Below are 569,574 nucleotides of genomic sequence, written 5' to 3'. Positions count from 1 at the left end.
CTCCCTCTGGGCCTCACCGTGACCTGGTGACTCTGGTCCCCATCTGGATGTCACCAGGACCAGGTGATTCTGGTACCCCTCTAGGCCTCAACCAGACCTGGTGACTCTGGTCCTCAACTGGGGCTCACCTGGACCTAGTGAATATGCTCCAAACCTGGGCCTCATCTGGACCTGGTGACTCTGGTAACTACCTGGGCATCATTGGGACATGGTTCCTCTGCATGGCCTGCAGGTTGGCCTCACCTGGACCTGGTAACTCTGGTCCTCACTTTGGCCTCTTCTGTACTAGGTGACTCCGGCCCCACCTGGGCCTCACCTGGACCGGGTGACTCTGATCCTCAGCAGCATGCCTCAAATGCACCTTTCCACTAGCTGCGTCCTAAAGGCTGTGAGAATGTAGCTACATTGTAAGTCAGGAGGTTCCATGTATACCACTCTACTTCACAAGAGACACAAGTGTTGAAGCCTACAGCTAGCTCCTTTTGTCCTATGAGCTTCTGAGGAACACGTCTAGTGAGGATGTTCGAAATTTCATCTGAAAGCCATGTGGAACTGTGAGGGACTGGGGGTGAGCTCAAATCTCAGAAGAAAGTACCCTTTGGACACTGCGTTCCACTAGCTTCTCATGTATGGAACTTAGTATCTAGCACCAATCCTAGAGAGCAGTTCTTCACATATCTCTGGATTGGGCTTGGAGACACTAGTCATGTCGGCCGGCAACTTCCACTAACCTCTCACAACCCTTCTGTCACGATTCGAGCCTAGGCCTGATAGGAGCGAAGTGTACCTGCAGTCAGCACGTGGGAGGTTCAGGGCACAAGTTCAACTCTCAGAAGTGTGTATGCTTTACAGACAGATGTCTGCTAGACACTTATTGATGGAAGCTAGAACCGAGGTACACTTTAATTGAACAAGGACGTTGGCAATCGCTGTATTGAACTCAGACACACGTGAGTACAGGCCTGTCACTTCCACATGCTTTTCACACAACCTCTTCCAGAATCTAACATAAAGATGCTAGGACCTATGTCTACAGGCAGTCAGGATGCGGGACGGTCCTGCCCTGACCTCAGCTGTTACAAGGAAGCATGGCTAGAAGTCAGCTTTCAACTAGCTGCGTTCTTATGGCAGTGAGAATGTAGCAGTATTCTAATTCAGGAAGTTCCAAGATGACCACTCTACTGTACCTGGAGATATCTTCCAGGTCTGCATTGTTCCACTGGCGTCTCACAAGATTCTGACAAAAGTCTATGGTGAAGATGTTTGATAATCATTCTGCAGGTAGTACCGGACCATGAGGGACTGAGTGCGAGCTCAACTCTGTAAAGTAAGTTGCTTTTGGACAGGACGTTCAACAAGCTTCTCACCTATGGAACTTAGTATGTAGCACCAGTCTAACACAGGAATTACTAGGAAATCGCTGGATTGAGCTTGGAAGCACTAGTCTTGCGTGCCGGGACTTTCCACTTACCTCTCACAACACTTCAGTCACGCATCGAGCCTAGGCCTGTTAGCAGTGAAGTGTACCTGCAGGCAGGATGTGGGAAGTACAGGCCATAAGCTCAACTCTCAAAAGTGTGTACGCCTGGGAGGCAGATGTCTGCTACCCACTCGTACATGGGAGTTAGAAACTAGCTACACTCTGAAGAAGGCCATTTGAAATCGGTGTATTCAACTCAGATAATTGGGAATACAGGCCTGACACTTCCACATGCATTTCGCCGTCCCCTCCCAGCACCTAACATAAGGATATTAGCAGTTACGTCTATGGGCAGGCAGGTTGCGGGAGGGTCCTGCCCTGAGCTCAGCTCTCAAAAGGAAACATGCCTAGAAGACAGCTTTCTACTAGCTCGTTCTGATGGCCATGAGACCATAGCAGCACTGAAAGGCGGGACGTTCCATGAATACCGCTCTACTGCACCTGGATACACAACCATTGAAGCCTGCAGCTGGCCCTTGCGTCCTATGAGACTCTGACAAACATGTCTAGTGAGGATGTTCGTATCTGCATCTTCAGGCAGTGTGGACTGGGAAGGACCGTGTGTCAGCTCATCTAGCAGAAGGAAATTCCCCAGAGAGTGAGCTTTCAGCTAGGTACTCCGGTTTGGAAGTTAATATGTAGCTCCCATCTGAGGGAGGAATTCCTCGGAAGTCGCTGGATTGAACTAAGAGACACTTGCCTCTCGCAAAACTTGCGTCCCGTATCGAACGAAATCCTCTGGAAGTGAAGCGTACAGGCGGTCAGCATGTGGCGGGTACAAGCCATAAGCTCAATTCAAAGGAGAGTGCATGCCTTGCAGGCAGGTGTCCGCTAGGCGCGAAATTGACGAGGCTGTCACTTGGTTCTCACTCCACCACTCTCCCGCATACAACGAAATGCTGTGAAAGTGGATCGTACAGGCAGTCAGGATGGGGGAGGTACAGGCCATAAGCTAAACTCTCAGAAGTGTGTATGCTTTGCAGGCTGATTGCTAGACACTTATCGAGGCGAGGTATACCACTGCTACACTCTAATTGTCCAAGGACGTTGGCAATCGCTGTATTCAACTCAGATACACGTGAGTACAGTCCTGACACTTCCACTGGCATTTCTCCAACCTCTCCCAGCACGTAACATAAGGATGTTAGCAGCTATGACTATGGGCATGCAGGATGCGGGAGGGTCCTGCCCTGAGCTCACCTCTCACAAGAGACCATGCCTTGAAGCCAGCTTTCAACTAGCTGCGTTCTAATGGCCGTGAGACCATAGCAGTCTTCTAACTCAGGAGGTACGAAGAATACCACTCTACTGCAGCTGGAGACACCTTCCAGGCCTGCATTATTCCAGTTGCTACTCACAAGCTTCTGACAAAGGTCTCTGGTGAAGAAGTTCAAAACTCATTCTGCAGGCAGGGTGGAACTGTGAGGGACGGGGTGTGAGCTCAACTCTTGGAAGAGAGATGCTTTTGGACTCGGGGTTCAGCTAGTTCTCATGTATGGAACTTGGTATGTAGCACCTGTCTAAGACAGGATTACTAGGAAATCGCTGGCTTGAGCTTGGAGGCACTAGTCTTGTGTGCCGGGACTTTCCACTTACCTCTCACAACACTTCAGTCACGCATCGGGCCTAGGCCTGTTAGCAGCGAAGTGTAACTGCAGGCAGAATGTGGGAAGTAGAGGCCATAAGCTCAAATCTCAATAGTGTGTACACCTGGGAGGCAGATGTCTGCTACCCACTCGTACATGGGAGTAAGAAAGTAGCTAAAGTCTTTGAAGAAGGCCGTTTGAAATCGCTGTATTCACCTCAGATATTCGTGAGTACAGCCCTGACACTTCCACATGCATTTCGCCGTCCTCTCCCAGCACCTAACATAAGGATATTAGCAGTTAACGTCTTCGGGCATGCAGGATGCGGGAGGGTCTTGCCCTGAGCTAGCTCTCAAACGGAAGCATACCTAGAAGCCAGCTTTCTACTAACCGCGTTCTGATGGCCATGAGAACCTGACAGCTTTGTTATTCAGGATGTTCCATGAATACGCTTTACTGCACCTGGAGACACAACCTTGGAGCCTGCAGATTGCTCCTTGCATCCCATGAGCTTCTGACAAACATGTCTAGTGAGGATATTCGTAACTGCATCTGCAGGCAGTGTGGAACTGGGAAGGACCGCGTGTCAGCTCATCTCGCAGAGGGAAATTCCCCAGAGAGAGTGCTTTCAGCTAGGTACTCAGGTTTGGAAGTTAGTATGTAGCTCCCATCTGAGGGAGTAATTCCTCAGAAGTCGCAGGATAGAACTAAGAGACACTAGCCTCTCGCAAAACCTATGTCCCGTTTTCAATGAAATCCTTTGGAAGTGAAGCATACAGGTGGTCAGCAAGAGGGAGGATCAAGCCATAAGCTCATCCAAAGGAGTGTGCATCACTTGGAGACAGCTGTCCGCTAGGCACAAAATTGACAAGGCAGACACTTGGTTCTCACTCCGCTACTGTCCCGCATAGAATGGAATGCAGTGGAAGAGATCCGTACAGGCTGTCAGATTGTGGGAGGTACAGGCCATAAGCTCAACTCTGAGAAGCGTGTATGCTTTGCAGGCAGATGTCTGCTAGCCACTCTTTTATGGGAGTTAGAACCTAGCTACACTTCAATTGAACAAGGCTGTTGGAAATCGCTGTATTGAACTCAGTTACACGTGACTACAAGCCTGAAACGTCTACATGCTTTTCACAACCTCTTCCAGCACCTAACATAAGGATGTTAGGACCTATGTCTACAGGCAGTCAGGTTGCAGGAGGGTCCCACCCTTACCTCAACTCTCACAAGGAAGCATGTTTAGAAGCCAGCTTTCAACTACCTGCATTCTTCTGGCCCAGAGAACGCAGCAGTATTCTAACTCAGGAGGTTCCAAGTATACCACTCTACTCCACCTGGAGACACCTTCCAGGCCTGCATTATTCCACTTGCGTCTCATAAGATTCTGACAAGCGTCTCTGGTGAAGACGTTGGAAACACATTCTGCAGTCAGTGTGGAACTGTGAGGGACTGCGTGTGAGCCCAACTGTCGGATGTAAGTTGCCTTTGGATGCAGGGTTCAATTAGCTAGTATGGAATTTAGTATGTAGCACCAGTCTAAGACAGGAATTACTAGGAACTCGTGGGATTGAGCTTGGAGGCACTACTCTTGTGGGCCTTACCTGGGCGAGGTGACTGGTTCCCACCTGGGACTCACCTGGACCTGATAACTTTGCTCCACACTTTGGCCTCACATGGCCCTGATGACTCTGGCCCCCCACCTAGGCCTAAATCTGGACCTTGTGGCTGCGGTCTCCACCTGGGCCTCATCTGGACCTAGTGACTCTGTTTCCTTCCTCGGCATCATCGGGACATGGTTACTCTATTCCCCACTGGGACTCACCTGGACATGGTAACTCTAGTCCTCACTTTGGCCTCTTCTGTACCAGGTGACTCTGGCCACACCTGGGCCTCACCTGGAACTGGTGGCTCTGATCCTCAGCATGGCCTCACCTGACCTGGTGACTGTAGTTCCCACTGGGACCTCACCTGGATCACATGTCTCTGGTCCCCACCTGGGCCTCACCTGGACCTGGTGCCTCTGATAACCACCTGTGTAGCATCAGGACATGGTTACATTGTTCCCTAATACGGACACACCTGGAACTGTTAACTCTGGTCTTCACCTGGGCCACACCTGGACATGGTGACACTGGTTCCCACCTGGGTCTCACCTGGACCTGGTGAGTCTGATCCCCACCTGGGCCTCACCTATAACTGGTGACTCTCATTCCACATGGAACTCATGTGGACCTGGTGGCTGCAATGTTTCTAGCTTCTCATGTATCTGGTGACTCTGGTCCCCACCAGGGCCTCACCGGGACCTGGTGAGTGTGGTTGCCACATGCACCTCTATCGAACTTTTTACTCTGGTTCTTTCAAGGGCCTCCCCTGTGATCCTGGTCCACCTGAACCTCACCTGGACGTGGTGACTGTTGTCACCACCTGGGACTCACCTGGACCTGGTTACTGAGTTCCACACATGGGCCTCACCTAGACCTGTTGACCATGGACCCCAGCCATCCCCACATGGACGTTGTTCCACACATGTTGCCTCTGGTCTCCACCTGGGTGTCACGTGTACCTGGTATCTCTGGTCCTCACCTGGGCCTCACATGGACTTGTTGCCTCTGGTCCCCACCTGGTCTTCACGTGTACCTGGTAACTCTGGTTCTCACTGGGCCTCATCTGGACCTGGTGACTCTGTTCCCCACCTGGCTGCACATGGATCTTGTGACTCTGCTCCCCACATGGACCTCTCCTGGACCTGGTGACTTGCTTTCCAACATGGACCTCACCTGGTTCTGGTGACTCTGGTCCTCAGTTTTCCCTCACCTGGACCTGGTGACTCTCATCCCCACTTTGACCTAACTGAGATCTGGTGAATCGTGTCCCCGTCTAGGTCTCACCCGTACCTGGTGACTCTTGTCCCGAGCTATGCCTCAATTCGACCTGATGAATCTGGTCCTCACGTGGTCCTCACGTGGACGTGGTGAATCTCTTCCCCACCTGTGCTTCACCTGGATGTAGTGACTCTGGTCCCCTCCTGGGCCTCTCCTAGACCTGGTGACACTCTTTCCAACATGGAACTCACCTGGATCTGGTGATTTTGGTCCTCAGTTTGGCCTCACCTAGACCTGGTGACTCTCGTCCCCACTTTGACCAAACACAGAACTGGTGAGTCTTGTCCCCACTGAGGCCTCACGCAGACCTGGTGACTCTTGTCCCCAGCTATGCCTCAATTCGACCTGATGAATCTGGTCCTCACGTGGGCCTTACCAGGACCTGGGACTCAGCTGGATAGAGTGGCTCTGGTTCCCACATGGGGCTCACCTGATTCTGGTGACTGTGGTCTCCTCCTATGCATCACCAGGACCTGGTGATTCTGATCCCCATCTGGGTCTTGCATGGCCCTAGTGACTCTGGTCCTCACCTAGGCTTCATTGGGACCTGGATACTCTATTCGACACCTGGGCCTCATTTGAACAGGGACCTCTGGTCCCACTCTGGGCCTCAAACTAAACTGGTTACTCTGGTTACATTTCTGGGCCCTACCCTTACCTGGGGACTCTGGTCCCACCCTGGGCTTCACTTGGACCTTGTGAATCTGGCCCTTGCCTAGTCCTACCCTGGATCTGGTGACTGTGGTCCCCACCTGGGCCTCACCTGGATTTGGTGACTCTGGTCACCATCTGGGTGTCACCTGGACTTGGTGAATCTTGTTGCCACCTGGGCATCACATGGACCTTGTGACGGTGGTCCCCACCTGGACCTCACCTGGGCTCTGGTTCCCATATGGGGCTCTCCTGGACCTGGTTCCTGTGGTCTCCTTCTGGCTTCACCTGGACCAATACGACTCTGATCCATATTTGGGCCTCACCTGGACCTGGTGACTCTGGTCCTTACCTGGGCATCATTGGGAACTGGATACTCTCTTATATACCTGGGCCTCACCTGGACCTGGTGACTCTGGTCCCCCTCTGGACCTCACACTGACCTGGTTACTATGGTCCCACCTGGACTCACCTGGACGAGGTGACTGGTTCCCACAGGGAACTCTCCTGGACCTGGTGACTCTGGTCCTCACATGGGCATCATTGGACCTGGCTTCTCAGTTCCACATCGGGGCCTCACCTGGATCTAGTGATTCACATCTCCCTCTGGGCCTCACCCTGACATGGTGACTCTGGTCCCCACCTGGATATCACCTGTACCGGGTGACTCTGGTCCCCCTCTGGGACTCACCCACAGCTGGGGACACTGGTCCTCAACTGGGCCTCAACAGGACCTGGTGAATCTACTCCTCACTTAGGCCTCGTGTGGACCCTGTGACTCTGGTCCCACCAGGGCATAAATGGGACATGGTTATTCTGTTCCCCACCTGGGACTCACCTGGTCCTGATATTTTGATCCACACATTGGCCTCACCTGCCCTGTTGATTCTGGGCCCCCACCTAGGCCTAAATCTGGACCTGGTGACTGTGGTCCCCACCTGGGTCTCACCTGGACCTAGTGACTCTCGTTCCCACATGAACCACACCTAGACCTGGTGACTGTGGTGTACTCCTAGCCTCACATTTCCCTGGTGACTCCGGTATCCACCAGGGCCTCACCTGGATCTGGTGACTCTGGCCTGCAGGTTGGCCTCACCTGGACCTGGTGACTCTGGTCAGCACCTGGACCTCACCTGGAGCTGGTGAATCTGGTCCCCATCTGGGCCTCACCCAGTCCTGGTGACTTTGTTCCCCACCTGGACCTGATTGCTGTGGACTCCTTCTTGGCCTCACCTGGAAGTGGTGACTCTGATCCTATCTGGGCCTCACACAGATCTGGTGACTCTGGTCCTCACCTGGGCATCATTGGTACCTGGATACTCTGTTCCACACCGGAGCCTCACCTGGACATGATGACTCTGGAACCACTCTGGACCTCACCCTAACCTGGTGATTCTGGTACCCATCTGGATGTCACCTGGACTAGGTGATTCTGGTACCCCTCTAGGCCTCAACCAGACCTGGTGACTCTGGTCCTCAACTGGGCCTCACCTGGACCTAGTGAATATGCTCCCCACCTGGGCCTCATGTGGACCTGGTGACTCTGGTCCCTACCTGGGCATCATCGGGACATGGTTACTCTATTCCCCACTGGGACTCACCTGGACCTGGTAACTCTGGTCCTCACTTTGGCCTCTTCTGTAGCAGGTGACTCTGGCCACACCTGGGCCTCACCTGGAACTGGTGACTCTGATCGTTAGCATGGCCTCTCCTCACCTTGTGACTATGGTTCCCACTGGGACCTCACCTGGACCTCATGTCTCTGGTCCCCACCTGGGCCTCACCTGGACCTGGTGTCTCTGGTACCCACCTGGGTAGAATCAGGACATGGTTACACTGTTCCCTAACAGCGACCCACCTGGACCTGTTAAATCTGGTCTTCACCTGGGCCACACCTGGACATGGTGACACTGGTTCCCACCTGGGTCTCACCTGGACCAGCTGAATCTCATCCCCACCTGGGCCTCACCTATAACTGGTGACTCTCGTTCCCACATGGACCTCATGTGGACCTGGTGGCTGAAGTGTTTCTAGCTTCTCAAGTACCTGGTGTCTCTGGTCCCCACCACGCATCACCGGGACCTGGTTAGTGTGGTTGCCACCTGCGACTCACCGGGACCTGGTGACTCTGGTCTGCACCTAAGACTACCCTTGATCTGGTGACTGTGGTCCCACCTGGACCTCACCTGGACGAGGTGACTGGTTCCTACAGGGATCTCACCTGGACCGGGTGAATCTGGTCCTCCCATGGGCATCATGGAACCTGGTTACTGAGTTCCACATCGGGCCTTCACCTGGACCTAGTGACTCTTGTCCAACTCTTGGCCTCACCCTGACGTGGTGACTCTGATCCCCACCTGGATATCACCTGGACCGGGTGACTCTGGTCCCCCTCTGGGCCTCACCCAGAGCTGGGGACTCTGGTCCTCAACTGGGCCTCAACAGGACCTGGTGAATCTACTCCTCACTTAGGCCTCAACTGGACCATGTGACTCTGGTCCCACGTGGCATCATAGGACATGGTTACTCTGTTCCCCAACTGTGACTCACCTGGACCTGATAACTTTGTTCCAAAATTTGGCCTGACCTGGCCTTGATGACTCTGGACCCCCACCTAGGCCTCAAACTGGACGTGGTGACTGTGGTCCCCACCTGGGTCTCACCGGGACCTGGTGACTCTCGTTCCCACATGAACTACACCTGGACCTGGTGACTGTGGTGTCCTTCTAGCCTCACGTTTTCCTAGTGATTCCAGTCCCCACCCAGGCCTCCCCTGGATCTGGTGACTCTGGACTGCAGGTTGTCCTCAACTGGACCTGGTGTGGGGTTGCCACCTGGGCCTCACCCATACCTGGAGACTCAGGTCCCCATGTGGGCCTCTCTTGGACCTGGTGAATCTGGTCCTTACCTGGTCCTCACCCGGACCTGGTGACTCTGGTCACCACCTGGGAATCACCTGGACCTGGAGAATCTGGTCCCCCTCTGGGCCTCACCCAGTCCTGGTGACTTTGTTCTCCCTCTGGACCAGATTGCTGTGGACTCCTTCTTGGCCTCACCTCCAACTGGTAACTCTAATCCTATCTGGGCTTCACCCAGATCTGGTGACTCTGGTCCTCACCTGGGCATCATTGGGACCTGGTTACTCTGTACCACGCCTGAGCCTCACCCGGACATGATGACTCTGGAACCCCTCTGGACATCACGCTGACCTGGTGACTCGAGTCCCCATCTGGATGTCACCTGGACCAGGTGATTCTGGTACCCCTCTAGGCCTCAACCAGACCTCGACTCTGGTCCTCAACTGGGCCTCACCTGGACCTAGTGAATATGCTCCCCACCTGGGCCTCATGTGGACCTGGTGACTCTGGTTCCTACCTGGGCATCATTGGGACATGGTTACTCTATTACCTACTGGGACTCACCTGGACCTGGTGACTCTGGTCCTCACTTTGGCCTCTTCTGTAGCAGGTAACTGTGGCCCCACCTGGGCCACACCTGGAACTGGTGACTCTGATCCACAGCATGGCCTCACCTGACCTGGTGACTGTGGTTCCCACTGGGACCTCACATGGACTTCATGTCTCTGGTCCCCACCTGGGCCTCACCTGGACCTGGTGTCTCTGGTACCCACCTGGGTAGAATCAGGACATGGTTACACTGTTCCCTAACAGGGACCCACCTGGACCTGTTAACTCTGGTCTTCACCTGGGCCACACCTGGACATGGTGACACTGGTTCCCACCTGGGTCTCACCTGGACCGTTGAGTCTGACCCCCACCTGGGCCTCACCTGTAACTGGTGACTCTCGTTCCACATGGAACTCATGTGGACCTGGTGGCTGCAGTGTTTCTAGCGTCTCATGTACCTGGTGACTCTGGTCCCCACCAGGGCCTCACCGGGACCTGGTGAGTGTGGTTGCCACGTGCAACTCACCTGGACCTGGTGACTCTGGTCTGCACCTGAGACTATCCTGGGTCTGGTGACTGTGGTCCCCACCTGGGCCTCACCTGGCCCTGTTGACCATGGTCCTCAACTGGGTGTATTTGGGACCCGGTTACTGTGTTCCAATCTGGACCTCACCTGGACCAGGTGACTCTATTCCCCCTCTGGGTCTCAACCTGAACTGGTGACTGTGAATCCCACTTTGGCCTGTCTTGGTCCTGCTGTCTCGTTTTGCCACCTGTGCCTCACCTCGAACTGTTGACTCTGGTTTATTCAAGATCCTCCCCTGTACCTGGTGATCCTGGTCCCCACATGGGCCTCACCTGGACGTTGTGACTGTTGTCACCACCTGGGACTCACCTGGACCTGGTTACTGTGTTCCACACCTGGGCCTCAAGTAGACCTGTTGACCATGGTCGCCAGCTGGCCTCACATGGACCTGTTTCCTCTGGTCACCACCTGGGCCTCATGTGTACCTTGTAACTCTGGGCCTCATCTGGGCCTCATCTGGACCTGCTGACTCTGGGCCCACCTAGGCTTCACCTGGATATGGTGAAGCTGGTCCCCACCTGTACCTCTCCTGGACCTGATGACTCTCTTTCCAACATGCACCTCACCTGGATCTGGTGACTCTCGTCCTCAGTTTGGCCTAACCTGGACCTAGTGACTCTCGTCCCCACTTTGACCTAACTCATGCCTGCTGAATCTTGTCCCCACCTAGCCCTCACCCAGACCTGGTGACTTTTGTCCCCAGCTATGCCTGAATTCGACCTGATGAATCTGGTCCTCACGTGGGCCTCAGTGGACCTAGTGAATCTTTTCCCCACCTGTGCTTCACCTGGATCTGGTGACTCTGGTCCGCACCTGGGCCTCATGTGTAACTGTAACTCTGGTCCTCTCCTGGGCCTCATCTGGACTTGGTGACTCTGGTCCCCACCTGGCCTTCACCTGGATATGGTGACTCTGGTCCCCACTTGGACCTCTCCTGAAGCTGGTCACTCTCTTTCCAACATGGACCTCACCTGGAACTGGTGACTCGGGTCCTCAGTTTGGCCTCACTGGACCTGGTGACTCTTGTCCCCACTTTGATCTAACTCAGACCTGCTGAATCTTTCCCCACCTAGGCCTCACCCAGACCTGGTGACTCTTGTCCCCAGCTATGCCTCAATTCGACCTGATGAATCTGGTCCTCACGTGGGCCTTACCAGGACCTGGGACTCAGCTGGATAGAGTGGCTCTTGTTCCCACATGGGGCTCACCTGATACTGGTGACTGTGGTCTCCTTCTATGCCTCACCAGGACCTGGTTATTCTGATCCCCATCTGGGCCCTGCATGGCCCTAGTGACTCTGGTCCTCACCTAGGCATCATTGGGATCTGGATACTCTATTCCACACCTGCGCCTCACTTTGACTGGGGACCTCTGTTCCCACTCTGGGCCAAAAACTAAACTGGTTACTCTGGTCCCCCTACTGGGCCTCACTCTTTCCTGGTGACTCTTATCTCCCCCTGGGCTTCACTTGGACCTGGTGAATCTGGTCCTTACCTGGACCTCACCTGGACCTGGTGACTCTGGTCACAACCTGGGTCTCACCTGGACTTGGTGAATCTTGTTTCCACCTGGGCCTCACCTGGACCTTGTGACTCTGGTCCCCACCTGGACCTCACCTGGATCAGGTGGTTCTGGTTCCCATATGGGGCTATCCTGGACCTCGTTCCTGTGGTCTCCTTCTGGCCTCACCTAGAACAACACGACCCTGATCCATATTTGGGCCTCACCTGGACCTGGCGACTCTGGTCCTTACCTGGGCATCATTGGGACCTAGTTACTCTCTTCTATACCTGGGCCTCCCCTGGACCTGGTGACTCTGGTCACCGTCTGGACCTCACCCTGACCTGATGACTGTGGACCCACCTTCGCCTCACTTGGACGAGGTGACTGGTTCCCACAGGGACCTCACCTGGACCTGGTGACTCTGGTCTTCACATGGGTATCATGGTACCTGGTTACTCAATTCCACATCGGGGCCTCATCTGGACCTAGTGACTCTCGTCCCCCTCTTGGTCTCACCCTGACGTGGTGACTCTGGTCCCCACCTCTTTATTCCCTGGACTGGGTGACTCTGGTCCTCCTCTGGGCCTCACCCGGACCTGGGGACTCTGGTCCTCAACTGGGCCTCAACAGGACCTGGTGAATCTACTCCTCACTTAGGCCTCATGTGGAACTTGTGACTCTGGTCCCACTTGGGCATCAATGGGACATGGTTACCTGTTCCCCACCTGGGACTCACCTGGACCTGATAACTTTGCTCCACACTTTGTCCTCACCTGGCCCTGATGACTCTGGGCCCCTCACCTAGGCCTCAATCTGGACCTAGTGTCTGTGGTCCCCACCTGGGTCTCACCTGGACCTGGTGACTCTCGTTCCCACATGAACCACACTTGGACCTGGTGACTGTGGTGTCCTTCTAGCCTCACATTTACCTGGTGACTCTGGTCCCCACCAGGGCCTGACCTGGATCTGGTGACTATGGACTGCAGGTTGGCCTCACCTGGACCTGGTGACTGGGGTTGCCACCTGGGCCTCACCCATACCTGGTGACACAGGTCCCCACGTGGGCCTCACTTGGACCTGGTGAATCTGGTCCTTACCTGGTCCTCACCCGGAACTGGTAACTCTGGTCACCACCTGGAAATTACCTGGATCTGGTGAATCTGGTCCCCATCTGGGCCTCACCGAGTCCTGGTGACTTTGTTCCCCACCTGGACCTGATTGCTGTGGACTCCTTGGTCTCACCTGGTACTGGTGACTCGGATCCTATGTGGGTGGGCGTTACCCAGATCTGGTGACTCTGGTCCTCACCTCAGCATCATTGGGATCTGGTTACTCTGTTCCACACCTGAGCCTCACTTGGACCTGATGACTCTGGAACCCCATTGGGCCTCACCCTGACCTGGTGACTCTGGTCCCCATCTGGATGTCACCTGGACCAGGTGATTCTGGTACTCCTCTAGGTCTCAACCAGACCTGGTGACTCTGGTACTCAACTGGGCCTCACCTGGACCTAGTGAATATGCTCCCCACCTGGGCCTCATCTGGACCTGGTGACTCTGGTCCCTACCTGGGCATCATCGGGACATGGATTCTCTATTCCCCACTGGGACTCACCTGGACCTGGTAACTCTGTTCCTCACTTTGGCCTCTTCTGTACCAGGTGACACTGGCCCCACTTAGGCCTCACCTGTAACGGGTGGCTCTGATCCTCAGCAGCATGCCTCGAATGCACCTTTCCACTAGCTGCTATTTTTATGGCCGTGAGAATGTAGCTACATTGTAAGTCAGGACGTTCCATGTATACCGCTCTACTGCACCTAGAGACACAAGCATTGAAGCCTGCAGCTAGCTCCTTTGTCCTATGAGCTTCTGACCAGCACGTCTAGTCCTCACTGTTCGAAATTTCATCTGAAGGCTCTGTGGAACTGTGAGGAACTGGGGGTGAGCTCAAGTCTCAGAAGAAAGTACCCTTTGGACACTGCGTTCCACTAGCTTCTCATGTATGGAACTTAGTATGTAGCACCAATCCTAGAGAGCAGTTCCTCACATATCTCTGGATTGGGCTTGGAGACACTAGTCGTGTGGCCCAACACCTTCCACTAACCTCTCACAACCCTTCTGTCACGATTCGAGCCTAGGCCTGATAGGAGCGAAGTGTACCTGCAGTCAGCATGTGGACGGTACAGGGCATAAGTTCAACTCTCAGAAGTGTGTATGCTTTACAGGCAGATGTCTGCTAGACACTTATTGATGGGAGCTAGAACTGAGTTACACTCGAAATGAACAAGGACGTTGGCAATAGCTGTATTGAACTCAGATACTCTTGAGTACAGGCCCGTCACTTCCACATGCTTTTCACACAACCTCTTCCAGAACCTAACATAAAGATGCTAGGACCTATGTCTACAGGCAGTCAGGATGCAGGACGGTCCTGCCCTGACCTCAGCTCTTAAAAGGAAGCACGGCTAGAAGTCAGCTTTCAACTAGCTGCGTTCTTATGGCAGTGAGAATGTAGCAGTATTCTAATTCAGGAAGTTCCAAGATGACCACTCTACTGCACCTGGAGATACCTTCCAGGTCTGCATTGTTCCACTTGCATCTCACAAGATTCTGACAAAAGTCTATGGTGACGGTGAAGATGTTTGATACTCATTCTGCAGGCAGTATCGGACTGTGAGGGACTCAGTGCGAGCTCAACTCGGAAAGTAAGTTGCTTTTGGACAAGGCGTTCAGCAAGCTTCTCACCTTTGGAACTTAGTAGGTAGCACCAGTCTAACACAGGAATTACTAGGAAATCGCTGGATTGAGCTTGGAGGCACTAGTCTTGTGTGCCAGGACTTTCCACTTACCTCTCACAACACTTCCGTCACGCATCGAGCCTAGGCCTGTTAGCAGTGAAGTGTACCTGCAGGCAGGATGTGGGAAGTACAGGCCATAAGCTCAACTCTCAAAAGTGTGTATGCCTGGGAGGCAGATTTCTGCTACCCACTTGTACATGGGATTTAGAACATAGCTACAATGTGATTGAAGAAGCCCATTGGAAATAGCTTTTTTCAACTCAGATACACGTGAGTTCAGGCCCGACGCTTCCACATGCTTTTCTCACAACCTCTCCCATAACCTAACACAAGATTCTGACAAAAGTCTATGGTGACGGTGAAGATGTTTGATACTCATTCTGCAGGCAGTATCGGACTGTGAGGGACTCAGTGCGAGCTCAACTCTGTAAAGTAAGTTGCTTTTGTTAGCAGCCACGTCTACAGTCAGGCAGGATGTGGTAGGGTCCTGCCCTGAGCTCAGCTCTCAAAAGGAAGCTAGCCTCGAAACCAGCTTTCTACTAGCTGTGTTGTTATGGCCTTGAGAATGTAGCACCACTGTAAGTCAGGATGTTCCATGTATACCGTTCTACTGCAACTGGAGAGACAAGCATTGAAGCCTGCAGCTAGCTCCTTGTGTCCTATGAGCTTCTTACAATCATGTCTAGTGAGGATGTTCGAAATTCCATCTGAAGGCCGTGTGGAACTGTGAGGGACTGGGGGTGAGTTCAAGTCTCAGAAGCAAGTACCCTTTGGACACTGTGTTCAACTAGCTTCTCATGTATGGAACTTAGTATGTAGCACCATCTAAGAAAGCAGTTCCTCACATATCTCTGGATTGGGCTTGGAGACACTAGTCATGTGGGCCGGCACTTTCCACTAACTTCTGACAAAACTTCTGTCACCCATCAAGCCTAGGCCTGATAGGAGCAAAGTGTACCTTCAGTCAGCATGTGCGAGTTACAAGGCATAAATTCAACTCTCAGAAGTGTGTATGCTTTGCAGGCCGATGTCTGCTAGACACTGATCGAGGCGAGGTATACCCGAGCTACACTTTAATTGAACAAGGACGTTGGCAATTGCTGTATTTAACTCAGATACACGTGAGTACAGTCTTGACACTTCCACTTGCATTTCTCCAACCTCTCGAGGCCCTAACATAAGGATTTTTGCAGATACGACTACAGGCAGGCAGGATGCGGGAGGGTCCTGCCTTGAGCTCAGCTTTCAAATGGAGGCATGCCTCGAAGCCAGCTTTCTACTAACTGCGTTCTGATGGCCATGAGAATGTGGCAGCCTTGTAATTCAGGATGTCCATGAAAACCGCTTTACTGCACCTGGAGACACAACCTTGAAGGCTGCGGTTTGCCCTGGCATCCCATGAGCTTCTGACAAACATGTCTAGTGAGGATGTTCGTAACTGCATCTACAGGCAGTGTGGAACTCGGAAGAACCGCGTGTCAGCTCATCTCAGAGAAGGAAATTCCCCAGAGAGAGAGCTTTCAGCTTGGTACTCAGGTTTGGAAGTTAGTATGTAGCTCCCATCTGAGGGAGGAATTCCTCAGAAGTCACTGAATTGAACTAAGGGAAACATGGCTCTCGCAAAACGTGAGTCACGTTTTGAACGAAATCCTTCGGAAGCAAAGCATACAGGCGGTCAGCAAGAGAGAGGTTCAAGCCATAAGCTCAAGCCAATGGCCTGTGCATGCTTTGCAGGCAGGTGTCCACTAGGCGCGAAATTGACAAGGCAGACACTTGGATTCACTGGGCTACTGTCCCGCATACAACGAAATTCTGTGGAAGAGGAATGTACAGGCAGTCAGGATGGGGGAGGTACAGGCCATAAGCCCAACTCTACGAAGTTTGTATGCTTTCAGGCCGATGTCTCCTAGACACTTATCGAAGCGAGGTATACCCGAGCTACACTCTAATTGAACAAGACGTTGGCAATCGCTGTTTTGAGCTCAGATACACGTGAGTACAGTCCTGACACTTCCACCTGCATTTCTCCAACCTCTCCCAGCACGAAACTAAGGATTTTGCAGCGACGATTACGGGCAGGCAGGATGCGGGAGGGTCCTGAGCTGAGCTCAGCTTTCAAATGGAGGAATGCCTCGAAGCCAGCTTCCTACTTACTGCGTTCTGATGGCCATGAGAACATGGCAGCATTGTAATTCAGGATATTCCATGAATACTGCTTTACTGCACCTGGAGAACAACCTGGAAGCCGGCAGCTTGACCCTGGCATCCCATGAGCTTCTGACAAACATGTCTAGTGAGGATGTTCGTAACTATCTGCAGGCAGTGTGAAACTGGGAAGGACCACGTTTCAGCTCATCTCCAAGAGGGATGTTCCCCAGAGAGAGAGCTTTCAGCTTGGTACTCAGGTATGGAAGTTAGTATGTAGCTCCCATCTGAGGGAGGAATTCCTCAGAAGTTGCTGGATTGAACTAAGACACATTTGCCTCTCGCTAAACTCGCGTCCTGTATCGAACGAAATCCTTTGGAAGCGAAGCATACAGGCAGTCAGCATGTGAGAGGTTCAAGTCCTAAGCTCGTTCTAAATAGTGTGCATGCCTTGGAGGCAGGTGTCCGCTAGGCGGGAAATTGACAAGGCAGACATTTGGTTTTCATTCCGCTACTGTCCTGCATACAACGAAATGCTGTGGAAGAAGAACGTACAGGCAATCAGGATTTGGGACGTACATGCCACAAGCTCAACTCTCAGAAGTGTGTATGCTTTGCAGGCCGATGTCTGTTAGACACATATTGAGGCGAGGTATACCCAACCTACACTCTAATTGATCAAGGACGTTGGCAATCGCTGTATTGAACTCAGATCATGTGAGTACAGTCCTGACACTTCCACCTGCATTTCTCCAACCTCTCTCAGCACCTAACATAAGGATGTTAGCAGCTATGACTACGAGCAGGCAGGATGCGGGAGGGTCCTGCCCTGAGCTCTTCTTTCTAAAGGAGGCATGCCTTGAAGCCAGCTTTCTACTAGCTGTGTTCTGATGGCCATGAGAACGTGGCAGCAATGTAATTCAGGATTTCCATGAATACTGCTTTACTGCACCTAGAGACACAACCTTGAAGCCTACAGCTTGCCCCTGGCATCCCATAAGCTTCTGACAAACATGTCTAGTGAGGATGTTCGTAACTGTATCTGCAGGCAGTGTGGAACTGTGACGGACCACGTTTCAGCTCATCTCCGAGAGGGATGTTCCCAGAGAGAGAGCTTTCAGCTAGGTACTCAGGTTTGGAAGTGTAGCTCAATCTGAGGGAGGAATTCCTCAGAAGTTGCTGGAAAGTTGCTTAGAAGTTGAACTAAGACACATTTGCCTCTTGCTAAACTTGCGTCCCCTATCGAATGAAATCCTTTGGAAGCGAAGCATATAGGCGGTTAGCATGTGAGAGGTTCAAGTCCTAAACTCAATCCAAAGGAGTGTGCATGCCTTGGAGGCAGCTGTCTGCAAGGCAGGAAATTGACAAGGCAGACACTTGGTTTTCATTCCGCTACTGTCCCACTTACAACGAAATGCTGTGGTAGAGTAACGTACAAGCAGTCAGGATGGGTGAGGTACAGGCCACAAGCTCAACTCTCAGAAGTGTGTATGCTTTGCAGGCCGATGTCTGCTAGACACTTATCGAGGCGAGGTATACCCGAGCTACACTCTAATTGAACAAGGACATTGGCAATCGGTGTATTGAACTCATACACGTGAGCACAGTCCTAATACTTCCACTTGCATTCTCCAACCTCTCCCAGCACCTAACATAAGTATTTTTGCAGCTACGACTACAGGCAGGCAGGATGCGGGAGGGTCTTGCCCTGAGCTCAGCTTTCAAAAGGAGGCATGCCTCGAAGCCAGTTTGTCTACTAACTGCGTTCTGATGGCCATGAGAATGCAGCAGGCTTGTAATTCAGGATGTTCCATGAACACAGTTTACTGCACTTGGAGACACACCCTTGAAGCCTGCAGCTTGCCCATGGCATCCCATGAGATTCTAACAAACAAGTCTAGTGAGGATGTTCTTAACTGCATCTGCAGGCAGTGTGAAACTTGGAAGGACCACGTGTCAGCTCATCTCACTGAAGGAAATTCCCCAGAGAGAGAGAGCTTTCAGCTTGGTACTCAGGTTTGGAATTTAGTATGTAGCTCCCATCTGAGGGAGGAATTCCTCAGAAGTCACTGAATTGAACTAAGGGAAACATGGCTCTCGCAAAACTTGCGTCCCGTATCAAATGAAATCCTTTGGAAGCGAAGCATACCGGCGGTCAGCAAGAGGGAGTTTCAAGCCATAAACTCAAGTCAAAGGCGTGTGCATGCCTTGCAGGCAGGTGTCCGCTAGGCGCAAAATTGACAAGGCAGATACTTGGTTTTCACTGGACTATTGTCCCGCATACAACGAAATGCTGTGGAAGAGGAACGTACAGGCAGTCAGGATGGGGGAGGTACAGGCCATAAGCCCAACTCTCTGAAGTTTGTATGCTTTGCAGGCTGATGTCTGCTAAACACTTATCGTGGCGAGGTATACCCGAGCTACACTCTAATTGAACAAGGACGTTGGCAATCTCTGTATTGAACTCAGATACACGTGAGTACAGTCCTGACGCTTCCACTTGCATTTCCCCAACCTCTCCAAGCACGAAACATAAGGATGTTAGCAGCTACGACTACGGGCAGGCAAGATGCGGGAGGGTACTGCCCTCAGCTCAGCTTTCAAAAGGAGGCATTCCTCGAAGCCAGCTTTCTACTAACTGTGTTCTTTTTTTATTTTTATTTTTATTTTTTTAAATTATTTATTTGTGATAGTCACAGAGAGAGAGAGAGAGAGGCAGAGACACAGGCAGAGGGAGAAGTAAGCTCCATGATCTGGGATCCCGATGTGGGATTCGATCCCGACTCTCCGGGATCGTGCCCTGGGCCAAAGCCAGGCGCCAAACTGCTGTGCCACCCAGAGATCCCCTACTAACTGTGTTCTGATGGCCATGAGAACATGACAGCACTGTAATTCAGGATGTTCCATGAATATCGCCATACTGCATCTGGAGACACAACCTTGAAGCCTGTAGCTTGCCCCTGGCATCCCATGAGCTTCTGACAAACATGTCTAGTGAGGATGTTTGTAACTGTATCTGCAGGCAGTGTGGAATTGGGAAGGACCACGTTTCAGCTCATCTCCAAGAGGGATGTTCCCCAGAGAGAGAGCATTCAGCTAGGTACTCAGGTTTGGAAGTTGGAATGTAGCTCCCATCTGAGGGAGGAATTCCTCAGAAGTTGCTGGATTGAACTAAGACACATTTGCCTCTCGCTAAACCTGCGTCCCGTATCGAACGAAATCCTTTGGAAGCGAAGCACACAGGCGGTCAGCATGTGAGAGGTTCAATACCTAAGCTCAATCCAAAGGAGTGTTCTTGCCTTGGAGGCAGCTTTCTGTTAGGCAGGAAATTGACAAGGCAGACACTTGGTTTTCATTCTGCTACTTTCCAGCATACAATGAAATGCTGTGGAAGAGGAACGTACAGGCAGTCAGGATGGGGGAGTTACAGGTACAAGCTCAACTCTCAGAAGTGTGTATGCTTTGCAGACCGATGTCTGCTAGCCACTTATCGAGGCGAGGTATACCCGAGCTACACTCTAATTGAACAAGGACGTTGGCAATCACTGTATTGAACTCAGATACACGTGAGCACAGTCCTGATACTTCCACTTGCATTCTCCAACCTGTCTCATCTTCTAATATAAGGATTTTTGAGCTACAACTACGGGCAGGCAGGATGCGGGAGGGTCTTGCCCTGAGCTCAGCTTTCAAATGGAGGATGCCTCAAAGCCAGCTTTCTATTAACTGTGTTCTGATGGCCATGAGAATGCAGCAGGCTTGTAAATCAGGATATTCCATGAACACACTTTAGTGCACCTGGAGACACAACCTGAAGCCTGCAGGTTGCCCCTGGCATCCCATGACTTTCTGACAAACAAGTCTAGTTAGGATGTTCGTAATTGCTTCTGCAGGCAGTGTGGAACTGGGAAGGACCGCGTGTCAGCTCATCTCACAGAAGGAAATTCTGCAGAGAGACAGCTTTCAGCTTGGTACTCAAGTTTGGAAGTTAGTATGCAGCTCCCATCTGAGGGAGGAATTCCTCAGAAGTCAGTGAACTGAAGTAAGGGTCACATGGCTCTCGCAAAACTTGTGTCCCGTATCAAATGAAATCCTTTCGAAGTGAAGCATACAGGCGGTCAGCAAGAGAGAGGTTCAAGCCATAAGCTCAAGCCAAAGGCGTGTGCATGCCTGCAGGCAGGAGTCTGCTAGGCGCGAAATTGACAAGGCAGACACTTGGTTTTCACAGGACTACTGTCCCGCATGCAACAAAATGCTGTGGAAGAGGAACGTACACGAGTCAGGATGGGGGAGGTACAGGCCATAAGCCCAACTCTCCGAAGTTTGTATGCTTTGCAGGCCGACGTCTGCTAGCCACTTATCGAGGCGAGGTATACCCGAGCTACACTCTAATGGAACAAGGACGTTGGCAATCGCTGTATTGAACTCAGATACACGTGAGCACAGTCCTGATACTTCCACTTGCATTCTCCAACCTGTCTCATCTTCTAATATAAGGATTTTTGAGCTACAACTACGGGCAGGCAGGATGCGGAAGGGTCTTGCCCTGAGCTCAGCTTTCAAAAGGTGGCATGCCTAGAAGCCAGCTTTCAACTAGCTGTGTTCTAATGGCTGTGAGACCATAGCAGTCTTCTAACTCAGGAGGTTCGAAGAATACCACCTTACTGAACTTGGAGACACCTTCCAGGCCTGCATTATTCCACTTCTGTCTCACAAGCTTCCAACTAACATCTCTGGTTAAGATGTTCAAAACTCATTCTACAGACAATGTGGAACTGTGAGGGACTGGGTGTGAGCTCAACTCTCAGAAGAGAGATGCTTTTGGACTCGGGTTCAGCTAGCTCTCAAGTATGGAACTTAGTATATAGCACCTGTCTAAACAGGAATTACTAGGAAATCGCTGGATTGATCTTGCAGGCACTAGTTTTTGTGCCGGGACTTTCCTCTTACCTCTCACACTTCAGAAACGCATCGAGCCTAGGCCTGTTTGCAACGAATTGTATCTGCAGGAGGATGTGGGAAGTACAGGTCATAAGCTCAACTCTTAAACCTGTGTACGCCTGGGAGGCTGATGTCTGATACCCACTCGTACTTAGGAGTTAGAAATTAGCTACACTCTCTGAAGAAGGCTGTGTGAAATCGCTATATTCAACTCAGATACTCGTGAGTACAGGCCTGATACTTCCACATGCAAAGCGATTCGAAACAAAAAGAATCGCATCGAGTAGAATCAAAAAGAACGAATCAGGAACTATCGTATCGAAACGAAAATAATCAAATGAATCGAATCAAATCCAAAAGGTTCGAATCGCATCAAACTGAAAAGAATCGAATCAAATCGAATCAAAAATAATTGAAACAGGGATCCCTGGGTGGCGCAGCGGTTTGGCGCCTGCCTTTGGCCCAGGGCGCGATCCTGGAGACCCAGGATCGAATCCCACGTCGGGCTCCCGGTGCATGGAGCCTGCTTCTCCCTCTGCCTGTGTCTTGCCTCTCTCTCTCTCTCTCTGTGACTATCATAAATAAATTAAAAAAACTAAAAAAAAATAATTGAAACAAATCAAATAAAAAGGAATCGAATAGAAAAAAATAGAATCGAAAAGAAATGAATTGAATCGAATCGAATCAAAAAGAATCGAATCGAACACAATTCAGTCGAAGAATTTCGAATCGAATCGAATTGAATCGAAAAGAATCTAATCGAACCGAAACTATTCGAATGGAATCAAAAAGAAACGAATCAAAAAGAATCTTATCGAATCGAATCGAAAAGAATCGAAAAGTATCGAATCCAAATGAAACTATTTGAAAAGAGTTGAATCAAAAAGAATCGAATTGTTTCAGAAAAAATGAATAGAATTCAATTGAATCGAAAAGAATTGAATCGAATCGATCCTTAAGGAAAGGAATTTGAATCGAAAAGACTCGAATCGAAAGATTCGAATCAAATCGAATCGAAACAAAAAGAATCGAATCGAATAGAATCGAAAAGAAACTAATCGAAAACTATCATATCGAAAAGAAAAAAATCGTATCAAATAAAGAAAACCGAATCAAGTTGAATCGAAAAGGATCTAATCAATTCGAAACGAATCAAAAAGAATCGAATCGAATCGAAAAGAATTGAATCGAATCGAATAGAAAATAATCGAAACAAATCAAATAAAAAAGAATCGAATAGAAAAAAATCGAATCGAATCGAAAAGAATCAAATCGAATCGAAAAGATTCGAATAGAATCGAAAAGAAACGAATCAAAAAGATTCGAATCGAATCGAATCGAAAGGAATAGAATCTAATCGAATCGAAAAGAATCGAATCCAAATAAATCGAGTCAAAAGGAGTGGAATCGAAAAGATTCGAAAAAAACGAATCGAATTGAATCGAATCGAATCGAAAATTATTGAATCGAATTGAATTGAAAAGAATAGAAGGGATCCCTGGGTGGCGCAGCAGTTTAGCTCCTGCCTTTGGCCCAGGGCGTGATCCTGGAGACCCCGGATTGAATCCCACGTCAGGCTCCCGGTGCATGGAGCCTGCTTCTCCCTCTGCCTGTGTCTCTGCCTCTCTCTCTCTCTGACTCATAAATAAATAAAAATTAAAAAAAAAAAAGAAAAGAATCGAGCCGAATTGAAAAGAATCGAAATGAATAGAAACGAAACGAATCTAATCCAATCGAAAAGAATCGAATCGAATTGAATCGAAAAGATTCGAATCGAATCGAATCGAATAGAAAAGCATCGAATCGAATCGAATAGAAAATAAACGAATAGAAAACTATCGAATGGAAACGAAAAAAATCGAATCGAATTGTATCGAATCAAATCAAAAAAGATCGAATTGAATCGAATAAGAATCGAATCTAATCTAATCGAAAAGAATCGAATCGAATCAAAAAGGATCGAATTGAATTGTATCGAATAGAAAAGAATCAAATCAAATCGAAAAGAATCGAATCGAGTCGAAAAGGATCGAATCGAATCAAATCGAATAGAAAAGAATCGGATCGAATCGAAAAGAATCGAATCAAATTGAATCGAAAAGAATCAAATCGAATCAAAAAGATTCGAATCAAATCGGAAAGAATCGAATCGAAACGAAAGGATCAAATCGAATCAAATCAAAAAGACCTGAATCGAATGAAATCGAAAAGAATCGAATCGAATCAAATCAAATCAAAAAGAATCGAATTGAATCAATTCTAAAAGAAAGGAATTTGGATCGAAAGGAATCGAAATTTCGAATCAAATCAAATTGAAACAAAAAGAATCAGGGATCCCTGGGTGGCTCAGCGGTTTGGCGCCTGCCTTTGGCCCAGGGCATGATCCTGGAGTCCTGGGATCATATTCCATGTCGGGCTCCCTGCATGGAGCCTGTTTCTCCCTCTGCCTATGTCTCTGCCTCTTTCTCTCTCTGTCTCTTATGAATAAATAAATAAAATCTTAAAATAAAGAAACAAAAAGAATCAAATCGAATAGAATCGAAAAGAAACGAATCAAAGACTATCATATCAAAACAAAAAAATCGTATCGAATCGAAAAAAATCAAATCGAATCGAAAACGATCGAATCGATTCGAAATGAATAAAAAAGAATCGAATCAAATGAAAAAGAATCAAATCGAATCGAATTGAAAATAATCGAAACAAATCAAATAAAAAGAATCGAATAGAAAAGAATAGAATTGTATTGAAAAGAATCGAATTGAAAAGAATTGAATTGAATCGAATCGAAAACAATCGTATCAAATCAAATCAAAAGTATTGAATCGAAGAGTTTCGAATCGAATCGAATTGAATCAAAAAGAATCTAATCGAATCGAAAAGATTCGAACAGAATCGAAAAGAAACGAATCAAAAAGAATCGAATCAAATTAAAAATAATAGAATCTAATCGAATGGAAAAGAATCGAATCCAAATAAATCGAGTCGAAAGTAGTGGAATCGAAAAGAATCGAATTGATTCGAAAACAACGAATTGAATTGAATCGAATCGAATTGAAAATAATTGAATCCAATCGAATTGAAAAGAATAGAAAAGAATCGAATCGAATAGAAAAGAATCGAATCGAACCGAAAAGAATCAAATCAAATCGAAAAGAATCGAATTGAATTGAATAAAAAAGAATCAAATCGAATCGAAAAGAATCGAATCGAAAAGAATCGAATTGAAGAGTCGAATCGAAAAGAATCGAATCGATTTGAAAAAAACCGAATTGATTCGAATCAAATCGACTCGAAAAGAATTGAATCGAATCAAAAAGAAACGAATCAAATCAAATCGAAAAGAATCAAATCGAATCAAAAAGTATCGAATCCAAATGAATCTAATCGAAAAGAGTAGAATCAAAAAGAATCGAATTGTTTCAGAAAAAACTAATCGAATTGAATCGAATCGATCCTAAAGGAAAGGAATTCGAATCGAAAAGACTCGAATCGAAAGATTCGAATCAAATCGAATCAAAACAAAAAGAATGGAATCGAATATAATCGAAAAGAAACTAATTGAAAACTATTATATCGAAAAGAAAAAAATCGTATCGAATCAAAAAAATTGAATCGAATAGAATCGAAAAGGATCTAATCAATTCGAAACAAATAAAAAGAATCGAGTTGAATCGAAAAGAATTGAATCGAATCGAATAGAAAATAATCGAGACAAATCAAATAAAAAAGAATCGAATAGAAAAAAATTGAATCGAATCGAAAAGAATCAAATCGAATCGAAAAGAATTGAATCGAAAACAATTGAATCGAAGAGTTTTGAATCGAATCGAATTGAATAGAAAAGAATCTAATCAAACCAAAAGCATTAGAATAGAATAAAAAAGAAACGAACTAAAAAGAATCAAATCAAATTGAATTGAAAAGAATGAAATCTAAACGAATCGAAAATAATCGAATCCAAATGAATCAAGTCGATAGGAGTGGAATCGAAAAGAATCGAATCGTTTAGAAAGAAACGAATAGAAATGAATCGAATCGAATAGAAAATAATCGAATCGATTAAAAAAAACCGAATCGAAGAGACTCGAAAAGAATCGAATCGAATTGAATCAAAAAGAATCGAATCGAATCAAAAAGAATTGAATCGAATCGAAAAGAATTGAATCAAATCGATTTAAAAAGAAAGACATTCGAATCAAAAAGAATCAAATCAAATCGAATCGAAAAGAATCGAATCGAATCGCACCGAATCAAAAGGATCGAATCGAATGGAAGTGAAAATGATCGAATCAAATCGAATCAAATCAAAAAGAATCGAATCGAATAGAATCGAAAAGTATCAAATCGAATCGATGTGAATAGAAAGGAATCAAATAAAAAACATTCGAATAGAAAGATTCGAATCGAATCGAAAAGAATAGAATCGAATCGAATAGAAAAGAAACAAATAGAAAACTATCGAATGGAAATGAAAAAAATCGAATCGAATCGAAGAGAATCGAATCGAAAAAGATCAAATCGAATCGAATATAAGAATCGAATCAAATCGAATCGAAAAGAATTGAATCGAATCGAAAAGGATCGAATCGAATTGTATCGAATAGAAAAGAATCAAATCAAATCGAAAAAGTATCGAATCGAATTGAAAAGGATCAAACCAAATCAAATTGAATCGAATTGAATTGAATCGAAAAGAATCAAATCAAATTGAAAAGAATCGAATCGAAAAGAATCGAATCGAATCTAATCAAACCGAAAAGAATCGAATCAAATCTATTCGAAAAGAAAAATTCAAATCGAAGAGACTCGAATTGAAAAGAATCGAATTGAATCGAATTGAAAAAAATCGAATCTAATCGCACCAAATCAAAAGAATCGAATCGAATGGAAGTGTAAAGAATTGAATTGAATCGAAAAGAATAGAATCAAATCGAATCAAATAGAATGCAATCGAATTGAATCGAAAAGAAACGGATCAAAAGATTCGAATCGAATCAAATCAAATCGAATGAAATGAATCGAAAACTATCGAATCGAAAAAATCGAATTGAATCGAATCGCATCGAAAAGAATCCAATCGCATCAAATCGAAAAGAATCAAATCGAATCGAAACGTTGGAAAAGGAAGGAATTCGATTCGAAAAGACTCGAATAGAAAGATTCGAATCGAATAGAATACAAAACTATCGAATCGAAACAAAAAAAATGGAATCGAATCGAATCATAAGAATCAAATCAAATTGAAAAGGATAGAATCGAATCGTATCGAATAGAAAAGAATCAAATCAAATCGAAAAGAATCGAATCAAATAGAAAAGAATCGAAAAAATATAATAAAAAAGAATCGAATCGAATCGAAAATATCGAATCGAATGGAAAAGAATCGAATCGAATCGAAAAAAATCGAATCGAATCGCACCAAATCAGAAGAATCGAATCGAATGGAAGTGAAAAGAATCGAATAGAAAAGAATTGACTCAAAAAGAATCGAATCAAATCAAATTTAAACGAAAAGAATCGAATTGAATTGAATCGAAAAGAATCTAATCGAATCGGAAAGAATCGAATCGAAACTAAAACAATCAAATCGAAAAGAACTGAATCTAATCAAATCGAAAAGAATACATCGAATCGAATCAAAAAAGTAGAATCAAAACGCACCGAATCAAAAGAATCAAATCGAATGGAAGTGAAAAGAATCGAATCGAATCGAAAAGAATCGAATCGAATCAAATCTAAGAGAAGCGAATTGAATTGAATCGAAAGAATCTAATCGAATCGATTCGAATTGAAAAGAATCGAATCAAACCAAATAGAAAAGAATCGAGTTGAATTGAATCGAATCGAATCGAATCAGATCCAAAAAATCGAATCGAATTGCACTGAATCCAAAGAATCGAATCAAATGGAAGTGAAAAGAAACTAATTGAAACAAATCGAATTGAATCGAAAAGAATCGAATCGAAAGATTCGAATCAAATCGAATCGAAACAAAAAGAATCGCATCAAATAGAATCGAAAAGAACAATTCGAAAACTATCGTAATGAAACCAAAAAAATCGAATCGAATCGAATTGAAACGAAAAGGATTGAATCGAATTGAAAAGAATCAAATCGAATCGAATCGAAAATAATTGAAAAAATCAAATAAAAAAGAATGGAATAGAAAAAAATCAAATCGAAAAGAAATGAATCGAATCGAAAAGAATCGAATTGAATCGAAAAGAATTCAATCAAAGAGTTTCGAATCGAATCGAATTGAATCGAAAAGAATCTAATGGAACCGAAAAGATTCGAATGGAATCAAAAAGAAACGAATCAAAAAAATCGACTCAAATCGAATCGAAAAGAATCGACTCAAATTGAATCGAAAAGAATCGAATCCAAATGAATCTAATCGAAAAGAGTGGCATCGAAAAGAATCGAATTGTTTCAAAAAAAGAATCGAATTGAATGGAATCGAAAAGAATTGAATCTAATCGATTCTAAAAGAAAGGAATTCGGATCGAAAAGACTCGAATCGAAAGAGTCGAATCAAATCGAATCGAAACAAAAAGAATTGAATCGAATAGAATCTAAAAGAAACGAATCGAAAACTATCATATTGAAATGAAAAAAATGGTATCGAATGAAAAAAATCGAATCGAATCGAAAATGATGAAATCAATTCGAAAGGAATAAAAAAGAATCGAATCGAATCGAAAAGAATCGAATTGAATCGAAAAGAATCGAAACAAATCAAATAAAAAAGAATCGAATAGAAAAAATCGAAAGGAATCGAAAAGAATTGAATCAAATCGAAAAGATTTGAATAGAATAGAATCGAACAATCGAATCGAATCGAATAGAAAAGAATTGAATCAGAGTTTCGAATCGAATCGAATTGAATCAAAAAGAATCTAATCGAACCGAAAAGATTCGAATGGAATCAAAAAGAAACGAATTAAAAAGAATCGAAAAGAATCGAATTGAATCGAAAAGAATCGAATCCAAATGAATCGAGTTGAAAGGAGTGGATTCGAAAAGAATCAATCGAACAAAACGAATCGAATTGAATCGAATCAAAAAGAATCGAATCGAATCGAATTGAAAAGAATAGAAAAGAACAGAATCGAAACGAATCCAAAAGAATCAAATCGAATCGAAAAGAATCGAAACGGATCGAATTGAATCGAAAAGAATAGAAAAGTATCGATTTGAATCAAAAACAATCGAATCGAATCGAATCGAAAAGAATCGAATTGAATAAAAAAATCGAATTGAACCAAAAAGAATAGAATCAAATCGAAAAGAATTGAAAAGAACCGAATCAAATCAAATAGAAAAGAATCGAATTGAAAAGAATCTAATCAAATAGATTCAAATCGAATTGAATTGAATCGAAAAGAATCGAATCGAATCGAAAAGAACAGAATCGAATCGAAAAAAATTGAATTGAATCGAATCTAAAAGAATCCAATCGAAAAAATCGATTTGAATGGAATAAAAAAGAATCAAATCGAATCAAATCGATTTGAAAAGAAAGGAATTTGAATCGAAAAGACTCGAATCGAAAAGAATCGAATCGAATAGAAAAAAATCGAATCGAATTGCACCGAATCAAAAGAATCGAATCGAATGGAAGTGAAAAGAATCGAATCGAATCAAATCAAATCGAATTGAATCGATTTGAAAAGAAGCGAATTGAATCAAATTGAATCAAAAAGAATCGAATCCAAATGTGTCGAATCGAAAAGGGTCAAATCAAAAAGAATCAAATCGATTCGAAAAACAAACGAATCAAAGGGAATCGAATTGAAAATAATCGCATCGAATTGAATCGAAAAGAATAGAAAAGTATCGATTCGAATCGAAAAGAATTGACTCGAATCGAATCGAAAAGAATCGAATTGAATCATATTGATCGAAAAGAATTGAATCGAAAAGAATCGAATCGAATCGGAAATAATCGAATCGAATCGAAAAGAATCAAATCGAATCGAATCAAAAATAACTAAATCGAATCAAATAAAAAAGAATCGAATTGAAAATAATCGAAGAGAATAGATTCATATCGAATCGAATCGAAAAGAATCAAATCAAATCGAATCGAAAAGAACTGAATCGAAAAAATAGAAAAGAATAGAATTGTAAAGAATCGAATAGAATAGATTCAAATCGAATCGAATCGAATCAAAAAGAATGGAATCGAATTGAAAAGGATCGAATCGAATCAAATTGAATATAAAAGAAACGAATCGAATCGAAATTGAATCGAATCGAATCGAAAAGAATCGAAAAAAATCAAATAAAGTATCGAATCGAATCAGAAATATCGATTGAATTGATTCAAATCGAAAAGAATCAAATCGAATCAAATCGAAAATAATTGAACCGAATCGATCGAATTGAATTGAAAATAATCGAATTGAATCGAACCGAATTGAATCGAAAAGAATCGATCAAATCAAAAATAATTGGATCGAATCGAAAATAATCGAATCGAATCAAATGGAAAATAATTGAACTGAATCGATCGAATTGAATTGAAAATAATTGAACCGAATTGAATCGAAAAGAATCGATCGAATCGGGGATCCCTGGGTGGCGCAGCAGTTTAGCGCCTGCCTTTGGCCCAGGGCGCGATCCTGGAGACCCGGGATCGAATCCCACGTCAGGCTCCCGGTGCATGGAGCCTGCTTCTCCCTCTGCCTATGTCTCTGCCTCTCTCTCTCTCTCTCTGTGACTATAATAAATAAATAAAAATTAAAAAAAAGAAACGATCGAATCAAAAATAATTAGATCGAATCGAAAATAATCGAATCGAATCCAATCAAATCGAATTGAAAATAATCAAATTGAATTGAATTGAATTGAAAATAATCAAATTGAATCAAAATTAATTGAATTGAAACGAATCGAAAATAAATCAAATCAAAAATAATCGCATCGAATCGAAATGAATTGAAAATAATCGATTCGCATCGAATCAAATTGAAAATAATCCAATCGAATTGAATCGACAATAATTGAATAGCATCTAAAATAATCCAATCGAATCGAAAAGAATCGAATCTATTCGAATCGAAAATAATCGAATCAAATTGAATCAAATCGAAAATAATCAATTCGCATCGAATGGAATCAAATCGAAAATAATTGAGTCGAATTGAATCGAAAATAATCGAATCGAATCGAAAAGAATCGAATCGAATCTAAAAGAATCGAATCGATTCAAATCGAAAAGAATGGAATCGAAAATAATCGAAATGAATTGAATCGAAAATAATCAAATCGAATGGAAAATAATCGAATTGAATTGAAAATAATCGAATCGAAAATAATCGAATCGATTCGAATGGAAAATAATCAAAACGAATCGAAAATAATCGAATCGAATCAAAAATAATCGAATCGAATCGAAAATAATCAAATCGAATGGAATCGAATCGAATCAAATTAAAATGAATCGATTAGAAAATAATCGTTTCACAATGAATCGAATTGAAAATAATCGAATTGAATTGAAAATAATCAAATCGAATCTAAAATAATTGAATCGAATCGAAAATAATCGAATCGAAAAGAAGAGTCAATTCGAATCACAAATATTGAAACGAATCGAAAAGAATCAAATCAAATTGAAAAGAACTGAATCGAATTGAAAAGAATCGATCGAATCGAATCGAAAATAATCGAATTGATTCGAATGTAATCGTATCGAAAATAAACAATTCACATCAAATCGAATCGGAAATGAATTGAATTGAAAAGAATCGAATCGAATCGAAAATCTCAACTAATCCAATCGAATCAAATCGAAAATAATCGAATCAAATTGAATCAAATCGAAAATAATCGAACCGAATCGAACCGAATTGAATCTAAAATAATCGAATAAAATCGAACCGAATTGAATCGAAAATAATCGAATCGAATCGAACCGAATTGATTCTAAAATAATCTAATCGAATCGAATCGAAATAATCAAATCAAATCGAATCGAATTGAATCGAAACTAATCGAATCGAATCGAATCGAAAATAATCGAACCTAGTCAAATCGAATTGATTCGAAAATAATCGATTCGAATCAAACCGAATTGAATAGAAAATAATCTAATCGAATCGAAAAGAATCGAATCGAATAAAAAATAATTGAATCGAATGTAAATAATTGAATCGAATCCAATCAAATCGAATCAAAAATAATCAAATTGATTTGAATTGAATCGAAAATAATCGCATCGAATCGAATTGAATCGAAAATAATCGATTCGCATCGAATCGAATCGAAAATAATCCAATCGAATAGAATCGAAAATAATAGAATCAAATCGAAAATAATCAAATCGAATCGAAAATAATCCAATCGAAAAGAATCGAATTGGTTCGAATCGAAAATAATCGAATAAAATAAAAAAGAATCGAATCGAATTGAAAATAATCGAATCGAATTGAATCGAAAATAATCGAATCAAAATGAATCGAAAACAATCGAATCGAATCGAAAATAATCGAATCGAATCAAAAAGAATCGAATCGAAAAGAATCAAATCAGGATCCCTGGGTGGCGCAGCGGTTTGGCGCCTGCCTTTGGCCCAGGGCGCGATCCTGGAGACCCGGGATTGAATCCCACATCGGGCTCCCGGTGCATGGAGCCTGCTTCTCCCTCTGCCTGTGTCTCTGCCTCATTCTCTCTCTCTCTCTGTGACTATCACAAATAAATAAAAATTTTAAAAAGTTGAAAAGAATTGAATCGATTCGAAACGAAAATAAACAAATCGAACTACAATGAATCGAATCAAATAAAAAATAATCGAATCGAATTGAATAAAAAATAATCGAATCTAATGCAATCAAATCGAATCGAAAATATTCGAATACAATCGAATTGAATTGAAAATAATCGAATCGAATTAAAAAGAATCGAATCAAATCGAATAGAAAATAATCGAATCAAACCATCGAATTGAGTCGAATCAAAAATAATCGAATCGAATTGAAAAGAATCAAAATGAATCGAATGGAATCGAATCGAGTTGAAAATAATCAATCCAATCAAAAAGAATCGAATTGAATCGAAAAGAATCAAATCGAATAGAATCGAATTGAATCGAAAAGAATCGAATCGAAAAGAATTGAATCGAATCAAATCAAAAAGAATAGAATCGAATCGAAAAGAATCGAATCGAATCGAATCAAAAAGTATCGAATTGAATTGAAAAAAACGAATCGAATCTAATCTAAAAGAATCGAATCGAATCGAAACAAATTGAAAAGATCGTATGGAATCGAATAGAAAAGAATCGAATCAATTCGAATCAAATACATTCGAAAAGAAAGGAATTCGAATTGAAAAGACTCGAATCGAAAAGAATCAAATCGACGCGATTCGAAAAAAATCGAATCGAATCGCACGGAATAAAAGAATCAAATCGAATGGAAGTAGAAAGAATCGAAAAGAATCGAATCGAATCAAAAAGAATTCAATCGAATCGAATCGAAAGATTCAAATCGAATCAAATTGAAAAGAAACAAATTGAAAACTATCGAATCAAATCAAAACAAATTGAATCGAATCGAATCTCTGAAAAATATCCAATCGAATCGAATTGAAAAGAATTGAATCGAATCAAATCGAAAAGAATCGAATCGAATCGTTTGGAAAAGAAAGGAATTCAAATCGAAAAGACTCGAATCGTAAGATTCGAATCGAATCGAATCAAAAAGAAACAAATCAAAAACTATCAAATCGAAACGAAAAAAATTGAATCGAATCGAATCGAAAAGAATCAAATCAAATCGAAAAGGATCAAATTGAATCGTATCGAATAAAAAAGAACCAAATCAAATTGAAAAGAATGGAATCGAATTGAATCGAAAAGAATCAAAAAAATCTAATAGAAAAGAATCGAATCGAATCAAAAATATCGAATCGAATGGAAAAGAATCGAATCAAATCAAAGAGAATTGAGTGGAAAAGAATGGAATCGAATTGAATCGAAAGGAATCGAATCGAATCAAAAAGAATCTAATCGAAAAGAATCGAATCGAATAAAAAAAATCAAATCGAAAAGAATCGAATTGAATCGAATGGAATCGAAAAGAATAGAAAACTATCGATTCGAATCGAAAAGAATCAACTCGAATCGAATCGAAAAGAATCGAATTGAATCAAAAAAATCGAATTGAACCTTAAAGAACAGAATTGAATTGAAAAGAATCGAATCGATTCAAAAAGAACCAAATCGAATCAAATCGAAAAGAATAGAATTGAAAAGAATCTAATCAAATAGATTCAAATCGAATTGAATGGAATCGAATAGAATCGAATCAAATCGAAAAGAATCGAATCGAATTGAAAAAAATCGAATTGAATCCAATCTAAAAGAATTGAATCGAAAAAATCGATTCTAAAGGAATCAAAAAGAATCGGATCGAATCAAATCGATTCGAAAAGAAAGGATTTCGAATCGAATTGAATTGAAAAGAATCGAATAGATTGGAATCGAATTGAATCGAAAAAATTCGAAATGAATCTAATCAGATCAAATGGAAAAGAATCGAATCGAATCGAAAAGAATTGAATCGAATCGAACCGAATCGAAAATAATCGAATAGATCAAATCAAAAAGAATTGATCGGTTTGAAATGAATAGAGTAGAATCGAATCAAAGCGAAGTGAAAAGATTAGAATCGAATTGAAAAGAATCGAAATGAATCGAATTGAATCCAAAAGAATTGAATCGATTCGAAGAGTATCGAATCGAATCCAAAGAATCGAATCAAATTGAAAAGAATCGAATCAAAAAGAATCGAATCGAAACGAAAAGAATCCAATTGTATCGAATCAAATCGTAAACAATCAAATCGAATTGAATCAAAAAGAATCAAATTGAATCGAATCGAAAAGAATCGAATGGTATCGAATTGAATCGAAAAGAATCGAATCATATCTAATTGAATTGAAAAGATTCAAATAGAATAGAACCGAAAAGAATCGAATCGTATCGAATCGAATCAAAACGAATCGAATTGAAACAAGATTCGAATCGAATCGAAAAGAATCAAATTGAAAAGAATCTAATCGAATTGAAAAGAATCGAATGGGACCCCTGGGTGGCGCAGCGGTTTGGCGCCTGCCTTTGGCCCAGGGCGTGATCCTGGAGTCCCGGGATCGAATCCCACGTCGGGCTCCCGGTGCATGGAGCCTGCTTCTCCCTCTGCCTGTGTCTCTGCCTCTCTCTCTCTCTCTCTCTCTCTGTGTGTGTGTGTGACTATCATAAATAAATAAAAAATTAAAAAAAAGAAAAGAATCGAATCGAAAAAATCGAATCAAAAAGAATCGAATCGAATCGTATAGAATTGAAAAGGATCGAATCAAATCGAAAAGAATCGAATCGAATGGAATCGAATCAAATCGAATTGAATCAAAAAGAATCAATCGAATCCAATTGAATCGAAAAGAATCAAATAGATTCGAATCGAAACGAATCGAAAAAATCGAAACGAATCGAATCATATCGAATGGAAAAAATCAAATCGAACTGAAAAGAACCGAATCGAACTGAATCAAAAAGAATCATATTGAATCGAATCGAATTGAATCGAAAAGAATCAAATCGATTCCAATCGAATTGAATCGAAAAGAATCGAATCGAACTGTATTGAATCTAATTGAAATGAATCGAATCAAATAATATCGAAAAGAATCGAAACAAAAACAATCGAATCGAATCGAATTGGAAAGAATCGAATCGAATCGAAAAGTATAGAATTGAAGCGAAAAGAATCAAATCGAATCAGAAGGATCAAATCGAATCGAATCAAAAAGAATCGAATTGAATCGAATCGAATCGAAAAGAATCGAATCTAATCAAATCGAATCGAATCGAAAAGAATAGAATTGTATAGAATCTAATTGAAAAGAACCGAATCCTTTTGAATTGAATCAAAAAGAATCGAATCAAATTGAATCGAAAAGAATCGAATCGAATCAAAAAGAATTGAATCGAATCGAATCGAAAAGAATCGAAACGAATCGATTCAAAAAGAATCAAATAGAATGAAATCGAATCGAAAAGATTTGAATCGATTCGAATTGAAAAGATCAAATCGAATTGAATTGAAATGAAAAGAATTGAATCGAATTGCATTGAATCGAAAATAATTGAATCAAATTGAAGAAAAAATAATCGAATCGAATCGAATCGAAAATCATTGGAACTGAATCGAATCGATAATGGAATCAAATCAAATCAAGTCGAGTCAAATCGAAAATAATCGAATCGAATCAAATAGATTCAAAAACAATCGAATCAAATCGAATCGAATTAAAAATAATCGAATCAAATAATATCGAATCGAATCGAAAAGAATCGAATTGAAAAGAATCGAACCGAATCAAAAAGAATCGAATAGAATCGAATAAAAAAGAATCGAAATGAATCGAATCGAGTAGAATCAAATCGAAGCTAGGTGAAAAGAACCGAATTGAATCAAAAAGTATCAAATCGAATCGAATCGAAAAGAATTGAACCGAAGAGAATCTAATCGAAACGAAAAGAAACAAATCGAATCGGATTGAAAAGAATCGAAACGAAAAGAAACGAATCGAATTGAATTGAAAAGAATCGAATTGAATCGAATCAAAAAGCATCGAATCGAAAAGTATCGAATCGAAGCGAAAAGAATCGAATTGAATCGGAAAGATCGAATTGAATCGAATCGAATCGAAAAGAATCGAATCGAATCGATTCGACAGGAATCGAATCGAATAAAAAATTATCGGAAATAATCCAAGTGAATCCAAAAGAATTGGATCGAATCGAAATGAATAGAAAAGAATTGAATGGAGCATTATCGAATCGAATCCAAAAGAATCAAATCGAGTCAAATCATAAAGACTCGAATCGAATAGAATCGAATCAAAAAGAATCGAATCAAAGAGAATCTAATCGAAACAAAAAAATCGAATCGAATCAAATCAAAAAGAATCGAATCGAAAAGACAAGAGTCGAATCGAATTGAATCAAAAAGAATCAAATTGAAAAGAATCTAATCGAATTGAAAAGAATCGAATCGAAAAAATCGAATCGAATCGAATTGAAAAGAATAGAAAAGAATCGAATCGAATCGAAAAGAATCGAAACGAAAAGAATCAAATCGAATCGAAAAGAATCAAGTCAAATTGAATCGAAAAGAATCGAATTGAATTGAAAAGGATCGAATCGAAAAGAATCGAATCGAAGAGTCGCATCGAAAAGAATCGAATCGATTTGAAAAAAAACCGAATTGATTCGAATCGACTCAAAAAGAATCAAATCGAATCGAATCAAATCGAAAAGAATCAAATCAAATCGATTAAAAAAGAAAGAAATTCGAATCGAAGAGACTCGAATCAAAAAGAATCAAATCGAATCGAATCGAAAAGAATCAAATCGAATCGAATCGAAAAGAATTGAATCAAAGAGAATCTAATCAAAACGAAAAGAATCAAATCGAATGGAATTGAAAAGAATCGAATCTAATCGAATCAAATCAAATCAAAAAGAAATGAATCAAATCGATTCGAAAAGAAACTCGAATAGAAGAGACTCGAATCGAAAAGAATCTAATCGAATCGAAAAAAATCGAATCGAATCTAATCGAATCAAAAAGAATTGAATCTAAGAGTTTCGAATCGATTCGAATTGAATTGAAAAGAATCTAATCGAATCAAAAAGATTCGAATAGAATCGAAAAGAAACGAATCAAAAAGAATCGAATTGAATCGAATCAAAAAGAATAGAATCTAATCGAATCGAAAAGAATCGAATCCAAATAAATCGAGTCGAAAGGAGTGGGATCGAAAAGAATTGAATCGATTAGAAAAAAATGAATCGAATTGAATCAAATCTAATCGAATCTAATCAAATCGAATCGAATTGAAAAGAATAGAAAAGAATCGAATCAAATCGAATCGAAAAGAATCGAATCGAATTGAATTGTAATGAAAAGAATCGAATCGAATCGAAAAGAATCAAATTGAATCGAAAAGCACTGAATTGAATGCAATCAAATCAAAAAGAATCGAATAGAATTGATTGAATCGAAAAGAATTGAATGGAATCGAATCACATCAAATTGAAAATAATTGAATTGAATTGAATAAAAAATAATCGAATCGAATCAAATCGAATCGAGAATAATTGGAATTGAACTGAATCGATAATCGAATCGAATCAAATTGAGTCAAATCAAAATAATCGAATCAAATCGATTCGAAAAAATCAAATCAAATTGCATCGAATCAAAAGTAATCGAATCGAATCATATTGAATCAATTCTAATCGAATCGAATCGAATCAAAAAGAATCAAATCGAATCGAAAAGAATCGAATCGAAAAGAATCAAATCGAAAAAAAAGAAAAGAATCAAATTGAATCGTAAAGAATTGAACCGAAAAGAATCGAATCGAATCAAATCGATTGAAAAGATTGAATCAAAAAATCAAAGAGAATCGAAACAAATCAAAACGAGTCGAATTGAATCAAATTGAAAAGAATTGCCTCAAATCAAATCTAAAAGAATCGAATCGAATCAGAAAGAATCAAATCGAATCTAAAAGAATCGAATCGAATGGAATCGAATCAAATTGAATTGAAAAGAATCAATCGAATCGAATTGAATAGAAAAGAATCGAAAAAAATCAAAACGAATCAAATCATATCGAATCGAAAAGAATCTAATCGAATCAAAAAGAATTGAATCGAACTGAATCGAAAAGAATCGAATCGAACAGAACCGAAAAGATTCGAATTGAAAAGAATCGTATCGAATAGAATCGAATTGAATCGAAAAGAATTGAATCGATTCCAATTGAATTGAATCATAAAGAATCGAATCGAACAGTATTGAATCTAATTGAAATGAATTGAATCAAATAAAATAGAAAAGAATCAAATCGAAACGAAAGGAATCGAATTGAATTGAATTGAAAAGAATCTAATTGAATCGAATCGAAAAGCAACGAATCGAAAAGAATCGAATCGAAACGGAAAGAATCGAATCAAATCGAAAAGATCGAATTGAAAAGAATCGAATTGAATCGAATAGAATCGAAAAGAATCGAATCGTATCGAATCGAAAGGAATCAAATCGAATCGAATCGAAAAGAATTGAATTGTATTGAAAAGAATCGAATCAAATCAAAAAGAATTGAATCGAATAGAAAAGAATTGAATCGAATGCAATAAAATCGAAAAGAATCGAATCGAATAGAAAAGAATCAAATCGTATTGATTGAATCGAAAAGAATCGAATCGAATCGCATTGAATCGAAAATAATTGAATTGAATTGAATAAAAAATAATCAAAACGAATCGAATCGAATCAAGAATAATTGGAATTGAATGGAATCGATAATCGAATTGAATCAAATCGAGTCGAATCGAAAATAATCGAATTGAATCAAATCGAGTTGAATCGAAAATAATCAAATCGAATCAAATCGATTCGAAAAAATCGAATCAAATTGCATCGAATCAAAAGTAATCAAATCGAATCGTATTGAATCGATTCGAATTGAAAAGAATTGAATCGAATTGAAAAGAATCAAATTGAATCGAATAAAAAAGAATCGAATCCAAAGAATCGAATTGTAGAGAATCTAATCGAAACGAAAAGATTCGAATCGAATCGAATCGAAAAGAATCGAATCTAAACAAAAAGAATCGGGGATCCCTGGGTGGCGCAGCGGTTTAGCGCCTGCCTTTGGCCCAGGGCGCGATCCTGGAGACCCGGGATCGAATCCCACATCGGGCTCCCGGTGCATGGAGCCTGCTTCTCCCTCTGCCTGTGAATCTGCCTCTCTCTCTCTCTGTGACTATCATAAATAAATAAAAATTAAAAAAAAAAAACCTATAAACAAAAAGAATCGAATCGAATAGAAAAGAATCAAATCGAATCGAAAAGAATTGAATCAAAAGGAATCCAATCGAATCAAATCAATTGAAAAGATCGAATCAAAAAATTCAAAGAGAATCAAAACGAATCAAAATGAATCGAATCGAATCGAATTGAAAATAATCGTATTGAATCAAATCTAAAAGAATGAAATCGATTCAAATCAAAAAGAATCGAATCGAATTGATTCACATCGAAAAGAATCGAATCGAATCGTATCGAATTGAAAAGAATCGAATCGAAGCGATAAGAATCAAATCGAATGGAATTGAATCGAATCGAATTGAATCAAAAAGAATCGAATCAAATCGAAAAGAATCGAATAGATTCTAATTGAAACGAATCGAAAAAATCAAAACGAATCAAATCAGATCGAGTGGAAAAGAATTGAATCAAATCGAAAAGCATCGAATTGAATCGAACTGAATCGAAAAGAATCGAATAGATCAAATCAAAAAGAATCGAATCGATTCGAAATGAATCGAGTAGAATCGAATCGAATTGAAAAGAATCTAATCGAATCGAAAAGAATAGAATCTAAACGAAAAGAATCGAATCGAATCGATCGAAAAGATCGAATTGAAAAGAATCGAATTGAATCGAATCAAATCGAAAAGAATCGAATTGAATCGTATTGAATCAAAAAGAATAAAATCGAATTGAAAAGAATAGAATCGTATTTAATTGAATCGAAAAGAATCGAATTGAATTGAATCGAAAAGAATCGAATCAAATCAAAACGAATCAAATCGAATCAAAAAGAATCGTATCGAATCGAATTGAATCGAAAAGAATCCAATCGAACATAATCGAATTGAATTGAAAAGAATCGAATCGAAAAGAATCAAATCGAAACGAAAAGGAATCGAATCAATAAGAATCGAATGGTATCATTGAATCGAAAAGAATCGAATCATATCGAACTGAACTGAAAAGAATCAAATTGAATAGAACCGAAAAGAATCGAATCAAATCGAATCGAAAACAATCGAATTGTATCAAATCGAATCGAAAAGAATCGAATCGAATCAAATCGAAAAGTATCGAGTTGAATCGAAAAGAATCGAATCGAATCAAAAAGAATCGAATTGAATAGCATGGAAATGAATCGAATTGAATCAAAAAAGAATCGAATTGAATAGCATCGAAACGAATCGAATCAAAATGAAAAGAATCGAATCGAATCGAATTGAAAAGAATCAAATCGTATCAAATGGAATCAAAAAGAATCGAATCATATGGAGTTGAATCGAAAAGAATCAAATCGAATAGAACCGAAAAGAATCAAATCGAATACAATAGAAAAGAATTGTATCGAATAGAGTAGAATTGAATCGAAAAGACTCGATTCCAGTCGAATTGAATCGAAAAGAATCGAATCGAACAGTACCGAATCGAATTGAAAATAATCGAATCAAATAAAATCGAAAAGAATCTAATTGAAACGAAAAGAATTGAATCGAATCGAATTGAAACGAAAAGAATCAAATCGAAAAGAATTGAATTGAATTGAAAAGAATCAAATCGAAAAATCGAATCGAAAAGAATCGAGTTGAGTTGAATCGAATAGAAAAGAATCGAATCGAATCGTATCGAATCGAAAAAAATCAAATTGAATCGAAAAGAATCGAATCGAATGGAATCGAATCAAATTGAATCAAAAAGAATCAATCGAATCGAATTGAATCGAAAAGAATCGAATAGATTCGAATTGAAACGAATCGAAAAAAATCGAAACGAATCGAATCATATCGAATGGAAAAGAATCGAATCAAATCGAAAAGAATCGAATTGAACTGAATCGAAAAGAATCGAATCGAACAGAATCGAAAAGAATCGAATTGAAATGTAACAAATCGAATCCAAATGATCGAATCGAATCAAATCGAAAAGAATCGAATAGAAACGAAAGAATCGAATAGAATTGAATTGAAAAGAATCGAATAGAATAGAATAGAATCGAACAGAATTGAATCGAACGAAAAGAATCTTATCGAATTGATTCAAAGTGAATTGAATCGAATGGAGAAGAATCAAATCGAATCGAATCAAAAAGAATTGAATCGAAAAGAATCGAATCGAAGAGAATCTAATCGAAACGAAAAGAATCAAATCGAATCGAAAAGAATCGAATTGAAAAGAATAGAATTGAAAAATTTGAATCGAATCGAATCGAAATGAATCGAATCGATTCAAATCGATTGAAAAGATCGAATCAAAAAACATCAAAGAGAATCAAAACAAATCGAAACGAATCAAATCGAATCTAATGGAAAAGAATCATATCAAATCAAATCTAAAAGAATTGAATCGAATCGAATCAAAAAGAATGGAATTGAATTGATTCGTATCAAAAGAATCGATTGAATCGTATTGAATCGAAAAGAGAATCGAATCAAAAAGAATTGAATCGAATGGAATCGAATTGAATCGAAAAGAATCAAATCGAATTGAATTGAAAAGAATTGAATCGAACATTATCAAATCGAATTGAAAAGAATTGAATCAAATCGAAAAGAATCGATTCGAAATGAAAAGAATCGAATTGAATCGAATTTGAAAGAATCGAATTGAATTGAAACAAGAAGAATCGAATCAAATTGCATCGAATCGAAAATAATTGAATCGAATTGAATAAAAAATAATTGAATCGAATCGAAAATAATTGGAATTGAATCGATAATCGAATGGAATCAAATCAAATCGAGTCGAAGCGAAAATAATCGAATCGAATCATATAAATTGAAAAGAATCGAATCGAATCGAAAAGAATCAATGGAATCGAATTGAATCGAAAAGAATCTAATAGATTCAAATAGAAACGAATCGAAAAAATCAAAATGAATCGAATCAGATTGAATCGAAAAGAATCGAATCGAATAAAAAAGAATTGAATTGAACTGAATCGAAAAGAATCGAATCGAACAGAACTGAAAAGAATCGAATCGAAAAGAATCGTATTGAATCGAATGGAATTGAATCAAAAAGAATCGAATCGATTCCAATTGAATTGAATCGAAAAGAATCGAATCGAACAGTATCGAATCTAATTGAAATGAATCGAATCAAATAAAATAGAAAAGAATCAAATCGAAACAAAACGAATCGAATCGAATTGAATTGAAAAGAATCGAATCGAATCGAAAAGATCGAATTGAAAAGAATTGAATTGAATCAAATCGAATCAAAAAGAATCGAATCGTATCGAATTGAAAGGAATCAAATCGAATAGAATCGAAAAGAATAGAATTGTATTGAAAAGAATCGAATCGAATCGAAAAGAATAGAATCGAATGCAATCATATCGAAAAGAATCTAATCGAATCGATTTGAAAAGAATCAATTCGAATTGATTGAGTCGAAAAGAATCAAATCAAATCACATCGAATCGAAAATAATTGAATTGAATTGAATAAAAAATAATCGAATCAAATCGAATCGAGAATAATTGGAATTGAATGGAATCGATAATCAAATCGAATCAAATTGAGTCGAATCGAAAATAATCGAATCGAATCAAATCAATTCGAAAAAAATCTCATCAAATTGCATCGAACCAAAAGTAATCGAATCGAATCATATTGAATCGAATCGAATCGAATCGAAAAGAATCAAATCGAATCTAATCAAAAAGAGTCAAATCCAAAGAATCGAATTGTAGAGAATATAATCGAAACGGAAAGATTCGAATTGAATCGAATCGAAAAGAATCGAATCTAAATGAAAAGAATCGAATAGAAAAGAATCAAATCGAATAGAAAAGAATCGAATAGAAAAGAATCAAATCGAATCGAAAATAATTGAATCGAAAAGAATCGAATCGAATCAAATCGATTGAAAAGATCGAATCAAAAAAATCAAAGAGAATCGAAATGAATCAAAACGAATCGAATCGAATCGAATTGAAAAGAATTGCATCGAATCAAATCTAAAAGAATCGAATCGAATAGATTCGCATCGAAAAGAATCGAATCGAATCGTATCGAATCGAAAAGAATCGAATCGAATGGAATTGAATCGAATTGAATCAAAAAGAATCAAATCGAATCGAATTGAATCGAAAAGAATCGAATAGATTCGAATTGAAATGAATCGAAAAAAATCAAAACGAATCGAATCAGATCAAGTGGAAAAGAAGTGAATCAAATCAAAAAGAATCGAATCAAATCGAACTGAATCGAAAAGAATCGAATAGATCGAATCAAAAAGAATCGAATCGATTCGAAATGAATCAAGTAGAATCGAATCGAACCAAAAAGAATCGAATCGAAAAGAATCGATTTGAATCGAAATGTAAAGATTCAAATCGAATCGAAAAGAATCGAATCGAAACAAGAATCAAATTGAATCGATCGAAAAGATCGAATTGAAAAGAATCGAATTGAATCGAATCAAATAGAAAAGAATTGAATCAAATCGTATCGAACAAAAAGAATCAAATCGAATCGAATTGAAAAGAATAGAATCGTATTTAATTGAATTGAAAAGAATGGAATCTAATTGAATCGAAAAGAATCGAATCAAATCAAAACTAATTGAATGGAATCGAAAACAATTGAATTGAATGGAAAAGAATCCAATCGAACATAATCCAATTGAATTGAAAAGAATCGAATCAAAAAGAATCAAATCGAAAAGAAAAGGAATCGAATCGAATCGAAAAGAATTGAATGGTATCATTGAATCGAAAAGAATCAAATCATATAGAATTGAATTGAAAAGAATCAAATCTAATAGAATTGAAAAGAATCAAATCGAATTGAATTGAAAAGAATCGAATCGAATACATTGAAAAGAATCGAAACGAATCGAAAAGAATCGAATAGAATCAAAAAGTATCGAATCAAAAAGAATCGAATCGAATCGAAAAGAATCAAATTGAAGAGCATCGAAACGAGTCGAATCGAATCAAAAAGAATCGAATTGAATAGCATCGAAACGAATCGAATCAAAATGAAAAGAATCGAATCAAATCGAATCGAAAAGAATAGAATCGTATCGAATGGAATCAAAAAGAATCGAATCATATCGAATTGAATCGAAAAGAATCGAATCGAATAGAACCGAAAAGAATCGATTCGAATACAATTGAAAACAATCGTATCGAATCGAATTGAATTGAATCGAAAAGAATCGAATCGAATCTTATATACTCGAATCAAAAAGAATCGAGTCGATTCGAATTGAAAATATCAAACCGAATCGAAAAGAATCGAATCAAAAAGAATTGATTCAAATCGAAAATAATCGAATTGAATCAAAACGATTCAAATTGATACGAAACAAATCGAATCGAAAATAATAGAATCAAATCGAACCGAATCGAAATGAAAATAATCAAATTGAATCGAATTGAAAATAATCGAATCAACTCAAATCGAAAATAATTGAATTGAATCTAATCGAAAATAATCGAATTGAATTGAATTGAAAATAATGAAATCGAATCGAAAATAATCGAATTGAAAGTGATCTTATCGAATCCAAAATAATCGAATCAAATCGAAAATAATTGAACTGAATCGATCGAATTGAATTGAAAGTAATCGAATCGAATCGAATTGAATCAAAAATAATCGAATCGAATCAAATCGAAAATAATTGAATTGAATCGAAAAGAATCGATCAAATCAAAAATAATCGGATCGAATCAAAAATAATCGAATTGAATCCAATCAAATTGAATCGAAAATAATCGAATCGAATCGAAATTAATCGAATCGAATCAAATCGAATCGAATTGAAAATAATCAAATCAAATCGAAAATAATCGCATCGAATCGAATTGAATCGAAATCGAAAAAAAAGAAATATATTCGCATCGAATCGAATCGAAAATAATCCAATCGAATTGAATCGAAAATAATCCAATTGAATCTAAAATAATCCAATCGAATCGAAAATAATCTAATTGAAAAGAATCGAATCTATTCGAATCAAAAATAATCAAATCGAATCGAATCGAATCGAAAATAATCGATTCACATCTAATCGAATCGAATCGAAAATAATTGAATCGAACTGAATCGAAAATAATCGAATCGAATCGAAAATAATTGAATCGAATCGAAAATAATCGATTCGCATCAAATCGAATCGAATCGAAAATAATCAAATCAAAATGAATTGAAAACAATCGAATCGAATCGAAAATAATCGAATCAAATCAAAAAGAATCGAATCGGAAAGAATCGAATTGATTCGAATTGAAAATAATCGAATCGAACCGAAATGAATCAAATCAAATCAAAAATAATCGAATCGAATTGAATCAAAAATAATCGAATCTAATGCAATCGAATTGAATCGAAAATATTCGAATAGAATCGAATTAAATCGAAAATAATCGAATCGAATCGAAAAGAATCGACTCAAATCGAATAGAAAATAATCGAAAAAAAAGAAAATAATCGAATCAAACCATCGAATTGAGTCGAATCAAAAATAATCAAATCGAATCGAAAAGAATCAAATAGAATCGAATCGAATCGAATTGAAAAGAATCGATCAAATCGAAAATTGAATCGAATCGATAAGAATCGAATCGAAAAGTATCAAATTGAATTGAATCAAATCGAATCCAACAGAATAGAATCGAATCGAATTGAAAAGAATCGAATAGAATCGAAAAGAATCGATCGAATCAAAAAGAATCGAATCGAAAAGAATAGAATAGATTTGACAAGATTCGAATAGAATTGAATCAAATCGAAAAGAATCGAATCGAATTGAAAAGAATCGAATCGAATTGACAAGAATCAAATCGAAACAAAAGATTTGAATCGAATTGAATCGAATCGAAAGGAATCGAATCGAATCGAAAAAAACGAATCGAATTGAAAAGAATAGAATCGAATCAAAGGGAATCGAATCGAAGAGAATAGAATCAAATCGTATCGAAAAGAATCGAATCAAATCGAATGGAAAAGAATCGAATCGAATCGAAAAAAATGGAGTCAAATTGAAAAGAATCGAATCGAATTGTAAAGAATCAAATTGAATCGCATCGAAAAGATTTGAATCGAATCGAACTGAAAAGAATCGAATCGAAACGAATCAAATCAAAAAGACTCGAATCAAATCGAATCGAAAAGAATCGAATCGAATCAAATTTAATCGAATAGAAAAGAATCTATCGAATTGAAAAGAATTGAATCGATAAGAAACGAATTGAAAGAATTGAATCGAATCGATTTGAATCGAAAAGAATTGAATCGAATCAAATCCCTAACCCTAACCCCTAACCCCTAAACCCTAACACTAAACCTATCCTAACCCTAACCCTTAACCCTAACCCTAACACTAACCGAAAACCTAACCCTAACCCTAACCCTAACCCGAACACTAAGCCTAAACTTAACCCATACCCTAACCCTAACAGGTACCCTAACACTAACCTGTACCCCAACCCTAACCCTAACCCTAACACGTACCTAACCCTAACCCTAACCCTAACCCCTAACCCTAACCCTAAACCCTAACCCCTAACCCTAACCCTAAACCAATCCTAACCCTAACCCCTAACCCTAACCTTAACCCCTACCCCTAACCCTAACCCTAACATGAACCCCTAACCACTAACCCTAAACCTAACCCTAACCCTTAACCCTAACCCTAATCCCAACACTAACCCAAACCCTAACCCTAACCCTTAACCCTAAACTTAACCCCTAACCTTAACCCTAACACTAACACTAACCCTAACACCTAACCCCTAACCCTAGCCCTTACCCCTAACCCCTAACCCTAACCCTTAACACCAACCCTTAACCCTAACCCTATGCCTAACCCCCTAAACCTAACACTTAACCCTAATCCTAACCCTAACCCTAAACCTAACCCTAACCCCTAACCCTAACCCTAACCCCTCACCCTAACACTAACCCTAACCACTAACTCTAAACCTAACCCTAAACCTAACCTGAAACCTAACCCATACACTAACTTATACCCTAACCCTAACACTCACCCATAACCTAAACCTAACCATAACATGTACCCTAACTCTAACCCCTACCCTAAACCTAACCCTAAGCCTAAACTGTACCCTAACCAGTACCCTAACCCTAACCCTATCCTGTACAGTAATCTAACCCTAACCCTTACACTAACCCTAACCCGTACCCTAACCCTAACCCGTACCCTAACCCTAAACCATACCCTAACCCTAACCCGTACCCTAACCCTAACCCATACCCTAAACCTAAACCTGACCTAACCCATACCGGTACCCTAACCCTAACCCTATCCTGTGCCATAAACCTAACCCGTACCCTAACCCTAAACCGTACCCAAACCCTAACACATAACCTAAATCTAACCCTGACCCTAACCCAAACAATACCGTAACGCTAATCCTAACCCGTGCCCTAACCCTTACGCTAACCCCAACCCTAACGCTAACCCGTACACTAACCCTAAATGGTACCCTAACACTAACCCTAACCCGTACCCTAATCCTAACCCTAAAACTAACCCGAACCCATGCCCTAACCCTATACCGTACCCTACACTAACCCTAACCATAACCCATACCCTAACACTAAAACCACCCCTAACCTAACCCTAACTCTAATCATAACCCTAACCCTATCTCTAAACCTAACCCTAGCCCTAACCTAACCATAACCCTCACCCTAACCCTATCCCTAACACGTAAATTAACCCTAACCCTAACCCTAGCCCATAAACTAAACCTAACCCTAACTCTAACCCTAAACAGTACCCTAACCCTAACGTGTACCTTAACCCTAACCCTAACCCTAAACCTAACCCTAAAGCATACCCTAACCCTAAACCTAACCCAAACTCTAAACCTAAATCCTAACCCTAACAGTAACCCTAACCCTAACCCCTAACCCCTAACCCTAACACTAACCACTAACCCTAACCCGAACCCGAACCCCTAAACCCTAACCCTAACATTAATCCTTAACCCTAACCCTTAAACCTAACCCTTAAACCTAACCCTAACCCTAACCCAAACCCTAACCCTAACTCCTAACCCTAACACTACCCCTAACCTGTACCCTAACCCAAAACCGTACCCTACCCTAACCCTAAGCATAACCAGTACCCTCACACTAAAACTACCCCTAACCTAACCCTAACACTAATCACAACCCTAACCCTATCTCTAAACCTAACCCTAACCCTAACCTAACCCTAAACCTCACCCTAACCCTATCCCTAACACGTAAACTAACTCTAACCCTAACCCTAACCCGTAAACTAAACCTAACCTTAACCCTATCCCTAAATAGTACCCTAACCCTAACCCTAACGAATACCTTAACCCTAACACTAACCCTAAACCTAACCCTAAGCCATACCCTAACCCTAACCCTAACCCAAACCCATGTCCTAACTCTAACTCTCCTGTACCTTAACCCTAGCCCATACCCTAACCCTAAACCTAATCCGTACCCTAAGCCATACCGTAACCCTAAACCTAACCCGTACCCTAAACCTAACCCTAACCCCAACACTAACCTGAACCCTAACTGTAACCCATACCCTAACCCTAAACCATAACTTAACCTGTACCCTAACCCATACCCAAACCCTAATCCTATCCCGTTCCCTAACCCGAACCCTAACATTAACCCTAAACCTAACCCTATCCTGTACCCTAACCCAAACCCTAAACCTAACCCTAACCCGTACCCTAAACCTAACCCAAACCCTAACCGTTACCAGTACCCTAACACATACCTTAACCCGTACCGTAATCCATACCATAGCTCTAAACCATACCCTAACCCTAACCCTAACCCTAACCCTAACCCTAATCTGTACCCTAAACCTAAGCCTAAACTGAACCCTAATCATAACCGTAACACTAACCCTAACCCGTAGCCTAACCCTAACCCGAACCCTAAACATAACCCGAACTCTAACACTAACCCGTACTCTAACCCTAACCATAACGCTAACCTGTAACCTAACCCTAACCCTAACCCTAAGGCTAAACAGTACCCTAAACCTAAACCTATCCCATACCCTAACCTTAAACCTAACCCTAAACCTAACTCTAAACCTAACCTTAACCCGTACCCTAACGCTTACCCTAACCCTCACCCGTACCCTAACCCAAACTCTAACCCGTACCCTACCCTAACCTTACCCCAACCCTAAACCTAACGAAACCCAATCCCTAATCCTAACCATAAGCCTAACCCTAACAATCCTAACCTTAACCCTTACCCTATCCCTAACCCTAACCCGTAACCTAACCCTAACCCTAAACAGTACCCTAACTTTAACCCTAACCCGTACCCTAACCCTAACACTAACACTAACCCGTACCCTAAACTGTAACCTAACCCATACCCCAACCCATAACCTAAACCGTAACCTAACCCGTACCCTAACCCTAATCCTAAACCGTAGCCTACACCTAATGCTGAAACTACCCCTAACCCTAACATGAACCCTAACCCTAACCCTAACCCTAAGCTTAAACAGGACCCTAACCCTAACCCTAACCCGTAACCTAACCCAAACTTTACAGCATTGGAAGTCAGGTCGTTCCATGAATAAAGCTCTACTGCACCTGGAGACACAACCTTGAAGCCTGCAGCTTGGCCCTTGCATCCCATGAGCGTCTGACAAACATGTCTAGTGAGGATGTTCGTAGCTCCATCTGCAGGCAGTGTGGAACTGGGAAGGACCGCGTGTCAGCTCATCTTGCAGAAGGAAGTTCCCCAGAGAGACAGCTTTCAACCAGGTACTCAGGTTGGAAGTTAGTATGTAGCTCCCTTCTGAGGGAGGAATTACTCAGAAGTCGTTGGATTGGGCTAGGAGACACTTGCCTCTCACAAAACTTGTGTCCCGTATCGAACGACGTCCTTTCGAAGTGAAAGGTACAGGCGGTCAGCATGTGGGAGGAACAAGCCATAAGCTCATCCAAAGGAGTGTGCAACACTTGGAGGCAGGTGTCCAGTAGTCGTGAAACTGACAATGCAGACACTTGGTTCTCACTCCGCTACTGTCCCGCATAGAACGGAATGCTGTGGAAGCGATCCGTACAGGCCATCAGATTGTGGGAGGTACAGGCCATAAGCTCAACTCTGAGAAGCGTGTATGCTTTGCAGGCAGATGTCTGCTAGCCACTCTTTTATGGGAGTTAGAACCCAGCTACAGTTTAATTGAACAAGGCTGTTGGAAATCGCTGTATTGAACTCAGTTACACGTGACTACAAGCCTGAAACGTCTAAATGCTTTTCACAACCTCTTCCAGCACCTAACATGGTTAGGACCTATGTCTACAGGCAGTCAGGTTGCACGAGAGTCCTGCCCTCACCTCAAATCTCACAAGGAAACATGTCTAGAAGCCAGCTTTCAACTAGCTGCATTCTTCTGGCCCTCAGAACGCAGCAGTATTCTAACTCAGGAGGTTCCAAGAATACCACTCTACTCCACCTGGAGACACCTTCCAGGCCTGCATTATTCCACTTCGTCTCACAAGCTTCTGGCAAGCATCTCTGGTGAAGACATTGGAAACACATTCTGCAGTCAGTGTGGAACTGTGAGGGACTGCGTGTGAGCCCAACTCTCGGATGTAAGTTGCCGTTGGATGCAGGGTTCAATTAGTTAGTATGGAACTTAGTATGTAGCACCAGTCTAAAACAGGAATTACTAGGAAATCGCGGGATTGAGCTTGGAGGCACTACTCTTGTGGGCCTCACCTGGACGAGGTGACTGGTTCCCACCTGGGACTCACCTGGACCTGATAACTTTGCTCCACACTTTGGCCTCACCTGGCCCTGATGACTCTGGGCCCCACCTAGGCCTCAATCTGGACCTTGTTACTGTGGTCCCACCTGGGTCTCACCTGGACCTGGTGACTCTCGTTCCCACATGAACCACACCTGGACCTGGTGACTGTGATGTCCTTCTAGCCTCACATTTACCTGGTGACTCCGGTCCCCACCAGGGCCTCACCTGGACCTGGTGACTCTGGCCTGCAGGTTGGCCTCACATGGACCTGGTGAGTGGGGTTACCAACTGGGCCTCGCCCACACCTGGTGACTCAGGTCCCCACGTGGGCCTCACCTGGACCTGGTGAATCTGGTCCTTACCTGGTCCTCACCCACACCTGGTGACTCAGGTCACCACCTGGGCCTCACCTGGACCTGGTGAATCTGGTCCCGATCTCGGCCTCACCCAGTCCTGGTGACTTTGTTCCCCACCTGGACCTGATTGCTGTGGACTCCTTCTTGGCCTCACCTGGAACAGATGACTCTGATCTTATCTGGGCCACACCCAGATCTGGTGACTCCGGTCCTCACCTGGGCATCATTGGGACCTCGTTACTCTGTTCCACACCTGTGCCTCACCTGGACATGATGACTCTGCAACCCCTCTGGGCCTCACCCTGACCTGGTGACTCTGGTCCCCATCTGGACGTCACCTGGACCAGGAGATTCCAGTACCCCTCTAGGCCTCAACCAGACCTGATGACTGGTCCTCAACTGGGGCTCACCTGCACCTAGTGAATATGCTCCCCACGTGGGCCTCATCTGGACCTGGTGACTCTGGTCCCTACCTGGGCATCATCGGGACATGGTTACTATATTCCCCACAGGGACTCACCTGGATCTGGTAACTCAGTCCTCACTTTGACCTCTTCTGTACCAGGTGACTCTGGCCCCACCTGGGCCTCACCTGGAACTGGTGACTCTGATCCTCAGCATGGCGTCACCTGACCTGGTGACTGTGGTTCCCACCGGGACCTCACCTGGACCTCATGTCTCTGGTGTCCACCTCGGCCTCACCTGGACCTGGTGTCTCTGTTACCCACCTGGGTAACATCAGGACATGGTTACACTGTTCCCTAACAGGGACCCACCTGGACCTGTTACCTCTGGTCTTCAGCTGGGCCACACCTGGATGGTGACAATGGTTCCCACCTGGGTCTCAACTGGACCGGGTGAGTCTGATCCCCACCTCGACCACACCTGTAACTGGTGACTCTCATTACCACATGGACCTCATGTGGACCAGGTGGCTACAGTGTTTCTAGCTTCTAATGTACCTGGTGACTATGGTCCCCACTGGGACCTCACAGGGACATGGTGAGTGTGGTTGCCACCTGCACCTCATCTGGACCTGGTGAATCTGGTCTGTACCTGAGACTACCCTGGATATGGTGACTGTGGTCCCCACATGGGCCTCACTTGGACCTGGTGACTCTGATCCCCATCTGAGCCTCACCTGGCTCTGTTGACCATGATCCTCAACTGGGCATAATTGAGACCCGGTTACTGTGTTCCACAACTGGACCTCACCTGGACCAGGTGACTCTGGTCCCCCTTGGGGTCTCACTCTGACCTGGTGACTGTGAATTCCACTTTGGCCTGACTTGGACCTGCTGACCCTGGTTGCCACCTGTGCCTCACCTTGAACAGTTGACTCTGGTTCTTTCAAGGCCCTCCCCTGTACCTGGTGATCCTGGTCCCAACCTGGGACTCACCTGGACCTGGTTACTGTGTTCCACACCTGGACCTCACGTAGACCGTTGTCCATGGTCCCCAGCCGGCCTCACATGGACCTTTGCCTCTGGTCCCCACCTGGGCCTCACGTGTACCTGGTAACTCTGGTACTCACCTGGGCCTCATCTGTTCCTGGTGACTCTCGTCCCCACCTGGGCTTCACCTGGATCTGGTGACTCTGGTCCCCACCTGGACCTCTCCTGGACCTGGTGACTCTCTTTCCAACATGGACCTCACCTGGATCTGGTGACTCTGGTCCTCAGTTTGGCCTCACCTGGACCTGGTGACTCTCATCCCCATTGTGACCTAACTCAGACCTGGTGAATCTTGTCCCCACCTAGGCCTCACCCAGACCTGGTGACTCTTATCCCCAGTTGTACCTCAATTCAACCTGGTGTATCTTGTCCTCACGTGGGCCTCACATGGACCTGGGACTCAGCTGGATAGAGTGGCTCTGGTTCCGACATGGGGCTCACCTGATACTGGTGACTGTGGTCTCCTTCTATGCCTCACCAGGACCTGGTGATTCTGATCCTCATCTGGGAATTGCATGGCCCTAGTGACTCTGGTCCTCACCTAGGCATCATTGGGACCTGGATACTCTATTTGACACCTGGGCCTCACTTTGATCGGGGACCTCTGGTCCCACTCTGGGTCTCAAACTAAACTGATTACTCTGGTTCCCTTTCTAGGACTCACCCTTACCTGGTGACTCTGGTCCCCCCCTGGGCTTCACTTGGACCTGGTGAATCTAGTCATTACCGGGCCTCACCTGGACCTTGTGATTGTGGTCTCCACCTGGACCTCACCTGGATCTTGTGGCTCTGGTTCCCATATGGGGCTCTCCTGGACCTGGTTCCTGTGGTCTCCTTCTGGCCTCACCTGGAACAACACGACTCTGATCCATATTTGGGCCTCACCTGGACCTGGTGAGTGGGGTTGCCACATGGGCCTCACCCATACCTGGTGAGTCAGGTCCCCACGTGGGCCTCACTTGGACCTGGTGAATCTGGTCCTTACCTGGTCCTCACCCGGACCTGGTGACTCTGATCACCATCTGGGCCTCACCTGGACCTGGTGAATGTGGTCTCCAACTGGGCCTCAACCTGTCCTGGTGACTTTGTTCCACACCTGGACCTGATTGCTGTGGCCTCCTTCTTGGTCTCACCTGGAACTGGTGACTCTGATCCTATCTGGGCCTCACCTAGATCTGGTGACTCTGGTCCTCACCTCGGCATCATTGGTACCCGGTTACTCTGTTCCACACCTGAGCCTCACCTGGACATGATGACTCTGGAATCCCTCTGGGCCTCACACTGACCTGGTGACTCTCGTCCCCATCTGGATGTCATCTGGACCAGGTGATTCTAGTACCCCTCTAGGCCTCAACCAGACCTGGTGGCTCTGGTCCTCAACTGGGCCTCACCTGGACCTAGTGAATATGCTCCCCACCTGGGCCTCATCTGGACCTGGTGACTCTGGTCCCTACCTGGGCATCATCAGGACATGGTTCCTCTATTCCCCACTGGACCTCAATTGGAACGGGTGACTCTGATCCTCAGCAGCATGCCTCAAATGCACCTTTCCACTAGCTGCATTCTTATGGCCATGAGAATGTAGCTACATTGTAAGTCAGGAGGTTCAATGTATACCACTCTACTGCACCTAGAGACACAAGTATTGAAGCCTGCAGCTAGCTCCTTTTGTCCTATGAGCTTCTGACCAACACGTCTAGTGAGGATGTTCGAAATTTCATCTGAAGGCCGTGTGGAGGGGGATCCCTGGGTGACGCAGCGGTTTGGCGCCTGCCTTGGACCCGGGGCGCGATCCTGGAGACCCGGGATCGATTCCCATGTCGGGCTCCCGGTGCATGGAGCCTGCTTCTCCCTCTGCCTGTGTCTCTGCCTCTCTCTCTCTCTCTCTCTCTCTCTGTGTGACTATCATAAATAAATAAAAATTAAAAAAAATAATTTGAAGGCCGTGTGGAACTGTGAGGGACTGAGGGTGAGCTCAAGTCTCAGAAGAAAGTACCCTTTGGACACTGCGTTCCACTAGCTTCCCATGTATGGAACTTAGTGTGTAGCACCAATCCTAGAGAGCAGTTCCTCACATATCTCTGGATTGGGCTTGGAGACACTAGTCGTGTGGGCCAGCGCCTTCCACTAACCTCTCACAACCCTTCAGTCACGATTCAAGCCTAGGCCTGATAGGAGCAAAGTGTACCTGCAGTCAGCATGTGGGAGGTACAGGGAATAAGTTCAACTCTCAGAAGTGTGTATGCTTTACGGGCAGATGTCTGCTAGACAGTTATTGATGGGAGCTAGAACTGAGGTATACTCTAATTGAACAAGGACATTGGCAATCGCTGTATTGAACTCAGATACACGTGAGTACAGGCCTGTCACTTCCACATGCTTGTCACACAACCTCTTCCAGCACCTAACATAAAGATGCTAGGACCTAAGTCTACAGGCAGTCAGGAGGTGGGACGGTCCTGCCCTGACCTCAGCTCTTACAAGGAAGCATGCCTAGAAGTCAGCTTTCAACTAGCTGCGTTCTTATGGCAGTGAGAATGTAGCAGTATTCTAATTCAGGAGGTTCCAAGACTACCACTCTACTGCACCTGGAGATACCTTCCAGGTCTGCCTTGTTCCACTTGTGTCTCATAACCTTCTGACAAAAGTCTATGGTGAAGATGTTTGATACTCATTCTGCAGGCTGTATCAGACCGTGAGGGACTGAGTGCGAGCTCAACTCTCAAAACTAAGTTGCTTTTGGAAAAGGTGTTCAGCTAGCTTCTCACCTATGGAACTTAGTATGTAGCACCAGTCTAAAACAGGAATTACTAGGAAATCGCTGGATTGACCTTGGTGGCACTAGTCTTGTGTGACGGGACATTCCACTTACCTCTCACCACACTTCCGTCACGCATCGAGTCTAGGCCTTTTAGAAGCGAAGTGTACCTGAAGGCAGGATGTTGAGGTAGAGATCATAAGCTCAATTCTCAGTAGTGTGTATGCCTGGGAGGCAGATTTCTCCTAACCCCTCGTACATGGGAGTTAGAACATAGCTACACTCTGATTGAAGAAGTCCGTTGGATATCGCTGTATTCAACTCAGATACACGTGAGTTCAAGCCCGACGCTTCCACATGCTTTTCTCACAACCTCTCCTAGCACCTAACACAAGGATGTTAGCAGCTATGTCTACAGTCAAGCAGGATGCGGGAGGGTCCTGCCCTGAGACAGCTCTCAAAAGGAAGCATGCCTCAAAGCCAGCTTTCTACTAGCTGCGTTGTTATGGCCTTCAGAATGTAGCACCACTGTAAGTCAGGACGTTCCATGTATACCACACTACTGCACCTGGAGAGACAAGCATTGAAGCCAGCAGCTAGCTCCTTGTGTCCTATGAGCTTCTGACAAACATGTCTAGTGAGGATGTTCAAAATTCCATCTGAAGGCTGAGTGGAACTGTGAGGGACTGGAGGTGAGCTCAAGTCTCAGAGGCAAGTACCCTTTGGACACTGTGTTCAACTAGCTTCTCATGTATGGAACTTAGTATGTAGCACCAATCTAAGAGAGCTGTTCCTCACATATCTCTGGATTGGGCATGGAGACACTAGTCGTGTGGGCCGGGACCTTCCACTAACCTCTGACAAAACTTCTGTCACGCATCGAGCCTCAGCCTGATAGGAGCGAAGTGTATCTGCAGTCAGCATGTGCGAGGTACAAGGCATAAATTCAAGTCTCAGAAGTGTGTATGCTTTGCAGGCCGATGTCTGCTAGACATCGAGGGGAGGTATATCCGAGCTACACTCTAATTAAACAAGGACGTTGGCAATCGCTGTATTGAACTCAGATTCACATAAGTACTGTCCTGACACTTCCACTCGCATTTCTCCAACCACTCCCAGCACCTCACGTAAAGATGTTAGCAGCTATGACTATGAGCAGGCAGGATGCGGGAGGGTCCTGCCCTGAGCTCAGCTCTCACAAGAGAGCATGCCTAGAAGCCAGCTTTCAACTAGCTGCCTTCTAATGGCCGTGAGACCATAGCAGTCTTCTAACTCAGGAGGTTCGAAGAATACCACTCTACTGCACCTGGAGACACCTTCCAGGCCTGCAGTATTCCACTTGCGTCTCACAAGCTTCTGACAAACATCTCTGGTGAAGATGTTCAAAACTCATTCTGCAGGCAGTGGGAACTGTGAGGGACTGGGTGTGAGCTCAACTCTCAGAAGAGAGATGCTTTTGGACTCGTGGTTCAGCTAGCTTCTCACGTATGGAACTTAGTATGTAGCACCTGTCTAAGACAGGAATTACTAGGAAATCGCTGGATTCAGCGTGGAGGCACTAGTCTTGTGTGCCGGCACTTTCCACTTACCTCTCACAACACTTCAGTCACGCATCAAGCCTACGCCTGTTAGCAGCGAAGTGTACCTGCAGGCAGGATGTGGGAAGTACAGGCCATAAGCTCAACTCTCAAAAGTGTGTACGCCTGGGAGGCAGATGTCTGCTACCCACTCGTACATTGGAATTAGAAACTAGATACACTCTTTGAGGAAGGCCGTTTGAAATCGCTGTATTCAAATCACATAAGCGGGAGTATAGGCCTGACACTTCCACATGTATTTCCCGGCCTTCTCCCAGCACCTAACATAAGGATATTAGCAGTTATGTCTACGGGCAGGCAGGATGCTGGAGGGTCCTTCCCTGAGCTCAGCTCTCACAAGGAAGCAGTCCTAGAAGCCAGCATTCTACTAGCTCCTTCTGATGGCCGTGAGAACGTAGCAGCATTGTAAGGCGGGACGTTCCATGAATACCGCTCTACTGCACCTGGAGACACAATCATTGAAGCCTGCAGCTGGGCCTTGCGTCCCATGAGCTTCTGACAAACATGTCTAGTGAGGATGTTCGTAACTGCATCTGCAGGCAGTGTGGAACTGGGAAGGACTGAGTGTCAGCTCATCTCGCAGAAGGAAATTCCCCAGAGAGAGAGCCTTCAGCTAGGTACTCAGGTTGGAAGTTAGGATGTAGCTCCCATCTGAGGGAGGAATTCCTAGGAAGTCACTGGATAGAACTAAGAGACACTTGCTTCTTGCAAAACTTGCGTCCTGTATCGAACGAAATCCTTTGGAAGTGAAGCGTACAGGCGGTCAGCATGTGGGAGGTACAAGCCATAATCTCAAGCCAAAGGAGTGTGCATGCCTTGGAGGCAGCTGTCCGCTAGGCACGAAATTGACAAGGCAGACACTTGGTTTTCACTCCGGTACTGTCCCGCATACAATGAAATGGTGTGGAACAGTAACGCACAGGCAGTCAGGATGGGGGAGGTACAGGCCACAAGCTCAACTCTCAGAAGTGTGCATGCTTTGCAGGCCTATGTCTGCTAGACACTTAGCGAGGCGAGGTATACCCGAGCTACACTCTAATGCAACAAGGACGTTGGCAATCACTGTATTGAACTCAGATACACGTGAGTGCAGTCCTGACACTTCCACTTGCATTTCTCCAACCTCTCCCAGCACCTAACATAAGGATGTTAGCATCTACGACTACGGGCAGGCAGGATGCGGGAGGATCCTGCTCTGAGCTCAGCTTTCAAATGGAAGCATGCCTCGAAGCCAGGTTTCTACTAACTGCGTTCTGATGGCCATGAGAACGTGGCAGCATTGTAATTCAGGATGCTCCATGAATACCACTTTACTGCACCTGGACACACAACTTTGAAGCCTGCAGTTTGCCCCTTGCATTTCATGATCTTGTGAAAAACATGTCTAGTGAGGATGTTTGTAACTGCATCTGCAGGCAGTGTGGAACTGGGAAGGACCACGTTTCAGTTCATCTCCGAGGGAGAAGTTCCCCAGAGAGAGAGCTTTCAGCTAGGTACTCAGTTTTGGAAGTTAGTACGTAGCTCCCATCTGAGGGAGGAATTCCTCAGAAGTTGCTGGATTGAACTAAGACACATTTGCCTCTCGCAAAACTTCTGTCCCGTATCGAACGATATCCTTTTGAAGCGAAGCGTACAGGCGGTCAGCATGTGGGCTTTACAAGCCATAAGCTCAACCAAAGGAGTGTGCATGCCTTGGAGGCAGCTGTCCGCTAGGCGTGAAATTGACAAGGCAGACACTTGGTTCTCACTCCGCTACTCTCCCGCATACAATGAAATGCTGTGGAAGCAGAACGTACAGGCAGTCAGGATGGGGGAGGTACAGGCCATAAGCTCAACTTGCAGAAGTGTGTATGCTTTGCAGGCCGATGTCTGCTAGACACTTAGCGAGGCGAGGTATACCCGAGCTACACTCAAACTGAACAAGGACGTTGGCAATCGCTGTATTGAACTGAGATACACGTGAGTACAGTCCTGACACTTCCACTCGCATTTCTCCAATCTTTTCCAGCACTTCACACAAGGATGTTAGCAACTATGAGGCTGGGCAGGCAGGATGCGGGAGGGTCCTGCCCTGAGCTCACCTCTCACAAGAGAGCTTGCATAGAAGTCAGCTTTCAACTCGCTGCATTCTAATGGCCGTGAGACCATAGCAGTTTTCTAACTCAGGAGGTTCGAAGAATACCACTATACTGCACCTGGAGACACCTTCCAGGCCTGCATTATTCCACTTGGGTGTCACAAGCTTCTGACAAACGTCTCTGGTGAAGATGACCTAACCCTCGCCCTAACCCTAAACCTAGCCCTAACTTTAAATCTAACCCCTAACACTAACCCCTAACCCTAAATCACACCCTAACCCCTAACCCTAACTACAAACGTAGCCGAACCCTAACTCTAACCATAACCCAAACCCCAACTCCTAACCTCCTGCCATAATCCCTAAAGTCTAAACCCTAACCCTAACTCTAACTCCTGTCCCTAACCCAAACCCCCATCCTAACTCCTAACCACTGACCCTTACCCTTATCCCTCACCCTAACCTCTAATCTGTAACCATAAGCATAATCACTAACCCCTAACATCTAACCTAAGCCTAACCACAAACCACCTCCCCTCCCCTGACCCTACCATTCATTCTACCCATTCACTTACCCTATGGTTCTGAGGAGTCCCTTCTGACATGGACGTGGCCCCCAACGTCGCCTCCAGAGTCCTCCAGGGGGTCCTGAGGAAGCCGGGCTCCTGTGAATGCGGACGTGGCCCCACGTGTTCCAGAGTCATAGTCAGTGGGTCCTGAGTACTCCGGGTCTCCTCTCAACGTGGAGTATGCCTCCTCTGGAAGGAGGAGGAACATCCTTCTGGATGCCTCACATCCTCTGGAAGCCTCACAGCAGGTTCTCAGGAGGCCGGGGGGTCCTGTCAGCCTGGACATGGCCCCATGTCCCCTGAAAACTCACCGCGGTCCTGAGGAGGCTGTGGGTTCCTGTCAGCCTAGACGCAGCCTCATGTGTCCCGAAGACAAAGTGCAGGTCCTGAGGAGGACGCGGGTCCTCTCAGTCTTGACGTGGCCCCACATTTTCCACAGCCTCACCATAAGACCTGAGGAGGCTGGGGGCTCTTGTCAGAATGGACGTGGCCCCAAATCATCCGAATCATTCACAGCGTGTCCTGAGGAGGCTGGAGACTTCTGTCAGTGTGGATTCGGCATCCACATTTTTCTTAGGCCTCACCACAGGCTCTGACAAGGCTGGGGTCTTCTGTCCGCATGGACGCATCTCCATATTTCCCGAAGTCTACACCGGGGGTCCTGAGGACATCAGCGTCTGGTTGTGTGGACATGGCCCCACGTCCTCCCGAAGCATCACCGCAGGTCCTGAAGCGGCCCTCTGAGGTGGCCGAGGCTCCTGTCACTGTGGATGCGGCCCCCAGCTTCCAGAAGACTCAACTTATGTCCTGAGGGGCCAGTTAGCTCCTGCCAGAGTGGACGCGGCGCACCATCTTTCAGAAGCCTCCCCACATGTTCTGAGGCGGCCCAGGGGCTCCTGTGAGGGTGGATGGGGGCCCACATCTTACTGAAGCCTCCCCGCGGGTCCTGAGGCAGCCCAGGGGCTCCTGTCAGGGTGGGTGCGGGCCCACAATTCCCTGAAGCCTCCCCGCAGGTCCTGAAGCAGCCCAAGGACTCCTGTCAGGGTGGATGTGGGCCCACATCTTCCTGAAGCTTCACCGTGTGTCCTGAGGAGACCGGGGCTCCTGTCAGCGTGAACGCTGTGCAATATCCCCCTGAAGACTCCCCGCACATTCTGAGGAGGCTGTGGCTCATCAGCATGGACATGTCCCCACGTCTTCCTCAGGCCTCCCCAGCACAGGCTGGCTCATGTTAGTGCAGGGAGGCGAGGCCTACTGCACATGCCTGCCCCTTGGGCGGTGCCTGGGCTTGGGCGCCCCCTGCGGGATCCTCAGGCACTACAGGAGGCTGTGAAGGAGGCACGTGCTCATCCCGGGGCCCACCTCTGCCTCCTACCAGGCTCCATCTGTGGCCTGTTAGATTCGGAAACGTCTGACTGAAAAGGAGCCCAACACACAGCTTCCCCAAAAATACTTAAGGATAAAGAATTGGAGCCCAAAAGACGCAAAATGAAATGTGGACCAGACTTTTACCACGTCCTGTAAAACTCACTCAACCCTCTTCCACTGTGGGCGGGACCGTGGGTTGGTGCAGCCGCCCTGGAAACAGTGTGGAGGCTCCTCCGGAAGTTACAAATAGAGCTGCCCTGCGACCCGCATGTGTAAAGCCTGGAGCTCACTCCGAAGATACAGATGCAGTGAGACGTGGGACAACGGCACCCCAATGTCCACAGCAGCCAGGTCCACAGTAGCCACAATATGGGAGGACCCTCGGTGCCCTCTGGCAGATGATGGATAAAGAGGATGTGAGATAGATGATGGCCATAGAGAGCGGAATGGTACTCACCTATCAAAGAGCAGGAAATCTTGCCATTTGCAATGACGTGGGTAGAAGTAGAGGGATCATCTTAAGTGAAATAGGTCAGTCGGAAAAGAGAATGACCGTGTGGTGTCATTCATAGGTGGAATTAAAGAAGCAAAGCAGATGAACATCTGTGAAGGGAAGAAAAAACAAATAAGATGAAAACAGATGCAGGAAATACAGACTCTTAATTATAGAAAACAAACTGAGTGTTGCTGCAGGGGAGGGGACAAGGGAGAGGATAACAGGGGACTGGCATGAAGGAGGGCACGTGGTGTCACGAGCACTGCGGTTTTCTCCAACTGGTGAATCCCTGAATTCTTCCTCTGAAAGTATAATACACTATACGTTAATTAATTGGGTTTAAATTAAATTAAGTTAAAAAATCAGTTGTATCAGAGCACGTTTCCTTCTGGACTCTCGGTTCTGCTCTTTCAGCTTATGCTGGGACCAACCCTCGTGGGTCTGGTTTGTTTAAGTAGGCATCAGGCCTCATCCATGGACCAGCCCAGGGCTAGAAATAACGACCCCGAGATCAGGACCAGAGGTGAGGTCAGGAGTCGGATGCTTAACCGACGGAGCCAGGCGGGGTCCCGAGGACAACACTGCTTTATCCTGTGTCTCTGTGACATCGTTTGAAATAGGAAAGTGCTGCGTCCCACTCTGTCCTGCTTCTCCAATACTGATTTGCTCTCCGGGGTCATTTGTGGGGGCGGATAGATGTTATGGGTTTTTTTTTCCTATTTATATGATCTGCCACCATGATTTGACAGGAATGACATTGAAAGAGAGGGTGGCTTCAGGAACTGCGGACATTTTCACAAGATGAGGCTCCCAAACCACGAGCCCAAGATGGCCTCCCAGAGCCTGGTATGGCTCAGTGCACAAGTCTTCTGCTCCTTTGGTTCAGTCTCATTATTTATTCTCTGTGATGCTCCTGAGAAAGGAGTCACATCCGTCATTTCCTTCCTGAGTGCTCATTGTCAGGACACAGCAAGCCCCAAAATAGAATAAAAACTGAGCCCAGGCCAAATGCAGGAAGCCCCTATTAGAACAGATCTCAATGCCCTTGAAGGCCCCATATCAAAATGTAAACAGAACTTGAGGAATTGCTCCAGCCCTTCGGGAGTTCCCCGAGACCAGCCCTTAAAACTAAGCCAAAACCCACCTCGGGGTCCAAGTCCCTGCTCCATTGTGTCGGGTAGACATGGACACAAGCTCGAGCTTGTAAATAAACCCTCGTGTGTTTGCATCAGTGTCAGCTTCTCGGTGGTTTCTCGGATTCGCAATCTTGGGCACAACAGTCTGAGATACAAAACCAAAACCAAAAGAAGCTCAGACGCAGGTAGAGTGAACGTAGGGTTCTGAGAGAAGCGGCGGAGACCCGGGGGCTTGGGGGCTCTTCTGTGGAGGCCCCAGCAGACTGGGGGGCAGGATGCTCAGCCCCAGAGCCAGAGGACCTAGAGACCCCACCTGCATCCCGCCCATCAGGGCCTGGTCTCAGGGAGCAGCACAGCGCCACCTGCTGGAGCCCAGAGGCGATGACGCCCACCCCGCCTCTGACCCCCATAGGTGCAACTCCCAGGCAGATGTGCACCTGACAATCAGCGCCAAGGCCCATGCCCAGACCCCACACAGACCATTTGATGCCACCAAGTTGTCAGACCAGAGAGGCTGCAGAGCTTCAGCTTTGCCTCGAAAGTAGAGTCTAGATTCCTTTGTAGTTTGTGCTCTTTTTTCATTTATTTTCTTTGATTCTATTTTATTAATTGCCTTATTTTAACTTTTATGTATGTACCTTATATATTTCTTATTTTTACTTTCATGGTACTTTAATTGTGTTTCTTATTTTGGGATTTAGAATCTTTTAACGAGCAGGCCAAAATAATCTGGGGTTTTTTTGGGGGGGAGGGCAGTTGTTATTGTTTGTCTTGGTTTTTCTTTTTCTTCCTTCTTTCTTTTCTGGAATAAATAATGAGATGGAGAAATTCTCCTCCATAAAATAACATGAGGTAGTACTCACAGCCAGGAAGTTCATCAATACACATATATGATATCTAACTACAGTTTAAAACAATGATTATAAAGATAGCAGCTGGGCTGGAAATAGAGCACAGAAGAAAACTAGAGAATCCCTTACTGTAGAAATAAAAGAACTAAAATCTAGTCAGGCCAACGTTAAAAATGCTATAACTGAGATACAGTCCCAAGTGGAAGCCTTAAAAACAAGAAACGTTATGGACCATAGAGGCAGACATAGGGAACTCAGCCACTTATTAAAACAATAACATTCATATCATAGGAGACTCAGAAGATGAAGAGAGAGAAAAGGTGGGCCTTGTTCAGCCATTAGAAACAACAAATACCCACCATTTGCTTCAAGGTGGATGGAACTGGAAGGTATTATACTGAGTGACATAACTCAATCGGAGAAGGACAAACATTGTATGTTCTCATTCATTTGGGGAATATAGATAATAGTGAAAGGGAATATAAGGGAAGGGAGAAGAAATGAGTGGGAAATATCAGAAAGGGAGACAGAACATAAAGACTCCTAACTCTGGGAAAAGAACTAGGGGTGATTGAAGGGGAAGTGGGCGGTGGGTGGGGGTGAATGGGTGACGGGCACTGAGGGGGGCACTTGACGGGATGAGCACTGGGTGTTATTCTGTATGCTGGCAAATAGAACACTAATAAAAGGTAAATTTATTATTAAAAAAAAGAAAGAAACAAAGAGTGGCACCTGGGTTGCTCAGTCAGTTAAGCTTCTGTCTTAGGCTCAGATCATGATCCAGGTCCCAAGGTAGGCTCCCTGTTCATCTGGGAACCTGCTTCTCTCTCTCCCTCTGTCCCGCTCGCTCATGCTTTTTCTCTCCTTACTCTCTCAAATAAATAAATAACATCTTTGAAAAAAATAATCAAACAAACCTAGAGGGAAGAGAAATCTCCCATGTAGAAGAATTTCAAACAATTTGTGCAGACATTCCACCGTCAAGTTCATGAGCGTAGCTTCCCACTCTAATGTGTGCAATACACATAGTAACTTCCTTCTACAAAATATATTATGAAAAACTTAAAATAATAATGATAATATAATAATAATAATAATAATAATAATCAGTTTACTACGGAGAAAGCTGACAAACCCTACTTCAGCAAAATGACCAGAACGATGCCAAGACTGATAAATCATGTAGATAGTATCTATTCTTTGTATGATATAATGAAAATGGCAGTATATCTCTGTATATAATCTACAGAAATATTTCAATCATGATATAAACAACAGACATGTCCCAACTGAGGGAAATTTTACAAAATACTCTACTTCTCAAAGTGTTCCAGTTCAACAAATCAAGGAAAGCCTGAAAGACTGTCACAATCCAGAGGAGCCTAAGAAAATAGGAGGACAAATAGAATGTCATATGAGGGGTGGTAACTTAGCAAAAACTAAGGAAATCTGAATAAAGTATGGTCTTTGGTTAATGCGAATATTTTAATATTGATTCATTAGCTAATATTTGTACCATATTAATATAAGATATCAATAATTGGAGAAATTGAGTGCAAGTGCATGCGAATGCTCTGTACTATCTTCTCAATTTTCCTATAAATCTTTGTTTTTTTCCTAATAAATAAGATTTATTTTGAAAATTGACTAAAATGAATCAGGCTCCAAGTGTGAAGACATTTTAAGAATCGTTGAATTAATTTTGCCTTATTCTTAAAGAGTTCCTTCCATGGGAACAAAGTAAGAATTTTAGATCAGAAGGAAAGAAAAACACTTAGGAACACGTATAATGCCTCCTCAACCTGAAAAGCAGGAACGGATAATAAATAGCAAAAATCAGATAAAAATAATTCTAGTATAATAGACACCATATTGCAAGTGTGTTTAAAATTAGCAATGTATAACATTTATTTCCCTGACATTTGTCTTCCAGAGAGTTCACAGTGTTTCAGTGTCAGTTGAAACAGGGGAAGAATCTCAGGGAAGAATCCTTCACATAATAATAGGACCATTGGTAATAATGTCTCTCAGTTCTTTCCAAATCCATAAAGATGCATTTCCTGATGAGTGACTGAGCTGTGAAGAAAGAGAAGACATTCCCTCATCCCTCTGATTTACTTGTGTCAGAATATTTTAACCATAGTACTACGGATAGTAAATTATCCTTATTAACAGGAAATACATCTCAGATTGGAATCTGAGCAATCAGAAGTGCAGAGAAAAAACACTTTGACTCGCTCTTCATCTTATAAAGACAACGGACAGCTTTTCTATGTACAAAGTCAGTTGTCAAGATAGCCTCAGGGAGTAAGAGTCTGCAGTATCGAATCCCGCTGCAGAAATGGGACGCCCAGGAGCCAGGTCTTCCTGATTCCAAATCCCAGGGCCTGTCCCCCAACACACGCTGCCAGGCTGAGGTCATTTGCAATTGCTTTCTTAGGAGCTCCTGGGAAGGGGGTAGGAGCTAGCTAGGATGGGAATGGATACAAGGAGGCCGAGAAAATGAAGGCCTTTCCACTTTAAGTTCAGCGTTCGAAAATGTCAAGCCATCCCAGGCCCCTGTGAAGAAGAGCTGAAATTTACATTACTTCAGTTGCAGGAAAAAAAAGTTTACAGCTTATTGCCCTGGAAAGCCCCACAATAGAATAAGAACTGAGCCCATGCCAAGGGCTGGAAGCACCTATTAGAATGAGAACAGAGCTCAATGCCCTTGAAAGCCCCATATCAAAATGTAAACAGAACTTGAGGAATTGTTCCAGCCCTTCTGGAGGTCCCTGAGACAAGCCCTTAAAACTAAGCTAAAACCCAACTCGGGGTCCAGGTCCCTGCTCCACTGTGTTGGGTTCGTGTGTACTTGAACACAAGCTCGAGTTTGGAAATCAACCCTCATTTGTTTGCATTGGTGTCAACTCTGTAGTGGTTTCTCAGATTCGCAATCTTGGGCACAACACCCCATGTCCCCTCCCCACCTGAGCTGAACCCTTATGCCCTCCAACCCAGGCTGTCCCTCAGTCACCTCCCCGCCCACTACAGCTGGGCACAAGCCCTCACGCAGTTCCACGGTCACGGTGGGCACTCCCACCATTCCCGGCCTCCCAGAGGAAGGAAGGAGGTTTCTGCAGGACACACTCCCATGGTTGCCCCAGGGCTCCCTGACCAGCAAAGCAGCTCATGACAGGTCAGGGTCTGTATCCCTGATGCCTGCTCCTCCTCCCCGGTTTTCCCACAGGAAATGAAGGAGGAGGCCCTGGTACTCCTCCTAGGAAATCACGCAGGTAGACCTGGACGTCAACAGGACATTCAGCAGTCACATCATGTTTTGGTACTACTACAGGGTAGGGTGAGGCTGAGGGGCCAGGGGGGATCGGGCTCCGGGGGAGGACCAGGGGCTTCTGGGTCGGGAACACAGGGCTTCCGAGGCTGGGAGAAGAACAGCAACAGCAACACACAGCTGCATGGTAAGGTGCTGGTGATGTACACCGTGCCCCCTCCCCCGGGTTCTCAGGGATGAGGAGGCCACTAGGATGGGGCCTCCAGGGGTTGCCATGTGAGCTGAACCCCAAAGGTGTGAGGGACAATCCTCTGAAAAGCAGGGTGCAGGCCGTGGGGGGCAGTAAGGGGACCTGGGGGCTGGGTGTATGGCTGTGACTGGAGGAGGACACACATCGATCCGATGAGGGTCAGATGGGTCAGGGTGACACCCCCTCTCAGTGCTTTATATATTTCTAAATTCTATGCATTTAATTTGAGACAATTTGCAATTTGTAAACATACATAGTATGATGACCCGAGATATTGCCCCCAGTCCAGCCAGGGCCCTGCACTGACCACACGGGGACCCAGGAGCAGGTGTCACAGCAAACCCCAGACTGGGGTCGCCTTTATCTGTAGACGTCTCCCCATGCATCTTAGAGAAAGGGTTTACCGGGTGTCTGCCAGCCCCCCACCCCATCCCCCCATTTCCCAGAAACACATCATCCCCCTACATCATCATCCCCCATGGCCTTGCCCCTACACCATCCCCCTCACACACACAAAGCCCCACACAATCCCCACCCACACTATACCTCAACACTATCCCCCCTACACCAGCCCCCAACTCCACCACCATCATACACATGCCCCCACATCATCCACCCCCACACCATCGGCCCTGAGCAAGGAACCGGTGCAGCTGCCCCCTGTGGGACATGCTCAGCCTCCCCGGGGTTCTTTGGATACCCTGCTCCCATCAGAAGCCTGGGTGTCCCATAAAGTACCCAGGGGTTGCAGGGAGGAGGGAAGACAGGGAGCCCCCGAAATGGTGTGTTCAGGTGAGTGGTGCAGAGGACCCACTGTGCCCTGCCTCCGCTCACTGTCCCTCCTGGAGCGTGGCACACCCTGCACAGGAACCAGCCCCTAACCTAGAGGGACCTGGGCTGACTGGGCACCAGGCTCTGGGGAGCTGGGTTGATTTGAGCCCCCACGAGGCCCAACACAAAGACTAATGGGATCCAGCCCCCCCATGGCCGTCGCCAGCCCTGGATTCTGGCCCCGGGCTGAGCGAGCCTTCTCACAGTTGAATGTGGCCTTCTGGGCACTGGGCTTGCCCCACAGGTCCAGGTCGCTGACCTAGGGCAGACCGGGGGATCCCGGGACACCCCAGGGTGGGGAGAGCAGGGGTAGGCCGGTGGGCCCCACCCATACCCACACCAGGAGGCAGGCTCCTACAGGTGTTGGGGCCCCAGGGGTCCCAAGGCCGGGGTCCAGCTGCCCTGCAGGGACCCAGCACAGGAGCCCATGAGCTGCAGTTCCAGGTCAGCTCTGCTGTCCTCAGAACCGTCACTCAGGCTGAAGCCTCAGGACACACGCCCCCAACCAGAGTCCACACATGCTTCCAGGTGGGGGACTCCAGCACTCACCCCCCCCCAACCCGTGTGATTCTTGCCCTCCCCTAAAGACTAAAAGGTCTCCTTCCCCAGGTGAAGGCGCGCACCCTCTGCTCTGAGCCCATTTGCTGTACAAATTCAATAAAGTGTTGTGGTGTGAAAATGCACAACCAGCCCTTTTCTGTGTCTCCCAGAACTCTGAGTATAGGGCGTGGAGAGACCCCCAGAGAGGAGGAGGGGGCACCACCGAGGCCCCAACCAGCCCATGCAGGGGCGCCGCTAGGCACACACAGCTGACGTCCCACGTGCCATCCAGGAGTGGCCGGACGCCAGGGTCAGGCCTCACAGACTTTACTGGGACTCAGCCTGTGCCCTGTGCGCCAGAATGGGCGGGACAGAGTGACAGCCAGGGAGCCTCAGGTCACCAGGGTCTGTGCAAAGTGACCTGAGAGGTCACTGCTCCCTCTGTCCAGGGGGCCGGGCCTGGCCGGGTTCCAGGGCACTTCCTCCCCTCCCCGCATCTCCGTGCCTGGGTGCCTTGGGCACAGAGGGCCTGCGGGGTGGTCAGCGTGGCCGTGGAAGTGATATCAGGACAGCAGGCCCTTGTGCTGTGCCCAAGATTGCGAATCCGAGAAACCACCAAGGAGCCGACACCGATGAAACTCCTGAGGGTCTCTTTACAAGTTGGAGCTTGGGTCCAAGTGCACCAGACACATTGGAGCAGGGACTTGGACCCTGAGACTAAGAGGCGAGGCAGCTCGTGGACCAGTGGACCATGGGATACGCAGAAAGTTGCACAATCATGTCGGTCCACATGTAGTTGGCCGACTGAATTACACCTTACCCTATAGTATCCACTTGAGCTGGTCTATTACTTTGGTCAGAATTGGTGCATGATTTTGGCGGGCACAAAGCAGGGTTACCTTGTTATGAGCTGATTTCCAATTAGGGTGTGCCCAGCGGCCTGACTAGGGTGGGGCAGCGCCTTAAGCCATAAGTAGACCATTTGGGGGTCATAGGGGAGGTGGCAGATGTAGCACAAAATGGAATGAGCCCTGCTCTCTTTGTCCAGGGGTAGGGGATTTTTGTTAAATTTCCTGGTTCCCACACTTACAGCTCATGCACCTGGGCCACCCTCACCAGGTGGACCCAGCATGCACACCTTGTGGTGCTGGATCTCTCATACCAACGTGTGGAGGGCACCCTCCTTGCCCGAGTGAGTAAGGGGTGGGTGAGCATGGGGCTCGGCCTGAAGGCCAGTCAGGACAGGGGACCGACAACCCCAGCCCCATCCCCACCCTGACTCCCACATACAGGCAGCCACATGGCTCCCCACCATAGGCAGCTGGCTCCTCAGGAGCTCCCCCCAAGGGTGGCCCGAATGTCTGGCTCCCTGCTGGAGAGGCATTGGGGAGAAGAGAAGCAGCAAGCGCTTGGCAGGACCCACTGCCGGACATGGGAATGTGGCCGAGCCGGACCTTCCAGCTCAGCTGACCCTCCAGCAGAAAGACACTGCATGAGCGAGCCCCGGAGGGGACAGGAGAGCCCAGCTAGCCACCCAGCGCCAGCACCAGAAATGAGGTTTTGCCAACCATTTCGGGGTTTTGGGTTACCCAGCCATAGGATACAATAGGTGCACATGATAGCTGCATGTCATAGAGACACACACACCCCAAAACCAACAAAAGTTGGAATGCCCCCAATGTTGTCAAACAGCAGCCAGATGGTTACATACAAGTCGCTGTGATCCCCAATAGGATACATGGAAGACGCTATAAACCATGACTGCAGACGTACTGGAGGCATGGAGATGTGCCTGCTGGGTTCCAACAAGGAGCACAGAGGGGAAGGATGCATCCTACGGACAGGGGGCACCTCCTAGGAAAGGACACCAGGTCCCTGTGAAGGCTACAGAGGGTGAAATCTCTCCTCTTCTCTTTGTGCTTCTGGTTTTCCTCCTACATGACATTGTCCTCAATCATATTAGAAAGAAGTTATTTTATGTTTTTAAATTTCTTTTTATTGGAGTCCAATTTGTATGAATTCTTTCTTCAGCAAGGGTGTCATTCAGGAGAGAAGAAGAGAGAAAGATTTTCCTAGACAGGCAACATAAAAAGGAGTTCATGACCACTTAACCAGTCCAGTAAGGAATTTTAAGAGGGACTCTTCTAGTGGGGGAAAAAAGAGAACAAAAGAAACAAAGACTAGAAAGAACCAGAGAACGTCACCAGAAACACCAACTCTTCCGGAAACACAAAGGCACAAAGTTCATATCTTTGAATAATCACTCTGAATGCTGATAGACTAAATGCTCCAATCAAAAGATACAGGGTATCAGAGTGGCTTAAAAAACAGGATCCGGGATGCCTCGGTGGCTCAGGGGTTGAGCCTCTACCTTTGAATCAGGGTGTGATCCTGGAGTCAGAGATCGAGTTGCATATTCTGCTCCTGGTGGGGAGCCTGCTTCTCTCTCTGCCTAATTTTCTAGCTGCCTCTCTCTCTCTCTGTCTCTCTCTCTCTCTCTCATAAATAAAATCATTATTTAAAAAACAAGATTCATGTATGCTGCCTACAAGATGCTCACATTAGACTTATAGACACCAGGAGATTGAAAGTCAGGGAATGGAAAGTCATCTATCACGCTAATGCATATCAAAAGAAAGCTGGAGGACCCATACTTATATCAGACAAAGGAGATTTGAAACCTAACCCTGGGGGATACCTGTTGGCTCAGTGGTTGAGCATCTGCCTTCGGCTCAGGGCTGATCCTGGGATCCCAGTATCGAGTCCCACATCGGCCTCCCTTTGTGGAGCCTGCCTTTCCCTCTGCCTATGTTTTGCCTCTGCTTCTCTGTGTATCTTTCATGAATAAATAAATAAAATATTTAAATTTCAAAAAGAAAGAACAAATAGTATAAGAAGAGATGAAGAAGGGCATTATTTCATAATTAAAAAGACTCTCTATCAAGATCAAACAACTAAATATGCTGCCAACATGGGAGTACCTAAATATAGAAACCAATTAACAGCAAACGTACAGGAACTCACTGATAATAATACAGTGACAGGGGATTTTAACACCCACTTATGGCAATGGACTGATTGTCTATACAGAAAATCAACAGGGGAACAATAGCCTTGACACACTGAACCACAGGGACTCAACAGATATAGTCTGAACATTTCATCCTAAAGCAGAATACACATTCCTTCCTTTCTTTATTATTTATGATAGTCACAGAGAGAGAGAGAGTGAGAGAGGGGCAGAGACATTGGCAGAAGGAGAAGCAGGCTCCATTCACCAGGAGGCCACCGGGGGATTCGATCCTGGGTCTCCGGGATCGCAACATGGGCCAAAGGCAGGCGCTAAACTGCTGCGCCACCCAGGGATCCCTACACATTCCTTTCAACTGCACATGGGACAACCTCAAGAACAGATCATATCATGGCCCACAAATCAGCCCTCAACAGGTACAACAGGTACAAGAAGGTTGATATCACACCCTGTACATTTTTGGACCACGACGCTATGAAACTTGAAGTCGACAGTAAGAAAAAAAAATTGGACAGACCAAAAATACGTGGAGATTATGAACATCCTACTAGAGAATGAATGGAGCAACCAAGAAATTAAATAGGAAATTTAAAACAAATGAAAATGAAAACATGTTTCTCAAAACCTCTGGGATGTAGCAAAGGCAGTCCTAAGAGGGAAGTACATAGCAATACAGGCCTACCTCAAGAAACAAGAAGTCTCCAATACACAACCTAACCCGACACCTAAAGGAGCTGGAAAAGGAATAGCAAACATAGCCTGAAGCCTACAGAAGAAGGGAAAAAATAAAGATGAGAGAAGAAATAAACAATGCAGAAACAACAAAACAGAATGGAATAACGAAACTAAGAGCTGGTTCTTCAAAATAATTAATAAAATAGACAAAGCCCTAGCCAGCCTTATCAACGAGAAAAGAGAAAAGACCTATATAAATAAAGTCACAAATGAGAGAAGAGAGATCACAATCAACACCAGAAAAATAAGACAATTATAAGGGAATACTATGAAAGATTATACGCTAACAAACTGGGAGACCAGGAAGAATTGGAGAGATCCCTAGAAATGTGCAAACAATCAAAACAGAAATAGGAAGAAATAGAAATGTGAACAGACCCATAACTAGCAAAGGAATTGAATCAGCAAGGTACCTGGGTGCCTCAGTGGTTGAGCATCTGCTTTGGCTCAGGTCACAATCCCAGGATCCTGGGGCATCAAGTCCCACATCAGGCTGCCCACATGGAGCCCCATTTTCCCTCTGCCTATACCTCTGCCTCTCTGCATCTCCCATGAATACATAAATAAAATGTTTAAAAAAGAGAAAGATATAAAGATGAGAAAGGACCCAAATAAAATCACAAATGAGAAAAGAGAAATAACAACCAACACTACAAGTACAAACGTTTATAAGAGAACATTATGAAAAATTATATGCCAGCAACCCCGAACCTGGAAGAAATAGATCAATTCCTAGAAATATATAACATAGCAAAAATGAAAAAGGAAGAAATAAGAAACTTGAACACACAGATAACCAGCAGAGAAATTGAATCAGCAATCAAGAATCTCCCAACAGGAGACGCTTAGATCAATAGAATAGAATGGAAAGCCGAAACAAGATACAAACCTGTAACTCTATGGTCCATTAATCGACAACAAGGCAGGAAGGAATATCCAATGGCACAAAGACAGTCTCTTCAACAAACCCTAACCCTGACCCCAGGATAAGAACAAATGGTGTTGGGAAAACCAGGCAGCCACATGCAGAAGAATGAAACTGGACCACTTTCTTACACCATCTATATAAAAAATGAATTCAAAATGGATGAAAGACCTAAATGTGAGACCTGAAACCATACAAAGAAGAAAAGATAGGCAGCAACATCTTTGACATTGGCCATTGGATCTTCTTTCCAAATATGCATCTGAGGCGAGTGAAACAAAAGCAAAAATCCTATTGGGAGTTCATCAAATTGAAAAGCTTCTGCAAAGTGAAGGAAACAAGCAACGCTAAAATGCAACATACAAAATGAGAGGAGATATTTGTAAGCAACACATCCAATAAAGAGTTAGTATGCAAAATATGTAAAGCAAATATAAATCTCAGCATCCTAAACACAAATTATCCAACTGCAGATGGGAAGAAGACATGAATGGACTTTGTCTCTGTCAAGACATCCAGATGGCCACCAGACACACGGACAGACACTCAGCGTCACCCATCATCAGGGAAATGCAAACCAAAACCACAATGAGATGTCACCTGACAGCCGACAGAATGGCTAAAATTAACAACACAAGAAACAACAGATGTTGGTGAGGCTATGGAGAAGGGGGAGCCCCCTTACACTCCTCGTGGTCATGTGAACAGGTGCAGCTACTGTGGAAAACAGTGTGGAGGGTCCTCAAGAAGTTAAAAGTACAAATACCCTATGATTCCAAAATTGCACAGCTAGGTATTTTTCCCGAGGATATAAAAGTAGTCTCTTAGATTCAAAGAGGGACACGCAGCCTAGAGTTTGTAGCGGCGTTATCAACAATAGCCAAACTGTGGATATAGCCCAGATGTCCATCGACAGATGAATGGGCAGAGACGATGTGGTAAATATACACACTGCGACATCACTCGGTCATCACAAGGGATGAAATGAAGCCATTTACAATGACCTGGGAGAATTGTAAAGGACTTATGCTCAATGAACTCAGTCAGAGAAAGATAGCAAATACCATACAATTGCATTCACATGTGAATTTTAAGAAACCAAACAAATTGGCAAGGGGATCGATAGGGTGGGATGAGAGAAGCAAACCAAGAAACTCACTCTTAACCACAGAGAATAAAATAATAGATACCAGAGGAAGGTGGGGGGGGGGATGGGGAATCAGGCAATGGGGATAGTGGAGGGCACCTGTGACCAGTACCAGGCGTTGCATCCAAGGGTTGAATCAGTATGTGGCAAACCTGAAAATATATCATACTGTGTTTACAAACAGGAATTCAATAAAAGTTTAAAATAATAATTGTTAGTATCGAAGAAACATGTGCGCACAAGAGATAAAATCAGAAAGGCAACTGAAAATCCAAATAAAGAGTATTTAGAGCCACAAATCCCCTCCTTAGCTCAGCTCGGGAGAAGCCTGCCATGTCTTTTCTGACCCCAGCAGAAGCCTGTATTTTGATTCTCTGGGGAGGCCACTGACTTGTTGGAATCAAGCTATCTTTGAACCCAAAACCTAAATAGTGTGCATAAAACTAAACTGCCCAAGATACCTGGAGTCCCAGTGCACGCACAGGCCAAGACCCAAACTCTAACCATACACAGACATATCCCTAACCCTACACTTAAGCCTAATATTAACCTAAACCTTAAACAAGACCTATCACTAATCAAAAACCAAACACAAACCCCAAGACCGAAACACATTCACTGAACCTACCTGCCAAGCCTCACCCTAACTCCTAAACTTATTCTTAGGTTTCCTTAACCCTGACCCCTACCTTAAATCTAACCCTAACCCTAAACTCTAACCCTAACCTTAACTTAATGTATTCAAATCCTATTCTTCACCTTATCCTGTACCCTAACCGTAACCCTCTAATACTAACCCTATCTCATACCCCAAACCGTACCCTAACCCGTACCCTAAAACTAACCCCTAACCCACTGCCTAACCCTATCTCTTACCCTTTTCCAAAACCGTACACTGACCCTACCCTGACCCTGACCTGACCATTACCCCTAACCAAACACTAACCCTAATCCTAACCCCTATCCTAACCCTCCCGCTCACCCTAACTCTAAACCTAGCCCTAACTTTAACCCTAAACCCTAACCCTAACAACTAACCCTAACTCACGTCCTAACACCTAACCCTAACTGCAAACCTAATCACAACCCTAACACTAACCATAACCATAACCCCAACTCCTAACATCCTGTCCTAATCCCTAAGCCTAAACCCTAACCCTAACTCTAAATCCTGTCCCTAACACTAACCCTAACCCCTTTCATTAATCCCTAACCCCCATCCAACTCCTAACCACTCACCCTTACCCTTATCCCTCACGCTATCCTCTAATCCGGAACCATAAGCATAATCACTAACACCTAACATCTAACCTAACTTAACCACCAACTGCCTCCCCTCCCCTGACCCTACCACTCATTCTACCAATTCACTTACCCTGTGGTTCTGAGGAGTCCCTTCTGATGTGGACGTGGCCCCCAACAGCACCTCCAGAGTCCTCCAGGGGGTCCTGAGGAAGCCAGGATCCTGTGAGTGTGGACGTGGCCCCACGTGTTCCTGAGTCATAGTCAGCAGGTCCTGAGGACGCCGGGTCTCCTGTCACTGTGGACTATGCCTCACATCCTCTGGAAGCCTCACAGCAGGTCCTCAGGAGGCCGAGGGCTCCTGTAAGCCTGGACATGGCCCCATGGCCCCCAGAAAACTCACCGCGGGTCCTGAGGGGGCTGTGGGCTCCTGTCAGCATAAACACAGCCCCATATATCCCGAAGCCAAAGGGCAGGTCCTGAGGAGGCCAGAGACTCCTGTCAGTGTGGATTCAGCACCCACATCTTTCTTATGCCTCACCACAGGCCCTGACAAGGCTGGGGTCTTCTGTCTGCATGGAAGCATCCCCATATTTCCCGAAGTCTACACCGGGGGTTCTGAAGACGTCAGCGTTGTGGTGTGGGCGTGGCCCCATGTCCTCCCATAACGTCACTGCGGGTTCTGAGGAGGCCAGGGCTCCTGACACCGTGGATGCGGCCCCCACCTTCCAGAAGCCTCAACTTATGTCCTGAGCGGCCCGGGAGCTCCTGCCAGAGTGGAAGTGGCACCACAGCTTCCTGAAGCCTCCCTGCAGGTCCTGAAGCGGCCCAGGTGTTCCTGTCAGGGTGGATGCGGGCTCACATCTTCCTGAAGCCTCACCGCGGTTCCTGAGGAGACCGGGGCTCATCAGCGTGGATGCGTCCCCATGTCCTCCTCAGGCCTCCCCAGCACAGGTGGGCTCCTGTTATTGCAGGTGGACGAGGCCTACTGAGCCTTCCCAGCCCTTGAGCAGGGCCTGGGCTCGGGCGCCTCCTGCAGGACGCTCAGGCACTGCAGGAGGCCATGCAAGAGGCAGCGTCCCCGTACACGGGACCACACCTGCCTCCTTCCAGGCTACAGCTGAGGCCTATGAGCATCGGAAATGACTCACTGAAACAGAGCCCAATACCTGGCTTCCCCAGAAATACTTAAGGACAATGATTAGAGCCCACAGGACACAAAAAGAAATGTGTACCAGACTTTAACCACGTCCTGCAAAACTCACTCAACCCTCTTCCTCTGTGGGCGGGACCGCAGGCTGGTGCAACCACCCTGGAAACAGTGTGGAGGCTCCTCAGGAAGTTATAAATAGTGCCGCCCTATGACCAGCAGGTGCACGGCCTTAGCTCACCCCGAAGATACAGATGCATGAGACTCGGGGACACCTGCACCCCAATGTCCAGTAGCCACACTGTGGGAGGAGCCTTGGTGCCCTCAGGCAGATGATGGATAAAGAAGATGGAAGATAGATGATGGTCATAGATGATAGATAGTTAGATGATAGGAATGGTACTCAGCTATCAAAGAGAAGAAAATATTGCCATTTGCAATGACGTGGATAGAACTAGAGGGATCTTGTTAAGTGAAAAAAGTCAGTCAGGAAAGAAAATTACTGTATTGTTGCATTCATAGGTGAAATTAAAGAAGCAATGCAGATGGGCATCTGTAAAGGGAAGGAAAAACAAATAAGATGAAAACAGACATGGAGGAAAAAGACTCCAGGAAGGAGGAAACAAACTGAGGGTTGCTGGAGGGGAGGGGAGTGGAGGGACAGGATAACTGGTAGAGGGGCATGACGGAGGGCACGTGATGTCATGAGCTCTGGTGTTATCTCCAACTGGTGAATCCCTGAATTCTACCTCTGAAAGTATAATACACTATACTCTTAATTAATTGGGTTTAAATTAAATTAAGTTTAAAAAACAGTTGACGGTATCGGAGTGCATTTTCTTCCAGGCTCTCTATTCTGCTCCTTCAGCTTATGCCAGAACCACACCCCTGTGGGTTTGGTTTGTTTAAGTAGGCTCCATGCCTCGTCCACAGTTCAGCACAGGGCTAGAATTCATGACCCCGATATCAAGACCAAGGGTGAAGTCAGGAGTCGGATGCTTAACCAACGGAGCCAGCCGGGGCCCGAGAACCACACTGCTTTATCCTGTGTCTCTGTGACATTGTTTGAAATAGGAAAGTGGAGGGAGGGGCAAGATGGCAGAAGAAGAGGGTCCCCAAATCACCTGTCCCCACCAAATTACCTAGATAATATTCATCATCCTGAAAATCTCTCTCTTTAAAAAGAGAGACCAGCTGGAATGCTACAGTGAGAAGAGTTCACACTTCTATCAAGGTAGGAAGAGGGGGGAAAAGAAATAAAGAAACAAAAGGCATCCAAGGGGGAGGGGCCCCACGAGGTGCCGGGCTAAGGCTGGGGCGAGTGCCCCCAGGACAGGAAAGCTCTGTCCTGGAGAAGCAGGAGCTTCACCAATCTTCCTGGGTGGAAAGGCACCCGCAGGGAGTTGGAGCAGGATGCCAGGATGGCGGGGATGCCCTCGGGCTCCCTGGAACACTAACAGACACCTGCGCACCCAGGAGACTGCACCATACCCCGCGGCCGAGCTCCCTAAAAGACTGCAGGGCCCATGGCTGGACCCGGAGCAGCTCAGAGGGGCTCGGGCGGCGGCTCCGCATGGAGGGGGCTGCGAGGCCAGGAGCAGCTCGATGGGGGCTCCAGCAGAGGAAGAGGATCCCTGCGGAGAGGGCTGCGGGGCTCTGGGACCAGCTCAGAGGGGCTCGGGCAGCAGCGCCGCGGAGGTGGCTGTGTGGCCGGGAGGGGGAATCCAACAGCGCAGGCACTGGAGCACAGGGTGCCAGGACACAGCCCAGGATTTGGCCTCCCCCTGGGACAGGCAGAGCCCGGGAAGGCCCACGACAGCTAGGACGCTTCTGCCCAGAGCTGAGCAGATCAGCGTCCCTGCCGTGGCACCTCCAGGTCCTGCAGAGGGAGAGCTCTATAGTTACTGTGGGAGCTGAATCCAGGGCTCCAGAGCTGCTGGCGTCACTGGAATGGTTCCTCCTGGGGCCTCACGGGTTAAACAACCCCCACTGAGCCCTGCACCAGGCAGAGGGCGGAGCAGCTCCCTCAAGAGCTAACACCTGAAAATCAGCACAACAGGCCCCTCCCCCAGAAGACGAGCTAGACGGACAAGTTCCAGGGGAAGTAAACGGACTTAAAGTATACAGAATCGAAGATACTCTCCCGTGGTTTTTCTTTTCTTTTCTTTTTTCTTTTCTTTTCTCTTCTCTTCTTTTCTTTTCTTTTCTTCTTTCTGATTTGTTGCATCCCCCACCCTTTATTCCTTTCTTTCTTTTTCTTTCTCTTTTTCTTCTTTTTTCTTTTTTTTTCTTCCTTTTCTCTTTTTCTCTTTTCTTTCCTTCTTTCTCTCCTCTCTTTTTCTCCTTTTCCCAATACAAATTTTTTTGGCCACTCTGCACTGAGCAAAATGAATAGAAGGAAAACCTCACCTCAAAAGAAAGAATCAGAAACAGTCCTCTCTCCTAAGAGTTACAAAATCTGGATTACAATTCAATGTCAGAAAGCCAATTCAGAAGCATGATTATACAGCTACTGGTGGCTCTAGAAAAAAGCAGAAAGGACTCAAGAGACTTCATGACTGCAGAATTTAGATACAATCAGGCAGAAATTAAAAATCAATTGAATGAGATGCAATCCAAACTACAAGTCCTAACGACGAGGGTTAAGGAGGTGGAAGAACGAGTGAGTGACATAGAAGACAAGTTGATGGCAAAGAAGGAAACTCAGGAAAAAAGAGACAGACAATTAAAAGACCAGGAAGACAGATTAAGGGAAATAAACAACAGCCTGAGGAAGAAAAACCTACTTGTAATTCGGGTTCCCGAGGGCGCCGACAGGGACAGAGGGCCAGAATATGTATTTGAACAAATCCTAGCTGAAAACAATCCTAATCTGGGAAGGGAAACAGGCATTCAGATCCAGGAAATAGAGAGATCCCCCCCATAAAATCAATAAAAACCGTCCAACACCTCGACATTTAATAGTAAAGCTTGCAAATTCCAAAGATAAAGAGAAGATCCTTAAAGCAGCAAGAGACAAGAAATCCCTGACCTTTATGGGGAGGAGCATTAGGGTAACAGCAGACCTCTCCACAGCGACCTGGCAGGCCAGAAAGGGCTGGCAGGATATATTCAGGGTCCTCCATGAGAAGAACATGCAACCAATAATACTTTATCCAGCAAGGCTCTCATTCAAAATGGAAGGAGAGATAAAGAGCTTCCAAGACAGGCAGGAACTGAAAGAATATGTGACCTCCAAACCAGCTCTGCAAGAAATTTTAAGGGGGACTCTTAAAATTCCCCTTTAAGAAGAAGTTCAGTGGAACAATCCACAAAAACAAGGACTGAATAGATGTCATGATGACACTAAACTCATATCTGTGGATAGTAACTCTGAACGTGAACGGGCTTAATGACCCCTTCAAAGGCGCAGGGTTTCAGACTGGATAAAAAAGCAGGACCCAACTATTTGCTGTCTACAAGAGACTCATATTAGACAGAAGGACACCTACAATCTGAAAATAATGGGTTGGAGAACCTTTTACCATTCAAATGGTCCTCAAAAGAAAGCAGGGGTAGCCATCCTTATATCAGATAAACTAAAATTTACCCCGAAGACTATAGTGAGAGATGAAGACGGACACTAAATCATACTTAAAGGATCTATCCAACAAGAGGACTTAACAATCCTCAATATATATTCCCCGAATATCGGAGCTGCCAAATATTTAAACCAATTAATAACGAAAGTGAAGAAATACTTAGATAATAATTATCTTATACTTGGTGACTTCAATCTAGGTCTTTCTACCCTTGATAGGTCTTCTAAGCACAACATCTCCAAAGAAACGAGAGCTTTAAATGATACACTGGAGCAGATAGATTTCACAGATATCTACAGAACTTTACATCCAAACTGAACTAAATAAACATTCTTCTCAAGTGCACATGGAACTTTCTCCAGAATAGACCACATACTGGATCACAAATCGCGTCTGAACCGATACCAAAGATTCAGATCGTCCCCTGCATATTCTCAGACCATAATGCCTTGAAATTAGAACTAAATCATAACAAGAAGTTTGGAAGGACTTCAAACACGTGGAGGTTAAGGACCATCCTGCTAAAAGATGAAAGGGTCAACTAGGAAATTGAGGAAGAATTAAAAAGACTCATGTAATCTAATGAGAATGAAGATACAAACGTTCAAAATCTTTGGCATGCAGCAAAAGCAGTCCTAAGGGGGAAATACATCACAATACAAGCATCCATTCAAAAACTGGAAAGAACTCAAATACAAAAGCTAACCTTACTCATAAAGGAGCTAGAGAAAAAAACAGCAGCTAGATCCTACACCCAAAAGAATAAGAGAGGGATCCCTGGGTGGCGCAGCGGTTTGGCGCCTGCCTTTGGCCCAGGGCGCGATCCTGGAGACCCGGGATCGAATCCCACGTCGGGCTCCCGGTGCATGGAGCCTGCTTCTCCCTCTGCCAGTGTCTCTGCGCCTCTCTCTCTCTCTCTGTGACTATCATAAATAAATAAAAATTAAAAAAAAAAAAGAATAAGAGATTTAATTAAAATTTGAGCAGACCTCAAGGAAATTGAGACCACAATAAATGTGGAACAGATCAACAAAACCAGGAGTTGGTTCTTTAAAAGAATTAATAACATACATAAACCATTAGCCAGTCTTATTAAAAAGAAGACAGAGAAGACTCAAATTAATAAAATCATGAATGAGAAAGGAGAGATCATTACCAACACAAGGAAATACAAACGATTTTAAAAACATATTATGAACAGCTATACGCCAATAAATTAGACAATCTAGAAGAAATGGACGCATTCCTGGAGCCACAAACTACCAAACTGGAACAGGAAGAAATAGAAACCCTAAACAGGCCAATAACCAGGGAGGAAATTGAAGCAGTCATCCAAAACCTCCCAAGTCACAAAAGTCCAGGGCCAGATGGCTTCCCAGGGGAAATCTATCAAACGTTTAAAGAAACCATACCTATCCTACTAAAGCTGTTTGGAAAGGTAGAAAGAGATGGAGTACTTCCAAATTCGTTCTATGAAGCCAGCATCACCTTAATTCCAAAACCAGACAAAGAAACACCAAAGAGGAGAATACAGACCAATATCCTTGATGAACATGGATGCAAAAATTCTCAACAAGATACTAGCCAATAGGATCCAACTATACATTAAGACTATTATTCACCATGACCAAGTAGGATTTATCCCCGGGACCGAAGGATGGTTCAACACTCGTAAAACAATCGATGTGATTCATCATATCAGCAAGAGAAAAACCAAGAACCATATGATCCTCTCATTAGAAGCAGAGAAAGCATTTGACAAAATAGAGCATCTATTCCTGATCAAAACAGTTCAGAGCGTAGGGATAGAGGGAACATTCCTCGACATCTTAAAAGCCATCTACGAAAAGCCCACAGCAAATATCATTCCTAATGGGGCACCACTGGGAGCCTTTCACCTAAGATCAGGAATAAGACAGGGATATCCACTCTCACCACTGCTATTCAACATAGTATTGGAAATCCTAGCCTCAGCAATCAGGAAACAAAAAGACATTAAAGGCATTCAAATTGGCAAAGAAGAAGTCAAACTCTCCCTCTTTGCTGATGACATGATACTCTACCTAGAAAACCCAAAACCCTCCCCCACAAGATTGCTAGAACTCGAACAGCAATTTGGTAGCGTTGCAGGATACAAAATCAATGCCCAGAAATCAAAGGCATTTCTATACACTAACAATGAGACTGAAGAAAGAGAAATTAAGGAGTCAATCTCATTAACAATTGCACCCAAATCATACGATACCTAGGAAAAAACCTAACCAAGGAGGTAAATGATCTATACCCTAAAAACTATAGAAAACTTCTGAAAGAAATTGAGGAACACACAAAGAGTTGGAAAAATATTCCATGCTCATGGATTGGCAGAATTAATATTGTGAAAATGTCAATGTTACCCAGGGCAATGTACACGTTTAATGCAATCCCTATCAAAATACCATGGACTTTCTTCAGAGAGTTAGAACAAATTATTTTAAGATTTGTGTTGAATCAGAAAAGACCCCGAAAAGCCAGGGGAATTTTATTTTATTTTATTTTATTTTATTTTACTTTATTTTTTATTTATTTATGATAGTGACACAGAGAGAGAGAGAGAGGCAGAGACACAGGCAGAGAGAGAAGCAGGCTCCATGCTTCGGGAGCCCGATGTGGGACTCCATCCCGGGTCTCTAGGATCGTGCCCTGGGCCAAAGGCAGGTGCCAAACCGCTGCGCCATCCAGGGATCCCAAGCCAGGGGAATTTTAAAAAAGAAAACTATATCTGGGGGCACCACATGCCAGATTTCAGCTTGTACTACAAAGCTGTGGTCATCAAGACAGTGTGGTCCTGGCACAAAAATAGACACATAGATCAATGGAACAGAATAGAGAACCCAGAAGTGGACCTTGAACTTTATGGTCAACTAATATTTGATAAAGGAGGAAAGACTATCCATTGGAAGAAAGACAGTCTCTTCAATAGATGGTGCTGGGAAAATGGACATCCACATGCAGAAGAATGAAACTAGACCACTCTCTTTCACCATAAACAAAGATAAACTCAAAATGGATGAAAAATCTAAATGTGAGACAAGAGTCTATCAAAATCATAGAGAACACAGGCAACACCCGTTTTAAACTTGGCCACAGCAACTTCTTGCAAGGTACATCCATGAAGGCATAAGAAACAAAAGCAAAAATGAACTATTGTGACTTCATCAAGATAAGAAGCTTTTGCACAGCAAAGGATACAGTCAACAAAACTCAAAGACAACCTACAGAATGGGAGAAGATATTTGCAAAAGACGTATCAGATAAAGGGCTAGTTTCCAAGATCTATAATGAACTTCTTAAAATCAACACCAAAGAGACAAACAATCCAATCATTAAATGGGCAAAAGACATGAACAGAAATCTCACAGAGGAAGACATTGACATGGCCAACATGCACATGAGAAAATGCTCTGCATCACTTGCCCTTAGGGATATACAAATCAAAACCACAATGAGATACCATGTCACACCAGTGAGAAAGGGGAAAATTAACAAGGCAGGAAACCACAAATGTTGGAGAGGATGCGGAGAAAAGGGAACCCTCTTACACTGTTGGTGGGAATGTGAACTGGTGCAGTCACTCTGGAAAACTGTGTGGAGGTTCCTCAAAGAGTTAAAAATAGACCTGCCCGACGACTCAGCAATTGCACTATTGGGGATTTACCCCAAAGATTCAGATGCAATGAAACGCCGGGACACCTGCACCCCGATGTTTATAGCAGAATGTCCACAATAGCCAAACTGTGTCAGGAGCCTCAGTGTCATTGGAAGATGAATAGATAAAGAAGATGTGGTTTATGTATACAATGGAATATTAATCAGCCATTAGAAACGACAAATACCCACCATTTGCTTCATCGTGGATGAAACTGGAGGGTATTATGCTGAGTGAAGTAAGTCAATTGGAGAAGGACAAACAGTGTATGTTCTCATTCCTTCAGGGAATATAAATAATAGTGAAAGGGAACATAAGGGAATGGAGAAGAAACGTTTGGGAAATATCAGAAAGGGAGAGAGATCATAAAGACTCCTAACTCTGGGAAAAGAACTAGGGGTGCTGGAAGGGGAGGAGGGCAGGGGGTGGGGGTGAATGGGTGACGGGCACTGAGGGGGACACTTGACTGGATGAGCACTGCATGTTATTCTGTATGTTGGTCAATTGAACACCAATAAAAAATAAATTTATTTTTAAAAAAAGATCAAACAACTACATATTTATGCTGACAACATGGGAGTACTGAAATATAGAAACCAATTAACAACAAACGCACAGGAACACACTGATAATAATACAATGACAGGGTATTTTAACACCCACTTATGGCAATGGACCGATCGTCTATGCAGAAAATCAACAGGGAAACAATAGCCTTGACACACTGGACCAAGAGACTCAACAGATATAGTTTGAACATTTCTTCCTAAAGCAGAATACACATTCTTTTCAAGTGCACAGGGGACATTCTCCAGAATAGATTATATCATGGACCACAAATCAGCCCTCAACAGGTACAATAGGTACAAGAAGGATGGTATCACACCATGTACATTTTCGGACCACGACGCTATGAAACTCGAGGTCGACAGTAAGAAAAAATTTGGACAGACCAAAAATTCGTGGAGATTATGATCATCCTACTAGAGAATGAATGGAGCAACCAGGAAATTAAAGAGGAAATTTAAAACAAATGAAAATGAAAACATGTTTCTTCAAACCTCTAGGATGTAGCAAAGACAATCCTTAGAGGGAAGTAGATAGCAATACAGTCCTACCTCAAGAAACAAGAAGTCTCCAATACACAACCCAACACTACACCTAAAGGAGCTGGAAAAGGAATAGGAAACAAAGCCTAAAGCCTACAGAAGAAGGGAAAAAATAAAGATGAGAGCAGAAATAAACAATACAGAAACAACAAAACAGTAGAATGGAATAATGAAACTAAGAACTGGTTCTTCAAAATAACTAAGAAAATGGATCAAGCCCTAGCCAGCCTTATCAACAAGAAAACAGAAAAGAACTAAATAAATAAAATCACAAAAGAGAGAAGAGAGATCACAATCAACACCAGAAAAATAAGACAATTATAAGGGAATACTATGAAAGATTATACACTAACAAACTGGGAGACCTGGAATAAATGGACAAATCCCTAGAAATGTATAAATGAGCAAAACTGAAATAGGAAGAAATAGAAAATGTGAACACACCCATAACTAGCAAAGGAATTTAATCAGCAAGGCACCTGGGTGCCTCAGTGGTTGAGCATCTGCTTTGGCTTAGGTCATGATCCCGGGGTCCTGGGGAATCATGTCCCACATCAGGCTCCCTGCATGGAGCCTCATTTTCCCCCTGCCTATACCCCTGCCTCTCTGTGTCTCGCATGAATCCATAAATAAAATCTTTAAAAAAGAAAACAGATAAATGATGAGAAAGGACCCAAATAAAATCACAAATGAGATAAGAGAAATAACAACCAACACTAGAGAAATACAAACATTTATAAGAGAACATTATGAAAAATTATATGCCAGCAAACTAGAACTTGGAAGAAATAGATCAATTCCTGGAAATATATAACATAGCAAAAATGAAAAAGGAAGAAATAAGAAACTTGAACAGACAGATAACCAGCAACGAAATTGAATCAGCAATCAAGAATCTCCCAACAGGAGACGCTTAGATCAATAGAATAGAATGGAATGGAATGCTGAAACAAGATACAAACCTGTAACTCTATGATCCATTAATCGACAACAAGGCAGGAAGGAATATCCAATGGCACAAAGACAGTCTCTTCAAAAAACCCTAACCTTGACCCCAGGATAAGAACAAATAGTGTTGGGAAAACCAGGCAGCCACATGCAGAAGAATGAAACTGGACCACTTTCTTACACCATATATATAAAAAATAAATTCTAAATGGATGAAAGACCTAAATGTGAGACCTGAAACCATACAAAGAAGAAAAGATAGGCAGCAACATCTTTGACGTTGGCCATTGGATCTTCTTTCTAGATATGCCTCTGAGTTGAGGGAAACAAAAGCAAAAATACTATTGGGACTTCATCAAATTCAAAAGCTTCTGCAAAGTGAAAGAAACAACCAACGCTAAAAGGCAATATACAAACTGAAAGGAGATATTTGTAAACAACATATCCAATAAAGAGTTAGTATGCAAAATACGTAAAGCAAATATAAATCTCAGCATCCTAAACACAAATTATCCAACTGCAGATGGGCAAAAGACATGAATGGACTTTGTCTCTGACAAGACATCCAGATGGCCACCAGACACCGAAAGACACTCCGCGTCACCCATCATCAGGGAAATGCAAATGAAAACCACAATAAGATGTCACCTGACAGCCGTCAGAATGGCTAAAATTAACAACAGAAGAAACAACAGGTGCTGTTGAGGCTATAGAGAAGTGGGAGCCCCCTTACACTCCTGGTGGACATGCGAACAGGTGCAGCCACTGTGGAAAACACTGTGGGGGGTCCTAGAGACTTTAAAAATAGGGGATCCTTGGGTGGTGCAGCGGTTTGGCACCTGCCTTTGGCCCATGTCAGGATCCTGGTGACCCGGGATCGAATCCCATGTTGGACTCACAGTGCACGGAGCCTGCTTCTCCCTCTGCCTGTGTCTCTGCCTCTCTCTCTGTGACTATCATAAAAAAAAATTAAAAAAGAATTTAAACATAGAGCTACCCTATGATTCCAAAATTTCAGAGCTAGGTATTTACCCCAAGGATACAAAAGTCGTTTAGTAGATTCGAAGTGGGACACGCAGCCCAGTGTTTGTAGCAGCGTTATCAACAACAGCCAAACTGTGGATACAGCCCAGATGTCCATCGAGTGATGAATGGGCAGAGACGATGTGGTAAATATACCAACTGCGACATCATCAGGTCATCAGAAGCAATGAAATGAAGCCATTTACAATGACGTGGGATAAGTGGAAAGGACTTATGCTCAATGAACTCAGTCAGTCAGAGAAAGATACCAAATACCATACAATTGCATTCACATGTGAATTTTAAGAAACCAGACAAACTGGCAAAGGGACACAGGGGGGATGAGAGAAGCAAACAAAAAAACACTTTCTTAACCCCAGAGAATAAACTAATAAATACCAGAGGAAGGTGAGGGGGATGGGGAATCAGGGGATGGGGATAGTGGAGGGCACCTGTGGCCAGTACCAGGCATTGTATCCAAAGGTTGAATCACTATGTGGTAAACCTGAAACTATATCATTCTGTGTATACAAACAGGAATTCAAGTAAAACTTTAAAATAATAATAGGTAGTATTGATGAAACTTGTACGCACTAGAGATAAAATCAGAAAGGCAACTGAAAATCCAAATAAAGAGTCTTTAGAGCCACAAATCCCCTCCTTAGCTCAGCTCGGGAGAAGCCTGCTATGTCTATTCTGACCCCATCAGAAGGCTGGATTTTGATTCTCTGGGGAGGCCACTGACTTGGTGGAGTCAGGCTATCTTTGAACCCAAAACCTAAATAGAGTGCATAAAACTAAATGGCCCAAGAGGCTAGGAGTCCCAGTGCAGGCACATGCCAGACCCAAACTCTAACCATACACAGACATAACCCTAACCCTACACTTAATCCTAATGTTAACCTAGCCCTTAAACAAGACCCATCACTAATCGAAAAACAAACACAAACCCCAAGACCAAAACACATTCACTGAACCTTTCTGCCAACCCTCACCCTAACTCCTAAATGTAGGTTCACCTAAACTTAGGTTTCCTTAACCCTGACCCCTACCTTAAATCTAACCGGAACCCTAACCTCTAACCCTAACCTTAAAATAAGGTATTCAAATCCTATTCTTAACCTTAACCTGTACCCTAACCCTAACCCTCTAATACTAATCCTATCTCATACCACAAACTGTACCCTAACCCATACCCTAAAACCAACCCCTAACCCACTCCCTAACCCTATATAACCCTTTTCCAAAACCGTACCCTGACCCTGACCTGACCCTAACCCTAACCCGTAACCAAACACTAACCCTAACCCTAGCCCTAACCCCTATCCTAATCCTAACCCTCGCTCTAACCCTAAACCTAGCCCTAAGTTTAACTGTAACCCTTAACTCTAACCCCTAACCATAACTCACACCCTAACCCTTAACCCTAACTGCAAACCTAAGCCCAACCCTAACTCTAACCATAACCCTAACCCCAACCTCTAACTTCCTGCCCTAATCCCTAGAGCCTAAACCCTAACCCTAACACTAAATCCTGTCCCTTACCCTAACCCCCATCCTAACTCTTAACACTGACCAATACCCTTATGCCTCACCTAACCTCTAATTCGTAACCATAAGCATAATCACTAACCCCTAACATCTAACCTAAGGCTAACCACCAACTTCCTCCCCTCCCCTCACCCTACCATTCATTCTACCCTTTCACTTACCCTGTGGTTCTGAGGAGTCCCTTCTGATGTGGACGTGGCCCCCAACAGCTCCTCCAGATTCCTCCAAGGGGTCCTGAGGAAGCCAGGCTCCTGTGAGTGCGACGTGGCCCCACGTGTTCCTGAGTCATAGTCAGCGGGCCCTGAGGACGCTGGGTCTCCTGTCACTGTGGACTATGCCTCACATCCTCTGGAAGCCTCACAGCAGGTCCTCAGGAGGCCGGGGGCTCCTGTCACCCTGGACATGACCCACGTCCCCCAGAAAACTCACCGCGGGTCCTGAGGAGGCTGTGGGCTCCTGTCAGCATACACGCAGCCCCTTATGTCCCGAAGCCAAAGGGCAGGTCCTGAGGAAGACAGGGTACCTGTCAGCATTGACGTGGCCCCACATTTTCCTCAAGCCTCACCATAAGACCTGAGGAGGCTCGGGGCTCCTGTCAGCATGGATGTGGCCCCAAATCTTCCCAAAATTTCACAGTGGGTCCTGAGGAGGCTGGAGACTCCTGTCACTGTGGATGCGGCACCCACATTTTTCTTAGGCTTCACCACAGGCCCTGACAAAGCTGGGGTCTTCTGTCCCCATGGACGCATCCACATATTTCCCCAAGTCTACACCAGGGGTCCTGAGGAAGTCAGCGTCCTGCTATGTCCATGTGGCCCCAAATCCTCCCGAAGTGTCGCCGAGGGTTCTGAGGAGGCTGGGGCTCCTGTAACCATGAACGCGGCCCCCAGCTTCCAGAAGCCTCAACTTATGTCCTGAGGGACCCGGGAGCTCCTGCCAGAGTGAACGTGTCTCCACATCTTCCTGAAGCCTCCCCACAGGTCCTGAGGCAGCTCAGGGACTCCTGTCAGTGTGGATGCAGGCCCATATCTTCCTGAAGCCTCCCCGCGGGTCGTGAGGCTGCTCAGGGGTGCCTCTCAGCGTGGATGCGGGCCCACAATTTCCTGAAACCTCCCTGCGGGTCCTGAGGTGCTCAGGGCTCCTGTCAGCGTGAATGTGGGCCCCCATCTTCCAGAAGCCTCCCTGAGGGTCCTGAGGTGCCCAGGGGCTCCTGTCAGGGTGGATGTGGGCCCACATATTCCTAAAGCCTCATCGTGGGTCCTGAGGAGACCGGGGTTCCTGTCAGCATGAATGTGGCCCAATTTCCCCCTGAAGACTCCCCGCGGGTCCTGAGGAGGCTGCAGCTCATCAGCATAGACGGGTCCCCATGTCTTCCGCAGGCCTCCCCAGCACAGGCTGGCTCCTGTTAGTGCAGGCAGAGGAGGCCTACTGCCCATGCGTGCCCCATGGGAGGGGCCTGGGCTCAGGCGCCCCCTGCGAGATGCTCAGGCGCTACAGGACACTGTGCAGGAGGCAGCGGGTGCTCTCTGGGCTGCACCTGCCACCTTTCAGGCTTCATCTGGGGCCTGTTAGCTTTGGAAACATCTCACTGAAAAGGAGCCCAACACCCGGCTTCCCCAGAAATACTTAAGGACAAGGAATTGGAGCCCACAGGACGTGAAATGAAATGTGGACCAGACTTTTACCACGTCCTGCAAAACTCACTCAACCCTCTTCCACTGTGGGCGGGACCGTGGGTTGGTGCAGCCGCCCTGGAAACAGTGTGGAGGCTCCTCAGGAAGTTACAAATAGAGCTGCCCTGCGACCAGCAGGTGAACGGCCTGGAGCTCACTCCGAAGATACAGATGCAATGAGACTTGGGACACCTGCACCCCAATGTCCACAGCAGCCGGGTCCACAGTAGCCACACTGTGGGAGGAGCCTCGGTGTCCTCTGCCAGATGATGGATAAAAAGGATGGGAGATAGATGATGGTCATAGAGAGAGGAATGGAACTCAGCTATCAAAGAGAAGGAAATCTTGCCATTTGCAATGATGTGGATAGAACTAAAGGGATCATGTTAAGTGAAGTAAGTCAGTCGGGAAAGAGAATGACGTGTGGTTTCATTCACAGGTGGAATTAAAGAAGCAAAGCAGATGAACAACTGTAAAGGGAAGGAAAAACAAATAAGATGAAAACAGATGCAGGAAATACAGACTCTTAATCATAGGAAACAAACTGAGGGTCGCTGGAGGGGGCGGATAACAGGGTACCGGCATGAAGGAGGTCACATGATGTCATGAGCACTGCTGTTATCTCCAACTGGTGAATCCCTGAATTCTTCCTCTGAAAGTATAATACGCTATACGTTAATTAATTGGGTTTAAATTAAGTTAAAAAAATCAGTTCTATCAGAGCACATTTCCTTCTGGACTCTCTGTTTTGCTCATTCAGCTTATGCCGGGACCACCCCCTGTGGGTCTGGTTTGTCTAAGTAGGCTCCACGCCTCATCCATGTCCCAACACAGGCCTAGAACTCATGACCCCTGAGATCAGGACCGGAGATGAGGTCAGGAGTCGGATGCTTAACTGACGGAGCCAGCCGGGGGCCCGAGAACCACACTGCTTTATCCTGTGTCTCTGTGACATCTTTTGAAATAGGAAAGTGCTGCGTCCCACTCTGTCATGCTTCTCCAATACTGATTTGCTGTCCGGGGTCATTTGTTGTGGGGGTTGGATTTATGGGTTTTGTTTTTTTTCCCTATTTCTAAGATCTGCCACCCTGATTTTGATAGGAATGCCATGAAACTGAGGGTGGCTTCAGGAAGTGGGGATATTTTCACAAGATGAGGCTCCCACCCCACGAGCCCAGGACGGCCTCCCAGAGCCTGGTATGGCTCAGTGCACAAGACTTGTGCTCCTTTGGTTCAGTCTCATTATTTATTCTCCTTGATGCTCCTGAGAAGGCCTTCACGTCCTTCCTTTCCTTCCTGAGTGCTCATTGTCGGGACACAGCAAGGCTACTCTGCTTTGTAGGGTCAGTTTGTGTCCCATTACTTTACTTTTTTTTTTTAATTTTTTTTAATTTTTATTTATTCATGATAGTTACAGAGAGAGAGAGAGAGGCAGAGACACAGGCAGAGGGAGAAGCAGGCTCCATGCACCGGGAGCCCGATGTGGGATTCGATCCCGGGTCTCCAGGATCGCGCCCTGGGCCAAAGGCAGGCGCCAAACCGCTGCGCCACCCAGGGATCCCAACTTTCCTGAACTCACTCCTTAGTTCTAACAGGTTTTGGTGGAGGCTCTTGGGTTTCCTGTTTCTAGTACCGCGTCTTCAGCAAATAGGGACAGTGTGACGTCCTCCTTCCATGTGTAGAACCTTTGCTGTTTACAGCTTAATGTCCTAGAAAGCCCCACAATTGAATCAAAACTGAGCCCAGGCCAAGGGCAGGAAGCCCCTATTAGAATGAGAACAGGGCTCAATGCCCTTGAAGGCCCCATATCAAAATGTAAACAGAACTTGAGGAATTGCTCCAGCCCTTCTGGAGGTCCCTGAGACCAGCCCTTAAAACTAAGCTAAAACCCACCTCAGGGTCCAAGTCCCTGCTCCGCTGTGTCGGCTGTACTTGGACACAAGATCGAGCTTGTAAATAATCCCTCGTGTGTTTGCATCGGAATCGGCTTCTTGGTGGTTTCTCAGATTCGCAATCTTGGGCACAACAGTCTGAGATAAAAAACAAAACCAAAAGAAACTCAGATGCGGGCAGAGTGAAAGCAGGGTTCTGAGAGAAGCGGCAGGGAACCGGGGGCTTGGCGGCTCTTCTGTGGTGGGCCTGCAGACTGGGGGGTGGAATCCTCAGTCCTAGAGCCAGAGGACCAGCGTCCCCACCCGCCTCCCCCCCATCAGACCCGAGTCTCAGGGAGCAGCACAGCACTGCCCGCTGGAGGCCAGAGGTGCTGACGCCCACCCCATCACTGATCCCCGCAGGTGCATCTCCCAGGCAGATGTGCACCTGACAATCAGCGCCACATCCCATCCCCAGACACCACATAGACCACTCACTGCCACCAAGTTGTCAGACCACAGAGACCCGGAGAGGAGGCCCGGAGACCCATTTGCCTCTCGCAAAACTTGCGCCCCTATCGAACGAAATCCTTTGAAGCGAAACTTACAGAAGGTCTGCATGTGGGATGTTCAAGTCCTAAGCTCAAACCAAAGGAGTGTGCATGCCTTGGAGGCAGCTGTCCGCTGGGAGCCAAATTGACAAGGCAGACACTTGGTTCTCACTCTGCCACACTCGCGCATACAATGAAATGCTGTGGAAGCGGAACGTACAGGCAGTCAGGATGGGGGAGGTACAGGCCATAAGCTCAACTCTCAGAAGTGTGTATGCTTTGCAAGCTGATGACTGCTAGACACTTATCGAGATGAGGTATACCCGAGCTACACTCTAATTGAACAAGGACGTTGGCAATCACTATATTGAACTCAGATACACGTGTACAGTCCTGACACTTCCACTCGCATTTCTCCAACCTCTTTTAGCACCTAATGTACGGAAGTTAGCAGCTATGACTATGGGTAGGCAGGATGCGGGAGGGTCCTGCCCTGAGCTCAGCTCTCACAAGAGACCATGCCTAGAAGCCAGCTTTCAACTAGCTGCGTTCTAATGGCCATGAGACCATAGCAGTCTTCTAACTCAGGAGGTTCGAAGAGTACCACTCTACTGCACCTGGAGACACCTTCCAGGCCTGCATGATTCCACTTGCATCTCACAAGCTTCTGACAAACGTCTCTGGTGAAGATGTTCAAAACTCATTCTGCAGGCAGAGTGGAACTGTGAGGGACTAGGAGTGAGCTCAACTCTCGGGAGAGAGATGCTTTTGGACTCAGAGTTCAGCTACCTTCTCACGTATGGAACTTAGTATGTAGTACCTGTCTAAGACAGGAATTACTAGGAAATCGCTGGATTGAGCTTGGAGGCACTACTCTTGTATGCCGGGATTTTCCACTTACCTCTCACAACACTTCCATCACTCATCGAGCCTAGGCCTATTAGCAGCGAAGTGTACCTGCAGGCAGCATGTGGGAAGTACAGGCCATAAGCTCAACTCTCAAAAGTGTGTACAACTGGAAGGCAAATGTCTGCTACCCACTCGTACATGGGAGTTAGAAACTAGCTACACTCTAATTGAACAAGGACATTGGTAATCATTGTATTGAACTCAGATACACGTGAGTACAGGCCTAACACTTCCACATGCATTTCACCGCCCTCTCCCAGCACCTAACATAAGGATATTAGCAGTTACGTCTACGGGCAGGCAGGATGCGGGAGGGTCCTGCCCTGAGCTCAGCTATCAAAAGGAAGCATGCCTAGAAGCCAGCTTTCCACTAGCTCATTCTGATGGCCGTGAGAATGTAGCAGCATTGTAAGGTGGGACATTCCATGAATACCGCTCTACTGCACCTGGAGTCACAACCATTGAAGCCTGCAGCTGGCCCTTGCGTCCCATGAGCTTCTGACAAACATGTCTAGTGAGGATGTTCGTAACAGCATCTGCAGGCAGTGTGGAACTGGGAAGGACTGCGTGTCAGCTCATCTCGCAGAAGGAAATTCCCCAGAGAGAGAGATTTCAGCTAGGTACTCAGGTTTGGAAGTTAGTATGTAGCTCCCCTCTGAGGGAGGAATTCCTCAGAAGTCGCTGGATTGAACGAGGAGACACATGCCTCTCGCAAAACTTGTGTCCCGTATCGAACAAAATCCTTTGGAAGTGAAGCGTACAGGTGGTCAGCATGTGGGAGGTACAAGCCAAAAACTCAATCCAAAGGAGTGTGCATGCCTTGCAGGCAGGTGTCCGCTAGGTGCGAAATTGACAAGGCAGACACTTGGTTTTCACTCCGCTACTGTCCTGCATACAACGAAATGTTGTGGAAGTGGAACATACAGGCAGTCAGGGTGGGGGAGGTACAGGCCATAAGCTCAACTCTCAGAAGTGTGTATGCTTTGCAGGCCGATGTCTGCTAGACACTTATCGAGGTGAGGTATACCTGAACTACACTCTAATTGAACAAGGACGTTGGCAATCACTGTATTGAACTCAGATACACGTGAGTACCATCCTGACACTTCCACTTGCATTTCTCCAACCTCTCCCAGCACCTAAGATAAGGACGTTAGCAGCTACGACTATGGGCAGGCAGGATGCAGGAGGGTCCTGCCCTGAGCTCAGCTTTCAAAAGGAGACCTGCCTTGAAGCCAGCTTTCTACTAACTGCGTTCTGATGGCCATCAGAACGTGGCAGCATTGTAATTCAGGATGTTCCATGAATACCGCTTTACTGCACCTGGAGACACAACCTTGAAGCCTGCAGCTTGCCCCTTGCGTCCCATGAGCTTCTGACAAACATGTCTAGTGAGGATGTTCGTAACTGTATCTGCAGGCAGTGTGGAACTGGGAAGGACCAGGTTTCAGCTCAACTCTGAGAGGGAAGTTCCCCAGAGAGACAGCTTTCAGCTAGCTACTCAGGTTTGGAAGTTAGTATGTAGCTCCCATCGGAGGGAGGAATTCCTCAGAAGTTGCTGGATTGAACTAACACACATTTGCCTCTCGCAAAACTTGCGTCCCGTATCGAACAAAATCCTTTGGAAGCTAAGCGTAAAGGCGGTCAGCATGTGGGAGGTTCAAGTCCTAAACTCAATCCAAAGGTGTGTGCATGCCTTGCAGGCAGCTGTCTGCTGGGAGCCAAATTGACAGGCAGAGACTTGGTTCTCACTCGGCTACTCTCCCGCATACAACGAAAAGCTGTGGAAGCGGAACGCACAGGCTGTCAGATGGGGGAGGTACAGGCCATAAGCTCAAATCTCAGAAGTGTGTATGCTTTGCACGCCGACGTTGCTAGACACTTATCGAGGCGAGGTATACCCGAGCTACACTCTAATTGAACAAGGACTTTTGCAATCGCTATATTGAACTCAGATACACGTGAGTACACTCCTGACACTTCCACTCGCATTTCTCCAACCTCTCCCAGCACCTCACTTAAGGATGTTAGCAGCTATGACAATGGGCAGGCAGGATGCGGGAGGGTCCTGTCCTGAGCTCAGCTCTCACAAGAGAGCATGCCTAGAAGCCAGCTTTCAACTAGCTGCGTTCTAATGGTCGTGAGACCATAGCAGTCTTCTAACTCAGGAGGTTCGAAAAGTACCACTCTACTGCACCTGGAGACACCTTCCAGGCCTGCATGATTCCACTTGTGTCTCACAAGCTTCTGACAAATGTCTCTGGTGAAGATGTTCAAAACTCATTCTGCAGGCAGTGTGGAACTGTGAGGGACTGGGTGTGAGCTCAACTCTCGGGAGAGAGATGCTTTTGGACTCAGGGTTCAGCTAGCTTCTCACGTATGAAACTTAGTATGTAGCACCTGTCTACTACAGGAATTACTAGGAAATCGCTGGATTGAGCTTGGAGGCACTAGTCTTGAGTGCCGGGACTTTCCACTTACCTCTCACAACACTTCAGTCACGCATCGAGCCTAGGCCTGTTAGCAGCGAAGTGTATCTGCAGGCAGGATGTGGGAAGTACAGGCCAAAAGCTCAACTCTCAGAAGTGTGTATGCTTTGCAGGCCGATGTCTGCTAGACAGTTATCAAGGCAAGGTATACCCGAGCTACACTCTAATTGAACAAGGACGTTGGCAATCGTTGTATTGAACTCAGATACACGTGAGTACAGGCCTCATGCTTCCACATGCATTTCTCACAACCTCTCCCAGCACCTAATATAAGGATGTTAGCAGTTATGTCTACAGGCCTGCAGGATGCGGGAGGGTCCTGTCTTGAATTCAGCTCTTAAAAGGAAGCATGCCTCAAAGCTGAAAGTCAGGAGGTTCATGAATACCACTCTACTGCACCTGGAGACACAACCATTGAAGACTTCGACTTGCCCCCTGCGTCCCATGAGCTTCTGGCATACATCTCTAGTGAGGATGTTCGATACTCTATCTGCAAGCAGTGTGGAACTGTGAGGGACTGCGTGGGGTCTCACCTCTCAGAATCAAGATCCCCTGGACACTGCGTTCAACTAGCTTCTCTTGTATGGAAGTAGTAGCAATGTATGAGAGGAATTCCTCGGTAGTCGCTGGATTGAGTTTCAAGACACTTGTCTCCTGGCCTGCACCTTCCAATTGCCTCTCACACAACTTCTGTCCCGCATCAAACCTAGGCCTGTTAGAAGCGAAGTGTACATGCAGTCAGTGTGGGACCCAGGAAATTTCTTTTTATTTATTTATGATAGTCACACAGCGAGAGAGAGATAGAGAGGCAGAGACATAGGCAGAGGGAGAAGCAGGCTCCATGCACCGGGAGCCTGACGTGGGATTCGATCCCGGGTCTCCAGGATCGCGCCCCTGGCCAAAGGCAGGCGCTAAACCGCTGCGCCACCCACGGATCCCAGGACCCAGGAAATTTAACAAAATCCCCTACTCCTGGAGAAGCAGAGCAGGACTGATTCCATTTTGTGCTACACCTGCCACCTCCTGTATGACCCCCACATAACCTGCTTATTGCTTAAGGCGCTGCCCCACCCTAGTCGAGCCGCTGGGCACACCCTAATCGGAAATCGGCTCAGAACAATGTAACCCTGCTTTGTGCCCGCCAAAACTGCGCGCCAATTCTGACCAAAGTAATAGGCCAGCTCAAATGGATACTATAGGGTAAGATGTAATTCAAACGGCCACCTGCATGTGGACCGACATGACTGTGCACCTTTCTGTGTATCCCATGGGCCACTGGCCCCTATAAAGCTGCTACGCCGCCTCTTAGTCTCGGGGTCCAAGTCCCTGCTCCGCGGTGTCGGGTATATTTGGACCCATGCTGGAGCTTGTAAATAAACCCTCGTGTGTTTGCATCGGTGTCGGCTCCTTGGTGGTTTCTCGGATTTGCAATCTTGGGCACAAGACCAGGGCCTGCTGTCCTGACCTCCCTTCCACACTGACCGCCCCACAGGCCCTCTGTGCCCGAGGCACACAGGCACGGGGATGCGGGGAGGGGAGGAAGTGCCCTGGAACCTGGCCAGCCCAGGCCCCCAGGACAGAGGGAGCACAGACCTCCTAGGTCGCTTTGCACAGACCCTGGTGACCTGAGGCTCCCTGACTGTCACTCTGTCCCAGCCCTCCTGGCCCGCGGGGCACAGGCTGAGACCCAGTAAAGTCCGTGGGGTCCTGACCCTGGTGTCTGGCCGCCCCTGGAAGGCACGTGGGGACGTCAGCTGTGTGTGTGCCTGGCGGCGCCCCTGCAGGGGCTGGTTGGGGCCTGGGTGGTGCCCCCTCCTCCTCTCTAGGGGTCTCTCCACGACCCATGCACAGAGTTCCTGGAGACACAGAAATGGGCTGGCTGTGCATTTTCGCACCACAACACTTTCTTGACTTTCTACAGCAAACGGCTCAGAGCCGAGAGTGCGTGCCTTCCCCTGGGGAGGGAGACCTTTCTGTCCTTTAGGGGAGGGCAAGGATCACAGGGGGTGGGGGGGCAGGGGCTGGAGTCCCCCACCTGGGAGCATGTGTGGACTCCGTGTGGGGGGCTTGTGTCCTGAGGTTTCAGCCTGAGAGACGGTTCTGAGGACAGCAGAGCTGACCTGGACCTGCAGCTCATGGGCTCCTGTGTTGGGTCCCCGCAGGGCAGCCGGACCCCGGCCTCGGGCTCCCTGGGGCCCCAGCACCTGGAGGAGACTTCCTCCTGCTGTGGGTGTTGGTGGGGCCCACCGGCCTACCCCTGCTCTCCCCACCCTAGGGTGTCCCGGGATCCCCAGGGCTGCCCTCGGTCAGCGACCCGCATCTGTGGGGCACACCCAGGGCCCAGGAGGCCACATGCAGCTGTGAGAGGGCTCGCTCAGCCCGGGGCCAGAATCCAGGCCTGGCCAGGGCCATGGGGGTGGATCCCATTAGTCTTTGTGTTGGGCCTGGGGGGTGGCTCAAATCACCCCAGCCCCACAGAGCCCGGGGCCAGGCCAGCCCAGGTCCCTCTGGGTTAGGGGCTGGTGTCCTGTGTAGGGTGTGCTGCCCTCCAGGAGGGACAGTGGGAGGAGGCAGGGCACAGTGCATACCATGCTCCACCTACCTGCATCCACCCTGTCGGGGGGCTCCCGGCCTTCCCTCTTCACTGCAACCCCTGTGTACTCTATGGGACACCAGGGCTTCTGATGGGAGCAGGCTGTCCAGAGAACCCCGGGGAGGCTGAGCATGTCCCACAGGGGACTGCTGCCCCAGGTCCTTGCTGGGGGCTGATGGTGTGGGGGCAGAGGTATGATGGTGGTGGAGTGTGGGGGATGGTTTAGGGGTGGTGATGTGTGTTTATAGTGTGGGTGGGGAATGTGTGGGGGTGTCAGGGGGATGGTGTAGGGGGGATGGTATGGGGGCGATCCAATGGGGGATGATGATGTAGGTGGATGGTGTGGAGGTGGGTAATGAGGTGGATGGCCTCCACAGAAGAGCCCCCAAGCCCCCGGGTCTCTGCCGCTTCTCTCAGACCCCTGCGTTTACTCTGCCTGCGTCCGAGTTTCTTTGGTTTGGTTTTTTTATCTCAGACTGTTGTGCCCAAGATTGCAAATCCGAGAAACCACCGAGAAGCCGACACCGATGCAAACGCACGAGGGTTTTTTTTCAAGCTCGAGCTTGCGTCCAAGTACAGCCGACACAGCGGAGCAGGGACTTGGACCCCGAGGTGGGTTTTAGCTTAGTTTTATTATTTTTTTTTATTTTTTATTTTTTAAATTTTTTATTTATTTATGATAGTCACAGAGAGAGAGAGAGAGAGAGAGAGAGGCAGAGACACAGGAGGAGGGAGAAGCAGGCTCCATGCACCGGGAGCCCGACGTGGGATTCGATCCCGGGTCTCCAGGATCGCGCCCTGGGCCAAAGGCAGGCGCTAAACCGCTGCGCCACCCAGGGATCCCTTTAGCTTAGTTTTAAGGGCTGGTCTCAGGGACCTCCAGAAGGGCTGGAGCAATTCCTCAAGTTCTGTTTACATTTTGATATGGGGCCTTCAAGGGCATTGAGCTCTGTTCTCCTTCTAATAGGGGCTTCCCACCCTAGGCCTGGGCTCAGTTCTTATGCTAATGTGGGGCTTTCAAAGACATTAAGCTGTAAACTTTTGTTTTTTCCTGTAACAGAAGTAATGGAAATTTCAGCTCTTCTTTGCAGGGGCATGGGATGGCTGGACGTGTGCTAACACTGGACTAAAAGCGGAATGGGGATCCCTGGGTGGCCCAGCGGTTTAGCACCTGCCTTTGGCCCAGGGCCTGATCCTGGAGATCCAAGATCGAGTCCCACGTCGGGCTCCTGGTGCATGGAGCCTGCTTCTCCCTCTGCCTGTGTCTCTGCCTCTCTCTCTCTCTCTCTCTCTGTGACTATCATAAATAAATAAAAATTAAAAAATTAAAAAAAAAAGTGGAATGGCCTTAATTTTCTCGACTTCCACGCGTCCCGTCTTCCTATCTAGCTCCTTTCCCCTTCCCTGGAGCTCCTAAGAGAGCAATTGCAAATGACCTCTGGTGGCAGCCTGTGTTGGGGGACAGGTCCAGGGATTTGGGATCAGGAAGACCTGGAGCACCGGCGTCTGGGCTGTGAAGCCGGATTCGATGCTGCAGACTCTTATTCCCTAAGGCTTTTTTGACAACTGACTTTGTACATAGAAAAGCTCTCCTTTGTCTTTAAAAGATGAAGAGCAAGTCAAAGCGGTTTTTCTCTGCCCATCTGATTGCTCAGATTCCAATCTGAGACATATTTCCTGTTAATAAGTATAATTTACTATCCGTAGTACTATGGTTAAAATATTCTGACACAAGTAATTCAGAGGGATGAGGGTTTCTCATCTCTTCACAGCTCAGTCACTCATCAGGAAAAGCATCTTTATGGATTTGGAAAGAACCAAGAGACATTATTACCAATGGTCATATTATTATGTTAAGGATTCTTCCTTGAGATCCCAGGAAGGCAATTTTTTCTTGGGCTTGCGGAGGCCTCTTGGAGTGAGGTTAAAATCAGAAATTGTGAGTTTGGGTTTCAGATAATGAACTGGTTAGCTACGTAAACACGGACAGACACTTAGGTTCTTTTTGAATTTCAATTCCCTTAAAAGCTATAAAATAATTTCTAAACACCTCATTAGACTGTTGTAGGATTTCTTTATTGCTAATACAAGTTAACATTCATATGGCACATATTATGTGTCAAGAATTGTGTCATGCTTCACATAAAAGAACTCATGGGATCCTCCAACAACCCTATGGGCAGATAATGTTATCTTGATGGGCCAACTAAAGGATAGATAGGAAGAAAACATCTTGTCCAAGGTCGTTTGACCTAGCTAGTTAAGTGGATTCGAACTCAGGAAGCCTGGCTCCAGGCTGTTATGGCCACCAGAAAATATTTATTAAGTACTTACTAACATCCTAGATATTGTACAAATAAAGTCAACTCTTTACTCATTAGAGCTCTATGGCACAGGCATTATTACTGTCACAGTTTTGCAGAGAAAGAAGTAGGTTCAGAGCCTAAGCTCAAGGGACTTACCCAGAGCCCTACAATTCAGAGGCAGAAACCTTCCTTTTCCTCATAATATTCTCCTTCCACCACTTACCTTCTCCTTTCTCTAAGGCTTAATATAAATGTTGCTTCTTCTGGTCATCTTCTCTGAGGCCCCAGTTAGACTAAGCCTTGTTATACATGTACTTGTAGTAAGCTGTATATTTACCTTTATATTGGCTACTATAATCTTGTTTAGTTGTCTTTCTGTCACTTTTTGGTTAGTATCCGTCTCTCCCACCAGCATGGCCTGGAGGGAGCTAGGGACTGCATCTATGTCTGGTTAACTTGGTATTCCTAGCACCTTGCACATAGTAGCTATGCACCAAATACTTAATAAATTAATGGATCCCTAACCTTCTTGAGTTGATGTTGATAAACATTAGAACATGAAATGGACAAAGATAAGAATGAAATTGCTGAATGAAATGATAAAAAGCAATTTTATCCATTCACTCATTCAGTATTTTATCAGGTGCCTACTGTGTGCCATATCTGAGTGAAGGAAAACGATACGTGATTCCATTAGGGTATTATAATAGCAACTTAAAAATTGGCCTTTAAGGCATTTGCTATAGTTGAAAGCTCTAACGAAAAGGCTCAGTGATTAGGAAGGAACTCAATAAAATCAAAATAAAGTATTATCTGGACAGTAATTTCCCAGTAAATTTGGTTTAATAAAAATTTCACATGAATCATTTCTTAACTGACACTGAAGCACTGTGAACTCTTTGGAAGACAAATGTCCAGGAAATAAATGTCATGCATTGCTAATTTTAAATGCACTTGCAATATGGTGTCTACTATAAAAGAAGTATTTTTATCTGATTTTTGCTATTTAATATCCTTTCCTGCTTTTCAGATTGAGGAGGTGTTCATAAGTGTTTTTCTTTCCTTCTGATATAAAATTCTTACTTTGTTCCCATCGAAGGAACTCTTTAAGAATAAGGCAAAAATTAAACTATTCTTAAAATGTCTTCATACTTGGAGCCTGATTCATTTAAGTCAATTTTCAAAATAAATCTTACTGATTAGAAAAAAAAACAAAGATTTATAGGGAAATTGAGAAGGTAGTACAGAGAATTCTCATGGGCTTGCACTCAATTTCTCCAATTATCAATATCTTATATTAGTACAGTACAAATATTAGCTAATGAATCAATATTAAAATAGTCGCATTAACCAAAGACCATACTTTATTCAGATGTCCCTAGTTTTTGCTAAGTTACCATCCTTCACATCACATTACACTTGTCCTCATGTTTTCTTAGGCTCCTCTGGATTGTGACAATTTTTCAGCCTTTCCTTGTTGTTGTTGAACTGGAACACTTTGAGAAGTAGAGTATTTTGTAAAATTTCCCTCAGGTGGGACATGTCTGTTGTTTATCTCATGATTGAACTGCGATTGTGGATTATATACAGAGGATATACTGCCATTTTTATTATATCATATAAAGGATAGATACTATCAACATGATATTTCAGTCTTGGTATCGATCTGATCATCTTGCTGAGATAGTGTTTGTCAGCTTTCTCCATAGTAAAGTGATTCTTTATTATTATTATATTATCATTATTATTATAACTTTTTCATAATATATTTTGTAGAAGGAAGTTACTATGTGTATTCCACACATAAGAGTGGGAAGCTATGCTCATGAACTTGAGGGTGGAATGTCTTCACAAATTGTTTGAAATTCTTCTACATGGGAGATTTCTCTTTCTTCTGTGTTTGTTTGTTTGTTTTTCAAAGATGTTATTTATTTATTTGAGAGAGAGAGGAGAGAAAAAGCATGAGTGAGAGGGGCAGAGGGAGAGGGAGAAGCAGGTTCCCTGCTGAACAGGGAGCCTGCCTTGGGACCTGGATCATGATCTGAGCCTAAGGCAGAAGCTTAACTGACTGAGCCACCCAGGTGCCCCTCTTTCTTTCTTTTACAATTTTTAATATTAGTATAGATTCATGGATATTTATTTTACGCTTTGGGTTATAATCCAACACTACTTATTTTGTTGCTTATATTGTCTCTGCTCTGGTCACAGGAGCTCTTTCAGTTGACACCTGTGTCCCTTTAACATATTTCCATCAGTATGGAGTCTTTTGTCCATAAATTTTTGAAAGACAAACTTTATGTAAATCTCATTTTTGATTGGCACTTTGTTTCTGTTTGCCTCCTTCCCTCTCTCTTCGCTGTTTCATTTCTTTATTTATTATGATCTGAAAATAGGAAAGGACATAGGATTTCAAATTTTGCTATTTTAAGGTAAATCAATTCTCCTTGGTGCCTAGCCAGTGGTTCTCAAATGTTAGTGTGCAAAAGAATAACCTGGAGAGCTTGTTAATATGGCCAGCCAACATTTTAATTTTTTTTTAGGTTAAAGGAAGGGGCAGGTTAGGATTCTACATGTTAACCGGTTCCCTCAGAAAATAATAATGGAGTTCTTTGAGGGCTTTGCTTTGAAAAGCAGCGAGCATGAGGGTAGATGGCTGTTCTGATACACATATTTATTATTTCTAGTGGCTTGGACCCATATACCCACCGCCTGTGATAAAAAGGGGTATAGATTTGGGGATTTTCTATTGCCATAGGAGAGAACCCTAAAATACTCAGGATCTATGCTCAGAGTTAGTTTTATATTTTAGCATTTGAGTATATATAAGATCCCCCATCTTTTTGTGCTCAGTATAGAGTGTTTAGGACCCCACAGCAGCATTTTAGGTCTGAGAGGGAACTGAGGGATCATCAGCTCTGGTCCTCTCTTCTGAGGCACAGGAAAGAAACAGAGTTCTGGAGGATTGGATTGTCCAAGTTCACATGCTTATTGGTGGTGGAGCTAGGTCTGAACAAGGTCTTTCTAGAGATTGTTGCTTCAAGACAGACACCATTGAACATAACTAGTTTAGATAGGCTTTTGTGAAATAGACAATTTTGGGTTACTCTTTCTGCTTTTATACTTTCATATAAAGGTACGACTGCATCTAGGTTTCAGGATTACCCCTTCTGTTAGTTATAAGAGTAGATGATGTAAATATCAGTGTTTGCCATTTGAAATTCTCTGTTTAACTATTTTTAAATTGAGTTTTAAAAATATTAAAACTGGCACTTAGTTCTCAGCTTGGACAAACTCAATCTGAGTAAGGTTGGCTTCTATGACAATATAGGCAATTAGATATAGAAGCATGAAGACTTGGAAAGTGAAAGGGTAGGCAAGGTCTCACAGCTAAGGTTTTTTTTGGGGAATACCTTTGTTTAATTAATTCATCAGGCAGTATTCTGATGACGCACATGGAGACATAATTCGAATCCCTTTTAGGGTGCTTCATGAAATGTAACTAGCTGGCAGAAGAAAGACTACTTTGGTTGAATGTTTTATTGAGCTAAAGTGACACTAATTCTAGATGAGCCTGAAGCTGTGACGTTAGCGTTTTGTGGTCGTTTAAAGAACTCTGGACCAGAATCGAGTCTTGGCTTTGCCCCTTGCCACCCGTGTGACCCTGAGCAGTGTGCATTACTTCTCTTGTCTTCTCAGTTGCCTTATCTGTTAGTTGGGGGATCGGTTTCTATACCGTTCATTAACTCTTTGTTTTTAATGACAATCATGGATTTGTCATTATTGGACCATCACTAATAAATATCACAAAAAGTGAATTCATTTCTCTTTCTCCCTCTCCCTCGTTTTTTGCATTTTTCCATTCTGGAACTTTGATTTGCTTTTCAGAATACTTATTTATTTGAACTGGGAAAGAGTTTCAGTCATTTTCCATTCACATTCGTAACTTTTTTATGATCTACTGAAGGCCATTTCATAAATGAATTGCTGAGGACGGCTGAGCCGTCCAGTACCTTTTTTTAATTTAAATTTAAATTAAAAAAAATTTTTTATTTAAATTCAATTTGTCAACATGTAGTATAATACCCAGTGCTCATCACATCACATGCCCTCCTTAATGCCCGTCCCCCAGTTACACTATCCTCCCACCCACCTCCCCTTCTGCAATCCTTTGTTTCCCCAAGTTAGGAGTCTCTCATAGTTTATCTTCTGTGAGACCCAGGAAATTTAACAAAAATCCCCTACCCTGGACAAGCAGAGCAGGACTGATTCCATTTTGTGTTACACCTGCCACCTCCTGTATGACCCCCACATAACCTGCTTATTGCTTAAGGCGCTGCCCCACACTAGTCGGGCCGCTGGGCACACCCTAATCGGAAATCGGCTCATAACCATGTAATCCTGCTTTGTGCCCACCAAAACTGCGCGCCAATTCTGACCAAAGTAATAGGCCAGCTCAAATGGATACTATAGGGTAAGATGTAATTCAATCGGCCACCTGCGTGTGGACCGACATGACTGTGCACCTTTCTGTGTATCCCATGGGCCACTGGCCCCTATAAAGCTGCCACGCCCCTTAGTCTCAGGGTCCAAGTCCTTGCTCTGCTGTGTCGGGTACACTTGGACCCAAGCTCGAGCTTGTAAATAAACCCTCGTGTGTTTGTATCAGTGTCGGCTCCTCGGTGGTTTCTCGGATTCGCAATCTTGGGGACAACACTGCCTCTCTCAATTTTCTCCACTCAGTTTCCCTCCTCTCCCTTATGATCCTCTTCACTCTTTCTTACATTCGACATAAGAGTGAAACCGCATAATTCTTTCTCCATGTGGCTTATTTTATTCAGCATAATACCCTCCAGTTCCATGTCCATGAAAATGGTAGGTATTCATCCTTGCAGATGGCTAAATAATAATACATTGTATATATAGACCACATCTTTATCCATTCATCTGTTGAAGGACATCAAGGCTTCCACAGTTTTGCTATTAACATTACCGGTGTGAACATTGTGGTGCAAGTGTCCAGTCATTTTACTACATCTGTGTCTTTGGGGTAAATACCCAGTAGTGCAATCGATGGGTTGTAGTATAGCTCCATTTCCAGCTTTTTGAGGAACCTCCACACTGTTTTCCAGAGTGGCTGCACCTGTTCACATTCCCACCAACAATGCAAGAGTGTTCCACTTTCTCCACATCCTCTCCAACATTTGTCGTTTCCTGTCTTGTTAATTTCCCCCATTTTCACTGGTGTGAGGTGGTATCTCATTGTGGTTTTGATTTCTGTCTCCCTGATGAAAAGTCACGTGGAGCATTTTTTCATGTGCTTGCTCACTCTGTGTAGGTATTCTTTGGAGAAAAGCGGGTACCTTTAAGTTGGAGAAGAGATGGCATCTCAAGGGGTGTTATTTCCTGTCATGGCCACATACCAGAAGGCTCTTGAGTATATGTGTGTGCGTTTGCCTGTGCCTGTGAGGAGAGGTCGTTGGATAGAATTTGAAAGCAGATCCTCTCCATATTTATAGGTCTATATCTATTTCTCTCTCTTTCTGCACACACCTATTTCTAACCATTTTGTCTCTATCTCTATAGGGAGATCTATATATGGACGTATAGAGATTAGATATAGAAATGTTTATTTTGCATATTTAAATATAAATATATAGTTCTGTTTATAGATAATAATTATTATATTATGAGTAATACATTTAATAATAAATATATTAAGTGGAAACATAGATTTATGTTTATATGTTTGTTTATATAAACATCTATTTATGTTCCTGGGATTGATCTATCCGTAGATCTATCACTCTATCATCTACCTAGCTAGCTAGCTATATATCCCAGGAAGAGAAAAACCCAGATCGAACAGATGGGAATGTCCCCCTCCAGAATGTGTCATACAAGAAGATAGGCAAAAATCTTCTGTACTTTCCTGATGTGCTGATGCAATTAACTCAGAGATGTACCTGTGATGTACTGTGGGCCAGGAGCCAGTGGTCAAGAGAGAATCCTTGAGACATTTTTCATGCAAAAAGGTGCTTTTATTAAAGTATGGGGACAGGACCCCTGGGTCTGAAAAGCTTCACCAGGATTATGAGGAGCCTTGGTTATAAACTTTTAAGTTGCTGTGTGGGGTGGGGACTCTAGAGATAAAAGAAGTTTCCAAAAGGATTTTCACACATGAAAGATTTACAGGATCCTGGAGGTCTGGCTATCAGCAAACAAATGTTGCTTTTGGCCTCTAGCAAAGCATTAACATTCAGGCAGCTGTGAATTCTTGGAAGAATGTCCCACTCTGTCGGTTTCAAGTATTTGTTTATGGACTGCAAGTTTGTTAGGAAATGTAATTGTAGGGATGCCTGGGTGGCTCAGTGGTTGATCCTGGGGTCCTAGGATGGGGTCCCACATTGGGCTTCCCACAGGGAGCCTGCTTCTCCCTTTGTCTCTGTCTCTGCCTCTCTCTCTTTCTCTCTCTCTCTCTCTCTGTGTCTCTCATGAGTAAATAAACAAAATCTTTTTTTAAAAAAGCAGATGTAATTTTAAACTATATTTCTTTGGCCTTAATACCCCCTATCACCTGGGTCTTCTATCCCTCCCTGCATCTCTTGGTTCGTTGGCCTTTGGTGGTGAAGAATCCAAAGGATATGAGGCAGGAGGAGAGTGAGATGGGATTAAGCCAATGAAGTAATTTCCCAGGGAGCTTGGGTAAGAGAAGTGCAGCAGGCGGAATGAAGTGAGAAAGTCAGGTTCTTGTCTCACGGAGTCGAAGAATGAATCTGGTGGACAAAGAGTGAGTAAAGTGACGGGAGTTTATTAAGCAAGGATACTGAGAAAGCTCTCAGGAGTGGGAGGGGCCCAGGCTGGGTTGCCCACATGGGCCTCCACTGACAGTTTTTCATTTAGAACTGATCAGGGAGCTTGTGGCCTTCTCATTCTTGGGATGTCTTGGTTTGAGTAAGGACTAGTGATAACATCTTTAATGGTTTACTTCTTTTTAGAGTCTGGTTATCCTTTGTTGGGCACAGAGGACTGTCATAAAAAAGACCCTCTCTACCCATACCTAGGGCAGGGTGGTCTCGTTTGTTCCTTTATTTCTGGTTTCCTTACATCTCAGCATCCTTAGGATCTTTGTGAGCCTGAATCTGTAGCCCCCTACCTATTTCTCCCTACCTAGACTCTCCTGTCCCTCAGTCAAGAACAGGAGAGATGTGGCTCTGAGAAAAGGTGCACTAAGAAACATTGTCAGTTTCAATATTCCCTCCCTACGATTTGTGAGACCCAACTACTTCCAAACTCCTTTTTCCTCCTTTTTGTTTTGGATGGCAATGCTGCTCTGTGACTGACCTACACAACCAATGGCTCAGTAACAGTTCAACTCTGTGGAGAGAACCCAAGGGTCTGCTGGGGAAGCATGAAGGAGAACTGTGGACTTGCTTGTTTTGCCCTCAGAAATCAGCATTAAGGCTCCTGATATGAAGTTCAAAAGCCTGCAGGTAGTACTCTGAGACATAGATCGAAACCCAGTGGGGACGGAGCCTGTCTCTGTACCTGCCATATAGAAGGCCAAATAGACTTCTTTTTGGAATGGATGGCTGTTGAATAAATAGGAGAATCTGTGTATGCTGGGTCTGTTTCAGGTCACTGATTCATACTTAGGGAAAGACATTAATCCAGGGACTGGTTCTCTGAACAAGTCCTGGGAAAATGTATCCTAAGTTATTTGAAAAGGAGTAGTAAGATAGATAAGGAGTTCAGAATTGAGAAAAATATTAAAATCATCTGAGGAAAGTAGAGGTGTTCGTCACGCAAGTGGCTTTCTTGCAATTTACTCTCTTATAGCTTGTATATTCTGAACAGAAAAAAAGAAAGGGAAGGAACCGCATGTGCTTGAGGTCATCAATTTCATCTATAAAAAGGAAATAATACCGCCTGTCCCATGACACTGTTGTGAGGACTAGAAGTGATGGTTGTTGATGTAGAGACTTGCTAGGTCCAGTCACCATAAAATGTAAAAACAACACACTTTATTAATACAGCTACCAATATAGCTGCAATATACTTTTTCATTTTATTTATTTATTTATTTATTTATTTATTTATTTATTTATTTATTATTTGAGAGAGAGGGAGAGAGAGGCAGAGACACAGATAGAGGGAGAAGCAGGTTCCATGCAGGGAGCCTGACATGGGACTCCATCCTGCATCTCCAGCATCCCACACTGGGATGAAGGTGGCGCTAAATCGCTGAGCCACTGGGGCTGCCCTACAATATACTTGCTAAAAATATATTTTATTTATTTATTCATGAGAGAGAGAGAGAGAGAGAGGCAGAGACACAGGTAGAGGGAGAGGTAGGCTCCATGCAGGGAGCCCGAAGTGGGACTCCATCCTCGGTCTCCAGGATCACGCCCTGGGCAGAAGGCAGTGCTAAACGGCTGAGCCACCCAGGCTGCCCGTTTTCAATTCTTCTTAAAACTCACAATTCGACTTCTTTCTAGCAAAGTTTTATGTGAGTTGGTGTACCTATCAATTAAAAGCTGTAGGGTATGGATCCCAGACTGCCCCTAAGGTGCATGTTCAGAGCCCTTCCAATTCCTCCAAGTGCAGCCTGGAAACCACCGAGCTGGTCTGAGGCCACATCCACAGCTGTGGGAACCAAGTACCAGAGGCAGTCACGATTTACTGGATCAGAAACCCAGTTGTCTCCTGAAGCATCTGAGTCAGGGAATTGGTTTTTCTCAGGGCAGAGTGAAAAAAACCTTACACGATCAGGATTTCTCTCATCCCGAGAAAAATGCTTAGCATTTTTTTGTTTGTTTCTTTTTTTTATTTATTTTTATTTATTTTTTTTTTATTGGTGTTCAATTTACTAACATACAGAATAACCCCCAGTGCCCGTCACCCATTCACTCCCACCCCCCGCCCTCCTCCCCTTCCAACACCCCTAGTTCGTTTCCCAGAGTTAGCAGTCTTTACGTTCTGTCTCCCTTTCTGATACTTCCCACACATTTCTTCCCCCTTCCCTTATATTCCCTTTCACTATTATTTATATTCCCCAAATGAATGAGAACATATAATGTTTGTCCTTCTCCGACTGGCTTACTTCACTCAGCATAATACCCTCCAGTTCCATTCACGTTGAAGCAAATGGTGGGTATTTGTCATTTCTAATGGCTGAGTAATATTCCATTGTATACATAAACCACATCTTCTTTATCCATTCATCTTTCGTTGGACACTGAGGCTCCTTCCACAGTTTGGCTATCGTGGCCATTGCTGCTATAAACATCGGGGTGCAGGTGTCCCGGCGTTTCACTGCATCTGTATCTTTGGGGTAAATCCCAACAGTGCAATTGCTGGGTCGTCGGGCAGGTATATTTTTAACTGTTTGAGGAACCTCCACACAGTTTTCCAGAGTGGCTGCACTAGTTCACATTCCCACCAACAGTGTATGAGGGTTCCCTTTTCTCTGCATCCTCTCCAACATTTGTTGTTTCCTGCCTTGTTAATTTTCCCCATTCTCACTGGTGTGAGGTGGTATCACATTGTGGTTTTGATTTGTATTTCCCTGATGGCAAGTGATGCAGAGCATTTTCTCATGTGCATGTTGGCCATGTCTATGTCTTCCTCTGTGAGATTTCTGTTCATGTCTTTTGCCCATTTCATGATTGGATTGTTTGTTTCTTTGGTGTTGAGTTTAATAAGTTCTTTATAGATCTTGGAAACTAGCCCTTTATCTGATATGTCATTTGCAAATATCTTCTCCCATTCTGTAGGTTGTCTTTTAGTTTTGTTGACTGTATCCTTTGCTGTGCAAAAGCTTCTTATCTTGATTAAGTCCCAATAGTTCATATTTGCTTTTGTTTCTTTTGCCTTCGTGGATGTATCTTGCAAGAAGTTACTATGGCCGAGTTCAAAAAGGGTGTTGCCTGTGTTCTTCTGTAGGATTTTGATGGAATCTTGTCTCACATTTAGATCTTTCATCCATTTTGAGTTTATCTTTGTGTGTGGTGAAAGAGAGTGGTCTAGTTTCATTCTTCTGCATGTGGATGTCCAATTTTCCCAGCACCATTTATTGAAGAGACTGTCTTTCTTCCAATGGATAGTCTTTCCTCCTTTATCGAATATTAGTTGACCATAAAGTTCAGGGTCCACTTCTGGATTCTCTATTCTGTTCTACTGATCTATGTGTCTGTTTTTGTGCCAGTACCACACTGTCTTGATGACCACAGCTTTGTAGTACAACCTGAAATCTGGCATTGTGATGCCCCCAGATATGGTTTTCTTTTTTAAAATTCCCCTGGCTATTCGGGGTCTTTTCTGATTCCACACAAATCTTAAAATAATTTGTTCTAACTCTCTGAAGAAAGTCCATGGTATTTTGATAGGGATTGCATTAAACGTGTATATTGCCCTGGGTAACATTGACATTTTCACAATATTAATTCTGCCAATCCATGAACATGGAATATTTTTCCATCTCTTTGTGTCTTCCTCAATTTCTTTCAGAAGTGTTCTCTAGTTTTGAGGGTATAGATCCTTTACATCTTTGGTTAGGTTTATTCCTAGGTATCTTATGCTTTTGGGTGCAATTGTAAATGGGATTGACTCCTTAATTTCTCTTTCTTCAGTCTCATTGTTAGTGTATAGAAATGCCACTGACTTCTGGGCATTGATTTTGTATCCTGCCACGCTACCGAATTGCTGTATGAGTTCTAGCAATCTTGGGGTGGAGACTTTTGGGTTTTCTATGTAGAGTATCATGTCATTGGCGAAGAGGGAGAGTTTGACTTCTTCTTTGCCAATTTGAATGCCTTTAATGTCTTTTTGTTGTCTGATTGCTGAGGCTAGGACTTCCAGTACTATGTTGAATACCAGTGGTGAGAGTGGACATCCCTGTCTTGTTCCTGATCTTAGGGGAAAGGCTCCCAGTGCTTCCCCATTGAGAATGATATTTGCTGTGGGCTTTTCATAGATGGCTTTTAAGATGTCGAGGAATGTTCCCTCTATCCCTACACTCTGAAGAGTTTTGATCAGGAATGGATGCTGTATTTTGTCAAATGCTTTCTCTGCATCCAATGAGAGGATCATATGGTTCTAAAATCATGAATGAGAAAGGAGAGATCACTACCAACACCAAGGAAATACAAACGATTTTAAAAACATATTATGAACAGCTATACGCCAATAAATTAGGCAATCTAGAAGAAATGGACGCATTCCTGGAAAGCCACAAACTACCAAAACTGGAACAGGAAGAAATAGAAAACCTGAACAGGCCAATAACCAGGGCTGAAATTGAAGCAGTCATCAAAAACCTCCCAAGACACAAGAGTCCAGGGCCAGATGGCTTCCCAGGGGAATTCTATCAAACGTTTAAAGAAGAAATCATACTTATTCTCCTAAAGCTGTTTGGAAAGATAGAAAGAGATGGAGTACTTCCAAATTCGTTCTATGAGGCCAGCATCACCTTAATTCCAAAACCAGACAAAGACCCCACCAAAAAGGAGAATTACAGACCAATATCCCTGATGAACATGGATGCAAAAATTCTCAACAAGATACTGGCCAATAGGATCCAACAGTACATTAAGAAAATTATTCACCGTGACCAAGTAGGATTTATCCCTGGGACACAAGGCTGGTTCAACACCCGTAAAACAATCAATGTGATTCATCATATCAGCAAGAGAAAAACCAAGAACCATATGTTTGTTTCTTTTTTCTCATGTTGTTTGGCTATTTCTCTTGTCACATTGCCCTACTTCCTTTGGTAATTAGTTTTAGAAAGAAATCACTCACATAATGAAAATGATCTAGAAACTCAGGTTAAAAAATTTTTCTAGCCAGTGTGGATATGTGTGATTCACAGTTGCTTTAAGCCTACAGAAATTTGTTTGCACAAATCAATAACAACTTTTAATAAACAGACTTTACTGTTCACTGCTAAAAATATTCCTGTCAGAAGGGCAAGACAGTCGAAGAGTAGGGTCCCCAAGTCACCTGTCCCCACCAAATTACCTAGCTAACTTTCAAATCATCCTGAAAACTTATGAATTCGGCCTGAGATTTAAAGAGAGTTGGAACGCTACAATGAGAAGAGTTCGCATTTCTATCAAGGCGGTTCCCACCTGGGCCTCACTTGGACCTGGTGACTGTGGTTCCCACCTGGGCCTCACCCAGACCTGGTGACTCTAGTCCCCAACTGGGCCTCACCTGAGCCTAGCGACTCTGGTCCCCATCTGGGCCTCATGTGGACCTGGCTACTGTAGTCCCCACCTTGGCTTCACCGGGACCTGGTGACTGTGGTCTCCACCTTCACCTCACCTGGACCTGGTGACTCTGGTCCCCACCTGGGCCTCACCTGGACATGGTAGCTGTGGACTTCATCTGGACCTGGTGACTGTGGTCCCCACTCAGGCCTCACTGTACCTGGTGACTGGGCTCCTCAGCTACCAATGACTAACATCCAGGATGGACCCTTAGTTGCTACTGACACCAGTACCATCCCCAAGGTCTCAGTTGTTCCTGGTGACTATGGTCCTTGTCTGGGCTAACCTGACTCATCCTTGGCTCTGATCCTCTCCTGGGCCTCCCCTGCCTTGCAGGTATGGTCTCCCTTGTCGTGGGTGTGTATTGTCTATGGTCCCTTCTGGGCCTCACCTGATGGTACTGGGCCACGTTATTGGCCCTTCCCAAGGCCAGTAGGTTCTCCGAGTCCTCCTGCATGGTGCTGCAATCCAAACACATCCAAGAATGACGGCACATGAAAACCTTCTGAGGACACATGCGTCCGGGTGCTCCCCGTGGGCAGGTCCCCCTCCGTCTGACCGGAGCCGGAGACAACCCCATAGCCCTGAGGGGCACAGGCTTGGCTGGAACATCACACATGGGCCCTCACTGCCTGTCTGTCACTCGCCCACCTACAGTCCACCTTCCCAGCCACTGTCCCAGGACACGCCGTCACGCTGGGATCACAGAGCGCTCCCACCCCGGTATCAGGAGCACACGGGCGGGGGACCCAGGAGGCTCTGGCGAACTGCCGATCTGATGCTCGGGGTGATGTCTCCCAGCCCGGGGGATATCGAAGGTTTCTCTTAGATTCCACAAGCACAACGACCGAGGGGAGAAAGCAACGGACTAGACTTCATCAAAATTAAAACCTGATGCCAGCAAGAGTGCGACCAAACTCCCCACCCTGAGGGCAATGATGCGTGAATAGCCTGAGGGGGGGTCTGGGGGGAGCACGAGGGACTCTGCCCGCACTCCAGTGCGTGAAGAGCAAGCCTGCTCACCGGTCAGGGGGACCCAGCAGGCCCTGACCGTCCTCCCCTCACCACAGAGTGGGGCGGGGGGGGTGTCATCCCTGTCGGGGTCCTTGCATCTAGGACGGGCTGGAAAGGTCACGTATTGTGTCTCCCTGCATAGCACAGGCCTTACAGGGGAGCGGGTGTCCCGGGGGAGCTGCCGAACTCCGACTGCAGCCTCCTTCCCTGGACAGGGCCTTAGGGGGCCGCCCTCACCCCGTGGGGCTGTGGAAGGGCTGCAGGAGCTGCTCAAGGTCATCTCATTGGGGTCGGGGTGTTTTGGACCCTAGCCCAGGAGGCCAACGCCCCCACCCAGACACACAGGCCCCAGAGTGGTCCACGGGGAGCAGGCATCAGGGGCCACTCACCTGTGACCTGTCACTGTGTGAGTGCCTCCTCTTTATGCACCGTGTACTGGGGAGAGTGGGAGAGTTGGGGAACTGGGGAGAGTGGGAGTTCTGGGGTACTGGGGAGAGTTGGGGTACTGGGGAGAGTGGGAGTACTGGGGAGAGTGGGAGAGTTGGGGTACTGGGGTGAGTGTGAGTACTGGGGAGAGTGGGGATACTGGGGAGAGTGGGGGTACTGAGGAGAGTGGGAGTACTGAGCTACTGGGGAGAGCAGGAGAGTCGGGTCGCTGTGAGCCAGATCCAAAGCACGAGTGCTTCCGAAGGTCTGCAGAAGCACAGTGAGCGCCAGGCAGCGGTGGAACCCGGGGGCTGCACATTTCCGCCCACAGTGGGGTCCCGCATCATCACTGTGGGCAGGCGGGGTCCAATCAGCACTTAGCCCTTCACCCTGAAGGCCGAGGGTCCTGGGGGAGGGTCCTGTCCCCACACCAGGTGGGAAGGGGATGCAGGCACCCTCCCACATCCTCAGTTCCCATCCTTGGGCCCTGCAGGCCTCCCACCATTCTAGGCAGACTGGGGGTCACAGATGTCCCCCCGACCCCCAGAGTTCACAGCATGGGGTCACACTTAACATTTGAGGGGCTCCTGGGTGGTTCAGTCGGTTCCACGTCTACTCTTTAATTTGGCTCAGGTCAGGATCTCGAGGTTGTGGCATGGAGCCTCGCGTGGGGCTCGGGCTCCGTTGGGTGAGGAGTCCGCTCCAGGTTCCCCCTCTCCCTCTGCCCCTCCCTACCACACCCTCTCTCAAGTAAATTTTCTAAAAATTAACATGAAGACACGTGAGCATCTTTATCCCCTCTGCAGAGGTGCCTTCGTGTGTGTAACGACCGTGTAAATGCCTTTCACGGACCCACCGGGAGTCCTACCAGAAACCCCTTTTCCTTGATATTTACTGAAGTACAGTCAACACACAATGCGACAATATTTTCAGGGCTACAACTAGTGACTTGACAATTCTGTGCCTTACTCAGCTCCCCCCACGAGAAGCGGCGTCACCGTCTGTCCCCGTACAAAGTTGTCAGAACAGTACTGACTCTATTTTCTAAATTTCTGTGACTTATTTTATTTACGAACCAGACGCTTATAGCTGTTACTATTGTTCATCTATGTCGCCCGTGTCCTACCCACGGCCCCTCTGTCCATCAGTCAGCAGGATCCATCACATTAACCAGAGAAAGGACGTGGGGCAGCCCCGGGTGGTTCAGCGGTTTAGCGCCTGCCTTCAGCCCAGGGCGTGATCCTGGAGTCCTGGGATCGAGTCCCACGTCGGGTTCCTTACATGGAGCCGCCTTCTCCCTCTGCCAGTGTCTCTGCCTTTCTCTCTCTGTGTCTCTGTGTCTCTCAAGGATATATAAATAAAATCTTAAAAAAAAGAAAAACGAGAGAAAGGACAAAAAGCATACAATCCTCTCAAGAGTTGCAGAAAAAACATTTGACAAAATACAGCATCAAAAGCATAGTGGGTTTTGAGGAAATGTCTATCAACAGAATAAAGGCCGCTAGGAAGCTGACATCATCTTCAAGGGTGAAAACCTGAAATCATCTCCCCTAAGAGTAGGAACAAGCCAAGGAGGTCCCCTCTCAGCACTGGAAGTCCTAATGTAGTCAACAGACAGGAAACAGCAAAGGTTTCACACCTGGAAGAGGGACGTCACACTGTCCCTACTTGCTGAAGACTCGGTACTAGAAACAGGAAACCCGAGAGCCCACACCAAAACCTGTTAGAACTAATGATTGAATTCAGTAAATTCACGGGACACCAACTGAACCTACAGAGCTCAGTAGCCTTGCTGTGTCCCGACAATGAGCACTCAGGAAGGAAATGAAGGACGTGACTCCCTTCTCAGGAGCATCACAGAGAATAAATAATGAGACTGAACCAAAGGAGCACAAGACTTGTGCACTGAGCCGTACCAGGCTCTGGGAGGTCGTCCTGGGCTCGTGGGGTGGGAGCCTCATCTTGTGAAAATGTCCGCAGTTCCTGAAGCCACCCTCGGTTTCAATGTCATTCCTATCAAAATCATGGTGGTAGATCCTAGAAATAGGAAAAAAAAAAAAAAACCTAACATCCGTCAGCCCCCACAAATGACCCCGGACAGCAAATCAGTATTGGAAAAGCAGGATAGAGTGGGACGCAGCACTTTCCTATTTCAAACGATGTCACAGAGACACAGGATAAAGCAGTGTGGTTCTCGGACCCCCGGCTGGCTCTGTCGGTTAAGCATCCGACTCCTGACCTCACCTCTGGTCCTGATCTCGGGGTCCTGAGTTCTAGCCCTGGGTTGGGCCATGAACGAGGCGTGGCACCTACTTAGACCCACAGGGGGTGGTTCCAGCATAAGCTGAAGGAGCAGAACAGAGAGTTCAGAAGGAAATGTGCTCTGATACAACTGATATTTTTTAACTTAATTTAATTTAAACCCAATGATTTAACGTATAGTGTTTTCGTTATAGCGAAAGTATAATTCTACTTTCAGAGGTAGAATTCAGGGATTCACCCGTTGGAGAGAACAGCAGTGCTTGTGACATCACCTGCCCTCCTTTGTGCCCGTCCCCCGTTAACCCCTCCCCCCCCCTCCAGCGACCTTCAGTTTGTTTCCTATGATTAAGAGTCTGTATTTCCTGCATCTGTTTTCATCTTATTTGTCTCTCCTTCCCTTCACAGTAGTTCATCTGCTTTGCTTCTTTAATCCCACCTATGAATGACACCACACGGTCATTCTCTTTCCCGACTGACTTATTTCACTTAACATGATCCCTCTAGTTCTATCCGCGTCATTGCAAATGGCAAGATTTCCTTCTCTTTGATAGCTGAGTACCGTTCCTCTCTCTATGACCATCATCTATCTCCCATCCTCTTTATCCATCATCTGGCAGAGGGCACCGAGGCTCCTCCCACAGTGTGGCTACTGTGGACCTGGCTGCTGTAGACATTGGGGCGCAGGTGTCCCGGCATTTCATTGCATCTGTATCTTCGGAGTGAGCTCCAGGCCGTGCACCTGCCGGTCGCAGGGCAGGTCTATCGGTAACTTCCTGAGGAGCCTCCTGACTGTTTCCAGGGCGGCTGCACCAGCCCGCGGTCCCGCCCACAGTGGAAGAGGGTTGAGTGAGTCTTGGCGGACGTGGTAAAAGTTTGGTCCACATTTCATTTCGCATCCTGTGGGCTCCAATTCATTGTCCTTAAGTATTTCTGGGGAAGCCGGGTGTTGGGCTCCATTTCAGCGCGACGTTTCTGAAGCTCCTAGGTCTCAGCTGGAGCCTGGAAGGAGGCAGGTCCGGCCCTGGGCGCGGGGACGCCGCCTCCTGCACGGCCTCCTTCAGCTCCTGAGCGTCCCGCAGGGGGCGCCCGAACCCAGGCCCGGGTCAAGGGCGCACATGCGCAGTAGGCCTCGTCCGCCAGCAGTAACAGGAGCCCCTCTGCGCTCTGGAGGCCTGAAGAGGACGTGGGGCCGCGTCCACGCTGACAGGAGCCCCGGCCTCCTCAGTACCCGCGGGTAGGCTTCAGGACCATGTGGGGCTGCCTCCACGGTGACAGGAGCCCTGGCCTCCTCAGGACTCGCGGTGAGGCTTCCAGAGGATGTGGAGCCCCGTCCTCGCTGACAGGAGCCCGGTCTCCTCAGGACCCGCGGTGAGACTTCAGGAAGATGTGGGGCCGCGTCCTCCCTGACAGGAGCCCCGGCCTCCTTAGGACCCACGGTGAGTTTTTGGGATGACGTGGGGCTGTGTCCGCGGGGACAGGAGCCCCAGCCTCCTTAGGACCCGCGGGGAGTTTTTGGGATGACGTGGGGCTGTGTCCGCGGGGACAGGAGCCCCAGCCTCCTTAGGACCCACGGTGAGTTTTTGGGATGACGTGGGGCTGTGTCCATGGGGACAGGAACCCCAGCCTCCTCAGGACCTGCGGTGAGTCTTCGGGATGACGTTGGGCAGCGTCTACGCTGACAGGAGCCCCGGCCTTCTCAGGACCCGCGGGTAGGCTTCAGTCCCATGTGGGGCCGCGTCCATGGTGACAGGAGCCTGGCCTCCTCAGAACCCGCGGGGAGGCTTCTGGAGGATGTGAGGCATAGTCCACAGTGACAGGACCCCTCTCGTCCTCAGGACCCAATGTCTATGACTCAGGAAGACATGGGGCCACGTCCGCCAAGACAGGAGTCCGGCTTCCTCAGGACCCGCTGGAGGACCCTGGAGGCGCTGTTCAGAGTCACATCCACCTCAGCAGGGCTACTCAGAACGACAAGGTAAGTGAATGGGGAGAATTGAGATAGGGTTAGGGTTTAGGGTGAGCAATAGGTGGTTAAGGTTAGCTTAGATGATATGGATTAGTGATCATGGTTATGCATACGAGTTACTGGTGAGGGTGAGGGATGGGGTAAGGGTCAAGAGGTAGGAGTTAAAGTAAGGTATTAGGGACTAGGAAATTGACTTAGGGTCTGGATTAGGGTAATGTTACAGATAGGTTATAGGGTTTAGGGTTAGGGAATAGAGGGAGGGAATACGGTTAGAGATAGAGTGGGGGATGGGGTTAGAGTTTAGGGTAAGGGGTGAAGGCAGGGTTAGGGTTATGGGTTAGGGTTTGGGCTAGGGGTTAGGGCTAGGTTTAGGGTACGGGTTAGGTGTTAGGGTACAGGTTAGGGATTAGGGTACAGGTTAGGGTTAGGGTTAGGGGTTAGGGTTAGGATACGGGTTAGGGTTAAGGTACGGGTTAGGGTACGGGTTAGTGGTTAGGGTTAGGGTTAGGGTTAGGGTTAGGGGTTAGGGTTAGGGTACGGGTTAGGGTACGGGTTAAGGAGGGTACGGGTTAGGGTTAGGGTATGGGTTAGGATACGGGTTAGGATTATGGTTAGGATTAGGGTACGGGTTAGGGTTAGGTTACGGGTTAGGGTTCGGGTTAGGGTACGGGTTAGGGTTAGGGTACGGGTTAGGTTTAGTGTTAGGGTACGGGTTAGGGGTTAGGGTACGGGTTAGGGGTTAGGGTACGGGTTAGGGTTAGGGTTAGGGTACAGGTTAGGGTACTGGTTAGGGAGTTTTGCATTACTCTGAACAACTGTATACGAATCTTTGTGTAAACATAAGTTTTCATTTCTCTGAAACAAATGCCCAGAAGCACAACTGATGTACTGTGTGATACAGGTATAGTCAATGTTTAAAGTAACTGCAAAACTGTTTTCCAAAGTGGCTGGGACATTTACAATCCTACCACAGTGTAGGAGCAATCCAGTTGCTGTACATCCTCCTCAATATTTAGTATGTGATTATCTTCTTAAAAATTATGGTACACTACAAATAATGTAAAATCAACCATCTTCACTGTTTATAAGCATATAACTCAGAGGTATTAAGTATATTCATGTTGTTGTGCAATGGATCTCCAAAACTTTTCCATCTTTCAAATCTGAAATTCTATGCCTATTAACCAATGCCCTCCTTCTCCCCTTAATCCCAACATCTGGTAACCACCATTCTTTCTATTGCTATGAATTTGGCTACTTAAGATACCTCATTAACTGGAATCATATAATATTTGTCATATTGTGACTGGTTCATAATACTAGGCTTAATGTCCATTCTGTAGTGTGTGACAGGATTGCCTTTTAAGGTTGAATGACATGCCAGTAAATGTATATACCACACTCTGTATATTCTTCCATCCATTCATGGATTTCTTGTGTTTACCTTTTTTTAAAAAAGATTTTGTTTATTCATGATAGACATAGAGAGAGAGAGGCAGAGCCACAGGCAGAGGGAGAAGCAGGCTCCATGCCAGGAGCCCGACGCGGGACTTGATTCTGGGACTCCAGGATCACACCCTGGGCCAAAGGCAGGCGCTAAACCGCTGAGTCACCCAGGGATCCCCTTGTGTTCACCTTTTGTGAATAATGCTGCTATGAACAGGGGTGTGGAAATATCTCAAGACCTGCTTTCGATTCTTTTGGATTATACCCAGAAATGAAATTGATAAATTACACGGTAGTTCTACTTTTGCTTTTTTTTGAGGAACTGCCACACGGTTTCCCATAGTGGTTTTCCAGAGCTTCTAATTTTTCCACATCCTTGTCAACACTTGTTATTTTCTGATCTTTTGATAGTACTCTTCCTAATGGGTGTGGAGTGATATTTAACTGTGGTTTTGATTTGCATTTCTCTAATGATTAGTGATGTTGAGCATCTTTTTGTAAACTTGTTGGTCATTTGTATATCTTCTTTGGAGAAAGGTCAGTTCATATTGTTGAATCCTTTTTAAACCAACTTACTTGATTTTTTTCTATTGAGTTGTAGGAGTTGTCTACATACTCCTTATATTATTAATCCCTTATCACTTTAATGATTTATAAATCTTTTCTCCCATTCTATAGACTTTTTTCACTCTGTCCATTGTGCCCTTTGATGCATGAGTGTTTTAAAGTTTGATGTAGTCCCATTTGTCTTTGCTATTATTGCCTCTGCTTTTGGTGTCACGTCCCAGAAATCACTGCCAAATCCAATGTTATGAAGCTTTCCCCTGTGTTTTCTGCTAGGAGTTTTGGAGTTTGGGATCTTATATTTAGGTCTTTAATCCAGTTTGAGGTAACATGCATATGCCATTATCTTATATTTTAGTTATTTTGATAGCTTGTAGTGATACCTTATCATGGTCTCAATACTTTACTAAAGGGTAGTGACGTTGAACATCTTTTCATGTGCTTATCTGTCATTTGTATATCTTATTCAGTGAAATTTCTCTTTGTGTCTTTCTTTTTGGGTGTCCATTTTATAATTAGATTGTTTGGTTTTTAAACATCGAGTTCTCAGGCTTCTTCACATAATCTAGATAAGACTCCTTTGTCAAATAATATAGCATGTAAATATTCTCTCAGGATGTAGCTTGTCTTTTTATCTTTTTAACAGAATCTTTCAGAGAACAAATTATTTTATTTTTATGAAGTCCAATTTTTCCTATTACAGATCATGCTTTTGGTGCCCTGGGATTTTTCGTTTGTTTTGTTTTTAAAGATTTATTTATTTTAGAGAGATGGGGGGGGGGGGTTTGCAAAGGGAGAGAGAGAATCCTCAAGCAGACTCCCAGCTCAGCACAGAGCCTCACACAGGGCTCAATCCCAGGACCCTGAGATCATGACCTGGGCCAAAGTCCAAGGCTTCGTTAACTGAGCCACCCAGCTGCCCCATTTTTTGTCGTGTTTAAGAACTCTTTACCAAGACCCAGGGCACAAGGAATTCCTCCTATTTTATCTTCTAAGAGTTTTATAGTTTTACAGTATACATATGCTTGATATCCATTTTGAGCTTTTTAATAATGTGTGGGGCTTAGGTGGATTTCTTAGACAGACGGATTACACAAATCTTCATTTCTGAAGTGTGGGGATCATTAATACTCCTGCCTGAATTGGATCATTGTAGTTTTCCATCAGCTTTAATCACAGAAACTGGTAGTAGTAAAAGTCATCCTAAAGGCTCACTTGTATTTCAGACACCCTTGGCCTTATTTCCACCGTGTAGTAGCAGCCCAATTTCCCCTTGCTAATTGAGATCAATGATCCCACACAGTACAGTACCTCCCAAAAATATCTTCATGTTTATTGAACACTCAAAGGTCTATCCACATTTCTCCTCCCCACACCTCTTTCTCACCAATTTTCTAATCATATTCCTTCCAAATTGCTAACCATCCAGCTAAACCGTTGGCCACAGCCCAAAACCATACTTCTGACTACTTCTTCCAAAGCAAAATGAACAATTAGCTGCACCTGATTGTTCCCACTCAGAAGATTTCCTTTCACCACTGTCCTTCATGGATGTCCCAGAAAGGGACTGTGGTGCCACATTTGTCCACTTTTGAATGGTGCGTGCATATTATCTGTAAACCAAGCTTCAGCTTTCACTTTCCTAGTCAACTAACAGTGCAGACATCCCTAGGAGGCCATAGATGCAGGCTAGGAGAGAGAAGGTAATGTAGCAGGAGTGAGGTCCGTGGGCTTTTGGGTTATGTCTTCGTGTAATTTCCTTGTGCCTTCAGGGCATGTACAAGCCTAATCTTGTATGGACCGCTTCCATTCAACAATGGAATACTGTTGTGCATGCCCGACCCTATGGCTTTATTGGTCAGACGATGTCTAGCTTAATACCGGAAGCTCAGACTGCATAGTAACTTGGTAGCATCAGTCTCTACCAAGGCCCAGTAGCAAGCCAAAAGCTGTTCCCCAAAGAGAGATAATAGGGTTTTTGGAGGATAATAGGAATTTCCTCACAAATACTAGGTGTCCACATTGTGACTCACATCCAGAAAGCCTCTACCTACCACTGCTGCTTTGAGAACTATTGGATCTGCTGCATCATATAGCCCAAGTAGCAGAGCAGCTTGCATGACAGCCTGGACTTATTGCAGAGCCCTCTCTCATTTTGAGTCCCACCCAAAACTAGCAGCTTTTCAAGGTCACTCAGTAAATGGACCCAAATGAGGAATATGTTGCCTCCAAAATCCAAGGAGGCCCACTAGGCATTCTGCCTCTTTTTTGCCCTTTAGAAGGAATATCTTGACATGCCTGGTGCCAAGGGACCTCTAGAAATTTCACTGAGGAGAAAGGCCTTTGAATTTATCATATTTAGTTCTCACCCTCTGACATGCCAATGTGTTGCCAATAACTCTGGAGTATTTGCTACTTCTTACTCACTAGGTCAATCAATATAATGCCATCAGGACCCATGTGGTGTCCTGTGGAAGGGAAAGACAATCAAGATCCCTGTGGACCAAATTATGATATATAGTTAGAGAGTAGATATACCTCTGAGGTAGGACAGGGAACGTGTACTTCTGGTCTCGCCAGCTAAAAGAAAAGTATTCTGTTGGTCTTTACTAATAGATGTCAAGGTGTGGTAAAGGCATTTTCCAGATCAAAAGCTGCATACCCAGGTATGGGGGATGTGTTAATTTACTCAGCAATAAAACCACATCTGGAACAACACTTACAATTGGAGATACCATCTAGTTAAGCTTACTAGAATTTACCATCATTTTACAAGATCCTTCTGTTTTCTGCACAGGCCAGATATGTGAATTGAATAACCTATGAGAGATTCGCCACTCACCCCCCAATTTTCCAAGTCCTTTCAAGTCCTTCATGGTGGCACTAATCTCTTCCAGAATGTGGAATTTCTGTTGGTTTACTATTTTCCTAAGTAGAAAGAGTTCTAGTGAATTCTAACCCTCTTCCTTCCTACCGGTATAGCGCTATTCCAGAAGCCAGGGAAGCAACACAGTTCAGCCAGTTACTGAGTATGTGAATTCAATAAATGTAATTCCGTTACACAAGATCGCTCTGGAAACATACCAGACGTGCTCGGAGATGCCCTGGCACCAAACTGCCTTGCTCACCTGCTCTCCCTAAGCCCCTGTGCTGACTAGTGGACCACAGTGACATTTTAGGTTTCCTGAAATTAGTGTCAGTTTAGAACCAGTGTCCAGTAATCTCCAAATTGGAAATGTTGGAAAACAAAGAACAGATGGAACACATTTTTTTTTTAAAGAGAGTACAAGCAGGGTGGGAGGGGCAGACAGAGATCAAGAGAGAGAATCCTGGGGATCCCTGGGTGGCTCAGTAGTTTGGCGCCTGCCTTTGGCCCAGGGCGCGATCCTGGAGTCCCGGGATCGAGTCCCACGTCGGGCTCCTGGCGTGGAGGCTGCTTCTCCCTCCTCCTGTGTCTCTGCCTCTCTCTCTCTCTCCATGTCTATCACAAATAAATAAATAAATGAATCTTAATTTGCATTTCCCTGATGGCAAGTGATGCAGAGCATTTTCTCATGTGCATGTTGGCCATGTCTATGTCTTCCTCTGTGAGATTTCTCTTCATGTCTTTTGCCCGTTTCATGACTGGATTGTTTGTTTCTTTGCTGTTGAGTTTAGTAAGTTCTTTATAGATCTTGGAAACTAGCCCTTTATCTGATACGTCATTTGCAAATATCTTCTCCCATTCTGTAGGTTGTCTTTTAGTTTTGTTGACTGTATCACCTCACACCAGTGAGAATTGGGAAAATTAACAAGGCAGGAAACCACAAATGCTGGAGAGGATGTGGAGAAAAGGGAACCCTCTTACACTGTTGGTGGGAATGTGAACTCGTGCAGCCACTCTGGAAAACTGTGTGGAGGTTCCTCAAAGGGTTAAAATTAGATCTGCCCTATGACCCAGCAATTGCACTGCTGGGGATTTACCCCAAAGATACAGATGCAATGAAGCACTGGGACACCTGCACCCCGATGTTTCTAGCAGCAATGTCCACAATAGCCAAACTGGAAGGAGCCTCGGTGTCCATCGAAAGATGAATGGATAAAGAAGATGTGGTTTATGTATACAATGGAATATTACTCAGCCATTAGAAATGACAAATACCCACCATTTGCTTCAACATGGATGGAACTGGAAGGTATTATGTTGAGTGAAATAAGTCAATCAGAGGAGGACAAACATTATATATTCTTATTCATTTGGGGAATATAAATAATAGTGAAAGGGAATATAAGGGAAGTGAGAGGAAATGTGTGGGAAATGTCAGAAAGGTAGACAGAACATAAAGACTCCTAACTCTGGGAAATGAACTAGGGGTGGTGGAAGGGGAGGAGGGCGGGGGTGGGGATGAATGGGTGATGGGCACTGAGGGGGGCACTTGATGGGATGAGCACTGGGTGTTATTCTGTATGTTGGCAAACTGAACACCAATAAAAAATAAATTAATTATAAAAAAAATAAAAAAATAAATGAATCTTAAAAAAAAGAGAGAGAGAGAGAGAGAGAGAGACAGAGAGAGAGAGACAGAATCCCAAGCAAACTCCATGAGGGGCTCACTCTCATGACCCTGAGGCCATGACCTGAGCTGAAATCAAGAGTCAGACACTTAGCTGATGGAGCCTACCCAGGCATCTCTGGAACAAATTTTCAGAAAGGCAAGGATTACAATAACTGTGAATGGTCTTAGAATGATGTTAGAGAAGGTGGCAAAGCAGGAAGCTCCAGGAAAACATCTCCCATTCTAGACAAAAATTGTACTTGAAGAATATGTCTGATGTAACTATTTTGAAATTCTGGGGTCTTTTCAAAGGCTTGCAGCCTTCAGGGGAATTACTGGGCAGCACACTGTGGTTTCTCTCCACTCTCAGCATGTGGTGGCCACTCAATCCTCATCTTCGGCCACATGGCAGACATTCATGTCTGCATCCCTGACATGTCATGAATGTGATTTTGGGGGGCTAATGTAGACAATATGGATCTTTCCCTACAAGTATCAGGGATTTATACTGTGATTGCTGCTTCTGATCTTGGAGGTACAGGCAGGGAGGTAGACTGCCATTGTCGCAAACCTACTGGCTAAAGAAGCCACCAGGGAAATTAAGAGACAGGGTTTTATTCCAGCCCCCTTTATTTTTCCCTCTTCTCCCTCTGGGAACTGGACATTTGAGGACTAGGACATTCAGAATGAATTACATATATTATGGAATTTAGGAAATCACCACAAATCCCCAGTGTAACACTGGCTCAGGGGCTCTCTGAATCTCTCACCTGCCAAGGGAGGGAGCACTCAGCTTTCTCACCATCTCACCCAGACATGGGACAAAAGGAAAGAGGAAGGTGAGGCTCGGAGGCTGCCAGCACTCCAAAGTCAAAAACTGAGTTGGGGGCACCTGGGTGGCTCAGTGGTTGAGCGTCTGCCTTTGGCCGATGGTGTGATCCTGGGATCCTGGGATCGAGTCCCACATTGGGCTCCCCACAGGGAGCCTGCTTCTCCCTCTGCTTGTGTTTCTGCCACTCTCTGTGTCTCTCATGCATAAACAAAATCTTTTTTAAAAATGAGTCCAACTCTTAATCTTTCATCTAGCAGGCAAGTTTCTGCTATGTTCATGTAAATATTGCTCTCTTAACTACCCACCCTGAGGTCACTCCCTTCAGGGCTGACCATCTGACCTGCTGTTGGGGACTCAGCCCTCCTTGCCCTTCCCTCAAGTTCCACCCCCTCACCCATGTGCAGGCACATCCTCTCCTCTCCCACAGTGAGAAGTGCTGCTTACAAGCAAGAGAAATTCACTCTAACCACCAAAGCAATGGGGATATACTGAGAGGTGAGGGTCATTCCTCATTGTGCCAAAGGGAGAGACAGACACCTGGGAAGACGGAGTCCCGGCTGCTGTGGGAACGGTGGGTGCCACCTCCATGTCCTCTTGTGGCTGCCTTTGGTCACCGCTCAAGACCTGAGTTCCAGGAGGAGAGAAACTGATGGGACCCACAGAGGCAGCGGGTCTGCTCCTTGACCCAGTGACTGTGCCCTGGGGCTGGGGTCCTCATACTGGCCCTGGCCTACTGCGGTGAAAAAGATGGGGAAATCATTAGAACGAATGTTCGAGGCACTATCCTCAGGAAGGGTGTGTGAGGGCCATGAGGTTCAGAGCAGCCAAGTAAAATGCCCAAGGTCACACAACAAGGAAATGGTGATGTATTATTCTTTCTATGGATTGCTCCATCAATTTGCCAATATTTTGTTGAGGACTTTTCTGTTCATGGGGAGATGCTGGTTTGCAATTTTCTTTTCTTATAATATCCTTGTCTGGTTTGGCATCACTGGTATCCTGGGTCCATGAGATGATCTCAGAAGTATTCCTGCCTCCATTTTCTAAAAGATTTTCTATAATACTGACTTTAATTATTCCTTAGGTTTTTGATAGAATTTACCAAATGAAGCCAGCCAGGCCTGGAGTTTTCTTAGTGGGAAAGTCATAAATTCAATTTGTTTCTTATAATTTTGAAATAATTACAAACTTAGAGAAAACCTAGACATACATTTGTGAGAAAGTTGCAAAACTGACACCATATCACCCCTGAAGATTTTGGCATGTATTTCCTACAAACAAGGACTTTTCCCCACACACAACTGCAGTGCATCCTTGAAAATGAGGGAGCTGTCATGGATGTAGAGCTGACACCTGGTCCTCTGGCCTGTACTCAAGTCTCATCTATAATAATGCCCTGCAGAGTAAAAGGTACTCCATGTCTCCTCTCCAGTCCCTGGGTACTTTCCAACACCACAGCCAGCTGTTTGTAGAACATGGAAGGCCCCTCATCTGGATCATCTGACATGTCCTCATGCATAGATTAAAGTCGTGTATCTTTGGCAAAACATCTTGAGGTAATGTTGTGCCTATGTCCTTGTAGGAGGCCCACAAGTTCTCCTTGTACTACTGACAATCACGCACTGAAGCTGGGATCTCCCACAGTCTCCACCATGATGATACTCTTTCTCCTTTGAAATTACTAAGCATTTTGTAGGGAAATACTTTCCAACTATATAAATACCCCCTTCATCATAGAATTTTCGATGTAATCACTGATGTATTTATATCTGTAATATGATTTCCTATTTTACTGAGTTAGTCCGTTCTCTCACTGTTTCTCTTGACATTCAAACCATCTCAGACTTGACCAACAGGAGGCCCTCCAGGCTGGCTCCTGTATCCCTGTAACATGCCTCCAGTCTGTGAGCCCCTCCTTGCTGTTTTGGCACAAGATGCTCCAGGCTTCACCTTGTAATTTTCCTAACATGGCCCTGGAATCATGGAGCTCTGGTTCATTTGTAGAAGCTAAGACCTGGGATCATTGTTATTGGATGTTATAGATAGAGACTATCTATCTATTATCTATCTTCTATCTATCTATCTATCTATCATCTATCTTCATCATCATGTATTACTTATTATATACCTTATTTTACCTTATTGTATCAGTATACCTCAGTACCAATTTCTAGATTAATGTTGTTGTGGGCAGAAAACAGAAAGTATGGGGCTCACTTCTCTGCAGAACTCCAGTTTCTGTCTCCCCAGGTGCTGGAACTCACTGCTTATCATTTGCTTCCGATCAGCCCCATTCTGCCCAATTCCTCAGCCCTGAAACAGCAGGCGCTTTGAGGGGAAGCAGCGGGAAGTCAGACTCACTAATGTCTTGGGATTCAGGCCCCTCGTTAATTTGTTTTTGTGTGTAAAGCATTTTTATTTAAACTCTTAATATAACAAGGACAACAAAAGAGCAAATGAGGGAGTTTATAGTTTGGGAGTTGATGCTGGTTCATATCAGAGGAAAGTCAGCCAACTGTGGGCACAGGTTTTGAAAATTCTTCAGACCTTGAGACTCAGACACTATGTCCTTTTCATGTCCACCGGAGCCACATAGCTAAAGTGCTGTATGTTCCATCTTTGTTTCCTTCAGATGCCTCTTCGTATCATATTCCTTGGCTCCATGACAAGCAGGTCCTGCATCCCTCCCGCCTGGGTTAGTCTTTCTTTTTTTTTTAAGATTTATTTATTTATTTGAGAAACAGAGATTGTATCCACAAATAGGGGGTAGGCAGAGGCAGAGGGAGAGAATTTTCAAGCAGACTCCCTAATGAGTGTGGGGCTAGACTCGGGACTCGATCTCAGGACCCCAAGATCATGACCTGAGCCAAAATCACCAGTTGGACACTGAATCGATTGCTGGACATTGAACCAGGCTGAAAGCACCCCTCCTGGGTCACTTTCTAACCAAAAACTCCAGGCTGGGTAACTTTGCCACGTGTTTCATGTCAAAATAACACAAACTTATATCCATTTATCCAGAGAAAGGGAAGGAGAGAACATTTCCAATTCAATATCTGAGGCTAGCAAACCTTGATACAAAAGCTTCACAGAGGCATTAAATACAAGGGTAATGAAAGTCAAATCTATAATCACTAAAGAAAACATTACAAAACTATATGATATAAAATGCTATCAAAGTACCAGACAGTATTAAAGGGTAGTACAGTGTGATCAAACAGACTTATTCTAGAAAAGCAAGATTGATTTAGCATTCAAAAATCTACTTAAGTAATTAACCATATCTATAGAACATATGATCATGTCAGTGGAGGGAGAAACATTATTGTATAAAATTAAAAATCCATTCATGATAAAAAGAAAAAACTATGAATAGAAGTAAATTTACTTAACCTCTTGATGTGTCTTCAAAACACTCAAACATCATGCTTGATGGTGAAATCTAAAAAATCCTTCTCCTTGAGTTTTGGAGCAAAGTACAAATGGCTGCTCACACCATCCCCATTCAATGATGGGCTGGAGATGCCACCCAGACTCAATAAGACAAGAAAGAGAAAAGTAATGAGACTGGAAAGGAGTAGATAAAGATGTCATTTGTTATTGATTACATCAATATGAACACTAAAAAAATCCAAAGAAGTCTATGAGAAACTACTATGATTAATAATCAGAGTTACTGGACATAATTTTATATTTCTAAACAACAGCAACAATTGGAAAATTAATTATTAAATGACACCATTTATAATTGCTTCAAAAATAAAACACTTAGGAAAAGATTTAATAAAGTATATGTAAAAATATATATGTTTGGAGTACCTAGGTGGCTCAGTCAGTTAAGTGTCCAACTCTTGATTTTGACTCAGGTCATTGATCTCAGGGTCGTGAGATGAAGCCCCATGTCAGGTTCCCTGCTCAGCACAGAGTCTGCTTAAGATTCTCACTCTCACTCTCCCTCTGCCCCTCCCTCCATCCGCACCCTCTCTCAAAAACAAATAAATAAATGGATAGATGATTGTAAAACATTATTGAGAGACATAATGAAGACCAAAATAAAGACAGATATGCCTTATCCATGGATTAGAAGACTCTATTATAAGGGTAGCCTGGGTGGCTCAGTGGTTTAATGCCACCGTCAGCCCAGGGTGTGATCCTGGAGACCCAGGATCGAGTCCCACATCAGGCTCCCTGCATGGAGCCTGCTTCTCCCTCTGCCTGTGTCTATGCCTCTTCCTCTCTGTGTGTCTCTCATGAATAAATAAATAAAATCTTTTAAAAACAAAATACTCTATTATAAAATGTGAATTCTTCCCCCAAATTATCTATAGAATCTAACAATCCCATTCAAAATTCCAGCAGGTATTGTGGAAGTCAAGTTAATTAAAAAATTTATATGGAAATGCAAGACTAAAATAGCAAATACAATACCAAAGAAGAATAAGAAAGAAGATTTACATTACCAGATATTAAGACTTACTAATTAAAAGCTACAGAAACTCAGACAGTATGATATGAGCATATGATTAAACAAATAGATCAACAAAACAGAATAGTGTTTGGTGAGTACAACCACTTTGGAAAATTATTTAGCAGAATCAGGTAAAACTGATCATATGCAGATTCTACACTCCACAAGTCCCCCCTCTCCTGAGCATGTAACTGTGGCAGGTGGAATGATGGCACCTCAAAGATGGCCACCTAATCCCCAGCATCTGTATATATATTCTGCTACATGCAACAAATAATTAAGGTTACAGATAGAATTAAGATTACCTTATCAGTTGACCTTGAAATAGGGAAATTATCTGGAATTACTCAAGTGGCTCCAATCTAATGAGATGAGTCCATAGAGAAGGAAAGCAGAAGAGTCTGTGAGAAGCACTGGACTCACCATTGCTGGCACTGAAGATGGAGGAAGGTGTCACAAATCAAGACATGTGAGTGGCCTCTGAAGCTGGGAATGGGGCACCTGGGTGGCAGTCAGTTGAGCATCTGACTCTTGGCTTTGGCTCAGGTCATGATCTCAGGGTCATGAGGTCAAACTCCGCATTAGGCTCCACACTCAGCACAGAGTCTGCTTTGGATTCTCTCTTCCTCTCCATCTGCCCCTCCTACTTATTCTCTCTCTCTAACAAATAAATAGATGAAGAAAGCAGAGGAGGAAGGAAGGAGGAAGGAGAAGAAAAGAAGAAGAAGAAAAGAAGAAGAAGAAGAAGAAGAAGAAAAAGAAAGAAGAAGAAGAAGAAGAAGAAAGAAGGAGGAAGAAGGGAGGAGGAGGAGGAAGGAAGGAGGAGGAAGAAAGAAGGGGAGGAAGAAAGAAGGAAGGAGGAGGAGGAGAAAGGAAGAAGGAGGAGGAAGAAAGAAGGAGGAGGAGGAAGGAGGAGGAGGAGGAGGAAGGAGGAGGAGGAAGGAGGAGGAGGAGGAAGGAAGAAGAAAGAAGAAAGAAGAAAGAAGAAAGAAGAAGAAAGAAGAAGAAGGAAGAAGGAAGAAGAAGAAGAAAAAAAAAAGAAGAAGAAAAGAAGAAGGGAATGGCCCTCAGCTCATAACCAGCAAGGAAATGGGACCTCAGTCCGACAACTTGTTGAATCCTACCAACAAGCTGAATGAACAGGAAACAGCTTCTCCCCTGGAGCCTCTAGAAAGAAATACAGCCCTGCTAACCACCTTAAGTCTAGCCTGGTGAAACCTATATTAAACCTCCGACTCCTTACAGAACTCTAAGAGAACACATTTGTGTTGTTTTAAGCCACCAAGAAATTTGTTACAACAGCCACTTACAATTAATACAACAGAGCAAGCAAAAAACATTACATATTCAACCACAGTCCACCCCTTGGTTCCCGAGTATGCATGCAGATTTGCATACACATGTACACACACCCTTTCCCTAACTAATTATTCCAAAGACTGCACTTCTCATAATGCAACAATCCTTTCAATCACAAAAAACTCCTCTTCCTTTGGAAGATGGCTCAGGACTGGATCCAAGTAGATCATACTGCAACAAGCTGAAAACCTGGGGGTGCTGTACACGCATCATGGAAGGTGAAAATGTTCAGTTTCATGATCTTGCAACCATGGATTTAACAGTTACCCAGATATCTAACCTAATCAAGGAAGGAAAGCAGAGCAATCAGAATAAAAACTCTCTTTCAGAAAAGGAAATGTAAATCCAGTCATCAGTGGTCTGAATAACACATCACGCCCCTCTGGATAGGGAGAAAGTGACGTCCTGCTCAATGGACAGCTTGGCTGGCTGGGTTCCCCCTGCACGGAAGACTTGATTTCTGCTCCCTTCTGTTCTCTGTGGCCCTACTAAAAGGGTTATTGCCTGGGGACAGCATTCTGAGAGGGGAGGTAACTATCCTGGAGGTGGCCTTGGGGACTGAACAGTAAGAGGCTCCTGCGCCAGGGCACCCTTCGCTGACACTGTCCCAAACACTATTTTGATGCCAATTGATTGATTTCCTGAGTCCTGCCATGACTATTGGTCCTATCTCTTTAGTCAGTGGCTTCTGGCCCAGCCTTCTCTCTGCCTCCAAAACAGTGGGAACAAAGAACTGGGATGGCCAGGTGGCCCCAAACAGTCCAAGAACACCTCTCAGTCCCCAGGCCACCACCCCACCCAGATTTATGGTAGAGCCAGAGGCACAGAGGCCTTCAGCAGCAGCAGGCCTATCGAGAGTGGTTTGGGGGGCAGGATCCCCTGATCCTCCAGGCTATCACATCCTGGCTTCCAGAATACCACAGTTTGATGATCCCATCCCTAACGCTGCCATGAGCCAAATAATTCAGCTTTTGCAATTCAAGAAGGTAGACAATTGCTGACTTGTAAGTGGCCCTGGTCCTCTGCACTCTTAAATCTCAGGAGACTTTCCAGCTGGCAACTTCCTCCTGTCCAATCTGCAGGACTGAAACGAAATACGTCAGTTGTGCACTGCCTCACTGATGGCCTCAGTAAAGAGCCAGCTCGCTAACAATGTTGGCTCCTCCCCACAGGTGCTAGGCACCGAGACCCAGTGCCCTTGCTAACAGTGAGCAGAGCATGTCCAATCATACAATGAAACACACACCCTGGTTCTTTTAGGAAGCCTATACGGTATAAGCCTATACCCTTTATCCAATTAATTATTACCAAGTTTTCCTTGTTGTAAAGTCCAAAGGGTCCAGTTTAATACATTATCCACATCATCTGTTTTTTAAAAATATGCAGAGAAAAAACACTAGAGGACACCATGGACAGGGAAATTAGGCAATACCATTGAAACTCAAGTGATTCTAGGAATAAAGATGCCACTGAATTAGCAGAAGTCTTAAAAGTCTTTTTTTGAGAAAAGATTGTAAAAGACTCAGAGACCACTTTTTCAGCCCCCATTACATTAAAGATAAAGAGGCTGTAGCGCATGGATCCCTGAACCTGCAGCACTGGCCCTTAAGTCCCAGGCTATGAAATGCATTCCCAGATTTTGCTGGAAACGGCCTGGCCTCTGCATCACCCGGGAAGAGAAGGAAGAGGGAGAGGAACCCAGGAAGGAGCGTGGTCTCTGTGGCACCACCATGGCTCTCTTACTTGTCAGGGGGGTCTCCACCTATGGCTGTGGAGGGACTGCAAAGGCGCTGCTGGGGGGATGGGCAGGAAACGCTTCCCTTCCTCCACGTTCAGCCCGGGCCCTAGACCCCTCCGACTGCAGCTCACAGTTGGCCGGGTGCTCTTCTGACGTCTGCAAACACTTGGGAGTAAGCTGCTCTCAGGACTGGGCCCCGTGTTTCTGCCTCCACTCCTCGAATCAACTTCATTAAACTCAAGGAAGGGGTCTGATGTGCAAAGGAAAACACCGAGATGCCTATCATGCCTCCTGGAGCATATACAGTCGGTCACTAATGTATCGTATTACTGGTGTTCTTTAAGTGCCCTTGATTATTTTCATTCTATGATCAGTTAAAATAAAAGCACTCCTACGTCATCCCCATACCTGAGGGGTGCGAAGCCTACTCTTCAGGAGCCTGAAGCACCTGGAGCATCACACACGCAGCGGGCACAATGGCAGAGCGGCTCTTGGGCACACAAACACGAACACGCACTCGCACAGGCCCCCGCTTGGGCGCTCCCAGCTCCACCAGCAGCCACCGAAGAGCTGGATACACCCTGCCGGGCGGTGTCCCTAACCACCGAGGGGCTGGGGTACACCCTGCGGGAGTGTCCCTAACCACCGAGGGGCTGGGGTACACCCTGCCGGGCGGTGTCCCTAACCACCGAGGAGCGGGGTACACCCTGCGGGAGTGTCCCTAACCACCGAAGAGCGGGATACACCCTGCCGGGCGGTGTTCCTAACCACCGAGGGGCTGGGGTACAACCTGCCGGGAGTGTCCCTAACCACCGAGGAGCGGGGTACACCCTGCGGGAGTGTCCCTAACCACCGAGGAGTGGGATACACCCTGCCAGGCGGTGTCCCTAACCACCAAGGAGCTGGGGTACACCCTGCGGGAGTGTCCCTAACCACCGAGGAGCGGGGTACACCCTGCCAGGCGGTGTCCCTAACCACCGAGGAGCTGGGGTACACCCTGCGGGAGTGTCCCTAACCACCGAGGAGCGGGGTACACCCTGCCAGGCGGTGTCCCTAACCACCGAGGAGCGGGGTACACCCTGCGGGAGTGTCCCTAACCACCGAGGAGCGGGGTACACCCTGCCAGGCGGTGTCCCTAACCACCAAGGAGCTGGGGTACACCCTGCGGGAGTGTCCCTAACCACCGAGGAGCTGGGGTACACCCTGCCGGGAGTGTCCCTAACCACCGAGGAGTGGGATACACCCTGCCAGGAGTGTCCCTAACCACCGAAGAGCGGGATACACCCTGCCGGGCGGTGTTCCTAACCACCGAGGGGCTAGGGTACACCCTGCCGGGCGGTGTCCCTAACCACCGAGGAGCGAGGTACACCCTGCCAGGCGGTGTCCCTAACCACCAAGGAGCTGGGGTACACCCTGCGGGAGTGTCCCTAACCACCGAGGAGCGGGGTACACCCTGCCAGGCAGTGTCCCTAACCACCGAGGAGCTGGGGTACACCCTGCGGGAGTGTCCCTAACCACCGAGGAGCGGGGTACACCCTGCCAGGCGGTGTCCCTAACCACCGAGGAGCGGGGTACACCCTGCGGGAGTGTCCCTAACCACCGAGGAGCGGGGTACACCCTGCCAGGCGGTGTCCCTAACCACCAAGGAGCTGGGGTACACCCTGCGGGAGTGTCCCTAACCACCGAGGAGCTGGGGTACACCCTGCCGGGAGTGTCCCTAACCACCGAGGAGCGGGGTACACCCTGCCGGGAGTGTCCCTAACCACCGAGGAGCTGAGGTACACCCTGCGGGAGTGTCCCTAACCACCGAGGAGCGGGGTACACCCTGCCAGGCGGTGTCCCTAACCACCGAGGAGCGGGGTACACCCTGCGGGAGTGTCCCTAACCACCAAGGAGCTGGGGTACACCCTGCGGGAGTGTCCCTAACCACCGAGGAGCTGGGGTACACCCTGCCGGGAGTGTCCCTAACCACCGAAGAGCGGGGTACACCCTGCCGGGAGGTGTCCCTAACCCGCAGAGCCTGGGAGACCCGCAGAGCCCGGGAACCCGGCAGACCCCGGGGGACCCCGCAGAGCCTGGCCGGCATCCACAGGCTCAGAGCACTTCCCCAGGGACGCGGAGACCCGGAGCAGCCTCCAGGGGCACAGGGTTCCTTCCCAGCACCTGGAGGCAGGTTTGTGAGAAATTTCCAAAGCCTCTAGAAGTACCGATCCTAATTCTGCGTAAAGTGCCGCGATCGAGGCCATGTACAAAACGGCAAATGGCCCATGACACCATGTGTGAAATGTCCAGAATAGCTAATCCAGAAAGTAGATGAGTAATTGCAAGGGAGTGGGAGAGGGGAGGCGACTGCTACCAGGTGAAGGGTTTCCCTGGCCTGATGGAAAAGTTCTGGAACCCGATAGCGGTGATGGTTATACAGCATCCGGAGTGTACTTAATGCCACTGAATGGTTAAAATGGTAACATTTATGGTGTGTGTATTTTACCACAAATATATATATATCATAAAACTTCCTGGTAGGGGCATAGGTATCCCAGAACCAGCTCATCAGAAGTTATTTTTCCAGGGTACGGAAACCAGTCATCACTGGTTAATTGAAAAAGATGTTTAAGCACTGGATGTTATTCTGTATGCTGGTAAATTGAACACCAATAAAAAATAAATTTATTATAAAAAAATAAATAAAATAAAATAAAATAAAATAAAATGGGGTGAGGGGTCCCTAAGAGTGTTATATATACTGAAAATTGTATTTCTTTTTTTTTTTTCCAAGAGTAAAAAACATCAGCATATACCAATTTGCCCATTTTGTTCTGCTGATTCAAATCCAGGTGTTGGTGGCCCTACAAACCTCCTCAGGGCTCTGTTTCAAAGCAGTTTGTGAAGATTTAACAAACGAATCTACCCAAAGTCCTTTGAACTTAGTTACATCCTCCAGTGCCCTAATTTTTTTAAATGTAAAATGAAATCGTCCACATTTCCACATAATACAGTGATGGGACACACAAACTAACATTGTCAGCAAACCACACAAGGATGGCACAGGTTCTGCACCATGGCATCTGTGTTATCATTGATCCCCAGGCAACCTAAGAGGTGGAGACTTCTGTTATCCTCTGGGTTGAGGCCAAGTCACCAAAGCTGGGTGGTGAGGGGGCTGCCCAACAGAGACCCAGCCCCTCTCTGTGGCTTGTTCAAAGGGGCTGGGATCCGGCTGGAGAAGACCAGGGCAGACCTCGTGGGACAGGGTCCCCCGGTTAGCAGGCTCCAAGGAGCCTTACAGGGTGGGGGTGGGGGCTGAGCTATTGAGCCTCTCCTCACCCACTTGGCTGGCTTGTCCCATTTGGGGCCATTATGAATAAAGTGCTATAAATAGTCCCCAGCAGACACATGTTTTCATTTCACTCCAGTGGGTAGACAGGAATGGAATTACTAGGTCATGTTTAACATTTTAAGAAACTGAAAGTTTAAAAAAAAAAAAAGAAACAAAGTTTTCCACTAATGGCAATTCCAGTTACTCTAAATCCCCTCCAACACTTGGGTGTCAATCTTCTGAATTTTGGCCATTTTAATGTATGTGTACAAGTAATTTACTTTAATTTGCATTTTCTGATGAATTATGATGGTGCCTATGATCTTACATGCTTTTTGGTCATTAGCATATTTTCTTTTTTTTTAAAGATTTATTTATTTATTTATGATAGACATAGAGAGAAGAGAGAGAGAGAAAGAGAGAGAGAGGGAGAGACACAGGAGGAGGGAGAAGCAGGCTCCATGCCGAGAGCCCGATGCAGGACTCGATCCCGGGACTCCAGGATCGCGCCCTGGGCCAAAGGCAGGCGCTAAACCGCTGAGCCACCCAGGGATCCCCGCATATTTTCTTTAATGAGGTATCTATTCAAATTATTTGCCCATTTCTAATTGGTTAGTGAAAGTCCTTCATGTATTCTGGATACAATTCCTGTCTCAGCTACATGTACTGCAGGTATTGTTTCCCATTCTGTGGCTTGCCTTTTCGGTTTTTTAATTTTGGTGAAGTCCAGTTTATCAATCTTTTTCTGCTACGGTTAGTGATTTTGGTGTCCCATCTAAGGCATCTTTGCATATTGCAGGGTCACAAAGATTTTCTCCTCTCAATGTCTGTAGGATCTAGAACTATCTCCCTTTTTTCCTTGCTGTTGGTAATTTGCATTTTCTTTTTGGCGGGAACTGATTACTCTAGCTGGATGATTAACAATTTTGTTGATATTTTCAGTTTTTGGTTCATTTAGCTCCTCCATTTTCTGTTTTATTGTTCTGCTTTAACTTGATTATTTCCTTTCCTTCTACATGCTTTGGGCTTAGTTTATTCTTGTGTTTCTAGCTTCTTAAGGAGGCAACCCAGATCACTGACTGTAAAACTTCCTCCTTTACTTATATAAGATTATAATCTTCCTTCTACACAATCATCTTTTAACTGTACCCCACAAATTTTGGCATGTTGTCTTTCATTACCACTTAGAAATGTTTTTATTTTCCCTGTGATTTCTTCTTTGGCCCATGAGTTATTTTAAAATGTATTGATTTTCATATATTTGAGGACTTTTCAGATGTTTTAATTATTGATTCACAAATATTGTGGTCTGAGAATATACTCTATGATGATTAAATGATTTGAATCTATTTAAATGTACTAAGGCTTGTTTTATGGTCTCCCGTGGTGAATTTTTGCATGTGCATGAAAAGAATCTATATTCTGCAGTCGTTGGGTACACTGTTTTATAAATGTCAATCATACCAAGTTAGAGGATAGCGTTCATGTCTTGTATGTCCTTGATTTTCTAGCAATCTGTCCTATTAGTTACTGAGAGAATAGCGCAGAAGTCCCCAACTCTAGTTAATGGATTCGCCTGTCTCTCCTGGCAGTTACGTCAGTTCTTGCTTCACATATTTGAAACTCTGTTATTAAATGCATATATGATTGGTATGACCTTTTTAATATTATGAAAATATCTTTCTCTTTGGTGAGTCTTCTTTGTCAGCACCTCCAGATTTCCTATGTCTAGTGTGTACATAGTATGTCTTTTTCCAATCTTTTCACTTTAATCTGTGTCTTTACCTTTTAATTGGGTTTCTTCCAGACACCATATATCAGGTCAGTCTGATATCCTCTGTTTACATTTTTGTCACTATCAATAGGGTTAAGTCTGCCATCTCGCTGTTTTTTCTTTGTTCCATCTTTGTTATTTTTCCTCTTTTCCTTACTACCTTTGGATTTCATTCTTTTTTTTTTTTTTAATTTTTATTTATTTATGATAGTCATACAGAGAGAGAGAGAGAGGCAGAGACATAGGCAGAGGGAGAAGCAGGCTCCATGCACCGGGAGCCCGACGTGGGATTCGATCCCGGGTCTCCAGGATCGCGCCCTGGGCCAAAGGCAGGCGCTAAACCGCTGCGCCACCCAGGGATCCCCTCATTCTTCTTTAGTATCTCATGTTTCTCCTCTAATAAGTACAGATTAGCTGTACTTCTGTTTTATTTTTTCAGTGGTTGCCATAAGGCATAAAATGCACATCTTAACTTATTACTGTCTACTTTCAAATAATATTGTACTACTTCATGGACAACATAAGCACCTCACAACAATGTAATTCCACTTCCCATCCTTTGTGTTATTGTTTTCACAAATTCTACTTCTACATATGTTGCAAGCCCCATGATGCAATACTGTTTTTATTTACACAATTACCATTTAAATAAAATCATTAAATTTTTTATTGTCTACAACATTGTTCATTCATTCGTGGAGATCCACATTTCTACCTAATGCCATTTTTCTTCAGCTTGAAGAAATTTCTTTAGTATTTTTGTAGCTCAAATCTTCTGGAGATACAATCTTTGAATTTTTGTCTGAAAATTTCTTTAATTTGCCCTCATTTTGAAGGATCATTTCTCCAGATACGAGATTCTGGGTTAACAGCTCCCTTCTTTTGGAACATTAAAGATATCACCCTGTTGTGCTTTGGTTTGCATTTTTTCTGACGAGAAGTCATTTATTCTGTCTTTATTTGTCTGTATGAAATGGGTCTTTTTTCCTTTGGCTCTCCCCATCCCTGGTTTTTAACAATGTAATTATGATGTACATTGGTCTGGGGTGTGCATGGGTGTGTGCATGCAGAGAAAGAGAGTATACATGTAGATGTATGTTAATGTGTGTGTGTGTTTGTGTCTGTGTGTAGGCTCAATTCTTAACTATAATTTCTTAAATGGAGCTTCAGCTTTTTCAGTGTTAATTGTAGTATGGAGATTTACTCATTTAAAATTTATGTGTGGATATTGGGGCCCCTGGGTGGCTCAGCAGTTGGGCACTGGCCTTCTTCGGCCCTGGGCGTGACCCCGGGATCCTGGGATCGAGTCCCACGTTGGGCTCCCCGCAGGGAGCCTGCTTCTCGCTCTCCCTGTGTCTCTGCCTCTGTGTCTCTCATGAATAAGTAAATAAAATCTTTTTAAAAAATGGTTGGAAACATGTCAGGCTACCAGAAAGTTGGGAGGGGATGACCAGTCCTGGGCCCCTAGTGCCTTGAGGGCCACCAGGTCTCGCATGTGCACAGTATGAATAGGGCCCGCCGGCCAGGAGGGCAGTGAGGACAGAACCCGAACCTGAAGGACAAGGGTCCCTGCCTCCAAGCACCAGGACCTGGGGCCAGATGGCGTCCGGCATGGCCTGGGGGCCCTGCGGGTGACTCCGGTGAAGGTACAGAGGGAGGTAGAGAATGATTGCTGCTCTCTCCCTGCCAAGTCCTGAGCCACAGCCTCCAGAGGGAGCCAAATGCAACCCTTTGAAGCAGCACCGGACCGTTGGAATCCAGAGCTGAGCAAACTGACCACCTTGCTGCCCTACCCCGAGGACGTGCAGCCCGGCTTGACAAGCTCTGCATCCTCAGGCTGGTCGTGGGCTACCTGAAGGTGAAGAGCTGCTTTGCAGGTAAGCGGCCGTGTGGCTCCAGATCAAGCTACGAGAGGAGCTTGCCCACAAGCTCTAAGCGTTGACCTTCTGTGAGGCAGAAGCGGCACCGCAGTGTTTGGGTCCCGGACACAGGAAGAAGGCCTCACGCTCAGCTCAGGTACAATAGGTGACCCAGACTGCAGGTGTGTCTCTCTGCCCAGCCTGTCATATGGACCCTGGGCTCTGCTCTCTGTGGAAGGAGATGGGCACCGGCTTCCCACCAGGCTCACAGAATGGCAGGTGCAGAGGAGAGGTCCTAGCAGATGGTCTAACTTCTTTCCTTCCTTTACTTTATCATTTCTTGTGATAAATTAAATGTTCCTCCATCTTCCAGAGCTTTGGCTCAGAACAAAGGGCTCATTTTTCTGAAGCTATGAACTGGGCTATTTCTTATAATCTCCCAGAGCTCTTTTTCTCCTAAACTTCCTTACCATGTAACGGGCACAGTCTACTCTTCTGTTTCCTACCTGCTAATCCACTGTGTCATTGCTGAGAGCTAGTCCTAACCCATTCCTGTGCTTGGGACTTGTACGCAGTAAACTGAGTGATGCAGCTGAGCACATCCCCTCCATAGCTAGTAAGCAGCCGCACAGGAAGACAGCCCAAGGAAGACTCTGGGCCTGAACAACACGGGACAGATGGTTACAGCTGCTCAAAAAGAAACTCAAAGATGAAACGGGTCTAGTCAACCTTGAAAATACACTGAGAACTATGAAATTACCCAGCTGCAGGGGTAACTGCAAAGCAGCAGCACCTGTGGAGTCTCGTACAGCAGTGCTGTGGACTGTCCATGCAGGGGTCCACTGTGACCCCAGGGGCTGGGGTCAGGGCATCGGGGAGGGCCGCTAAATGGGCACCGGCTTTCCTTTTGGGGGTGTGGATCCAGTATCTTGGATGGAGAGAGAGGTGGTGGTTTCTCAGTTTAAAATGGTTAATTTTAGGCTACGTGAATCCCACAGGGGCTGGGATCCTTTGCGGGGAGGGAGGCAGGGGTCCTTTGCAGGCCTGTCAGCCCTCGAAGACCCTGAATAGGTCCTCTGCTTGCCTCTGCCATTGTCTCCAGGCAGTCTGCCCACGTGTCGCTAGTTCGGGCCTGTCCCCACCCACTGGGCTGTGCTGCAGGCCACTGACAGTGGTAGAGACCTCAGACCCTTGCCCTCGCTCTGACCCTCTGCCCAGGATGGCCCAAGGTAAGGGGCACACATGGGACCTGGGCTGCCCTGGAGAGCAGCTGTCTACCAGTCGTGTGCTGTGAACTGCTTTCGTGAGGAACACCTTGATCCTCAGCAGGTCCCGGCCCTGGTCTGGGCAGAGCTGGGGGCCTGAGTCCTCTCACAGTACATTAAGAAGATAATTCACCATGACCAAGTGGGATTTATCCCCAGGATGCAAGGCTGGTTCAACACTCGGAAAGCAATCAATGTGATAGATCATATCAACAAGAGAAAAAACAAGAACCATATGATCCTCTCAATAGATGCAGAGAAAACATTTGACAAAATACAGCATCCATTCCTGATAGAAACTCTTCAGAGTGTAGGGATAGAGGGAACATTCCTCAGCATCTTAAAAGCCATCTATGAAAAGCCCACAGCAAATATCATTCTCAATGGGGAAACACTGGGAGCCTTTCCCCTAAGATCAGGAACACAACAGGGATGTCCACTCTCACCACTGCTATTCGACATAGTACTAGAAGTCCTAGCCTCAGCAATCAGGCAACAAAAAGAAATAAAAGGCATTCAAATTGGCAAAGAAGTCGTCAAACTCTCCCTCTTAGCAGATGACATGATACTGTGCATAGAAAACCCAAAAGACTCCACCCCAAGGTTGCCAGAACTCATACAGCAATTTGGCAAAGTGGCAGGATACAAAATCAATGCCCGGAAATCAGTGGCATTTCTATACACTAACAATGAGACTGAAGAAACAGCAATTAAGGAGTCAACCCCATTTACAATTGCACCCAAAAGCGTAAGATACCTAGGAATAAACCTAACCAAAGAGGTGAAGGATCTATACCCTAAAAACTACAGAACACTTAAAGAAATTGAGGAAGACACAAAGAGATGGAAAAATATTCCATGTTCATGGATTGGAAGAATTAATATGGTGAAAATGTCTATGCTATACAGGGAAATTTTCACATTCAATGCAATCCCTATCAAAATGCCATGGACTTTCTTCAGAGAATTAGAACAAGTAATCTTAAGATTTGTGTGGAATCAGAAAAGACCCCGAATAGCCAGGGGAATATTGAAAAAGAAAACCATATCTGGGGGCATCACAATGCCAGATTTCAGGTTGTACTACAAAGCTGTGGTCATCAAGACAGTGTGGTACTGGCACAAAAACAGACACACAGATCAATGGAACAGAATAGAGAACTCAGAAATGGGCCCTCAACTCTATGGTCAACTAATATTCGACAAAACAGGAAAGACCATCCACTGGAAGAAGGACAGTCTCTTCAATAAATGGTGCTGGGAAAATTGGACATCCACACGCAGAGTAATGAAACTAGACCACTCTCTTGCACCAGACACAAATATAAACTCAAAATGGATGAAAGATCTAAATGTGAGACACGATTCCATCAAAATCCTAGAGGAGAACACAGGCAACACCCTTTTTGAACTTGGCCACCAGCAACTTCTTGCAAGATACAATTATGAAGGCAAAGGAAACAAAAGCAAAAATGAATTATTGGAACTTAATCAATATGAAAAGCTTCTGCACAGCAAAAGAAACAGTCAACAAAACCAAAAGACAATCTACAGAATGGGAGATGATATTTGCAAATGACATAATCAGACAAAGGGCTCATATCCAAGATCTATAAAGAACTTGTTAAACTCAAAACCCAAGAAACAACCAATCCAATCATGAAATGGGCAGGAGACATGAACAGAAATTTCACCAAAGACACACACATGGCCAACAAGCACATGAGAAAATGCTCCACATCACTTGCCATCAGGGAAATACAAATCAAAACCACAATGAGATCCCACTTCACACCCGTGAGAATGGGGAAAATCAACAAGACAGGAAACCACAAATGTTGGAGAGGATGTGGAGAAAGGGGTACCCTCTTGCACTGTTGGTGGGAATGTGAACTGGTACAGCCACTCTGGAAAACTGTGTGGAGGTTCCTCAAAGAGTTAAAAATAGACCTGCCCTACGACCCAGCAATTGCACTGCTGGGGATTTACCCCAAAGATACAGATGCAGTGAAACGCCAGGACACCTGCACCCCAATGTTTCTAGCAGCAATGTCCACAATAGCCAAACTGTGGAAGGAGCCTCGGTGTCCATCGAAAGAAGAATGGACAAAGGAAATGTGGTCTATGTATACAATGGGATATTCCTCAGCCATTAGAAGGATGAATACCCACTATCTGCTTCAACGTGGACGGAACTGGAGGGTATGATGCTGAGTGAAGTGAGTCAATCGGAGGACAATTATCATATGGTTCCACTCATACGGGGAATATAAAAAACAGTGAAAGGGATTATAGGGGAAAGGGGAGAAAATGAGTGAGAAATATCAGATAGGGTGATGGAACATGAGAGACTCCTAACTCTGGGAAGCAAACAGGGGTAGTGGAAGGGGAGGTGGGGGGGGGGACGGGGTGACTGAGTGATGGGATCTGAGGGGGGGCACTTGATGGGATGAGCAGTGGATGTTATGCTATATGTTGGCAAATCAAACTCCAATAAAAAAATATACCAAAAAAAGAGCTAAGCCAAACAGGAACATTAAACATTTTCTCTTCCTCAGCCACCCTAAAGGACAGCATTGCAGACTGCCCAGCTGACCGACCCATGAATCCAGGAGGAAGTGAGCATGCCTCTCCACAGGTCAATCTAGAACTGTTTTCTGAAGGAGACTTGCTTATTCGGGTACTGTATGACATTTTCCAAATCTATCTCCTGTCAGTGGTTATGATAATAGCAGAATTGGGGCCTCAGAGGTTTTCAAAAAACATTTCATTTCAAATCTTGTTGAATTTATCTTTAATTATCAAGTCAATTTTCTGGTTGGATAAAGTATTCTATATCTATTCCTTCCATTTTTCAGACAATTCTATAACCAAAGTGCCATGTGGGTGAGAATCACACAGGGCAGAGTCAGAAACCCTTGATGTCCATCCCTGAGAGCCAACGGCTAGTCAAAGAGCAGCCACCTCTCCCCACAAGGGTGATGCTGCATGTGTCCTATCTGTTTCAGGAAGTGTGAGACTCAGGGGGAGGGATGTATGTGTAAATCATACCATAAGCCATCAAACACAAGAAAGGAAACAAACGTACAAAGGAAAAATATCTTTTGTGTATATGGAAATATTAGCAATATTAGCATACCATATTTCATTTTTACTAACTTTGGGCACTTGAACATTTTCTTTCTCTGAAATTTTCTATCTAAATATGATATGTTGGGCAGCCTGGGTGGGCTCAGCGGTTTAGCGCCACCTTCAGCCCAGGGCCTGATCCTGGAGACCCGGGATCGAGTCCCACATCGAGCTCCCTGCATGGAGCCTGTGTCTCCCTCTGCCTGTGTCTCTGCCTCTCTCTCTCTTTCTCATGAATAAATAAATTAAATATTTAAATAAATAAGTAAGTAAGATATATTGCTGGTACCTTAGCAAGGAATCCAGGTTCTGGGTGGCTCAAATGTAACAGATCTTTACCTGCCAAACCAGAAGTACAAAACTTCCACAGACAGTTCAGGAGGAACATGCATCACCACTGGGTGAGTGGCCACAGAAGAGGCTGGGTCTCCTCTTTAGGAAAGAAGGGGTGGCATGAAAGATCACCGCATCTTTATTTGTATGGTAAGGGCTTATCTAACTATTGAGACAAATCATCACTTTTCTCAGAGTAACTTAAAAGTCAATCTGTGATCTCTCCCCACTCTCAAGCTGAAATAACTACATTTTTAATGCTTCAGATCTTAAAAAAAAAGAAAGAAAGAAAGAAAGAAAGAAAGAAAGAAAGAAAGAAAGAAAGAAAAAGAAAACAACTCCAAAAGGCGTTTCGCCAGGGGAAAAAAATCCTGACCACGTGCTCTGGGCAGGGAAGGCAGGGCTCCTAACCTTGGCGGGAACCAGAGAAACAAAGATACAAGTGACTTTGTCTAGGAAATAAACACAATCCCGGGGTGGGAGTAAGGACAAGGAGAACCGTGTGGGACCCAGAAAAGGCAATCAAATGTGAACGGAGGCTCACCCTTCTGGAAACACGCAGCCAGCACGGAGCGGCGGGCGCGACCGCAGGCCCCAGCAGCGCCCGCCGCGCACGCGGAGCAAAGGGCGGGGAGTCTCGGGGCACGCGCTACCGCAGGGGCTCCGTGTTTCAACAGAAAAACCACTTACGCCCTCCGCAGAGGCTGAATCTTGTTCGTATCCCAAGAGGCCTCATCCACCAGGGCGGCCTCGGGCCCGGGGTCCCCAGGGCGGCCCTCGCGGGGCGGGCGTCAGGACGGACACGGGCCGCCGCCGGCAGAGCACAGGACTGGGCGGGGCCTGCGCGGGCCGCAGCGGGACGGGGCGGCGGAGCACTCGGCGGCCGCGGGCACGAGGGCCCCAGAGCGCGGCGCCCCGGGGTGGAGGCGCCTCCGCAGCAAGCCGGCGGGACCCAGACGCGGCCGCTCGCGCCCCCCACGGCACCCACGGGGGACCCCGACTCGTCGCTCCCCAAGGCGGCGTCTGCGCTGCGGGCTGCGTCCTCGTCGCTGGAACGAAGCCGCCGCAGGAGCCGCCGAGCCCCCCGCGGCTGCCCTCGCTCTCGACCCCTGCCGGCACCAGAGCCGCGCTCCCAGCAGGCAGGGGCTCCGCGACGCCGGCACACGGGCCCCAGGCACCCGCGGTGAGCGGAGCCCGCGCCGACCGAGGGACACCGCGGCCCGCAGGACGAGGGGCGGAGGGAACGTCCAGGGGCCCGCGTGGCGTCGGGCTGCCGGGCACGGGGGGGGCACCTGCGGCGACCAGCGCGCACCGGGTCTGGGCGAGCGGCCGCGTGTCCTCCGGAGAACTCCGGGCTCCCGGGAGGGTCCCGAGGGCGGGGCGGGAGGACGGGCCGGGCACGCCCCGGGCGCTGGGAGAGGCCGGGCAGCTCGGGGACACCGCGGGGGCCGGGGCGGCCGACGGGGCCTCTCAGGGATCCGTGTCCGGCCTCGGCCCCAGGTCTGCGGCGACCGGTCAGGCCCTGGGCAGGCGCACGCGGGGGCGGGGGCGGGGGCGGGGGCGGGGCCCTTCCGGCGGCTCAGGCTGGCCCCGGCCCCCCGCAGGCGGCCCGGCGTGGTCGGCGCTGGGCACGCGGCCTCCAGCCCCGGGGGAGGCTTCGGCGGCAGCGGCGGCGGCGGCGCAGCCAAGGGGACAAGCGCCGCCCTCGGCCGGGTGGGGCGCAGGGAGCCGCGGGGCGGGGCGGGCTGCACGGCGGGGCCTCACCCCTGCGCCCCCGAGGCCGAGGCCAGGGCTTCCCCCGACGGGCCCGGCTCCGGCCCCACTCCCGGGGCTGCAGGCGCGGGCCTCGCCGGGCGCTCGGGGTCCTGAGGGCGCTGATCCCGGCGACGCGCCCGCCCCCGCCCTCGGCCCCGCCCCAGGCCCGTGCTTCGCGGCGAGGACACGGGCCGCCCGACAGGGACGCGGAACACGACGCAGCAGCCACGGCCCGACCCACGGGGAGCCGCGGCCGCCGAGGAGCGTCGAGGTACGGGCGGCTTCGTCCCAGCTGCAGGCGGCGGCGGCCGACACCGCCACACGGGCACGCGGGGCCACGCGGGGGCAGGACGTGCCGGAGCCGCGCCGCCGTCCCCGTCCCCGTCCCCGTCCTCGTCCCCGGGGGGCCCCGAGGGCCGCTGCGCCGGGGAGGGCTCCCGCGGCGGCCACGGGCGGGCACAGGGGGCGTCCGGGAGGCCGGCCGGAGGCAGACGGGGCCGCGGGACGGGCGCGCCTTGGGCTCGGGGCCCAGGTGCCTCCACCCGCACAGCTCGAGGCGGAGGCCGCGTGCTCCCCCTGCCCGCCCCGCGGCGAGGCCCCGAGCTGCTCCGCCGCCCGGCCGGAAGCCAGGGCTCCACGGGGCCTCCGCGCCTCCCCTGCTGCTGCCCCGGAGCCGGAGCCGGAGCCGAGCCGGAGCCGAGCCGAGGAGACCTCGCGGGAACTGCCGTCGGGACAGCCTCAAGCGGAAACCGGCCTCACCCGGCCCAGGGCGGCAGGAAGCGCCAAGACTTCCGGGCGGGCCGCCGCCACGCTCAGCCAGTGAGAAGCCGCCGCCATCACCGGCAGCCAATGAGAAGCCTCTGCCACGCTCAGCCAATGAGAAGCCACCACCATCACCGGCAGCCAATGAGAAGCCTCTGCCACGCTCAGCCAATGAGAAGCCACCACCATCACCTGCAGCCAATGAGAAGCTGCCGCCGCACTCAGCCAGTGAGAAGCCGCCGCCATCACCGGCAGCCAATGAGAAGCCACCACCATCACCGGCAGCCAATGAGAAGCCGCCGCCGCACTCAGCCAGTGAGAAGCCACCACCATCACCGGCAGCCAATGAGAAGCCGCCGCCGCACTCAGCCAGTGAGAAGCCGCCGCCGCCCTCCAATGGGCTTTCCTTCCATACAGCCCCGCCCACCCCCCTCCATATAAAAGCGTTTCCCGCCCGCCGCTTCCAGGCTGCAGCGCCTCTGCTGCTCCTGGGGAAACCCGATTTGCCGGTAGAATAACCGTTTTATCTTGCAAGGTCGACCCTTTCCGGCCTGCGAATCCTCCAGCCCTGCCTGGGAAGCGGAGAACCCAGCTCGAAGACTATCTTTCCTCTCACGGATCTACGTGGCGCCCTCGCCCGAGGAGGCCGTTAACCCCGTGACCCGCCCTAAGTCACTAAAAGCCATTTTCGTGGGCTCCGGGGCCCCGGAAGCGACCAGTAAGGAATTCTGTTCTTCAAAAACCGTTTCTGTTGCTCAGAAGCCAGTTTCCATCAGATGTTGATTTGGGCTTTGCAGACTGTAACCCACGCCCTGGGTTTCCTGACAAAACACCGTGTTCTGGAGGACGCGAGTCCCAAGGAGTGGACCCCCCCCCCGGCCGGACCCCCGGGCGGCCTCGCGCTACCGAACTGTGCCCGTGTCAGGTTGTACTTGAGAAAAGTGCAAGACATTTTTGAATATTTTCTGCGGAGTTTCATGAATATGCTTTTGCGACGACTTAATGTGAATCTTTTGTAACCTGCCAGTAATCTTAATGTGCGACCATACTGTATTATCAGGCTTGTAAAATGTATGGACTATAAAAAAGAAATTCTGAAAAGATGCAAAACTAATGCTGTATTCATGCATTAATTACTGAAAAGTTGCACTGGCTCATCATTACATTGTTGAATGGAAGCGTCGTTCAAATTTATGAAATGACTATTCACGACTCAGTATTTTCTGGCAAGAAAAACAATTATTCATTCAACAAATATTAGTGTTAGAGGTGTTAGGGTGCGTCACTGAAATTCTGCCCTGTAGAGACTTCGGTCCTAGAGCAGAGATGGGAATGCAGAAGGAACAGCTGGCTTATTAATGTAACAACTGAGGAAGCAGACGACTTTTATCTTGGATACAGAAAAAGTATAAGGTGCACTTGGAGGGTGCTGAGAAGAATTTCAGCAATACAGTTTTACCAACACAAATTCAAATTGTTATGTAAGATTTTTTTATATGGAAAATCATAATGTTTTAATAGGCTTATTTATATTTATATATGTAAACATGCAAATTCTTAATATTTAATAGGTTTATTTATTGTATACTTTTATTGATGAAAGCATCTACACATACACAGAATAGAGCAGTGGACTTCATATATGTCACCCAGCTTTGGCAATCATTAGCATTTTGCCATACTTGTTTTACTGATCTTCAGTTTTCTTTTTGCTGGAGTAATTTCAAAGAAAACCTTAAACACGTCATTTCACCTGGGAAACCATCAGTCGCATCTCAAATAAAAAAGGCATTTTCCAGGGCTCCTGGGTGATTGTCTGACTCTTGGTTTCAGCTCAGGTCATGGTCTCAGGGTCTTGGATTGAGGTCAGACTCTGCCCTCAGCAGGGAGTCTGCTTGTCCTTCTCCATGCCCTTCCCCATGCTCTCTCTTGGTCGCTCACTCTCTCTGGCTGTCTCTCAAATAAATAAAATCTTTTAGAAGAAAAGACATTTTCTTACTTGTGGCATTTTCACACCTATGAAAATTCACCATGATTTCTTTTTTTCTTAAATATTTATTTATTTATTTATTTATTTATTTATTTATTTATTTATCGAATCCCACGTCGGGCTCCCGGTGCCTGCTTCTCCCTCTGCCTGTGTCTCTGCCTCTCTCTCTCTCTCTCTCTCTGTGACTATCATAAATAAATTAAAAAAATAATAAATGTTTGACTAGATGCAGGATCCTTTTGTTCAAGAATATTTTAAAAACCAAATATATATTTTTTTAAATGAGTGACACTTGTGATGGTTAATTTTGTGCCAACTTGGCTAGGCCTATTTAGTCAAACGTTCTAGATTTCTCTGCGAAGGTATGTTCTAGATGTGATTAACATTTAGATCATTAGACTTTGAATAAAGCAGACGAGGCTTTCCAGTGTGATGAGCAGTCACATGAAGTCACTGACTTCATGCAGTCAGTTGAAGGTCTTAGTAGAGATGAGACTGACCTCCCTGAGAAAGGGGATTCTGATGGCAGACAACCTTGACCTTCGGACTCAAGCTGCAGCATGACGTCTCCTGGGTCTCCAGCCTGCAGGAGAGAGGCATGATCCACATATACAGATAGTGATGAAGGATAAACATAGAGACGCTGTAGATCGAGAGAGATGACGTGGGTAGCGCACGTAAATCCTATTGGTTCTTCTTCTTGGGAGAACCCTGATAAGACTTCTTAAGGGAGAATATTTTAGGAAATACAGCTCCCCAAAATATAAAAAGGGCAACATGAAATGTCAAAGTAACAAAAAGTAATGCTGAAAATATTGAAGTTATGCTTGCCTCCAGTTTCTCTCTTCTGTGTTCAAACTGAACTTTGATGAATTTCAGAAGTGAGCTGTTGCTCTTGGATGGAAAAGAGTAGATTGTGGCTGGCTACAGCCACATTTTCCTAGTTAGTTAGTTTACACGTCATTTAATATTAATTATGTTCTGGCACATTAAAAACAAACACATTCCTGATAGGGCCCCCACTCAACCTCCACTTTTATGTATTTTTTAATATGTAGCCCATTTCTTTTTTGTAAAATTGGCACTAATACCTATTTTGGGATGCTGCATAAAGTCTGGCCCAAAATAGCAATAAATGTCAATGGTCATTATCACCAGCATCACCACCGTTTGCTTTGCTCTGAGTCCACGTGGAGCTCCTCGCACAGCAGAGAATGCATTTGCTTCCAGGGTGAGTTTATGAAATGACATTTTAAAAATGGGACTCATTTCCCAGGCCTCACTTAACAGTACTCCCAGCTGATACGGCCCGTCTCCCCCAAAAGCCGACCCTTTGCTTCCCCCAGAGGTCCCAGCTCCTCCCGGATTATTCACGGCCCTCTGGGCTGTGTGCAGTGGAGCAGAACAGCTCAAATGAGGTTCGTGCATTAGGGAGAAAGCTGCAGGGCAGTGAAGAAGCCTGCCCATCCCTGCCCCTTCCCAACCCACAAGGGGCCTTCTTTTAACACACCCGAAGTCACCATCCAGTGCCTGTCACAACACATGGTCATGCCGGCACCTGCCTGGCAGCTGCATAACCTTGGGGAAACCTCTTAACCTCTTCAAGTTCCATTTATTAGTCTGACAAAAGAGGGACACTGATTTCGGGGCTCTGTGAGCATCTGCATGCGTGAGCGTGAATGAAAGCTCAGTAAAGACAATAAATAGACAGACGGATGGATGGACAGATGGCTGGCTGGCTGGAGTGTGTCTCTTACAGATCCCAACACACTTCCATATACCTGATCCTCACCACATCCTTGTGATGTGAACAGGGAAAGTAAAGTCCCCTTGACAATGAGGCAAACGACGCAAGACCCTGGCAGGATGGAAGTGGGTGTCAGTTTTCACAGTAAAGTGCAGTTTATCCTGGTTACCTCTCACCATGGTGCGAAGTTGAGGTCAGGTGTCTTGTGTCAGGTCACTATTTCCTGCATGAATAATGTATGGACAATTTCTAAAGAAAAAATTTCTATCCCACTATGTCAACCTAAATTATCATATACCTTAAATATAGATTAGTGTAAACTCCAAGCAAATGTATAAACTGACTATCTATAGAGCCCTATGCCGGTGCCTCCGGCTGCCACCAGCGCCCGGGGCAGGGCTCCAGGGGGGACTCGCCCCGCCGCGGCCCCCCACCCCTTGCTCAGTCCAGGCCAGGCCCCAGGCTCCACTTGCTACTTTCCATATTTCCTGTGGAAGCAGAGCGGCCAGGGAGACCAGCTGGGGGCAGGATACAGCAGCCATCCCAGGGGGCTTCTCTCCATGCGGGGCCCTTGCAAGGCCGAGGTGCTGAGCTTCGGCTCCCCAGGGGCGGCGAGCAGATGGACCGGGGCAGCCCAGCACCCAGGCGCCCGGCGCATCCGGGCCGAGCCTTGGCTTCCTCCTGCCGTCTTCTCACCGCCCTCCCTGCTGCTGGGACGGTGGCCCGGTGTGTGCCCGGGGCAGGGGTGCCTGCAGGCCTCTAGAGGCGCAGCAGTGGGGACAGGGCCAGGAGGCTGCAGGGCAGCAGGCCTGGCCCAGACGCCACACCCCTCCCCCGGCCCCCCGCAGGCTCCCCAGGATGCACCGGCCTCATTTCCCCTCGGTCTCCTGCTCCTGCAGTGCCTGCCACGTGTCAGGCCCCGTGCTGGCCTCAGAGGGGAAGCCTGGGAACGCTCAGAACCCGGGCTGGCTGGGCTGCGGTGGCCGGAGGCCGGAGGCCGGAGGCTGGAGGCAGGAGGCCAGAGGCTGGAGCCTACCCTCGGGGGCTCCGATGCCACAGCAGGGGCAGCAGGCCACGCTGCACGCCCAAGAGTCGCCCCCACCCAGTCTGGGCCCTGGGCACTGCCGCACATGGGCACAACACGTTTTGTAAAAAAGCAGACAGATGCAGGTCAGTCAAGGTCTTCCTGTTGCAACGATGACCTTGCCTGAGCCTCCAGGTCCACCACGGGGTCAGCTCTGGGGTGCAGAGGGCACGGGGTCAGGCCAGGGGGTCGGCCTGGGGCTGCTCCCCCCACCCCCCCACAGCGGGGGCAGCCCCGCTGAGCAGATACCCCTAAAGCCACCCCACCCCGAACACAGGCCAGCTGCCAGGCCTCCAAGAGGCGCCGGGATGGGGGCTGGCAAGCTGGTGGCCCTGTGAGCAGTGCGGGGTGGGGCTGTGCTACAGGAGTGCCAGGCGCCCCCACAGGTGCCCCTGACATCCCCTGTGGCCCCCCCATCATTCAGGGGTCCCCAACATCCCCTGCCGCCTCACCCCCCCATCATTGAGGAGCCCCTGACATCCCCAGAGGCCCGCTCAGCAGTGGGGGTTCCATCCCAGCACGGGGATGTCGGGGGTCACAGCAGGGCCCCGCAGTGTGACTGCATTGCAGATCAGGGCCTTAAGGACATGGGTCAAATGAAGCCGCCGAGGTGCAGCTGTGTCCTCGGAGTCAGAGTGTGCAGCTGTGTCCTCGGAGGCCCCGCTCCCTCCCTTGGCGGCTGCCTGAGGGGACGAGGAGGCGCAAGTGGCCCAAGCATCGGGGCCCGAGCGAGCAACACTGCTGCCCGAGCTGATCCCGGCGACATGGTGGCCTCCGCATCATCCGACAGCATGACGCACATTCAAGTCCTTGTGACCTCAGGGGAGTGAGATCACTCAGGTCGTCTTCTGAGCACAGTGACATTCAGCTAGAGATTAATAAGAAAAAATACCTAGAAAATTCCACCTTTGGAAATTAAGCCACAATTTCTAAATGGCCCTGGGACAGCAGAAGAACTCATAATGGGAATTAGAAAATACTTGGAACTGGGAGATACTGAAAATAAATCAAAATATGCTGTTGCCGCCGCAGCAGCTCTAGAGGAGAAAGCAAGGGTGCGCGCAGCAGGAGAGGAAAGAAGCTGCAACTCCACCGCCGGAGCAGCCACCCCCGGGGACGCGAATCCCGAGCCCGCCCTGACGGCCCGAGAGAAACCAAGGCCGGCGGGAGTGGGGTGGGGGGGGACGCTGAGCTGTGCGCCAGGGCGACCGACGGAGCCGTAAACGGAGAGCAGATTCCTTCCACCGGATGCAGCAAGTGTATCCTTAAGGAAAATAATGTCGAATCGGACAAAATTAACACTTAAGAACTTCTGTTTATCAAAATAGAGAGAAGACTAAGCCACGGAGCAGGTGTTTGCAGAACAAGCCTATGAAGGGCTTCTAGCCGGGCCCGCCAAGGACGCCGACGCTAGGACCCTGGCTCCTGGGAGCCCCACGGCGGCCGTGCACCCAAGGGGAACGCGCGGGCCCACACGCACCACCTGCCGCACCTGCCGGGGCCGGCCCGGGAGGCCACCCACTGACCACCCGCTGACCACCAGCGGGGCAGGACATGGCGGGAACCCGCAGCAACACAGGTCGGGGCTCACAGGTGCCCGTGAGCTGAGCGACGCCCACAGCGAGGGACAGGGCCCGGATGGCACCGGCCCGGTGGCTTCAACGGCCCGGGGGCTGGACGTCCCCCAGCCCAGCGGCCTCCCCCCTGGGACCTGGAGACCCGGCCTGGTCCCCGGGCAGCCACCTTCTGAGGGGCTCTCCCCCGGAAGGGCACGAGTCCGTCCTGGGGGCCCCCCTCGAGGCCTAAGCACCTCCCAAACACCTGCTCCTAAGCCCCCCCCCCCCCCCCCCCCCCGCCAGGAGCCTCAGCCTAGGAGTGTGAGCAGCACAAGCTTCAGGCTCCAGGAAGCAGCCTGTGTGCCCCACCGGCCCCAGGAAGCTGCGCGTCACCGGGGGCCCCACCCTCGGAGGCGCTGCGTGCTGGGCACTTGGGGCAGCCGCTCGCGGCTGACGGTCTCGGTCGAGTGCTTGTTACAGAGAGATGCACACCTGCACACCCGTCACTCACGCGGTTGGGATATACCGTTCATATTGCAATGTAAAGTCAACTAAAAATCAAAACAATACACACCAAAAGACGTAGACCTGGACCTACAGGCAGGGACGTTCCTTCACACCAGGTGAGAAAGGCTACAAAGCAGCACACGCGGTACGATCCCACGCTTGCCGACACAGCACACGCACATGGAAATGGGATACACGCCAACACTCATTTCTTTAAAATTATTTATTGAGTATGTGCTATGCGCCAACACATAATTTACGTGGAAGACATCTCTACGACTGTACTATCCATGCAGAGTCCCGTCACATGCATCACCGCCTCCAGGCCCTGCACGGCTTTGGGGCGCCCACCTTCGCACGACAGGGAGGGACCCGGGCAGCAAGGACACCATGACACATGATACGTGAACAGCCACTTTCACAGGAGTACGAGGTTGATGCACGTGTGCCCTACGAGTTGAGATCTAGACCTAGCTTAGAGACACGGTGCCACCGACTCGGCCACGAGCCAGACTGTGGACACCTGGGGACACAGCCTACTTCTAGAGCACAGACACGGGCAGTGACAGGGGTGAGGGGTCCCCACCGAGCCCCACGCAGCGCCTCTGGAGGCCACGAGGAAGGTAGCGTGCACGCACACGGGTGTCCCGCCGCCGGGCAGGGGAGCTCTCAGGCCACAGGAACGGGGGCTCACATCCAAGCGCGTCTCCGCCCGGGCTCGTTCCTGCAGCACCTGCTTCCCACAACTTCGACCGTCATCTCCAGATGGGAAAGACCTTCTCTCCAACCTGAAAACAGACAAAGCAAATCAGTCATAATAAACCGCTTGAGTGTGACTCACACGCAGCACCTCCTGATGACGACTCAGGATGGCACCCAAGAGCGACTTCCAGGCGGAGAAGTTTTCTTAATGACCAAGATTAAGACTTTGACATAAAATTAGCACAAAGCAGGTAGGAGACCAGAGGAGAACCATCGTGTCCCCTCTGCCATCCTGCACCAGGTGTGGGAACGGCGGCCCGGCCCACTCTCCACCGGGGCCTCCTGGACACGGGAAGGGTGGCCTTGGGCTGGGCCCCTGCCCTCAGACTCACCTTCCTGCCCCTGTTTCCTGTTCTACCAATAACAGCACCCAATTCCCGTGAGGAGGGTGAGAAAGCAGCGCAGGCTCGCGAGGCCGAGGCCGTGGCATCGCGACCGCCACGCCCATCTCCCAGCACCAGCACCCAGCACCCGCCCTGCAGCACAAGCCTTACTTTCTGCGATGTGGGGTCTTGTGTGGATGTGGGGTCTTGTGTGGAAGCTGAGCGCCACGGACATGTGCCTCCTCCACACGGGGTTTCTCTGCAGCACAACCAAGCCTGTGACCACATCTCCCGAGACCACGGACATGGGTTCGTCCATCATAAACAGCACCTGCTTCCAGTGGGTGGTTCTGCAAGACACGGGGCACGCATCACCTCTGTGGGGTGGACCCCCAGGCTCCCCCATGGGGCAGATGCACCAGGCCCATGGCGAGGCCTCTGTGGGCGCCAGGGACTGGGCCACAGCCCAGTGAGCACGCTGCTCTAGGTGCTCCCAGGCCCCCGCACCCTGGCACGGGCGTCTACTGCATCCCTGCCCGGTCCCTAGGCTGCCAACGCCGAGTTCTAGTTTCCGCAGTGCAGGAAGGCCACTGCCCCTGGGAGTCGGGCTGGAGGGGGTGTGGCAAGTGCGACATCTGGGACAAACCGTCGTTCCGCGCTCTCTGGGTTCTGCAGGCCCTGAGGACACGGCTCCACGGCCTCACGTCCCTCTGACCCCAGCCGCTGTGAGGGCCCCTGTCCCCGCGTCCCAGAGCGCTGCCGGGCTCGGCACCTGCCTGCCCCACCCCACCGTGTGCGGGCGCTCGACTGCCCGGGGTCTGAGTTCCCGCCCTCGACGGGCGACAGCTCCGAGGCAGACCGCAGCGCCCAGCACGCCTGAGCAGCGTGCAGCGTCAAAATGCTACTGCACAGAAGTGTCCCAGGGGCGGCTGGGGGCTCAGTCCGGGGAGTGTCTGCCTTCGGCTCAGGGATGACCCCGGGGCCTGGGATCGAGTCCCGCATTGGGCTCCCTGCTCAGCGGGGCGTCTGCCTCTCCCTTCCCCGCCCCGCCCTCTGCTCATGTGCTCTCTCGCCCACTCTCTCCCTCAAATAAAATCTTTAAAAAAAATTTGTCTCAAGAAACACTGACCTTCCTCAAGAAAGTCTTGGGGAGTTAAAAGCCCCTACAATTCCATGGGTTGTGCTTGTATTAGACCATGGGAAGCTGAAGCAGCGTCCAGGGCAACTGAGGCAGGCAGTGTGCTCCGCCCGTTCATGCAGGGGTCAGAGGACAAGCAGGGCAGCCCAGGGCAGGGGCGGGTGGGGCACGGTCCCGGTCCCCCGCCCACCGCCCACACACGCCACTGCCTCCCCAACGGCTGCGCGGCAGGGAACCTGCACCCGCTCCTCCCGGGGCAGCGGAGCCCCTGCGGGTGCTGCACACTCACGGGTGAAACGGGCCTGTGCTCGGCACCAGCTGCGGCTCGTCCTCCTCCAGGCTCTGGAACCGGACACTGAACCAGGCCGTGAATCCATGCAGCATGCCGGCCTTCCTGATCTCAAAGTGCAGCTCGCCTTTCACGGTCTGTTCAGGCAAACGATAAGGAAGGGACGCGGCTCCCGTGAGCGCGTGACAGCAGGCGGCGAGGGCTCCGGGGCAGGAACTAGCAGCTGTCCCCGCCAGCCCCGCTCAGATGCCGCTGCACTGCCCGGCCCCACGTCTAGTCCAGTAACTGTGGATGCAACTTGCTAGTGTCGCCAAACACCGCAAACCTGCTCCTCGGGAAAGAACTACTAAAGCTGTCAGCACAAATTCACATGCTACAGATAATCAGAAAAGGTTTCAAAAAAAAAAAAAAAGAAAGAAAGAAAGAAAAGGTTTCAAGCAACGTGGGCCTCACTTGCCTCATTTTCTGGCCCCATATTTGAGTGGAATCCTATTTCTTCTCAATTCTTGGCATAAAGAACCGGGCCTCTCTATACTGCGAAACTAAGTGCAGAGCCAACAGCTTAGCTCCCGGCTGAGCTCCAGGGGGTTCCAGGGACCCGCTCCCAAGCTCTGCACCTCCGAGCACACCCTTAAAATGAGACCCTCCTGAATGCACACGCGCCACCTCGTGGCAACAGGGGGAATGTAAGAGTGAGAATTAAGAATTTTGTCATCCATGGTAGCACAACTTAGAAAAAAAATTTTTAACTTGAAATCCTTGAAGAAACTAGATATAATTTATTAGAATCTCAAGATGCTGAAAATATTAAACATAAATATAAAAATGACTGATTATGTTAAAGAGGTCTGTGAAAAAATAATGTAAAAATACAAAATCAGAGCATAAAAAAGACAAGACTCGGGGAAAATCAAAGGCAAGGTTCCTCAATCTGTTTATTCGCACAGAGTCTGGTACGTGCGCCGCCCACTTAGCCTCCGGGGCTCTCACCTCCAGGTCAGCGATCTGCACGGTTCTCGTGTCCAGCTGCAGGATGGTGCACGGTTCAGACAGTCTTCTGGCTTCAAAATGTGGTTGTACTTGGGCTTCGAAAAAAACTCCTTAATCACTAAAGATCTAGGGAAAAAGTAGGAGTTGCTCAGAGGCGTGAACCAACAGCTCAGGTTCTGACACACAGACTCGCTTTGTCTCCAGCGTGAGCAGGAATTCCACGCCACCGTGTGCAGCACGAGGGCCCCAAGGCAGGGCCGGGGGGTCCCTGGGGCGGCCCGCTGAGCGTGCACGGTGTGCGAGCACACCTATGCCCTCCTCGTGGGGCCTGAACACACCAACACCCTTCCCACGCAGGCTGCCCGGCCCACCCCACCGCCGTGGCTCCGGTCACTGCGGCCCCCTCCCGACACGTGGACAGGAGGTCCATGGGAGCCGAGCGCCGGGTCACCGCGTAGACACTTGGTTGTCTCATGGCACAAGCAGGGTGAGGACGGTGAGATGTGCACACATGGCCCTGTCTAGGTGGCTCCGTAAGAAATGCTCTGAAGTGGCAGGACTACGGGCCACGGGCCGATCGGGGCAGCCCTCACCCTGCGCCGGGTGTCCTGCCGCCGTCACCTGCACTGCCCGGCACTGCCCCTGGGTGCAGACGGGTGGGGTGGCTGTGGGGCCAGGGCCTCAGGGCTCTGCGTCTCTTGCCTTCCAGGGACAAGGAGCTGCCCGGCCCCAGCCCTCGCGAGGCCAAGGTGAGAGCCCGTCCTAGGCCCCGGGCAGGACGTGGGGGGAGCTGGGGCCAGCTGTCTGCACCCCGTCCCCCAGGACATCCCCGGGCGTCTCCCCAGTCCCCCGTCCCAGTGGTGCACGGGCTGCCAGGAATGCACCCCAGACCCGGAGCCGTGGTCCGCGGGGGGCCTGTGCCTTCCTGGCTCCTCCGGGTCCCGCGGGGGACTGGACGTGGCCCGAGCACCCACCTCCCAGGCTGGAGCCTCACCTGCGGCCCCCGCTTGTCCTCTTCCAGAAACTCCGCCAGGAGACCTGGCGCGCAGACAAATGGATAAAAATGCTCAAGCGATGGCACCACTACCTCCCCAGCGAGAAGGTGGGGCGCTGGGTGCCCCCGAGGGCTCTCCGTCCTGACGGGGCTGGGGGGCCGCCCTCAGTGTCCTCCTGCCCTGTCTTCGGGGGAGCCCCCTGCCTGGGGAGAGTCTGCTGGGAGCCCGAGCCTCCCCAGGCCCCGGGTCGGCGGTGGGGGAGTGTCAGGTCGGGGCCACGGTCCCTGCTCCTCGTGGGGGATGGGGCCCAGCTCCAGGGAGACCCAGCCTCCCGCAGACACCCTGGAGCCGAAGCTGGAAACTTCTAGATGCCTCGCGCTCCCTGGGCTCCAAGGGGCCGCCCTGGGCCCCTCTCACCAGCACTGCCTTCCTCCCCGCAGCTGCGATGCTGAGTCTACAAGGGGGTCCCACCCCAGGTGCGGGGACAGGTGTGGCTGCGATTGCTGAACGTCGACCAGGTTAGGGCCAGGAATGCTGGGAAATACCAGGTGGGGCCCGTCCACTCCCCGTGGACCCTCGGTCCCCTCCCTGCCCAGGGCTGACCCTCCATGTCCCCTCCCCACCGGGCTGAACTCCCGCGTCCCCTCCCCACCTGGGCTGATCCTCCATGTCCCCTCCCTGTCCAGGGCTGACCCCCTGTCCCCTCCCCTCCAGGCTGAACCCCCATGTCTCCTCCCCACCCGGGCTGAACCCCCGTGTCCCCTCCCCACCCGGGCTGACCCCCCATGTCTCCTCCCCACCCGGGTTGATCCTCCATGTCCCCTCCCTGTCCAGGGCTGACCCTCAGTCCCCTCCCTGCCCACGACAGCTGGGCACAGGCCCTCACGCAGGCCCCGCGGGCACGGTGGGCACTCCCGCCATCCCCGGCCCCCCAGGGGAAGGGTGGAGCTTCCTGCAGGACACACTGCCATGGTGGCCCCAGGGCTCCCTGCCCAGGACGGCAGCTGTTGACAGGTCGGGGTCTGTGTCCCTGACGCCGGCTCCTCCTCCCAGGGTCTCCCTGCAGGAAATGAAGGAGGAGGCCCTGGTCTCCTCCCGGGACATCATGCAGATTGACCTGGACGTCAATGGGACGTTCCGCAGTCACACCATGTTCTGGGAGGGCTACGGGGTCGGGTGAGGCTGCTGGGCCTGCGGGGTTTGGGGGCCCGGGAGAGGCCCGGGGGCTTCTGTGCAAGGGACACGGGGTCTCCGAGGCCGGGGGGAGCAACGGCAGCAAACAACACACTGCCACATGGTAGGGTGCTCGGGATGACCCCCGTGCCCCCACCCCCAGGGTCTCGGGGATGGGGAGGCCCCGTCCTGGGGTCACCGTCTGAGCTGAACCCCAAGGGGGTGAGGGGCAGACCCATGAAGAGCAGGGGGCCGGGGTGGGGGCGTGGGGGGCAGGAAGGGGACCTGGGGGCCAGGGTGCATGGCCGCAGCTGGACTGGAACATATGGACCCGACGAGGGTCGGACAGGTCAGGGTGACACCCACCCTCGGTGCATGTACTTCTGAATTCTGGGCATTTTATTTTAGACAATTTGCAGTTGGTGAGCACACATAGCATGACGACCCCCAGATGCCGCCCCGGTCCAGGCAGGCCCTGCGCTGAGCACACGGGGCCCCAGGGGCAGGGGCAGGGGTCACAGCAAACCCCAGACTGGGGTCGCCTTTATCTGTAGACGTCTCCATGTGCACCTTAGAGAAGGGGGTGCCCTGTGTCTGCAGCCCCCCGCCCCATCCCCCTCAACCAACGCCCCCACGCCATCCCCCTACATCACCCCCCACACCATCCCCCACACCTCCAGACCCCCACCCCTACACTATCGGTCCCGCCCCCCCCCCAACAAGGACGCGGTGCAGCTGCCCCCTGTGGGACATGCTCAGCCTCCCCGGCCACCTTGGGGTTCTCTGGACAGCCTGCTCCCGTCAGAAGCCCGGGTGTCCCGTAGAGTCCCCAGGGGCTGCGGGGAGGTGGGGAAGGCAAGGAGCCCCCGACAGGGGGGTGCCGGTGGGTGGACCAGAGGGTGAAGCTACCTCTGTGCGCAGCGGGCAGGGTGTGTGGGAGCCCGGGACCCCAGGGGTGACCTGCAGGGGCGCCAGGGGCGGGGCTAGGGGGCTACCAGGCAAGGGTAGCTGGGCTTCCCAGGGGGCCGCTCAGACCGTCTCCCCACGAGAACTCGGTGCTCCTCCCTGCAGGGAACCTGCTGCCCCCTGGGGCCCCCGTGGCCCTCAGAGCGCGGCGGGGTCAGGCTGACCTGTGACCCCCGCCTAGGGGGAGCCGGCCTCCAGCACCCCGGCCCGGGGGCCGCGGAGCCGGGGTGCAGACTCAGGCCGCCGTGCGGGGGGCATCCGGCGGCTCCTGGCAGCGCTGAGGGGCCGCACCCCGTACCCCCCGTGCTCAGATAGTGACCCCAGGGGTTCGCAGCCTGTATCCGGGTCACACCTGCACGACGTTCCCTGCTCTCCTCACAGTGGCTCAGACCTGGAGCCCCGAGATGCTCTGGGATGTGTGGGCCCGGGGTCCCCCCCACAGAGTCCAGCCCAGGGACACCTGGGAAGGCGTGGGGGTGTGCTCAGGGCCACGGATGCCCCGGCTGCGTGGGCTCGGGGCAGGGGCCACGTGGGGCTGGTGGTGTTCCCGGGACACGGGGCCAGGCCAGGCCAGGGCAGGGGAGGAGAGGCGTCAGGGGCTGTGGGGACCGGGGCAGGGGGAGCGCTGGCTCCCAGGGGACGTGCGGGGGGGCCGCTCCAGGGCTGGAGGGGGCGCTGGCGGTGCTCGGGGAATCCAGAGCTGCACACCCCATGGCGGGAGCCGCTCGGAGGCGTCGGACACCCCAGGGTACACTTAACCCCCAGCACGCTGCACGTGTGAGGTCACCGCCTGTCCCCGTGCACAGACCTGACTCCAGAGATCGGCCTCCGCGGAGGGGCCCTGCGGGCCGCGGGGCCTGCGGGGCGGGTGTCGGCACCTCGGTGGTCTCGCTGTGGGGGGCTGACTGAGCAGAGCCCCCCGCTGTCCCCCCTCCTAGGCAGCGAGCCCTGTTCCTCGTGCTGGCGGCCTACTCGGTGTACGACACCGTGAGTGTCCCTGCCCCCTGTCCCGCGGGCGGCCTTGTCCTGAGTGCTGGTGACCAGCGGGACTCACAGTCAGGGCCCCAGCTCCACGGCCCCGAGATGCCGGGGAGGGTCTCTCTCCTCCGGGACGGGCAGGGGGCGGGGTGCAGACCTCCCAGGGGAGGCAGGGCCTGCGTGCCCGAGGGCCGGGGCTGCCCGGGGCCCCCGTGTGCACCGCGGCCGTCCTAGAGCTCGGGTCTGGACCCCGACAGACGGCACTACTGACGAGAACCCGGGCAGGGAAGCCTCCCACTCCCCTGAAGGGCACGAGGCCGAGGCGCCCACGAGGCCACCCCCTTCCACGGCGCATCCCAGAAGGGTCCCCGAGGACCCCAGCTCACACACTCCCCGGCTCTGCGGGGTGTCCTGGTCCAGCTCCCCTCGTGGGACATGACAGGGGCCACAGTCAGGCCCCCACCTGCCCTCCGGGGGGTCTCCACCCTGGCGGGTCCCCTGCAGCCTGGCACAGCTCACGGAGGCCCCTCCTGCTGGTCTGAGGATGGGGGCCCTGGCACGGCGGGCACAGGGCTCGGTAGCGGGGCCCGGGGTGCTGGCGCCCGAGCTGGTCCGGGTGACCCTCACCTGCCCCCCACCCTCTGGGAGCCCCCTCCGGGTGCCCGGGCTGTGAGGGAGCCGGGGGGAGCCTGACGCCCGCGAGGAGGGCTCAGAGGGGGCCTCGGGGGGCACGCCCTCCGTGGGGCTCTGGCTCTTGCAGGAGGTGGGCTACTGCCAGGGCATGAGCGAGATCGCGGCCATCCTCATGTTCCTGCCCGAGGAGGACGCCTTCTGGGCGCTGGCCCAGCTGATGACCGACGACAGGCACGCCATGCACGGTAGGGGCCCGCTGGGCCGCCGGGCGGGAGGGCAGTCAGGAGGGCCTCCCTGCAGGCTGCTGCACCGGGGGACAGGCGGGGACCCCCCAGCCCGACCCCCATGGTCAAGGGCCCCGCCTCCCCGGAGGCCTTGGGGTCCCGGAGCCACGGCCACCTGCCCCACCGTCTGCAGGCCTTGCACTCCCGCTACTCCCCCAGCCTCCCGCCCGGCTGCCTGCTTGCCCCCCAGGCCCCCCTGCCAGCCCACGGCCACACGGGGCCCAGGGGACAGCGTCTCCCCCTCCCGGGGGCCCCCAGCCTCACTCCCAAGCCCCACAGAGGGCCGTGCACACCCATCACCCTCCCCGTGGCCTGCACCTGCTGCCCCTCGGGGCTGGGGACCCGCCTGTCCCCGCGGCGGCCCCTGCAGGAGAGAGGGTGCTGGGTCAGCCGGGCCTGGTCCTCAGCCCCAGCCCACGCCCCGCGGGGTCTCTGTGAGGACGAGGGTCCCCGGGCCCCACGCCCCCAGCCTGGGAGGCAGCCCTGCCCTCTGGGAAGAGCGGGTCCAGTCAGGGCTCCGAGGGCGGTGGGCACACGGGGGTCAGGGCGTGGGGGGGGGCCCTGCCCCGACACCCCCCACCCCGCCTGGTGCAGGAGGAGGCCCTGACCGTGGGGGCCTGGGGCCTTCTCAGGCTTCTTCGTCCCGGGCTTCCCGAAGCTCCTCAGGTTCCAGGCTCATCACGAGCGCATCCTCCAAAGAGCTCTCCCCGACCTGAGGAAGCACATGGCGAGTGGGAGCTCCTGAGGCTCCATCCCCGGGGCCTGGGGCGGGGAGTGGGAGGCACGGCCCTCCCTCCGAGCTGCCCAGAGTTGGGGTCACGTTCCTCCCCCTGGGGCCCGGGGGCGCTCGGGGGCTGGGCTGGGCCATGGGGAGCGTGTCCACCTGACTCCAGGGGCCGCGGCGTGGGGCCTGAGCACCTCCTGCCCTCCCGCCAGGACGAGGAGCAGATGTCCACCGGCATCTATACCCCAAAGTGGTTCCTGCAGTGCTTCCTCGGCCGGGTGAGGACCCCCGGGACCCCCGCTCCCGGACCTGCCCCCTGTCCCCGGGGAGGGCCCAGCTCAGTCCCACCCTCCAGACGAGCCAGGCCCGACCCCGGGGCCCTGAGGCTGAGGCTTGCAGCCCAGCCCATCCTGGAGAAGCCCAGAGGGTCCCTGGACGAGGTTCCGGGGGGTGGGCCGTCTCTGTCTCAGCTCCCCCGGGGAAGGCCGGGTCAGCCCGGAGTGTGGACGGGCCCTCGGCCCATCGGGCGGCCAGCCTGGGGTCCTCTCGAGGTGTGGTGTCGTCAAGTGCGGGCAGAGTCTGTGCCCCCAGGGGTGCGGGAGGTGCTGGCCGGGGTCGGAACCTGGAGCGGCCGGGAGCCCTGATCTCCCTGGGAGGAGGGCACGCACGGGGGGCTGTGGGGCCTTGTCGGAGGCAGCGGGGGGCAGATGGCAGGCCTAGCCTAGCCCCAGCTGAGCCCTCCAGGGGCCCTGCTCAGGCCGCTCCTCCCACCCCACTGTCCCCTAGACCCCCTTCTCGCTCACCCTGAAGCTGTGGGATGCCTACGTACTCGATGGGGAGAGGGTGCTCACGGCCATGGCCTACACCATCCTCAAGGTGCACAGGAGTAAGTGAGCCCCTGGGAGCCCAGGTGTGCCGAGGGGGGCAGGGGCGGTGACCCTGTGCTCTGAGCAGCACCCAGACCTGGGGCGGGGGGAAGGCGGGGCAGGCAGGTGCAGCGGGGCTCCCTGAAAGGAGCAGCAGGCAGGGGCCACCCCGGCCAGCGCACTGCCCACGGCGCTCCTGGGCACAGCGGGACCCCAGCCGCTGGCCTGGGGGCACCGGGGGCCCCAGGGCAGGGCCCTCTGGGTCTGACTCTCGCCCACCGCCCAGAGCGCCTCCTGAAGCTGCCCCTGGAAGGGCTCCGGGAGGACGAACCTGGGCCCTGGGCCCAGGAGGACGAACCGGTGCTCAGACACCTTCGGGCCTCCATGACCCAGCTCCGGAGGATGCGGTGCGACCTGCCCCCCCCCACCCCCCCGCCCAGGTGGGCTCAGGGCCCTGGCCCCTCCCGACTCAGCCTGCTGGGGCCGCCCACAGGGGACAGAGCCCCCGGGGCCCCCGTCCTCATCTCTGGGGCTCTCCTCTTCTGCTCTAGCCTCGGGGACCCCAGGCCAGGGCTGGGCAGGCGGGCACCCACTGCAGGGCCCGGGCACCAGTGTGGGGGGCTGAGCGCAGGGTCAGGCCGGGGGGCCACACGGGAGCCGTGAGGACCCCCGGGGCCCCCAGCAGGGGACACACAGCCTGCTGGAGACGCTGACCCCGTCGGCCACTTTCCAGCGGGACCTGAGGAGTTCCCCACGAGGCCCCTGGGCCTGGAGCGGGTGTCCCCGGCGCCCGGGCCTCTCCTCCCTTCTCCGGCCTCTGAGCCACCGCCCAGGGTGGAGGAGCAGGCCTCCCCGGGCCCAGCCACCCAGCCTGAGCCGCCCGGACCCCCTCCCGGCCAGGCCATCGTCCAACTTCCCCCCCCCAGCAATGGAACTCCCTCCCCACCCTCCCAGTGCAACAAGATGGTGTAGGCAGGTGGCCCCCAGACATGGTGGGCTTCAAGACAAAAAACAGGGTCCCTTTCCATTCGGCACCTGCCTGGGCCACCCCAGAGGCCCCGCAACGGACAAGGCCCTGGAGCACCCCCGGGACTCCCATCATGGGGTCCTCCCAGCCCCCTAGGCACGACCTGTCGGGCCCAGGACACCCTTTCTGCCCCGCGGCCACTGCAGCTCGTGCCCCTCGCTGGGCAGTGACGGGCACAGCCAGGGCAGAGCCAGGGTGGCGCTGAGCCCGCTGCCCTGAGGCCCCGCACAGGCCCGGGACCCTCTGCCCTCCGCGTCCACGGGGCAGCTCGATGCTTGCGGGCCTCGGGGGCAGAGCGTGGCGGTGAGGGAGGGGGCCCGGAGGCTCTGACCCGCTGTCACCGTGCCCAGCCTTGTCTCGCTGTCCCTCCAGGAGGGTGGCACCCCCCACACAGGACACCAGCCCCTGACCCAGAGGGACCTGGGCTGGCTTGGCCCCGGGCTCTGTGGGGGCAGGGGTGACTTGAGTCCGCCCCCCCCCCCCCCCCCGCCCAGCACTAATGGGATCCAGCGCCCCGGGGCCCTGGCCAGGCCTGCATTCTGGCCCCAGGCTGAGCGAGCCCTCTCACAGCCGGATGTGGCCTCCTGGGCCCTGGGCGTGCCCCACAGATCCAGGTCGCTGACCTAGGGCAGCCCCGGGGATCCCGGGACACCCCAAGGCAGGGCAGCAGGGGCAGGCCTGTGGGCCCCACCCGCACCCACACCAGGAGGCAGGCTCCTCCACATGCTGGGGCTCCAGCAGTCAGCCACCCGGCCCTAGGGGGCCCGAGGCCGGGGTCCAGCTGCCCTGCGGAGACCCAGCACAGGAGCCCATGGGCCGCAGGTCCACGTCAGCCCTGCTGTCCCCAGAACCGCCTCTCAATGCCCCAACCTCAGGACACGTGCCCCCACCCGGAGTCGAGTCCGCACAGGCTCCCAGGTGGGGGACTCCGGCACCCGCACCCCTGTGGGATTCCCGCTTTCCTCTAAGGACAGGAAGGTCTCCCAGGGGAAGGCGCACACCCTCGGCTCTGATCCCGTTTGCTGTTGCAAGTTCAATAAAGTGTTGTTGTGTGAAAATGCATGACCGGCTCATTTCTGCATCTCCCGGAGCCCTGTGCACGGGGTGCGGAGACACCCCCAGAGAGGAGGAGGGGGCACCGCCCAGGCCCTAACCAGCCCCTGCAGGGGTGCCGCCAGGCACACACAGCTGACGTCCCCACGTGCCTTCCAGGGGCGGCCAGACACCAGGGTCAGGACCCCACGGACTATACTGCGACTCAGCCTGTGCCCGCGGCCAGGACGGGCCTGGGACAGAGTGACAGCTGGGGAGCCTCAGGTCACCAGGGTCTGTGCAAAGCGCCCTGGGAGGTCTGTGCCCCCTCTGTCCAGGGGGCCTGGGCTGCCCGGGCTCCGGGGCGCTTCCTCCCTGGGGCACAGAGGGCCCGCGGGGCAGTCAGCGTGGCCCCAGACTGGACGTCAGGACAGCAGGCCCTTGCAGCTCTCACACCTGGGCCTCGTGCGGGCTCAGCGTGCACACCTGGTGCTGCTGGATCTCTCGCACCAGAGTGTGGAGGGCACCCAGCACGCCCTAGAGAGTAGGGACTGTGTGAGTGTGGGGCTCGGCCTGGGGGCAGGCAACGCAGGGGACCGAGGGACCCCAGCCCCGTCCCCACCCAGACTCCCACACACAGGCAGCCCCAGGGCTCCCCCCATGGGCAGCCGGCTCCTCAGGAGCTCCCCCCAGGGCGGCCCCGAGGTCTGGATCCTGGCTGGAGAGGCATCGGGGAGAAGAGAAGCGGCCGGCGCTTGGCAGGGACCCACTGCCACCCACGGGAATGTGGCCGAGCCGGACCTTCCAGCTCAGCTGACCCTCCGGCGGGACGGCACGGCACGAGGGAGCCCGGGTCGGCCAGGAGAACCCAGCTAGCCGCCCAGCGCCAGCACCAGAAATGATGGTGTTTCAACCGTTTCGGCGTCAGGACGACGCGGCCCGAGGATCAGATCGTGGCACGGCCACAGGCACACACACACCCCTAACCCAACAAACATCGGAATCCTCCGATTGTTGTCAGACAGCAGCCAGATGGTTACAGACACGACGCTGGGGTCCCCGGTAGGACACACGGAGGACGCTACAAACCACGGCTGCAGAGGTGCTGGAGGCCCGGGGATGTGCCTGTGGGTGCCGATGGGGAGCGCAGGGTGGCGGGAAGCACCTACAGAGGGGGGGCCCCTCCTGGGAAAGGACGTTGGGTCCCCGCGAAGGCTCCGGATGCTGACATCTGTCCTCCTCTCCTTCAGCTTCTGGTTTCCCCCCTATTTTGTTCTTCCTGATTCTCCTTCAGCCTCCACCCTGCATCCGAGCCACTGACCACACGGGCTTCTTTACGACATCGGGTCCCAAAAGGAGGCCGAGCTCTGGCTCCTGGGATCGGGAAGGACCATCGCCGAGGTTTATGCTGATCCCCCAAGCTCGTGCCTTCCTGGCTCTTCTCTCCTGCAGAACGAGGGGAGGCACGGGCCTTACAGGGAAGGAAGCCCACTCCCACTCGGGCGGGACCGTCCCTCGTGGAGGACGTCATCTGGGCCCAGGAGTGCAAGCGGGGCGATCAAGAACAGGTCACAGGTTAGACGTAGTCCGCTTTGAGGTTTGTCCTGAAGCGAGCACTCACCTTCGATGTCATGCTTTATTAGTTCATCCATCTATTATTTGTTAAAGATATTATTTTTATGTCCTCTCTACACCCAACATGGAGTTCAAACTCACAGTCCTGAGATCAAGGTCCCCCGACCAGGCTGGCAGGCACCCCAGGGCCATGTTTCTCATCTCTTTGCTGGCTCGCCTATCTCTGCACCCAACTGAGACATCGAGTCCATGACAGGGGAGCTTTAGCTACCTCCAAACCTAGAACGTTCTTGCTGTATCCCCATCCTAGAACGACCTTCGTCATTGAATAGCAATTTAAATAAATCGGCAGCCAAATGACTCCTGGTCAAGGAAATGGCCAACTTGTCACGTGTGTGGGCCCCGCTCCCTGGGCTCCCGGGGAGGCTCTGCTTTCTTTAACATCGATCGAGGTCCCAATGACTCCACTGCACCTCGACGCGGGGGCTCAGTTTCTGCCCTGACACAGGCAGCACGTCGGCTTCAATTACTACCTATCAATCAATCAAAGGGAGCCTGGCCGCTCGGTGTGGTTCGTAAGAACACGTGACTCTTGTTCTTGGGGCATAGAGTTCAAGCCCCATGTGGGTGTAGAGATTGCAGAAATATAAAATCTTAAAAAGAAAATCAATCAGTCGGTCTGGGGGAGACACAGCCCCGGATCCCACAGGGGCAGGGAGCCAGCTGACGGGTCTACGCACAGTATTAGAAGCAGCAGAGCACAAAGTCAGAACTTCCAGAAGTCTGCTAGAGTGGGGGACACGCCGGCCTTGACGGTGCTCGGGAGGTGAAGCGGGGGGCGGCCCCTGGAGCGACAGGGTGGGCTCAGGGTCCCCGGGGTCCCAAGGACGGTGGCGCCAACGGTCCCCAGGCCCAGGAGCGGGGACCCCGGCCGAGAGCCGCGGGACTAGGGCCAGCTGTCTGCCCTGTGTGGCCACAAACTGCAAACCCCTGTGCAGTCACGGGGCCACGTCCCTGGGCCGGGCCAGCAAAGGCCAGAAGTGGGAGGAGACCCTCTGGGCAGGAGGAGCAGGGGTCTCCCCAAGGGCAGCCCCTAAAACTTGGAGGTTTGAAACTCAGTCACTTGTCCGAGATCAAAAAACAAACAGAAGCTGGGCCGAGGGCAGGGTGAACGCAGGGTCTGCAGAAGTGGCGGAGGCCCAGGGCCGGGGGGCTCCACTGCGGAGGCCCCTGCAGACCGGGGGGCGGGATGCTCAGCCCCAGGCCCAGGGGACCCGGCGCCCCTGCCGCATCCCGCCCTCAGCGCCGAGGCTCGGGGGCAGCACAGCGCCGCCCGCGGGAGGCCAGACCCCGCCTCTGACCCGCAGGTGCATCGCCCCAGAGGCAGGTGCATCGCCCTAGAGGCAGGTGCATCGCCCCTGAGGCAGGTGCGCACCTGACCTCAGCGCCGCGGCCCCGCCCTCAGACCCCGCCCCGACCCCTCGCTGCTGCCAGGTGGACAGATCACAGAGGCCGCAGAGCTCCAGCTCCGCGGGGAGAGCGGGGTCGAGCTTCCTCTATACTTTGTGCTTGCTTTATTTTCATTTCTTCTTTTTTATTAATTGCTTGATTTTAATTTTATGTATATACCTTATATATTACTTTTGTTTACTTTGATTGTACGTTGATTTTCTTTCTTATTTTGGAATTTAGATTCTTTTAACAAGCAGGCCAAAACACACACAGGATCTAGTGGGGTTTTTTTTGGGGGGGGGAGGGGGCGGTTGCTGTTGTTGTTATTGTTGTTTTTCTTATTTTTTTCTTTTTCTTCCTTCTTTTTGGATAAAATAATGAGATGGAGAAATTCACCTCCAAAAAAACCTCCTGGTACTCACAGCTAGGAAGTTCATCAATACACATATATGTTGTCTGACTGGAGTTTAAAACAATGATTATAAAGACAGCAGCTGGGCTGGGAAAAGAGCACAGAAGAAAACTCGAGAATCCCTTACTGTAGAAATAAAATAACTAAAATCTAGTCAGGCCAACGTTAAAAATGCTTTAACTGAGATGCAGTCCCAAGTGGAAGCCTTAAAAACAAGAAAGGTTACGGACCACAGAGGCAGACTTAGGGAACTCAGCCACTTATTAAAACAATAACATCCATATCATAGAATACTCAGAAGATGAAGAGAGAGAAAAAGGGGCAGAAGTTTTACTTGAACAAATTATGTAAACTTCTCTAACCCGAGGAAGGACACAGACACTGAAACCGAGAGCACAGAGAACTCCCACTAAATTCAACAGAAGCCAACCATCGCCAAGGCACATCGTAGTCAAATTCACAAAATACAGACAAGGAAAAAATCCTGAAAGTGGCGGAGGCGGGGTTTGTGGGGGGAGGGAGTCCTTAACCTACAAGGGAGGATGAATCAAGTTTGCAGCAGATCTGTCCACAGACTTGGCAGCCCAGAAAGGAGTGGAAGGAAATATTCAATATACTGAATGGGAAAAGTATGCAGCCAAGAATTCTTTCTTCAGCAAGGCTGTCATTCAGGATGGAAGGAGAAATAAAGAGTTTCCCAGACAGGCAAAAAATAAAGGAGTTCATGACCCCTAAACCAGTCCGGCAAGGAATTTTAAGAGGGACTCTTCTAGTGGGGGGAAAAAAAGAGACCAAAAGCAACACAGACTAGAAAGGACCAAAGAACATCACCAGAAACACCAACTTTACTGGTAACACAAAGGCACTAAATTCATATCTGTTGGGGATCCCTGGGTGGCTCAGCAGTTTAGTGTCTGCCTTCAGCCCAGGGCATGATCCTGGGGTCCCAGGATCAAATCCCACATCAGGCTCCCTGTATGGAGCCTGCTTCTCCCTCTGCCTGTATCTCCCTCTCTCTCTCTTTCTGTCTCTCATGAATAAATAAATATTTTTGAAAAATTCATATCTTTCAATAATCACGCTGAATGTAGATAGACTAAATACTCCAATCAAAAGATATAGGGTATCAGAGTGGATTAAAAAACAAGATCCGGATGCCTGGGTGGCTCAGGGGTTTGAGCCTCTGCCTTCGACTCAGGGTGGGATCCTGGAATCTGGGATCGAGTCCCACATTGGGCTCCTTGTAAGGAGCCCGCTTCTCTCTCTGCCTAGGTTTCTCCTCTCCCTCTCTCTCTCTCATGAATAAATAAATAAAATCTTAAAAAAAAAAAAAACAACCAAGATCCATCTATATGCTGCCTACAGGACACTCACCTTAGACCTATAGCCACCAGCAGATCGAAAGTCAGGGGATGGAAAATCATCTATCATGCTAATTAATGGACATCAAAAAAAAGCTGGAGGACCCATACTTGTATCAGACAAACTAGATTTGAAACCAAACACTGGGGACACCTGGGGGCTCAGTGGTTGAGCATCTGCCTTTGGCTCAGGGTGTGATCCTGGGGTCCCAGGATCAAGTCCCACATTGGCCTCCCTGTGGGGAGCCTGCTTCTCCCTCTGCCTATGTTTCTGCCTCTGCTTCTCTCTGTGTATCTCTCATGAATAAATAAAATCTTTAAATTAAAAAAAGAAAGAATACTGTAAGAAGAGATGAAGAAGGGCATTATTTCATAATTTTTAAGTTTTATTATTTTTTTGTATATTTTTTATTGGAGTTAGATTTGCCAACATATATCATAACACCCAGTGTTCATCCCGTCAAGTGCCCACCTCAGTGCCTGTCATCCAGTCACCCCATGTCCCCATCCACCTACCCCTTGTTCATTTCCCAGAGTTAGGTGTCTCTCACGTTCTGTCACCCTCTCTAATATTTCCCACTCATTTTCTCTCCTTTCCCCTATAATCCCTTTCACCATTTTTTATATTTCTCAATTGAATGAGACCATATAATTATTGTTCCTCTCCGATTGACTTATTCACACAGCATAATACCCTCCAGTTCTACCAACGTTGAAGCAAATGGTGGGTATTTGTCATTTCTAATGGCTGAGGAATATTCCATTGTATACATAGACCACAGCTTCTCTATCCATCATCTTTCGATGGACAGAGGCTCTTTCCACAGTTTGGCTATTGTGGACATTGCTGCTGTGAACATCGGGGTGCAGGTGTCCCGGTGTTTCATTGCATCTGAATCTTTGGGGTAAATCCCCAACAGTACAATTGCTGGGTCGTCGGGCAGGTCAATTTTTAACTCTTTGAGGAACCTCCACACAGTTTTCCAGGGTGGCTGCACCAGTTCACATTCCCACCAACAGTGCAAGAGGGTTCCCTTTTCTCCACATCCTCTCCAACATTTGTGGTTTCCTGTCTTGTTAATTTTTGCCATTCTCACTGGTGTGAGGTGGGATCTCACTGTGGTTTGGATTTGTCTTTCCCTGATGGCAAGTGATGTGGAGCATTTTCTCATGTGCTTGTTGGCCATGTGTTGTCTTCTTTGGTGAAATTTCTGCATAAGATCCCTAGGAATAAATCTAACCAAAGAGGTAAAGGATCTATACCCCAAAAACTACAGAACACTTCTGAAAGAAATTGAGGAAGACACAAAGAGATGGAAAAATATTCCATGCTCATGGATTGGAAGAATTAATATTGTGAAAATGTCAATGTTACCCAGGGCAATTTACACATTCAGTGCAATCCCTATCAAAATACCATAGACTTTCTTCAGAGAGTTGGAACAAATCATCTTAAGATTTGTGTGGAATTCGAAAAGACCCTGAATAGCCAAGGGAATATTGAAAAAAAAAACCAGAGCCAGGGGCACCACAATGCCAGATTTCAGGTTGTCCTACAAAGCTGTGATCATCAAGACAGTGTGGTAGTGGCACAAAAACAGACACATAGATCAATGGAACAGAATAGAGAATCCAGAAATGGGCCCTCAACTCTATGGTCAACTAATATTCAACAAAGCAGGAAAGACTATCCACTGGAAAAAGGACAGTCTCTTCAATAAATGGTGCTGCGAAAATCGGACAGCCACGTGCAGAAGAATGAAACTAGACCACTCTCTTGCACCAGACACAAAGATAAACTCAAAATGGACGAAAGATCTAAATGTGAGATACGATTCCATCAAAATCCTAGAGAAGAACACAGGGAACACCCTTTTTGAACTTGGCCACAGCAACTTCTTGCAAGATACATCTATGAAGGCAAGAGAAACAAAAGCAAAAATGAACTACTGGGACTTAATCAAGATAAAAAGCTTCTGCACAGCAAAAGAAGCAGTCAACAAAACTAAAAGACAACCTACAGGATGGGAGAAGATACTTGTAAACGACATATCAGATAAAGGGCTGATAACCAAGATCTACAAAGAACTTATTAAACTTAACAGCAAAGAAACAAACAATCTGATCATGAAATGGGCAAAAGACATGAACATTATTTCATAATTAAGAAGACTCTCCATCAAGAAGATCAAACAATTGTAAATATTTATGCTGCCAACATGGGAGTACCTAAATATAGAAACCAATTAACAAACATACAGAAACTCACTGATAATAATACAATGACAAGGGATTTTAACACCCACTTATGGCAATGGACAGATCATCTACGCAGAAAATCAACAGGGGAACAATTGACACACGGGACCAGAGGGACTCAACAGTATATTCAGAACATTTCATCCTAAAGCAGCAGAATACACGTTCCTTTCGAGTGCACATGGGACATTCTCCAGAACAGATCACATCATGGGCCACAAATCAGCCCTCAACAGGTACAAGAAGATTGAGATCATACCATGTACATTTTCAGACCACAACACTATGAAACTTGAAGTCAACCGCAAGAAAAAATTTGGAAAGACCAAAAATATGTGGAGATTATGAAAATCCTATGTATGAATGGAGCAACCAGGAAATTAAAGAGGAAATTTTAAAAATATATAGAAACAAATGAAAATGAAAACATATTTGTCCAAACCTCTGGGATGCAGGAAAGGCAGTCCTAAGAGGGAAGTACATAGTGATACAGGCCTACCTCAAGAAACAAGAAGTCTCCAATACACAACCTAAGTCTACACCTAAAGGAGCTGGAAAAGGAACAGCAAACGAAGCCTAGAGCCTGCAGAAGAAGAGAAATAATAAAGAAGAGAGCAGAAATAAATAATACACAAACAACAACAAAACCATAGAATGGAATAATGAAACTAAGAGCTGGTTCTTAAATCTTTAAAAAAAATAAAATAAAGATGAGAAAGGACCCAAATAAAACCACAAATGAGAGAAGAGAAAGTAACAACCAACACCACAGAAATGCAAACAATTATAAGAGAACATTATGAAAAATTATATGCCAGCAACTTAGAACCTGGTAGAAATAGATCAATTCCTAAAATTGATAACATAGCAAAAAGGAAGAAATAAGAAACTTGAACAGATAGATAATCAGCAATAAAAAATCTCCCAACAAAGTCCAGGACCAGATGACCTTCCAGGGACAATTCCACCAGACATCTAAAGAAGACTTAATATCCATTCTTTTCAAATTATGCCCCCCCCCCAAAAAAAAAAGAAAAGGAAGGAAAACTTAAATTCCTTCTATGAGGCCAGCATTACCCTGATACCAAAACCAGATAAAGACCCCACTACAAAAAGAGAGAGAGAGAACTAAAGGCCAATATCCCTGATTAACAGATAAAAAAACTCTCAATAAAAAACTAGCACAGTGAATCCAACAATACATTAAATAAATCATTCACCATGATCAAGTGGGAGTTATTCCTGGTTTGCCAAGATGGTTCAATATTAACAAATCAATCACTGCAATACACCACATTATTAAAAGGATAAGAACCAAGTGATCATTTCAACAGATGCAGAAAAAGCACTGACAAAACACAACATTCAGTCATGGTGAAAACCCTCAACAGATTAAGTTTAGAGGATGTACCTCAACATAATAAAAACCTTAGATGAGAAACCCAGAATATCATCCTCAGTAGGAAAACACCAAGAACTTTTCCTCTACAGCCAGGGTCAAGACAGGGATGTCCACTCTCATCACTCTTATTCAACACAGTCCGGAAGTCCTAGCCACAGCAATCACACAACAAAAAGAAAGAAAAGGCATCCAGATCAGCTAGGAAGATGTCAAGCTGTCACTATTTGATGATGAATGATTTTCTGTATAGAAAACCCAAAAATCTCCATCAAAAATGGCTAAAACTGATAAATTCAGTAAAATCACAGGACACAAAGTGAACTTGCAGAAATTTGTTGCATTTCTATGCAACAATAATGAGGCAGCAGAAAGAAATTGAGGACTCAACCCCATTTATACTAGCACCAAAAGTAATAAGACAGATAGGATGAAGCCTAACCAAAGAGGTGAATGCCCTGTACTATAAATCCTATACAACACTGATGAAAGAAATTGAAGATGACACAAATAAAATAGGCATTTCATGCTCAAGGATTGGAAGAACAAATATTGTTAATAAGGCTATCTTAAAAGCAATCTACACATTTAATGCGATCCCCGTCAACATAGCAATAGCATTTTTCACAGAGCTGGAACAAATGATGCTAAAATCTCTATAGAACCATGAAAGATTGGAAATAGCCAAAGCAGTGTTGAAAAGATAACCAAAGCTGGGCATCACAATTTCAGACTTCCAGTTATATTACAGAGTTCTAGTGATCCAAAGACTATGGTGTGGGCACGAGAAGTAGACATGTAGATCAATAAACAGAATGGAAAACCGAAACAAGACACACACCTGTAACTCTATGCTCAATTAATCTTCAACAAAGCAGGAAAGAATATCCAACGGCAAAAAGACAGTCTCTTCAACAAACGGTGTTGGGAAAACTAGGCAGTCACATGCAAAAGAATGAAACTGGACCACTTTCTTACACCATATATGAAAAATAAATTCAAAATGGATTGAAGACCTAAATGTGAGACCTGAAACCATAAAAAGAAGAAAAGATAGGCAGCAATGCAGCAATGTCTTTGACATTGGCCATTGGATCTTCTTTCTAGATACGCCTCTGAGGCGAGGGAAACAAAAGCAAAAATAAACTATTGGGACTTCATCAAGTTGAAAACGTTTCGCACAATGGAGGAAACAACCAAAGCTAAGAGACAACATACAAAACAAGAGGAGATATTTGTAAATGACACATCCAATAAAGAGTTGACATCCAGGGGGGATCCCTCGGGGGCTCAGTGGTTTAGCGCCTGCCTTTAGCCCAGGGTGTGATCCTGGAGTCCCGGGATCGAGTCCCGCATCGGGCTCCTTGCATGGGGCCTGCTTCTCCCTCTGCCTGTGTCTCTGCCTCTCTCTCTCTCTCTGTGTATCTCATGAATAAATAAATAAAATCTTTTTAAAAAAAGAGTACCCAAAATACATAAAGCAAATATAAATCTCAGCATCCTAAACACAAATTATCCAACTGAAAATGGGCAGAACACATGAATGGTCTTTGTCTCTGACAAGACATCCAGATGGCCACCAGACACACGGAAAGTCACTCAGCATCACCCATCATCAGGGAAATGCAAACCCAAACCACAATGAGATGTCACCTGACAGCCGTCAGAATGGCTAAAATTAACAACACAAGAAACAACAGGTGTTGGTGAGGCTGGGGAGAAGGGGGAGCCCCCTTACACTCCTGGTGGGAATGCGAACAGGTGCAGCCACTGTGGGAAACAGTGTGGAGGGGCCTCAAGAAGTTAAAAATAGAGCTACCCTATGATTCCAAAATCGCACAGTGAGTTATTTACCCAAAGGATACAAAAGTACAGATTTGAGGGGCAGCCTGGGTGGCTCAGACGTTTAGTGCCGCCTTCAGCCCAGGGTATGATTCCGGGGTCCCAGGATCGAGTCCCACATCGGGCTCCCTGCATGGAGCCTGCTTCTCCCTCTGTCTGTGTCTCTGCCTCTTTCTCTCTGTGTGTCTCTCGTGAATAAATAAAATCTTAAAAACAAAACAAAACAAAAGTACAGATTGGAAGGGGGACCGCAGCACAATGTTTGTAGCAACATTATCAACAACAGCCAAACTGTGGGCACAGTCCAGATGTCCATCGGCAGATGAATGGGTAGAGAAGATGTGGTAAATATACACACTGCAACCTCACTCAGTCATCAGAAAAAAATGAAACGATGCCATTTACAACATAAAATGAATTATGCTAACTGAATTAAGTCAGTCAGAGAAAGATAAATACCATATGATCTCATTCATATGTGGATTTTAAGAAACAAAACTAACTGGCAAAGGGGGTGGGGTGCTGAGAGAAGCCAACCAAGAAACACACTCTTAACAGTAGAGAATAAACTAATAAATACCAGAGGAAGGCGGGGGGAGGGGGAAATGGGATATGAGTTGACGGAGGGCACCTGTGACAAGTACCAGGCGTTGTAGCCAAGGGTTGAATCACTATGTGGTACACCTGAAACTATATTATACTGTGTTAACAAACGGGAATTCAAGTAAAACTTTAAAATAACAATTGTTAGAATTGATGAAATGGGTGCACACAACAGATAAAAACAAATGAAACTGAAAATTCAAATAAACAGTATTTAGAGCCACAAATCTCCTCCTTATCCCAGCTCAGGAGATGCCTGCCATGGCTATTCTTATCCCAGCAGAAGCCTGGAGTTGGATTGTCTGCAGAGGCCTCTGAATGGATGGATGCCAAGCACGTATGCTACCCAAAACCTAAACAAAACACTTAAAACTAACCCATTGGAGATGAATCCCAGTGGCAGGCACATGACCAGATCCAAACTCTACCTGTATACCAGACAATAACCCTAACCCTAACCCAGTGCCAGGCACATGCCAAGACCTAAACTCAGACAATAACCCTAAGCCTTTAATACTAACCTTACCTTAAACCTAAACCTACACCTATCAAACCAAAAGCCAAACACAATCCCCAAGCCCCTAACACATACAACCGAACTCTAATGCCAACTCTAACCCTAACCATAAATCTAACCCCTATCCCTACCCGAACCCTAACGCTAATCAAAACCCTAAACCTAACGCAAACCCTAAACCCGAACCCTAATCATAACCCTAACTCTAACCCCAACCCGAACCCAAGCCCTAACTGGAACCTGAACCCTAACCCTACCCCAAAACCTACACAATATCTAACACTAACCCCAACCATACCCATATCCCTAAACCTACACGTACGACTACACTAGGCCCTACCCCTAAACCTGCTCCCCAGACCACTACTCACCCCAAAATCTCTGCATTCACCAACCTGGAAGCTCTTCAAACCCAACCTGTCGGATTTTTGCACAAGCTTCATTAAGTAAGCATGAGTGATGTAATCCTTGGCTTTGGGTGACTGACCTCAGCCTCCATCCCTTCCCTGGAAATTTAGGGTGGGGCTGAAAATGTGAAACCTCTAATCCTGGTTGGTTCCCTGGCAACCAAAGTGCTTTCCCAAGGTCGTCTCATTAGCACAACAAGAGACACCCTATGGCTCCCATCACTTAGTGAATTGCCAGGGCTTCAAGGAGCCCAGAGCCAGAAGGGGGAGGACATCTCACGTCCCACTATCTTTCTTCTTATAAATCACTATGGTAGAGAGGTACTTCTGTTGATTCTCTTACTTTCAAAGGTTTCCTGGCTTCCTACCAAGTTTCTATTTCCACAGGAACTTTAGAATCAGTTGGTTCAAAACACAGCTCTTTTGGTTTGCTAGGTATATATGTGTTTTAATCTTTTAAAAAACTTTCTAAAACTGAAAATATCAAATACGGATACTAAATCTAGGCAGAATAGTGTAAGTGAACCCTCGTGGACCAGCACCAAACGTCAATGACCATGTCACGGCCAGTCTGTTTCATCAATCCATCAATACTTGTCCTCTTCACATATAATTTTGAGACATATGGCAAATATATTGTATTTCACCTGTAAGTAAAAACTTAAATACATAAATATAAATATAAAATATGTAAGTGTATATTATATAAATGCATAAGTCTAAATATACAAATCTAAGCAATAAGAATACACAGTCACCTATTGAGTTTAGCAATAAATCCAAATAAGATCCCATCATCATCTCATAAATACAATTTTTTTCCCACTGTTCCACTGAGATCAGATTGATTATATAGATTAACTTAGGGAGATTTGACATCTCAATAGTGGAGGTCTCATATCCTCAGATCAGATAGGTTTTTTCATTTACTGGAGATTTAGTGATCCATCGATGTTTGGGGGTTTCTTTGTGATGGACTCCCTTTATCCCAGGTTCTAGGTACCCAGGGTCAACTGTGGTCCTGAAGTAGGTGATCCCCCTTCTGATGTGCTGTCAGGAGGTCAGTACAGTCTAACCCTAGGTCACAAGCCTGCAAAACTCACCTTTCATCCCCTCACGTGGGCTTCTCATCCTCTCAATCATTCCAGGAAGGATGATGTGTGAGGGAGACCACATTCACATAGTTTTATTACCATATATTATTACACTTATTCTATGTTATTGTTAGTTATTACTGTTGATCTATTACTGTTTTAATTTATAAATTAAACTTTATCATATGTATGTGTATAGAGGGGAAAATATAATATATATAGGGCTCAGGACTATCCACAGATTCAGGCACGCACTGAGGGCCCAAGAACATGTCCCCCAAGGAGAATCGGGACTACTGTACAGGTAACTGTACAGTCCCGATTTATTATTTTTTTTAAATATTTTTTTAAATTTTTTTTATTTATTTATGATAGTCACAGAGAGAGAGAGAGGCAGAGACACAGGCAGAGGGAGAAGCAGGCTCCATGCACCGGGAGCCCGATGTGGGATTCGATCCCGGGTCTCCAAGATCGCGCCCTGGGCCAAAGGCAGGCACCAAACCGCTGCGCCACCCAGGGATCCCCCGATTTTTTTTTTTTTTTAAAGATTTTTTTTTTTTTTTTTTTTCTTTTTTAAAGATTTATTTACTTATTTCAGGGCAGGCCCGGTGGCGCAGCGGTTTAGCGCCGCCTGCAGCCTGGGGTATGATCCTGGAGATCCAGGATCGAGTCCCACATGGGCTCCTTGCATGGAGCCTGCTTCTCCCTCTGCCTGTGTCTGTGTCTGTGTCTCTGTCTCTCTCTCCCTCTGTGTGTCTCTCATGAGTAAATAAATAAAATCTTAAAAAAAAAACTTTAAAAAAAAATAAAGATTTATTTACTTATTTCAGAGAAAGAGAGAGAGAGGGAGGGGGAGGGATGGAAGGAGAGAGAATCTCAAGCAGACTCCCCGCTGAGCATGGAGCCTGATGGAAGGCTTGATACCATGACCCTGAGATCATACCTGAGCCGAAATCAAAAGTCAGACATTTAACCAACTGAGCCTCTCAGAGGCCCCTTATTATTTTTTGAAATCTTTGTTACAGCTTTTGTAAATTGTATCCTCTAACTGGTTGTTGTTTGTATTTATGAATGAAGTCAATTTCCATATCATAATTTTGTACACTAATTTCCTGTGGTTTCTCCTTGTTTGTGACCTATTCCTCCATTGATTTTACTGCATGTCAAGAAATTCACCAAGCCGTCTGCAAGTCACATGGTCAGATTCCTCTCTGATTTTTACCTCTAATTTCTTAGGCTAACCTGCTTGCATTGATGGGTGCCTGCAGTCACTGCTAGATCACTGTTACGTATACGTATATGGCACGACAGTAGTGGTGGGCATCCGTGCCATCCATGCCTGGTACAGTTAGGGTTGCATGAGTAATGAAGGCAGAGATGCTAGCCTGAGAGACTGTAGAGTAATACCAGCTTCTTCCAAATGCTTTCTTTTTAGTGCTTTCACCTGATTCATCCTCAAAAGCTAAAGTACCACAAGAACATTGCACTTATTCTATTTTTTACTAGTAAAACTCATTCACATTTTATTGGTAGGTATGAACCACTTTGAGTTTTCCCTCCCACTCCCGTTTCAATTCCTATGGGTGCGATGAACCTAAAGGATTAAGAACAGTCCCATATTCTGGACCTGTGGTCACGGCCGTCTGCTGGGGGTCCTCTAGGGGTATTCTCCTGGGGTGCCATGGACTCTGAATCTATATAAACACGTGTATTTCGGGTGTCCCCAGTTGCTGAGGATTTTCAGTTTTACACATAATAAGGATTCAAAAACATCATGCTGAAAATAAAGAGAAGATACAAATGAATGCCTTATACAGAAATCCCTCTCAAAGAATCCCAAGGTGGGTACCTGGGGGGCTCAGTGGTTGGGCATCTTCCTTCAGCTCAGGGCATGACCCTGGGGTCTCAGGATTGAGTCCTACATCGGGCTCCCCCAGAGGGAGCCTGCTTCTCCCTCTGCCTGTGTCTCTGCCTCTTTCTCTCTGTATCTCATGAATAAATAAATAAATAAAATCTTAAAAAAAAAAAAAACAGTCTAATGGATGGGAAAATAAGCCTGTAAGTACAGGGCTCGTAAGAAGGACGATAGCGAGGTGGGAGAAAATGTGGCGATCTGGACACTAAGTGCTCCCCCCCCAACTCCCCCGCCCTACAGCGCTCCTAGGTGGGAGTGAGAGAGGAATGGATGAATAATCATGTATGAAACTCTATGGGTTCATTAGGTTCATTCATTTCTAACACATATATTGTTTTCAGCTTGGATTATCTCAGCATATTATACAGAACACACTTATTTTTACCTGGTAAGCAATGCCTTCTAAATCTTCCTGTGGCTAATGACAAATAATGAAAACATGTTTCATATACTGTAATGGCTTTCAGGGATTTTGATGTTAACAGGTGGTATTTTTGCCCCTCATTTTCTCTTCCTCACACTCCCCAATGTCAGGAAGAGGGTTTTTACTCATATTGTCTGATATTTATTTTCTCTTCCTGAGTTCCTGTCTGCCTCAACCATCTCCATGGGAAGTGACATAGAGACACCAAACCCAATAGTATCAAGGGAGCCCAACAGGTAAGAGAAGGACTGAGAAAATAAATATAGTAAAACAAAACAAAACAAAAACATGATAGCAAATGAGGAAGAATCTGGCTTAGAACCCACTCTGGTATTTGCCTGTTTTTTTCGGCATTAAAATCCATGCAGCACGTGGAGCTAAAATTGAACTTTAGCCAAGCCTTCCTTAGCTTGCAATTTTGTCATAATCATCCTGACACAACACTTTGCATCCACAACACCCAAGGACCCCTCCCGGGAATGGACTTCCTTACACCTTGTGTATTCCCAGGGCTCTCATTACCTGGAGCTCGAATGTCTGAACAGTGCTTCCTGTTTTGTTATATACGAACTGACCTAGGAAAATCTCTTCTCCCTCACACTGTTTCGAGATGCCCTGCAAAGGAAAGCAACAGACAAGGGGGTTCTCATGAGTGCATGCTTGGTTCAATAAACAGAGCCTGGCGTCTGTCCAGGTAGCAACAGTTCACAAGACATCTTTGGGTGTCCACCAGGGCCATGGTGCTGTGCCAGGTGCTGGTGCTGCCCTGACACCCAACAGGTGTTTAACTCAGGGGCTTGTGAGGTGAGAAGAGGCTGACCACAGGTCTGACTATAGATAGACAATAGGTAGATAGATTGATCAATTGACCGATGGATGATAGATACGTAGATGATAGTTACAAAGGTAGAGATAGATGATAGATAGATGATAGATAGATGATAGATAGATAGATAGATAGATAGATATAGATGATAGATAAGACAGGGAACTATAGGAAATCCCAATATTCACTCTGGCTTAATGACGGAATTTGCAGTTGGCATACCTTGAATTAAATAAACACTAAATGAGTAGCGCCAAGGTAGCTCAGTTGGTTAAGCGGCCGACTCTTGTTTTTGGATCAGGTCGTGATCTCAGGGTCATGCTCTGCACTCTGCATGGAGTCTGCTTGTTCCTCTCCCCCACTGCCCCCACCCTACTCTCTTTCTCTCTCTCTCAAATAAATAAGTAAATAAAATCTTTAAAAAACATACACGCATAAGGAGCACCTGGGTGGCTCAGTGGTTGAGCATCTACCTTCAGCTCAGGTCATGATCCTGGGGTCTTGGGATGGAGTCCCACACTGGGCTCCTCACAGAGAGCCTGCTTCTCCCTCTGCCCCTCCCCACTGCTTGTGCTCGCTTGCTGTCTCTCTCTCTCTCTCTCCAACAAATGGGTAAATAAAATATTTAAAAAGAGAGACAGAGAAATGATGAGAAGTGAATTTCATTGCCTGAAGGGTCACCCATAATTCCTCTGTAATGAGCACCTGGGTGTGCCTCTCTGAGAGAGGGTTCCAGCTACTCAAATCCAACCCGTGTCAGCTGCAGGTGTCATCAGACACCTACTGGGGAGAGCATCAGGCTCGCATCGAAGGGCAGTGGTTTCCTTTCTGTCTTATAACCCAGAATCATGACACCTACAAGTGTTCAAAGGGTGCACAAAGCAGGGTGGGCACCCACGTTTTAACTCCAAGCCTCCCATCCAGATAGGGCCAGCAAGGAGTTGAAGAAAGGCATAAAGCAACAGGGAACACCTAAGATGAAGTCTGGAGATAGCCGATGGGTGGGTGGACTGCCCTGGCTGGAGGGGGACCAGTAGCATGTCTACACCTGCCATCACAAGTTCCCAGAATGGGCAGAGGCAGGGCCAAGGCAGGAGGCCAGGCACGGAGTTGCAGGGACAGGTGCATGAACCTATTCTCCCCATGGATGGTGGCAAAGCTGCAATCTCCTGAGCACAAGGTTGCAGAATTCCTCAAGGGTCAACCTGCCCCGTATCATACTCTGGGGCTCCAGAAGAAACAGTCCAAATAGAACATCCACCCAAGTGCCTCACTGTCAGTAGCCAGCACCTTGCGTGCGGAGCTTTCAGCTGACTTTTTACCCTTTGGCTCCTAAATGCAACAGAAAAGCATCATCAGCCAGGAGAGAAAAGCAGTTTTCAACAAATAGAAAAAGTGATATTTGGGGATAAAGACACGAGAGAGAGCAGAAGATAAATGCAACACGACTAATTAATATCCACTAATATCTTCTGAAGCTTAAGAGAAGATATTGCATCCATGAAGGAAGAAACTTAGACCCTAAAGAAAGGAGTTATTTACAGAAAAAAAAGGTCTAAGAATAATCACAACAGTGGAAATGAAAAATTCAACATATGGGTTAAGATAGAATTTGATAAAAATCTTTTAGAAGGTGGAGCAAAAAACAAAGAAGGGAAATTAGAAAAGATTTTTTACATAATAGGTTAGGTGATTAAGTCAAATCCCCGGATGCGGATGTGAAGTTCGGGTCAGATCTGAGCCGAGGGGCAGAGTGGCGCAGAGCGACATCTTTAAAAAATAAAAAAATAAAGAATAAACTTGGAAAGTGCCTGACATGAAGGAACATGATGGCAGGATTTTTACCGTTCTGAAAAAGAGGGGTGGGGATTGCTCTGTGATAGGAAAATAGAAAAGTAAGCAAATGAAATTAAAATGAGGCATTTGTTTTTTTTGTTTTGTTTTGTTTTTTGTTTTTTTAAATTTTATTTATTTATGATAGTCACAGAGAGAGAGAGAGAGAGAGAGAGGCAGAGACACAGGCAGAGGGAGAAGCAGGCTCCATGCACCGGGAGCCCGACGTGGGATTCGATCCTGGGTCTCCAGGATCACACCCTGGGCCAAAGGCAGGCGCTAAACCGCTGCGCCACCCAGGGATCCCAAAATGAGGCATTTGTTATCCTCAGGAACATCGGAAATCATACACAAAGAAAACAGTATTTCAATGAACTCTATGATCCGGTGAGAACAGCACCACTCACACTGTAAGTGGAAACGTCGCATATTGATTCAAAGGAAGATGCGGCATCTACCAGGGTCCCCACCCTGAAACGCAGATTTATCGCGTGACCCAGTAATTCCCCCTCCAGGTTCAGACCCGAGAGAAAGGAACACCAGTGTCCACACTAAGACAAATGCTCTCAGGGCACTATTCATAATAGTCAAAACGGGGGAAACAATTCAAATGCCCTTCCGCTGATGAGTGGATGGATAAAACATGTTTAGCCACACAACGAATTATTATTCAGCAATTTATTTATTGTTATTTTTTCAATGTTTAAAATATTTTTTCAAGATTTATTTATTTATTTGAGAGAATGAGAGACAGAGACAGGGAGGGAGAGGCAGAGTCTTAAGCAGACGTCGCATTGCACACAGAGCCCTGCACCCAGCTCCATCCCAGAACCCTGTGATTGTGACTGAGCTGAAACCAAGAACGGACGCTCACCAGACTGGGCCACCCAGATGCTCCTATTATTCAGCAATTTAAAAAATGAAGTAGTGACATGTTATATAACATAGGTGAACCCCAACAACATGATGCTAAATGGAAAGAGCCGCTCACAGCGGACCACATATTATACAATTCCACCTATACTGAAATGTCCAGAGTAGGTGACTTTGCAGAGACAAAGCACGTCAGTGGTGCCAGGGGTTGGAGATGACAGCTGACAACGAAGGAGTGCAAGTCTTCCTTTGGAAGTAATAAAAATGTTCTAACGTTGATTGTGGTGATGGATACACAAGTCTGTGAATATACTAAAAGCCGCAGAAGTGAACACTTTAAGGAAGTGAACTGCTGATGTGTGAATGGCATCTCAGTAAATTTGTTTTTTAAAGAAAAGACAGACCCCAAAATTGGGAGGAGAATGAGAATGAGAGCTGTAGAAGAGGACTAATCTTCATTTTTCATCAGAGGAAGTCAGTGGATTATAATCGAAACTGAAAAATCAAGAAATAAAAGTAGGGGCACCTGACTGGTAGAGCATGTGACTCTCGATTTTGGGGTGGTGAGTTCAAGCCCCATGTTAGGCATGGAGATGACTTTTAAAAAAAGAAGTAATGGTAAAAGCAAATATGAAGGCAAGTACCCATATGAGCAGCTAAAACTATGGCAAGTAGAAGTTTCCAGAGAAGCTGGGGTGTAAACCCTGGCACAAGAAAAAAAAAAGTCTCATTATCGGCATATGAGAATGTTGATTTTTTAATTGTATGCATATAGCTTCGATAAAAGTAAAAAAAAAAAAAAAAGAGTAAGAGAAATTATCTGGTCCAACCCTCTCTCTTTGTAGATGGCAAAGCTGAGGTTCTGGAAGGAAATAACCTTCTCAGAGTGACAAACATGGTTAGCCACATGGTTCAGGTGACATCTCAGCGTGTGATTCCTAACCAACCCCCTCCTAGCACAACCCACTCTGAACACGGATTTCGAGTGCCTCTCACATAGACAGAAAATTCCTTGGGTGCGCTGGAGATGTTCCCTGAGGGAGACACCTTCTCTGAGATGTGCTCCATGGTAACGGCGGTTGGCACGATCTTCCTGGCAAGCTTGATCAGGGCGTGACCCTGGGAACCTGGGAAGGCCCAGCACTTCCCAGGGTGGACGTCCGGCTGGAAAGGAAACACCAGGTTAATCTCTTATCTTGTATAAATCCACGCTGCACCATTGGTCAGCAAATCACTACTGACCGCAGATCTCGCTTATGCCTATGGTATGAAGGAAAACTGCCCAAATATCCAGGGGTTTGGTTGTTTTCCCAGGGCACATTGTGCTTCTATCACTCAAAGCCCTTTATTATAGGATTATCTATAATATGATTGCATAATTTATTTATTATGTATTTTCTTTTATTACTCTAACTAGTCTGTATGTCTAGAAGGCAGCCAGTTGGCATGAGTGGTGATGGCGTCCCAGTGGCAAAGACAGTGATAGAGGTGATGGTGGTGGTGGTGGTGGTGGTGGTGGTAAGGAAGAAAAAATGTACCATTTTCTAGATCCAGAGTCTGGAATGAAATCTGTACAATTGCTCCTGGAGGTATTCCTACCTTGGAAACTGACTCCAGGTTTGTAGATTGTAGTTAAGATCGAGTGCTACCAGCTGTTGATGTCTCCCTAGAGCCTTCTAAGTTGAACTCAGATGTTTTCACGGGAATCTTACTTGGAAATTTATCCTGTTATACTTGGACTCTGTAAGAATGTGTAGCCCGAACAGCGTGCAGCAGTGCCTGCACCGAGGGGCATGTACCTTGAGATAACATTTGTTAGAAGACTGAAGTTTTCAACAAAAAAAGGGCGGCCACAGAATCAACTCAAGGAGAAGATATAGAACGCAAGCATTCTATTTAAGTAGTAAATCATCTAGTTTACTGACTTTAAAATAATAAAAACAATTACAAATTAATCAATCATAGATTACTGCTTATAAAATAAGAAATAATTTCTATAGTTTGATGACTATTAAAACGCAAGTAGGGGGTGCCTGGGTGGCTCAGTCGGTTAAAAATCTGACTCTTGATTTCGGCTCAGGTCTCAGGGTTGTGAGATCGAGTCCCACATCGGGCCCCATGCTCAGCGGGGAGTCTGCTGGAGATTATCTCCCCCTCTCCCTCTGCCCTCCTCCCTGCCCCCACTGTCTCTAAAAAAATAATAAAAAATAAAATAAAATGCAAAGACATGGTTTCAGGTTCTGTGACAAGTTCAGATTGGTCTCCATTTTGGGTGTTAATATTTTCATGACACTTAACAGGAACAAAATCTTCAAGTATAAATAGATTCCTCTGGGTCTAACTTTTACCTGGAGGATAATATCTGGAGGCATCTCATAAGTTAAGAACCCAATCCCATGCCAGTAAAGTTTTGCTTTATTATTTTTGTAACTTTCTGAGGTCTCGGCTTCCACAATAGAGGCCCCTAAAAAGATAAAATAACTTTCAAAATTGAGAATTACACGTCTCCAAAAACATCAGTTATACATTTTTTTATAAATTTATTTTTTATTGGTGTTCAATTTGCCAACATATAAAATTATACCCAGTGTTCATCCCGTCAAGTGCCCCCCTCAGTGCCCGTCACCCAGTCAACTTCAGTTATATTTTCATAGCGTTGTTAGAAAAGTATTCCCAGGCAAATTGCAAGTAAGGTGAAGTTCACACTGGGGAACTGGTAGGGAAAGTATGGCTTCCCGCTCTCATTACCACTGAGATTTTGTCTCTTTGAGAAAACCATGCTTGTTCCTTGTGGTTTCACAACATTTCTGAAACTGGTATTGATTCAGTTCTGAACTGAACAATTGATTCAGAGGTGGAAATTTTATGTGTATTGTGTTTATTACCTAACCAGACTTACAGACCCCCATATTTTAACAGCTCATGTGATGAGACTATTATGTCAGCCCAACCTACTTAAAAGCAAAAAAAAAAAAAAAAAAAAAAAGCATAAAAAACAATGTCAACAGTGCCTGGGTGGCTCAGTCATATAAGCAGGCAATTCTTGGTTTTGGCTCAGGTCATGGTTTTGGCTCTGCTTTTTATATTTGTCCAAATTTTTCAGTTGTATGTAATCAGTGAGGGGAGAAGCTGGCATGGGCTCTCTTCACGTTGGTCCAACCAGAAGCTGGCAATGCACTTCATGCTCACATTTACTAAGAAACCATAACATGTTCTGCTCGTCCTTGTTCTACATGGACTATTGCTGGATTTGCATTTGTCATCGTGAATTTTTTGAAATGGAAGCTATAAATGCATTCAATAAAGAGGAGGAGGGATCCCTGGGGGGCTCAGCAGTTTAGGGCCTGCCTTTGGCCCAGGGTGTGATCCTGGAGTTCCAGGATCGAGTTCCGCGTCGGGCTCCCTGCATGGAGCGTGCTTCTCCCTCTGCCTGTGTCTCTGCCTCTGTCTCTCTCTCATTCTGTGCCTCTCATAAATAAAAAAAATAAAATCTTTAAAAATAAAAAAATAAAGAAGAGGAAAGAGGAAAGAAAGCATAAAAAGGGTGTATCTAAATGCCAGTATTAAAAAAAAAGGGGGGGATTCTCTGTCTGGTTCATCTCCCCATGTCTTTTTTTGTTTGTTTGTTAAGATTTTATTTATTTATTCATGAGAGACACAGAGAGAGAGAGGCAGAGACACAGGCAGAGGGAGAAGCAAGCTCCATGCAGGGAGCCCGACATGGGACCCCATCCCCCGTCTCCAGGATCATACCCCGGGCCAAAGGCAGCGCTAAAATGCTAAGCCACCGGGGCTGCCCCCCCCCCTTTTTTTGTTTTATTTCTTTATTTGAGAGAGAGAGCATGAGCAGGAAGGGCAGAGGGAGAGGGAGAGAGAATCTCAAGCAGACTCCATGCTGAACACAGAGCCCAACATGGGCTGGATCCCAGGACCCTGAGGTCACGATCTGAGCTGAAACCAGGAGTCGGATGCTTAACTGACTGTGCCACCCAGGTGCCTCTCACCTCCTCAAGTCTTATTTCAGTGCTAATTCTCCCCATGCTTCAGGAAATTCGGATGCAGGCAGGTCTATTCACTTGCTCTGCCTCTCTCAACCCATGTGCATGCACACGTGCACACACACAACTGAATAATCATTCTAGTCCAAATGCTCTCGATTTTACACAGGGCACAACTTTATTGTCCCAGTATAAATCTGGCTTTGTCGATTGGTAAAAATCAGCGTTACTGCATTTGTTTTATATTTTCCCCCTCTTGCTCACTGAGCACATGTCATGTACGGACTATCACAGGCAGATAGGGAATATTAAGGTTAACATTTCTTAGTGTAAGCACTTAAGAATTAAGTTCAATTGGAAAACTTTAAGAATAGTCTTTTAACATTATCATTTAATCACTGATAATACATTTAGATTAGCCATTAGCAGTCATTTTAGAATATAAAATATAAAATGTTCTAACTTTTGTATCGCTTGTCCTATTTTCTGCATTCCCAACCTCATTGTGGCATGACAGCTTCCTTTGTGGTCCTTTTTTTTTCTTTTTTTAAAGCATTTATTGATTTATTTGAGAGAGAGTGGTGAGAACGAGCAGGGGAGGAGCAGAGGGAGAGGGAGAAGCAGGCTCCCCGATGCAAGCTGGATCTTGGGACCCTGAGAACATGACCTGAGCTAAAAGCAGACACTTCACCCACCGAGACACCCAGGGGCCCCCCTTTGTGGTCCTTTCAATGCATGGTAATGAAGATGCCCAGTTTTGCTTCTTCCAAGATTTGCACCCTGACAACAATTAACTACAAACATTTCTATTCTCTTCCTCATTGTCTAGATTTGTGAATTTTGGCTTCTTCTCAAGTTATTGAATACATGAGTATGTTTTCTTAATAAAAAAATAGAGAGGGGGCACGTGGCTGGCTCAGTTGGTAAAGCATGCAACTCTTGATCTCGGGGTTGTGACTTTGAGCCCCACGTTGGGTGTAGAGATGACTTAACAATAAAAAATAAAAAATCTTTTAAAAAAATAAAAAATATATAAAATAAAATCATATGGAGAATCAGGACACTTTGGAAGCATTAACTCTTCAGCTTTTACTCACCTGCTGATTTAAGCGCATAGTCGGCCATCTGGACTTGGTCCTCTCTCAACTTTTTAAGGACATAATTTACCAAGTTTGACATTTCCTGTACAAGTATTAGAAAGAGTTTTCAGTTAACAATTTTGGCCAACTGCATGAGTTTTGACAATTTGTTGATGTGGACCTAAGTGTCATAATCTGCAAAAATACCAGCAGTGAACATTTAGGGAGCTGTACAGAGCCAGCCACGGCACACAGATTTCCAATGCCCTCCATAGCTCTGTGGGATTGCTGCTCCCCGGGCAGCTGAGGTGTGTCCAGACACCCCCAAGTTGGGGCATGGTGGACCCAAGGCCTCTTTAGAATCCCTAACAAGCCCCGTCAGGCTCTGCAGTGAGGAGATCACATGAGGTTGTGTGTGCCACCTGCTGGGCACTCCCCTTCATTCTTGCCTAAAGACTTAATCGTTCTGTAGGTATTTGGGAATCGGGCAGTTTACATGGAGTTCATGCTTGTTAGAAAGTATCCATCCTTTGAGTTAATGTGGGCTTCTTTTAAAAATATATATACACACATATATATATACATATATATTATTTATTTATTTATTTATTTATTTATTTATTTATTTATTTGAGAGAGAGAGAGAGAGAGAGAGAGAGAACAAATTGGAGGAGCAGCAGAGGGAGAGGGAGAACCAGACTTCCCGCGGAACAGGGAGCCCGATGTGGGGCTGGATCCCAGAACCTGAGATAGTGATCTGAGCTGAAGGCAGATGTTTCACCAACTCAGCCACCCAGGCACACATAATATTGGCTTCTTAAGGATGTTCTGATTTTATAAAGCAAGTGTCCCAGAGGACCCACCATCCAAGGTCAAATTGACGTGGACCCTTGTCCCAGGGCCATGACAAAATGTGGCCTGGAAGGCAGGAGGTGTCAGAGTCCTGTTTCTGTGTGCTTCAGAAAGTAGACATTGAGGAGGGCACCCAGGTAGCTCAGTAGGTGAAGCATCTGCGTTCTGCTCAGGTCATGATCTCAGGGCCCTAGAATCGAGCCCCACAGCAGGCTCCCTGCTCAGTGAGGAGTCTGCTTCTCCCTCTGCTGCTCCCCTTGCCCATTTGTTCCTTCTCCCTCAAGTAAATAAAATAACGTGGACATTAAGGGAAGAAGGGAAGCTAGTGCAGAAGAGCGAGAAAAGCAGCAAAGCCAAGCTCTTCGGTCTCCAGCACAGTGTTGTGCAATGGGGAATGGACAGGTCAAGTGCACTAGCTTCAGACGGTCCTTGAATAAAAATATTCTAAGTGTTTGTGTATAGACATTCAGAGGCTGCATTTCTGAATGATCTTCTGTTTTACTGGAAAATAAAACGGAATCAGGTTATTTATTTTGGGAGGAAGTCAGTTATATTGGAACACGGTCTTCTCTGTGATACACAAATGATTAAAAAAAAAAAAGTGGGTTTCTGTGGCAAGCTTTATGGAGGTAAGCTGCTGTCAGGGAATGTTGAGGAGGAGGACAAAGCCACAGAGCAGCCAGCCCTGGATTTGACCAGAAGCCCCGGAATGTGTCCCTCCCAGGCGCCCTACCTCATCGGTGGCCTCCATGGGGTCCTGGTCCTCATCCTGGTCCGTGTTCCAGCTGTAGCTGTGCAAATCCTCCTGCGTATCCCTAAGGAGTGCTTTCAGAACATCTATTTGTTCAATTAAAAATAGAATTTCACGGAAGTTGTTCTCCAAAGTCTGGCTTTCCTTCCTGGAAATGGAGATGCCAATGTGAAAGGAGGGAAAGTGAGCTCCCATCATCAGCTGGGCTTGGGGAGCAGCAGAGCAAGAGCCGAAGGGCTTTATGTTGTAGGCAAAGTCTTGAGCGAGGGTGCTCAGGATGCCCTTCGTCCAAAGCACCACCTCTCACTCTCTACAAAAGCAAGCACACTCAGGGGGAGCTTCCAGGATGCACCCCAAAGCTTGGGGGGTGCTCTCCGCAGGCAGGTGGGGCTTACCTTGCCCGTCCCTTGTCCCTCCCTCGGGGCTCCGCCACCCCGACCCGAGGCTGCAGGACCTCACAGCATGAAGCCTAATCCCAACCCTTCACCTTGTTCCCTTGTTCAAAAGGGAACAGCCTGCATTTCCAGTGGGGTACAGAGCAGGGGGGGTCATCCCGAGCCCCGAGGTCCTAGAGGCTCTGGAAAGGAGTGTGGCTAGAGGCTGGTGGTGGGAGGCTGAGGGGCTGGAGGCCGCAGCCCCAGGGGGCCAACTGTTCCTGCTGACAGTAGGTGTCAGAATGGCTCTTACTATTTTTACAGCTTGAAAATGACTGGTGGGTAGCATAAGAATGTGTCGAGCCAGCATGCATTTCCTTTTGGTGAAGAATGTAAGCACTACTCATCTCGTATTCTTTCCTCCCAATTTGTAAACTACATGTTCAGAGTTTGGAAAACACAAGATCTTCATGAAATAAACAGTTACGTTTCATTATAACAGTCATTATTCTGTGCAAAAAATTAGTGACAAAATAGAGATCCTGCTTATAATCCTGTGTCCTGCTGCACTTCCCAGGCACAAGATATATTACTATTTATTACAATCATTAAATATATATTACTTATTATTATAGTTATTTTGAAGGCTTCATAATTCTCCATTACATGTTCTCAAATGTACTTAACCATTGGCTTATTTTTCTTATCTAGCTGGTTTTCATTGTTTTTTAGTCATAAATAATCTTGAAAGCACCACTCAGTGTACATTCCCTTAAAGAATGAGCCACAGAAGTGGGTTTTAGTTTCAGAGTGTTACAGGAACATTCCGCCACTGGAGTCACACCAGAAAGTCCCACGAATCAGAAAATCTCACTCACTTTAAAAGCTCCAGTTGCTCTTTCGGCATTCGAAGTCGGGCCTGGAAAGAACCAGAGGACCCACATCATTCTGCATCCTACCTATTCAAGCAGAATGAGTGTTCTTATTCATAAAGGGGAATGAAATCACTTTTCCACCCCGATGTCCCTGCATGACAGGTGGACACCAAGTGACCTCTAACACACCTGTGTGTCCGTCAGCCTTCCTGTAAACAGTTAGGTTTTGTGGGGACGAAATCTGACAGTGACAACTGGAGTCCACGAGGGGCTCTGTTCCTCACGGGGCCGGGCTCTCCCGGCTCCTGGCCCCCGTCTCTGCCCAGCCACCCGGCCTTGCCCTCTGGGTCCCTGGCGGGGACTCCTATCACTGGGTCTAGGGCCCACCTCGGAAATCTGGGCCGGTTTCATCTCAGGAGCCCTGACTGCATCTCAGGAGACTCTTTCGACATCACAGGTTCTCAGGCCAGGCACCCAGCTTCCGAGGGTCATCCTTCAGCCCACCGCAGGGACCACCCATGGGCCGCCGGGAAATCGCTCCCCGCCCTCCTCTGCTGACCAGTCTGCTCTTTGGCTCCGACACCTGGGCTCCTTCCTACCCGTTTGCTGCGCAAAGTGGCTCCGCCAGGGAGGGCCTCCCACGAGGGCCCAAGGGAGGGCGCCGCGGCAAAAGCAGTGCAGCCTGGTGTGCAGTAAAAAGGCACTGCTGGGTTTGGGGGGGTCATTTTTGTTTAGAGAGAGAAAGAGAGCACACACGTGGGGGGAGGCGCAGAGGGAGAGGGGAACCCCAAGCAGACTCCCCGCTGAGCACGGAGCCCGATGCAAGACCGATCCCAGGACCCTGAGATCATGACCTGAGCTGAGGTCAGGAGCTGGATGCCTAACCAACTGAGCCTCCCAGGAGCCCCATGTTTTATTTCGTTTGTTCGTTTTAAATCTGCCAAGCAATTTAACTCCGTATAGGCTCCCCTTAATGTGTTTCTTTTGCCAGGGTCGTGGATTTGGGAGCCTATTTTTAGGAGAGAAAGAGATACTTATTTCTAGTTTTCAGTCTCTCTTGGAGGAAGCTCCCTGTCGGGAAGGGCAGCGTTTTCAACTTCCATCTCTTGCTTTCCACTCTAGCCTTAAAACGGTGGGTAGAAAGTACTCCCTCATTAATTTGCTGATAAATGCATGTGGGTGTCCCTTGAAAATTAAAAAATCTCAGGGTTATTTTTTTAATTTCATTTTGGCTTCTCCTCCAAAAAGGGTTTCAAGTGGCTTCCACAGTAGGAACATATACAGTATGAAAACCCACAGGACAATAAACCAGTAAGGAAGTCAAAGGTATAAGGAGAAGGGGATGGAAGGCTGGAAGGTGCGGTCCCCATCCCCTTGTGACCACGTGTGCAGGGTGGTGGGCTGGCATGCAGGCGAGCCTTCCCTGCCTGGACGTTGTTAGCCTTGGGCCCCACGTCAGGTTCTAGAATCAGAGACCAAATTGGAGGCACAGGGAAGTCAGGATGACCAAAATTCTCACTAAGCATACTGCTAAAAAAACCCCAAAATCGAAGGTGTGGGAGAAGTTGCGTTGCACTGCGCCTGTGGATGGATGCCCGCAGCGCTGACTTCCCTGAGAACTCTGGGAGTCCCGCCCTGCAGCTGTGGCCTCCCCACAGAACTCTCTGGGGTCTGGGGTCAGCCGCATTTGCGATCAACTGAAGGATGAAGTGGTCAAGGAGGGACGGGAGAGCGAGCTGTGGCCAGAGCCACAGTGTCGTTTACTGCTATCATGTTTTTTAAAAATGCTTTTCCCCTTAAAAGTATGGAAATCTCAATTTCAGACACTTCACAAATCTGCACGGGGGCCATGCCAATCTTCTCTGTCTGGTCTTTTTTTTCTTTTTTAAGATTTTATTTATTCATGACAGAGATGCAGAGACACAGAGAGAGCCAGAGACACAGGCAGAGGGAGACACAGGCTCCATGCGGGGAGCCCGACGCGGGACTCGATCCCGGGACCCAGGGTCACAGTCAGGTCACCTGGGCTGAAGGCCGGTGCTCCACCGCTGAGCCCCCGGGCGGCCCCTGTGGTCTTACTCTTAGTGCAGGTGCTGCGTCCCAAGTGAGCACCGTCGTGGTTTGCCTTCCCGGGCGACGTGGAGGCACCGGGTGTCTGCCAGACCACGGCCCCCGAAGGCGGTTGGGGGAGCACCGACTCCACAGGAGGCTTCGGATCACCTCACCAGGCTGTTACCTCTCTCTCTCCTTAACACCTGCCGCAAGAGCCCCACACCTTGCAGGTGAGTCCTAGAGGCCTAATGGCTGCAGGCTGCGCCCTGTAGGGCGCTCGAGGCAAACCAGCTGCAGGTGGGAGCAGCTCAGTGTGGTCACCGACCCGAAGCTCTGATGGGTGACGGGACAGTGGCCGGGCCGGCACCCTGTGGCAGTATAACCAGCTCTCCTGCATGTGCGGCCCATGGTTCACGCTGGCAAGTCCTCTCTCGGCAGAACCCGGGTGTGAACTCGAGCCCCAGGCACACAACTAATTTCCTTAATTGTTCTAAGCCAGCTTCCTAATAAATGGATTTAGTGATACTCTTAAGAAAGGCTCATTTTGAGGAGAAAGTGAAATACGTATTTCGTGTCCCTATAATCATTTAAGATGCAGAGTTACTAACACCGGCTTCCTGCCCTGGAAGATGCAGGGGGCCCAGCTAGCTTCTCGGAGGGCAGTATTAAGTCTTTAAGATTCAGTATAAAAGGTCACCTAAAAACTGGGAATCGTTTATCCTTCTTGTAGGAGTTTATCCTAAATCAAAAAATTAAGTGTGGTTGAAAAGATTTGGCAACAGAGACATCTGTGTTGATGATATCGGAAAATTGCAAACAATCCAATGGTTTGGAAACAAGTATTATGAAATATGTTACTTATTCCTATCTATCCACTGGAATATTAGGCATAAAATGCCGTAGTTCTAAAATTATATCTAAAGAGAAGGGAACATTGTTTAAGATCTATTGTTAACTGAATAAAAACAGCTTCTATTGCCTGTAGCTTGGGATCTATAAAGAAATTACAAGAAAAGAAAAGAAAAGAAAAGAAAAGAAAAGAAAAGAAAAGAAAAGAAAAGAAAAGAAAAGGAAAGGAAAGGAAGGAATCACCTAGAAATAAGGCAGAGAAAAAAAAAAAAGAAATAAGGCAGAGTCAGCGAGGCACGGGTCCTGGCACAGCTTCCTTCCGCGTGGAAACCGGTAACACCTGTGGTGTCACAGAGGCGCTTCCCCTGAAGATCCGGCCAGAATATTGTAGGCAGAGGGGACGCCCAATGTCAAAGCCCTGACAAACCGCCAGGGAAGTTCTTGAGTGCATTCGTCAGGGTTCTCCAGAGAAACAGAACCAGTAGGATGTGTGGAGAGGAGGGAGGGAGGGAGGGAGACAGGGAGAGAGAGATTTATTTTAGGGAACTGGCTCCCATGATTGAGGAGGTGGGTGAGTCTGACATCTACAGGGAGGCTGGCATGCTGGGGGCCCGGGGAAGTGTTTGTGTTGCAGCCCAAGTCCGAAGGCTATTTGGGGGCAGAGTTTCCTCATCTTTGGGGGACCTCACTCTTTTTCTCTTAAGACCTTCAACTGATTGGGTGAGGCCCACCCACAGCACAGAGGATGATTTGTTTTACTCAAAGCCTATCGGTGTAATGCTAATCACATAAAAAAAACCTTCACAACAACATCTAGAACTAGTGTTTGGCCAAACATCTGGGCACATAGTCTAGTGAAGCTGACCCGTACAATCGTAATAGGCATTAATCCCAAATTGGCGGTTACAGGAGGCCTCTGTTGCCCATGCCCATGAAATTCTCGTCTCTGTTTTCCTGGAGGTGATCGGACTCTCCGGCCCCAGCTCCTGTGGGCCTGGGTCCTGGTCTTTGATGTGAAGGCCACGTGTGCAGGGGCTCTCTCATGCTGACCCTCCTTGTGGGGTTTCCATGGGGCTCTCCTTTAACCCGGGATCTGACACTCATTATTCAGATTCCCAGGACATGCAGGACAGATGGCATCCCTGCAACTGGGATCCATTCCAGGTATCAGCCTACGAGCTTCCCAGGGGATGGTCCTCCCGACAGCACATCTCCCCCTGGAGGGACAAGACCAGACACAGGAGTTGCCGAGTGAGCTGAGCAGCAGGATCTGGAGGAAAGCAGCCGTGAGGTCAGGTGCAAAGTCACTGGCTGGCTGGGGTCCTTCCCACAGAGCAGTGGCTCATCTGGCCCCTGTCATTCCTCTCTTCTCTGGTCTTTGGAGGCAGACGCGGTCTGGAGAGCTGGGTGGGCCAGAGGGAGGACACGGCTGTCTGGCCCAGTGTAAGCCCATGTAGACAGAGCTGGCTGCCAGCTGAAGGGGAAGCTGTCCCGTCCAGAGCACCAGCCACTGCCTCACAACAAAGTGCTACTTGCGGGTTTCTGGGCCCTGAAGCCTTCCTTGGAGAGCTTTATGCATCTGTTCAGTGGCTGTAACAGAACATCTAGGCTGGGGGGGGCTCAGGAAGAACAGGATTCTATTCCTCAGTCCTGGAGGCTGGACCCGAGATCAAGGTGGGTGGATCCTTGTCTGGGGAGACCCGCTTCCTGGTTCACAGAGAGCGTCTTCGATCTGTGTCCTCACGTGGTGGAGAGGGCGTCGGGGAGCTCTCTGGAGCCTCCTCCTGCAGGGCGCTCACCCCAGGCACGAGGCTCCACCCCGTGACCCCCTCACTTCCCAAAGGCCCCTGGGGATTCTCTTTCAACTGGGACGACACCCAAATTCAGTCTGTGGCATTCTGACCTTGGCCTCCCAAATTAAAGTCCTTTGTGTTTCCAACATGCATCCATTCTATCCCAACAGGCTCCAGAGTCTTGGCTCATTCCAGCATGAACCAAAGAAAGTCTGAAGCCCAAAACCTCGTCTAGAGAGCACCTAAGTCAGATATGGGTGCAATCCCAGGTACAATTCTTCCTGAAGCTCCTGCAGCTGTGAAGCTGTGCACACACGGTGTGTGCTAGACACAAGGACGAGACAGCTGTAGGGTGGACGGCCTCATTGCAAAAGGGAGAAACAGGGAAGACCAGAGGTTCACAAACATTCAGTCTGTGGCAGGAGCCTGCTGGGATCAGAATGTGTAGGGTCTCTTAGCCATAGAACCACTGACTAGGACTCTGGCCCCTGCGTTGTCCCTATTAGATGTTTCCATGCAAGACGAAGGTCACATACTGCAAGTGGGAGCATATTAAATTCTAAGCAAGTGACGTACACAATGATTCAACAAAACCTCACCTGGTAGTTATAAAGCCTTGAACCATATTCTGCAACTAAAGCATAAAAGTGTCTGGATTTCTGAGGAAACTCTGCTTCTTTAAGCCACCTATGATTTCCAAGTCCTGTGAAAGAAAAGAGCGACTCTGATGAGAGGGTTTGTCTGCAAACATGTACAATGCTCTACATGTGTTCTTTCTAAAGACTTTTATGTTTCAGTCATCTCTACACCCGTGGGCTCGAACTCACAACGCCGAGATCCAGAGTCGCGAGCTCCGCTGACGGAGCCAGCCAGGCGGCCTGATGTTTCACGGGCATTAACAAGAATTTCTCCGAGCATGAACAGTACCTATACTCGTAAAAAGAATATCGGATCCTTGGCTGACAATATGGGAAAATAGCAACACTGGGGGCTGAACGAGTTCTCCGTTGAGATGTCCGTATGCTGCCAAAGACGAACAGGATCTACTTTTCGTGGACTCTGAAAACTAACCCCAAACTTACAGCAACCAGAGGGCAGAGAGAAGGGGTTCCTGCTCCCCCGCTGCCGTCCCCGTTTCCAGCGCCATGGCAGTGGCTGCCGGGATCAGAGCCTACGTGGCTCGTGCCAGGAGCTGATGGACACTGGTTCTCAAGCTACGGTGACGGGTAGGTTTGGCCTGCCTGGTGTTCCCACTCTCTGGGGCTAGAGGGCCTTCCTGGGAGGCTGTGGTGTCCGCTCAAAGATTAAGGACAGGGTGGCTGGCTCGGCCGGTGAAGTGCCTGCCTTCAGCCCAGGTCCTGGGATCGAGTCCCGCCACAGGCCGCCTGCGTGGAGTCCGCGTCTCCCTCTCCTTCCACCCACTCCCACCCTCTGCTCGCTCTCTCTCTCTCTCTCTCAAATAAATAAACAAAATTTCTTTTAAAAAAATTTAAGGGCATAAATTGGTTTTGCCCACCTGGGCAAGGGACAGTGAGTGAGCAAGTGGCAGACAGACCACAAAGCACAGGAGGGAGAAGTCAGAGGGGGAGTCTCCGGTGAGAACAGAACTTGGAAGCAAAAGAGGACTGCAATGCGCGGGTCCAGACCGGATGCGTGTTCATTAGGGACGGTAGAGTGGATCCAGGCTCGCGTCTCAGGTGGCTCTGCAGGCTCCGTGTGAGCAAGACGTGGCAGTCCAGGCAGGGGCGTGGGAGGCCCGGCTCAGCCCTGAAGGAAGCCCCAGGGTCAAGACTTGGAGAGGACTCATTGTCTCTCTCTGCAGACTCTGGGACGTCTCTGCCAGGTCACTATTGACCTATGAGGTGGTAAACAGCGATGTGAACAAGTGACCAGAGCCCTCAACGAGGAATCACAGCAATCCCTGGGAAAGGCGGGGAACTTGAAGCCATCCCTGGGGATTGTCCAAACACCGAACATAATAGGCAAAAACCTTATTTTCTTTTAAAGATTTTATTTATTTATTCATGAGGGACCCAGAGAGAGGCAGAGACACAGGCAGAGGGAGAAGCAGGCTCCCTGTGGGGACCCCAACGTGGGACTCGATCCCGGGACCTCAGGGTCACGCCCTGGGCCGAGGCAGACATTCAACCACGGAGCCCCCAGGCACCCCAGGTTTTGTGTGTTAAAGAGAGCACGCTCCCGTGTGCATTCACACCGGGAAGGGGTGGAGGGACAGGGAGACGGGGAATCTGAAGCAGACTGCACGCTGAGTGCAGAGCCTGACGTGGGGCTCGATCCCACGACCCTGAGATCATGGCTCGACCAGAAGGCAGACACTCCGCCGACTGAGCCCCTGGCTCTCTGGTGTCCTATATTAAAGAGCGATTTCCCCGTGCGTCAGGGGTGGTGACGTGGGACCTCGGCCGTCTGACACCTGCGTGTGGCCTGCGTGGGGCCTGCACTTCAGACCCCGGGAGGAGTGAGTGTGACACGCGTTCACTTCCGCAGCCTTCCCTGGCATGTCCTCACAGCGGTGAGGGCCCCGTCCCCACTCAGAAACGTCCGGGGCCCGGCTTGAGCCTCACCTCGTGTGACTTACCTACGAGGAGGAGCGTCAGGATCCACAAGGTGCTTAGGACCATCTTCGTGGACCGGGTCAGCCTAGGAGAGGAGGAGCAGGACTTAGCGGGCCGCAGCCTCCCGTTCCCTGACCGCAGGCCTACGCGCCCGTCCGAGGCCGCGTGTGTGGTCCATTCATGGCCTCGCCGAGCTGCAGAATCCGGGTGAGCCTGCACCCAGACATCCTGGCCCCCGCTGCCACGCACCGTGCAGCTCCGGGGCCGTCTGCGTCGTGCGTGTGTGCTGGCTTTCTCGTGTGTGCATAGATGCCTACGGAGGGCGGAACACAGGGGTTATCCTTCCAGAAAGAGAAGAGGTGAGGGTCTGATTCTATGGAAATTGCGTATTAAGGGAGGTGTCTGGGCGGCTCAGTCGGTCGAGTGTCCAACTCTTGATCTCAGCTCAGGCCATGATCTCAGGGTCACGAGATCGAGTCCCGTGCTGGCTTCCACACTGGGTGTGGAGCTCGCTTATAAAATAAGGAAAAGAAAATACAAGAAAGGAAGAAATCAGGGACTCAGCGAAAGAACTGGGACAAGGAACAACTATCTGAGGAAGGTCTTTAAATAATTGTAACACTTCACCTCACTTTCTATTGGGGTTCCCATCCCTGCAGAAGAGGACACCAGCCCCAGCTGCCCGGCTAGGGGGCCTTTGCAGGACGAGCACAGCCGTGAGCACACCTCAGCGAGAACAAGCAGAAGCTCACCGCAGGCCTGCGCGTCCCCATCAGGCCCTGGGCTTTCCGCCCCACAGGTCACCTCTGTCCTGGTCTCTGTCTCCAGTGAACTGGGCTGCCTGGCCTTGAGCCGGCGGTAAGCAGAACCGTGTGTGGATGTCCTCCCTTTCATTATGGCTCGGTGCCCTGCTGAGTGAGCACTGCGCCCGCCCCAGTGTCGCGGGGCTTCCCGAGCTGTGACAGCGCTGCCGGGACCGGGCGTGCCGTGGGCACATTTGGTTCGGGTGCACTCCTGAGAGACGGGCCGCTCGGTCCCAGAGGCTGTGCATTGCCAGACATCTTTGCAAACAGAACCTCCACACACCCAACTCTCTAAAGGAAAAAAAGAAAAAGGCTCAGATATAGGCTGAGGAAGCTCAGGAAACTAGGAGCTTCTGGACAAAAGCCCTCTGGTTTGGCAAACTTTGTTTTTCTCACTCAAAACATATTTTTTAAAAAACCAGATCAAGGGCCCCTGGGGGGCTCGGTGGTTGAGCATCTGCCTTTGGCTCAGGGTGTGACCCCAGGGTCCTGAGATCGAGTCCTGCGTCGGGCTCCCTGCATGGAGCCTGCATCTCCCTCTGCCTGTGTCTCTGCCTCTCTCTGTCTCTCATGAATAAATAAATAAAATCTTAAAAAAAAAAAAAAAAAAACAGATCCAAATGGATCACAAGGCAGGGGAGAGGCAGAGCTTTGTCAAGTCACCTCAGCAATTTGGGCTTTGTTTCTGACCTGTTAAACTGACCCATTAACCAAAAGGTACGATTCCCTGCTCCAGGTCCAGGAAGACGTGCTAAGGAAGTCTGAGAGTGACTTCACTGAGTTCTTGATACGTTCATTTCTTTAAATTTTGCTCTTTCTTTAGCTTTAGGCTCAAATGACAGTAAACAGATTACCCTGTGTTGAATTTTTGGAGTCATCTGACCACTTAGGCGATGCACCAAGCTACTCTGCGCCCCTGTGGCCCTGAGCTTCGTAGTCAGGAGCAGCTCAGATCCGCACCAAACCACAGAAGAGCCTCGGACCAGTCAGCCAGTCCCAGCCCAGGGCAGGGGATGGAGGAGCTGCTACCCTGCCCACTGGTGCCCAGAGTGGGTGGGCTGTGCTAACAACCCAGCAGGTTCTCTCCACTCTTTGCCCTCAGCTGGGGTGGAAGGGGGTGTATATCTTGAAAACACATCCTCTATAAATATTATTTATTGGTCACTGGGCGGAGGGGGCGGGGGGAGGGGTCGTCCCCTGCCTAAAGAGAGTCATTCAAAGGTGGATTGCCAGCCCCGGAGCCTTCCTGCTGCTGGAGGAGAGGAGGATGGCCACATTCCCATATTCGGGACAGGTTACTTCTGTGTTTTGATAAAACCCTGGCTGTCAGGCAGTGCTTTCCAGAGCCCCCCAGCTGCTTTGCCACCTGGATTATGACTGCCTGGAGCTGTCTTCCCGCCTCACCACGATGACAGGAGACTTGAGGAGACTCTGTGGCCCTCCCTCATTGGTTGGGAGCAAGGGCTTTGCTGTTACCCCTCCCATGACGTCCGGTCACTTCTCCTCTTTGTTCTCCCAAGCAGGTGGCTGAGGGGGCAGGTGCAGGGGGGTGGGGGGTGGGGGGCTGGCACCTTTGGCTCCCCTGCTGCCTCCTGGTGGCCAGTGCACACCTGCTCTGACGACAGGACACAGTTATTGGCTCCAAATGTCTGCCCACTAACCGTGCAATCCCTTCCCACCCAGGAGGCACTAAACGCACTCCGTGTCCGGAGTCCCAAACTGTGTGTTGCGCTAAATGCCGCAAATCACAGAGAACAGGCAAGCTAGGTAAAAACAGGAACAATCTGTAAATTCATGAAGTGAAATAGTAATCTTGTGGCTGCTGCTGTAGCTCATTCATTTTAAAAGGTAGCTTCCAGGGCACCTGAGGACTCTGATGGTTAAGCATCTGCCTTCGGGCCAGGTCATGATCTTGGGGTCCTGGGATCGAGCCCCGGGTCGGGCTCCCTGCTCAGTGGGGAGTCTGCGGCTCCTTCTCCCTCTGCAGCTTCCCCTGCTTGTGCACTTCCTCTCAATTAAATGAATAAAATCTTTAAAAATAAATAGTAAAGCATAAAAAGTGGCTTCTGGTCCACAACCCTTGGCCCCCATGGGCTGTGATGAGTGAAAGCATCCCTGGCTGGAAGGAGGACAGTGTGCCGCAGGAAGGCCCGCGATCAAGAGAACCCTGCCAGGAAACTGTTTGGAGATGACTTTCTCTCAAAGGGAGAAGGGCCTGCATTGGGTTGTTTTCCAAGGAAGCAGAGCCCGTGCGGCATCCGGCCGGACAACCTAAGATCCCACGGAAGAGACTGCAGCTTACTACGTACCCGTTGGGGTCGGGGCTTCCGCACTCCAGGAGCGCGACATGCAGACTGGCGCTGCTGCCGGCTTCTTCCGATTGAGCCCGAAAAAGCCTGGCGCCCCTTCTTGGCTTTGGCCTCCCACTCATTTCCCCCCACGAGGCAGCAGAGCTCTGGAAGAGGGGAGAGCAGCCCCTGGCTGGCAGCTACGGTGTGGACAGCATGACCCCACCAGGGTCCAGGGCTGCTCTCTTGGCTCCCCTCCCCGGGGTTCTCCTTCCAGGGAGAAAGCTGCCCCCCGCCCTTCTGTTGCATCACCTCCTGTGACACATCACAATGGCCCAGGCCTTGTCAGGCACCTCTCCACCCACACAGCACTGTCCGTGCTCCCTGGTGACACCCGCTGACTGGCCTGCGTCCTGCCGCGGTCCCCCGGTACCCCTCTCTGCTGCCACAAACCAGCGGTCGGCTGTGTTCCCTGCACAAGGGAATGCCATGGATACAACGGAGACCCCAAACTATCGCTCCCCATCTCTCTCCTGTCCTTTCCTTCCCGTGGGGGCTGCGATCTGGAAATTGATACCCGAAATTCCCGCGTGTTTTTAAATAATTCATCACATAACAGATGTCCATAAATAACACAATATTGGCTACATGCCTTCCACTTAAATGACCTTCCTCAGTTTTCTTTTCTTTTCTTTTCTTTTCTTTTCTTTTCTTTTCTTTTCTTTTCTTTTCTTTTCTTTTCTTTTCTTTTCTTTTCTTTTTAAAGATTTTATTTATTTATTCCTGAGAGACTCAGAGAGAGAGGCAGAGACCCAGGCAGGGGAAGAAGCATGCTCCCTGTGGGGAGCCCGACGCAGGACTCGATCCCGGGACCCCGGGGTCACACCCTGAGCTGAAGGCGGTGCTAAACCTCTGAGCCCCCCCACCCCCACCCCCGGGCTGCCCAACCTGTTTTCTTCCACTGTCCCGGGACGAGTTAACGCCACCGCACTCACTTTCACTGCTGTGCCCTATTTGATGATATTTTATCATAGACACGTCATGGTCATTTACCAGCTCTTGGATGGACGCACACGGAGGCGGCCTTTAGTGTTTCAGCAACGCAAATAATGGCCAGTGCCCGTTCTGTGCATGTCTCGTGCACACTGTTCACCAGGCCTACACCTAGGAGCGAGTTGATCGGGTGTACAGTCCCCGATGGCAGCTTTGGAGCGTGACCCACGGGGGCGTGGAGCAGGTGGCTGCCTCGCTCTTCCTCTCCATTCCTCTGTGTGTGTGTGCCCAGGTGTGCGGGTGTAAGTCTGTGTGCATGGGTGTGTGCACACTTTCTGTGTGCATGTCTCTATGCATGCATGTCTTTTTTAAAAGATGTTATTTATTTATTTATTTATTTATTTATTTATTTATTTATTTATTATTTATGAGAGACACAGAGAAAGAGGCAGAGACACAGGCAGAGGGAGAAGCAGGCTCCCTGCGGGGAGCCCGGGATCACGACCCGAGCCACCCAGGGATCCCCTGTGTGTGCATGTCTGTGTGCACTGTGTGCGTGTACGGGCTCGTGTCTGTGTGTCTGTGTATGCAAACACACGTATGTGATGTGCGTGAGTGTGTGTGTGTGTGTGTGTGTGTGTGTGTGAGAATGAGAGAGAGAGTTTGGTCTTTTTCCTCTTACAGTTTTTTAACATTTTCTCTCTTTCTTTGGTGTTCTTTGGTTTCACTTCAGTACACCACGTGTGATATCAGTTCTCGTTGTTTCTTCTGTTAGAATCGGCTACTGTATCCCTTGCTCTTTGGGCGCTCATGCATCTCTTTATTTCTGGAATATTTTCCCCCCATCAGTTCTTCAAATGCTGCTTCTTTGCCACGGCCTTTGGGTTCTTGTGATGCCCACCTATGGACGTTGTGAGTTCTTCGGGATTTACTCTCCCTGTAGGTCCACTGCCCCATTCTAGTTGGTGTTTTTGTGAGTATTTTTCCTTCTTTATCTGTGCTCGTTTCAGGGTGAACTCATAAGTGCTACTTTATAATTCACTGATTTACTCTTTGACCCCATGAAGTCCAGATCTATCCCAAGAAATCCCAATGTGTCTCCTATTCTACATCATTGTCCCAAACTCAAGGGGGACAGAATGAAGCACAGGGAAGCGCTGCCGCCGTGCCACACTCTGATCCCAGCTCAGGCTGTCCTCCCTCCCAGCATTGGCACCACTTACTTGTTTTCTCTCTGGGATGCCGTATGCACAGATAGTGACATAGTTATGTAAAATGTGGTTATGAGCAAATATTTATCTGTGTATGTATCTATAAATACACTCATCTCTTCACATTGTGGGATTGGTACCTGACTGTAAACTGTATTTTGCATCTTGCTTTTTTTTCTCTTAAAATATCTATCTTGGAAGTCCTCCCAACTCACCTGGAGGTGACCTTCCCCAGGCTTTCATGGCTGCATGCTATTTTCCATGTGACATTATCTGTTCAACCTGCCTCATACTGATGAGCATTTTTAAAAGATTCTATCTATCATCTATCATCTATCTATCTAGAGCGATAGTGGGGAGGGGCAGGGGCACAGGGAGAGAGAATCCCAAGTGGACTCCACACTGAGCACGGAGCCCAACGCAGGGCTCCATCCCACAACCCTGAGACCATGACCTGAGCTGAAATCAAGAGTTGGAGGCTCCCCCGACTGAGCCCCCCGGGTGCCCCTGTTGAGGGTTTTGATACTGATGACAGCATGCAATAAACACCTGTGAGCTTAGGTTATTCTGCAGCTGCCAATCAAATAGATATTGTATTAGGATTGTATCTCAGGATTCTTTGCTTTTGCCTTCTGGTAGGTGAGTTTGAGCCTTTTCACAACTAACATCCTTGTTCTCCTGGGATCTGCTTTTTTGGTCTACCTGTTTTTGTTTCATTTCTTTCTTCTTTTGCTTGAAAATTTATTTTTTTAAGTCAATATCATTTCTTTATTTCTTTAAGGGTTGTGCACTTATTTTTTAAATAGTTTTTTAAAATATTTATTTATTTATTTATTTATTTATGTGACAGAGAGAGAGACAGAAAGGGGGGTAGGAGGAGAGGGACAAACAGACCCCCACTGAGCATAGAGCCTGACGCAGGCTCGATACCAGGACCCTGAGATTGCAACCTGAACAGAAATCAAGAGTCAGACACTCACCCTACTGAGCCACCCAGGTACCCCTGGTGTGTACTTATTTTTAAAACCCTTTCAAACTACAGGACTAATGATAAAATCCAATAATTCATTTCCTGGTACATCACCATCTTGTCCAGGCCTGTTTCCTCGGTGTCCCAGGTTTGGATGGCAGGAGTATCTTGGGCAGGAAAGTCCCTCTTTTTACTCCATTTCCTGTATCTTTATCATTATTGGTGTGCCATGGCTCCCAGGTTGTAAATTTTTTCTATTAGTGTTTTATCTCTTGTTGTTAGAAGTTTGGAATCAAGAGGTACTGAAGAGCACAACCCTAAATGCCATCTTTTTTTTTTTTTTTTAAGATTTTATTTATTCATTTGAGAGGGAGGGAGAGAGAGAATGAGCATGAGAAAGGGAGCAGCAGAACAAGAGGGAGAAGCAGATTCCCCTCTGAGCAGGGAGACCGACATGGGGCTCGATCCCAGGATCCTGAGATATAACCTGAGTCGAAGGCAGACCCTTCACCCACTGAGCCACCCAAGCACCCCCGAAATGCCATCTTTATGAGAACATATTTTAAATAGCAATATTGTGACAAGGACCTACCCGCAATTGGGTTTCCTTTCTAATTGGCACAGTTAGAAATTGCGGCTGATGCCATCTATACTCGCGATTCCCCTTCCCTGCCTTGCTCTGCTGCGCCCCAAGACACTTCCCCCCGCCGTGGACCCTGCCTGGAGGGTCCCCATTACCAGCTGTCCCTAACTGAGCCAGGAGGGAGAGATGGGTCATCTGTACCAAACGCTGGGGAGCAGGGCAGCCCTAGGTGAAACCGTGGGGGTCCGTGCCTGGGACACGGCTGGAAGGGATCCCAGGGAGGAGCGTGGACCGTCCACGGGGGCAGGTGCCCACCCGCGGGGCCCACGGCATTCAGGCAGAGACACCGGGAAGAGAAGGGCGCCCTGGGAAGAGGACCGCAGGACTAGCCTGTGGGCTACAGGAAAGTAGGCGCGTGCGAGGCCTTGGGGGTTGGGGAGGCAGGACGCATGGGCCGGTACTGCAGGTGCCAGGTGCAGCCTGAGTCCATCCTGCCTCTGCCCGCCAGCAGTCCGGGGAGCCAAGCTGCAGGGCATGCCCTGTGCACCACCCTGTGCTCGAGCCCTCTGGCCTCGCCCAAGCAGGACAGCAGGACAGGCTCACCCTGGAGCCCTCTCCGCTCTCAGCTGTCCCGGGCCAGCCTGGGTTGCTGTGCGGGGCAATGCAGGCTTGCCTAGGCCTTCCTCAGAGCCGTCCCGGCCTCTCCGTGGCACCCCCGCCCAACACCGCGGCCACATTTTGGTGGATTTGTTACAGCAGCGCCCCACTTCTGGTACCAGGTTCCGCTATAATGAGGGTGCAGATGACCTGGGCTTCTGGGCAATAGAAACTCATCGAAGATCTGGGCGTTGGAAGTCTGAGATCCCGGTGCGGGCAGATTCGGGGTCTGGTGAGGGGCGCTCCTGCTTCACGGAGAGCCTTCTTGCTGTGTCCTCACGTGGGGTAAGGGGCGAGGACCTCCGTGGGGCCTCTTCTATGAGGGCATGAATCCCATTCATGACCTGATCACCTCCCACAGGCCCCACCTCCAAATACCATCACATTGGGGACTGGATTTCAACCTTATGGATTGGGGTGGGGGTTGGGGGGGACACACACGTTCTGTCTACAGCTGTCTTCATTGTCACCCTCATGGATGACGTTACCCTCATCATCCTCAGTTATGACCCTTCCCAACTGGAAACTACTTAGCAGGCAGATCCCGTGAAATGCTTGCATGCAAAGCAGGCAAACTGATGTGTTTCCCAAAATGAACGGGGCCCATTCTACCCCCCGGAATGAGGAAAGGCGGTAGAATACTGCATTAATATTTAAAAAAAAAATTCATCTTGGGACACCTGGGTGACCCTCAGTTAGGCGTCTGCCTTCAGGGCTCAGGTCATGATCCCAGGGTCCTGGGACTGAGCCCCATGTCAGCCTCCCTGCTCAGCTGGGGAGTCTGCTTCTCCCTCGCCCTTTGGCCCTGCTTATACGCTCTCTCAAATAAATACATAAAATCTTTTAAAAAATCCTCTCATTTTGGGATATCAAACAAAAATCTTACAACTCTGCTCTAAATACTGGTTTCTGATAGAGTATATAATGATAAAATAATAAATCATATATTTTATTTCTCAAATACAAGTTATTGACTTTGTATTCCTTCCAAACAATACAATGACTTTGGCCTTGTATATAAATTGTTGTATCGCAGGGATTTAATTTAAACCTATCTTTTTTTTTAAGTTTTTTTTTTTTTTTTTTTTTTAATTCATGAGAGACACACACACAGAGAGAGAGGCAGAGACACAGGCAGAGGGAGAAGCAGGATCCCTGCAGGGAGCCCGACGTGGGTACTCGATCCCAGGACTCCAGGATCACAGCCTGGGCCAAAGGCAGAAGCGCAACTGCTGAGCCACCCAGGGATCCCCAATTTAAACCAATCTAAACTCTTCTGTCACTTAAGTATATTTTGTGTTCACTCTGTTAATTTTTCCAAAATTTTTCCTGTTACATCTCAAGCAAGGTAGCTTGCTTAAATCCATTTTAAAATGTGAAAATTTTCTACCAAAGAAAAAAGAAAAGACTATTATCACTTCAACACCCAATACAGGGTGTGGTAGAAGGTGATGATAGGGACACAAAAAAATCCTGCCTCCCTCTGTGCCCACAGAAGAGGATGGTCTTGTTTTCCCAACTAGGCTAAAAACCCAAACCGTGATGTAATACTGAGATGCTGAAATCTGCATCACAAAGGAAGAGTTTGTCTTTAAATTATTTTTGATTAACATTTTTTAAATATTTATTTATTTATCTTAGGCTGGGAGAGGCAAAGGGAGAAGAGAGAGAGAATCCCAAGCAGATTCCAAGCTGGGCGCAGAGCCTGACGTGCAACTCAATCTCAGGACCCTAAGATCGTGCCCTGAGCCAAAACTAAGAGTTGGACACTTAACCAACTACAGTACTCACCCCTCATTTTAAATTATTATTACTTTTTTAAAAAACCACTCAGTTTAGAAATGTCTCCTGTTGGTGAAGGCCCAGTGTAAAGAGTAAGCCACCTGACAGAGAGGGGGCGGATGGAGTCCTGGGGAGGATGTCTAGGGAAGGGAATCGTACCAGCCCTTTTAGCTACTCGGGGCTGGATACATAACAAGGATAGACAAAAGCAGAGATGAACATGTGTCCTGGGAGTTGAACTAGATCAGCTTCAGCCAACAACAGGAGTAAACCCAGAGAGACTAGGCAGGCAGGACAAGTTCAAGGGCTTTGAGAAAGCAGAATTTGTACCTAAATGCATTTTTTTTTTCCTTTTCTCAAAATACGCCAGAGCAGGAGCTACCTATTAAGATATAATATATCTAGAATAAGAGGTCTATACGCATGATTTATAATATATAAAACCTTACATATGATATAATAAGATACATGTGATAAATATAGATATGCACATAGAGATGGGCATATGAGATATACGTAGGAGGAGCACCTGGGTGGCTCAGCTGGTCAAGCGCCTGCCTTCGGGTCAAGTCATGATCCTGAGCTCCCTGCTCAGCCAGGACTCTGCTCCTTCCTCTCCGTCTGCCCCTCCCCCTGCTCACACACCTGCTCCCTCTCTGTCTCTCTCAAATGAATAAATAAAAAGTCTTAAAAAATGATATATGTATGATAGACATTTTATGTAAACATCTACAAATAAAATCACATAAAATGTGCATAAGTGGGCTTATATGTGAGGACATCTGAATCCTTCTAAACCCTCAGAGCTGTTATGGCACAGAAAGCCCACCTGTGATGAAGCAGAGGAAATGAGATATGCTCATTCTAAGCAGATTATCCTGTGTCGTGTTTTCACCTGTCCTGTGCCCTACCTAAACTCTCATTTGATCTGATGTCTGCAAACACTGTGCTTTCAAGCGCTCTTCGGAAGTGGAAACTTTCTCCTAAGGGAATGATGAGCAAGAGAAATTCAGTTTTTGAATTATGATATCCATTCCTAGGGAACACTGTCAACTTCTGTGAATTCTTCTCTCTTCTATTAACCCACTTCTGAAACAGAGAAAGATAGTTGCTAGGCCCACTGCAGTTTAGTAGGATCAACTATTCTATTTGTTATTTTAAATGTTTTTAAAAGAATTTGTGTATGTATGTACTTATTAATTTATTTCACAGAAAGACGCAGAGACATAAACAGAGGGAGAAGCAGGCTCCCTGCGGGGAGCACGACCCCTAGATTAGGCCTGGAGTGGAAGGTGACGCTCCATCACACAGCCACCCAGGGCCCCTCATTATTTTAAATTAAAACAAAAAATTAATTCTGGTGTGAGTGATCTCACAGTGCTGAATTCGTCTCAGGTGTATTATGATCAGCTACTCCCAGAACCAACCTTCTCCTGATCCGCAATCCCCTAGGCAGATGAGGCTGTGACCTATGCAAAAGGAGGCCCGTCATTCTTGATGGCCACCCAAGCGCCTCTACACAGTGGGGCCCACACGTGCCAGGGCAGCCCCGAGGAGTCTGCAGGATCCCGGCCCAGAGCCGGGTGAACCGCAGTCAGGGCCGCTCGGTCACTGCAGCCCGGTTCTGGCCACCTGGCTCCGCACCCTCCGCCTGCACCTGTGCAGGTCCCCAACCCAGAGGCCGCAGGTCCGCACTGGGGGCAGGGGGCCCGCAGAAATCTGAACACTTTTCCGCAGAAACACGGCCGAAGGCTTTAAAAAAGTGTTTTTTTAAAAAACCTCCTGAAAACAGAGGGTAAGAGGAAGGACGTTTACATGATCACGTCACTATTGACACACAGTTGGCAAACAGGCCCTTTGCTGCTCTACCGAGCATTTATTCCTCCTCTTTTTACTTATTTATTTTTTCTTAAAGATTTTATGTATTCATGAGACAGAGGGGCAGAGACACAGGCAGGGGGACAGGCAGGCCCCATGCAGGGAGCCCGACGCGGGACTCAATCCCGGGACCCGGGGTCACGCCCTGGGCCGAAGGCGGCGCTAACCGCTGAGCCGCCCGGGCTGCCCTAAAGTTTAGTTTTAAAGTGTTTTGTTTTTCGCAATCTCGGCGCCCAGGGTGGGGCTCGAAGTCACCGCCCAACATCCAGAATCCCCTGTTCCCCCAGCTGAGCCAGCAGCTCCCATTCGCCCTTTTTAAAAACCGCCGTAGATCCACGGAGCTTGGCGAGCCCGCCCGCCGCTGGTTGTCCTCCGCGGCAACTCCCCGGGTGGGGCCCCTCGGGAGCAGGGCGCCGCCCCCAGCCCCGCCCGCCCCTCGCCCTGATTGGCCGGCCGGCTCCCGCAGGCCTCTCCGATTGGCTGCGGGCGCTCCCGCCGCGTCCACCCATTGGCCGCCCGGCCGTTGCCAGGACGACGCGGGGCGCTGCGCTTCCGCCCCCCGGGAGTGCGGGGTGGGCCGGGCGCCCGGGGCCCGCCGCTGGGAGAGCCGCCTGGGCGCCGCGGCCCCAACCCCGAGACCCCGGCTGCAGGTGAGTGGGCGGGGCCGGCGCGCCCCGGACCTGGACGGCCCTGCCCGAGACTCCCGCCGCCGGATTCCCCGCTGCCCCGGCCGTGTGCCTGCGTGGACGCGCCCTGCTGTACCCCGGAGTCCGTGTGCCTGCGTGGACGCGCCCGCTGTACCCGGAGTGCGTGTGCCCGGCCGTGTGCCTGCGTGGACGCGCCCTGCTGTACCCCGGAGTCCGTGTGCCTGCGTGGACGCGCCCGCTGTACCCCAGAGTGTGTTCGCCCCGGCCGTGTGCCTGCGTGGACGCGCCCTGCTGTACCCGGAGTGCGTGTGCCTGCGTGGACGCGCCCGCTGTACCCGGAGTGCGTGTGCCCGGCCGTGTGCCTGCGTGGACGCGCCCTGCTGTACCCCGGAGTCCGTGTGCCTGCGTGGACGCGCCCGCTGTACCCGGAGTGCGTGTGCCCGGCCGTGTGCCTGCGTGGACGCGCCCTGCTGTACCCGGAGTGCGTGTGCCTGCGTGGACGTCCCCGCTGTACCCCGGAGTGTGTGCGCCCGGTCCTGTGCCTGCGTGGACGCGCCCTGTTACACGAATGTGTGTAGGTCCCTACCGTATACCCAGGATGACCTACCTCTGTCCCCTGCTGTGCACCCGCCTGCCTGGGTGGTGTGTACAGGGCATGGCTGTGCTCCTGCTGTATACCAGCATGCATAGGCCCCTGCGGCATACCCACGTGCTCATGCACGCCTGTCCCCGACCATGAGACGCTCGCTCGCGTGCCTGCCAGGTGGAGGTGGACTGAGAGCCGTGGAAGAGGCCTCACCGGGCCCAGCGCGACCCCAGCATGAGGAACACAAGCAAAGAGCTGCAGGGCGCCACTGCGAGCCGCTACGCTCCCTGCGGTGAGTGACCTGGGAATGGGGCTGTGCACCCTGACTCTGCGGGCCTGGGGTGGGGTGGGGGGGCAAAGAAAGCAGCTCCTGTACCCCAGGGTCAGAGCCACTTAAAGGGAAACAGGAAGAGAAAAGGAAGAAAAAGAAAAACCAAACACAGCCCAGCCCATCTACTCTATTTTCTACAAAGGAAAGCAGGCTTCCTACTGCTGACTCCTGTTGGAGGCCGCATGGGAAGCCGTCCTGCGTCCTGGTAGTCAGACCCTAGGTGAGCCTCAGGCGCTCCCCTGGGTGCAGGCCCGGCCTCTTCCAGCTGCACCCCGCGGCGCTCTTGTCCCCGCACCAGCTCAGCCACGCCTGGGGGTTCTAGTGGCTGGACAGGGAACACAGCTGGAGGCCCCTGCGGCCCTGGGCCTTCTCCCCTCCCCTCTGGACGCACAGGGGTCTCCGCGGCTGTGCGGGAAGCTGGCGGGCCCCCGCGGGGCTCACGTCTGCTCTGAGTGTAAGGAAGCCTGGCCTTTGGTTCCCAGATGAGCTTGGGATCCAGCTAGATGTGGCCACCTCTGGTGACGTGGTGGCTCTGCTGGGACCCGGGTGGGGCAGGGCGGGGAGCTGGCCGCTTCCCCTCCTCACCACAGGCTCTCAGCCTTTTGTGACTGCTGCACGCCTTGGAGGGTGGCCTCCCTGTGTACACGGCCCAAGCGGACACTGCAAGGCCCCGGCACTTTTATACACTAGCGTTTACCCTCAGAACAGCCCGAGGTGGCATCAGTATCCGCGGTTCATAGACGTGCACATTGAAGCCCAGACAGTTTTCGGAGGAAACGTCCTGTGGGGGCTCCTCGGCCCAGACTCTGAAGGCAGGAGCATGGCCATCAGCCCTCGTGAGCCCCTGGGGTCGCTGCCTGCCCCCCTAACCTCTTGCCTCATGGGTAGCAAAGGGAGCTCCTCTCCTGCGGGTGAGGACGCTTGGAGGCCACACCCGGAAACAGAAGACAAGCACCCCGGTGGCTCAGTCCCGCCAGCACCGGCCTGGCCGCGGGTTTCTGCTGGGGTCGTGATCTCGGGCTGTGAGATGGAATCCTGCATCTGCGTCCACGCTCCCTGGGGAGTCTGCTGCACGCCCCCCCACCCCACCCGCTCAAGCTCTGACAATTAAGTAAATAGATGTTTAAAAAGAGAGAGAAATCCACGTGAGGCCCAGTGCTGCCGATGGAGCCAAACAAGCAGAAGGAGACTGGTCGTCGTAGTGCTGGTAATAATTGCCGTGCGAGTCCTAATAATTCTAGGTGCTGAGGCTACAGGACCGTTCTGGTTCCTTTCGGCCTGCGTGTGTGTGCGTGTGTGCGCACGAGCGCCTTTGCACGCAGCTATCAGTGCCTGGAGTGGAGTTCAGTGCCTGCCTGAGGCTTCCCGTAATGAGAACTGGAAGATATACTGTCCTCCATGGATTAATTAGTAAGCAAAACACTGAGAGGAAAAATAAAGCAAGAAGTGCACGTCCTCCCTCTAAGAGAGAATATTTGAGTTGAATGTGATCCGAGTAGGAAGCTGCCCGAGCTCTTCCTCCTGTGAACTTCTGCTCCATTCTTAAACCTTTCCTAATACTTATTTTTCATTCTCAAAACTACAAATCTCTATTTAGCTCATTGCTGTCCTTTAGAGCTTCAAATATTTTCTTATGTTGAATATGATTCATTTTTATGCAGTGAACCAAGCGTTAGAAGTAGAAATTGGATGTGTAAGCTTTTCCCTTTGGAGGACAGTTGTTCATGGGATCCTTGTGTGTTACGTACAGTAGTTTTGTTTAAATTCTTATTTTTTTGAGAGTGAGCGAGCGCACGGGGGGGGGGGGGGGCAGAGAGAGAATCGTAAGCAGACTCCAAGCTGAGTACAGAGCCTGATCCCACGACCCTGAGATCATGACCTGAGCCAAAACCAAGAGCCCAACGCTCACCCAACCGAGCCACCCAGGTTGACATAATCTATTCAGCACAGTTTCCCATCACCTGCGGTATTAAAGTCTCCAGGGCAGCAGAACCAACAGCGCGTCTCTCTCTCTATCACCGTCAGCTATCTGTCTATCACCTGTCTATTAACATCTGTCTGTGGAGAGGTTTATTTTAAGGAAGTGGCTCACACAGTTGTGGAGTTGGGTAAGTCCAAAGCCCGCAGGGCCGGAGACCCAGGGAGGAGCTGATGTTGCCTCGAGAGCCCAAAGGCTATTGGAGGCATTGGAGGCAGCGTTTCCTCCTCCCTGGGCCGGGGTGGGGGGACTTCAGTCTTTTTCTCTTAAGGTCTTCAACTGATTAGATGCGGCCCACCCACGTGATGGACGGTGGTCTGTTTTACTCAAAGTCCACTGATGTAAATGTTGATCTCACCTAAAAATGTCTTCACAGAAGCCCGAGTGTCCCCATCTCTTCCCTCTGGGGACCATAAGTAGACACTGGGTAGTGCGGGTCCCTGGGGTTCTGTATCCACCTCTCATTCCCCACGGAGCCCGGTGGTCACAGAGCGGTCTGCGGGGCTGTCCTGGGTGTCTGCTCTGCCAGCACCGTGGTCCCCTCATTGCCCGGGGCGCCTCTGTCCGTGGGGCTCAGAGCAGGGAGGGGGAGGAAGGGTGGGCAGCAGGTGGCCTTCCCCCTCCCTGGTGGCACCTCCCACTCAGGGCCGCCCACAGAGGTGATGCCCTGCCTCCCCGCCCCATCTGCACCCCTCATGCCCCAGCTCCGTGGGCCCACCGGCGACTGCAGGGGTGCGGCTCCGTGGTCCTGGGCACCTCCTGTGTCCGTGCACCTGTGACCTCTGGCTCAGGGGGTCCCTCCATGGCCTCAAGCACGGCCGCAGGGGCAGAGGGCTGGGGGCCTCGTCCCGCTGCTGCCAGATGCCGCCGTGCACACCCAGGCCGCTGCTTCAGGGCAGACGTTGTGTCTCGGTGTCCTTAGCGTGCCGGGGCAGCAGGTCTGGGCCGGTCCTGCCACACACCCCGCCTGGCCTGCTGCGCTGTGCGTGACCCGGGATTGTGCAGGCACGTGTGCTCCCCGATGTAGCGGAAACGCAGGCTGCTCCCGGGCCCGCGGGGGGGAACATGGGCCACACACAGGGGATTTGGACTCCTGGAGGGGGCCGTGCCCCCGGGGGCAGAGGTGCGGCCGGTGCTCGGGGAGCTGCCCCTCCTGCGGGAGGCCGCTGGCTTGCTGCCGCTGCAGGTGTTCCAAAGAGGCGCTTTCTCCCGTGCCCGTGTCCCGTGGGCGCAACCCCGGCCTGGCGTGGCTCGTCGTGGGCAGGGGCGCAGGCCCACCTGAGCGCTCCTCGCTCTCCTCTCTGTAGACTGGTATTACCACCTTCCCGCGAAGCGGTCGGAGAAGCCCGTGGACGCGCCGCCGGCCTCCCAGATCCCAGGCCTCAGTGGCCTGAGGGAGCCTCCCCACGGGCACGTGCCTGGGCCGCGGAGGTACTGGGTGAAAGACACAGACTCGGAGTACGTGAAGCTGGCCAAGCAAGGCGGCCGGCCCGGTAAGCAGCGCCGCCACCCCAGGGCCCCTCGCTGCCTCTGCGAGGAGCTGCCTGTGACGCGGACGTCCCGCCCCAGGCCAGTGGACATCCAGGGTCACGGCACAGCCTGGGATATTGCACCGTCGCAGGGTCACCCGCTCCCAGCCCGCGGTGGGTTGCCGAGGGGCTCGGGCCACCGTCCGCCCCCCGGGGGGTTGTGCCTGCAGCTCCCTGGCCCCTCGGGGTGACCAGCGGGGTCCTGCGTGGCCCTCGTCAGGGCTGTCCTGTGGTGGCGACATAGGCCACAGACGAGATTCAGACGAGGCTGAGGAGCATCCGCCGTGGCCCACAGTTTAAGCGAGGACGTCTTAGGGACGGCCACTGAGGCAGGGGTCCCCCTGGGACGGTGGCCCTAGTGCTGAGGGACGCGAGAGCCACCGCCTGTCCTCCCCTTGTCCTGGCCGCCATCAGTGTCCGTCACGGGTCCCCCTGAGACACTGGGCCTGGGTGTCCAGGAGCCAGGCCACCCCACCCAGCCCGCTCCGTGTCATGCCCAGGACAGGGCCTCCACGTTCCTCCGGCCTCTCCCTGTCCCCCGGCCTCCCGCTAAGGGATCTCACGCTAGATAAGAGGATGGCATCGGGACATCAGTGCTGATGCCATCCAGGCACCGTGACTGTGTAGCACCCGCCTTCCGGAACCTTCCGTCCAAGTTCATGGGGGCAGAGGGGCCACAGGTCTGCGAGAGGTCGCCAAACTGCTCCAAAACAGCAGTGACAGTGACAATGCCCAAGGAGGCAGGGAGAAGGGAGGAAGAAAGCAAGCAGATGTGAGCACGGGGGGAGCTGGGGGATCCCGGCCGTTCTTGCAACTTTTCTCTGGGTCTGAAATGTTTCAAAATCAAACGCAAAACAAAGTGTTAAACATCTACTGATCCTGAGACGTGGGATCTGCTGGCCTGTTAGCAGGCAGGGCCGGCCCCCGGCTTGGAGGAGGCTGTGGCGGGAGGGCCGGAAGCCTCGGAGCGGGCAGGTGGCTCCTGAGCTGGTGGGTCTCAGACACGAAGGAGCCTGTGCTCTGTCCCCCTCGGTGGCTCCAAGCGGAGGCCCTGATGACCACGTCCCCTCGCCCACTCCCCGCTGTGTGAGAACAGTGGCAGCGAGCAGTCGGACATGAGGAGGGTAGCTGAGAGCGCAGCCAGCAGGCACCCCCCCGGGGACCCGAGGAGTTTTGTCCCCTGAATGGTGGACGTCAGCACACGTGGGTGCCAGCTCCGTAGCAGGGCAAGCTCTGGGGACCCCGGGACTGGGCTGACCCCGGGAGAAGTCACAGTCCCCGCTATGTGGTCACCTGCCTGCTCTTGCGCTGCACGCTCACGCCGTGTCTCTTTGGCTTTGAGATCTGCTGAAACACTTCGTGTCTGGGGCCAAGAAGGGCTCCCCGGTGGCCTACTCCCTGCCAGACTGGTACGTGCACCACAGCAAGCCGCCCACGGCCGAGCAGAGACAGTGAGTATCCCGAGGGACACGGAGAGGGGTGGTACAGCCCTGGGAGCGGCTCAGGGGGGCTGCTCAGGGGGCGCGGCCAACAGGATCCCAGCCGGGGCCAGTGCCAGACCTCTGGGGCTGCCTCGGGGCCTCGGCTTCAAGCTGTGTCCCCTGTGCCCCTATAACCAGCAGCTGGATGCAGGTGCCCTGTGAAGCCAGAAATGCAGGCACTCCCAAGTTCCTGTGGGACGCCACGTCCCCCAGAACGTCTGCAAGGCCTAGAAATTCCCGTGCTTGGGCATGCACGCCCTAGCCTCCAGACCCCTCCCAGGAGGCTTCACAGTGGAGCCTGGGGCAGGAGCCCAGATGTGTGTGAGCTGTCACCCCATGTCCCTGAAGCCTGTGTCTGGGGTCACGTGCCGTTTTGTCCTTGAGGTTCCCGTCCCCCCGGAATCTAAAACTCACACTCGGCCAACACAGCGGAGCTCTGATTTGAGCAAAGCAGAGAGGAGAGGGCCTGCATGTCCCAGGAGGAGCTTCCAGAGACCCCAGGCCCCCGGGGGCCAGCTTACCGCACTGCCTGTCCGTCCCAGAGCCTGTCCCCTACCTGGACACGAGGCCAGGGGTGCCTCTGAGCATCTGCGCAGCCCTGTGCAGCCCAGGAGGCCGCTGCTGCAGGGTGTTGTGGGAAGATCAGGAGGCCCGGCCCCTCCCTGCCTCCGCCTCACACTGCCCACCCGCTGGGCCCCATGGGGGAGCAGAGAGCACTGCTGCCCCTCCCACCCCATGGGTCCCTGTCAACGGTCCAGGCCTCCTGGTGCTCAGAGGGTGTGAAGTGGGGGTTGGTACAGGAGACAGTTTCCTCCAGTGAAAAGTCGGGAGCTGGGAGCTGCGGTGGAAACTGGCCTTCCGTGGAGAGTTCCTGCCCCTTCGGTCTCTGGGGCCTTTCCCAGCCCGTACAGAGCCCGAAATATAGGGGGGTCCAGCTGCTGTCCCTGCGGTGGCTTCTCCTCAGGGGTCCCTAGCCTGCATTCCCAGCCTCTGACCTCTGCTCCCTGGCCTCGCCCCTGGCTTCCTTGGGGGGCCTCCCACCTGCCTCTGTCCTCCCTCTGGGTCAGGGGCAGCGGGAGCCCCTTCTGGCTCTTTGTACTCCCTGCTCTGAGCACTGCACCCCGAGGGCCTCCCTCCCCTCCCCCAGCTGCGGGCCCGCACCTTGCCCAGGCCCTGCCCCCTCCGTGCCCCTCACTGCTGCCAGGGTGAAGCCCCAGCCCTTAGCCCTTGGGCAGTGAGGGCGATGGTGACTAGGAGAATGCAGCGGGTGCACATCCCCGCCCCCTGCCCCTGCTCCAGGCCTGAGTGCTTTCCAGTGGAGACAGGAAACCAGGCTGGAAGTTTACATACTACATTAAACATGACCGGTGGGGGCGCCTGGTGGCTTAGTCCACTGAGTGGCGACTCTTGATTTCGGCTCAGGTCCTGATCTCAGGGTCATGGGACGAGCCCAGGGCAGAATCTGCTTGGGATTCTCTCTCTCTCCCTCTGCCCCTTCCCCTACTCACACGCTCCCCCATCTCTCTCTTTCCCTAAAATTAAATAAATAAAATCTTTTTAAAAACGACCTTCAAACAGAAAACAGAAAAAAACGGTAGTGCTATTAAATGATCCTGTGAAATGATAAATGTGAAGGAGGGAAGGGAAAAGAGGAGGGAGGGGGGACGGAGGAGGGAGGGGAGGCAGGGGCAGGGGAGGGAGTGGGGAGGAGGGGGAGGGAGTGGCCTCAGGTGGGCGCTGTGCCCCGTCTCTGCAGGATCCCCAACGTTTCCATGCCCGATTACATGGTTTACGAAGAGTTTCACCCCGAGCCGGCCAACGGTAGCTATGAGTCCAGAAGAGGGCCCTTCGACTTTGACGTGAAAACAGTTTGGCAAAGGGAGGCAGAGGAACGCGAGAAGGAGAAGAGAAAGGTGAGTGGCCGCCTGCCCTGCGGGGCTTGCGGCTCCACACGGCTGTCAGCTGTCGCTGTGGCCGCCAAACGGAGAGCAGAACCGCGACACGGCTCTGTATTTTATTTTTTAAAAAGACGTGTTCATTTTAGAGAGAGCCCACGTGTGGGAGGGAGGGGCAGGGAGCCCGACACGGGCTGCATCGCACCTCCCTGGGATCAGGGCCTGAGCTGAAACCCAGCGGCGGTCGCTCAACCCACTGAGCTACCCAGGCGCCCAGTTCTGTATGCGTGTATGTATGTATTTTTTAAAGATTTTATTTATTCATGAGAGACACAGAGAGGCAGAGACACAGGCAGAGGGAGAAGCAGGCTCCATGCAGGGAGCCTGACGTGGGACTCGATCCCGGGACCCGGGGTCACGCCCTGAGCCAAAGGCAGATGCTCAACCGCTGAGCCCCCCGGGCTGCCCCCAGTTCTGTATTTTAAATTTGAATCGACTAAAGGGCAAGAGGCCATGATAATACTCCGTTTTTTTCCTTTTTATACGTATTGACTCCACCAGGTAAGATGACCTTGTAGAAAGTGAGTTTTAGCTGCTTAATGCTTGTCTAGGGCAGCCTCCGGCATGTGTAGGAAGGACATCCTGTATTTACTCATTATCCATTCCCTAAACCTGTCGTGTCTAACTGAAGATCTCCCTGGAAGACTCCTTATTGATCATAAGGGGAGAGAAGTGATACTTTTCTCCAGTACAAAGCTCCTGGGGGTATTTGACCACCAAGAGCAGCTGGCTCCAGGGTGAGAGGCTTGTTTGGGGATTGGAATTTAATTTAATTTTTATTTTATTTTATTTTATTTTATTTTTTATTTTATTTTATTTTTAAGATTTTATTTATTTATTTCAGATAAAGTGAGCAAGGAAGCACAAGCAGGGGTGTGAGGAGGGGCAGAGGGAGAAGCAGGCTCTCTGCTGAGCAGGGAGCCCGATGCAGGACTTGATCCCAGGACCCTGAGGTCATGACCTGAGCCAAAGGCGGATGCTTGACCCACTGAGCCACCAGGAGCCCTGGGGATTTGTATTTTAAAAGAGAAATTAGGAGCTCGGGGGCCCTCTGCAGTTGGTGGCCTTGTGGTTGGCTATCTCGATTCAGAGGCCTTCCCCGCTGTCCTGGGCTGAGCACTGCCCCCTGGGGCTCCAGCTCGGAGGCCTTGTGAGGCAAACAGTGGTTTTCCCAGCCTGGGTGCCAGTGGGTGCCCGGAACCTCTGCGCCCGACTCCCAGGCTTGGCTTCTCTGTGTCCTGGTTTGAGGAGAAACCCTGGCAGTTTGTCTGCGGACTCATGCAGTTCAACACCACATAGAGTGTTGGTCGTCTCCCATGGGCTGCCCGGTTTTCCTCTGGCTCAGGTTCTGGGTTCGGGTCCTCTGCATGATCCATGAAACACACTGTTTTTAGGATCAGGTCCAGAGTCTTGGTGATACGCTAAGTGCCCAAACATGGAGCGATGAAGGGGTCCTGGGTGTTAACCTCCGCCACCGTGTGCATCTAGGGGACCTTGGAGACACTACATGCTGTCCGAGCCGCGGGTCCAGTGGGGTTTCACCCCCACCGTGTGGGGCCCGATGAGTGTGCGAAGCAAGGAGGCAGGGAGCAAGCCGGTTGTGGTGACAGACACCAGCAGGGTAGCTGGTTGAGCTCCAGGAATAGGGTGCGGGGTGCCAGCCAGGGTTGGGGGGCGCCCCGTGGGGAGGGCCTGGCTGTCCCTGCCGTGCTCCCCCTCGTGCCAGACCCAAGCCCGTATTACCGAGGACGGCCGCTCACCCGCGGGGTGCTGGGCTGGAGCGTAACCCCTTCCCGAAGGGCCTCCTTTCCTCCCTAGAAATGCCTGGGTGCCTCCCCATGTGCTAGCTTTTTTTTTTTTTTTTTTTTTTTTTTTTGCTTTTTGTGGGTTTTCTTTCGTTTTCCTGTAGCATCCCCCCCGACCTACTTTGTTAGGGTGTAACGCACACGCAGGAAATGCACTTTTTTTTTTTTTTTTTTTTACCAAGCACTGTTCTCCGGGTTTTGCCGAATGTGTCAGCTGCACAGCCGTGAAGGAACAGAGCTGTTCCGTGGGCCCCAAGCCTCCCAGCCTCTGCGCAACCGGGCAGAGCCGCTGCCCTGGGACCCCGGGGGCAGCTGGGACTCTTGCTCAGTGCGTCTTCCTGTGGTTTGGGCCGGGGGAACGATGAGCCTGCCCAAGTGTTCCCGCCCCGTTTGTTTGGTTCCACGGTCGGGGAATGTCCTCTGCCAGCGTCGGGATGCCTGTCCCCCAAACAGGGTTCTGTGTGCTTCTTGCAACAGGTGAGGCTACCAGCCATTAACTCCAAGTACCCAAGCAAAGTGGGGACCCCGCTCGGCCCCAAAGACCCCGAAGGAAGCAGAGTCTCCTTCCCTCCCATGTAAGTCACCTGGGCCGTGCCCACGCCACCTGGGTCAGGTTTGGGTGTGGGCCTCTGCATCCAGCGTCCCGAGGACAGAGTCCCAGGAATGGCAACACGGCTCTGGGCTGACGGCCTCATGATGCTCTCTTCCTGGGAACACGTTTTGGTGACAGCTCGTTGCTGTCACAGCCCTGTGGCCCAGCCTTGCCCGCCAGCGTGGGGGTCGTGCCCCCGTGGAGCACAGCTGCTCCCCTTCCACGCCTGTGCTGTGTGGGTACGGAACGTCTCCAACAGGCTGCTCCGTCCCGTGAGCCTGTGTCCTGCCTAAGGCCCCCGCCGGGGACCCCGTCCTTACCTTTTAAATTCAGGGCCACCGCCCCACATGTGTGCATGGCCCCATCCGGATGTGTCCTGTCACCAGGGCTTGGACCGTGTGTCCGCAGCCGCTTTTGTCGCTCGGGCTCTACATTCGGGGCTCTGGCACTCGGGGAGTGAAGCCCTAGACCTTAGCTTCTCTTCACTGTCTCAGAACCCCAGTGAGTGCCAGAAGTTGTGTCACTAACTGTCCCATGAATTCCTCAAACAGGCCCTGGTCTGGGGCAGTGGGGAGCAACGGGTCAGTGAGCACAGCGAATGGGGCAGCAGGTGGGGTTCCCACGCTGCCACTGGGGGAGCAGGGGAGCCAGCAGGCGACCCTTCACAACACAGCAACTCAGGCGTGCCACCTGTGCCACGGTCCTGCTCCCAGGCCTGGGTGCCCCCTCCACGTCAGGGTCCCTGCACCCTGAGCACTCTGCGCCTGCCAACGAGTGGCCCCCGAGTGAGCAACAGACAAAGGCAAAGCAGTGCAGAGAAGCAGCAGATAATCTTCTCTTTAAAGTTTATTTATTGACGTCATCTGCACACCCAGGGGCTCAAACTCACGACCCCGAGGTCACTAGTCGCACGCTCCGTGGAGCGTGATGGAGCCAGCCAGGCACCCCCAGGACAGCTCACCTTTAATGTGGAGGAAGAGCTAGTCGAGAAAAAGGACCATCTGGTAAAGAGATGGTAGCGTCCGGGCAACCCACCACCTCCCAGGGAAGCGGGTGTTTTCCCCAAGAAATGCCACGGTATCCTCTAGTGCGCTCACGCTCACGGGAAAGGTTTTGAAAACAACGGAGCAAGCTCCCACCATGTGCAGGGATGGCTGCGAGTACGTTACCTGGGGCTCCCAGGGGAAGGGGGGCCGCCGCTGGGAGTGCAGCTTGTTGGGGTCCTGAGTTCAAGCCCCACGTTGAGCATACAGATGGCTTCAGTAAATTAATTAATTAAATCAACTTTAAAAATTGGGAAGAGGGACATCGAGATTGAAAGAGAAAGAGAGAGAGAGGAATATCTCTGTTATGTTTTGAGGAACAAGAACGCATCCTGGCTATTACCGGCTCACTCGCTGAGATGTGGTCGGAACTACCGTTAATTGACCTTTGCACTGAAGTTTGACATGAATTTCTCTCTTTTTGAGGCCTAGTCAAAAAGCCAGTTCACCCACAAACTTTTCCAAACTTATCAGCAATGGGTATAAGGACGAGTGGCTGCAGCAGCGAGTGGACGCAGACAAGAGGACCCCGCAGGCCCCCGGGGCGACCCTGCCGGCTCCGTCCCTGCAAGAGCCCGACGGGCGCCAGGGTGCAGAGTCTGACCCCGACCTGGAGGTGCCCGAGGGCGAGGGTGCCGGGGACGTTCAAGGTGAAGTATGCCCCACAGCCCGCGTTCACTGAGGCTCTGTTCCCTGAGATTTCCTGTCTCACCCCGGATCTCACCCCAAGGAATCCAGAGGCCGTGTAAAGTCCTACAGAAGTGAGGGGCTCGCAGCTAGAGGAGGATCAGAAACGTTTCACTCTCCTGTTAATTCCCACAAATAGCTAAAGTCATGATCTCTGTGAGGTTGCATTTTCTTTTCTTTTCTTTCTTTTTTTTTTTTTTTTTTAAGATTTTATTTATTCATTTGACAAAGAGAAGCACAAGCAGGGGGAGGAGCAGAGGAAGAGGGAGAAGCAGGGAGCCCGAGGCAGGACTCCATCCCGGGACCCTGAGATCATGACCTGAGCCGAGGCAGACACTTCACCCGCTGAGCCACCCAGGCGTCCCCCCGAGTTACATTTTCATAGAGACTTCAGGACTGGTCCTCGAATATAAGAACAGAAATATGTTCTTTCCGTTACTTAAAATTAATGGGTTAAAAATCTTAATTCGTAAAAAATGTCATCTTTGTATCTCTCTCCAGTAGTCATCTCTTCCCATTGCATTACAGGGGCAAGCACGTCTCCACCGGCCTCCACGCCAGCAGAGCTCAACTGAACCCCACCTGATACGCACCTAGGATCGCTTTCCGACGGCTGAGTAGCATCTGACTACATGACAACTGTATTTAGGAGGCTCCTGCTATATTTTACGAAGATAGATTCTTATGAAATAATTTCTTATCGAGCCGATTTGACATCACTGTTGCAGAGCTGGTCTGAGTCTGAGTGTTGGTGTTGCTTCCTGTGCTTCTCTGGGATGTGAGGCACAGGGTCGCTGGGCGTCTTGCTGGCCTGGGATGTCCCAGGGTCTTGGAACCAGCCACTTCCTCCCAGCCCGTCATCCGACGTCACCAGTTCCTGTGTTAGTCTCCATCGGTGACATTTTGATTGAAATCAACTATTTAGACTCTTAAAGAAATGCAAAGTCTTTTCCATTATTGGGTCCTGTAATCTTTGTAGAAATAATTTTTTCTGTTTCAAAATAATTTAACTCCAGAATATTGTGACAGTTTATACTAAGAAAAAGATTAATTTATTATGCCTTAAGACTGTAAGCATTTAATGTAAAAGCAAGGTAGCATTTGCCAGTTTAAAACTTTTGCTAATATTTTTTGCATAAATTGAAATTCATAATATTATACATTTATTATTTTGTATCGTTTAGGTAAAACTGTGTAATTTTAACATTTAGCTTAGTAGTCTTAACAGAAAATTTAAAATAATCAGACTGAATTTTCTTATTTTATAAATTTTGCTACTATTTATACATAATTAGCATGATAATGTAGTTTTATATTTGTCCATTTAATTAATGAATAAAATAATTTTCAGAAAGCCAGATAAAGTCTCAAGTGTTTTTTTGTTTTTTTTTTTAAGATTTATCTATTTATTTGTTTGAGAGAGAGGGAGCATAAGCAGGGGAAGCAGCAGAGGCAGGAGCAGACTCCCTACAGGGCAGGGAGCTCGATGTGGGACTTGATCTCAGGACCCTGCGATCATGACCTGGGCTGAAGCAGACGCTTCACTGACTGAGCCACCCCGGAGCCCCTAGATATAAAAATCTTGAACCAAATGTTAGCAGTCAGACAATGTACAGAAAGAACTAGATTCTATTACTAGGTAGGATTTGTCACAGGCGTGCAAGGCTAGTTCAACACCCACGAATCAATGTGTGTAATCCACCAAGGAATACGCTGAAGCAGAAAGATCATAGGATTCCATGAACGGACACAGAGCGTCTGGCAAAATTCAGCACCCACTCACGACAAGAACTCTGAGCAAAGCATGAACTGAGGGCGCTGCCTCTGTTACAGGATTTCTCCCCTTTCGTGACGGTTCTTGGTCACGCTGCTTGGAAGAGGGAAGAGGTAGATGGTGAGGAGAGGTGGGCGGCAAAGTGTATTGAGCCACAACAGTAAAGCAAACCAAGCTCCCGAAAAGGGAGGGGAGCCAGGTGGGTGAATTCCAGTGAGAAGCTACAAGCTGTTTTCTCCTTGTGTTCTCACTGGTGGAGAGAGAGAAGAAGCCAGATCTAGCTCCCACAAGGGCAGGAATCCTAACGCGGGCCCCACCCCCGAGACCTCACCTAACCCTGAAGTCCTCCCAAAGGCCCCACCTTATTAACACCATCAAACTGGGAGTGTGGCTTCAACATACGAATTTAGGGGGACAGGAGACATTTGGTCCATAACACCGAGAATACAGGATTTTCGTGAAACTGAGTTGGTAGGAATGGGGTCCCATTAGAAAGAAGACTCAGAGGAGCCTGACCCAAGTGCGCTCCAAGGACAGAGGCTATGCCAGGATCCAGCTTGATCTATAGGTTTAAGGCAATCCCCATCAAAATCCCAGTATTTTTTTGCAGACACAGACAAGCTTATTCTAAAATTTTTATGGACATGCAGAGGTCTTAGAATGGCTGAAACAATCTTGAAAAAAGAAGAATCAAGTAGGAAAAATCACTCTACCCAATATTAAAGTCTACTGTAGTATTGACAGGCAGGGAGAGACAAAGAGGTGACGAGGACAGAAGAGATCATCCAGAAATGGACCCACACGAATATGCTCACCTAACTTCTGTCAAAGGAGCAAAAGAAATTTAGTGGAGGAACGATGGTCTTTTCAATGCACAAAAGCACAAAAAGCCAAAAACCAGCGTCACCAAACTATCATGCCTAAAAATGGATCATGAATTTAGATGTAGAACATAACACAACAAAACTTTAAAGAACACTTGACGGGACAAGCACTGGCTGTTATACTATATGTTGGCAAATCAAACTCCAATAAAAAAATATATTAAAACTTTAAAGGAAAACATACAGAAAGTCCTCAGGATCCAGGGCAGTGCAAAAATTTTTAGATTTGATGACAAAAGCATGATCTACAAAAGAGAAAATTGATCAACTGGTCTTATCAAAATCAAAAAGAATTTTTCCCTGTGAAAGCTCATATGAAAGGACAAAACAAAAATAAAAGCAAAAACAAGAAAATAAGATACTGACTGGAAGAAAATATCTGCAACATTTGCCAACAAACGACCTACCCGGCAAAGAGTGTACAAAGAGAATACGCAAAGTACTCGAATCTTCACCAGTCACCAAACAACAACAAAAGCTCCAAAAGATCCACTTAACAAAATTAGGAAAAGACACAAGCCAGCACGACCCCAAAGAGGGTTTCCAAGTGTCACAAGCACATCAAAGGCGCTGACACCATCAGGAACCAGGAAAGTGCAAATTAAAACCGCCACCGGGGATCAGTGCACAATTCTCAGAATGACTAAAATAAAAAAATAAGGATAACATCAAATCCTGGCGAGGTTGTGGAGAGACTGGATTTCACATCCGTCGCTCGCCAGGATGGAAAGTGTTCCCCCTGCAGGAGACAACTGGGCGCTTTCCTGGGAGACTAACCGTGTGATCCCGTCGTGCCCAGCGGGCGCTCCGCTCTGTACTGGCCCCGACACGGTTGCGGCAGCTGCGGCCTCCGCGTGGAAACAGCCGCGGTCCTCCCTGGGGTGGGTGCTCACAGGGCCCTCGGCCTCTCAAGACAACCGCCGGGGTGTGTGTGCAGGAATAGCAGGGCAATGCGACGGCGACAACCAGGCTGGGGGCAAAGCCAGAGGGGAGCCCCGAAAGTAAAGGGGGGCTCTGGAGGAGGCTGGAGAGTCTGGGAGGCTCGTGAAACAGCAGACGGACGCCCTGGGATAAACCAGAGCTCGGGTGGGCTCTCGGGCTGAGGGGCCTGCCTGCCCTGCCAGGCCCGGGGTCAGGGGATGGGGTGTGGTGGGTCCAGGTGGGGCCCCTCCCGTGGGCGGGACCTGTGCGCGGCCCCCTGCTGGCCTTCCCGCTTGGGCTAAGCGAAAGGTCCTTTCCATTCTCAGAGAAGCACCTGCTACGAAGAGCGGCCGAACCTCCAGGGAACCCTGCTGACTAGACAAGGCCGTCGGGGAAGGTGAGGTACTATTGGTTTCTGTGTCTAAGGCTTTTGTTTTTAATGACACATTTGAGAAGTTGAAGACCAATGAGCGGATGCCAGGTTAGGGATTAGGGGCGGGGATAGTGGAGCGCTAAACACCCACCCTAACCCTTGGTGGTCGGTGAGGCAGCTGCCCCAGCTCAGGGCAGGATCAGGGCCCCGGGGTGCAGCCCATGTCGGGCTCCCTGTTCCCTGGGGAGTCGGCTTCTCTCCTCTGCCCCTCCCCAGCTTGTGCTCTGCTTCTTTCTCAAATGAAAAAATAAAATCTAAAAGAGAGAGAGAGAGAGAACTAAACACAACACGAAAACGGGTACTAGAAAACAGGTAATGTGCAGAGTGTCGGGTGTGCCAGTGTCATGCCCCGGGTGCAAACCCTACTCTAGGTCTGTGAAAATGTTCCCTCTGGGGGAAACCGAGTAAAGGGCACAGACATCCTTCTGTGTCACTCCTCACGACTTCATCTTTGCCATTCGAGTTGCCGTAATAAACAGACAACCTGGCTCACACACAACAGAAATTTCTGGTGCACATCATGCCCATCTGTACACTGAGCTCAGGTGGGCTCCAGTAACTTCCAGGAAGCCAAGGGCTCTTAGGATTCCCGGATGGAATGGGGGAGAACTGCCGTGGGAGGTAAAGCCATGGGGTTGGGGGGAGAGCCGAGAGCACACAGCCGTTCAGCAGAGGGGAGGGCTGCCGGGTGGGCGCTCGCTTGCCAGCTGAGTTTGGGGTCCCAGGCAGGCAACTCCGGGGGTCCTGGCTTCCCTGCTGAGGAGGCCCCTGTGGAGGAGACTGCACCTGGCAGCAGTGCTCGGACAGTCAAGTGCCAAGAGGAGGGCACGAGCGAGCTGGTGGCGCCCGGGGCCACCTCTCCACGTCCCGCTGGGGGCGACACAGAGGCACCTGCTCCCAACTTGCCAGGCCGGAGGTGCCGCCTTCTCCGTTCGTCCTCCTCCACAACCAAGATGCTGGCTGGGACCCACAATACTGTTCGCTCTTTGAAGCGTCTGCCTCTGTCTGATGCTCTAGGACGCAGGAGAGCCCCTGAGATGGAAGGGGGGCCACTGGCACTGGGACTTGGGGTGTGGGCCCTGGCAGCGACCGAGCCTCAGTTGAAAGCTCTACAGTAACTCTCAGCTCTTCTTGGGAGGAATCCTGTGGAATTAGTCCTCGGTCCAGGTGAGCCAGGTAGGAGTGGGTGACATTATTCTTCTGTGGCCTCTGTGGCGTGACTTCTTGTGTGGGAGGCCACTCACAACACATCTCTGCAGAGGTCCCAGGTCCTGGGTGGGGGAGCTGGCCTGGCTGTGGGGAGGGCCCGCGTGTCCTTGGCATCTCTGCAGGGAGCCAGGCAGGTGGCAGGCTGGTGGGCGGGGGCTTTCAGTGGTAGTTTAGAAACGGCCACGGTTTCTTCTCCAGTCTGTCGCATTTATGAAGTGTCAACTTGACAAATACGTCTTAGGTATTGGATTTCCCAGTTCGTGGGCAGCCTCTTGGAAATGGAAGACAAAGTCCTTCACAAGCCCAAGGGCCTTGGGCCACCCTGGGCACCGCTGTGGAGATGCTCCCCCCCCCCCCCCGGGGCTGGATGCCTGTCCGGGGCACCTGCCGGGCAGCGTGGCACCTGTCACTGTCCGGGGCACCTGTCACCTGTCGGGGGCACCTGCCAGGCAGCGCGGGGCAGCCCGTGTGTTGGCTGCTGCCAGGCCCTGCGCTCTGGGCAGGCGGCCCATTGAATGTGTCAGTCGCCTCCGGCCGGTGCGTCCCACTGCCCCCTGTCACTAGCGGGCTCCAAGTACCGCGAGGGGCCCAGAAAAATCAACCCACAGGATGGAGGGACCGCAGCGAGGCGGCCGGCCCCTCCTGATACGCCCCGGCTCGGCCAGGGCTGGTTGCACTGTTATCTCTCCGGAGGTTCCGCGCCCGCCCGGGGCGGGGCTACTGTAGACAGACCCGGACCCCCGCCCCCGCGGTCATCCTGCCTACGCCCCGAGAATAGATTTCCTCCCCACCCGGGGCTGCAGGGGGACCAAGCCTCAGCCCGGGGTGGGGAGTGGAGGGGCAGGGAGGATGGAGGGATGGGGGGATGGGGGGTAGGGAGGATGGGGGATAGGGGGTAGGAGTGTGGGGGGTTGAGGGGATGCAGGGGGTGGGGGGTGGGGGTTTGGGGGTATGCGGGGGGGCGGGGGATGCAGGGGGTGGGGAAGATGGGAGGTGGGGGTGTGGGGGGGTTGGAGGGATGCGGGGGGGTGGGGGGATGCAGGGGGTGGGGGGATGCGGGGTGGGGGATGCAGGGGGTGGGGGGATGCAGGGGGGTGGGGTGGGGGATGCAGGGGGTGGGGGGATACAGGGGGGTGGGGGTGGGGGTAGGGAGGATGGGAGGTGGGGGTGCCGGTGGGGGTGCGGGAGGTTGGAGGGATGCGGGGGGGGGGGGGGATGCGGGGGGTGGGGTGGGGGATGCAGGGGGTGGGAGATGCGGGGTGGGGGGGATGCGGGCGGTGGGGGGGATGAGGGATTCAGGGGTGGGGGATGCAGGGGGTGGGGGGATATGGGGTGGGGGTGGGGGGCCGCCCCCAGCTCGTCTTTCCCTCCCACGCACGTCGGCTCCCCGCGGCCCCAAGCCCTCCTGGGGGCGCGGACAGCGTCAGTGCCGGGGGTCGCCCTGCGGCTCCCCGGGGCAGCGGGGCGGGGGGTGACCCGTTCGCCGTCCGGCCAAGGCTTCCCCGCGCTGCGGCGGCTTAATGAGTAACCGCGCCTCCGCCTCCGCGTGAGTCAGCGCGGCCCCCGCCCGGAGGAAGGGACCTGGGCGGAGTCGGGGCGCCTGCCGGGAACCGGGCGGGGCGGGGAGCGGTGACGGCTCCGCGCAGACCGCGTCCGAGCTGACCCCGCCGGTCCCTGCGCGGTGAGTGCTCCACGCCGGGCCCGGGCTCCGCGGTCGCGCAGCAGCTTTGGTGTCACCTGCTGGGGAGGGAGGTGGCTGCGGCGCCGGCTGGGAAGGATGCTCGGGGAGCGGCAGCCGCGGAGAGGAGCGGGGGCACCGCGAACGGACGCGCGGGGAGCGCGAGCAGGGGCGGGGAGGGGTGGGGGGCAGGGGCGAGGAGGGGGTATACGGCGAGGGCGGGCGGGGAGGGCGCCCCGAGAGCAGCGGCGGGAGGGGCGGTCACGGCGAGGGCGCGCGGGGCGCAGGGTGCGGGTAGCGGGGTAGGCGCATTGGGCTGCGGGGGGGAGCGGGGGGGCGGAGGGGGAGCGGGGCGGGGGCGATTGAGGTTCTGGGGGTGCTGAGAGGCCGTGCTTGGAGGGTGCTCGGGGAGAGCGCGCAGAGGGCTGGGGCGGGTGCGGTGTTGGGGAGAGCCGGGTGCGGGTAGCGGAGTAGGCACAGAGGGGTGCGGGCGGGGGGGGGAGCGGGGTGGGGGGGAGCGCGCAGAGGGCGGGGGGGTGCGGGCAGAGGGGGGGGGAGCGCGGGTGGGGGGGAGCGCGCAGAGGGCGGGGGGTGGGGGCGGGCAGAGGTTGGGGGGGAGCGCGGGTGGGGGGGAACGCGCAGAGGGCGCAGGGGGGGTGCGGGCGGAGGGTAGGGGGTGGGGGGAGCACGTAGGGGGCGCGGTGGGCGGTGCGGGCGGAGGGTGGGGGGGAGCGCGCAGAGGGCGCAGGGGGGGTGCGGGCGGAGGGTAGGGGGTGGGGGGAGCGCGTAAGGGGCGCGGTGGGCGGTGCGGGCGGAGGGTGAGCCGGGTGGGGGGGATCCGGGTGGGGGGGAGCGCGGGTGGGAGGGAGCGCGCAGAGGGCGCAGGGGGGGTACGGGCAGGGGGAAGCTGTTCCTGGACCAGCCGCCGCCGCCTCGCCCCGACCCGCGCCCCCGCGCCCCGGGCGCCCCGAAGGCCGCGGGTGTGCCCGCCTCGGTTGGGGGTGCGCGCAGTGGGGACCCGCAGCCCGGGCCGCAGAGCACATAGAACCCCCCTTTTCTTTGGGGGGTAAGTGAAAAGCTACTTTGTGGGACAGATTTTTACCCTTAAAGAACAAAGTTCCACTGAGTGGGTTGGAGGGTCCATTGGCTTTACTCGGTCCCCCACGCACGCGGCCGCATCGCATCAGCTGCGGGAGCTGAGCCCCGGGAGACTGCTACAGGCAGAAGGGCTGGGGGGGGGGGGAGGGAGGGGGGAGGGGGGAAGGGCCGCTGTCGGGGGGACGGAAGTCATCATATCGTTATGGCAGGACAGGATTGTTCCCGCAAGCTCCTGTTCCTGGGGGAAGGGCCGGGGCGTCCCCGCCGACCAGCTGATGGCAGGTGGACTGGCCAAAGGTCAGATTCCGCAGAGGCTAATGGGTCAGAACTGTCAAAAGTTCCGAAGTAACAGAACCGAAGCCCCGACTCCCCAGGGTGGTGAGGAGGAGCAGCTCGAGGGAGGGAAGAGGGGCAGGGAGGGAAGAGGGGCGAGGGAAGGGGCGAGGGAAGGCCGCGCTCGAGGCCGGCATGAAGCAGCCGGCTGGTCTGGACAGGGCTTGGCGCCCATGTTTGAATTCTCTTATTTTTATTTTTGGGATTTTTTAAAAAAACTTTTACTTATTTATTCCTGAGAGACACAGAGGCAGAGACCCAGGCAGGGGGAGAAGCAGGCTCCCTGCGGGGACCCCACGCAGGACTCGCCCCACCCTGAGCCGATGCAGATGCTCCTTGGCTGAGCTCACCAGGCTGACCGCCCCAGCCCCAGGCGTTCCTAGAATTTTTTTAAATGGTAGGGAATTTCTGGTGGTTTCACCATACCCATCTGGGGAAACGGGGAAGTTTCACTCTTGATTTCCTGAGGCAGGAGCACGAAAGTGGCCTGGGTCCAGTCATGCAAAACAAAACTTCCTATGACTAACGTCTTCTGCTCAGTTTTTTTAAGGATAATCTCCCCATTTGGTTTTGATTGAACAGATACTAAGTCTCCATTTGCTGTCCCACAGGCAAGTGAATCCATTTTGGGACCGGTCCTTTCTTTTTCTTCTTCTTTCTTCTTTCTTTTCTTCTTCTTTTTAACATTACCAAACCTTGAGAGCTCCAGTGGACAGAAGCTTGCATTGGACCCCTTTGAGTAAGGGTTACGGCGGGAGTCCTGACACCCGTTTGTCCCGCAGTTGTAGAGAGCCCACAGTCCAAGATGAACCAGCACAGCTGGGATTGGTGGCAGGTGGCGCGTCCCGGGCATCATGCGTGTCTGTGGTCAAGTGTCCAGGCGCAGCCTCAGGGCTGCCGCAGATCCGGCTCCCTTCTCCAAGTGGGGGCTGGGCCAGGTGACCTGCCTGGCCAGGTGACTCAAGGTCGCTGGTGGCAGCCTTCCTGGCCACCCTGGAACTGGCCTCTGTGCCAAAGGTCAGCCCCGCCCCAGGCTGCTCCACTCAGTGGGAGCGACCTAGAGACACAAAAACCGAGAGCAGGGCTACTTGCAAGGCCACTGAGGCAGTCTTAGGGCTGCTGTGACCCATCCTCCCTCACCCCGCCCCTGCTGTTCCCTTCCTTGTCCCTTTGTCTGTCCACACCCTGCCTTGCCTGGCCCTTCTGGCTCCTTCCCCCTTCCTGCTGTCTTCCGTGTTAGAGACTTTGGGTTCCTTTCATTGGCTCTGAGCTTGGCTTTTGAAGGGTTAGTGATTTGGGGAAGTCGTCTCCGTCTTAAACCATGAGAAAGGTTTTCACCGCTGCCCTACCCATCAGGCCTGCCGTGTCCTGTGCATCCTGCGTGCGTCCCATGTCCCCGGAGCCAGGCCTACTGCCTGCCAGTTTGCACGTTCCCTCCCCTTTTTAGAGGCCAGATTTCTAGTTCTTTCTGCAGAAGCTTCATGGTCCCACACATTACATTATTTGCTCCAGGGCTTTCTGCACTGGTGGGCACCGCAGTAATGTTTTAGTTTTTTTTTTTTTTTTTAAGATTTTATTTATTTATTTATTCATAGAGACACAGAGAGAGAGAGGCAGAGGGAGAAGCAGGCTCCACACAGGGAGCCTGACTTGAGACTGGATCCCAGGTCTCCAGGATCACACCCCAGGCTACAGGCGGCGCTAAACTGCTGCGCCACAGGGGCTGCCCAGTAACGTTTTAGTTAAAAAAAAATAAATTAGTTTTTTACATGGGTTTTTGTCCAAGAGGACTTTGTTATGTTTGCTGATCATAAAATTAATACAAACTCATTGTTAAAAAGCAAAACAAAACTGTGCCTGGGTGCCCCAGTCGGTGAAACCTCTTCCTTGGCTCAGCTCAGGATCCCAGGGTCCTGGGGTTGAGTCCTGCTTTGGGCTCCTGGCTCCGCAGGGCGTCTGCTTCTCCCTCTCCCACCGCCGCTCCCCCTGCTTGTGCTCTCTCTCTGTGAAATAAATAAATTCTTGGGGGGCACCTGGGTGGCTCAGGGGTTGAGCCTTTGGCTCAGTCATGATCCCGGGGCCCACATGGAGTCTGCTTCTCCCTCTGCCTCTCTCTGTGTACGTCTCATGAACAAATAAATAGTATCTTATTAAAAAAAAAAAAAGAAAGAAAACCACAAATCTAATACAGGAAATGAAACTTGGCAGCTTTTCCTAATCTCTAAAGATAAACGCTGATCACTGCCCTCTCTCTGTCCCTGAATCACACACACAGACACTCATGCACATTTGCTTTTGAACCGTGTTCATTCAAAAGTCATAAACGTTTACGTACCAGGCTATTCACACCGAGTAGCCCACATATCTGATTTTAAGCTTAGTGGGCTAATAATGAGAACAACCCAAGAAAACCAAAATCAACCATGGGGTTTCTATTCTTGCAAGTTGGATGTGGCGACAGGTGAGAGGGGAGCCCTAGGTGCTCAGAGCAGAAGCCCCCTCCCCAGGGATCCTGAGAGCCAAATCCAGGCCTGGATTTCTCTGGAAGGCTGACCACCCCCAACTCCCACCCCTGAGGGAGGGATCTAGGGACTTAGAGACACTTTTGAAGTGGTGCTTCCTTCTGCAGGGACAGGACCCGCACAAGCATCCCTGCCAGCTGCATCCTAATACCACTTCCTGTCAGTTGTTAGGATTTTGTCTCCTGGATCCAGAACATACCTCACTTTTCTGTTCTTAGCATACCTCTGCTCATGCTCTATCTCCCTCCAATCCCAACTGTGCCCAAATCCTGTTTGGGGAGGAAAAACTTCTATCCTCTTAGGTGTGGTGTTTGGGGGGCTGCAAATTAAAATGACAAAAGACAGGATAGCAAGAGAGAAGACGGATTTTTACATATGTCTGTACAGACGGAGTGAACAGAAACGTGTGGGTCCGGGAGGCAGTTCCAGTTTGGGGGCTTACTGACTATTTTAAAATAATAGGGCATGGGGGGGCAGAGGGACACTTCTGAGAGAACAAACGACTTCTGGGGGAGTGAAGCTAAAGAGTGCTTAGGGAGACACAGGACTTTGGAAAAATAAATGATTCCTTAGGAAAATAGACTGGAGATAGGATCGTGACAAGGTCCATTTGGTTCATTTTCATGAAGAGATTGGAGTTACTCCCTGGGAGATAATTCCTAACAACTGAATTTCTTTAGGAGGCCCTACCTGGAGGCAGACAAGGGATTTCAGGAACTCCAGTCCCTGTCATTCCCTGCATCACCCTCTGGGAGGCCCCATTCCTCCATTCACCCTGCTCCGCCCTAGCAGCCTCCCCAGTGAGGCTCCGAGCCTGGGGGGGTGGGGTCGGCGGGGACCAGCCCGAGCCTTTCAACCTTTCATGGATGGGCAGGGCAGCAGCCGCTAAATCAGGGGTGTGTTTTGCAAGTTGGCCTTTCTCGGAAACAGGAAGTGGGATGCGCCAGGGTTTGCTCTGAGATGCCCAGACTGGAAATCCCGTGTTATGCCAACAAGTGTTGTCAGGAAGCGCGTTCTTTGGTTTTTTGCATAATCTGTGGAAGGGGGAGGTCCCTGGTGTGAGGCCACTGTAAACCAGCAAGACCCCTGAAAAAGCAGTGGTCAGAAATCGTCCCTAAATTCTCCCAGCGACCTCTCGGTTAGATTGCACAGAGGGGTGTGAATCCCCGTCTCCCCTTCCTCACGGTGGGCCTGCACTCCCGCAGGTGCTCCCTCCTGGGCCGAGGCAGGGGCTCTGAGGCCTTCTGTCTGTTTTTTTTAATTATTATTAAAATTAAATTAATTTATTTAATTATTTTTTAATTGGAGTTCAATTTGCCAACATACAGCATAACACCCAGTGCTCATCCCATCAAGTGCCCCCTCAGTGCCCGTCACCCAGCCACCCCCACCCTCCTCCCCTTCCACCACCCCTAGTTCGTTTCCCAGAGGTCGGGGTCTCTCATGTGCTGTCTCCCCTTCTGTCTGTTTTTTTGTTGTGAGCTGGAGGAAAGGGGACCCTGGTGGTCGCTGGGCAGCAGTGGACTCTGCGTGCGGGGACTCCTCCTTTTCTACACTAAACCCTGTGGGCCACACTGGGCTCCGTGTGAACAGGACTGGCCACTGGCTAACCCTGTTTCCTGATTCCTTTGAAGGTCGGATAAAATCGGACACAGCTTTGTTCACTTTTTGCCAACTGGGAAAATTCTTTTGAAATGCAAACGTAGCACCGTGTCCCTGAATAGTCATTACCTCTTTCCTTCTCAGCACCGGGGGCTTCTTTTCCGAGAGCAAACCGGCTCCGCATCCCTGCCTGTTCACCTGTGGCCGCTGGAGGAGTCCAGGTGAGTGGGCCGCTGCCCGAGAGGATGGTGGGCTCCTGGTTTCTGCCTCTGCGCCAGGAGCCGGGGAGGGACCTCCTGCCACGTGGGCCGCTCTGCTCACCGCCTCCTAGCCTCGACCCCCCTCCGTGGGCAGGCAGGCGACAGGGCCGCAGCGTTGGGCGTGAGGCCTGCAGCTCGGTGGCGGCGCAAACCCGCGCATGAGGCCGCCCGCAGCCTCGGCTGCACTTTTCCAACCCTGCGGTGCCGAAGTCCAGGCTTCCTGGGCACTGAGGGTGGGGACTGGCGAGGGGACGGTCGTGGGGAGGCTCAGGGCCCCGAAGGGCCACAGGGGCACCAGCACCGGGCAGCGATGGCTTCTCCGGTGAGAGGCAGGGGGACAAGCGGGCGACCGAGCAGCACTTTCCCTGTGAGGCCAGACAGGATGCTCTCCGGCTGCTTGGGTTCCTGTTTGGGGTCGGTCCGTGGCCTCCGGGACGGCACATCTAACTCTTCCTCTTTCGAGGTCTCGCTGCCAGCGGGCTCCCCACCCGCAGAGGAGACATTAGCATCCGGAGGGCCCAGGTTGGGGGCCGGGGCGCTGCTTGCCCCTGGGGACTGGGGACGCCGCAGTGAGCCGCCCCCCTCCCCTCTGATCTCCCGTCGGGGGAGAAGTGACAGGCTGAGGGGAGCAGGAGGCGTGGACCCCGCAGGGCAGCCACCGGGGCTCCGCTGAGGCTTGTGTTTCCTGGAAGCCAGACGCGTGCGGAAGCCGGGCGGTCAGGGAGGATTTGCTCGCTGTGCTGGCAGCGCGGAATCAGGACCCAGGATCCCGATCTCTGGTTAAATCCTGACACGTGTGTGGTGTCCTTGCATTGACTCTCTGACGCCCGACTGCAACTCACTGGGGACCCCGTCTCCCCGGGGACACAGTCAGGCCCGCGGGCTGAGGGCCGGCCCCCCTGCACTGCCCCCCACGCCGGCCCCACGGCCAGGTTGTCACCAGCCCGTCCTAGGTTCCCACAGCCCGTCCCTGGCTTCCACGAAGTCGCTGGAGCGGCTCACAGAGCTCGGGACTGTTCCCTCCCTAGACCCCAGGTTTGTGATGAGAGACAGACAGGAGGGCTGCCCGGGCGGGGTCTGGGGAAGGGGCGCGGGCTCCAGGCCCCCCAGGGCCCACCATCCCCACATCCCTTGCTCACCAACCTGCAAGCTCTCCAGACCCCATCCTTTTGGGATCTTATGAGGGTTTCGGTATAAGAACATGATGGGAAATCCGTCGGTCCTTGGTGCTGGATTCAACCTGCAGCCCCTTCCCCTCCTGGGGTGGGCGAGGGGCCGGTCGTGCTAACCCTTAACACGTGATCGGTTTCCCTGGCAACCAGGCCCCGTCCTCAGGCATTTGCCAAATAGCACCTCCTTAGCATGACAAGAGACGGCTCCAAGCCCAGGTCTGGGGGGGAACCGGGGGTCGGTTAGGAGCTCCCCCAGCCGGGCCTCCTGCGGGGACTTGAGCTGGGCCGAGCCTCGGGCAGGTGGATTCCTTCTGATAAACACACCAAGCGCTGTACACGTACTTCCTCTTATTTATGACGCTTTAAACAACATTGTCTCTTCTCTAACTTTATCCTAAGAGTACGGATAGATGCGATACATCTAATAACTTGCAAAATACGTGCTCATCAGTCATGTCCGCTTTCCGGAAAGCTCTTGGTCAACAACCAGCTATGAGTCGTAGTGAAGTTTTTGAGGAATCAAAAGTCAAAAGCACCAGGCGGATCTTCCACAGCGCGGGGCGTCAGCTCTCGTAACCCCGTGTAGTTCAGGGGTCCGCTGTAGGGGTCCGTCGACCCTGCGAGTAGAACGCCCGTCACTTTACCAGCAGCAGGTGGGTTTATTCGGGGATGAAAGAGGTTGACAGCCCTGGACGAAGGAGCTGTTGCCAACCCGTGGGCGGGCCCAGGGAGCAGAGGCAAGGCCTGTGTTGTGAGGGGAGAAGGGGGTTGATGAGGAAAGTGTCTCTTCCTCAGCCTGGAGCGTGGAGCGGTGTCCATGTGCAAGGCCAGGCCCACGGACACTCCCGTCTGTCTCAGCCTCTTGGGTCTCTGGTTGGCCACGAGCATTGGGCATCCCGGGACGGCCCCAAAGGGAGAGTCCAGGAGTTCCCAAGGGCGCAGATCCAAGATTCAGGACTGATGGCAATGCCCTTGATGAACGTGTTTGGAGGGTCTCCGCAAATTTTGCCGGTTGAGTCTTTGCGGTGCCGTTAGCGTGTTTAACCAACCAGGAGGATGGAGGACCGTGTGCGCGATGGAAGGGCCCTAAAACTAGCGGAACAGCACAGACTTGTCAAAGCACCTGGGTCACAATGTAGTTCAAGAGGGGACCCCCAGGGAGGGATAAGCTTTTCTAATAGGATCGTAGTCACAGAGGAGATGTTGGCCTGTCCACACGACAAGGCTTCGTTCCAATATGAAAACCGTGACCCAAAACAAATCTGTATCCATGACAAGGAGGGATCTGCATGAAACCCACTGGCCAAACTTCACATAGTCCATTGGGCAACATGGGTACGTTTCCAGGGATTGTACTTTGGGCAAGGGGCACAAGCGGAGTCCCCACCCATATTGGTCCATGAATACCGTCATGTCTATAGTGGACCCGCGGTTTGATGCATGTACTGGGGATTTGAAATTTTCTGGTAGGGCCTGCTTGTTATTTGGTCTAAACCCAGATTCTCAAAATAAATAAATAAATAAATAAATAAATAAATAAATAAATAAACCCAAATTCCCTTTTATCAAACCAACAGATATCAGATTTCCAGTATCGATTCCACTTTTCTGGGGCAGGCTTTTAGGACCAGAAAGACTTATCATAAACGGAGCAGTCACCCGGAGGCTGTCTCAAGGTTGAGCTCTAGGAGAGCTAGGAGGGCTTCTGCATGGGGCACGGGCTTGGTGACAGTGTCTGCGGTGGCAGGCATGTTCTGGGGCGAGGGGGGGGGACGCCTCCATGGGGCAATGGAGATCCCCGTGTTTTGGGGTGAGGGTTCCAAGGGCATCCCCTCAGTATCATGCACAAAGAGGGAAAAGGGAGATTGATAATTAGGATGTCCGAGGGCAGGGGCTTTTGCTAGACTTTAATGACTCAAAGGCCTGTCATCTGCCTCTTTCCAAATAAGAGGGTCAGGTTTGTCTTTCTTTTGTAAAGATTATGCAGACCGAGCCCTGAGAGACCAGTGTGGAATCCAGTGTCCCCAGTAGCCAGGCAGCCAGGAAAGCCTCCTAACTGGCACTTGCTTTTAGGCTTTGGGAAATCCAGGATTCCTTGAAGTCCACTGCATCCACGTGGAGTCTTCGTCTGGAGATCAGGTGCCACAAATACTGACTTTGTGCAAACTGCGACATTTCTTTGGAGGCTTTATGTCCCTTTAAGGCCAAAAGATTTGACCGGGGTGGGGGTGGGGATGGGGGGTGGAGCAGCCTGCAGGGACCTGTGCCGCCCTTGTCAGCCTCTGAGGTCTGCGGCCAGTGAGAAGGATGCTGTGTCACCCTGGGCGGGACTGCCCGGTGTACTGCTGCTCCTCCCAGGTGAGGGCAGCGAGATCCTGGCTGTCCTCATCACCCGGAGTACTAGAAACACACCCAGAGGTCGGTTACAGGGACATACGTGCGGTGTGGTCGGTGGGAAGGGAGTCAGCAGCACGCGGGCATTTGGGGGGACGGTGTTCCTTCTGCACCTGCTCGGAGATCCCTGGCACAGCCCGGCCCCGGCTGTCGGCTTCCTCACAGGTGAGGTCAGGCTGCTACAGGCACCAGGGCAGGGGAGGCCCGAGCCTGCTCTCTCAGCGGCCAGACGCCCTCAGGGCGTCTGTATGTATAGGGCTTTGATTAATTCTAGGCAGGGGTTTTGAGGGATCTATTTGAATCTTGTTGGCAGGTGCACCGTGGGTTGGGATTTTTGCCCCAGAAAGAGGGCGATCGCTGATCCGATTGGAATAAATCGGATCCCCTTTGGATTCCCCTTTGGAGAGAATGACAGTTTTAACGGTCCTTCCTGTAGGAGACTCAGCTGGGGTGTGAGCGAGCTGGTTGGCCGGGGTAATTAAACCTGGGGTGGGAGACAGAGTTTCCCATTTCATACTGGGTTTTTTAACAGAAAGGGAAAGATCCCAGGTCAGCCCAATAATAAGCACAGAGTGAAAAGGAAGACTAGAATCTTCTTTAGTTTTTTCAAGATTTTATTTATTTATTTGAGAAAACGCAGAGAGAGAGAGAGAGCGAGCGTGCACGAGGATAAGCAGGGAGAGGGGGAAGCAGACGCCCCCCCCCCCCCCCCCCCGCCCCAGCCGGGCAGGGAGCTCCACCTGGGGCTCGACCCCAAGACCCTGGGATCATGACCTGAGCCGAGGCAGATGCTCCACCACTGAGCCCCCAGGCACCCCTCAGTTTTCCTTTTTAATTGTTTGCTTGCCTCGTTTAGTTTACAAACTGTATTTTGGAGAGAGGCAATGTTAGATTCCTGGTAGCGCTTGGAAGCTTCCAAATACCAATGTAGAAGGAATTCCACTTAGTTCTGTCAGTTTTAGGACCATAGTGACCTGATTCAGCTCTGAGAACATTAAGTTTGGCCCCATAACGGCCCCTGGCCCAGCCCATGTCTGTAAATACACATGCGGAGCAACCATGGTTTTTAAACGTAAAACCGGCCAGAGTCCCAGGAGCAGGGGGACAGGGGCCTCAAAGCACATCGACGACTGGGATCCCATTTCTTTGAGGTTTTTCAGGAACAGACTGGTTCCAGAAGGAATCAGAGCAAAGGCCACACAGCTTCTGGAAGAGCAGCCCGGTTGCACGCAGAACCTAGCCCGAGGGCCAGGGCGGCTCCAAGCCCACACGAATACTCTGAGATGCTAAAGGAAAAAAATAAAAAAACGAAGGCGTTGGTAAACTAGGAATAGAGCCTAAGAGCTTGAACACAAGCACGGGGCTCAGAATCCAGGGGAACCCTTGCCATCAAGCCCCAGCGTCCGTGAGAAAGCAGAGGATGACCCCGAAGCCCAGGGTGGGGGGGCTGTCTGCTCACCCGCCCCCGGCGGCCGCCGCCCACCTCCCATCCCCCCAATGGTAACCCTTAAATATAGACACTGCCAGGTGCTTTGCCAGGGACAGGCGGGTTTATCCGGGAGTGAAACAGAATTCTAACTCGACCCAGCAGCTGGGGCAACACCGCAGGCAGGTCCCCGTCAGAGTAAACGGGCTCGGGGGTGTGGTGGCTCCTGGTCTTCTCCGCGCTTGGGGTCTGCTAAAAATGGTCGGGAGTCCGGGGATCTGTCCCTTTCCCAACAGCGCCCTCGGGGCTCCGTCGAGGGCTCCGGGTTTGGGTTTGGGCCAGCCGGCTGGTGTGCTGGCGGGGAGCCCCTGGCCTGGCCTGGCTGTGCGGGGCTGACTGTCTGGCTGATGACCCGGGCCTGGGGCCACCCCGGCTCCGCTTTCCTGCCCCTGCAGCAGGTCATGGGCTGTAGTCACCGAGTCCTCAGGCTGCGATCTGCCCTGGCCTGGCGGGGCCCTGGCCGTGGCTGCGAGTTCTCCTTGGGCCACAGGGATGCGGCCCCCGCTCGTCCCCCTGCCCCGGGTGGCCCTGGAGACCCGCCCTTCCAGGCGGTGGGGGCCAGGCTGGGAGAGCAGAGGGTGACCCGCCCCGGGTGTCTGTGCTCAGCCCCTGCGTCCACAGCCCGTGGGTCACACACCTGTGCCCACGTGCTGCGCCCATCGAACCTCTGCGGCTGGCGGGACCCTGTGACCGCCCGGGAGCCCGGCGTCCGCTTGGCCTCCTCTGGGCTCAAGTAATTGCACAAGGAGGTGTTAGACGGTGGCTCGGGCCGGGGCGGGAGGCTGAACGCTGAGGACAGCCGGGCGCAGAGCCCCTGCCCGCCCGCCCGCCCGCCGACCACTGCCCGGCTCCTCTGCACCTGCTCCTCTCAAGTCTTCCCTGGGGACACCTGAGGGGCTCAGTGGTTGAGCGTCTGCTTGGGCTCAGGCCACGATGGGGGGGGCGTGTCCCGAGATTGAGTCCCATGTCGGGCTCCCTGCTCCCGGGGCGGCTGCTTCTCCCGCTGCCCCTCCTCTTCTCGTTCTCTCTCTCTCTCTCATATAAATAAAATCTTAAAAACGATAACAATTAAAAAGTCTTTCCCAGATCCTGAAGATGCATTCCTAACTCCTTCCAGTTTGGCGCAGCCCCGTTCCACTACATTTTTGGCAAATAAACTCTTGAGATTTTTTATGCACCTGAGTTTATTCTGAAATAATCATGTGCTGTTTTCCCCTAGGTGAGAGAATGGCTTCCTCGGGGTCCCAGACAAAGACACGTGGCAATCACAGGTGAGGCTCCAAGTGGACGGCAGGCTGGGTGGATTTGGGGGCATATTGTGATTCCGTTTTCCGGAGAGCTCTCGCTCCCTGGCTTCCCGTTGGCCGCGGAGAGGTGGCTGCCATGGCGGGAGCTCCAAGGCCAGCTCAGAAGTGCGGCCTCTTCTGAAAGACATTAATTCTTAAAAAATTGTTTATTCGTTTACTTACTTACTTCGAGAAAGAGCAGGGGAGGTGCGGGGGGGGAGGGAGAGGGCATCCCCGCAGACCCCCCCTCCGGAGCGTGGAGCCCAGTGCAACTTGCTCTCCCGTCCAACCAGCTCACCACGCACGGTCCCCTCCTTCTTTTCCTCTCAGAGTTACTAATTTGGGGCCACCTGTGCGGCGGCGCAGGTGCTTGGGCGTCGGACTCTTTCTTGGCTTCCGCTCAGGTTGTGATCTCGGAGTCCTGGGATTGAGCCCACGTGAGACTCAGAGCTCAGTGGGGAGCCTGCTGGGATTCTCTCTTTCTCTAAAATACATAGATAAAATCTTAAAAAGAAGGAAAGATGCACATCTTTAAAGGGAGCCTCTAGGTGGGAACACGGCTGGCGCCCAGCTTCGGGGGCGATCGTGGGCTTTAGATGAGCCACTACTGTCCACGGGCTACGAGTACCGGCATTTCTGCCGCCAAGTTGGGTGCCTACCGGGTCCTGATGTCTGTAATGCCCGAGCCCCGCGGGGGGCTGCGTGCCTGGCGCCTGGCTCTCCGTCCACCCGCTCTTCAGCCGCTGAGCGCCCGTCTCCAGCCCACACCCCGCACCGGGAAGCTTCTGGAACCAGCCACCCGCCATGTGTTTTGCGTTTCCTTCACGAAGTAGGTGCTCCAGGAATATTTGTCCCATGAGTGAAGCAGCCAAATAAAGCAGATAAAGTAACTGCAAGGTGCGTGCAGAGTAGGGAACTAGCTTTCCAAGCAAGATCTTTGACTTGGTATTTTGAAATCTTTTAAAAAGTCCGTTTGAACGTGTTCCGGTTCACCGTGGCTCCTGCCCAGCTGATGCATTTTAAAACCGTTGCCACTCCTTGCAGTCGCACCCCATTTCCTTCTCCTTCTCTTCCTGGAATCAGAGACAGAAAAAAAAGCGTTTTCCATGTTGAAATATGTGGCTAAGTTTCCTAATCATGTCCTGTTTCGTCAGTCCTGCCTCTGTGGTCAGCCCCGCCTGGGCACCACCTGGACAGCAGAGGGGCCGGAGGCGCTGTCGGGCTGTGATGTCACGGCGCTCCTCCCGGCCCAGGGGCGGGGGCATGGGCGGGTGAGCGAGGCCGTGGGCCGCAGGACCCCACTTCCCCGGGCTGGCCTGCCGCTCCCGTCCACGCTGCCCTCAGGAGTCCCCGCTGTGGGACCTGCCTCCGCCGAGAGCTGCGTCCCTCCGACTTGGAGCACCACGGGCCGCGGGTGCCTCGGAGTGACCGGGGCAGGGCAGGCGCCAGCGCGGGCGGAACTCAAGCCCGACCTGCTTGCACTCCACGGGCAAACCACCCGTGTTGTCCCCTTCACCCGCCCCGCGGAAGCAAAAATACTTAAAAAAAAAAGAAAAGAAAAAAGGATTGGCATCACGGCTCTCCCGAGTGCCTGGGCAATGTGTGTTTTTGGTTAAATTTTGAAACACTGGGCACGGGTCCTGCACACTCCCTGCCGTCTGGGCACCTCGGGCCGATCACAGGAGGCCTCTCCCCAGGGCGTCCCGCGAGCAGCTCCATGGGCCGGGTGGGGGGCCCTGTGGCCGGCCTGACCAGGCTGCTAAGTCCGCTGCACCACTGCCATGCCCCAGGCCACGAGGCTGCTTCTCTTGCATCGTTTCTTTCTTAGGGTTAGATTGACGGGAACCGGGTCAGGGGTTCCGGGCCGAGAGTTCAACTCGGAGTCGGTGTGCGTAAGGGTGCCAGGCCGAACACCGCACAGACCCCCACCCCTGCTCGTGGGGTTGGAACCCAAGCACGCGGGCCTGCGTGTGGTCTGTGGCCCCTTTCACGTGACGACAGCTGACAGGGCCCCCTGCGGCCTGCAAAACCAAAAATATTCCCTCTCCGGCCCTGTATGAAAAAAAGCAAACCGCAGGCCACTGTTCGGGCCAGCAGCGTGTCGTCTGGCGCAACAATAACATGAGCCCCCCACTCCGATGCGGAAGGTGGGAAGCTCTGCGGAGGAAACCAAAGGGAAGGACGCCCGTGTCACCCCTCCCTGGACGTGCAGCAAGGCAACAGAAGTGGCGCTGAGCTGTGCAGGCTGGGAAGGTGACCCCTGGGAGGGAGGGCCGGGGCAGTGCCTTGTCTCCGCTCCACCCATGTTCCCCACCCGAGTGTTGTGTTCTCCAGGTGCAGCCAAGGTCCTGAGGCGCATGCCCACGCGGGGGGCAGCCGGCTGCACTGGTCGTCGGGCGAGGTCGCGTCGGGGGCTCCGCGTTCCTGTGCCTGGGAGGGGGAGCATGTGCGGGGCTGCAGGACCCTGTCACCCCCCGATACGGGCCACACGCATCTTGGGGACCCCGGGCACCTCCACTACGGCAGCCACCGGTCTCCGGTGCTCTGCAAACCTTTCGCCTTCCTCTCGTGACAGTGGCCACTTCGTACAACCTGCCAACCCAAACGTAGCGACGATGCCGGAGGACGTCCTGTACCACCTGAGCCTCAGCACCAGCACGCATGACCTCCCCGCCATGTTCGGGGACGTGAAGGTACAAGGCAGGGCTGGGGGGTGGCGTCTGCTGAGGCCGCCCTCACTTGCGTCTCCCCTGAGGGGGCGCCTGGCTGCTCAGTCGGGAGGGCACACGACTCGGCTGCGGGGTCGTGAGTTCGAGCGCCGGGTTGGGTGTGGAGATGACTTAAAAATAAGATCTTTTTATAAAAAAAAAAAGTTATAGGGACACTTAGACGGCTCAGGGGTTGAGCGTCTGCCTTCGGCCCAGGGCATGACCCCAGGGTCCTGGGATCGAGTTCCGCGTCGGGCTCCCTGCATGGAGCCTGCTTCTCCCTCTGCCTGTGTCTCTGCCTCTCTCTCTCTCTCTCTCTCTGGGTCTCTCAGGAATAAATAAATAAGTAAATAAATAAATAAATAAATAAATAAATAAAATCTTTGAAAAGAAAGTAATATCTTCATCAGATTTTTGGCAAATTGTTGATTTTAAAGTATGTAAACTCGTGAGTGAGAGAGAACTCGTAAGTCCGGCCCTGTTGGGCCCTAACCCTCTGTACACCCAGCCCCGCTGGGAAGCGAGTGCAGGAGACTTCCTAGTGCTCCCCTGAGAAAAGGAAAAGAGGACGGGAGCGCTGTGTGGGGCAGAGGCGGCGCCTCAGCCACCCGGCCCTCCTGACCCAGCTGAGCGGCTGCAGGCCCAGAGGCCTCCGTGCTGGTGCGCCCAGGACTCCGGAAGCGGCTGTGCCGGGGGGTCAGATGCACCAGCCTTTAGATTCAACATCGAAGCAACAAGTGACCCAGGAGTGACCCAGAAGTTGCCGCTGTTCCCCGGCCGCCCCGTCGGGCCCTCTTTCATCAGGGGGTCCCAGCTGCGTGCTCATCGGGTGGTGATTTCCCAGCTGCTGACGTGGGTTCAGGGAGAGAGAGACAGAGACAGAGAGAGAGAGGGAGAGAGAGAGACGGAGAGACAGAGACAGAGAGCGGGAGAGAGACAGAGACAGAGGGAGAGACAGAGTGGGAGAGAGACAGAGAGAGACAGGGAGGGCGAGACAGACAGAGAGGGAGAGAGAGAGACAGAGGGAGAGACAGAGAGAGACAGAGAGAGAGGGACAGAGAGAGCAGGAGAGAGACAGAGGGAGAGACAGAGACAGACACAGAGAGACACAGACAGAGAGAGACAGCGGGAGAGAGAGAGCAAGAAGAGAGAGCGGGAGCGGGCTCAAGGAGGGGGACAGGAGGGACAAGCAGACACCCCAGTGGCAGGGACCCCAGTGGGCCTCGACCCCAGGCCCCGGGATCACGGGCAGGGGCTCCACCCACGGAGCCCCCCAGGCGCCCCTGCAACCGCGTCTGTTCTTTGTATTTGAGATTCTGGTTTTTTGTTTGTCTCTTTTTTTCTTAGTTTTGTTTCTTAAATTCCACATGTGAGCAAAATCCTACGGTATTTATCTTTTCCGACTTCCGTCGTTCAGCACACACCCTCCGGCTGCAGCCGTGCAGTGGCAAGGTCCTGCTGGCTAACATTCGCGTGCGTGCGTGGCTGTTGGTTCACTACGCCGGGCGTGCACATAACTTCCCTGTTGGTGTTTTCGTTTCCTTGGGTCAGTGCTCAGTAGTGGAATCACAGGCCAGAGGGTAGCTCTGGTTTTAGTTTTCTCAGGACCCTCCGCGCTGTTGGCCGCAGCAGCTCGCACTCCCACCAGCTCCCACCAGCAGTGTGTGTGAGAGGCTTCGCTTCCTCCACACCCTCGCCGACGCCTGTTGCGTCTTTTGTTGTTGATTTTAGCCACTCTGACAGGTGCCGGTGGGATCTCCGTGTGTTTTTTTTTTTTTATAAATTTATTTTTTATTGGTGTTCAATTTGCCAACGTATAGAATAACACCCAGTGCTCATCGTGTGGTTTTGATTTGTGTTTCCCTGATGATGGGTGACGCTGAGCATCTTTTCATGTGTTTGTGGTCCATCTGGATGTCGTCTTTGGAGAAATGTCTATTCAGGTCATTTGTTAAAGATTTTATTTATTTATTCTTGAGAGACACACAGAGAGGCAGAGACACAGGCAGAGGGAGAAGCAGGCTCCGTGCGGGGAGCCTGACGCGGGACTCGATCCTGGGACCCCGGGGTCATGCCCTGGGCCACAGGCAGAGGCTCCACTGCTGAGCCCCCCGGGGGCCCCAAGTTCTGTATATATTTTGGATATTAGCTCCTTCTGCATATGTCATGTGCAAATATATTCCCCCACTCAGCAGCTTTGTCATTTTGTTGATGGTTTCCTTTGCTGTTATGGTGTTTTTCCAGGTGTTCTTTTGTTATTTGCTTTCCGTGCATTACAATTTAACCTACAATTTGTTCTAGGCTACGGAAATTTCTTTTGTCATGTTTAGAGACTAATAATTCCTTCAACATCAAACTGCTTAAAACTGATTTACCTACATTTCCTTCTTGTGTACAACAAAATGAAAAATGAGTTCGTAGATGTGGCGCTTGGCAGATTAAAGGCTTCGTATCCCCGAGAGCCACCCACCCACATGATCGCTCCCGATTCCCCAGTTCCCACGGGGCCCTGGCTCTTTCCATGCTTGGGCCATCTGGCTCTCAGGCGGTGGGTGGAGGTGATGCTCGGAAGCCCATTTGCAGAGGGGCCCCAGTTGCACGGCGAGGAGCCCACATCGTTTTATTCCAAACCTAGGCTCCCTCCGGGACACCAACCAAGCTGTGCACCCGATGGGCAGAGCCGGTGCAGCCATAGAGCCCGGAAGAGCAAGGGTCTGGTGTTCCCGTGTTGTGTGGGGCTGGTTATACTGTCCGGGCCTCCTGCACCGGTGCTGGTTCCATGACCCAGTCGGTGCTTCTCAAACTGAGCGAGCATCCAGAGCACCGGCACCCGAACAGCTCGCAGAAGCACCGCAGACAGCGTAGCTCTGGGTGGGGCCAGGGACCTTCGTCTCCCGTGAGACCGGGCAACACTGACGTCGGCGGGGGCCCCAGGGAGGACCCCGCTACGAGGACGGTGCACGGCGCCCGGACTGACGGGGCTGTGTTCTCTGGCTGCAGTTCGTGTGTGTCGGGGGCAGCCCTACTCGGATGGAGGCCTTCGCCAAGTACATGGCCAAGGAGCTGGGCCTTGACCACCCAGGTGCTGAGTATCCCAACATCTGCGCGGGGACCGACCGCTATGCCATGTTCAAAGTGGGACCCGTGCTGTCTGTGAGCGTGAGTACCTGCCCTGGCAGTGGGCTCTGGGGTCGGGCTCTGCAAGGGGTCGGGCCCTCCGCGTGCAGCCTGGTCCCCTGCACGTCTGTGTCCCCGGGGCGGGGGGGCCAGGGACGCGGCGAGCCGTCGACCAGCACCAGCTGTCCAGAGCGCCCCCGGGGTGCAGAGACGGGTTCAGTTCCTAGAGACAAGCGGCTGCTGGTTCCCCACCGAGCTTCTCAGCGCCGCAGACGGTGGCTCTGCACGTGGGCCGCACTGCCTGTGTGGACCTGGGCAAACGTTTGCACCTCCCAAAGTGTTCATAGTTTTAAACGTGTGTTTGGAAGTCCGTCCTCTCTGGCTGTCAGCCTGAGATGCGCAGGGACACAAGGCGGCCGCCCCCTGACACGACGCTGGCATCTCCCCCTGGTTCTAGCACGGCATCGGCATCCCCTCCACGTCCGTCATGCTGCACGAGGTCATCAAGCTGCTGTACCACGCCCGCTGCTCCGACGTCACCGTCATCCGCATCGGCACGTCTGGCGGGATCGGTGAGCATGCGGGGCCTCCGCCGGGGCCAGCGTCCCACGCAGGACCTGGCGCCGGGCGGGCCGGGCTTGGCATCTCCGAGCTAGTGCCCAGCTTTGCCCGAGGGAGCTCGTTAGCAGGAGGCATGTCTAGAAGCTTGTTTGGCCATATGTCTCTCCAGCCGCATCTCGCAGCCCGGCCCCCAGAAGCAGGTCATGGAAAGGCGTGGGGCCGAGCTTGGGCAGGGCCTGGTCCTTCGGGGTGAGCGCTGCCCCGCCGGCTGCCTGCCTCTCTCTCTTCCTTCTAACCGCGTCTCCGCTCTCTCCTGTCCTCCGCCCTCCCTATTCCTGCAAGGACTCGCTCGGTAGGAGGAAACCGACGGGAAAGTCAAAGGGACAGATGGCAGACAAAGTTAAGATAAGTGTCTTCAAGGTGCCTAAAGGGTCCCCAGCTGGTCCCAACCACGGTGTTTTGTCCTGTCTCTGAAAGCCGCAGAGAGCACGGAAGGAGGACAGGAGGCAGGGAGACAGCAGGGAGCGGGGGGTGGGGGGGCGGCTCCAGTGCTCGCGTGCTGCCCACGGGGAGCTCCCGGGAGGGGCCTGGGGAGCCTCCAGCAGCGGCGCCCGCCTGAGGGGCTCACAGCCGGAGGGGGACGCGGGCAGCAGGAGAGCCCGCATTCTGGGGGCGTCGAGGGAGTGAGAGCCGCCACTGAGCCTCCTGGAGGTGGGAGCAACTGCAGAGTCGCTCCCCCCCACCCACCGCCCAACCTAGCAGAGCGGGTGGAGACAGAGGCCAGGTACACGCCGGGGAGCGGGATGGACTGTCACGGTTCAGGAGGATGGCGGGCCGGTGGCGCTGGGACCATCCCCTGGCTCCCCCCGCCACCCCCGCCGCCGCCCCTAGACGTTGAAGCAGCCAGTTTCCCATTCCGGTCGGTGTCAGAAAGGCTCGTGGTCAGTCTCACCCAAAGTGCTCAGAAGATCAAAGACTAGGAGCAGAACGATGTCCCCCCAAGGTGGAGACGCCCCGGGAAGGTGTGCCCGGGAAGCCTAGGATGTGGAGCCGAGTATCTCAAGGGTCAAAGGCAAATGGGACTGGCTGAGAGTCGGGGGCTGCTGGGCCGGGTGCGGGGAGCACAGGGCTTCCTTAGACCGTCCTTGTCTACTTCTGCGGTCACTTGAAATCTTAACGAGAAAGCATAAAGCAGGAACCGGGGAAGCACCGTGGTCACCCGAGCGGTGGCGTGCAGGGGACAGCAGCCAGGACTGTAGACCCGGAACCTGTAGTGGAGACAGGGGGGCCCCCCTGGCAGTGTCGTCCTCTTTGCTCTTTTCTCTTCCGTATTCTCTGCACTGCTTACGCGTGACACCTATCATTTGAGTAAAAGAATTTGATGCAAAAAATGGGTCCCTAGGAAGTCTGTTTCAGACCATTAGCGGGTGTCCCGGTATTTTGGTGCGTAGACAGGCGCTTTCCCCCGTGCGTGCCCCCTGCGTCTGCCCCGTGTGGCCGCGACATCTGCTGCTCCCTTCAGGTCTGGAGCCTGGCTCCGTGGTCGTCACCCAGCAGGCGGTGGATGCCTCCTTCTCGCCCATGTTTGAGCAGATGGTCTTGGGGAAGCGGGTGGTTCAGAGGACAGACCTGGACCAGGAGCTGGCGAAGGAGCTGATGCAGTGCGCCACAGACCTGCCGGAGTTCCCCACGGTCCTGGCCAAGACCATGTGCACCTCAGACTTCTATGAAGGTGAGGGGCCGGGCCTCCCCTCCCAGCGGCGGATGGGGCTTCTGCGTGAGGGGCGTCCCTCCTGCCCGGGCTCCCGCCTCTTCCACGTTTCCATGGTGCACACAGCACTCGCTGTGAGCGGCCGGGGTGGGCTCCAGGGTGGGCATGGCCAGTGGGATCCCAGGGGCCCCTGTGCCCTGGCGCGTAGTGCGGTGCTGGCACGCAGTAGGAGCTTCCTCTGCGCGTGTGGTCAACGCTGCCGTATCTCCGCGTGTCCAGGCCAAGGCCGTCTGGACGGCGCTCTCTGCTCCTACACCGAGAAGGACAAGCAGGACTACCTGCGGGCGGCCCACGCGGCCGGCATCCGCAACATCGAGATGGAGTCTTCAGTCTTGGCTGCCATGTGCAGCGCGTGTGGCATCCCAGGTAGGTGCCTCTGGTCTCCGGGGTCCCTCCTCCAGGGCCCAGCCTCCAGGCCCCTATCCCCAAGGGCCTTGCTTTCTTGAAGGTTCTTTTGGACGTGAAGGCTGGGAGGGGTCAGGCGAGAACAGGGCAGGGGCAAGCGGAGGGGACACCTTGTCCTGGGGAATCCAGGGAGAAACCGGGCGCTTCGCCCTGACGTGCTGCTTGCTCTTTGCAGTGGCCGTGGTGTGTGTCACTCTGCTCAACCGCCTGGACGGGGACCAGGTCAGTAGCCCGCATGATGTGCTGGTCAAGTACCAGCAGCGGCCACAGCGCCTCGTGAGCCACTTCATCAAGAAGCGCCTCGCGGCCACCGGGACCCTGAAAGCCTAAGGATGCGCGGCTACGATGGCTGCAAATAAAGTCACAGTCTGGGCGCCTGGCTGGCGCAGCCCGGAGAGCCCGCTACTCCTGGGAGCTCAGGAGCCTGAGTTCCAGCCCCAGTTCGGGCAAGATTACTTAAATAAATAAATACATTAAAAAAAATAATTCCCCATGAAAATCTCCTTTTGTAGAGTCTTCGTGCACACTTCCATAAGAATTTAGGGAATTGGGTTGCAGCTCAGGGGCTAAGAATCCTGCATTAGTAACAAAAATTTTTAAAAGCTTCTGTGGGGTGTTTTTTGACCACATTAGCTTAGCCTGGGTTGGGTCTTGTTGGAGAACGTTCCCCTCGATGCTTGAAGTATTTCTAGAGAAAACTTTCAGACTTTTAAAATCTTAGGAGAGAAAATAAATTAAAAAATTAAATAAATAGGGATCCCTGGGTGGCGCAGCGGTTTGGCGCCTGCCTTTGGCCCAGGGCGCGATCCTGGAGACTCGGGATCGAATCCCACGTCGGGCTCCCGGTGCATGGAGCCTGCTTCTCCCTCTGCCTGTGTCTCTGCCTCTCTCTCTCTCTCTCTCTCTGTGTGACTATCATAAATTAAAAAAAATAATAATAATTAAATAAATAATAAATGAATAAGTAATAAAGAAATAAATAAATAAATAAATAAATAAATAAATAAATAAATAAATAAATTCTAAGGAGAGGAGCTCTCAAGTCAGGGTCCCCTCCAGAGAGAGTTTTGTGAAAAGAATTTTTTAAACGGTAAAATCCTGCTGGTCCTACAGATACAGACGATCACGTGTGCTGGGAGGAAAACATTCTTGCGAATGTAGGACGCTCCGCTCCCGGGAACCAGCAGGCCACTGCCCCACGCACCCTAGACCGCTTGCCAGGAGGCCAGGCCGCGACTCTCACCCCGTTGTGCAAGGAAGTGGAGCTGCGGGCTCCTGGAGGGGCGAGCTCGGGCCCCTGACGGCCTCGAGGGCTTGGGGCTGCGCGTTCCTGGTTCCACGCAGCACAGGCCCCGGTGGATCTTACGTTGTAAAACCGAAAGGTCAGGCCTCCTGGCAGCGGGTTGTTTACAAGGAGCTACTTGTGCCCTACAGGTGCCCCCGGCACAGCCCCGCACACCACGGGGCCCTCGTGCGCACACAGACCCGCGTGGACACCACCCAGCCGGCGCCCAGGTTGGCCGAGGATGCACCCAAGCGCCGTGGGAAGTCAGTCGGACGAATGTGCCGGGCCTCTCGGAGGAAGCCGCTGCCGCCGCATCGTTCGGACAGACGGTGAGACAGGTGCCCGGGGGCTGGTCTCGGGGCAGCAGGGCCTGCGTGGCTCAGCGGGTGAGGCGTCTGCCTTGGGCTGGGGCCTCGATCCCCGGGTCGGAGCCCACGCCCGGCTCCCTGCTCGGCCCCCCCTTGTGCTCGCTCTCTCTTCCTCTCTCTCCCAAGTCAATAAAATAAAATAAAACATAAAGAATAAATAAATAAATGACACTGCAAACCCCAGACAAGCCGACGGTTCCAGAATCAGGGCGACGTGAAAGGCCATTGCGGAACCATGCGGTGTTTATGGAGCCCGGGCAGCTGTGTCCTGGACCAGGGGCCGCACTCACTCCGCAGCGGGGTGCCGTCTCGGCGGCGGGGGTGCTCACGCACAGACCCGTGGGCGCCGAGCTGCAGCTCCCTCGTCTGTAGTGTCCCCCTAGGGTCCTGGCACCTGCCCCCCTCCGCTTTTCCTGCAACATTGCTCCCCTCCTCCACCACCCAGGTGGAGACCAGGGACTGCGGGATGGCTTTCTTAGCAGTGACCTTCATCACGTAGCTAACCTGCCTCCCCTGGTGCAGGACGTGTGCACCCTGCACTGAGCTCTGCCTCGGTCTCCCCACCACCCTGCTCCACCCAGGACCATGGGGTGCGCCAGCCCCTGCCCGGGCCAGGGTGGGAGTCGGGGAGCGCGGGAGGTCTGTGTAGACGCTGGCTCTCTGGGACAGCAGCAGACTGCGCGTCCAGGGCCCAAGGGCTTCCCAGGCTCCCCAGACTCGGAACTGTCGGGACTCACCTAAAGCCTCTGGGTGAGAACGACCCCGCGTGAAAAGGTGCAGCCACGATGGAAACTGTATCATGAGGCCTCACAAGGGACACATGCAGGAGGCCCCGGGGGCCCAGCGGCTTGAGCGCCCGACTCTTGGTCTCAGCTCAGGTCATAATCTCAGGGCTGTGCTCACAGGGCATCTGCCTCTCCCCCCTCTGCCTCTCCCCCTGCTCTCACTCCGGCAAATAAATCAATACATCTAGAAAGAAACAAAAGAAAGAAGGAAGGAAGGAGGGAAGGAAGGAAGGAAAGAAGGAAGGAAAGAAGGGAGGAAGGAAGGAAGAAGGCAGGCAGGCAAGGCCTGCTCAGCAAGCCCCTCTCTGGGTATTAGCACCTGAGTCACAGGCAGGGACCTGGGCGCACCTGTCCCCCGGCCTCCAGCTGGGTGCTGCACCCCTGCATGCCCCTCAACAAATGGAGGATAGGCCGAGTGTGGTGCGTGTGCAGCGGGTGTTATTCACCCTGGAAAGGGAGGCCGTGTGACACCTGCTCCAACGGGCATGAACCCAGAGGACCCGGTGCCTGGGGAAACGAGCCAGGCACAAGGTCATGCATGCACCTCCGAGGGGCCCTGGGGCGTCACATCCTCAGAGGCGGAGAGCAGGTGCTGGGCGCCAGGGCTGGGGCTCGTTGACCAGCGAGGACCTGCGGAAAGGGTCCCGGGACGGCTGCCGGGGGGGCTTACATGGCTGCGGGAAGGTGCTTTGTTTTTTTAAGATTTTATTTATTTATTCCTGAGAGACACGGAGAGAGGCGGAGCCACAGGCGGAGGTTGGCCGGGCCCCGCACGTTCAGGCCTGCTCCGTAGCCTGCGCCGTCTGCGGGGACTGCCCCTCGGGCTCAGGGTCCCCCGTGGCCCCGGCCCCCGACCAGTCGGCCGGCTGGCCCTGCGGGTGTCCGGGGGCCGTGGTTGGCAGCTGGCGGCCTGACCGCACACGCGCCAGATTGCCCACCTGCCGGCCCGGGCCCCCTTCCCGGTGACCACCGCCCCTGGTGGCTGAGGAACGGCCGCGATGCTGGGGTTATGCAGACGGAGATGGGGCGGGGGAAAACGCTCAGCACGCAAGGCACAGAGCTCAGGCTGCATTTCAAATCCCCTGAACATGAAATCAGTTGACATCCAGCCGCTCCCCTCCACGTGCTAGGGCCACCCCCCAACTGCGTCTCGAGGCTGCAAGCGTGTTCACGAGATCGAGTCTCTGCTTCCTTGTCTCCGAAGCCACCATATGGGACAGACCCTCCCTCGCAAAGCGTTGTGGGTTCTTGTGAGTTCAGCGTCGGGTGTCGACCTGGCGAGACCGCGGTGCCCGCATCAGCCCAGTGGTCACCGCGCAGGTGGTTTGCACGTGTGGTCGACGAAGAATCGCTTGACGCTAAGTGAAGGGGAGTCCCCTGGACGATGTGGTGGGCCTCGTCTAATCAGGGGGCGGCTCTAAGTTTTCACAGAGAAGTCATTCTGCTTCACGGCTGCAGCCTAGAAATCCTGCCTGGGCTTCCAGCTGGGAGGCCGCCCTACGGATTACTGGCACACACGTCCCCCGTGTCTGAGAGCCCGTATTTGCTGTTGGGTCTGTGTCTCTGAGGGCCGTGACACGTATGCAGTGGCCTGGAAGGTGCACGGGACCGTGTGGGCTTGGCCGTGCCTGGGGACTGCCCCGGCTCCGTGAGGCCTGAGGGTGAGGGGCCCCCGGCGACCACTTCCCCCCGCAGAGGACGCAGAGAATCCGCAGCCCCTCGGGAGACGGTGGGCTTCCAGGTTCGCGGGGAGGCTCTCCTAGTGTCCCCCAGGCGGTGGGCTGAGTGCAGAGCAGCTCAGCAATGACACGTGGCCCCTCTCCCTGCCCTGCTGCCCTGGGGCGCTCACTCAGGCAGGGTGCACACGTCCTGCAGCCGTGCTGGAGGCTGCGTCTGGCAGCTCCTGCTCTCAAGGCAGGGCCCAGGTGTCCCCACATGTCTCCACACATCCCCGGGCCTCGTCCCCACACGTCCCCACACGTCCCCACATATCCCCAGGCGTCCCCAGGCCTCATCCCTAGGCCTCGTCCCCACACGTCCCCACATATCCCCAGGCGTCCCCAGGCCCTGTCCCCAGGCCTCATCCCTAGGCCTCGTCCTCACACATCCCCATACGTCCCCAGGCCCTGTCCCCACACGTCCCCACATATCCCCAGGCGTCCCCAGGCCCTGTCCCCAGGCCTCATCCCTAGGCCTCGTCCTCACACATCCCCATATGTCCCCAGGCCCTGTCCCCACACGTCCCCACATATCCCCAGGCGTCCCCAGGCCCCGTCCCCAGGTCCCGTCCCCAGGCCCCGTCCCCAGGCCTCATCCCTAGGCCTCATCCCCACACATCCCCACACATCCCCACAGGTCCCCAGGCCCCATTCCCAGGCCCCATCCCCACATGTCCCCAGGCCCTGTCCCCACACATCCCCCGCTCCTTGGACCACATGCCTCATGGCCGTGGGTTCTCAGCACCGTGCCCGCGGCCACCCACCTCTGCCGTCAGTGGGCATGGCCTCCGCCCGCCCCAGAGGGACCCAGACCCCAGCCCTCAGGGGCCTTTCGGGGGGAGCTCACTGAGGGCTCTGAGGGGAAGCGCGCGGGTGCTCTGCTCTTCCCTACTGGGACTCCCGCACAGTGTTTTTCTGTTTTTCACAGATTTTATGCACGTGTGTGTTTGAGAAAGAGAGAAAGCACGAGTGGGGGGTGGGCGCGGAGGGAGAGGGCGAGGCTGACTCCGGCTGAGCAGACGTCTCAAGGATTCTTGGTCGCGGCCCCAGACCTCGCCCCACCAAGCCTCACCTGGAGTCCAAGACCTCATCTCATCCCTAGGAGCGGGCTGCTGGGTCACAAGGCATTGCTGTTTCGCTCTCTGGAAAACCACTTGGGCATAATTTTATCTCCATGCAGGAAGCCCAGGGACAATTGTAATTAGGTTGAACCTCTTTGCGGCTCCCCTTCTCACATCTGGTCCCTTCTGGAGATGGAGAGGCCATTCCAAATTTTTTTAAGATATTTAATTTTTTATTTTAAGTAGGCTCTGTACCCATCGTAGGACTTGAACTCACGACCCCAGGACCAAGAGTCACAGGCTCTGCTGGCTGAGCCAGCCAGGCGCCCTCGATATGATCCGCCCCCGCCCATGACCGAGGGTGGCCGGGCTCCCTGTGTTTGCAGGATGTCCCCGCCCGGGGGTCCGGCAGGTGCTCCAAGTGGGTGGCAGTGAGTCTGCAGAAGGGTCCCCAGGCAAGGTGCCCAACTACTCCCGGTGCTACATCCAGAGATGCCGCAGGTGCATCTGTGTCACCCCCAGACACCTGGATGGGCCTTGTGAAGGTGGCACTAGGGGCCACCCCAGAATGTGTCCCTGTGGCCTGAGGATTAAGAAACAGCAGACACAGGGTTAACTGACAGCAGAGTAGGGCTCGCCCGTCTGTGAGGCGATCTCCGCTGGTGGGAGCCTCTTCCTCCCGGCAGGTGGGGAGCCGGTGGGGCCTCGGGGGGCTTACGGGAGCTCAGAGGGGCCAGCTGCCAGTCTGAGCTTGCATTGGGCGACCCTGGGTCCTGCGGACGAGGAGAGGACGGGGCCCTAGGACCCTTGGGCACTGCTCTGGACCCTCCCCAGGAGACAGTGGGGCGCCGGGGCCAGCCAAAGCCCCCCAACTCTGATGGGAAGGGGCGAGTACTGGCGCTCACCGAAGCTGGGTGACCTGCACGACCGGTGACCTCGTGTGCGGCCCCCACACAGGGCGCCAACCTAGGTTCAGGAGGGACGCAGTCACCTCCCCTGTGAAGTGCTGGACCACATCTCCCGCGGCGCCTGCAGACGCTCCCACCCTCCTGCCTGTGATGTAATGTCCCCTCCCAAGTAGCCTGAAAACCAACTCCCGACAGCAGCGTTCACCGGTTCCCACGGGTGTAAACCCTCCTGCACGCTGGGTCACGAGCTCTCCAAGTCGTGGGTCACTGGACTCACGGTGGGTTGGGGTGGGGTTTGCATCACACAGTCAGTGAATAGAAGTATCCACTTACATTTCACCTAAAATAGAAGCAGTAAAAAGTAGTAGGATCGTTGCAAAGTGGTGAGTTTTGAGGATTTATCACTTCAGCTTTTCACATAATTTGTGTGATCGTGAGTCAATTCAGTTTTGCAGAACGGGGTTACCGACTGGCTGCTAAAATTCTCCACAGTCGACCCCAAGGCACCCGCCTTCCCTGGTGCTCCCCGGCCCGTGGAGCTCCGCCTCGACCCCAACCCTAAGGATCAGAGGCTCTGATCCCACGGGGCCAAGGACAAGGCCCTGACTTGACAGCAGTGCCCATCTTTAGGCGCCGGCTGCTGGTCGGGTCCCGGGATAGGCCTACTTCGATTCTGGGGCTCTCTTAGCCCCCTCAGGGGTGCTGTCTCATCACCAGGCTGGGCCTGGGGGGGCCCAGGTGCGGCAGCCTCCCCGGGGTTCACCCGTTCACTGTGGCTGCAGTCTTGCCAGCCCGCGGTCCAGAGTTTGCAATCGTCTTCCCTGGTTCGACAAGACTGCAGTCAGGCGCCGCCTGGAGCTCAGGGCTGGGGAGCAGAGCCTCCAAACTCTGATCTCGGGGGGTTCCCCTAAACAAGAGGAACTGACCTCTGGCAGTTCCCGAGGCGGGAGGCCCACGATCAGGCGCCTGCTGGTTCGATGCCAGGTGGGGACCCTCCTCCGCCTTCCCGCTGTGTCCTGGCTTGGGGGGCATAGGCTCTGGTCTCTTCACCTTGCAAGGTCACCAGTCCCATCATAGGGCCCCACCCTCGGGACCTCATCTACCCCGACCACCCCTGAGAGGCCTCCTAAACCATCACATGGGGGCTGGTCTCAACCTATGGGTTTGGGAGGGATGCGGACCGGGGTGGGGGGTGTGAATAACACAAACCAGTCCTACCAGGGTTTTGGAGGCTGGAGGGGCAAGAGAGGGCTGGATGAAGACCAGATCTGCTGTGGGTTTTCTTTTTCTTTTTTTTTTTTAATGAATCATTTTTAAAATATTTTATTTATTTATTATGAAAGAGAGAGGGCCCAAGCAGAGAAGGGGCAGAGGGAGAAGCAGGCGCCCCGCTGAGCAGGGAGCCCGACGTGGGCCTCGATCCCAGGACCCCCGGATCACGACCTGAGCCCAAGGCAGACACTTAACTGAGCCATGCAGGCACCCGGGAGTTTTTTCTTTCATTGTTGAGTTTTCACAACTCTTTATATATTCTAAGTGTGAGCGCATCGTCAGGTATGTGGTTTGCAGGGTTTCTCCTCCCAGGCTGTGACTTGTCCGTTGGTTCCCTCGAGGGTGCTCTTTGCAGAACAAAAGGTCTTCATTTTGATAAAACCTAATTATGCATTTACACAATTTTCCTTTTGCAGGCTGTCCTTTTTGCATCACATCTTTGTATTCTTCAGTTTTTTTTTTTTTTTTTTTCACCAATATCTTTCTCCTGTCCTTCTGTCATCAGTGACAGGAAGGTTGGGAACTGTCACGTGCCACAGGACCCTAAGATTGAGTTCGTATTTTCACTCTCTGTTCGTCTGTTGTCCAGACCTAATCACTTCTATTGATCCATGTTCAGGTTCGCTGACGTTTTCCACCCTTTCAAGTTTGCTACGGAGCCTCTCTGGGGAATTACTTATTTCTGTCATTTTATCTTATTTTATTAAGATTTTAAGTCTACAGCCAACATGGGGCTTGAACCCACAACCCTGAGGTCGAGTCACACGCTCTACCAGCTGAGCCAGGCAGCTGTTCCTAATTCTGTCGTTTTATATTTAAGTTCTAAAATTTCCCATCTGGTTCTTTTTTATAGCTACCAATTCTTTGCTGAGAACACCTAACTTTTCAATTGTTTCAACACTCCTTGTGCTTACTCAATGGAGCAGGGTTGTTTCAATTTATTTAAAGTAGTTAGCTACTCTACTAATTCCAACCTCTGGGACATCTCGGGGGCTGCCGTCAACTGGTCGCCTTTCTCTTGAGAATTTTTTTTTTTTTTTTTTTTTTTTTTTTTTTAGGTTTTCTAGTCCTTGTCTATGTTGGGTTTTATCCTGGACATTTGGACTATTCTAAGACTGGGTCCTATTAAAATCTGGGGAAAGTTGATTTGCTTGCTATGCTTTTTTGTTAATTTTTTTTTTTTTTTTACAGATTTTACTTATTTACTTGAGAGACTGAGAGACGGGGAGGTAGAGGGAGAGAGAGAAAGAGACTCAAGCAGATTCCCCACTGAGCAGGAAGCCCAACAGGGGGCCTGACCCTGAGATCCCGACCTGAGCCACCTAGGTGCCCCTGTTTTATTTTGTTTTATTATTTTTTTAAGATCTTATTTATTTATTCATGAGACACACAGAGAGGCAGAGACCCAGGTAGAGGGCGAAGTAGGCTCCCTGTGGGAGCCGGATGCAGGACTCGATCCCAGGACCTCAGGATCACACCCTGGGCCCAAGGCAGATGTCCAACCGCTGAGCCCCCCGGCGCCCCTCATTCTGTTTTACCAGGCAGTCAACTCAGGCTCGCTCTGCAAGTCCTGACCGCATCTCCGATGTTCTGTGCACCTAATGTTAATTCAAATTTTGAAGGCTTTGCAGCACTATTCTCGCCTGCTCCACACATGTACCACCCGGGGACCGGTCGGGGTCCTGGGTAGTGTCTACTTTGAAGGTTAGTTGTTTTTTAAAAAATGTCATTTAACTTCAATTTCCCGACATACAGTATAACACCCAGTCAGTCCGTTCTTGTAGCCTTCGCTACGTGGATTGTGTCCATTCCGGGCACGCATGGCTCAGGGGCCCAGGCTTCTCTGGCCGCGTTGTCCACAGAGCGCTTCCTGGCTCCCCGTTGCCCGGTGTCCCAGCTGTAGTGTCCCTGAGCTGCCGCTGCCACCTGCCAGGACCCAGGGATCTCCTGGCAGTGTCCTCTGGCTGGAGGCCCCCTTCCTGGAGTTTCACCCGCATGTCTGTTCCCACTTCCAGGATTTGGGCAGCATGGGAGGAGTCACCCCGGCTCCCAACAGAAAGGAGCCTCCTGCCATATGGGTCCTGGCTGGACGTCGAAGTCTCCACCCGAAAGTCTGCTCTGGGTACTTCTCAGGGTTCTCCAAGAGCTGGTGTCTACCTTCTGTGCAGGCGCTTGGGTTGCAATAGTGGAAGAGAAGGTGGAATGTGCTCAACCAGGGCATGGCGGCCTAGCTTCTCTCTCTCCTTGAGGCTTATTGATCTGAGAGAGAGAGAGAGAGAGAGAGAGAGCGCACACGTGGAGCGACAGAGGGAGAATCTCAAGCAGCCTCGGCTGAGCAGGACCCTCGATCTCATGACCCTGGGATCATGACCTGAGCTGGAACCAAGAGTCAGATGCTTAAGTGGCTGCACCACCCAGCCCTCCCCGCCCCCACCCCCCATCCTGGCTTATAAGTAAAAGGGTCATAGACCAGATTTAAGGTAGAATAATTTGGAGGAATATTACTGCTTTTTGATTGGTTTTGTTTTCTAGGAGCTTCGATCAAGTTGTCTGAGGCAAGTGGATGGGATTGCTGGGGGAGAACAAGGGGAAGCTCCTCTGAGCCGGACCCTCGCTGCCCTGTCCCCCCCACAAGCAGCAACTGGGGTCCGAGTGTGCGGGACCGTGGAGCCTGGGAGGAAGCGGCCCTCCCGAGAACCAGCGCCCTCATGGCAGCAGAGTGGCGGAGAGGGCAGGGGGGTGGCAGGGGGTGGCAGCAGGGCACAGAGCCTGCCCCGGCCCGGGGCTGCCAGGAGCCTGCAAGTCGTGGGGGGGGGGGGGGGCGCCAGAACCGGGGGCACGGCCACCAGGGGGCAGCGGAGGGCGCATGGCGGGGACCAGGGGCCGCACAGGGAAGGCAGGAGGGCACCGCACAGTGACAGGTGCAGTGGCGCCAAGGCCCGGCCTCCCCCGAGATCGCAGGGTGGGAGCAGCAGGGTCCACAGCGGAGGGACTGGAAGGGACCTGGGGGTCCCTGTGGGGGAAAGCAGGGGCGGGGGAAGCGGGGAGGGTCCTGGTCGGGGGATGCAGGGGGCGGGGGGGGGGGGAGAGGGGAGGGTCCTCGTCAAGGCGGGGGCCATGGTTGGGGGCCAGAGCTGGGGACAGTGCGGAGCCTCCTGCAGGCAGGTCAGGCCACCCCCACCCCCACCACCCCCACCCTGTGTCGGTGTGAACAGGGATTGGCTTTCAGGGCTGCAGGTGCAGGAGCCAGGTGGGCTCCCCGCTGCGTCCTCCGGGGCCAGGGGTGCAGGTTTGCGCTGGGTTCAAGGTTAGTCGGGGTCGCAGGACTTGCTCAGGGGCAGCAGATGCCTTTAGGAGGCGAGCGTGCGCCTTCCCATCAGTTTTTTCTCTTGGAGCTGAGACACGTTGGAATTAAGGGTTTCGGTCAGAGCAAGAAGAGAAATTAATTCAGATGTAGGAGAAATCAGCAAGATAGGATTTTAGGACAAGAGAAAGGTAAATTTTTAAAGTTACCCACAAAGTCACTTCTTTTTCAAGGCTTAGAAATCAGAATCATATAAGAAACAATCGGGCCACGAAAGTTCTATAAAGGATGACACTTTTTTTTTTAATTTACTTTTTTTTTTTTAAGGATGAAACTTCTAATTGCCCATTGTCTGTCATTTTAATGAAGCTTTTTAATGGAGACAAAGAGGCAATTTTACCTGAAAGTCTGGAATAATTCTACCTTTCCCCTGCATCACCATAACCTTTCAAAGGGACCAGCGGGCGTGCACGGTGATCTTCCACATTTCAAGTTCTGGGCTCGCTCCCCTGGGGCTGTGGGTGGCTCCTAGAGCGGTCCGGCCTCGCAGGAAAGGGTTGGGGTGCGTTGCAGCCGCGCTGGATGGAGCCAAGCTGGGCAGGAGGTGGGGGGTTCAGCCCCGAGGGCCTCTGCTCCCTGCCCCTGCGTTCAGGGCTCCTTCCCTGCTCCCGCCTGCCTGGCGCCCTGGCCGCCTTGCCAAGAAACAAACCTCAATTTGCAGGATGAGGTGAGGGTGGCAAAGCGCAGGTGCTGGGGCTAACCAGCACCCTGGTGCAGTGATTCGTGCCCGTGGCCCGCTGTCGGCTGCACAGACCATTCGTGACCCCGTGTCCACGCAGAGCGCCCGGTGTCCTCAGCCTGGGGGGTAACCGGGCAGCTGCGTGATCAGCATCCTGATCTACAGAGACCCTTCTGGCGACTCCGTGACTCCTCTGTGTCTTCCAGAGTTAACGGCCCTCCCTACGGGCCAAGGTGCAAGCGTGGACTGCGGAGTCCCTAGCCAGCCTCCTCTCCGGCGCGCAGGGCACCGCAGACCTGGCCTCCTTGTGAGCCTCCTGGGGTAGCAAGGGCCCCAGGCTGGGCCTCAGCAGCGCACCGCTGTCTGCTCCGGTGACGGGGCCAGGCTCCGAGGTCAAGGTGTGGGCAGGCTGCGTTCCTCCAGGCTCGCAGACGGTGTCCACGCGGACCTCCCTCCGGCGCGCCTGGGAAGAGAGTCACCTCTGGAGTCCCTGCCTCTCCTGGGGCACAGTCCTGTGGATCAGGGCCCCCGAGAACCACACTTAACCTTTATTACCTCCCTGGGGCCTCGCTCCCAAATCACCCCGGGGTTAGGGCTTCGGCATGGGAATTTGGGGGCACAGTTGGATCCGTGACTCCCTCCTTCTCTTTCTCCTTATGATGTTGCTTCTTTCTTTTTTTCTATCTTTCTTCTTTCTTTCTTTCTTTCTTTCTTTCTTTCTTTCTTTCTTTCTTTCTCTCTCTCTCTCTCTCTCTCTCTCTTTTTTTCTTTCTTTCTTTCTTTTGGGAGAGAGCACGAGCAGGGGGAGGGACAGAGGGAGAAGCAGACTCCCTGCTCAGCGGGGGTTCGATCCTACACCCTGTGATCCTGACCTGAGCCAAAGGCAGCTGCTCTGCAGGCTGAGGCACAGAAGGGCAGGGGGCAGAGGCCCTGAGAGGGCTGAACACCCCACCTCCTGCCCAGCTTGGCTCCATCCTGCTTGGCCGCAATGCACCCCAACCCTTTCCTTGCCAGGCCTGGACCGTGCTCTAGGAGCCAACCACAGCCCCAAAGGAGGGAGCCCAGCCCACCCCCTCCACACCCCGTAATGGGAGCCTCAGAAGAGTTCCCGCTTCCTGATTACTGCTGGGGCCGCTGCAAGAGGGGCTGAGGAGCTGCCCTCCTGGCTTTGCCCTCCTATTGGCACTGCGGCCTTTGAACCCCACACTCCCTCTGCACGCCGGCCACTGAAGGGAGGGGGGCTTGGGGGGGCCTCTGGGCAGCAGGCTGGGTCGGGGTGCTGGCGGGCAGCGGGCTGCCTCGTCACCCTAGGTACAGGCGTCACCCTAGGTGGAGGGTCACCCTAGGTAGAGGCGCCCTCGGGTGCCCACAACATATGTGATGCAAAGGGGCTCGTGCTCCTCCCTGGGGGGAGATTCTAGTCTTAGGATGAGGTGGAGGTGGCTGTGGGCCATTCCAGAGGTGCCTCCGTGGTCTCTCTGCACAGACGTGAGTCAGGTTTAGCTCAAAGGCTCTGGTCGCTCTGGGGGGCCTGGGGGGTGTTTGGGGGCTTCATCAGGACAGTCGTCATCTCCGGGGCGGGGGGAGGGGGGGTGGGCAGTAGTCTCTGGTTTCATTTGCCTGAGTTAAGAGGAAACCGGAAAGAAGAGCTTAGAGGAAAATGTAAGGCAAAAGTTAGTGCGTTCAAGCAGGTGGGCAGTCAAGGCCAGGTCTTGGGGTCTAGCAGGTGACAGGTCACGGCTCCTCCCTCACCAGCTCCGTCTACGTCTCTGTAGGGATGTCACCATTCCTTCCTCTGTGCACTGGTGGCAGCAGGAGGCCGCCGTGTCCCCGGCTGCTGCGGGAGCGCCGTGGGCTGGGGCAGATGGTAGAGCCCAGGGTCCTCCAAGGGACCTGTGGCCCCAGCAGGGGAGGGGGAGGCAGGCAGGGGGAGGAGGGAGGAGCCTCCGGAGAGAACTCTGCACACTTTGACCAAATGCCCACCTCCGGGCTTGGCACAGGGACGTTTGCATCCCGATCCCGCTCCTCGCTTGGGGGCTTCATCACGAGTGGGGCTCCCACTGTTTCCTAGGGCCCCCGCAGCAGAGTGGGGAGGGGCACCTGCGTTGGGGGACCTGGACTGGAAAAGAGAAATGCCTTTCTTCCCGCTCTGAGGCCTGTGGGGCACCGGTCCTGGCCACCGCTGCGCCCTGTGGCGGGGACAGTGACTGCTCCTGCGCGGCGGGCCCAGGCCCTGGACGCTCTGGGTCGCTGCGCTGCGGCCTTCCCTGCACCCCTCCCACCCCCCAGCCCCCTATCCTACTGTTACCACCAGCACCTGGCGGCTTCTCAAGGCTCTTTGGGGTCCGAGGGAAGGGATGGGAAGGACAGGCCGGGGAGAGGCAGAGCAGTGCTGGTTCACAGCCTCAGGGCTTCCACGGCGGCACCTGCCACCTGCCGAGAAGACAGGCGGCCACTGTGGACGGTGGGTGCAGCTGTCAGCGCCCCGGGAACCAAGGCGACAGAACACTAACTTCTTTACAACCTGCAACCCAGTGAGAGTCCTCGGGGCCTCCCCTGGGATCCCTGGAGGGGCTCCCTCCCTCGGGGCCATGTCCTTGGGGAGGCAGATAGGACACACACTCCCAGAGCAAGGAGGGGGTGAGGGGCTGCCGGTCAGCCTCTGGATAACGACCTCCGCCAGCAGGCGGGCGCTGGGACCCTAACCCCTGTCCACGTGTGTGTCCCTGTCCTTGTGTGCGGAGTGTGGGGACCGGGGGCGCCTTCCACGCTGCAGGGGCTCCAGGCAGGACGCCATGGAGTGGACGTGCCCGCCTCTGACGGCAGGAGGGACGAGCGCCAGCCACTGGGGAGGAGACCTCGGCCTTGGCTCCTCTAAGTGGGGCTCCAGGAGCCACTGCCCGATGTCCTGGGGGTCGTGGCGGGACGCCAGGTGGAAGGGGCGGGAGCATGGTCGGGCCTGTCAGGCTCCAAATGCAGACCTGTGCAGGGCACCATAGGTTAGGGGGAGCCTGGCAAGACACCGGTGGCAAAATTCACTTAAAAAGTCATTTACTGCGATGCCTGGGGGGTCAGGGGTGGAGCATCTGCCTTCGGCTCAGGGCGTGACCTGGGGTCAAGGGATCGAGTCTCGCGTCGGGCTCCCTGCATGGAGCCTACTTCTCCCTCCACCTGTGTCTCTGCCTCTCTCTCTCTCTCTGGGTCTCTTATGAATAAATAAAATCTTTAAAAGACCATCCTTTATTGAGGTGAAATTCACGTAACAAAGAATCAACCATCTGAAAGTGAAGGATCAGTGCATTCCCCGCTTCTCCCTCGTTGCCTGCACTCGAAGGCACCTCTGCAGGCGCCCGGCTGGCCGGTGACTCTTGATCTCAGGGTCATGAGTTCCAGGCCCACGCTGGGCGGAGAGATTGCATGGAGATAAAGTCTTCGTCGGGAAGCCCACACCTACTTAAAGGACCCCCTGAACCCTCCCTCCCCAGGCTGTGGCACCTGCCGGGCTGCTTTCTACGCACAGGTGTGTCTATCCCGGACACGTCCATCTGTCCGGAGCATCCGGTGTGCACTGTTTCACCTGTTGGTCATTGTGAATAGTGCTGTCATGAGCGTGGATGCACACCTACTTGTTTGAATGTCTGTTTTGAATTATTTGGAGTATACACCTTGGATTGGAAATGCTAAAATATACCTTTTGAGGGTTGCCTGCATGGTTCAGTCGGTTGAGTGTCTGACTCTGGGTTTCAGCTTAGGTCATGAGCTCAGAGTCGTGAGATGGAGCTTGCGAGTCTCTCTCCTTCTGCACCTCTATGCGCAGCTGTCCTATAAAATAAAAAAAATAAGATAACATAAGAGCTCCTTGAATGTTGGCAAACTGCTCTGGGTAGCAGCCCCCGCCCCCCAAGCCCCTGTGCTGTCAACTCTTTCGTGGCACTCTCCCACGAAAGCAGAGCGTGGAATCACACGCATGTATGCAAAAATACTGGCTGCTATGAACATTAAATAGAAAAAAACAAAACAAAAAACCCAACCCCATAGCTGGGGGCTTTGCTTTGTGCTAGAGCTAAGAAAAGTAATAATAAGGACAGTGCCCGTAATGCATTACCTGCGGAGGGAGCCTGCGATGCCTCTGGAACATGATGGGGTTGGGGGTGGTGAAGCCAGGGGACCCCGTGGCGCTGGGGTCTGTGCGCTGGGCCCCACCTTGCCCGGGACGGCCTTCCCTCTAGTGCTGCCCGACATGTAAGAAATTTTTAAATAATGTTCTTTAAAAAAAAAAAAAAAAAAAAAGGCATATGGGATAGTTGAGTCAATCCTTTGCTGAAGCCTATGTCCCTGTTTCCTGTTGCAAAAGCCCCCGATGGAGCCTTCGTAGCTTGTGGAAATTGCTTTATGACTTGGAAGACCACAGGCCCTGGTTGCCTGACATTCCTCTGACCACAGCAGGGGCCACAGGAACCCGGAGCCCCGGCCTCTGGGACGGTGGAGCAATGGGCACGCAGCTGCCTGCAGCTGGTAGTGTGTGCAAGAATCCCGGGGGGGCCCACAGGCCTGCTGAGCCTGGTGCTCGGGCACGGCTGCCCCAGGGTGCTCTGCCAGGGGCCTTTGTCCTGGGCGAGTGCCCCGCGTTCCTGTCCCAGCAGTCCTCCAGGGTTTGCTCACAAGCCCCAGGGCCTGATGGGACCCCTGCTCCGCCTGCCCTGCCTCCGCCTGACGCATGGACCCCCGGGGGCACACGGGGAGGGGTGCAGCAGCCCGGCTGACCTGGAGCCTAACCACCCTGCTCTCCACGGGGGAGATCCACGCAGCTCCCACCTCCTTCCCCCTGCCAGGGGACCTCCCACCTGGGAAAGCTTCCGGCCAGGACTCGTGTGACAGCTGGCGAGTCCGGGAAGGGAGGAAGAGTCGCTTGCCACTGGCAAGGGCAGCGAGGGCGCCCCAGTTGGGTGCGCTCGTGGAGACGCGCAGGAAAGGGCCCCAGGCCGCCCCGTAACCCAGCCCCCAACACCGGGCGCAGGGAAAGGGCAGGATTTCCCAAGGGACGCAGAACAAGAGGGACATCCGATGCCCGCCACCATAATCTGTCTTGCATCACTCACTTTTGTTGAGGTTGACTAATGCGGGCGGGCCCTGGTCCAGGCCCAGGGATATAAGGCGGCAGGGGCCTGCCCGGAGCAGCAGGCGGCATGGGGCCGGCGGGGCGCCAGTTCGGAGCCCTGCTCTGGAAGAATTGGCTCTGCAGAGTCCGGCAGCCGGTGAGTGCAGCGTGCCTCCCGTCCTAGGGGGGGCGAGGGCACAGAGGAGGTGGGAGCCGCTGGGGGGCCCCTGCAGGGACCTGGGGAGGCCAGTGGCAGAGTCAGAACCTGCCTCAGGGCCACAGGAGCCCCACCGTCCCACCGCGGGCAAATCCAGGCGGTGCGTCTTGTCACAACAAGGCTAGGAGAGAAATACCCACCTCAACTAAACTAAAGGGGGGATTTGGACCCTAATGTTTTGGGGCCTCCACAGACCCCTCTGGTGGAAGGGACGGGCACACCTAGCATGTTACAGGCAGCGACCCCCGCCCCCAGGCAGGAGGCTGCAGGGCCTGTGCCCTCGGTGCCAGTTCTCAGCCTCCTGGAAATGCATCCCAGCGACACTGCAAGGTGCTCCTGAGCGGCTCAGAATTGCCCAAACCAGCCTCGTGCTGCTGTTACAGAAGCGTTTTCATGATGCAGAAATCGCCCATGCATCCCCAGGAGGCCCTCTGCTGTATTTCTAACCCCGCCACATTGAACGGCACCCCGGTGAGTGTCATGTCCAGCAGCGGTGGAGCTGCAGCTGTGGCTACAGACTTTTCAGATTATTTATCTATTTATTTATTTATTTATTTATTTATTTATTTATTTATTTATTTAATTTATTCAGGGAGACAGAGAGAGAGGCAGAGACAGGCAGAGGAAGAAGCAGGCTCCATGCAGGAAGCCCTATGTGGGACTCGATCCCTGGTCCCCAGGATCACACTCCGGGCTGCAAGCAGCGCTAGACCACTGCGCCATCAGGGCAGCCCAACTTTTCAGATTTTAAGGTCTGCGTGCGGCACGTAGGGTTTTCCCACTGCCCCCTTCTTCCCTTTAAAGAAACTCAGTAACTGGCGTTGAATCTCATTTTGCTGATTTCTCATTATCGAGAGCCTTCTTTCTTCCTCCAAATATGGTGAATGTCAAAAGGGTGATTTCTTTCTCAGGCAGAGGCCTTCAGGATTCACAGGACTTCAGTCGGAAATTTGCAGGAAAGTGTTAAGATCAGGAACTGACAGGGATGAGCACTGGGTGTTATTCTATATGTTGGCAAATTGAACAGCAATACAAAATAAATTTATAAAAAAAAATTTAAAAAAAGATCAGGAACTGACAAGCAGGGCTTCTGTGCTTTATTGTTTATGTGTTGGCGTCTGCCTAGGTGTTTTTCAATGCACGAACACCGGGTTTTATTGCCACGTGGCCTGTAAGCCGTATTTTACCAACATAAGTTCTAAGGAACTGAGCCTACTTTTCTGTGGAAGAACGTGACGGGTGGGAGTTCGTTTGCCGCGTGGCACAATTTCTGCTTCGGGCGGGCACCGGGACTGTGTGCCCTGCAGCATCGGGAGCTCTGGTGGTTCAAACACAGTCAAGGTGCTTAGTGCTGCTGAGCTGAGTACACCTCCGGTTAGAAATATCTAACTCGCTGATTTATCTGATGCGGCTCCTTAAGCGCTGTCCTGTATCCTGCCCTTTGCCTCCTTCTTCTCTGTAGTATTTGTGACCCCACAGCATCCCACAGATTCACGGATTCGCGGATTGACGGATTTGTGAGCTCGCTCCGGAGCCTGCCTGGGTATCTCAGATCCACAGGAGCAGGGGGTTTTGTTCTGACTCGTTCGCCAGCGTATTCAGCTAGGCCCAGGCTGTACCTGGCACAAAACAGGTGGACAGTACATACTGGTTGAGAAAGTGAAGGAAGGGAGGAATCGGTATTTCCGGCATCTCTGCTGGGTGCTAGATGCTGGGCGAGCCAGACCGACGGGTGCCCTGCCCTCAAGGAGCTGTAGCTCGGGACATGGAAAACAGGGGATCAAGTACCTATAAAATGAGCCTGCCTCTGAGGCTCGATCCTGCAGATGGGGAGGGAGTGGTACCTGCACGAGGTTATTCAGCAGGGCCTGCTCCGGCAGCAACCCCGTGGGGGGCAGGAACCACATAGCCTGGAACAGTGTTTCCTAGTCGATAAGAAGTGGGCTTTGGGGCTCTGTAGGGTGAACGAACGCACTGAAGGAGCCATTCACAGGGGAGCAAATGGAACCACACCCCTGGTGAGGGGCGTCCGGGGCTCTGCGGGCTTGGTTTCAGCTCAGGTCATGATCTCGGGGTTTTAGGATTGAGCTTCCGAGTGTCGCTCAGCAAGAAGTTGGCTTCTCTCTTGGTCTCTCCTGCTCTGAAATAAATAAGTTAATGTTTTAAAAAAATACAACTCACACGTATATTTCCTTTAAAAAACATAATTTTTATACACATGAATTTATATACGCACTTTTACGTTTCATCTTCATTTCATTATATTTTATTATTGTAGTTCTTTAAGAAAACGCTTTACTATGGACCCTTGAGACAAAGATAGAATAGTGTAGAATGGATGAATGGTTACCCCTTGTTTTTATCCTCATACTTAGCTTCAGAAATTGCTGACTTTCTACTCTCCTTGGGGAAAAAAATTTACTTGAAACAGGAGACTGTTTTTACAACCATTTAAATATCATTTATTTTTTCTCTTGATTTTTAAATTTATTTTTTATTTTTTTGTTTTTTAAATTTTTTTATGTTTTTATTTTTTAAAAAAGATTTTATGTATTTATTTGAGAGAGAGAGACAGAACACAAATGAGAGGAGCAGAGAGAGAGGGAGAAGCAGCCTCCCCGCTGAGCAAGGAGCCCGATGTAGGGCTCGATCCTAGGACCCTGAGATCATGACCTGAGCCAAAGGCAGACGCTTAACCCACTGAGCCACGCAGGTGCCTACTCCTGATTTTTAAAAAGGATTTAAAAAAAATAAAATTAAAAAAAATAAAAAGGATTTTATTTATTTATTTTAGAGAGAGAGAGAGAGAGGGAGGAAGAGCGTGAGCAGGGGAGGGGCAGAGGAAGAGAGAGAGAGAGACTCTCAAGCAGACTCTGCGCTGAGTGTAGAGGCTGATGCAGGGCTGGGTCTTGTGACCCTGAGATCATGACCTCCGCCGACATCAAGAGTCGGGTGCTTAACTGACAGAGCCCCCCATGCTCTCTCCTGATCTTTGTCTGTTGCACAGAGGACACTTTAACAATGAGGAGCCCTTTAAAAATGTCGTTCTCCTAATGTGGCTGCTACTTCTTTGGTCTTTTCTTGTCGTTGGTCATATGCAATGTGCTATTTTCACATAATTGAAACCATAGCCTTTTGCTTTTTGCTTTCACTTAACATGGAGGACCAACATTTTGAACGTTTCTGTTTGGCCTTCATATTGAATGGTTTTATCACAAAATAGTTCATCAGTTGGATGCACATAATTTATTCAAGCGTCTGCTTACGCTGGACTGTAAGGTTCCTCCTGGTTCTTACCAGTCAGGCCTGACATCTTTGTTATGCATGAGGGACACATCTTGGGCTAGGTCATTCCTCTTGAATGAATTCCCTGGAGCTGGTTTCTGGGTCAGAGGCACTGGGCTGAGCACATCCAGAGCCGGCGCCCCAGGAGCACCCTCATGGGCCATCCGCAAGCAAGCTGGCCAACGGTGGCAAACGGCCCAGGGCCTCCGGCCAGGAGCCCTGCTGCGCAAGTCTGTCTGCGTGCTTTCACATTTCATTTTAACTGTAAATGAGTCTGATGCAACACTCCTCACTTTAATAATGTAATAACAGGGACGCCCGGGGGGCTCAGATGTTGAGCATCTGCCTTCGGCCCAGGGCGTGACCCCGGGGCCCCGGATCGAGTCCCATATCGGGCTCCCCGCAGGGAGCCTGCCTCTCCCTCTGCCTCTGTCTCTGCCTGTCTCTCTGGGTCTCTCATGGATAAATACAATCTTTTTAAAAATCATGTAATAACAACAACAAGAAGAAAGAATGGAAACCAAGTGTCTGCTGCTGGATGTCTCCTCGTGCTGCAACTCTTGGGGGTTTCTGGGTTTTGTGAAGAGCGGGGCTGACCCGTCACCTGCACAGTGGACGGCGCTGCTCCGCCACTCCGCCCCCCCGCCCCCCACCCAGGGGCCCCCGCACGAGCAGGACCTAGGACCGTGCTCGGCTCTGTGGGGCCTGCGGGCCTCCTACACCAGGCCGGCATTGGCCCGAGCTGCCAGGGTCGCTCCACCAGGACCGCCAGGCCTGGTCCAACAGGGAGCTCCCGCCTGCCGCCGGGCCTCGGCCACCGCATAAGGCGCCGTGCCCCGTCCCAGGCCCGGGGCACGTGTCGCCGGGCGTGGCCGCTTCCGTCACAGGCGAGGGCTGTTCCTTCGGGCCAGCTCCCAGGAAGCCCTGGGGCTGAGTTGGCGCCGCCCCCTCGGGCTCCCGCTCAGCACGAAGCCGGACTCCCTCCCACAGGGGTGCCCTGGGGAGCCCCCCACCCCGGGCCCAACATCCGAGGGCCGTGTCAGCAGGAGCACCGGGCTTCCTCTGAAGAACCAGTTCCCGAGCCGAGCGCCAGCGACCTCAAGCCGCGGAGCTTTTGTGCACGAGCTTGTGTTTTCCTTGCACGAGATCTTTGCATTTTTGTCCTGCTACCAAGCTCACCTGGGGCCAAGGAATAGTTGCCCTTCGGAAACAGTCTCCTGCCACGATTCTGGGTTCCTCTGAAATTGCAGGAAGTCCTGGCTTTCCAATCCCAGGAGTAAGTAGCTCTTACTTCTTCTGGAAATTGTTTCGATCTTAGAGGCGGACAGACGCTGGCTGCTTTTGTGTCATTACAACCCACCGATTTCTTGTTGCCAGATTGACTGCAAAGATCCATAAGAGCCTTGATTGGAACCGGAGGGTCAGAGGTCAGGAGCTGACCCCTTTGCTGGCAGCTTGAATAAAAGACCAAAGGCTGGCTCTTGACAATAGGCTGCCTTGTACGCAGGGCCGCCCCGCCGGCTCAGTCAGTGGAGCACGGGACTCCTGATCTCGGGTTGGGAGTTCGAGTCTGCTGGCTGTAGAGATTAGGTAAAAATAAAATAAAAAAAAAATAGCAGAGTAGCTTTATATTAGAGGAGATGAGACTGTTCAAACGTGAACTATATGCACAGACTGACGTTGCACGTGCTGCTGAAGGGATCAGGGATCTAAGAACCTCTACGTGCTTTGATGGTTTGAAAAAAGTTAAAAGTCACGGCCATGGAATCCTGGTCCTGAAGAAGGTGGCGGAGAGTCATTTACCAATATTGTCTCGCCTGGGGGCCTGAGCAAGTGAGGCCTGTCCTGGGACAGTGCGGGCCCTGGCCCTCGGGGAGGAGGCCGGCCACCCCGAGGTCACGCGGGGTCAGGGAAGGTTGGTCAGGTGCGTCTCAGCTTACTTAGCGCGGTGGTCCAGGAAAAGCACTCAGAAGTGAATTACTTATATTCCCCAAATGAATGAGAACATATAATGTTTATCCTTAGTGAAAGGGAATATAAGGGAAGGGAGAAGAAATGTGTGGGAAATATCAGAAAAGGAGACAGAACGTAAAGACTGCTAACTCTGGGAAACGAACTAGGGGTGATGGAAGGGGAGGAGGGCGGGGGTGGGAGTGAATGGGTGACGGGTACTGGGGGTTATTCTGTATGTTAGTAAATTGAACACCAATAAAAATAAATTAAAAACATTAAAAAAAAAAAAGAAGTGAATTACTGAAAAGCAGACGCCTCTCTGTATCTTTAGAAGGGACACACGCTGTGTGGGTTTGTTTGCTTTGCTCCTGGTCACATGCGCCATACCAGCAGGGCCCTTTCTTTCATTTAGATGATTCTTCCCGTACTCCCAATTCCTACCCTCAGCTTCCCCTTCCCCCAGGCTGTCTCCAGGTGCTCCATGGAGCAGAGCACACGGGCCAGCTCTGAAGGGCAGCGCGCGCTCCTGGAACAGGGTCTTGTCATATTCAGAGTTTTGCTCACTGTAGGCCTGGGTTTAAGGATGCGAGAGTATCCAGTCTGTTGTTCTTTCATTTGTTCTTTCTTTCTTTTTTTTCTTTTTTAAAAATGTTATTTATTGAGGGCAGCCCCGGTGGTGCAGCGGTTTAGTGCCGCCTGCAGCCCAGAGCCTGATCCTGGAGGCCCGGGATCGAGTCTCACGTCGGGCTCCCTGCATGGAGCCTGCTTCTCCCTCTGCCTGTGTCTCTGCCTCTCTCCCTCTCTCTCTGTCTCTCATGAATAAATAAATAAAATCTTTAAAAAATGTTATTTATTGAGAGAGAGAGGTTGGGGGGCAGGGGACAAAGGGACAAGCAGACTGACTCCCTGTTGAGTGTAGATTCCAACAGGCGCTTTATCTTAGGGCCCTGAGATCGTGACCTGAGCTGAAATCAAGACTCTGAGGCTTAACGGACTGAGCCACCCAGGTGCCCCTGGTTCTGGAAGATTTCCATCAGAATGGTGAATTTGTGTGACTCCCATGAAAAAACAAAAAACAAAAGCAACAACAACCAAACCACCAAAACCCAAAAAGGGAGCCCTCTTCTTCCCAGGGAGGTGTTTCCTCCCTACTCAGGAATGTGAGTCCTAGGAAACCTGGAGTTTCCCCGGGTTTATTTACTTTGACCTCACATAAGCCTGGGTTTCCAATTACAAGAAAGATTAACCAAACAAAACCAAACAAAACCAACCTCCTGGAAATAATAAGGCCAGAGACCCGGGCAAGGGGGCACCTCAGGCTTGTTTCAGGAGATTATACTGGAAGCCCAGGGTGGGTCCTGGGCACCCTGCAGATTGAGGAGCATTGATTTTGTCACCCTGGGGCTCTGAGGTCGGCTCTGCCTTTGCCACTCAGCCGCCGGCCCTCCCTGCTGGTGTCCCAGAAGAGGTAGCCAGGGCTTGTCCCCAGGTGGTGCTCACAGGTACCTGTCACCCTGTGGGTTCAGAGCTGGAGATCCTGGCCATCTGACCCGTGCACCAGAGAGCCCCCTTCTGTAAACAATCCCTCTTGGGGATGAGGGGGACGGGGCAAGGAGGTGTGTGCCCGCCACCCATCCTGATCTCTGTCCCAGACGTAGGGATCCAGGCAGAGTGTGGGTCACGAGGCTGCTCGGAGGGACCCACAGAGGAAGGTCAAACAGGGAGGATCTGCGAGCCCGGGCTCTTTCCTCCACCCCAGGCCTTTCCTGCGTCCTTCCCTCCGCCAACCAGCACATCCTAGCTTCCCCAGCCGGGCCCCCAGGCCTGTGTGGTCTTCCCCACGCCCCTGCAGGGCAGGACGTCTCAGTCCCACCTCACGGATGATGGAGGCTGAGAGCACCCGGGGCACGGGGACCGTGGTGGCAGCAGGCTCACGCCCGCCTGGCAGGACACTGCGGAGCTCCTTCCTGCTTGGCCAGGTTGGGGCTGGTCACCTGCACGCCCCACCTGGGTCTCTGTGCCGCCGGGGGCTGCTGTCACCGGGGCTCCCTTGTTGCCAGCAAGCAGGGCCTTGCCAACGTGAATGTGCCCCCTTTCGTCACGTTGTATGAAACATGACCTTCGTGCGAGGCGGGCCGGCCCACCCCAAACACAATGGGGTTACAATGAATTCCAAATGGTGACGTCTGAGCCAGAGGCACGCACACTGTTCCGAAGGGCTGTGCGAGGCACGTGGCACCCGTGGTGGCCTGTGTGGGTGCGGGTGGTCTGTGCTCCAGGGCTTCCCGCACGGCCAGGGGTGTGTTGAGGGTCATCTAACCTTCTCTTTTGAGAGGTTTGTATAAAAAGGAACATGTTTATATGGATTTTCCCTTATGAAAATTGCCCACAGGGGCGCCGGGCTGGCTCCGTCGGTGGAGCATGTGACTCTTGATCGCGCAGTGGGGAGTTTGAGCCCCGTGTTGGGGGTAGAGATTACTTAAAAATAAAATCTTTGGGCAGCCCAGGGGGCTCAGCGGTTTAGCGCCGCCTTCGGCCCAGGGTGTGACCCAGGGGTCCTGGGATCGAGTCCCACGTCGGGCTCCCTGCAGGGAGCCTGCTTCTCCCTCTGCCTGTGTCTCTGCCTCTCTCTGTGTCTCATGAATAAATAAATAAAATCTTTAAAAATAAATAAAATATAAATAAATAAATAAATAAATAAATAAATAAATAAATAAATAAAATCTTTAAGAAAATAATAAATGGCCGGTTCAATTCTTTTCCACTTGTGTAGTTAGGAGGCTGGTGAATTTCTCCTGTGGTTTGGTTGTTGAGACCTTGATGGCAAGTACCTCCTCCTCGCCCCAGGTAGCTGTCCTCCGTCTTCCTTCCTGCCTTTTTTTTTTTTTTTTTTTTGAAGATGTTATTTATTTATCTGGCGGAGAGAGAGCATGCACACAGCACGGTGAGGGGTGGGGGAGAAGCAGGCTCCCCGCTGAGCAGGGAGCCCGCACCCAGCTAGGTCCAGGCGCTTCCCTGACGGAGCCACCGGGCCCAGCCGCCCTTGCCTCTGTTTCTGTACGTGTACCGCCCGGTGTAGTCTGTGTATCTTACAGTATCACCTTTCCTTTTCCTTTGAAATAGGTCTTTTATGGTTTCAAACCTGCAGGAAGTATGTTTTACTTACCGACAGGTTTGACCAACAGTCTACTTGCTTCTGGTTTCGCTCGATTTGAGTTTGCTCTGTTTGGACTTCCATCTACTTAAAACACACCCGGGGGGACTCTGCGGAGCTTCAGTTTGTCAAGGTCATCTCAGGACGCTGGGCCGGAGCTCGCTGCCCCCGGCTGCCCCTGGCTGCCCCCTGCCTCGTGCAGTGGCCCTCCCTGCCTGTGCTAGCCGGAAGGTCACTGTGTCATGTGTTTCCAAGCGTGCTTGAGCCTGTGCTGGGAGACCCAGCGTAGGTACTGAGTGAACATTTAAGACACGAGTGTTTTTCAACACGAAGCTCAAAAATTCGTAAGAGCAGATGACACGGGGAGGCGAGAGAGCGAGGCCGCGGGTGGCTCGGGCCTGGTGGCTGCGGGTGCCCCAGCTGGGGGGGACCTGGGCCAGCGAGGCGCTGGGCTCCTTGGCTCCAGCCGGGGTCGTGGGGCCCCACTGCCACGCGGTGTTTTGCAGCAGGACCTCATAGAGCCTCGGGGACGGCCCAGGCCCCAAGAGCACAGCGAATGTCATGCTCCCGCCTGTCTGTGTCTGGCCAGGGGGCTCCTGGCTCAGCTCTGCTTCCTTCCCTGACGCCCTGGGCCCCAGGGAGCTGCCCCCCCGGCTCGGCCTTGGGGCTCAGCCCCCCCCCACCCCAGCCTCTGCCCTCCCGAGTCCGGGACACTGTGCCTTCCCACGGACGGTTTCCATTGGCCCGAAGCGCAGGCCCGAGGCCCTGTCTGCCGCCTGGGAACTAGGCCAGGGGACCGAGCCCGGTGCGCAACCTGGCACCGAGCGGCCTCGCTGGTTGTAGGAGGCGGGACGGATGCTGCACGTGGGCCTGTGGACACCAGCTGCGGCCAGGCTGTGAGGACGGCTCCAGCTCACCCGGGCGTTTCCACAAGAGCCTGTGCACAGACGCCCCCACGGACGCCCCCACGGATGCCCCCACGGATGCTCCCACAGATGCTCCCACGGCGCGTGCTGCATCTTAGCAGGCGGGACTGGGCCGAGGGTGTTGCCCCAGTGCCTGACACTCGCTTTGCACCTCCTGATGAAGGGATGAAGAAAGGAAGGAAGGAAGGAAGGAAGGAAGGAAGGAAGGAAGGAAGGAATGAGTGAAAAAGTACACTGACTCTTATTATTATTCCAGTGCAAAACAATTTAATGATCAATTCTCCTGGCTTTTTGCATGACTGCCATTTTTTTGTTGTTGTTCACGAATAATGGAAGCATTCCTCTCAATTCCTGCATATAATTACCTTCTCAAAAACTGTTAGCTTGAGGGGCGCCCAGGGGCTCAGGGGTTCAGCGTCTGCCTTCAGCCCAGGGCGTGACCCCGGGGCCCAGGGATCGAGTCCCACATCGGGCTCCCTGCATGGAGCCTGCTCCTCCCTCTGCCTGGGTCTCTGCCTCTCTCTGTGTCTCTCACGAATAAATAAAATCTTTAAAAAAAAAACTGTTAGCTTGAACCTTTTAAATTTAAATTTAATTTAAAAAATAGTTTATTTATCTATCTATTTATTTGAGAGAGAGGGCGAGAGCACGAGCGGGGGCAGGAGCAGAGGGTGAGGGACAAGCGGACTTGGTGCTGAGCATAAAGCTCGCCGGGGCCTCCGTCCCGGGACCCTGAGGTCTGACCTGAGCTGAAACAAGTCAGATGCTCAACCGACTGAGCCACCCAGACGCCCTGCACCTTCTTTATAGGCTCAAACCAATGTCATATAGATAAATTAATATGGTTCAACTTATTATATGGTTGTCGAAGTGTGTGGTCATATAATTTGTTCGTCTTCAGATATATTAATGTCATCAGGTTGTTTTCTAAAGTTCCCACCGACACTTGGTGGTGTCAGATTGTTTAGTTTTTCCCAAACTACAGGCTGTAAAATGGTGTCTTGTTGGCGTTGGACTTGTACCTCCCTAAGGTCTGCCCACATCGAGCTTCCGCAAGGTGTTCGTAAATCGCTCCCGTCAGCTCGGATCCTTTGAGTGTTTTCTGCTGGGTAGTTGTTCTTCGCATTGATTTGTAGGAATGTGTAGATATTCTGGATACGATGTCAATTATATATGCTGAGGCAGATTCTTCACTTCTGCGCCTTGTCTCACTTTATAAAGTAGCTTTTCTGGGGCACCTGGGGGGCTCAGGCGGTGAAGCGTCTGCCTTTGGCTGAGGTTGGTGATCTCAGGGTCTTGGGATCGAGTCCCGAATCAGGGTCCTTCTGCTTCTTCCCCTCTCTCCCTCTCTTTCTGTCTTTTATGAATACATAAATAGAATCTTTAAAAAAATAGTTTTTCTGGGGGTGCCTGGCTGGCTCAGTTGGTAGAGCATGGGGCTCTTGACCTCATGGTTGTGAGTTCAATTCCCAGGTGGGGTGTGGAGATGACTTAAAAATAAAATCTTAAAAAAATAGATTTCTCCAATAAAAAATAAATTTATTATTAAAAAAATAGATTTCTGAGGAACAGAGATTTTAATTTTAATATGGCTTTAATTTTCCTTTGTTGTTCATGCTTTTTTCTTTCTTCTTAAGACAGACAAGACATGCTCTATGTGTTCTTGTTAACATTTTAGCTTCTTTTTCTCATTTTTTCTAGGATGAGAGCTCAGGACTGAATCCCTCCCTCCCCCACTCCCCTACTCAACAGATCACCAATGACCTGGCACGTGTTCTGAGAAGTTTTTCTCCCGTTGGTCCACTGGCCACCTTTTTCCCATATAACATTTCCGACATGCTGGCTTCTGTTCCTGGCTCCATCTGCCTTTCTTCGGGTTAGGCTCTGCACGTTGAGCTAATAGCACACAGTCCTCCCATCATTTTATAGGAAGTCTTGATATGTGGGAGGACAAATCCTTTCAACCTGTTGGTGAAAATTGTCTTGAATATTGACCTTCGTTCTCCCAGATTCGTTCTAGAACCAGCTCATTAAAATTGGTATCAGCAAAATCAAAATACAACAAGCAAAAACCTGTTGGAATCCCACTGGAATTGCACAGAAGGCATAGATTAGTTTGGGCAGAATTAACAGCTTTCTGATACTGAAGTTTCTAATGCATTGAGAATGTTCATCTGTTCATTTATTTAGTTTCTCTCAGGTGTCTTTCAATAAAGTTCATGATTTTATTCATCAAATAATTGCATGTATTTTGGTTAGATTTTGTTCCCAAGGTCCTTAATACTTTTATTCATAATATTAGTGGCATCTTACTTAAAAAAAATACATTTTCTAGGTGATTTTTGCTGGTGTAGGGAATTATTGTGAGACAAGTATTGAACTTTCTCCTATGAAAGTAAATTTGTAATTTCTTTTTTTTTTTTCTTAAGATTTTATTTTAGGGGGATCCCTGGGTGGCACAGTGGTTTAGCGTCTGCCTTTGGTCCAGGGCGCGATCCTGGAGTCCTGGGATCAAGTCCCACGTCAGGCTCCCGGTGCATGGAGCCTGCTTCTCCCTCTACCTATATCTCTGCCTCTCTCTCTCTCTCTCTATGTCTATCATAAATAAATAAATCTTTAAAAAAAAAGATTTTACTTTAAAGTAATCTCTACACCAAACATGGGGCTTGAACTCATGACCCTGAGATTAATAGTTTCTTGCTCTACCAACTGAGCCAGCCAAGGTGCTGCTAAAGGTCTCCTTCTGCATTTCTATCACTTGTTTTCTATTTCTTGAGGATATTTAATAGGTTTATAAATGCATACAATTATTGCATCTTCCTATTCTATAACTTCTGTTATTACATAGTGATCTTTCCTATACCTAAAAATGTTGTCTTAAATCCTCTTGTCTGATTTGACCAGCTAATTTTAATATTTACCTTGTGTGTCTTTTTCAACTCTTTTTAAAAAATAAATCTTTGTTTTTTTTAAATTAATTTATATATTTATTTATTATAATTTATTTTTTAAAAGTAGGTTCCACACCCAACGTGGGGCTCAAACTTACAACCCTGCAATCAAGAGTCAATGCTCTTCCTAGTGAGCCAAGCAGACACCCTCTTTTTCATCTCTTTACTTCAACCAGTTTGTGTCCTTATATTTTAATTTTATCTGTTCCAAGTAACATAAAGTTTTCTTAAATGAAGCCTGAATATTCTTGTCTTTCAAACAGTGAGTTTAATCCAAGCATTTATTGAAACTTAAGCCTCTTGTTTGCAAATTTCTTTAGCATTCGTCTCCAGTTGGGTAACTTTGGTTTCTAATTCACTGGAAGTTTTCTTTTACTGTCATTCATGAGAGATCATTTTTCTGGATATTCAATTCTAGATGGACCGAATTTCTCCAAGCAATCTATAGATACTTAATTTTCTTCTGGTTTCTTGCTATTGATGAGTCCTTGGCAAGTCTATTCTTTTGATATAGTGTGGCTTTATTTCTTGAATTGCTGTTGAAATCTTTTCTTGGACTTAGTTATGCTGAGGTTTTGAAAGTGGATTTGGGGGACGCCTGGGTGGCTCAGGGATTGAGCATCTGCCTTCGGCCCAGGGCGTGATCCTAGGGTCTTGGGATTGAGTCCCACATCGGGCTCCCTGCATGGAGCCTGCTTTTCCCTCTGCCTGTGTCTCTGCCTCTCTCTGTGTCTCTCATGAATAAATTTTAAAAATCTTAAAAAAAGAAAAAGAAAAAGAAATAAAGTAGATTTGGTTTCCTGGTAAATGTTATATTTCCTTTATCAATGAATTTTGTATGTTCTGGAAAATTCTCAGACATTTGTTATTTGAATACTGCCTTGCCTGTAGCCTCTTCATTTCCCTTTGGCGGGGGGACTCTCTTCTATAACTAAATCTCATACTTAAAGATTCAACTTATGACCTCTGTCTTCTCTTTAATTTTTTTGTCCCTCTCCTCATCGCAGCGCTCTGGAGATTACTTTCTGGACGACCAGCATGCAACAAAAACCATGTTCTCATGACAGGGATCCTGTTTTTTCTCCTTGGTGTGATACTGGAAGCCGAAGGGACATTGTGGGATTTTAAAATTTGTCCCATTTTTATATTGGCTGAATTTCATCATCAAGATATTTCCCCCTTGGGATTCATGGTTAATAAATGATCTGTGTTTTCTTATGATTGAGAATATATGTATGTCAGTTTTCTTTAAGGGCCGTTTTGGTTGGTTATCATATTAAAAAAAATTTTTTTTTAAAGATCTCATGTATTTATTTGAGAAAGGGAGAGAGAGAGAGAGGTCATGAGCAGAGGTGGAGGAGAGAGATTAGCAGGCTCCCCACTGAGCAGGGAGCCTAAAGTAGGGCTCACCCCAGGGCCCCAGATCATGACCCGAGCCCAAGGCAGACGCTTCCCCAACTGACCCACTCAGGTGCCCCTTTAAAAATGTTTTAAAGAAAAAAAAAAATGTTTTAAAGAGGGATCCCTGGGTGGCTCAGCGGTTCATCGCCTGCTTTCAGCCCAGGGCGTGATCCTGGTGTCCTGGGATCGAGTCCCATGTCGGGCTCCCTGCATGGAGCCTGCTTCTCCCTCTGTCTGGGTCTCTGCTTCTCTCTCTGTGTCTCTCATGAATAAATAAATAAAATTTTTAAAAAAGTGTTTTAAAGAAAATCACTGTTGTTATCACAAACTGTTTCTGTAATGCAGAAATCAAAATTTAACTGTCATCTCTTTGTGTGGTTTCTAAATGGTTTAGAATTCAGCAGTGATGGTTCTGTCGTTATGTATTTCTTAGCTGCAACCTCTCTTTTCATTTACATTCTTTTTTTTTTTTTTTTGGAGCTCTTGTTTTCTGAATGTTCTTATTGTTTTTCTTTCTGAAACAGTTGTAAAGAAATTCCTCATTTTCTTTGTGTTGTTTACTTTCCAGCCATGCTTTATGACTTTGGTTTGCTTATTTGTTTCTTCCCATCCAGAATGTTCAGACAGCTGTTCTGCTCTTTCTTTTAATCTGATTCATTCTTGAGAGTTCAGCTGGGTGTTTTATTTGATCTCGACTCTCTTTTTGATAAATCTAAGACTAGGCTGATTTCTCCTCCAAACTCTAGTGCCATCTCTGAGCACACCCTGTATATGCAGATTTTCTACGCAGGAGGGATGGTTTGATGAGCATGGAGATGAGTCGGGGGCTTACCCACCAGTGAGATGAGTTGCAGACGTTATTACACCAGTGGGGCTCTGGGCTCTGCTTTGGAATTTTGTCCCCTGTTTTATACCATATTCACTGCATCCAGTTGGGGAAATTGTTCTTCAACTCTGGATTCTTTCCACCTGAATATGTGCAACCGTGAAATCTCCAACAGAATCAGACTCATTGTTCACTTCTCTGTGTTTCATTTATTGTTTGCAGCTGCATTTCCCTGCCTCTTGCTGGAAGGAGAGAGGCAAGGCCTTTGGGGTGCTCACCCTGCAGGTGCAGATGTTGGGGAGGGTCCTGGGACTGCAGGCTGCAGCATTACAGCTTTGGAGGTGCTGGGTGGGGTCAGGACTGAAGTAGTCTTGCTTGATTTGCTCTAGAGACCCGTTTCTTGGCATTTTTGTAGTTTTTGTATTCTAGAAAGACAAGTTGTCTATTTTTCCCCTCTACCTTCTTTTCTTTTTCTCTTCTCATTTTGTCTGGGAGAAGAAAAAAATCTGTGAGGAAGTTTCAATATTTCACATGTATGTTTCCGCGTATGTAGTATTAAGGTCTTGGCAAATGCCGCTGCCTCTCAGCTGGTTTTTAAGGGGGTCCATAGGAGTCACGGCCATGGCCACTGTGGGATGTGGAAGCTGGGATGCAGAGCTGGGCACTTTTGCCATCTCCTGGTGGGCCTGAGCTGTGGGCCACAGAGGGAAGCGTTCCCATTTAGCAGCGATGGGATTAGAAATGTCAAGCAAGATTACAAGATAGTGAGGACACTTGAGAAGGAAAGCATGATCCAAAAATGTGAGGACAAAGAGCGGCTGCCTCTGCGTGCCTCCAGGGAAACAATCTCATGAAAGGAGGTGATTCACTTGCTCACAATGGGCAGTGACACAGCAGAACTGGGTGTTTGGATACTTTTCTCTTCTGACCAGAGTTATTTCAAAGTCGGAACAATAGAAGATTTTTTTTCCTACCTGTGCTTTTCGGAGCAGCTGGTGATTGGCTTGTAATGACCCAAGATACAGTTTTTTAAAGTTTAACTGAGGTTCTCTTTTATTTCAAGATCTCCAAGAAACTTCCCAATTATACCATATAGAGTTCTATTTTTTTGACACTGTTATTTCCATTCGTTATTGGAGATTTTCCATTTATTTAAAGACTGGACAGGTAAGTACTTGTAGCTTCACAGCTGCCACTGACTACTTTAACTTGGCCGTGACAAGGCCCCTTAAATGATGATGGTCTCTATGTGCAGGAAGAAAATAATCCAGATGCTAGAAATAAAAAGTTTGGTACATTGGGTACATCAGAGATTTTGACAATAAAAAGGCAAATAAGACACTGAAGAAAAATATTTGTAATACTTTAAGCCAACAAAGGACCAGTTAAGGAGTCCCTTAATTAAAAAAAAAAAAAAATAGAAGAAAGAAAAAAGAAAATTGGAAGCAATGATGTACAGACCAGTTTAGGAAAAAAAAAAAAAGAAAAAGCAGACAGGAAAAAAAATGCATCGAGTGGGTTCTGGGATAGTAAGACTGCTTCTTCAGTGTTAGACCAAGTATCCTTGAGTTTGAACCTGTCGGATGTAGAATGCTGTTTGTGCATTAGTGAGCACAAAGAGCCCGTTTAGCGTCTGACTGTAACTTTAGTGTATATTATACATGTAATAGAAACATGGACAGAGGGAATAAGGAGTTAATGGACCAGGAGTTATTATATACTAGCCTATGAAAAATACTTGACGTTAAGAATTAAAGAAAAATTCTTTTTGCATATCACTTTGAGAAAACATGGACAGAAATTTAAGTTTGTTAATCTTGGGTGCCAGTGAGGGTGGTTGGAGAGAAGGATGACTGGCTTAGCTTTTACGGAGGGCCTGCTGGTTGTGTTTATCCAAATTAAAAATCAAACACGGGGATCCCTGGGTGGCGCAGCGGTTTAGCACCTGCCTTTGGCCCAGGGCGCGATCCTGGCGACCTGGGATCAAGTCCCGCGTAGGGCTCCCCGCATGGAGCCTGCTTCTCCCTCCTCCTGTGTCTCTGCCTCTCTCTCTCTCTCTATCATAAATAAACAAATCTTTAAAAAAAAAAAAAAATCAAACTCACTTTTACTTGGTTATCTCACTTGGCAGTGGTACTCCATGAATATACTTACCAAAGGCAGCCAAACACGTGCAGAAAACTCATGATAGCAATGGCCCCAAACAGAAAACCTTCCAAGTTTCCATTGGTGACTGGTTGGATAAATTAAATTCTACAGTAGATTATCAGGTGCTCTTTAAAAATGGTGAGGTAGATCTATAAGTGCTGATATGAAAGATTCTTTCCAAAACCATTAGTTATGCTTATTTATGTTTTTTTTTCAAAAGATTTATTGATTTATTTATTTTAGAGAGAGTGTGTATTCAGGGAGGAGGGATACAAGAAGAGGGAGAGAGTCCCAAGCAGTCTCTGCGCTGAGTGTGGAGCCCAACCCTGCTCGATCTCACAACCCTGAGGTCACCACTGGAGCCCAAACCAAGAGTCGGATACTGAACCGACTGAACCACCTGGGTGCCTTGCTTATATATGTTTTTAAAAAATGAATTCAGGAAACTGTTCAGATAATTTATCCTTTGGGAGAGTGGTTATATTCTTTCTGTACTTTTAACATTTGCTAACCATGCAAATATGTAATTATTTATAATATCAAAAGTTGTTCTATGAATCTAGGTCTATAAACCATTTTGTTTTCTTTATACCTCTCTATCTTAAAAAATGGCTATCACATGTTGTTTAAAATTTTTAAATCAAAAAATTATGTACTTATTCTTCTTAATGATGTCAAGTCATTGTTGCATTTGAGGCACGTGTTCTGTTTTGCACATTTGTATTCAGCCAGAGTTAATTAGGGAATCCTCCCCCACCACGCCTCTACTCCCATTCTTCAGGAAATGATTATTTGTTGCAGAAAAGATGACCGGAACGGTCTGTGGTCTTCTGAGCGTTCTTGACCTCTCCTTCTGGTTTAATTACCATCCTTTGAGTCAGGTGGTGGCCTCCTGCAGACACCCTCCCCGTTATCAGGATGTATGATACTGGGCTCAGTAATTGGTCAGGAACTTTTCATAATGAAGCACTTTCTGGCACAAACAATATTATCTCATGAGCTATTACAAAGGTGGCGACTTCTTATCTTCTTTAATTACAGTAGGGGTGGGAACCTTTTCACTAGTGTTTCACCTTTATGGCTCCCAGCCACATGCACCCCACCTAATGCATTTAGATGCTGTTTCATTACAGGGAAGATTAGGGACAGGCAGTTCAAAGAGCAAAGGAATTGAAGAGATTAGACGTTTGTTTTGGTTCAAAGCATAGTAACTTGGCATCTGAAATAACCTTCTTAAGTGTTAGACTGAGTATCCTTCTCTTCCTAATCTGCCGACTTAGGTTTTTCTTCATGCGTTATTGAATGCCTAGCCTGTTTTGTGTCTGGTTATAAAGTTTTCTATTTGTGTGATGAATGGAAGTCTACAGGAGAACATTATCCAACATAAAAATCAAGGGAAGAATGATGACAATAAGAATAAACTGGTGATAATTGAAGATTTTCTCTTAATTAGTTTTTCACTGAACTCTACCTTGGGTATCTCTTTCTTAGATAATTAAATTCCATGTATCAATGGTAGTTCCTTTTTTTTTTTTTTTTTTTTACTTTGAAAATTCAGGACCATGCAAATTATTGCAATCCTTATCTGTACCTCTTTTTTTTCTACGTGAAGAGATTTGACTCCAATAATCTGAATTTTAGGAATTTGTTCCAATCTTTTTTTTTTTGAATTTGTTCCAATCTTAAGGAGGATTTTTATTTTTTCAAAAGAAAAATTTTTTATATGCAAAAAATATTTGTTGATGGAAGAATGTGAATTATGATATACCCATTAGGTAAGAACATAATGCCATCAGTAAGATGCTAGTTGTGAACCTCGTGCAGCAACAGCAGAAAATACTCATAAGGGGCATCTGGGTGGCTAAGTAGGTTGAGCTTCCGACTCTTGATTTCAGCTTAGGTCATGATCTTAGGGTCGTAAGATGGAGCCCTGAGTCGGGCTTTGTGCTCAGTAGAAAGTCTGCTCCTCCCTCTCCCTCTTCTCCTCCCTCTGCTTGGGCTCTCTCTCTCTCTCAAATAAATAAATGAATAAGAATCTTAAAGAAAAAAAAGAAAATACTCATAAAAAGAGGTGAGTGTGTGTGTGCTACTGCTCTCTCTGGGAAAATGTCTATTTGGATGGAAAAGGCAGGAATATTAAAGAAATTAGGAAAATATTGGGCACTTCAGTGGCTCAGTCAGTTGGGCATCTGACTCTTAGCTCGGGTCTTGATCTCAGGGTTGTGAGTCAAGCCTCATGTTGGGCCCAGCGTGGAGCCCACTTAAAATTAAAAAATAAATAAATAAATAAATACATAAATAAATACATAAATACATAAATAAAAAGAAAAATAGTTAACTTGTTGGAATAGGAGAAATATGAATGAAGTTATTTATTTAATTTCTTTAATGTCATGAAGTCTACCATAAATAAGAATGTGGAGAAAAAGGAAAGAAGTGGAAGACCTGCCTTTTGGGGAGAAGTATGAGGAGCTGACAGTCGTGGGTCTGGATGTAGTGACGAACTGGGCCTTCTCTGTGGGTCCCTGTCCCAAATGAGTGTTTTCAGAGATGCGCAGTAGGAATGACAAGGAGTTCCTTTTCATTTTTTTATTTTTTATTTTTTTTTTTACAAGGAATTCCTTTAAAGGAGGCCTGACCTGGCCAGTGTACCATCCTTCAGGAGAGGGGGATACCATCGTACTTTGCAGTTCATTCAATTTCTAATATATTTTTTTTTTTTTTGGACATCTTCTCCAGGTCCTTTCTCTTGCTGAATTCTTTTGGCCATGCATCCTGTTCATGATTCTGACAGTGCTTCGCTTTCAAGAACCTCCCAGACACAGAGACAATTGTAAGTGTCACTTTTGCTATACTTGTTGAAATACAGCCCTCTGGAGAAAAAAGTGCAGCTCTCTTTCCTCTGTTCTTTATAGACCCAGAACTCTGTGTGGAGTGAACGAATATTTATTGTAATATCGCAATAGCTATATTTCTGGGGTATGTGCTATAAGCATCAGTTTATGTTTTTTTTTTCTCTTAAGAATGAGGTTCACACATGTCTGCTCCATCTAGCACATAGATTAATTCCTCTAAACTGCCTCTTTGGGCATAGGTTTATGTGATATTATATGTATATAAAGAGTAGAAGTAAAAGTGGGAGGTACATTTCACAGTTTGCCAACATTATACTGGTGGCAATCATGGTTATGGTGGTGGGGAAGGTGGTGGTAGTGATACTGGTGATAGTGATGATGAAGATGTTATGGAGATGATGGTGATGATAATGGTGATGATGATGGTGATGATGGTGATGGTGATGATAGTGGTGATGATGGTGTTGATGATGGTGGTGATGATGGTGATGATGATGGTGATGGTGATGATGGTGGTGATGATGGTGGTGATGATGGTGATGGTGATGGTGATGATAGTGGTGATGATGGTGTTGATGATGGTGGTGATGATGGTGATGATGATGGTGATGGTGATGATGGTGGTGATGATGGTGGTGATGATGGTGGTGATGATGGTGGTGATGAAGGTGATGGGATGATGATGGTGGAGATAATAGCTGATGGTGATGGTCATGATGGTGATGATGATGGTGCTGATGATGGTGATGATGATGGTGGTGATGATGGTGATGGTGGTGATGGTGATGGTGATGGTGATGATGATGGTGGTGATAATAGCTGATGGTGATGGTCATGATGGTGATGGTGATGGTGGTGATGGTGATGGTGGTGATGGTGATGATGATGGTGATAATGGTGAGGGTGATGATGATGGTGTTGATGATGGTGATGGTGATGATGGCGATGATGGTGGTGATGCACTGATGACCCATTACCGATTAACTTCTGCTCCAAGGGCTTTATCAGAAAGACCCTTGTGTTTATCTGGTTTGAAATCTTAGCAGCGTTGCTGCTTATGAAATGGTGGCCTATTTTTTATCTACTGGATTTATGCCACTTGAAATATGGATAATGTGGCTAATTCTGAAAATGTTAATGAATAAAGGACTATTAAGGGATGGGCTTTATCTAAAATAGCACATCACTATCCAACAAAATTCATTCATTTACTCATTTGGCAAATATGTATTGAGGGCCTGCTGTGTCCTAGTCCTTGCTGAAGATAGAGAAGAGTATTTTCCGTGTCCTTATAAAGAGCGTGCCGTCAGGCCAGACTAATACAACACACTGGCAAAAATGTCACAATGGGATTCTGCAGAGGGGCCATGTAAGCACAGAGGAGAAGGCTCCTGGGGAATTGGCATGTGATCCTTTGTTGGACTAAGGTGTGCAGGAGAGGAATGATCTGGACAGGGCAAGCAGCTTGGGGAGAAGTGAAACTAAATGGGATTCCTTACAACTAAGAAGCAGGGAAGTGGCAGGTCAGATCCATAGGAGGTTTGTATGATGCTGAGGATGGTCACCTCCTAAGGGCACAGCGGAGCCATAGACCGTACAGCATGAAGGCCCAAGTCACTAGTGGCAAAATGTCCTTGAGTGGTCTCGTTGTAAATAACAAAACATTGAAAGTACTAGTGGTGCTAGTTCAGTCCTGGCAGCTGGGAAGAGCGGCCTGTGGTGGTCCTTAGGTAAAAGCCTACACCTGGTCCTCGAGCGTTCATCTGCCCTCACTCTGTATCGGGAGCCTGGTCCCAGCAAAGAAGTGGCGAGGGGAGGTCTGGCAGCGCTTCCCACACGTTGATGCAGAAGAGCACTGGTGGGGAGGAGAGCCTCAGAGGGCCCGGAGACCACACTGTGAAGCTGTGTGCACTCGCCGGCTGTGTGTAGGCTTGGGCCAGCGACCTCGCCTTTGTGATTTTACCTGCCTCAAGAACGGCCCAAGGACTCAGTGAGAAAGCCAGCAGTGAGCGTGTGGCCAGCGCGGGGCTTGGCACACAAGAGATGACCAACGCGGGGCGCCCGGGGGGCGTAGTCGCTTAAGTGTCTGCCTTTGGCTCAGGCCATGATCTCAGGGTCCTGGGGTTGGGCTTTCCTCTCAATGGCAAGTCCGGGTCTCCCTCTCCCTCTGCCTCTGTGATCTCTCTTGCTCTCGCTCTCTCTCAGATACATAAATAAAATCTTAAAAGAAGAGAGAGATGACGCACACACGTCTGTTCCCCTTCCTCACCCTTCCCGCTCTCCGCATGCCAGGACTGGAGTCCTCCATCTCTGCCCGCTGACGGCCCATTGTGGTGGCCGGCATCCCTGCCATGTCCCGGGGGTTGGTGGCACAGAGCATGTTAGGGAAACACGCCTTTTCTTACTAGCTGGCTACGACCCCAGAGCTGTGTCTGGTCTCCTCCCCAGCGCCCTGGGCCTTGTGTTAGCTCAGAACCCTGTTGGCCTCTCTAGCTTAGAAGCCCGCTGGCTCATCTTTTCTTCCTTTCTTTTGTTCTTTCTTTCTTCCTGTCATTTGCTTGTTCATTCAGTCATTGATTCACGATCCAACGTTAGGTGGCTGTCTTCTGCGTGCAGAGCATTGTGCGGAATGGACCGCGGGCATGGGGGTCTCCGCGCCTCGGGGAGTGCGGTCATTTCCCAGAACAAACCAGATTCCCGGGAAGGGCCCTCCGCCAAGGCTTTACTAGCTGCATCCCGTTAGATCCGCAGTTTCCAGGTTGCCTGGGGGCAAGGTTTCTTTGAGTACTCAGACTTTTATTTATTATTCATTTATTTATTAAAGATGGTGCTTATTTATCAGAGAGAGCAGGAGCCAGATGGGGGAGGGGCAGAGGGCGAAGCAGGCTCCCTGCTGAGCGGGGACTGGACCCCGGATCATGACCTGAGCCCAGGGCAGAGGCTTCACTGACTGAGCCCCCGGGCGCCCCCAGACCAAGTGAATCACGGGTTGATGCTATAATTACAGCATCTCAGACACTTCCCTTCTGACCGGGGAGGCATCTGCGTCGGCCCCCACTTATACAGACGCGCTTCTTCCTTGCTCGCACTCAGGTTTTCTGCAAGCCCGGGACCTGCCCAGCCGCGGTGTCCTCCCCTTCATGCAGGCCCTGCTCTGCAACACCGGCTCCACCTGCAGGAACGTGAGCTCCCCAGCGCCCTCGGAGGGCCCTCGGAGGTAAGAGAAAGCCAGCTTCCTGGCCAGGCTGGAAGTGAGGCCTCAGTGGCCTGGGGGGCCCGGGGCGGGGTGGGGGCTGGTAGTGAGGCCTCCGTGCCCTGGGGGGTCACAGAGCCTGAAGTCCGGGAACTGAGCACCCAAAGGCTGGTGTGCTCCCTGGCAGCCCGCGGCAGGCTGGGGCGGCCTCCTGCCGCTTGTTCTTGGACCCACGAGGGACTGTGGACTTGCAACCACCCGCGCGACTGTTTTCCGTAGCTTAACAGTCTGGCTCCAACCGACCGGCGCAGTCAACTGCGGTCGTGGCACCAGGTGCCACCGGCAGGTGTGAGTGCGAGCTGCCCACTGGGCTCTCCGTCCCGTCCGTGGCTGAGATCACACGGCCCGCGGGGCATTCACCAGCTCACACGGGGTGGTGGGCTTCCGTGACCGGGCCACTCTGGGGCTGCCTGGGGATGGGGGTCGCTCGGCATCCAAGGCCTCAAGGGTGGGAGCCCCTGGGTTCCCTACGAGACGACTCAGTACACAGAGGCTCTGGAAACTTCTCCAGAAGAGATGGGGAAGGGTGATGGCTCAGCTGCGCCGGCTGACGCTCGGGTCGGCTCCATCCTAGCCTCCAGGCCGGGCCTGTCTAGGCACTCGCATGGGAGGGGCGCTACAGCACCCCTGCACCTCCACCCCACGACCCCGAGGGAGCTGCAGGCTTCTGGGTGACTCGTGACACACCCCGTGCGACGTTCACCTACCTGCCTGTACTGGAGACGCGTAATTGAAACGTGAGACGTAGAGAAAGTCATTTCGAAATTGCCGGATGTCAACCCGAGATACTCAGCGGTCGTTCTGTTCCTGCAGCAACTAAAGGGGTAACACCCTCTTTCTGGGAGTTTGGGGGGCTCAGCTCGGTGGCATCTCCTCCTGGGGCTCCCCCTCCTCCCCTCCTCCTCCTCCTGCCTCTCTTCCCTCCCCTCCACCCCCTCCTCCTCCTGTCCTTCCTCTCTGTCCTTCCCCTCCTCCCTGTCCTCCCTCCTCTCCTTCTCTCCACCCCGGGCTCTCCCTCCTCCCTCCTCTTCCTCCTCCCCCTCCTGCTCTCCGTCCTCGCCCTCCTCCCCGTTCTCCTCCTCCTGCCCCTCTTCCCTCTCCTCTTCCCCCTCCTCCCCGTCCTCCCCTCCTCTCCCTCCTTCCCATCTTCTTCCTCCTCCCTGTCCTCTCCACCCTCCTCTCCTCCCCCTCCTCCCCTCCACCAGGGGCTCCCCCTCCTTCCCCTCCTCCCCCTCCTCCTCCTTGCCCTCCTCCCGTCCTCCCTGTCCTCCCTGTCCTCCCTGTCTGCCCCCTCCTCCTCTCCACCCAGGGCTCCCCCTCCTCCCCCTCACTCAGAATGGACCCTTAGGGTCTGTCCCAGTAGGGAAAGGTGGGCTTTGCCCCCAGACAGTAGCCCTGTTTACTGCTGGGCATCTGGGGCCTCCTGGTGTCTCTGACCCTTAGGGTTCCCTCACCGGCCTCCTGGCTCTTGAGTTTGGAGGACAATGCCCGCCGGCTCTTACTTCGCTGGTGACCACAGCTGCTCTCCTCCCCCCACTTCCCTGCGCCCACCTCCCTTAGCCGATACTCAGGGACTGTCCGGACCCTGGACAGCGTGTCATACCCCGTCCTGGGGCCATCCGTGCCAGGCAGGGCAGCGGGAAGCCTTGAACGTCGTAGCCAGGGAGGAGTGGCTCTGGGCGTCTAGAGGTGCCGAGGCGGGTCTGAAACGCACAAAGTGACGCAGGCAGAGTGACCCGCAGGCCGTGGGTGGTGTGGGGACGTGGTGGGGGGCAGAGGGGCCGCAGGTGGGTGGGGAGGACATTGGCGGCCGGCTGCAGGCTGCTGGCCTGTCCACCCCCCACCCCGTTCACCTGTGAGTGCCCTTGAACCCCAGGGCCGCGCAGACTCCATCCGTCCATGGGCCTGTGGTGAGCGGCTCAGAAGCGGCTGGGTTTATACCCGCGAGAGCAAGCTTCCCCTTGGGTCTCTTCAAGCCCCATCGTGGCGGGTTTAGTGTGGAATTCCGAGCCCTGGGTCAGGCCGGAGCTTCGCTCTGGGTGGGAATCCCACATGGCATCACCGTGGGAGGTGCTCCCGAGCACGGCTTTTGGGAGCGACAGCCCTGGGCTCCAGGGGGGCGGTCGGGGCTCAGGAGGAGTCGCCCTGAGAGCAGATCCCGAGCTGCCCGCGCCGAGGACGGGGTCCGCCTGGGTTTCTGGGGGAAGCCTCTCCCGGGTGTGTGGCCCGGCCCACCTGCCCTCGCCCCGTCTGGGGCAGGGGGCTGCGGAGGAGGGTGGGCAGCTCCCCACCTCCCTTCCCTCTGGCGTCCTCACTGCGCGGCCCTGGGCTTTGTCACCTTTCTTCCTTCTCAGTCCCCGAGTCCTCGAGGGTCACCCCTGCCCGCCCCACGGTTTGCACGCTTTCCCTAGTCGCCCCCATTCTGCCGCTCCGGGGTCCTTTACGAGCAGCCGGACCCTCTGCCTCCTCCCAGGGCTAGTTCATCCTCGCCCTGAGAAGGAGGGACGCGGGCAGTCCAGGAGATTCTGTGGGGGCCCTGACCCCGTCCCTGACGTGGATGAGACGCCGGGGCTCGAAGCCCAGGGCCCGGAAAAGGTTCTTGGGATGGCTTTGGTGCAAACAGGGTTTTATTGGAGCCCAGGGAGAGAGGCCTGTGCCGGGGGCAGGGGGAGGGCGCGCTGTAGACTGTAGACTCTCAGGCCAGGCCGGGAGGGGTCAGGGAGTGCCTGAGTCCCTGAGGAAGCCGCGTTCCAGGACCCCGGGTGGGGGGCTGGTGGGGGGAGAAGGTCAGTTATTACGTCTAACACAATCTGAGCCCTGAGCCCCTTCGGGTGGACATGGGTGGGCCAGGTGCTCGGGGTGACCCTGCGGGCTTAGAGGTAAAGGGAGTTTCTAAGGGGACGTTTCTGTGTTGGAGCAGACTCATGGGGTCTTGGGGGTCGGGCCAGGATGGGGCAGCTGAGTCCCTGGAGGAGGGTCCCCCTGCCTGGCTCAGGGCGTGTCACCGGGCTACAGGCGGTAAGGAAATGTAGTGACTTCCGTCCTGCCTCTGTTTCCCCCTCAGTCCTTCTGGACACATGTCATCCCCTTCCCCTTGGTGCTGTGCCCTCTGCACCCTTCACTCTGCGGGCTGCCCCCCAGCCCTGAGGTCACAGGTCCCCTCTAGTGAACGCTGATGCCCAGTGGCTTCCTCCGTGGCCCCTCCATGGCATGCAGGTCGGAGTCGCCCCTCCTGGTCGGGGCCTAGCGACCAGGGGCTCCTGCAGTGGATCCCGCTCCCGACTCTGCCTGTGCCCTCCTCCCCTTGTGACCTTGGAAATGAAGGGGCAGCATTGGGGTGCTGGGAGGGGGGCCTCAGGACCCGTTCTCGGGACGCTGACGCCTGTCCACACGCGCTGGCCAGAGGGGCCTGGGCTGCGCGCTGGACGGACCGTGTCAGGCTGCAGCCGGGGCCCTGATTTCAGCTCCGCTGTCGCCTCAGGCCTCGTCGCCCCCCTTTATAGTTTTCTCTCTGAGGAGCCACAGAGCAAAGACCGCAGGGTCCTGGGGTTCATTTCTAGGCCCTTCCCAGCACTCAGGCCCCTGGCCCAGCCTGCAGACGTGCTCCCCATGACCCGCAGGACATGCTCCCCATGACCCGGGCCGCCCACGTCCCTGGGTCCCTCCTCCCCATGACCCAGGCCGCCCACTTCCCCGGGTCCCTCCCTGGCGCTCTCTGATTCTCATGGGGATGCAGGGGTGTTCTGCTAACTTTCATTTGTAAATTCCTCCCCAGGAAAGCTGGTTTTATTTTTATAACATGTTAATATCCTAGTTTTAAAAAAATATTGTTCATTTATTTATTTGAGAGAGAGAGAAAGAGAGAGAGAGAGCACGCAGGGGGAGGAGAAGGAGCAGAGAAGCAGGGAGCCTGCCAACAGGGGCTCATTCCCACGACTCCGAGCTCATGACCTGAGCAGAAATCAAGAGTCAGGTCCTCAGCCAGCTGAGTACCCAGACGCTCACCACACGCCCACCTAGATGCCCACTAGATGCCCACCAGGCACCCACCCAGGTGCCCACCAGATGCCCACCTAGACGCCCACCAGGCACCCACCACGTACCCACCCAGGTGCCCACCTAGACGCCCACCAGGCACCCACCATGCGCCCACCCAGGTGCCCACCACGTGCCCACCCAGGCACCTACCACGTGCCCACCTAGATACCCACCCAGGTGTCCACCAAGACACCCACCCAGATGCCCACCCAGGCACCCACCACACGCCCACCCAGGCACCCACCACGCACCCACCTAGACACCCACCCAGATGTCCACCCAGGCACCCACCACACACCCACCTAGACCCCACCCGGGTGCCCACCCAGGCACCCACCACGCACACACCTAGACCCCACCCAGGTGCCCACCCAGGCACCCACCACACGCCCACCCAGGCACCCACCACGCACCCACCTAGACACCCACCCAGGCGTCTACCACACGCCCACCTAGACACCCAACATGCGCCCACCAGGCGCCCGCACACGTTCCTTCTAAGTACAGTTGCTCCTTTCGCCCTAGTGTTGAATTCGTCCAGGCTTTGGGTCTCTGCGTGGGGTGAGGATCCAGTTGCACTTGTTTCTCTCATCCGGTGAGCGATTCCTTATCTCCCCTCAGGAGCAGCTCTCCCATCCCCCACCGATCTGTGTGGAGCTGCCCTGGAGCTGCCCGCGGACAGGTGGCCCTGGTGCCCTGTGGGCTCTGGAACCTTCTAGACGGAGCCACCCTGGCCTGCGCTCAGGGCCTTCCTCCTGGAGCTCCGCCGGGCAGGCACGCCTACCTCCCTGTGTCCCATAGTGTCTGTGCTTCCTCGTGCACTTTACACACGTTTCGGCGAGGGCCCCGAGAGGACGCTGCTGGGATTTTGGTCGGTGTTGCGTGAATGTCCCCGCGGGGCTTGTTGGTATTTCCCCGTGAAGGCCATGGACACCTCCGCTCACACTATCCTAGTTACCGTGTATTTTTGGTTGCTGTTGCGAATGGGATCTTTTTAAGATTTTATTTATTTATTTATTTATTTATTTATTTTATTTTATTTTTTTAAATTTTTTTTATTTATTTATGATAGTCACACAGAGAGAGAGAGAGAGAGAGAGGCAGAGACACAGGCAGAGGGAGAAGCAGGCTCCATGCACCCGGAGCCTGGTGTGGGATTCGATCCTGGGTCTCCAAGATTGCGCCCTGGGCCAAAGGCAGGCGCCAAACCGCTGTGCCACCCAGGGATCCCTAAGATTTTATTTATTTATTCACGAGAGACGCAGAGAGGCAGAGACGCGGGCAGAGGGAGAGGCAGCTCCTGCGGGACTCGATCCCAGGACCCGGGGGCACGCCCTGAGCCCAAGGCAGACGGGCACTGTGCCCCTCGAGCTTTGAGGCACTTCCAGTTTCCCCGAAGCGTTGTGCCAGGTCACCTAGTCACCTCCTCACGTCCGCGAACCAGGGCGCCGGTGCTCCACCTGCCGCCGCCTCCCGGTGTTTGGGCGCCTCCTCCTTACGGCCAGGCTCCACGTCACGCCGTCGGGTGTAGTCTTACCTTGTGTTTCCCACCGTGGATGCTGTCGGGATGCGGGGCGACGGGCCGCGGCCGCCCGAATATTCCTTCAGGGTTTGCTCTTCCTCCCGTTTCGGGCTCACAGCTTCCAAATCCCTGGCGTTTCCTGGAGCTCAGGACTTGGCCCTGGGGTCTTTGTTGTGTTAATGACGGTGACTTTCGGACCTGCCCGGGGCTGGGGGTGGGTGGGACTCTCAGGCCAGGCTCCCCCCCCCACCCCCCCGCAGGTGGGATCCGGTGTTGTAGGAGCAGGCCCCACCCGGAGGCCTTCCTGCAAACTCTCAAGGATGTGGCTCGGAGCTTCTGGGCTGGAGCTGGGGGGCTGGGGGGCTGAGGGGCTGGGGAACTGGAGGGCTGGGGGCTGGGGAGCTGGGGGGCTGGGGGCCAGGGAGCTGGGAGCTGGGGGCTGGGGAGCTGGGGGGCTGGGGGGCTGGGGGCTGGCGAGCTGGGGGGCTGGGGGGCTGGGGAACTGGAGGGCTGGGGGCTGGCGAGCTGGGGAGCTGGGGGGCTGGGAGGCTGGGGAACTGGAGGGCTGGGGGCTGGGGGGCTGGGAGGCTGGGGAGCTGGGAGGCTGGGGGGATGGGGAACTGGAGGGCTGGCGGCTGGGGGGCTGGGAGGCTGGGGGCTGGGGAGCTGGGAGGCTGGGGGGATGGGGAACTGGAGGGCTGGGGAGCTGGGGGGCTGGGGAGCTGGGGGAGCTGAGGGGCTGGGGAACTAGAGGGCTGGGGGCTGGGGAGCTGGGGGACTGGGAGGCTGGGGAACTGGAGGGCTGGGGAGCTGGGGGGCTGGGGAGCTGGGGGGGCTGAGGCGCTGGGGAACTGGGGGGCTGAGGGGCTGGGGAACTGGAGGGCTGGGAGCTGGGAGGCTGGGGAGCTGGGAGGCTGGGGGGCTGGGGAACTGGAGGGCTGGGGGCTGGGGGGCTGGGAGGCTGGGGGCTGGGGAGCTGGGAGGCTGGGGGGCTGGGGGCTGGGGAGCTGGGAGGCTGGGGGGCTGGGGAACTGGAGGGCTGGGGAGCTGGGGGCTGGGGAGCTGGGGAGCTGGGAGGCTGGGGGCTGGGGGCTGGGGGCTGGGGAGCTGGGAGGCTGGGGGGCTGGGGAACTAGAGGGCTGGGGAGCTGGGGGGCTGGGGAGCTGGGGGGGCTGAGGGGCTGGGGAACTAGAGGGCTGGGGGCTGGGGAGCTGGGGGACTGGGAGGCTGGGGAACTGGAGGGCTGGGGAGCTGGGGGGCTGGGGAGCTGGGGGGGCTGAGGCGCTGGGGAACTGGGGTGCTGAGGGGCTGGGGAACTGGAGGGCTGGGAGCTGGGAGGCTGGGGGCTGGGGAGCTGGGAGGCTGGGGGGATGGGGAACTGGAGGGCTGGGGGCTGGGGGGCTGGGAGGCTGGGGGCTGGGGAGCTGGGAGGCTGGGGGGCTGGGGGCTGGGGAGCTGGGAGGCTGGGGGGCTGGGGAACTGGAGGGCTGGGGAGCTGGGGGGCTGAGGGGCTGGGGAGCTGGGGGCTGGGGAGCTGGGAGGCTGGGGGCAAGGTGGCTGGGCCCTGGCACCTCCCAGGTCCCCCAGGGCAGCTGGTCCACCCCACTCTGATTCAAATCCTGTCATATCGTCATAAACTGGCAAAGGTAAGTACGTGTTCCCCGAGTTCCCTGCGTCGTCCTAGCCACTTAACCTAAGGCAGTGGGGGCGGTCTGTTGCTGGCACCCAGCTGGGACGGGCTGGGACGGGCTGGGGCGGGGCCGGGGACTAGGGCTGCCACTGGGCAGGTGGTGTCGGCAGTGACTTGGCTTCTTGGGCACCTGCTGGTGTCTGACAATTGCTATCTGATGCGGCGATGGGGGCGCCCGCCCCAGGCGGGAACCAGTCGGGGCATCTTCCCCGTGTCTGTTGTTCGCGTGAACTCTTGGTTCAATTAATCGTTAAGTTGTGATCTTTGTTTTTACCGAATTCCTACTGTCCCTTACATATTCTGGATACAAGCCTTTCATCGGAGAATTGTATTGTGAATATTTTCTTCCAGTTCGTGACCTGCCTTTTGAGGAGCAGCAGATTCCTTTCCTGTTTCGTTTTGTCTGGGTTTGGGTTTCTCTGTTGTTCCCCAACAGAAATATTCACCTCCTGGGAGATCGTGGTTTCCTCCCAGAGGAAGGCAGGTTTCCTCCTGCTTCTAGATTTTACAGGTTTAGCTTCTGTTTCGGTGCACGGTCCGTTTTGAGTTGATTTTTGTGTTTGACGTGGGGCGAGCGATGAGCTTCGTGTGCCCCGGGGAGCTCGCCGGTGCTCCACGCGCGGCAAAGCCTGTCCTCTGCCGTCACGCCGCGTTGGTGCCTTTGCGGAGGGTGGGGAGCCCGCTACTCAGAGTACCCTGTAGTCCTTCCTGCTCTCACGTCTCAGCGACCCTGAGACTCGCCAGGGGCAGATAGTCTCAGCTGTAGAGAAAGCCTCAAAATCAGGTGATATAAGAGCTTCATTTTTTTTTTTTTTAAGATTTTATTTATGGGCAGCCCTGGTGGCACAGCGGTTTAGCGCCGCCTGCAGCCCAGGGCGTGATCCTGGGGACCCGGGATGGAGCCTGCTTCTCCCTCTGCCTGTGTCTCTGCCTCTCTCTCTCTCTCTGCATCTCTATGAATAAATAAATAAAATCTTTTAAAAAATAATATTTTATTTATTTATTTGAGAGCAAGCGAGCGCGAGCGGGGGGGGGGGCAGAGGGAGAGGGAGAGGCAGACGCCCGCTTAGCTGGGAGCCGACACGACTCGATCCCAGGACCCCAGGGCCTGGATCCTGACCTGAGCTGAGGGCAGACACCCACTGACTGCAGCACTTACATTTCTCTGGTGGTTACTGATCTTGAACTTTTTTTTCTTTTTTTCTTTTTTAAGTAGACTTCATGCCCAACGAGGAACTTGAGTCGTGATTCTCAGATCGAGGGTCACACGCTCCCCCTACGGAGCCACCCGGGCGCCCCGGTTTAACCATTTTTTAATGTGGACAATCCCCGCTGGTGGCTTTGTAACAGATCCCTTAGGCCACGCCGCCGGGAAATCCAGTTTTACTTCTTGCTTTTCTTGCCTGGACGCCTCTTCTTTCTTGGGAAGTGTCACGTGTTCCTGTTCACACACGTTCTTCATGTTCATCGCCAGGTCGTTGATTTTAGACCTTTTCTAATGTAAAGATTAAAAGCGGGCAGCCTGGGTGGCCCAGCGGTGGTTAGCGCCGCCTTCGGCCCAGGGCGTGACCCCGGGGTCCAGGGATGAGTCCTGTGTCGGGCTCCCTGCGTGGAGCCTGCTTCTCCCTCTGCCTGTGTCTCTGCCTCGCTCTCTCTCTCTGTGTCTCTCCTGAATAAGCAAGTAAAATCTTTTTAAAAAAAATATTAAAAGCTTTGCGTTTCTTCCCGGGTGTAGCTTCACGCCGTCAGAGATCCTGATGGGACGTATTTTCATTTGTACGAAGTTCAAAACACACACTGAATGCTGTGGGCTCTGCTTTGACTCGTGGGTTACTTGCAGGTCAGATGCTTGACCTTTAAACATTGGGACGTTTTCCTTGAGGCCTTTTATTACTAATCCATACGCAATTCCACGGTGGCCAGGGGACGCTCGTGATGAAGGTCTTTTCTAGTTCGTCGAGGCTCCGCTTCTCCTGCAAAATAACAAGAAAGGAATCAAAATCGAAATCTTGATTGTAGATTTTTTTATTTCTTTCAGTTCTATGGTGCTTTGCCACGTTTACTCTGGGGCCGTGCGGTCGGTGCGCACGCGGGACCATTAGGGGTTTGGTGGCGCCGGGCAGTGTCCCCAGCACTTAGGCTGTGCAAGCCCTGCCCTGGGCATCGTCCACGTCTGAAGTCGGCGTCGTGTGGTGTTTGTGCAGACGGAGCTTTCCTCGGCCCAATGTCTCGTACCGTCCTCCTCCGTCCTTCTCCTTTCTGGCTGCCCGTGGCTTCACGCCGACGACCTAGATGGCGCCTGGCCACTTCTGTCTTTCCCGTCCTGACAGTTGCTGTCTAACCTACAGACGGTTTACCCTGAATATATTGGATTCATATACCGGCACGTGCTTTCTGCTTCTATCGTCTCTTGTGTACTCTGGTTTTCCTCTTTATTGCCTTTTTCATGTAAGTGGAGTATTTTTTACTTCACTTTTCTACACGACTGACTTATTAACTCTAGCATCTTGCTGTATTTTTCTTTTCTTTTTTTTTTTAGGATTTTATTTATTTATTTGACAGAGAGAGAGAGCGTGCACACACAAGCAGGGGGAGCAGCAGGTAGATGGAGAGGGAGAAACAGGCTCCCCCCCCCCCCCCTGCCGTGGGGCTCGATCCCAGAACCCCGGGATCACGACCCCAGAGGAAGGCAGGCGCTCAACCAGCTGAGCCACCCAGGCGCCCCTTGCTGTATTTTTCTAACGATTCCTGCCATTTCATGCTTGTGCATGTGTGTCTGCGGGAGTGATTTCTAGGAGCAGAATTACAAGTCAGGAGACCAGTACATGTGTGATTTTGATGGTGTTTCCCAGATGCTCCTTATGGGGGTTGTAGTATTTTGCATTCTGTCTTCCAAGGTGTGAGGATATCTCTCCCACCGTGGTGAGACCGGGAGCGGTCTGCATGGACTTCTACATTTCTGTCAGTCTGATTTCTCATCGTTCCTGATGAGAAATGATCTATCAGTGCGGTTTTATTTGCATTTTTCTCATTATGGGGATGTCGGGCCTATTTTTATATCTCCATGTGCGGTTTATCCTTGTTTTCCGGAGAAATGTTTACTTGTGTCCTTTGTCCATTTTTTTCTCTTGGATTGTTATTTTTATTCTTGATTTCCAGAGGCTCTTTACATACAAAGGGGCTAAACCCTTTGTCATAGAAGTTGTAAATATCTTATGTGAGTTTGTCATTTATTTTTTGACTTTTTTTTAACTTTCATCTTGAAGTGATTATAGACTTTAAAGAGTCGTAAAATAGGACTTTGAGTTCAGCTTCCTCAAATAGTGACATCCTGTTCAACAATATCAAACCTGGGAAATTGACGTTGGTGCCATATTATTGTTAAGTAGACTGTAGGTTTTGTTCTGTTTTCACCTGTTTTAGCTGCACTCCCCCGTGTGTATTGTTAGACAGTTTGATCTCTTGCGTGTAGGTTCATGTAACCATCACCACAATCAATACGCATCTTGTGTTCAATCAATATCTTGTATTGGTTTGATCACAGATAATCTCCAGGCTCTCCCTGTATAGCTGTGAGCACCCCTCCTTCAAGTTCTAGCGTGTTCTCTGCCTCCATACTCTTCGCATTTGGAGCTATAATTATATATGCATTATATCGTGTATACTTTACAGAGTTTAGGTAAATTTACGTAAGGTCACATAAGTTGAATTACATAGACTATAGCTTCAGGAGATTGGTTTGCTGTTTTCTGCTGAGCCTGTGCTCTTAAGTTCCACCCACCGTACTGGGTGCGCCAGCTGTTGGCTCTTATTACTGAAGAGCGTTTCAATTTATGTTTCCATACAAGTTCTTTTTTTTTTTTTAACAGTTATTTTATCGGTAGTTTTTAAACAGCTGAAAATTGCCCTGTGTCCCTGAAGAACGAAGGCCGGTAAGCAGAGATTTCTTGCACCAGCGCCAAAGCCGTCGGGCCATGGGGAGCAGTCTCTTCCCACTGAGTCGTGAAGTGGTTAGAATTTACATGAACTCCGCCGTGTCTCGTGTCCCCAGACGCTGTCTTGCTGTCAGTTGGGACCGTTTCCCTCCCCATCTGACTGTGGACTCACTTCTGGTCTCTCCAGCAGCTCTTTCCCCAGAGAACCCGGGAAACAGTCCAAGACCTCCGAGTTTCAGGGGCGGGGGCCGGGAGGGGATCCCCCTGCAAAGGAGGCGGGGGAGTCCAAGAGGGTGCTGTGGACACGGATTCTGTTTTCCTTGATGACAGCCAGTGTGCGGTGCAGCCTGCGTCCTTTCTGGAAGAGATCTGAACAGAGATCCTTTATACATTTTTTAAAAATTAAATTCAATTAATTAACATGTGCTGTGTTGTTAGTGTCAGAGGCTGAGGTCAGTGATTCACCAGGGCTCACCCCGTCCCGGGCCCCCCTGCGACTCTGTCCCCCCTCTCCTCCCGCGACCTGTTGTTTCCTGTCATTAAGAGCCTCTCATGGTTTGTCTCCGTCTCTGATTTCGTCTTGTTTGATTTTTTCCTCTCTTCCCCTGTGATCCTCTGTCTTGTTTCTCAAATTCCACAGGAGTGAAGCCATGTATGTGTCTTCCTCTGACTTAGCTCACTTGGCGTCGTGCCCTCTAGCTCCAGGCACGTTGCTGCAAGTGGCAAGATTTCATTGTCGGGACGGCTGAGTAATATCCCGTCGTGTGTAGACCCCATCCTCTGTACCAACCGTGTGTCGCGGACCTGTGGGTGCTCTTCAAGGACGCCTCCGGACTGAGAGTGAGGCGGCGGGGAGACCATTCTTGCTTTTCTGTCGGCGGGTGGACTTGCCGCAAGCTCAGACGCTCCTTTACACCCAGGCTACGGCAGGTTTCAAAAGCCACTTCTCCCGGGAAGGTCCCCGTGCGCCAGCAGGGGACAGTCACGGTGGCGACTTACACGTCTTTCCTCTGGAGCCCCCTGGAAAGGGAGCAGTGTGCGAGCCACCCAAGGGTGTTCCTAGAATTATGTTTGCCTTTGGATCTGGTTGCCTTAAGAATTAATCCTAATTCTCTAAGAGCCCACCTAATTGTAAAGTAATAAGGAAAATGAGCGCAGATCGTGATGGAAACAATTACTCCACTGCTTTCTCTTGCTCCCTGGTCCCTGCAGCTCAGGCTAGAAACGTGTCGCGTGTTAGCACTGCCGTTCGCTCTTATTTACAGAGCGCGGGGGGCCGGACTCGGGGCTCAGATCTTACATACGCTCCCCGTGCTGACCCTCACCAACCCTGGTGGGTGGAAAATACTAGGATCCTGTTCCGCTTTATTTTTTTAAAGATTTTGTGCATTTATTTGACAGAGAGAGAGAGAGAACGAGCTGGAGGATGGGCAGAGGGAGAAGCAGACTCCTCGCTGACCAGGGAGCCCGACTCCGGGCTCAATCCCAGGACCCTGAGATCACTCCCTGAGCCAAAGGCAGACACTTCACCGACTGAGCCACCCAGGCTCCCCAGGATCCTGTCTTAAGGAGGATTTTGCAGGGTGCTGGGGTGGCTCAGTCGGTTGAGTGTCTGACTCTATTGCAGCTTAGGTCTTGACCTCAGGGTCGTGAGTTTGAGGCCTGCTTTCCATGCTGGGCGTGGAGCCTACTTAAAAAAATAAGATGAAATAAACAGGATTTTCCGAGGGCGACTCTGAGGCCAGGGGAACGTTCATGGGGAAACTGAAGGGTGGGCCTGAGCACTTTTCGGGCTTCTGGGATCCTCAGACTCTTGGCTGGGAACCTGTTGAGTGTTGCCAGAACCAACCATTGCTTCCTGGTCCTCTGGGAGGGCCGTTTCGTTAGTCGTCTGGGGGCTGAGAAAGAAGCTGGTCAGCTGGCAGTGGCCTCTTGTGAGTCCTGCCCCCCGCCCCCCGCCATTCTGCACCTTGCTGGTCAAACATTCCTTGGTAACAGGCCAAAGGCGGATCTGGACTCAGGAGGATGGAAATTCTCTACACCCCAATCCGACGGCCCCTCTGGGATTTCCCTGGGCACGCTCGCTCTCTCCTGCTTGCTCCCTTTCTCTCCCACCTGCACACACCAGTGAGCACACACACACAACACACACAACACACATCACTATTTAACTCAGGATTTTCTTTTTATTTATTGGTGTTCAATTTGCCAACATACAGCATAACACCCAGTGCTCATCCCCTCAGTGCCCGTCACCCAGTGCCCCCGTCCCCCCGCCCTCCTCCCCTTCTACCCCCCCTAGTTCATTTCCCAGAGTTAGGAGTCTCTCATGTTCTGTCTCCCTTTCTGATATTTCCCACTTATTTTTTCTCCTTTCCCCTTTATGCCCTTTCACTATTTTTTATATTCCCTAAGTGAATGAGACCATATAATGTTTGTCCTTCTCCAATTGACTTATTTCACTCAGCATCATACCCTCCAGTTCCATCCACATCGAAGCAAATGGTGGGTGTTAGTCGTTTCTAATGGCTGAGGAATATCCCACTGTATACAGAGACCACAGCTTCTCTATCCATCATCCTTGATGGACACCGAGGCTCCTTCCACAGTTTGGCTCTTGTGGATGTTGCTGCTATAAACAACCCTGTAACCCGGGACTTTCTATGTATTTTTTCTCCTGCAAACATTTGTCATGCTAGTAATAATTCATAATCTGGTCTTATGGACAATTAAGGTGGTTTTGAAATAATAATTAGAAAAAGAACATACGGGGCGCCCAACTGGCTCAGCCGGTGGAGCAAGCGACTGCTGACCTTGGAGTTGTGAGTTTGAGCCCCACGCTGGGTGCAGACACCTGTTGTCCTGGCGAAGCCGGTCCCAGCTCCTGTTCCGGGGCCCACACAGGGTCCTTCCCGTCCCGAGTCTTCGCACCTGCTCGCTCTGGCCCCCGTCGTCCGTGGCTCACCGTTTCGCTGTCAGATTCCAGCTAGAGAGAACGGGGAGGCGGTCCAGCTCGAGTCCCTCTGGACGCAGCCTTTCTGCCTCCGTCCCGCATCCTCTCCGGGTGTCCCGGCGGCCCCCCTCCCGGCCCCGCGGTGGGTCGTGCGCCTGTGCACCTGCGTCCCGGAGGCCCGCCCCAGCGCCCCTCCCCACCGGGCTGGGCGACACGGGCCCAGGAAACCGAGCGCGTGGCCCGCTCCTGCACAGGTGCAGTGCTCGAGCGTCACGGGCAGTGGATTGAGGACGGCTTTCTGGCTTCCAGTTGGCGGAGATTTTTGTAATTCTCATAAAATGGTCATTTCCCTTGGGGATGGAGGTCACGGAGCCGGCTCCGCAGGGGGTGGGGGGGTTAGCGGAGAGCAAGAACCCTGGCAGCCCCCCGGGAACGTGATCCTGTGCGGAGCGTTATTCATTTTCCTTATTTGAAGTTCCTCCAGATTCGGGGCTACCGCTGGCCGTCGTGAGAAGGTCAACGACCTGGCCTTCCTGGAGGAGATGCAGGACCTTGCCGAGGGGATTTATGAAATCCTGGACAGGGCGAAAATCCTGCGGGAACTGTGGGCAGGAGGATCCAAGGATGCAGGCAAGTTGGTCTCTGCCTGTTGGGCCCCCTCTGGACACGGGCCGAGCCCAGAAGGTCCCTAAAATCCTGTTTACGCCTTAGTTTGCCTTATGGCACCAGGTTGTGTGGTTTGGGTCTGTGCCTGAGGCCCAGCACCCGGGGCTGGTTGTGAGGCCGATTTCTACCAACGTCCTGCCCGGGAAGGCGCCGGCGAGTGGGGTGCGGCCATGAGGGGGTACGGCACACTGGTGTCTCCCTGCAGGTCCCCCCCGCCCCGTGTCTCTCTCTCTTTCCGGGGGAGCTGGGTCGGTCTGTCAGTGTTAGTGATGCTTTAAGGTCCTGGAGGATCAGCTCTGCAGACAGAGCTTCAGGGCCTCGGGGCCTGTTACGTCTGGTCCACGGGACGTGTGCCCGCGTCCTAAGCGCTCCGACTCCAGGTGTCCCCGCGTGCTCCGGCAGCAGAATGGGATGCGGGGCTCCTGGAGCCTGGCTCACCCGTGGGGAGGCGTGGACCGCGACACAGGCCGCACTCGGCCGCCAGGTGCTGTTGCATTTTAGCTCTGAGCTAGATTTGGATTCTGGGGAGACAGTAAACAATGTTTCAGTATAAGCCTGTCTCCAAAATTACGTACTTATGGTGAAAAAGTACATGTCGTTTACCTGAAATTCAAATGTAACCGGCCACCTTGTGATTCCATTTGTGAAATCTGGTGACTCTAAATTCCTGCCTCAGGTGTTCTTTTTATATATATATATTTATCTTCCCATGGATTATATATGAGGGAATGTAATGAAGACGGGCAGGTTTCGCAAATGACCCCAAATGTGTCAGCAAAGGACCAGAATCCCTCCAGACTCAAGTGATGGAAGCCTTGTATTAAGCACTATCACAAGATCATTCTACTTTTATAAAATGTGGTTTTCTTTATTTTTTTAAAGATTTTATTTATTTATTTCAGAGAGAGCGAGCGGGGGTGGGGGGGCAGAGGGAGGAGCAGCAGGACTCGATCCCTGAGCAGGGAGTCCCATGTGGGACTCGATCCCAGGACTGGGGATCATGACCTGAGCGGAAGGCAGATGCTTAACCCACTGAAGCCCCCAAGGGCCCCTAAACTGTGATTCTCAAGTGAGGTTTTCAATATTCTATGAAGCAGAGAACCATTTTTTTAGACTTTACGCCCAGTGTGGAGCCCAACACAGGCCTCGAACGCATGACCCAGAGATCAAGACCTGAGCTGCGATCGGGAGTAAGATGCGCGACCGACTGAGCCACCCGGATGCCCCAAGAACTAATATGTTTTTTGAGATGAACTTTAGTTTCCACTTTGTTTTCAGTGTGTTGCTACTTTGAGCCGTTCCCATGGCGTACGCGCCAAAGAAAACCCACACCTTCACTTGTGACACAGTCGGGTGTGCTTGCCACCGCACGCGCGCTCCCCTGTGTCCCGCTGGTTCCTTCACCTGACGCAACCACCCCACGGGTTGGGGCTCGGTCCTCTGAGCCCCACTGCAGGCTCCAACTGCGAGTAGTGGGTCCCCAGGTACTTTTGTTTGACTTGACTACAAACCTGAGATTCCCACAAACCCCTCCTGGTTGGGAGAGTGGCCCGTAGACCTCCAGCTGCTTTATTGTTTTTTTATAAGATATTATACCGGATACAGAGGGACAGCAGATGAAGCACAGGGACCAGTTCCTTCAGACTTCTTCCTCGGCTTGGGTGTCATCGTGTTTTGGGATGCGTGATAGCTAATTCGATTTTAGAACAAATAGGGGCCCAGCAAATGCTTGCGGATTGCTTATTGAACTAACATCTGAAATCTCTTTTATTGTAGATTCTTCTCACGGCTCCAGTTTGATAGCAGTAAGTATTTCTTATTGAAGATTCTATTTATTTATTCATGAGAGACACAGAGAGAGAAGCAGAGACGCAGGCAGAGGGAGAAGCAGGCTCCATGCAGGGAGCCTGATGTGGGACTCGATCCCGGGACCCCAGGGTCACACCCAGAGCCGAAGGCAGGCGCTCCACCGCTGAGCCCCCCAGGCGTCCCTAGCAGTAAATATTTTAACAAAAGTTTGAAACTTAGTCTCCAGAGACCTAAGAGTTAAGTTCAAAGCACTGGTTTTTACTTTATTTTTCAGTCACTTGTTTTTTTAAGTAATCTACACCCAACGTGGGACTCAAACTCACAACCCTGAGATCAAGAGTCACGCGCTCCACTGACTGGGCCGCAAACACTTCCTCCTAATGAGTTTTTGGCCACATGGTGTGGGAGCCGCACTGGAGGTGGCCCGGCCCACCCTAGGAGATGGGCTGAAAGGCGAGTTCTAATTCTCGCAAGCAGAGGTGCCGCTCTGGGCGGAGGTGTGACCCCTGGGGGAGGTCAGTGGTCCTGGGATGCTCTGGGGGCCCACGCTCAGTTTTGCCATTGCTAACGGCTTGCTTTGCCATTGCTAGCATGTGGTGTGGAAAGCTCAGGCATCTAGAATGTTCCGAAGTGTCCGTTCCACAGGCCGGGCTGTTGGAATATGCGTTTCCTCCCCGTCTTGCCCCGGCATCCCAGCCTCCCTTGCTCCCAAGGCTCATTTTTAAAGCAGCTGCTTTATGGCTTCAGCGACATGGGTTCTACCCCCCTTCAGCACAGCTCTGCCTGGGGAGGGAGCCCTCTGACACCCACCGACTGGAATGCACATTGTTAATTCTTGGCCTCCTTCTCATTTTTAGACTTTTATTTAAAATTTTTAAAAAAATTTATTTATGCATCAGAGAGAGTGAATGAGTGAGAGAGAGAGAGAGCAGGAGTTGGGGAGAGAGAGAGAGAGGGGGAGTCCCATGTGGGGCTCAGTCCCAGGACCCTGAGATCATGACCTGAGCTGAAGGCAGATGCTCAACCACTGAGCCCCCAGGCGCCCCATTATCTACACAGTATTTAACCTCCCAGAGGCTCCTGCGGCCCACCCAGCCCCCCTACTTCAATCATGAACATCATGAGAGGGCAAACTCCTGGTATTTTGTTTCCTAACAGATGGATCTCAATAAGACCGAGGAGGTGATCTTGAGGTTGGAGAAACTCCACCAGCAGCCCCACATCTGGGATTTTCTCCGCCTGCTGCCGAGACTGCAAGCAAACGACGTTTGCGCTGAAGACTACATCCGTGGGGGGGTGCACCTGCTCCATGCGGCCTCGACGTAAGTGCAGGACCTACCAGGGGCACGTGTGTGGGCGGTTTCCTCCACACGTTTTCTTTCTTTTTTAAAAAGATTTTATTTATTTATTCATGAGAGACCCAGAGAGAGAGGCAGAGGCACAGGCAGAGGGAGAAGCAGACTCCATGCAGGGAGCCCGACGTGGGTCTCGATCCCGGGACCCCAGGATTACACCCTGAGCCAAAGGCAGGTGCTAAACTGCTGAGCCACCCGGGCTGCCCTCCTCCTCACGTTTTTATGGGGAAAAACTCTCTCTGGGTAGCTCTCTTGCTTGATACAAGGAAAAGAAGTCTGGGATCACGGCACCCTGAAGTGGCTGGGAGTCTTGCATCTCCATGTCTCGTCCTCTACCTGTGTAGATATTTCACACGAGGGCAGACATGCTGTGCAGACCCCACTCTCCCTGTTTTAAGCAAGTTGACATCATATCATTTTGTACATTCCCGTTGTCTTCAAGTGATTATTTCTATTGTGATTTTTTTTAAGATTTTAATTTTAAATAACCTCTCTGCCCAAGGCGGAGTGTGAACTTATAATGCTGAGGTCAAGAGCCGCATGCTCCCTCAACTGAGCCACCCAGGTGCCCCTTCAAATCATCATTTGTAGTGGTTGCTATTTTACTTTATTTTTAAGGAATATTTTATTTATTTATTTGAGAAAGAGAGAGCGAGCGAGAGAGAGAACACGGCCAGGTGAGGAGGAGGACCAGGGAGAGAGGGAGGGAGAAGCTGACACCCCGCTGAGCAGGGAGCCCGACTCGGGCCTCAATCCCAGGACCCTGAGATCAGGGCCTGAGCCAAAGGCGGACGCTTCCCTGACTAAGCCCCCAGGTGCCCCGAGGATCGGAAAATTCTGAATGTGAACATGACTTTCCAAGCTGCTATGAAGGCATATTTGTCAACGAAGGACAACGGAGCATATTTTGACCGTTGGTTGGTTTGCTTTGTGACTTACACATTGGATCTAGCGGGTGTGCCCTTGGCTGCACTCTCGCTCCCACTGGCTGCGCTGGCCGGGGCCGTGAGCGGGCTCCTTGGAGAGACACGGGATGTGAAATTACGGGATATTGCTGACGGCTATGGTGCCATATCAGCTCCAGCATTAGTTTTACTTCTATATTTTGCTTTGGCGACACGATGTCAAGAAAATCTGCGTGCAGCCAATTACACATCAATTAAAAACACACACACACACACAATTAAACAACTACTATTCTTTAAACAAGAAGAAAATCTGCCTTAGATTCAGGAATAAGTATTTGGGGGACGCCTGGGTGGCTCAGTGGTTGAGCGTCTGCCTTTGGCTCAGGTCGTGACCCCGGGGTCCTGGGATTGAATCCCGCATTGGGCTCCCTGCATGGAGCCTGCTTCTCCCTCTGCCTGGGTCTCCGCCTCTCTCTGTGTGTCTCTCGTGAATAAATAAATAAAATCTTAGAAATAAGTATGTACATGTGGTGCCATGCAAACTGATCATTTGTTAATGGTCTATATTGTTGTCGTGGGGTGCCAAAGGGACCTTGAGAGATTCTCCTTAGGGAGAAGCTACAGGGAAATAACTTGTTTGAAGCATGACTTAGGTCTGGTCGGTCTGCGGTTGCTAAAATGTAGACATGTTCTTACTTCAGCTGAATGGATTTTGTAGTTTACAAGCTTGATCATTTAGAATGATACTTGATGCAATTACTTATAAAATAAAATTTTAAATATTTATTTAAAGAATTACATGAGCACAATATATATATACGGGCACTACCCGAAGCCCCTTGTTCTGAGAAACAGGTTGGCTGCCGCTGATCGTACCCCTGACATCCTCAGAGGTTCAGACGGTGGGGGGTTGGGGTGCTCAGTGTCCAGGAGGACACCGCCAGAGTTTAACCTGCTGTTCTGAGCTGGAAGTGGCCAGGTGTCTGCCCACTTGCTTTTTGGAGGTGGCGGCACCGTGGACCCCAGCCGGCCTGGCCAGCTCCCTGAGTGAGCATTATTCCCTAGGCCAGAGACTTAGGGTCACGTGTAAAGCCACAGCGAATGCTGGTGTGTCAGTGGCCCAGCCACATCCCTCAAAGAGCTGGGACCCGGCTGGGAGGCGCTGCTCCGTGGGCACAACCAGCTCATGTTGCTTTGGTCTTCCTTTGGTTCTAGTTCCTTGGCAACTTTGGAAGATTTAGACTGGCTGCCACTCAATCACACTTTTTCCACGGTTTCTGAAAACGTGCTGAATGTGACCATCTGGATGCTGACATTTCTGCAGGAACATGGAGTGGCCACCACTGGTATGTGTGCCCAAGAGCTCGTGAGAAATTTCAAGCGTTCCCCTGGTTACCTTTACGACAGCCACCGTAGAGCCAAAATGCTCTTCAAAAAAGATGGCTTGATGAACATGTCAAATGTAAAGCGGAATCCACTGTTTTTTTTAATAAAAGAGAGAAACAGACTGAAAATTTGGAATTCAAACCTGAATTTGATTTTCTACCATTACTGAAATTCTGTGGCTGTTGCCAATTAATGGGTCATTATTATTTTTTTTATAAATTTATTTTTTATTGGTGTTCAATTTGCCAACATATAGAATAACACCCAGTGCTCATCCCATCAAGTGCCCCACTCAGTGCCCGTCACCCAGGCACCCCCACCCCTAGTTCGTTTCCCAGGTTAGGAGTCTCTCATGTTCTGTCTCCCTTTCTGATATTTCCCACTCATTTTTTCTTCTTTCCCCTTTATTCCCTTTCACTATTTTTTTATATTCCCCCAATGAATGAGACTAATTAATGGGTTATTTTTAATAAAAAATGATTGATTTTAAAATTCTTTTCTTTGGTCCCCCTCCAAGATTAAACCTGTCATTGGTTCTGCGATTGGAATCTTTCCTCTCTCCTCTGATCCTATTTGGGAAAAAATATTTGAAAAATAGTAAGGCTGGTGAAAAGAGGCCAGCGAGTGTGGATTTGGAAGGTCTGCTAACTAAATGGATGAGCCCCTTCCACAAGGAAGGCAATGGAATTACCCAGCTCTCTCTCTCTCTCTCTCTCTCTCTCTATATATATATATATATATATTTAAGTCTTATTTATTTAAATAATCTCTATACCCAACATGGGGCTTGAACTCATGACCTCGAGGTCAAGAGTCGCATGCTCTACCTACTGAGCCAGTCAGGCACCTCTAAAATTGTATGTTTAAAGTGTACAATGTGATGGTTGTGCAGTTGTTACCACACTGCAGTTAATGAGAGTTTGGTGAGAACATGTAGGATCCCTTAGCAAATTTCACGTGTCCAATACACTGTTATTGACTGTCGTCACCATGCTGTACAGCAGATCTCCAGAACTTAATCATCTTATAACTAAAACTTTGTACCTTTGACCAGTATCTCCCCACTTCTTACCTCCCAGCCTCCCGTAGCTACTATTCTACTCTCTGTTCAGGGCATTATTTCTTGAATTGCCAACTGGACCTGAGTATTCTACTTTTAATTCTTTCTTTTCCTCTATTTCTGTCTCTTTCTGTAAGGGGAACTCAGGGAGCAAACTGTGGAGTTAGAATTCATACATTCATCTATCCATCATCCATCCACATATTCATCCATCCATCCACCTACCCACCCATCTCTCCACACATCCATCCACTCATCCATCTCTTCACCTAACCACCATCCACACATCCATCCATTCATCTAGATACTCATCAACCCAACTACCCATCCACCCACCCACCCACCCATACACCCATCTATCCATCCACCCACCCACCCATCCACCCATCCATCTATCCACCCACCCACCTGTCCACCCATTCATTCATCCGTCCACCTACCCATCTATCCACACATCCATTCATCTATCTCAACATCCATCCATTCACCTGCCCACGCTTCTATACATCCATCCACTCACCTATCCATCCATCCACCCACTCACCCATCTATCTATACATAAATCTATCCACCCATTCATACATCCACATATCCATTCATTTATCTGTCCAATACTCACCCATCCACACATCTGTCCATTCATCTGTCCACACACCCACCATCTGTCCATAATCCATCCATTCATCTATCTATTCACCCACTCATCCATCCACACATCCATCCACCGGTCCACCCATTCATTCATTTATCCACCCATCCACCCACTCACTCATCCATCCATTTAACTCACTCAGTAAACACTTATTGAGTACTTTCTATGAAACAAACATTGTCCCATGAGTGGGAATAAAGAGCAGAATAACACATGGTTCTTGCTCTGAGGGAAGTCTTGTTTAGTACAGGAGAGAAATATGTCAATAAAGAAAAAACAAAGCCTGGAGAGGAGGAACCTAGCATCTTTCTCAGGAGAAGCGTGAGGAGAAGTTTTAAAGGAGGAGTTCTAGTTCATCAAAGACTCAAGGGAGCCGTGCCAGGAAAACCTGTGTGCGAAGCTCCCGGCCTTGGCGAGGGCCCCACGTATTTTATCCCCATTGTGGCTGGAGCAGTGGGTGAGATCCTGGGCCAGATCACAGAAGGACTCAGGGGCAGCAGTTAAACCCGCATTTTGGACAGACCTTCCTAGTGCAGATGTAGGGCTGGCCTGGGGGCTGGCGCCTGGGGCCAGGAGCCCAGGATCAGATTCTCTCTGCCCGCCCCCAACTCTCTAAGTCTGTCTCCTGAACCATGCAGTACAGTGGTTACACAGAGATTTCTAACCCTTTTAGATTTTTCTGGCTCCTTGGAACAACCTGATGGGACACCCGCCATCACCCCAATCCCATCCAGGTTCTTCCCGTGGCTGCGGACTCAGCGTAGAGAGGGGCCTCCTTGGGCAGGAGAGTTGATCTGCGCCTCTGCAAGAGGGAAGACTGGTCTTTAACGTCTAATTTACTTCTCCTGCAGTGGGTCCAGCGGGAAGCACGAGTCCTTAACCCTCAGAACAAAACCCAGGAGATGGAGGTGACGACACACTAAATACCTCATTGCCACCTCCCTGGTGACCTCGGTTGTAACAAACTCATCAAACTGATTTTCTGTCAATTGCCAGGGAGTCCGAGCTGAGGCACACGATTGCAGAGCACCTCGGGGTGAAGAAAAATTGTCCTCATTCCTCTTGTCCCAAGAAAAATCCCTTTGCCTCACGTGCAGATCGAGATGTTCTTCACTGTTCTGTTCTTGAAACTGAAACTGTTCTTCAGTGAAACTGTTAATTCCCACCATCTGAGCTGCCATTCAGCACTGGGTGTCCGAGCCCTGCTGTCCCCCCTTTCTGGAATGATTTTATAGTTCATACCTCTCGGTCACCGCTGTCTCTTTTTCCTCTCCTTTCTAGAATTCTGTAATTCCAGCCCATCCTGAGCGCAGGAGAGATCAGTGGTTACAGTGCAGGGTCGGGATCAGATCTGGGTTTGGGTCAAGACTGCAGCTCAAGTGTGACACATGGTGATTCCTTTTCCCCCAAAGAGGACGATCACTGCACCTACCTATGTGTTGTGGGCAGGACCTGGTGAGGGAAATGCTGGCCTCGGGGGTGCCACCTCTTGGACACACAGCCAATGCCACGTTTAAAAATCTCAGAACCTGACCTTGCCCCCTTTATGTAAAGACAACAGACAGAGAGCGAGGAGTCGTGGATTTTGGGGCTTCCCGGTCGGCCTGCAGCATTAGTGTAAAAGGGTCCCAAGAGGTGACGCCGGTGAGAAAGGTTTCGGGGTCCTTTAGGTGCTTGTGGGTCACGATCCTAAACAGTGTCGCGGCTGGGATGTCGCGGAGGGCTCACCGCGGAAGGTGGAGGCTTTCACGTTGGCGACGTGCTCCCAGAAGTGATGTCGAACCTCCGGAGGGGCGACCTCGGAGTTACAGTGATGTGAGCTTCAGAGTCCTCGAGCTATGCTCTCGTGTTCCTCCTGGAGACCGGGGTCGCCACGACCGGGAGGTGGCCGTCCTGCCGCGCCGCGGCCCCCGGCGTAGCTTCTGTTTGCTTCTCCAACCTGATGGCCTGGAGGGCGTCACTCGCTTCTCTTGTAGACCTGAGCGAGGCGTCACTTTCTGAATGGCTCCGACGCGCCGTGCCGTGGCCACGTCCTCTGATGGGTACAAATCGTTGGTTGCCTTGCAGAGGCCGGAGACAGCCCGTCCCTGCAGAAGCTGCTGTGGGGTCCGCGGATGGCCCAGGCTGACCTGAAGCCCCGATTTGGTTTTGATGAAGCACACGCAGAACAAATCCTGAATTACTCAGCCGAGCTGCAGGAGGTAGGCACGCGTGATGCTTCCCGCGCCGTGGGCTGCTCCCCCGGGGGCGCCTGGGTGGGAGAAGCAGCAGGACGTGGAGCCCCGTGAGCGCGGGGCTGCCTGGCCGCTGCGGGCCCTGCTGCTTTGGCCTCGAGGAGCCCCCCCTTCCCTCGTTGCCCCGGCCCCGAAGGCAGGGCGCCGGGAGCAGGGGCACGAGCCGTAGTGGTTCTCGCTCTCAGGCCAGCAGTGGGGTGGCAGCGGCGATGGGGGCCGCGGGCAGGAGCCTCCTTTCCAAACCGCATCAAATAAAGGGGTTGGACGTGCGACCCTGGAGCCCCGCTCGCCACTGCTACTCCTGGCGCCTGCGCGTCCCTTTGTCACTTCTGCGTGTTGCCTGGCACTTCCCCTCGGGGTGGAGCAGGACGCGGGAGGCGCACGCCTGTCGCCGTGGGCTGCGTGGATGGCCTGGGGCAGGGCCCCGTGGTTGCCGGTGAGGGGCCGGGGGCTCCGTGAGACCACCACCTCCTGCTAGCATCTGGGTCTGGACTTGGCGCGCCTCCTGGGGCCACTCGTCGCACTTCCCCAGCGGCTGGGTCACCTCCGGGTTACCTGTGTGTAGTGGGCTGGGGGCCGCCGCTCACGGCTGTGCGGCCGAGCGTCTGGAACATTCTTTCACCGGGCGGGCTCGGCGTGGCCAGTCCGCGGTCTCCTGTTCTCATCCCACACCCGGCCCAATGCCATCCACCCCTGACGTCCCGTGGGACTGGCCGTTGCGTCCTGGCATCTGTCACGGGCGCCGCAGTGTCTACCAATTGGAAGCTCAGGGGGCAGATGGGACCCTATTTTCTCCAGACTCAGCACCCTGCTTTCTTATTAATTTAGAACAGAGTTTGAGTCAAACTGTATAGAACTTTACCGAAAAGGGTAAGGATTGGGCGCCTGAGTGGCTCAGTCGGTCATTGTGGTCCCGGGTCCTGGGATCGAGTCTCGTGCCGCGCTCCCTGCTCAGCGAGGACCCTGCTTCTCCCTCCCTCCGCCCTCCGCTCGGCTACTGCTCTCTCTCTTGCACTCTCTTCCAAATAAATAAACAATATCTTTTTTAAAAAAGATATTATTTATTTATTCATGAGAGACTTAGAGAGAAAGAGAGGCAGAGACACAGGCAGAGGGAGAAGCAGGCTCCCTGCAGGGGACATGGGACTCAACCCCAGGTCCCCAGGATCACGCCCTGGGCCAAAGGCGGTGCTAAACCGCTGAACTACATGGGCTGCCGAAATAAATAAAATCTTAAAAAAAAAAAAAAATCGAACGGCAAGGTTTTGAGATTACAATCACAAGGGAAGTGATCGGGGGTCCCCGGGCACATGTCCCAGGTGCGCAGCTCCCTTGGCTGCTAGAACACGTCCCTCTTGCATGGTGGCCCCGCACAACACACGTTTACTGCGCGGCTCCGGCAGTCCGAAGGCCCAGGGGGGTCCCAGGGCTACGACCGGGGTGTCTGCGTTCCTCCTAGAGGCAGAGAAACTGCGTGTACAAGTTCATTTACAGAAATAAAGGAGATTTGGGTTCAAAATGTCAGGCTGAGGACGCCCAGGGGGCTCAGGGGTGAGCGCCTGCCTTCGGCCCAGGGCGTGACCCCGGGTCCCGGGATCGAGTCCCCGCAGGGAGCCTGCTTCTCCCTCTGCCTGTGTCTCTGCCTCTCTCTGCGTCTCATGAATAAATAAATAAAATCCTTAATAAAACCCAAAATGTCGACCTGCTTCTGACCTAGAAATCCAGTGTGACTCGTGCTGTGACTCGTCCCTCTTGGGTAATTTGGAGAGAGAATGTTTGTTTCTGGCAAAGCAGCTTTGTTGCTCCAAGTGCCAGCTGAACGGGGCTGCTCTGGTGCTCACTTTTGCTTGGAGGGTGACAACGAGCAGCGTTTGACTCGTCCCGGGTCCCGGGCCTGGGGAAGCTGTGCTGTGCGCTTATAGACGATCCCGAAAAACCTAATTCTGGAAGGCTTCCTGCCCACTGACCGGACGGGTGACCCTTCGTCGGCCCGTTACTTCCTCCGTGGAGCGGGGACCAGAGCGGCTCCTTGGCCAAGGCTGTGGTGTTGTTCCCGGGAGGGAACACTCTGGAAGAAACGGCCAGTGAATGTGATTCCTGCTGTTGGTAGATCCCCACAAGGGGGCCTGGGAGCGGATCGTGCGTTCCGTCCTGTCCTGACCCCCCAGAGGGTCACCCCGGGGGCTGTCCGCCCTGCAGGTCCGGGCACGGGCACCTGCTGCACGCGGTCAGCTGGCCCAGGTCTGCAGCAGGTGCCGTCCCGCCGCGAGCCACCCGCGGGTCCACACCCGCCTCGTGCCTCCCCGTCTCTCCGACTGCGATTCGGCTGATGTGCAGCGTCCGACTTCATTCTGGCGAAGCGGCCCATGAGCTGCGGGCGTCTGCTGTGGTTCTGCGCCCCCGGCCACCGGAGCTTGCCTCGCTCACTGAAGCCCTAAGCCCACAGCTCGATTCCCTTCCCAACGTTTTTTCCTGTTTCGTGGTGAGTCCCTTGCAGGGACGAGCCCCGGGGGCCCCACGTCCCCCCCATCAAGCGCCTGTGTCCCGAGTGCATCCACCGGCCTTGGCACAAAGGTCACCAGGAAGCGTGTCTTCCTCCGAGGCGCACACGGGTCGTGACAAGAGCCAGACTTGGGCTGTGGCGTGTGGGGTCCCCGGGGGCTGCCTGGACGCCCCCGGTGCTTGGGTGCAGGGGTGGGCCTGGGGCACGTGGGGGGCGCGTGTCATCACCGCGAAACCAGAGCTCGCCGACGTGTTCATGCCGTCCCCAAGGTGTCCGATTTCAGGGTCCGCGTCGCTGGTTTAGTGACGTTTGTGATGACGGCCTTCCCTCTCCGTTTTTAAAAGAGATTTTATTTATTTATTTTAGAGAGAGAGAGAGAGAGAGAGCGCGAGTGAGAGAGCCTGGGGGGAAGGGGCCGGGGCTCGATCTCACGCCCCGGGGGTCATGACCTGGGCCGAAACCGAGTGGGACGCGCAGCCGTCTGGGCCCCCCGGCGCCCTGCTCCTGACGGTGGCCGCGGGCGGAGGACGGGAGCCAGCAGCCCCGTGAAGCTGCGCGCGTCCTTCGATGCCGTTTTTAACCCTTAACTCCTGGGTAGGAATCGAATCGTACGGCGAGTAGCAGGCGCTTCACTGGCCGCATCTCCAGAACGGGCCGCCGTCCGGCCGTCATCGCGGGGCCCGTCGCGGCCTCCCCGGCACAGGCTCTGGGCGGCAGCGCGCGGCCGCAGCGCTAACCTTGTCCCTTCTGCTCGCAGGTGCTGGGGCGCTGGCGGCAGGTGCCGGCGGGGGTCCCCCGCGGCCTGGAGGCCCTCGGCCGTCGGCAGGGGGCGGGCGCTCTGCACGCCGTGCCCCTCGTCCTCGGCGACAGCGTGGCAGCAGCTGGCCCCGGCGGCAACCACTCGGCTCCCAACACGTAAGGCGTCTTTCCCTGCTCGGGCGGGCCGGGCCGGGCCGGGCCGGTGAGGGCGGCGTCACGGAGGCCGGAGGGTTTGCAGCCAGCAGCCGGGAAGCTGCAGCGGGGGCGTCCTGCGCCGTCGGCGGCCCCGCGTGTGTGTGGAGGAGGGACGTCCCGGGTGGCTGGGGACGTGTCAGACGAGCAGAACCAAGGTCCCACGGCCCAGGGACGGGGAGCCCGGGGCACTCTGGCTCTTGGCTCCTCCTCCAGGATCGGGATGTTAGAGAGGGTCCTGCTCCGAGGAGCAGGTGGGGTCGCCCCAGCCACCTCTGCCCACGTGCAGGTGGGAAGGAGGGGGGCCCACCCGTCCCCACGAGCCTGCCCACTGCTGGCTCCGTGCAGGACCCCAGAGGCCCTGTGCCCTCCGCTCTAAGGAAGGAAGGATCTGCCGGGCGTAGGGCAGGCAGGAGACCCCGGGCTGAGGACGCCCCGCGCTTAGTGGCGGCTCCCCGTTCCCTCACGCCTCCCGCGGCACCCACGACTCTGTCCTCATCTCGCCTGAGCCCGCCCCGCCGCCTCCTCCCCTTAGCAGTTGCCTCCTGGGACACCCCGCCGCACCGCCCTCCTGGGTCGTGTCGTCCCGTGTTTGTGCAGACGGCTGTCTCCTGGGTGGACGCGAGCCCCGCTGCAGCAGGGGTCATGGGGGCGGCCGTGGTGCGGTCCCAGCTCCGTCCTCCGGGCCGACACCTGCCCCGGCCGCTGGACTCGTGTCCCCTCCTGGCATCGCCCGGCGCGTCCTTCCTAGCGCTCGGTGTCATTGTAGACGGCAGCTGCCCAACCCCCAGCACCTCGCTTGCCCGGGCTCCTCCGGTCCGGGTAGGACCCCCTGTCCCTGGTGGGAAGCTGCTGGCTCAGGCTCCTGCTCCCACCCGTTGGCGCCCACTGCTCACAGCTTGTCTCTCACATCACAGCTTCCAACCGGAAGACTGAACAAGTCTCCCTTTGGTACCAAGGACGCAGGTCATTAGAGGCGGGTGTGCAGCTGGTGGCACCTGTTCCTGCCTGGACCTCCTGCACCAGGATGATGAGATGCGGTAGAGGGGGGTTGGTGGGCACGGGCAGGGGGGCCAGGCGGGGCCAGGTGGGGCCAGGAGGGGTGGTCAGGTGGGTCCAGGTGGGGTCAGGCAGGGTCAGATGGGGGACAGGTAGGGTCCGGGAGGGTGAGGTCGGGTCAGGTGGGGCCAAGTGGGATCAGGTGGGATCAGGTGGGGTCAGGTGATGGTCAAGTGGGGCCAGGCGGGGGTCAGGTGGGGGGCCTCTTGGGGTCAGGTGGGTTCAGATGGGGTCTGGTGGGGTTTGGCAGGGGTCAGGTGGGGGCCAGATGGGGTCAGGTGGGGGCCAGGTGTGGTCAGGCAGTGGTTGGGTGGGATGTGGGCAGGTCAGGCAGGGCCAGGCAGGGTCTGGTGAGGTCTGGTGGGGGCCAGGTGGGGTCAGGTGGGGTCCAGGCAGGGTCCAGGCGGGGCCAGGCAGGGTAGGCAGGAGGAGTCAGGCAAGGTCAGGTGGGGGCCAAGTGGGGTAAGGCAGGGCCAGTGGGGGTCAGGCAGTGGTTGGGTGGGGCCTGGGGAGGGTAAGTGGGGTCTGATGGGGTCAGGTGGGGGTCGGGTGGGGTGGGGGTGTGGTCCAGACAGGGTCCAGGTGGGGTCAGGCAGTGGTTGGATGGGGTGTGAGGGGCATCAGGCAGGGGTCAGGTGAGGGCCAAGTGGGGCGAGGTGGGGCCAGGCAGTGGTCAGGTGGGGCAGGGGGAGTCAGGCAGGGTCAGGTGGGGGCAGGTGAGGGCCAAGCCGTGTCAAGCAGGGCCAGGCAAGGCCAGGAAGTGGTCGGGTGGGTGGGGGAGTCAGGCGGGGCAAGGTGGGGTCAGGTGAGAACCAAGTGGGGTCAGGTGGGGCCAGGCAGGGCTAGGCAGGGTCAGGCGGGGGCCAAGTGGGGTCAGGCAGGGCCAGGTGGGGTCAGGTGAGAACCAAGTGGGGTCAGTTGGGGACAGGCAGGGCCAAGTAGGGTCAGGTGGGGCCAGGCGGGGCCAGGTGGGGTCACATGGGGTCAGGTGAGGGCCCAGTGGGGTCAGGCAGGGTCAGGTGGGGCCAGGCAGTGGTTGGGTGGGTGGGGGGAATCAGGCAGGGCCAGTCTGGGCCAGGTGGGGTCAGGTGAGGGCCAAGCAGGTCAGGCAGGGTCAGACAGGGTCATTGGGGTCAGGCGGGGCCAGGCAGAGTCAGGTGAAGGGTAGGGGTTCAGGTGGGGCCAGGTGGGGTTGCGCGGGGCCAGGCTGGGCCAGGCAGTGGTCTGGTGGTGTAGGGGGAGTCAGGCAGGGCCAGGTGGGGTCAGGCAGTGGTCAGGTGGGGTGGGAGTGGGGTCCAGGCAGGGTTCAGGCGGGGTCAGGTGAGGGCCAGGCGGGGCCCGTGGGGCCAGGCAGTGGTCGGGTGGGGTGGCGGTGGGGTCCAGGCAGGGTCCAGGTGCGGCCAGCGGGGTCAGGCTCCAGCCTTGTAGACCTGGCACAAGTGCCACTAGCGTCATCTTCTGTGTCTCTCTTTCCTGCTCACACTCTTCCTGGAGGAGGATTCCGCGTGTTTGTGGAGAACGTGAGGGTCTGCGTTCACCTGCTGGGCGCTTGCTCCCAGGGTGCGACCCCCACCTGGTTCTTCACTCACACACTTGGTCCCAGATTCAGCCCCTCTCACCTCAGAGCGTCTGTCTTTGGAGCTGCTCTCCTGGGTTGCCCCCTCCCTCCCCCCTCCCTCCCTCCTCCCTCCTCATCCTCCTGGGGCCACACAGAGCCTCTGGGGAGGGGAGGTCGCTGCAGCTCCTGGGGTGGCTCCCGGACTGCCTGGCCTCCGGGGCGTGGGCTCCGCACCTCTCCGCTGGGGAGCTCCGGGGCTGCAGCAGTGCCCGCCTGCTTCCCTCCCTCCCGGCCCCGGCTGCAGGGGTGCAGCTGGGCTGCGGGCTGGGCATCCTTCTGGAACCTTCCAGACTCTTCGGTTGCTGCTGATTCGCCCGTGCCGGGGCGTCCGCCCACCACTCATAAGTCGGCATCTGAAACTGTTGTTTCCTGTGCCCTCAGGTTGCTGCACCTACAGAAGCTGGAGGACGTTCTTCGAGACCTGCCACCAAGGCCGGCTCCGAGGAGGCCGCTCGCCCTTTCCCCGGCCCTCGGGAACGCGATAGCGCACAAGCTGCGTTTCGTGCAAGGTGAGCTCGCCGCTGTTCTTGGCACCGCTTGCTAGGAGCCACACGTGGGGTCCCTTGGAAAGCCATCCTCCGGGTCTTCAGCAGCGTGAGAGCGCATCACGCGTTCTCTGATTCCCTCTCTGGGCAAGCTCATGAAGCGTGTGGTGGCAGGTGTGGGGGGGCGCAGGTGCGGGGTTTTGCATCCGTGTCCGTGCACGGCCGTGCGTGGGGGTCAGGCGGGGAGCAGCCTGCGTGGGGAGCCCTGATGCCTCGCTCTGCGGCCCCCCAGGAGCCCTCGCGTGCCTGGAGGCGGCGGCCAGCGGCGGCGGCCCGGGCGGACAGGAGCAGCCGGGAGAGGAGTCCCTGCTTCGGGAGCAGGAGCAGGTAAAGCGTGGCCCGGCCTGTGAACAGACAGGTTTGGTGAAACACTCGGGAGGCTCCTGGCCCTTCGCTTGGCCCACGCCGTGGGCTGCGCTGGCGGAACGGGCGCGTTTTCCAAGAGCTTGGTCTTACATTGAAGTTTGCATCGGTGCTGACGCGGGCTGTGCCCCTGCCAGCCCCTCTGGGCGTCACCACTGTGCCCTCTGTCCCGGCAGGGGCGCCTGCACGCGAGCGTGTCCGGGAGGGCGGCCCTCCCGTGTCCCCGCGGCTTCTCCGACGAGACCAGCGTCCTGAACAAGCTCCTGAGGTCAGCAGAGGATGCGGTGAGTAGCCGCCTCTGATCTCGTCCGCGGAAGCCCCCGGGCTCGTTTTAGGGGTTGGCTCCCTGTGCGGTGCCAGCTGCCCCTGCGGCCTGTGCGTTGGCCACACCGGGAGGGCACGGGCCCCCATCCCACCAGACCTCCCAACAGTAGCGAGCTTTGACCGGGAGCCCCCACATTTCCGACGCGGCCCTGTGCTCCCCTGGCTTCCTGGCTCCCCGTCCTCTCCAGCTCCAGCTGCAAATGTCAAGACGGCCCGTGTCTCCAGGTGTCAGGCAGCCAGGGTGGAGGCACAGCCGGCCGGCCTTCCCTGCTCGTGCCGCCTGCTGAGCGCTCAACAGTGGGGAGTGCTTTGTTAGGAAAGGTGATCGTTCCCACCGAGCACGGAACATTCCAGTAGCGGCTACCATTTCTTCCTCCCTGCAACCGGTTCCGTTTGTCACCCCGTCGGCTGCGCTGCCCGGGGCACCTGCACCTTCTGGGTGTGGCTGGACGCGGTGTCGCAGCCCAGCCCGGGGTACCTGCAGCACAGCTCCGGGGACACGGGTCCGGCCACAGCGGCGCTGGGCACGCAGTCCCTCCTGCCTGTCCCGGGTGAGCCGCGGTGCGGGGCTAGGGCTTCGGATCCAGGATGGTCCCTGGGCCCTGGGGCTCCTCAGAGGCCCACCAGCCACGTCTCTGTCACGGTTCAAGGGAGCCCGTGGGGAGTGAACGGCGGGGAGGGCCTCTCCGCGCCACCCGGCCTGGCTCCCTGGGTCACAGCGCGTCTCTTCTCCTGTCAAGGGTCACCTTTTGCAAGAGGTCATCACCGGGCGCACAGATATGCCAGTGTCAGTACCCGGAGGACTTCTGGGCTGGCCGGAGGTGGAGGCGCAGCTGGCGGCCGTGGACCTTTCCTGCCGGAGGCTCCTGCGCCTGCTGGGAACTGCTGCCTCACCCGGGGACGGTGACCTTGCCGCGGACTGTCGGGACCCGCTTCTCGCCGCAGTGTAAGCCCGCGTGCAGCAGAATAGCTGAGACCCGGGGGGGGGGGGGGGGGGGCTAGCTGCCCTCCATAGGGGTCAACGTAGCATCCTCTATTTCTAGTATATTCTGTTTCGAGGGGAGGTATGATCCTTTTTTTTTAACCTAAAAAAAAGACGGACCTACTTGGTACTATTGGAAAATATTTAAAAATACAAAAAATTAGGGGTGCCTGGGTGGCTCAGCAGGTTGAGCACCTGACTCCTGGTTTTGGCGCAGGCCGTGGCCTCAGGGTCGTGAGATCGAGCCCCATGTTGGGCTCCGTGCTGAGCGGGACGTCTACGTGAGACTCTCCGTCCGCCCCTCCCCTGCTCGTGTGCATGCGCCCCCCTCCCCATCTCTAATAAGTAAGCACATCTTTAAAAAAAAAAAAAAGATAAAAATACAAAAAACAATAAACAAGTCTTTTAAAGGTTGACCATTGACTTCATCTTTCACAAGGTTCCGGACTCCACAGTTGATTCCGTATTGTGTCCTTCTATTTTCCGCTTTTCTATTCTCTTGATTTGCTGGGTCTTACGTGCCGTGTGTTTCTGCGAGTGGTTTCCCCTCACTTTTCAAATCAGGCTGAGGGAATCCGTAAGCAGTCAGATAGCTATTGAGGAAACTGTCGCAAAGGTTCCAACTTCTGACCGAGTGGACTGCCCGGCGCGCGTGTATGTTTGCGTTTGGATGAATCTGTACTGGTGTGTCTTCTGGGGGACCACGAGGAGACGTCAGCTGTCCCTGGACTCCTCTGTTGCAGGGTATTTCACACCCTGGAGGAAGTACAGCTGTCCCTGGAGGAAACAGCCTACCGGGGAGCCTTCCTGGGACTCATCCGCAAGACCTGTGAACTGGTCTGCTATGTGCACGTGCATGGAAGGCTCCCGAACCACCCACCTGGTGAGTCGGGGCCTCCACTACGGGAATGTGGGCACTAGTCCCCCATTCGTGGCCCCCTTGCTCCTCAGAGACGACTAAAGGGGAGCTGGGAGCACAGGCTCGCCAGGTATCACTTGCCACCGTGATGACAACGCCACGTTCCTAACAGCCCCTCCGGGGCCCAGATGTGCGGCTCACCCTGCTTCCTGGGGCAGCACCCCGGGCCGGGCAGCTCCCCTGTTTCCATGGCGTCCTCAAACCCCAAAATCCTCTCAAATGCAAATTTGATGCGTTTGCCACTGCGCGACCCACAGGCGGGTGTTCTCTCGTTCCAAAGGCCTCCTTTTCTGGGAAGATGCTGGCGGGGTGGCACCTGGTGGAGGGCTGGTGGCCTGGGTCCGGCCCGCCCCGGGGTCCACGCTGGCCCTGGTTGTCCGTGCGCCGTGCACACCACGGCTTCCCCTCGGAACACCTGCTGCCTCCTCGTGCGGTGGGGCCAGGAGGCTGTGTCCCTGCTCCGTGCTCACATCCCCCTAATCGTGTCCATCCTCCTCAAACAGCCGTTTGGTTTTTGTTGTTGTTGTTTTCAGTTTTTTGTTAGATTCCAGTTTGCTAACCTACAGGATAATTAATACTAGTCTCAGGTGTGCAAGACGGCGATCCAGCAGTTGCCTGTATCGCCTGGTGTCATCAGGACGGGTGCGCTCATTTGTCCCCATCCCCCGCTCCCCCCCCCCCAACCAGCAGGCCTTCCCTACAGTGAAGGGTCTGTCTCCCTCCCCTTCCCTTTGCTCCTAGTATGCGGCGAATTGCAGTATTTGTCCCCCTTTGGGTGACTTCCTTGGCTGAGCAGAACACGCTCCAGTTCTGCCCACGTTGTCGTGGTGGCAAGATCTTCCTTTCGATGGCTGGTGTCTTCCATAGTGGGTGCCTGCACCACCTCCTTAGCATTCAGCAGGGACACGGGGCTGTTGCTCTATTTGGCTGTTGCTGCTGCTGCAGCGCTGGGGGGCGGGTGCCCCTTCGAATCTACTCTCGTGGCCTTTGGATGAATACCCAGCAGGGCTGCTCTCTTGGGGACTTTTTGAGGACCCTCCACACCCCAACTAGTGCTTTTAGGGGCCGCCAGGGACCCCCGGCTGTGGAGGTCGGTGTCAGACCCCCCCTCGTCGGGTCTCTCCACCTGCGGCAGGCCACACGAGTTCTGCACTTGGCAGCCGTCAGGGCTGGGCTGACGGCTGACACTCCTGTTGTGTTCTTGTCCTGCGCTGCAGCTTTGCTTCGTTATTTTGCTGGTTTTTCCAAAAACACTGGCTGTAAAGAGTGACCTTCAGTGAGAAGTCTGGGTTCGGAAGTCTCAATAATATTGACAATCACAACATTTACTGTGTTTTGTTTCAGTTCTTTCATTCGGTCTTCACTTCAACCCTTGACTTGGCTTCCATTTATTTTTAAAGATTTTATGTATTTATTTGACAGGGAGACCGAGAGAGCACAGGCGGGGGAGTGGCAGAGGGAGAGGGAGAGGGAGAGGCAGGCTCCCCCCTGAGCAGGGAGCCCGACGTGGGGCTGGATCCCAGGCCCCCGCATCGTGACCTGAGCCCAAGGCAGACCCTTAACCAGCTGAGCCCCCAGGGGCCCCTCTTTAGCATTTCCCTGATAATGAGTGATGCGGAGCATGTTTTTTCTTGCTTGTTGACCATCTGTCTGTCTTTGGAAAAATATCTGCCGGGGTCAGCTGCCCATTTTTAAATCAGATTGTTTTTTTGTTGTTGAGTAGAAGGAGTTCTTTATGTATTTTGGGCATTGGCTCCTTACTGGAAGTATCCTCCGTAAATCTCTTCTCCAGTCCAGTAGGTTGCTTTTTTGTTTTATTAATGGGGTTTCCTTTGCTGTGCAGAAGCGTTTCAGTTTGATGGAGTCTTGATAGTTTTATTTTGTGGCCCTTCCGTGAGGAGACAGATCCAAAAAAAATATTGCTAAGACCACTGTCCAAGAATTTACTGCCTAGATTTTCTGTCGGGAGTTTTACGGGTTCAGGTCTCACATTTAGATCTTTGGTGTATTCTGAGGTTATTCTTGTGCATGGTGTAAGAAAGTGGACAGTTCACTCGTCTGCATGTGGCGGCCGGTACTCCCGACTCCACTTGTTAAGGAGCCTGTCTTTTACCCATTGTGTGCTCTTGTCTCCTTTGTTGCAGATTAATTGACCCTATAAGTGCAGGCTTATTTTCTGAGGTCTCTATTCTGTTTCCTTGATCTATGTGTCTATTTTTGTGCCAATGGCATACTGTTCTGGGTTATTTTGATTGATTATGTTTTTGTCCTAACCATGGGTCACATCTTTCTGCTTCTTTATATGCCCAGTGATTTTTTTTTAAAAGATTTTATTTATTTATTCATGAGAGACAGAGAGAGAGAGGCAGAGACACAGGCAGAGGGAAAAGCAGGCTCCATGCAGGGAGCCCGACGGAGGACTCGATCCCGGGACTCCAGGGTCACGCCCTGGCTGAAGGTGGCGCTAAACTGCTGAGCCACCCAGGGATCCCCTGCCCAGTGATTTTTGATGCCAAACATTATTATTTTATTATTTTTTTCAAACATGATTTATCCTTTTGTGCTTGCTACTTTGTTTTCCTATTTTTAAAAAGATTTTATTAGAGAGAGAGAGAGAACACGCATAAGCAGAAGTGGCAGAGGGAGAGGGAGAAGCTGAGCAGGGAGCCTGAGTCCGGGCTCAATCCCAGGACCCCGGGATCATGACCTGAGCCAAAGGCAGATGCTTAACCGCCTGAGCCATCCTGGAGCCCCAGAAACAGCTTGTTTAAAATGAGAAAAGACCAAACTTCTAGAAATCCTGGGTCTCACCTTCTGTACTTTCTGTTTTCTATGGATCACCATCTATGCTGCTTGATGGCCAGTGGTATTTGACCTTTGCCAGAAGTGGAAGCCAACTCTCAAGGATTTCAAACCTTTTGTTTTATTTTCAACCAGGATTAACCGAACCACTATAGTGTTTTTCACTTTGGCAGATTTGACTGTTGTGTCCAACTAAAAATCAATATATGAAATGCCTTTCCATTTAGCTTTCTCTGAGGAGTCGCCTTGTTATGGAGAAAACATGGATTGGGAAGTCATCACGGATAATTATTTCACATTTTTGAGTAACTTCCTCAAGTCTCCAGCTGCTTCCATCTCTAGGTGAGTTTTCAGAATTTAATTTCCAGGTTTCGATTTAACTATTATCTAAAGACAAAACCTACTTATAGAAACACTTTATTTACTTATTTATTTGTGTAGTTATTATTTTTTAGAGATAACGTGAGAGAGTGTGAGTTGGGGGGAGGAGCAGAGGGAGAGGAAGAGAGAATCTTGAGCAGACTCCAGGTCCCTCTCAGAGCCTGATGAGGGGCTTGATCTCACAACCTTGAGATCACGACCGGAGCCAAAGTCGAGAGTGGGACGCTTAACATGCTGCACCACCCGGGGGCCCAATAAGCACTTGCTTTAAAATGTGAGCTCCTGATGTGGCTGTTGATGCGGCGTTTCCTATTAGGTGTTTGATAATATTTGCTCCATACAATGTAATGACTCATGTTTCCATGGATTTTGAAGAGAAATACAGACGATAATAATAAGATTTTCTTTCCAAAGCGTAACTTATAATACCTGCTCCGAAGATGGAATGTTGGAATAATACTCTCATCCAGTTGCTTACGTTAGACAGGGAATCAGTGATTTAAGATTCTGGTAGTTCTAGAGATTTTGGGGAGAGAAATGACCTTTGGAACAAGCACTGCCAGGTTGTATGAGGCTCTGCTATTTTGGCATGTGCACTGAGGTGGAGATTTTTATGTATAATTATGGACATTGTATATAGTTTATTTATTTATTATTAATTAATTAATTAATTTATTTATTTAAAAGGATGAGCCTTTCATTTTACTTATTCTTTTAAAGTAAGCTCTACATCCGATGTGGGGCGTGAACTCACAACCCTGAGATCAAGAGTTGTCTGCTCTACCAACTAACCTGGCCAGGTGCCCTAGCTATCATGTATATTTTAAGATATATTTATCTATTTGAGAAAGAGAGAGAGAGAGAGAGAGAGAGAATGCTGGGGGGAGCGGCAGAGGGTGAGGGAGAGAGTCTGCTGCAGACTCTGCGCTGAGTGTGGAGCCCCACGTGGGCCTCCATCTCATGACCCCGCAATCAGGACCTGCACAAAACAACAGCTGGACTCTTAACTGACTGAGCCCCCGAGGGGTGCCTGGGTGGCTCAGTTGGTTAAGTGTCTGCCTTGGGCTCAGATCATGATCTCAAGGTCATGAGATCGAGCCCCACATCGGGCTCCCTGCTCAGCGGGGAGTCTGCTTCTCCCTATTCCTCTGCCTGGTGCATGCACCATGTCTTTTTTTTTTTTTTTTTAAGGTTTTATTTATTTTTATTTAGAGAGGTCGAGAGCACAAGCGGAGGAGGGGCGGGGAAGAGGGAGAGAGACTCTCAAGCAGACTCCATGCTCTACACGGAGACCCATTTGGGGCTCGATCTCATGACTCTGAGATCATGACAGGAGCTAAAATTACGAGTCAGATGCTCAGACAACCAAGGCACCCATGTGCCCTTTATGTCGTCTTTCTAAACTCTGAAACACATAGAGCCCCAGTGATTTAAAAAGTGGGCTGGTGGCTCCTGAGTTAGTGACTTCTCCAGGTGTGGACTTGTATTACGGGTATGGACTTATCATAACTGCTGAGTTGCTCCTCTGAGAACTCTTTGTATTTCACAAGTAGACACCCGGAGAGAAGGTACATGACCTACAATCATGAGTTTCTAGTGGTGGGAAGTACTGCATTGTTTAAGGAGCACTGGAATATCTCCCAGAACAGGCCATTCCAGTAGTTGTCCTTAAATCATAGGGGGTAGTTTCTGACACACTTTGCCATTGGACTCCCTCTGTAGCCAAGACATTGGGAGACACAACAGGAATCGAATCCTGAGATTCTTCTGACATACACAGAAAACTTAGCTTTAACGATCTTACAAAAGAAATCATGGAGTAAAATAATATAAAATTTATTGTTTTTGGTGCAGGAAGCAGATTTTGAGTTATATCTTTTTCTTTTTTTTAAGAGTTTATTTATTCATGAGAGACACAGGCAGAGGGAGAAACAGGCTCCATGCAGGGAGCCAGAAGGGGGACTCGATCCTGGGTCTCCAGGACTTGATCCCAGGTCTCCAGGATCACACCCTGGGCTGAAGTTGGTGGCACTAAACCGCTGAACCCCCCGGGCTGCCCAGATTTTGAGCATCTGAATTGTGGTTTTCTAAAACACTTCCAGATGTTCAAATTAACTTAATTCCAGTTGCAAAATATATTGTGTAGCAAATAGTCCAATTATGTTTTGCTGTAGATAAGTGTATTACTTTGAAAATTCAGTAAGTTGAATTTGTCTTGAATTTACTTATTTATTTATTTTTGGGTACTAAGACAATTCCGTTACTATTGTAGGGTCTTGAATTCCACAAAGGAACTTCTTATGATGGAAAAGAAGTTGCATCCCCTTGAGGACGAGCAAATAGACTATTTTTTATCTTTTGTGGGATTTTTGGAGAAATTATTGCCTGATCCTTTTGACTCACCCAGTATGCCCAAATTCCATGACCCCCCATCCCTCACTGAGACTCTTCTGAACACGAGCCATTTGTGGATAAATCGTTTACAAAGTTTAAAGAGAGACCCATCTGCTATTGATAGTCAGAAACTCTTGGAATTTGGCAAAGCAGTGATTGACAAAATAGAAACTCTTGAACATCTCTGGATAAAGAAGGAATCAAACAATATTTTAAGATTTATGGAATTAGTACTTTTTGAAATTAATCCCAAGCTCCTGGAATTGTGGATGTATGGCATTTCAAAAGGAGAAAGAATGAAATTGGAAACCTTGTCTACACTTCTTAATTTTTCTGTCCCGGAAGATGCGAGGGTCCTTAGCAAGAGCCTTAACTTTTCCCAGTTGTTCCATTCAGACTGGCCTCAATCGCCAGCTGTGGAAATGGACTTTGTACATGTAAGTGAAACTGTGATAAGTGGTCTCTATGAATTCGGGTTTCTGAAGCAGGGACAAGTCTCCAAAGCTCTGGACACAGTCTATGCTATAAGGAATGCATCTGAACTTTTCTCAGCCCTTTCTGAGCCTGAAAAACGAGAAGTTGATACAATCTTGACTCAGATATATCTAAATGTCTTCCACGACAAAGATTCAGCTTTGCTTCTGCGGATTTATTCTTCGTGTTTCCAACATATTTATAAACTCTTGAGCATTCAGAGCACAGAGTCTTTGCTATCTTTTCTTGCACAAACCTCAAAACACATTTTGGATATCATAAAGCAATTTAATTTCCAAAACATCAGTAAAGCATTTGCATTTTTATACGAGACAACAGGGGTTCTGGAGGGACTTTCTGACGGATCTTATTGTCAGCAGTTGCTTTCAAGTTTTAACTACTTGGAGCTTCAAGCTCAATCCCTGGTGTCTACAGAGGGCCCAGAACTGGAAGTGATCCATGCCACGTTGACAGGCCTCAAGCAGCTGCTCATGGTAGATGAAGATTTCCGTATTTCTTTCTTTCAATACATGAGCCAGCTCTTCAACGGATCAGTAGAAGCCCTGTCGGGTGATGAATGCTTTGCTTTGGATAATAAGAACATCTCTTCCGTGGATTACTCAACAGAGAGAGGGTCTTCATTTATCCTTCCATGGACACAAATTCTTTCAAACCTCTCAGCAAATGGCAGTACGTTCAATGAATTAACGGCTGTTCACTGTACCGCCTCATGGCTTCAAATGTGGACTGAAATCTTGGGAAACCTATCTCAGATATTACAGTTTGACATGAATGTTTTCATTCCTCTTCATGTTGGTCTCACTCAGCTTCTGGATGAATTGGAAAGTGATGTGAAAATTTCTGAAAGCTGCCTGGGAATATTTCCCACCCATCACCCTGCCAGACTCATACTGGATTTGTTTAAGAATGTAACTCAAGCTGATGGCTTTCATGATTGGGATGATTTTTTGACCCTCAGAGATCTCTGGGTAGTATTAGGTGATGCATTAGTTTGGGTAAAGTCACTTAGCCCTGGCCAAGTAGGGAAATCCGTTTTCACCATGGAAACTGCCCTGCATCAGCTAAAGACATTTCCATTAAACACAAGTGCAAGCAGAGAATTTTTCTATTCTCTGCTTGATGTTTTCATGGAGTTAAGCACTAATACCTCAGAATACATCAACAGAAACGTACGACTGATAAATCACTTTCTGTCAAATGATGTCACAGATTATGGAGTGAAATTTGAAAGTGTCCTCACCCAGCTCAGAGAAACAATGTTATTGCTTCAAAATGTGTCACATGACCAAGATTTATTGTCCTGTGCCAATATTTTCCAAAACATTACTGAGTTTATTTTGGAAGATGGCTTTTTACATGTAAATACATCACAGAGGACATTACGTATTCTGGCTGTGCTAAATTCCACATTTTCCTCCGAGGACACGATTAGCAGCCTGAAGGGATGCATTGCCTGGGTAGACCTCATGAACCATCTGTACATGATGTATAATTCCGGTGTTGCACAAGGCTCTCCTCAGGGTAACTGGAGGAGTTTCGGAGATGTGGGAGACAAAATTAACTCTACATTGAACCTTGTTACTTGGATTCTAAATATAAAGGAATCTCCCTGCTCATGGAATAAGTCAGACATAAATTGTGTGAATATCGTATTGAAAAATGTAACTGACTTTCTGAATGCAATGCTCACTGCAATCTTTGAAAAGGAAAAGGTACCCAAATTTGAGATCTTACTAACTCTTTTAAATGGTTCCACAAACCAAGTAAGGATGATTATCAACAACTTGACAAGAGATTTTGACTTTATATCTCAGTCCAACTGGAAACGTTTTACTGAATTAATTCTAAGACCCGTAGAACTGTCAGATGACATACCTAGCCAGTTTACAGATCTTTGGCGGCATTTAGTAGCTCTGGGGAAGGAAATTCAGAAACTTATGAAAGAAATTTCCAGTAACATCCTAGAAAATGACTCCTCTTCTACGTCTGTAAAGTTTTTAAATATATTTGCTACCAGTCCAAAAGAAAAGGACGTCAACAGCTTGGGCAATTCGTTTTATCAATTAGCCAGCTACCTTGCCTTCAACTTCTCTCATGACCTCCAAAATCCACCACAAATAATTCCTCATGAAATCATGAACGCTGTAGGTCTTGGTATCCAACTGATTAGAGATGTGTTCAACTCCCTGACGCCCTCAGTTCTTCATAAGATCCCACAAGATCCGGGTGACATTCAAGTTTTCAAGAAGGTAGCTTCTCTCCTGCGCACTCTCAAGAAGATGGACATAGACCTGCTGGTCAACCAACTTGAGCAAGTGAGTGAAAGCCTAACAGATTTCTTGAAGAATGTCAGTAGGTTAGGTACTCGCAGCCTGGGGGCCAACTTGCTTGTTGGCTTGGTGGAAAAATTTGTGGACAGCTCACGTGCTTGGAATGTCAATCATCTGCTGAAGTTCTCACGCTTGTTCCCTAAGGATGATGTCAACGCTGTGGTAGACACATACTATGTGCTTCCTCATGCCGTGAGACTCCTGCAGAGGGGAGTCGACAAAAACCTCACCGAAGTCCTCAAGGATGTCTACAACTTCACTCTCCTTCATGGCATAAGCATTTCCAGTGTCACCAAGGAAGACTTTGCTATCGTGATAAAGACTCTTTTGGACACAGTTGAATTAATATCAGAGAAACCGGAAATTCTTTCTGCGGCTTTAACCTGCCTTCCTGTGATTTGGTGCTGGAATCACACAGCTTCTGGGTTTCAGCCGAGCCTCAAGTTAGACGCCTGTAAATCCCGTGAGCTCACATCGTCTTCCTTTTATAGTAAAGTGGCCAGTATGCTCAACCACCTCCACCTCTCTCCCCCGGTAGGTTTGCAGTGTCCGGATGAAGGCTCGCAGGAGGAGATTTCTAGGAAGATGGTCTGTGTAATTCGTGAACTAGTGGACTGGAATTCCATTCTTCTAGAGCTCTCTGAGGTCTTCCATGTTAAAACATCGCTTGTGAAAACCATGCAAGAATTTTGGCATAAAGCGTTGCCATATGTCCCGTCTTCTGAAAATCAAAGCAATGACAGTATCTCCGAACTTTGTCCCAGTGGCCCCATAAAGCAAATTGCTTCGCAGATCATAGCACAATTAAAAAACGTTAACTTTACAAAAATTCAGTTAGATGAAAACTTTCTTGATAAACTAGCTAGTTTAAACAAGATCCTTAACATTAGTGAGGGCACAGAGGCATCTGTTCGAAATAAGATTTCCTTAATTTTGGAAAAGATCATGAAATTGCCTTCTGGGGATCAGCAACCAGAAAATAGTACCCGTTCCCTAGATCCTCCATTCATGACATTTCTAGATGTCAACCTGACGGGCAGTAGTTCAGAAGCATCATCAAGTTTTACTAAAAAAAGAGAAGCAGCTTACAACTCTTCTTACTTTGAGAAACTAAGGCTTGAGCTTGAACAAATCATGACAGATCTAAGCCACGACTTTCCTAACAGACCCCTGCTTTCTGAAATTATCAAAGAAATTCAGATGATTAATTCAGAGACTCTTCAAAACGTAACTTTGCAACTCGCCCATTTTTTTGAAAGCCTGGGGTCGTCATTGAAGACATCAGAAATCACTGAAGATTTTCTGTCGGTCATAAAAAACTGGCTTCATAAAGGGGCAAACCAAGATGACTCTGAAATGATTCAAACATTATTTCTTCTTATGGCCAATGGGAGTTCACCTGATGATCTAGCTTTGTTGATCAAAGACATTGCTACCTTTTTGGGTTTACTCAAAATCATCTCTAGGGAAGGTAATTTTGATGTTGCCCATCTTACTCAACTGTTAAGCCAAGAGCAGCTAACTAATTTCTCCCTTGTTCCACTCCTTTTTGAAAGTTTCTTAATTAACTCAATCAATACATTAGCCGGGAGTTCTCCAGAGGAAGCCTCAAATTCAAGTGATACTGACCTTCACATAATGAATTTCATCAAGCTCACCTTGAACCAGACGCTGTCAGAAAACGGTGAGAGAATAATCCTGCCTCCAAGAAGCATGGTGGATTCCGTGGAACAGGTTTTGAAAACATTCTTCTCAGTTTTACTAGAGGAAAATTCTGAGGACAAAATATCTCTTCTGCTAAAGGCCTTCCACAAAGACATTGTTGCAGAGATGAGGTGAGTCTACTTTTTTTTTTTAAGGGTTTCTTTTTCTTTTCTTTTCTTTTCTTTTCTTTTCTTTTCTTTTCTTTTCTTTTCTTTTCTTTTCTTTTCTTTCTTTCTTTTTTCTTTCTTTTCTTTTCTTTTCTTTTCTTTCTTTTTTCTTTTTTTTCTTTTCTTTCTTCATGAGAAACAGAGAAAGAGGCAGAGACACAGGCAGAGGGCGAAGCAGGCTCCCTGCCGGGAGCCCGATGTGGGACTCGATCCCAGGTCTCTAGGATCAGGCCTTGGGCCAAAGGCGGTGCTAAACCGCTGAGCCACTCCGGTTGCCCCACTTTTTTTTTGTTTTGAAGGTTTACTTATTGAGAGGGAGAAAGAGAGGGAGAGAGAATGCTGAGTGGGGGAGGGAGGAGGAGAGGGAGAGAGAATCTCAAGCAGACTCCTTTGCACGGAGTATGGAGTCAATAAGGGGCTCGATCTCACAGCCCTGAGATCACAATCTGAGCTGAAATCAATAGTTGGATGCTTAACCAACTGTGCCAGCCAGGCGCCCATCTACTTTTGTGTAGTAAATGAGGTTATTCTATGTTACAGTTGACTTTTATTTCCTGAAGCATATAAATACCAATAACAGCACTTTTATACCTATCACCTTGGATGTTTTAATGGACATTTTATTAAAATACCAAAGCGAAATAATTTTGATGATTGTCATCTAAGTAGTAAGCACTTATGGAAACCTAGCCCCTGGCCATTAATCACTAATGCTTTCTTACATTTTTGGGTTCTGAAGATAGTTATAGAAGTTCTATTTTATGTGGAACTTAAGCATTAGTTTTTATATATGTGTATGCATATACATGCTCATAATTAGAATAGATGTAGTAACTGTCTCATCACCAGTGAGGGGTTTAAATATTTTCATGCCAATTAATCTAAAATTCTCAAACTGAGGGCACCTGGGTGGCTCAGTTGGTAAAGCATCTGCCTTTGGCTCAGGTCATGATCCCAACGTCCTGGAATCGGGCCCCGTGTCGGGCTCCCTGCTCCACGGGGAGCCTGCTTCTCCCTCTCCCTCTGCTCGTGCTCTCTCTCTCTCTCAATAAAAAAAAAAAAAAAGTCTTTAAAAATACTTCTAAAACTGATAGTCACATTATTTTTTCATTCTATTTGAAGCTTGCCAGTGAAAAGGTTGGAGGGATATCCCAGCTCGTTCTGTGATGTCTGTGTCAGTCAGGGCACAACCACAGAAATAGAGGCAAAGCAAGGATTTATTTATTTATTTAATAATAAATTTATTTTTTATTGGTGTTCAATTTGCCAACATACAGAATAACACCCAGTCAGAGCAAGGATTTAATTCAAGGAAGGAGCTGGCTCTTGTCCTTTCTGGCCGCGGGCTAAGCAGGTGCAGAGTCGGAAGGCATGCTCACAGGCAGGTGGGATCCCAAGGGGGGGGTCGTACTGCCCACAGGAAAAGGTTTTCGGGGGTGGTGATTGGGAAGAGCAGTTGCTGGGTCAGGGGGGTTCTAGGCACGCTCCGAAGGCCCTCTAACTGATGGAGTCGGGTCCGCTCAGGACACTGTTTCACTAAGTCAGAGTTTACTCATCAGAGGTTTTAATCGCACCTGCAGAATCACTTCCCAGCAGCACCTGGGTTAGTGTTGATGCTGCGGTAGGGCCACTGGCTTCCTGTCCTCCTCTACTCTTGTGAGGGAATCCACCTTCTCACCCTCCAGGAGTGACATGGAATGGGCTGTCCCCCCGCCCCGCTGACACATCGCAGCGCCACCCCCCGTCTGAGCGATTTGCTGGGACTTGGAACATTCGGAAAGATGTTCCTCTTGCAGCGAGAAGCAGCTTATCTTGATCTCATCTTCCTGTCTTTTCTAAAACTGAAAGTATGTGGCTTTTGAAGTGGCTAGGTGTGAGGCATCATAATGGGATTACCTGTGAAATTCCTCCGTCGTTTTCATTATTTGGCTCTGAAATCCTAATTTTCATCTGGAATGTGAGTGAGCGTGTCACCTTGTAGCCAGTGTGATCTGTCCGTGTTCCTACTATGAAACAAAGATAGGACTCTAGGCTTTAATCTCCCCACTACTAAACGTGAAATTCAATAAATATTTATTTACAGTTTTGTCCCAAAGGATAAATATCTAGAAATTCTGACACTGGATCAATTTCTTACCACCTCAAAAGAAGACTGTCTGATGAGCATTTTCTTGAGTTTAAAGGAGACTCTAAATCGTCTAATCAAAAGTTCATTTATTTTAGACAATGGAGAATTTTATTTTGATAAAGGTCGAGGAGCGAAGTTCATGAGAGATTTATTTAATGCTCTTCTAAGGGAAACCCCAGGGGAAAATAAGACTGAAAATAATTCGGAGTTCCTTGCGGTCGTGAGTCGGTTGCTCTTCCACATGAACAGCTCTGAGGATCTCCTCCAACTAAGTCATGATCTCAGATCAGCTCTTCGGCTCGTGAGAGAAGCTTCCAGAGAGCTAGCACGTCTCATGGACGAGCTTGTAACCTCTCCTCTCCAGGGCTTCCGTGACTCGTGTCCAACGCTCCGAGGAGTTATACTTGCTAATCTAACTGGTTTGCTTCCCTTTGCAAATAATCCATTTCCTCTAAGAAACAGAGCAACGTTAGAAATTACTGAGAGATTGCTGGGTGTTATCTCAGGAGCTGGTGGAGAGAGTGGTGCCCCAGGCCCCCTCTTGGAAATGTCGGATACCCTGACCATGCTGGTGAGGGACATCGCTGACATGAGCCATCTTGCAGCCTCAGTGACCTCCGCCGTGGAACTTGTGGGGCGAGCCCAGAAAGTTGCCAGGAAGATGGCCACCATGTCTGAAACCCATTCCATCTCCAATACCAGTGACACTATGAAGTTCTTCGACAGTCTCTATTCCATTTTGCAGCAAAGAGTCCGAAATATTGTGAACGAATTAACTGCTTTGCAGAATGTAGACCGTTTCACGTCCGAAAATATAAATGACTTGTTGACGCCATTTATTGACTTGGCTTTTGGGATGATCGGCGTCAAGCCTTCTATTTCACAAGACGCTGATGTTGTCAACACTTCCTCAAGCACATTCTCCTATGTGAACCAGTCCAAGGACTTTTCTGATATTTTGAAAGAAATTGTTGAATTTTTAACTTCTGTGAAAAGCCACTTGGGAACCATGGAGCATCTTACGGCAGCTTTCAGTAATGGGACTCGAATATCTGCTATGGGTTCTGTTAACCTATGGGAGGAAATTTTGGATTGCTTAGATCCCATAAATAATATCATCAACCAGATAGACTTCTTACATCCGAAGCCACTTCCCACGCGTAGTTACCCTCAAGATACGAAATGGGAAAGAACCCGGGAAGTGATCCTGTTTTTTAATGAAATGTTCTCACAAGACAGCACGGAAATCGGGACTTACTTGAGAACAGTGATTGGTCGCACCTTGGAAGCTCTTCGGAATGACTTAGAGAAGGACGACTGGAGTATTTTTAATCTGTCGCTGACATTTGCTCAGCATCCAGACCACCTTTTGAAAGCCATAGAGACAGCTGGAGAGGCCTCCGGTGGAAGAGATGATGCCAGTGGAGCTTTGTTTTCCAACTTCTCTCTGATTCAGGATGTAACGCATCAACAGCTCGAAGAAGCGGTCCAGGTCCTGTTAAGGAGGATGGCATTCGTGGGGGAAGAGCTTCCGCTCAACGATTCTCAGTGGATAAATTCCATGAGAACTGTGTTCCAGCCCATTTTTGAGAGTTTTATGAATGCAGCCACCAGAGAGAAGATCACAGTGGGAAAAGAAGAGACGGTCCCGATGCCTGATTTTCCTTACCTCCTCGAACCGTTGTCAGGTTTCGAGAAGTACCTGAAGGGATTAATTGAATTGGTGGACTACTGGCAAGACGTCCCGCTGATGGATCAAAGGTAATAAAACACCTGATTCACCTCCTTTTTGCGCCCCCTCCTTGCAGTAACTGTAAAACAAGACTATGTAGGAATGGCCTGGAATCAGGTTAGGAAGGCTTCTTGACTTTACCTTGGTTGCCCACTGGGGCTTCCTTCAACACCCGGTGCCTTGAGTCTAGCGTCTTCACGACTTGCCTGGTGATTTGGCATTCAAACGTGTTTTGGATTTACCCAAGAGTGTTTGAAAGGACACTATTCCATTTTCTTTTCTTTTCTTTTTTTTAATTAATTTATTTTTTCACTATTCCATTTTCATAAGTAAAAACTTCTTCTTACTGTATTCACTTGTCCTGAGTGAGGTACATACCCAGTGTCTCCATTCATATACTCGGGCTCCCACAGGTCCTACTCTCTGATAGGCCAATAGGAATATAAGGCTGAAAACTGTGCTTTTAGTTGTCACCATCCCTGGAAAGGGACAGGCAGCTCTTGCCTTCTTTTCTCTCTCTCTCTTTTTTTTTTTTAATTTTTATTTATTTATTTATTTATTTATTTATTTATTTATTTATTTATTTACCTTCTTTTCTCTTTAAAAATTTTACTTTTAAGTAATCTCTGCACCCAACATGGGGCTCAGATTTACAGTTCTGAGATCAAGAGTCGCCGGCTCTACTGACTGAGCCAGCCAGGCGCCCTGGCTTTTTCTCTCCTTAGGTTGATCCACCTCCAAGCACTACCCTCAACCCTGAGGCAGGTCAGGGGAGCCCTGGTCACGTTCTGGAAGCTTCTGCTGCCTGAGGCTGGAGGATTTGTGTCCTGGGTGTGCAGAGTCTCTGAGACGCGGCTCTGTCCACGCCATCCTTCCTGTGTGTGACTGTACAGTTGGGTGGTCCAGGGTCCCTGCCTGTCCCTGCCTTTCTCATTGTCCCACAGGGAGATGGGAGGTGCCACCAGACCCTTGCTCCTCGGCCAGAGAGCCTGACCTATTCCCTGCTGGTTCTGCCGCTAAGGGCTGCAGTTTGAATGCAGCATCCTTGGTAACTTGGCAGGATTTCCTCAGTCAGTGGGACAAGGGTCTCCTGGCAGGAAGAACTATCGCTGCTTCAAAATTTGCATGCTGGCTTTCAGAGCTTCTCGCTTCACGTCTGCGTTGCCTCTGATCCCAGGCCACACGGCGTCAGATTTTAGGCTCTGCTGTGAATTTCCATGTGAGCAGAGGTGGTCCCGGCAATCCCTCTACTCCACCAACTCCAGTTTCCATCTGATGTTGCCATTTCTCTGGGGACGGAGCTTACACTGTGCCCCACGACTGGAAACGAATTGGTTGTGACCTGGCTGTGTGGCCACTAAGGTCACAAGGCTGGGTTCCCCATATCTTAGCCATAAAGTGCTTTCCTTCTCTGTTTTCACTCTTTTTATCATTGGCTTCTTCAATGGGGAAGACAAAAAAATGTTCAGAATAGGTAATCCCAGGGGTCATGGGTTTGAGGCCTGGTGGAGCCCTTTGCTCTGTAGTGTGAGCTCATGGGGCCGGCAGCTCACCTGCGAGCAGGTCCCCAGCATGCCCCAACCTGCCCACCGAGGGCCTGCGGTCTACCCAGATGCCCAGGTGATCCGTGAGCGTGCTCTAGTTTGTGAAATGCTGGTCCCCACCACAGTCTTCATTTTGGAGGCTGAGAAGCCCAGATTTGGGGCAATTCGGTGTCTTTTGCAGTACAATACACCTACTGAGCGAGACGGTACATGGCCTTTGTACATTGAAAAGAAATCATCACTCTTGCTTCCGGGTCAGTGATCTTGTAGGCACAACTGAAATGTAGTAACGAAAATCCCACAATTTACCAAAATATGTAATACCAGCTGCTGATTAGCATAGGGCTCTACACACCGTCATGGGTGATTTGGCCAGAAATGATAGTTATGTCTGTCCTTCTATGGCACTAAAACTCAATTCAGGAATAACCATTTCCTGCCCCCACCAAATATTCTCCAGTTCAACTATATTTTTATCATATCCAAAAATAAAACCTCTTTATTTTGTTCATTCCCAAGTTTAGAGCAACCACTGCCCCCTGTGCCTGGCGTCCCCGGAGGACTCTGTGTTATTCTGCTCTACCTCCGAAAGTATCGAACAGCGTCGCGCTCTCTCGAACCTGCAATCGGCTCGTAGAACCACGTAGACATTTTGTGCTTTTTAAGATTTTTTTTAAAGATTTTTTTATTTATTTATTCATAGAGACACAGAGAGAGAATGAGAGGCAGAGACACAGGCAGAGGGAGAAGCAGGCTCCATGCAGGGAGCCCAACACGGGACTCGATCCCGGGTCCCCAGGATCATGCCCTGGGCTGCAGGTGGTGCTAAACCGCTGAGGCACCCGGGTTGCCCAAGGATGTTCCTTTCCAAGGAATTTCAGGAAACTTCCTTGGGCAGTTGTGCTCTCCATCAGGAGATGTGACCCACAGTGTCAAAAAAAAAAAAAAAAAAAAAAAGAAAAAGAAAAAGAGAATAAACAGACAGACTTCGTTAAATTCCTTTGCAAGTGGCTTTACGGATGGTGTGGTTTATCTGCTCAGCTGTGTCGGATGCTGAGGATGCTTTCGGGTTTTGGAAAGGGTATTGGCTCATCTCTGAGTGGGACAAGAGCTATTTGGGGTTCAAGAAAAACAAAAAAGAGGTAAATCTGAATTTCTGACCCTTTTCGTCAGAGGAGCGTCTGGCCTCCCGGGCAGAGTCCGTGCTTGCAGAACAGGGGCCCCGTGTGTCCTCGGAGTTGGCCCTGCTGCGTGGGTGCCTGGAGCCTACGTGGGGCGGGTAGGACTTCGGTTCTCGCACCCGGCAGTGATGGCGCGAGCACCGTGTGAGGTCGCGGTCTGTTTTATCCCTCAGTGTGGCAGTGTGTCAGGTCTTCCAGCAGCTGCGGAAGCCCCCGGGAGCCGTCGAGACCCTGCAGAAGGCGACGGCGCTGGCTCTACGTGTGCTCATCATCATTGCAGGTGGGTGCGCGTGTGGCGAGGGTCGTTCGTCTCTGTGCCCGTCCCCAGCCAGGGCGAGCAGCCCCGTCTCTGCCCCTGAGCTGGCCTCTCGGTCTCTGTCTTTGCTCGTGGTCCATGCATCCTCGTCTCCGCGACCCGAGGGCCGGCCGGGGACTGTGGCCTGGGGCTGAGGGCCGCTCTTCCAGGAGGAAGGCCTCCCTCTCTGTCTGCCGTAGCCACGCCAAGCAAGCTGTCGCGTGCGGTTGTCTTGCCCTTACTCCTGCGCCTCCATCCTTAGGGGTCAGTGGTCCTTGAGAGCAGCAACCGTGTCTTCTCTCCTGTGCTCCCGGCACGGAAGTCACATTCCACCCGTGTGTGCGGAGAGACCCCCATGCTGTCCCCGTCCTCTGTAGCCCCCCATGGCCACGTCCTCCCTCCCCGGGGAGCGGGATCTGCGGCTCCCTCAGCTCTGTCTCCGTGGCATCGGGCACGCGTCTGCACTCCCGCAGAACCCTGTATTTATCTCATAAGTGAGCTGATTCATCTGCGGAGATCCGGAGGCCAAGCCCACGGCTGCAAGCCCACGTGCAATCGTCCTGACGCAGGTGGGGCACACGTGAGCTGCCCGACAGGGTGACCGGGTTGTTAGACTTTGTGCAGCGTGCGCAGTGGGTCTGAGCCCGGGCCTGGACCGCCGCTGTTTGGGTGATGCCCCTGTGCACGCCCCTCGCCGCTCCCCTGCGGCGCGTCCCGAGCGGGGCCGCACGGCCCTCAGTGCTGCTAGGCCTCAGGGTGCAGGGACCGGAGCGGCGTCCCCTCGTCCGCAGTGTGGCCGCCCTGGCAAGCCGGTGGCCCGTTGTGATCACGCAAGTGCATCCAGGCGGAGGCCCTGCTATCTGTCTCCAGCTGCACACCCGTGTCGATTTATTTTTTCCTTTTCCTAAAAGTAAATCTCTATTTCCGATTAGAGATGTTGCAAACGCTGGCGATTCTGTTGTGTATCAAGCGTTCACTATCTCGGGACACTTAGGCCGTGGGTGTTTTCGGTGCAAGGGAGCCTGCAAGGGTAAACGGCAAATTGCATCTTTTTCCTGCGTCCCGAATGCTCGGTTGACCTTGAACCCGGCCACCTGTAGACACGTAGTCATCCTGGTGCTTCTCAGAGAGTACCAGCCAGGGTCCGACGTAGTGGCCTTCAGTGGCCTGCAGGGAAGCCGGGCCGTGTTCTGCGGCGCAGCTGTTAAGGGGGCGGACCTGCCACTGCATTGGCCGCACAGTCAGTTCTGAACGTGTGATTTCATTTCAAGGGAACTCCGGCACATCCTGGCCCGGCGTCCCTGTCACCTGCAGCAGGAGGGTGGGACCGGCTCGGCGGGGTGAGGATCTGGGGTGGGCGCCCGGGTCCCTGCCGCACATCACACACAAGGAAGAGCGCTCAGGCCGTGACTTGCTGTGCAAAATACCGTAGTATTTTGCAAAATACACGTAGTTTGCGTGTCCATCTGGTGTCACCACCAGAAAAGTCGTCATTTCTGGGCTCCAGATCGAATACTTGAAACCTCTGAGAACTGTCGCTGGAGGACGGGGCGTGTGGCCTGACGGGCTCCCGGAACCGGAGGGACTGGGCCTCTTTGACCTTCTGGTTTGCCAAATTGCCAGATCGAAGCCTGGGGAGTGGGAGCGGGTTGCCAGGACCTGGGAGCGCAGTGGTCGGGGGCCGTCCCCAGCAGAGGAGGCTGGGGTGGCCGGCGGGAAGGGTCCCTGAGGCCAGTGGGGCTGCAGAGCCAGAGCGGGGCATCCGACGCGTCCAGGGCCAGGAGGAGCGCCGCAGCAGGTGGGGGGCCGGGGGGCCACAGGGCGGCAGGCGTGCCCGGGAGCGTGCATGACAGCCCTGACGGCAGCCCGCAGTCGCCCCCGGCCTGACCCTGCCCGGCCGCCGCGCCCACCCGTCCCGGCTGGTCAGTTCAGAGCAGGAAAACGCGGGTGGACCTGGACCCGGCCTAGAGCCGCGGCCAGTGGTGCTTCACCGGAGCGCCCGACGCCCTTGCAGGTTCGGGTAACGCAACTCCTGAACACGCCGTCGTGTCTCATTCAAAGCAGGGGATTCGTTTGTCCCAAAGGGAGACGCTGCCGTGTTCTGGGGGACGTTACTCAGGAGACACATTTTGCAGGTTTTACGGTCGGGAGATGTGTGCTCAAAATCCGGGAAATAGCGACATTAATGAGAAACTAAGCAAATGCGGCTCTCGGGTGGTCGCTTCCGCACAGCATGGCTTTGGGTCCATCCCGCGCTGCGTGTCCTGTAGGCCCTTGAACGGAGCGGGGTACGGGCCCCTCGTGCAGCCAAGACCCACGTGTAACTCTGACCCACACAGCTCAAGTCCGTGTTGTTCAAGGGTCACCGGGAGTTTAAATTTTTTTTTTTTAATTATTTTGGAGAAACAATGTGATCATGTAAGAAGCACAACTGGACTTTCTGCAAAACCAGAAAAAAAGTATTTTAAAGTTTTCGCTGCTCCTGACAACACCTCTCACTTTGGGTGATGAGCAAGGCGCCACTGTTCAGCAGGTGCCTTTTGGGTGCGAAGGTGCGGCTGGGGCGAGCAGCGACGGGGGACGAGCCCCGGGCAAAGGCCCTGTGCGGTTGCCCAGGGCGTGCAGTTGCCCGCTAGGGGCGCCGAGGGGCGGGCTTGGTGCTGGGGAAGGCTGTGGGTTGTGCAGGGGCTGCAGGGGGAGCACGGGGAGCGAGCAGGGTCCTTGGGCCACTCCCTGCGGTGCACGTGAGATGGGCGAGTCCCGTGGACACCGTATGGGAGGGCAGAGGTGGTGTCCAAGGCCCGGGCTCCGCCGTCTTCACGGAGCAGAGAGTCTCCCGGGATGGAACACGGGCTCCCGAGGAGCGTCCCCTCGGGTGGCGGCTCCCGGGCTGGCCGCTTCGGGGACCCAGGGGGACAGCAGCCTGGGGGGGGGTGCAGCAGGGCGGCCTTTGCTGAGCAGGAGCCTCGGGCCCTGGGGACGGGCCTGGGGGCTGCGCCGGAGTCTCTGAGTCGAGGGGCTTCGTGAGCTGCTCCGTGGAACCGTCGTGCGCAGTCCGGGCACGGGGCCGAGCCGACCCGGGGCCACTGCTGGGTCGAGGCCCTGGTGCTGCCGGGCCGGTGCGCTCACCCCCGGGCCCTCGGCGCCGGCAAACCCGCGGGGGTCAGCGTCCTCTCCTGGGACGTTGAGCAGAGGTCCTTTCAGGTCATCTCGGGTGAGCGCGGGCCTGTCCGGGCTGCAGCGCCGGGGGGCAGCTCGGCCGCGCTGCCTCTGCACCTGCTCGTCGGGGCCCGGCCCTGAGCCCCAAACCTTCCCACTAACTCCTAGACAGGCTTGGAGGGTTTTGGTCACATCAGCCGTTAAAAAGCATTGGGAGGAAGAACATTCCAGAAAGTCACAAACTATCTTAAGCCCGTAGTATGTGCAAGGCTGTGGGGCTGGGAGGCATGGGTGCCCGGCGGGAGCTTTTACTCTTACCTTTAGTTTGCAATGTTTCTTTTCTTTTTTTTTTTTAAAGATTTTATTTATTCATTCATGAGACACAGAGAGAGAGAGAGAGAGAGAGAGAGAGGCAGAGACACAGGCAGAGGGAGAAGCAGGCTCCCTGCGGGGAGCCCGATGCAGGACTCGATTCCAGGACCCCGGGGTCACGCCCTGGGCTGGAGGCAGACGCTCAACCCCGGGCGTCCCCGTTCAAATGTTTCTTCTAGGCTATTTGGGAGGAAGCGGGTGTGCGGTGTGTGCCGGGCGAATGGAGCCCTGGCCGTGAAGTTCGGTGAAGCGGTTCTGACCTCGGTAACGGCCAAGGGCGGCTTCCCAGGGGCAGGGCTCCGCACCGTGAGACGTCGCCGCCATCACCTGCCGTGTCCCCTGAGCAGGGGCCCCGTGACCTGGGGCTGGGCCGCGAGGTTGGGGGGTCCCGGGGGCCTCGCACCGACCGACCGTGGGGATAACGCGCCCTCAAGCCGGGGCACCTTGGGAGTCGCAGAGGGTGCTGCCCACAGCCCCTCCAGGGCGGTCAGGGCGCCGAGACGGCCCCGGGCGCACCCGCTGCACCGGGACCTGCCCAAAGGGCTGCGGAAGGGGGCCCGGCCGTGGGGGGAGCAGGTGCACCGTTTCTGAACATTTACCCCCTAAAAATACCCAGACGTCTGCGACTCCGAAGCCATGGCTTCCCCTTTCCTACCCTGAATGTGCGTTTTGATGATCTCAGGATGTCGATGAATCTGTAACTCCGTTTCCGGGGGTTTCCGGGGGTTTCCGGATGTTTCCGGCTGACCTGTCTGTCCCTGTGTTTCCCCTGCAGATAACCCTTCTCTGACCAGGGACGTTCTGTGCGCTGCTCTGAGCTGCAAGCAAGACGGGACGCGGCGTCTCCTTGTCCCTGTCCTCCGGGTGGCCGCCTGGGGGCTGGACCACTACGAGGTTTGTCGTCCCCGCGGGTGGGTCCCTGGAGCTCGTTCAACCCAAATGGCCGTGTGGAGCTGCCCGGTGGGTCTGAGCTGAACTGTTAGCCCGCGGCCCTCGTCCCCGAGGCGTTGGCCAGGGTCCCTGGGGGCGGGCCCAGGCGTTCCTGCGCAGGGTGTCGGGTTTCCGGAACCCCACACGCTGGCCCCTGAGCCTCAACAGCACAATTCCTAATTGCTGTAGTGTTTTTTTTTTAATCTTACTTACTTATCAGAGTGAGAGAGGGGACGAGCAAGAGCAGGGGCAGAGGGAGGAGCAGGCTCCCTGCTGAGCAGGGCCCGGACGCGGGATTCGATCCCAGATCGCCGAGCCGGAGGCAGATGCTCGGCTGACCAGCGTGGCCGTGTGGGCTCCTGACGTGGTCGGTGTCCTGCCCCCGTACGCAGCTGTTACCAGCGCTGTGGGGCCCGAACGCGGCCGTGCTGACGCTGGGTATACCACAGAGGTGGAGAAATTCTACCGATAAGAGCTTTTTTCCCCAGAGAGCCACTTCTTGAACGTTCCCCAGCCCGTCGTGGGCTCCGAGCAAGGGCAGTGGGGAGCGCGGGGAGCCCGGGGAGCCGGCCGCCGGGTGGGCCAGCCATAGCCTCGTCTTGGTGACCCGGGTGGGGCCCAGGGAGCAGCGGGTGACGCGCCCGGGCCGCTGGGCGGCCGATGCATTGGGACCGTCCGACTCTCCCTCCCTCCCGGGCCGAGGGGACCTCCGACCCGTAATAACGTGGATCCACACGAAGAAGCCCCAAGAGATGCTTCGGGAGTGCCGCGCGGGGCAGAGTCCTCACTCTCGGCTGCCCTGAAGCCCCGGCTCATCCCTGGCTGGCGGCGACTGAGCCGTCTGAGGGGAAGCTGGAGGCCCTGCCTCTGGGACGTGGGGCCTCGAGGGCGGGGCCAGGCCTGCAGGAGCGAGGCTCTTAGGAACCGAAATACCGTCGTCCGGCTCGCTGGAAGGTGCCCCGGGCCCCGCAGCCGGCAGACGGCATATGGCCAACAGCCTAGGGGGTGCTGTCGGCGCCGGCGTAGGGGTCCCCGGGAGGGAGCGCCCTGCGGAGCCGGTGGTCGGGACGGGGACCAGCTCTCGCCGGCTCCTTGCCGCCCTCAGCACGGAGCTCAGCGGAGACGGAACACAAAGTGCGCTGGACTGTGAAGCAGGGAGTCCAGACGTGGAGCTCGTGGACTTGGTCGGCCCAGGCCTCTGACCGCGTCCCCGGGTCCCGGCCGTGTTTACCCCCTGAGGGCTGCAGTGTCCCCGCGGAGCACGGGGCGCGCGGCCCTGTGCGGCTCCCGCGGGCTCAGACCTGCAGCCCCAGCCCGACCCGCCTGCAGCCGCACCCACGGCTGCGAGGACGGCCTCCGGGCAGCGGAGTCCCCTCGCGGGGTGTGTGTCTCCGCGGTCTCCGCGTGGCCCCGCGAGTCACAGCCTCCTTTGCGAGGGAAGCTCCTGGTGGTTTCGAGGGAAAGTGTCAGAAGCCACGTTTGGCAGGAATACTCTGTTACGTGTCGACGTACCTCGGACACCTTCCTTCCGGGCCGGCCGCCCTGGGTGTGCTGAGCGCCGGCCGAGCGCCAGGAGACGGGACGGGAGCCCCACGAGCACACGCTCTGACTAGACCTTCTGTTTCTCTAGGAAATACAGACGATGTGGTCCTCGCCCCCTCGGCTGAGCTGTGAGAGCCTGGGCCGGAACCTGTCCACCTCCCTGCGGCGTCTCAGGGGCGGCCTGGAGCCCGCGGCCGGCCGGGGCTGTGAGTGCCCGTCGCCGCTGCTCGCGGCTCAGCGGCTCGTGCCCACGTACGTACGGGCCGGGGCCGTCTGTTCTAGGTGACCTTTCCACATTCCTGGGAAGCCACTTATGAGGCATCGTCGCCGCCGGGGCTCCGGGGACCCTGCTGGAGTTGGGGAGGCCGTGGGCGCCGGCACCCGGAGGGCAGTGGGAGATGTGGGCTGGGTGATTCCCTGGGGGCTCCCGCTCACCCCCGCTTCTGCTGCTCCATGTCACTCGCGTCAGCTCTGGCTTCCTGCTGTTGTAGGTTGGCCCACGGCTTCCAGAGGGCCTGGCGGGCTCGGCTTCCCGGGCTGACCTTCCTGAGCAACGTCACGGCGGCCGAGGGTAAGGCGGCTCCTCCGGGTCCGCGTCGTCACCCAGGGCGGGCGCCCCCCCCCCCCGCCCCCGCAGACGTGGGCCATCGGCAGAGACCGTGTGGAGGGGAAGTCGCGCTACGGGACGGCGAGTTCGGGCTCAGGGGAGCCCGGGGACGTCCTGGCACCCCCGAGCGGGAGGGAGCTTCCCGTCCGCCGAGCCGACGGTTCTCAGCGCCCGTGATGCGCCCACACGCTTGTGCAGGGCGTTTGGGAAACTCCCTACCTGATCCTCCGCTTGGTAGAAAGAGCGGGATAAGGCCTGCAGGCGCCGGCCTCCATGCCCGGGAAGCAGGCCTCTCCGGGGCAGATCCCTCGGGGCGCGGGGCTCCGGGAGTGTGGTCGACGGTCGGGGAGCCGCACGGCCCGGGCGTGTGTTTTGGGGTGAACGGCCTCGCTCCTTGGAGGGAGGGCACGTCTCTGTCCAGCGTCACCCCGGGCTGGTGATCCTAGCCAGGCTGCGCCGGGGACCCTTGTAGTCACAGCGGCCGGGACGTTAATTATGACGGGATCTCCTCCCTTTGATGCTTTTTCAGATGTAAAAGTCAAAGATCTGATGCAGGACACCTCCAGGCTGACCGGCGAGCTCCGCTCCTCCATCCACATCTCCGACGACACTATCCACAGAATCCTAGAGGCCGGTGTCTCGGGTCTGCAGGTGTGGGCCGCCGTGCCTCTGCCCCCTCCCGGCCAGCCTGGTGCCGTGGGCCGCGTCCCCGGCCCCTGTCATCGTCTGCGGGGCAGTCGGTGGCTGCGGGCGGGAAGGAAGGGGAGGCGTCCCTGTCATGCCAGGACCTTGGCATCTCTAATGTCACGGCATTGTCTTTTTGGGGCTGGAAAGGGTAACTCGGCACTGATGTTTACTCTCGCTGGTCCCAGCCCACATGCACGGCACCCCGGGGGCCTGCCGGCTTACGTGGGGTTTGCAGAATTCTCAACAACACGCAAACCCGTGTGCCGTCCGGGGGCGTGTGGAGGGAGGCTCATCGTGTCAGCGGTCGGGTGGTGAGCTGCGTCCTGTCACCGCGGTGGCGACGAGGCCAGTGCACCCGGGCGGGGGGTGCACGAGCCGCCCGATGCCGCCCGTCGTTTGTGTGCAGAGGCTGGAAGAGCGAGTCCACGTCTCCGGGCTGCAGTCGCCTGAGCCTGAGCTCGAGCTTTTCTGAGGGGCCTCTCAAGCGCTTGCAGTTGGCATTTGACTTTCTGCTCTGAGAACCTTCCAGAAGCCGTGACGACGGCTCTCAAGTGAAGGTGTTTATTGGCAGCCAGCGGGGCCCCGGTGACATTTAATCTCACGTTGATTTTGGTTAAGCGGGGTCCCGGGCAACCCTCCGGGTACATTGGTTTTATTTATTTATTTATTTATTTATTTATTTATTTACTTACTTATTTTAAATTATTTATTTATTATTTATTGTGCATCGGCTACAGGCGCGCAGTTGAGGGTTGGCGGCGCCCCCGTGTCCCGTCTGTCGTGTTTCCATAGTGCTTGCAGCGTCTCAGACTCTCACAATTGTTACACACGCCTGTGAGCCGTGGTTACGGTTCGCTGTGAGCGCAGGTGGTGGTTAGCGGTTTGGAGCGATAAAGTAGTTTTAATTTTTTATTTTAATTTTTTAAAAAAGATTATTTATTCATGAGAGACTCAGAAAGAGAGGCAGAGACCCAGGCAGAGGGAGACGCAGGCTCCGTGCAGGGAGCCCGATGTGGGACTCGATCCCGGGACCCTGGGGTCATGCCCTGGGCCGAAGGCAGATGCTCCACCGCTGAGCCGCCCGGGAGTCCCAATAAAGTACTTTTTAATCCAGAAATATATTTTAAGTGACGTCCTGCTGTTGCACACTTAGTAGGCCGCAGCACGGACATGAGCCTTCTGTCCCCGGGAAAGCAGAAGCTTCAGCTGACTCGTGTTACCGCGACTCTGGCTTTGGCGCAGCGCTCTGGGACGGAGCCTGCTGCCCCCCGACGCCCCGTCCTTCAGAATAACCTGCGTTAGGGCAGAGTGGGCAGAGCCAGGAAACCGGAACTCAAGCGATGGCATCAGTCGTCTGTGGCGAGTCGCGCCGTTGTCCTCCCGGGAAGCTGCCGGAGGCGGTTCCCGAACACCTGGTCCGCGTGGGGTCGGACCCGAGGTGCAGCCGGGCGCCTGGTGGGGAAGCAGGGTTAGGGTCCCTGTGGCTCCCGCATGGGAGCAGAGGCTGGCGGCGCCCGGCAGCCAGCAGGTGTCACCGGCGCTCCACGCCGCAGGCCGTCCCACCCCGTCCCACCTGGCGCCCTTGCTGTCCAGACCCTGGGTGTCCAGACCCCAGGGCGGGGTGGTGGTGGGAGGAGGGGGGGAGCCTTCCTGCGACTCCACTAGGCTTCGCTCGCTACATGAATCCCCGGACCCGCCGGTGTCCCCAGGTCCTTGGGATGGCTCTGCGTCGGGGACCGGGCGGCGCTGGGGGGCCCGGTACTTTCTGGGCCGCCCGGCTCCCGGCAGCGCCGTGGCCGCGACCTCCACGTCCTCTTCCCTGGGCTCGTCGGTCCTGCCCCGAGCCAGGGTGCGGATTTGTCACATCAGGTTCATAGGTGGCCACAGGGAATGTGTGTCAGGGGCACGAGGGCCCTGGACAGACCCGGACAGACGGCAGCAGCCCTCATTCATTCATTCATTCATTCATTCACTGGAAACCTCCCTTTCCGCCAGGTGCCCTTCCTGAAGCGCTAAGGGATTGGGGTGGGGGGCAGAGGGCAGGTGGGGGCGGCTCAGCAGGGAGAGTGGGTGCGGGCCCATCGCCCTCGGCCTCTCCTGGAGCCTCTGTCCCTCCTGAGGGTCCTCGTGCCAGTGGTGCGTCGTCACCAGCGCAGTGAGGCCGAGCTGGCCATCTGCGTCTGGTTGGGAGGCCGCCGACTGGCACCTCGTGTTCGGTCAAGCACCAGCGTCACTGCTGTCGTGAACGTGTTCCCGAGGGCAGATGAACGTCTACGTCCAAGGTCGGTGTGCTAAGACCACCATGTGGGTGGGCCTTGTCCAATCAGTTGACGGTTGTAAGGGGAAAGCCTTTGACCCCAGGAGGAGAGGAGTCTGCCCCCAGCTCCCGCGGCAGTTCTTCCATCTGCAGCCCCTGCCCCGCCCATCCCATGGGTCTGGGGCTCAGACCGCTGAGCACCTGGGCCGAGTCCTTAAAACACCCCCACACACAGATACCCGGTGTCTCCCGTTCCTTCCTGACTTCCCTGGGCTCCTTAGGTGTCACAGGAAGGCCCCTGATAAGTCAACGGCGGCATCTCTTCCCAGGGGTCTTCTTGGCCCCAGCGGGTTGCCCGATTCTGTGCGTCCCGGCGTCCACACCACCGGGAAGTCCGTCCGTGAGACTCTGCCCCGTGCCTATCCCGCTGCACAGGCCGCTAGTGGACGGCCGCCCCCGCGCAGGGACACGGCAGATGCGCTCCCTGTGGCGGGTACAGGGGTACGCGGGTCCACAGGGTCCACAGGGTCCACAGGGTCCACAGGGTCCACAGGTCCATGGGATCTGCGGGTTCCAGGGGTTCATGGGTTCATGGGTCCACAGGTCCAGGGGTCTGGGGGGGGGTCAAAGGGTCCATGGGTCTGCAGGTCCAAGGATCCATGGGGTCCAGGGGTGCATGGGGTCAGGGGGTCCGGGGGTCCAGGAGCCCACGGGGTCCAGGGTGGGCCATCAGCGGTGCTGGGCAGCCCGGGTCCCTCCTGAGCGGCGGGCTGTTTGTTTTAAAAACCGTGACCAGGCAGCCCCGGGGGCACAGCGGTTTAGTGCCGCCTGCAGCCCAGGGTGTGACCCCAGGGTCCTGGGATCGAGTCCCACGTCGGGCTCCCTGCATGGAGCCTGTGTCTTCCTCTGCCTGTGTCTCTGCCTCTCTCTCTCTGTGTCTCTATGAATAAATAAATAAAATCTAAGAAAAAAAAAAAAACAAGCAAAAACCGTGACCACCTGTGAGCTGGTCTCCCCTGAAAGATGAGGGAGGAAGGGAGGCGGAGGTCGGAGGCGGAGGCCTCACGGGGCAGGGTCAGCGGCCGGGTGGGGCCGCGGTGCAGGGGGGAGGCCGGAGGGTCACACGGGGCGTCTGTGCACGTGGCGGGAACGTCCCCACTCAAACCGTGAGGACCCAACAGAGGTTGGGGCTCCATGTATCTGTGGGTAAATCCTCAGGCCTTGGGGGAGGGGGGCGAGCGCAGAGGCTCTGTGCCGGGGCGGCCGGGTGCTGGGGGGTGGGGGTTGTGTGCCAGGGAGGAGTCGGGGCTCCTCGCTGGGGGCTCTGGGCCGGTTGCGCCCCCTGACCTCCTGCTCCGACAGGTGCTCCCCGGTGCCCTGGCGCTGGCTCTGTCTGGGAGGTGCGACGCCGACATCCTGCGCCCACTGCTGGCGTTTCCCGAGGACCCCACGTCTGCGCAGGCGGCCAGGGAGCTGTGTGGCCTGCCCGGGCCCCGGGCCTACGCGCTTGTCGTGTCCCTGACTCAGAACCTGGACCTGCGGAGGCTCATTTACAAAGTAAGGGGGTGACTGCTGGGGGGGCCTGGCTCGGCGCACGGCGCCCCTCGGCACTGACCTGTCCCCGGCGGGGGCGGCAGGTGCGGGTCCCCAGCTGACCTCCGGGTCTCGTGCTTGCTGGTTCTGGGGTGGTGCCCGGGATGCAAGCGCTCAGGTCGCCGTCCGGGCCCTCCCAACCCCCGGTCCTGGAATCGGGCCCCTTGGGACACTTGACACCACACGGTGACAGTCGGTGTGGTCAGTGCGAGGAACAGCCCCACCTAAACCCTGGGGCCGGGTTCCCGCCCCTTTAAGGGCCCTTCCGAGGGCACCACTGGGGCAGCGGATTCCTGTGGCCGGGCCAGCACCCTGGCCGAGGCGGGAGCCGCTCCCACCGTCCGTGGCCCTGGTGCCCAGGAACCAGCTCACACCTGCCCCCACACTCCTGCTCGCAGTGGGGCGAGGGGAGGGGGCTCTGAGACATCCCAGGACAGTGTGTGGGACGGGGATGACAATGGGTGGGGAGCACGGCCGACCCGGGGCGCCCTCACCCTGCACTGAACCCCCCACCCCCGTGGGCAGGGAGCACGGCCGACCCGGGGCGCCCTCACCCCCCACCGACTGCTCTCTGGGCTCCACCTCTTCTTGTCCTCTGTCCCCACTGAGTCTGGGAGTCGCCCCCACCCGTAGGGACAGGCCTGGGTCCTCGAGTCCCCCAGGGGTGGTTTGCTGACGCCTGGGCTGCTCAGAGATGCCACAGGTGTGTCAGGGCGGCGAGGGGGCTCTGGGTGCCCGGCCCGGAGGTCAGCTGTGGAGGCTGGAGCTGGGGGCTTCGATCCCAACCCCATCTCCTCTGTGGTCTCCCTCCCGTGGGTCCGTGAGGGTCACACACGCACACGTTCTGAGATCGAATGCTAATTAATGTCAGATCGCGTGCATGTAAAAGTCTGTAAGGAGGAGGGAAGCTCCCCTGAGGGTCCCCCCTGTGCAAGGCCACCCTGCCCAGGAGGCTGGATGGACACCGCCGCTGACGTGTGCGTGGTTTGGTCCCACGTTCGTTGCGCCCCAAGTCTGCCGCGGCCCCAACGCCAGTGTCTTGGGGCCTGCAGATGCTCTCAGGGGCCCCCAACTTGAGATCGGTGCTTCCAGACAGGAACCCTGAGGAGCGATCGAGAGGAGGTGTGGGTTGGGGCCAGGCTCCCAGGCAGAAGGAGGAGGGCGCCGCTGACCGCGCGCGTCCTGGGCCGGAGCCTCGGGTGCCTGGCTGTCGGAAGCCGAGGGGACCCGGTTCTGCGGGAGGGGAGGTGGGGGGAAGTCCAGCCTGGGTGGAATGCGGGGCCCCGCACACCCACTCGCCCGCCCGAACCCCCCGCTCCCCGACACCGGGGCAGGACCCATGAGGCTGCCAGTGCTGTGGCCCCATCCGTCGTCTCTGGCACACAGGCGCCCGGACGCCTCCCCTGCAGGCCGCGGCGACGACGGCCGGTAGACACGGGCTCCCGCCTGCCAGCGAGCCTGGGCTGAGCCCGGCCGGGGGTTGGGGGGTGGAGGAGCAGTGGCCTCCGGCCCGCAGGTCAGCGCGCAGCCGCCGCCGCCGAGGCGCAGGTGCAGACGCTGATGAGCAGAAGCAGGTGGCAGTGACAGGGCCTCGGCCTGGGTCCCAAAGCCCAAAAAATTCAGTGTGCAAATGAACGTGGACGGAGGAGGCCCCCGTGGTTCCCTCCTTCCCTTGGAAAGAGGCCGCGGCTCCTCATTCATCCATTTACCCAACAAACCCCGCGTCGCGGCGCTGCTCCCCGAGGCCGGCAGCTCCTAAGGCACGTGTCCCCGCCCCCCGGGACCCGGACAGCGCAGAGGGCCGGGTCGGTGGTGGCGCGGAGGCTTCCAGGGGCGCTGCTGTCCCTAGGGCCCGTGGACTCCGACATGAGGCTCCTCGCCGTGCTCGCGTCTACTCGTCCACGAAGCAGGCGGCCACGTGTCCAGATGAGGACCGAACCGCGCGGTTCTAGCGGTACGTGGAGGCGGTTCCCCCGTAAGGACGGCCGCCTCTGCACCCTCCTAAATGTCCGCGGTTTAGGCGCCTCCAAGGTCAAGAGAAATATGTTGAAAACGGTTTGAATTTCTCACGAGAGACCGCATCCAGGCCCGGCGTGCGCTGGGATGTGCGGGTGCAGCCTAGCATGCGCCAGGGAGCCCAGCCAGGTGTGGCATGAGGAGGACCTTTCTATGGCAAAGCGAAGTCCTCTCCCTCGTTCCAGAGAGAATGAGGTCACGTAGCCGGGCCGCCCGTGCTCCAGCAAGCTCTGGACCCTCCAAAGTGCCACGTCGGTTATCTGGTGTCGTGTTTTCTGCTTTGAGGTTCTGATGCCGTTGGAAGTCCGCCGCGCGCTCGGCGCTCTGTTGGACGTGGTCTCCAGGCTCAGCCAGCTGCTCCCCAAAGCAGGCCACATCCTGGAGCAGCTCCCCGAGTTCCTCCGCACGTATAAAGTCACCACCTTGCTGGACGTGCCCGACGTGCCCGACTTTGACCAGGTGGGTGTGTGTTCGGGGCGCCCGGGGCATTACTCCGATTTGCTGCGTCTTTGCATTTGTTTATCTCTTTCTTCACATCTCAAGTCCGCGTGCGGCAACATACAGGGGCGGGAGTGCCTTCTGTGGCCCCGCGGGGCCGGGCATCCCCCGGAGGCTTCGCTGAGCCGCGTCCACCCATGGGTGCTCACGCATCATCCGTGAAGTCGGGAGTCACCGCACCGACTCCGCACGAACAAGATTCCGAGGGCCCGTTTATCTCAATTCCGGGGGTGAAGCGCTTTCAAAAACCTTGGGGCGTGTATTTACATATAAATAATTGGTTCACAAATTGCAAGTCGTTTGCGGCCGATGAAAACAGAGACTTGAATGCGGTCAGTGGCGTGACGCGAGCCCTTGCTGGCCGCCGTCCGCCGGGACGGGTGCGTGCGGGGAGCGGATGCGCAGGACAGTGCCGGGCCAGGCGGGACAGGGCTGTGCTCACCGCCGTCACGTCCTGCGGTGACGGGGCAGGAGACAGCCCAGGAGACCGCTGGGTAGTCGGAGGGAGTGTTCATCCCTCGCGGGACGGTCGGGGATGCGCTGGGCGCCTGCGTGCGCAGAGGCCCCACCGCGTGACAGGCTGCGCGTGCCCAGGTCGGAGGAGCCCGCAGCAGAGGTTGCACGCGGGGCCGCGGTGAGCATCTGGTGCGTCCTTCCCCTCGGAGGTCGGAGCCCCTGTTCATATGCCCTCTGTCTTCCTCCCGCTCTCAGGCTCCGCAGCAGGGTCGGGGCGGGAGCACAGCCTTCGGTTCTTTCCAGTTCGTGGTGAAGCAGGTTTGCCAGGAGCCAGCGTCGCTCTTCAGCGGCTCCAACTCCTTCATGAACCTGCCTCAAGTTACCGAGCTCCTGGGCGGGGACAAGGAGAAGTTCAACATTCCTGAGGACGCAAGTAAGACGGCGGTTGTTTGCGTCTGATCCGGTTACTTAGGGTCTCGGCCCTTAGCGCTGCTCTGTGCTGAACGTTCTGGGGGAAGGTGGGGGCTCACCGGCCAAGAGTGGCCTCCCAGACGAGATTGCGTGTGCGTGTGCGGGGGTGGGGGACGCTGAGCCGTCCACACCCAGGCCCCCCAGCACGTTCCAGGCCTTCCTACCTAGAACGTGTCCCCCTGATGTGGGGCAGGAGGCCACCTACCCATCCACCACCCTTGCCCCTGAGCTCCACAGATTTGGGGGAAGCCACATGCATTTCCCCAGTTGCAGGACATAGCGGGTTTGCAGGGGAGCCCAGGCCCCTCCCCGGTGCAGGGGAGCCGGGGTCCCAGACGCACTGGGGCCTCAGGAGTGTCCAACTCTGGGGCTTCCGGTCTTTTTATTTTTTATTTTTATTTTTTTATTTTTTATAAATTTTTATTTATTTATGATAGTCACACAGAGAGAGAGAGGCAGAGACACAGGCAGAGGGAGAAGCAGGCTCCATGCACTGGGAGCCCGAAGTGGGTTCGATCCCGGGTCTCCAGGATCACGCCCTGGGCTGAAGGCAGGCGCCAAACCGCTGAGCCACCCAGGGATCCCGGCTTCCGGTATTTTTAATAGTGGTTTTTATTGCATTGCTCAGCCAGGGAAATCTTCTTTTTGATAAACTCCAAGTCAGCTGGTTAGGACCTTCCTTATACCTCCAGGATTCCTTTACGTCACCTGTGGAGCCAGCCTGGGCCCGGCGTCCGCCATATACCCATGAGCTCTGTCCACAGGTCAAGGTGTGCCGTCCAGCGGTGGCCGTGTTAGCATTCTGGCCACCACCTGCCCCCGTGTATGAGATGCTCCCCATCAGTTATCAGTTATGCATTATAGGTTTATATCGCTTTACTTAACGTACGAAATAGATGTTTGAATTGATGCTTACATACAGCGAGCCTGGGATGGAGAGAGTGTCTGTGGGACTGGGAAGAGGAGGAGAGTGGTGGTTTGTGGAACTGGAGGTGTAGGGTGGGGAGCCCCATGGCAGCACCCTCACAGCTACTTCACAGACAGTGTGCACCAGTGCGCTCACCAGCTAATGGACCATTGGGACACCTGCCAAATATAACATGATTTGGCAGCAGAAACACGTTAATGTTATTAATATTTGATAATTTGTTGTCTACCTCTCAATTCTCATTTCTTCTTTTTTTTCTTGCATTTGGGTTTCCTGAGGATTTTTACTTGCTTATCAAATCTAATCATCCAGCCATTCCTCTACCCATCCATTGATCCATCTGTCTACCCTTCCATCATCCATCCATCCACTCATGTATCCATCCATCTATCCACCCGCCCTATCATCTATCCATTCTTCTGTTCACTTACCTATCGTCCATCTATTCTTCTATCCATCCATCTACCTCCCCATCCATCCACCACCATCCATCCATCCATCCACTGATCCATCCATCCCCACCTCTCCATCCGTCCATCCATCCATCCACCTCCCCACCTCCCCATCCATCTCTCCATCCATCCATCCATCCATCCATCCATCTCCCTATTCATCTGTCCATCCATCCCTCCATCCCTCCATCCATTCACCTTCCCATCCATCCATCCATCCATCCATCCATCCATCCATCCACCCATCCATCCACCCATCCACCCATCTACCCATCCATCCATTTATCCATCCACTCAACCATTCATCCATCCAGTCATTCAGCTACCATGGAGGACCAGTCTTTCTTGTTTTTTTCATACATCGTAATTCAAATGACTGTCACATTAACCATGGACAATATTAGTACCCTCCTTTTCTACATGACATACTAGAAGCTCAGAGAAGGCTAAGTGACTTACCTAAGGTCACTCAGCTCTCAAGTGACCGATGTCAGGAGTCTTGGTTTCAGATTTCTTGTTCTGTACATCTATATGTTTATGTCTTTTCTGAAATGGAAATCATTACTGTTTCAATTATGCTGATAATTTAAACTGTGACTTTAAAAAAAATATTAGTAAGATCAGCTTTTAGACATGATGGTTTAAAATTCATTGTGTAGTTATGCTCTTAATTTATATCTCAGGAGTTTCTATCAATTTTATTGCAGTTGATTAAAAATTCAACAATTGTTGAATAAAAAGAGCTGGTCTTTTTCCTTTTCAAATGGAGAATTTGGGAAGATGAAATTAACAGTGGGAATAATCACGAAGGCACTATTCATATCTTGGACGTCAGGAATCCTGGTATCAAAGCTAAGATATATTCATCGTAAATATAAATACTCGACTTCAGGGGTGAAAGCCCCAGTTCTGCTGAAGTATTATTCACCACAAGCTTAACACCTTATAATATTTTGGGGTATCTGGGAGGCTCAGTCAGTTGAGTGTCCGACTTTTCATCTCAGCTCAGGTCCTGATCTCAGGGTCGTGAGTTCGAGGCCCGTGTTGGGCTCCACACTGAGCATGGGGGCTACATAAAAATCAAAACACGCACAAACCTCATAATATTTGGTTAACAACCCTTATGCTGGTGGAGGATCTACCTCCAGTAGGTATCTATTGGGTTAGGTCAGTCGAGTAAACCTTCAGTTAAAACCAATCAGCACACAGCAACGTGGAAGCCATCCTGAGGGAGAAAGTGTCAGAGTGGAAATAAGGCAATTTATATCACAAGCAGTAAGGTCAACACTGCTTCGTAGGTGCAGGGAAGAAAATTCAGGAGCGATGTATAAAGCTAATTTCATAGGAAAAACCCGATTCTGTTCTCAATGCTGTAAGTGTTGACAGTTTTCTAGATTAAAGTTCAGGTACATTTCTGCTCCTATTTGCTGGTGCCTTTGTCAGTGCTCATATTGCTGAGTGTGTCAAGGTCACGCTGTCCTCTCTTTCCAATGACTGAAATGACCACGGTATCTTGAAATTTCTTATGAGACGGGAGCCACTAAAGCCAGCAACAGGAAAGATCATTCTCATATTTACTGCCCAAATTCAGAATCGTGGCATGAAAAATAGATCTCAGTGTGTTTCACCCGTTGTAAAGTGCGACGCCATATGGATATGCAAGGGAGCGTCGCTCTTAGTCTGGGCATCCCGTATCCTGACTCTTTCTTATTTTTATTTTTTTTTCTAATTACCCCAGCACCTTTTTGCTTGAACCTCTATCAGGAAATTCTACAGTCTCCAAATGGTGCTTTGGTGTGGTCCTTCCTCAAGCCTATATTACACGGGAAAATACTGTACACACCAAACACTCCAGAGATTAACAAGGTCATCCAGAAGGTAAGTCTGGGGGTTCTGGGGTGGCTCAGGTGGTTAAGCGCATGACTCTTGATTTTGGCTCAGGTCGCGGTCTCAGGGTCATGGGATGGAGCCCTGCATTGGGCTCTGCGCTCAGCCGGGAGTCTGCTGAAGGATTCTCTCTCTCTCTCTTTTAGTAAATAAATAAGTCTTAAAAAAAAAAAAAAAAAAAAAAGGTAAGTCCGAATGACCAAGGATCTTACTGACCGTACCCACAATGCTGGGAAGCGGTCTTCAAAGGCTCGTAACGATGCACGTGTGTTTGTGTGCAGATCGCGGCTCTTGGTGGCCTTTGCCTGCTCCTGCTGTTCTGTGGGGCGGGTCCCGCTCCTAAAGGACACTTGGTGACAGGGGTGTTGTGTGGAGCAGCCTCTGCCGTGAGGATGATTACACAGAAGCCCGGTGCCCGTGGGTCCAGGAGAATGTGGAGGATGAGGGCTGGTCTCTGACTCGACGCATCTGGAGGTTAAGGATGCGTCAGAGCCGATGTGTTTGTAGTCGACGTTTCCAGGTTGATAGTGAGGCTTTGTCAGCTTCACTCCGGGGAGGAGGCGAGATCAGCTTCCTGGGAACGGCCCTGGGGTCACACAGTTCTGCTGGTCCTTCCTTCCGGGCCTTATGTGGCGCCCACCCCCAGGCACTGCAAGACTGGTGATTATTCATACTTGCATGTCCTTGTCCTTTTGAGCAGATTGTGCTGTAATCTGTGTTTTGTTTCCGAGTCGGGCGGTGGCTTGTAAGGAAGCTCCCAGGCACCTTTCAAGGCCCTCAGGGGGATGGACATGCAGTCGGGAGGACCCTGTGTTCTCCTGAGGACACGCGTGTAAGCTTCAAGTGGTCCTGACTGGAAAAGGAAAAGGATAGTGCTGGCGTGTGGTCGCGTGAGCCATTGCGTTAGTTTGTTTTGCTCCAAGCGGCTCTTGCATGACCCCAGGTTGTGACTCGGCTCGGGAGCTGCATGTAGCTCCCTGCCTTCTGCATGTCGTCAGTGACTTCGGTCTTTGTCTTGAAAATGTTACTTTGGAGGGATAGTTGCTGAATCTGGGTCTAGAGAGCCACCGGGAGCTCGTCCTCCCAGAGCTACGCTCGTAACAGGCCTGGGCACACACCGGAGCCCCCGGACACCCTTCCTCGTTAAGCTTTCAGGGGTTCTGGGTGTTCCGGGGATTTCATAGAACGTGACCATATCACAGCTCCCTTGTAAATTCCAACTTTTAAAACTAAGGGGGTGTCCGGCTGGCTCGGTTGAAAAGGGCATCCGACCCTTGATCTCGGGGTCCTGAGTTCGAGTCCCACGTCCGGTGTCGAGATTTCTTAAATCAAAGGGGAAATGTTTTCAGTGTTCTGTGGTTCAAAGAAGCCACTGCCTTGCAAATAAGAGTGAATTAAATGATAGGGCGCCGGGTGGCTCAGTGGGTGAGTGTCTGTCTTCGGCTCAGGTCGTGATCCCGGGGTCCTGGGATTGAGTCCCACGTCGGGGACTCAATGGGGCTTCTGCGTCTCCCTCTCCATCTGCTGCCCCCCCCCGACTTGTATGCTCTCTCTCTGCCAATAAATACATAAAATCTTGAAAAAAAAGGGGAAATATTAAGCCCCGGGTTTCTTGTTTTGTTATGTGCTAACCCTCGTGTCGTGTTTGGCGGCTGCTTTTAAACACTTGCCAGTCATTCGACATCCGAAGGATCTCAATACGGTGTCAGGTCCTTGCTTCCCTCGTTTTCAGCTTGTGATTTCCTGGCTCTTTGTGGGGAGAGTGGTGCGAGGTGCACCCTGGGCGCCCTGGCTCGGGGACACAGCCCTCCTCCCTGGGGTTCTGGGGCTGGGGTCGCCCGGATGGCATTCTGCGGCTTAAACACGGTCCGCTGGGCATGTCCTAGGGATTTTCCATATTTGGTAGCTTTGTTTCCTAATACTATTAAATTCAACTGTTAGTTTTAATTTTTAGACCATTTTTTTCTATCAAGTATCGATGATTATTATTTTAAAAGAATCATCTCTGGTTATTCTGAGTATCTGAATTCATACAATATTAATATTTCAATGTCCCCTGCTATTTTAGTTTGTATTAGATCATTTAAAATTGGAACGAGTGGAGATTTGTAGATCTTGCTGTGTATTTAGGAAAGCAGCCCATGTACTTATTGGTTTTCTTTTTATCCAAGTCAGTTGTTTTTTTTTGTTGTTGTTATTTTAAGTCTTAAAAAAATCTATTTCAGTAACGTGTACACCCAATGTTGGGCTCAAACTCAAAACCGCGGGCCTGAGCCACCCAGATGTCCTTGAAGTCATTTAAAAAAAAGTAAAAAAAATAAAAATAAATAAATAAAATGTTATTTATTCACAAGAGACACAGAGAGAGGCAGAGACACAGGCAGAGGGAGCAGCAGGCTCCATGCCGGGAGCCCGACGCGGGACTTGATCCCGGGACCCCGGGTCACGCCTGGGCAAAGGCAGGCGCTCCACCCTGAGCCTCCTGAGCCCCCCAGGCGCTCCTCTGTTTATGGATTTAAGATCCTTTAACGGTTCCCCTTTGGTTGCCTCAGTCCCAGCTCCCAGCCCCCGCAGAGGTGCGTGCCGTAGGGATGCTGCCGTTGGGTTTCACGGAGCCAAGGCGTGGATGTTAGCCGAGTGTGTATTTTTAGGAGGATGTGTGGGTGTGCAGCACTGCTCGTAGCCGCCGTGTGCTGGGGACCTTGCTGCTCCCGGGAGCTCAGCCCTAGGGGACGGTGGGAGGCAGCCGATGGTCTGGGGACTCGCCTCGGAGGCCGGGACACGGGTGGGTCACCCGGCCCTGGGGAGGTTCAAGGTTGCGGGCGGCAGTGGCGGATCGTGGCCCCGCTGGCTGGTGCAGCCGCAGCTGTCTCCCCGCGTCCCCGTACAGCCCCGAAGCACCCCCCTCCCCGCCCCCCAGGGCCGCAGGCCTGGAGTCACACCCGCCAACGCTTGGTTTTGCAGGCAAATCACACCTTCCACTTCGTGGACAAGCTCACGACCTTGGCAGAAACACTGTTGAAGATTTCCAGCATCTTTCAGAGCGGCGGCAGCGGCCAGATGCTTAGCCAGCTGCAGGTGAGGGGGGGGCACCCGCGGGGGAGGACGAGCTGGGAAGCAAGCGCTGCCCATCGGGGATGCCCATTGGGGGCTGTTGGTGGGCAGAGGCGGCGACCCGGCGTGGAGCACGTGGGGCCGGTGAGGGGAGCCAGGCTTGCTCTGCACCACAGGCCGCTGTCGCGAGCACGACGGATGGTCTACCAGTGGCTGCTCGTTCTTCAAGTGGCATAAGCGGGGGCACGATTGCGTCCTTGTGTCTTCTGAGGGGTGTGTGGGCTTGTCCCCCGGGGTCTGTTAAGGGCTGGGCTTTGGCTCCCTGACCTCGTGGGCCAACACCCTAATGTGCCCCTGACTTGGGGCGTGGGGCCTACGCTGGCCTCCCCGGCACCCAACGACCGTGGACTCAGGACTCACGCAAGCAGGCCACGGAATAGCCGGGCTGAGCATGTGCCCATCCGCCCCCTGGGGCCTGCCAGTGGGCACCATGCCCGTGCGTGCTCGTCTGGCCTGATTCCTGTGCTCCCAATGTGCTCCCGACAGGCAGGTGAAGGCCGGCCCGACGGGCTCTCGTTCCCGGTCTGGCTGCACAGCGCTGTGTGGTCTGGGACTGGTCCTCCCCCCACCCCGCCTCAGGCCGGGACTCTGGCCGCACCAGGAGCCAACAGCCAGTCGCCAGCTGTAAAGCAGTCGGGCTGGGCCCCGGAGACCCTGCTGGGCGCGCAGGGGAGGCTGCGGTGTCCGGGTCCTCCTGCGGGTGGATGCTGCGACTGGGCTCGGTGACGTGCCGCGCCGTGCGGGCAGCAGGCGAGGGAGCAGGGCCGTGCGGACCAGCGAGCCCTGGGTGCAGCGGGGGAGGCCGGACGGGGGGAGTGACTCACTGTCCCTTCGCCCCCTGGCACGGCCGGGGCTGCCGGCACCCAGGCCGACCCAGGGCGTTCCAAGCCCCCGGGCCCGTCCTGGAGCGGAGGGCCGGCGTTGCTGGTTCTCAGAGCGGCCCCCACAGTGCGAGCGAGACCTTGGGTAGAGCAGGTGTTTCCCCGTTCGAGGAAAGGCGGTGGTCTCTACGCCGGGCTTCTCTCTTTAGGAAGCCCTGAGGAACAAGTTCGTCCGCAGCTTTGTGGAGAGCCAGCTGCACCTTGACCTAGACGCGCTGAGCGGGAAGCTTCAGACATATGGTGAGTGTGCGGGTGCGGGTGCAGGTGGGAGGGGGGCCCGCCCCCGGGCAGCCCTCGTCCTGCCTCCCCGTTTCCGAGTGATGTTGGCTGCGCTCCTCCTCTCGGGCTTCTGGAGGCTCGTCCGCAAGGCTGGGTATGCCCTGAGGTGGCTCGTACCCGGGGTTTTCTGATTTACCATTGAGTCAGGGCTTGTGCAGCAAGGGACTGGCCGAAACGGCAGCTTCTGACGTGAGGGCAGGAGTCACGGAGCCTGCACGTAAGCTCCGGAGCAAGTGAGTGGCCCTGAGTTTACAGTCGATTGAAAGCTGCTACGTCGGCTTGCAGATTCGTAGCTCGGGTTAGAAAGCTCTGGGAGCCCACCACGCTCACGCCGCGCATCCGTAGTGAGGGCACGGACTCATCTAGAGGTCGGGCAACCGCGTACTGAGCCCGCAGGACAGTCGGGGTCTGGGCCGGGACCTGGAGACCCACTGGCCGTCCAGCAGGGCGCACATGGCCGTGTGGGGGCTGCGTGGGGGCCGTGTGGGGGCCGTGTGGGGGCTGCGTGGGGGCGAAGGCACCCTGACAGGATCGAGGCTTGTGAGGTGCCCCCCGGGCCTGTGCTCAGGGGCCCAGCCCAGTCGGGGGCTAAATGGGAGTAAAGGAGGGTCCCCGGGGGCGGGGGAAGCGTGGGAGGGCATCTCTACAGCTCTGTGGCTGAGCAGCGGAGGGGCTGGTGGTGCCCGTGGCTCCACCAACCCCCCTCCCCCCAGCAGGAGGCTTGCAGGGGCTCGGAGGCTTGTGGGGGGCTCGCGGGGGCTTGCAGGGGCTCATCGGGGCTCACGGGGGCCTTGCAGGGGCTGGGGGGGCTTGTGAGGGCTCGAGGGCTCATGGGGAGCTCAGGGGGGCTTGTGGGGGCTTGTGGGGAGTTCATGGAAGCTCGGGGGGCCTTGGGGGCTCAGAGGGGTTTGTGGGGGCTCGCAGGGGCTCGTGGGGAGTTTGGGAGTGCTCACGGGGGCTCAGGGGGGCTCGTAGAGGCTTGGGGGGGCTTGTGGGAAGCTTGGAGGGTCTTGTGGGGGCTCGGGGAGGCTCGGGGGGGCTTGTGGGGGGCTCAGAAGGGCTTGTGGAGGGCTCGCAGGGGTTCGTGGGGAGCTCGGGAACACTCATGGGGGCTCAGGGGGGCTCGTGGAGGCTTGGGGGAGGTTGTGGGGGGCTTGGAGGGGCTTGTGGAGGGCTCAGGGGGCTTGCGGGGGTCGTGGGGAGCTTGGGGGGGCTCATGGAGCCTGGGGGGCTTGTGGGGGGCTTGGAGGGGCTTGTGGGGGGCTCGCAGGGATTGGGGGTGGCAGGAGGCACCATACTTCCAGTTAGGAGAGAACCAAATGTGCTAAATTCACTCCTTTAGAAAAATTACTGGTATTTAAATGATTTCCCTTTCATTTTATCTCTTAAGTGGGCTCCAGGCCCAGTGTGGAGCCCAACATGGCACTTGAACTCAGGACCCTGAGATCCGACCTGAGTGGGTCACTTAGTGGACCGAGCCACCAGGCGCCCCAAGTTAACGACATTTAAAGATAAATGTCACCGCCTCGAGTCATTTTTCAAGTAATTAAAACGTACCCTTAAAGAGCTGATGCCGTTTCTGGACTTCCTGGAGCCGCGGTCCCTGCAGTGGATCCGGGTGTCCTGCCCGAGGCAGAGGCGCAAGTGGCCCCGCTGCTGTGAACACGCGGCCTTCCCGGGAGCTTCTACGAGGGGGGCCCAGCGGCTCACGGGAGCCCCCGTGGCTCAGTAGAGTCGCTGTCAGAGCCGAGCGATGTGTGGGATGTTCCGCTTCAGCGACAGATTTCAACGTGCGCTCCCCTCTCTCTCTCCCTCTTCTAATTTTCATTTTTTGATTGCTCTTGTCGGAGGGTCATCGGTTTTCTTAGTGTTTTTTTTTTTTCTTAGACAAATGTTTGGCTTTAGTGATAATTCTGTGTTTTAAAAAATTTTTTTTTTAATTCTGTTTTCTATTTCATTGACTTCTGATGTTTCGCTCGCTTTTCTGTTTTTGGTTCTGTCCTTTGACTGATTTGTCTTTTTTTTTTTTTTTTTTTTGTAGCTTCTTGAGCGAGATGCTTAGATCTATGATTTGCACCTTTCCCCCTGGACACACACATGCTCATGACCACACGCTCCCCCCCGGACACGGCCTCGTGGCCCCTCGCGCGTTTTGCTACGTTCCACTTTCTTAGCTTCAGTGCCGTGTAGCTGTTTTTGATCCTTGGGCCGTTTGGAAGTTGATTAGCTCACTTTCTAAATACCTGTTATTTTCCATTATTTTCCATTTATCTCTGTGTTGCCGGTTTCCAGCTGCCACGGTGGTCAGAGCACCCGCTGTCAGTGCGACTGCAGTTGTTTGGACTTATTGACACCTGACACCCCCCCCCCCCGCCCCCGCCCCATGGCTGGGGCGCCATCCTGTGTCTCCTGATTTGCTTTCTAAAGAATTTGATGTATTTACTTATTTGGGAAAGAGAGAGCACATGGGGGTGAAGGGGGAGGGTGGTTAGAGGCAGAGGGAGAAGCAGACGCCCCACGGAGCAGGGAGCCCAATGCAGGACTCGATCCCAGGACCCTGAGACCATGACCTGAGCCGCAGGCAGACGTGTCACCGCCTGAGCCCCCCGGGGCCCCTTGTCTGTCTAAACCCGAGGCAACCCACTGGCACCCCGAGTTCCCTGACTCTACGAGGCCACGGGGTTCATCTGCAAGCCGCCGGCTGTGTCTGCTTGGCAGCTTGGCCACCTGGCATCCAGGACGTGTCCCCTGCCCTGTGGTCCCACGAGGCCAGGTCTCTGCTCCGGGCTGCTCCCCATCTCCCGAACAGCTCCGTAGGCGAAGCGGCCTCCCTCCCATGGCGGGCGACGACAGAGAAACTTCGCCAATCAAAGCCACTTTCCACTGCAAGGGGCGCCAGGGCGGCCCAGCGGCTTAGGCGGGTCTGGCTCCTGGTTTTGGCTCGGGTCACGGTCCAGGATCCTGGGGTCCAGCCTTGCATCGGGCTCCCGGGTTGGCGTGTCCTTGTCCCACTGCTCTCCGCTCACCCGCCCACTGCCCACGTGCGCTCTCACACTCTCAGGTAAATAAAATCTTAAAAAAAACCCCACTTTCCAGCATAAAGCACAGAATCATTGGGAACTGCTCCCACGGCCAAGCCGTGCCCTGCTGACTTCTCCACCACCACTCCCGAGCTCTCCTGCGGCAGCTACCGTGTGGGGGTGATGTTACTCGTCCCTGTGCCCCCAGCTGGCTACCGCCTCCCGTGTGTCTCATGTGTCTGGCTCTTGACGGCTCCCGGGGCCTGTCACCGTGCACGGGAACCTCTGCACTCAGCCTCTACCCACCGTGCTTGGGAAACAGGGGAGCGAACGCCCACGGGGCATCCGCCGTGGCTGCTGCCACCCACAGGCACCCAGCCTTCGTGCGTGTGTGAACAGTGTCTGCAGACCCCGGGGCGTGGATGCCTCCTGGCAGTGTGCCGGGGCCCACAGAGGCACAGAGCAAACTTGGTGCACCCCCCAAAAGCATGCATCACTTTTGCTTCGGCATCTGGGGGAAAAAAGAGACATAATTTTATATAAAAACAAAAGAGGCTAGAAGATGGTAACATTTTCCTGGGGAGGAAAATCACTCATTTCACAAAGTTCTCTTCCTGGAAGGGCTCTCTTGGGGATCCCGTCTCTTCCTTGCGGACACCCCTCGGCCGCCCTCCACTCTCCTGCGCTCAGGGCCCACAGCGAAGCACCCGAGAAGCACCGCATGGCTTTTTGCTGCACGGAGCCGTGCCCGCTGGAGTCCCCAGGGCCACGGGATGGGGGGTGCTGGCGTCAGCTCCGCCCCTGTGTCAGCTGAGCCAGCCGTGCGGACCCTGCCATCCGTGTCTCCACAGCACATAACCTGGGTGCCCAGCTCTCTGTCTCGGTTGGGGTGGAGGTGGTGGCTGGCGATCTGGAAGTCTGCCCACCATGCGGAGCAGAGCTCTGATCGTGCGGCGGCGTTGGAGCGGGCATCCGAGGAGCCGCTATCTGCTGGGATCAAGGCAGCACCCTCCGTCTGTGCCTCTGCTGCAGGCGGGTTTTCTCTAGTCTATCAGTGACTGCGGTAGTGGACACCCCGGTGGGCGCTCAGCGTGCTCCAGACAGTGAGCGCCAGACGGCTGACGGGCGTTTTATTTCAGGTGATCTTTAGAAAAACACCGCAGAGCAGATTATGATCGCCCGCGTTCCATGAGGATGAAACGTAGGGTCTCAGGGCCAAGCAGACACAGCTGCCCCAGGGAGTGGGGGTGGACACCCCGGCCTGACCCTGACCATGACCCGGTACGCTGCACCCCCACAGCAGATGTGGTCCAAACCGAGGGACTTCCCTTAAACTGAACCCCCGTGGCCTCTCATTGCGCGGAGAGGCCCGTGGAGGCGGGTCCTTGCGCGGTGTCTCGGCCTGGGACCCGGAAGGGGCAGAGTGAGAGCGGCAGCGAGTGGCCGGGGCTCAGGCCGCTTCTCCGTTCCTTGGGACCGTCCCGTTTCAGCCGCCGGGACAGGGTGCATGAAACCGCCTTAACCGTGTTCCCTGGCCACGGACAGTGCCAAAGCCTGGACGCGTTAACGGCTCTTTTCCACCCGCATCGAGGTGACAGGGATAGACCTTGAGGGAATTGCTCATTCATCTCTGGCCTTTGGGGCTCACGCTGCCCGTCAGAGCGGGTCCACGCCGAGCGGGTGAAGCCCGGAAGCCGGGAGGAGAGACGGGCAGGCGGACCGGCATGGAGGGAAGTGATGATGCTGAGGCCGCCCCAGGGGCGCCCGGGGAGTGGGCACGGCAGGGGGGGGGGCATCAGTGGGAGCCTGGGGGCATCCGGAGGTGCAGCAGGGCCTGCGGGGGGGCCACTACCTGCTACCACATGGTGGACAGGTGACAAGGCCTGCAGCTAGGGGTCGACCCGGACCGTGGGGGGACCACGAGGACCCCAGGGGCTCACGCACAGGACACTTGTGAATGGGCCACCCCAGGCTCACGCTGAGCTGCAGGGTGGGCTCAGGATCGCCCTGGTCCTGCCTGATGTGTGCTCGCTCCTTCCCTCGATGCGGCGATGGCTGCACCCCCTGAGGCATTGCCCGGTTTCTCGCAGTGACCGGTAGGGTTTGCTCACAGCGAATCCACTTCACCCTTTTAGGAGCAGGGACGCCTGGGGGCCCAGGGCGTGACCCCGGGGTCCCGGGATCGAGTCCCACATCGGGCTCCCTGCATGGAGCCTGCTTCTCCCTCTGCCTGTGTCTCTGCCTCTCTCTGTGTCTCTCATGGATAAATAAAATCTTTAAAAAAGAGTAAAGTAAGACATAGCGAGAATGTCGACCAACACGTGCTGTAAAGCATAGTCTATACTTCTACTGTGAAGACTAGAAATCATCTCCACCTGGGGTCCTTTCTAGAAGGTTCTTGTCATGCTTCCGTTTCTTGATGGATCCCCGTTGCTGGCTCTGGTTCCAGTTGTCGGCGTCCACGGCTCAGGGATGGTCCTGTGGAAGCGGGTCCCGTGGCTGAGGGACGGGCCTGGCCTCTATACTGCCCTGTGTCTATGCGGCTCTGATTTGCTGTGTGTGTGTGTGTGTGTGTTGTGGGTGTGTTTCCGTGTGCGGTCACCCCCCCTTGGCTGGGCCTTTCCTGTCCCTTATGACGTCCCAAGCAGTCTGCTTCTTGGGGGTCCCCTAAGGGGCGAGGCCGGAGAGGAGGGTGTGGTCCACCCCAGCAGGCTTCAAGCACGCTGCTGCAGCCCATGGTGACGCATGACCTCGGTGTCCCTGGCGGGCCTGATGGCATCTCCCTGCTCCCACCCCAGTATGCTGAGCACATCTGTAACCGCCCCCGTCCCTGGCTGGGTCCTGGGTGTGCCGCCCACACTGCCCCACTCCGCATTGTTTGGGTTTTCCACGTCTCTCCGTCCGGTGCTCCAGCTCTTCCTTGGAGCCCGACCTCACGTACCGAGTCCCCCTCGGTCTCCGGTCCAGGTGAATGGTCCACGTCCAGCCTCGGAGGCCCAGACCTTGCCAGCTTCAATCCCGGCTCCGTGTCCATTTCAAACGCGCACACCTGGGCAGGCTGGACCAGGTTTGGCTTTCCTTGGCATCAGCGCTCCTTGATCCCAGATCGCTGTTCCTGCAGAGTTAATGTGACCGGGTGGGTGGTGTTCACAGAACACTTGCTGTGTGGCTCAGGGCTTGTTTTCTGGAATTCCTTGACACCAGGTTGGGACACTAGCATTGTTTGGCTGGGTTCTCTGTGTACAAGGCCTTCTGTGCTGCTCATGGGCTTTCCCTGGTTTCTTCTGCATGTTGCTGGCCACCTGGTGTCCCTGGGTCCCGCCCTCTGCCCCTCTATGGCTTCTTTTCATCCCCATGAATGGATCAGCATCACAGGACTGCAGAACCGGGCACCTGGCTGGCTCAGTCAGTGAAGCCTGAGGCTCTTGATCTCAGGGTCATGAATTCGAACCCCACCTTGGGTTTGGAGCCTACTTAAAAAAGAAAAAAAAACAAAAACAAAAAAACAAAAGCAAACCAAACCCAAACCCAAAACCAAAACCCAAAAGGCAGAGTTGGCACTCAGCAAATAGATAGCACATCTTCCGTAGGAACGAAGTGTGACTCTCCAGTCACGTGCTCCATTGAAGGGATTTATCTCCTCGCTGGGCTGAGAGAAGGTCATGTCCTGTTGCACTCTGTCCCCAGGAGGCGAGCTGGACAAGGTGTTTGCCCGTGGGGGTGCCGGACGCATCCGCTTCCTGGGCCGGGTCTTGGTCAACCTCTCCTCCTGTGTGGCGCTGAACCGCTTCCAGGCCCTGGAGTCTGTCGCCAGCCTGGAGGCGAAAGCCCAGGAACTCATGCGACACAACAACTTCTTGGCCAGTAAGTATCCAGCGAGAAACACACTCGGGCAGGCACGGGCTCCAGGGCGCTTGCCGCTCTGCGTCGGTCTCCCCCGCCGCGTATGACGGGGGCTTGAAAAGAAAAGACGTCCTTTCCGGTTAAAACAAAACCAAGCAGAAAGACTCACTTTGAGCGGTGAGCTGTGGCTCTTGGCGTCTCCCATCCCGGGCTGCCCGCCATTCGCGGCACCTGTTTTACTAGTTCATGGTGTTGTTTTAACGGTAAAATCTCACTTGATAAATTGCATCTCCCCGATTAAAGTCATGCTCTGGTTGCCTCCTCACTTTTACTTTGATCGCAGCAGCTTGACGCCCCGGGGGCACGTGGAGGCAGGCCACGGCCAGTTCCCCCGCTGTCACTCGTGTGCCCGTGTCCAGGATACACACCAAGCGTGCTCCGGTCTTGAATGAACAGGGAGTTATTCTTTCATTTGGGTTTGCGTGCGTTTGCTGAGGGCTGCCGTGACACGGGACCCCAGGCTGTGGTCTCAGCAACAGAAATCTGTTTTCTCACGGTTTGGGCCAGAAGTCTGTGGTCGAGGTGTCGACGGGGCCGGCTCCTTCTCAGGTCGAGGGGACCGTGCTCCAGCCTCCCCTCGGTGTGTCCACTGCCACCGTCTGGGCCTCATGCCGGGGTCTCTCCGTGTGGGACCACGTTCCCCTCCGAGGACACCTGGATGTCCTGGATGACAGCCCACCCTGAGGAGCTCCTCCTCCCTTGGCCTCGCTGAGGACGCGGTCTCCTCGTGCGCTCGCATTCTGCTCTGCTGGGCGCCAGGACTTGCGCGCGTGAACCCCGGAGCATCCCGTTCCACCCCCAGCATGCGTGGTGTGCGACCCTCAGAGAATTCGTGTGCCCGACACGGTCCCCGTGTTTGCATTCGAGTGATCGATCCATAACCCGAAGGCACCAGTTCCTTGGTTGAAATTGGAGCCCAGCTGGGCCTCGGTACATCATGCGATGCGACAACTCTCTGTGTCCCGCGTCGCTCGCCGCTGTCACCACACCGTTGACCACATTCCCTTCCATCCCCCAATATCCTCCTCCTAACCCTGCAAACCTGTTCCTCCCCTGCCTCGTTCTCAGAAAACGGAAGATTATCTGAACAGCCTGGTGCCATTTTCCAAGTTCTATAAAAATGCGAAAGAAATCATTTTGGTACAAATTTTTCTGGGTACAGATTATCTTGTTGCAAATAATCAATGACACACGGTATGGATTTGTGGACGGGTGCCTGCCTGCACTGCCCCCCCGGGACGCGGATCCTTCCCTGGAGGGCATGGGGCTGAGTCTGGGGGCCTGTGGGGCTTGGCCTCCCTCCACCTGCTCGGGCCGTGGGGGAGCCGCCCTGAGCGCATGGTGACCCCCGTTCCCTTTTCTGCCGGCAGGTATCATATTCAACAGTTCGCTGGCCGACCGTGACCAGGGGACGCGGCCTGTGCGGCTGCCCCCCCACATCACCTACACCATCCGAACCAGCATCTTGTACAGCATGAGGACAGATCTGGTGAAAAATCCTCTCTGGAAGTTTCATCCTCAGAACCTACCGGCCGATGGGTTCAAGTACAACTACATCTTTGTTCCCTTGCAAGACATGATCGAGAGAGCCATCATCCTGGTGCAGACGGGGCGGGAGGCCGTGGAGCCGGCCGTGCAGACGCAGGCTATCCCATACCCGTGCCACACCAGGGACCTGTGAGTAGGCCCCACACAGCCACCCGCCCGCGGGCTCCTGCTTTACAGTGAGATGTGCTTTGTGTTTGGATCTCTGAGCAGAGGATGTCTCCGAACTCCCCTGTAGGTGTTTCGAAGAGCATTTAAGGGAAGTCCACGCCTCAGTTTAATTGCGTATGATTGCCTTCCTGCATCCGGGTGACCCATTCCCAGGGGGAACTGCGGGAGATTATGGGATGGTGCGGAAGGTCACATTTGACACCAGGCGTCCGTAGCTTTAAAGACCCTTCAGGAGGAATCTGAACAGAATTCACAGGTTTCACATGCAGACCCTGAACAGTCGGCCTGCTTGCAGGGAGGGGGAGGGTTCAGAGGCCGTGGGGGTGGCTTAGGGGCTCGCGAGGCCATCTGAGGACACCTGGGGTTAGCTCCTGACCTGGCTGGTGATGTCCTTGTGGGAGAGAAGGGATGGTCGGTTATGGGCTGGAGCAGCTGGAGCACATCACTGGAAGGACAGTGGGGCCTGGGCCAGATGGGGCTTGCAGAGTGGAGCAGAGGGGGTGCCCCACTGGACGCGGACCCCCAGGTGTGGCCGGGTGGTCAAGAGCTCGGCAGCCACAGTGCTGCACGGGTGGGCTCAGCCCTGAGGGATACTCTTCCTGGAGCGTCTCGTCCTGTGTCCCAGCGAGACTCCCCGGGAGGCAGGTGTGGGGAGCACAGAAGAAGGGGGTGAAGGGAGGCCGGCAGAGGGGCCACCTGGAACCTGTCGGTGATGGGGCAGGCAGTAGATGCTCGCCCTCCAGGGGCGCCACAGAGCAGGGTCCGCTGCACAGCAGCCACCTGACCGGGGCCACGCCCCCTGACCGGACACCTGCCTCGCCCCCTCCTTGCCTGGCCGCACACCTTCCGCACCACGGCTCCCTGGAGCCTTTTCATGAAGCAAAACCTGGTTGCTCAGGAGGTACCCTCCCGGGGCGGCCTGAGCACAGGCTGCACCCGCGTGGTTGCTTCTCTAGGGGTGTCAGAGCGCGGTGCCCAGGCAGAGGGTCAGGAGCAAGACACCGTTTGGAGACAGAGGTCATCAGATGACCAGGGTGCCATTGGAACCAGGACTGCCTCGCTATGCGGATCATCTGAAAGCCCCTTACCCTCCATCTTTGTAAAGTGAAGACTACTTTCAAAGTGATGATCGTTTTGGCTTTGGATGTTTTCAGCCATTCCTTCTCTGCTCCTGAACTATTTTTTTTATTTTTTTTATTTTTATTATTTTTTTTTATTGGTGTTCAATTTACTAACATACAGAATAACACCCAGTGCCCGTCACCCATTCACTCCCACCCCCCGCCCTCCTCCCCTTCTACCACCCCTAGTTCGTTTCCCAGAGTTAGCAGTCTTTACGTTCTGTCTCCCTTTCTGATATTTCCCACACATTTCTTCTCCCTTCCCTTATTTTCCCTTTCACTATTATTTATATTCCCCAAATGAATGAGAACATATAATGTTTGTCCTTCTCCGACTGACTTACTTCACTCAGCATAATACCCTCCAGTTCCATCCACGTTGAAGCAAATGGTGGGTATTTGTCATTTCTAATAGCTGAGTAATATTCCATTGTATACATAAACCACATCTTCTTTATCCATTCATCTTTCGTTGGACACCGAGGCTCCTTCCACAGTTTGGCTATAGTGGCCATTGCTGCTAGAAACATCGGGGTGCAGGTGTCCCGGCGTTTCATTGCATTTGTATCTTTGGGGTAAATCCCCAACAGTGCAATTGCTGGGTCGTAGGGCAGGTCTATTTTTAACTCCTTTAGGAACCTCCACACCGTTTTCCAGAGTGGCTGCACCAGTTCACATTCCCACCAACAGTGTAAGAGGGTTCCCTTTTCTCCGCATCCTCTCCAACATTTGTTGTTTCCTGCCTTGTTAATTTTCCCCATTCTCACTGGTGTGAGGTGGTATCTCATTGTAGTTTTGATTTGTATTTCCCTGATGGCAAGTGATGCAGAGCATTTTCTCATATGCATGTTGGCCATGTCTATGTCTTCCTCTGTGAGATTTCTCTTCATGTCTTTTGCCCATTTCATGATTGGATTGTTTGTTTCTTTGGTGTTGAGTTTAATAAGTTCTTTATAGATCTTGGATTCTAGCCCTTTATCTGATACGTCATTTGCAAATATCTTCTCCCATTCTGTAGGTTGTCTTTGAGTTTTGTTGACTGTATCCTTTGCTGTGCAAAAGCTTCTTATCTTGATGAAGTCCCAATAGTTCATTTTTGCTTTTGTTTCTTTTGCCTTCGTGGATGTATCTTGCAAGAAGTTACTATGGCCGAGTTCAAAAAGGGTGTTGCCTGTGTTCTTCTCTAGGATTTTGATGGAATCTTGTCTCACATTTAGATCTTTCATCCATTTCGAGTTTATCTTTGTGTCTGGTGAAAGAGAGTGGTCTAGTTTCATTCTTCTGCATGTGGATGTCCAATTTTCCCAGCACCATTTATTGAAGAGACTGTCTTTCTTCCAATGGATAGTCTTTCCTCCTTTATCGAATATTAGTTGCCCATAAAGTTCAGGGTCCACTTCTGGATTCTCTATTCTGTTCCACTGATCTATGTGTCTGTTTTTGTGCCAGTACCACACTGTCTTGATGACCACAGCTTTGTAGTACAACCTGAAATCTGGCATTGTGATGCCCCCAGATATGGTTTTCTTTTTTAAGCTTCCCCTGGCTATTCGGGGTCTTTTCTGATTCCACACAAATCTTAAAATAATTTGTTCTAACTCTCTGAAGAAAGTCCATGGTATTTTGATGGGGATTGCGTTAAACGTGTATATTGCCCTGGGTAACATTGACATTTTCACAATATTAATTCTGCCAATCCATGAGCATGGAATATTTTTTCCATCTCTTTGTGTCTTCCTCAATTTCTTTCAGAAGTGTTCTATAGTTTTGAGGGTATAGATCCTTTACATCTTTGGTGAGGTTTATTCCTAGGTATCTTATGCTTTTGGGTGCAATTGTAAATGGGATTGACTCCTTAATTTCTCTTTCTTCAGTCTCATTGTTAGTGTATAGAAATGCCACTGACTTCTGGGCATTGATTTTGTATCCTGCCACGCTACCGAATTGCTGTATGAGCTCTAGCAATCTTGGGGTGGAGACTTTTGGGTTTTCTATGTAGAGTATCATGTCATCGGCGAAGAGAGAGAGTTTGACTTCTTCTTTGCCAATTTGAATGCCTTTAATGTCTTTTTGTTGTCTGATTGCTGAGGCTAGGACTTCCAGTACTATGTTGAATAGCAGTGGTGAGAGTGGACATCCCTGTCTTGTTCCTGATCTTAGGGGAAAGGCTCCCAGTGCTTCCCCATTGAGAATGATATTTGCTGTGGGCTTTTCATAGATGGCTTTTAAGATGTCGAGGAATGTTCCCTCTATCCCTACACTCTGAAGAGTTTTAATCAGGAATGGATGCTGTATTTTGTCAAATGCTTTCTCTGCATCCAATGAGAGGATCATATGGTTCTTGGTTTTTCTCTTGCTGATATGATGAATCACATTGATTGTTTTACGGGTGTTGAACCAGCCTTGTGTCCCAGGGATAAATCCTACTTGGTCATGGTGAATAATTTTCTTAATGTACTGTTGGATCCTATTGGCCAGTATCTTGTTGAGAATTTTTGCATCCATGTTCATCAGGGATATTGGTCTGTAATTCTCCTTTTTGGCGGGATCTTTGTCTGGCTTTGGAATTAAGGTGATGCTGGCTTCATAGAACGAATTTGGAAGTACTCCATCTCTTTCTATCTTTCCAAACAGCTTTAGGAGAATAGGTATGATTTCTTCTTTAAACGTTTGATAAAATTCTCCTGGGAAGCCATCTGGCCCTGGACTCTTGTGTCTTGGGAGGTTTTTGATGACTGCTTCAATTTCCTCCCTGGTTATTGGCCTGTTCAGGTTTTCTATTTCTTCCTGTTCCAGTTTTGGTAGTTTGTGGCTTTCCAGGAATGCGTCCATTTCTTCTAGATTGCCTAATTTATTGGCGTATAGCTGTTCATAATATGTTTTTAAAATCGTTTGTATTTCCTTGGTGTTGGTAGTGATCTCTCCTTTCTCATTCATGATTTTATTAATTTGAGTCTTCTCTCTCTTCTTTTTAATAAGGCTGGCTAATGGTTTATCTATCTTATTAATTCTTTCAAAGAACCAACTCCTGGTTCTGTTGATCTGTTCCACAGTTCTTCTGGTCTCGATTTCGTTGAGTTCTGCTCGAATCTTTATTAACTCCCTTCTTCTCTTGGGTGTAGGATCTATTTGCTGTTTTTTCTCTAGCTCCTTTATGTGTAAGGTTAGCTTTTGTATTTGAGTTCTTTCCAGTTTTTGAATGGATGCTTGTATTGCGATGTATTTCCCCCTTAGGACTGCTTTTGCTGCATCCCAAAGATTTTGAACGGTTGTATCTTCATTCTCATTAGTTTCCATGAATCTTTTTAATTCTTCCTTAATTTCCTGGTTGACCCTTTTATCTTTTAGCAGGATGGTCCTTAACCTCCACGTGTTTGAGGTCCTTCCAAACTTCTTGTTGTGATTTAGTTCTAATTTCAAGGCATTATGGTCCGAGAATATGCAGGGGACAATCCCAATCTTTTGGTATCGGTTCAGACCCGATTTGTGACCCAATATGTGGTCTATTCTGGAGAAAGTTCCATGTGCGCTTGAGAAGAATGTGTATTCAGTTGAGTTTGGATGTAAAGTTCTGTAGATATCTGTGAAATCCATCTGGTCCAGTGTATCATTTAAAGCTCTCGTTTCTTTGGAGATGTTTTGCTTAGAAGACCTATCGAGTATAGAAAGAGCTAGATTGAAGTCACCAAGTATAAGTGTATTATTATCTAAGTATTTCTTCACTTTGGTTAATAATTGATTTATATATTTGGCAGCTCCCACATTCGGAGCATATATATTGAGGATTGTTAAGTCCTCTTGTTGAATAGATCCTTTAAGTATGATATAGTGTCCCTCTTCATCTCTCACTACAGTCTTTGGGGTAAATTTTAGTTTATCTGATATAAGGATGGCTACCCCTGCTTTCTTTTGAGGACCATTCGAATGGTAAATGGTTCTCCAACCTTTTATTTTCAGGCTGTAGGTGTCCTTCTGTCTAAAATGAGTCTCTTGTAGACAGCAAATAGATGGGTCCTGCTTTTTTATCCAGTCTGAAACCCTGCGCCTTTTGATGGGGTCATTAAGCCCGTTCACATTCAGAGTTACTATTGAGAGATATGAGTTTAGTGTCATCATGATATCTATTCAGTCTTTGTTTTTGTGGACTGTTCCACTGAACTTCTTCTTAAAGGGGAATTTTAAGAGTCCCCCTTAAAATTTCTTGCAGAGCTGGTTTGGAGGTCACATATTCTTTCAGTTGCTGCCTGTCTTGGAAGCTCTTTATCTCTCCTTCCATTTTGAATGAGAGCCTTGCTGGATAAAGTATTCTTGGTTGCATGTTCTTCTCATTTAGGACCCTGAATATATCCTGCCAGCCCTTTCTTGCCTGCCAGGTCTCTGTGGAGAGGTCTGCTGTTACCCTAATACTCCTCCCCATAAAAGTCAGGGATTTCTTGTCTCTTGCTGCTTTAAGGATCTTCTCCTTATCTTTGGAATTTGCAAGCTTCACAATTAAATGTCGAGGTGTTGAACGGTTTTTATTGATTTTAGGGGGGGATCTCTCTATTTCCTGGATCTGAATGCCTGTTTCCCTTCCCAGATTAGGAAAGTTTTCAGCTAGAATTTGTTCAAATACATATTCTGGCCCTCTGTCCCTTTCGGCGCCCTCGGGAACCCCAATTAAACGTAGGTTTTTCTTCCTCAGGCTGTCGTTTATTTCCCTTAATCTATCTTCATGGTCTTTTAATTGTTTGTCTCTTTTTTCCTCAGTTTCCCTCTTTGCTATCAACTTGTCTTCTAGGTCACTCACTCGTTCTTCCACCTCGTTAACCCTCGTCGTTAGGACTTCTAGTTTGGATTGCATCTCATTCAATTGATTTTTAATTTCTGCCTGATTAGCTCTAAATTCTGCAGTCATGAAGTCTCTTGAGTCCTTTATACTTTTTTCTAGAGCCACCAGTAGCTGTATAATAGTGCTTCTGAATTGGCTTTCTGACATTGAATTGTAATCCAGATTTTGTAACTCTGTGGGAGAGAGGACTGTTTCTGATTCTTTCTTTTGAGGTGAGGTTTTCCTTCTAGTCATTTTGCTCAGTGCAGAGTGGCCAAAAGCAAGTTGTATTGGGAAAAAGAGAAAAAGAGAGGAGAGAAAGAAGGAAAGAAAAGAGAAAGAGAAAAAAAAAGGGAAGAAAAAGAAAAAAAAAAACGAAAAAAACGAAAAAAAAAAAAAAAGAAGAAAAAGAGAAAGAAAAAGAAAGGAGAAAAAAAAGGGGGTGGGGGAAGGAAACAAATCAAAAAGCAAAACAAAACAAAAACAAAAACAAAAACAAAAACAAACAAACAAAAAAAGAACCACCGGGGAGTATCTTCTGATTCTGTGTATTTAAGTCCCTTGGCTTCTCCTGGAAGTTGTCCGTCTAGCTGGTGTTCTGGGGAAGGGGCCTGCTGTGCTGATTTTCAGGTGTTCGCAGTTGGGGGAGCTGCTGTGCCCCTGCCTGGTGCAGGGCTCAGTGGGGGTTGTTTACCCCGTGAGGCCGCAGGAGGAACAGCCCCAGTGGCGGGGCAGCTCTGGAAACCTGGATTCAGCTCCGGCAGGAACTCCGTCTGCAGGGCCTGGAGGCTCCGGGGCGGGGCCGCTGATGTGCTCAGCTGGGGCAGGAGCGTCCTCGCTGTCCTGGGCCCTCCCGGCCTCTGCCTGTCCCGGGGGAGGCGGGATCCTGGGCTGTGTCCCGGCGCCCTGTGCTCCGGAGCCTGCGCTGGTGGATTCGCGCTCCCGGGCCTCGCAGCCCCCTCCGTGGAGCCGCCGCCCGAGCCCCTCCGAGCTGCTCCTGGAACCGCGCAGCCCCCTCCGCACGGAGCCTCTTCCTCTGCCCGAGCCCCTTCAGCTGCTCCGGGTCCCGCCGGGTCCCCCCGCCCGCGCTGCAGCCCTTAGGGAGCTCGGCGCACTCTCCTGGGCGCGCAGTTGCTGTTATTGTCCCCGGGAGCCCGAGGGCATCCCCGCCCTCCTGGGTCCTGCTCCACCTCCCTGCGAGCCCCTTTCCGCCCGGGAAGGTCGGTGCAGCTCCTGCTCCTCCGGGACGGGGCTCTCCTGTCCTGGGGACCCTCGCCCCGGCCTCAGCCCGGCTCCTCGCGGGGCCCCTCCCCCTTGGAGGACTTTGTTTCTTTACTTCTTTTTCCCCGTCTTCCTACCTTGATAGAAGCGCGAACTCTTCTCACTGTAGCATTCCAGCTGGTCTCTCTTTAAATCTCAGGCCGAATTCCCTGAACTATTTTTTCTTGGAGAAAATATCACCTAGAGCAAAATTTGAGAAAATGGCTTTTTTCTGGCCAAGTGTTGTGTAAAAACCTCACAATAGCCCCAGTGCCAGGGCGTTGTGGGGATGAATGTCCCGTTTCCAGATACCGGGAGAAATGGACTTTTTATGATGCTGTCCCTTAGCCGAATCTCGGGAAGATGGGATTCTGAAAGCCTCTCTCTAGCTCCAAAGCATGCTGTCGATGTTCCCCCTGGAAGAGGGGCTGGGGCGAGCAAGTAGGAGGGGCAGGTTCCCTCCCTCTGGTGCAGGGGAGCCTGGGGTTTGCCCCCAGGAGGGTGCACTGCGCAGAACGGCCCCATCTCTGCAAACGTCCTCATGGCAAGTCGGAGGTGGCCCGCGTGGTGGCCAGCTTTCCCTCCGAGCCGACCATGGTGCTCGGCTAATGGGCTTTGTGAGGAGGAAGGGCCCCATGTGCTTTCTCACCCCTTGTGAATGGGACCCATTCAGGCCTCAGGCTGGAGGGAGACACGGTGACTCAGCGACTCTGTCCGTCAGTCGTTACTCACATTGAGAGTAGCTGCCATCTGTCCCCACCGTCATCATATATTGTCACACAGTATGGACCATGCTGTACTTTCTGTCTCCCTGACCTACTTGGTTTATAACGAGAAGCTTGTCTGTTTTCATCCCTGTCACCGATGCCGCCCATCCTGTCCCTTCTCCCTTCTGGAAACCGCCACTTTGTTCTCCGTAGTTATGAATCTGTTTCTGTTTTTTTTTTTTTTTTTTTTCCTTTATTATTAGTGCTGTTTGTTTATTTTGGTCTTTTTTACTTTCCACATAGAAGGAGAATCACGTGGTGTTTGTTGTTCTCTGACTTGTCTCACTCATCATAAGACCCTCTAGGTCCATCCATGTCATTGGAAACGGCAAGATCTCATTCTTTTTACAGCTGGGTAATATTCTATTGTATACTTTGGAATATATGGTATATGGTCTATAGACCCAGGGTCATCACAGGACCTGCAGCCCCATGGGTCGACACATTCCTGCCCTGCGCTGCCTGAGCCATGTGTCTGGCTACGGCCCTGGACCATGGGGTTGTGGGGTCACTTTTACTCATTCCCTCCTCGGATACGGTAGGATTTCACGATTTCTCAGAAGCCTCTGTTTTAGTCCTTTGAAGCACGAGAAGCAGTAGCCTCATTTTCTGAGAGTCAAGTCTTGGAGGCCCTCATCGCCATATATCCTTCTGTTCTGTCTGGTTTCTAGTGATGTCCTTACCTGAAGGCTCGGTGGGCCTGTGGGAGGTGGAGGCCCAGTGGAGAGATCCTATAAGGCCCTGGTCCTCGGCCACCAGGGTGATGGCTCTGAAGCATGGTGCCGACCCCCAACCACGCTTGTGGGAGGTTTTTAGTAGCTCCTGCTACTTGCAGAATGAGTTATACAGTCGTTAATGGACTCATTTGTTTGACTATTTACTATGTACTATGTGTCTGTCTCCAGACGCGGGTGGGTCAGTGAAGGGACAGGTGAAGTCACCCGCTCCCAAGCCCAAGTTGAGGGAAGCAGGGTCTACACATACAATAAAGTAAACACTTGAATTGAGCCCTGGAGGGAGGTAAGAGCCCTGCTGGTGTGGGACGAGGATGGCAAGGCTTCCAGAGGAATTATTAATGTGGCCAAGGGCAGCCTTGCCAGGGAAGTGACATTCAGTCTATTAAACAAGAAAAATTCAACTGAGTAAATTTAAAGATCAAATGGGCTTTATTCAGGGTTCCCGAATCAGGCATCAGGCATCATCTCATGTGGCAAATACGAAGAAGCTCCCAGAGCGGGAGAAAGGGAAAGGCTTGTCAGGGCAAAAGGAGAACATTCAGAGGACATTATTAGCAAAGAGCACATTGTTTCAGGCCAGGTTACCCTCCGAGGGGAACACAGGGGGCGTCTCTGCAGCGCTGACCAGGTGATTCCAGGTTGACTGGTGGCTGGAGCTGCAATTGGGCTTCGCTCGCTGATGTGGCTCAGCACAAGTGACCCATGTTTTGGGCCTGTTCTCTCTCTCTCTCTCTCTCTCTCTCAAAGATTTATTTATTTATTTGAGAGAGAAAAGGTGAGAGTGAGGGAGTTGGGGGGGGGGGGGCAAGGGAGGAGAGAGAAAATCCTAAGCAGAGTCCCTGCTGAGCCTGGAGCCCAGTCTTACAACTTTGAGATCCTGACCTGGCTGAGCAGGAGCCTGCTTCTCCCTCTTTCCTTCCTACTCCTATTCTCTCCATCACTTAGTCTCTTTCTCAAATGAGTAAATAAAATATTTTTAAAAAAGAAAGAAAACTTGCCTTTGGAGCCAGGTCCTCCTCTTGCTGGTCACAGACCTCGGGCCAGTGATGTGACGCTTGCTGGTGGGGATCCCTGCCGGGATCGGGATGCTTATTGCCCGCCGGCCCACCTCACTGGCTTGCAGGGCACAGCGGTGGTGTGCTGCTGAAAACCAGACCTGGGGAGGGGACGAGACCTGCCTGTGAGCACCTAGGGCGATCTGGGGGCCGTGGAGGGAGGCAGGGGAGCAGCGGGCAGAGGCCGAGCTGCTGGGGATGTGGAGGCCGCTCTGCACTTTGGACACAAGCCCTGCATCTTGAGTGAGAAAAACAAAAGCCAGTCCCTCTGGTTCTTTCCCTCTCCTGTCCTCTTTGAACTCGGTGGCTGCAGCTGCGGCTAATAGAGGCCAGCAGCAGGCAGAGGAGACGCTAGACAAGGGGTCATTAGAATGTAAATCCAGCATTCGCCACCTTCAGGAAAAGAGCTGGTGCCAATGAATGTTTCTGAAGATCAGAGCGTCCTTTCCTAGATGCTTAGTAAATCAGCGGTTTGATTTCCTGTTTGCAGACTTTGGCTGAAGGTACTTTTGTCTGAGTTCCAGACTAGGAGTGAATAGTCGGAAGCATCTGGAAAACACCTGGTTGATTTATGCGGTGTGGACAGTAGGGGGCAGATGGAATCCTATTCTGACCTCCCTGACTTTTATATGTTTCTTTTTTTATTGTGAGTTTTATAAACAAATGAATATCAAGGGTTGAGACAACAGAGGGAAAAAAATCCTACTTCATACCCTCTTCTTACACGTCAGTTCTATTTTGTTTTGTTTTCGAACTGCTCTTCCACGCGTTGTCGTGGTGATGCGCATGTCACATACCGGACGTCATGAATCTTGCTAAGACACAGGTGCCTGCGCTGGTTCTTTGGAAAACAGTGTGTCCAGCACTTGCCAGGTGTCAGGTACCGTGGGCTCCTGGGTTCCTGGCAGGAAGAAAAGGTGTTCACTCAACGTGAGGCTCGAACTCACATCCTCAGGAGCAAGGGTCACGTGCTCCACCACCTGAGTCAGGCCGATGCTGCAATTTTATCTTATTCTATTTATTTATTTATTTATTTATTTATTTATTTATTTATTTATTATTTATTTATTTATTTATTTTTGCAGTTTTAAAATACATTACATGTACAAGGGCCTTCGGTATGTTCTGCTTCTCTTTTTCCATTTTCATGGAACTATATTTGGACTTTATTTATCGATTCTCTCTGAATACTTGGAATATGGGTGCCGATGGTCTTCGTCTCCCAAGAACTGTTTGAGTAAAGTTTCTATTAATTTCCAAGTGGAAGTCCTCAGGAATTTCCAAAGTTACTAAGTGTACTTTTAATAAGAAAAAAATAAGGGGCACCTGGGTGGCTCTGTTGGTGAAGTAGCTGCCTCTGGCACAGGTCATGATCCTAGCATCAGGTCAAGCACTGAGCATCATTGGGCTCCCTGCTCCTCTCCCTCTGCCACTCCACCTGCTTGTGCTCTCTCTCTCTCTCAAATAAAATATTAAAAAAAAAATAAAATAGAAACTACTCTGTGATAGCATTTTTTTCAATCAGATTGACAAACACTCAAAAAGGCACCCTATGCTAACTGCCACCTCCTGTGGGTGTACCCTAATTTTTGCATTGACTTCAGAAAGCATCTTTATCACGTCCACATTTTGAATTAATAGCATTTCTCCCTGTCAGCTAATAGATAATCTCCTCTTGTGAATGATTCTTGGGCCCTTTAGAAGAATTTCTAATTTCTTTTTTTGGGAGCACAGATTCGATCCATATTCACTTTGTTATTTAGGGATTCTCTTTCCTTGATGTGCATCCTTTCATGTGTCCTGGACTAAGGCACATAGGTCATGGTCCCCCTCCTACTTGGTTGTCCCTCTCTCTTTTCCTGTGCTGAGCACAGATGTGAACTACTGTCTTTGGAGTCCTAGTTAATGCTTCGTGCACATAAGTTAATGTGATGATCCCTGCTTGCTTCCCTTCCTTCCTTTCTCCCTCCCCCTCTCGCTCTCTTCCCTACATCTCTGTGTTCCCATTTGCTTGATGTGCCATGTGCCTCTGCCCTTAGACTTTTCTGAAATGTTTTGTTTTGGGTGTGTCTCTTGTATGTTTCATATACCTTCTTATTTAGGTGACAGTAGGTGTGTAATAGGATGAAGTGAACTTCCTTGTATAGATAGTCTTAGGTATTTTTCTATACTTGTAATTTTGCTTTTAAACTCATATTTAGGGGCACCTGGGTGGCTCAGCGGTTGAGCATCTGCCTTGGGCTCAGGGTGTGATCCCGGAGTCCTGGGATCGAGTCCCTCATCAGTGTCCCCGTAGGGAGCCTGCTTCTCCCTCTGCCTGTGTCTCTGCCTTTCTCTGTGTCTCTCATGAATAAATAAATAAAATCTTTTAAAAAAAAGAAACCTCATATTTAGTGATGCTTTATTGTTGTTCTAGTGGATATCTTATAGTTGCAACATCATATGAGTAATATCAACCCTTTATTTTTTTATGATGTGAAATAAAAGCAAAGTAATTTCTCTTTCTCCATCAGTAAATTTTCTTCTCCATCATGCAATTTTCGTTGATATTATCCAGTGTCTTAGATTATACCATGAAAGACACCTACTTATAATCTGTGAACTTTGAACAAATACCCTCTAATTTTCACACTTGCCAACTTATTCTCTCTGATTCATTTCTCCTAACCTTCTAATTATCGTTTGTTGTATCATTTCTACGTTTCAGGGAACATAACATTTCCTGTCTGTCTTGTCATATGAATTTCCATTTTTGTTTTAGTCTTTCTTTTACTGGAACCACATGTTCATTGCTGAGCATTATCCTAATACTGTAATTTACCGGTCATCCTTGGGTGGGCCAAAATTTGTCTTCTAGTAATTTCTTTTTTTTTTTTTTTGTTTTTTTTTTATTTTTTTGTTTTTTTTTTATTTTTTTTTTTTTAGGATGATCATATGAGGTCATACAACCTGCGTTCTTACATCCTTAACTCTTTGCAGTTTTATATTTGTTTTTTTTAACAATAAGTTTATTTTTTATTGGTGTTCAATTTGCCAACAACCAGTGCTCACCCCTTCAAGTGCCCCCCTCAGTGCCCGCCACCCAGTCACTCCCCTCTTCCCCTTCCACCACCCCTAGTTCGTTTCCCAGAGTTAGGAGTCTTCCATGTTCTGTCGCCCTTTCTCATATTTCCTACCCATTTCTTCTCCCTTCCCCTCTATTCCCTTTCACTATTATTTATATTCCCCAAATGAATTATATTTGAAGGCAGCTTGGCTGGATATGAAATCCTTCACTCAGTATTTCCTCAAGTATCTTGTAGAAATAACTCCATTATCTGTGGCCTTGAATGCGATTATGGAGCAATCTGAGGCCACTTTGATGTTTTCCTGCTTTTATTTGACCTGTTAATTTTGGGGAGTTGCTGGTGACTTCAAAATTGAGTGAATTAAAAAAAATTGAGTGAATTTAGTGGGATACATTTCACTGTTGACCATTTTAGGATAATTTTGCATGGTGCAGGATAAGACCTTTCAATGTGTAGATTCAGGTTTAAGTTTCCTTGTATGGAAATTTTGACAGATCTTTTTCAGAGTCTCCAATTGCACGGATTTCTTTTCCCTGCATTTCTTATCCATAAAATTTTCCTACTTTACAAAAAAAAAAAAAAATGCCTTGTATCACTTCTGATTCTCTTCGTTGTGTTTCTTACGTCAATTTTTCATGGTCCCATACCACGTTTTATGCAGTATCGACATGTGCTTCTTCCAATTATATCTTTGTCTGATGGGTACTGTTTTCCTTCTATTTCTTTCTAGGTTTTTCCAGTACACACTTCCTTTCGTCTTGCTGTCTTGCCACCTCATCACTGAATTGTAACAATTCTGCTACAGGGTGGTTTTTTTAATGTATGGAATTCCCTTTTTAAATATTTTTACATTTATAGCAAAAAATATGTTCACTGTTTTCATCTGCTTCACGGTACCATCTTTTGGGTTTATTTTTTTCATTTGTTACTAACTGTGGGTCTCAACCACCTTTATCCCTTACATAAATGTGCTGGATTTGTGTTTTTATTGTTGTTACTCGTTCTGAATGAATTGGATATTCCTGACAAGTCGTTTGCAAGGGGTCCTATTAGTGGTGAGGACCAGGTGACATTTCTGTGGCCACAAGGGCTGAGAGCTTCCTGCAGATACATGTGTTCTTCGCATAACAGTAGGGTCTGGGTGCAGGAGTGGCTTCTAGTACCACCCTCCCCTTAACATGCAGCTTGGCATCCACTTAACACATCCTGTTCCATATGCTGTACCCTGGATCGTGCCCAGGACTTTAAGAAGAGCAGTTTGACGACACCTTCTAGATCTGCAGAGTGTGGGCTTTGCTACTGGTATCTCCCTTACCTACTTTGTGTGACTCCTTCTTGACCTTGATTATTTTAGCAGCTGTTTCAAATACTTCCAAGCATTTGTCAAAATCAGAACAAACATTTTTCCCTTCTCGTTGACTAGGGGCTGATTCTCAGCAGCAGATTAGGCAAGGGAGAGGCACACAGCCACGTACTACCGTTTCTCACTCCACGCACTTTCTCCCAAGTGGCCTCACTCAGGCTGTACGTGCAGAGTGTCTGGACGTTCTCTGGCTCCGGGGTAGTGGCTGTAAGAACTCCAGAACTGGGTTTATTCCACTGCAGACCTGTCATGACTTTCTCCTTTACAAAGGTGGAGGGTCCATAGGACATGCACATCATAGCCCCAGACCCACAGAGAATCCCCACCCAGTGTGACTTCTGGGCAGTAACTTGGGTGGAACCTTAATATTTGTGTGTGATACTAATTGGCTGTTTGTAAGACGTTGCTGGAAGTACAGACTCCGATAGCCATCAATTCCAGTGCTTTTAAGTAAAAAAGATAAAGTTCACGAACACGTAGATAGATTCTTTTCAACCCCCCGCACCCAAACTCTGTATTAGTTGTTTCTAACTTTACGAGTGATCCAAGCTTCATTTTTGTGGTAAATTGGGCTAGCCCGGGAGAAGTGATGTCACCTGTGGGGTATACAGGGGTATATACTGTATGGTGTTCCCGTTCACAGACTTTTACTTGCACTGGACACTATGAAAAACAAGGACTAAAAAATCCCAGAAAATTCATGAAACTGAGTAGCGTGTGAGTTACCTATTTAGCTTCACCGTATAACATACAAGTTAACTGATATTTAGCTTTAAAATGTGATGCACAAAGTTGATGGCTCAGCATAGTCATCTTAGGCAGAAAAATGAATAAAAATAAGTTAATCCCCCTTCCCTTTTTTTTTCACGCACTTACGGTTTCATTGACAAATATTTGGCTCCTGCTGCGTGGCCTGTCTTTGCCAAGCCGAGGAGTGGGAGGCCTTCCCCAACAGGCCCAACCACCCAGTGTGAAGGGCAGATGGTTAACACTCTGAAGGGAGGTCTGGAGGGGGGGGTCCCTTCAAGGCTGTTGCAGCAGGGACCTCGCTAGCCGGTCCCATCCCCAGGTCAGCATCTTTGTCTGCACCCTTGTCCATCTACACTGCTGCACGTCCACTGTGACCTTCCCACGTTCTCCTCCTGGGCTTTGCCACCTCCACTTCTCTGTCGTCACTGCATTCAGTGCTCTGCTTAAAAACCACACACCTGATAGGTTCCCTCCCCTCCTTCCAAAACTCTTTCGTGGAATTCCTTTGTTTTTTGAGTAAACCTACTGTCACCTAGACCCACAAAGTCCTCCTAGGGTTCTGGCCCCGCTCATGTGCCGCCTCCACCTCCTAACCTGACTTCAGATTCCTGCGATTTCTGCAGGATTCATTTCCACCTGTTCTGCCCTCTGATGTCTCTTCCACGGACGCCTTGGCTAACTACCCTGTTGCAGATAACATCCCTCCCCACTAGGGCCAGTGCTGGTCTTCCACATGCTCGACCACGTGTGTCTTCTCATCCTGGCTTACGTCAGGTGTGCCCCAGCCCCACCAGAACACAGGCTCTTCCATGACAGGACCTTTCTCTGGTTTGCTCACGGACCACATGGCCCATCAAATGGCTTGCCCCTCTCGGCGGCCCCCATGATGGATCAAATCATGAGTGTGTGGCCCAGAGCTCAGGGGGCGTGGGGTGAGGAGGCGGGGCCCCGGTTGGGGTGGGAATCCCGTATTTACAGCGGAAGTCACAGTGAAGGGACAGAGACAGAAGGAAAGTCAGGTTCTAGAAGCAAAAGGAAGAAGGGAAGGAGGGACCAGTCACTGGAACCAAACCCCCAAGAAGTCAAGAAGGAAAATGATGGAGAAATGCTCCTTGGGTGTGAGGCGTGGCCGTAACGGGCCTTCTGGAGGTCGGCCGTGTCAAGTTGCATTGGACAGGGAAGCTCGTGGGTGAGGTTGGGGAGTGAGTGGGGAGGAAGAGCCAGGGAGACTTTCTTTCTTTTAAAGATTTTATTTATGAGCGAGCGAGCATGAGCGCGGGAGGAGAGGCAGAGGGGAGGGACAAGCGGGCTCCGTACTCACTGTGGAGCCCAGTGAGGGTCTTGTCTTATGACCTGAGCTGAAGCTGAGTCTGGCACGTAACCGACCGGGCCCCCGGGCGCCCCACGGTGGGGAGACTTCGAGCGGCCACTTGTCAGGTATCTTGTAGGCGATCATCCACAGTCACCGGAGACGGTCGATGGGAGATAGACTGGTCTCCCCTGACGGGGAAGTTGTGATCATGGGGTAACGGCCGATTTCCTTCTTCCCACCCGCTCTGCCAAGGAGCGTGTCAGAGAGCAGTGACGGGGCGGGGGCAGTGGCCGCTCAAGGGACCTCCAGCCAGCGAGCGTCCTTCGTGACTTTGCACACCTCCCGGGACACCACCAGCCGACCTAAGTCACAGGCCCGTGGAAGTGGCCACACGAGCTATTGCTCCGTAGAAGGGTTTGAGGCTTGTAAGGACGACAGGGAAAGCAGGCACATGGGACCCGATCCCGAGCGGAACGCGCCCCTTGGCCTCGGACGCTCACGGGATCCTTCCCTTGCAGATTCTTGAACAACGTCGGTTTCTTCTTCCCTCTGATAATGATGCTGACGTGGATGGTGTCTGTGGCCAGCATGGTCCGAAGGCTGGTTTACGAGCGACAGACCCAGATAGAGGAGGTAATCGGCGGGGGTGGGCGGGCGTCCTGGCCCGTAGCCACCCCCTCAGCCGGGGTCCCCATGCCCGGGGTGGGGCGGGGGGTCTGGGGAAAGCATTTCCCGCCCGCCAGGGTTAGCAGGTGTTTCCTGTGGGGCTGTGAGGGAGCCCAGGACGGGTGGCCAGGTTGCTCACTTGCCAATTTTTACATGACCCGGAAAGGCCCAAGGGCGCACTTCCCGCCTTGACTTGCGGGGCGATTCCTTCGCGGGCAGCCTCGCCGTTTTGGCTTTAACATCATTAAAACTTGGAACAGTTGCAACTGCTTTTAAGGATGACCGTCCCGGGTGGAGGCTGGTGTCCGGGGAGGACCGGTGTGCACGTTGCCCGCTGGCCTCCTGTCCTTTGGTGCAGCTGCTTCCTGCATTGTTCGCGCACTTAGAACCGACTTATCCCTGCATTTCTGTGTTTCCCCCTCCAGCAGGGCCCCGGGTGGGGGGCTGGGGTCGAGGCCCGGCCGCACCGACCTGGTCTCCTTTGCCAGTGGCCAGCCGTACACCCGCGGCCTCCCGGGGAGTTCTGGGCTGAAAACCCATGGGTTTACCGATGTGATTCCGTTACCATCACTTCAGGCCGCGTCGTTGTGTGGAAAGCCTTCCAGCCCGGGCGTGGGAAGGCCACGGTCCCCCTTCCCTGCTTTGCGCTCTTTGTCCTCATTAAACCCAACCAATAGAGCCAAAATGATGAAAAATAAAAACGAAGGAAAACAACCAAAAATAAATAAATAAATAAATAAATAAATAAATAAATAAATAAATGAGGGGGGAGGGTGTGGAAGAAAGAAAACCAGCAGCGACCAAATGGACGAGGCAGCGTGGGGCAGGCTCCCAGCCCTGAGGTCCCCGGGGCGCCCGCCACACCGGGGCCCGGGCTCCAGGGAAGCGTCGGGTGCGGCCTCACCCGGGTCTCATCTCCTTCTCGGCCTTGGGGTGATCACCGTGCTCTCCCTTCCTCCTCGGCAGTACATGAGGATGATGGGGGTGCACTCCACGGTCCTCTTCCTGGCCTGGTTCCTGGAGAACGTGGCCACGTTGGCCCTGAGCAGTGCCGCGCTGGCCGTCATTCTGAAGGTGAGCGGCATCTTCGCCCACAGCAACGCCTGCATCGTTTTCCTCTTTCTCCTGGATTTCGGGGTGTCGGTCGTCATGCTGAGTTACCTCCTGGGTGCGTTCTTCAGCCGAGCGAACACAGCAGCCCTGTGGGCCAGCCTGGTGTACATGATCAGCTTCCTGCCCTACATCGTGCTGCTGGTTCTCCGTAACCAATTAAGTGTCATCGTTCAGATGTTTCTGGTAAGTGGGGTTTTCGTTTCGTTCTGTTGCTGTTTTTAGAAACGCACAACACAACCGCTGCACCCACCCAGCAGTCGGTCCCCGCAGCACTTTTTGGAAATTGGTAGCACCTTAGAGGCAGCACAGGACCTCTGTGTCTCATTGTTTGCCGGATGGAAAGCAGTAGATTTCCAGAGCTGTTTTATTTATTTATTATTTATTTTTAAAAAAAGATTTATTTATTTATGGTAGACATAGAGAGAGAGAGAGAGGCAGAGACACAGGCAGAGGGAGAAGCAGGCTCCACGCAGGGAGCCCAACGCGGGACTTGATCCCGGGACCCCGGGGTCATGCCCTGGGCCGAAGGCAGGCGCACGCTGAGCCCCCTGGGGATACCCTCAGAGCTGTTCTAGAAGCAAAAGATAAGCATTTCTCCTGGAGCATCAGGGATGACGTCATGTCGGGTGGAAGGATCCCTCCACTAGCAACGTCACAATTGTTCCACCGTTTAAGGCACCTCCCGAAAAAGTACGAGAATTCTTTTCCGTGCTCGATGTGATGTACGGACCAGAGAGGTGCCTGGACCAGAGAGGTGCCCATTCCCTGTTTGATGAGAGCTGCCTGGGGAGCACGGAGCCGGGAGGGAGCAGGGAACTGCGTCCTCGTGGACGGGACATGCGCGTGGCTCTGAGGACGGTCAACTGCAGGGCACCAGCCCGTATTTCAATTCCCCCCGCAGGTCAGGCCAGGTCCCCAAACTGCAGCCTGCTGGGAGGTGTGAGGAGAGTCCTGAGGGAGCATTTGGAAGGTTCCCAGGATGGTGGACCCTCGGGGCTCCTGTGGGGTTCCCTGAAGGCCGGCAGAGGTCAAGGTGGCAGCTGATGTACCCTCTCCCATGGGGATGGGGTCCCTTGTCTGCTCGTCCGGAGTCTCTGCGTGAAATACCTCTGTACACATCGTACACCTCCAGGGCTCCTGCTGGCCGTTTCCCCACAGCACCGATGCGTGTGCCTGACAAGCAATTGCCGCCTTTGTTATCATTATTATTTAAGATTTTATTTATTTGAGGACGCATGTGTGCACAGGCAGGGGGAGGGCAGAGGCAGAGGGAGAAGCAGGGTCCCCGCGGAGCCAGGAGCCCGATGTGGGGCTCGACCCCAGAACCCCCAGATCATGGCCTGAGCTGAAGGCAGACGCCTCACCGGCTGAGCCCCCCGGGTGCCCCGAAATGCTGCCTGTAATCAGCATTTTATCCATCGATAGGTGCTCACAGTTCCAATTAGCTTATGTCACACCTGCTGTGATTGGTAACCAATAATTGATAACCAATAATTTCGGCTGAGTGTTAACGAGCTGTTTGCTGGACCATTAACATGAAACACGGGGACCATTCACCCCCAGCCCCACCTCCTTACATGTAGGAGAACCTGTGGATCACCTGCGTGAATTCCAAGTACGGTTGTGCATGTTTCCGTGCTGCAGTGTGCAGCGTCTGGTGCCCCTGTTACACGCTCAGATGTCTCCTAGCCCCCCCACCCCCCATCCCTGCCCTGGAAATAATCAAACTCTGGTACACGGCGATCCTCTTAAGCGTAAAACGCTTTCCCAGGGCACTTTTTTGTGGACAAAGGACCTTGCAATGGAAATAAGGCCTTTCCAGTGCCGAATGGTGCACGTGCTCCATCGGGTGCTGCCCCTGCTCCGGCGCGTTCGCTTAACCTAAGAAAGGGGCAGTCGCCACGCTCCGTTTGCTGCTATTTTGCACGCTTTCCCGTGTGCAGCATCTTGGGCTTGCGGTGCTCGGAGCATCGCAGCAGAGACACAAGCCCCTTTCGCGTTCACAACTAGCTTGCTCTGCTGCTTCCAGAACGGGCTGACGTTGGGCCCGGCCGCCCAGGGCCCGCATGCCCGTGGGCGCCCAGAGCCGCAGCCCACCCACCTCGGTGGGGACGAGCGCCGTGCTTGCTGGGGTCCGCACACGCGCTAACACGCTGTTTCCCCCTCCCTGTGCCGCGGGCAGTGTCTGCTCTCCACCACCGCCTTTGGACAAGGAGTGTTCTTCGTCACCTTCCTCGAAGGGCAAGAGGCAGGTAAGGGATGCTCCGCGGCACAGAGATCAGTGAGTCAGACTGGTGGGGTCGGGCGGCTGCGGGCGGGCGGGCGGCGTGCAGGGCGGAGGCCGGGATGGGGGGAGGTAGCAGTGGGGGCAGAAGGGATGCGGCGCTGCACACGGTCACACATGTCCGAGACTGGCCTGTGGCTAACGCCAGGCCCCCCGGGAGCCTGGAAATCGCCGTGCAGCTCAGCAGCCTCATGATTTGCTGGAAGACCCGCGATCCCCGGGGTGACCTGCAGCTCTTGGCTGCGCTCAGCTTTGCTCTGAGCCTCCAGGACGTGGGAACGCGCTGCCGCAGTCAGCCCCACAATGGCATGTGCGATTCCGACCCTGACCTTGTCCTTCCTTCTAGGGGTTCAGTGGGATAACCTGTCCCAGCCCCCGGAACAAATGGGCATGACCTTCGGCTGGGTTTGCTGGATGATCCTCTTCGATTCAGGCCTCTATTTCGTATGTGGATGGTACCTGAACAACTTGGTTCCTGGTAAGAATTCTGCAAGTGAAAAAAAAAATGCTAAAATAAGCTTCAAAAAAGAAAAAAAAAAGCCCTAAACCCAGTTTCAATCAGTATGTGTGAATATCAGAATGATTGCTTATTCTTGACCTCAGGCTCAGAAAGGGGGCCGGTACGGTGTATCGTCGAGGGGACGGTGAAAGTTCGAGTCCTGAGTGGCAGGTGAAGCCACCTGAGGTCGGGACGGGGGCGCCCGGGGTCACCCACCGACGGTCACGGTTCCCTCGCTGGGCTAGTGGGGAGGGGTGGGCGTGCCACGTGCCGGCTGGACAGACACTGCTTTTGCAAGGTCTCTATTTTATATTTTTAGCAGGAATTGCTTTAATGACATGTGACGCCCTTGCTGAAATTACTTGTGATTCTGTCTCTGTGTTTTCCAAAGCACCTGAATCTTTCAAATGGCATCTCGCCTTTAGAGTCAAGAACTAAAATAAATAAATAAATAAATAAATAAATAAATAAATAAATAAATAAAGTCAAGAACTAAAACCGAAGGAAAGAGAGAGAGAGAGACTGACTCTGATCCTATAGATTCAATATGAAGGGACAGAAAAAAATCCCGTCCGTTCTATTTACAAAAACATATTTCAGACGCGGAGAGCTCACGTGTTAATTGAAGGATGACAGGGAACCCAGATGGAATGTGCCGCCGACAAAGTTATTTTGCAGAAAAAGCAGGGGAGAGACCTCCTTGGCCTCCAAGGGTGAAAGAGGGAACGCATACCTGAAACGTGTCTGAGTTTGGAATATTAAGTTCCAGGAATGAAAGGGTGGGTTCTGGAAAATAAGTTTTTAAAAAAATGAGCTGAGGAATTACAAGGTAAAGGTGAAACAGAGCGAGAAGCGCCGGGTGTGACGAGGCGACTCGCCCGCTTGGGGGCCCGGATGGCGTTCGGGGCATGTGATGTTGACAGTAGTGGTTGGTCGGCGGGCGGGAGGTGTCAGGAGCAGAGGGTCGGGGCGCGGGGGGACGCGGGACTGGAGGGTGGTGGGGAGTCGCTGCCCAGGGACAGGCGGCCGGAAGGAGGTGGACAGACGGGCCTCGCAGACCGAAGCACAGTGGAAGTGGAAGGGTCATGACCCCGGAGGAGAGAAGCTGAGCTTCGGGGAGTGAGGGCTCGCCCGGGACAAAGCGAGTGGCGAGGGGTGTCAGTGTCCCTATACGTCGCCGGCGGCTCAGGGTCCACAGGGCGATCACCGGGGGTGTGGGCGGGAATCCGGGGACCTGAGTCCGGGGCTCCTGGCGGGATGCTGTCCTGTATACTGTGATGGGCCGGTCGCACCCCTTCCTGTAGCAGCGGCCGCTCCCGGAGCCACAGGGTGGGAGACAGAGGGGTGCGGGGCTGCGGGGCTCTGTGCCGTCGAGGACGCTGCGGCCACGAGGAGGCAGCGACCCCGCGGGGGCTCAGGGCGGGCAGCTGGGGAGGCCGGCTGTGGGTGAGGAAAGGGGCCGGGCCACGCGGACAGGGACATGGTCTGTAATGGGCGCCCACGCGGGGCCCTGGTGAGGGATCCGGGGAGGCCCTCGGGCTGCGGCCCCTCCCCGAGGTCCTGCGGAAGGTGAGCGGGGGGGGGGCGGGAGACCGGGCCCAGGGAGGGAGGACGGGTGAGCTGGGGTCGGCTGCGCTGCCTGGGCGGGCATAGACGTTGGGGCCGAGGCTCTGCCCTGGGGGAAGGAAGCACACGCAGCAGGCAGCTGTGTCCAAACCCGGAGACGGAGACAGGCCACCGCCGCAGGCAGGTCCTGTGCGAGACTGCCGAGCCGGCGGGGGCATCCGATGGTCCGTCTCAGGCACGCGGACCTGCTGCCTGGAGGTGCCGCTGCGTGTCGGCAGCAACCGTGCCACGCTGCCCGTCCCAAGAGCAGTAGGATGTGTCCGTGCGAGTCTAGCGTAGAGGACGGTATGCATCAAGGACGAAACTACACATCTGGCGAGGGACGCCCCGGTGGCTCAGGTCGTGGCCTCGGGGTCACGGGATCGAGTCCTGCGTCAGGCTCCTCGCTGAGCTCGGCATCTGCTTGGGATGCTCTCCATCCCCCATCCCCACACGTTTCCTCTTTAAAGATCGGCGAACGTGAAGTAGAGCTGAGTAAGCGGACAGGGTGCCACGTTCCCCAACGTGGGCGTTTACCATTTTAAGTGTGTTGATTGTCTCCAGATCAGTGTATAAGTTCATATGCCTCATACCGCTTCAGGTGAAGCATTCTATTGGGAAAGTCGAGTGGAACCCACATAAATCATTTAAAAAAAAATACTAAAAAGGCAATTTGGTTTCAACCGGTGAAATACTTCTCAAGGGCAGTGAGAAATGTAAATTGATGACAATGGTCAAAAATTGTTGAAAATAGTGAAGGGGGGACTTTCTGGGTGGCTCAGCAGTTTAGCATCTGCCTTTGGCCCAGGGCATGACCCTGGGGTCCCGGGATTGAGTCCCACATCGGGGTCCCTGCATGGAGCCTGCTTCTCCCTCTGCCTGTGTCTCTGCCTCTCTCTCTCTCGCTCTGTGACTATCATAAATAAATAAATAAATAAATAAATAAATAAATAAATAAATCATAAAAAAAAAGGAAACTGCCAGAAAATACTGATGGGCTTTCCTAAGTGGGATTGCGATTTTGAGGAGCTCTCTGACCCGACGCGTTCCTTTTAGGACAGATGATTTCCATCGCTCCTTTACTCTCCTGGAATGGGATCCGCAGCTAGTGAGGCCGCCTTCCAACCTGATTTGAAAGTTTAATGTAAATTAAGTGTAACGTGAAAGAAAGAAAAGGAAAGTGATCTGTAAAAAATAATATATAAACTCTCAGCGCCGAGGCACGACTGTTAGAACAAGGAGGGAGGTACTCGGACGCTTTCCTTACTTCCGAGGACAAGGTTCGGATCTAAGGGAAGGAAAAGGATCCAACGCCGTTTGGTACTAGAAGCAAGGAATACACATGGCAGAGATAAACGGGATGAGAACTGTCATGAAAACTAATGTTAAGCAATCAGAGTTTTTTGTATGTGATAAGAAATGCGGGGATAATTTAATTAAACTAGGAATAATGTGGGAGGAAACATTACAGCCAAGGGAAGTGGATAAATGTGACTTGAAAAAAAAAAAAGGATTTTATTTATTTATTCACGAGAGGCGCAGGCAGAGGGAGAAGCAGGCTCCATGCAGGGAGCCCAATGCGGGACTCGATCTCAGGACCCCAGGGTCACGCCCTGGGCCGAAGGCAGGCACTCAACCTCTGAGCCCCCCAGCTGCTCGTAAAAGTGACATTTTTGTAAATGATCTGGGTCTTACTCGAAAGTGTGGGGTCAGATAACTTCTCAGGCTCCAACATGGGGTGGGGGCACCTGCGTGGCTCAGCCAGCTCGGCACGGGGCCCTGGTCATGACCTCAGGGTCCGGGATGGAGCCCCGGGTGACGTCCCTGAGAGCCGAGGCACAGGCACCTGCAGGTGGCGTCAGACGTAACCAGGTCCTCCCTGCCCCTCACCTCAATGCGGAATCTCTACGACATGATGTTTTATTATTTTGCTGAGCGACTTAAAAAATACGCAGAATGATGATAACCGGACGTAGCTTCTCAAACACCTTTATTAACGGAGCGTAGCGCGTTTCCTAAAACTGCCAATTCTGAAAATACTTGGTTCTGAGTTGGTTCGAAGCGATCGCAAATCCTTTGTCCTGAATCTGTGCGTCATGAGCCACGCGAGCGGCTACTGCTGAGCTGCCTGGGGTCTCCACAGACGTCCCGTTGGCATCGCACCGATGACGTGGTTTCCTGAAACGCTGGGCGTTTCTGCACCAGAAAACGAAATGCGTTTTCAGTGCCTTCCTGGGAGGTTCGGTGTCGTTACAGCTGCCCCAGGGCGCCGGGTTCATAGGTCCTAGGCCCCGCCTGCTGGAGGTGGCTTTTCTTTTCTTTTTTAAAAGATTTTATTTATTTATTTGACAGAGAGAGAGAGAGAGAGAGAGAGAAAGAGAGAGAGAGAGATGGAACAACGGGGGGGCAGAGGCAGGGGGAGATGGAGACTCCCTGCAGAGCAGGGAGCCCGATGCGGGACCCGAACCCAGGACCTGAGCTCCTCGCCGCCTGGCTGTGCGAGACGGGCCTCCCAGGGGGCAGGTCAGGGGCAGCTCTCTTGGCTGGGCTGTCCGGGCACCCGCAGCACACCCAGCCCCGCGGACCCCTCCCAGGAACGGCCGGTCGTGCTCCCATCGTTAAGCACGTGCCTTCTTATCGCCGGTGCTCCTGATACCCTGACGTCTTGGGCCTCAGTGCCCCCCCCCCGGAGGGACTGTCCCCAGGGCTGGCCCCTACGTCCTAGACGTAGCTCGCTGTTCTGTGCACACCCGGCAACCCGGCTACGCCCCGCTGCCGCCCCGTGGGCTCTCCGGCTGCTGCCCTCATGGCCCAGGGCTGGGACGCGCAGCCAGGAGGGGCCCCTGTGCCCCGGAGCCTGCTCACCTGCCTCACCTGCCTCACCTGCTCCTGCACAGCAGGCACAGCAGCGGCCACGGCCTCAGTCCCCTCCCTGTGTCTCCCTACTGCGCCCGTCCTGCCCCTGCCCTGTGCGCCTGCCCTGGGGCCTGAGCAGCCAACCACCTGCTCCAGGCGGGTTCCCGTCTCCCGGCCTCCCCAGGCCCCAGTGATAGTAACACCTGCAACTTAAAGGGCCTGTTGGCGGAGCCACCCCGAAGTCCGCTCGCACAGCCATGGGCACCCCTGCAGGTGGCTCAGCCCGGGAAGCGTCGCCGTGGGCGGGTCTGGGCAGGTTGGAAGGCCTCACGGCAGGGCCGGGGTGGGCAGCGTCCCCTGCCTCCCCGTCCCCTGTCTGTCTTGTCCCTGCAGTGCCTGGTGGGTGGGGTCCCCTCCCCATCCCCCGTCTGTCCCGTCCCTGCAGTGCGGGGTGGGTGCAGCCACCCACATTTCTCGCCCTGCAGCCTTGGCGGGAGGCCGGGTCAGGCCCGCGGGGTTCGGGGCCAAAGGCCACCCTGTGCAGAGCTCCCCGCGCACACCTCGCCCGCCCTGAGCCTTCTTGTTTCATAGACTCTCCTCCATGCGCTTCCAGTTAAAGTTGGTTTCGCGCCATCTGCCTGGTTTCACCGGCTTCTGTGTTGACCCCTGCGGGGCCTTGGGGGCCAGGGCTTAGGAGCCCCCGGGCCTGCGTGCCAGCAGGCGGCTCCCCTGGAGGACAGGCCCTCGGAGCGCAGGGCCTTTGCACATATAATGTGCCCGGTTACCCCCGGTTGCGGGGCTGGTAGACGCTCAGAGGCGCGTTTGCACTTGGAAGGGAAAGCCAAGCGCAGGGCGGTGCCCCTTCGCCTCTGCTCATCCAGACGCTCATCGCCCAAGGTGTTTGGGTCCGTTGCCCGCCAGCCCTCGAGCTGTCAATGGCGCTGATGCTGGTCACCGAGCGGGTCCCTCGGCGGAGCACCGAGGTGCCGGGCCTCCCCGCTCGACTCGGGCGACAGTGCGTCAGCTGCTGCAGGCCTGTGCCCGGCGGAGCAGCTCCCGGGGGCTGCTGCACGCAGTTCCTCGAAGTCCTGCCGCGGGCTGGGCCCCTGCCCCCCGGGAGGGAGGGGTGCTGACAACACCCTGACTCGAGTGGTCGCCTCCGGCAGGTGCAGGGGGAGAGCGTGTGGCATAGGCCGTGGTTATCCAAGGCTGCTCATCCCTCCCCGCCTGGGGTGCTTGGTCGCTGGCTCGGGCCTTGGAGAACATCCTGCCTGTGGGTGCATGTTTTCGGGGGCGGGCGTGGCAACACTGGCCGTGTGGCTGGCACGGGAGAGGCCGCAGGAGGCTGGTTGATGGCCCCGTCCTGTCCCTCTGCCCTCGCTCCCCGTCTGCCCTAGTCTGTCCCCGTGAGGACGTCCATTGGATGGGATGAGGGCTGACCCGGGGCCTCGCCTGGCCTTAGGCACCTCTTGAAGGCCTTCCTCCAAAGCTGCCCCATTCTGGGCAGCTGGGGGCTCGGGCGTCCGCGGGAACCTTGGGGGACACGGCTCAGCCCGTAGGATCCCAGCCCCGCACCCTCCTTCACTCGCCCCATCTGCGTGTGGTCGTGTCCTTGAGCCTCCGGTTACACTGGGTGAGTATCGCCCATGTCTCCGTGGCTGCAGGGCCACTCGGGCCTCAGCTCCCAGTCACTTGGAGGATTCTGTGCACGTGTGCAACTGACCACGTCACCGGGCAGGGGGAGGGCGCGGAGCTCTACTCCGGGGACGTGCGGCGATTGTTCAGCGCTGTTTTTATTTTATTTATTTATTTTTTGACATTTTATTTTATTATTTTTTTATTGATTTATTCATGAGAGACCCAGAGAGAGGCACAGCCACAGGCAGAGGGAGAAGCAGGCTCCATGCAGGGAGCCCAACGTGGGACTCGATCCCGGGTCTCTAGGGTCACGCCCTGGACTGAAGGCGGCGCTAAACCGCTGAGCCGCCCGGGCTGCCCAAAAATAAACTGATTTCCATCATGTTTTATTATTATTATTTTTTTCAGGAGCTTTCGGTTTAAGGAAACCGTGGTATTTCCCCTTTACTGCATCATATTGGAAGAGTCTGTGTGGCTTAGCGGCAGGAGGACGCCGCGCGCCTGGCCCTGACCTGTCCTTCCCCCACGAGGACTCCGACAGGGAAGGTCTGTAAAGCAGCCGCGTCGGAGGCACGTCCGTCTTCCCTTCCGGTTGCTTACCTTCTGTTTCTCGTGGGGCTGGAGTCTCCAACTGTGCCCCTGCCTCGGCTGCCGGCTGCCCCGGGGTCCGTGCTGGGCTCAGAAGCGCGGCTCGGGGCTATGTCCCGAGGAACGATCCCCCGGTGGTGGCATTGGGCCGGGGGCCAGAGCGCTGGGGTCCTTCCATCACCTGCTGTTTGCAGAGCCTCTGTGCGCGCGTGCACCTGCTCCACGGCCGCAAAACAAAGCTTGGGTGCTAGCATGAGTGGGTGAGAAACAAAGGTGAAGGGGGCAGCTGCCCGGTGTGCTCACGGAGACGCCACGAAGGTTCCCCCAGGCCTCGCCTAGGCCGTCCCGTGGAGGCGGGACTTCAGAGGCAGCCCCTGGAAGGGAGCACAGGCTCCCATCACGGCGCTTCCATTTATATTTTTTAAGATTTTATTTATTTATGAAAGATGCAGAGAGAGAGAGAGGCAGAGACCCAGGCAGAGGGAGAAGCAGGCTCCCTGCAGGGACCCCGAGCCGCCCGGCCGCCCGGCCGCCCCGTAATTTCTGCTGTGATGTAATTGGCCTCTTGGTTTCCGTGGGGAAGGGACTCGCGCCTCTGGGTGCGTTTCTGTGAGCTGCGATCCGCGTCCGAGGCTGCGCTGCCAGGGCCGAGCCGTGTTCTGGGGGCTCCGGGGGCTCCGGGACCCGTCGGGGTGAGTCGGCATCTTGTCTGCAGGGTCCTCGCGACACGACGGGGCGGGGGCGGCTGGAGGAGGCCCCCCGGGCGTCGCCCTGGTGTCCGTGACCAAGGAGTACGAGCCCCACAAGGCGGCCATCCGAGACCTGAGCATCACGTTCCACAGCGACCAGATCACCGCCCTGCTGGGGACCAATGGCGCAGGGAAGACCACCGTCATGTGAGTCCCGCCCCACGCTCGTTGACACACGGGACAGACGGACGGCCCCGGGGCCTGAGCCGCTCGGCACTGGCGGTGGTGACCCACGGGGCCCCGGGACAGCGGGCGGGTGGGGTCCCTCGACCCCTCGCTCCCCGCAGATGCCGCACTGTATCTTCACGTGGGTCCTGGGGCGCCGCACCGTCCCCCCGCCACGCTTCCTTTCGCTCTCCTGTCTCTGGGAACTTGAATCGGGAGGGATGTCTGCAAGGTTCTCCACCGCCTGAGTCCCGGCTTGACTTCTGGTTTGGGGCCCAATGGCTCCAGATTTGATTAAAGAACCAGACCGTGGGGCTCGATCCCAAATCCGTGAGATCAGGACCTGAGCCAAAAGCAGGAGTCGGGGGCTCCACCCGCTGAGCCGCCCGGAGGCCCCTGCTTTGAGCTTCTAAAGCAAAGTAGCAAAATAACACACAGAAATCTCCAATAGAAGTCAAAAAAAGGGAAGTTTTGCTCTGTGCTCGGAGCTGAAGTCCAGCTGCCCATCCCGCCGAGCGTTCGCAGTGTCTCAGCTCAGGACGGGGAGCCCTCGGGCGCCCGGAGACGCGAGCCAGCGCCCCGCATCCCGCCGACAGCGGAGCGCGGGCGCCTGGGGCCTGCGAGTGCGTCGTCTCTCCTACCCCCAGGAGGCCTGAAGCCTGCGCGGCTCGGTCCCTGGGGAGGTTGGCGGAGCTGCAGCCTGTGCGGGCCGTGAGCTGGGCGCCGGCGCAGAGCACTTTCGGGAGCCGCGCCCTCCCTGGTGCCCTCGGGGCGCTGACGCTGGGGCTCATGGTGGCCGTGACGCATCGCCCCTGGGCGCCCGGCGCGGGGCTCTGGGGCCGTGTGCTCATCCTTACACCTGCTGTGGGTGGTGGCCGAGCTTACGTCCAGGTTTGCGGGGTTGTAGACGGGGCTGCTATGGTCCTCCCCACGGATACTCCTGCGTGGATGCACCTGTTAGTCTTGTGCATAAGCAGCCAGGGGCGGATTTGGGATTTGCTACGAGCTAGGGGCGGCGGGCGTGCCTATAAAGTCTCGGAACCGTGAGGACGGCCCCAAACCCCTGAGTAGTGAAGGTTCTGAGCGGGCAGCAGAGCCAGGCCGTCCCCCGGCTCCCTCTGACTGGGTCAGGGCGGCGAGCTTCCGCGGGGTCCCTGGAGGTCACACGTTCCACGTGCATGCAGGCCGTGGGGTGGCGGGCGGGCGGGGGCGCACCATGGGCGGCGGGCTCGTGCTCTGCTTGCCTCAGGTCTCCTCAGGTTTTAAAGATTTACTTATTGGAGAGAGAGGGAGCACAAACGGGGCGCAGCAGAGGGAGACGCAGACGCCCCCCTGAGCGGGGAGCCCCACCGGGGCTGGACCCCAGGACCCGGGTCGTAGGGGAGCCCGAGGCGGGTGCCTCGCCGACTCAGCCCCCAGGCGCCGGTTTCCTTACCTTGTAACGGAAGCTGGGTTCATGATCCTGAACGCCCGCGCGCCGGCATGTTCTAGGGGCTCAGGTTTGGGGCCGTAAGCATCGTCACGGGCCCCCACTTCCCAGGAGAAGCCAGCGACACTCCGCAAGCGCCGTGGGGTGCAGCCGGCGGCCCCCGGGTCTGGCATCTGGAGCGGCCGCTCGGGGCCCCGAGCTCACGCGCTTCTCCGGCAGATCCGTGCTGACCGGCCTCCACCCGCCCACGTCTGGGGCCGTCCTCGTCCACGGCAGGAGCCTGCACACGGACTTGGCCGCCATCAGGAGGGAGCTGGGCGTGTGTCCACAGCGGGACGTCCTGTTGGACAACCTCACCGTCCTCGAGCACCTGCGGCTCTTTGCCGCCATCAAGGCTCCACACTGGACCCAGCGGACGCTGCGCCGGGAGGTGAACAGGTCAGCGCCAGCCCTGCCTGCGCCCTCCTGCCTGTGACCATCCAGAGGCGGAGCCGGGCCTGTGGCAGCTTGACGACACCCGTGTCCCAGGCTGACCCTCCCGGGGGCTCCGGGTCGCTGCAGGGGCCAATGTGCAGGATGGCTGCAGGCTTCACGGCTTAAAATACAGACTCGTGGTCTGCACGTGGTGAAGGTGGAGTCGGGCGGCCTTCGGGGTTTTGTCCGGCCCTATAGCCCCGTGCTCGGCCTCTGGGTTCCCTGCCTCCGCCCCATGCAGGGCTTCTGGGTCCCCCCCGCCCGCCCTGTGCACAGCATCTGGGTCCCCTGCCCCCACCCCATGCATGACCTCTGGGTCCCCTGCCCCCGTGCAGTGCATGACCTCTGGGTCCCCCGACCCTGCCCCATGCAGGGCTTCTGGGTCCCCGCCCCCACCCCCACCCCAAGCAGGACCTCTGAGTCCTCCGACCCTGCCCTGTGCACAACCTCTGGGTCTCCCGACCCCACCCTGTGCACAGCCTCTGGGTCCCCTGCCCCCGCCCCATGCAGGGCTTCTGGGTCCCTCGCCCCCACCCCGTGCACAACCTCTGGGTCCCCCACCCCCACCCTGTGCACGGCCTCTGGGTCCCCCTGCCCCCGCCCCGTGCAGGGCCTCTGGGTCCCCCTGCCCCCCTTCCAAAACTCTCCTGTGTCTGAGACCTGGATGCCCACATGGCGCGCCCCTGGGAAGGAGCAGGGGACCTGTGTGCGCAGGAGGGCTGCTCTTATTTGTCCCTTGCTGGTGGCATTTGAGGGAGCGGCTCCTCTGGGAAGGCGGGTGGCTGTGTGTGGGCCGGGCCACAAGGTTTGTGCAGGTGGCCCCGTGGTGTGCGGTGGGTGGGCCTCTGCTTGCCCCCCTGCAGCATCCCACCGCGCCGTCCCATGGGCCCCCCCACCGTCCCACGGCCCCTCCCAGCATCCCACAGGCCCTCCACTGTCGCACGGCCGCCTCATCCCACGTGCCCCCGCAGTGCCCCATGGAAATCTAGGTCCCTTAAGAAAATACTCCTGGGAGGGGGACGACTGTTCTCCCCAAACAGCCCTGGGTGGGTCCTGCGGCCCCCGCGTCGCGGCCCGTTGGCGCAATCCCTCCGAAGGCCAGGGTGGCTGGGGCAGGGTCCCCGAGCGCCCGTGGCTTTTGGGCCTCGTCGGCGCCTCCGGTTTGCCGAGTCCCCAGTCGCTGGCGGTCCCGGCGGGTGGACGGAGCCAAGGAAGGCTTTAGGCGTTCGGGGACAAGAGCGAGGAGCTCTCCTTGCAGGACCCTGGAGGATGTGGAGCTGACGCGGCATCAACACACACAGACCCGCGTCCTGTCGGGGGGCATGAAGAGGAAGCTGTCCATCGGCCTCGCCTTCCTCGGCGCGTCGCGGACCGTGGTTCTGGACGAGCCCACCAGCGGGGTGGACCCCTGCTCGCGCCGCGGCATCTGGGACATCCTCCTCAAACACCGCAAAGGTAGGACAGGGCGCCCTCCAGAGCGTCCCCGGAGGCCGCAGAGCCGCGTGGGGCCGGGTGCCAGCCCCGCGAGGACCCATCACTGCTTTCGGAAGGAACGGTCACAAAGGTGCAGGCGGAGCTGGTGCGTCGTGAAGTTTTTTCAAGATCTTTACTGCAGAGAGCGAGCGGGGCTCTCGTGGGGGGAGGCGACCTGAGGTAGGCCCCGCGCCGAGCAGGAGTCCGGGGCACCCCGTGACCCTGAGGTCACGACCTGAGCCAAAACCAAGAGTGGGGTGCTCGTGGGACGGAGCCACTGGGCGCCCCAGAGGCGGCGTCCTGCAACGTGTGCCGTGCTGGGCTCGCCCCCCGGGGCCGGTGTCCCTCTGTGACCGCCTGGCCCGCGTGATCTCCGCTGCACTGTCCCCGTCCGGGCTGCGCCTCCTCCTGGAATCTCAGGCTGCGGGGCGGGGGTGCGGCTGTGGCCGGGAACCCGCGTCCTGCGCTTGCTGAGGGAGCCTGGGTGCTCCCCGGGCACCTGCTGGGTGCTGACCCTGGGCCCCGCGCGTCTCCGCTGCTCTATCCCGTGTGTCTGGGTGACGTCAGGGACGGGCTCTGCCGTCTGCCTCTGTCTGTGACCCTGACACCTAAGCTGCGTGGACGCGGCCTTTCACGCAGAGACACTGTAATTGGGAAACACGTGGCAAGGACCGGGAGAGCTAGCTGGGTGCTGTCGGGTGCAGGAGTGGCTGGCGGGGTTTCCGCCCCGCTGCGCTCTCCGACCTTCTGTGTATGGAGATGCCTTCTGATGCCTCCATCTCCTGCGGGACATGGAGACCTGCTGCTTAAGACACAGAGAGGGGGCGCCTGGGGGGCTCCGTGGCTCAAGTCGTGATCCCGGGTCCTGGGGTCGAGGCCCGCGTGGGGCCCCTGCTCCCGGGGCACAGGGGGAAGCTCCCCGCTTGGACCGGACCCTGGGCCCCACCTGAGCTGTGAACGCGTCGCCCCAGGTCCTGGGGTCCTGAGCCGCAGCCCCCTCCGTCCTGCACCTGTTCGTGCGCCCTGGGGAGACACGTGGGAACAGAGGGGGAGCCCCGGGGTGGAGGAAACAGGTGGCGGCGACGGATGGGGGAGGTGATGGGATGCTCCAGGGTCTCCAGCCCGGGTTGTGGCATGCGCTGCCGGTGGAAATCTCAGGAGCACGACCTCCGTGGTTACCCCTCGTTTCCCGGGGCCCTTGGAGGGTGAGCGGTGACTCCAGGGTTCTAGGGAGGCTCAGGGAGGGCCCCGGGGAGCGGGCGCCGCGCTGACTGGTCGGCTCGAGGGCAGACGAGGCTGGCAGGGCCTGGGGGTGCAGAGTCACATCAGGGCGGTGGGGTCCCCGGGAAGAGCCCCGGACCCGTCCCCCGGCTTCCCAGCCGCAGGTACCCCTGGTTCCCCACCCCCACCCCCGCCCCAGGTACCCCTGGTCCCCCCCGTCCTGTCCCTGGTCCCCTCCCGCCCCTCACCCACCGCCGGTCCCCATGGGCGCCCCACCTCCCGGGATGCATCCACCTGCGCCCTGCCTCCTGGGATGCATCTGCCTGCGCAGCCTCCCGGGATGCATCCACCTGCTCCCCACCTCCCACGATGCATCTGCCTGCGCAACTTCCCGGGATGCATGCACCTGCTCCCCGCCTCCCAGGATGCATCCACCTGCGCCCTGCCCCCTGGGATGCATCTGCCTGCGCCCCGCCTCCCGGGATGCATCTACCTGCTCCCCGCCTCCTGGGATGCATCCACCTGTGTAGCCTCCCGGGATGCATCCACCTGCGCCCTTCCCCCTGGGATGCATCCGCCTGCTCCCCGCCTCCCGGGATGCATCCACCTGCGCCCTGCCCCCTGGGATGCATCTGCCTGTGCCCCGCCTCCCGGGATGCATCCACCTGCTCAGCCTCCTGGGATGCATCCGCCTGCGCTCCGCCTCCGGCCGGGCAGGCCGAGCACCTGGCTGCACCTGCGCTGCTCCTCGGGGTGTACCTGTTGGACGTGAGGGAGGGACAGACCCCCGAGCGAGCGTGTGGGGAAGCCCCAAGGTGCGCACGCCCCTGGCGTCTGTGGCTGCAGACCCGGGAGGGATGAGCGTCCCCGGGGCGTCCGGGGTCCTGCCCTTAGGGCCTCAGGACACGCAGGTGACCTGCGGCAGTGGTGTAGGGCCCTGCCGGTGGTGGGCGGGCGCTTGGTCAACCGCGGTGGGTCCTTACTGAGGCTGAAACGAGCAGGTGCAGGTGGGGGGCAGTGGGGGGCACATACCTTGGGAGGGAGGAGCGGGGAGGGGGCGTCTCGAAAAGCGATCCTTGTCCTTGAGGTTAGGGCGCGTCTTGAGGCATCCCAGCGTCCCCCCGAGGCCATCCCGGGTCAGCTCTGGACCCAATACACCTGTGTGGGGGGCGCACAGTCCCTTTCACTGTCTTCGTTAGACTATTCCTAAGTTTTTTTTTTTTTTAAGACTTTATCTATTAGAGAGAGAGAGAGAGAGAGAGAGTGCACGAGAGCAGGAGGGGGAGCAGAGGGAGGAGCAGCCTCCCCAAGGAGCAGGGACCCCTGGATCCCAGGACCCGGCGTCCCGCCCTGAGCCGAGGCCAGACGCTCCACCGCAGAGCCACCAGGCGTCCCCCCATTTTGGGGCACGTGTTCCTGTCCCTCTGCATCACCCCGTGCGCATCATTGGCCCCTCGGGGTCACCGGGGGGGGGCGGACGTGGGGGAACAGCATCAGGTCCCCGGGGCGCCTGCCCCGAAGCACGGCCTCCAAGCTGTGGCTTGGGCCCTCCCGACCTTCGGGCTCAGTGTTTTCTGGTTTGGAGTCAGGGAGGGTCCTTGGATCGTCTCCGGGGCCCCCCTCACCCGCTGGGGCCGCCGAGCTGCGGGTCCTGACGCCGCTGTGTTGGGCCGCAGGTCGCACGGTCATCTTCACGACCCACCACCTGGACGAGGCGGAGGCGCTCAGCGACCGCGTGGCTGTCCTGCAGCAGGGCCGGCTGCGCTTCTGCGGGCCCCCCTCCTGCCTGACCGAAGCCTACGGCCAGGGGCTCCTCCTGACGCTCACCAAGCAGGTAGGGGGCGCGGGACGGTCGGGGCGCAGGGCAGCACCAGGCCCCGGGCCCCAGGGCAGGTGCAGGAAAGGCTGCTCCGGGGCCAGAGAGAAGCAGGATATGGGGACCACAGCGTCCCTGTGGGGGGCTCCTGGTGGTCCAGGGAGGGGGCTCGGCTACGGCAGCTCCCTGGTGGCCCCGGACGAAGGGGCTCACGGAGTCCCGGGTGCCCAGCAGCCCAGATCCCGGTCCCCCAGGGTGAGCCAGGTGGTTACCCTCTGGGGCCTCAGTGCATCCTGAGCACCGGGGGTGCAGGCGGAGTCAGAAGCCCCCACCCGAGAGAGTGCGGGGTCCTGGCCCAGATGCTCGGGAGCATTTTCCCACGGGGAGGGCCCATCGCGCAGGCGGATGCAGCAGGGCCCCTGAGAGGTCGTGTGGGTCGGGGTGCCGGGGTGTGGCCCTGCATTGAGCTTCCTCTAGCCTGGGCTGAGCATCCCGCTGTCCCGAGGTGGCTCGCTGCCTTGCTGGGGGGATCCCATTTCCCCGGGGACCAGCAGCCTCGCCCCTCTGCATATTTTAAGGGAAAACCTAAGATGTATCCCCCGAACGCCTGTGGCCTGAATGGTGCCTGTCATTTCAAGCGTGACGCGGGTGGTGGAGACTTGGCGCTCCGGGACTAAGCCCCCTTCCTTCCCTTCTCGGGGTAGCCTTCTGTGCTGGGGGCCGACGACTCGCAGGACCTCGCCCGGGCCACGGCCCTGATACAGAGCCACGTCCCACATGCCTTCCTCCGCGACAGCAGCCCGGGCGAGCTGGTCTACGGGCTTCCCCGGGACACGGACCGGGCCCGCTTCGGGGCGCTCTTCCGGGCCCTGGAGCACAACCTGCCCTGCCTGCGGCTCACGGGCTTCGGGATTTCAGACACCACGCTGGAGGAGGTACGGACCGACGGATGGACGGATGGACGGATGGATGGCCAGGCGTGCTGGCTGGGGGGGAGGGAGGCCGTGCACTGCGTGCGAGCCCCTGTGGAGTGTGGACGTGCCCTGTGAGGCGGGGTCGCTCTTTAAGGGAAGGATGCGTTTTGGGACTTGAGGCCTTGGGTGCCGTCAGGAGCCGCTAGGGGTGCAGACACCGTCGGTAGCTGGGGGGCCCCGTCCCCTCACATGGAGGGACACGCTCAGGGCACAGAAGGTCAAGCTTGTGAGCTCTGCTGGCTCTCGGGGCGCCCCACACGGCCCCGGGGCGCTGGGCGGGTGGCGGCACCCTGGCGGTGGTCTCTGCGCAGAGCCAGGCACGTCCTGCCGAAGGAGGTGGCCCCAAACCAAGGGCAAGCTTTGCTGGGGGGCCGTGAGGTCAGCCAGGCCCCCCCACCTGTGAGCTTACCTGGTCATCACTACAGGTGTGCAGATTTTGGGCGAAGATCTGGGGGCGCTGGGGCATCGGGGGCTCCGGCGTTTAGGCTTCCGATTCCCGACTGTGGCTCAGTGGCTCAGGTCACTGTCTTGGGTGGGGGACCCAGCCCCGGCGGCTCCGTGCTGGGCATGGGCCCTGCCTCCCTATGCCTCTGCACCCCCCACCCCGCCCCACACCTACTCTCAAAGCAAAACATAAAAATTCAACGGCGCAAGTTAAAATGTAGAAATCTGGGGAGGATCTGGGCCCCTGTTTCTTTACGGGTCGGGGATGGTGACGGGGCCCGAGAGGCCGTCAGGGCCTGAACCCCGGGCCGTGTGTTGGGGGGAACGGGGGTGACGACGCGTCGCCGGGGCGGGTGCAGGCCAGGAGGCGGCTGCATCCTCGGGGACACCGCAGCCAGGGCGGCCTTTGGTCGTGAGAGGTCGTGAACGTAGGGGGACTCAGCCTGTGCGTGTGGACGGCGTTCGACGCCCCAGACCCTGTCCCCCGTGACCGTGGCCGAGTCTCGGGGCTCAGAGAGGCCCGTCCCACCCCTGTCAGCAGGTCCCTAACCTCGGCCGCATGCCCCGGGCCTCAGCCCCCCTCCCACCTCGAGGCCCACCCGCCTGGGCCATCCGTGAGCAAGTGGGTGAGCCCATGGGCTTGGCGCCCTTGCAGGGTGGCCCGGGCCCGGCCACACCCGCGGGGCTTGTGGATACGCTGGACGGGCGTGAGCAGGGCCCCCGGGACACAGCCCCGGTGCAAAGGCCCGGCCTCCCTGCTCCCCGTGTCCTGCCAGTGTCCTGCCAGTCGTGCCCCCAGGTCGGGTGAGCAAATGGCCTCATTAGCGAGGTTTGCCCGGTTCCCCCAGTAACTGATGGGAAGCTCTCTCCTTCCCTTCACCCCTCCCCTCACCGCACCCTCCTCCCCTCACCCTGCCTCCCTCCCTCCGACCCCCATCACTCCTCCTCCCTCCTTGTCCCTCTTACTCTCACCCCTTCCTCCCTCCTCCCAAGCCCTACTTGTGTCCCTCCCCTCCCCCCTCCCCTCCCCCTTCCTCTCTTCCTCTCTTCACCCTTCCCCTCACTCCTCCCCTTCCCGTCCCCCTGCCTCCCTCCCTCCCTCCTCTTCCTGCCCCCATCACTCCTCCTCCCTCCTCCTCCTTCTTACCCTCACCCCTTCCTCCCTTTTCCCCTAAGCCCTCCTTCCGTCCCCTCCCTCCCTCCCTCCCCCCTGAGTCCCTTCTGTCAAACCATCAGGCCTGGCTGCATTTCAGCCACAGCCTTGGACTACGTCAGGGGGACTCTGGAACAGGAAAGTAGGTGCTCTGCCTCCTACTCCTCTCGCTCCTTTTCCCCGTCAGAATCCTTAAGCCACTTGTCTCCGTCTCCGGCTCCGGCTCCGTCTCCGTCTCCATCGTAGGCCTTACTGAGCAGAAGCCCGACAGATCAACGGGCCTCGGCCGGGCCACAGCAGGCTGCGAGCGCGGAGCCCGAGGGGCCCGCGGTGGCTCTGTCACCGTCCGCCAGGGCCCCCGCGGCTGCCGCAGGACGCAGGGGCCACCCAGGCCTCGGGCAGCAGGGGCCTTCGCTTCTGACGGGGTTTTTCATGGAGGTAGAAGCTGAGGTCTTTGTAGCTGCTACGCCCGGGTGGCGATGACTCCCCTGTGGGGCGGCCCTCAGAGCCCCGCCTGCATCCCGGGTGGGAATCTGACTCCAGGCCCCGGGACCCACGAGGCTGCGCCCGGTGGGGCTGACGGCAGGGGCTCCACGCAGCCTGGGGAGCTCCAGCTGGACAGGGTCGCCCAGGAAATGCCCGCGGAGCTGCCCCTGGAGGGGTCCCGGGCTCCTGCCAGCCTCCTGGATGGGGGGACGGGGGACTCCCCTGGGGCCTCCACGCCCCCGACGGCTTTGGGGTCCCTCCTTCCCACACCCGGACTCAGTGACAGCCTGTGCTGGACCCCCTGCCCTGGGGACCCCCCTGCCCTGGGGAGACACCCGGCCCTGGGGGCCCCCTGCTCTCTTTCTAGATCTACCTGCCTGCCTGTCTATCTATATCTGTCTATTTGTCTGTCTGTTTTTCTGTTTATTTACTTGTCTGTCTATGTATCTACCTACTTGCCTGTCTACCTGTCTGCTTTTTATCTACTTGTCTATCTGCCTACCTGCCTATCTGCCCTTCTGTGTGTCTGTCTGTCTATCTATCTAGCTATCTACCTACCTACCTACTTGCCTACCTGGTTACCTGGCTACCTACCTACCTACCTGCTTATCTGTCTTCCTGCCCATCTGTCTATCTACCTGCCCATCTGCCTATCTACCTGCTTATCTATCTACCTACCCATCTGTCTGTCTACCTGCCCACCTGTCTGTCTACTAGCCCCTCCTTATCCATTCATCCCCCGTGGACCCTGGCACTTGGGCTGCTGCACACAGTGCTGCAGGGAGCAAAGGGAGCACAGGGAGCAGATGCCTCTTCAGTAGAGACTTTTCATTTCCTTTCATTTCCACCCAGAGGTGGAAGTGCTGGGTCACGTGGTAATTCTATTTTTAATAGAATTCATTTTAATAGAATTTTCGAGGACGTCCATGCGTGTTCCGGAGTGCCTGCCTGGGTTCCCGTCACCACCGGCAGCGCACGAGGGGTCCTTCCTCCCCATGTCCTTGCCCACGCCTGTGATTTCTTGTCATTTGGACGACAGGCGTTCGGACGGGAGTGGGGTGGTGTCTCCCTGTGGGTTGGACTCGTATCTCCCTGCTGACGAGGGACGGCGCGTCTCTCCAGGGGTCTGTTGGCCGCCTGCGTGTCTTCCCCTGAGAAATGTCTATTCAGGTCCTTTATCCATTTTTTTAAAGATGATTTATTTATCTGTTTGGGAGAGAGAGAGAGTGGGGGAGGGGAAGGGGAAGGGAGTCTCCACCAGACTCCCTGCTGACGTGGGCTCGATGCCTCGACCCTGAGATCACACCTGAGCCAACATCCAGATGCTTGCCTGACTGAGCCACCGGCCGCCCCTGCCCCTTCTTAACTTGGATCGTTCATACTGTCACCGTCGGACGCAATGTCATCATCTGTCTAGTTCTTACTCAATTTGTGTGATGGATTCACTTAAACGTCAGGAAAAGCGATGTGACCTGCCCTCATTTGGTTTTCCTTTGACTTTGGAAACTGGAGCTAATTGCAGGGAATCCAGAAGATGAGATGAGATGGGAAACGGCTTCCGGGCAGGGTCCTGCAGGAGGCCGGGTGGGTGTGTGGGGTCCTGTGCGTGGCCTGGGGCCCTTCGCCGCCACCCACTCCGGCCTCCCCACGTTACCCCGAACCGCAGGCGAGTAGCTGGGTCTGAGCGGCGTGGTCCGCGCTCCGACGCCTTCCCAGGGCTGCCGCGGGCCGCGCTCCTCTTCCTAGGGTTTACCTGTTGATTTACGGGAGCCAGTGGCAGCGAGCAGGGGAGCGGCAGAGGGAGAAGGAGAGACTCAGGCGGGCTCCACGCTCCCGGGGGCTCGATCCCGGGGCCCTGAGGTCACCACCCGAGCCGAAATCAAGAGGCAGGCGCTCAACTGACTGAGCCCCCCTGGGTGCCCCCAAATAAGTCTTCATCAGTGCGCTCGGTGAACGCTGGCGCCTGGGCTGCGGTGCCTCCTCCTGGGCCAGGAGCCGCGCTGCTGTCGCTGGGCCGGGCTGACGGCAGACTCAAGTGACCATCGGGACATGGTGCTCCGGAGTCCTCCTTCTCCCCCTCCTCCTCCTTATCCCCTCCTCCTCCCTTTCCTCTCCCTCCTCCTCCTCCCCCCTCCTCCTCCCCTTCCTCCTCCTCCTCCCCCTCCTCCCCTCCTCCTCCACTAGTATATCCCCCTCCTCCTCCTTATCCTCCCCCTCCTTCTCTCCCCTCCCCCTCCTTCTCCCCCTCCTCCTCCTTACCCTCGTTCTCCCCCCTCCTCCTCCCCGTCCTCTTCCTCTCCTTCTCCACTCATCATCCTTCTCCTCCCCCTCCTCCCTCTCCACTCCATACGTCATCCCCTCCTCCTCATCCCGCTCCTCTTCCCCCTCCCTCCTCCTCCTCCCCCTCCTCCTCCTCCTCCTCTTCCTCCTCCTTCTCCTCTCCCTCGTCCTCCTCGTCCTCATCTTTCTCCTCCTCCTCTTCCTCCTCCACTCCTTACGTCCCCCTCCTCCTCCTCCACTGGCCCGGCTTCTCTCAGGACCGGCCATGGAAGCTTCCCTTGGGCAAGTGCCATCCTTCCACTGTGTACAAACACGCCCACCGCTCGCGGCAGCTCCGTTATGTGTCTTACTCTTACCATTTATCATAGAGGAAGCTAAGTCGGAAGCAGAATCCTTTTCCCCAGGTGGCGCGCTGGCACCACGGGGCAACAGTCATTAATTGCCATCATGGTTGGTGCTGGTGGTCTTGAGGTTTGCATCTCTTCCCGGGGTTGCTGGGAGTTGGCAAGGGGCTACCTTCTAGTACAAGTAGCTGACCAGAGCTGATGAGACCTCGAGGCCCTTTACTCCGGAGGATGTCGGGTTTCTCTCCGATCTCCGTCCCATCATGTGGGATGAGATCGTGCGCCCCTCACCCCGCAGGCTTGCTTGCCAGCTCCCTGCAGGCTGGAGGCTCCTCAAGGCACCCACAGACAGTCTGTACTTGTGCATTTATCTTCTTAGATTGGCAGAGTCGGAGGGTGCAGCCTGCACAACCGCGGGCGAGGTTTTATTGTGTGCAAGCCCTCTCCCGCTGAACTTGCGCGGCTCATCATGGCTCGCCTGCTCCCGAGACTGTGCAGCCAGTGCTCTGGGCGCCGGGTCCCGAGCCTACAGGTGCAGAGCTGGCTGGGTCTGGGCAGGGAGCCTCGCCCTCGTGCCCGGTGCCTGGCTTTTCCCATGGCGGAGGCCGCTGCAGGCTCATGCACACCAAGCGCAGCCTCATGCACATGCCCTCAGGTCCCCTGGGCCCGGGCGACCTCAGGTGTGGCTCTCGGCTTGGATCGCCACCCTGGCTCAGGTGGCTTCTCACCTCTCGCTGTCCTGGGATGTGAACACACGAAAGCTGCACTCCTGCTTCCAGCTCCAACTAAGCGGGGACCTCAAGCCGTGGCTGGAACCAGCCGCTGCGGGCGCGTGGGCTGCCCGTGGGAGCCACGTCGGGGGGATCCTTACACGAGGCTTCCCACCCGTGCTGGACCAGCTGAGAGACCAGTTTCTGGGCTCACGTCCGACTTCCCGAGAGGCTGCGGCGGCCACAGACGCGGGTTGCGCTGGACGCACGCTGCTAGTGGCACCTCTGTCTGCCTGCCCGCTCCTGCCCTCAGTTGGCCCGGCGTCCGGCTTCAGTGCCCGCGGGCCCGTGGTCAGCGCTCCCCTGTCTGTGGAGCCAGGGGCGGCCTACGACCCGCAGCCGAGGGCCAGGCCAGTGCCGGGAAAGGCACTGAGGCACGGGTGTGCGTGTGCTGTACGCTGTCCTGGGGGCCTCTCCGCGCAGCTGACGCCAGGAACACCAGCACGTTGTGCACATGAGTCTGGATAACAGGAAACTTGCTTTTTCATTTTCCAAAAGGTGTTCCTGACGCTGCTGCAAGGTTCTAAGAAGCCGTCGGCGGCCGAGCGGGCGCGGTGGGACCAGAGGCCCCCAGAGCGGGCTCGGGGCTCCTGTAAGTATGCGGTGTTGCTTTGCGCTGTAAGCACGGGGCACACGCACCCGCATCCTTCCCCGGAACCCCTCGGTGGAAGGGGCCCGGACGGCGCGACCGGGAGGCAGGGCCCGTGCAGATGCAGAAGCCCGCAGCTCTCGTCCAGCCTCGTACAAGACATGGCTGTGTTGAGGGGCAGCTCACTCTCGGCTTCAGAACCGAGTTTACTGTATTAGCAGTTTCTCCGCACGTAAAATCGGAGTCATGACAACCTCTCCTCTTGTCCCCGCTCGCTCCGAACGGTCCCATCCAGCCTTGTTCTCGGGGCGCCGAGGGTGAGCGGGCGCTTTGCTGGGAGTGGGTTCCCGTGGAGAGAAGCCCAGGCAGGAGCTTCGCCTTCTTGGAGCTTCCATCCCCCCCCGGAGCTCAGTGTGGACCTGAGGCACATGCGTTGCATAGACACCGACGTCGGGCCAACCCCAGGCTCGGCCTCTGGCTGAGTGGCTGCAGCGCCAGCAGATCGGGTGCTCGTAACAGGCAGGCACGCGCCCCGGGTGGACCAGGGGACCCGCCTCCCCCCTTGGAGACCCCAGTCCGACAGCAGCACGGAGGCAGGGATAAGTAGCAGCAGCTGAATGCGTCAGAGCCCATATCGGGGGTTCTCGGTGCCCCACGCTCATCAGCAGCACGTGACAGTTGTTTGCCCCATGTCCCAGGGCCAAAGAAACCCCAAACCCCAGCAAACCTGAGGCTTTGCACCTGCTATGTGGGGGTTTCTCATCGTTCTTTAAAATCCTTTTTAAGATTATTTACAAAGGGGATCCCCGGGTGGCTCAGCGGTTTAGCGCCTGCCTTTGCCCCAGGGCACAATCCTGGAGACCCGGGATCGAGTCCCACGTCAGGCTCCCTGCATGGAGCCTGCTTCTCCCTCTGCCTGTGTCTCTGCCTCTTTCTCTCTGTGTTTATCAAAGTAAATAAATAAATAAATCTTTTTTTAAAAAGATTTATTTATATATTTGTTGGAGAGAGCACAGAGCTAGCCAGAGAGTGTGCAGGACAGGGGAGGCAGTGAGCGGGAGCCCGGGCAGGGCTCGAACCAGGACCCTGAGACCACGGCCTGAGCCAAAGGCCCTCTGAGCCCCCAGCGCCCCCTTCTCTGCGGTTTTAATTCGCTGTTCCCCGATGACCCGCGGCGTCAGGCTTATCTCTCGTTTGAGCAGTTTTACTGAGATAGGATCCATCCACCTCACAGCTCGCCCATTTAAAGCGTACAGCGTGGCGGCTTGTGGCTTGTTCGGAGTTGTGCGGCCGTCCCCCCGTCGATTTTAGGAAAGAAACAGGGCATCAGCTTAGCCATCCGCTCCCATCCTCCCGGGTGACTGTGACCCGCCGTCCTTCTGTACAGATTTGCCTCTTCTGGGCACCGCACGTAAATGGGATCATGTAACACGTGAGCCTTTTTGACTGGCTTTTTTTTTTCCACGTAGCATCGTGTTTTCAAGGGTCACGCATGTAGCGCGTGTTCGTTCTTTGGATTTGCAAACGGTCTTCGTCTGTATGGATAGATCACGTTTTGCTTGTCTGTTCATTTGGCTGGTTTCCAGTTACGAATGCGCCACTGTGAACGTTTGCATGCAAGCTTTTTTTTTTTTTTTAAGGATTTTATTTATTTGACAGAGAAGGAGAGAGGGAGTTGAGGGAGGAGCAGAGGGAGAGGGACAAGCAGGCTCCAGGCCTGGCACGGCGGCAGACGCAGGGCTCGATCCCACGACCGTGAGGTCATGACCTGAGCTGAAATCAAGAGTCGGAGGCTTAACCGACAGACCCCGGCGCCCCTGTGTGCAGGCTTTTGCAGGCGTGTGTCTCCTGGGGTAGGTGCCAAGGAGGGGAACGGCTGGCTCGTGCGTTTACCCGTGTGACGGACGGGCCTCCACGCCGCGACCTACGCTCCGCACCCCGCGGGTGGGACGTGGGCTCCTGTTCTGCGCTGGCGCTCCAGCACCTGAGGTCGCTAGCGGGGGCCGAGGCATGTCGGGGTGCGGACGCTAGCTCCTGCGGTTGGACTTGCGGCCCCCGATGACCGAGGCCGCCGAGCACCTTTTCCTGAGCTCACCGGCGTTCGCGCATCCTCTTGGGAGAAACGTCTCTTCTGCTCCCTTACCCGGTTCTAGGACTCGGCTGACTTGGCCTCTGAGGTTGCCAGAGTCTTTTCTTACATGAGAAGTGTGGTCCTACCCGTGGGCTTTCCAGAGATGCCGTCTGTGACGCTGTGGAAGTTTCTGTTTCTGGTTGATGGGAGGGTTTATCGTGACACGCGGAGAGCAGTAGCCGGATGCTTTCCTGCACCTGTTGAGACGGTCGTGTGGTTTTCTTGGCCTTATTTATTGATGTGACGTAGGAATTGATTTTTAGTTGTTAAAGCAGCATTTCATTGGCCAACTCAGGCAAATCCCACTTGGTTTCATGGTATAGGATTCTTTTTTTTAAATATTTAATTTATTTATTCATGAGAGACCCAGAGAGAGAGGCAGAGACACAGGCGGAGGGAGAAGCAGGCTCCATGTGGGGAGCCCGATGCGGGACTCGATCCCAGGACCCCGGGGTCACGCCCTGGGCCCAAGGTAGATGCCCAACCGCTGAGCCACCCGGGCTCCCCATATGATTTTTTTAATAGACCGATAGATAGGATTTGGGGGTATTTTTTGGGGGGGTTGAGTCTGTATTTGTAATAAGCATTGGCCTGTGGCCTGTCGTGTTTTACGTGTTGATGTCTTTGTCTGGGATTGCTATCCCGGTGTTACCCCATAGGATGAGTTGGAATGTGTTTCGTCCTCCTCCTCCTAGTTTTTGCAAATGTTTGTGAAGAATTCATTCTTCAGATGTTTGGTGGAATTCACCAGTGAAGCCATCTGAGCCTGAATTTTGTTTGTGGGTTTTTCTTTCTTTCTTTCTTTTATTTATTTTATTTTATTTTATTTTATTTATTTTATATTTTATTTATTTATTATTTATTTATTTATTTATTTATTTATGTATGTATCTTTTATTGGCGTTCAGTTTGCCAACATATAGAATAACACCCAGTGCTCATCAATAATTTTATGTATTTATTTGTGAGCAAGCGAGCGAGCATGGGGGTGCGGGGGGGTGGGGATGAGCAAAGGGAGCAGCAGAGACCCCCACTCAGGGCTTGACCTCAGGACCCGGAAGCATGACCTGACTTGAAGGCAGATGTTTAACCAGCTGAGCCACGCAGGTGCCCCAAGATCTTTCTTTTATACCAGCGTTTACAGCTGTAGATTCCCCTCTGTACACCCCTTCCATGGGTCCCTTAGTTTTGGGATCTTGTTATCTTCACTTTTATTTATTTATGAATATTTACTAACTTCCCCTTTGGTTTCCTGTTTGATTCATTGTTTATTTAAGATTATGTTTTATTTATTTATTATTTATTTATTTAATTTATTTTTTAATTTAAAAAGTGTGTGTTTTTTTAAAGTGTGTTTCTTTAATTTATTTTTATTTTTTAATTTAAAAAGTGTGTTTGTTTAATTTATTTTTTTATTTTATTTTATTTATTTATTTTTTTAACTTAAAAAGTGTGTGTTTGTTTAACTTGCCTCCACACCCATCGTGGGCCTCAAACCTCTTACCCCCCAAGAGATCCAGAGTTGCCTGCTTTTCCAGCTGAGCCAGCCAGGTGCCTCTGAGTTTATGTTTTTAAATCTCCATGTTTTTACGGGTTTCCCAGATTTCTTTTTTCAGTAAAGTCCAATATCATTCTATGGGGACCAGAGGGGGAAATGCTGTATACTTTTAAGTCTTTTTTTATTTATTGAGGCTAGTTTTATGGGCCAGCATATGGCCCATCTAGATGTCCCAGGGCTCTTCAGTTGCCTGAATCACCCTCTGTCTCTCCCTGGTGGGAGGCCTGTGGCCAAGAAGCTCCGTGGTCTTGCTCCCTGCTGTGTCTCCTTGACCCTTTAGTCTGTGCTCACGCTGCATCTGAGGAACTGCTTCCTGGGAACTTCAGGGAACTTCCTCCGACGCTGGGAGTGCTCCTCCATTAGCTCAAATCCAGGTCCTTTTGAGATAATTGCTTCTGTTTGTGGTTCTGCAGAGAGGGTGGGGGGGCAGAGGAGACCACCCCACGACGCTTCCTAGAAGCCCTCTGGTTTAGTCGAATAGATCTGTGAGGTTCGTTCACAATTTTCATTCTGTTCTTTTTTTTTTTTTTTCTTAATGTAGAAGGCTTATTAGTGCAAGAAAACGCCAAATGGTTGATAAATAAATGAGTGAATTGTTAATATTTATTTACTCACTCACCTGTTTACTGGGGTACAACATGCATGATGGGAATTTCACTGTCTTGAGGTGCACAGTTGCGGCGTCAAGTATATTCACGTTATTTCGTGGCCATGACCGCCATCCATCTCCAGGGCTCCTTTGCTTTCTCCAACCAAGACTGTGCACAGTGATCACCAGCTCCCCTTCCCCCTCCCAGCCCCTGGGGCCCCCATGCTCCTTCCGGTCTGTATGAACTCCACTCTTCCAGATCCCTCGTACGGGGTATCCGTCCTCTTGTGGTTGGCTTAGTTCAACCAGCATAACGACTTCAAGATTCATCCTCCGTGTGGCCAGTGTCAGAATTCGTCAGATGCATGAGGCAGAGAATGTGGGAAGGGTCCCAGAGTTTGCAGCCTCTCCTGGAGCCGCTGTCCCTGAATTTCCAAGTAGTCACCAGCCTGGAAGCTCTCTGAACCCCATCCTTTCGGGTTTTCATGGGGCCTTTATGACGCACGCATGATTAAATCATTGCCTATTGGTGATTGATTCGACCCCCAGCCCCCCTCTGGTCCCTGGCCTTCGAGGGGAAGAGAATGAAAGTTCCAGCCCTGCATGTAGGTGGTGGTTCCCCTGGCCCTTAGCTGGCTTCTCAGTCACCTCCGTAAGCTCATTAACACAACAACAGACACGCTGTTGCTCTAATCATCTTGGAAAACCCACAGGTCCTAGGAGCTTTGCAAGAAGCAAAGAGCAGATGAACATTCCTTGTGATAAATCGCTGCGACGCACCACCAACCCGTGCTGTCATCCAGCTTGTTGGCAGAACTCAGTTCCTTGTGGTTTCAGGACTGAGGTCCACACGAGCTGGCTGGCGGGCTGTTGGGTTTGCTCTCAAGGTCCTACGGGGCACCCTGGAATCTTAGCCACGTGGTCCCCTCACAACAGGACGTGTTTCTTCTACAACTTCCCGTGGAAAAATCCCCGTTTTGATCAACTTAACAAATTAGAGACTAGATCCGCCAAAGCTCTTCACCTTTCCTTCTGAACGCTGTGATCCAGTCGTAAGAGTGACAGTCAGGTGTTCGAGGACTTACCCACGCTTGAGGGGAGGGGATTGGAACCTTCCAGGAAGTAGGAGTGACTGGGGCTGGTTTAGACTTCTCCCTACCAAAAATTACTACAATACGTTAAATTCCCCTTCATGCTTATCATCCGTGTGAGTTTCTTGTTTTACGACATGGTTGTCGCTTACCTGTGCTTGTGAATGTTTTATTTTTGAAGAACCGTGTTTTACATTTGTTTCGCTGACTTCCATCGTATCACAAATGGCGTATTTCTTGGTCGCACAATCAGACGCCTTCTTCCATGGCACACACCTGTGTCACCACCTCCTGGGTCAAGGTAGGACGTTCCCAGCGCCTTGCCCGGCCCCGCCGCCCTCTCCAAGTCAGACCCCCGGCCCCGTGGTGATGCTCTCACCTTCCAGTGATCGTGCGTTTTATTGAATGTCGTATAAACGGCATCATCAAGTTTGCACAGGAGTCTGTGTTTTTTTCTTTATATTCTGTCTCTCAGATCCATCTATGTTATTGCTGTGTCATTTCTACTTAGTCATATTCTGCTGAGCATACACTTGTTCTCTCTTGCACCGAGTATGTATAGATTGTACTTCGACTGTGCATACACATTATTTTCCCTTTTTATTAGCATTTTACCTAAAGGGTTTTGCCTCTGAGCATTCATTTATTTTTAAGGTACATTAGTTAATGACTTTCTCATGTAAGAGCGAATTTAAAGAAAATATGATTATGTTCTCATAAACATTTTGTCATCATTGAGAACTCAGGGTGATTTACATTGGAAGTGCAATGCCTACATACATCCTCTTCATTATGGTTATGCACCTGTTTCCCAAAAAAATGATAATTTCATGTTCTGAGTTTGGGGAACATTATGAAAATCCATGCAAATATGTTAGAAATAAAACATGTGCCAAAGAAGCTAATGTTATGTGAAAAAAAAAATGGTACTTTAAATCGAAAAAAGAACCCCGAGGGAAGGAACATTATAGTGTCTTCTATTACCGTTGTAAAATATGATATAAAAAATGCAATTTTATTTATCATTCAAATTACAAATTATGGAACTGGAAAATACATCATTAAAAAATCTATTTAAGTGTTTCATTACTAAAAAAAGACGTGAGACCAGGAGGCATTAAGACAAATTTGGTATGAGATTTCCTTGCATTTGCCAATTTTATTGTATTCTGAAATCCTCCCATGAAGCTCCACAGGAGGCATCCACCTAAGTGAAATTTATATCATTTAGCAGCTAGAACTTTATCAAAATGCTCGATCAGGATTTGGGAGAGAGCGAGTGCCAATGTCTTCTGGGTAAAGTGCTTTCGTGGCTTTTTGGCGACGGCGGCGTGATCCACACTAGAGAGAGGAAGTTTCTAGAATCACTTACACAGATCTTTCCTCTCTCCTTGGTGCTCTCAGATATTACTTTTTTGTTAGGATTCCTTTGTGGACACTGAGCTGTAGGAACTTGGCTGATTTGCCCAAACCCTGGCGGCTCCAACAGGACCCCCCCCCTGCAGGCACAGCCCCTGCTCCTGCCCTCTCCCTGAGTCTCTCCCTTTTCTGCAAAGCCCCCCAATGCGTGCTGCTCACGGCGTCTGGAAGAGGCATGAGTAACCGGGCCAGCTCCTTGCATGATCTCACATCGCAACGACGACCTGCAGAATTTGTTAGAGCGCAGATGACGGAGCCTCGGCCCCCGACTTTCTGATTTGGTGGTTCCTGGGGGGGGCCCGAGAACCTGCATTTCTCCTAGGCTCCCGGGCCATACTGTGGGCCCAGGCAGCACCCGTTGACACCCTCCGCTGTGGTGGGATAGCCAAAGGAGAATTCTATTTAGATTCACGAATTCTGGGTCTTTCTCCCGATTCTCAGCAGCGCAGGCGTGTTGTGCGCTGAACTCTGCCCCCCAGATTTGCATGTTGAGCTCCTGGTGCCTCAGCATGTGGAGATACAGGATCTTTGAAAAGGTAATTAGGGTAAAAATGAGGTGATACGAGTGTCCTAACCCCGTCTGACTGGCGTCCCCATAAGAAGGGGAGCGTGGGCAGCGGGGCGGTGAGCCCGCAGCGGGAGGGCCTCGGGGGCGCGGAGGAGGAGGCCTCAAGGGAAGCCAGCCTGCAGGCAGCACCCCGATTGGACTCCCAGCCCCCTGAGTGAGATGTCGACGTCTGCGTGGAAGCGGCCAGGCTCGACGGGGCAGGACAGTCCACGTGGGACCACGCGCACCCAAGGGCCCGGTTACTAGACCCTCTGTGCCTACGCCGGCCCCACGTGGGCTCGGGTCGCGAGGCCCCGGTCTCAGCTGCCCCGAGCGGTTAGTGACCCTTCGTCCCTATTCCTGGGGCTGGTTTCCTGTCACCCACACGATGCTGTCTGCTTTCTGCCGGGAATCCTGCGCTTCAGCGACCTACAGGTGCAGGCTGCGTAGCAGGTCCTTGGTGACCGTTGGCAGCACCACCTGCGCCAGCCTGGTGTGCTGCTCCCTGCTCTCGGAGGGCCTCCTGCACCCTCCCAGCGGCCCCGGCCCCGCAGAGGATCCGGGGAGCCGGGCTGAGAGGTGTCGTGGGAGGGCTGCGGCTCCCGGGAGCCGTGCTCACAGCTCGTCCTCCAGGAAAACAGTCTAAGAGAACCCGAGGCGCAGGGAGTGGGTCTCTGGAGCTGGAACTGCACCTGCTGCACGCGTCCCCGAGTACCCGCACCCAGCGCCCGGCCACCACCACACTACTGCGCAGGAGCTGCACCGTCTCAGATTCCTCAGATGAGTGGGATCAAGGAGCATCTCGCACGAGCCATCGCGTCGTCCTCGTGGCAGCAGGTGTCACTTTCCATCCTATTTAAGGCTGAACAACGTTCCATTCTATAGACGTGTGCACGTGCATGTTCTCTTCATCCATCCACCTGCTGCTGGAGTCTGGGCCCTTGTGTATGGTACGTGGCCCTGTGGAATGACGGCCCTGGATGGCATCTCCTTGAGGTCCTGATTTCGTTTTTTTTTTTTTTTTTTTTGATATATACCTGGAAGAAGGATTTATGGATCATGCGGTAGTTGTTATTTTTTTTTTATGATTTTTAAAATTTATTGTGGAGAAAGAGAGTGAGTTCACAAGCAGGGAGAGGGGGTGAGGGAGAGAGAGAATCTCAAGCAGACTCCCTGATGAGGGTGGAACCCCATGTGGGGCTCGATCCCATGATCCTGAGATTGCGGCCGGAGCCAAAACCAAGAGCTGGGGCTCCGCTGACGGAGCCCCTGGTGGTTCTTGTGGAAGGCCCTTCGCAGCCGCCACGCAGCGGCTGCCCCCGTTTGCGTTCCCGCCAGTAGTGCAGGAGGCATCGGGCTTCTCATTCCCAACGAAAGCTTCTGCACAGCAAAGGATTTCTTAGGATGAAAAGGAAACCCACTGATTGGGGAAAAAGTATTTGCAAACCGTATATCCAATAAGGGGTTCATATCCGAAAAAATCTAAGGAGCTCCTCGAACTCAATAGCAGAAAGATAAGCAACCCAAATAAAAAATGGGCAAAGTGCGAGAACAGACATATTTCCAGAAGAAACACCCAGATGGACAACAGGTGCGGGCAAGATGCTCAACATCATGTCCTCAGATCCCAGCCACAGCGGGGCGTCACCTCACCCCTGCCAGGGTGGCCATCATCAGAGGGAGAAAAAAAGAGAAAACTTGGACGCTCATTAAAAGCGCAGAGTGTTAGGTCCAACTTCGTGACTTTTGGTTCTGAGGCCCACACATCTGCGGGTTGGAACAAGCACCCTGGCTTCCCTGGAGCGGGTGGGCCGTGGCCACCGCTGCGAGAGCCCCGGGGACAAGCCCGGCAGTGTGGTCGAGCTCAGGGCAGGCGACGCTCGCAGATCTGCCTGCTTCCCAGAGGGTCTGGGCGGCGATGTTGGCCTGTGTCGGGCTTTGCCCTGGCCTGCTTGTCTCTTCCCTCCCCTCCCTCCTCTCTTCTTCCCTCCCTCCTCCCTCCTCTCTCCCTCCCTCCTCCCTCCCTCCTCTCTCCCTCCCTCCTCCCTGCCTCCCCTCTCCCTCCTCGCTCCTCCCTCCTCTCTCCTTCTCTCCCTCCCTCTTCCCTGCCTCCCCTCTCCCTCCTCCCTCTCCTCTCCCTCCTCTCTCTCCCTCCCTCCCTCCATCCCCTCCCCCCTCCTCCTGAAGCCTCACCCCCCAAGTGAGGGAAATGTCTCCGCTCTGGTTTGCCAGCACCAGGTTACCTGCACTCCGCTCTGCCTCCCACCCTCGGATCCTCACCTTTCGCCCCTGCTTGCTACCCCGGTGCTGATGGAGGCTGGGCAGCGGGTTATCTGAGTGCCTGCAGCCTTCAGAGCCGCTCCAGGCCCTGCTGCCTGGAGGCTGGGCCGGGCTTCCACCCCCAGTGCTGTCTCTGCTCCGTCCGCCTTTCCTCACAGCTCAGGAGCCGCGGCCCCTGCAAGCAGCGTGGGAGGCCGCGTGGGGCCAGGTCACCCACCGTGGAGCTCGCGGCAGGTGCAGCCCCCCCACAGGTGGGCTACGAGTGCACACAGGGCAGGTGCCCGAGTGGCTGCTCCCTCGGGGCTGAGAGGGGTCGGGAGGACGCAGGAGGCTCGGGGCTGCGGGCCAGCGGGCCGGGCCAGGGCCAGGGCCACTTCGGGCCTTGAAATCACAGTTTCTCGTGGAACCTTGGACAGAGGAGGGCCTTCCCTCCTCTCAGGCCTCGCTTCCAGCGTGTGGCGGGGGGAGCCTGGGCCACAGAGCAGGAGTGTCTCCACCTTACACGCCAGTGGCCTGGGGGCGCTGCGCCCTGAGAGGGGGTCCCTCCACACCCGCATCACCCCGACAGGGACCGGAGACCTGCAGGTGCCGCTCGGAGCCCCTGAAGCTGCGGGGCTGACCCCCCTGCCCTGGCCTCGCCCCAGACGGTCTCCCGGCCCTGCTCCCACTTCAAGCTTCAGGTTTGTTATTGGGCCTCCACGCGCACGTACTATAAGCTCCTTATTTTTTCTTTTGTTCACCTTGTGTAAATTTATGTACTGACCCAGCTGGAGGACCCTGAACCCTGGGGCGAATTTCTTCTTCCCTAAGGTATCTCCTGGGGGATCCGAGCTGTCACTTCTGAGTAGGGAAGCTTGGATGGGGAGGGAGGTGAGACGTACGCAGGGATGCGGACGGGGTGTTGGGTCACATCCACCTGCAGACTCTTCCCCACAGGGGTCTGAGCATCCCCAGGGCTAGGGATCCCCCACAGGGCTCTGAGCATCCCCAGGGCTAGGGGTCCCCCACGTGGCTCTGAGCATCCCCAGGGCTGGGGGTCCCCCCACGTGGCTCTGAGCATCCCTGAGGGCTGGGGATCCCCCACGTGGCTCTGAGCATCCCCAGGGCTGGGGATCCCCCACGTGGCTCTGAGCATCCCCAGGGGTAGGGGTCCCCCCATGTGGCTCTGAGCATCCTTAGGGCTGGGGGTCCCCCACATGGCTCTGAGCATCCCCCAGGGCTGGGGATCCCCCACGTGGCTCTGAACATCCCCAGGGCTGGGGGTCCCCCACGTGGCTCTGAGCATCCCCAGGGCTGGGGGTCCCCCATGTGGCTCTGAGCATCCCCCAGGACTGGGGGTCCCCCATGTGGCTCCGAGCACCCCTGAGGCCTGGACAGTGTGCTCCATCTGAGCTCGGCAGGATGAACTCGGGTGGGCGCCTTGTGGCTGCACACGAAGACCGAGCAGGGAGCGTGGTGAATGCAGGGCCAGGGGCCTAGAGAAGATTTGGGTGCGAGGACTCCTCTTCTGTGTGGCTACATCCGCCACCCCCACGTCCCCACGCCCCGTGACCCCTCCAGCTGGAGGCCGGCTGGTGCCAGCCGTGAGGCCCGGGGCTGTGGGGAGGCAAAGGCCAGGCCTGTCCGACAGAGCGGCCTAGACAGCCGCGCCTGCGCTTCACCTCCGTCTGACTGTGGTGGGCACGGGTGGGCACGGGTGGGTGCTCAGGGCTGGCCGCCGCCGCCAGGTGCCGCAGGACGTAGCCCCCTCCCCCTCCCTGCCACCCCTGGAGCTCCGGAGGGTCCGGCTGTGGGGCCGGGACCTGCTCTGGTGCACTGAGAACAAAATCCCCAAACTCCGTGTTTCCGGGACCTGCCCCCGAGGAAGCAGCTGGCTGAGTGGGGCTGCACCTGGTCTCTCTGCCAGCCCCGTCTGGGAGTTCCCGCAGCCTTTAACTCGCTCCCATGAATCTGTGGCCAGGGGGGACGCGCGGCCAGGAGTTTGGGGGGGCAGGGCATCCTCTCCAGCTCAGGGCTGCCCTTGGGGCTGGGAGTTCGAGCCCCACGTGGGGCTCCCTGCTGGGCGCAGAGCTTACTTAAATTAATTAAGATCTCAGTAACCTAGCTTGGTTTTAAAATGTGTACATTTTCTGTGTCACCATGTTTAATATTTAAGACGTAATTGTGTTTTGGGTTTCGTGTCATGTTAACAAGCATACTGGTGTCAGAAAACGTTTTCCTTTCCTTTTATGTTTCTTTCTGGTTTTCTTTTTTTTCCTTTTTTTTTTAAAAAGATTTTATTTATTTATTCATGAGAGACAGAGAGAGGCAGAGACACAGGCAGAGGGAGGAGCAGGCTCCATGCAGGGAGCCCGATGCAGGACTCGATCCTGGGACCCCAGGATCACGCCCTGGGCCAAAGGCAGACGCCAAACCGCTGAGCCCCCCAGGGATCCCCCAGACACCTGTTTCTAACGTCCTGCTACTATATTCTGCGAGGTGTAATAAACCACCTTATTTGATATGTGTGATGAATTTCCCTTGTTTATATATTTTTTACTTTTTTTAAAGATTTTTTTAAATTATTTGAGAGACTGTGCATGTGTGCACACAAGTGTGAGGGGCAGGGGAGGCAGAGAGAAAGCGAGAGACGGAGAACCTATGCTTAGTGTGGAGCCCAACCACGTGGGGCTCGATCCCAGGTCCCCGAGGTCACAACCTGAGCCGAAACCAAGATACGGATGCTTAACGAGTGAGCCACCTAGATGTCCTTTTTTTTTTTTTTTTTTTTTTTTTTTTTTTTAAATAATACAACTGTCGGATTGGGAGTCACTGGTCAAAGATGGCTCATATTTGTTCCCCACGGGAAGACCATACTCGTCTGCTGTCCTGCAAGCCCTGAATCCTTATGCCTGTGTCTTTAAACATGCAGTAATGTTAGGTATTTATGTTATTTTTCATCTTAACCATGTTGGTAATCTGAACATTTCATTGTCGCCGTATTTTGTGATATATATCGGCTCTCGTGTAGATTTCAAAAAAAAAGTTTTATTTATTTGAGAGACAGTGAAAGAGAGAAAAAGTGAGCATGAGCAGCGGGGAGAGGGAGAGGGAGAAGCCGAGTCCCCGCTGAGTGAGGGTCTCGCCATGGGCTCCATCCCAGGACCCCAGGGTCGGGACCCGACTGAGCCACCCAGACGCCCTTCTTTTGTAAATTCTTTAACGAACTACATATTTATGCATGCTCTTTGACCACTTTTTTGTTTGGGGTGTTCATTTTTTAAAAAAGGACCTGAACGCATCACATTTGCAATACTTCGTTTTAAAGGCTTTGAGAACCTTTGGATGAATTCAGTGCCGTGGAGATCATCGTCTGGGGCGCGTGCTGAGTCCCCGGTAGGTTAAGGTGTTCCCCACCAGGTGCTAATGTACAAGCGATTGAAGCCATCAGCCCAAAAAGAGAAGGAGGAGAAGAAAAAAAAGAAATCTTTGTACATTTTTCCCAAATAATTTGATGGTCAGGGTCACCGGGAATGCCTAATCCTGGATGTCACTAGATGCTTCGAATAGAATTACAGTCATAAGTGAAAGAAGACAATTCATAACAATTTGGTCCGGCATTTTAATTTTGTCTGTTAAAATATTCATGTGAATACTTTTATGAGTTTCGCCATAAATAGTTGATCGGCGGTTCCTCCGTGACCATAAACCATCTCAGCCCTTTATTTCTCTCATTTATGTTCAGTTAACATATGGGAAGGCGGGGAGAATTTATTTTTCTTAATAATGAGAAACGTCTGTCCCCACAGACTTACTGAGCCTGTCTGGTGAGCTTTTACGATGTCTGGAGGTCAGCAGTACACCTGTCCTGGCAGTGCCCTAAGCGTGGTAATAGGAATTCTCATTACTTAAAAAAAAAAGAATTCTCATTACCGAGAGGGGAAAGTGGGAGTGTCTGTGTCAGAGCGGAGCCGGCGTCTGGAGACGCAGGCAGCTCTACACCAGTCACACAGCTTGTTGGTGCCCAGTCTGGATTCCAGGCCAGGTCTGCGTAGACTAAGGGACCGAATGCTCGCCGTCCCCCCCGTGATGCTGCGACCTGTCCTCCCTGAGCAGAGCCAGTGGGCAAATACATGGCCATTCCCTGCTGGTGTTCCCCCCACCGGCAGGTGCATTTCCGACGCCTAGAAGGCCTTGCTCCGCTTCCGTTTTCTGTGCACCTGTCTGCATAGACGAAAGCTTCCTGTAAACAGGTGTCATGGGCACCGCCTGCTGCAGACGTGTTTGAGCAGGTGCGTTGTTTGGCAGGCAGCTGGGGGGGGGGCCCTGGATGGGGTGTTGGAAGGCGCTTCTTAGAGGCTGCTTTGAAGGGTGCTGGCTCTTGGAAGATGATGGCCGGTGGCTCGGTTGGGTCATAACCCATCTCAGCTGCTGGTGACCTTTCAATGCCTCTTGACCCTAAAAGGGTGAGGCATGCTTCCACCAGAGAAAGGAGAGTGCCAGGAGCATCGTGCGTTCCAGGGGGGCCATGCTGGGTGGGCTTCGGGGTCGCTGGATGGGGCTTCTCCATTAGAGGCGGGTGTATGGAGCCCCAGCCCCAAGCCCCAGGGAGGGGAGACAGGCCAGACCCGGACATTGGGGTGGGTCGTGGGTGCCTGATGAAGCTCCATTAGGTCCCAGTACTGGGGAGTGCGGGGAGCTTCCTTCCAGGGGTGCTCGGAAGGTGCTGGGGAGTGAGTGCACGGCAGCCGGCGCCCTTCCGTGGCCTTGCTCCTGTCTGTGCCTCCTGTCCCGGCCCTCGGTCAGGTGGCCGACCCGAGTCCCCACTTCCGAGCCGCTCTGGCCCTTTAGCTCCACCCCAGGCAGGGCCCACAGGAGCTGCTCGGAGGCAAGGTGACAGCCTGCACTCGAGGTTGGCATCTGGGGTGAGGAGGGACAGCTCCGAGGGACCCAGCCGTGGCCTGCGGGCCAACTCCGTCTGGGGGGGGGGGTCTCGGGGGCGGCTGCCCGGAGGACCCCTGGCTGGGAGCAAAGCCTGCCCCTGGTGACCCGGGGCCTCGCAGGTGACGGTGACGGCTTCTCGGTGAAGCTAAAGGGGAGCTGAGGGGGCGAGTCTGTGCTCAGAACACCCCCCCCCAACTGGGCCTTCGAGGCCCCGTGGCCCTGGCTAACCCCGTGGCCCTGAACGTCTCCTGCCCTCCGCGTGGCCCCTGCTGATCGTGACACTCGCTTCGTGTTCCCTCGTTTCTTCACACGTTTTCTCTCAGCCCCCTTTTTGTTTTTTTGAAGATTTTATTTATTTATTCATGAGAGACGCAGAGAGAGGCAGAGGGAGACACAGGCTCCCTGTGGGACTCCATCCCGGGACCAGGGATCACGCCCTGGGCCGACGGCAGATGCTCAACCCCTGAGCCCCCCGCCCCCCACCCCCGTGATGTCCTTCCCGCGGACCCAGTGGGCACCGCCGTCCCTGCACCTGGTTGTGCCCGTGGGCTCCCTACCGCGTGCCCGAGGAGTTGCGTCCCAGCTGCTCTCGCCAGCCTTGTGCTCGCTGCCCTGATAAATGATCGATCTTTCAAAATGGTCCTTTCTCTCAACATGATTTCTTTGGGGGATTTTAAGTGTATTCCCTGCGCTGTTATCACCTGCATTTCGGTTTCGTATTTGTAAGCACGTACCTGGCGTCGTCCGCGGCCTTGGGGAGACCGACCTGGAAGGCGCTGGGACGCAAGGCGCGGCCGCGTCCCTCCGTGGACAGGGGTTGGGGCTGCAGGCCTTGGGTCTGCCTCCCGTTTCCCTCCTGTTGGGCCGTCCGCGGCCTGGACCGAGAGCTGCAGGCACCGGTCGGGTGGCCCGGGGGCGGAGGGGACCCCCCCTCCCCAAGGGGCCTGGCAGGGGGAGCAGGACGTCCCGGACTTGTGCTCACGCTGTGCATCGCTCCCTCAGGCCGGGTCTCAGGGTCGAGGTGGAAGGAGGGGAGGCCGGGAGGCTGAGCCTGCAGCCGAGGGGCCTCCCCTGGAGCTGCAGATGCGGCCCTGATGCCTTGCTGGCTCCCCTGCACAGGGACACCCCCAGGGCGGGGGGGGGCACCTGGGCATGACCTGGAGCATCCTCAGGAGGACGGCCGTGGGGACAGCGAGCTGCGGCCCCCCCGGGGCTCCCGTGCCGCCGGCTGCCGGGCCGAGTGGGGCCGAGGGGGGGCCGTGGGCATCGGCAGGCCCCGGGCGGTCCCCTGGCCTCAGCCGGCTGCCCGTCCCTGTCTCCGCAGGTGGCGCCCCCGCAGGGACCCCCTTGGCCCAGGCCGCGGCCCTCCTGGTGAAGCGGCTCCGCCACACGCGCCGGGCCTGGAAGGGCGCCGTCTCCAACCTGCTGCTGCCCGTCCTCTTCGTGGCCTTGGCCATGGGCTTGTTCATGGTGAGGCCGCTGGCCACGGACTACCCGCCCCTCGAGCTCGCGCCCGGCCGTTCCGAGGGGGCCGAAGCTTACTTTTTCAGGTGAGAACCTATTTCTCCTCCTTTACGTCTGAGTTATGGCAGGACAGGTAACGGAGAGCAGTGGCTTTGATGCTCTTGTTTTTTTCTTTTATTTTTTTTGAGATTTTATTTATTTATTTGAGACTGATAGACAGAGACAGAGATAGCGAGAGTGAAGGGGAAGGGCAGCAGCAGGGAGCCCGAGGTGGGACTCGATCCTGGGACCTGAGGCCGTGACCCAGAGCTGAAGCAGACGCTCCATGCCGAGCCCCAGGCTCCCGTCTTCCCCCCGAATCTTTTATTTTTTTATTTTATTTTTTTCCCCTGAATCTTTTAAAGGAATGAACCAAAAGGACAGAACGTCCCATAGCGTGTTCTGGCTGAATGCTCACAGCCCTGCCTTGTGCCTCGAATGGGAAGGAGTCGTCACTATCGCGAGTTTTTTAATGAGTAAATGTGTTTCTTGGAAAAAAAAATAATAGAAAATGCAGGCCGGTCAAAACAGTGTAAGGACGGTCCTAGGCGGTCCCCCCAGTGCTGCCGACCCTGAGACGGGGAGCCGCGCCCTGTGCCCTGTGTTGGGAAGCGACGCGGGAGGGAGGAAGCACACGTGCAGGGGACTCCGCACCGAGCCCCCCAGGGATGGGCCGGGGACCCTTCCCACGACCGCGGATCGGGACCGCGCGGGAGCCCTGAGTCCGACCCTCCACTGTCTGGGCCACCCCTGGGCCCCGGGCACGTAAAGCTCCTAAACACGAGCACTTTTACTTCTTTAGGGCAGCGGTATCGCACTTTGGGACTCTTCTTTTTTTTTTTTTTTTTTTTGCTTTTTTACTCGATGACATATCCTTCTGTTCCTGTAAGTCGAGCACGCCCACGCCACTCATTTTCAATTTTCTCGTTTTTGAGATTTGTTCCATCCTTTAGGGCGAAGCAGAGAGGGAAGGAGCATGTGGGCTGGGGGGGAGAGGCAGAGGCAGACGCAGAGACGGAGAAAGTCCGCGGTGGCCGAGTCCGGAGACCGCCAGGGGCTCGATCGCTCCACCCGAGATCACACCCTGGGCAGAAACCGGAGCCCCAGGCGACCCAGCATCACCCACCCTCAGGCTGTGCAACAGCACGTGGCAGGGAGACCCCGTGATTCAGTCAAATGCTCTCTTTTGGGGGTTTTCATTGGTTTAAGCAATTCTCCTATTACAGGCGACTCTGTAGGAATCACGTCCCCTCGGGCTCACGCCCCCGTCCGTTTCCCGCATCACATGCTTCCTTCCCAAGCTGTGGGGCCACAGGCATTAGGGTCTTCAAGGTAGATACGGTCCAACCATTCCTATCCGTGTGCAGCCCCAGAAAGTCCTTGGTTCGTTTACTCGCTGCTGTTTATTTTTATTTTATTTTATTTTATTTTATTTTATTTTATTTTATTTTATTTTATTTTATTTTATTTTTTTGCTGCTGTTTATTATGCACCTACTGTATGCCATGCCTGTTCCCTCTCTCTCTCTCTTTTTTTTTTTTGTCCGTCTGAAAGCATTTTCCTTGCTCTCCCAGCATTCATTTTTGCATAGAAGTCATGCAGTCCTGACGTATTAGGCCCTGGGAGTTAGAGATATTTTATTTTAACATTTTCTTCCAAGAAAAAAGCAAACACAAGTTTATTAACGTGTGCAGAGTACATGCACCGGGGAGCCCCCGCGTATGCGTAGCTCAAGAGGGCGCTCGGGACTGCATCTTAACAAGAGAACCATGATTTTTTGGAGACTTGACAGGACGCTGGATAAAGGCTCCGCGCTCTGGGAGCAGCCAGTGGGGGGCACACAGTCGGGGTAGGGATGCTTGCGCGGACTTGGGGGGTGTGTCTGGCCCAGAGGTCTCCACCTGTGGCTGGTGGTCCGCTCCCTGGTAGAGTGGAGGGAGGGGGGCACTCAGACTATGGCTGCGTCTCGGCAAATAGGGGCGAGGCCAGAGCTTTTCTGTTCTCTTTTTCTTCTTTTCAAGATTTAATTAATTAATTAATTAATTATTATTAATTAATTAATTAATCAGTGAGAGAGAGCGTGAGAGAGCTAGCATGAGCAGGGGGTGGGGCCGAGGCCGAGGGAGACGCTGCTCCGAGGGAGACGCTGAGCGTGGAGCTCCCCTCGGGGCTCCACCCAGGGCCTGAGCTCAGGTCACGACCTGAGCCGAAGGCAGGTGCCTCACCCACGGGGCCCCCGGTGCAGCCAGAGAGCGTCTCCGACACCTGCTTGTCAGGTGCCTTCGGCTCACGGTGATCCTTGTGCCCACAGGGCAGCATATTGTGTCTCCCCCCACCCCCGCGCACAGAGACACACAGGGACGCGGTCAGGCCACCATGGGGCTGGCAAGGCAGGGAGGCCACGCATCAGGGCCGCTGCCAGCCCCCGGGGGCCTGGGTGTCCCCCTGCAGTCAGATATTGAAGCTTTAACCCGTGTGGCTGTGGTGGGACACGGGGCCTCTACGGCAGTAATTAAGGTTATATGGTGAATATTTCAATATTTTCTTCCTTTTCTTTTTTTTTTTTTTGAGAGACAGAGCGCATGTGCAAGGAGAGGGGGAGAGGGAAAGCCAGAACCTTTTTTTTTTTTTTAAGATTTTATTTGTCTGATTTATTTATCTGACGTGCGTCCCGCTGCTTTCGGAAGGAGTGTGCCCCCGAAATCGCTGCCCTTGTCCTGGGTGCCGGGTCCCAGGATGAGCGGTCCCGCGTCCCGGGACCCATGCTCCTGGCTCCTCTCCCTCCGGCGGCGGCGGGGAATCTCCTGACCGCCCAGGCCGTGCTGACCTGATCATCGGGGTCTGCATCTTAGCCCAACAATGATTCTCCGACAAGCGGCTTCACGCTGCTCGTGATTCCCCTTGGTTTCCTGCACACACACACACACACACACACACACACACACACACACACGGCCCGGGGTCAGCGGCTCTCAGCCTTCTTGCTCTGCAGGTGGGCGCATCCCCATTTCATGACACTTGTGAGCGGTCTCCAGGGGCGACACGCGGTACTTGCATCGCGATCCTCCGGTGCTCTCCAGCGGAACTCCTGGCTGCCGGGCGAGGAATCCAGGCCTGCGTGTGGTGTCAGCAGCCACTGCCTTGCCCGGCCGGCCCGAGGGTACACGGGAGTCTCGGCCCCTGGTGCACTGGCCGACCTCAGCACGGCCTCCTGGTCCTAAGGCCTTCCGGCTCGGGAAAGGGCAGCGATGCGCCTCTGTTGAATTCCCTTAAGAGTTCTGAGGTCGGCCACTCAGGAAGGCACGCCCTGGAGGACACCCACCTAGGAGCCCGTGCGCAGGCCGGCAGGCCCCTCACAGGGGACTTGGTGCTCGGCGCCCAGAAAGCCCGGGGCTTCGTGGCTCCGTGTGTAGCCTGGACGCCTCTAACTCCACGTCCTGGGGGCTGAGGGGGCGGTCGGGGGGTCAGGGGAGGCTCAGGTGGGGGCCAAGGGGAGGCCAGGAGGGGGGGCACTAGGAGGGGTGTCCAATGAGGGGGACCAGTGGGGGAGCAGAGAGGAGGGGCCAGCGGTGGGGGGCTGGGCCAGGGGCGGCCTGGGAGGGGTGCCCAAGGGAGGGGCAGTGGGGCGTCCAGGCAGGGAGGCTGGGTGGGGGCTGGGAGGAGGGGCCAGTGGCGGGGCTGGGCAGGGGGGTGCTGGGAGGGGTGTCCAATGGGGGGACCAGTGGGGGGCCAGGCAGGGGGAGCTGAGTCTGCTCCTACGAGGCTGAGAAGCCGAGGAAGAACCATTTTGAGAGCCGCGTCTTATGGGCCTGCGACCAGAAAGCGGAGCAGAGGGAGTGCATCTTGGCTGCTGTGGGCCTAAGCAGCCAGTCCACAGCCCCTGCTCCTGAATCAGCTGCTAGCTAACTGCTAGTTTCAGGGGGGGCTTCCGGGACTCCCCGTTCCCACTGGGAGCTGCAAAGAGAGAGGAGGCAGGGACTCGGCTTGTTCAGGCCTGAGGCCGGGCAGGCAGGCCAGGGAAGCAGGAAGGCGGCAGTCCAGCTCTGAGCAGGGCAGCCCGGGCACAGCTGTGTGCACCCTGTTTGCTCTGCACACCTCGGGGGTAAAATCCGGAGACCCTGCAAGAGGTCCCGGAGTCTGTCCCCACTGTCCTGGGATGATGACGGTACGTCCGAACCCGGCCTCCTTGTCCTTCAGGCTTCTGTGCGGTGGCTGCTGCTCCAGGTACCTGGCACTCTGCACTTTTTTTTTTTTAAGATTTTATTTATTCACTTGAGAGAGAGAAAGCACAAGCAGGGGAGAAGCAGACTCCGTGCTGAGCAGGGAGCCGACGTGGGGCTTGACCCTGGGACCTGAGATCGTGACCTGAGCTGAAGGCAGAGGCTTCACCGATGGAACCTTCCAGGTGCCCTCGGGATAAGACCACTTGCAAAATCTGGCTCAGAAGTCCCTCCTGCAGGGATCCTCAGCCTCCGCCCTCTCTGCGTGGCCACCACGCCACGTGGATCCCACGGTGGTTTGACCCGTGGCTGCAGATCCGTGTCTTCCTTCCCGCAGGATGGCTCCCTGGAGGGTCAGGATCGAGGCTTACTCATCCCTCTAAGGGTAGCTCTTGCCGCAGCCAGCGTCTAGAAAAGGTTCCTTTCATTAAGTATTTGTGAAGTTGAACTCAACGATCAAGATAAAATGTAGCAGGAAAAAGTCTTCCAGAAATGAGCCCAGGTCTCTACTTTGAGGTGCAAACAAAGCGCGGACCGTGGAAAGGTGGCTGCGGATGTGTGGTTGAGCGCATCTGGAGGAGACCCCAGGGCTCCCTCTTCTGGGCTGGGCGCTTGGTCCTCACGAGAAGGGGTGCTCCTGAGGCACCTTGGGAAAACCCACGGGGTCCCCCCTGAACGTGGACGTCACCCCGGTCCGTGGTCAGCTGTGTTTCCACCATCGAACTGTCTCTGCTTTCTCCACCTAGTCCCAGCCAGAGGAAGCCCTACACACGGCCTTCTGCCTGCGTGTCCCTGCGGCCAAATATCCCCATCCCATAGGGCCTCTGCCGTATTGGAGTGAGCCCACCCTGGTCCCCTATGATCTCACCTTAACTATGTCTCCAAAGACCCCGTTTCCAAGCAAGGTCCCATCATGGCCTTCTGGATGGGCACGGAATTGTGGGCAGCCACTGTTCATCGCAGTCCGCGTTTTCATAGCACCTGCCTTAGCCAGTGCTGTTCAGCTGAACCAACGTTTTAGTCACCTTTTGAAAAAAAAAAAAAAAAAAAGAGTGACTTGGCTTTCTACAAAAACGAGACCCCGCATGCGGAAGGAAAATCAGAAATAAAAACTGGTTGACGACGAGCGTGATGGTTGGTGTGTATACGTCAGCACCGTGGTTGGCAGGACGGGACCTGGGATGCGGTGTAGGTGGACCTACGTTCACGTCTGAGCAGTGACACCTGGTGGCCTCCCGACATCCACCTTGAACATTTCATGGGTCACGTTCTTGTCTGTACGGAGGAGTAACTCCTCCTACGGACCCTGTATCTTTATCCCGTGAGAGCACAGAGCACCTTATTCTGTTCGGACGATTCGGAGGGATGGCGAATGCAAAGTAATTGGCTTATTTCCTGGCAGAAATGACGCGTGGGCTGCTGGTATACCCTGGGCAGCCCCGGTGCATCACCTGTGCTTCTGGGTGGTGAGCGGAAGGCACATGGTGCTCCCCGGCGGGCTGGGAAACGTGCCCCCAGCAGAACGAACTAGGTGCTCCCTGCACCGCCCGCCCGGGTGCCGGCCGCCTGTGTCCTGTCCAGTCCACCTGGGAGCCCCGCCACCCTGTGCCGCCTGGGGCCTCCGAACTCTGTCCTGACCTTGCGTATCCAACCTTGACCGCAGGAGCGTTCTCTGCCCTAGGCCGCGGTCTGGCCCTTTCTTCCTGGCTCAACTTACACACGTGTGGCCTCTTTTGAAGTCCTGTTCAAGTGGCCCCTCAGCATCCTTACCGAGCGTACCCCCGGGTGCTTCACCAGCTGGTGCATGCTGCGCTTCGGCGCCCGTGGAGTGTGCACTCCAGTGGGAGACCGTGGAGGGCAAGCAGCGGAGCTCACGCTGACGGACGCCACACGCCGCCCCTGGATGGTGCCCAGCACCGGGCAGCTGTCCCTGGAGTACTTGCACACAGGCGATTTCCAGTCCTTTCCTCTCTCCCTGACCTTGAACTTAGGAGGCATTTTACCTCCTCCCACAGCCCGCAGGGGACGGTCCATCAGCCCCATCCAGTTGCCTTCAACGCATCATGAATCAGCGACAGTTAGGGGACCCTGTCCTGGCACTTGGTGCGGTGATGTTGAAATAGAAGGACAACGAAGCAGCAGTGCTGACTGGGTCCTCATCCTGAAGACCCCTCACTCACACACATAGGGGACCTCCTCGGGTGACACCACCTCCTGGGGGCAGGAAGGAAAGAACGCTCAAGCTTTCTGGATCTAATTCTCTCTTTTAAAAGATTTTAGTTATTTATTCATGAGACACAGAGAGAGGCAGAGACACAGGCAGAGGGAGAAGCAGGCTCCCTGCGGGGAGCCCGATGCGGGACTCGATCCCAGGTCCCAGGTCATGCCCTGAGCCGTTGGCAGATGCTCCACCCCGAGCCACCCAGGTGCCCTGGCTCTACTTCTCATTCCACAAACAGACACAGACACAAGTCCTACCCGCAGGAAGCTCCCGGCCGAGCTGAGAGATCACCCCACAAATAGCTGGACAAGGAAGTCTCAGAAATGCCACACCAGGCAGCCACGTACAGTGCGGGTTGTGCTGGTGGGGACGGGGCGGGGCCCCACCCGGGGCTCCAGGAAGGCCTTTGGAAGCCTACGCACCTGAGTCGAGTGTCCTCAGTGACAACCGGGTGCTCCCCGGGCAGGTAGGAGGCAGCGTTTCTCCAGACAGAGGAAGAGGTGCAGGTCAGCGTGAAGAGGAACGGGACAATCCTGCAATGTCTACGTGTTCCCGCAGGTGCGGGAGGCCTTCCAAGCAGAGACTACCTTAGCCTTCAAGCAGAGTGAAGGGCGGAAGCACGAGGCTACACCCCATGGTGCGATGTAACGGGCTGTGTCCGGTGCATTCCCCAGACGGTTGTTCCATGGGGCACCGTTCCCTTGGGGGTCCGTTCCGAGGGCCGCTAAAGGGGTCACATCTTCCTGTTGGGGTTGATTAAGCTGCAAAACAAAGTTAAACGGGTTCCTTTTCTGTAAGCGTCTCAGAGCTTGTACCATGTGGAACTGGCCACACAGGGCCTGCGTCCCTCTGCTAGCTTCCCCTAGAGTCGGGGACGTCATGAGCATCTCCGTGAGGACAACGCATGGAATCCATACTCCAGCACCCCACGCCTCTGCCTCTGGCTGAGACACATTCGGGGTCTGTGTGTTGTTCAGTGGTCAGCAGGGTCCCACGCATCTGAGGGTGGCCTTCTCCACTGCTGAGAACGTCACGGAGATTCTGCACCTTTGCCCGTCTCCACATGTTGTCGGTGTTGAGCGTTGGACGCCGTACCACTGTGTGAACACAGCAGCTTATTGGTCTTTTCTCTTAATGGTGGCCATTGGGAGCTCCTTCCAGTTTTTTTTTTCTTTCTTATGATGGTGAACAGTGCTGCGTGAATATTCTAGAATATTCTAGCGAAGGTCTTCATTTACACGTATATAAGAGCTTCTCATGGGTGGAGTCCCAGAAATGTAATTGCTAATCAGTGGCCCAGAGTATGTGAATCTTTTGCTTTAGGAGATAATGCCAAAGTTTTCCAAAGCGGTTACCATCCTGCACATACGCGTCCCCTTCACTGCTTTTATGTGTATTTCTTAAAAATAGCCAGCTCAAGAAAATGTTTATGCCAAAGAGGCATATTTTGGGGTGGCGTACCCTGTCCCCCTCACATGCGTATTCCTGTCTAGTCTACGGATCCTTATGTTGCATCTGAGCACAGCTATGCACAGCAGCTAAGCTGGGGGTGCATAATGCATGCTTCCTAGTTGTGCCAGCGTGCCCCAACACTTGACACACGTTCCCCCTCTTAAGTGACTTCAAACCACTTCACCTTGTCCACTCTGGTCCACTTGCAAGTCATGCAGATCTGCAGTTCCCGTTCTTTCTGCCCTGCTCTGCGGATGGTGCCTTGGTTTGCATGTCATCTCTGGATGCTGCTTCTTCAGCGTGGTCAGCAGACGGCAGGTGCCCTGCACCCCAGAAGCTTCCAGGCAGGGCGTCTGGCTCGCAGTTCCCTTTCCTTTGTAGATAATGTAATAGGAGATCTTGATCTTATAAGATTTCTTCTTTGTAGAGTGTTGGATCTTTATTCTCCATCTTCTTCTCATCAGACCTTCAGATTTTGGTGCAGGAAGCCTCTTTGGGGTCAGGTTTGGAAACATGCATCTGTTCCAGCAGGTCCCCGGGGTCACTCTGAAGCACAGTACATTTTGTGAGTAACCTGGAGAGAGGAACAGTATCCCGTTTAAGAATCACCTCAGATTCTAAACTTCCTAGTCTGGGAATGATAGATTTCACGTGGTTCTAACAACATATTGAAATATAGGCGAGAATTTGAAGACAAGCAAAAAGCAATTGTTTTAGGAACAAGCATTTGAATTTTCAGACAACAAGGACAATTGGAAACCACGGTGGTTTTGTTTTATTTTATTTTTTTCAACAGCGACCTCTAGACCTGAGCAAAAATCTAGTAGAAACTAAACTATGACATTTAAACTTGCACTTGGTAATTATTCCCAGTAAGCCACTTTATCGATCAATATGTGTTTCTTGGAAAGAAAAAAATACTGTAGACTTTCATATTTGTTCTTGGATTAATGGGTCAAAAGAGAGCAATCCAGAGTATTTTCCGAAGATGCCACAAATAATGTTTTCTTTTTATGGGCAACATTTCAGTGGGAAATATGTCCCTTTGCTTGTGACAGGATCTTCTCATTTGTCAGTATCGGGGAGGCTGTTTGCTCCGAGAAACATCGCCGTCGGGACTCTCCACACGCCTCTCGCTGCCTTCCCGCTGCAGCTGCAGGGAGTCCTGTGGGCCGGGGTCAGCCCCAACCCTCAAGCTCTGCTGTATTTCCTGCAGTGGGAGCCTGGCGTGGGCGAGGCCGGGAGGGGCCAGGAGGGTCTGGGAGGGCGGGCATGGGAGGGGCCAGGAGGTGGGGGGCCGGGCAGGGCCCGCTAGGCTCGGGTGGGGGTGCGGCCTCCTGGGAGCCCCGTTGGGCCGCATCTGTCCCAAGGCTGCCCCGAGGAGTGTGGGGGTTTCAAAGCGCATAGATAACGAGGCGCCGCTGATAAATGAGGAACAGAGGAACCGCAGATCGCTGTTAGAGGCCCATTAGGGGTTAGGAACGTTGGAGATCCCGTCTGGGGAAAGGGCTGCACGCGGAAATCCTGAAATTGGTTCTCGTTTTGGGCTTTTATTGGCGCCTAAGAGACGTGGGGTGCAGTAGGCCTGACGCCTCGCCCCCCACCTTTGATGCTGGTAGCAGCCCAACCGTATTTGGGAATTGGCATCTCCCAGTCCGTGGACAATCAGAAGAATCCGTGGTTGAACCTTAGTTGAGGGTCTTCCATTGCTTAAGCGGAGCTACTGTTCCGAGTTCTTCAAAACAAACCTTTGGTGCATTTGTTGATTGATGCGCTGCTTTTTTCCCAAGAAAGAGATTTGAGGGCGCCCTTATACCTGAGTCCTCTATCATGCCAGGAAGACATCGTCTTTCCTTATCTTGGGGATACGTGTTCCTGACCGTGTCTACTCAGAGGCATTGTGTGAATGACACGGCGTAAGTTCTAGAAACAATAAACCAACTTTCTTTCGGAAATAGTCATTCAGAGTTTTAATTGCTTTAAATGAAGTCATTCCCAATCAGTCCAACTTTGACAGGTTTATTTATTTACTTTTAAAGATTTTAGGGATCCCTGGGTGGCACAGCGGTTTGGCGCCTGCCTTTGGCCCAGGGCACGATCCTGGAGACCCGGGATCGAATCCCACGTCAGGCTCCCGGTGCATGGAGCCTGCTTCTCCCTCTGCCTGTGTCTCTGCCTCTCTCTCTCTCTGTGTGACTATCATAAATAAATAAAAAATTAAAAAAATAAAATAAAGATTTTACTTATTTATTCATGAGAGACACAGAGAGAGGCAGAGACATGGGCAGAGGGAGAAGCAGGCTCCATGCAGGGAGCCTGACGTGGGACTTGATCCCAGGACCCGGGGTCATGGCCTGGGCTGAAGGAAGGCGCTCAGCCACTGAGCCACCCCGGTGCCCCATTTTAGACAGGTTTAAGTGGTCTTTTCCTCTCCATTTTCTCAAGTCACGGTGACTCTTATGATCCATGTACAAAATGTAATATAGTTTGTTTCCACACCTCCCCCAAGGTAGAGGAATAGAACGTCTTACCGCTGACGATGTCTTCAGTGAGGAAATTCAGTACTGGTGGGCTTGGTTCTTTTTCAGCAACGCTGCTTGAACTATCACCTGATTTCTGACACTTGTTCCAGTAAAATAAATATGATAATTGGATGTGTACTTAAAGCACACACAGGACTTGTTACCAAGAAAATGTCATTCCATATAGCTCACATATAGAAATAAGAAAACATAAAAATACAAAGCTCCATTGCAGAGCTAGGTGATTGAACAAATTTTCAAACCAAACCAGAGTTCCCACAGTAAGAGGAATTTTAAATAGATTTTAATATATTAATGTGATGAAACATTGTGCGGCCTTTAAAATTTACTTTTAAAAACCATGCAAAAATGCCAAAGATGGCAGGATTATAGTAATAAATGAAAAGATGAGAGCAGTAATGCACTGTGAACATCCATATCCGTATATAAAGATGCAAATCCTTAATCTTATTGCTGGTTTGGCTTTACTATACAGACTCCACAATTAGCTTTATCTGCCATCACGGACAGAGGAATTGCTTGCCTGCATCAGCTCAGCCAGGGCATGCTGCCCTGTGACCTCCCGATGAGCACTAGCACACGGCGCCTTACTGCCTTCTTTCTTTTTGTCTTTGGATGAACAGCAGCGGAAGCGACGGCCAGGAACTCGCCCAGGTGCTTTTGCGGAAGTTTGGAGATCAGGATCTGCTCTGTGGTGGTTTAAACCCAGACCCGTAAGTATCAGACGCCTTTACCAGAGTGCACGCTGCAGCCCCAACCCTGCAGACCCAGAGCACCATCTCCCTGCTGACTGGTCTTGCCTGTTGCAAGTTTATTTTATTTTATTTATTTTATTTTATTTTATTTTATTTTATTTTATTTTATTTTATTTTTTATTTTATTTTATCTTATTTTTTATTTTATCTTATTTTATTGTTTTATTTTATTTTTATTTATTTTATTTTATTTTTATTTTATTTATTTAATTTTTATTTATATTACATATATTTTATATTTTATTTTATTACTTCATTAATTTTATTTTTGAAAGATTTTGTTCATTTATTTTAGAGATAAAGAAAGTGGGGAGGAACAGAGGGTGAGCACAGAGTCTGTTGGGATGGGGCGGTGTGATCCCATGACCCCGAGATCATACCAGGGGCTGAAATCAAGTCCCACCGATCAACCTGCTAAGCCACCCAGGTGCCACCCCCACTAACAAATTTAAATGACTCGAAATAACTGGAAATAAACATTAGCCTAAGGAGTAGGTTAGGCTGCATACTTGCCCCTTTCCTTCCTTGGCAAACACAGGCTTTATATTATATATTAGAAAAATAATCAATAATCAATAATTAATAGCGTTCAATTTGTTTCATAAAACCCCAAAGTAAAAAGTATAAAATAGCAAGTAAATATGAGACATGCATTAACTTATTCACTTTTTGGGAAAACTTGCACGCATGAAAAGATGTTTTTTTTTGTTTTTTGTTTTTTTACAAGAAAACGTTTAGTCCATTTGGGGGTGAATTACTTTGGCGAATTTTTCTTTTTTTTTTTTTCGAATTTTTCTTCTAAGATTTGAAAATGATTGCATTGAGAGGACTCTTTGATGAAACTTGTGAAAGTCTGCCTTTCTTCATAAACAATTTTCACTACGTTTGCTTGGCTGTTACTTATCGAGGATCTGCTGTAAATACAGGGCTGCTGTCGGAGCCAGGATTGATGCTGGATCTGGCCCTGCCTCAGGAATTTACAGTTCTGGGAAGAGCACGTGGGGAAAGTGATAAAACCACAATGATGGATTAAGTACCGGAGTGTACATTTTGGGGTAATAAATAGAACAATCCAGACAATAATGCGATATTGGCAGTAGGTTTTCCTAATTAGTGATGACACATCTTTCACATTAGTCATGTGGGCAATTAGCTCGGGAGCAAATAACTATTAGTGGGCTCAGTAAGGAAGAATTAATAGAAAATTCATTATGCTGCCCCACTCTAGTCTGGTTGGAAACCAAAGCCATCCCGCTTACAGAGGGCGCATCGTTGGCGATGCCTTGGTTTCCCGCGCGCTGAGCCTCACAGGACGTGACATGCGGTGGCAGAAACTGACGGGAGCTCGGGGACCTCCTGTCCTCAGCTGGCTGGCAGATAAAAGAACTTTTCTTTTTTTAAGATTTTATTTATTCATTCGAGAGAGACAGAGCGAGCACAAGCGAGGGTGGGGGCCGAGGGGGCCCCCGCTGAGCAGGGACCCTGAGGCCGGACTCTATCCCAGGACCCGGGATCATGACCTGAGCCAGAGGTAGATGCTGCATGGACGGAGCCCCCAGGCGGCCCAGAAGGAGATTTCCTTATCAAATCTCTCAAGAGGGGGAAAAAATGTAGGTTCAGCCCTAAGGACAGCAGGGATCCCCCCTGCAGGCCCCTCCCTAAGGCCCCGCTGACTCGGCCCCTCCCTCAGCCCGGCCTTCCTTCCTTCGTTTTCTGCTCAGCCCTTCTTTTCTTTCCGGATCTGTGGTTTGGTTTTCTCCTTTCTCTTGGTGAAATCCACGGGGGCTCCTCTCAAGCGGTCCTAATCAGCGACCTGTCCTGCCCTGTGCCTTGGTCACCAGGACAAAAGGCCGGGGCTGGCGGGGGGCTGCCTCCCACAAGGCTGCAGATGGAGGGGCTGGAGGCTGGTCCCTGCTTCTTTTCTAGGTTCTCTGCCTGGTCTCATAATTAAATCGAGCTGCGGCAGATTAACAGGAGAAGAGCAAGGGTAGTTAGTATGGGAGGGGGCTCACGGCAGAGACGCAGCCGCAGCCGCTCCACACCTTTTAGACAAAGAAGCCATACGTTTGAGAATTGAGAGGACCCAGGGGTGTGGGCTTGGGAGGGGTCGGGAGGAAGGAAGTGACAGGGTTGGCTTCCCAGGGCAGCTTCCCCGGTGAGAAGGGAGCGCACCTGCCGTGGGGACTGTCCTCCTGCCTGGGGCAGAGGGCCGGGCCTGCTGCCCACCAGCACTTAGTCATCGGTGCGCGATGACCGCTCAGCCTGCCCTGACCCCATCCCGCTCAACGCTTGTGTCAGCATCTGCCCAGGTGACAAAAACCAGGTCTGATCTGCTAAGGTCCCAGGTGGAGGCCAAAGGTTCTCCGTGAAACCCGGAGGTTCCCTTCCCTAAGTGAGAGCCGGTCTTGGATTCGGGGTTGGCTCCATCTCCCTGCCCTGAGGCCTCTCCCGGAACCGGCCACTTCCCCGTGAGCCCTCTGAGGGTCACCTGGGAGGATGTGGTGATGGTTCTTGACCTGCCTTTGTGATTAGATCTTCAGGATGAGCTCGACGCTGCCCCTTTTCGGAAGCAGCCTGGTGGATTTGGATGCTTAGTCGCGTCCTGCGGAGTCGCTGGTCTAGAGCCGCCTCCCCTCCTCGTGGGAGATGGGCCATTCCGTCCCCGGAACTCTGGGGCCCGGTGGGGCAAGGGGCAAGGTGGTTCCCCAGGTTAGACTGCAGCCCGTGCGGTGTCACCGGCAGCCTCAGCGCCCGCGGTCCCCAGGTTCGGTCCCCTAGGCTGCAGCAGCTGGCGACCTGTGTCTCCGGGGCCCCGCAAGGCGGGTGCTGGGGCCGAGCCCGGGGAGTGCGCAGGTCAGGCTCCGTGGACACGCAGGGGCCCGGCTCCGGGGATGCGGCGGGTCGGGGGCAGGTCCCGCCCGGCCCAGAGCCTCGAGCGCAGGCCCAGGGACCCGGGGACCCACCCCGCTCCGGTGACCTCAGGCCTTGCAGGGCCTCCCCTTTCTCTTCCGAGAAGTGGGGCCCACGAGGAGGTGTCGGCAAAACCCCCGGCGGGGTGGCCGTTGCTCGGGAGATGTGTGTCTCCCCTTCTGAACCGAGTTCCGAGGGGACAGTGTAGCTCGGTAGTGGAGCCGGCGGTGGTGAGTGTGCTTTGGTAACGTTCCCGAGCGACCTCGTATTCACGGGTGGCAGCAACACGAGAACGGGCGTGCCACGGCTGAGAGCTGCCCGGAGCTGCCGGGAGCGCCGCCAGGTCCCAGGAGCACTGGGCGGGCAGCTGGTCTGCGCTGTTGCTCTCTAAGTGCCCGTTAAATTGCTGCGTCCCGCCTCGAAGCGGAATCGGCAGCTCCTCGTGCTTATTAATTGCTGCAGTGCTGCCCGGACCAGCTGGTTCCAGAGCAGGGCCTGAGGCGTCAGAGTGGCCCCGGCCCTGGAGTGTGGCCCCGGCCCCCCAGCCCCCCTACCCTGGAGCACATCCCCGGACTCCCGAACCCCCAGCTCTGGAGCCCGTCCCTGGACCGCTGGCTCCCCAGTCCCCCTGCCCCAGAGCATGTCCCCAGCCCCTTGGCCCCGGAGAGCATCCCTGGACCCCTGGCCCCCCGGCCCCTCAGTCCCTGGTCCCCCAGCCCCCAACCCTGGAGTACGTCCCTGGACCCCTGGCTCCTCAGCCCCCTGGCCCTGGAGCGAGTCCCCAACCCTCCACCCCCCAGCCCCCGGCCCTGGAGCATGTCCCCAGATCCCCAGCTCCAGAGTGTGTCACCGGCCCCCCAGCCCCCGGCCCAGTGCATGTCCCCGGACCCCAGCCCCGGAGTGTGTCCCAGGCCCCCCAGCCCTGGAGCACATCCCCAGCCCCCTGGCCCCTCAGTCCCCAGCCCCAGAGAGCATCCCCGGCCCCCAGCCCCGGAGTACGTCCCCAGCCCCCTGACCCCGGAGCACATCCCCAGACCCCTGGACCCCAAGCCCCCCAGCCCCAGAGCATATCCCCGGCCCTCCAGCCCTGGGGCACATCCCTGGCCCCTCAGTCCCCCGGCCCCGGAGCACATCCCTGGACTCCCAGCCCTCTAGCCCTGGAGTATGTCCCCGGCCCCAGAGCACATCCCCGGCCCCCCGGCCCCCAAGCCCCCCAGCCCTCCAGCTCCAGAGCATGTCCCTGGACCCCTGGCCCCAGAGCGCATCCCCACACCCCTGAACCCCAAGCCCCCCAGCCCCAGAGCACATCCCCAGCCCCCCGGCCCCCAACCCCCTAGCCTTCCAGCCCTGGAGTGCGTCCCTGGCCCCCCGGCCCCCCAGCCCCTTGTCCCCTGGCCCCCCACCCGGGAGCCTTGGTCGCACATCCCATCCCGCACAGCCAACCAAGTGAGCGTCATTTAATAGACTGGAAATACTGTCATTGTGATAAAACATCGTCATCAGATTAGCAGCTCCAGCTGTGAAAACCAATGTACGAGCCATGCCTTGTGCAGCGGGAGATGCCTGTCGTGCGGACGGCTCGAGGCTGACGCAGCCCTCTTTTGTGGGAATAAAACTGCTCTGTGGTCTGAGAGATCATCCCGGGCCTCTCCTTTGTCTGTAGGATGAATGCTTCATGCTGGCGCCTGGACCCCCCGTCTGCCCCGCGAGCCCGGGATTCCTGCGGCTGCCCGGTAGGTCTGTACGGCGTGTTGCATCTTTGGTGAGTCTAGAAAGTAGCAGCAGTCGGCTCCCTCCGTCTGTAACGTGACTCGGAGTGTCTCCGCAGCCTCCCGGTTGACGGCACCAGCTGGCTTTTGGAAAAGTCTCGTTACGGAGGGTGGACGTTTACTTTTTATTCATCTATTTTCAAGGTATTATTTATTTGAGAGACAGCAGAGCGGAGGGTGGGAGCGGGTGGGAGGAGAGGGAGGAGCAGACTCCCCCGAGCAGGGAGCCCGACGCAGGACTCGATCCCAGGACCCGAGATCACAACGTGCGCCGAGGGCGGATGCTTGGCCGACTGGGCCTGGAGTGGACGTGTATGTGACACGGATGTGGCCCTGCTGTTCACCGGGATAACATCCCCGATGGCATTTTTCAAGCGAATTAATCTTCCTCAATTCGTGATGAAGAAGCTAGAATTGCCTTTTGGCGAGAAATTTCCCCAAATTTTAAGGAGGATGACCTCAAGCCTCGTCCCGTGCCTACGTGAGCATGGAGAGTGACTCCTTAGAAGCTGAGATACCGCCTGGCTTTTGGGATTAAGGTCGCTCACAGAGAGGAGGGAGGGGCCCCGCCATCCCGTCCGCGCAGGTGAATGAGCTGAAATTCCCCCGAAGACCGCGGGGACTCTCCTCAGCGGCATCTCCTGACGGAACGAATAACGAGCGTCGGCCTGTCGGGCACCGGCACGGGGCTCGCGTGCAGCCCTGGTGCCCAGAGGGAGGGGAGAGCGGGCACGAGTGCGCGGCGGCCGCCGTCAGGAAAGCACGGCCCACGGAGAACACGCTCTCGGCGCTCCGCGTTCAGCGGCCGGGACACGGCCCTCCCTGCCGAGGAGCGACCCCGGGGGTCATGCCCTGGACGAACCCGCTTTCCCCCCGACGCGGGCGGCGAGTGGCAGCCCCGTGGGGGAGGCGCATGAGGTGCCCGACCCAGCCTGCGCCCCGAGCCCCCGGGCCCCCGCGGCCGGGTCAGCCTGTGGGAGCTCCCCCGGGGCACAGCCCGCGGCCTCGGCTCCAGGCCCACAGGCACGACGGCGGCCCTTCCCCCGCGCTCCGGTTGTGGAGCTGCCGCCGTCCATCCCCTGCTCTGCGACTGTTCCCTTTCTGTTAAATCTGCGCCTTCCCTTACGAGCTACCTCGGATCTGGCGTCACCAGGCTGGGGGGCGGCGGCAAAGGACTCAGCTGTCCCCAGAGTCACGCCACCTTGTGTGAGCGGCAAGATTCCGGGGACACGCACATAGGGAAACGGGTGTGGGCGCAACGGCTCCCTGGACGCGCGAGCCTGGCCCTGCGGACGAGCTGCCTCTGACGAGGTCCCCCTGCAGCCCGCCCGTGACACCCCTCCCGGTGACCCCTGCCCTCCATGCGCTGTGACCTTTCCTGTGACCCCTGCCCTCCGTGCACGGTGACCTTCCCGGTGACCCCTGCCCTCCGTGCACAGTGACCTTCCCGGTGACCCCCGCCCTCCGTGTGCAGTGACCTTCCTGGTGACCCCTGCCCTCCATGCGCTGTGACCTTCCCGGTGACCCCTGCCCTCCTGCCCGCGGTGCCGGGGTGACACTGCCCTCCGTCCACAGGGCTGGGCCAGCACACACCCAGCATGTTTTGTGGCTTATGTGACCGCTGAGTCCTTGCCTGTGGCACCTGCGTCCCTTGGGTCACACCGGGTTGGACCTCAGACCCTGCCCCCTGGGGTCGAGCCGGCCCGGGAACCCGAGTGTCCTAAGGACGCAGACCGTCTCTCTCCGCTTATGTCCCCCCGAAGCCCCGTGTCCAGCCCCTTGGGCTCCAGGCAAACCCGAGAGTTCCTGTGACCCCACGACCGTGTTGCGGGGTCAGCTCTGCTGGACGGGACGCGTGACCTTGCAGACATGCCGTGAGGGGACGCGCCGAGGGGCCGGGGATCAGGCTGGGCCCCGAGGATGAGGGGCTGCTCTGGGGCCTAACTGCCTGGAGGGCAGCCCGGGAGGACCCAGGGGTGGCCGTCGGCAAGCAGGTGGCTTCCCACACACGGGGGAGGGTGCGCTTGCTTCCTGTGGCTGCGAGGGGGACTCGTCACAACGGTGCATGAAAGCGGCAAGTCCGTGCTGTCACTGTCTGGGGTCAGAAGTCTGGCACCCGCTCACGGGGACGCAGTCAGGTCTGCCTGCTTGGAGGCGGCGGCCGTTGGAGCCATCCTGCCGGCTTCCCTGCTTCTGTCCGCCCCCTCTTCTGGGGACACACGTGCCCGTCAACCCTGGAGAGCCCCCCCCCCCCGAGGTGCTGATTCCAACGACGTCTGCAGCCTGTGCCCCAGGACGGAGCCGACAGGCAGGTTCTGGCCTTCGTGGGCCGGACGGCGCGTCTGGACGGAGCCGCACGGGCGAGGCTGGAAAGAGAACCCGAGGACGCGTCCGAGCGCACGGAGCTTCGTCACTGGGACCTTTCTGCGCAGCTGAAGCCAGTTGCGGCCGTCTCTGCCGCCGTGGATTCTCTTTCCTGACCGTCCCCGGCACGGGGTCTGGGTCCCCACGGCGGCCGGGCAGGGCCCCTCTGCAGCCTCCATCCTGTGACTCGGTGCAGCCGCCGGCCTTCCACGCGGAGGCTGGACGAGAACTGGTTCGGCCTCCACGCCTGGCGCTTCTGCGAGACACATGGGCTTTTGAATCTGTGCTTCGCATCCCTCTCCGCGGGGCCCGGGGCTCCCCAAGTCCACCAGAAGCCCCATCCTCCGTGGGCGTCTCGCCCTCGCACGCACGGGAAAGGCCGTGAGCTCCCGAGCGGAACGGAGGGCGAAGGTCGGGGTGGCGGGCGCCGCATACGGGGCCAACAGACCAGACCGTGTCACAGGCCCAGGTAGTGGCGGGGAGGGGGTCGCGGGCGGTGACGCGCGCCGTGAGGCCGGGAAGCCTGCGCGGGCTCTAACCACCCGTCTGCCTTGCCTCCTCGGACCGCCGGCAGTGCGCGAACACGAGCGCCGGGGCCCCCTACCTGACCGACCGCCTGGGCCACACGCTGCTGAACCTGTCCGCCTTCCCGCTGGAGGAGTACTTGCTGCTGCCGGCCGCCAAGCCCAGGTGGGTCTGCGCGGTCCCCGCGTCTCCCCTCCAGTCACCGGCTCGGCCCTGACGCTCCTAAAGACGCCAAGAGATGCTGTGGGCCATGGTGAGGCTCCTTCCGGGTGCAAATGCCGCCCGCAGAGGTTCGCTCCGGGCGCCAGAGGCGAGTTTCCCTCTCAGAGACCAAGGCCGTGTCGGGAGCGTCTCGACCCGTCTCCCCCTTAGCGGGGACGGCCTAGGAGGAGTCCCCTCCTTGGACGCTCCCCCTCCTGCTGCCCACCTCTTCCTTCGTTTTGTTTTTGATTTTTAAGATTGATTTATTAGAGCGAGTGTGCACGGCGGGAGGGGCAGGGGGCGGGGATCCCAAGCTGACCCCGTGCTGGGTGCTGGGCGCAGAGCCCGACCGGGGGGGCTCGATCCCACGACCCCCAGATCACAACCTGAGCTGAAGACCAAGGCTCAGACGCTCGGGTGACCGAGACCGCAGGTCCCCAGCTCACCTCGTATCCCCAAACGCGTCCCGGAATCTGTTTTCCAAGGCGAGGGCTCGAGGGCTTGCTTGCCAGGGACTCAGTGATCCGTGGCCCATAAAAGGCCCCCGGTCGCCGTCTCTCCGACGACTTCTACCCTGAGTGAATGAATGAGTGAACGCATGAGTGCACCACGCCCGGGGGTCGTGCATCCTCACCCTGGTCGGGGCCTGGTCGGGGCCTGGTCGGCCGCGTCTCCTCACCGTGCGGGCCCCGGACAGCGCGTCCCTGTGTGGAAGCCTTGGCCCTCCCTGTTGAATACTCGGGGTCCTCGGTGGACGCCCGGCTCCCGCGCCCGCCATGCCCCCTGCGTCCCCAGCACCTGTGTGGTTGGGATCCAGGTCACACTGACCCTGGAGCCGCTCTTGGGCCGTCAGGGTGGTGACGAAATGCCCCCCGGCTGCACGTGCTGGCTCACTGATCAAAGCACGGATCCCAGGGTGGGCGTCCGCCGTTGGCTCAGGGGTGCTCCCAGGGCCCTGGGGTCGAGCCCTGTGGCAGCTCCCTGCTTACCGAAGAGCCCGCTTCTCCCTCTCCCTCTCTAATAAATAAATGAAATCTTTTTTTTTAAAAAAAAAAGCAGATAAAGTACTAACAGCCGCCCCTGTTACCAGGCTTGGAGGCTGGACGTTCGGAGCACGGATCCCTGCTCAAGATGCGGATCCAGATGCATCCCAACCTGACACTGTGGCGAAGGTAAAGGTCTTCCTTTTTCTCCTCCCTGCATCAGGCTTCCTGCACGCTGCGCTCTTTCCCTCCTTTTCTTTCTTTTTCTTTAGAATATTTCATTTGTATGTATTTATTCATGAAAGACACAGAGAGGCAGAGACACAGGCAGAGGGAGAAGCAGGCTCCATGCAGGGAGCCTGATGGGGACTCGATCCTGGGACCCAGGGGTCACGACCTGGTCCAAGGGCAGACGCTCCCCGCTGAGCCCCCCAGGGACCCTCTCACCCTGCTTTGAAGATAAAAATTAAACAACTGGAACAAAATGGGATAGAAAGCCCCTGACCAAGGGAAGAGACCCCGTGGTCTGTCCTCCTTGCCCCCAGTGATGCCGCTCAGGGAACCCTGGTGTCACAGGACCTTGGGTCCGCCCACGCTCCCCCAGAAGAGCCTAGACTGTCCTGCGGTCTGTGCTTAGTGCCAAGAGCGATTTCTTCTTTTTTTGCAGTTAAAACACACACACAAAAAAACAAAAAACAAAAAACAAAAACCCAGAATTAGCGAACGATCCTCTGTGACATTAAGAACGACTTGAGGCGGAGGTGCAGTGGCGGGCTGGTGAGGGCCGTCGGGGGTCTCCTTTGTGGGCGGCTCACTGGGGTGGGCTCCGGGCGCCCCGCGACCCATCTCGTGCTCGCCTTGCCTTTCTATGTGACGCAAGTGGTGGTTCCTGACCTCGTGGCTCTCAGCCGCTTGGCTGTGGCCACTGGGGAGCTGGCGGGAACTGGGTCGTGCTGGGAGGATGTGGGGGGGTGGTTGCCCGCAAGGGGCGTGAGGCCTGGTGGCCTTGCCACTGCGGGACCTGGATGCTTCTTTGTGGGACCTGCCGGGTGGCAGCCCTGATCCCATTGCCAAACACGGCCCCGTCCAGAGAAACGAGCCGTCCAGCCGGCGGGATGAAGACCGGGGCCGCCAGTGGGGTCGTGGGGTCCTCGCAGCGTGCGGCAGCTCCCCCAACGGAATGTACAGCCCAGGGGCCCCCGGGGGCCCAGCGGTTAGCGCCGCCTTCAGCCTGGGGTGTGACCCCGGGTCCTGGGATCGAGTCCTGCGTCGGGCTCCCTGCATGGAGCCTGCTTCTCCCTCTGCCTGGGTCTCTGCCTTTCCCTGTGTGAATAAATAAATAAAATCTTAAAAAAATAAATAAAAAAATAGAAAAGAGTCCATTAGAATAGCAATATCCTTCAGTACAGGTCCCATCAGTGTGTTTGCTCTGCTCTGTTATCTCGGCTTTCCTGGCCTCGTCTCCTGTTCCTCCTCCGTCCTCTTCCTCCCGACGGACAGCCGCGCTGCTCTATTCTCCGTGCTCGGCGAACGTTCAGGTCAATGTATTTGGAGAAATAATGTTCCGTGTTCAGTCATTAATTTGAAAGTAATCTTTTTTGTTTTTTTTCTGATCATTTTCTTTGCTTTTAATTTGCAGGTCAAATTTTATTAGCTTACTGACCGAGAAAGAAAGAAAGAAAGAAAGAAAGAAAGAAAGAAAGAAAGAAAGAAAGAAAGAAAGAAAGAAAGAAAAATGATGGGTTTAGGTTCCTTTTTCGCTGTGAAAATATAATTATAGAGCAGCATTCACATTTGTTCTGGGGAAAATTAATCTATTTTTAGCTGCAAATTATATGCTCGAGATGAATGTGAAATTAGCAGAGTGAGGGGCCTGCCTGCTGCCGGCCCGCGGGGTTGCGCCCGGGCCCGACGTTCAGGCGCTGAAGCCCGTGGACTCACGTCCTTTGTGTCTCGGGGTAGCTGACGGCGTGGGACTGACCTCACGAGACCCATTACGTGTTTTCTTGTGTGTTTTAGGTGTGGTACAACCAGAAGGGCTTTCACGCCCTGCCTTCCTACTTGAATCACCTCAACAATCTCATTCTGTGGAGACACGTGCCTGCTGCCGAGGACTGGAGACGATACGGTAATGGCCCGTCCCGTGCAGGCGCGTTCACTGCTCAAAAGCCAACGTTTCTGAAGGGGAAAGTGCAAAGACGGCGGAGCCGATGCACGCGAAGCGTGATGAGAAGGTCTTCCCAGGGCAGCCTCTTTGTGCGTGAACGCACGAGTCACACGATTCTGGGGGTTGGCCTCTGGCGTCGCACAGTGTCCCCACGCTCTTGCCGTTCGGGCCCCGTCTGCGCAGTGGGGTGGAGGGACGGTGACACGTTCCCTCTTGAGGGCCTCGCCGTCTCACGGGAGCGAGAATCATTCCTCTTTTTTTTTTTAATAAAGATTTTATTTTTTATTTTTTATTTATTCATGATAGACATAGAAAAGAAAGGAAAGAAAGAAATGAAGGAAAGGAAGGAAGGAAGGGAAGGAAAGGGAGGAAAGAAAGGAGAAAGAAAGGAATGGAAAGAAAAAGGGAGAAAAAGGAAGGAAAGAAAAGAAAGGAAGGAAAGAAAGGGAGGAAAGAAAAGAAAGAGAAATGAAAGGAAAGAAAAAAGAAAGAAAGCAAAAGAAAGAAAGGAAGAAAGGAAGGAAAACAGAAAGGAAGGAAAGGAAGGAAGGAAGGAAAGAAATGAAGGAAAAGAAAGGAAAGGAAAGAAAGGAAGGAAAGGGAGGAAAGAAAAGAAAGAAAGAAATGAAAGGAAAGAAAGGAAAGGAAAGAAAAATGAAGAAAAAGGAAAGAAAAAGAAAGGAAGAAAGGAAGGAAAAGAGAAAGGAAGGAAAGGAGGGAAAGGAGAGAAAAGAAAGGAAGGAAAGAAAAGAAAGGAAAGGAAGGAAGGAAAGGAAAGAAAAAGGAAGGAAAGAAAGAAAAAGAAAGAAAGGAAGGAAAGGGAGGAAAGAAAGGAAAGAAAAAGGAAGAAAAGGAAAGAAAGGAAAGGAGGGAAAGGAGAGAAAAGAAAGAAAGGAAAGAAAAGAAAGGAAAGGAAGGAAGGAAAGAAAGAGGAAGAAAGCAAAAAGAAGCTTATTTGGAAAAATTGACCCAAGGTCATGTCCGGAATCCAGAGTGACTTGATTGACTTAAGGGGATGTCATTTGCCTCCCTTGCGTGGGGCAGGCTGCAATTCATCAAATTCTTTCAGCTTCTCAAAAAAAAAAAAAAAAAAAATTCAAGAAAGCAGCCAGCTGTAGGAGCATGGACGGGCCGCAGCCGCCGGCTTTACTCACAGCGTTTCCTGTTTCCGCATCAATTCCAGGGAAGCAAATCCAAAGCGATTTCCCGGGTGTCCTCACCTTACCCCACTTTATCTTTTTCCTCCCGGTTTGTTTCCCACCAAGTGTGTAATGAAGCGAGGCTGGATCCTTCGGTGGCACCGTCATCGCGTGGGAAGCTGGTGGGGAATACGCGGAAGGAAACACGCTGGTGCCCAAGGGCAGTGGGTCTCGGGGGAGGGCAGCAGGCGGTGCGCACGGGCCTCGAGCGCGGGGGTCCCCGGGAGACACGGTGCCCGCGGCGTCCCCGCGCGGACGAGGGCCTTGTAGGGCGGCCGCGTCAGCCCGCTGCGCTGCTCAGAGGACGAGGCCCAGCGGGACCGGCCACCGGCGGGCTCTGGGGCCCTGGGCTCGAGGTCAGGCTGACGTCAGAGCCCTGACCCCACGACTCCCGCAAGTCGAGAGCTGCGTCCTGGGGCCGGGACCCCGGGCCGAGGTCGAGTGAGAGCAGGTCATAGCCACGAGGGAGTCGTGCTGTCCTCTCGGCTCAGGGCCGGGGTCCGGCTCGGCCTGGTCGCCCGCCTGGCCTCGTCCGACAGAGGGAGGACTGTGCGCCTCCCCGGCGGCCTTCCCCTGTGTCCGAGGATGAGCGCGAGGACCAGGACGGGTGCCCGGGCTGGAGGGCGGAGGGCGGTCGCCGGCAAGCCACCTGGCGGCCGAGCGCTCCCCTGAGTCGGGCGTTCCCCGGGCCTCTGGCACGACGTGGAGGAAAAATACATGAAATCATAAAGTTCAGACGGATGGGAGCCAAGGTTAGTGTTAGTTTTGGGGAAAGGAGAGAATTTAAAGAGCCGGCAGCTGCAGGGGGCAGTGGGCAGTGTCCTCGGGGCCTGCGTCTCCGGTCCTGTCGCAAAGCACCGCGGGAGTGTGGGGCAGCTGCAGAGGCCGAGGTCATTCAAGGTCGGTCGGTGCAAGTGGTTCAGAGGATCAGAGCTTTCCTCTCGTTAGAGAGGGCACCCCGGGCGTCCGCGGGGAGGGACCCCAGCCGTCCATGGAGAGTGACCCTGGGCATCCACGGAGAGGGACCCCAGGTGTCCACATAGAGCAACCCCCAGGTGTCCATGGAGAAGGACCCCAGCTGTCCACGGAGAGGGACCTCAGGCGTCCACGGAGAAGGACCCCAGCCATTCACGGAGAGTGACCCCGGGTGTCCACGGAGAGGGACCCCAGGTGTTCACGTAGAGTAACCCCCAGGTGTCCATGGAGAGGGACACCAGGTGTCCACGGAGAGGGACCCCAGCCATTCACAGAGAGCGACCCCGGGTGTCCACGGAGAGGGACCCTGTCTATCCATGGAGAGCAACCCCGGGCATCCGTGGAGAGGGACCCTGTCCGTCCACAGAGAGGGACCCGGCCGTCCACGGAGAGCGACCCCGGGTGTCCACGGAGAGCGTCCATGGAGAGTGACCACGGGCGTCCACAGAGAGGGACCCCAGGCATCCATGGAGAGGGACCCCAGCCGTCCATGGAGAGGGACCCGGCCGTCCACGGCGATGCGTACCGTGTTACCGGTGGGGAGAGCAGGGCCCGGACGTCAGTGGGGAGGCTGAGTAGACGAGGTGGCCGTCATGGACGCATCACCTCTGTCGTGAGCACTTGGTTAGGTGACTTCCGACGGGCTCTGTGGCCACCCAAGGACCGACGGCACCGCGTGGATGCGCCACGGAAGAGCCACGCTGGAATGATCGGAAATGGCCCGGAGTTCACACGCGCTCGTCCCTCCCCTGCCCGGCCGTCTCCTGTCCCCGGTCCCCTCCTGGGATGGGAGGCAGCGGAGCACACAGGATGCGCAGTGGGGCCCCGGGCTTGACCCGCCCCCGGCAGGACTGGGTGTGCTGCGTAGATGGAGCTGTGGAGGAGGAGGAGCCAGGCAGGGGCTGTGCCGACCGAGAGCCGTGGCAGCCGTGACGAGTGCTGCAGAGGGAGCCCGTGCCTCAGGGTCGTGCGTTGCGTGGGCCTGTTCCTCGCCGCGCGTGCCGACAGCAATCAGATGACCAAGTGCACTCGGAGCTACGCGGGCAGACGTCTTCTCTGTCGACCGCCGAGGCGACAAGAGCCCCTTGCAGTCCTCGTGGCTGACGCGGGGGCTCCTCAGGGCAGCCACCCGAGGCTACGTGGACCGCAGTGGTTTCCCACAAACGGGGTGTGCTGGGATCTAGAGAATCAGGCTTGTGGCTCTCAGTCGGCTGTGTGTGGCCTTGGGGAGTCCCTACCACGTGCCTCTGCCTCAGTTTCCCCCTTTGTGCGCCCCTCCCCTGCGCGGGCACAGCTGCCCCGGGTCCAGGTCAAGGCCTGTGCGCCGACAGGTGCGTGGGGAGGATGCGGATCCTCAGAGGTCCCCCTGCGGCCCGTGGGGTTCGGGAGTCGGCATCGTCTCTGAGCAGCCGTGAGGGGGCGCAGAGCTCCCCGCACTTACCAGTGGGGTTTGTTCCCCTAAACCCGTCTTACCTTGAAAATATCCTCAAAGATGCACTTAACGCACGGAGCCCCTGGGCGGAGGGGAGGGGCCCGGGTGGGTGCTGGGGTCTGGATGGAGGGGAGGGGCCCGGGCCCGGGTGGGTGCTGGGGGGCCTGGGCGGAGGGTAGGGGGGCGCCGTGGGGGCCCAGAGGTCTGGCTGCCGTGGGGTCCGGGGCTCGCAGGCTCACCCTGTGACGTGTCTTCCGCAGGAATAACGCTGTTCAGCCACCCGTACGGAGGCGCCTTGCTGAACGAGGACAAGATGTGAGTTGGGGGACCGCCGGGCGAGGCGGCCTGGGGGGGGCGGAGCTTGGGTTCTAGGGGTGACTTGGTGGCCCGCTGCGCCGCCCCACGATGCCGGCTTGGGCATTTCTTTGCCGTTTCTTTGCCGAGGGGGACGACAGCGGCCACTGGGGGACGGGCGTTGGCCTGAGCTGGAAACGGAGGAGCGTACGGACTCCCCGTGTGATCCGTTGTCCCAAGGGCGTGAGCTCCAGGAAGCTTGGGGCCCGTCTCCCAGGTGCTCCTTGGGGCGCCGTCTTATTCTAAGGACTTTATTTTATTTATTAGAGACAGAGAGAGCAGGGACAAGGCAGGGGAGGGGAGAGAGAACCTCAAGCAGACCCTTCTCGGAGCTCTGAGCCTGACGCGGGCTCGATCCCGGGACCCGAGACCCTGACCTGGGCTGGAGGCGGGCGCTCCCCCCCCTCACCGAGCCCCCGGGGCCCTAGAGATTTAAGCCATGTCTTCACTTCACCTGGGATTCGAATTCACACCCTGAGGTCGAGGGTTGCACGAGCCACCATCTGAGCGGCGGGCGCCTGGGGCGTAGGGTCGGCCAGGGTGTGGGTGTACCTTGGGGGAGGGAGGGCGCGCCTGCCCATCCCCCCCTTTTCCACGCGCCTGGAAATCTGTGTGTAACTCGGCTCCCTGAAAACTTAGCGGCGGCGTCGGTCGCGTCCTCCCAGGACCTGCCGACCTGCGCTGGAGCCGCGGGCTGCTGGGCGCCCCGCTTCCCGGGTGTTAGAGCAGCAGCAGCGCCCAGCAGGTCGACCTCCCGCCCCACGGGGATGCTCGGGGGCCCTGTAGGCTCCCGGGGAGGAAGGTGCAGCGCGGGGTCGGGGGTGGCCAGCCATGTCTACGCGGCCCCTCGGAGTTTCTGGGGCGCCCTGGGGGCTCAGGCCATGACCCTGGGGTCCTGGGATCGAGTCCTGCGTCGGGGTCCCCGCAGGGAGCCCGCCTCTCTCTGTGTCTCTCGTGGATAATAAAGTCCTTAAAGGTGGAAGCCCCAGGAGCGCCCCTCGGCCTCTGCAGGCCCTCGGGAGGCCTCGGGAAGGGCCCTCCTGGTGCAGGTGCCTCGCTGGGCTGGGGCTGGGGCTGGGGCTGGGGCTGGGGGTGCCATCCTGCCCCGGGGGGGTCGTGGGAGGTCGCTGCGGGTGCTGCCCCCCCCCGGCCCTGACGCCCGCCTTTCCCGCAGCCTGGAGAGCATCCGGCAGTGCGGTGTGGCGCTGTGCATCGTGCTGGGCTGCGCCGTCCTCACCGCCGCCCTGGGCAGCTCCGTGGTGCACGACCGGGCCACCAGCGCCCTCAGGCTGCAGCGCATCAGCGGCCTGGGACACGCCACCTACTGGCTCGCCAACTTCCTCTTCGATGGGGTAGGTTGCTGGGGCAGGGGGAGGGGCGGAGGGGAGGGGGCGGGGAGGGGGAGGAGGGGGGCGGGGAGGGGGCGGGGAGGGGGAGGAGGGGGGGCGGGGAGGGGGAGGCCCTGGGGCTGCCGCGAGCCACAGGCTTCTGCCCCCCTCACCCGCCCACCCCACCCCCACCCTGGGACACGGACCCCCCACTCTGCCCCCCGCACTCCTCTCCCCCCACACACAGCCTGGCTGGGGTGCTGCAGGGGCAGGTCCCGCTCCCGTCCTCCACCTCCCCCCGCCCCGTCCTCCCCTCTTCCCTCCCCTCCCCCCGCCCAGTGCAGACGTTGCCCGGACTCACCATCCGCTCCCCAGCCGCATGAGTGTGTCCTCCCCATCCACCCGCCCCGCGCCCCTCCGACCTCGGTCACATGTGTAGGGACCCACCCTCCGGGGCGAGTGGGGTCACCAACCGACAGGGGAGGGTGCTAGGCGGGGGGGTTTCCAGAGTACAGAGCCCGGCCCGTGCCCTTGACCCCTTGCCCGTGCCCTTGAAGGCAGCTCGCACCCTTGACCCCGGCCCACGCCCTTGACTCTGGCCTGTGCCCTTGACCCTGGCCTGCATCCTTGACCCCCTGCCCGCGCCCTTGACCCCCTGCCCGCGCCCTACACCCGGCCCTTCCCTTGACCCTGGCCCGCACCCTTGACCCCTGCCCATGCCCTTGACCCCTGCCCACACCCTTGACCCCCTGCCCACACCCTTGACACCCAGCCCTGCCCGTGAGGCGGCTCCTCTTTATCCTGCGATGCCCGCCCTGGGGCTGAAGGGCAGGGAGGGTGCTTCTCTTCCCCGGTGACCCTGTTTCCATCGTTGTCCCATCGGTTCCCATCTACGTAGTGGATCAAACCACTCATTTAGCAGTTTTGTGGCTCTGTGTGGGCGAGGTGCATCCACGGTGCGGGGACACATTCGCGGCAGGGCCATGGGACCCGGGGGGAGGAGGGCAGGGGCACATCCCTGAGTGCACGTGGGGCAGAGGCCAGGGTCCCGGGAGGTCCTGGAAGGTCTGGGAGGTCCCAGGAGGTCCCAGGAGGTCCCAGAAGTTCTGGGAGGCCCCAGTAGGTCCTGGAAGGTCCAGGAGACCCAGAAGGTCCCAGGAGGTCCCAGAAGGTCCAGGGAGGTCCTCAAAGGTCTCGGAAGGTCCTGGGAGGTCCCAGGAGGTCCCAGAGTGGCCGGGGCACTGCTGTGGTTTCCCAGGGCCGTCCACCCAGTGCGGGAGGCGGGATGCCCCAGACCCCGGCCTCTGTCCCGGGCGCGTGGTGGTGCCTTCATTCGTCCTGCGTCCTTGGGTGTGTCCGCGTCCCGATGTCCTCCTCTGTCGAGGCCGCTCTGGGGACCCGTTCAGGGCCGCAGCTTCATGCCCAGTGACGGGCTGAGGTCCCAGGGCGTCCGTGGGGGGCCGGGGGGTTGCAGCCCGGCCCAGAGCTGGACTCTCCCTGGCTGCCTGCCTGTCACCCCCCAACCCGGGTGGGACGTCACCCCCCCTCCTTGTTTCCCCAGGTCTTTTACTTGGTCTCCGTGAGCCTGTGTGTGGCCGTCATCGTCGTCTTCCAGCTCCCGGCGTTTACGGTCCGCCAGAACTTGGCAGCCACCGCCCTCCTGCTGGCGCTCTTCGGGTACGTGCGGGGGACGCGGCCGCAGGGTTACGGTTTGTTTTCTGCTGGAGAACCTCCTGGGTGGCTTTGGACCTGCTGCCGGCTGCATGATTTTCTCTTTTCGAGCAATTCTGCAGCTTCTCGGAGGGCCGTGTAGATGGCCGGGGCGGTTGATGGTGCCCTACGGCGGAGGCAGTGGCTGCAAACTGCCTCCGAGGGAGAGTGTCGCCGAGGCCGCGGGTGCACGTGGGGCCTGGAAACAGGCCGCCCGGCTTCCCGGGTCTCCTCGGGGGGCACAGCAAGGGCGCCGTCCACACTGCTCGCTTCCGTGTCCCCAGCGGCCAGCGTCGTCGCTCGCTGTCCCCATAACACGTCCCCGCACGTCCCTCCCGCGGCGGCTGTACGTCCGATCCAGGCCGAGCCGCGAGAGACACTCGTCAGGGGGATGGAGCGTCTCTAACGTACTCGTTTATTATAACGCGAGGCGAGTCTTTTATTTAAAACCCCGTAAAGCCAAAGACGAGTGAGATGACTGTATGCAGCTCACGGCGACGCTGCGGACCCAAAACACTTGGTTAGGGGACAGGGTCCAACGTAAGCGACTGTTCCCGTGGCTGGACAGACGGCGTGGGAGACAGACAGGCAGACGGCTCCTTCCGGGAGTCGTGCACACTGGGGCCCGGACACGGCCGCAAGTGTGGGTTCCCGTGTCTGGGGACTCGGGTGACTCAGGTGAGGATCCAGGGGCGTCGATGGTGCCGTCAAGCTCCCCACGGCCGGACGAGACACGCTGCGCCCTGCCTTGATTTTGAGCTTCGGGAATGCGGAGGTCGCTGGGCTTGGAGCGAGGCGGCGCCGGGACAGAGGCGACTGCTTACAGAGCCCTATGGTGCGGCCCAAGCCTGGGACAGACGGCACGAAGCCCCGACCTCTGGCCGCGTTTGCAGTGGAAGCATTTTCTGGGGGATTTTGGGAGACTCCGAGATCCCTTGATGTTCGGCCTGGCCCAGGCCGCAGGGCTCCGGGGAGGAACCCTGAGGCCAGGTGGCCCCGGTCACCCCGGGCAGCCGGCGGGAATCCCAGGGCCACGTCCCCACGGTCGTGGCTTTGTTCCTTGCTGGGTCCCTGCCTCGCCCGCGACACACCGACACACCGGGGCAGCGCTGTGTCCCCGCCCCCGGGTCACTGCCATCCCCAAGAGCGGGACAGGGACCCGGAGGACAAAGCGGGGAAGGCTGGCCCCAGAGTGACCCCCAACCTGAGGACGTTACAGGCCTCTCAGGGGCCTTGCCGCGGGACCGGGCTTGGGATCCGAGGAAACCCGGGGTCAGACAAGCCCGGAGAGTCTCCAAGACACACGGAAAAGTGCCCAGTGACACATTTTTTTTTTTTAATCTTCCTATTGTCTTGGCCCTGGAAAACTTGATATTTTAGCTGGAAAGTGGGGATAATTAGCATCAAAAAGAGGAAAGGAATGTTGGAAACAAAAGAGCATCAGCTCCTGTAAACCTTTGAGCAAAGGTAGAAACTGTTGCAGGCCCCCGGGTTGCTCTAAAATAGGTTATGCTCTAGAAGCCCATTTAACTTTTTTCCTTTAAAGATTCTATTTATTTATTTGAGGAAGAGAGAGAGAGGGAGGGTGCGCACAGGAATAGGAGGAGGAGCGGAGGGAGAAGCAGCCGCCACGGGGCTCGAACCCAGGACCCGAGATCATGACCTGAGCTGAAGGCAGACGCTTCCTCGACGGAGCCCCCCAGGAGCCCCCCTTTTTAACTTTTTTCTTAAAAAAAAAGAAGGATCCTGGAGCTGCCACGATGGGAATTTGAATCAAGTATTTGAGGTGACTAATGAACACGTAGGAAGAAAAGGATGCACGGCGGCCAGAAACCCGACCTGAAGCCTGTTCCCAGATGCGACCAGAGCAGCTCTGCTGCAGGTGCCGCCGGTGACGTCGTTGCCTAAACAAGTGACGCCGTGACCTGAGCCCTGTGGACACTTGACCCCCGGAGTCTGGAAGAGTCACAGGGGCGGGGGCTGGGGGAGGGGATTCGCATCGGGCTCCCAGGGGACCATGGAGGCGGTCATCCTGCCGCTTCGTGCACAGGGCGTATGGGAGGGAGGCTGTGACCTGCGGCGGGTGGCGGGTGAGGCTGGTGCCGTGTCCTCGAGAAGACGCAGCCTCGTGGCCGCCGTGGTCACCTCGCCGCTGGTCAGGACCCATGAACGCCTTCCCGTCTGCAGGGGGACCACGGCCCCCTCCGCCCAGGCCGTTGGACACCGGGAGGGTGCGGGCCCGCAGGACGGGACATGGGGAGGAGCCGAGAAGGAGCTTTCTGGTTTTACCTTCATGCATTTAGGGGGATTTATCAGAGTGCACGTGCAGGGGAGAGCGGGGGAGCCTGTGAGCACAGCCTGGGGCGGGCGGCCCACGACCCCGAGGTCACGACCGAGCCCCCTCAGGGCCCTCGTCGGCTCTGCTGCTCCCCGTCCGTGGCCGCCGTTGGTTCTCGCTTCCCTGACGGGAACCGGGGTGAGAAGCAGGAGCCGAGCTGGCCCCCGGGGAGGTGGGGGCACCCCGGGTGGCCCCCAGGTCGTGGGGCTGCCCCGCTGGCGGCCGTCCCCTGCTGCTGCCGTCAGGCCAGGGCCCCGCGTGGGCTCGGTTCAGGGAGCTCAGGGAGCGGCGACCCGGCCCGCATCTGCACCCGCACCTGCACCTGCACGCCACCAAACCTTTGGGAGCACAGCCTGACCTGCCCCCTGCCCTGCAGGTACGCGACCCTCCCATGGATGTATCTGATGTCCAGGATCTTCTCCAGCTCGGACGTGGCCTTCATCTCCTTCGTGTCCCTGAACTTCATCTTCGGGCTGTGCACCATGCTCATGACCATCATGCCCCGGCTGCTGGCCATGGTCTCCAGAGCGCAGGTCGGTGGGCTCCAGCCGCGCCTCGCAGGGCGGCGGGGGGGTGGGGGGCGCCGGCCCCGGCCCCTCGGGGGACTTTTCCAGCTGGAACTATGGGAGAACAGGCTGCCAGCCGTGGTCTTTAACCCCCAGAAAGTTTGCACCCCTGCCTCCGCCCGCTGCCCCTCTGTGCTGCTGGCCTGCCCCCGATTCCTCCGTCCGGGGCATGGGACGGACCAGGGGCTGTGAGCTCGGCCTAGCGACCGCCCAGCCCTCCCGGTGCAGGCCGTGCGGCGGGGCCGTGTCGGGTGTTTGGGGACGGCGGCCTGCGTCCCCGGGCAGGCTCGCTTGCTCCGGCCTGGGCGCGGGGACCGGCGGCTTGGGGTCACTGCCGGGCTGCTGCTGAAGCCCTTGGTGCGGCGACGCCGTCCTGCGCTCGGCGAAGGGAACGGATCCGTTCGGCTGACGTCAGCTGAGCCGGGGTTGGCATGTCCCTGCCTCGCAGGGGCCCTGCGGCTCAAGGAGGAACGGGGAGCAGGCTCGGGGCGGACACTGCCCCGGGGGGGACAGGCGAAGCCCTGGGGACGGGATCACAGGAGGAGGCGCGGGGGCCTCGGCGTCTGTGCTCTTGCAGCCGCAGTCAGCGTCCAGGGACGCGCCGCTCCTACGTCCTAACCGGGGAGAGACGCAGCTCTGGTGTGGTCCGTTATTTGATTCAGGGACACTGTTTCCCAAAAGCCCCGGTTATAAGCCCGTTTAGGACGGGCTGGCGTCCCCGACGAGCGGCAGATAGGACGAGTCCAATGAGCTAAGGGAAGAGTCCGATGAGGCCCCCGTGCTGCTTCCCTGTGCGCTTGGAGACGAAGCCTCGTGTAAGAGTTCACACCTGCGATCGCGCGCTCTGCTGCTCCCAAGTCACCTTATTCACGACTGCGTTTATTTGATTTTCTGTTATTTAATTATTTAAACATTTATTTGAGAGCACGCGTGTATGCGCGCGCGCGCGCGCGCGAGAGAGAGAGAGAGAGAGAGAGAGAGAGAGAGGGAGGGAGAGAGAGAGAGAAGGAGCAGAGGCAGAGGGAGGAGCAGACTCCCGCCGAGCGAGGAGCCGATGCAGGACTCGATCCCAGGCCCCCGAAACCGTGACCTGAGCTGCAGGCAGGGGTGTGAGGTCTGAACCCCCGTGTGCCCCTCGGACCACACCTGCTGGGTGCACCTGACTGCTCTGTGCATTTATCGAGGGTGAAGTGCAGTGAAGTCCATGGAGGTGGGAGCACAGGGTCCTTTACAGAAGGGCCTAGTGGGCGACGGCTGACACAGCCCCAAGTCTAATCTCATGGTGAGATGAAGCTGACATCCACGGCACACCGGATGGTGAAAAAAAAAAAAAAGAGTGAATTTTAGGGGAGCTGTTGAAGCTCAGTAGACATTTAATTTAAAAGTGGCATTGAAAATAAAAAAAATAATAAAACTGACCCGATCCAACCCGGTCTTCTCCCTCAGGCCGCACCTCCTAGTACCATCACCCCGCGGGGTCGAGGGCGTGGTGGTTAGGGGTGCACCTGTGAATTTGCAGGGCACGTCCCCTCCGTCAATCCCCCCCAGATCACGTTCTGCTCACAGGAAAAATACCTCCATGTATCCCACGAGTCCCCCAAAGCCTTGACTTACTCTAGCATCACTCGCAAGTCTTCCCCTATGTCTCACCTGCTCAGGTGTGGACGGGGCTTTAGGCGTGAAGCATCGTGAGACGGAAGCGCCCTCCATCCGGGAGCCGGTGAACCGCAGATCCCGTGCTTCCTTCCGCAGCATGACTGTGGACGGGCTCAGGGTGGACTTGCACGTTCCCAAAGCGGGACACGGAAGGGGGAAGCGGGTGAGGGCTCCCCGGGCACGTCCGCCGGCCCAGCCAGGCAGACCCGGCAGACCTCAGGCTCCGGAATAACGCCGTCTGGGTCGGTGGCCGTGCGCGCCCTCCAGGGCGCCGGCAGGGAGCCTGGGACACGGGCCCCGCAGGGAAGCGGGGGGTGCAGAGAGCTTGACCCCTTCCCCGTTCGTGTCCCTGCACAGAATTTACAGAAGATCTACGACGTGCTCAAGTGGGTGTTCACCGTGCTGCCGCAGTTCTGCCTCGGGCAGGGCCTGATCGAGCTGTGTTACAACCAGATCCGGTACGACCTGACCCACGGCTTCGGCATCGATTCCTACGTGAGCCCCTTCCAGATGGACTTCCTGGGCTGGATCTTCGTGCAGCTGGCCGCGCACGGCACCGTGCTCCTCCTCCTCAGGGCTTCGCTGCAGTGGGACCGTCTGCCGCGGCCACGGTGGGGCGTGGGCTCGTCCCGGGGTGGGGTGGGGGGGGCGGGGGGGCTCCATCCTCAGGTCGCAGGACACCCAGTGCGTCCACCCAGCGTGGGCCACACTGCCAACGGGGGAGGCTTCGGGTTGATGCTGCTTTTTCTTTTCTTTCCGTCTTTCTTTCGTCCCTTTTTGCTTTTTGGACTGATGTGAGTCACCACTGCTAGGAAGGCGGATGTGGCAGTGCCAAGTGGTGACATGATCGTTCTAATTATTTAATTTTCCCCTTTGAAATTGTTGACTTTCCCTCTTACTTTGATTGTAGCATCTAGGCGACTTCAGTTGAGACCATAAATTAATTCTTTCTTTCTTTCTTTCTTTCTTTCTTTCTTTCTTTCTTTCTTTCTTTCTTTCTCTCTCTTCTCTTTCCTTCCTTTCTTTTCCTTCCTTCCTTCCTTTCTTCTTTCTTTTTTCTCTTTCCTTCCTTTTTTCCTTCCTTCCTTTTTCTTTCTCTTTCTTCTTTCTTTCTTTCTTTCTTTCTTTCTTTCTTTCTTTCTTTCGTCTTTTATTCAGTTAGTTAGTTAAAAAAAGATGTTATTTATTTGTTTGAGACAGAGAGCGCACTCCCACACAGAGGGAGAGGGAGATGCAGACTCCCTGCTGAGCCGGGGGCCCCGATGCAGGGCTCAGTCCCAGGCCCCCAGGATCGTGCCCTGACCCGAAGGCCAATCCTTAACTAACTGAGCTCCCCCAGCGCCCCTAACGTATTTTATTTTTACGGCTCAATGGCATTAACTCCTAAAAATCAGGGATGAATGGAAGGTCAGCTCTGACAACCGCCTGCCCTTTGCCAAATCCTTTTGCTTTTGATGCTGTGATCTTCTCTGTTAGGTGACGAACGTCGAGGAGCACGAGGAATACGTGTTGTGTGTTAATACTATGACATTTACACGCGCGTCTCGTGTTTAACGACGTAACAGTGCATAGTATATAATATGTTTATATTTCCTTTGACGTGTCCGTTCCTGTGTTTGTGGCCCGTCTGCACACACACAAGTCCCTGTTACTCTAAGCGGGACTTCAGGCAGCCTTGCAGGAGCATCTAGAGTATTGTCAGCTAACATGTTGTGGACGCATGGGGAAGAAATGTGCGTTTGCACGTAGGCCTCACAGAGCTGTGCGTGCCCCTCCGTGGCCCGCGTGGCCTGCGTCCGTGCACCTGCTCTTCCCAAGCGCTGCACGCTTCAACTACAAGAGGATCCTTCGTGAAGAAGTGACTAACTAGGGCCGTGTCCCTGGAGAGCCTGTTGAGGACGGGGGCCGCGCTATGAGCTTTTGTGGCGACGCCTTTGTGGAATTGTTCCCGCCAGTCGCTTCGTGACATGCTTCCTTTGTCAATCCTTCCAATCTGCTGAAGCAGCGAGCCGCTCTGACTCGGAATCCCAAAGCTCTCCTGAATCGGCCACAATCACGCCGGAGGCTGTGGATACCCAGCGTTGCCCTGGATTTGTAAGAGAATTCTGAGTGCCTTTCAAACACGACTGGTTCTGTGATTGGCCCTCACGCGTCTAATCTGTTTTAAAACCTAGACTGCAGCGTCCCGTCGGGTGGATTCCAGGAGGCTCCTCCTCCGGGAGCATCAGAAGACTTGTTCTTAAAAGGGAACCCGTCCTGGATTCCTTTGCACAGCGTAGGATAAACGTATTTTGGAATACGGCCGCTGCCCTCCAGGCACTGCCGCATGGAGGGCTCCTACAGTGGACGTCTCACTGCATTGCAGTATTTTTCAGATCCACATCCGCCCGGGCCCGCTAATCACTGCCCAAACGGGGAAATCCAGGGTTCTTAGCCTGGTCCCCTCAGGTGGGCATTTAACGCCCAAGAAGCTCTCCAAGACCGTCCCCTCCCCCCTTGGGGGGCATTTGCCTCCGGTCACCTGCTCAGCCGGGGTCTCTGGCAGGCTGGCGTCACCCACGCCCCGGGCGGGCCCCAGCATCATCCTGTGCTGTGTGTGTGCCGCACTCCCCGCCACCATCGGGTCCTTTGTGGGCTGGTGGAGCTGAATCCTGGGAGTGAATAGGAAGACCTGCCCCCCATGCCCAGGAGGGACGTGCCCACCTCCCCCCACGCCCCATGGGCCGTCGTGACCGGCCCCCACCGCTGGGCCTGGGTGCTGGGTGAGGGGCCCCTCCTTGCTGTCGCCCTGGCCAGCCCCGGCCCTGAGCTGAGCCCTGCTGCTCCCTATGGGGCTCTGCTCAGAATCCAAGTCTCCACGAGACGCCGAGCCCTGGCCGAGCGGCAGGCGGGCTGGGGGCGTCCTTGTCCCCTTTTGATCTGGAGCTGGACCTGGGTCTGGCTTGGTGGGGGGCTGCGCGTAGGCCGGTGGCCCAGGACGGCCTTTCTCTGCTGCTGCTGGCCGTGCCGACTCTGTGCCCGCGCCCGTCCTTCCTCCGGGACGTGGAAGCAGAGGCGCGTTTCTGAGCGTGGCTGGGTGGACTGTGTTGTCGGGAGTGCCTGCAAAGTGACCGCTACAATGACAGGAGATGTGAACAGGTGCACTTTCCTGCCCCTGCCCCCTCAGAACCCTGCGACCAGAAGCTCTGGGGATGAACCTGAGGGGCTCCCCGGTGCTTCCCATGGGGAGGAGGTCAGAGCCGCTGCTGGGGGCTCCTGGGGAAGAAAGGGCCTGTTCTCTCCTCCTGGACTCAGAAAAGGACGGCAAAGGCCAGGCCAGCTGAGGGTCCGGAGACACGCTGCAGCTGGCAAAGGGGGAAGGAACCAGCAAACACAGGAGCGTGAAATCCGATGCGTCTTCACAACGTGAACACACCTGCAGCCCCTTCTCCCACACGGAGCTCCGTCCGCCTCTCCTCGGCCCTGTTCCATTAGCCACTCCACACGACCCCCGTCCTTGGGTGGCTTAGCACATTAACAACCATTATGTTTTATTAATTAAAATACATTAAGGTCAAGGGGGCCTGGGGGGCACAGTCGGTTGAGCATCTGGCTCTTGGTTTCGGCTCAGGTCGTGATCTCAGGGCCCTGGGATCGAGCCCCGCGGTGGGCTCTGTGCTCGGCACGGAGTCGGCTTGAGAGTCTCTCTCTGCCCCTTCCCCCGTCTAAAAATAAAGAACTAAATCTTAAAAGAATGCATCAAGCTCACACACAGCCTGAGTTCTACGCTTCAAATCTGCTGTGGGGTCCTCCCTCCCAGCACAGAATCCAGGTTCTCCAGGGCACCCTGTGCCAATGGGATGGTCGCGCGGCACCGATGCCGTGATTCTCCACTGATCTCATTGTCTCTGGTGATTCGTGTCTCGTGCTTTTGAACATTATGTGACTGGTGTCACGTATTCCTTCATCTTGTAGGTTGTGTGTTGAGTAGATTTTACATTCGTTCGATGGTAATTTTCAGGCGCAGAAAAAAATAATACAGAGAAAGGACCTAGGGCCCTGGGAGCTGGCCGCGGGTATTTTATTTTAAATGCTTTTTATTTTAAAATAGTTCAAGGCTCGCGAGACGTTGCAGAATCCTTAGGGTCCCTGTGTGCCCTTGACTCCGCTCCTCCCACTGGTCTCATGGCAGTTTGGTTGATGTCACATGACAGCATCACATTGGCGAAAACCAGGAAATTGATTTCGGCACAACCTTAACTAGGTGTCTGTGCCCATTTAATGATTAAAATATTGGCGTGTCGCAGTTTACAGGGGAAATTGAAATTTAAACTTAAAGTGTGCCAGGTTGAATTTCATACGGAAGATCGAGAAGGGAGCAGCTCAGATTTAGAACAGATTAATTTGAATCGAAGGTTAAATTTGTATCCACCTGACAAAAACTCACTAAATCCATCCTGCACGGTGTTGTGCGCAGTACTTACCGTACGATCCTCCTACACAATCCGGTGTGTACTATGCAACTATGATGTTTAGGCTCTTTTCTGTGCAGTCTACTTTGTTCAAGTGGCCTGTTTGCTAAAAGTGCTTAAACAGAACGACTCCTTGCAGATATTTTGTGATGCATCCTTTTCCCACCTTGTGCAAAAGTCTGGCATGGCTTTATTGTCCGTAAAATAAAGGAGTAGCTTGGGACTCCCGGGGGCTCAGCGGTTGAGAGCCTGCCTTCAGCCCAGGGCATGACCCCAGGGTCCCGGGATCGAGTCCTGCATTGGGCTCCCCACGTGGAGCCTGCTTCTCCCTCTGCCTGTGTCTCTGCCTCTCTCATGTCTCTCATGAATAAATAAATAAAATCTAAAAAATAAAAATAAAAAATAAGGGAGTAGCCCTAGTGGGACATCTACCCACCTCACTGTCTTTTAGGAACATGGACATTTCCTTCACGTTAAGGACTCTTGCTCATTATTTATTTATTTTTAAGATTCTATTTACTTCCTTGAGAGAGAGAGCACCTGAGCTGGAGGGAGAGGGAGAGAGAATCTGAAAGAGGCTCTATGCTGAGCCCAACGTGGGGCTTGATCTCACGACCTTGAGATCACGACCTAAGCTGACGCCAAGAGTCGGCTACTTCATCCCCTGAGCCACCCAGGGGCCCCAGATCCCTGCTGATTCTTAATCGCGATGCAGAAGTGGGGTGCCTGGACCAGAGCTGAGAGTCCACGCGCAGGACCACATCTCCCGTTTCAACAGGTTTCTGACCTTCCTCTTGACTCTTCCATTTCCACGTGAAGTAACTCTGACCTCGTCTCCCCAGGGGTCACTCTGCCATCCAGGGCACAGTCACACCTTCCAAGGACATAGATGTGGAAAAAGAGCAAATAAGAGTGTTGAAAGGAAAAACCAGTGAAGACCTTCTTGTGTTATGCAACCTCAGCAAAAGCTATGGGAGCTTCAGGAGAACCACTGCTGTGTGCGATATTAGTTTGGGTCTACGAAGAGGAGAGGTAAGGACCCTCTATTTGTACCCTTCCTGTTACAAACCCGTGCATCTCTCACTGCACATCTGCCTGTGTCATGCTCAAAATATCTGATGTCTTTTGATATCTTATGCTCAAAGTATCTGAGATCTCCTTCAAATTTCTGGAATTTCTGCAAAAATCCCTAGACACGGAATCTGAGTAGAGCATCTATCAGCTCTTTCCCCAGGGAAAACTTTGCTAATTGATTGATGGAATTTCTTCTCTTCTATAATCTTAAAAAAATTTCAAGTCATTGAAGAATTTTAATCGTTTAGCTATAGGATGGCATCTTACTGAATGCAAATATTTTATCAATCCAGTTAATTAAGGGAACCTCTTCTAGCTCTTGCTTGGACTTCCGTGCTCTTTAAATGGCCAGTTAAGTCCATCTAGTAAAATGCTCCTTGGGAAAGGGAAAAGAATGCTCACACCAGAGCAATAGCTCAGAGTTTTTTTCATGGATATGGTATTAATTCTAGTAGAAATGTTTAATCGGGACTGATAGAAGCCATGAAAGTTGTTCCTGATTTGTGCTTAATTGCATAAAAAGAAATCAGTTCTGAAGATGACTACCTTTAAACAGGTGGCAGTTCAGGGAGCACCTGTCCTGCAGAGGTCCCGAGTAGGTTTCCAGCCCCAGGAAAGCCAGGTCAGCTTAGGTCAGTGGACAGGAAGCCAGCCCCTGCCACCAGAACACAGAGGTCTTGGAAGGAGATTTTCAGAACCACACGGTGTTTCTATCTCTACCGTGGAATCTCTAGCTAAGGACATACTGACAGATAAGGACTAGATCTAGAAAAGACAGCAGGAAGGGCATTTTTCACATGGAACATAAGACGACGTTGAGCCAAAAGACTCTCCAAAATGTTGGCTTGATGCCGAGTGTCCGTGTTTAGAACTAACGGTTGTCATCTTAACTGCTGTCTGGAGCAGCCTAGAGTCCAAGTTGGGGGCTTAGAGAATATTTTTAGAGTCTACTTAAAGTGTTCATTTTTTTAAAGTATTGATTTAGGGGGATCCCTGGGTGGCTCAGCGGTTTGGCGCCTGCCTTTGGCCCAGGGCACGATCCTGGAGACCCGGGATTGAGTCCCGCTTTGGGCTCCCGGCATGGAGCCTGCTTCTCCCTCTGCCTGGGTCTCTGCCTCTCTCTCTCTGTCTATCATAAATAAATAAATAAATCTTAAAACAAAATAAAGTATTTAGTTATTTGTGAAGGAGAGCGACAGAGAGCTCAGTGCAGGAGGGGCAGAGGGGGAGGGAGAGAGAGAATCTCAAGCAGACTCCTCGCTGGGCATGGGGCCTGGCACAAGGCTCCATCCCACCACCCTGAGGTCATGTCCTGAGCCAAAACCAAGACTCGGAAGCTTCACCGACTGAGCCTTCCAGGTGCCCCAGAACAAACTGTAAACTGTGCAGTGGCGTCAAGCAGATAACGGTAACAACGAGTGAATTCCAAAGACTGTCATCTCCCACAAAGGGACACAGTTAGGGCCTTGTGGGGACTGCCCGCCATGTGATGGGGGATCTCGCACAATCCCCGGTAGTTGGCATTGCCTGCTCACCCTCTGGAGGGTTCCTTCCTTGGATTCACCCCTCGGAGGTGAGTGTCCCTACAGTCACACCGCTCAGGTACCACGATCGCTTCCAGAGCGCTTTGCACTGTCGTGTGATTTTAAAGGTCTGCGAGCGTCAGAAACCGGCGGCTCGGAGAGTAAGTGCTGTCTGCTGGGATTGACATGCCCTTCCCCCGCTTCTTCTCTCCTGTCAGTGCTTTGGGCTCCTGGGGCCCAACGGGGCTGGGAAGAGCAGCACATTCAAGATGCTCAACGGGGACTGCCCTCCGACCTCAGGACACGCCGTCATCAGGACCCCCGCAGGGTAAATCCAGAGCCTGCCAGGGCATCCTGAGCGAGCCCTAGAGCCGCCCGCATCCCCTCAGCTCTGTGGCCTGGAGTCTGAGCTGCGTCCTCCTTCCACGTTTACCTTTCTGTTAGCTGCCAGGTGCCAGACGGGGAGGGGTCTCTGGTGCCAATGGGATAAGCTCCCTTATCTCATCCGCAAAGGGTGGAGGGGGTGTGGGCAGACAGCGGCCAGGCCTGAGGTCTCTCCGGGCGCCCAGCGGGCCCCGTGTGTCTGGCTGCTGACCCAGGTGAGTGGGAAATAGGAGGAAGGAGATCCGACCAGTAGGGAGAGTGTGAGGTACGTGTGCGTCCTGGTGCAGGCTCTGAGAGGAAGTCGCGTGTATGGAGTCGAAGCATGCTCGAGCTCTCACACTGCTGGTTTTTTCCTGCAGTTGTGGAAGGAAGAAAGTGTGTGTCTGTTGCTTGGGTGGCGTGCGTGCGTGCGTGCGCATCCCTAACCTCTCTATTTACCAGTACCTGTGGATAGAAGGATCAGAATGTCAAAAGCAAAAAATATATGGTCTATTTTTCTCATCCCTGGAAGCCTGACTCTCTTGTTCATGATCCCGTCCCATCATTTGTAAACTAATTGGAAAATGAAATTCAAATAGCTGTTCTTGAAGGAAAGAATACATTTATATCTCCTTAATGGCTTGCAATCCCTTATTATGCTACGTATGTGTGTAATTAGTTTAATTATGACTAAATCGCACTTGCATTAATTATATTTTTAACCTTGATTATTTGTAATGTTAATTGCACATTGCTAGTCAAGGAATTAAATGGGTAATTAGAACACAATGGAATTTTAACTATTTAGCTGGTGTACATCTTCCTGCCCATGAAGCTCATAACCTACTGCTACCCAGTTAGGGTACGTTGATAGTCATTCATTATTTTCAGGTCCTTTTTGTCTCTTTTTTTTGAGGTTATATGATCAGGAACAGGGCTCTTTTCTTTTCTTGTTTATTAACGTCTATGAAGGTGTGTCCGTAAGTACAGAATATACTTCGTAACCGAGCTTTGTAATTAGATTTAAATTATCTTGAGCCCCTGGCACAATGGCAGTGGTCACCGACTGGAAGACCGCAGGCCAACAGTCACTTTGTTTTTATTTGGCCAGTACAGCACGTGCATTTTGGAATTGGACCTCCCTTGGTCAGAACGCAGACTTCCTAGTTCGTCACAGTCCCCACCCGTCCCTATGGCCTCACTACCGGCACCAGCAGATGTGTAGGTTGACCCTCTGCAGCTCTTAGATGCTAGAGGTTGCAAACTCCTGGGGTTAGAATTAGAATAAGTTGTAATCCTAATAGTTACACTGTTGTGACTCTGGTATTTACCAAGCATCAGGCCATGTGGGGCTTGGCGTTTCTGGTCTCATCCGGGGGTTGGAACCACCTGGGGAAGAGGACCTCATCCTGATCACACTGATCAGGAATTTGGGGCTCAGGGCATTCTGTGGTGTGCTAGGAGTCAGGCTTCTGGAAAGTAGCAGAGGATTTGAATCCGAGTTCTCAGCATAGGAGTTACCAGATCACATAGCGTTGGAATTCAGGCCAATGACTCACTGGAGGAGTAGGAGGGCTAAGGTGCTGCCTCGGAGCCAAGCGGGGCTGGCCTGGGTCTGCCTGGAAGCAGAGTAGACTTTGGAAGTGTCTGGAGGGATAAGTTACGCCACCTACAAGGCCCATCACCCCTCCTGGGTCCTGGGTGCGAGGGAGGGACGGTCCCTGTAAGGCTCCGGTGTGTGTGCATTAGCCCCGGGCCTGTGAGCCTTTTGCACTCAGTGTGTGGCCAGCAGCCTTGTAAGGGCCGTGTCCGCTGTGTGCTGGTCCTGTCGAGCGGTGATCATCCACAGAGGAGTGTCCACCTGGTCAGGAGTCCGCAAAGCCTCAGGCCCTATCTGTGTGCATCCTCTCAGTTCACCTCTCTTGCCGGTTCTTGACCTGAGGAGGGTTTTTTCTTTTTTCTTTAAGGTTTTATTTATCTTAGAGAAAGATCACAAGCAGAGAGGAGGGGCCGAGAGAGGGAGAAGCAGGCTCCCCGATGAGCAGGGAGCCCCAACCGAGACCGACCCGGCGCAAGGGTCATGACTTGAGCCCAAGGCACTCACTCAACCGGATGAGCCGCCCAGGCACCCCCGTAACTGAATACATTGAAACTGAAGTTTAGGGGCACCTGGGTGTCACAGTCGGTTGAGTGTCTGCCTCTTGATTTCAGCTCGGGTCATGCTCAGGTCGTGATCTCGGGGTAGTGAGGTGAGGCCCCAACTCCCAGGCTCAGCGGGGAATGTGCTGGAGATCCCTCTGCCCCTCCCCAGCCTCTCTCTCTCTCTCAGATCAATAAAAAAAAATACTTTATGAAGCTTAAAAGCCACAGTGGTTAGTAGCTGCTAATTTGAACAGACACAAACCTAATTTTGCTCCTTTATGGTCTTTTTCTCTCATCTTTCCTTAAGAGCTTGTCTGAGATTTAACTCCGCAGTCTCACTACAAGACGTCCAGGTACGAGTATCTTCTCAACTGTGATGCTCGAGAAGCATCGTGGTTTTCTAGGAGAAATAGTAAGTCATGGCCTGGGGGAAATTTGGTGACGTTATCACCCAGTTAGAAAAACGTGAAGTTGTGAAGTTTCTGAACAGGAAGTTAAAAGCTGCCTACTGGGCCCAGGAAGGTGTTGACAGGTGGACTGAGGAGCTAGATGTCAAGAGCTTCTGACTTTCCTCCTCCCTCTGCCCGTGCGTGTGTGCACGTGCACTCTCTCTCTCTTCTCTCTCTCTCTCTCTCAAATAAATAAAATCTTTAAAAAAAGACGCAGGCATTCTTTTCACATGTTAGACCAGTATTTTTGGAGTCTGTTCCATGTCAATGCATGAAGGTAGGACAGATCTTTCTTCTGCCTCCCGGCCCCCCAGCTTCCTCCCGTCTTAAGTGATCACACATCAGAGATGCGGGTGAGCAGTAACTCTTAGACCCTCTAATATCCCCACGTTGCTGAGATTCTGGGTATTACACGTAGGAACCTACATACAGATACCCGGCTTCGTTTAAGCACCGTGATACCAATATTACGAAGAAGACCGAGGCTAATTTATTGCTTATAAATCTTTTACACTAACGTGAATCACAGATTAAGTCATAACCTCACCAATTAGGAATCGCTTGGAAATTTGTTTCTCTCCCGTTTTAAATTAAACGGCGATGTAAAATACTAATACCGATTAGGAAAACAGTGAAGGGAAATCCTGTAAGACTATTCTTACATGAAAGTGGTTTTTATTCTTGTAGTCCCAGCTTTGAAAAAAAATTCTGTTGTATGTACGTATGTGTCTGATGTGTGTGTGTTATGTTTCTGTCATCTATAAATAGTCTATATCTGCCCATTTATCCTGCATGTGTGTGCTTATCACGTCCCCATCATCTAAGACTTACCTGTCCGTCCTGTAGGTGCACATACACATCATTGCCGTCATATTATAAACTGTTGGTTTGTGTCGTCTAGGTCTCCAATTTTTACATCACAGCAGGATGTGTGATGCACATTGCTAGTCAAGGAGTTAAATGGGTAATTAGAACACAATGGAATTTTAACTACTTAGCCGGTGTACATCTTCCTGCCCATGAAGCTCACAACTGACTGCTGCACAGATCCCATGCTCATGCCCATCCTGTATTCCACTGGATTTCTAAGTCCACAACTACTGAGCCATTTTTCTCTCATGCAATCATATTGTTTCCTAAAAAAAAAAAAAATCTTATCTCATTTAAAACAATATATTAATTTGAGAGAGAGAGCATGTGAGCATGGGGGAGGAGGGGCAGAGGGAGAGAGAATTGCAAGCAGACTCGGTGCTGAGCATGGAGCCAGACCTAGGACTTGATCGGGAGATCAAGACCTTTAGATCATGACCTGAGCTGACACAGAGTCAGATGCTTACCCGATTGAGCCCCCCAATTATGTTCTTACTTGAGTTTTCTTTTCTTGGAGCTCAGTGTCTCCTGGATCCAACAGTCTTGTCCTGTAGTACAGACTGGTGTGGGCCATGTGGCCGGGCTCAGCCATGGCAGAAAGCAGGGCCCGTGGAAGGCCTCCGCAGGTCGCCGTTAGGGCTGAGAATCTCATTCATTCATTCATTCATTCATTCATTTTTGAGAGAGAGACCGTGAACAGGGTCAGGGGCAGAGGGAGAGGGGAGAGAGAAGCCCCAGCAGACTCCATGCTCAGCTCAGCAGAGAGCCCCACGCAGGGCTTGGTCTTACGACCCTGAGATCATGACCCGAGTTGAAATCAGGAGTGGGATGCGTAACCAACTGAGCCCAGCTGCCCCTGTCATTTCTTTTTTTAATGGAAAATTCATTCATTATGTCAAGAACTGCTGACCTCTCCCACAGTGTGTGGTGCTTAATTCATCATTTCTCCTGGGGCTTTATCCCCCACCAGTACACATCGGCTCCTGTACTGACGGACCAGGGGGATTAAGCCATCCTGCATTATCCGTTTGTTTCATTACAAAGTGATATTAGAAAAACTGAAAATCCCCCGGCAGACGTATGTCCCTAAGCGTTTTGTTAATCAAAGGATAATGTTCACTGAAGACGAATATTGGAGGCAATTGCTCTCCTTTCCTGGACATTTAAACACAAAAGCCAGGTCGAGGTCTTCGTAAATTTAGAATCCTTTTCTCCGGAGGTTGTTCCAACACGGAGCCCTATTTTCTTTAATGAATAAAATGGGCCGCTGGGGGCCGGGGGTGATAGGAACACCAGCTCGACACACGTGATTTCCTTTGTCCAAAGATCATCAGAAGCAACCTCAAACATAGAGGTTATCTGTCGAGCTGTGTGAAGGTTCAGATAGGAGCTTTTGGTGAACATCAGGGTTCCTATGTTGTCTAAGCTGCTCAGCTCTCCATACAAGGCCCCCTTGGGCACCCGTTGATTGCAGGTGCCTTCCCTGCACGGCACCCAAGCCCTCCCCAGCATCGTGTAGGACTTCCGATGCACGTGATACTCTTTCTTCCTCCTCCGGCCCCATTTCTATGCCCCTGCGTGCTCCTTTCACCTGGGGAACTCCAGCTGTCCATCCGTGTCAAGTGCGGACAGGTCTACGGCCACCCATTGGGAAGATAGAGTTATTCTCACTCCATCCCACGTGACACTTGACCACATCACCATTAAAATATCCTGTCACGTTGTGTTTCACTTCCCATTGGCAGGTCTGTTGGATCACGAGCTCTGTGAAGACGTACACAGTAGCTCCTCAATGAGTGACTCACCCTCTTCCTCTCACAGGTGAAGAGCCGGAGGCTGGGCAGGCGAAGGACTCGCCTGAGTCACATAGTGTGAAGTTAGCAGTGACCCAGTCCCTGGATTCCCAGCATGTGTTCCCTTCCACCTTCTCTTTAACATTTTGGGATGGAAGGAAAAGGAAAAGGCTGGATTTGGTGGGGCTGATGACCAGTCTCGCTCAGTTACGGCTGTGACGGGCGGATGTAAGGACTGGATGAGAGGTGGTCACGTACGTGGATGACCACCCTAACCCATGTACCAGTCAGTATTGACCTCTTACGTTGATTTGAAGACTTGGTTTCTCCCAAGAATGTTTCTAAACATGCTGACACCTACACTTGTATTTCATGTGTCATTTATAAGAGCATAGATGGTAAAATTTGGTGTGCGTAGGTTTCCACACCCACGTGCGGCCACTGTGGAGGGCGCATATCCAGTTCTGGCTTTGCTCTCGGGCGTGGGGGCTCCTCCTGACCCAATGGGAGCAGTTCATGGACATCCAGTTACTCAGGGACTGACCCGTTGTGACCTGGGCGGAGGCTGTGGTGCGATGACGTGTGGACGGTGGCAGGAAAACATGGAGCAATTTGAAGGCAAACGGGTTTAAAAATCTGCCTTGGAAGCGAATCCGCCAGGGCCATGGAACGGGTCTGCGTTGGCTCCTTCTGCCTTGGCCGCTTGCGGCCTGCTGGTGGCAGGAGGGGAGTCAGGGTGGGCGAGCAGCAGAACCAGGCCAACTCTCAGTATTGAAGTGTTGGCTTGGCCGCGGCCTCTCAGAAGGCGCCAAGCGTTTTGTTTAGTCTTCAGAATTCCTTGCTGTGTTGCATCATCAAACGAAGAGATGGGGGAGAAAGCTGGTCAGCACGCATCACGATAAAAGCCATTCGAAGTTTGTTTTTGTGTCAAATCCTCGACGGGAAAACATCTTGCCTTGGCAAGAGGCGCCGAGGCATCAGCGTGCGGGTGGTGCAGCCGTGTGCAGACTGGGAGGCGGGCGGCGGGGGCCTGGGGCAGGCGGTGCCCCATTGGCATCACCCCTCGTTGAGATCTATCGTCCCGGGCTGGTCTCCTGCCAGGTCGGGGAGGGCAAACTCATCTCACCCCAGAGCCTCATTATCACATGACCTTTGCCAGGCTGACCTCCGGGGCTCAGCCTACGTCCAGTCTCCAGCTCCCTTGTGACAGCGCCATTGAAATGGGTCCTGTGACCTCAACTCCAAGGTATCTGTTGATCTTTCCAGAGAATTCTCTTCTACATTTCGATAAGCATTTAGCTACTCCCAGAGCAGCAGGTCTTTGAGCTAACAAAGCGGAGCTAGAGAGGCCACGGGATGCTTCGACTCAACAGGTCCTTAAAGCTCTTTGAAGGCCTGGCCCCACTCCGGCTCGGCGGCCCCGGCTCCTTTCCGCAGACCGTGGACCCCGCCACCCGCCGCACCGGACGTCCGTGCGTGGTCAACAGTGCAGAACCGAGGGATCCCTGACGTGCAGGATCAGGCGAGGTGGTTTCTGTCTAACTCCAAGCGCATGCAAGCGTTTTACGTGCACGACCAGCAGAAGAGGCTCTTCGTCCCACTCCAGTGTGAAATCTTGTCCGCGATTTAAAAAGGTGGCTCCCGTGTCACTAGAAGGAGGCAGCCATTCGTGACCTGGGTGGTGAGTAGTCCTGAAGACAGATGGAGAAGCATCCTCTTTCCGTGGCTAGAGCCCTCCCCGGCTGCCGTTAGTGACCTCCTCTGAAGCCCAGATATCCCACCTGAGAGGGGACACACATGGTGCAAGCATTGCAGAGGCAGGAGGGGCCTGGGCCACTGAGCCATGAGAACGGTCATTTAAATAGATCCCCCATGTCTTTAAATGGCTTGTGCTGTTTAAATATAAGTTTGGGGCACCTGGGGGGCTCAGTGGGTTAAGCACCCGCTTGTGGCTCAGGTCGTGATCCCGGGATCCTGGGATCCAGCCCTACATGGCCGGGTTCCCTCCACAGTGAGGAGTCTGCTCCTCCCTCTGCCTCTGCCCCCTCCCCACTCATATTCCCTCTCTCTCAAATCTTTAAAAATGAATAAATACAAGTTTCATACATTTAAATTGCCACAGAGCTAGTCGACTTGGGCAGAGCTGCTAGGAGACCAGGAAAGCTCGTTTCAGCAGAACCCAGATAAACATTCTGAAATGCTAAAACTGGCGCAGGGAGTTTTATAAATCAGCAAGTGCAGATAAACCCTTTTTAAAATGTGAACTTTAAATTGAGATGTAGAACAGCTAAATATCGTGACTATAAGGCTTGATGAATTTTTTCTTCTGCTCGTCCATCCCCACTAGCATCCCTAAGGCAGACCGTTGCCGGGACCCAGAAGCCCCCCTCGTGATCTCTCCCCGTCGAGAGGAGACTGTGGTGACTTGTTATCATGGATTAGCCTCGTTTGTAAACTTTCCTTCAATGGGATCATACGTGGGCACCAGAGGGACGGAGTCGGTGAAGCCCTGACTGAGCCACCCAGGCGCCCCTGCAAGCTGTTTTGCTAAAACAGAGCCCTATTTTATGTCGCCAACAGGAGGGCAGTAAGGTCACCATATTTCCACATCCTCACAAATACGTATCGCGTCCCTGTTGGATCGCAGCCATCCTAGAGGGTAGGAGGTGGTGCTTCCCTGCATTTCTCTAATGACTTACTGGTACTAACCATATTTTTTCTATGCCTTTTGGCTGTTTGTGCATCTTCGGAGAAATGTATATTCACATATTTTGCCCATTTAAAAAAAGTTGGGTTACGTACATCTTTATTACTGAGTCGTAAGCATTATTTATTAGATTCCAGAACAAGCATATTATGAGATACATGATTTACAAAAGTTTCACCATTTTGCATAGGATGCCTTTTAGTATTTTTGGTGGTTTTTAAAATTTTTTTTAATTTTTAAAAATTTATTATTTTTTTGTAGTTTCAAGTTTGTATTTAAATACTAGTTACTAAAAAATAAAAATAAATAAAATAAATAAATTCTAGTTACTTAATATATAGTGTAATATTAGTTTCAGGAGTAGAATTTAGTGATTCATCACTTACATACAACACCCAGCGCTCCTCACAAGTGCCCTCCTTGTTACCCACCACCCATCTAGCCCGGCCCCCACCCACCTCCCTCCTTCACCCCTCTGTGTGTTATCTATCATTAGGAGTCTGTTTTCTGGTTTTTCTCTCTCTTTTTTCTCCCTATGCTCACCTTTTTTGTGTCTTAAATTCCACATCTGAGTGAAACCCTCTGGTATTTGTCCTTCTCTGACTCATTGCACTCAGCAGAACACCCTCTAGCTCCATCCACATCCTTGCAAATGTCAAGATCTCATTCTTTTTTGAAGCCCGAGTAACAGTCCACTGCATATGCTTCTACTACCTTCTCTTTGTCCGTTCATCTCTCGGGGGACACTTGGGCTCTCTCTGTAGTTTGGCTGTTGTTGATAGTGTTGCTATAAACCCTGGGGTGCAGGTGCCTCTTCAGGTCAGTATCTTTGTATCTTTTGGATAAATACCTAGTAGTCCAGCTGCTGGGTTGTAGGGTAGCCCTATTTTGAACCTTTTGAGGACCCTCCATCCTGTTCCCCACAGTGGCTGTACCAGTTTGCATTCCCATTAACCACTAGTGGATGAGGGTTCCCTTTCCTCCACCTCCCTGCCAAAAGATTTTATGTATATTTGAGAGAGAGACAGACAGAGACCCCACACGGGGTGGGGGGAGCAGAGAGAAGCAGAGGCCCCGTGGAGCAGGGAGCCTGACGTGGGGCCTCGATCCCACGACCCCAGGATCATGACCTGAGCTGAAGGCAATGCTCAGCCCAAGTGCCCCCAGACGGGGCATAGAAGGGTCCCGGGACAAGGCCAGATTCTCCTTGATGCTGTTGACATGCGATGCGAAGACCTTGACGTATGTGTCACTGGTGAGCCCTGATGGGCGGTGAGGGCTTGAGTGACAGTCCCCACGCAGATGCACGGCCGAGCCGGATGGTCCCGGGGAGCCGCTGCAGGGGAGCCCAGCTGGGGTTCCTGCGAACCGGGCGCTGCGCTGCAGCAGGGTCCCTATTAACGTGAGCCGACCGCCCCTCTTCCTTTCTTCCGCGGCTCCCTCTCTCTGCCTCACGGCCGCAGAATGAAAAAAGAGGAAACCGCGGGAGACGCCTAGCGCCGCACAGTGGTCGGCATCGGCCGTTCCGCTCCCTGGGGGCCGTGGGGACATGTGGCCTTGTTTTGCCGGCTCTGAAACGCCGGTGGGGGTCCCCAAACGTGACTCTGTGCACATGGCTGGTGGGGGACGGAAGTGGAAACAGGCCCAGACACCGAGCCGCGGCGCGCGTGGACCTCGACGGCGAGCCCAGACACCGAGCTGCTGCCGTCGTCCCCTGGATCGTCCAGCTCTGCGGGCGCCCGGGGCGGGCAAGTCCACGGGGGCGGGCCTGGGCCCGTGACCGGTTTCTGGGTGCAGGGCCTTGGGGCGGCTTGGGTGGCAGTGACGGTGCAGCGCCCGGCGTGTCCTCGGAGCCGCCGGGTCTCCCCCAAACGATTCCTTCTGTGTCATGTGCATTTTACCGCCGTGGAAAATAACAGTAGGAAAAACGAGAGAAAGCAAAACTCGCCCAGTGACGTTTCTCCAGAGGCCGAGGTTCAAAACGAAGCCCGACCCTCCAGGCCTGTTGCGGCCCCGTGCACGGATTCTTGTTTCTCAGTTTCCAGGACTGTGAGTGTCTTGTCCTCCTTAGGATTTTCTTCGGAGCCTCTTATTTTCTCTAGTTTAAGGACGCGGGATAAACTCCGCGCGGCACACAGAGCACGCGTCCATCCGAGGCTTCCTGTCGATACCCGGCTGTTGGCGCTTCAGCTTTGGGGGCGCCCACAATGACAGGTGGAGTTTCTACGGCTCGGGGTCAGCGTCCCTAACACCCCGTGTTGCCCAGGGTCAACTGTATGTTATTAATTCACAAAATTCTGATATTCAGGGTAAAGTTGCCGAGAAAGCCTCCCACTGATACCTACCTGTCTTTTAAAGTCTCTTAAAATCCATCAGTGGAGAAAATTCCGGAATGTGGCCAAACTAAAAAAAAAAAAAAAAAAAAAGAAAAAAAAAAGAAAAAAATTCCACAGATCAGCAAAAGTCAGGCTGGAAGCAGCTGTTTGCTACAGGAAATAGAGTGGAAGGAGTTGGAGGGCGTGAGGTTCGCAAGAAGCAGAGAAAATGAAGCAAGGTTTGCAATGAAAAATTACGCAAAGCTAGGTTTTCTTGTGTCGTTTCCTTGTTCCCAGGCGCTTATGCCACTTTAATTAAAAATATTAATAGTCATTGAATGAATGGAACGGATTCACTTTTTGGGAGATCCCAATAGTAACACCTGTAGCAATAATGATTTCTCAAAAATGACTTTTTTTTTTTTTTTCATTTAGGAAATAGACCTTTTCCTGTGTGGAATGCTTTCAGGCTTTACAGTTAATATGAGTTTTTTTTTTTTTTTTTTAAGATTTTATTTACTTAGAGAGCGAGAGGGTGAGTGTGTGTGCACAGAGCGGACGGGGGGAGGGCAGTTCCCTGCGGAGCAGGTGCCAACATGGGCTCGGCCCCAGGTTCAGGGGTGGAGGTCACTGACCATGACGGTGAGTCTTCGTTTCAGGAGACGTTTACGGATGTTCAGTGGGAGGCTGCGTACGGCGCCAGGAGCGTGGGCTTCTTAAAGGCCTGACCGGGGGTCGCTCGGGCCCGTGTCCGTGACCCCGGGTGCCACTGGAGGCCGAGCCTGGGCCGCCACCCAGGCGCCCCGTGTGGGTGTCCCGCCGGCCCAGACGCCGGGTAGCTGCTCCCCGCGGGGCCGTCCGAGCTCCTGGCGGGCCGGGCCGGGTGCGGGAGGGGCCGGGCCTGTGGAGCCGGGTTTGGACGGCGCGGCCGTGTGTGTTGGCAGAGAGCTGCTGGACCTGGGCGCGGCGGGCGCGGCGGGGCTCCGCATCGGCTACTGCCCGCAGCAGGACGCCCTGGACGAGCTGCTGACCGGCTGGGAGCACCTGGACTACTACTGCCGCCTCCGCGGGGTTCCCAGCCCGAGCATCCCCCAGGTAAGGCGCCCTCGGCCCCTGCAGGTGCAGCGCACTCTGCAGCCCCTGGACCAGGAGCCCCTCACGGCTGAACCTGAACCCCGGCCCCTCTGATCACAGGGAACTGGGGTGTCTTGGGTTCGGTCACGAGCCGAGCACCTCGGCCTCTTGGGGGAGGTTGATGTTCGCGGGCTCGTCTGGTCTCTATGCGCCTCTCCCCCTTAGGGGCCCTTCTATTCGGGAGCAAACATCATGCCCCCCTCTCCGTAAGGGCCGCGGCCGAGGCGCCGCGCGGGCTGCTGGAAGGAGGCCCTCCCGGGGACTGGGTGGCCCCTGCCCTGCCACCTGGCCCGGGCCCCAGAGGATGCAGACACGCTCGGCCTCTGCGCGTCCCGGTGCTCCCTCCCGGTGCTCCCTCTGTAAGTCGGGCCCTCGGGCTGCGGGGCCGGCCGTCGCCCCGCTACCCTGGGTCCGCTCATCCCAGCCAGGCGGCTGTGGAAGCCCGACGCCGATCGGAGCCCGCGTTCGAGGGCCGTCTGTCCCCATCAGCCCCCCCTTGTCCGGATGAAAGAGGCCAGAGGTCGGCAGGGCCTCAGCGCCCCGCGCCCCGTGGAGTCCCGCGGCAGGGCCAGCTCGGCACCCCCCGGCCTCTGGGCGCAGGCTGGGTCGGGGAACCCTCCCGGAGTTTGTGGTAATGCTGCCGGATGGGAGGCCTGGCCTCCTGAGCCGTCGGGGTACCCCCCACCCCGGGGGAGTTAGCTCCCCTGACCGGGTCCCGCCCCGTCCTCAGCCTCAGAAATCCGGGAACCAGAGCGGCCAGGTGGGTCCCGCAGCTTCTCGGCTCGGTGACCAGGAGGGGCTCTTAGAAAATGACCAACACAGGCCGCCCGGGTCTCGGGACACAGCGGCTGTTCTGGGTGTCGCACGGCCGTCCCATGACCTACATGCCACGCTTGTTCCCTGGCTTGCACACGGGGAGCTGAGCTGCAGGTAGTGGCCGGGTTTCCCTTCCAATCCTATAAACTGGTGCCCATATGTGTCCGGGTGAAGACGCCACCCGGGTGCCGAGCACGTGCTGGCTTCTCACTGGGTTCCGCGGGGCTTCTGGTGCCCCGGGTGGTCCGGCCTTGTTTCTACGGTCCTTCGGTGGCCTAGGGAGTGGAGACGACGTGCAGTCACCTTGTGGCCCCTCCGCCCGGGGTCCCCTAGCCCGTCCCGGGACCAGGAGCCCCTCGCAGCTGAACCTGAACTGCGGCCCCTCTGATCACAGGGAACTGGGGTTCCTCCCCGCCCCTGGGATGCCTTCCTGGCATATCTGCCCCCACCTGGGTTCCCTCCTGCGGGCTGGCACCTGCCTTCAGCGGCCTGGGCAGCCGCAGGGGGTCCACTGTGGTTCTAGAGGAGGATGCACCTGCACCTGCACCTGCGGGAGGCCCCTCCTGACTGCCCCTCGCACCCCTCCCGCCCCCTGCACCTGCCCCTCCTGACCTCGCATCCTACTCCTCCCGCCCCCCCATGCACCTGCCCCTCCTGACCGCCCCTGGCACCCCTCCTGCACCCCCTGCACCTGCCATCCTGACCGCCCCTCACAGCCCTCCCGCCCCCCACGCACTTGTCCCTCCTGACTGCCCCTCGCACCCCTCCTGCGCCCCCACCTGCCCCTCCTGACCGCCCCTCGCACCCCTCCTACCCCCCCACCTGCCCCTCCTGACCGCCCCTCGCACCCCTCCTGCGTCTCCTGCACCAGCCCCACCTGACCGCCCCTCGCACAGCCCCGTCCCCCCACCTGCCCCTCCTGACCGCCCTTTGCACCCTCCCACCCCCCCTGCACCCAGGCCCGTCAGCCCCCGGGGGTCCCAGGTCACAGTGGCCCAGCCCCTGGGGTTTTCTGTGTGTCCTCCTCCTCCTCTTCCCCTCCCCGGAACCCCTACAACTTCAGTTAGTGCTGAAGACACGCTGTATTCATTTGGCCTGTATTAGGCTTAGTCTGTCGATGTGACGATTTTCCATTTTTCCCCGGCTGTCCACACTGCGTAGTGTTGTAATTCTCCATTTTAGCCTGAATTCAGCGAATCTGATCTAAAAATAAATCTAGCATCAAGTTATAAGAAAACAATTCAGGCAGAGGCGTGGCCTGCGGCCGGGGTCACAGTGCGACAGCGTCGGGGCTCGGGCCCCAGAACCACGGGCGCGGTGCCGGTGGGGGTGTCTGGGGTGTGGTGTCCGGGGAGAGGGGACGCAGGGCCCTGCCCGGTGGTGACCCCAGCGCCTCCCACCCGCTGCTTCCTCCTCCCATTTGCCTTCATCCTCAAGGTTTCTTCCGCTCTGAGGTTTTGGTGGAAGGAGCCAGAAGTGACGGCTGGAGGAATGGGGACCGGGTTGAAAGCTGGGGGCGGGCTTGTGTCTGCAATCCTGCGCTTCCTTTTTCCTTGCCATTTTGATCTTTTTTTAAAAAAAAATGTATTAACTCACGAGACACAGAGCGAGGCAGAGAACCAGGCAGAGGGAGAAGCAGGCCCCCCACGAGCAGGGCCCCAGTGCAGGACTCGATCCCAGGACCCTGAGGTCACGACCTGAGCCGAGGGCAGACGCGTCACCAGCCGAGCCCCCAGGTGCCCAGCGGTGACCTTTTGTGGAATTGGGGCAATGTGGCCGGTTTCTAGGCTCCGGGAACACAAGCAACCCTGAAGTCGGCTGGGTCGGGGCCTCGCGCTGTCTGCGCACGAGGTGGGTCCTCGGGCCCTTCGTGTTACCTCGAGGCCACGCGGTAAAGCTGCAGAGCGGTTCCTGTTGGGGCAGAAACGTCACACTGGTACTTCCAGGCATTGTGGACGTTTCATCGTCGTTGTCCTTATTAGGATTATCCTGACTTGTGCGGGTTTATTTAATAAAGCATGAATATTAGTTCATACAGTTTAAATATATTTATATCTTGTTATTTTATTTTTTTATTTTTTTCCCTTTGTCTTACATTTTGTTAGTTACTCAGGGCACAGACTTTTCCCTGCTTCTCCTAAATTTGAGTTAAGATACAATCTTGGCCAGTTTGACTGTATGATGAGATCCACAGGGACAAGACAGAGCCAGGTCCGTGTCTCTGCGGTCGCGAGGGTCCAGTTTGACCCTTTTGTCAGAGGTTTAAACTGTGGGGAGGGAGCGGGAAACCCACTGGTGCTCGGCGTCAGCCCCCGAGGTCTGCATGGGGTCGGGGGGGATGGGCCTGGAACGAGCCAAACGTACGGGGTGGGAATCGTGCTGGGTGTGGAGCAGAGGGGCTGCGTGGGCCCCGGACGGCCACTGGGAGGAGGGGGTGCGGACAGACGCCCACTGGCTGGGCCCCGGGTGCTAGGCACAGGGCAGGCAAAGGGGGAGCTGGGGAGGGGAGAGGAGGCGCGAGAGTGTGCAGGTCCAGGGCCAGGACCCCAGCCCGTGGCACCATCCCCCCCCACCCCCGTCCTCAAGGCTGCATGAGCCACTTCCCAGCCGTGGCCCAAGGGAAGCTCCAACTCAGTGGCCCCCTTCCCGAGCCCAGGGGCTCCTTCCTGGAAACAGGGCATTTCCTGCCTGTGTGACTGTCAAGAACCCTCGTCCCAAGTCTCTGCGCCCCGAAGTCCCAGTGGGCCCGCCCGTGTGGCTGTGCATCCAGACCCTGGCTGGCCGGGTCTCCGCCCCTGCACCCCCTGCGCCCCCTGTGTCTCCCTGGGCTCCGGGCGGGGTGCTCGGCCCACACGGAGACGCCCACAGGCACCGTCCTGTGCCGGGCGGGGGTGAGGGGGCTGCAGGGCTGAGAGCCGGCCCGGGCCCAGTGAGGGCTGCCTTCATGGGAGGCGCCTGTCTTGCAGGTGGCCGGGGACCTCGTGGAGCGTCTAGGCCTGGAAGCCCACGTGGACCAGCTGGTGGCCACGTACAGTGGGGGCACCAGGCGGAAGCTATCGACGGCCTTGGCCCTGCTGGGCTCACCTGACCTGCTCCTCCTGGTGAGTCCTGGGGACGGAGGGCCGCGGCCTCTGGGCGCCGCCACCTGGGACGCGGCCGAGCTCATGGAGCCCCCTGGGAGGAGAGCCCGTCTGCACTGTTGGTTCCCTGAACTGAGGAACTTCCTGCTTGAGATGACAGTTCCCGAACAGAATCCAAAAATGCATTGAAGTTTTACAAAAATCTTAAAAAAGATCATCCTTTTTTTTTTTTTAAGATTTTATCTATTCATGAGACATAGAGAGAGGCAGAGACACAGGCAGAGGGAGAAGCAGGCTCCCTGCAGGGAGTCCGATGCGGGACTCGGTCCGGGATTCCGGGGTCATGACCCCAGCCAAGGGCAGATGCTCGACTGCTGAGCCCCCCGGGCGTCCCCAAAACAATGATCTTGGGATCGAGTCCCTGTTACGTGCGTCACTGAAGGTCCGACACAAGTCCACCATTAGCGGCAGCTGTGCGGGACCTACCGCTAAGCTAATCCGGGCTTGACATCCGCCCGCTGTCTCTGCGTCCCGCCCGCCCATGGGGGACTCCTGGTGGGCGTGTTGGGGACCGCGGGCCCTTGAGCGGCACGGGGGGGGGGGGGGGGGCGAGCATGGGTGCCATGGCTTTGGGGGCAGGCTGCCCGAGACCTGCCTGGGAGCTGGCGGTAATCCAGTTTGGCCGGATGAAGGCGTCAGCTGGTGACGGCGGGCCGAGAAGTAGAGCCAGCGGCTGGCATTTGAAGCGTGGCTCGAGGTCCCCCCTCCCGACGAGGTGCAGAGGGCGCTCGGGGGGGCCGCAGGCGGGACACGAGCCGCACATCCGCGCTCGCTGGGCACTGCGTGAGCACAGCTCCCGTTACTGTTCTAGCTGTGCACGTACCTCACCCAGGTTGCAGAAGAGCACAGCTATGCTTTGCAGCTCGGGGCCATTTTTTGGGGTGCACTTTCTCTTTCTTGCTGACCCTGAGCCCTTAAGAGAAATGCGTTTAGTTCTCCCTGACGGCAAAAAGCACAGACATGCATCTCGCCGCCCAGAGCCCGTTTCTCTCAAAGGTGGTTCAGTAAGTGCAGGGGTCGGGTGTATATTGGAGGAGAGAGCCCCAGGTTGCATGAAACCCCACTTCACCTGCTGGCGCTACACGGGGGACGCCGTTTCCGCTCCTGCGTGTCTTTCCGAAGCTCCGTGGGTGGTGGCCGCCCTGCCGCACCCCGAGGGGAGCTCGGGCACGTGCTGAGCCGGGAACCCGCCCGCCCCCGCGTGTCCTGAGGCTCCCCCTGCGGCCCTCACCTGTGCCCTCTCCCGCAGGACGAGCCCAGCTCTGGGATGGACCCCTGCTCCAAGCGGCACCTGTGGCGTACGATCACGCAGGAGGCTCGGAGAGGCTGTGCGGTGGTGCTGACCTCCCACAGGTGAGCCGCAGGCTGGCGCCGAGCCGCGGGTATGGCTGGGGGGTGTCGAGGGCCGCAGGGCAGCGGGGCCAGAGCCCGTGGCCCACGCCATCCGTCGTCGTCAGGACACCGCTGCAGCCGAGGGAGGTGGCCGCGAGCTGCCCAGCGCCCCACGCGTCCGTGCCTCTCTGCCCAACATCATTTTTTTATTTTTAAGATTCACCTATTTTTATCTTAGAAAGGGAGCACGGTCACATGGGCGGGGAGGGGCAGGGGGAGAAGCAGACTGCGCTGAACGGGGAGCCCGATGGGGAACTCAACAGCTGCGCTGTTTCCCGTTAGAGGGCGGCCAGAGGTGATCCTGATGTCGCTCCTGCCTGTGGCTTGCAGGAGTCCCCTTTGGCTTTCACGGTTGAACGTTGCCGTGTCCACGCGTGGATCTCCTTGTTCATCCCCCCGCCCCTGCTCGTGTCCATTGTGCTTCTTGAATACGTAGGTTAATGTTTTTCGATAGACGCAGGGATGTTTTGGCAGGTGGTCATTCCAGTATCTTTTCTGGATCTTTCTATCTTTCCTTTCCTATCACTGGTACTTTCTGTAAGTATGACGGTGTCCCACAGCTCTATGGGTGTCTGTCCATTTCTTTTATGTTTTATTTATTTTTTAAAAATATTTATTTATTCATGAGAGACACACACACACACAGAGGGAGAGACACAGGCAGAGGGAGAAGCAGGCTCCATGCAGGGAGCCCGATGCAGGACTCGATCCCGGGACCCCGGGGTCACGCCCTGGGCCGCAGGCAGGTGCTCAACCGCTGAACCACCCAGGGATCCATTTCTTTTAAATACTTTTCTTTTAAATACTTTTCTCTGTTTTCAGATTGCGTTATCTTCATTGATTGATCTTCAAGTTCACTGATGCTTTCTTCTGCTACTCAGATTTTGCTGTTGGCCTTGTAGTGAAATTTTCATTCCATTTATCATACGCTTCTACTAAAAACATTCCATTTGGTCCTTTTTTTTTTAAATTTATTTATTAAAACAGCTGGGTGGCTCAGCAATTGAGCATCTGCCTTTGGCTGAGGGCAAGATTCCAGGGTCCAGGATCGAGTCCCGCATCGGGCTCCCTGCATGGAGCCTGCTTCTCCCTCTGCCTGTGTCTCTGCCTCTCTCTGTGTCTCTCATGAATCAATAAATAAAATCTTAAAAAATAAAGTTTAATTATTTATTTTTAGTGGGAGGTAGAGGGACAGAGAGAGAGACAATCTCAAGCAGACTCCCTGCTGAGCACAGAACCCAATGCAGGGCTCGAACCCACGACCCTGAGATCATGACCTGAGCTGAAATCAAGAGTCAGACGCTCAACTGGCTGAGCCCCCCCAGGTGCCCCGTTTGTTCCTTTTTAAAAAAGGAATAGTGTCAATCTACTTTAGGATCTCTCTTTGTTGATCATCGTCATTTTTCTAAAAAATTCTTTGAACATCATTCCCTTTAGTGCCTTGTACTTAAGTAGAGTGGCTTCACTTGAAGTTTCTTTTCTGCTAAAGGTAGCATTTAGGGACACTTAGGAACAGGTTCTGCTGGCTGCTTTCCCCCCCTGCGTATGGGTAATAATTTCTAGTTTATTATGCAGGTTATAATTTCTGGTCAAAAACTGGATATTTCACGATATTTATTTATTTATTTATTTTTAAATTTTTTATTTATTCATGAGAGACACACAGAGAGAGGCAGAGACACAGGCAGAGGGAGAAGCAGGCTCCATTCAGGGAGCCCGATGCAAGACTCAAACCCGGGTCCCCAGGATCACGCCCTGGGCCGAAGGCGGCACTCAACCGCTGGGCCACCCGGACTGTCCTATTTCACGATATTTAATGAATTGTAGCATCTCTGGCTTTTGATTCCTCCCCTTCCCTCAAAGTTGCCATTATTGCTGGTTGTTTTGGTGTTTTTGATTTGTCTGTTCCTCTTATGTGTCCGTGTGTCAGGGTTTCTTTGCCTCCATGAATCTGCGAAATCTCTTTCCCCTGCAGCGAGTGACTCCTGATCCCTCTGTTCAGTTTGTAGATTAAATTCCGTGCTCATTTTCTAAAGCCCGGATTCCCTGGAGCCCCGTCCCGCCCCGGGTTTTACATGGGCAGAGGCTGCCCTCAGCGACCTCAGGGCCGTGGGGCTGTGTGTGCGCCGGGGAGGAGAGTGCACGCCCAGGCCTCCTCCAGGCGGCCTGGTTTTGTGTTGTCCTGGTTCTGCTGGCCTCTGGCACGTGCACGTGGCGCGTGTGGCTGGCGTGGCCCCTTCCTGACTCTGCCGCACATACCTACAGCCCCAGTGAGTGCCGTGCGTGCCCCAGCCAGCCGGTGCCTGGGCCCCGGAGCCCACCTCGGGCTGGACGCTGGCGCTGCTGGCCCTTCCTGGCTGCCGGGCTCCACCAAGCTCCTGCTGCTGATGCTGTCGCCGTCTGGGCAGAGCGCAGAGCCCCCGGGGTCAGGCCCACCCGCTGTGGCTGCGTGTTGTGAGGCCAGTCGTGCATCACCAGTCTCCTCACCCTAAATTCAGCCGTGTGTCAGCTGTGCTTCTCAGGGCGTTGCATGCCATTGGCCAGTTTCCAGAATTCTGAAACGGTTGCTTTTATTCATTTTGCTCAGTTTTATACGTGTCTTTTTTGGGGGAAAAGATTTGCCAATTTTTTTTTTCATTCAGCCACAGCCAGAAGTCCTGCCCTTGTCTTTTTGTCTTTGTTCCGTTTCTCTTCAGAAAATTAAAATTTACATTGACATGAAATATATTTGGCAAATCCTCTACCTTATAATATATATACATTTTTCTTTTTTTTGGCTTAAAACAATCTCTTGGCCGAGCCGATTGCAGAAACACCCTGCGTTCCTGTGTTCATTATGCTGGCCTTTGTTAGGTTCTCATGTTCATAGGTTGGTTCTACGATCGGATAAACTGGTGTCACATTAAAAATGCCTTTTAAATTCCACTGAGCACATAATTATTGCAGACAGTTCTCAGAAAGACCACATGTCACCGTAATTTCTGTTTTATGTCCTCTTATTCATATGGCTTCACGTTGATGAGGTGCCTTCATTTCTTTTTTTTTTTTGTGCCTTCATTTCTATAAATCTGTTCATATTCATGCAATGCAAAGGTGTAAATGACTCACGATTAATGGAGAGCAGGGCAGCCGGGGATTGAGTCTGTGATTCTGAGACAGCTGCCTTCAGCTGAAAACTATCCAGATGGCACAGTTTCCTCTTAGTTTTGAGTTCCCGTCTCTGTTCCTCTTACTGTTCCTTTCCTGGAGGACCGCGTAGAAATGTGTGGTTCCCACCTGTTTCCCACTGTGCCCTCCAAGAGGAATTGAAATAAAATGAGTCCATCCGGGGCACCTGGGGGTCTGACTCCTGATTCCAGCTCAGGTCATGATCTCAGGGTCGTGAGATTGAGCCCCGTGTCAGGCTCTGCACTCAGTGTGGAATCTGCTTGTGTCTCATGTCTGCCTCTCCCCCTGCTCGTTCTCTCTCTCTCTCTCTATCTCAAATAAATAAGTAAATAAAATCTTAAAAAAAAACAAAAACAAACCAGAAGCGAGTCCATCCCCATCCAAAAGATGTAAAATCTTAAAAAAAAAAAAAAAAAGTGAGTCCATCCAAGAATGATGGGGAGTCTTTTTGCTCGCCCGCCCGCCGAGCCCTGACCTGTACGTCCCATTATAAGCCCTGAAGTCGTCCCGCCGTTCGGCCAGAGTGCTGTTCCAGCCAGCGTGATCATCACCCCAAGGACGTGCGGCGTTTGTTTTCCACGTACACGGGCAGAGGCTACTTTCGCTGATAATCCAACCCCCGGCATTTGGTCGGGATCTCACCAAATGAGATCGTGCTGAGCGGCTGGCCCCCCGTGCTATCCCACCTGTTGTTTGGATCTTGTTCGTTTGACGGCTAATAAGAAATCAGTGGAAACTACGGAGTCATTACGGAGGTCGGTGCTTCTACGGATCCGCACACACCTCAGCTGTTTAAGGATGTGACCCAGAGATGGCTTCGGCGTCCCCCACTTTAATCACACTCGTAAAAATGGAATAAGATTGTTTTAAACTGAAACCGATTAAAGAAACAGAGGAAGACGTGGTTGCACGGGAAGATCCTTAAGGCATGTTTGGGACGTGGATAGCGTGTATTCCTCAGTCCGCGTTAAGCTGCTGTAACAAAGATCCCCGACTACAGTGACTCAGACCAGACAAGCTTCCTCTTCCGCACGGACTCTTTGCGCTGGTGGGCTGTGCCGGAGCTCAGGTCATCCAAGGCCTCGGGGTCTTCCCTCCATGCCTCTTACTCACCTGTGGGTTTGGCCCCATCTTCATGGTTGAAATTCACTTTCTGGTCCAGCTCATGGACGGTGGAAGGAACCTAAGCCGCCTGGGCGGCAAGCAGGGTACCCTCAATCTGGGCAGGCCGCGACCGAGCGCACGACTGCTTTACGTCCGTTCCCTGGTGGTACAGACCCCGCATGTTCCCACAGGTGATAGTATAACGAGGTCGAAGAAGGAAACACTTTCCACCCTTCACCTCACTTTTTCAAGTATCGTGAAAATCATACCTTTTTGTGTGTTTTTCTTTCCTAGTTTTTTCCATGTACGTGTACATTTTTTCTAACATGACTGTCACTTTATCATTGCTGTATCACTACTTTCTACATTGACTTTACAAAACCTCCTTTTCATGACGAACACATGGATCCACTCCCATTTGTAGGAGTTTTGTATTATCCTATTGCAGGACCGATTTCTGGATTTTTACCGTTATAAGTAACTTGTCACATGCATTCATAAGTTCTGAATTTCCTAAGGTAAGTTCCTAGAAAAGAGGGAATCGTCAAATTGGGTTTTCAGAAAGTCATGCCGATTTTTCACTCCTACCGGCAGTATATGAGGGGACCCTCCGAGGATCATGGAGAAGATGCTTTAACTTTGGGGGTAATTTTTATGATCTGAGAATTCGTTGTTTTAATCTGCCCTGCAGATGAGGGGGGAAAGTGCTTTCCTGTACAACGTACAAAAGTGCACATGACAAATGCCTCTCTGGCTGGAAAATAGTTTTCTGATCACTTATTTGGTGGCTGAGCTTCTAAGCTGTTGGTATGCGGATTACCTGGGAGCAGGTCTTTGGAGTCTCTGTGTTTGCCCTTTTTCCTGGATCGCATCTGCATCGTTCTGTTTTTACGCTAACATGTATCTGCTCTTTATACTGAACGTATTAACCCTCTTGGGTTGCGTTTGTTGTAGTTTTTTTTTTTTTTTTTAAGGTTTATTTGCTGAGTGTTGACGCGTTTATTAGAAGTTTGTAGTTTTGCCTTGTCAGCTGCCAGACATTGTCGTAGTTTGTCTGTTGCTGTCCTACTGGGCGGGACGTTCGCCTCCTCCCAGCACTTACCTGTTGGAAGCGTGACTGTCCCCTTCCATGCGGTCTTGTCTGGTTCCAACGATCTGCCTTCGAATTCCTTAGCGGGTAGCCTTCTTCAAATTATTTTAGCCTTAAACAAATGCTAATAGTTTCTGGGGCAAATTCTATTACTTTTCTTGTTTACAGTGTTTTCACCCTCTTAACTAAATAACTTTGAAGATATGCTCCATAATTTTGATTGGCATCAGACTATATCCTTATTATAATTCATGTTATTTTCCATATAATTATAATAATACTATTCTAAGCTAGGACTCTTTATTACAGATTTTATATCAAAATAATATTGCATATTAAGGCCAACTAAATCACAGTTGCAAATTATAATGTGGTTTTTATATTTTATTTTATATATTATAGTAAAATCAAATTCATATTTGTATTTTATATGAAATTCACTGATTACATTTTGTATTTATATATCCTATTATATTTTACATGTACATTTATACTAACACTATTTTATATTGCAATAATTTTCATATTACAGTAATTTTCATATTATAATAATTATAACAATGTTATAACATTATATTTTCACATTATAACATTTCATTTTCATATTATAACAGTTATAATGTTATAATTTTATAATAATTATATTTCTATAATCATTATAATTTCATAATAATTTTATAATATAGTTTTATAATAATTATATAAATTTATAATTATTTAATATAATTTCATAATAATTATAAAATATTATGACAATTTTATATAATATAAATTTTATAATAATTATAATATATAATTTAATAATTATTTATAATTTTATATATATTTATAAAATATTTTATAATTATAATTTTATAATAATTATAAAATATTATAACAATTTTCTTTTTCTAAAATATATTCACTTTTTTCTTGGAAGATCTTTTTATTGATTCAAGATTTCATTTAGGTTCATTAGTAGATCTTATTGCTTTTATTTTTTCATAAAACTTCCACATTTTCTATGAAGGTCACTTGTATCTAGTTTATATTTTTGTACTGTCACTAAAAGGTTCTGTCCTCATAACTGCTCCTCAGATACTGAAAGGCTGCTAAGTTTTCAGTTCATTGTGTCAGGGCTATCTAAATAAAACATCTGTGTAAAAAATGAGTTTTGGAGGGTTTCTTGAGGTTTGTATATTAGATATTCAAGAATATAGAAAATTCACGAATTTGCCACAGTGTTTTTGTTGACCTGTTTGGTCCAAGCCTGATGTCCGCAGGGCACAGCTCGCTCACACGCCTCTCGTCCTCCCCGCAGCATGGAGGAGTGCGAGGCTCTTTGCACGAGACTTGCCATCATGGTCAACGGCAGCTTCCGGTGCCTTGGCTCTCCCCAGCACCTGAAAAACAGGTATGTCGCATGTGTGTTACATGTATGTTGTGTGTGCATATGTATGTCCCATGCATGGTGCCTGTTGGACATATGCATGCCACATGTATGTCGTACGTGTATGCAGCGCACATATGCTGTGTGTATATACGTGTTGTGTGCATGTTGCATTGGTAGATGTATATTGTGCATACACGCGTGTTGTGTGTGTACATGCATGTTGTGTATAGACTGCATGTGCCCCTGTGTTGTGTATGTGTGTCGTACGGATGTATCGTGCTCCATGTGTACATATGCTGTGTGTATGTGTATGTTGCTGGTGTTTTACGTGTACATGTATGTTGCATGTCTGTTTCTTTCTGTCGAACTGTTTACTGTGCGTCCGTGCGTGCCGTAGCTCTACCTGCTGGTGCTCTAGAGCCAGCGTGGCCCGGTCCCCTCACTGCAGAGGAAGGGAGAAGGGGGCTGAGAAGGTGAGTGTGTTTGGGACGCACGTGGAGCCCCCCAGTCCCCACCACAGTCATGCTTCTACCAGTAGGACATGCGCTCTCCTTGCGACAGTCCAGAGAGAGAGAGGACAAGAAATGTCCTCGCTGATCCAGGATGCCTTCCCCAGCGCTTGTAAACCCTGTACCCCTCGTCCGGAGTGGATGGGGCCCTGGCACCGGCGGCCGGCGTGGGGTCACACAGGTGCTGTGGTCGTCGGTTTTATTTGGACTAATAAGGACTAAAGATTTTCCCTGTGTGTTCTCATCCTTTACATTTCTTCCCTGTTAATTGTCTTTTTATGTCTTTTTCGAGTTTTGGGGATATTCATGATTTTTATATCAATTTCTACAACCATGTTTGTGTCCCATATTGCGTTTTTTTGTAAAATTCGGTGTCATCTAAACTATTTTCACTCTTTCTGATTTCCTTTTAACTTGTTGGTTAATCTGTTGTTTCGGATACAGAATAATTCATTAATACATGTTGATAAATTGTTTTATTTCATTTATTTAGTGTTTTTGAAATTGGAATCTGCAGGCAGAGCTTTAACAGACCTATATGTTAGGTTGAAAGGTGTTTATTTCACGGGAGGAATGTTATCGGGTGCTTGATTGGCTGCACGGGGCAGTGAACATCTGTTGTGCAGTGGCTCGGAGTCGGGGCTGCCGGGACAGCCAAGGCCGCTGCCGCTTGCTGCGCAGGGTCGGCCACTTGTCAGATCAACCTGCTGGAAACTTCTCAGTTTGTACTCCGCTCATCTTTGATAAGTATCATCAAAAGAAAAATAATACTTCATACTCCCTAACCTTTATGAATGCTCACATAAAGGTTTATAGCCCGTGCCTAATTGCTCGGTGATTTATGTGTGCGCCTCGCTGCCTGCCCCAGGGCTTGGCGAGCCGCCGGGGAGCCGCGGGGGAGCCAAGGCAGCCGTCCACCAGGGTGTGGGCTGTGGGCCCCGGTCTCACCCACTTCTGGCCTCTGTTCCCGGGACGCGGCGCAGGGCGGCTTGTTAGTGACGCAGGGACTGTGGGATTACACGAAGCGAGAAGTGGCTGGTGGGCGATTCGCCAAGACACGGAACCCAACGCGTTGCAGAGCATCCTTTGTGAACTTGGTGTTTTCCTGCAAGAGCTCAGCTGATGATGGGTTTCGGTAACATGGGATGAACGGCAAGGGGCTCCTTGTGTCGGGGACCCAGGAGTCCCCAGGAGTCCCTGGCCTCTGTGCCCGCTGCAGGTCCCTGGGGCTGAGGGGCTGCATGGACAGGACGGGCCCCTGAGTGTGCACGGCCCCGGGCATGCTCGTCCTGGGCTTTAAGCAGATGTGACATGCATGGCCCCGCTTCCAGCCCTGTTGTCCCCAATGCAGGCCGCAGGTTTGTCCCAGGACCCGGAGAGGTGACCCTGCAGGTCTGGGCTGTGCCTGCAGTGGGATCTGTGCATGTGTGCCTCAGTTTCCCAAACCCGCCTGGACCCCGCGGCCCCCTTGGGCCCTGTGTGTCCGTCCGTCGGGGCCACACTGCTCCTGAGGCACCATCTGAGGGCCTTGCTGCCCGTCCTGACACCCGGAGACCCAGGGGCCCCCGGGAGGACTGACCCCCAGATCCTAAACTCACTCCATTGTTAACGTGGCTCCTGCTTCCTTCTCCAGCTCCAGACCCTGTTAGAAGTTCCCGGGGCGTCCGATGCCATAGCTGCACCTGAGTGTGCCTTGCGTCCGACTGTACAATCATATCATTTTTTATTTTTTTATTTTTTTATTTTTTATTTTTTATTTTATTTATTTGTTATTTTTTATATTTTATTTTATTTATTTTTTATTTTTTATTTTATTTATTTTTCATTTTTAAATTCTTTTAAAAATTATTATTTATTTATTTATTTTTCTTTTTTCATTTTTTAGATTATTTTAATTTTTTATATTTAATTAATTAATTAATTTATTTATTTACTATGTATCATTTTTAAATTTTAAACTCCACCAGCATTGTATCTGCCCTTGGGGGGCTCACACCTGCCACTCCTCCTCCTCTGCCTTTGTCTCTCTTTCTGAGAAGGGACTTTGCCTCTTTGCCGACGTCTGTCTTCTTCCCATTTGACAATCCCAGTCCCTCCGAGACCCTCGTCCAGGGGATTTTTTTCCTGTCCTACCTTTGATCTTCTGCGCCCGTTACGAGCTAATCCATCTTAGTCACAGAATGTCGAACACCCACACGTTAGCGTGTCCGACTGAAGCATGTTCGCTTTGTGTAATAAATGTCCGAAGTACCGGTGGTTGGCACTGGTTCCGTGGCTCAAGGCTTCAGTCTTCTTGGTCCCAGAGTGGCGGCTGTAGCTCCGCCCATCACATCCTTGTTCCAGGCAACAAGCGAGAGGGAGCAGGGAGAGGGAGGACCACCTGCCCTGCCCCTGGGTTCAGTAGCCGTCTGTAAGTCCTACCTAGACACGTGCCCTCGTGCCCTGTTAGACACCCTGGCTGCTGGAAGCCTGAGAAATGTAGGATTTATCTGGGCATTTTGCCACGTAAGTCAAGTCAGGTCTCTGTGGATGAGCAAGACAAGGCAGTGGATGTTGGGTGGGTGTCTCCGATCTCTCGTTCTCCTGAGTCCTGTGCTCAGGGGAGGGTCGGTTGGACCCTATTGTGTGACTGTCCTATGATACGGGGTAAACGATACAGCTTCTGTGTGAGCCATCACTGTGCATGCGCACGGATGGATGCGTGTGCGTGGATGGATGTGTGTGTGTGTGTGCATGGACAGATGTATGTGTGCGCACGAGTTCAGATGCATGTGTGCGTGCATGGAAGGATGTGTGTGTGTGTGCATGGACAGATGTGTGTGTGTGCGAGTTCAGGCGTGTGTGCGTCCATGGAAGGATACGTGTGCACATGCATGGACAGATGTGTGTGTGCATGAGTTCAGATGCATGTGCACGTGCATGGTTGGATGTGTGTGCATGTGCAAGGACGAATGCATGTGTGCGTGCATGGAAGGATGCAGGTGCATGTGCATGGTTGGATGTGTGTGTGCGAGTTCAGATGCATGTCTGTGTACATGGACAGATTGTGTGTGTGTGTGAGTTCAAGATGCATGTGTGCGTGCGTGGAAGGATGAGTGTGTGCGCGTGGACGGATGGGACTGCACATGGACGGATGTATGTGCACAAGGACAGATGCATGTCTGCGTGCATGGAAGGATGTGTGTGTGTGCGTGGATGTGTGTATGTGCACAAGGATGGATGCATGTGTGCATGCATGGAAGGATGTGTGTGCATGTGCATGGACAGATGTGTGTGCCCATGGACGGATGTATGTGCACAAGGACAATGCATGTGTGCGTGCATGGACAGATGTGTGTGTGCACAAGGACAGATGTGTGTGTGTGTGTGTATGGAAGGATGTGTGTGTGCGTGCATGGACGGATGTGTGTGTGCACGAGGACAGATGTGTGTGCATGCATGGAAGGACGCATGTGTGTGCATGGAAGGATGTGTGCACACGGATGGATGCATGTGCGTGTGTATGGGGGGGGGCGGGGGCAGGCGGCCAGGACTGCCTGGTCCATCTCCGGGGGCACGGACCCTCCGTCCCAGGGAACCGGGGAGGCTTTCCCACATTCCGGGCCTGGCGCGGCTGGGGCGCGTCCACGAGCCACCTGGACCCCGCACCTGCGTGGGTCACCTGTTAGCTCCCCTGCCCTGTTCCCTCTGGCCCAGAAAGCCCGGGTCTCAGTGTAAGGGTCGTCCTGTTGGGGGGATACATGTCGCTTCTGCAGCCAAGAGTGTGAAGTGCACGTGGCTCGTGTCTCAGCGGGGAGGGCGGAAGGGGTGTTGATGCTGAGCACCCGTCCTCACGCTGGACATTCCAGGTGGGAGTCTGGTCGCGGGCCCAGAGGGCGGCCGCGCCCCGGCAGGTCCTCCCAAGGACACACGCGGGACGGTGGGAGACGCCAGCCATGAGACCTCGTGTTCTGGTTGGGGCCTGCATCCCGACTCCTGCGCGCTCACACGCGGGGCCTCCCGTGTGCTCTGTCCCGGGGAGTGTCCATGCGCTGGCGATAAGGGACTCTCTTCGGCTGCCCGGCCAGAGCTCTGCAGATGCTTTTGAAGATTTTTATTTTAATTCATGAGACACAGAGACGCAGGCAGAAGGAGAAGCAGGCTCCATGCAGGAGCCGGATGTGGGACTCGATCCCGGGACCCCGAGGTCACGCCCTGGGCCGGAGGCAGGTGCTCCACCGCTGAGCCACCAGGTGTCCCTCCATGTGGGTCTTTTCGTAATTTCTGTCTCTTTTGATGGCGCGCAATCCTGCTACCTTCTTCTGGTTCTTCAGTCATGATTTCGCCTAGTTCTTCGGATATATTTATAATCACTGCTTTGTTGCCTTTGTTAATCCGACATCTGGCGGCTTTCACAAGCACTTTCTGTGGCTTACAGTTTTTTTCTGGTGTGTGTCGTTCTTTCCTGTTTCCATATATGTCTCACAATTTTTTTTTATTGGAAACTGAGCATTCTGATGATGCACTGGAGCCATTCTGGGCACCGCTGGGGCTTGTCGTGGCTCTGCTTGTTGGCGGAGTTTCAGCGAGGCCTGTTGCTGCCCCCGCGGGGGATGGGCAGCCCGCATGTGCCCCGTGTCGTCGGGGTGATGCAGCTGGGGCGCGGCTTCCCGCCTCCCGTCTGGGCACAGCCAGCTGTTGCCACCGATTTATGACTGACTGCTCTGCCGCTGTCACCAACGGCCCGGGACATGAACTGTTCCACAGCCTAATCCAATCAAATTTGGGCTTCTTGGTTTTTTTAGAATTTTCTTTCTTTACCCTAGGGAGAGGGAGGGAGGGGAGGCGCAGAGGCGGAGCGGGAGAGACTCAAACAGACCTTGTCCCAAGCACCAGCGCGGAGCACGACCTGGGGCTGGATCTCGCGACCTGAGCCGAAACCAAGAGTCAGGCCCCCCCCCCCCCCCCTTCCCGGCTTGGGCTGCTTCGCACCGATGCTCCCCGGCCCGCGTCAGACATTGCTGTGCCCCCAGGAGGGCTCGTCCGCCCGGTGGTTCCCCCGCGTCTGCACGTGTCCCCAGGCTCTCGCCCTCACCCAGAGCTCCGTCGCCCCGACAACCACGCCCAAGGGCCTCAGCGTCCCCTGCCCTGGCTCACGTCGGGGGGCCTCGGGGAGGACTCTGGAGGTCGCCCCCCCCCCCCCCCCCGCGGCCCGCTTCCCTTCCACGCCGGTCTCTGAGCCGCCGCTCTGCAGAGGGGCAGCCCCTGCAGGGGCCGAGCGCGTGCTGCCGGAGGACGCAAGCCTTGAGCTTTCTGGAACTCAGCTGGGCCATCGGGAGCGGGCGGAGGGGGCAGGCGGGGAGCGGGGACGCTGCACACCTGCCAGGAAGACCGCCTCGCCCGCAGCTGGGGGGGTCCCCGTGCTCTGGAGTGGGGTTCCCGCCTCGCCGGGCGGCCCGGCAGGCGGGGAGCGGTCCCGGCCCAGACCCGCAGGGCCTCTCCGCTCGGTCGACCCCACGAGCCCTCCTGAGGCCCTGCTGTCCCGGCCGCGCGCCCAGAAGGCCACTTCCGGAGGCTCTGAGCCGAGCCCACACGAGCGGCCCGTTCTGCGCGGAAGCGGGTGTGCGAGGCGTCTCAGGCCGCCACGCCGGAGCCCGGCCTGCTTCCCCCCACGTCGATTCACATCCCCTCCGTGCTGGCCAGTGGCCGCGCCGGCAGGACTGCGAGCCCAGGGCGGTGTTCACGCTCCCTGCTCCTGAGGCTTTGCGGCCCCGCCCCTGCCACCGCCGCACACGTTTATGGATTCAGGTGATCTCCCTTAAAAGCAAGTTTGGGTGATTTGGAGACATTACATGAGGGCAAGTGCCGTCTTTTGATGAGACTCCAAGTAGGAAGTCACTCCCGTATATCATTCGCAGACAAACCAGGGAGGTGCCGTAGGGGCCTGTGCACCTGTGCACCGGTGCATCTGTGTACCTGTGTACCTGTGTACCTGTGCATCTGTGCACTTGTGCATCTGTGTACCTGTGTACCTGTGTACCTGTGCATCTGTGCACTTGTGCATCTGTGTACCTGTGCATCTGTGCATCTGTGTACCCGTGCACTTGTGCATCTGTGTACTGGTGCATCTGTGCATCTGTGTACCTGTGCACCTGTGCACTTGTGCATCTGTGTACTGGTGCATCTGTGCAACTGTGCATCTGTGTACTTGTGTACCTGTGCACCTGTGTACCTTTGCACCTGTGCATCTGTGTACCTGTGCACCTGTGTACCTGTGCACTTGTGTACCTGTGCATCTGTGTACCTGTGCACCTGTGCATCTGTGTACCTATTCACCTGTGCACTTGTGCATCTGTGTACCAGTGCATCTGTGCACCTGTGCACCTGGGCATCTGTGCATCTGTGTACCTGTGCATCTGTGCATCTGTGCACCTGTGTACCTGTGCACCTGTGCATCTGTGTACCTGTGTACTTGTGCATCTGTGTACCTGTGCATCTGTGCACCTGTGCATCTGTGTACTTCTGTACCTGTGCACCTGTGCACCTGGGTACCTTTGCACCTGTGCATCTGTGTACCTGTGCACCTCTGCATCTGTGCACCTGTGTACCTGTGCATCTGTGCATCTGTGTACCTGTGCACCTGTGCACCTATGTACCTGTGCATCTGTGCACCTGTGCATCTGTGTACTTGTGTACCTCTGCACCTGTGCACCTGTGCACCTGTGTACCTGTGCACCTGTGCATCTGTGTACCTGTGCACCTGTGCATCTATGTACTTGTGTACCTGTGCACTTGTGCATCTGTGTACCTGTGCATCTGTGCACCTGTGCATCTGTGTACTTGTGTACCTTTGTACCTGTGCATCTGTGTACCTGTGCACCTGTGCACCTGTGTACCTGTTCATCTGTGTACCTGTGCACCTGTGTACCTGTGCATCTGTGTACCTGTGCACCTGTGTACCTGTTCATCTGTATACCTGTGCATCTGCGTACCTGTGTACCTGTGCACCTGGGTACCTCCTCCTGTACTTAGGTACACAGGTGCACACAACCCATGGCGCTGGCTGGCCCCGTTGGTGTGAGCTCTTTGACGGATCATCTTGGCTTTGATCTGTGGTCGGAGGGACCCAGGGTGATACTAGGACATAGTTACCGCCCGATACTTGAGCCGTGGGAGCCGTAGGAAGACCCCGCCTGAGTGCCCGCTGCCCAGCTGGGCACTGGGTCAGTCTGGCGCTGCCCCCGGGTTACCCACAGCGCCCCCGAGTAGCTTTCTCAGGAATTCACTCGCCTGGTGCCTGCTGACCGTGGAGCTGTGGGGAGGCGACCCTGGTGCCTGCCACCACCTGCTGTCCGGGGGCGAGTCCCAGCCGCACCTGGGCAGACACCTTGCGCAGGAGCTGCCTTCCCCGGAAGTCTTCCCGGCAGCGCCCTCCGAGCCGTTGTGTTCCTGGTCTCCGCACAGTTAAAGGCTGAGCCGTGGGTCCGCCTGGCAGACGGGGCTCCGGGGGCTCCGTGCGGGGCAGCTCGAGTCCTGTTCCCCAGGCCCCACGGGGCTCCTGGCCGTGCTCTGCGGGTGGCCGGGTGGGGTCCGGCTCTGAGGCCACCGCGTTGCTGGGGTGGCGACCCCTTCAGCTGCCCGGTCCTCGCGGGGAGGGCTGCTCGGCTGCGGCCGGAGCCCCCGGGACACGTGGCGGGAGCCACCCGGTGGCTGGAAGCCTCGGACCCTCCTGGTACTGTCGTCTGGGTGGCCACACGCCCACCACCCACTTGCTGCCCTCTTCCATAATCAGGCGTCGGATCTCTTCCTTTAGGAAAATGTACCACTTCACGGGGTTTTAGATTTTTTTAAAGGTTTTTACCTATTTTTTCGAGAGCGTGGACACGTGGCGCTGCTGACCACCGTCCGTCCGCTGCGCATCCCCGGGCGGCCCTCCGGGACTCTAACCTGCAGCTCAGGGGACGCACCACGGGGCTGTTACTGCCGCCTTCTCGTGTGGCTCACCTTTCAGCTTGAGTGCCCGTGGGCCCCTCAGCCGGCAGGACGGGAGGGTTGGGGCCCCGCTCCGTGTCAGGCGCCTGGAGTCAGGCAACAGCAGGACGACGACCTGGGGGACTTGTCATGCAGCCACATCACATGCACCGGAACAGTGATTTGACCGTAAGCGTGTGAGACGCTCAAGTAACGCAGCTGCTTGGCGAGGCCTGGGCCCCCCGGTCGCCCAGCTCGTAGTCCCCAGGTCAGCTACTTGGTGCCGACAGGTGGGCGAACAGATCCACAGAAACTGTCCTCATGTGTTCATGTTTTTTTTTTTTTTTTTAAGATTTAATTTATTTATTTTAAGTGGGGGAGGGGCAGAGGGAGAAGCAGATGCCCCGCTGAGCCAGGAGCCCACGTGGGGCTCGACCCCAGGACTCCGGGGTCGTGACCTGAGCTGCGAGGTGCACAGACGCTTCACCACTGAGCCACCAGGCCCCGGATTCCTGTTTCTATTCTCATGGGTCTTCACGGAGATGCTGTTAGGTGCGCAGGTGCCCAGGATGGGCGGCGATACCGTGACACCGCTTGTGGAAGCCCCATCCCTCCTCGCGGTGACTCTATGAGGTCGCTGTGCGGTGTGGGTACGACCCCGCACAGCCGCCGGGTCCCGGGAGCTACCGTGCACGGCTCCGTGTGTCGCAGGCCAACCCTGGGTCAGGGTGCCGTTGGCAGAGTTGCCTTACGTGGAGAAGCAGCGAGCGCCCGGTCCGGTCCCTGCCACCCGACCCTGCCCTGCCGGGTCATCACGGACGGGGAAGCAGCAGGCGTGGGCGGGGGGCGCTCCGGCCCGGCTCCGACTCCAACTTCTCTCGAACTCAGCACCTGCTTTGCTTTCATCTTCTCCCTTGTACCGGATGGAGAGCGATTCCAGGATTTGCTGACCACGTAGGTCCATCGGCACCTGTGTCCGCGGATGACGGAAACCCCCTCACCGAGTTAGGATCCTCTTCTGAGTCTTAGATTTTTGAAAATCCAGACTCTCCCGTCGATTTGGGATCGTTATTTTCTTTTGCTGTATCCGTGAAAACGGACTTAGAATTTACCCCTCTTGGGTCCAAATAGTCCTAACCGTGTTTTGGTTTCATTTAACTTCCAGGTTCGGTGACGGTTATACGGTCAGGATCTGGCTGTGTCAGGAAACACACGCACACAGTGCGATTTCGGACTGCCTGAAGCTGCACTTCCCTGGGATCCAGTTTAAGGTAGACCGGGGTTCCGTATTCACTTCCTTATGGGGAAATCGGGTCAGCGCCTTTGTCCTTTCCTGTGTTCTGCCCCGTGCTGTTACGAGGTGCTGCCTGTCCTGGGCCTGATTGCGAAGCACAGGCCGCACGTCCCCGCGGCCCAGAATAGCGTGGACAGCAGATACGCTTGGCCACTCGGAAGGACGGTGCGCCTGTCTGAGCGCTCTGTGGGTGCCCCAGAGTGGACCATGGGTACACTCCGGGGGCACAGCCCCATTGCATGGCCTGTTCTGTTCAGGAAAGAAGATCGCAAAAGGCAGTGTCTTCCAGGCATTTGCTGTAGGGCTTACAGACTTGGAGGCTCCCGCGTTATCTCACGCTGTGCTCGGCTGTGCTCGGCATCGCGTGCTCGGCATCATAGTCCTCTGCTGACCCCAGGCAGAGCGCGATCCCTGACATAGCAGCATCTCCATCAGCGGGGAGCTGGTTACACCTACGGGACCTCGAGCCCCAACCTACTGAACTCAGCTCTGCGTTTAAGGAGGTGACCCGGTGATTCCCAGCGTGCTAACATTTTAGAAGCACCAGCTACGGTATCTTGGATAACTACGTGATTGCGGTTTTCCATAAATAGGTTCTCACGTTTGAAGCAGCTCTCACCTGTCCATTCCCGCAAGAGCTGCTGAGTAAAAGCCATCGATGAGCAGCAGCTGTACGAGGCCAGGCGGGCGTGCTCAGGCTCTCCTCTAAACGGTCCAATAGCGGACTTGCTGTTCTCCCCCTTTGTACATATGAGAACGAGGGTTGGAACGTTTCTTCTCTTCCCAGGGGTGAGGACAGCGGGAGCTCTGCTCCAGACCCAGGGCGTTCAGGTGCCCTGGCATTCCCTTGCTCCACGACAACTTCCTCCTTCTCAGTAGGCGAGGCACCTTCCTACCCCCGGGATGGCTTCCCCACACCTGGGGCAGGGCAGGGGTGGGGGGCATGCCAGGGGGCAAAGCGGTAGCCCAGCCTTGAGGAGGACCCCTTGCCAACTGTGCCGTCGTCCGTACGCACGGACTGGAGACTCTCAGAGCTGTCCTGCCATCCGCCGCCCTTTAGGTGTGTGGTTTGAAAAGGATGACAATGCATTTATCACTTAAAAGCTGCAGGATCCGTTCTGCTCAACAGTTGCTAATCACGTGAGACGATTTACAAGTTGTTTTTGGCTTTCAGGGGCAGCACCTTAACTTACTGGAATATCATTTGCCAAAACAATGGGAGTGCTTAGCGGATCTGTTCCAAGTCCTAGAGAACCAGAAGACCTTCCTGAATATCAAACATTACTCCATTAGCCAGACCACTTTGGAACAGGTATGGTCCCCCCGAATACTTCGGCAGGTTGCATTTTGGCGTGTTCTCGAGGCCTCCCCCAGCTGATCTCAAAACTAGCCAGATTGCTTCGTGAGGCCTTTCGTTCTTTAAATTAAATGCTCATTTTACAAAATAGGGTGGTGGGTGTTAGCAGGTGTGTCTGTGGTCAGCTCTCTGTTCAAGGTGCATGTTCAGGAGGGCTCCCATCTGTCCACGGTTACACTGGGCATTCACGCCCCACCAACCTGCCCCTATCTGTTTGCTCCCCCTGCCCTAAGTGTCTAAGGGGACTCTGCCCCTTGGCTGAGCCATCGCTGACCTTGGGAAGCAAAGTGCTTGGTTTACCGAGTTCCAGAAGGGAGAATGAAATCCCACCTGCGTCCTAAAGCCCCAGAATTTCCAGGTGCTTTCATGATTGTCCTCAAATGGATCTGTGTCCTCAAAGGATCTACCTGCTTATGGTGGTTTCCAAGGCGGTGGTATGAGCGACAGCTTTATGGTTTTTGGGAAAAGTTGGGCGGTGCTTTGAGATGACTCTTCTTACTATAGTGGAGAAGAGAAGGTCTGGTGTCCGTAGAGGTTCACAGTGATTTCTGTCATTTCATTCAGGTATTTATTAAGTTTGCTACTGAGCAACGGGAACCTTCACAGTCTACTCCGGCTACACCCCCTGACTCCTACCAGCCACATCGCCTGCCTATCTAAGCACCGAGGGCACGTGTCTAAGAGGAGTGATACCCTCTTTGGTTACAATTCATCCTCAAAGATCAGAAGAGCCTGGGCACCACGCAGATGCTGGGAGTCCGCTCCAAGCAGTCGAATCCACCCTCTCCTTCCTTTCCTCTTGAAACTCTCGGTTAACTAATAACCTGCAAGCTAGAAGATGGTTTTCTGTAGATTTTTGGGGTGTTCCTCCCACATGGCTAATCCCTTTGTCAAGCCAGGGAGGAGCCGGCTTCTTTGTGACGGGGGGGGGGGGGCGTGAGTCACCCCAGAGTCCAAACCGAGACATGTTGGAGCTGTCAGACACATTTCATTGTGCTTTTAAGGAAACTGAGGCAGCCAAGGCTGGTAACTTTCCTAACCTATCTGTTTAGGAAATACTACCTCCGACTGTCTTCTGTTTCTGTCCCCTTTCACTAGATACGCTTACGTGTGTTTAAATAAAAGGTCAAGGATTGAAACACACATTCTTTGTAATATTGGGTATTATATGGCATGACATGTAAAAATAGCCAGTTTTTTCATACAAAAGATTTTTTTAAAAAATCAGAATTATGGAGATTTTAATGACTGCTGTAGCAAAATTAAGTAAATTGAACCAGGTATGTCACTTATACAAGTTTTACCCAAAATTCACAGATTTTTAAATACGGGAGTTATGGAAAGAAATATAACATGGGTGTGTTTTACTTTTTTCTGGGTTTCTCAGTGTTCTTACTGCCTCCTGGCATTCTGAGGCACATTCTAGTTTCAAAACCAATGATGTAAACTAGTTACTTCTAATTTTACCAGCAAAATCAGTACAATGTGTAGTAAGTAAACATAAATCTTCAAACACTTAAAAATTTTCTGACAGTGATGCCAGCCTTAGAATTATTGTGCTAGTATTTTCAGATATAAAGCGCTGTGATGTGGCTGCAAAGGGCCGTGGGCCCTTGACATTCTGCACCAAAGGGCCGTGGGCCCTTGACATTCTGCACCTGACGGCAAAATGCAATATGATAAATGATAAAATCATTTTAAATGATAAAAAGTCCTTTTGTCCACCACTGAAAATCATTTCTAGCCAGATGTTTCTGAGCTTTGAGATATTCCTCAACCTCCTTTGAATATCATTTTCCTCAAATTTCAGCGGAGGGGTGCGTCAATTTTAAAATTTGATCTTAAAAAAAAAAATAAAATAAAATAAAATTTGATCTTATCCAGTTAAATTTTTGAGTCATAGTAGCTCATGGCCAAAAAGTTTCCAGCCACAGGATTTCACTGAAATCTCTCTTTTCTGATACCATTCAATACTAAACATATTTTTAACTTGTCAGGCTTCAGCTGGTCACGGAGAGTATTGCTGAATGATTTCGATTCACAGGAATCCCATGAATTATGCTTCCTTAAAGTTTAGGGTTTAGGATTTCTTACAGCTGAGGGTTTAGGATTCCCCTCTTGATTCTGACATGGTCTCACTGTCTAATGGAAGATGTAATCCTTTGTTATGATCGTTGCTGAATCCATCCATAAAACCCCTGCAACACAGGAATGTGTTTATACTGCTTTATAAATAAGAGCATAAATAAATGAGACGTGCTTTGATTGAACCTGATTTTTGGAGCGAACTTGGCGTATTTCCTTGCATTGTCAGGGGTCCCCGTTAGCCGATTGGGGAGGAAATGTACCTACTCAAGAGCTTTTAAAGCTTGAAAAGGTCACCGTTTGATTGAGCTTCAGGCCGCGATGTTCTGCTCTTAGGGATTCTTTTCTACTCTTGGAGCTGCTTTATTCTTGAAGGTTCTGCTTCCAGGTAGACCTTCGAACAATAAACAGGAAGAAAAAAGAAACTCACTGTGTGAAAACGCCCCAGACGACTGGACAGGAAAGGTCAAATCTTATGTTGGTGTTGAAAATGTCATTGCATTCATAAGTCATGCAGATGTTTTACGCCTTTGGAGTTAAACATTTGCCTTAAGACCTTTGGGCTTATGGTCACACAACTGAGACTGTTAAACAAACTGCCTTCTTTTGAGAGCTTTTGGAGGAGAGTCCTGTCTAAGGCAGAGATCGCCGTGATTATCCCGGTTCCAGCAACCCAGCTTTTATCGCATGGCTTATCTTTACCCGAATATTTAAACAGAGGGTGTATTAAAGCCTCGTGCACAATCAGGATTGGAAAAAGCAAACAAGAAGCGTATTTTTAGAAGAGTAAACAGTGGGGGGCCTAAGGTTACAGGGGGCTCGGCTCAGCAGGTGTTGAACGGGGAAACACGCAACACGATGGCTCTCAAACCCTTTGGGAAGTGTATTCCCTCCCCCGCCCTCCCCTGCTACTTGGTGTTTATACACGGCGACGACAATGACGGGACTACTTTAGCTGCATCACAGAGTTCCACGCCCCCTCCTCCCCCACCAAATACGGGATGCAGACATTTAACCTGTTCAGACTGGTTTGGGCATGTTTTCGTCCGGCTTTGCTGTGGGATGTTGGGGTGTTTCAGCTCGATGATGTAGGCTGGTGGTGCCTGACAACCCAGTTTCTCATACTCCAGTGATTCAAAGCCACACACACACACACACACACACACACACGCGCGTGCGCATTGTTTCAATTCATACTATTGAGCCCATCGTATGTGCATAAATAGATGGTGGGTATGGCAAACATGAGGGTGGTACCTGGCAGGTAAAGGACCCAGAGTCTGTGTGTCCTTGGGAAGCAGGGGGTTACCTGGGGAGGACTGGACGAGACCTTCAGGTAACAGGCACCGCTTGCTGTGGGGCCTCGGCGGGGTTCCTTCTAAGCAAGGATGTAGGATCCAGCCTCGTGAAAGGGTTACCCCCTGGGGCGTGAGGAAGCCCTTGGAGGGGAGGGAATGTCGGAGGGAATCCACAATATTCAATATTCAGGAGGTGGACATTTGCCTGTTCGTTTGGTGGAGGCTGATACAGCAGTTCCATAGACCCCAAAACCCCAGTCAACCATCTTTACAGTCTCCCTTATGTTCCAAAGTGGCTGCTCGAGCACCAGTTATCACAATATTTTCAAAGCAGAAAAACACAACAAAACAAAACAAAAACATGACTGTATTGTGCCCAAGATTGCGAATCCAAGAAACCACCAAGGAGCCGACACCGATGCAAGTACACGAGGGTTTATTTACAAGCCTGAGCTTGGGTCCAAGTAGACCCGATAGAGCAGAGCCGGGACTTGGACCCCAAAGTGGGTTACAGCTGGGTTTTTTATGGGCTGGTCTAGGGGACCTTCAGAAGGGGTGGAGGAATTTTTCCATTCAGATATGGCTGAAAGGGTGGGGGAGTTTCTTAAGATCTGATATGGGATTCTCTGCCGAGGGCAATTCTGAGCTTTATTGTCTTTCCATATGGGATTTCCTGCCTAGGACATTCTGCAGTTTTTCCTGTAAAGCTCAGCTCTTATTCCCAGGGGCCTAAGATGGCTGTACTTTTGCTAATACTAAACTTGAGGTGGAATGGCCTTAATTTTTCTCGGCCTCCACAACTGGATTAAGCCGGGGGTGGGGGGCGGGGGGACGCCATTTAAAGATGCCTAACCCACGTAGTCAGGCTTCGAGGACGTCACAGTGCAGTTTTAACGGAGTCCCTAAAGTGACACGAGAGTTCTGATTCTATGCAAGAACGAAATGGATACTGGATGGACGGCCAGCGGCCTCTACTCCAGGATCACAGAACAGGTTGTGTGCCATTTGCATGAGGATAGAGTAAAATCAGTTTGGGGCATGTCGAGGCAAACAATGGGACTGTCTTTGAGAAGTCTGAGCTCTAAAGATCGTTTCTACTCCCAGAATTGAAGCGACGTGTGGACTCACAGGCCCAGTGCCATCCGTGTGTCTAGAGACGTCACGCTTAATGCAGTAGCCGAGGGGGAGAAAGAGGTTTATGGCTATTTTCTGTTTGGAGTCAATAAGTAGCCCTGTCACTTACTCGTAAGGGGGAATTCCTTTAAGAGTCTTAATAGATCCTTTTTTTTTCCTTGCCGGAAAGGGCTTCAGATTGCTGAAAGAAGTCAGAACCGTTTCTTCTCACTTACTTGCTTTTGCTTGTCATCGTAAAAGAAGCGCTTCGCTCCCTTATCAGCGAATCCATCACATTTTTCTTTACATGTGAGCGTTTTGTGGAAAAATGGGGCCCACAGAGGGACACGTACATCTCAAACCTGGCAGGCGTCCTCGCTTAAAAGACTCATCTGGACATATCAGGAGCGTATCTTTCTTTTAAACAGAAGGGGATGGGGCGCCTGGGTGACCCCGTCGGTGACGTACCTGCCTTCGGCTCAGGTCATGATCTCAGGGTCCTGGGATCGAGTCCCGCATCGGGTTCCCTGCTCGGCGGGGCGTCTGCTTCGCTCCCTGCGCCCCTGCTCTTGCTCGCTCTCTGTCAAATAAATAAATAAAATCTTTAAAAAAAAATACAGAAATGGAAGGGAGGGCTGTGAACGCCGCATTTGCCGCAGCACTTACTTCTGGTGCACACGGCTTTGCGGTGCTGAATCTCACCTGTTACCAAGCTGAGGTGGTCTTTTATCTGGTTCTTGCTTTTGTCCCTGAGAAACTGGGAAGCAGCTTCCGCTCAACCCTCGCGGGGCGTCATGGTGGTGACGAGTCCTCGGTGACCGTACTTGTCCCTACCCTGCCCCCGTGTAGTCACAGGAAAACTTCTTTTGCCCCGACATGAATTTCCCCGAGTCAGGGTTACAGATGAGGGCAAGACAGCAGGGCAGGCCAAGGCCGCTGGCCGCGCGTCAGGAGACCCGGCTTGACCTCAGCTCCACCGGGATCTTGCCTCCCGTCTCTCCAGCTTCCCTTTTCTTCACTTTTGCGATCAGGGTGAGATCTCCAAACAGCCTAGTGAGATCAGCAAACCTTGTTGTGCCTGAATCTACGATATTAGCCAAGAAGGCAGAACAGATCTTTCCGTAGAAATGTGACGTAAGACGGTAACACAAAACGCTTTCTGCCGATTATTTCAAGATCGATGAAGTGGACTATGTTTTTCAGAAACCATTAGCGACCAAGGTTGTGTTAAGGAAGCAGCAGCCACACTGGAAAACGAATGGGTCCCACGGGTCGTCCCCCGCCTTTAGCTCACGGGGAGGCAGGGGGCCCAAGGGCTTCAGGCTCACACCACGGGGGTTCAACACCAGCTCCTACAACTTCGTAGGAAATAAGGAGAGAATCGCCATCCACCTTGTTGATGCCAGCTTGGCCTTGGCACAAGACGTTGTCCACGAGCAGAGGTCAAGCAGGTTGGGAACAACTTCAGGTCCCAGCACAGATACAGGAATATCGGTCAATGAACCCCCGCGGGGTGCTCATAATAAGTAACGTGGCTGATAATCGGTACGATTTATCGGGATGGTGATGGTGGTTCCACGCGAGAAACAACGCAACCCACTGCGTTCAAAGGTAGGAACGTGGGCAGCCCGGGTTGCTCAGCGGTTAGCGCCGCCTTCAGCCCAGGGCGTGACCCCGGGGTCCCAGGATCGAGTACTGGGTCAGGCTCCCTGCATGGGGCCTGCGTCTCCCTCCGCCTGTGTCTCTGCCTCTCTCTGTGTGTCTCTAATTAATAAATACAATTTTAAAAAACCTTTAAAAAAAAAAAAAAGGTAAGAACATGAATCGTCCGAAATGCAGACAAGATGTCTCATGAAATGTATGATAAAATATATTAGAAAACCCGTAGAGGTTCAGATTGACATTGCCAGTGACTCTCCAAGATCTGTCAAGACCTATCCACACCTATGTATGCAGTGCTGACGGCCACTTGTGTGGCTCTGCGGAAAGACTCGACCCTCCCCAGGGGACTGTGCCCTTTGGGTCCTTCCCCTGTTGTCTCTCTTGGCACCGGGTCCTCTCCTGTGTCCTCACAGGAGCGGCCTGTCTGTGCTGACTGGGCACCAGCTCCCGCCTCCCGACCTGCGGCCAAGTGTCTGCAGCCTGCGCTGCCCCCCCGTCCCCCGCCCCGACCTCAGGACCCCCCTCCTCATGCCAGAAAGCCCTGGCCGGGCCCAGCAAGGAAGGGGCTGCACTCAGTCGGCAGCAGCCCACGGACTGAGCTCTCCGACGCGGTGGCTTTTATTCCGTGGATTCCATGATTCAGCGCTTCCCCAGTTGGTTTCCGGGCTCCAGGCTCCCCCCTCTGCCAGCGTAGCCCCTTGACGGCTGTGGCTGGTTTCCTCCGCTGCTCGCTCACCTCCCACGGGGCCACAGCCCTGCTGCGGCATCTCCGCCGAACCTCGGCCCCGCCGAGTCTTGCCTGCAACCACCTGCTTTCTACTTTGATGGCGGCTGGGATTGCACAGGTAAAGCCTCAGATGCAGGGAGTCCGATGGGGGACTTGATCCTGGGATCCCGGGGTCACGCCCTGGGCCCAAGGCACATGCCCAACTGCTGAGTCACCCAGGTGCCCCCCACCTTTTTTTAAGAGAGAGCGAGCAAGCAGGAGAGCCAGAGGGCAAGGGAGGGAGGCTTTAAGGGGGCTCCACGCCCAGGCCCCGACATCATGACCTGAGTCCAAACCAAGAGTCGGACGCTTAACTGACCCGCTCAGGCTCCTGGTAACAAAGACCTGAATAGAAATCTGGCATCTCGGGGGAAGGGAGCGTGTTGCCCACCAGATATAAGCAGGAAAAATGCTGTTATTTACCGGCGACAACACCATGTCCCGTGTTCGTGGAGAACAGACGCTCAGCGCCGGCGTCCTAAGGATGCGCATCGCGCAGGCGTCCAAGGTGAGGACGGACCTGTGAGCGGGCTCAGCGCCTCCCGCGACAGGGGTCGTCTGGGCTCAGAGTGTGGCTCCTGGGGCGGGAGTCCCCGTCCTCACGGCCGGCGGCGCACACGGGGCTCCAGGACACCTCCCTCCTGGAATCGCAGTGGGGCCGGGGTGAGGGACAGAGGGCCTGGGGGTCAGGAGGGTCCACGGGTTTCCGACAGTGGGAGGATGGGCGCACGGGTGCGGCACCTGGCGGCCCGTTAAGACGAGTTTTAGTTCTGGATCTTTCTTCCTAGGTCTCAACTTGTATTTTTTCTCCAGCTGCAATGGCCCCTCCGATTCCTACCAGTCAGTCTCCGGCTTGGCCTTTCTCTTCTCTCCACTACTGAGCCCACGAGTCCCGGTCCAGTTCTTAGCAGATGCCACGGGCGGCCGTAGAGGCACGTGACCCAGACTGACAAGGACCGTCCCTGGGGGGTGTGTGCGGGTGGCTCGCGGTTGTCCCGGGACCTCGGGGGGAGGGGGGGGTCCAAACCAGTGTTCCGAAAAGTGCGTCCGGAGCACTCGGAATTGCCCAGGAGTGAAACACAAGGTAGGGACGTGGGAGTTGTGGACAGACACGCAAGGGAATGAAGCCGGGGCCCTTCCTTTCACTGTACACAAAAGTAAACTCAAAATGGATAAAGGACCTAAATATGATACCTGAAACCACAAAAGCCCCAGAAGAGACCAGAGCAGTGATTTCTCTGCCTCGGCTCCAGCAGCTTGCTCCTAGTTGTGTCTCCCGAGCAGCAAAATAAGCTATGGGGACTTGATTAAATAAAAGCCTTCTGGGGATCCCTGGGTGGCTCAGCGGTTGAGCGTCTGCCTTTGGCCCAGGGCGTGACCCCGGGGTCCCGGGATCGAGTCCCACGTCGGGCTCCTGGCATGGAGCCTGCTTCTCCCTCTGCCTGTGTCTCTGCCTCTCTCTCTCTCTATGTCTATCATAACTAACTAAATAAGTAAATGTTAAAAAAAAAAAAAAGGCTTCTGCACAGGGTGCCTGGGGGACTCAGTCGGTTATGTGCTGATTCTTGGTTTCAGCTCAGGTCCTGATCTCGGGGTTTTGAGGTCGAGCCCCGTGTCGGGCACTGCACTCGCTGCAGAGTCTGCTCGGGATTCTCTGTCCCTCCACCTCTCCTCTTGCTCGCTCTCTCTTTCAAATAAATAAATCTTAAAAAAATGGTTTCAGCAGGGCAGCCCCAGTGGCACAGCGGTTTGGCACCGTCTGCAGCCCAAGGTGTGATCCTGGAGTCCTGGGATCGAGTCCCGAATCGGGCTCCCTGCATGGAGCCTGCTTCTCCCTCTGCCTGTGTCTCTGCCTCTCTCTCTCTCTGTGTCTCTCATGAATAAATAAATAAAATATTTAAAAATAGTTTTCTGCACAGCAAAGGCAACAACAGAACTAATAGACAGCCTATGGAATGGGGGCAGGCAAGTGACACATCTGATAAAAGGTTAGTACCCCAAATCTTCAAAGAATTATACAGGCCAACACCCCAAAACCAGATAATCCAGTTTAAAAAAACGAATAGACATTTCTGCAAAGAAGAAGCGTCCGACTCTTGGTTTGGGCTCAGGTCATGATGTCGGGGCCTGGGCGTGGAGCCCCCTTAAAGTCTCCCTCCCTCGCCCTCTGGCTCTCCTGCTTGCTCGCTCTCTCTTAAAAAAAGTGGGGGGCACCTGGGGGGCTCAGAGGTCCCGATGGCCACCAGACGCATGAAAGGATGCTCATCATCACTCATCGGCAGGAAATGCGGATCAAAACCGTGATGAGAGGCCACCTCACAGCTGTCAGGTCGGCTTGGATTAGTAAAACGGGAAGGCACAGGTGCGGGTGGGGATGCGGAGGAGGGAAGCCCTTGTGCGCGGTGGCGGGGGGGGGGGCGGGGGGCGGGCAAACAGGTGCAGCCACTGCGGAAACAGCGTGGAGGGTCCTCAAGAAGTTAGAAATGGCGCTACCCTAATGGCCCCGTAATCCCACTACCGGGGATTTACCCAGAGACACAGAAATACGAATTCAGAGGCATACGTGCACCCCCAGGATCACAGGGGCAGTGAACGGTCACCAAATTATGGAGGAGCCCAAGTGGCCACTGACTGACGGATGGATGGAAATGCGGTCTGTGTGCACGGAGCTTTACTCAGCCATCACGAATGAGACCTCGCCACTTGATTTCACGTGGATGGATCTAGAGTGTGGTAGGCTGAGTAAGAAGTCAGAGAGATAAGGCCGAGCATCATATGATTTCACTCATATATGGAATTTAAGAGAAAAAGCAAATGAATAAAGGGGAATGAAAAGAGGGAGAGAGAGAGACAAACCAAGAAACTGCCTCAGTACAGAGAGCACGGATGGTCACTAGAGGGGACGGGGAAATCCATGATGAGGATTAATTAATTGAGTGTGTTTATGACGCCGAAATAAAATAAATGACATAATTTCAAAAATTAATCGTGGTCCGTTAAAGCTTCCCCAAGGACTGACATGTAAGCCTTGCCCTGAAGCAGGGGGGGGAAAAAAAGGAAAAATAGGATTTTTAGAGTTGGTCAGGGCCATGCATGTTGGTCTTAGGGCTTCTGTAACAAAAGCACCACAAATTGAATGATTTAAGAGAACAAGTTTCCTGTGGACCAGGAGGGCCTTATGCTACGTGGGGTCAGACAAGGACAAGCACCGTGGGGCTCAGTCATGTGTGGTCTAAGAGACCAAGAGCAGAAACAGACCTGTGAACACGGAGAACACAGTGGTGGGCCCCGGGTGGGTGGGGTGCATGGACGGGTGCGAGGGTGGGCCCCTGGGTGGCTCCGGCTTGGCCTCTGCTTGGTGGTGACCTCAGGTTGTGGATCCAGGCCCGCGTGGGCTTCGTGCTCAGCGAGGAGCCTGCGTGAGACGTTCTCTCCTCTTCCCTGTTTGCGCCCTCACCTCTGTCTCCCTCGAAAAATCACGCACTGCATCCTTAAAACAAAGTGGGTGACAGGGTGTAGGGGGCACGGGCTCCCGGAGTCCCAGGGATGGAAGACGCGGCCTTGGGAAGGAGACCATGCGCGGCAAGTGTTTGGGTGGGTGGCTGCCTGGATGGCCCGGAGCTGGGGGGGTGCTTCCGGGGTGCAGCGCGCAAGCCAGTGGGAGCAGGGCCACCAGGAGCTCGCCCCCACTGTCCTCAAGCCAGGAGACCACGGTCCAGGTGTCGGCAGAGCGGGGGCCCCGGCCACGGGCGGGATGGAAGCCACCTGTCCTTCCCTGGTTCCCGAGCTGTGCTCCCATGCTCCCCGGTGCCCTACCCCCCGGGGTCTGAGGCCCTGCCCCCCGAGGGGCGAAGGAGGATGTGCGTGGCACAGGACGCTTGGCTCCATCCCGTCCTGCACTTTATGCAGAGGACAAGCAGCCTGAGGGCCCCCCTGGCCCCGCTGGGGTCTCCCCACCCCAGGAGCCCGTAAAAGCAGCAGAAAATGGTTAGTGGGATGCACCGGGCCATCGAGCAGAGGGCGGAGTGGGCTGGGCAGGGGCAGCAGCGACCAGTGAGCTCCCCGCAAACTTCCTAGGATCTCAGTCGCCTGCGGCTCGTGTGGATGCGGCACCGGCGGCAGAGGAGCCTGAGCTGTGGCCCCACGACACCTGGGGTGACCCAGGTGAAGCAGTTCCATGGCACCAGCATGGCCTTGGCTCCCCCTGGGATGGGATGGTGGGTCCTCAGAGGCCGGGGGAGGGGGTCCTCAGAGGCCAGCAGAGGGGGGTCCTCGGAGGCCAGCAGAGGGGGGTCCCTGGGGGCCAGCAGAGGGGGGGTCCCTGGGGGCCAGCAGAGGGGGCCTGGCGGGGACAACCCCCAGCAGCCTGGGCCCATGTGCACGGCCCCGCGCGGTCCCTCGGCCCCTTCGGCCCTCGGTCTGTGTGACAAGCAGGTCTGGGGCTCGGGGTTCATTACTAAGATGCGAAGTGTCCTGGGTAAACAGGTGACAGCCCGTGGTCACCGAGTCTCGCATCACGCTGGCAGAGGCCATGCTTGAGGGCCTCTCTGTGGGGAACGCGGGAGGCTGCACCCTCCGGTTTCTGGTTGAGAAATCACGAACTGTCAAGGCTGTCCCAAGAGGTTGGCCTAAAAAGTGGAAAACATCACTTATTCTTTAGTGTGGCCAATTTATGTCAACGAGTAAATTTAATTAATTAATAAAAAATTAATAACACGTGGTAAAATTTACTTGCAGGGACCTGTATCACCCCCTCAGTATTTGCGCAGTGGAACGCTAAAAACAGCCTCGGGATCTGACAATAGGGGGTTGGTTGCTTAATCTCCCAGCGGCCTGGGGTGGGGGGGGGGAAGGTGTATCCAAACAACAGGGCATGAGGTATGGCACAGAAGCTAAACGCCGATGACGTGAGGTCACGTCCAGAAACTGGATAAAATAAGTTACAAAATGACATTCTCCACACAATCTTATTTTGGTAAATATAGGAACTAAGGTGATAATAAGGATAACGAACATTGCTTGGCACCTGCTGAGTAGCTGTCTCGGGCAGGGTTCCAAAGGCTTGGGGTGCACATGTGTGTGCGTGTGTGCATGCGCGTGTGTGCACACTTACACGTCGTAGATGGTTCTCGCGGCCGCCCTGTGGAAGGGGAGCTATGATCATGGCCACTTAGGTAAACACACGAAATGCTAGACTTTCAACCCAAACGTGTGCACCTGCTTGTGCCCACACACATATGCTGTGTCCGTATCACCAAAAGTGTGGCTGTAACTAATGTCCTTAGGTTTACATCTTTGTGTGTTTGTGTGTGTCAAGGTATTTTCTTTAAGATATTTTTTTAGAAAAATATTTTATTTTTGTATTTGAGGGCGAGAGCGAGCATGAGTACGGGGAGGGGCAGAGGCAGAGGGAGACGCTGAGCAGGGAGCCCAACGCAGGCCCGATCCCAAGGTCCCGGGGTGATGACCTGAGCCCAAGGCAGGTGCTTCACCGGCTGAGCCCCAGGTGCCCCTGACCAAGTTCTGTGTGGACTTGAGGGAGAAGCGCGAGTATTCTCGTGCCTTCCTGCCTCCCGCACGCCTGTCAGGAAGGTCTGTGCTTCCCTGCGCACTGCACCCCACGGGCTGGAGGGGCCTCAGTGCACCTGTGGCTGAGGCCAAGGCCTGCTGGTGACCTCGCAGGCCCCTCCCTGGGCAGGGAGGCCGCAGGGTCGCTCTGCCCTCTGCCCAGTGAGGGTTCCCTCCCCGCAGCGCAAAGGCACGGTCCCCGGGCTCCTCAGCTCCGAGGCAGGGACAGTGGCTCCGAGCCCCGGGGGCCTCGCCAGGTGGGGGGGCCTGGGAGGCTCTTCCCCAGTCCCCCCAGTCTGGGGCCGTGGGGCCGGAACAGAGGCTGGAAAGGGGGAGGAGGCGAGGCTGAGAGTCTCGGGGCGCTTGAGCTTCGGCCCGGGCACCGGGGGCTGCAACTCCCCAGGCGATTACAAACGATGAAGAAAAGTGCTGTTGACTTGGCTCTAGACGTGACGCGGGGGGATACCAAGTCACACGTTTAGTGGAGCGTGAGCCACAAGCTGTCACCAAAATGTGAGCCATCACCTCGTTGTTTCTATCTTAGGTTCCATATCATTTGGAAGAAACTCGTAACTGCTGCTCACTCATCTGCAAATTTGCTATCAATCCTGTGCTGGGGGGTGGGGGGCCCGGGGTGCCTCGGCCACTCAGTTGCTGACTCTTGAATTTGGCTGAGGTCATGATCTCAGGGTCATGAGATCCAGCCCCGTGTCAGGCTCCCTGCTGAGCTGAGGGTGGAGCCTGCTTAGGATTCCCTCTCCTTTCCTTCACACCTGTGCTCATGCATGCCTGCAGTAAGGAAATAAATAAAATAAAATAAAATAAAATAAAATAAAATAAAATAAAATAAAATAAATTAAATTAAAAAAATGAAATGAAATAAAATAAAAGAAATGAAATAAAATAAAATAAATGAAATGAAATGCAATAAAATAAATGAAATACCCCTGACTCTGGGAAACGAACTAGGGGTGGTGGAAGGGGAGGAGGGCGGGGGGTGGGGGTGACTGGGTGACGGGCACTGAGCGGGGCACTTGACGGGATGAGCACTGGGTGTTATTCTGTATATTGGCAAATTGAACACCAATAAAAAATAAATTTATTATTAAAAATAAATAAATTAATTAATTAAATGAAATAAAATAAAATATAAAATAAAAAATTTAAAAAAGGAAATAAAATAAAAAATAAAATAAAATAAAATTTAAAAAATGAAATGAAATAAAATAAAGGAAATGAAATAAAATAAAATAATGAAATGAAATAAAATATAAAATAAAATAAAATAAAATAAAAATTTAAAAAAATGAAATGAAATAAAATAAATGAAATAAATTAAAATAAAATAATGGAATAAATAAAATATAAAATAAAAATAAAAATAAAATAAAATAAAAAAATAAAATAAAATAAAATAAATAAAATAAAATAAAATAAAATAAAATAATAATGTGCTAGGTACTGGGATTTATAAATCCAAAGACACCCCAAGAGCTCACCATGCAGTGGACAGGCCACTAAGGATTGCATGGCCACGGTGGCCACGGCTGTGGCAGGTGGAGGCCCCTCGAGAGGGAGCACATGGCTCTTGTGCAGGAAGTCAGGGGCACATCACGGAAGAGAATCCTTTTCCTACTGTTGGGGAGGTCGGCGCTTGCCAGGGAGGCCCGGGTGGCGACCCAGGGCGCAGGAAGAGTGTGGACAAGTGAGGGCGTGCACCTGCCAGGGAAATTCTGAGAATGGTCGAAATGTGGTGCGGGTGTTGCGGGAGCTCAGGTGGGGTCAGGGCGTGGGGACGTTTGGGGCTGGCGGGCTGGCGGGCAGGGTCACGCGGGACCGGACTCCGGAGTCTGACCTGGGCTCCTGCGGTGGATGGCTTGAGCAGCGTCTGCCCGCGGGTCCCCAGGAGAGGGTGGCCGGGGCTGCTGAGCGTTTGACACTGAAGACGAGCAACTGGGATGAGGACGGGTGCAAACCCAGAGGAGCCACGTTTACAAAGAGAACAAAGGAGAAGGAGCCCCTGTCACAAGTGAGGGCCAAGGGGACCCCACACAACAGTAAGGCTCTGAAAGGACAGACGGAATGTGTTGGTGCAGGTGCTCTGCTAGCAGCTGGAGGGGGTGAGCAAGCCCTCCAGGGTCCCCCCACCTCTCCAAGTCCCTGGGGGGGGTCTTGGTTCCTGCCGTGTATTTCCTCCACTGGACCGTCTGCGTTGGCCATTGTCACCTCAGTCGTCCCCAAGGGGTCTGGCCATGCTCTCACGTTGGGTGAGCACCTTGATTTCAGCCCCTGGAGGTAGCCGGGACGGGCTCCCACCCCCACCCTGTGGCCATAGCTTGGGTAGATAAAAACCCGGGGTTTCCAGAGCACTTATTATTCGCTCAGTGGGTCTGGCCTCAGCCACCTACTGTCTGTGTCTGAAACAAGCATCGCTGAGAAGGAAATGCGGCCACTTTCTGGCGAGGGGGCGACAGTGCTAACCGCTTAGCGGACCCCCGGGCCGGGGGCCCAGGGCCCAGTCCCTGCAAAGGCAGTCAAGAGAGTCAGAACGGATGGCCTTCCGTCTTCATCTACTAGCAACAGGGGGACGGTGGCCCGGCCTGCGCGTCTGGCCTGCCCTCTCGTGCGCGTGACTTGAGAGGCCTCAGCGAATAAATCCTGCCTGGTTGGTCCTGCCCAGCAGCCCAGCAAACGGCTCGGACTCACATCCTCCGTGAGTTCCAGCAAAGGCCAGTGACACACGACACACGCCCCGTGAGCCTGTCCTGGTTCCCTGGGACCACGGAGACCGTGGCTTCAATAATAGAAATGTATTGTCTCAGAGATCAGGGGGCGGAAAGTTCAAGACCGAGATTACCCATGGAGGATCGGGTCTCTGCCTCTTTCCTGGCTTCCAGAGGTTTCCCGGAAATCCGCGGTGCTCCTCAGCACCCCTGTCTTGGCCTCCATCTGCACACGGCACTCTGTGCGTGCGTGTGTCTAGGTCCCGAAGTCCCCTTTTCTGCAAGGCACCAGTCGTAATAGATTAGACTCCACCCTAATGAAGCCTTCTTAACTCGTTTACACCCGCAATGACCTTATTTTCAAATAAGGTCACATTCTAGGGTACTTAGAAGTTTGGACTTCAACATACACATTTTTAAGGAACAATGAACTCACGAACATGATTTAAAATAGTGTATTTAAAAAAAATAAAATAAAATAGTGTATTTAAAAAAAAAATAAAATAAATAAAATAAAATAAAATAGTGTATTTTCTACGTAAACATGAGGTTAACTGAAATCTACCTGGTGTTCCAAGCAGGTTTCGGCATGCACGCCCTTACTGCAAGAGACTTCTAGGGCTTTCAGTGGGTCCCTCCCTGCCAGGTATGGCACATGGTAATGGTTTCCGCACCTTTCGAGGGAGCAGGGTCCATTGGGACCATCCCACTCCTGGAAAGGAACGAACTAGGTTTGCAAGCCTGGCTCAGAGAACAGTCAGGAGCCTGTGTGTCCAACCGCTCACCCTCTTGGGACACCTGTCCCGTAGGTCTGTCCTGCGTTGTCTGATCCAGCAGTGCTCTCTTGGAAGGCTGGATGGAGCAGGGAGCTAGTGCTCCTTGCTGCCCACAGAGTTGGTCTCATGCAGGTGGGGACCCTAGTTCTGTAGTGTGGTGAGACAGGGTGAGCGTCTTCCCCGCTAGCCCCAAACGTCTTAGACATAAGGGTTTGTGGTTAATAAGATCTCACAACCCTTCGTGGGAAGAGGAAGGTAGAATTTGGGGTCTTAGGTTTGCAAACTTCTTGGTGGCTGGCAGGATCTGGGAAGGGCGGTGAGATTTCATCATAGTTACGGCCTTGGTGGGTAGCCCTCCGCTGCTTTGTGGGTGTTGCTAGGCGACGTGAGGCTCGGGGTCAGACATGGGGATTTATTTTCAAGAACAAACTGAAGCAAGAGCTTCATGCTGGTTTGCTACAGTTTCTCATCCTTGTTACAATCCATGGGCCCCCGACATGGGCAGGACCACATGACGTCTGTCCACGAAGTGGGTCGCCTGCCAGGATGAGACGCTGAGCCCAGGGAACGTATGGCTTTTATAGGATATATGTGGTGTGTTTTCTTTATAGGAGATCTTCCCTTTTCTGGAAGGTAGGGGGCAGCTGTGGCTTCATTCCTGGTTGCTACTCACTACAAACACAAGTCCGAGGAAGGGGCCCAGATTCTTGATGCACCCAGCAGGGAAGGACAGGTACTTGGGGCCCACGGGGGACTGCCTCCCCAGAAATGGCTCTAAGGAAAGGATAATGGCAGAACAATTTTGGAAGAGGTCATGCTCTTTGCTCACTTAAATGGAGTCTGAAAAAATAAAATAAAATAGAATAAAATGAAATAAAATAAAATTAAATAAATAAATAAATAAATAAATAAATAAATAAATAAATAAATAAATAAATAAATAAATAATGGAGACTGTAAGGATGTCACAGGCTTTGATTAAGGGAGTAAATCATGAAAGATCTATTTCCTACTTTAGATTTATAACGCATTTGTGTTTGTGACTTGAACTTCTGTTGATTCTATAGGAACTATTTTCTTTCCAAGAGTTCTAGTGCTTAGGCCGAGTCTCCAATGTGGCATCTGGGAGGTTTCCAGATCCAGCATATCATTCTCTGATGCACCATATTTGTGACTTCTGTCCTTAGTCCACTGGTAGACTAGTGCCCTGCTTTCACCCTTCAGGTGCCCTTGGAATCTGGCCATGGACACCCTCATCACTGACCCGCTGTTTTTCCTTGGACACAGCATCACCTGGATGATGAATATATGTTCACAAAGACGGTACACGTCCTCCCTGGCTCTCAACCATAATCAGCAGTATAGATCCTTTCTAGGTGTGCAGATATACAAAAGTGATCATAACTAGATGTACTTTGAAGGGAGTGGGTTTCCCAAGAGGATCTGTAATATATTTTTAGGCACATGAATATACTGAGCAAGCTTCTTTTTTTTAAAGATTTAATTAATTTATTTATGAAAGACACAGAGAAAGAGAGAGAGGCAGAGACACAGGCAGAGGGAGAAGCAGGCTCCACACAGGGAGCCCGATGTGGGACTCGATCCCGGGACTCCAGGATCATGCCCTGGGCCGAAGGTGGCACTAAACCGCTGAGCCCCCCAGGCCTCCCCACTGAACAAGCTTCTGATGAGTGGTGCTTGGCACCAGTACAGGCCAGAACAGCTCCAGTAGTTGAAGCTTTCATAGTAATGATGGGCTGTCTCAGTCCCATTGGGCTGTTTTAACAAAATACCCCAGTCTAGGTGACTTATAAACAACAAACATTTATTTCTCACAGTTCTGGAGGCTGGAAGTCTAAGACCAAGTACCAGCATGGTTGGGGGAGTGCCTTCCTCTCATTGTGTCTCCACATGGTGGAAGAGGGAAAGGGGCTCTCAGGGGTCTTTTATAAGGGCATTCACCTCATTCATGAGGATGCTCCCAAAGATCCCACATCTTCCTACCGCCACATTGGGCACTAGGATGTCAACATATGAACTTGTGAGGGAGCACAAACATTCACACGACAACCTGGACCAATGAAAACAGAATCATGGGAATCTGTACCCACCCACCATGCCTGCAGGCCTTCTAGCGGGTGAACCTAGGGAGTCCCCATGAGGGACTCTTTTGGGTTCTGGCATCTTTTCGTATTGCAGCTCTTCCATCTGGCAGGTCATGCAGCACTTGGCCTAGAGTGCTGTAAAGCAAACCACAATGGGACAAAAGCCAATGTCAAGGTGACAGCTCTGCCTCTCCCACTCCCAGTGCTGTTCACTGGCTCGCCCCAGGCTCTGCAGTCCCTTCCCAGGCTTCAGTGTTTCTGTCATTATGTCTTTAGGATTCGCCACCCTCTGGGCCCCTCTTGTGATTGTTGGCGCAGGACTGTCATCTCTGCTCTTGTGCCTGGTGGGCTACCTGGTCTTCTAATTCAGGTGTAGGGGTGTGTGTGTGTGTGTGTGTGTGTGTGTGTGTAGGGTTTTTTTTTAAACCAGGGAAATAGAATTGGTATCTTCTGAGAGCCAGGAAGTAGGATGCATTGATTCCTGCCTGGGCCCTTGGCAATGGCTTGAATTTGGAACGGGCCATGGCAACATATTTGCAGGAGGTCCAGGAGTAGTTCGCTCAGGGGCATCATGAGAAAGGGCGTGATGTTCAGTTTAGGAACAAAACACACATATGGGCTGCTGAGGTCTGGATTAGCAAATTGTACTTTTCTAAAAAGTGTTTCTCAGATTTCTGCGCTGATCTTTTCTCTTTGGAACTGCTTCTCCGTTCCTTTTGTTTGTGAGCCAAAGGCCGATATGCTCAGCTGCCGAGCCACCCAGGCATCCCTGCTTCTCTATTCCTTATACTGCACTGCAAGTTAGTGCCCTCAAAGCTCAGTGCTGTGCACAGAAACACGCACCTGTCACCATTCCACCCCTTGATTCTCCCCTAACAGACCCATCTTGTAGTTTCTCCAGTTGATTGGTATAGACAGCAGCTATTGTATTCTGTTTCTCCTGGATCACTTTGAAATATTTGCCCGGCGACTTCTTCAAAATTTAGGAGTCCTTTCCCCTGGTTATTTGGAAGCAGGGGACAAGTAATGATCTTGTGATCTCTGGGCCTAGAAATTCATTCCTTCCATATTTGTCTTCATTATACCTTGTTTTGTAGGAAGAATGCCAGTAAATAAATCAAAGAAATCAGAGCATTCTCTGCAGTCTTACCGCTGTTCAGTCACTCCTCAAGGAGTACGTCCTGCTGTTTATTTGTCCAAGTGTCCTCGATGAGTCTCAGAGAGTTCCCCGTTCATCATCATGTTAGAACACCTGTACCATTCAAAATCCACCACTTCAGTACATGAACTCGTCTGGGAGACTTTTTTTGTCTGCTTTCCTCATTAGTCTTGAACTTTCCAGAAGCAGCCCCAGAGAACGCTTTAGGTGATCTTTATTTAAACCAAAAGTATATAGCAGTTATTCTATTTTGTCAAGAAATTCTCAATGGTTTCTGAAAGGATTGCCTGTGTCTTAAAAAGGAGAGTGAAAGAGATCGATCAGAGAACACGGAACTGCAGAGTTCGATATATGTATTTGAACATTATAATGGATGGGATTTAAAGGGATTGTGCCAAAAAGTTGACAGCTTTATGCTGTTTAGAAGAGCTTTTTTGTTGAATCATTTGGTCCCACAACTAATTTTTTCGTTGCATGATTTTTTGATGAATGTTTAACCATGTTAACTGAGTGTCTACAGTGCTGAAAACTCAAGACACAAACACAAGTAAAACAAAAATCCCTGGCTTTGAGGGTTTGCAGATGATTGTGGAAGAGCAGGATTTAGGCAAGTCGTCTCGAAAATGTGCCAAATCAAGATGCGTGCGTGCATCTTGCCCAGGATTGGCACGTGTACTGCAGAAGGGTCAATTACTGAAGCAGCATCCAGATAGGCCAGTGGAAGGGGGTGTGAGGTTTGTGGCCAAGCAAATTGGGAAGAGTTTGAGCTGATATCAAAGTTGTGCCAAACGAGGTGACTATGCAAGGGGGGAGATTCAGGTGCTCACAGCATCTTCTCTGCTGCTTCCATTTACATGCACTGGGAGCAGTTAGAAGAGCAATCACAGAAGGAGTTGGTTACTATGTGAGGAATCCCGAGGGGAGAATGAAGGGTTGGTCTACCTCTGTCTGGAAGCGGTGAAGGCACCAGAGGAGAAGTTGAATCCTGAAAGATGAGTCGTCGATCAGTGATGTGTTGGTTGAGATGAGACTGTCACCAAACGATGAAGAGATTTTTCTTCTTCTCTTTTTCTGGAAAAATACAGAATGCAGGCTAACATTGACACAATTCTGGTTTGGATGGTGAGGCTATTTGCCATGAAGCATACAATGGATTGGAAAAAATTTTGTTCTGATTTGTCCAATCAGAGGAGAATTATGTTCTGTTTCTAGATGTATCATTTGGTTCCCTATAGAAAAGAGAACTCATCCCATGGGGCGCCTGGGTGGTTCAGGTGGTTGAATGACTCTTGATTTCAGTTTTTTGGTCATGATCTCAGGGTTGTGAGATTGAGCCCTGTATCTGGCTCCATGCTCAGCTCAAGTAGAATGATTTCAACAAGAACACTTAATAGAGGTGAGGCTGTGGTTAGAGGTGAGGCTGTGGTGAGTCAGGATCCATGGAGCCAAAGAAAGCGGGGTAGCGGTGATCAGGGAGGGAGTGGGGGCGCAGACACTTACAGAGGTGTGGTACTACAGCAGACAAGCACAAAGAAGTGCCCTGACCTCTCTCATTCCGTCATCTGCTTTCTGTCGGGGTTTCCCATTAGCTGAACCCACCCAGAAGCCGCCTGGCAGGTGCGTTTGGATGATGCAATTTGCAAGGATGAGCCTCTTGGGCAAAGACCAAGACAGGGTGCAGAGTGGGGACCAAAGAATGGATGGGGGGCAGTGCATATGGACCCTGGTTTACCAGATATTAACAGCCTGGATCAGTAGGAGAAAGTGGTTGAACCCATAGTGACTAGGTGCATGCACAATGGTAGGGGGTGGTGGTCACCCATATAATTTCTTAAAAAAAAAGATTTACTTATTTTTTTGAGGGAGAGAGAGAGCGGGAGAGAGAGCTTGCAGGCAAGGGGCAGAAGGAAAAGGAGAGAGAGTCTCAAGCAGCCCCCACGCCCCGCGCAGAGTCCGACACGGGCTCCATCTCACAACCCTGAGATCATGACGTGAGGTGAAACCGAGAGTCACACGTTTAACCTACGGACCCACCCCGGCGCCCCTCACCCATGTAATTTCTCCTGCCAACTACCTCCCGGCTGCGGGAGAAGAGCTGATCAGGAGACCTTCCTACCTTCAGCCAAGAGCTGGAAGCCAGACAGAAGCGCAACTGGAACATGCCTACCGCTCCGTTGGCTGCACTCCCTCCGCCCACGGCCCGTTAGCAGTGCCTGAGTTTAGAGAGGGGTTCATTTTGCAGAAATTTCGAAGGAATATTCGAACACGCATCCTGTCAACGGATGTTTGCAAAAGAGGATCCCTGGTTTGTTAGCCTACGTAGATCCTGCGGCAGTAGAGAAAGGCCTTCCATTCAGGGTGAAGCGGGTTGGAAGGTGAGGAGAGACAGGGGTGGGCAGAGCGTGGGGTGATGTGCGGAGCGTGGCAGCCGGTCCGCGGGGAGGAGTGGGGGGACCTTGGACCGTAGGCCCAGGCCTGGGTGATCCGTTTGCTTTCCGCCCGCCCTGGAGGTTTATGGGCTTTATGGGGCCATGGCACTTGACAACTATAATTCGCATTTTGATGGGTGCTCTGTTTCTTTTCAAGATTCTATGTCAAAAGCAAAAATGTGTAAGAACCAGAAGAGCCAGAAGGTCCTTACAATTACCCAGGAAGAGCTCCTCTGGCAACGTTCTGTGATTTCCTCAAAGCAGGGGAAGCCACAAAGCGCTGAGGTTAATAACAGGGGCTTTGGCGTCAGCCAGGTCTTGGCTTCGACCATTTGTCAGGTATTAACTCAGTTATGAGCCTCCTCAGGGGAGGTATTTGGCTCAGTCCGGGCCCAGGGAGTCTCTGCAAGGCAACTAGATATCATAAAGTCCTTGGAGACCGTTCCCAGGTTATAAAAAGTGACCCCTTGATGCTAATCCCAGCATCCCGGTGGATGCTTACCCTACAGCCACGAGCTTATCGTCACATACCTGCGACTGTACGGGGCCTTCCTCTGCACGTCGTGGGCAGGCCCCTCCTGCAGCTGTGTGCCCGGGACCTGCAGGGAGCACCGGCCTTCACTCACGTCCACCTCTGGGGGCGCCTCCCGATTGGCCGCAAGACTCCATCGAAGCCAAGGTAATGGAGCCTCTGGTTTTCTTTTCAAAAAAATGGAAATTAAATCTATAACTTTGGGGGTGACTCCACCTTCTCCATGGTTTGCTTTGAGGATCATTTGGGGGAATTCAGTATTCCTTGAACCCCACTGCACGCCAGGCAATGTGATATCTGATGTAAAATCTGGTTTCACCCTCGACAGCTGGCGTGAGATAGATACACGGGCGAGAGATTTGAAACAGAATAGGGAGAAACACAGATAAAGCCCCTATCCTCGGGGATCTAACATCCAGAAAAAAAAAAGACCAGTGATAATTTTCAAAGTAATTATGAGCACAGGACTTTTTTTTATAGTTTTACTATATGAAACCAGTAGAAATTATTCTGATATTCACGAACTAGGGGTGATGGAAGGGGAGGTGGGCAGGGGGTGACTGGGTGACGGGCACTTGACGGGATGAGCACTGGGTGTTATGCTATATGTTGGCAAATTAAACACCAATAAAAAATAAATTTATTTTAAAAATTTTTTTAAAAAAGAATATGTTTAGGAGATAGTCTGAAGTGGCTTCAGAAACTATTATTTAACCAGTTCTTGGAATTTTGAAGATAAAGCATTTTAAAAATTAAACAGGTGTAGGCCTCTAAGTTCCCTGAATATTCTCAAATTTTCATAGGTTCAAAGAGAAAGACATGCCTGTCACTGACCTGTCTATGAGGCAACGGATCGGAAATGCAATGGTTGTGTTGTGGAATAAAACCAGTACGATCGCGGCACTGGCCACGCAAGGACAACTGTGATGATTTTTGGCTTCTGGAAGCTTGGAGGAAAGGTGAGTGCTGTGAACCTGAGCTGGGGAGGTGGGCTGCGCGGTGGGTGGACCCAGGGCTGGTTTCTGCAGGGTCGGGGGGCGGCCAGGACGGGGAGCTCGGCCGGGCCAACGGGCTGCAGGGCGGCCCCTGTGCTTGTTACTCCGTCTCCCCGGAAACAAAAGTCCTTCTGTTGATATTGTGCTGATTGAGGACAACGAAAACCAGAGAGTAAGGGAGCCGGGGCCGCCCCGACAAAGAATCCCACTCTGTGGTTCCAGTGGGATACGTCACGGTAAACACTACTAGCGGAAGAAAGTAACGGATACGGAATCGCGTCTAGGCTGGGTGGCCTCACGTAGGTCGCGGCATCCGGCCCAGGGGTGCCCAGACAAGGGCCCAGAGCCCGGGAGGGTGCGGTGGGGCTGCGACGGCTCTGCCCACCTTCCAGCGCTCCATAGGATCGCTAATCCCATAGCCACAGAGGCCCCAGGGCGATGGAGTTTCTGCCCCGGGTTGTCTCTTCCTTTGTCTAGAAGAGACTGTGAAGAGCGGACTCAGCTGGGGAGTGCAGGGTGGTTAGAACCAGCTCGGCCCAGTGTTCCGGGTCTAGCCCCTATACCAAAGCACAGGTTCCCTGCAGCGTGCGGGGCTCCGAAAGACATCCCCAAGATCCGAAGAGTCAAGCTTCCTTTTGCAGGAAGAACATTCCTCGCATAGGTGCCCGCCACCACCGCCGCATCTTCATGCCGCTTCTAAATAATGAAGCGATGCCAATTGCATTTCATGCATATGGATGAGAACATTCAATCAGCTTTCGATTATGTACCCGAGCGCTTCTGAGCAAGTCCCGATTTGTCGCGCGCCAACACCAACTCCTTCCTCTTCTTTTTAAACCTTAACCAAAAAATAAAATAAAGTAAAATAAATAAACCTTAACCAATTTTAAGATGATTTTGAATGGGCGGGCGATGTTCCTGCCTCCCACGGATGGAGGAAGAGCGTCGGGCCAAGAGCAGCAGCGCTCCTGGGCGCTAGCCCGCTGCGCTGTGGCCTTGGGAACAGCCGAGTGGGAAGGAGACGTCGAGGTGCGCGGTCTGGTGCTGAGGGACGGACCAGTCGGAGGTGGCGGTAGAAGTTCCCGGGGGCTTGGAGACGGCCGACCTGGGCACACTGGGGACCCGGAGGCACAGCCCAGGTTTGCTCCCTCCTTCACTCACTCGCCGGCTCACTCGCTCCTTCCTTCGACGACTTGCCGATTGTGCCGAAGAGCTGGGGACAGAAGGGAGGGAAGCACGAATGTCACCGGCGGGAGGTTACCTGGGGAACCACCGCTGATCACGACGCACCGTCACGGGGGCGTGGGCTTGGCCACACGCGTGCTTCGGCCTGGTGTTCCCCACAACACGGGCCGGGAGGGGCCGCCGCGGCCCTTACACCCAGGGCATGGTGGAGAGGAAATCGGTACCCGGAGGCCGCCATGGAGGCGGCGGAGCTGCGGCCCGGAGCCAGGCGGCCCGGCCTCTCCCCTAAATCAGTGCCTTCACCTGCACGAGGAGGAAAGCAAGGTGCACAAATGAGAAGGGTAAGATAGGCCACATCTGCTGTCCTTGGTGTCCCCTTGCATAGGGTGCCCCATGCCCACCTGCTCACTGCCCACCTGCTCACCTACTCACTGCTCACCTGCTCTCTGCCCACCTGCTCTCTGCTCACCTGCTCTCTGCCCACCTGCTCTCTGCTCACCTGCTCTCTGCCCACCTGCTCACTGCCCATCTGCTCACCTGCTCTCTGCTCACCTGCTCACTGCTCACCTGCTCACTGCTCACCTCTCTCTGCCCACCTGCTCACCTGCTCTCTGCCCACCTGTTCACCTGCTCTCTGCTCACCTGCTCTCTGCCCACCTGCTCACCTGCTCACCTGCTCTCTGCTCACTTGCTCACCTGGTCACATAAGCTTCCTTCCCTACTTCAGGCACAGTCTTACCTTAGACTCTACTTCTTTGCCTTCTCTGCCTGGAAGTTCCGTTCTCAGACATCTGCATGGAACCACTCTTACCTGCCTTGTGGTAGGTGGTAAACATGACCACACTTCAAAGTTAGTTCTTGGCTTCGCCACGTAGGTGGTCTAGCCAGTGACACACTTGCAAACGGGGTGCACAGACTAGGAAGTGCTTGTGCTTCAAGGCTTCTTTGTAGTCTTCGCATGAGCCCCCTCTGGAAGTCTTCTGGAAGAGGAGCATCCGAGTGTCACCTGAAGGGTCATCACACTTTTTTTTTTTTAAAGACTTTACTTATTTGAGCCAGAGGGAGAGTGAGCACAAGCAGGGGGAGCAGCAGAGAGAGAGGGAGGAGCAGACGCCCTGCTGAGCAGGGAGCTGATGTGGGGCTCGGTCCCAGACCCCGGGATCATGACCTGAGCTGAAGCAGACGCTCAGCCTGCGGAGCCCCCCCAGGTGCCCTGGAGGGTCATCCTACATTTTTTAGAACACATGTCCAAGTCTCCAGGCACAGCTATATCTGTGTCTATATCCCACTGATTTGGTAATTAACCTCCTCTTAATTTTGCTGAGGCCCGCCAGGCGGAGACATCCCATTTAAGGTATACGACCCACCTAAGCTTTAATTATCCTGGGGCTCAAATGCACTGCACCCAATTTCTAAGGTGGAAGACTTTAATAGAGTTACCATTAGCGATTCCTTTGCTTTGAATGATTTTGAGATTTATTCACTTCCTTGCCAAAGGGAATTCACATCGCTGCCGTCAGATAACTGAGAATTCTGCGTATGTGAGCATCCGCTCGGCTCCGGGAGGGACGGCTCTGCGATTACTCTTCTAATAACCTCAGGGATAATTCCTTTCTATAAAAATGGCATCGTGTATGAATGCAGGAGTGGATTCAAACTTCACCATATAGAAATTCCAGTGTTGCTCTCGGGGAGGGAGATTTTCCCAAAAGATCAAAAACCATGCTTGCAAAAAGTCTAATATGATCCACAGTGTCAGAAAAACTCACAAAGTCAACAAGAGGCTGCCATTCTTGGTGAAAAGCGTTCCAGAGGCTTAGTCCTTCTCCTGGGATTTCTTTTTAGAGACAAAAGCCAAAAGGCCTCATCGAAACCTGAATACTGCTTAATCTTCGATCCGTAACCACAAGTTGGCTTGCTCCACTTGCTGGGATAAAAAAAACGTGTCCAAGAAGACGCACATTCGTTCCCATAAAGTTTTTCCCAGGGAGGAACGTTGCCTCATGCAGTCGGGGGAGGCGGCCAGGCTTCCTGGAGGGGCCTGAGCCATCGTCCTGGGAGGATGCTCCTTGCTCCTTGACGGGTCTCAGCCCGGCTCAGCTTCCCTGCAGCCCTCCCGCTCAGGCTTCTTTGGAATAAATACGGGGCCTTGACCATCAGCGCTTAACGAATAGGAAATATTGGAGCAAATATTTAATACAATCACCTGTATCGTGAGTAGCAGGTTGTCAAAGTGCGTGTACGTAGGCGTTTGTTTTAGGAAGGCTTTGGGGGTTTTGGTTGCCGTTTTGCATAGGTTCGCCAGAAAACTGGTGATTCCTGTATAATAAGATCACCGGGAGTTACTGTTCCTATGGGTCTTGTCACCCTTGTGTGTGAAGGCGGCAGGAAAGAACGCGGTGGGGCTGCATGGCTGCGCCGCGCTTTGATCTGCGTGGGTCCGACGGGACGTGCGAAGTTCTGAGTGTGGCCTCACCCGGGGCCGTTGTCAGGCTGCGATGTCGTTCTTCCCCAACTAGAGAAATCTAAAGATAAAATGTTTTCTTTTTTTTTTTTCAATCTTGGCGTTTGGCTGGGGACGGGTTTGGGGGCCAAACCTCAGAAGATGCCGGCAGCGGACCCACTTCCTGAGTTCTAAACTGACGCTCACTGGCGTGGGGGCCTCTGCACACCGTCTTGCTGTTCCTGGGCCTGAGTGGTCTGGACAGAGGCCGGGCTTATGCGATGAGGAGGGAGACCCTGCGGGCGGGCTGTGGCCGGGTCTCGCCGATACAGCCGGTAACAGGTGCACAGGGGACCCCCCAGCGGTGAGCGCTGCAGGCAGGCGGGAGCGCCCCAAGCCTTGGGGGCGTGCAGCTCCTTCCTCTAGCGCAGGACAAAAATAAGGCATAGATATGTCTATGAAACCTGGTTCACAGACCTTGAGATGTTTGCATAGAGAGAGATGCCTTGGGGATATCTGGGGGGCTCGGCGGTTTAGCGTCTGCTTCGGCCCAGGTCGTGACCCCAGGGTCCTGGAATTCCCTCACTCGGGATCTTCAGCAGATTAGTGCAGCTCTCTGATCCCAAGGTCTCCCCTCCGGTCCCAACTTCATTTAGAAGAAGAGCAACACTTGAGCTGCCCGACACCGGCTGACTTCGAAGGAGGCCTAACGTCCCCTGATGATATGTTTTGCTTGGGGAAGCTCAAATGACAGATGACAAAAACCAAATGAAATGATGATTGTTAATCATTTGGAAATCCAAAAAAATAAAATAAAATAAAATAAAATAAAATAAAATAAAATAAAATGGCAAAACAAAACAAAAAAAATCTTAGATGAAAAGACGTTTTTACGATCAAGGGAATCCAGGATGTTCCTGTGTAACGCAGAGTTACCAGCCTGTTTGGTGGTTTTGCTGGTTGCTTGCTTGTATTTCTTTTTCTACTGATTTTTTTATTTTATTTTATTTTATTTTATTTTATTTTATTTTATTTTATTTTATTTTATTATTTTATTATTTATTTTTTAAGGATTTTATATATTTATTCATGAGAGAAACAGAGAGAGAGAGAGGCAGAGACACAGGCAGAGGGAGAAGCAGGCTCCATGCAGGGAGCCCGACATGGGACTCGATCCCGGGTCCCCAGGATCAGGTCCTGAGCTGAAGGCGGCGCTAACCACTGGGCAAGCCCGGCTGCCCTTTACTACTGATTTAAAAGAAGAACTTGAAGAGTCACATATTCATATGCTTGTAGATCAAGGGGAAAAGCCCAGGACAACCCTGAAAACATGTAAAAAGATCACAACATTTTATTGGAAAAAAACAAAAGCATCATGCATTACTTCTTTTCTAGGAATAGAGTGCTATTTGAGGAACGTCAACATTTGCCACCAGGAGCAGTGACCCTGGCACCAAATGACTCCTTTGGTGTCTGCGCCGTCCTGGTGCACCTGGAGAAGCGAACGTGGCCATTGGTTCCCCTCTCGGTGTCCCCACGCATCCCAGGCGTCTCAGCCCTGCAAAGACACTTGCCTGATTTCCAGTTTCAAAAGGTCCCCAGTCACGCTCCATGGGGAAGGTGCTGTGCTGGGAGCAAGCGTACTGTGCTTTGGGCCACGAAACATCCCTCCACGCTCGCCCATATGCCACCCAACATCCTCAGCTCATAAAAAAAAAGAATGCGGATCTGTGTGACGTCTCTATAAATTGCACAGGACCAAAAAGCTCTCCAAAGCATGAACTTTTGAGCTTTTGAAAGAAAATTTATACTCTGGGATGACAGTGTAGTAAAAAAATGGTTGCGTTTGACACTCTTCCGGGCGGTTTTTAACGAGTCTGGATCGATTGCGATCTGTAGTCAGACTCCAAGTGTTTCCTGGGTTTAGAGTGCGGTGCAGGGACAGCGTCCCTTTGCTCCTGCGCCACTGGGTCCCTCCCTGGTCCCGGCCGCTGCCAAGGTCCAGGCAGGTGGAGGCCTGCATCCGGACGGCAGGAAGGCATGACTCAGGGTCACGGCTCTGCGCCCACTTGCATTTTATTTTTTTGTTTTATTTTTTAAACTATTTTATTTATTTATCCACGAGAGACAGAGAGAGAGGCAGAGAAGCAGGCTCCATGCAGGGAGCCCGATGCGGGACTCGATCCCGGGACTCCAGGATCACGCCCTGGGCTGAGCCACCCAGGGATCCCCCAACCTTGTATTTCATTTATATTTATTTATTTATTTATTTATTTATTTATTTATTTATTATTTATTTATTTAATACATTTATTTTTTATTGGTGTTCAATTTGCCAACATATAGCACAACACCCAGTGCTCATCCCGTCAAGTGCCCCGCTCAGTGCCCGTCACCCAGTCACCCCCACCCCCCGCCCAACCTTGCATTTTAATGGTCTGTTTATACCTTTGTTGTGAGGGACCAGAAACGTAATGCTTCCTTCCTCTGGTTTCCCGCGGAGCATCCGACCTGCAGTGCGCCGTCCCCATAATTTCCTGAACGGAAGACACTGCAGGTTGTGCAGCAGGTGTGAATGGCCAGCGCCCGCGAGCTAGTGGGACACGCGACAGAAGCAGTCTTGCCTTCTCCCTACACTGGTCTTTAATCCCAAGAGCAGCCTTTTCTTCAGTTATGGGGAGGAAGCGACGGCTTGATGCAGGGTGTTGGGGCCACGGGTTAGAAATCCCTGCCCCAGAGAGACGACATTAAGAAATCGGTTGTGGGGAAAAAAAAAAAGAAAAAAAGAAAAGAAAAAAAAGGGGGCACTTGGGTGGCTCAGTCGATTAAGTGTCAGCCCTTGGTTCGGGTCACAATCCCGGGGTCCTGGGATCGAGCCTCACATCAGGCTCCCTCCTCGGCGGGGAGTCTGCTTCTCCCTCTGCCCCTCTCCCTGCTTGTTCTCTCTCTTTTTACCTCAGATGAATAAATAAAATATTAAAAAAAAGAAAAGAAAAAAAGAAAAGAAAGAAGAAAGTAAGAAAGAGAAAGAAAGAAAGAAAGAAAGAAAGAAAGAAAGAAAGAAAGAAAGAAAGAAAGAAAGAAAGAAAGAAATTGGTTGTCGGGGTGTCGGGTGACCGGAACCTTATCATCGGTGGACACGTATCGACGGAGAACACTGCTTATAGAATTGCCGTACCATTGCTTATTTTTCAGCAAATCCTAAGGACAAAAGTCATTAACATTTGCATAGCTCCGTCTGTAAGCTACTTAGGGAAATGTGGGAATCCCGACACGGGGCCGCTGGGAAAGGCTGCTTGGAGGTGAGGCGATGCAGGAGAGGGAGGTGCTCTCGGGAGCACCTTGGCCAGGCCAGGGTGCTCTCGGGTCGTCTTGATTTGGGCTCTCCCCCAAAAAGAAGCGAGATGAGCAACCTTCTGACAAGTATTTGGGTGAAAATAGCCTCTCTGGCCAGAGATCCTGGGAGGCTGCTTGAGGCAGAGGAGGAGGGAGGCCAGGAGGGGAGGAAGCCAGCAGGACGGGAGCACCTTGCGTGTGTGGCTCCGAGCGCGTGGCTGCTGGGCTTCGAGGAAGCCGCCCAGACCAACAGCATGAGCTGCCTCTGCCTCGTCTCGGTCAATCTGGAGATCGCCTGGCGGGGTAAGGCCTCTCTGCTCCGTTACCGTAACTGAGAAGAGGCTGGAGAGGCTCCCTGAGTCGCCCGGGGCCGTGGGCACCGCGACCGGAGAGCAGAGCTTCCAAGTCAGCTGTGCAGGCATCGCCGCTCCGTCTCCGCGCCGCGCTGGGTCTACTGCGCGGGGATGAAATAGGAGATTCCGGAGCCCTTCCCCAAAGTTCAACCGCATAAAAAATGCTTCACCCGGAGCCTGGAGCAGAAGGGGTGAGGTGTTCCATTGTCCCATCCAGCGACTGCTGTCTTCCTCGTCAGCTACTAATAGTCGCGTTCCTAAGACCTCTTGCAAAGAAAACAAATGAGGGCCCATTAATTGGAAGAATTGGGAGTTTATACAAAAAGGAATTTTTTTAAAAGAGTATGTGTCAATTCATCATATGGCTTGAAAGTGTCTTCGTCATTTTTCTTTGCTATTTTTTTTTTTTTTTAATTACCCTCTGTGCCCGACACGGGGCTTGAACTCACAACCCTGAGCTCAAAACCTGAGACCAGGGGCCGAATGCTCTGTGGACTGAGCCACCCAGGCGCTCGTTTCTTTGATGATTTTTGGAAGAAATTCTGGGCTCTTTGACGAGGCGCGCCGTGCGATCTTCCCGTGTGATTCTCTGAGAGATGAGGGAGAGGGAGAGTTGCTTTCCTCCAGTCCTTCATGCCTCGTGGTGACGCGGTGACCCACCCGCGCGGCCCCCTCCTCCCGTGATGTTTCACCCTCCTCACGGGGTTGTGCGGCCTGTAGGGCCCGCAGGAGGTGTTTGCAGGGGGCCCGCGTGGCAGCCGAGCCTTCCTGAGGCTCCAAGGAGGGCAAGGCCCTGCCTCAATGGCCAGTTCGCCTTCCCAGCACGTGGCATAAAAATACACCTTACGGGCCCCGATCTCCCCCTGCCAGGGCTCCCTATTGCTTGTCCTTGAAACTCCTGGAAACGGAGATGCTGAGCGGGTGCTAGAGGCAGAAAGTGGGGGCGAGAGGAAGGAAGTCCTGAGCCCAGAAGCCAATGGCACCTGACGACGGCCCTGGAAGCTGAGGGATCCTGCTGTCTGTGGGGGAAGCAGCTGGTCTATCTTGGGGACCAGAGCGGCAGCCCCAGAGGCTGCAGGGGAGGCCTGGAGACACCACAATGAGAGCTGGGGCCGTGCTTGTCGAGCAAGGTGGAACGGCCTTTGGTAACCACAGGACCTTCGCACCTGCTTTACCTTGGCGGTGAGACTAGGGGTTTTACTTGAGGCGACCCCTGTCCTCTCTCTGGCTCCCAGGAAGCCCCGGCCTGCGTCCGCGCTCCAGTTTAGAAGATCCCATGGGACACTTCTTAGGACTAACCTTTCTCTGGAATGAGACTTCATTTCTTACCTTTGTTCCTTCATCTTTTCAAGATTAACTTATTTATTATTAATAATTAATTAGTGGTGTGTGTACTTGTCTAAAATTCGTCATAGATTTGTGCAGGGTGTAAATAGATCCGTTGATTGTATTTTAATGGAACTCGCAGGCTGACAAAGCAAACGAGACTGAACCACATCATCAACGCAGTGTTGCCTTCAACCCTGTTTATTTATCAGGATAGGATACCGGGAACAAGGGCTTTTCTTCCTTCGAATATTTATTATTTAATTATCCCTTTGTTGTGTTTCTGCATAAATAAGAGGTCACATCCAGCTCGGAAAATATTTGGTTTCGGGCAAACAACGATTTCTTTTTTCCTATGGACAGCCAGAGGGGGCTTTTGTAAATATTTACCTTAGAGTCATCGATTTGAACTTGGGTTTTGTCACCAGTGAAGCTCTAGGATGCTGAGGCCCATTTCAAACGAGGCTGAGAATGTGCCAGGCGGTGGCCTTGAAGACGTGAGGGAGGCCGGGTGCAGCCAGGGCCGCTGCTGCTCCGAGGTGGGCCGTGGCTGGTGGCCTCCTCCCGGCAGCCGGAGCCCCTGACTCTGAGGGCGGGAGTCGCTCTATGTGTCTGTAGGTCCCCAGGCCTCACAGAGATCTCGAGAACAGGGGAGGGAATTGTGAGCCGTCTACCCCTCACCCAGAGCCAGCTCTCCTCTCCCATTCCAACATTCGTGCATTTTCTCAGGCCAGATATCTTTTATCTTTGTTTCATTGACTCCTCATTTCACTTGGGAAAAGAAAAGCCTTGAAAATCCCTGGATTCTTCTCAAGAAACGTATTTTGCAGCAAATCTCTCTAGACTCTATTCCATGTCATGTAATCTTCATATGGAGCTAGTCTCCCACCGTCCTTTTCATCCTGTCCTTGGTCTCTCCCTAAACTATGTCTTTTTTTCTTTTTTTTAATTTATTTTTTATTGGTGTTCAATATACCAAAGTATAGAATAACACCCAGTGCTCATCCCATCAAGTGCCCCCCTCAGTGCCCGTCATCCAGTCACCCCCACCCCCTGCCCACCTCCATTTCTACTACCCCTTGTTCGTTTCCCAGAGTTAGGGGTCTCTCATGTTCTGTCTCCCTCTCTGATATTTCCCACACATTTTCTCTCCTTTCCCCTTTATTCCCTTTCACTATTTTTTATATTCCCTGAAAGAAGGAGACCATATGATGTTCGTCCTTCTCCGATTGACTTATTTCACTCAGCATAATACCCTCCAGGTCCATCCACATCGAGGCAAATGGTGGGTATTTGTCGTTTCTAATGGCTGAGGAATATCCCACTGTATACATAGACCACAGCTTCTCTATCCATCATCTGTCAATGGACACTGAGGCTCCTTCCACAGTTTGGCTATTGTGGACATTGCTGCTAGAAACATCGGGGTGCAGGTGTCCCGGCGTTTCACTGCATCTGTATCTTTGGGGTAAATCCCCAGCAGTGCAATTGCTGGGTCGTAGGGCAGGTCTATTTTTAACTCTTTGAGGAACCTCCACACAGTTTTCCAGAGTGGCTGCACCAGTTCACATTCCCACCAACAGTGCAAGAGGGTTCCCTTTTCTCTGCATCCTCTCCAGCATTTGTGGTTTCCTGTCTTGTTAATTTTCCCCATTCTCACTGGTGTGAGGTGGGATCTCATTGTGGTTTTTTTTTTTTTTTTTTTTTTAATCATTGTGGTTTAAATTTGTATTCCCCTGATGGCAAGTGATGCAGAGCATTTTCTCATGTGCGTGTTGGCCATGTCTATGTCTTCCTCTGTGAGATTTCTCTTCATGTTTTTTGCCCATTTCATGATTGGATTGTTTGTTTCTTTGGTGTTGAGGTTAATAAGTTCTTTATAGATCTTGGAAACTAGCCCTTGATCTGATACGTCATTTGCAAATATCTTCTCCCATTCTGTAGGTTGTCTTTGAGTTTTGTTGACTGTATCCTTTGCTGTGCAAAAGCTTCTTATCTTGATGAAGTCCCAATAGTTCATTTTTGCTTTTGTTTCTCTTGCCTTCATCGATGAATCTTGCAAGAAGTTGCTGTGGCTGAGTTCAAAAAGGGTGTTGCCTGTGTTCTCCTCTAGGATTTTGATGGAATCTTGTCTCACATTCAGATCTTTCATCCACTTTGAGTTTATCCTTGTGTATGGTGAAAGAGAGTGGCCTAGTTTCCTTCTTCTGCATGTGGATGTCCAATTTTCCCAGCACCATTTATTGAAGAGAGAGTCCTTGGTCTCTCCCTAAACTATCTCTGAGTCCAGCTGCTTCCCTGCTGAACTGTTTCCGCCACTTACGGTTCGGCATGTCCTGTGTTGCACCCTGCATCCTCCACCTTGGGTCCATATTCCATCACCTCTATTTGTCTCAGATTCCCCGTCTGTTAACTTCTGGAAGGTTTGCCTGCTGGTCCTTTATAGGCCTGTGCACACGGTTCTTGTCTACCCTTCTCAGATGTGTATGGGATTCATCTTCCACCTCACCGTATTCACCGCCTTTCACGTCAAGTGGTTCTGTGCTGGTCAGGTGGCTTGGTTTTTCAGCTCTGCAGCCAACTCTAAAACAAACAGGGATGGATGGATGGATGGCTTCTGGCAGGACATTTTATGTTACTCATGAAATAAGAGATGAATGAGGGTGGATTGAAAACCTAAGAACTGGGATGGGAGCATCAAGCTCGAAATCTGGATTGTTCCTCCCCACTGTATAGCGTGCATGGCTCACATGAAGCTTAGAGCTTTCCAGGGTCTGCCTTCATGTCGCTCTCCTTCCCTTCCTGGACCGCACTACTTCCTGGTTTCAGATGCCACCGAAGTGTCCATGCTGCTGAGAGCTGCTCCTCTTGCTTCAATCTCCTGGCTGGCAGATGCCAGCCTCGCTCTACCCAGATGCCCCCAGACAAACTCAGAAAGCTCAAAATCATTAAGGTTTAGGCCAGATTGGGTTCACTTCCAAAACTTCTTTTTATTTGTTTTTGAGAGAGAGAGAGAGAGAGAGAGAGAGAGAGAGAATAAGCAGGGGGACGGGCAGAGGAAGAGAGAAAATCCCAAGCAGGCTCCCCAATGAGCACAGAGCCCAACATGGGGCTCAACCTCACAACTGTGAGATCATGACCTGAGCCAAACCCAAAAGTCAGAAACTCAACTAACTGAAGGAACCCGGCGGCCCAAGCATTTGACTCTTGATCTTGGCTCAGGTTGTGATCTCAGGGTCCCAAGATTGAGCCCTGCATTGGGCTCTGCACTCAGAGGGGAGTCAGCTCGAGATTCTCTCTCCCTCTGCCTCTCCTCCTGTTTTTTCACTAAATAAATAAATAAATAAATAAATAAATAATAAATAAATAATAAATGAATGAATGAATGAATGAATGGATAAATAAATAAATAAAATCCTTAAAAAAATAGAGGACTCAGGTTCTTCTCAAGGATAAATGTAGCTTCCAGTTCATCACTGCCTTTACGTTGCAATTCTTCAGAAACAGAACTTGAGACAAATGTTTGCATGAGGGTGGCTTATGAGTACAGAAGGAAACCATGATAGAGAAATGGGGAGCGAGGAAGGGAAAAGGCAAAGGGCATGGTTTGGGGTTTGTGGGCAAATGGAGCTTATTCCTGCTGAGGAACTGGGGGAGCCAGTATGAAAATGCACAGCAGGCTGTGGACAGCCCGGGTGCCTTAGACCACGGACGCTGGTGGATTGGCGCTCCCCGAGAGGCTTTCGTTCCACCACACATATTGCACTAGAGGGTCTCAGCTCAGGTGGCTGATAGCACAGGCTGTGACCAAGTCTACTGGCAAAGAAACCATGCTAACGGTTGGGAAGAGGGCACTGTCCCTGCAGTGGTCAGGGGGAGGGGGTAAGACTGGGCGAGCAGCAGCGTGGGCCCTAACCACATGCTAACCAATAAAGCAAACCTCAGCACATTTAAGGCATTTATGCCGTGGTAGTCACAATGTCCGAGGCAATGCAATTATATTGTAATAACAGAGATATTTTTTTTAAAAAATCATCATCCATTAGAAATTTTAAAAAATAAAGAAAAAATAAAGAAAAATTTAAAAATACATATATAGTTCTAAATAATTGCATCAAATGAAGTCACATAAAGATTTAGAGAAATAAAAAAATTAAAAAAAGATTTAGAGAAATAGAGCTAAGAGATAATGGAAATATTATGTATAGAAATTTAGGAGATGCAGAGGGAAGATCTAAAGAAAGATGTAGAGGAACATTCACCAAAAAAAAAAAAAAAGGCTGAAAACCAAGCAGCTAAGCAGCTGTGTTACACGGTAGTAAAGGTGCAGCAAAATAACCTCAAAGGAAATAAAGGGGGGGGGAGTAATAATCAAGACGATAGCAGAAAGTAATGAAATAGAAAACATTCTAGAAAGACCAATAACGCTAAATGTTTATTGTCAGGAAAAATAAAACTAATGGAATACATAAATATCTGGGAGGATTCATAAAGCACAAGAAAATATATCACAAATATACAGTATTGGGAGCATAAAGGCATGAGCTCTACAGAGAGAAGTTATTAAATACATTTTAAGACTTAGTTTAAGCTACTGAGCTTCTTTCCATGGAATAACGGAAGTTTCCTTCAATTCATAAACTGGTTCTGGGCCCCAGTTTTGTCTACACCATTAACTGAAAATGCAGCCATTGAGAGTAAATGTCGCTCTGGAGTCACTCGTGGTGTCTCGCCGGAGTCCAGTAAGTGCCACGCGGGGACACAGACTGCGGTGCCACCAGAGGGTCGCAGACTCGCCCGCCGTTACCCAGTGTGCACGCGCGAGTGCGCCGCGCCGCAGAACGCAGTGACTCCTGCAAGGCTCCTAAAGAGTAAAATGAACCCACATATTCTCTAGGGATGGAGTGTGTGCCATAAAACTATGTACTATGAACGGGCGATAACAGGTGTCATCGGGGTGGAGACACACAGCTGTGGCGCAAACATTTCTAATGACCTTTTTAAAAACATTTTTAAAAGAATTTTATTTATTTATTCATGAAAGACACAGAGAGAGCAAGAGGCAGAGATACAGGCAGAGGGAGAAGCAGGCTCCATGCAGGGAGCCCGATGTGGGACTCGATCCCGGGACCCCGGGATCATGCCCTGGGCCGAAGGCAGGCGCTAAACCACTGAGCCCCCCAGGGATCCCCTAATGACCTTTTTTTTTAAAAGAAAAAAAGCGGGGACGAGGGAGCCGGTCCTGGGAGGAGCTCTCTGAGCAGCGCAGGCCAGTCCCTGGCCACCTCGCGGGCGTCGCCACTGCCAGAGAACCCAGTAGGGCCGGGCTGCTGAAGGCCCAGAGGGCAAAGCCCACTGAGGCCGGGGCTCAGGCACCGTGCCTGCTGCCTCTGCTGCTGCGTTTATCCTGGGTTTCTTTTTGAAAATGTGGGGATGGTCATGTTTGCCCGCCCCCCACACCCAGCGACGTCCCTCACTGTAGACCCTCTTGGATGGCTCCTGTCCCGCTCTGTCCCTCCACTGATCCTAGAATTTTAAAGTCAGATATTCTCTGTGCTCATGATCTCAGGGCTGCGAGCTCGAGGCCCCGGCAGGCTCCACACCCAGCGGGGACTCTGCTGCAGATTCTCTCTCTGCACCTCCCCCGCCCAAATAAAGAAATGAAACCTTAAAAAACATCTAATGGGGGGCTCTTGGGGAGCTCCGTGGTTGAGCATCGGCCTTTGGCTCAGGGCGTGACCCCGGGGTCCTGGGATCAAGTCCCACGTGGGGATCCCCACAGGGAGCCTGCTTCTCCCTCTGCCTGGGTCTCTACATCTCTCATGAATAAATAAATACAATCTTTAAAATATATATATCAAATAAGGGCACCTGGGTGGCTCAGCGGGTTAAGCATCTGCCTTCAGCTCAGGTCATGGTCTCAGGGTCCTGGGATCGAGGCCCATGTCGGGCTCCCTGCTCAGGGGGCAGTTGGCTTCTCCCTCTCCCTCTGCTCCTGCCCCTGCTTGTTCTCTCTCTCTCTCTAAAATAAATAATAATTTTTTTAAAAAGATTTTATTTATTTATTCATGAGAGACACAGAGAGAGAGGCAGAGACACAGGCCGAGGGAGAAGCAGGCTCCCTGCAGGGACCCTGACGCGGGACTCGATCCTGGGTCTCCAGGATCACACTTTGGGCTGAAGGCGGCGCTAAACCACTGAGTCACCCGGGGATCCCAACCATTTTCCTTTTTTTAAAAAAACACATCCACTGGCATGTAGATCCATTCCACAATTTTTGGTATGGCATCCTCTCAATTTTCATTAAGTTTAAGACAAACTCTCTTACTACACTGTCTTCTTTGACCCTTGGATTATCTAGAGGCCTGTTGCTTAAGATCCAAGCATCTGAGCTCTCCCTAGATAGTTTATTAATCATATTTACCTCGATTATCATTAATATCTTTAAAATGTTAATTGGTTTAGGCCGTATTTTAGTTTCGTTGTGCTCAGACTGAAACCTCTGAATTTTCTGAGACTTTCTCTGTGGCTCAGCGTTCGGTCCGTTTTGGTAGGTGTGCACGTGGGGAACCTGTGCTCTCTTGGTTTGTGTACAAGTGTCAAGTGTTTTAATTGCATCGACTTATTAATCTTGTTCCAGACTTTTATATTATTTCTGATATTATTTGCTTGTCCTTTCACTTACTAAGAATGCCATTCATTCATTCATTCATTCACTTATTTATAGAGGGAGGAGGGACAGAGGGAGAGAGCATCCCAGGCCCAGCGCAGAGCCCGACGTGCGGCTCAGTCTCACGCGCTGAGATCACGACCTTGGCCACCCCACTGCCCCGCCAGGCGCCCTGAGGATGCTTTCCCCATCTGCGGTTATGGTCAGAGACCTCTACTCCTCCTTGGTTTCTGTGGGCGTTTTCCCCGACCTTGCAGTCATTTCACTAGCCGAGCGGAAGCTCTAGCAGCTCGAAAGTTATGCCATTAGTGAGGCGGGTAGGTCTATTCCAGATTGCCCGTTTTCCTGTCTGAGGCCATCAAACTTCAATATTCCCTTTTGGAGTCTCATCACCTCTGTCCGGGTCTTCCCGGAGCCCACAGCCCTGGAAATTGCAAACCAGCACCCGGAGCCCAGCGCGGTGTTGTCTGGGCCTGCCCTCCACGTAACTTTTGACACCTTGAACCTCAACAAAGTTGGCTGAGTTACTAGGCAGACGGTTTTCTCCACCTCTAAGCGGCAGACGTGCAGCATTTTTAAGTCCGTGATTTCAGGTACGGATCTGTGTTGCACGACCTCTTAGCACACATTTAAAGTAGACATAGAAAAATAAAATAAAATAAAAATAAAGTAGACGTAGCACGGAGGGATGTCAATGTTAAAAAGTTCAAATACAATTGAGGCAACTGGTATTTTTTTGGATTATGTTGGGATGGTATGTCTTTTCCTATTCTTGCACTTTCTATCTACCTACGTCTTGAATCGGAAGCAAATCTCTTATAAATAGGCAGTAGTTAAAATCCATTTGTGTTCGCACCCTGAAAAGGTCTGTCTTAATCGGTGCGTCCCGATCATTTACCTCTAAGGTAACGATTGCTACAGTGAAGCCTAAATCTGCCATTTTATTAGTTGATTTTTGTTGGTTGTCTCTGTTTCTGAGTTCTTTGTTTCCCTTTCGCTGCCTTCCTGTTCATTTCCTTGAATATTATTTTTTTTATTCCATCCTGACTTATTCATAGTGCTCTGGCACATATCTGCTTCACAGCCTCCTTACAGTTGCTCTACGTAGTCCGTATTCCACGTGGGACTCACCAGAGCCTGCGGGTTTCAATATTGTACCACTTGGAATGGGCGGGAGCCTGGCTTCTAGGTGGGTCCCTTAATTTACCTTCTTCCCCTGGAAATATCGTCATCTGGAGTGTCAGCTCATCTTGTGATTTTTGTTGCAACCATCCAATCTGTTCTACAAAACTTTATTTTCAAAAAACAAAACAAAAACAAAATAAAACAAGACTTTATTCTCAGGGCCTCAGATGAAGCTTTAACACCAGGAAATATGCTCTTAAAAATCTTCCAAGCCCTGGGATTGGAGCACCGGGGCACTGTGGAAATGAGGGATGTCATATATGGAAGCCTGAGGAACTTGGCTCTCATCCTAGAAAGTCAAGAGTAATTATAGGGGCACAATAATTATTATTACGATTAGTTTTACCGGATACTTGCAAAAATGTTCCAGGCGTTCTTCCCAGTGCATGCCACACGTCCACTTCTAGAACTTACAACAATGGTTTAAGTGATGCATCTTTACTTTTCATATCTTATAAATGAGGTGCTCACGACCAGAGAGGTGTCGGAGGCTGTTCAAGGTCGCACGGTGAGTGAGCAGCAGAGCCGGGGCAATGATCAGAGCAGGGATTGTTATTAAAACAGAAAGACGGGTGTTATTCTGTATGTTGGTAAATTGAACACCAATAAAAAATAAATTTATTAAATTAAAAAAATAAAACGGAAAGACAATCATTTTTTTATTTCCAGTATTTTATTTTAGTGCTTCCGGTTGCCTCTGTTGATCTGCATCCACTGAAGTTAAGACATCCATTGCTTCCCAGTGAGGGTACCCGCTGCAAGGACTCCTGGTTCGCCCCCTGGAGCAGAGCCTGGCGATGCAGCCAGCTTGGGCTATCCCACTCCTCCGAGGACCGCACTTTCCATCGAGAGGGTGGTCTCCCCGCCAGGTCAGCCGGATGAAGGTGTGGAGGCCAGATCTGCGTCACTGTAGATCAAAGCAAGATGCTGAGCATCCCCAGCAGGAGGCCGAGGGCTCAGAGGTCCCCTCCAGGAGCCGAGCAAGGGCCAGACCTTGCCTGCCCTGGAACAATGTGCCCGTGGCGGCGGCTCTGTGTCACCCCCTCGTGCTTCTGTCCTTCAGTGGGAGAAACCGCAAAGTTACACGGCACGAGGGTCAACGCCCAGTGGAGATGGCATGGAGAGAACAACACAATCCACTACGGGAAGTGCCATGGGGCCTGCGTTTAGAGACCAGGAAAAATCCTAAGAGGAGAAAACGCAGCGAAGGGCTATCTAGCTGAGCCAAAGGGACCACGTTGTAGGAGCGTGACTGGGATATTATTGTTGGAACTCAACAGATGCTCCAACGAATTGAGCTGAGCCCACAGAAGTATACGGTGTGTATTTGAAGATGCAGAAATTGTCATTTTGACGAGGGGCTACCGACCTCTGAATTATGTAGCGTCGGAGAGGTGGAGGGGAGGAGGGAGCTCCGAAAAGACTAGGCGAAGTGATGGATGAAGTGGTGGATGGAACAAGGAAGAGTTGAAGATGGTGCTGCTTTCCGGGTGGGGACAGGGATCTGAGGAGCGACATCAAAAAAAAAAAAAAAAAAAAGGCAGGAGAAGAAAGAACACTTTTGGAGAGAAGGATGAGCTCAGCCAGGGGCTCTCACACAACCGGATTTCCGTACGCACTCACGTGCGACCAAGCCCTTTGCACAAACCATCCATGTGCCCAGCTGACGGAGTCTCCCGGGAGCACCTGCTCGTCCGTCCAGCACGTCTCCGTGAAGCACCTCGTGTCGAATCCCTAATTGGGCGAAATGTCCCTCTTTCACCCAGGCCTCCTCTGCCGCGATGTTCTCCTTTTGTCGGCCACGACTCCTCCTTTCCATAGCTTTCTCCTTTACTCGGAGCATCCGCCAAGGAGGACGCCGTGTGCTCCCTGTGCTGAGCTCTCTGCCTGTCCCGTAGTCGGCCCTCCCGGCGTCCCAGGCACGGAGGGGCTGACGACATGATAAACGGTGCCCCCTCATCACCCGCTTGGACCGCTGTCCTGAACGTGCTCTTCCTGGAGATCAGCGTCACAAGGATCTTTCATCCGTAGGCACTGGGGAGCACTTTGCAGACTGGTTCCAGGGTGTTGCATGCACACTAGCAGTACTACTACTATTTCTCCTGGGGTTTTGATCAGACAGTGAAACTGGGAGCAACTTTTTTTTTTTTTTAAGACAGAGATTATAAATTTATTTTTTATTGGTGTTCAATTTGCCAACATACAGAATAACACCCAGTGCTCATCCCGTCAGGTGCCCCCCTCAGTGCCCGTCACCAATTCACCCCCACCCCCCCGCCCTCCTCCCCTTCCACCACCCCTAGATCGTTTCCCAGAGTGAGGAGTCTTCATGTTCTGTCTCCCTTTTTTTTTTTTCTTTTTTTCCTTTTTTTTTATTTATTTATGATAGTCACACACACAGAGAGAGAGAGAATGAGGCAGAGACACAGGCAGAGGGAGAAGCAGGCTCCATGCACCGGGAGCCCGACGTGGGATTCGATCCCGGGTCTCCAGGATCGCGCCCTAGGCCAAAGGCAGGCGCCAAACCACTGGGCCACCCAGGGATCCCTCTGTCTCCCTTTCTGATATTTCCCACTCATTTCTTCTCCCTTCCCTTCTATTCCCGTTCACTATTATTTATATTCCCCAAATGAATGAGTCTTTAGACCCCAACTCTATTCAGGAAAGGTGGGCCTGGAGCAATATTCCTCCATCTTGGCCAGGCGTGGAGATCACCTTACACCTGGTGGAAATGCTGGTGTTTTGATTCTACCTCTAAGGCTGCGCAGCCCTGGAGAAATTTGAATGTGGCCTGAATTTTAGAGGATTATTCTCTAATTAGCTCTGATAATATTATGATTCTACACAAGGGGTCAATCTGCCTCAGAGGCCAAAGACATCCATCATTGATGTCAATTTGAAATAATCATTGATAACAGCACTTTATTTTTAAAAAAGATTTTTTTAATAAATCAATAAATTTTATAAATTTATTTTTATTTATTTATTTATATTTCTTTTATAAATGAATTTATAAATTTATTTATTTTTATTTGTTTCATAAATAAATTTATAAATTTATTTATTTTTGTTTCTTTTATAAATAAATTTATAAATTTATTTATTTTTACTTGTTTCTTTTACAAATAAATTTATAAATTTATTTATTTTTATTTGTTTCTTTTATAAATAAATTTATAAATTTATTTATTTTTATTTATTTCTTTTATAAATAAATTTATAAATTTATTTATTTTTATTTATTTCTTTTATTTCTTTTATAAATAAATTTATAAATTTATTTATTTTTATCTATTTATTTTTATTTATTTTATAAATAAATTTATAAATTTACTTATTTTTATTTATTTTTTTATATAAATTTATAAATTTACTTATTTTTATTTATTTATTTTTATTTATTTTATAAATAAATTCATATCTATTTTTATTTATTTATTTTTTATGATAAATTAATAAATTTAATAAATTTTTAATTTATTTTTAAATTTATTTCTTAGAAAGAGAGAGCGCGAGTGGTGGGAGGAGGAGCAGAAAAGGGGGGGAGGGGAAGGGGAAAGAATCTCGAGCAGACTCTGCGTTGACTGTGGAACCTGACACAGGGCTCAGTCCCAGGACCTTGGGATTATGTTATGAGCCTGAGTCAAAAGTCAGATGCTAAACCACCCGGACACCCCTGGAAACAGTATCTTAAAACATTAAACTTAATTAAGAAATAATTAGGGCCTTCCTCACCCCCTAAGAGTCCTCATTTCTGCTGAAGTGCCAGATTTTCCGCCTTTCGCCATCCGCCATGGTGTCATCGATTTCCTCGGTTATGTGTTCATATGTCTGGTGGTTTCCACCTGCTTCTACCTACAGAAACAGTAGACAGTCCCCAATGCCACGTTCCGAGAAGGATGCAACATTCGTGCCACCAACAAAGTTTGAAAGAACCCAGGGATGGGGATTCCGACCCCAACCACATTCAACTGACTTTGCACGTGGGGAAGACGGATGGGTCTCAGGGACTGACGGGGTCAGGGGGTCACGCCAACAGCAGCTGCTGGTCCAGGTGGGGTTAGGGTGTGCCAGCACGCTGGCCGGCCTTGGGTACCTGGCCTACTGTGGCCGATCTGGAGAACGTTCTCTACATCTGCCAGAAGAGACCTCCAGTGTTTCTTCCTCATCTCAGTGTGAACACATTGGTTTATATACGATATATATATTTTTAATAATAAATTTATTTTTTATTGGTGTTCAATTTTATATATGATATTTATATTACATTTACCACATTATGAATATTATCATGTGTATTCATGTTGCGTGCCTTTCTACTGTCTTAGTTTGGATCGCTGTAACAGAATATCGTTGACTGTATGACGAATTTGTTTTTCATGGTTGTAGACCCTGGGAAGTCCCGGATCCAAGCTCCCACAGACCTGGTGTCTGCTGGGACCCGCTTCACGGCTCGCAGACAGCTGTCCTGCACCGTGTCCTCACAGGTGGAGAGCCCACCTTGGGGAGAGGGGCAAGCTCTCTCCTCTCTCCTTCCAAGGGCGCTAACCCTGGGGTGTGGGCCCCACCATTGTGGCCTAACTACTGCCCAAAGGCCCCAGCTCCTCATACCGTTACCTTGAGGGTCAGGATCTCAATGGGCAGATTTGGGGAAGATGCAGACATTCCGTCTTCTGTACCTGGTGTTTGTGTCTCCTCCCTTCTCCCACCTGCTGTCATCCAACACAAGGTAGTACTCATAGTCGACGTACACCTGGGTATGAGCCGCAGGCCATCCCAGGAGAAGTGTGAATGTCACCTGACGACTCTGCTTTCTTTCCAGGGAGGAGTTGGCACACAGTCGTGCACAGGAGAGCCAATGGTGTCAATCACTGTTCAGAGGACATGTGGTTTCGGGAATTGTGTGTAGGGTTGTGTTCACAAGGGCTGGACGGTGATGGCGGTGGGGTGGGTCAGCTCTCCAGGCTCGGCCACATCCCCTAGAACTACCTTTCTGGAGTGTCTCACCGAGGGGACAGGAGACGTGCTCCTGTCAGAGGTGGAGGATGGAGAGAGGCAGCAACACTCTTGAGGTACAAACCCGCCGTCACCAAGTGCTGGTGGGGAAGGCAGATGTGATGGAAGTCCCTAAGCAGGTGATGATTTATTTATTTATTCATTTATTTATTTATTTTTAAAAACGATTTTATTTATTTATTAGAGAGAGAGAATGTATGAAAGAGAGAGAGAGAAAAAACGAGCAGAGGGAGTGGCAGGCAGGGAGAGAGGGAGAGCAGACTCCCCACTGAGCAGAGAACCCCATGCGGGACTTCATCCCAGGACCCCGGGATCATGACCTGAGCTGAAGGCAGACGCTTCACCGGCTGAGCCCCCCAGCCCCGCCCCCCCATCCACTGATTTTAAATGAAGGAGGTTCTACTGGTTGGACTTGGATAAACTACACAGAAGGCCTTAAAAATGGGGTTAGACCTTTCTGGGGAGAAAGGAGGACTCCTGCCTGTGGACAAGTTTGGCGTATGGCCTTGGAATGCTGTTTGCTTGTCATCTTTCCTTTCTGATTGCTCAACTGACGGACTTTGCACTCTTGGCCAGTCTCATAATTTCTCAATTGCAAAAGTCAATTCCTTGTAACAAGCCTGCGAGCATGCATGTGTCTGTACGCATGTGTGTGTGTATCTGTGCGCATGCGTGTGTAGGTGTGTATGGACGTGTATGTGCGTGTTTATATGTGTGTAGACCCATGTGTGCGAGCTCATTCATTGGCGTTTAAGGCAGGAGAGTCTTGGGTCAGAAATCCATTCATCTTCTGACCCTCCCCTCCTGTGCCCTCATCACACCAAGGATGGAAGGGATGTTTTTGGACCCCAGATACAAGCATGAGACAAAGCCACCGTCTCAAAACCCTCCCAAAGTCCTGATGTGGCTGTTTCCCTCTAGAGTGCGGTCACCCTGGTCTGTGGTTGCATGTCCCCTTGAGGAAAGCACAGGGGATACTCACATGTCGTATTTATGACAGCGCTGCGGGGACATTCCTCGGGGCAGCTGGTCTCCACTTGAATCAAGGACTCTCGGTTTGTAAACCGAACTCAGGTCTGTGAGTTGGGAAAGACCCCGAGTTCAGTGCCCATTGCGGTGACGTATGCGCCCTTAGGATGCGCATTGCTCATCAGATGTTGGAGTTTTGTCTTGTTTTCTCAGTTGTGGTTGCTCAGCGGAACTGCCGGGTTGCCCACACACATCATTATCGGGAGCCCCGTGAGCAGTGATCTTGGCAGATTCGAGCCACCTTCACTGCTTCCTCCTCCCTGCGGCTTATTCCGGAGAGCGTGTGCCCCTCGTCTAGTGGCCAAATACTGCCACCTGGCCTTGTCGTGCTGATAGCTTGCCTTTAAGTCAAAGCCTTGGCATCACGACAGCCTCTCTGTTTGCACGTAGTGCATGAAGCGAGTGTCTGAGTGAGGCCAGCGGATCAGAGGGCAATCCCTACGGCAAACACAGTTTGCTACTCACGGTTCCCAAGAGGAGGGGGCGTGACATGCCAAGGTGGGGGGCACGGGGAAACACTGGGGCCCGTCAGGAGCAGAGTGAGCTGTGCACGAGGCCCTTTGCTGTGGTTTTCACAAGAGGAACAAAGAAGGTGGGTACTCAGGCTTAAGACTGCTGGTTTAAATAAATGCAGTGAGCTCTGGGGCATGGGGCTGTCTGTAGTTGTCCGGCACCTGACTCTGGGTTGAGAGCGTATCATGGCCGGGAATGTTCACCTCTGGGAACCGCGGGAGGGCGGTTCCTCCAAGGTCGGCTGGGCCTCAGAGGTCAAGGCATCCCAATACAGAAGCTACGAGAGGCGGTTGGTGCTGTCCTTCCTACTGAGGACACGCATTGTAGAGGGCTGGAAGGTGCAATGTACCCTCACTTGTGGGTCTCACAAGGCCTCTGTGAAGGGCGTACCCCAGGCCCCTGAGGATGTGTCCAGGTCACACTTCTCACACCCTGATATTCGGATATCCACCGACGTTTTCAATTCTTCCCATATATTGACCCATAGGATTTCTGTCGTCTCTACTTTATTGAACATAGTCTATCATTGTGCCAAGTTTTCCGTTAATGAACCAAATTTTTAGAAATATTTCTTTTCTTTTCTTTTTTTTTTTTTTAGTTAAAAAATTTGTTTTAAGAGAGAGAGAGAGAGAGCAAACAAGAGAGCCCTGGGTGGGAGGAGTGGCAGATGGAGATGGAAAGAGGAAATCTCAAGCAGGCTCCAGGCTGAGCACAGAGCCTGACGTGGGGCTCGATCCCATGACCCTGAGATCACGCCCTGAGCTGAAATCAAGAGTCAAAACGCAACAGACTGAGCCACCTGGGCGCCCCAAACTTTTAGGAATATTTCTAATCTCAACTAGCATGTTAAATACATATTGATCAGTCCAGGCAGACCTGGTGTTTACGCCTTTCTCTGTTCTGCGACCACCCATGTTCCCCGCGGCCTGGCCCGTCTCCTGCCTTATTAGACTTGGTGCACATGCGTGTCTAATTCTCACTGTGAGTTGGGGTAAGAGACGTGCTGAGGGACAAGCGTAGAAGGAAATAAGCATCTGCTTGCAGGGCGACCTCCTCAGGGGACGTTGTCACCTGAACTCAGGTAGACAAAAGCAAGCCGGTGTCTGGACAGAAGAGGTGATGCTGCTCCCACCGGCAAGGTGGCTTGTGGGCATGTGGGGGCTCAGGGCTCCCCGACCCATCTGATGTCATCCAAATCGCCCATCCTCTTTTCAGGTTATTTCCTTCCCCCAAATGTCTCAGTTCATTTCTGAGACTTGGAGAATACCGGGATTCTTTTGTGGCCACCGTGGGAGAGCTCATCTTTCTGACAGTGATTAGCATGCAGAGTGTAAAATCCTGAGCTTATTATTATTATTTTTTAACCTGAAACCTCTCCAGCACAGTGGGAAGAAATCAGTCTACGCCCTCCGTCCTTGTGGTGCATTGCGGCTACCTTACGAATAAAATGAAGTAGCACCTGCCTCCCAAAGCCTTGTCATCAACTGGCACTTTGTCTCAAGCTCGCAGGGCTAATCATCTGGATAACTGCGATGCCACTGACTCCTAGCATCTCATTTTCCAATGATGAGATCAACACTAGTTAAGACTGTGAAGCCACGAAATCTCTAAATCTCCTCTTTTTTCTTAAAAAAATTATTTATTTATTTTAGAGATGGGGAGGGAGGAAGGGAGGGATGCAGGGAGATGGAGAGAGAATCCTCAAGCAGACTCCTCACTCGGCGCAGAGCTGGACTTGGGGCTCGATCTCACGACCCTGAGATCAGACCTCAGCTTTAACCAAAAATCAGACACTTTGCCAACTGAACCTCCCAGGCGTCCCTATAAATCTCATCTTAAATGTCTCTTTCCTGAGATTACTCCCAGTGCCCAGACTACGCCAGCCAAGGTCTAGCGAGGAGAGCGATCCTATGCCAGGAGGCCGAAGAGAGGGTACGGAGGTGAGGAAATGCCAAGTTAAAAAGCTAAAGATGGGAAGCCTGGAAGCCCAGAGATGAACAACGGGACAGATAAACAATTTACAAGCAATAGCACGAAACTTCGACTGCTCCCAGGGCTGGAGGGACATACGAGGAAGTGCTTGTATGGAGACCCAACTAGGGGAAGCTTATGGGGAGGGATGCTTTGTGGGAAGCTGGGTTCAAGGTGCCCGGAGGAAGGGAGACAGTGTCATCCTGGTCAGAGATTAAACCACAGAGGAGCCGCAGGGGTGCCTGGGGGCGCCAGGCTAGCAGAGAGAGGAGAGCAACTGCTTCGGCTCTCTGCCCCTCTTGCCCCCCAGTATCCCACCCCAGTGTCCACTGATGAAACCTACCTATAAGTCAGTGGGAAACGGAACCTGGGAAGTGTACGTTTAGGGCTCAAGTCCCCAAATTGTCTAGAATGGTAGAGATGGAGGGCCTGGATCTAAAGCATCCATGAAACCCAGAGTGTAGACGAGGGATCAGTGCTGGGCAGGGGCACTGTCTACTCCAGGCCGTCATCCCCCAGGTATGCACCTCCATGGACACTGCGTTCATCTCCCATGGCTGTGCCGCAGGCTAATGCTTGAAAGAGCACGCATTCACTGCACCACGGTTGTAGCCAGGCAGGAATCCAGGCCCAGTACTGCTGCTCATCGTTGAATGGAGCTGCAGTCAGGGTGGACTGGGCTGTGTTCTCATCAGGGGCTCGACTGGGAACAGATCCTCCTCGTACTGGGTGATGCCCTCATCAGGGCGATGTCCTCATCAGGGTGATGTCCTCATCGGGGTGATGTCCTCATACTGGGCGATGTCCTCGTACTGGGCCATGTCCTCATGAGGGTGATGTCATCAGGGTGATGTCCTCGTACTGGGCCATGTCCTCATCAGGGTGATGTCCTCATCAGGGTGATATCCTCGTACTGGGTGATGTCCTTGTACTGAGTGATGTCCTCATTGGGGTGATGTCCTTGTACTGGGTGATGTCCTTGTACTGGGCGATGTCCTTAATGGGGTGATGTCCTCATACTGGGTGATGTCCTCATCAGGGCGATGTCCTCATTGGAGTGATGTCCTCATCGGGGTGATGTCCTCATACTGGGTGATGTCCTCATACTGGGCGATGTCCTCATCAGGATGATGCCCTCATTGGGGTGATGCCCTCATTGGGGTGATGTCCTCATCGGGGTGATGTCCTCATCGGGGTGATGTCCTCGTACTGGGCAATGTCCTTGTACTGGGCGATGTCCTCATCGGGGTGATGTCCTCATACTGGGTGATGCCCTCATCAGGGTGATGTCCTCATTGGAGTGATGTCCTCATCGGGGTGATGTCCTCGTTGGGGTGATGTCCTCGTACTGGGTGATGCCCTCCTCGGGGTGATGTCCTCATCGGGGTGATGTCCTCGTACTGGGTGATGTCCTCATACTGGGCGATGTCCTCATCAGGGTGATGCCCTCATCAGGGTGATGCCCTCATCAGGGTGATGTCTGATTTCCTTTTTCAAATCTCCTACTGGGCCATGTTTCCAACGTTGGCTTCTCTCTCCTTCTCTTTGATTATAGTCTGTATTTAAAAACTCACTTGTTAATATACCTTTAAACATACCAGCACTTAGATTTATTCTGTTAATTCTTCTCTTCTCTGATTTATGCATTTCTCTTTTGAAAATCTTGAATGTAAACATCTTTAGGCTTTTCATTTTCTGTTTTCCAGGACTAAAAGCTGAGCTTACCTTTGATTCTAAATGAAGATTGGGTTTATTTTCCAAAAATGGAGTTATTAGTTTCACTGAATGCTCTTTAACATTTCTTTTCATTTAAAATGCTTTACATATTCCATATTTTTTTGTAATAGCAGCAGTTTTTTGGATACATCGTAATGTAACCATTATTGGGCATTTACGTACTATCTGAGGTTTGGATGCCAGAAAAACTCTGATAAACAAATACATATATATTTCTGTGTGTTTTTATTGGAATTTCCTTAGAGAAAAATAGTAAATGTCTTACGGGGTCCCTTCTGCCCAGACCCCCGCCTCCAGGGCCTCCCGGAACTCAGCAGATACCCCCGGGGGGAACTGGCGTTTGAGGCCCGCCAAGGCCGCGTCACACTCCCGCCCCCGGGGACAGCAGTCTTTGCTGGTTCTGCCCCACCCCCACCCCCCAGCGCCACCCTGCCTGGCTCACCCGTCAGCCCGTCGCGGCCAGAGCCCGCGGGGCCTCGGGAGAAGCGCGGCTCTAACCGCCTCCTCTCTCTTTCACATCATGTTAATTGAGCATCTTCTATGTGCCAAAGACCGTGCAGGTCCTGCGGGCCCCATACATACTCTCTTGCTCTAAAAAGAGCCAGCGACAAGGACCCAGGTCCCCAACACGGGGAAGGTCAGAGGAGGCCTGGGAGCCGCGGGGTGCAGGCGCTGTGGATGGGAGCACATCTGCGGCCACACTGGTTTCTCCCGCAAGCAGGCTGGTAACAGAGCAAAATGCTCAGGAGCTGGATTAACTGTATTTTTGTTTTTCTTTTGTCCTTCCCTCAGCTCAGCACTTGCATTGAAGAACTGACGGAGGACAGAGGACGCCGGCCCCCGACGAGGCTGCCTGAGAACCTGCAGGAGAAGGCGAGCGTGAGCCAAGCCCTGGCGTCCTGCCCCCGAGGGCCTCGCCTGGGTACAAACACCGTGGTCTCTCTTTATTGTTGTTGGTGCTTTTTTTTTTAAAGATTTTTCTTTACTCCTTTATTTGAGGGGCCCCTGGGGGGCTCAGCGGTTGAGCGTGTGCCTTTGGACCAGAGCATGACCCCGGGGTCCTGGGATCGAGTCCTGCATCGGGCTCCCTGCATGGAGCCTGCTTCTCCTTCTGCCTGTGTCTCGGCCTCTCTCTCTGTGTCTCATGAATAAATAAAATCTTAAAAAAGAAAAAAGATTTCAAAAAAAGATTTTCTTTATTTGAGCGAGAGAGAGAGAGCATGAGCAGGGCGAGGGGCAGTGGGTCCGCCCAGAGGGGACCCCAGCCCGGGCTGGACCCCAGGACCCCGGGATCACAACCTGAGCAGAAGGCCGATGCTTCACCCACTGAGCCCCCGGCGCCCTGGAAGGTCCGTCCCTGGACGGGAGCCTCGGGGCCCGTCCGTCCAGCCGCACGAGGGTTGGTATGCTTTCTGCGGGTTGCGGGGCTGTGGGTGCCTGAGACCTGCTGGCGGTGCCTCTGCCAGCCGGGCTTACTGGGCAGGGCCTGGGGACTGGGGACGGGAACACCTGACACCCACGCTGTTCCGCGCTCGGGATGTGACATGGGCAGTGGGCTGTGGTGCTGACCCCTTGAGGTGCAGCTGCAACGGCCCCGACAGCAGAGCGGCCGCCAGGGCAAGTGAGCATGTCCTAGGGACGGACAGGGTCATGGGCACGGGGATATGGCCATGACCCGGCCCCTCGGCGGTCACAGCAGTGAGAGCCCCCGTGGGCCTCCTCCTGCCTCTTGGGACCACGCACTGCGGGCAGGTGCCCCCGGCCCCGCCACACTGGGGTTTGCCCGTCCAGGTCGCTACAGGACCAGCTGGCGCCAAGTGCATGACCTGGGCTCTGGGACGACCCGAAGCCTCAATTAAGAGCCACCGTGCAGTGAGCCTGGCCGTTGGGGGGCGAACCACAGCCCGGGGGGGCGGCACCCCGGGTGGTCACAGTGAAGGGGAAGCTGCGGGGACGGGCCTGCATGGGCCTGGTGGCCGTGGCTGCCCCTCTTGGACAAACCCCCCCCCCCCGCTCTGGAGCTGAGCGTCTGCTTTCCACTCAGGTCACGATGCCGGGGTCCTGGGATTGAGTCCTGCGGGCGGCTCCGCTGGGGCGGGGAGTCTGCTTCTCCCTCTGCCCTGCCTGCCCTCCCCCTCCTGCTCACTCTCTCTGTCAAGTGAATAAATACAATCTTTAAAAAAAAAAAGAAAAGAAAACATAAGAGAGAGAAGATACACTTACAGTTCTGTACTGTATTTATTTTATTTTATTTTATTTTATTTTATTTTATTTTATTTTATTTTATTTTATTTTATTTTTTTAATTTTTTTTTCCGTATTTATTTAAAAAATCTGCGTGTAAGCCGATCCCTGAAGTCCCAGGCTGTGCTGCCCGCGAAGAAGAGCACGTCTGAGCCCGGGAGCCGGGTCCATGCAGCTCACACCCCGCAGCATCCTCCCCAGCTCTGCTTAAGAAACCCCTGGGTTTGCCTGTTTACACGGCCTGCGCCCACTTGCCCAGGCTCCCAATTACACAGCCGCGTGTCCCCAAGCAGTGTGTCGCGGGCCGGGTCTCCCGTGTACGGCCTCCATGTGCGGGGCGGGGGGCTCCGGGCCTCAGTGCCCACCTCGGGGCGAAGCTGCCTCCGGGAAGCCCATGGCCTTGGCTCGGGAGGCAGGCCCGGGAGGCCGTCGGGGCTGCCCTGTCGCCGCCGGGCCTCGAGCGCCCCTAACCGTGAGGCCCGAGCGCCCCAGACACCAAGGCCCTACTCTCCGTGGACAATACCTTCTGGATTCCTTTTCCTCCCTAAGCGTTGGAATAGGTTGGGCTGGTTTCGTCCTGAGTATCTGGTGCTGTTCTCCCATGATGCCATGTGGCCCCGTGCCTTCTCTGTGGGGAGATGTTTTTTTTTCTTTTCTTTTCTTTTTTTTTTTTTTTTAAGATTTATTTATTCCTGAGACACAGACCGAGAAAGAGGCAGAGACGCAGGCCGAGGGACTCGATTCTGGATCCAGGGTGGCGCCCTGAGCCGGAGGCAGGCGCCCAAGCGCTGGGCCCCTGGGGTCCCTGAGGGGAGATGTTTGATTACTGGTTCAGTTTCTTTGATAGGAGCTTCTTCAGGTTTACTCATTTCCTTTTGAATCAATTAGTTTTCATTTTTTTCCCATTCCAGGTGAAATTTGGGAAGATCAGTACAAGATTATTCATAACATGCTTTTGGTTATCTGTTTGATGTCTGCAGGACCCACAGTGAGGTTCTGTTTTCCATTCTTTATATTGATTATTTCTGCCTTCAGTTCTGTTTTCCTGCTCAACTTGCTAAAAACGTGTTACTATTCTTTTCAAAGAACCAAATTTTGGTTTTATGTATCATGTTTGTGCTTGTTTCCTAATTCCTTAATGTCTACTCTTACCTAGAGTCATAACTTCCTTCTTCAGTTGGCTGTATCTTGTTGTTTTTCAAATGTGCTTGTTTTCCTCCATTTTCTTTTCTTTTCTTTTTTTTTTTTTTTTAAGATTTTATTTATTGATTCATGAGAGACACAGAGAGAGGCAGAGACACAGGCAGAGGGAGAAGCAGGCTCCCTATGGGGAGCCGGATGCGGGACTCGATCCCAGGACCCGGGGTCACGCCCTGAGCTGAAAGCAGGCCCTAAACTGACTGCTGAGCCTCCCGGGGATCCCCCTGTTTTCCCCCTTTTTCATGAGGAATGCTTAGCTCAAAATTTTATATATTTTTCCCCTTTATTTTTTTCTAATAAAGTCACATATGACCATTAGCTACCTTCTGATTCGGGTTTTATTATTTATTTTTATTTATTTATTTTATTTTTCTGATTGGGGTTTTAGCTGTAAACCAGTCTTTAGATGTATTCTTTTCATGACCTTTTAAGTCACCACAATTCACAGCTTCCATCATGAGGTCTTCTTTGACCGTGGGTCACCTAGAAGTGTGGTTTTCATCTTCTAAGTGGATATAAGACTTTCAAGTCCTTTTTCTCATGGATTTCCACTTGCATTGTCAGGAGATGTATTCCATATTCCATAGGATGTCGTTCTGTAAAATTTAATTGGAAAATATATAATCTGTCCACATCATGTATTTTACGTGGGTTGGAAAAGAGATGTGTATTTTGCGATGACTGACTTTATTTTTTTATGACGCTTGGTCAAGTGTGTTTGAGTCTTTAAAATTTTCCATTTCTGTCTGCTTGTTATATCACATCCTTAGAAAGGTGTTTTAAAAGCAATCATTATATTTTTCTAGCAAATTGCATGTTATCAGCAGAATGTGGTGATTTTTATACTGGTCATGATTTTTTGGCACTAAAATTTACATGGTTGGGCAGCTCGCCATATTTTCCTCTCTCAGTTTATTTTCACCGTTATTCTGATGTATTATTTGAGATTGATAACAAATGGACTGGCTCATTTCTTTCTTTCACCGGTGAAGACGAATAATTGAGAGTATTTTCAACTTCTTTTGTTTCATTTTGTTTTATTTAATAGCCTCACGTTTTAGATGGATCTCTTGAAAACCACATATAGTTGTATTTTATTATAACTCTAGCCTGAGAGTCTTCATCTTTTAACTGGAACATCTAGACCAATTATATTTATTCAAACTATTGATATAGTTTTTGACTGGTTACATGTTGATACATATTGATTTATACTTATTGATTGATCTTTTTGCTTTTTCTTCTTTAGCTATGTTTTGACGTCTTGTAGATTACTTATTTTTAATCATTTCATTTCCTCTCTGGAAATGGACATTGCATATTTTATTATTATTCTTTTGGTGGTTACCTTAGAAATTAAATATTCGTATTTTGTAATAGCTTCAGATAATACATTTATGCTCTTCCTGGATAATTAGAGCATCTCACATTGTAGGTTATTCCCTCGATTATATCTTATGAAGGTTTCAGTACTTCATTCCCTAGCATTTTTTTCCTGTTTTATACCTTAATATTCACTTGGATTTTTCTGCGTGTTTGTTACTTTCTTTGCTGCTTATCACATTTTACTTTTGAGATAATTCATCTGTGATCATGTTCTTTCCACCTACTCATATTCTTTAGGTTGTAATTACCCAGAGGGAGCGCACCAGCCAGGCCCAACCCAACCCAACCCAACCGAGCTTTACTTATAAGTCACATGTACGAATCGGCGGTGGCGTCACATCATAAACGTTTTTGTCCCTCGCGTCCTGTCTGATGTGGTCATGGGCCTCGCCTGGGCCGGCTTCCCCGTGTTGTGTCCCGGGGATCTGGGCACCCCCCGCCGCCGTCCTGGTCACATGACACGAGCATCGTCGTCTCCTAGAGGAGAAGACAACACGGGCTATTGTCTGCCAGGTGCTGCGACCAGTTGTCTGGAAGCCACACCTATCGCTTGGGCCCACGTTGCACGGATCAGAACCCAGGGATGTGATCCAGCCACGTGCCAGGAAGACAGGAAGTGCCGATTTCCAGAGTCCAGGAAGTGGAAAATGGGATCAGTGTACACCTGGACGTGTTCTGCCGTCGTGGGAATGTGCTGGCGGCCGCAGATACTATTTTTATCTGAGTATGCTGAAGTCTCTGCCTGCAAGGGGCTTACATCCTCACATGGTGACAAAGGTGATTAACAACCTAGAGGAGATTAACAGCGTAATGGTTTGAGGATGATGCGTAAGATGAAGCAATCAGATCCGACACAGAGCAGAGGGTCCCGGGAGCAGGGTCTCAGCGTTGAATGGGGTGGCCAGGATGGTCTCACTGGGCAGATATATTTTATTATGAATTTGGAGGGCGGGCCATGAGCGGATTTGGGTGAAAGGCAAATTTGAGAGCCCAGGCTGGGAGCTTGCCTGGCAAATCCCACCACGGAGCATCGGGACTGGAGCAGAGAGGAGGGTGGAGAAGTGGGGAGGCAAGGTCACCAAGCCTAGGGGAATTTGGTAAATGGGAACTTTTTAAAAATAAGTTGCCTAAAAATAAATAAATAAATAAATAAATAAATAAATAAATAAATAAAAATAAGTTGCTGAGAGTAGATCTTAAAATTCTCATCACGAGACCAAACACAACCACGTGTGGTGATGGACGTTAACTGGACTTCGTGTGGTGACCCCCTCACCATACACGTGCCCGTGAACTTGCAATGTTATGCACCTGAAACAGTGCGATGCTATATATCAAATGCACTGCAATAAAAACAAATAATTTGGAAATTATTTTTAAAGGAAAGCATTAGGGACCTGACCCCGAGGCTAGTGCATTATTCCAGGTGGTCCTGGCATGGAACAGGGTCCCAGGGGTGAAGGTACTGAAAAGTAATGACTCCAGAGGTTTTTTTTTTTTTTTTTGATACTGGCTATTTCTCGGTATAAATAAATAGGGAGGAAGATTATGGCCTCAAAGCTTTTGGCTTGGACTCCCAGGTAGATGGAGTGGCCATGAGCTGAGCTGAGGATCTCCGTTCTGGACACTGGAAACCCGAGGCACCTGCTCCGTAGCCAGGTGGGACGCTGACTGCGACATCGGCCCGATTCTGGGGGTCAGAGGAGAGCCTGAGCCAGGGGAAGTCAGAGTCATCCGTGATCCAGTAGGGTCGGGAAACAGGTGATTCCAGCCGTGGAGGGGAGTGTTTCCGGAGCTGCCCTCGACCAGCGGGTGGACGGGTGGCGCGAACTCAGCCCGAGGCGGAGTGGCCAGCAGTCAACGTGGAGCCGGCGAAGGCGCACGGCACGGAGGTCGTCGGGGCACGGCCCGGCGGCTGCCCCATGGGAGGCCCCTGTGGACTTGGGGAGGGGAGGAGGGGGGCTTGAGCTGGCCATGAGCCAGGCCCCGGGAGCAGGCCGGGTCCGAAGGTGGGTCCTGAGCCGCCATCCTGGGGCTGGGGTGGGCTGTCGGGGTGCAGGCCCGGGGGAGACAGGGGCCACAGTCAGCTGCACGGCCGGGGAGGGGTCGGGGCGCCCGGGGGACCGGGCTGGCATGTCCAGCTCTTGGTCTCAGCTCAGGTCGCGAACTCAGGGCCGTGAGATGGAGCCTGGAGCCCAGCTCCATGTTCAGTGCAGAGTGCTTGTCCCTCTCCCTCTGTTCCTCTTCTTGCCCCCCCCGCCCCCATCTCTCCCTCATAAATGAAATCTTATTTTTTAAAAATTTATTTTTATTTTTTTAAAGGTTTTATTTGTTTTTATTTATTCTTGAGAGACACAGAGAGAGAAGCAGAGACACAGGCAGAGGGAGAAGCAGGCTCCATGCAGGGAGGCCAACGTGGGACTCGATCCCAGGTCCCCGGGATCACGCCCTGGGCCGGAGGCGATGCCAAACCGCTGAGCCACCCAGGCTGCCAAGCATAAATAAAATCCTAAAATAAAATAAAATAAAATAATGGAGGAGCCAGCTTGTAGAGTCGTCATACCAACTGTCAACAAACCAAGAGTGCACCGCCCTTCTGCTCGTCAACACTCTGTGTCTTCAGTTGTACCTTCTCTGATAATGACCTTTTCTTGTTCTTACTTTTGCTTTTCATTGTAATGCATTTGGCCACCTTTTAATCCGTAACCATCTCGCGTCACTCTCTTCGTAAGATGCGCCTTCATAAACAGCATGAAGCAGGCGTGAGGCACGCTCCCTCCTACCGTATTTAGTGTACGTCCTCGCTGCTTGCCTTTCCTCTTTCTTGCCTCCCGGCTCACGTGTTCACAGGTCTTCCCACTGGTTTGAAAATCCCAGCATTTACCCTCTGATGGTTTCACAACCCACTTGACGCTTTATGTCTTTAACCGGTGAGAATAAAGATGTCTCGGGTAGCACAACGCTTCCCAAAGTAAGGAGAACATTTAATTTTATCACTTTTCTTCTTCCTACCTTTTTCTCTCTAGAGATATTGCTTTATTTTCTTAGATTTTTATTACTACATTTTTACGATCTTTTCTTTTTCTTTCCTTTTTTTCTTTTTTTAAAGTAAAGCACGGAGCCCAATGCAGGGCTTGAACTCAGGACCCTGAGATCATGACCTGAGCCAAAATTAAGAGTCTGACACTTAGCTGATTGGGCCATCCAGACCTTCTATTTACTAATAAATTTTTGAATACGGTGATTACTGTTATTTTAAAAGCCGTTTATTATTGTAGTTGACACACAATATTATGTCAGTTCCAGGTGTACCCATGGGGGTCGGACAATTCTGTACATCACCCGGGGCTCACCACCATAGTCACCATCTGTCGCCAACGACACTCACTGTATCACTGACTGTATCCCCCGTGCTGTATTTTTTTTAATCTCCGCGACTTATTTGTTTCATAACTGGAAGCCTGTACTTCTATTAAATTTTTATATTTTGATGAACAAATTTTTCTTATATTCTGATGACCCCTTTATCCCCTCCTGCTCATGTAAATTGAATGTGAATTTTAAAACTACCTCTGCAGTTCCTTATTCACTGTTTACGCAAGAAGGCGCTTCTCCCATCCTTGAGTCCCATCTTGGTCACACGGAGCAGTGCCACAGACTTTAATGAGCACACAGAGCCCTTGGGGGTCTGAAGCTGATTCCATGGTCCAGTGTGGGTTGGAGATGACACGCCTCTAACAAGCTCTCAGGTGGTTCTTAAGAAAGACGTTTTGGTCAACATTGTGAAAATGGATCACACGAGTAAGAAACTGGATTCAGCGACAACACTTAGAATTTTTAGGAACTTGTGGCCGGACATTTGTGACACAGCCATGATTATAACGGACAGACCTCCTGCCTTGGAGCTCAGAGGAGAAAATGTCTCAGCCTTAAGCAGTAATAAGGAAGGTCGAGAGCATTAGAGGCTTTAGTATGTTATTTAGGAAGTAAAAATTGCAAGAATTTTTTGTGTCTTACTCTGGCCTTTTATCAATTTTTTATCAATTTTGCCTATTTTTTGGGAATTAATGTTTTATTAATTTTTCTGATCACTTTATACGAAGTTGAAAGTAACTTATATTTAATTAAATATGTTCAGGGACGCCTGGGTGGCTCAGCAGGTGAGCATCTGCCTCCGGCTCAAGGTGTGACCCTGGGGTCCCGGGATCGAGTCCCACATCGGGTTCTCCCCAGGGAGCCTGCTTCTCCCTCTGCCTGTGTCTCTGCCTCTCTCTCTGTGTGTCTCTCATGAATAAAGAAATAAAATATTAAAAAATTTAAATATGTTCAGTTTTTTTTGAATAATTGACGTTTGATTTTTATTGAATAGAACTCTTTAATATTTAAGCGATGTAATATTTTGCATTCTGTGTTTGCATTTTATTTTATGTTTAGGAAATCTGTGTCATAGGCTTTTGGGTTGACTTTACAAGCTTTCTGCATGAGTATTTTGAAGCATATTTAGTACTTGATGTATAAAGTATCAGTTGTCATTTTTTGAACTCGATTCCTTTGTTCAAGTCTCTAGATATTAAGCAATTAGCAGACCTTAAATTATTATTTCTTTCTCTCCATCTGTCAGTTGAGCAGGCTGAGATATGATTTTCTGAAAATCAGCCGATGCATGAAGCATACAGATCAATAGAGTCGGTGATCACACAAACATACCCAGCACCCCGGGACCACACCCACATCACATCTGTTAATTAATACATTACATTTTGTTCAGAGGAGAGAAATTCTTGGTCATTAGTTATATGATGTCTTCTTAGGCAATTATCTATCCAATTTTTAAACTAACTTAGACTTTCTAAAACGTGTACTTCTCAGCATTTCAAATCAGTGCAGACACTAAAGGTAATAATGGAATAATCTACGTTTTATATTGAATAGCTTTTTCCTTAATAAATGGCTAAAAAACGAACAAGTCGACATTCTTAGAATTTGGGTGTGGACTTGGTCATTACCACTGTCATCAGCAGAGCAGCAGGGAGATGCTCTGACCTGAGGAGGTGAGGCGGGCATGCACCAGGCATGAGCTGGGGAGACGCTGGGGACCAGAATTGGCCAAGTGCACAGAATTCATGTAACATGTAACACAGACACATCTTTAGCAGGACCCACTAGATGCAAAAGGAGGGGACACCCAGCAACTGCCACCATGGGAAAGAGCATAAGACAGGCTGGATGCGGTAAAATTGTAAGGGCTTCAGCATATAATAGAGACGGGAGTTAAATGTATGGACTACATATTCTAAATATTGTCATAATGGAAAGACTTAAATCTATTTGAGACGTCACTCGAATCACAGCTGATGATAGGAGAGCCGCATGAAGCCAAAGCTAATCGGATCATACACGAAAGGCGAGACGGCTTCCCTCGGAGTCTAAGCCACAAGCTATAATTAATCTCAGCCTAACATTTATTGATTCCTCACAATTTCACCGCTGGGTTCATTTGCCCACGTGTCTCAGTTGCACATGTTAATTGAGTTCCCAGCTAAATATGCAAATGTGCAAAATAGTTGACATTTCATTTCTACTTTAACGATAACCTAGCATGGTTTACTCTGTGCACATACAGCTAAGTATGTAGTTGGATTAGTCACTTCGGGTGTCCTTAATGTGACCATCTTTGATGGTATCACTGTTTATTCTTCAAGGTGAATTTTATTTTATTTATTTTTTATTTTTATTTTTTTAAAGAAGTTGAGATTTATTTTTTTAAAGTTTTTTATTTATTCATGATAGACAGAGAGAGAGAGAGAGAGAGAGAGAGAGAGAGGCAGAGATACAGGCAGAGGGAGAAGCAGGCTCCATGCCAGGAGCCCAATGTGGGACTCGATCCTGGGACTCCAGGATCACGCCCTGGGCCAAAGGCAGGTGCCAAACTGCTAAGCCACCCAGGGATCCCCTTCAAGGTGAATTTTAAAATCAGATTCTTATCTGATATTTCATTAAAATCTATAAATTGGCCTGGGAACATTGATGCTTATTGCCTTCATTCAAAAAAATGATTTCTTTCTCTCCAGTGACTCAAATCATTTATGTCCACCTGTAAAATTTCATAGTGTTCTCTTGCAGTGCATGCACCTTTCTCATAGTTTATTCTGAGGGATTTTAGGTTTTAGTTGTTATTATGAGTGAGATCTCAGATACTGTAGCTGGTTATTTTGCATTCATCGTGATGGTATCAAGTTATATATTTTTATCATCTATGTGCTAATCCATTCAACTTTTTCTAACTATATTTAATGTTGATTGGAGTCTTTATTGGATCCTAGTTAAAAACTGTGCATATGTATTGAGATAGGATCAAATCTGATTAGAAAACTCTGAGGTGTCCTCTGGGAATGCCTGATGTGAATCCCCCTCACAGAAGGGCAAGAATGTGCACAACTGGTTAATTCTAGCCTTTCAACAAATATGATAAGATTCTGTGTCTGACAGTCTGGGCAACACAGGTTAATTAAGCATGGCCCTTGATAAACTAAAACGTTTTGCAGTTGACTTTATATAGAAAGCTTATCATTAAAAATTGTTTAACATCATTTTGTTTTTTTTAATATTTCCATTATTTTTAAAAAATCCTAGCTGGAATGTTTTATCACCTTTTAATCTGAAAATTCAGAAATTTCTGTGTGCAAAAGATTAACTGTCTTTTATAAAAAAATAGAACACATAGTCTACATCTTCATCACCTACATAAATCACATGAGAATAAACAGTTCTGGATGTCAAATCTTCACAGCTGCAGATTAAGCAGAGTTATAATAACAGAAGTGACCAGATATGAGAAAAAGTAAAGTTAGTTTCAAACACAAGTACGTACACGAATCTAGTTTTAAATATTAAATATCATATGTATGTATGATTGTGATTCTAATGTACGATATCAAGGCAAAAACTTCAACATCCAAATTGTTTTTGGATGTTTGTTTTTTTTTTTCAAAATAAAAGCAAATGATATATTTTAATATAGGACCCGTAGGGAAGGTGG

The 569,574-nt window shown here is 51.9% G+C and overlaps 7 protein-coding genes and 4 long non-coding RNA genes across 22 annotated transcripts; 7 read left to right on the top strand and 4 right to left on the bottom strand.

Annotated features, from left to right (window-relative positions):
- Nucleotides 1-53,639: 53,639 nt before the first annotated feature.
- On the top strand, nt 53,640-55,336 carry LOC140613559 (uncharacterized). The gene is made up of 3 exons (XR_012014550.1): nt 53,640-53,893; nt 54,101-54,337; nt 54,617-55,336. It is a non-coding gene; the product is annotated as an uncharacterized lncRNA (long non-coding RNA).
- A 63,450-nt stretch (nt 55,337-118,786) lies between these two features.
- On the top strand, nt 118,787-126,004 carry LOC140613218 (uncharacterized). The gene is made up of 3 exons (XR_012014396.1): nt 118,787-119,049; nt 119,517-119,656; nt 121,127-126,004. It is a non-coding gene; the product is annotated as an uncharacterized lncRNA (long non-coding RNA).
- Nucleotides 126,005-155,880: 29,876 nt separating this feature from the next.
- On the bottom strand, nt 155,881-159,937 carry LOC140613558 (protein arginine N-methyltransferase 2-like). Its single transcript, XM_072792011.1, has 4 exons — nt 159,169-159,937; nt 158,179-158,315; nt 156,923-157,101; nt 155,881-156,454 (listed from the first exon to the last, which is right to left on the bottom strand). The coding sequence occupies exons 2-4, from the start codon at nt 158,271-158,273 to the stop codon at nt 156,357-156,359; spliced, it is 372 nt and encodes a 123-aa protein (XP_072648112.1). The 5' UTR covers nt 158,274-158,315; nt 159,169-159,937; the 3' UTR covers nt 155,881-156,356.
- A 4,069-nt stretch (nt 159,938-164,006) lies between these two features.
- LOC140613258 (USP6 N-terminal-like protein) lies at nt 164,007-166,759 on the top strand. Its single transcript, XM_072791802.1, has 7 exons — nt 164,007-164,158; nt 164,830-164,924; nt 165,134-165,199; nt 165,708-165,807; nt 166,074-166,194; nt 166,339-166,400; nt 166,521-166,759. Exons 1-7 carry the CDS (start codon nt 164,062-164,064, stop codon nt 166,757-166,759), a joined length of 780 nt encoding a protein of 259 aa, XP_072647903.1. The 5' UTR covers nt 164,007-164,061.
- A 2,122-nt stretch (nt 166,760-168,881) lies between these two features.
- SUN3 (Sad1 and UNC84 domain containing 3) lies at nt 168,882-205,231 on the bottom strand. Of its 5 annotated transcripts, none has more exons than XM_072791781.1 (10): nt 204,950-205,230; nt 201,861-201,922; nt 199,861-199,964; nt 194,571-194,611; nt 193,301-193,466; nt 191,734-191,818; nt 188,987-189,102; nt 187,635-187,802; nt 183,629-183,721; nt 168,894-169,377 (listed from the first exon to the last, which is right to left on the bottom strand). In XM_072791781.1, the coding sequence occupies exons 1-10, from the start codon at nt 205,069-205,071 to the stop codon at nt 169,093-169,095; spliced, it is 1,242 nt and encodes a 413-aa protein (XP_072647882.1). In that variant the 5' UTR covers nt 205,072-205,230; the 3' UTR covers nt 168,894-169,092. The 5 variants fall into 5 exon arrangements, with proteins under 5 accessions (XP_072647884.1, XP_072647882.1, XP_072647885.1 ...); XM_072791784.1 differs by lacking the exon at nt 168,894-169,377 and adding an exon at nt 180,165-180,320 and having other exon boundaries at nt 204,950-205,229; XM_072791782.1 differs by lacking the exon at nt 168,894-169,377 and adding an exon at nt 182,255-182,544 and having other exon boundaries at nt 204,950-205,229.
- Nucleotides 205,232-213,526: 8,295 nt separating this feature from the next.
- On the top strand, nt 213,527-227,012 carry C21H7orf57 (chromosome 21 C7orf57 homolog). Of its 4 annotated transcripts, none has more exons than XM_072791779.1 (8): nt 213,527-213,652; nt 214,413-214,527; nt 217,852-218,037; nt 219,416-219,524; nt 221,311-221,467; nt 223,792-223,889; nt 225,424-225,599; nt 226,165-227,012. In XM_072791779.1, exons 2-8 carry the CDS (start codon nt 214,470-214,472, stop codon nt 226,209-226,211), a joined length of 831 nt encoding a protein of 276 aa, XP_072647880.1. In that variant the 5' UTR covers nt 213,527-213,652; nt 214,413-214,469; the 3' UTR covers nt 226,212-227,012. The 4 variants fall into 4 exon arrangements, with proteins under 4 accessions (XP_072647880.1, XP_072647879.1, XP_072647878.1 ...); XM_072791778.1 differs by having other exon boundaries at nt 225,382-225,599; XM_072791777.1 differs by having other exon boundaries at nt 225,376-225,599.
- A 5,409-nt stretch (nt 227,013-232,421) lies between these two features.
- UPP1 (uridine phosphorylase 1) lies at nt 232,422-253,736 on the top strand. Of its 4 annotated transcripts, XM_072791773.1 has the most exons (10): nt 234,346-234,363; nt 234,549-234,577; nt 238,235-238,311; nt 244,622-244,673; nt 247,264-247,381; nt 250,397-250,555; nt 250,971-251,085; nt 252,597-252,806; nt 253,065-253,211; nt 253,426-253,736. In XM_072791773.1, exons 1-10 carry the CDS (start codon nt 234,361-234,363, stop codon nt 253,578-253,580), a joined length of 1,065 nt encoding a protein of 354 aa, XP_072647874.1. In that variant the 5' UTR covers nt 234,346-234,360; the 3' UTR covers nt 253,581-253,736. The 4 variants fall into 4 exon arrangements, with proteins under 4 accessions (XP_072647877.1, XP_072647876.1, XP_072647875.1 ...); XM_072791776.1 differs by lacking the exons at nt 234,346-234,363; nt 234,549-234,577 and adding an exon at nt 232,422-232,538; XM_072791774.1 differs by lacking the exon at nt 234,549-234,577 and having other exon boundaries at nt 234,341-234,363.
- Nucleotides 242,643-245,753, bottom strand: LOC140613215 (uncharacterized). Of its 2 annotated transcripts, XR_012014393.1 has the most exons (4): nt 245,348-245,753; nt 244,987-245,172; nt 244,581-244,826; nt 242,643-243,202 (listed from the first exon to the last, which is right to left on the bottom strand). It is a non-coding gene; the product is annotated as an uncharacterized lncRNA (long non-coding RNA). The 2 variants fall into 2 exon arrangements; XR_012014392.1 differs by having other exon boundaries at nt 244,581-245,172.
- Nucleotides 253,737-267,914: 14,178 nt separating the features above from the next.
- Nucleotides 267,915-269,289, bottom strand: LOC140613212 (uncharacterized). Its single transcript, XR_012014390.1, has 3 exons — nt 268,796-269,289; nt 268,382-268,512; nt 267,915-268,267 (listed from the first exon to the last, which is right to left on the bottom strand). It is a non-coding gene; the product is annotated as an uncharacterized lncRNA (long non-coding RNA).
- Nucleotides 269,290-269,557: 268 nt separating this feature from the next.
- On the top strand, nt 269,558-320,387 carry LOC140613257 (ATP-binding cassette sub-family A member 13-like). The gene is made up of 9 exons (XM_072791801.1): nt 269,558-269,945; nt 289,389-289,482; nt 292,598-292,721; nt 307,371-307,525; nt 309,338-309,366; nt 310,529-310,692; nt 312,849-312,979; nt 316,799-316,986; nt 320,226-320,387. Exons 1-9 carry the CDS (start codon nt 269,877-269,879, stop codon nt 320,385-320,387), a joined length of 1,116 nt encoding a protein of 371 aa, XP_072647902.1. The 5' UTR covers nt 269,558-269,876.
- Nucleotides 320,388-321,064: 677 nt separating this feature from the next.
- ABCA13 (ATP binding cassette subfamily A member 13) lies at nt 321,065-509,102 on the top strand. Its single transcript, XM_072791800.1, has 54 exons — nt 321,065-321,241; nt 321,318-321,370; nt 323,478-323,605; nt 323,874-323,968; nt 324,181-324,288; nt 325,069-325,274; nt 326,054-326,193; nt 329,259-329,373; nt 331,685-336,466; nt 338,586-340,391; nt 343,261-343,367; nt 347,689-347,807; nt 349,474-349,637; nt 349,877-349,956; nt 350,522-350,643; nt 354,299-354,493; nt 356,831-357,004; nt 357,755-357,932; nt 361,089-361,228; nt 364,202-364,315; nt 365,382-365,472; nt 372,219-372,395; nt 373,805-374,111; nt 390,912-391,026; nt 392,026-392,355; nt 394,355-394,424; nt 394,803-394,934; nt 401,463-401,600; nt 402,358-402,538; nt 404,205-404,423; nt 405,718-405,914; nt 408,830-408,987; nt 409,674-409,904; nt 415,919-416,012; nt 431,872-432,097; nt 443,110-443,199; nt 447,815-447,884; nt 450,859-450,974; nt 452,101-452,182; nt 454,013-454,121; nt 458,027-458,081; nt 459,295-459,472; nt 461,010-461,125; nt 463,873-464,029; nt 466,076-466,329; nt 471,012-471,201; nt 472,985-473,094; nt 484,350-484,500; nt 488,322-488,456; nt 489,745-489,848; nt 496,550-496,642; nt 506,246-506,351; nt 507,549-507,686; nt 508,296-509,102. The coding sequence occupies exons 1-54, from the start codon at nt 321,065-321,067 to the stop codon at nt 508,389-508,391; spliced, it is 14,019 nt and encodes a 4,672-aa protein (XP_072647901.1). The 3' UTR covers nt 508,392-509,102.
- Nucleotides 509,103-569,574: the final 60,472 nt, after the last annotated feature.

Source organism: Canis lupus, chromosome 21 (assembly GCF_048164855.1).
Source record: "Canis lupus baileyi chromosome 21, mCanLup2.hap1, whole genome shotgun sequence".
Lineage (NCBI taxonomy): Eukaryota > Metazoa > Chordata > Mammalia > Carnivora > Canidae > Canis > Canis lupus.
This window is presented reverse-complemented; position numbering and strand designations above follow the sequence as displayed.

Excerpts from the sequence above, each read along its gene's own strand:
- LOC140613558 (XM_072792011.1), bottom strand. The coding sequence starts at position 158,273 with ATGCTGCATGGATTCACGGCCTGGTTCAGTGTCCGGTTCCAGAGCCTG. Across the intron at positions 157,102-158,178 it reads AGCACAGGCCCGTTTCACCC|AACCACCCACTGGAAGCAGG; the intron begins GTGAGTGTGCAG and ends CGTGTCTTGCAG. Across the intron at positions 156,455-156,922 it reads AAGACCCCACATCGCAGAAA|GTTGGAGAGAAGGTCTTTCC; the intron begins GTAAGGCTTGTG and ends GTCTGTTTTCAG.
- LOC140613258 (XM_072791802.1), top strand. The coding sequence starts at position 164,062 with ATGAGCGAGATCGCGGCCATCCTCATGTTCCTGCCCGAGGAGGACGCC. Across the intron at positions 165,200-165,707 it reads TGCAGTGCTTCCTCGGCCGG|ACCCCCTTCTCGCTCACCCT; the intron begins GTGAGGACCCCC and ends ACTGTCCCCTAG. Across the intron at positions 166,401-166,520 it reads TGCAGGGCCCGGGCACCAGT|CGGGACCTGAGGAGTTCCCC; the intron begins GTGGGGGGCTGA and ends GCCACTTTCCAG.
- SUN3 (XM_072791781.1), bottom strand. The coding sequence starts at position 205,071 with ATGAGTGGGAGGCCAAAGCCAAGAAGGGGCGCCAGGCTTTTTCGGGCT. Across the intron at positions 201,923-204,949 it reads GGAAGCCCCGACCCCAACGG|GCTGACCCGGTCCACGAAGA; the intron begins GTACGTAGTAAG and ends CTCCTCTCCTAG. Across the intron at positions 187,803-188,986 it reads CTCCAGATATTATCCTCCAG|CCGGACGTCCACCCTGGGAA; the intron begins GTAAAAGTTAGA and ends TTTCCTTTCCAG.
- C21H7orf57 (XM_072791777.1), top strand. The coding sequence starts at position 214,470 with ATGAGGAACACAAGCAAAGAGCTGCAGGGCGCCACTGCGAGCCGCTAC. Across the intron at positions 219,525-221,310 it reads CCCACGGCCGAGCAGAGACA|GATCCCCAACGTTTCCATGC; the intron begins GTGAGTATCCCG and ends CCGTCTCTGCAG. Across the intron at positions 221,468-223,791 it reads GCGAGAAGGAGAAGAGAAAG|GTGAGGCTACCAGCCATTAA; the intron begins GTGAGTGGCCGC and ends TTCTTGCAACAG.
- UPP1 (XM_072791773.1), top strand. Across the intron at positions 244,674-247,263 it reads AAGACACGTGGCAATCACAG|TGGCCACTTCGTACAACCTG; the intron begins GTGAGGCTCCAA and ends CTCTCGTGACAG. Across the intron at positions 253,212-253,425 it reads CAGCGCGTGTGGCATCCCAG|TGGCCGTGGTGTGTGTCACT; the intron begins GTAGGTGCCTCT and ends TGCTCTTTGCAG.
- LOC140613257 (XM_072791801.1), top strand. The coding sequence starts at position 269,877 with ATGGGGCCGGCGGGGCGCCAGTTCGGAGCCCTGCTCTGGAAGAATTGG. Across the intron at positions 312,980-316,798 it reads ACATGGAGTGGCCACCACTG|AGGCCGGAGACAGCCCGTCC; the intron begins GTATGTGTGCCC and ends GTTGCCTTGCAG. Across the intron at positions 316,987-320,225 it reads GCTCCCCCGGGGGCGCCTGG|GTGCTGGGGCGCTGGCGGCA; the intron begins GTGGGAGAAGCA and ends TTCTGCTCGCAG.
- ABCA13 (XM_072791800.1), top strand. The coding sequence starts at position 321,065 with ATGGGGGCGGCCGTGGTGCGGTCCCAGCTCCGTCCTCCGGGCCGACAC. Across the intron at positions 404,424-405,717 it reads CTGCGCCGGGAGGTGAACAG|GACCCTGGAGGATGTGGAGC; the intron begins GTCAGCGCCAGC and ends CTCTCCTTGCAG. Across the intron at positions 432,098-443,109 it reads GCCGAAGCTTACTTTTTCAG|CAGCGGAAGCGACGGCCAGG; the intron begins GTGAGAACCTAT and ends TTGGATGAACAG.